The following is a 576716-nucleotide window of genomic DNA, read 5'->3' as shown; positions in this document are numbered from 1 at the left end:
TCATTTTTTATTGTAATTCAGTGTAAGTCCTTTAAAAATGACTTTGTATTGTTATTCACTGTTCATTATGAATAAATATAATTCTTTCAAAAGTTTACTTTTTGAAAAATATTTTCTTGGATAAGATTTGTTTTCATTTTCATATGGCTATATCATGTAATATAAACTGAATATCATATTCTGGGTGGGAGGGGAGCACCTCATTTTGTTATTAAAATCCAAAATAGCAGGTGTTATATGGTATTATTTATTTTACAAATAAGGAAAATGAGTCCCAGAAATATAAACTTGGATAAGAAAGCATATGACTAGCCAGTTTAATGCCAGAGATAATTAAAATCATTATATTTCCCTAAGATGCAGTTCTATTCACCTACAATTTCTATTATGAAATGTATATTTACCTTTGCATTATATATTGTCATGCTGATTTTTCTAAATAAAATGTTATCTTTTGCTTTGTGTTAGTAGAGTAGTTAACATTGTGATTTGTGGAGGAAAAGAAAGGTTTTTCCTGCTAAAAATTCTATTTTTATCAACTGGATAATAATTCCACATACTAGAGATTAATTTCTTTTATCTAAGATTCCTTAGGATGACATTGTAGAACAATTTCAGTGGTTTCCACTCATTTCCTACTTAGTACGGATGAGATTCAGGAACTCATGACAGTACATTTTTATGGGAAGAAGGAAGGAAAGAGTGGAACACTGGGTTCCTGTGGAATCTCACTGAGTAGGAGGAGAGAAGAATGGGAACAGTTGTGCTTATACCTGGCCCTAACTTCTGTCTCTGGCTCTCTTACAAACTCGTTCTAATTCTGTATTTATGCCTCCAATATGCTAAGTTTGACTCATTAACTTGGCTTCTCAGTGATATAACTTATCTGCATTATATAAAGTTTTCCAAGGTCTACATAAGACCAATAAGTTAAAACTGGGAATTCTAGGGGTCATCAAAACTTTTGAAAATTACTATATGTTGAGAATGACTTGTTTTTAAACTGAGTTTTAGTGCTTAACTTTAAAAATTTAGACAATTTGCTAAATTTGAAAGATAACATTTAGTGGGGTTTTTTAATGGGTATTATTCCATTTTTTGTTTATTTTTTTAAATTTGTTCTAATTAGTTGTACATGACAATGCATTTTGACACATCATTCATAAATGGAGTATAATTTCTCATTCTTCTGGTTGTACATTTGTAGAGTTAGACCAGTTATGTGATCAAATATGCACATAGGGTAATAATGTCTGATTCATTCTACTATCCTTCCTCCCCCTGTACCCCTTCCCCAAGGAGTGGGATAACTGGGTCAAATGGTGTTTCCTCCATGTTTTCTGAGGAATATTCATTCTGTTTTCCATAGTGGTTGCACCAATTTGCAGTCCCACCAGAAATGTATGAGTGTAGAATGATAACAGTTAGATAAATAGAAATTGGATACAGTGAAATAAAAAAAATATATATCTACATCAACCTTAAGGACTCAAGTAATCTTCAAATTTAGTATTAAGAATCATCGAAAATAATGAAGAAAACAAGAAATGCTAAACAAGATAGCAAAACTAAACACATAATATCAGGTGAAATTTAGTGGATAAAATCTATGAAGATGGAGAATTTTAGGTTTTGTTTTTAATTCATCACGAGGAAAAACTACAAAAAAGTTATTTTCAGGACACTTCAGCACCTAAAATAGCTTCAAAATCCATACAAGAAAAAATGATTAGAATTTAGAATTTCAAGCAGAATAAGAGAATTCAGCAATTGCTGTGGGAAACATTAACACACTTTCTTTTGAAAAAGAAAAGTAGACAATAAAATTGAGGAGCTTGTGGATTTCAAAAACAGTTTAAAAGTTTAATACACATATACAATGAAAAATTGAAGAAAATGCTAGTCACCAAGACACAATCTGTTATATTTAGAAGACATATAGGGAAAATATAGTACAGATAAGAAGCAAAGGGCTAGAAGCCATAATATATGAAGATTTTCTAAAAATTAACAACAAATCAGGGTAATATAAAATAAAAACAACACTGAAAAGTATTATCTGGTTAAAATGATTTAGAATGTTTGTAAGATCTAGTGTTGAGTATGAGGAATCAGATACTTAAAAATACTGGTAAGAGCATAGATTTTAAAGTATCAAACATTTTGACAGATTCATGTTGTTTATAAACCTGTTTTTCATATGTGATCAAAACTTCATCAAAAGTTTAATTTCCAAAGATATTTATTGCAACTTTCTATAAATGCTTGAATGTAGAAATAAAATATGCCAATTGGTCATGGAATCACTTTTAGTATGGCACCATAATAAAAATGATGACCAGTGACATAGATCTTTATGAAATGATATGGAAAAGGTTCAATATTGAATATTTGGACAGAGGAAGATAAAGCAAACATTTAAAGAATTATAATTTAAGAAAACATGTCTATGTAAATGTGTACACAATATACAGAGACAAATAGTTACGTGCACACAATGGAAAAAACAATGGGGATATTTCATTCTAACACTGCTTTTATATCAAAAGGGAAACAGGAATATAAAGAGACTAGGTTAGGACTTTTACTGTTATGTACTTAAAATTTTTAAATTATATCAATTTTATAAGTGTATATGAAGTCTATAAATAAGGAAAGGAACTGGACTGTATATAGTGAACATCAAGCATTCAGAAAGTCAGCCAGCAGTTTTTTTTTTTTATTTTGCCCTTTTAAACTTTTTTCTCTTGTTAGAGATATTTTACAAATGTGTGGAAAAGAACATCTGGTTCATCTTAATCTTGAACAACAGCTACATCATTCTTCTTAAATATGTTGTTATCTGCTTTCCACAAGATTGAAGTGGATCTTATCACGCTAGATGAACATGAGCCCTGATTTCTTTGGAAGCCTTCTTTGACTTTTCATATACCTAAACTAAGTAGCTTCTTACAATTAATAAACAGTGAATTGAAACAAAACTTTATGGCAAGAAAAACTCTTGAAATTCTTTCACACACACAGTGTGTCTTTTGAATGGTTCTCCGTTCTTTCTGGGCTACTTTTTTTGAGAGTCTTCTTAAACTTCCATATATTAGAAAACACTTGTAGAGTTTCATCTGTAATCAACAAGTGGAATTTGAAACAATCTATTTGCATAATTTACATGCCCCATATCTTACCAACATTTCTATAAGTTTTTTTTTTCCTGTTTAACTAGAAAATGCATTTTCAGTACAATTTTTTTCTTTGAATATTGAATAGCAGAGTGTAATATATAGCAACAGAAAGACTTTAAAAACACATTTTTTATTCATTCATTTAAAAGAATTCATTGAAGAATTTTACTTCCAATTATGATCAGTAGTTGGCCACAGAACAAACCACCTTCACATAGTTGTTCTGTTTACATTTGACAATGTTGGAACTTCCTGGCAACAAGGACTTGAAAGGTTTATATTCCAAAATAAAGCTAACCAAAGAGTTTTGCTCTACTTCTAGGCATTTTTGTCAACTGTTCAGGGTGAGAAGCTACAAATAAAGCTCTGAGAGGCAGAAAAGACAGGAGGGCTTCAGGCAGTCCTATGGTGAGAGATGACACATGCAGTTCGCTTCTGCCAAATCCCACAAGGTTCAGAGTCCAAGATTCTGGGAAAAAGTATGTATGCTCTCTAGTCTTGGGATCCCCCTTAGGGAACTGGCTGAACTCAAGCTACAGAGTAGGAGGCTGAGAGATTAAGCAGAAAGTCTCTGAGAGGCAGAGTGGAAGCTTTCAGTACTTTCACACAATGTTTTTCCCAGTGTTAAGGAGGGAAAAAAAAAAAAAAAAACATAAAAACTGGAATTTAGGATGAACCAAGGAAGAAAGGCCTTAGTAAATAGTCCATGCTCTTTATTGGGCACCCTAAAGAGCAACATCCTAGAAGCAGATAGACAAAGTTTACAATATTAAACTCTAGCCCAACTCAGCTTAATCCCTGAATGAATTAGGTGATGTACCAGTTTTATTAATTACTGAAGGATAAAATAATATTTCTCTGAAGGAATAACATCCAGAGACTGTCTTTTTTCACAATTTTTTTCCCAAAGTGATCTGAAACACTCAAAATGTATACCAAGAAGAAAAACAAAGCAAACAAAACAAACAACGAAACACTAGGAGAAAAAGGTCAAACAGATGAGCCAATACTGGGTAGCCACATCTGATGAAGGCCTTTTTCTGTGTCATAACAAAATGGGAGATTGGAAGAGCGTGTGGATCTGTGCAGAAGACAGAACTCTAGGGGCGGAAGCGGGGGTGGGGAGGGGAGGCTTGTTCTCTATCAGCCCAGATCACAGTGACTGACTACTCCAGTTCCTCAAGAGTGAATTCAGCGACTGCCTCTTGAACACCCCATCTCCCAACACTGCCACAATGGCAGACGTCGACACATATTTTGGAGGAGATGAACCATATTTAAACCACAGAACTGGTTCACCTCTTCCCTTAAGTTAAAATGCTTGAGACATCTGATGGACCCAAACCCAGTTATAGAAGGTTCTAGTTCATTTGACCTGGTTCATCCAGATGTGATCAGGAAGGCAAGAACTTGAACATATGGGCTTAATGGCTCAGCAGACTATACGAAATCTCCATCCTGAAGAACAGAATTTGGGCTTGGCTGGCACCCTGAAACTTGTCCCTGAAAACAACAAAGGCTGACACCATTTCACATGCAGGGACACATAGAAACTGCCTTTTAACTATTTTACTGAGGTAAAAGGTATAAAGTAGGGGATGTTTGATATTTCTGTCCTTCTTCCAAGATACAGCCACTTGGGAACTGTGTAAGGTTCTGGGGTTTGAGTTCTAAATTGTGTCTGCTATTTCTATTCTGACAAAATGAGAGGATGGTGAAAGACTTTGAAGTGGCTTCCAGCTAAGCTTTATGATGTTTGAATGATTATTAAACAAAGCTGATTTTAAAATTATACTTAGAGTTGTAATTACAAAATTAAGGTAAATTATTTTTTCATAATTCCCAAGTATTCATTATTGACCCTTTGTGTTTTGGTTGTGACCCACTTTTAGCAGCTCCTAAGTACATCTGGCACGAGGAAGTAACTTTTAAAGTGGTAAAGAGTCTGTGAATGAGAAACTTGTTTTTCTGAGTTCTTGAATTGTGCTTTGTCTCTGAAAGTCTGGGATATATTAATGGATAAGTCCTATAGTCTAGGGGAGAAGCACTAAGTAAATAACAGAAAACCTCTCACTCTGCACGGAAGCCACATGGAATGGAAATACTAGAAATCAATATTACAGATTTTCAGTTTATTGATACAGTACTACATTTTTCCTTTTCTGCATTTCTTAAAAGTTAGCTAAAATATAGGGAACTCAAAGGAAATTCAAAACTAAACTGTGGGGCTGATATTTTCACTGCCTATTAAACTATAATTGAGCAGCCAATTTTGACTAGTTGTTTATGTTCAAGGTACACAGCAAATGACAGCCCAGATGGTGTCTCAAATGCTACTTTTTATAGTTCATTTTAGGTAAAAAATAAATGCATTTAAAAGGTTTCTTTAGTTCAGGTTTTCATTTTATTTCCTAAAAAAATTAAAGTGCTGTTTTTATGTTCTTATACCAATTATTATTTCATAAATTATAAATGGTTATATATTATAGGGGATAAAATAATTATATGCAGAAACTCTTTGGGTGATTGAACAATGAGACTATAGAATAAAATAACATGTATAATTAAATGATGCACATACTTTATATATGCATATATATTTGGTATACACATTATGTATACACAATATATAGGTATACACATATTCAAGATTAGGGGAAATATAAATAATAAACTAAAGTGAAACTACACTATTAGGTTTTTGTTTAGGAAGAATTGTGTGGGAAAACACTGGTCAGATGTATGATATGCTCAGGACAAGGAAAAATGTTAAAATTTTAAAGCTGAGCATCTGTGAAATAAGAGTTCACAAGAGAGAGAGCATTCAGTAGTTTAAAGTAGTAGAAATGTCTGCTTTTGTATCTGTAAACCTATACACTAGTAGTTGGCAAACACTTTGGTTTTATGATCTCTTTATACTCTTAATAAAGACTCTAAGGAACTTATATTAGAACATTTTAGAAGACACAAGGATAAGTCAGTGTATATTTCTTTAGCCATTAGGATGATGATGGCAATGGACTCTGTTGTAGCCTCTGGAAAATTCCATGAGATGCTTAGAAAAGGATGAGCGTGGAAAATGCAAACAGCTATCAGTTACTGTTTCTGTGTTGTTTTGACCTGGTGGACCTCCAAGGATTCCCAAAACATTTTTGACAAACTGCTGTATGCAGAATCTAGAAAAGAAAAGTTTGAAAAAAGGGAAAATGACTTAATTTAATAACATATTATCTTTATTGGGAAAATATTCCATTTATGGTTAAACTTTTAAACTATTTTGCATTCATATTATTAGGTATGTGTTAAGTATAGACAAAAAGAAAAACAATTGCAACTTAGACTATCTGGAGAAAGCCAAGAAAGTATATCTTTATCTCACAGAAGCAGAAGCTGTGAAAAAGAAGGCTTGGAGCAGATCAGAATTTAGCTGTCAAAATCCACACTAGAGGGATATTCTGGTATGCAATGCAAGCACTTACTATATTCTCCCACTGAAACACCTTGAGGTATTATTCTCTTCTCAGGAATTCTGTTTGGGGAATATGAGAATTTCAGGGTTTGAAAAGGGGGCCAGATCCCTCTGAAGGAAAGGAAGTCGAACCTCCTGAAGAGGAAGAGTAGAGAATTGCTTGGAAGAATTAAGAATGGAATTTACCTCTGGCAGAGTGGCAGGTAGACCCCCAAAAGAAAAGTAAAAGCAAGAAAATGCCATGAGGCATTTCTTTATCAAAGGTTAACTTTTATTTTAAAGCTCCCAAAGGGTAACATTTTACATACAGTTTAAAAGTTACGCAGCCCCTCCTAAACACACTTACATTGTAATGCTTTCTGGAAACTTTCAATCTTTTATTAAAATGAAGGTTCACCTTATGGAGAAGTTTGAGGGTGGTGAGAAGTAGTCCCATTTCCACACACTCCTTCTGTGGAGATTGACAGAAACAAGATGGGGCCAAGAAGAGCCAGGATTTCGACTCCATGGGAACCCAGACCGTGAAGTATGCAGTGACCAACCACAGGGTTGGAAGTACTGGAGTCAATAGAGAGCTGTCAGGGGGATGACTGAAGAGTCCATGTGAGACAAACCCTCTTCATCTTCAAGCACACTGGAAAAGAATGGCCCATGACATCAGAGAAAGCACTCTTGTGGTTTACTTGAATTTTTTGTTAAAAAGTAACCTCCTCTGACATATCTTTGCAGTTTAAATCACTATCAAATTTTTTTAAAAAAAATATTTTATTTGTTCTAATTAGTTGTACATGACAGTAGAATGCATTTTTACATTTTGGTAGATCATACATAAATAGAATGCAATCTCTCATTTTTTTGATTATACACATTGCAGGATAAATTTACTGCAGATCTGTGACCAGCAACCTTCAATTAAAAATATGAAAAAATATTAGACTGGTTTTGAAGAAATGTCTTTTGTATCCAATTGAATTGATTATCTTTTTCAATTGGTTTTTCTATTTAGTTATACATGGCAGCAGAATGCATTTGGATTCATTGTACACAAATGGAGTACAAAAATTTCATTTTTCTGGTTATACATGATGTAGAGTCACACCATTTCTGTAACCATACGTATACATAGGGTAATGATGTTTGATTATTCTACCATCTTCCCCCCCCATTTACCTCTACACAATCCAACTTTCCTCTATTCTTCCCTTGTCCCCTTCCCTCCCTGCCCTTGTGATGTATGAGCATCTACTTATCAGAGAAAACATTCAACCTTTGGTGTTGTGGGATTGACTTATTTCACTTAGCATGGTATTCTTCAGTTCCATCCAATTACCTGCAAATGCCATAATTTTATTCTTCTTTATGACTGAGTAATATTTCATTGAGTTTATATACCACAGTTGCTTTATCCATTTATCTATTGGAGGGCATCTAGGTTGGTTCCACAACCTAGTTATTGTGAATTGAGCAGCTATAAACATTGATGTGGCTGTGCTGCTGTGGTATGTTGATTTTAAGTCCTTTGGGTATAAACTGAGGAGTGGAATAGCTGGGTCAAATGGTGGGTCCATTCCAAGTTTTCTGAGGAATCTCCATATTGCTTTACAGAGTGCCACACAAATTTGCAACCCCACTAGCAATGTATGACTGTGCCATTTTCCCCATATCCTCGCCAATACCTATTGTTGATTGTATTCTTTTATTTATTTATTTTTACTTTAAAAAATTATTTATTTATTTATTTATTTTTTATTTTTTACAGACTGCATTTTGATTCATTGTACACAATGGGGTACATCATTTCATTTCAATGGTTGTGCATGATGTAGATTCATGATGCCCTTCAACAGATGAATGGATAAACTGTAGTATATATACACAATGGACTATTACTCACCATAAAGAAGAATAATATTATGGCATTTGCAGGTAAATGGATGGAATTAGAGGAAATCATGCTAAGTGGAATAAACCAATCCCAAAAAACCAAAGGCTGAATGTTTTCCCTGGTAAGCGGATGGATGTATTCTTGATAATAGCCATTCTAATTGGAGTGAGATGAAATCTTAGGGTAGTTTTGATTTGCATTTCTCTAATTACTAGAGATGTTGAACATTTTTTCATATATCTGTTAATTTTAACAGATTGTAAATCTTCTGTGAATTGTCTGCCCAGTTCCTTAGCCCATTTATTGATTGGGTTATTTGTATTTTGGGGGTTAACTTTTTGAGTTCTTTATAAATTCTGGTCATTAGTGCTCTATCTGAAATGTGTGTGGAAAAGATTTTCTCCCACTCTGTAGTCTTTCTCTTCACATTATTGATTATTTCCTTTGCTGAGAAAAGCTTTTAAGTTTGAATCCATCCCATTTATTGATTCTTGTTTTTATTTCTTGCTCTTTGGGAGTCTTGTTAAGGAAGTCTGGTCCTCTGCTAACATGATGAAGATTTAGGCCTACATTTTCTTCTAGTTGGTTTAGGTTCTGTGATCTAATTCTTAGGTCCTCAATTCACTTTGAGTTGAGTTTTGTGCAACGTAAGAGACAGGCATTTAATTTCATTTTGCTGCATATGGATTTCCAGTTTTCCAGCAACATTTGTTGAAGAGGCTATCATTTCCCCATTATATGTTTTTGACACACCTTTGTCTAGCATGAGCTAACTGTATGTGGGTTTGCCTCTGTGTCTTCTATTCTGTACCATTGCCCTATGTGTTTTGGTGCCAATACCATGCTGTTTTTGTTACTATTGCTCTGTAGTATAGTTTAAGGTCTGGTATTGTGATACCTCCTGCTTCACTCTTCCTGCTAAGGATTGCTTTGGTTTTTCTGGGTCTCTTATTTTTCCAAATGAATTTCATGATTGCTTTGTTAATTTCTATGAGGTACTTCATTGAGATTTTAATTGGAATTGCATTGAATCCATATAGCACTTTTGGTAGTATTGCCATTTTGACAATTATAATTCTGCTTATCCAAGAACATGGGAGATCTTTCCATCTTCCAAGGCTTTCTTTAATTTCTTTCTTTAGTGTTTAGTTTTCATTGTACAGGTCTTTTACCTCTTTTGTTAGATTGATTCCCAAGTTTTTTTTCTTTTTTTTTTTTTTGAGGCTACTGTGAATGGGGTAGTTTTCTTAATTTCTTTTTTAGTGAATTCATTACTGATGTATAGGAACACGTTCGATAAATGGGCATTGATTTTATATCCTGCTACTTTGCTGAATTCATTTATTAGTTCTAGAAGATTTCTGGTAGAATTTTTTGGGTCCTCTAAGTTTAGAATCATGTTGTCCACAAATGTTGATAATTCATATCCCTTTAATTTCTTTGGTCTAATTGCTCTGGCTAGAGTTTCAAGAATGATGTTGAATAGAAGTGTGAAAGAGGGCAACCCTGTCTTGTTTGAGTTTTTAGACAGAATGCTTTCAGTTTTTCTCCATTTAGAATGATGTTGGCCATGGGCTTAGCATAGATAGCCTTTACAATGTTGAGGTATGTTCCTACTATCCCTATTTTTTCAAATGTTTTAAACATGAAGGGGTGCTGTATTTTGTCAAATATTTTTCCTGCATCTATTGAAATGATCATATGATACTTTAAGTCTACTGATGTGATGAATTACATTCATTGTTTTCCAGATGTTGAACCAACCTTGCATCCCTGGGATGAACCCCACTTGATCATGGTATACTATCATTTTAATATGTTTTAGTACATGCTTTGCCAGAATTTTATTAAGAATTTTTGTGTCTATGTTCATCAGGAATATTGGTCTGAAGTTTTCTTTCCTTGATGTGTCTTTGTGTGGTTTTGGTATCGGGGTGATACTAGATCCATAGAATGAGTTTGGAAGGGTTCCCTCCTTCCCTATTTCATGGAATACTTTGAGGAGTATTGGTATTATTCCTTCTTTGAAGGTCTTGTAGAACACAGCTGAGAATCCGTCTGGTTCCCGGCTTTTCTTGGTTGGTAGGCTTTTGATAGCTTCTTCTATTTCATTGCTATAAATTGATCTATTTAAGTTGTGTATGTCCTCCAGATTCAGTTTGGGTGGATCTTATGTCTCTAGAAACCTGTTGATGTCTTTGAGATTTTCTATTTTGTTGGAATATACATTTTCAAAATAGCTTCTAATTATGTTTTGTATTTCAATGGTGTCTGTTGTGATATTTCCTTTTTCATCCCAAATTTTAGTAATTTGAGTTTTCTCTCTCCTTCTCTTTGTTAGTGTAGCTAAGAGTTTATGAATTTTGTTTATTTTTTCAAAGAGTCAACTTTTTGTTTTGTCAGTTTTTTAATTTTTTTGTTTCAATTTAATTGATTTCAACTATGATTTTAATTATTTCCTATCTTCTACTACTTTTGGTGTTGATCTGTTCTTTTTCTAGGGCTTTGAGATGTAATGTTAGATCATTTAGTTGTTGACTTTTTATTATTTTAATAAAAGCAGTCCATGCAATGAATTTTCCTCTTAGTACTGCTTTCATAGTGTCCCAGAGATTTTGATATGTTGTATTGGTGTTCTCATTTACCTCTAAGAATTCTTTTTTATCTCTTCCCTGATGTCTTCTGCTATCCAGGCATCATTCAATAGTGTATTATTTACTCTTCAGGTGTTGGAGTAGTTTCTATTTTTCATTTTATCATGGTTTTCTAATTTCATTCCATTATGATCTGATAGAATGCAAGATAGAATCTTTTTTTTTTAATTTGCTAAGAGTTGCTTTGTGGCATAACATATGGTCTATTTTAGAGAAGGATCCATGTGCTGCTGAGAAAAAACTGTATTCACTCATTGATGGATGGATATTCTGTATATGTGTGTTAAGTCTAAATTATTTGTTGTATTATTGAGTTATATGATTTCTTTATTCAGTTTTTGTTTGGAAGATCTATCCAGTGGTGAGAGAGGTGTGTTAAAGTCACTCAGTATTATTGTGTTATGGTCTATTTGATTCCTGAAATTGAGTAGTGTTTGTTTGATGTACATAGATACTCCATTTTTGGAGGCATAAATATTTATTATTGTTATGTATTGTTGATTTATGGTTCCCTTAAGCAGTATGAAATGTCCTTCCTTATCCCATATGACTAACTTAGGTTTGAAGTCCATTATGAGACTGGAAACACCTGCTTTTTTACTGAGTTTGTGTGTGTGACATGTTTTTTCCCCTCCTTTCACCTTTAGTCTGCGCATGTCTTTTTCTATGAAATGAGTCTCTTAAAGGCAGCATTTTGTTGGGACTTCTTTAAAATCCAATCTGCCCTTCTATACCTGTTAATTAATGAGCTAAGGGCCATTAACAGTCAGGGTTATTATTGAGATATGATTTGTATTCCTGGTGTCATTTTGACTTTTTTTCAGTTTTTAACATGACTTGGTTTCTCCTTTGATTGCCTTTTCCTTTAGTGTAGTTCCTCCCTTTGTTTATTGTCATTGTTGTTTTTCATTTCTTCCTTATGGAATATTTTACTGAGAAAATTCTGTAGTATAAGCTTTCTATTTGTAAATTATTTTAGCTTTTGTTTATCATGGAAGGATTTTATTTTGTCATCAAATCTGAAGGTTAGTTTTGCTGGGTATAAGATTCTTGGTTGGCATTCATGTTCTTTCAGAGCTTGAAATACATTGTTCCAGGCCCTCCTAGCTTTTAGGATCTGGGCTGAGAAATCTGCTGATATCTGTATTGGTTTTCCCCTATATGTAATCTGATAGTCTTCTCTCATGGCCTTTAAGATTCTATCTTTATTTTGTACGTTGGGCCTTTTCATTATAATGTGCCTTGGTGTGGATCTGTTATAATTTTGTACATTTGGTATCCTGTAAGCCTCATGTATTTGATTTTCCATTCCATTCTTCAAGTTTGGGAATTTTTTTATATTATTTCATTGAATAGATTGTTCATTCCTTTGGTTTGAATCTCTGAGCCTCCCTTAATCCCAATGATTCTTAAATTTGGTCTTTTCATGTTATCACATAATTCTTGGAGTTTCTGTTCATGATTTCTTACCATATTCTCTGTGTGGTCAACTTTAATTTCAAGATTAAATATTTTGTCTTCATTGTCTGAGGTTCTGTCTTCCAAGTGATCTAGTCTTTTGATGATGCTTTGTATTGAATTTTTATTTTGGTTTATTGTTTCCTTCATTTCAAGGATTTTTTTTCCAGAATCTCTCTTTATTGAAATAATCTTTTGCTTCCAGCATTTGCTCCTTTAACTGTTTATTGAAGTGATCATTTGTTTCCTGCATTTATTCTCTTATATCATTCCTTACTTTGCAGATCATTTTAATTATGTACCTTCTGAACTCCTTTTCTGACATTTCTTCAACCATGCTGTCAATTGATTCTATTAATATAGCATCTTGGTTTGTTTGGAGCACTTTCTTCCCTTGTTTTTTCAGGTTGTTCAGGTATCTTCTCCTCTAGTAGTGTGGATCTGAGGTATTACAGTTTCCACCCTATAGATTTATAGTATCCCTGAAGGTTTCCAATACCTCACCTTTAAGGGGGAGATCAATATTAACAGCACCTAATACAAACAATATGCAGCCTTAAACGACATAGTCCCTATTAAGATGTTAACAGTATTGTCGCAATAAACAAATATTATATGAGTTCAATAATTATCTACAGCATAAACAATAGGTTTACAATAAGGTGTGCAATTTCTAATGGTGGACAAAGAGGATGGGGAAGCAGTGTATAATGTAAATATTAATGAGGTAAGGAGTGAGAATATAGAGGTATTAGATCATAGAAAGTGAAAGTGGAATCAAAAGAAGTTGGTTGTTAGCATGAGAAGAGGGAGAAAGAGACTGAGGAAACAGATAAATAAGAGGAAAATAGAGTGAGAAAAATAAAAAAATAAAAAATAATTTTTTTAAAAAATCTACAGTAAAACTGTAATATACTATTCAAATTTCCCAGTCTTCAGTAACCTAATGCACGAAAGGTACTTGATTTCAAAGATGATGGGAATGTGAGAGTGGGAAGTGAAGATAGAAAAAAAACATGGGGAAAAGTAAAAAAAAAAAAAAAAAAAAAAGTCTTGAAGGAAAATTCAACAATTGTTTCTGTTGGAGTTGAATATCTTCTCTGCCTCCCTTCTCTTCTGATAGGTGGGTTGTCTGGAGTTTGCTGGTAACACCACCCTCAGGATAGGGACAGTTACTAAGGTGGGAGGATTAGACTTGGAGTTGGGACTCCTGGCGGCAGGGTATACCAATTGCCAGTTCCTCAAGAGACTGCACCCCAGGACTCTCCTTTGGGGTCCACTCCTGTGACACAGGAGCCTGGTCTTAGCCCCTTCCCTCACTTGTGGACCCCACAATTCCTGATCTAGAAATTAGTCTCTAAATTGTATCTCTCCCATCCCTGCCCTTTTAACTTCCCAATCAGGAGCCTCTCTCCCTGGAGGGGCTGAGGGCTGAGCACCAGGACCTCTGTGTCTATCTCAGAAAGTTGTTCTGTATTGGGCAAATCAAGACTAGGCATTGAAAGTTGTGTGCCAGTTATGTAGCTGCAGGCACTGTGCTAGTTGGTGGTTAGAGGGTGGTTTGGAGATGGGATTGAGGAGCCACAGGGGCTCTGTTGGTTGCCAAACTGGGGGAAACAGATGCTCAGTGGAGTCATGAATGAGGCTGATGCTGGGTCCCATCAAGTGCTCCCAAGTCATCTCTGGGATCCCAGTCGGTGCCAGGCTGGTTGGCTGGAGACCCAGGATCAAGATGCCCTCACACCCTTTTCCCACCTACTGACCCCTTGCAACCTGTATGCACCTTGATAATGAGCTTCTGAGCTTCTAGTCTTTGGCAGATGTCCCAGGATGGAAGCTGCCCCAACTAAAGATGGAGGTGGTATCATCGGGGATAATTTAAGATGGCAGCAGAGGCATCCCAATGCATTGGTAGATAGGGAGCCAAAGTGCAACTATTGCTGGAGATCCACTCTGGGCTTGGGCCAGCACTGGAGAGCTGTGCTGCTGAATTATCTTTTTAGGCCTATCTGTTAATAGAATTTCTTTTTTGGAGTACAGATTCATAGATTCAATGGATGATAAATTTGTTCAGCAGCTATGGTAAAAAGAGATATGTAATGATCAAACTATTTTATAAACTTTAATTTGTGAGCTACTCCTCTTGTCTAGTATCTGCCCTCTGGCAAAAGACAGTAGAAATAAAGGATAAAAATTATATAAGTTATACATAAATATATAACTCCTATTTAATATAGAAATATGTATGTTGATACTTTATGTGATATCAATTTAGTATGAAGATCAATTTTAATATAATTGATAGGGATATATATCTAGTTTTATATATCATGTATAGCATAAATGGAATAATAGTTTATTTTATTAAATGGGAGTTAATGGCTGAGAAGTAGCACTGTACATCAGGAAATAATATATACTACATGCCATCATTCTGATCTTTAATCTCTTCAAAATTATAATTACAAATCTAGCTGTCATTTGGAGCAGGTAACCATATCTACATTTGCCTGATGCATTTGGTTATATCAATCTTTCATATGGGGTATTTAAAATTCTTCTAAAGATAAAGGATTCTTTACATATAACTAGAGTATAATTCATTCATTTTGATATTTCAGGGGCATAACATGTAACCATTCCCCCTGTAGATTAAAATTAAAATTAAAATTAAAATTGAAACTGTTCTTTCATATTGTGTTAGAACTTTCATAGGCTCAGTCTTTGGTACAGTCTAACTTCTACTAGGAGATGGCACAGGGAATAGTGGCAAAATCCTTTGTTTTTTCTCCCTAGTGTTGCATGTCAGAAGTTAATCATAGTACAATGGACTCAGTATTGTAAGATGCTTTAATGAGTCAAGACCATTCATAACTTCAAATCCTTTTTGAATTGGTACATGGTATAAATGAACAAAAATCAAGGATACATAGGTGGCAGTAACAAGAAACATAATGAAGCCATTATTATGCAATAGTATCATATTCATTGTACATTATTAAAATTCTTCATCAATTCACACTACTTAATGAAGACATTCAGTACTTTCTCTATTTGTACCATATCATACACAAAGCTTTTGCTATAGAGATTTTAATTAAGTATTTAGGAAATTAATCCTAGAGGAGGTCATAATTTTGATGAGAAAGGGAAATGAAATTGTTGATAAAGTTGTAGATATGTCAATGATAAAAAACTCTTAATGGCATCCCTGAGGTAGTTTAAATTACTTTTCCTCCTGTAAAAAAAATAAAATATCCCAGTATGTTTAAAGTTTCTCCACTGTACTATGAGAGAAAAGTAACTGAAAGCAGAAAGGAAAAAAGCAATATCAGCAAAGCAACTGGAAGTCATATTAATACCAAAATGTTGATGCTTTAGTAAGATAGTATTCTGTAATCTGGGGCAAATTCTGCATTTGCTTTTCTTCACTTAACTTTACCAAAACGATTAACTTACCCATAGAAGAAAATATTTCCTATAATCTTCTGTGCTGTTATATTGTGTAACATTTACTTTGCAGAGGATGCATGTAGGTAATTTTTCTCCTTTCAGCAAGCATTGGATGCACACTGACAAGTCCCTAAGCCTCACACAGTCCCTCATTTCTAGGCTCTCCTGTGGTAATTTGATTTTTTGTTTTTGTTTTTGTTTTTGTTTTTTTTTGGTAGGATTGATCCCAAAGGTGCTTATTCACTGAGCAACATCCCCAGTCCTTGATATTTTTAAATATTGAGACAGGGTCTCACTAAGTTGCTTAGGGCCAGCTGAGGCTGGCTTTGAACTTGAAATCCTCCTGTCTCAGCCTTTCGAGTTGCTGGGATTACAGGCATGCACCACTGTGCCCAGCTCATATGGTAGCTTGATGTCATGAATGATCTCAGTTCTTCACTTTTCCTGTATTCACTCTTTGCCATGTGAATTCCTAGTTCCTCTCAATAAAAAAAGTGGTCTATTGCACTATCTCCTAAATCTGGGTTTGCCCCTTGGCTTGCTTTTGGACAATAAGATAAAAGTGATAGGATGACAGTTACAATCCTAGGCTTGAGAGAAATTACATGCTTTCCTCTGACTCCTTTTGGTACTCTGCCATCATAAGTGCATGATTGGATTGACTGCCTGGACAATAAAATAGAGCAAAACCAAGTCACCTCAGTTACCTTGAGAGAAACCAGCCTTGGAATCCAGCTAGCAAGACACTGGTCTCCATATATGAAAGAGAGCCAATCTTTCTGCAAATTGTTTTACTCTATAAATGTCACCGAGATATAACAACTTTGGAGATTTTTGTATATACTTTGCAGCCTAGTTCTAGGTCATTTGTTTTATTAATGTCCAATACACATTTTAAATGAAAGTGCATTCTCTATTGGGTACAGGTCTATATATTAGATCTATCTTAAGTATATTATTTAAATTTTCTTTATCCTTGCTTAATTATGGTCTATTGATTTTAGATATTTATATTTTAACATGATTTCTCAATTCTGTCTAGTAGACATACCAGTTTTAGCTTTATATATTTTAAATCTATGATATTAAGTACATAAATTTTCATGACTACTAATTTTCTTGATAGATTAAATATGGGCAACATAACAGATACTTCAAGTTCAGTTCCAAAGTATGAAAATAAAGTAAATAGCAGAGTAAAGCAAGTCACACTTTGATTTCCAAGTGCATACAAAAGCTGTATTAGGACTACACTACAGTTTATTAAGTGTATAATAGAATTAGATATTTAAGAAACAATGTACATAGCTTAATTTAAAAATAATTTGAGTGTTTTTACTTATTTTCAATTGAATTTATTTTTAAATGGTACATAAAAACAAAAATTATACCTATTAATGAGTTTCCTATGTGATATTTGGATAACTACATTCCTTTAATAATGTTCAAATCAGGGTAAAACCTACTTCCTGAAACATGTATTTGTCCCTTATCATTTCTTCTAGTTTTTGAGATATATAGTACATGATTATTATCTATGTGCAGTAGCACAGGAGAACTTCTCATTCCTGTGAGCTAGTACCTTTGGATGTTTTCTTTATCCCATTCTTCCCTCTACTTTTCCCAGACTTTGGTAACCACCTTTCTACTCGCAACTTGTATGAGAGCAACAATTTAAAACTCCACATAAGAGTGAAATGGTGCTGTATCTGTTTTTCTCTGGCTCATTTCACTTCACATAATCATTTCTGATTAAATCTATGTTGCCACACATGACAGGATTTTGTTTGTTTTATGGCTCAACAGTGTTTCATTGTGTATCTATTCCACATTTCCTTCATGCACTCATCTGTCGGGCACTTCACTTGGTTACATTTTGTGGCAATTGTTAATTGTGCTGCAATGAACATGAAGAATGCAAGTTTAATAAAAATAAGGTAGAAATGGATTTCATTTCCTTTGCATGTAAACCCACTGCTAAGAATGTTGAATTCTACTTTTTTCTAGTGACTCCATTCTCCTATTCCTAATGGCTGTACTAATTTACATCCCTCCCTAGAGTGTGCAAGTGTTCTATTCTGTCCCCATCTCACCAGTACTTGTTGTCTTTAGTCTTTTTGTAATACATTATTATTAGAGTGAGGTGGCATCTTTTACATGGGGTTTGTTTGCATTTCTCTGATGATTAGTGACATTGAGCATTTTTTCATGTACCTATTGACCACTAGTATTTCTTCTTTTGATGTCTATTTTTTTTTTTTTTTTTTTTTTTTTTTTTTTTTTTTTTTTTTTGCGGTGCTGGGGATTGAACCCAGGGCCTTGTGCTTATGAAGCAAGCACTCTACCAACTGAGCTATATCCCCAGGTCTTTTGATGTCTATTTAGGTTTATTACCCATTTTAATCAGTTATTTGACTCTTTGTTATTGAGTTCCATATATTGTCTGAATATTCACCCCTTGACAAATGTACAATTGCAAATTCTGCAGTTTTTCTCTTCATTGACTATTTTCTTTGCAGTACAGAGCTTTTTGGTTTAATGCTATCTCACTTTTCTATTTCTGCTTTTGTTTCCTATACTTTTGAGATCTTGTTCAAAAAATCTTCACCAAGTGCAATGACCTGTAGTAGATCCTCTATATTTTCTAATAGTAGTTTCATAGTTTCAGTTTTTCCATTTAAGGCTTCAATCCATTCTGTATTGATTTTTGTACAGTGTAAGAGGAGTTTACTTTCATGCTTCTGCATGTGGATATCTAATATTCATACTATCATTTATTGAAAAGATTGTTCTTTCTCATATATACTTAGCATCTTTGTTGAAAATTAGTTGACTATAGATGTATGGTTTATTCTAGACTCTGTTCTATTAGTCTATCTACCTACTTATTGCCATTAGCATGATGTTTTGACAACTACAACTTTGTACTATGGTTTGGTTTGTTAAAAATTCTTTGTAGATATACATGACAGTAGAATGTATTTTGACACCTTATACATACATGGAGTATAACTTATTCTGATTAGGATCCCATTCTAGTGTAGTATATTTTGAGTCAGACAGTATATGTTCCTGTTTTGTTCTTTTTCTTGAGTTGGCTTGGCTATTTGGAATATTTTTTATGGTTCCATATGAACTTTATGATTGTTTAATCTACTTTTCTTTGAAAAATGTCATTGACATTGGTAGGAATTATATTAAAAATGCCCATGTTGCCCAAAACAATCTACAGACACAAAACAGTTTTATTTTAAAAAGCTCCAAGTATCATCAGTGAGTCATGGTGCTTTTGCTGGGGAGGGTGACATCAATGGCTGCTAACTGATTGGATCGTGGTTGCTGGAAGTTTGGGTGACTGGCAATTTCTTAAGACACAAATGAAGTTTGTACATCTGTTGGCTCTTTATTTCATGTAAGATTTCTCTGCAGTATGCAGAGTTATTGGATTGTGTTTTACCCACTGAAGAACTTTTTTCAATATTGGAATCAGTAGTTCTAAACCCTGCCACTGCTTTATCAACAAACCTTACTTAATATTTTAAAACTTGACAAGGAGTAGATTCCATCTCAAGAAACTATTTTGCTCATCCATTGGAAGCAACTCCACGTCTGCTAAAGTTTTACAATGAGGTTGCAGCAACTCCAGTACATCTTCAGGCTCCACTTATGATTCTAGTTCTCTCGCTGTTTGCAACATAACTGAAGCTACTTCCTTCACTCAAGTCTTTATCCATTCCAAGGCATCTATGAAGGCTGGAATCTTCTTGAAACTCCTGTTCATGTTGACATTTTGACCTCTTCCCCTTAATTATTTAATGACATCTAAAACAATGAACACTCTCCAGAAGGTTATCAATTTCCTTTGCCTGGATCCATCAGAAGAATCACTATCTAGAGCAGTTATAGCTGTAGGAAATGTATTTTTAAATAATAAGGCTTGAAACTCAAAATTATTCCTTGATCCATTGGCTATAGAATAGATGTGTTAGCAGGTATGACAATAACATTGCTCTCAATGTATATCTCCCTTTAAAGTCTTGGGTGATCAAGTGAATCAGTAAGCAGTAATATTTTGAAAGAAATATTTTTTCTGAATAGTAGCTCTCAAAAATGAGCACAATATACTCAGTAAATAGTGTTGCAAGCAGATATGCTATCATTCAGTTTTTTTCCCCCACTGATAAGTCACAAGCAAAGTAGATTTGGCAAAATCCATAAGGGCCCCAGAATCATCAGCATGATAAATGAGCATGGCTTCAACTTTGAGTCATCAGCTGGTCTTCTGAAGCTTTGAAAATTATTTTTCCTCTCTAGGTATAGAAGTCCTAGATCACATTTTCCTCTAATAGAAGTCTATTTCATCTACACTGAAGATGTGTTGTTTAGGGTGGTCACCTGTATCAATTACTTTAACTGGATCTTCTGGATAATTTACTGCAGCTTCTATACCAACACCTGCTGCTTCATCTTGAATTTTTATGTTATAGAGATGGTGTCTTTCCTTAAATCTCCAGAATCAACTTCTACTGGTTTCAAAGTTTTCTTCTATAGCTTCCTTGCCCCTCACATTTCATAGAACTGAAGAAAGTTAGGACCTTGCTCTGGATTAGGCTTTGGCTTAAAGGGAGTTCTGTGGCTAGTTTAATTTTTGTATCCAGACCTTTAAGACTTTGTCCATATTGGTCATAAAGTTGTCTCACTTTCTTGCCATTCATATGTTCACTGGAGTAGCTCCCTTGATTTCCTTCAAGAACTTTCCTTTGCATTTACAATTTGGCTGCTTGATGCAAGTAATCTAGTTGGGGGCCCATTTCAGCTTTGGACTTGCTTTTCTTACTAAGATAAATTATTTCTAACTTTTGATTTAAAGTGAGGGACCTGTGATTCTTCCTTCCACTTGGACAATTACAGGTCATTGTAATATTAATAACCGTCCTCATTTCCATTTGTTTTGTTTTGGAGAATAGGGAGGGTCAAGGAAAAAGGAACACATGGGGGAATGACTGGTCAAAGAAGCACTCAAAACACAGGCAAAGTTTACTAAGTCCACCATCATAATGGGAATGGTTCCTGATGCCTCCAAATAATTAACAATAGTAACATCAAAGAGCACAGATCATCATTACAGATACAAGTTTAAAACACTGAGAGAATTACCAAAATGTGACACAGAGACACAGTGTGAGCATGTGTTCTTAGAAAAATTATGCCAGTGGTGCCAATAGACTTGCTCATAATAATAGGGTTGCCATAGTCCTTTAAATTGTTTTAAAAATGCAACATCTGAAAAGCATAATAAAATGAGGCATGTCTGTAATAGTTTCCTGATTGTCATTTTAATGCTTTCCATTTTGTATTCTGTTTTTTTAGTATTAATGTCACTTCACTGTTTAAAGTAAATATATGCCAAAACTTATCTTATTACTCATTCCAGTCTGTCTTGTTTTGTATAAAAATTACTGGAGATTATAAAACAAAAGATTTTTTAAAAAATGCACTCTTATTTTATAAGGGAATTTTCTGGATAGTTTTTGAAGAGATTAATAGAAATAGACAAGAGTTCTCTGAAATTAAGAAGAGAAAGTACAAAATGAAAAGGAATAGCTTTAAAAGATAGCAGAAGTAATAAGTTATTAAATGGTATGAATAATCACAGAGGAATAACTGAAAACTTAGAGGAAGCAGATTATTTGGGGGGGTGGGAGGGGATATACATTGCCAAAATTGGCATTAAAAAAGTAGCCCAAAGCATCTTGAAAAAATAAGATTGACCATGGAAGGGTTTTTCAAGACAGAACCAGTCAGTATGAGCTCATAATCGAGTTTTAGCCAATGCCATGTGTACAAGTCATTCTTTTAAAAGCATTTCTGGATATAGGATATCTACATAATGTTGAGACACTAATGTATATTTGAAACCTAAACTCAATGAATTATAAGAAATAGAATCATAATCTATTTCATATATAACCACGGTCATAAAAATTTTATGCAAAATGAGGTTGTGTTTTCAATTAATAATATACCATGATAAAAGGTTTATATCAGTAATGTAAGGATATTACAAAATCATAAATTATATCTATGTAACTCACTATATATTTTGAGTTTGGAATTCAGGGGGCTTATTGAAGCATTCGCTTATTTTTCCAATTGATTAGGAGTTGCATTCAGTGTTTAATGCTGAACAACCCTGCCTTTTCTGGAAAAACTGTCAATTTGATTTTTTTTTAATCATATTATAGGATTCAGTATACTTTTTTTATAGAAACAGTTTCATTCTGACAAACTCACACGTGCATAGAAATTGATTCATTTTACATATAATTTTTCATCTTCTAATAAGAAAAAAAATTTAGTATGGTTATCAAAGATTTTCTTAATTTTCTGTTCTGTAAAAGAACTTACATAAATTGGGTATTAGTTATTCCTCAAATGAATGTAGGAACTCATCTCTAAAATTGGCCTTAGGTTTTCTTACAGAAGGGAAGAGAAAATAGTATAGATTTTAATTTCCTAAATTAAAGAGACGCTCTTTTTTCTGTCCTTGAGTCAGTTTTAACAAATTGCATCATTCTAAGATAAAACTTGTCTTCAAATTGACTGGTAGAGTATTTTTGAATGTGTATTACTAATGTTTATTATTAAATTTAGAAATTATTATATCTTAAAGTATGTTTTTAATTTCTAATGCTTTTGGTCTCACCTTTCTTATTTCTGAATCATGTCCAAGATTTGTCCATTTTTAGTTTTCTATAGAACAATGTTAAAAATATTTAATAACCAACACAGTACACTCATCAAAATGTCACTCTTAGATCTAAGTAATATATAGATGAAAGAAGATCTGTGTTTTTCATTTCCATAAAATGAAATGTTTTAAAAGTTCTGTGTATTTATAACTTAATCCTGTTGTGATCAAATATTAGAATTTGTAAAAACTTGCTTGTGGGTATAATGTGTGGTGTGGTCAATGTTTGCAAAGGTTCCATTTGTGCTTACAGAAAATGTTCTGTCCCCCCTTTTTTTTCAGACTGCAGTTTGATTCATTGTATATAAATGGGGTACATTTTTTCATTTCTGTGGTTGTGCACAATGTAGATTCACACCATTCTTGTAATCATACATGTACATAGGGTAATGATGTCTGTCTCATTCCACCATTTTTTCATACCCAAACTCTCATTTTTCTCTACGTAATCTAAAGTTCCTTCATTCTTCTCTTATTCCTCACCCCCATTATATATCATCACCCACTTACCAGGGAAAACATTAGACCTTTGGTTTTTTGGGATTGGCTTATTTCACTTAGCATGATATTCTCCAACTCCATTCAATTACCTCAAATGCCATAATTTTATTATTCTTTATACCATTGTGTATATATACCACAATTTCTTTATGCATTCATCTGTTGAAGGGCATCTAGGTTGATTCCACAACCTAGCTATTGTGAATTGAGCTGCTATAAGCATTGATGTGACTGTGTTACTGTAGTATGCTGATTTTAAGTCCTCTGGGTATAAACCAAGATGTGGGATTACTGGGTCAAAAGATGGGTCCGTTCCAAGTTTTCTGAGGATTCTCCATACTGCTTTCCAGAGTGGTATTTATACAGAATGGTATTTACAGCAGAGCTCAGGCTACTTAAGCTTTAAGGTTGAAAAAAACTAGCAAAAGTTACATAAAATTTTTTTCTTATCTCTATTTTGCAGTAGTACTTAAACATGTCATGAAATTTATTAATTCTTAAAACCTCTGTATTGCCCCCACCTCCCCAAATGGGCTCCATTCTACAATGCTCTGCTCTATAATACAATCCCTTGGAAAAATAACTGAGTTATTTACAGTTCTTTCACACATCTTCTCTTGACTTCTTTTTATAATCACTGTTTTACCAAAATGACTCTTTTCAAGATCACCATAATTGGTTTTCTTCTTTCTTCTGATTTAACAGGGTTTAACAAAATTGAGCATTGTATTTCTTAGAGCTCTTTCAGTAAGTTTCTGGGACACACCACTGATTATCTTCCAACTTGCTGCTACTTCTCAGTCTCAGGTATTGATACTTCTTCCTGACTTATAAGCATCAGAGGACCCTAAGATCTTTTGGAATTCTTTGTTCTTTCTTATATAACCCTCTCAGGAGCTTATTCAGTTCATAAACTTGAATTCCAAAACTTATATTTCATTCTAAAACTCTCTCCTGAATTAATGATCATCTCTATTTGAGTATTAAATAAGCACTTTAAATGTAATTTGTTCAAGTGAACTCACAGCCACCCTTTGCACCTTTGGCACTTTAGTCAAACATAACTGGTTGGTTTTTTTCCTAGGAAAGCAACAGGATCCTTCCATTTGATCAGACCAAGCATCCTTTGAGACATTGTTGGCAGAGAAAAACTAACTATCCCCCATTTTCAATTCTTTTGTTTAGATACTTCTCTGCCCACTTTGACTGGCTATTGTATTCCCAGCTCAAGACCATATATCAGCTGCATGTAGCCATCTGACAAGGTTTTCTCTAGTGAGAGATGAATGAAAATGAAGTCTGCAATCTCATCTTCATGTTCTTAAAATTGATGTTGTTTTATCTCCATATTTTTTCTCCTTTTTCTTGTGTTGAAACTTGGCTTCAGTTCTTGTGAGCTACCTAATATATCAGACATATTGAGTATGTGAGTCCTCCCCCAAGGCTTGTCCATGAGTGACCTCATTGAAGAGTGCTGAACACTCTCTGAATTATTTGTTTCATTTATGCTGCTTTATTATTATTTTTGTCTCATGGTGACAAAAACTTAACTGTCTTCCAGCTGATACATCATACTTGGCTCATCTCTTTCCATTCCTTTTTGGCTTTGTCTGTGCAATATATCTAGAATATTCATTCTCAACAGGGTTGATTTTTATTTTTTTCTTTCCTCCTAGGAATCACTTGGCCAAGTTTGGAGACGTTTTTTATTATCACAAATGAGGGAAAAGGTGTTTGCTACAGTCATCTAATTAATAAAAATTAGGAATGCTGCTAGATAGCATACAATCCACAGTGAAATACCCACAACAAATATTATCCGCCTCAAAGTATCAGTCATGCCACAGTTCAGAAACCCTACTCTAGAATCCATTCACCTTCCACTGCTTCTTCACTACTTCCTGCTGCCATCTTCCTCACAGGATGTCTCAAGTGGATTTCCTGTTTCTACAATTGCCCTATTTAAATCTGTTTTTGCATAGCGACCAGAGTAGTCCCCTAAAAAATCATCACACTTATCTACTCAAAATATTCTAATAGTCTCCCATCTCATTCAGAGTAAAAGCCAAAGTGCTTAGAGGAGCATACAAAATTGTACATCATTCAGGGATTATTCTCTCCTCGCCCTATTTTACTCCACTCTAATTATAGTGGCCTCCTCCTCCTTCAAACAAGCCAGACACATTCTTGCATCAGGATTTTGCCCCTGTTCTTCTGTCCACCTGGTCCCCTCTTGCCACAGAAATCTGTATGCCTTGCATCTTTCTTTCAGGACAATGGAAACTTTCTTGACTATGCTATTTAAAACTGCTTCTTACTCCTTTCACACAATATCTTTTATTCCCCTGACCTTGTTTTGTTTCTTGCATAGCACCTATCACCTTGAACACTATGCATTTAATAAAATGTATCTTATTTATTTTCCATCCTCACTCAATGTTATCACTATGAGTACAATAATTTGTTAATTTTGATCATTGATATGTTCTCAGTACCTAAAATGATGCTAGGTATGCAGTAGCACTCAATAAATACTTGTAGAGGTAATAAATGAATGCAGGAGTTAACAAGCAATATTATCTTGGCTCTTTTATTGCCACGCATTCAACAGTGTGACAGCTGTTCAAGGAGGTTTGCATTATTTACCCAGGCTTCTAGTTACAGGCCATTTGCATTCTGTTCCTTAAACCTTGCTTCTAGTTTACAGGGTTTTGATTTTGATTTTGGTTCATAACATCTAAAACATCTTTGAAAAAGCTCTGCTAATGTTTGAGGATAGACTTTCCTGCCCTCATTATAGGCTCAGCTTGGTTTTATGATGTGGGTCTTCATCTCCCCGCAGCAGTTTGATCTAAGGTTTTCTTTGCATAATTTGCCATAATGTCCCTCTTTCTCTAGGACCACCCAGGTCCTGCTGTTATGTTTTTTAAGTTTTCATGCCATGGCCACCATGAACATCATCAGTTTTCTGCATTTACTGCTTGGACACTTCAATAGACAGGTTATTTAGAAAGATGTGGGTTGAACATTAGGCTTTTATACTTTTCCTCCCATTTGTCTTCTTATTTAGGACCTCCCAGTTTTATGTGTAAAGAAAAAAAAAAAAAGGACATGACAGGACATATCACTTCACAGTGTTTGAAAGTAGACTGCTTTGGTGTTATATAGTTATTTCAATTTTAAAGGCACAATTAAAAGAACTGACAGATAACAGATGTTAATTTCTGATTTTTTTTTTCATTTTTTTTGCTTAAAAAATCTGCAGTTACCCTTAGAAATCAATAAACCTAAATGCTTCTCTGAGAATCTAAGCTTGTGTATGTTATACATCATCTTAAAAATGCAAACTGTAGAAAGTTTTCATGTGACTGTCCTGAATCCACTCCTCCAATAATACTGAGTAAAGACTTCTGTGCTCTTAGCATGCTGGTTTCTTCCTCTTATTTCCCTTTAAGAGAATACACATACATCTTTTTTAGGTATGTCTTCACATTGTCAGAATACAATTTAAAAAAAAAAAATGAAATCTTATTTGACTTAGTGTACCCTGAGCCTAAAAACAATCAATGAAATCTAATTTTTTCCCCAAATCTCAGGCTCTTCTGAAACAAATGTTTTTATGTTTGGTATACATACTTGGTACAAGATATATTTTAGAAAGGTAAATTGAAATCTATAGTAATTTGAGAAACATTTGGCTTAAATTACTGGGAAGCAATATAACATAGTAGTTTTTATTCTGGAATATGTCCATTTGAATTTTATGAAGTAATTTTGTAGTTTTGATGTAACGGGAAAGTAAAGATGTTACTTTAAATAACATGATTAAAAGAACTACTCTGATCTGCTAAGCATCAGTGTATGACAGCTGGCTTTTTGTTTTTGACATTATGAGAAACATGACAGACACACTTAATTGTTTAATGAGAAGAGTCATTCTTATTGAATTCCTTTGCTTTGAGGTGAAACTCAATCTGTGAGGACTTGAATATGAAATGGAAATAGTTTTCAAAAAGTATATTTTCAAAAATTTTGATGGTTCTAGAAGACCATCTTTCTTTGGTCTGCATATTTCTTGTCTGCTTTAGGAACAAGTTAACTAGGAATAGAAAAACTAAAAACTCAGTTTGAGAAGGGGAATGAATACTTCATAGAAAAATGGTAAAATTTTGTTTGGGTATCACACTCCACAGGTTCTTCTAAAAAGTGTTCACTGACTAAGACTATAAATTGTTTTGGGCTTTCATTTCTTTAACTTTTTCTTATGGTGGATAACTAGATAGCTATTGCAATTCGTTCTAAATTTTCTTAAAATTGAGTATTTTATTAGCAATAAAGCAAATTTCTCAAATTTTCAATGTCTTTCACCTTTCCAAATCACATCATTCACCCAAACTAATAGTCAAACATTGTAACAGTTGACAATTTTCTAAATATTAGAAAAAAGTGATGGTTGCTATTTTTATTCCTATAAAATTTCTCAAATAGATTATTAGGGGGGTGGGTACTAATTAAGTAATGGAAAAGATAATCTCTAGCTCTTATTAAAATGTCCTATGACCTCAGAAGGCCTGTCATCTCAATTAGAACTTGTGAGAACAAGATTTCATTAGCCTTTGTTACTGACAAGGAAAAAGAGTGTCAGAACAAATAATATACTTTCACAAGCACTACTGCAACCTACAGTAAAGGTAAGGTTATGGAAATGTCATGAATAATAATGTGATTTGTTAAAATCACACACAACTATTTTTGAATTATAGTAATGTGCTTTTATTTTTTTTTCCTCAATTGTGATCTTATTCAGTCAGAAACATCTGTGGTTTTAAGAGCATTTGTGTTTTTGCTGCAGTAAAGCAAACAGAATCCATGCACACATTTTAGTTTTCCAAATGATCTTTGAATCATAGCTAGAAAATATTGTGAAAACTAATTTTTGTTGAGGGGATAAAAAAGGGAGTTTATAAACTCAAATGTTTGTTTAAAAAAATTCTTGGGAAATATGAAGTTTAAAAATTGTCAGTTTAAGTAGAGTTTATTTCATATGTGAAGTTTATCTTTGGGAATAAAAAGAAGGAACTAGGGGAGATTAGAGTGGTAGATGATGATCATTATGAATAAAACTTAGAGCAGGAAGATGACTAATGATGCTTTGCTTCATTTAAAAATATGACTAGTCACTCAAAGTAGATATGTAGGAATTCCATGCTGCATATAACTATATAGACATGCATGCCCATTAATAGTTATATGAAATAGTCTCAGTTAACTCCCATGAATTTGTATATTTTTATACACATAAGTAATTAACAGTAACGTGTTTAACTCACACGTGTATTTGCACATTTAGCATGAATAATTGCCTATTACATGGACATCACTAGTGAATAATTCTAGAATTCTCAATTCTTACTCAGTCATGAGTAAAATATAGTTTCTAGTTAGCCTGTATGTATGCATCACTGAGTTAAATAAACGATTTACTCTTCATTATGAAATACCATTAGCCTTATGCCCGAGGCATCTTGAAGCTGATCCAAGACAGAGAAGAAGGAACCCAAAGTCTCTCTGGGAGGTGCACCAATAGAAGACTGAAGTCATGAATCAGGGAGGAGAAGAAATTTTCAGGGTACTGTACTAAAGCAACTTCCCCGGGTAACTGGAGCTCAGTCCCTCCAGGAGTACTTAGAGATCAAGTGCTACACTCCATCCCAGTGGAGGGTTCTTGAAACTGGAGAAGCTGTCCACCAGCTCTCATTAGTCTTTTGATAGGGCTTTTTCTAGAAGGCAAAGTGGGGAGGATAATTCTCTGGGACTTGAGACCTGTTCCTCAAATGAACTGAGTAGCATTTGTTGACCTGGGAATATCGTCAGGTAAGAATTAACAGTTAAAACTTTCAGAAAGTTGAGAAAGCACATGTGTCAGGAAGTTGTATTTTAAGTTAGCCTGGTGAAGACTGTGAGGAGAATGCTTGATAGACGGAATAGCAAGGACTTACAAACGAGAGAGGAAGTGTTGAGTGCTTTAAAATAACTGAATGAAAATCAGAATGGGAGATCATGGTAAGCTACTGGGAGCTTGTTGCAAAAAGAGGATGGAAGATGTCAAGGGGGAGATTATAAAGGCTTTGCTTGCCATGTTCAAGTTTTGGGTTATATCCAACATGCGATAAGGAGCTATTGAGTTTCCATCAGGAAATCACATATTAGGATCATCCTTATGCAGATAATGGGGTGAGGGAGGGAACAGCACCCAGGATGTAGGTGAAGGTGATTTGAATTAGAATGGATATTGGAAAAGTGGATAATTTTGAAATAAAACAGACATTTATGAAATCAGTGGTAAAGAGACAGTACACTTTCCTGTGTTGTTGAAAAAATAACGATGCCACTTATTTAGTTGGAGAAGACAGATGAGAGAAAAAGGTTGAGGGGAAAGATCTAGCGTTCAGATTCAGAAAACATAACCTGAAGTGCTTCTGAGAACTTTTATACAAGACAATGTAAAGTGAGACTAAGACTGGGGAGAGAATGTAACTTGAAAAGTTAGTGAGTTTCTGCAAATCATCAAGAGGTGTCAGAAACTACTATTCATTCTCAGGTACAGTAAATTTAGTATGAGAAAATAAGTCCAAAGATCCTAAACAGAAAACTGAAAGTAAATTTTCACATTTATGTGTGTGTCCTTAACATAGTAGGTAGAGAACTCACTAAGAATATTTTCTCAAAACTCCGAGCTCAAAATTTGCATGACAATGAATCAAAATGCAGTCTGTAAAAAATAAATTAAAAATTTTAAAAATTGGCATGAGCTTTGTCTCAACAGTGATTATCATACATTCTTCACAAGTTTTGATTTAGCACATAGTTTATCCTAGGAAAAGTATTGTTTCCTAGTGCATAGAAAGACAGCAAAAAAAAAAAAAATGTGGTTATGAATTTTTCTGTAATTGTGTAGAATCTTGTTCTTCAGGAATTGTCCTGTTGTAATGTACAGAGGTATACCCCAGTCTTGCCCTTACAGCAGTAGGCTGGTTTAGGGAATCCCCAGAGTGAATGGGGAATCTACGGTCTAAGATGACCACATCACATATGGGGGAATGGTGCTGTGTAAATATCATGGTGATTGATATCTACTTCCATAAGCCCGAGAAATGGTCTCAGGTCCGAAAGATAGAGAAACAGGAACAAACTGTGGAGCAGAACTGAAAAATGTGAACCAGGCTAGAAATTTAGAGATCACACACAGCTTTGAGAAACTGCTGTTCATGTGTAGGTCTTATGTAAGGTGGAGGAAGTCCTGAGGGCTTACAACAGTAACAAGCTGATGTGTTGGACACTAGAGCTAACTGTTTTGGACAACAAAGCACTGTGTTCTTTTTTTTTTTTTTTTTTTTTTTTTTTGCGGTACTGGGGATCAAACTCAGGGCCTTGTGTTTGCGAGGCGAGCACTCTACCAGCTAAGCTGTCTCCCCAGGCCAGCACTGTGTTCTTTTGTAAATATAAAGCTTTACAAACATTTTATCTATTAAAACCTGATTATAACCCATGGCCCCAGTTAATTCAACTCTAAATGGTATCACAAAAAATAATCAACTCCAAAAAACCTCATACATACAGACCTGGGCTGCTTTTAAAACCCCATTTGGACACTTCTCCTTGTCTCACATAGTGGCTGTTCAGACGCTTTTCTCACCTTCTCCTTTAGGGTGATTTCTTACCCCATCCTCTTCCTGATGTGCCTAGGTTCCTTACCAGCTTCATCTACCACAAAGAAGATTCCAGAAATGGACTCAAGACAAAAAACCACTTCCTTCTACATGAAAATATGGTAAAGACTTATACAGTAGTGTAACTTCTGGACCCATTAGGTTTCATTTTTAATATTACAAATATTTACTTTACTTGAACCCACATTTATGGTGGTTCTTCCACCCAAAGGTAATGCTGGTAGGAAAATCTGAAAAGTGGGTTCCCATCTATTTCTTAACATTCAGCAAGTCATTCTATTTTACCTTTTATTTCTTGATTTAGAAAATTATGAATACTTGCCTGCCTAACTTGAAATATTTTTAAAATACTTGGTATAATATTTTATTTTTTTAAAATATTAGGTAAAATTATGTGACTCAGTAGTTAGGAAGTATATTTAATCTCTATGTAGCACCTAGCATAGAATCTGGCACAGAATCAGCCTATAATATATATGTTTGGAAAGAAGGGAAACACTATAAAATAAATAGCAAGGTAATGATATTTTTATGAGACCATAAAATGATTAACTCAATTCCAGTCACTACTAATTGAGTATTTTATTTTTAAGGTAAGGTAGAACACTTGAAGCTCAAAATATCAAGCTGAGTTTCTCTCTCTCTCTCTCACACACACACACACACACACACACACACACACTATATATATATATATATATATATATATATATAAACACACAATATACACATACATATATTCATATAATGTATATACTTTGTGTATATATGTGCATAGTCACACACACTATATGTATATACAATACACACATATATATGCTATATATCCTATGTGTATGTGTATATATAGTGTCACACTATGTATATACAATACACACACATACATGTAATATATATCCTTTGTGTACATGTGTGTATACATAGTATGTGTCACACACTATATATACACAATACACACATGTAAATAGATATCCTATGTGTACATGTGTGTATATGTAGCATGTGTCATACACACTATGTATACACAATATACATATATACATGTAACATGTATCCTGTGTGTACATGTGTATAGTGTGTCACACACTATATATAATACATATATACATGTAATATACATATATGTGTATGTTTATATATAGTATGTGTGTGTACACACATACATTACCCTTGGAGAAATTCTGCTAGGAAGTACAATACAAATAAATGACAATACAACTTTTTAAAACAACAATCGAGTTTTATAAAACAAAAAATCACTGTAGTCCTCTGCTTCTTTTTTACCTTAGTCGCAGTCTCAGTCTCTTAGGACAGCACCTGATAGTTAAATATAAAGATCCTGATCACATCTGGGGCATCTATATTCCAGGTGTCACTCTATAAATGTGGGTGATGAATGTGGTAATGTCTGTTTTTGCAATGATTTCTTCCTGTTGACTTGATTGTTCATACCCCCAAGTGGTCTGTTTAACTTATAGTTCAAACATAAGAGCTCCCTGATGGTTCTTTAATGAACAATGATGAAGCTGAACTCAAATTAAAACAAAAAGGGCCTCTAAAACAGAAAACTTCAAAGCATGCTCTATAAACAAGGTTCCAGCCAGTAACTGTGTCAGAGATGGGGAAAGGATTTGGTTAAACTGGAAGGTGGAAGATATCATAGGAGTCAGTGCTTTTTATCTCTTCTCAATGTCTGTGGGTTTTGGCTCCTGTGTATCTGTTAAATGGTAATTTTAATCTTTGAAAGTCCATTTTCTCCCCTCATCTAAGGAAGCTTCCTGTGATCTGAGGCCAAGGAGGGCTGGAGAAAACTCAGGGTTGTTAGCACATTTATCATATGGCACCTAGGGCTGGAAGACAGATTACAGACTGACTGAAGTCTCCTGGGGATGGGAAGGGCTGCAGGAGAGGGAGGGACTGAAGAAGAGAAAGCGATTTCAATGACCTGTTTTTTATTTGGAAAACAACAGAAAAGCCTTTTAACTCATATAAATGAGTCACAAAATATCCATGCTTAAGTAAATTAAGTAACATTCAACCATTTTGGTTTAGTTTTTCAATATCATCTAATTCCAATGAATTGAGTTGATTCTCATTTAACTGTTTCCACTTATCAGCTTTTGAGATTTAAAAGGATCAAATATTGGAGAACTGAGCAAAAACAGGGCCGAGGGACTGAAATTTAGGCAACCAGTTACTTAAAGATGCATAGGTAGACACATATACATAGATACAGAATTATATAACTATATGACTTTATCAAAAGCAAACCTTTGAGTCTTCTGGTTTAACAGTGACACTGCAATTCCAACCAATACAGCAGTTAGGCATTTATTGAACGAAAGGCAGATTCACAATTCTAATTAGAGGTTTATACTAAAGTTCATCTCTTATGTTAATATTAGTTTTAAAAATGTAAAATCAAAACCAGAAGGGGAATGGGTACAAACAGGAATGCTGATAGAGGCATACTATGGAAATACTATTTATTTTCTCCAAATTTGTACATTTTTGAATTAGATTGAAAATAAACCATTTGTGTTAGAGGGATTGATTCACCCCTAACTGAAAATTTGACTGTAAAGAGGTTTCCAACAGGGTCAGTTTCAATAAAACTCTGATTACATGTAAAGCCAATGCTATGTGACTATCACCCACAGGAAAGAAGATATCTAATGGCAGGCACTTCTATTATTAAATAGCAGAAATCAGATTCCACTATTAGAAAAAATGAAGAACCTCTTTATCTTGCCTCTTATAAATAAAATACACAGAGGTATTGCTGGTTTCAAATGAGGCTAATCATTTGGCACTAACTTGCTAAGACTTGGTTTCTTTCCATCTCTTCAACTTAGCTTTATCTTTTAGCTGATCAAATCTGGGGATCCAGGATGGCTATTTGAGTGTGCATGTTAGCAAAGGGGTGAATAATAGCTTTCCGGCATTAACAGCAAATCCTTGAATATTTTCTACTTGGATTGGCTTAGGTTACATGGTCAACCTTAATTTAATCACTGTGTCTAGTGATATAAAATGTGCTGATTGGTTTTGATAAGGTTTTGAGATGGGGTAGGGTCAGCTTCCTCAGAATGTGGTGAGTCTCCAAAAAGAAAGTAGAGAAGAGGAAAAGACAGAAGAGATGAAAGAGGAAAAGAATGCTGGAAAAGAAACACAAATGAACTTGCTACAACTCTCTCAAATCTGGTAATGATTATTAATACTAAGGGAATTTACCCAAAAAAAATGCCTTGATTAAATTTTGAAACAAGGAAGAATACTTTATCAACTAGAAGATGGAGTAAATCTTGATCATGTCTCCTACAAAGTTATTTTAGAGGCAATAACTTATAGGTAATAAAATGGTATTTTGGAGGGGACATTTTTAGTGATGACGTCTAGTCATTCACATTTCTATAAATGTCACTAAATATGAGTATAAAAAACACATAGGGTGTGATGAAGAAACCACAGATTACATTTACTTTGAGAAAATCTGGATTTAGTTTGCTTTAATTATGATTAAATCCAAGCAAAAACCACTTATTTATAGAATAAATCAAAGGTTGGTTCTGTGTTCCTGTGATGTTGTTAGACTCCATTTATACTTCTGTATACTTAGTCCACTGGCCAATACATATATACTCACTTAAAGTGTTCTCACACTGACTTTATACTACTGTCACAATGATTCTCAAAATTCTGAGTAAATTCCCTAAATGACAAGATCAGGACTTTTCATCCCTTCTTAGTCAAGGAGTTTTCTGAACTAGATTATTATTAAAACTGTGGATGAAATTGCTGAATTTTACACAAAGCAAAATGAAAGAACTATCAACTTTCATGGTTCTTACAATTTTATTCATAGCAGAATACAAACTTAACATAGCCAGTCATAGTTACATTCTTACTACTTTAAGGATCTATCTGGATCAGTCCCCAAAGTGGTTCCAGATAATATGAACACCTTTAGTCTGTGGGTATCTCTTTCTATGAGATGAGTCTCTTGCAGGCAGCAAATTGTTGGATCTTTCTTTTTAATCCAATCTGCCAGTCTATGTCTTTTGATTGATGAGTTCAGGCCATTAATATTCAGGGTTATTACTGAGATACGATTTGTATTCCTAGTAATTTGGCTCATTTTTTGACATGACTTGATTTCTCCTTTTTTTGACTATTCCTTTAGGGTAGTTACTCCCTTTGCTGATTTACATTGTTGTTTTTCATCTCTTCCTCATGGAATATTTTGCTGAGAATGTTCTGTAATGCCGGCTTGCCTTTTTTTTTTTTTTAATTGTAAACAAATGGGATACTTGTTGTTTCTCTGTTTGTACATGGCGTAAAGGCATACCATTTGTGAATCTTAAATTTACATAGGGTAATGTTGTTTGATTCATTCTGTTATTTTTTCCCTTCCCCCCACCCTCCCACCCCTCTTTTCCCTCTATACAGTCCTTCCTTCCTCCATTCTCGCCCCCCTTCCTAACCCTAACTCTAACCCTAACACTAACCCCTCCCACCCACCCCCATTATGTCATCATTCACTTATCAGCGAGATCATTCATCCTTTGGTTTTTTGAGATTGGCTTATCTCACTTAGCATGATATTCTCCAATTTCATCTATTTGCCTGCAAATGCCATAATTTTATCATTCTTTATGGCTGAATAATATTCCATTGTATATATGTATATACCACAGTTTCTTTATCCATTCATCAATTGAAGGGCATCTAGGTTGGTTCCACAATCTGGCTATTGTGAATTGAGCAGCTATGAACATTGATGTGGCTGTATCTCTGTAGTATGCTGATTTTAAGTCCTTTGGGTATAGGCCAAGGCTGACTTTCTTTTTGTAAAGTCTTTTAGCTTTTGTTTATCATGGAAGGATTTTATTTCGTCATCAAATCTGAAGGTAAGTTTTGCTGGGTATAAGATTCTTGGTTGGCATCTGTTTTCTTTCAGAGTTTGAAAAATGTTGTTCCAGGCCCTTCTAGCTTTTAGGGTCTTGGTTGAAAAAAATCTGCTGACATCCGTATTGGTTTCCCCCTGAATGTAATTTGATTATTTTCTCTTGCAGCCTTTAAAATTCTGTCTTTATTTTGTATGCTAGGTATTTTCATCATAATGTGCCTTGGTGTGGGTCTGTTGTAATTTTGTGTATTTTGAGTCCTATAAGCCTCTTGCACTTGATTTTTCATTTCATTCTTCAGATTTGGGAAATTTTCTGATTATTCCATTGAATAGATTGTTCATTCCTTTGGTTTGTTTCTCTGTGCCTTCCTCAATCCCAATAGTTCTTAAATTTGGTCTTTTTGTGATATCCCATAATTCTTGTAGATTCTATTCATGATTTCTTACCATCTTCTCTGTTTGGTCAACTTTAATTTCAAGATTAAATATTTTGTCTTCAATGTCTGAGGTTCTGTCTTCCAGGTGTTCTATACGAACAAACAAAAATAAGGGTTATATTGTTAGTCACATCCTAATAATCTTTGGATTATTTTAATAATAGCTAAGATATATTTTGTAACATCTAAGTGCTAGATACTTCATGAAAGTAGTTGTTAGCAACACCATTTAACATACAATGAAATGAACTTCATAAATATACCATAGCATTTCTCCAGATAGTACCTGGGAGATCATTCAAGCTCAGAGCAAGACTTTAGGGGCAGTATTCTTCCTTCCTCCTTTCCTTTTCCATTTCTTTGTTTTCCCTCTAGCTGTTTTACCTAACTTTATACTGTGAAATATTTTTTATGTTGTAAAAAATTTTATATGCAGAAAATGAGAAGTATTGTATGATAATACCTGTTTACTCACTTACCTGTAAACATTTTACCACATCTGCTTTGTTCGTATATCTATCTATACATGTGTTTGCTAAGCATATGGATTTTTTTCTTGGTTATTAGTTATATAAAACATTAGTATTCTTTTGACATAATTATGAAGGCATGGGATGTAACTTGCTCTCATTTGGTCCTCATTTCTTCCCCTTTCCTTCCACTCCTCAGGCACCCCCTCTTCCCTTTTCCATTCTCTACTGATCTTCAATTCATACCATCACATATATCCACAAAACAGTAACTAAAACAAAAAATTTTTTGAAAAATTTTGACAACATATTATTTCATTCCGATGTGCTTCAGCATGCATTTCCAAAGTGTGGCATTCTCTCACGTGTCTACAGTGCCATTACCTAAGAAAATGAGTAATTCCCTAATATTCAGGCCATACTGAAATTCTTAGTGGATTTTATATCTTGTTCACCATTATCCCATTAGAGTTAGCATTCTGCCTTTGGCTATTATAGGAAAATGAACTCAATTCATAGAATTGTACTTTCTTTTTTTTTTTTTTTTTTTTTTTTGTACCAGGTATTGAACCCAGGGGCACTTAACCACTGAGCCACGTCCCCAGCCCTTTTAATGTTTTATTTAGAGACAGGGCCTCACTGAGTCGCTTAGGGCCTCCCTAAGTTCTTGAGTCTGGCTTTGAACTTGCAGTCCTTCTGCCTCAGTCTCCTGAGCTGCTGGGATTACAGGTGTGTGCCACCATGCCCTACATAGAATTCTACTTCTAACATGTATCTATGAGTACAGAGCTCACTTAGAATAAAACAGACCTGGTTATTAATCTCAATTTAAGCAGTTTCTTTTAGATTAATGACCTTGGACTAGTTACTTGTTCTCTCAAAGCTACTTTTTTTTTCATTCCAACAAGTGGACATTTTAGCCCTCACTTGGTAATTGTGAGGATTAAAGAAGACAGCATCAGTACACTTGGTACAATGGCTCAGAATGCATGGATATAGATTAGAAAGGTATTAATTTAAATACCACTATGTGGGAAGAAAAATTTAAAGTCAGCATTTGGTGATCTTAATCACTCTAGATTAGCCAATAAGATGAAACTACTAGAAAGTTGCATCAATATAGAAAATAACAGGAAGAAAACAATTCTTTACATTCACAACATAGCCCAGAAAGATTAAGTAATGAAGCATGTAAAATTATTTGCAAAACTATCACACTGGAATCAAATTTTAAATACATAAGAATTACAAAATCTTAATGTTTTACCACCTGTTGATTCAAGAAAGTACCCAATTCCCTGAATTAAACTGAGCAAAAATCCTAATTAGCATTTCATTAAGCAGTAACAATTTTCAGTCTCAGTGACAACTAGACATGGAGGCACTTTAACCTATAAAAAATCTTGCAGTAAATGGATCACAATAGCATATAAACAATAAATATGAACCAGTTACACAGACTGTAGGTTTTAATTTTTCCTCTTCTATTGATGAATATTTATAACATTTCATCTTTTAAGACCATGTAGTAACATGTTATACAACAAACTGTGTGCAGTAAACATGAGAATCATGAATATTTTGCAAACATTTAAAACAGATAGTTTGATTTGCTAGTGAAAATAAAATTGTTATTTTACTAGCAGGCTGGGAATAGTTTAATTAAAAATCCTTATACCAGAAGTGGTTTAAAGCAACCACAAAATAAGTTCAGCTTATTTTATAACCCATTTGTAGTTGATATTTTTACATGAACACAGATTCAAAAGTTCCTATACAGATATAGACAAAACATATTAATTTTAAAGCCAGACAAATATAATCTCCATAATTACACTGGCTCCATTAAGAGAAATCACCTAGCAATACAAACTTCTAAAATTCTTCCATGTAAAATAATGGAAAACATAAGCCATCAACTATCTCAAATGTGCAGTTTGTGCACGTAAAACTACTAAATATCAGACTTTTCTGGCTTCACATGAATGTTGTTCAAGTCTGCTGCTGATTACTTTTGGAGCCCCCACTACATCATCAAACTTGCTACATCTGGCCTTGTCATGGACACTATCAAGCTGTTTCCCCAGACTGTTGGCCTGGACTCCAAAGTACTTACTCTCCTGCTAGCTGTTCCTGCCAAGTCAAGGGAGGATTTCACAATTAAGGCAGTGCTAGACACCTTTTTCTACTTTGTGAAAAAAACAAATAAATGGAACTTTCACAGTGATGGGGAAGAGGTGCTGCAAATTGCAGAGGACGTCGAATAACTGTGGCCCGACTGCTGGCTCTCTCACAACTCCATTTTGAGATCCGTGTCTTCCAGAACTTTCTGTGTATTCAATTCTTCTTAAAAAGGCTATACATTCTTAACAAATGGATTTGAGTTTTTTGTTGTTGTTGTTCATGATTTTGTTTTCTAATCAGGTGAATGCTGGTCATAATGTTTGGTTCGATTTCACTAATTTATAGCTGTACATTTATGCTTTTACCTAAAATCAACCCTTTTGAATCTAATGTGAAACTAAGATAATAAATAGTTGGGTATAAACTTCTGATTAATAAAATACAAAGAGGCACAGAAATATGGAGATGTTTTTAAATTATGTTTACAACCTCAAAGTTTTTAAAGGGTCAATTACAGTGATGCACACCTATAGTTCCAGCCATTAGGGAGGTTGAGGCAGAAGGACTGCAAGCTTGAGGCCAGCCTCAGAATTTAGTGAGACCCTGTCTCAAAACAAAACAATTTTAAAAAGGGTTGGGGACGCAGTTCAGTAGTAAAGCACCCCTGGATTCAATTCCCAGTGTCTCTATCCCTAAAAATAAAGATTTTAAAGGTAGAAAATATCATAAATAGGAGATTATAAATAGGAAAAAATAAAACATAATAAGTATTGCAGATCCTCAAAATGAATACATACACATATATGTAACTTTGGAATTAACACATGGAAGATATTCTATGAGTCAAAAATAATTTGCAAATTTGAAGAAAACACTGAAGAATTTACAAAATGTGATAAAGAAGAGATGAAATCATAAAAGAACAAGTTAAATAAATGTTAGACTGAGGGACTGCGGTTGTAGCTTAGTGGTAGAGTGCTTGCCTAGCATGTGTGAGGCACAGAGTTTAATCCTCAGCACTACATAAAAATAGTTAGACTGAACATCTTCAAACATTTACAGTAGGACAGTAGAGTGAAACAGACTTTATTACCTCACGTGCATATACAACTGAATGAGAGATGTGATCCTACAACTTGTACGATCAGAAAAATGAGAAATTATACTCCATTTATGTATGATTTATCAAAATGCACAAATTCATTGTCATATATAACTAATTAGAACAGATTAAAAACATTAACAAAAATAAAAGGGAATTTGCAGAAAGGCAGATAAGACATGATGATTTTGAAATGAGTTGAAAAAAATACAGGATAAATCTGTTATAAGCTTGTGATAGGGAAGAACATCTAATAGAATAAAATCAGAAATAATAAGGCAAGCACCAAAATTGTTTTTTCTGCTTTCAATATTTTATTAGATACTGCTCCTTTGTAATTAACATGGATAACTGAAAATTAATTTATTTTATTTTTCCTCTTTTTGTTAGGACCTACCAGTATATTTTTATGTGGAAGTTTGATGACTTTTTACTTTCCTGATTTCATAGGTTTTAAGAAGTTAACATTTTTGTTTTATATTTAGAAATTTGAATTTACTGAAAATTGTATACAACATTTTGAAATACACATACATTGTAGGCTAAATCAAGCTAATTAACTACGTTCTTCCTCACAAAGTTACCATTTTCATGCTTAGAACATTTAATATTGAAAATGTTAGCATTTTCAAGAATATAACATTAACTACAGTCATCATACTTAACAACAGATGGATTGCTTGAACTTTTTCTGCATAAGTGAAAATTTTTATGCTTTGACATTACCTCAATCTCCTCTCTCCTTCACTTAGCCCTGGACAACTATGACTCTTAACAGTTATGTTAGATCAATATTTTTTAAAATTCCATATAAGTGGAAACATGGTTTTTTGTACCTAGCTTTTTTCCATTTAATATAATGTCCTCCAGGTTCATCCATATTCTGACCAATGGCAGTATTTTCATATTTCTTTAATGCATGTATAATATTCCATGTGCCTAAATGATTTTTTTCCAGTTATTAATGGGCACTTAAACTGATTCATTCTTGACTACTGTGAAAGCACAGTGATAAACATAGGAATGCAGATATCTTAACATACTGATTGCATTTCCTTTGGAAACATATCTGGTGATGGGATGGATAGATCATAATAGTTTTATTTTTATCTTATTTTTTGAGGAATCTATATAATATATTCCAAAATGGCCTCAGTTACTTACATTCCCATCAACAGTACACAAGGGTTCCCTTTTCTCTACGTCCTCAGTAATATTTTGTTCTTCTTTATGACCAGATAAGACTCTATTGTGTATATATCCCATGTTTTCTTAATCTATTCACTTATTGACAGCCATGTAGACTGGTTCCATATTTGGCTATTGTGAATTGGGCTGCTATAAACATTGAGGTGGCTGTGCATTTACAGTACACTGATTTTGGTTCTTTTTTTGGGGGGGGCTCTTTGGTATTTATTTTTTTTTTAATTTTTAAAAATTTTTATAGACAGCATTTTGATTCATTGTACACAAATAGGGTACAACTTTTCATCTCTATGGTTGTACACAATGTAGATTCACATCATTCATGTAATCATACATGTACATAGGGTAATACTGTCTGTCTCATTCTACTATCTTTCCTTCCCCCACCCCCTCCCATCCCATTATCCTCTACACCATCCAAAGTTCCTTCATTCTTCTCTCCCCGCACCGCCACCCCACCTTGGTTTTTTTTTTTTTTTTTTTGCGGTGCTGGGGATCGAACCCAGGGCCTTGTGCTTGCAAGGCAAACACTCTACCAACTGAGCTATCTCCCCAGCCCCCACCTTGTTATTTATTGTCATCCACTTATCAGAGAAAACATTTGGCCTTTGGTTCTTTGGGCTTGGCCTATTTCACTTAGCATGATATTTTCCAACTTCATCAATTTACCAGCAAATGTCATGATTTTATTCTTTATGACTGAGTATTATTCCATTGTGTATACATACCACATTTTATTTATCCATTCATCAATTAAAGGGCAACTCGGTTGGTTCCACAATCTAGCTGTTGTGAATTGAGCTGCTATGAACATTGATGTGGCTGCATCACTGTAATATGCTGATTTTAAGTCCTTTGGGTATATACCAAGGAGTGGGATATCTGGGTCAAATAGACAGATTCAAACTAAAAATCTTTTTCTCAGCAAAGGAGTCAATAATGTGAAAAGAGAACCTACAGAGTGGGAGAAAATCTTTTCCATACACACTTTAGACAGAGTACTAATCGCCAAAGTTTATAAAGAACTTAAACTTTACACCAAAAATACAAAGAACCCAATCAATAAATGGGCTAAGGAACTGGGCAGACACTTCATAGAGGAAGATGTACAGTTGATCAACAAATATATGAAAAAGTACTCATCATCCCTAATAATTAGAGAAATGCAAATTAATACCACCCTAAGATTTCATCTCTAAGATTTCATCTAACTCCAATTACAATGGCTATTATCAAGAACACAAGCAATAGTAAGTGTTGGTGTGGGTGTGGGGAAAGAGGCACACTCATACATTGCTGATTTTGGTTCTTTTGGATAAATACCAAGGAGTGGGATAGCTGGGTCATACGTGATTGTATTCCTAGTTTCTTGAGGAATCTTCATACTGTTTCCAAAGTAGTTGTGCCTACTTATAGTCCCAACAACAGTGTATGGGTGTTCATTTTCCACCACATCCTCACCAGCATTTATTATTTGTATCCTTAATGATTACTCTTCTAACTTCAATGAGATAAAATTTTAATGTTTTGATATGCATTTGCCTGGTTGATAGGGACATTGAACATATTTTCATATATATGCTGACCATGTGCATTTCTTTTGAGAAATGTATGTTACTTCTTTTGTCCATTTATTGACTGGGTTATTTGTGGTTGTGCAGGTAAGCTTTTTGAGTTTTTTTTTTTTTCAGTCTAATTTAAAAATAGAAAATAAAAATTTTTTTCATACATGTCTATAGGGTAATAATGTCTGTCTCAATCTATTCTTCCCATCCCCACCCCTCCCCTCACTCCCCTCTGTACAATCCAAAGTTCCTTCATTTTTCCCTACCCACCTACCACTGTGCATCAGCATCCACTTATCAGATAAAACATTTGGCCTTTGGTTTTTTGGGATTGGTTTATTTTCACTTAGCATGATATTCTCCAATTCCATTCATTAACCTGCAAATGCCATAATTTCATTCTTCTTTAAGGCTGAGTAATATTCCATTGTGTATATGTACCACATTTTCTTTATCCATTCATCTGTCGAAGGGCACCTAGGTTGGTTCCATAATTTTGCTATGGTGAATTGAGCTGCTATAAGCACTGATGTGACTGTGTCACTGTAGTATACCAATTTTAAGTCCTTTGGGTATAAACCAAGGAGTGACAGACATAACTGGGTCAAATGGTGGTGTCATTACTAGTTTCTTAAGGAATCTCCATACTGCTTTCCAGAGTGTTTGCACTAATTCCCAATTCCACCAACATTCTTCACATTTAGCATACTACAAGTACTTCATGTCCTAATATTCTATAGCTTTAGGAATATTAGGTATTTTTGTTCTATTTTTCCTATGGCTAGCTTTAATATTCTGAGTATTTATCTTTAGTCAATATATTCCATGGTTTCTACCTATGTTTTACAAACTGTAGCTTACCAGATCCTTAAAATATGAAAAATATGCATGTTTTATAAACTGCAAAACTCAGGATTTATTGTAAAATTCAATATTCTGAAAAGCAAATGAGCATTGCAATAGTCTTCAGAATTTCCTTTTGTGTAAGTTGACAGAACAGAAGACGGTCTTACAAGGATGTCATCCCTCTGGTAAAACATGATTACATTGAATTGGCTTGTAACTTGAGCAGTCAAATCAATAGTCTGGAAAGACCATCCTTTTTTGATGGTTACGTGAATTATAAATAGTAATTTTAAGCAAATACCTTGGTAGTAGGAACAGAAAGGAAAGGAAAAAAGAGACCAAGAACTAGCAAAGAATGAGAGTAAAGATAATACATGTTTTAACACAAACCCCAAACACCTTCATGGAAGGAGTAAGCTATTGATTTTGTATCTAAAACATAAGCTGAAGTTACAGATATACAGTGTGGAGGGACAGCATAGTAACTCAGAAATAGTAACAGAACAGACTGATTTATTTATTTTGCCTCTGATTTGGGGGAACTATTTGGTAGGGTTACTTTGGATGTTGATAAACTGGGCAGTCCCACATTTTCTAAGACCTGACCATTCTTTGACTCTAATCATGATACTTAGATTTGGGGCTTTTTCTTCATTGACAAGAGAATAGCCCAGTGTTTAAGGTTCCCATTGGATAGTTTCTTATACATATTAAAGTGTGCTTAATTTTTTCAAGACATACTCGTGTCATGACCTACATATTTTTACAGTAATAATTCTCTCAAATTGTTAGCTATAGAATATTACTACAATGTACAAAAAAATCTCCATATAAATTTTAAAAAGTTGCTGAGCGATAGTATTTAGCATATAGCTAAATGCCTGAATTCTTTTTTAAAAAATTTCATTGGTCTTTTATACTTTTTAGTTTTATTTTATGCATGCTCTTTATTATTTTCTTCTAATTTGGGTTTGGTTTGTTATTGCTTGTCTAAGTTCTTGAGATGCACGGTGAAGTTGTTTGAAAACTTTTACATTTTATGTGTGAATTTATTGCTACAGAGTTCTTTTTAGTACTGTCTTTGCTGTATCTAGCAGATTGATAGTTTTCATTTTTTTTGTTTCAAGAAATTTTGATTTCCCTTTTAATTAAATTTTGTGCATGTTGTCCAATTTCCATGTATTTTCAAGCTTCTGCTCTGATTGATTTTAGTTTTAGTTCATTGTGTCCTGAGAAGCTACATATTATCTCATCTTTATTGAGATTAAATCTGTTACCTAACATGCGATCTAGCCTAGAAAAAGTTCCATAAAGTGTTAAGAATGTGGATATTTTTAATGTTGGATAAATTATTCCATAACTACTTCTTATATTTACCCTAAATTATGGGTCAACTTAGATTTTTCTTTATAGATTTTCTATCTGAATGATCTGTTTATGGAATACAGTACAGTATTGAAATCTCCAACTATTATTGGAGTCTGTACCTTTAGAGATGTATTTGGTTTATATATTTCAGTGGTTCAGTGTTTGTTGCAGTCATTGTATCTTGATTAATTGGTTCTTTAATCAATATATAATGATCTTGTCTTTTTGCATGGTTTTTGATCTAAAGTGTGTTTTATCTGATGGGATATACCTGTTTCTCACTTTTAGTTCCTATTTGCATGTTATATCTTTCTACAGTCCTTTACTTTGTCTCTCAGTGAAATGTTTTTTGAAGACAGTGTATAGTTGGATATTGTTTTTAATCTATTTGTTCATTCTGTCTTTTGATTGCTCAATTTACTTATTTTTTTGGTACCAGGGATTTTCCTCAGGGGCACTCCACCACCAACGCACATCTCCAGTTCTATTTTGTGTTTTATTTAGAGATAGAGTCTCACTAAGTTTCCTAGCACCTCACTTTTGCTAAGGCTGGCTTTGAATTCCCGGTCCTTCTGCCTCAGCCTCTCGAGCCCCTGGGATTACAGGCATGTGCCACAATGCCCAGGTGATTGTTGAATCTAAATCATTAAATTCAGGGTTATTATTAATGGATACAAATTTACTCCTACCATTATAGTTTTGTTTTTATACTTCTGTTTCACCTCTCTTATCTTTGTGTTTGGTAGTTTCTTGTCACGTTACAGTTTGATTCTCTTTTTAGTGTATGTGTTCTAGTGAGTTTTACGAATATAAAAATGATGGTGGTTATCATCCTTTTGTTTCTAGTATAGCACTTCCTTAAGTTTTTACTATGGTTGGTTTGGTGCTAATGCATTTCCTGTTTCTGCTTTTTATTTTTTACAGACTGCATTTTGATTCATTGTACACAAATGAGGTACCCTTTTTTGTTTCTATGATTATACACAATGTAGATTCACACCATTCATGTAATCATACATGTATATAGGGTAATGATGTCTGTCTCATTCCACCATCTTTCATAACCCACCCCCTCCTCCTCCCTCTCATTTCCCTTTACATAATCTAAATTTCCTCCATTTGTCTCTCAACCCCAACCCCCATTATATATCATTATATATCATCATCCACTTACCAGGGAAAACATTCAGCCTTTATTTTGGGGGGATTGGTTTATTTCAATTAGCATGATATTCTCCAGTTCCATCCATTTATTTGCAAATGCCATAATATTTTTCTTTATGGCTGAATAATATTCTACCTGCTTGTCTTGAAAAGATTTTATATCTTCTTTATTTCTGAAGGATAGGTTTGCAGGATGCAGCATTCTTGCTTGGTAGTTTATTTTTTATCAGAACTTTGAATATGACATCTCATTACTTCTGATCTGTAAAGTTTAAAGTTTTTTCCGAGAATTCTACTGATGTGACTACATGCTTTTCTATTGCTGTATTTAGGGTTTTCTTGTACTTTTTACATTTTGACTACAAAATGCCTAAATGAAGGTTTTTATTGGTTGAATCTAGTTAAAATCCTTTGTGTTTCTTTGATCTGAATGTCCACATTTCTGAAGATTTGGGAAGATTTCAGTTATTTCATAAAATAGATTTTCAGTGACTTTACACTTTTTTTCACTTTCTGAAATAATGTGAGTATTTGTTAATGGTGTCTTGACAGTTTTTGTTTTGTTTAGATTAATTCAAGAGATGATCAAGTTCAGAAATTGTCATTTGGTCTGTTGTGGAGATTCTGTATTTTTTTTTCTTTGATTAAAGGTTTTTGCTCCAAGATTCCTGATTGGGTTTTTTATTTTCTCTCTGGAGAATTTCTTATTCTTATCCTGAACCATTTTCTCATTTCAGTGAAACCTCCGTTTTTCCCTTGTTGCCCTGGTTCTTCTCTATGGCAGAGGTGGGCACAGCACCTCCATTCAGTCTTCTTGGTTGTTCCCTCTAGCCTTTTAAATGTCTTACTTTCATTTTTCCTCACTAGTAAGTACACTGAGTCTTTGGTTTAATAAAAGATTCTACACTGAAATATTCTCCATTTAGTCTCCCCCCCCCCTTAGGCAAAATTTCCTTACAATATTGTGAGACATCATGATTTCAATTATACATTTTCAGAAATTCCCTAGGGTAGGTCATATCAATTACTTTCCATATCGCATATAAACACCTGACATAGAAGTCATCCAATAAATGTTGGATGGATCAATAACATATGAATTTTACCTAATAACCATTTATTGAGCAGCTAAAGTTCTATGCATTCAGGTTACAGAATACATATATCTGTCCAGGAGCTCACTAAGACCTGGAAAAATGTAACAATTTTTCTTATATTCACTATAATGTCATCCTGCTACAGTTCTCTCTTCTTGAATTTGGAATCACACTCATGAAAACCATGAGTTCTCACACAAAACCAAGTTTTTTTCAGTTCTAGGAAAGATTATAGAATAAGCAACCACATAAGCTGGGTATCTCATGACTCTAGGGAATCATAACTGATGCCCTTTCACACTTGAGGTATATGTCATCAGAAGGTATGAGGCTAAGTGAACTTGAACACTCTTGCTTAATAAAGGCATTGCCTCAGCTTTTATATCATTTTGCTAGTATCATGTCATCTTCAGTGCATATATCTACCTCCCAATCTCTAATTGTGGCTGAGCTTTATCAGTAATTTCTTATTACTTAAAAACAATCAACAATTAAGTATAAGTACTTGGTTCATTATCTTCATAATCTGATTTATCTTGGGTTGAGCATAGATATATTCCTTTATTTTGGTGACTTTGTGTTATTCAAAAGTTTTGACTAAAGTTCAAATACTCACGTATCACTGATGTTAGAAAAAAGACCCTGACTAGTTTTAGAAGACGTCTTGCTCCAGGTATTCCTCAATTTTTGTCAATATGCTTAAATTTCTACAATGTTTGTTGCATAAATATAGTAAAATATCAATACCCACCAGGACCTCCTTCATCCAATAAACAGTCGGGCAAAAACATTAAATATTATAACCCTTACAAATTTATATTTCCATACCAATGGATTATACTATTACTCCATTTAGCCACATTTGTGACAACTTAAAGATTTGCACAGAAACATTCACCTGCAGATGCAATTTTCCAAAGTTAGGTTTTTTTTCTCCTTTGATGCCATCCCCATGATTCAATATACCAGTTTCCCAAACTCCAATATCATTATGTTGGAGGTTGGATTGCATAACAGTGTTCACTTTTGAGTACGTATATCATAGGTATACTTATATTGTGAAGGACTTCTAGTCTGACTGACAGGCACAGAGAATTACAACTTCCTGGAACAGATACCAATGAGTAGAAACCACATGGGAGCCAGCACCAGAGTAGGAAAAACTGAACTGTAATTGGAAAACAGCTGGAGGCTCAGTGTGGACTAGTCTGTGAGTTAAAAGCCAGAGGAAAATATTTTTTTGTGAGTTTTACCAAATAACAGGTTCTACAGTGAGTAGCAGAGAAAATCCCCTCATGTTCCTGACAGAGGGATACAAGTAATACTTTTGAAACGTGGTGAAGTACTCTGATCTTAACAAAGCTTGACCTCATGAAAGCTTTTAAAAACACCTAATCTAGAGCCTAAGTGACCTAGGAGAAGGGAATATGAACTCCATTTTTCCCTTCCATCTCCCCACCTAGAAGGCTAATGACAACACTAGCCCCTCTAACCATCTTCCTACCTGAAGTGAATATGGGGCTGAGGACCACATGTGAAATTCACAGCACCAGGACACAGCTCGCTAAAGGACTGGAACCTAATCAGAGGTCTATAATACTGTAGAACACTCTCCTGTTGCATTCCTTTTTACAACCATATCACTAAAGGTTTATTTACTCAGGTTCTTCTCTTCCTTTCACCCAGTATATCATACTCAGCTTTCAACAAAAAATTACAAGGCATGCTAAAAGGCATAAAGTACAATCTGAAAAGATAAAAAAAATAAACTCAAATATGGTAGAGATGTTGGCATTATCAGACTGTGAACTTTATGATTAGTATGCAAAGAATTGTAATGGAAAAATAGACAATATGCAAGAAGAGATAAATTTCTATTTTATGCTGACATTGTAACCCCAAAAGTGACGCAGGATATTATCAGTAAAGTATGCACTATTTCTGGTTGTTATTCAGTTTGAATGTAACAAGACTCCAAAATTGCCTTCTTGCATGTTCCTGGGACAAGTTACCAGTGATATGTGGTTGCCCTTTAGAGCACATTTGCCTGATCACTTGACAAATAGCAATTCCCCATGAATCTACAAAAATAAAACTTTTTTTGTGTGTGTGTGTGGAAATAACCCAATTCTCCTTGCACTTCCAGACATGCTGCCCTCAATCCTACCCATTCTCTAGCCCTACCCTTGCACTGTCAACTGAGGTTTTGTAAAATGCAAGAAAAATGTTGGCATCTTTCCAGACTCAATTCCATGCCTAAATTAAGGAACTTTCAGTGCACACCTGGCAGTCTGATTTGCTTTACCAGAAAATTCTTAGTGTTCAGGAGCTGCTCATTATAGTGATTGGATCATTAATCCTCAGGAGGGCTTCACCCTGCTCTTGGATACAGTGATCTCCTTAACATGTGTTCCATCTCTATACACACCAGAGCCCAGTCAGAAGCTTATTACTGTATTTGCCATTTCCATTTTATTGATAAATTCTGCCAAGTGGCTCTAGCCTTTTGGGAATATATTTGCATCATTCATAATAGATATTTCAGTTCTCAAAATTATTTACTATTCTTCAGTGATGAGAGATATCTCCATCAGAGCTCAGAAATGGGTTATCAATTATCCTCAAAGGGATATATTTAGCTTCAAGGTCAGGTACTTTGCAAGTTCTATATTATATCAGTCAATGCTCAAGACAGAGTTTTTCATAGAGATGCCAGGTCTCCAGGGGTTGACAAAGCAGATATTGGTTCACCTTCCAAAATGATTGTGGTAAAGTTTGTCAGTGTTAGTAATGGAATATATGAATGTAGGTAGCTGGGGGAGCCATATTTTTGGTTTTTCTTAAAATGATTAAAGAAACATTTACAAAATTTATGATATTTAAATATTGACTTTATAGATATACTTTCAAGATATTTCATTAAGATTAATTCATAAACCTTTCAACACATATTTGTTGTTTCCAAAAAAACAAATATGTGCCTCTAACAAATATAAAACAATTAACAAATATACTTTATACAAGGAAAAACACTCTTACCAGCTCTTAAAAGAGGAAAAGTACAAAAATTTCAGTACTCATTATATCTCCTGGCAGATTTAATTCCACATCTAATTAAGTCAACCTCACATAAATGTTCTCTAACGCAAACAACTAATTGTAATATTGTCACCTTTTTATTATAAAAATAAGGACAAAGGAAGAAAATGCAATTTCATATTGTGTATGTGTATAGGGTATTTTATCTCAAGATTGCTATTTAGGAATGTCTATTTTCTTTTACCTTTTGAGGAAAAAGGGGGAAAAATCCCTCATTCTAGATAGGTACATACTAATGTCAAATCCTCTAGAAATTTAAAATGACCTACATATTCCATAAGGAATTTATTTCCTATAAATAATCCTTGACAAGCTAATTTTTCTATGTCAACATCACTTGGGCATTATAAAACTATCATTAAATCATGATAAAGATTATTTTGAGTGTAACTACTAATAGTCCTAGGCTTCTAAAGTCATAGAAAAATTATTTGAATTCCAGAAAACTGTTTAATTTATTGTCCTCTGAAAGAGATAGATGGGTTGTAAAATGTTTTTAAAATTCTTATTAAGGGTTTCATTTGAAAAAGATACTGATGATGTTGCTGATAAGTGCAGTAGGGTGGGAAGGAGATATTTCAAAATATTTGTGTTCTGATCACAGATTTTGGAGGAACTCCACACTTTCTTTTTAAAACTCTAGGAATGTCTGTATGGGAATAAAAGAAAATTTGATCATCTGGGAAAAATCAGCATTGGCCCAACCCAGAAGAGAGACAATTGAAACTAGGTCACTTGATTAATACTTTGAGGGCATCCTGTGTTATTTTCTCCTCTTTAAGAGTAAGAAGGAATGAGGAATCACAACTAAAAATGTGATTAACATTAGTGTTTCCATAAAACAAATGGAAAACACTAATACTGTGGTCGATCTTTGTAAGTATACAGTGTGCAGCTGGAGATGGCAACAGTCATCTGTTAAATCAATCGGACCCCTGCAGTAGTAGACCCTGTATGAGAGGTTGTTTAGGGATTTCTTTCAGTGGATCATACTAAGGCATTAATGGGTCAATAGACTGATGTGAATTTTTTTAAAGTTTCAAGATCAAATATAAGAACATAAATCATAATTTCAGTATAAAATTATTTTAATATTTTTAATTTCTAATTCTTTTGAGAATGTGTATTTTGGTTATGAGCTTTAAATGAAAAACACTGTTGTGATTAAAACCATCTTTCTACTGTGTCCTCTTAAGAAAATTGACAATGAATTCGTAAAACATAGTAGAAAATCCTTGCAAAATTCATATCCAAATTTAATTAGTTCAAAAAACCATACAATGACCAACCTTCGAGTCCTTCTTGAAGGATCAATCTTGGAATTAGATATTTCCTAACCTAAGAATTTTATATGTAAGAACAAAATTATTCTAAATCAGATCATGATTTCTTAAACAATTTCTTCCTCTTAAGACTCACTTCACCTTAAAGAGACTGTCCACATATTAGTAAAAAGTTAATATATGGAAAGATTATTCATACATTGGTGAACTTGTTTAAAAACATCTGCCCCTACTGTAGTTATATTTGGCAATGATTAATGTCCATCTTAAGGTAATTAAAATCAACTAATGAGTAGGTTAAAACCATAACAATGCATCCCAAATTCATGGCTTAAATTAAAAATCTTATTCTGTGTCATTAATGAAAAATAATTTTAAACCACTTATTTCAATATTGTCAGTGTTTGGGCCAAATATAAGTAAGAGTTGTGTTTTCTAGTACTTCTGTATAAAAGCTGACTATGGAGAAAAACAAGACGGATTTACTTTTTTTAAAATGTCAAACACATTTTCAAGTTTAGCAGTAACAAGAGATTTTAAAAATAATTTTGAAACATTGAGCATTAAATGTCTATTATGTGATGCAAATGAGGTAGGGATATGCAGATGAATAAGATATTGTCCCTACCTCAAAAGGGAAAAATTTTTACTATTTTCTCCAAGAAAATTTTAAGGGAAAATATTGTAAGTAAAAGAAATCACCATGTGCTAAGTATACCAAACTTATCCTCCCTTCTCTGATCTCATGCATATATTTTCCACTTATCATTTCCATATTTAAATCTTAAACTGTAGAGATGGGTTTGTGTACTATGTGCATATGGTCTCTGTGAATTTTGATCTAGCTTTACAAATGCATTTAAAGAACGGGGTGATTATATATATGCATGTAGTTTTAAATTTAAAACATCAGCATGTTTTAAGACATCTAAAATTATAAAAAAAGAACATTCATCAATATTATGATCAACATTGGTAGAAATATGAATAGCGTTAGATAAGGAAAAGGCAGGGTATTTGTTTCATACAAATAATCTTTATTAAGCACTACCTAAAATAAACATACACAGAATATTGTAAATGTCTTCACATTTTCTGCTGCTTTCTTAATTGCCAGAATTAACTAAATGTTTTTATCATGTAGTCAAAAGTACCCTTTAAAATGATATTCAGAAATTCATACATGTAATAGAGTATATTTGTGAAATAATATTTTTAAACAAAAGGAAGCTTATGATTTAATTCATGTTAAGAATATATATATATTGTGGTTTTACTGAAGAATTTTCATAAAATGTTCATGTAGTTTACCTTGTCCTTAAATATCAATTACCCATTTTGTGTTCAAAGAATTCACTGTCATTCTTCTATTTTTTCACATATTAATTGTACGTATCAATGAGGTTCAGTATGATATTCCCAAAATATGTACAACTTGCACAGATCCACCCTCCACCACACACATCACTCCCAACCTACTCAATCACTGTTCTATGTTCCAGACAATATTTTTAGCTTCCACACATGAAGAACATGTGGTACTTGTCCTTCTGTTTTTATTTTCACTTAATCATCTAATTACATCCACTTTCCTGCAGATGACAGGATTTCATTTTTCTCTGTGGCTCCATGCTATGATGACTGTACTAGTTCACACTCCCACTGGCAGTGAATAAGGGTTCATTTTCTTCACATCCACATCAGCATTATTATAAAGGCCATCTTAACTAGAGTAAGATGGTGTCTCATTGTAGTTTCAATTTGTGTTTTTCTGACAAATGATTATGAAGCATTGTTTCAGGATTATTGTCCATTGGTATATCTTCTTTGAGAAGTACCCATTTTTAAATTGGAATTTGTTATTTTTTTTAGTTCCTTTTTGGGATATTAACCCTTTGTCAGATGAAAACTTAGCAAATATTTTCTCCCACTGTGTCAGTCACCTCTTCACTGTTTTCTTTGCAATGTGGATGATGTTTAGTTTGATACAATCCCATTGGTCTATTTTCACTTTTGCTTTCTGTGCGTTGGGGTTCCTACCCAGAAAATTATTGCCTGTACAAATGACTTGAAAGCGTCACTCCTATGTTTTTCCCTAGTAGTTTCAGGTCTTACAATTAGTTTTGGCCCACCTTAGGTTGATTTGTATAGTTTGAAGGATATGGATCAAGTTTCAGTGTTCTGCTTGTGAATTTCAAGTTTTCCCAGCACCATTTATTAAATACCTGTCCTTTCTCCAATGAATGCTCTTGGTACCTTTGCTGAGAATAGGTTGGCTGGAAATGTGTGTATTTCTGGGATGTCTATTTTATTCTTTGGCCTATGTGTCTGCACACTAATACCGTGTTACTTTGCCTCTGCAGTAGGTTTTGTTTCATTGATCTATTGATGAACGTGGGGTATTAAAGTTTCCTACTATTACTTATGAGTTCCTATCTCTCCCTTTAGCGCTGATATGTTCATTTTATGAACCTGGGGGCTCCAACATTAGGTGTGTATAGATTTATAATTGTTATACCTTTTTGTTGAATTATTATTTTTTTGGTACCCTGGGGGGTTGAACTCAGGAGCACTCAACCATGAGCCACATCCCCAGACCTTTAGAGACATGGTCTAGCTAAATTGCTTAAGCTGGCTTTGAACCTACTTTTGTGCCACTGGCATTGCAAGTGTGCACCACTGTGCCCATTATATTCCTTGAATCATTATATAGCAACCCATAGATAACAATGATACACTTATAGTCCATTTCACAACTAGAAAGTGTTTGAGGAAATAGATATGTTACCCTGGTTTGAATATCACACTAAGTACACATTTACCAAGACATCACACAGTAGCCCATATATTGTACAATTTTTGTTTTCAGGTATAAGTTAAAAATTAATCTAAATATTTTAAGTATATCATAGTAAATGAACAAAGTAGTCACTTATTAGCATTATCAAGTATTATGTACCATACATAATTACCTTATAGTTTTATGACCTACACTATAGGTTTGTTTACAATAACATCTAAACAAAGTTATGAGTAATGTACTATGCTATTTTATGAAAGTTCTGATATCATTAGATAATAGGAAATTTTGGCTCCATTATAATCTTATGGGAACACTGTCATGTATATGCAGTTTGTCTTTGACTAAAACGTCCAGATGCTGAGCTTAAGTGTATGTTATTTGCACAAAGAAATCTGTTTGAATATTGCAAGTTAAGCTTTATAAAAATGTATATGTAGATCCTGTTCTCAAATTGAGTCAATATCCTGTTTCAGGAGTACCTGCTGACACCATGATCTGCTTGTTATGTCTGTCAGTAAGCGGTGAACCCACAGAATAACTGATCTTCTAGTTACACAAGTCTGAGTTCAATATTATCCACATGGTAGGTTATGTAAGTTCATTTTTATTTGTTCTTTCCAGTTATATGTGCCATGCTGGTAGAATATATTTTGGCATATTATACATACATGGAATATAACTTATTCTAATTAGGATCCTGTTCTTGTGGTTGTACATGATATGGAGTTACCCTGGTCATATATTTAAATACAATGCTAGGAAAGTTATGCACACTTAATTCTACTGTTCTTCCCCTCTCTCTTCCCTTCATTCCCCTTTACCTAATCCAATGGACTTCTCATTCTTCCCCTCCTCACCCTCCCTTGTTGTGGGTTAGCATCCACATATCAGAGAGAACATTTGACCTTTGGTTTTCAGAAATAGGCTTATTTCACTTAGCATGATCTAAGTTAATAGTTCCATCTATTTACTGGCAAATGCCATAATTTCATTCTTCCTTATGACTGGGTAATATTCCATTGTGTATATACACCACATTTTCTTTATCCGTTCATCCATTGAAGGACACCTAGGTTGGTTATTGTGAATCGAGCTGCTATAAACACTGATGTGGCTGTGTCACTGTAGTATGCCAATTTTGAGTCATTTGGATAGAGACTGAGGAGTGGAATAACTGGGTCAAATGGGGGTTCCATTCCAAGTTTTCTGAGGAATCTCCATATTGTGTTCCATAGTGGTTTCACCATCCTGCAACCCCACCAGCAATGTATGAGAGTACCTTTCTCCCTGCATCCTTGCTAACATTTATTGTTACTTGTATTTTTTTATAATTGCCATTCTGACTAGAGTGAGAGGGAATCTCAGTATAGTTTTAATTTGCATTTCTCTAAATGCTAGTAATGTTGAACATTTTTTCATTTTTTTTTGACCATTTGTATTTCTTCTTCTGTGAAGTATTGGTTCAATTCCTTTGCCCACTCACTGACTAGGTTATTTGTGGGGTTTTTTTTTTTGTTTGTTTTTTGTTTTCTTTGGTATCAATTTTTAGAGTTTTTTTGTATAAACTGGAGATTAATGTTCTATATGAGGTTCGGTTGGTAAAGATTTTCTCCCATTCTGTAGGCTTTGTTTATATTTTTGATTGTTTCCTTTGCAGTGAAAAAGCTTTTAGTTTGATATCATCCCACTTATTGATTGTTAATTGTACTTATTGCACTTGAGGAAGTTGGTTCCTAAGCTGACATGATGTAGGGTTGACCCTACTTTTTCTTCTAGTAAGCACAGAGTCTCAGATCTAATGCCTAGGTCCTTGATCTACTTTGCATTCTGTGCAGAGTGAAAGATAGGGGTTCAACTACATTCTACTACATATGGGTTTCCAGTTTTCCCAGCACCATTTGTTGAAGAGGCTATCTTTTCTCCAATGTACATTCATGGCACCTTTGTCTAGTATGAGGTAACTTTACTTTTAAAACAAGTTTATTTATGAGAGCAGAGTAAGGGGAGAATATTGGAAAGAAAGATGTAGGTTGGAAACCAGGAGATAACTACTGAGAGAATGCTTTTAGATTCTGAACATGAGACTTCATCAAAATTTCTCTAAGAATGACATAAACATGGTCAAAATAGTTTCTTCCTGTAACCAAAAACAACAGTAAAATCCCAATCTGTTTCAAGTGTAAGCTTCCCCAGAGCATAAAATAAGTCTCAAACATTGTAATCTTAAAAATTTTCACCTGCATGGAGAGAGTAACCATGGCTCTGGAGATAGGAGAGCACTGAGTTGGTCTATAGGGACCTAGATATATGCCCATTTCTAAAATAACTAATGGGGTCATCATACCAAATAAACCACTCCATTATGGAAGCATTTTCCTTAGCTTTAATAATTATACGGCTGTTTGACAAATTAGTAGATTGTAGAACATATATTGAGAGAAAATTTTGAACCATAATAGTTTCTTGACAAAAGTAATTTACATCCTACCTTTCTTCTTATTTCCCTTTGCTGTACTTAAAGAATTTAGTATCTTTATTTAAAAGTTTTAAGCCTTTAAAAAACAAATATCATCTCAGCTTAGCACCAGCTAATACTTGGCAAAAATAAGTTAATCTCTATTGGAAATAACCCCAAATCTGTTCCTTTGGAATTCTGACACAATAAGTCTAGCTAAATATGAACTCACAATTTTAAAAAGTTAAATACACATGAGAAGCAAGATGTTATTCATAAGAAAAAAGAACAAATAGTAAAAACATCAAGAATTTGAAAGCTGGATCTGTAAGATATGGAATATAATATGAATGTAAACCAAATATTAAATGATCAACAAACCATAATATTCATAATGCCTTTAAGTTCAAACTGAACATTCAGAAAAAAAAATTATTTAAAATACTAATTTAGGCTCAGTGTGAGAAAATTAATAAATTGGAATATAAATCTAAAAAATTCTATAGGTTATAGCAAAAAGACATGGAACTGCAAACATGAAAAAGCAATGGAATTTGGGAAAGACTGGAATTCAGACTTTGGAAATAGTGAAATTAGCGGTGATGGACACTTATTCAAACAACCATTAATTAATTTTTATAATTAAAAGCAACACGATTTTGTTGTATTTGAATTAGGACTTCATTCTCCTTTTACTCCTTGTGTTACTAAGCTGTTAGTTCCTAAACAATAATTTAAAAAGAGGGAAAGAGTTTTGACTCACAGGTTTGGAAGTTTCAGTTCCTGGTTACATGGTCATTTGACCTGTTGCTTTTGGGACTGTGGTGAGGTTCTACATTGTGGCAGGAGTCTGTGGTCCAGGAAGCCACTTGACTCATGGCATCTGAGAAGCACAGAGAGAAAGGATGGGGCCAGGGTCTCCATATTCCTTTCAAGGGCATGCTCCCAATGACTTCCTTCTAGGAGGCCATGTGTCCTAAATGTTTCAGCACCTCCCAGAAGTGCCAGGGCTAGGGACCAGTGCTTCAACATTGGGCACATTTAAGATCCAAACTAAAGCATTCCTCAAATTGATCTTAAGATAACACTACTCTAGGTAGAGTAGCTATCAAAACAGGGTTTCTTCTCTACCTAATTTCCAGCTCAGGGGTACAGTTCTACTGACAGGATCAGGTCATTTGCCTTTCTCACGTGTCCCCAACCTATGTTGCAGAAAATCCGTTCTTGACAGGCATAGCCAAGGAATGTCCTTGTCTCACCCATGACCCCATCCATAGTACAGAAGATCTATTTCAAGCATGCGGGCTAGTATCCCAGTTGGGAATGCTAGTATCCCAGTTGCTCTGTGACATTCACTTACAGGACAGATGTCCTGAACTTGGAGGGACAAGCTAAGAAAACCAGGGCTGTATTGCCCACACCTACAGAGGGGTCACTCTGAGGAAAGGAAACTACTATCCTCAACTCTGGCTCCAGTACCTTGCCAATTCATAGCTCCCTGATACTGGCTGCAAAAAAAATCAGTGACTTGAAGAAAGTGTGCAATTGGAAGAGCAGCAAGAAAGAAAAGTGAAGACAAAAGAATGATGGGCATCAGAGAAATGTGTGGTAAGACTGAGTGTACCAAACACACAGCAGGAGACCAGAGAGGAGGAAGAAAAAATATAAAAAGTTTTGTTTTTTAAGAAATAATGACTTAATACTTCCCCATTTTGATTAAAAAAAAAAAATCCCTCATTCTATACATGTAAAGAGCCCAGTAAACTCCAAGTAGGATCAATTTAAGGAGATCCACATCCAGGCATATCACAGTTAAAATGTTATCTGCTAAAAATAAAGGAAATATCAAAAACAATTTGAGAAAAATGATTTACTGTTAAAGGGAACCGTTTTGTGTCTATTGTAGTAATACTTAAACAACTCTACGAATAGAATAAGATCCACTGACTCAAACTTCAAATGTGCAAGTTTATATCATGTTAATTACATCACCTTAAATATTTTGGAAAAAAAGGCAGAATTGAAACAAAAAATATGTAGGCCAAATATTAATATTTGGTTCAAGAAGGAAGGAATGAGAATGTGTGATAGAAAATATTCATATAAAATCCTAGCTGGGATGTTTTACACCAATTCTCAGATTCAGGGATCTCATGGTTCCACATCTAAGATAAGTAAGCAATAAATAGTGCTTAGATGCAGTGTAGTGAAACAAGAAAGCAATAAAATTAGAATTCATTCAAAGATGAAAAAGAAAAGACAGATCATCATCTAAGACATGATAATGTGATTGCTGAAGTCTTTACTGTAATAACCCTAACAAAATTTTTAATTTCTATGCATTTCAAAATTCAAATAATGTGTTTAAAATATATGTCAAAAAAAACCACTATAGAAAATTTAAAATTACTTAAAACTGAATAATGATAAATTCTATGTATCAGATTTAAGAGGATAAAGGTAATGTGACCTTGAAGGAATTTTAAAGCATAAAATGATACATAGAAGAAATGCTAAAAAAACAATGAGCTAGTTGTGCAATGATATGCGCTGTGCACTCCTGTGCCCTGCTTTCAGTTGTATCACAGGTGACAAGTTTTGTAACATGTTTACTTTCTTAAAAATATAAATGACTTCCTTACAACTGAGGAAGAAAAGTCTGAACTTGGAAGCTGTTGTCATGCTCAAACCCTGCATATTCTGAAGGAGTCAGACCTTGAGTGGTGCCTGAGAGTTAACCTCTAGACCCTGGAAATGTCCTGCCTGCTAAATACATTTGGTTACCTGGGATTCTGGGGACACTGATTAGTGTGACCTTGGTAAAGTCAGTTACACGGGCTCTCCATGACTCTGCAATGTACCTTCAACAACAACCCTGAACCCCAAGGATCAGGTGAGTTGCTCTGGTTGACAACACCGTAGATGTTGTCATATGTTACTGCAGAGAGAATTGAGTACTATCTGTGCCATTCCACACAGAAAGGACCCTTGAGGGGCTGGGATCCCGGCTCAGTGGTAAAGAGTTTGCCTTGCATGTGTGAGGCACTGGGTTCCATCCTCAGAACCACATAAGATGAATACATAAAATAAAGACATTGGGTCCATCTGTAGCTAAAAATTAATTTAAAAGGATCCTTGGAAGTTTGAAAGCTTATTCCTTGTCCATTCTCCATTCCTTTTAACTGGACTGGTTTTCATCTATATTCTTTCACTATAATAAATCATAACTACAAGTGTGAGCTTTTCTAATTTCTGTGAGTATTTCAAATGAAACCTCAAACCCGACAGTGGCCTTTGCAACTGCTGAAACAGCTGTTTAAAAAGTTGTCACTGAAGAAATGTGTTATGAATATTATTTGTATAGGTCCCTCTTTAAATTTCTTATTCTTAAATATTTAGGTTTATATCATGTACTAGAAAACAGCTACATGTAAGCATTTGACAATGTTTTTCTCTGTTATTAGCTATGCATAATAATGTTTCTGGATAGATTTAGAATGAGTTTTTCCTTAATGTTTTAAAGAAGGTAAATGAATTTTATTAAATTTATAAAAAACTGAAAACCTTGGAACAATTTTTAAATATTCCTCATGAGTTTATATTTCTTATATTTCAGCTAATGAATAACATAAATAAGGAAAGATCTTAATAATCCAAACTTTTTACTAGAAGAAACAAGAAGAGAGAACTAAATCCAGGTAAGCTGAAGGAAATAATAGAAAAGAGAAAAATAAAATCAATAAAAATTGAAAGTTGATCCTTTGGGGGAGAAAAAAATTCAGGAAAATATGCAAATTTTATGGTATTTGCCAAGAAAAGAAGACAGATTATCAAACTCAAGAATGAGAGCAAATGTATGAAAGTTCATTGATGAACAATTTTATGCCAACAAACATCCAAACTCCTAGAAAGAAAAATTAAATTACTTGCGACAAAATAGAAAATCTAAATAGATGAGAAACAAGGCATTAATAATCATAAATCTCTCCCACCTCTGCAAAAAAATAAAAAAAGTACCTAGGTACCTAAGTTGATAATCTTTAACTGGTCAATTCTTCTGAAAGATAAATCTGCATTTCAGGCACAGAGAAAATGCCTATGTAGGTAAAGAAACACCCATGTGAGGCATAACTTGGAAAAGAAAGACAATTATGATCATCTAGACATTAGTGGCAACTGAAGTGCAAAACAATCATGTTCAAGAGCAATTCAAGAAACAAAAATCTTGAACTTGATAAGGATTTTTGATGGTTAGGTCTATGATGCTATTCAATTTCCATGCTGCAATGAAGAAAATAATGTAGGCAAGGCACATGATGTGGGAAGGGTGGGCACTTGGACACATTGAGTATGAAGTGTCTCTGGTATCAGAAGAAAGTCAAACAGGATGGTAGAGACACGAGTCAATCTCTGCATTGATGATGTAATAATTCCTGTTTACAGAGAAAATACACTCTGCGGCATATAACAGAAAACAGTAATTTCTGTTTGAGACAGGTTTTTTGTGCAATGAAGATAAGAACCCCAGCTTTTTATAGTTTTTATGTCAGTCTGTCACAATGTCTACCCTCACTTTCACAAGATGGACACTGCACCTTTAAGAACTTCCTTGCATGATAGCATCTCAATTAAGAAGAGAGAACTCAGAAGTGACCTCTTTGCTTTTCTCTGACCTTTAATCTTTCCCAGAGGCCTTTGTCCAGGAGATTTCCCCTTATATCTCACTGATAAGGAGTGGATTCAGCTGTACTCTTACAACAACTATTATCAATGATCACAGTTGGATTGGGAACATTGGTGTCTGCACAAAAGCAGGATTCTATTGGCAAAAAAGGGAGATAATAGATACTGTGTAGGCAAAAAGTTCTTTGGCAATTAATAATTATAATTCATTCAGATCAACAAGAATATATTAAATTGCCTGGGTCCTGTTTTACAGTGACTGATATTAAAATGTAAAAAGCATCAGTCCTTGTTTTTAAGAAGTTTATATTCTCTTTATACATATCAACAATTAGTTTTTGATAAAATTACTTAAAAAGTAATAATGGGGTGGTATATGGGAAGAGGGACAAATGGAAAGGAAAAAATTACCATTAACTGAACTTCTCTACACCAACTTAAACATATGTTAAATAAATTGAGTATAAAACTTATCACACAGATGTTATTTAGCCAGCTAAGACATTAACAAATGCAAGGTTAGAATGAGATTATCTTTCATCAGGTATCAGCAATGTGAGTGAAAGCAAATCATTGTAAAATCTTGTTACATAACTGACCCCCATGAATAACATATAAACATCCTTAATATAATTAATCTTTTGGATAAGATCAATTGGAATTCATCTAAATTTTGGTCTAATAAACCTGTCAATCAAATGTCACACTATTGCTCTTAATTTCCCACTGGGATAATTAAGAAAGCTGTGCTTTTTCAGAGATGAGGCTTCATTCATATAGGAGAGGCAAATAAGAACGTGACCTTGAAATTTTCGGCAATGTATTTTAAAATATCCCACTGAAGGGAAGGGCTGTTTTTAAGAATTGAGGAAAATGATATGTTAATTGGGAAGCTATTTCATAATGCCAATTACATTAGCATACTGTGTTTATTCTTAGTGTATAATATTCACTAAATTTTCAAAGTCCCATGAAAAATTCTGTAGCAGGAAGAAAGGTCTAATTCTAATTAGAAGCGGGTTGATCAGAGGAATTTATTTAAGGGGGATTAACTACTACAGAAACAAAAGGCCAAATTCCTAATTCTTTTGTAGCTTCAAAAGGAGCCCCAAGCAAATAAGACAAGTAGAATGAAGAGAAAGGAAATGGAATCTGGCTCCATTTTTCATCTTTCTGAAACTAGAGAAAAGACGGGTAACTGCCTTAGGGCAAGACAATTAGAGAGGCCAATTTACAAACATGAAGGAGTAACATTGACTTATACACTGTCAGCTTATCTTAAAATTTAAAATTATTTCTTTGCAATAAAAATCTGCAAAAATAAAATCATTGGACAATTTCTTCAATATTTTGACCTGGAACTTTTAAAATCTATTTGAACTTAACATATATTGTACTGGTTTGCATTGGTGTGTGTCAATTAATGTTTGAATTTTGTGTTTTATTGCTCTTATGTCAAAATATATTTAAAATATGTTTTCACTTGCCATGTCCAAAATTTTTAACAGGCTACCTAGTAACTAAGCAAGAACAATTTCAGAAAAACTGATTTCATAACATACATGAATTTGGCACAAGGATATCCTTTTTGGGAGAAATAATTCAAACTGGATGGATTTTTCTTGTGTAATACAGAAATAAAGTTTTTAAGAAATTAACTATCAACTCAAGACCAAGGGAAAATGTTCTATAAGTCTTTACTGCATTTTCAAAAGATCTCAGATCTTCCTCTGAAAAGAAATGACACAAATTCAGGCTTCTGACAGATGAAATAATATGTATTTCAAATTAGTATTTCATTTAGTAAGAATTTGTTTCTTTGAAAAAATTCTTATATTTAAGCTAATAATATTTGTACTATTTTTAGGTCACTGTTTGAATTCAGAATAGTAAATCTGCCTTCATAGTAATGCAGTATTGAGATTAATCACTTTCTAAATTTGCTTGCTGAAAAGAAAATAAAAATCACTTCAAAATTATAGGACTATAGTTTTTGGGATTGGCTTATTTCACTTAGCATGATATTTTCCATCTCCATCCATTTATCTGCAAATGCCATAATTTTATTCATCTTTATGGCTGTGTAATATTCTATTGTGTATATATACCACAGTTTCTTTTTCCATTCATTTATTGAAGGGCATCTAGGTTGGGTCTACAATCTATTGTGAATTGAGCTGCTATAAACATTGATGTGGCTGCGTGGTTGATGATACATAACCTGGGGGTGGGGGGTAAGGAAGAATGGAAGAAGGATGAAAGGATGAATTGTGTAGATGGAAATGAGGGGTGGGGAGAGGGTGGGGGAACGAAAGATAATGGAATGGGACAAACATTCCCCTCTACATGTTTGAGTATGCAAATTGTGTGACTCTACTTCATGAACAACCAGAGAAAGAATAGTTGTACTCCATTTGTGTACAATGAATAAAAAAAATACAAATAGCCAAAAAATTATAGAACTATATACTTCAAAAAATAGGATACTGTTTTCCAGTTTAATATAACAGGTGGTTTTCATTCTTTTAAAGTACATGGAAGTAATAGATGCCTTTGTGAAAAAAAGTTACCAGTACATGTGGGTACCACATAAATATTAAAATCCCCCTCTCCTAATCTGAGTACTCCCTAGGGGGGGGTGTTCCTCATCCTTCTGCACCTGTCGATAGAATCTTGTTATACACAACACTTAGAAACTTTTTTTAAAATTTATTTTTATTGTAAACAAATGGGATACATGTTGATTTTCTGTACATGGAGTAAAGGCATACCATTTGTGTAATCATACATTTACATAGGGTAATGTTGTTTGATTCATTCTATTATTTTTTCCCTACCCTCCCACCCCTAACATTTAGAAACTTTCTATCTTCACCTGACATACCTTGTAAATTTTTCATAGCTACTTTGATTTTAATGACTACAAGGTATAAAATGGTGTAATATGAGCTCATCTTTCTAGAACTCCAGTTCTTTCCTTGCAGGAAAATGACAGACTGAGTATTTATTTTAGGCTATTTGTAATGAATATTCCTAGAAATGAAATTCCTAGGTCAGAGTTTGTGGATATTTAAAATCTGATCTACATCCTATATTCCCCTCAGATCCTATTTCACCAGTGAGTAAGAAAGGGCCCATTTTCTCACTCCTTGTCCAAGAGGTATCATTAAACGTTTCTTCTTTTCTAGTCAGGTAACAAAATGTCCATTGTGATTTTGCTTTCAATTTCTTAATGTTTGACCATATTTTCATAAATGGATGTCTTTTGCTTTTCTCATACTGTGAATAGCTTCCCATGAATAACATCCTATGCCTTCCCATCTTGGTGGCCACAACAGCAAAAAGAACAAAATGCATCTTGCTTATGATCTATTTAACAAAATATTTTTCCCAGTTGGTTCTTTGTGTGTGTGTGTGTGTGTTTGTAACTGGGGTTTGACCACAGTGTTTCAACACTCAGCAAAATCCCCAGTCCTTTTAATTTTTTTGACACATGTTCTGAGTTGCCCAGTCTGGTCTCAAACTTGTGATCCTCTTGACAGCCTCCTGAGTAACTGGAATTGCAGGTATATATCATGCCTGACTGGTTTTATGTTCTAATTCTTATCTTCTGTATTTATGCAAATGTGTCAATAATAAAATTTTAATTCTTACATGAAAAAATGCATTTATGTATACAGGTTCCAAGTTTCTATCATAGTTGTTAAAGGCAATGTTTCAAGATTCAGAAGACATCTCTATTCTTTAAAAAAAGGCCTACATAGCTCACTGTTTTGTATATGGATATCAAGAAAGGTAATTGTTTACAACCCTAAAAAATTTACATTGACAAATTCTCAGCGGACTTTTGGGCACAGACACAGATTTAATTAACCCAATAATATCCTTAGGAGTGTTAGACTAAAATTTAAAGATTTCTAGTGAGATTATTATTAAATTAGTCAAAGGAAATTAAACAACTTCATATCTTAGAAATTAGTGATTACATTCTTATATACATGAAAATCAAAACTTATTTAAAAAAGACAGTTTCTTCCTTTCTCTTTGCATGAGTTAAAATAAACAATAAAGAGATAGCATATTTAGCCAAAGACCTACTTTCCTGGAGTTTGTGATCTTTGACCCTTATGTATGGATATGAAAGTTGAAATTTTTTAAAAGAATGAATTCATTCAGAAGTAAGGTTCAATTAATAACAAAACATTAACAAAGGTTTTACCATTTACTGGTGTGTTGAAGTGCCTGTACTTTGTATATATTATCACATTAAACATTGACTACAATCTAATGAGGTAGGAACTGGGTTCCTATTTTATAGATATTAAACTTAGAAGGGCTAAACATTTAGCCCAAGGACACAAAACAAGCCAAGAAGAGATGTAAATTAAGTCTGAACCAACACAATTAAATCCTGCATGTTGTCAACAATAGACAATTCATTATTCTGGAATTGTATAATCTTAATTCTGACTGCAAAAATTGTTTTGGAATCAATTTACATGTTAGCTTTGTTTTGCTAAAACTCCTTGGGCATAATAATTAACCTTGCTATATTGAACCTCTATAAATCATCAATATCATTTTTAATTTCATATGCTTACTGATGAAATTATACTAGTTTAGGAATTTAACTGACCTCACATGATATAAAATCAAGACTAGAGAAAAGTTTTGCATAATAGTCTTTGTGACAGTTGATAAAATAAGTCATCAAGTATGTTTATATTTCTGGAAAGGATTGCATGTTTTATTCTATAATGAAGTATTTGTTTTACTATAATAATGTTCTTAGAAAAACTTGAAGTTTCATAGCATACTCATTTTCGATGGATTGTTGTGATTGAAAATGTTTACCAGTTTTGATTAACTGAGTTGGATAGTTTTAAGAGTATTTTATTTTCCTTTGGGAAAACAAAAATATTTTAAGTAAACATTTTTATTTTTATTCAAGTAATATGTAATTTTAGAGCTTTAATATTTACAAATATAAAATCTCCAGCACTTAACTTACTACTGTGGTCAAGCTTTCCCTTTCTAAACTTTTAGTTTTTTGTAAAATGAGAATATATTATCCGCAATGAAATCTAAATATCTCTTTAAATGTATACAAAAATGCCATACACTAATCTGCTTAATAAATGGATGTGCACATTCTCCTTATTGAGGAAAATATATGTAGACTAAAGCTGTACATAGAAAATGATCAATAGCACAAAAAAAAAAGAAAAAAAAAACATAACTTGTATATCCCAGATAGGATTAATAAATTAGGTATTAAAATTCCTTGGTCTTGTGAAGTAGAATGACCTGAAACACTGATTCTCAAACTTTTTCTTCTGAAAGAAACTTTTTTCCCATCTATAAAAAAAAAAAAAAAGAAGAAGAAAGGAAAGCAATTAAAATTGCTCATAATTTGGAGGAATCTATTAAAATTATTGTTATACTTTTTTTGTTCATTTTTCATTAGTCATTTCTATCTACAATAAGGGTAGAAATTAGTATATAACTTCTGAAAAATGACTAAGATAAAAATTGAAGGTCTTACCATTAATAGTAAAGAGGAGAATAAATATAAAGGAGAAAGGTGGTTGCAATTTTATTCCTGACAGACGAGAATCCATAAAAGAATGATAACTTGGCATCTTGGCCTTTTGGTTGGGTTCCAGACCCCTGACAACACCAGAAATGTTGAGCTTGTGCGTGCCTCACTGGAGAGAAGATAGACTGCTCAGCATCCTGAAGCTGCTTAGCTACAAACCTAAATTCCACCCATGCTTGCCTTGCAGGAAATGGGAAGGTCTCCCTAGTTACTGGTATATGGTCCCAGTTTCAACCATGCTGTCCATCAGGAATTTGGGAAGTTCCAGCCCTTTCCTGAAGTTGCAAGAATGTGGACAACAGTGACCCCAAGCTCTAGTACCGCCTTCTCTAACCAAACTCAGAGCATCTATCCAACTGATATTCTACATCACATCTAAATTATTTTTCCTACCAAAGCTACTTTAGGTTGGAAGAGACAAATTTTGCTCTAGATTCACAAGATGTTCAAACATCAATGTAGGGATATAATAAACATGAAAGAAAATATGGTATGTCCAAAGGAACAAATACTTCTCCAGAAATAGATCTAAGATTGAAGGAAATTTGCAAAAGTTTGAAAAATCAAGATAATTATTATAAGGAAACTCATTGAGATCCAAGAGAATGTAGACATATTTTTTAAAATGAGAAATGACTCACCTAAGAGATATAAATAAGAATCAGTAAAAAATCTTGGAGCTAAAAACTGGAATCAATGAAATTAAAAAATATAGAGCTTGCACAATAGACTAGAACTGGCAGAAAAAGTAATTTCTGAACTTGAGATCAAATCCTTTGAATTAAGAAAAAGGAGGGAAAAGGAGGAAGAAAGAAAAAAAGAAGATGCAAAAGTCTTCAAGATGTATGGGATACAGGTAAGCAAAGAAATGCCCACCATGTTGGCTTAGGAACTGACTTCTTCAACAAGACTCCTAAAGTGCAAGAAGTAAAATCAAGAATCAATAAATGGGATATAATCAAACTAAAAAGTTTCTTTGCAGCAAAGGAAACAATAACATGAAGAGAGACCCTACAGAATGGAAGAAAATATTTACCACCTAAACCTTATATATAGCATTAATCTCCAGGATATATAAAGAACTCAGGAAACTTAACACCAAAAAAAAAAAAAAAAACCAAATAACCCAATCAATAAATGGGCTAAGTAACTAAACAGACACTTCACAGAAGAAATATAAATGATCAAAAAATATATGAAAAAAATGTTCAACACCTCTAGTAATTAGAGAAATGCAAATCAAAACTACTCCGAGATTTCATCACATTCCAGTCAGAATGGCAATTTTCAAGAATATAAGCAAAAATAAATGTTGGCAAGGGTGTGGGGAAAATGATACACTCATAAATTGCTGGTGGGAACTACAAATTGGTGCAGCCCCTATGGAAAACAGTATGGGTATTCCTTAGAAAACTTGGAATGGAACCACCATTTGACACAGTTATCCCACTCCTCAGTCTATACCCAAAGGACTTAAAATCAGCACACTACAGTGACACGGCCACATCAATGTTTATAGCAACTCAACTCACAATACCTAAATTATAGAACCCTTCAACAGATGAATGGATAAAGAAAATGTGTTATATATACACAATGGAGTATTAGCCTTAAAGAAGAATAAAATTATGGCATTTGCCAGTAAATAGCTGGAGCTGGGGAATATCATGCTAAGCAAAATCAACCAATCCCAAAAGAACCAAAAGACTAAATGTTTTCTCTGATATGCAGATGTTAATTCACAATAAAGGGTGAGATAGGGAAGAATACAGGTACTTTGGATTGGACAGAGGGGAGTGAGTAGACGGGTGTTGGAGGGATAGGAAGGATAGTAGAATGAATCAGACATTGCTACCCTATGTGCATACGGGATTATATGACCAGTGTAATTCTATATCATGTATGACCAGAAGAATGAGAAGGTATACTGCATTTATGTATGATGTGTCAAAATGCATTCTACTGTCATGCATAACTAAGTAGAATTTTTTAAATAACTAAGTAGAATTTTTTAAAAAGGATCAACTAAGTTCATTTTTTGAAGGGATAAAGAAAATTGGCAAACATGTAGGTCACTGAAAGGAAACCCAAGTGAAAAAAATTAGATGAAAATGAGACACTATAACAAACTACAGAAATACAAAGAATATTATGAAAAGTCTATGACCAATTATGTTAGAATACTAGAAAACAAAATAGTTAAATTCCTAAAAGCATATAATCTACCAAAACTGAAAACAAAACAAAAAATCAGTATACTAGTATACTAGTAGTGAGTAATGAAATTGTGGAAGTTAAAATCTCCCATATGAAGAAAGTACAGGACCTGATTGCTTTACTGCTTAATTCCATGAAACACATTAAGGAGAAATAATTACAATACTTAAACGTACTTTAAAAAAAAATGAAATAGAAAGAACTTTGCCAATCTTTCTACAAAGTCAGCATAACTCCAATATCAAAACCAGACAAAGATACAGCAAAAATTGATGCAACATTCTCAATACAATACTTGCAAATCAAATTGGACAGCACATCAAAAATATCATAGATCATGATCAAGTGGAATTTATCCCAGAGATGCAAGGATTGTTCAACATATGCAAACCAATAAAGATGATACAACACTTTAACAGAATAAAAAACAAAAATTGTACAATCATTTCAATAGAAGCAGAAAAAGCATTTGATAAGATTCAACATATGTTGATGATTAAAACCTTGCAACAGATTATTAGGGACTGGGAAAGGAGTTGGGGAAAGGGAAGGTAGGGAGAAGATGGAAGAAGAGTGGAGGGACATGATCAATGTGCAATAAATGCATGTATGGGAATATCACACTGAATCCCATTAACTTGTATAATTCATGTGTCCATAATTACTATTTAGAAAACTTAATAATCATAGAAGGAACATACTTCAAAATTCTAAGGAAAATATATATGAAAAACCCCTGCCAATGTCATATAGAAAGAGTAAATGCTTTCAGTTTTTTCCCCCAAACATGGAATGAGACAAATATGCCCACTATCACCACTCTTATTTAATATTATACTGGGGGTCTTAGTAAGCACAATTAGGTTAGAGAAAGAAAAAAGGGGCATCCAAACTAAAAAAGAAGTTATTCATCCTTGCAAAGGACATGATTTTATTAAAAAAAAACTGAATGTTCTATCAAAATCTGTTAAAATTAATAAACTTAGTAAAGTTGCAGCATTTAAAAATCAACATACAAAAAAGTAACTTGTTTTATATACCAGGAATGAATTTGCTGGGGAAAAAAAAAATCAAGAAAGCAATTCCTTTCACAGCAGTTATAAAAATACTTTGGAAAAATTTAAGGAAGTAAAAATTCTATATGACACTTTAATAAAGTGAGGGAAAATTATAGAGTATGGAATAAAAGGAAAGATATCCTATATTCATGGATAAGAATTTGTAGGTTCAATGCAATTCCCATAAAAATACCAATGATTTACTTCACAGAAATAGAAAATTCAATACTAAAATCTATACAGAACCACAAAAGACCCCAAATAGCCAAAGCAATCATGAGCAAAAATAAATAAAGTGAAAAATGCAACAAAATGAAATCACTGGAGATATCACAACCAAACCGCATGGTACTAGTATAAAAACCAACACATTGATCAGTGGAACAGAATTGAAAATCTGGAAATTAATCTTTTACACAGCCAACTGATTTTAGAGAAAGAAGTCAATAACATGTAGTATGAAGAGGAATAAATAGTCTATTCAATAAGTGGTGCTGGCAAAATTGAATATACACATGCCAAATTATGAAACTAGACCCTTCCTCTCATTGTAAACAAAACTGAACTCAAAGTGGATCAAACACCTAAATGTTAAACCTGAAACTATGAAATTACTACAAGAATACATAAGATAAACACTTTAAAACATTGGTATGGGAAATTGTTTTTAGATAAGACCCCAAAGGCACAAACAGAAGTAACAATAGACACATGGGGATTATATAGAACTATGAAACTTCTGAATAACAAAGAAAATAGTCAAGATAATTGAGAGACAACCTATAGAACTCACTTGCAAACTATTCATCTGATAAGGGATTACTGTTTAGAATGCATAAGGAATTGGGAAAAAAAAGAAAATGTAAGGAACCTCAAAAAAATCACAAATAATTCAAATATTAAATGGGCTAAACAACTAAAAAGACACTTAAAGAAAACATATGAATGATCAATACAGAAATGCTCAACCTCACTAATCATCAGGGAAACGTAAATCCAAATCACAGATATCACCCCAGTTAGAATGACTATCAACAAAACAAAAAACAAATGGTGACAGGATGCAGAGAAAGAGTAAATTTTGTATACTATTGGTGGAAATGTAAATTACTACAGTCAGTATGGAAAATGATATGGAAATTCCTCATAAAACTAAAAATAGAACTACCATATGATCCAGAAATTCCACTACAAAATATTTGTTCGAAATATACGAACTCATTATGCCCAAAATACTCGAACTTCCATGTTTACTGAAGCACTATTCACAACAGCCAAAATATGTAAATCAACCTAGAAGCCATTAATGGATGAATGAATGGAGAACATGTGGAACATATATGCAATGTAATATTTACTGAACCATTAAAAGAATGAAATCCTGTAATGTGCAGCAACATGGATGGAACTGGAAGTCATTGTGTTAAATGAAATAAGCAAGACACACAAATACCACATGTGCACACTCACTTGTGGATACTATCAAAATAGTCCCATAGGAGAACAGAGCAGCACAGTGGTCCCTAGAGACTGGGAAGAGGGTGATGGAAAGTTCAACAGAGGACACCAGATGACAGTGCAGTGGAGTAAGAATTCTGGCTCTTTAGCACAGTAGGATAACTGTTGGTTAAAATAATCCATTTCAAAATGATGAGAAGAGTACAAGCTTCCCAAAACAAAATGATTAATGTTTGAAGCAGCACTTGGTCATTTAAATTGATATCCTATGAAATCCAGTCCTTTCTCTGGGTCCATAATATCCTTTCCTTACAGTAGTTTATCCCAAAGTTTGTTAACATGAATTTCTTCAATTTTGTTGATGATTTTCTTATTACCCTGACTTGATATATGTGTGTACTATATACATATATATATGCCAAAATATACCCCATAAAGATGTACAAATGTGTCTTGAAAAATAAGGGGTCACTGTGCTTGGGCTTCTACTGCTAACCAATACCCTGAATCTCCCAGAGAACTCATGCAGACGAGCAATGCTGCTCTAACACCTGGTTCTTCTGTGTAGTGGGGTTTTCAATAAAACATCAATCTGTATCTTAACCTTAACACATTGAGATACACTCTAAAGGGCTAAGGAGAGGAATTTCAAAAAAAAACAAAACAATGAAGGTAGGCGTGGTAGGGCACGCCTGTAATCCCAGTGGCTCAGAAGGCCGAGGCAGGAGGATCAACAGTTCAAAGCCAGCCTCAGCAAGGGAAAGGCACTAAGCAACTCAATGAGATCCTATCTCTAAATAAAATACAAAAAAGGGCTGTGGCTGTGGCTCAGTGGTTGAGTGCCCCGAGTTCGATCCACAGTACCAAAACAAAAAACAAAACAAAAAAAAAACCAAACCCAAAACAATGAGCATTTAGATAGTTGAAAATGAATATACATTCCTAGTTTATAGAATATGAATCCAATGTAATCAAAATATCACTCCACCTAAGAAACTATGAACTTAGATAAACTGTATGTAAAGCTCTCACAGTTCTGTCTTTATCCCTGGTTCCTCTAGTTACACACTGTAGTCTTAAAATTTATATCATATGAAGTCTAGTCCTATCTCTAGGTCCCCAAAACATTTCCTGTACAGTAATTTAATCTGTACATTTGTTAACGTGCATTTTTTTTTTACTTCCTTTGAGAATGCACCTTCAACCCTGACCTGTGACATTCATTAATGTTACAGTTTCTGAAATTGTCAGTTATTTAATTTGGATGCCTAGTTCTTCTAGTAATGAAATGATCTTTCTCAACTCTCTATCACAGCAGAATTAGTTCTTTTTGACTAATACCATCATTTTCTGGAACTGACTCTTCTGGGAGTATATAGACCAGGGAACCAAAACCTCTTAAATTATGGGATTTGCTTACTTACCCATCATTTGGATATTTTCTTTAAGAGAACATTTTCTGAGATTGCATAATTGTCATTAACTCATTTCATAGTGCATTGTAAATTGCAAATAATATATAGATGGTTTAATTTCTGTAATTATTGCAGTTTTACTTTCTTCTATAACTATCTTCCATAATATTTATTTATATATATAATATATATAATATATAATCTAAGATGGTTTGATTATCTTTGAGAATTTATATTGCCCCAGGAAGCTATTTCAGATTCATCCTGTTTATGGAATTAACTTTAATTAAAATAACTAATTAAAATAACTTTGTGCAATGTTCTACATCCCAAATGTAGAAAACTTAAACAGCAAAAGATTATTCTTTTATTCATAAAAGTCAAAGACCCTTTTATTCTTCTGACCTAATATTGTGCTTCCTTCCTTTAAAACTTACACTTGTCTCCCCTCTGCTGTTATTTGACCTTATTTATTGGAACATCCCTTATTTTCAAAATACATAGCTGAGATTACTTTATAAATAGTATAAAATTATTTTATTACTCATGCAATAAATTAGTCTTTAGAAGAAGACTGATTTGGTGTTTGAAGGTATGTTAATTGTTCAATAACTGCATTTGTTTCATTTATTAGAGATTTCCCTGACTTTCAAGTAGAGTAGATATTGAACTATGTTAAGTTATATAGAGAAGTTGTATAAGACAGAATAGAAATAAATCAACAGGAGCCATCTATCAAAGACTATTTTAGCATTAAAATTAGAACCCTTCTTTAAATATGATGTAAAACTAATAGCAAATGTATTTATCATATTATAAAATCCTGATATAATGAATACACCTTTAATGAGTGAACAGAAAATTACTCGATTGGAAACTTTGATCACAAAGCAACACTGCTACTTGCTGTATGTATTTGAAATAAATCAGCAAAATCAAAATATTTAAGCATGGTAAAAACAAATGGTAAGCAGATCTAGAACTAGAAGTATAAACAAAAAATAGCAAAAATTAAAGTCAGAAAAAATTAATTCATGGAAAAAACAAAATAATAAAGGATACATTTTTATTTTAGTTGTAGATGGACACAATTCCTTCATTTTATTTATTTTTTTGGGGGGCTGAGGATTGAACCCAGTGCCTCACACATGCTAGGTCAAGCAGTGTACCACTAATCCACAACCCCAGCCCCTAAAGGATGTTTTTTTAATAAAAAATAACCATCCAAATTGTGTTATGATAATGAATATTTATGTCCAAAATAACAAAGCAGAATTTGTCATGAAGAACTGATGAGATGTTAAATTCCTTTTATCTGCCTAGAACAGATTAAAGATACAAGAAATAAGTAATAGTAGAAAACATTTAACAAATAGAAGATTTAAAAGATTATATGGGGCTTGCCATATTCCTTACTTTTCTTTGTATTTTACATATTTTACTGTATTTAAAGGTCATTCTTTTCCAAGTGCCATGAAAAGTTACAAACAACAAAATGGGAACAGTACAAATCACATTTCTTGATCATTAAAAAACAAAAGTAGATTGAACCATGTTCAAATTTTTAAAAACTATTTTCTTAATCATCTTTCATCTAAAGAAGAAATCAAACAAATATATGTATATTAGTAAGTTTCAATGTAATAAATTTTTTAGGATATACTGATTAAAGCAGTACATAATAAAACATTTATTATGACTAATACTTGTATTTCTAATAAAAATTAAAACCAGGAAACCCAAAACTTTACCCCCAAATAACATAACAAAAGTAAAAGTAAAAATTAAAAGGGACATCAATAAGAAGACAGTACAGGATTTCTCTATCTCCACTCCCTGCAAAAGGTACCCAACTAGGAAATATTCATAGGCAAGAATGCCAGCATTTCGGAGTAAGGTTCAAACAATCCCTTGGAAGTCAGACCTGAGAAAGGCCACATTCAAAAGGGCAAAAAGAAGAGTTCTTTTTGACATTACAACTCCTCTCCCAATCTGGCACAGCATCACACACAGAATTCCCTTGGATCCATGATTTCTACAGTGGGAAAGTGAGTTGAAGGGGTCATTCAGCTTCCACGCCATTCTGGGATATTTCACAGGAGGTTCTTTCCTGTTATAGCCCACAGTAAATACTGGAAGTACTGGCAGGGCTAGACAACCCAGAATCAGTTAAAAACAAAGAGGGGGAGTTGGGGGCACAGTGACATGTATGTGGATGTAGATCATGGCTCTACATTCTGACCAATGGAGACACCACACCAGAGAGACTACCCAATAGCATCCAGCACAGGCTTTTTAGGCCTGGGTCCCAGCCAGCTTCCAAACCCAGCCAGTGTGCTCTAGTGAAGTCTCCTTCAGTGAAAGTGTTAATAACAGATCAATTCCCCACTGAGGGAACATCTGGTCCCTCCCAACCCCAGCTGCTGAGCAGTGACTACCAAACCTCTGATTACACCTATTACACCTACCCTAGGCAGTCCCATGTCCCCACATATCTATGGGGGATAGTTGCTGCTCCTGCCCACCCTGTATGGTCAAAAAACAACCTCAGAGCCCACAGACAGCCTTGCCCAACTAGATTCCTGATATAAGAATATGTTTTATCTAAGCCTCATAGCAATCAAAAAGCTAATACCTACAAAACAATGAGAAAATCTTTACTTCAGTCACAGTCAAAGCTTTATACTTTCTCCCCATCTCCCAGCTTTTGAGATTTGTCAAAGTTATAATTTCTGTAATTTGTATCACTCGATTCAATAACATTGCAAATGAAAGACACTGCAACTGATATACCACAGGAATTCAAAAGATAGGACTGTGGTTGTGGTTCAGTGGTAGAGTGATTGCCTCGCATATGTGAGGCACTGGGTTCGATCCCCAGCACTACTTAAAAATAAATAAAATGAAGGTCCATCAACAACTAAAAATATTGAAAAATTTTTAAAAAGAATAAAAAAATACAAAAGATAGTATGAAGCTACTATGAAAAATTGCATGCCAACCAACTGAATAATCTAAAAGAGATGAATAAATTCCTAGACACAACATCTCAAGGCTGAATCATGGAGAAATAAATCTGAGTAGACCACTAACAAGGAAGAAGATTTAAATTAATAAAAATGTCCCATAAAATGCCCAGGATTGGGTGTCTTCACTCCTTTATCAAACACTTAAAGAAAAACTAATACTAATTCTCCTCAAACTTACCCAAAACATTGAAATAGAAAGAACACTTCCAACCTCATTTTATAAATCCAGCATTACACTGATACAAAAGCTAGATACAGACACTGTAAGACAAGAAATTTATAGGCCAATATCCATTCCTAATGCACAGAGTTTGCAAAAATTCTTCAAATATTAGCAAATCAAAGTTGAAAAAACACATTAGAAGTGTCTTTCACCATGTTCAAATGGGATTATTATTCCTGGGATGCAAGTATGACCAGCATATGAAATCAAGAAATGTTTATGCCACATTAACAAAAGGAAGGACCAAAGGACAAAAGTCACATGACCATTTCAACAGATGCAGAGAATATTTGACAAAATCCAACACTATTTCATGATGACAAGTTGACAGACGAGGTACAGAATGAATGTACTTCTAAACAATAAAGGCCATTTATGACAACTCACGGCTAACATCATTTTCTATGGTGACGAGTTGAAAGCTTTTCTTCTACTCTCAAGTACAAGCCAAGATGTCTATTCTTAACACTTCTTTTTAACATAGTACTAGAATTCTTAGCTAAAAATATTAAGCAAAAAAAAGAAAAGAAAAGAAAAAAGGCTCCTAGGAGGAAAGGAAGAAGCAACATTTTCTCTATTTGCTTGTACCATGATCTTATATATGGAACACCCTAAAAAGGAAACCAAATCAACAAAGGACTGATAAATTTTGTAAAGTGGCAGAATCCAAAATCAGCATTAAAAAAATCAACATTTCTATATAACAATAATGAACTACAGGAAAAGGAAATTAACAATCCAAAATGGCAACATATAAGTTAAATACTTAGGTGTAAATTTAATCATGGAGGTAAAAAGTCTGTATACTGCAAAATATGACTCTGACGAAAGAAATTAAACAATACAGGAAAAGATAACCGATTTTTTAATTTCTTTAAATACTTTAAATGACTTTTGTATAACCCATATCAATGTCATTCCATACAAAAGATTTCATGTTAATCTCTAAAATGTAGTGGTGTAGAATTTTTGTTACCTAACATATATAATACATATTTGTAATATGTATATCTAGTCCTTTCCATATTTAAATCTTATAAGAAATTCTTATACCAATTTCTGGTAAAAGAAAAAAAAAACAAGAAACAAATGTCCTAATACTTTTTTTTAATTGCTTATCATTTGGAACTATAATTAGCATATACTCTAGTAATACAATTGTCCTACTCAATGCATTTGGGGAAAACAGAGAAAAGGGTATACTTATTTGCTGAAACTATTAATTTTAATTAATATTTAATTAATAATAATTATTTAATTAATAATTATTTAATTAATATTATATTAATTTTAGAAAAGATTTGAAAAACAAATCTTGGATCTGAATATAAACTATATAATACTTGAGAGATCTTGCCTGGCAATGCTATGCTTCCCTCTCCTAAACTTGCAGATTGGGTAGGACATTGTCCCCCTTGTTATATGTCTGTAGTGGTGATCAGTGTTCTGATCATGCCATAGGTTTAAGGTAGTCAGTGTGGAATAACCAGTGCTTCTGAGATGATTGAGTTTCAGACAGGTTAGTCTAACAGGCTAGTGTGTTCCCAACCTGTGGCCATGCAGAAGATGTCCCTCTACTCATCCTACAACCTTTGCATCCTCCCAGAGTGAAAGTGCACACTTTGGGTAGCACAGCACAAAAGGAGGAGAGACTGAAACCTCCAAAATCCATGCATATCATTTTTTTTTTTCAGCATACTTCCTCCCTCCCCACAGGGAGAAAACCCAAAGGAGTCATCTACTTATTTCCCCTGTTCAGAGTCTGACATTTTTGGGTATGACAAAGACTTGCTTGTAAGGTAATATATGGTTCTTCTCAGTCTTGAGATTTACAAACCAAAAAATTCATCGACTGTTCCTCTATCACATGAGCACATGCACACACACACTTCAACACAAGTTGTAATAGATGCAGGATCACAGTAATAAGAGCACGATTTAGAAAAGGGAAAATAGAACACCCTCTGATTGATATCAAATACTCCCTGTCCTGGTAGTGCAGTAGATTCCTCATTTAGACCTTAGTTCTGTAATGCCATGGAAATGTCCTTGTCATTTTGAGCACTTGGTTTGGCTCCCAGAGATCTTTTTCTGAATCTGAATCTGCATTGGCAATTAAAGACTGTCTTCTTTCGGGCTTCTTATCTTTTGGGTTCTTCTTGTGCATGTTTCAGAGCCTGGGTTTTTTTTTTTTTTTTTTTTTTTTGGTAAGCATTGCTGATCAAGCTTGTGATTTATCAATATGATTCCTTCAAAGCAAAAATCAAAAACTGATAGGTTCCTATTTTTAGTCACATTTACATGAAATCTATCATAACCAACATCTAAACTGGTCATAAATTTTAACATTCTATACTGCGATATAATTTACATCTCACACAATTGACCCATTTAAAGCATACAATATTTTGTAGTATATTCTCTGAAGTATACAACCATCACCACAATCAACTTTAGAACATTTTAATCACCCCCAGAAAATTCCATTTCCATTAAAAGTCACCATACATGCCTATCAACTCCCCACAACCCCTCCAGCCTGAACAACTAACTTATTTCTAGTTGTATAGATTAGTGTATTCTGGGCATTTCATATAAATCATTCACTGCGTGGCCTTTTGAGAATGGTTTCACTTAGCACATTTTCAAGGTTGATACACGCTATAGCATGCAAAACTATTTTAGTCCTTTCTCTTGTCTAATATTACATTGTTCAGATGTACCAGAATTTATCCATTCATCATTTGATATAGAAGATAATTGTTTCCACATTTCAGATATTATGAATTGGTTCTGATAGAGAACATTCAAGTACAGGGTTTGGTGAATATTATATTCATTTTCTCTTGAATCTGCATCATGTACAAACATAGAAATGAAATGATGTACCCCGTTTGTGTACAATGAATCAAAATACAGACTGTAAAAAATTTTAAAAATATAAAAAACATAAAGATATAGGTTATGTGGCAACTATGCTTAAAATCTTGATAAACTACCAAACTATTTTCCAGATGTTAAGCTATCATTTGTTTCTCCCTCTGAAAACAGAAGAAGTGATGTTTGTGTTACAAAGTCTGACACTATAGATAGAACTTTGAGTCTATAAGGAGTCTGGGTCCAAAGACATTAAGGTTATCTGATTTCAACACCAAGTCAGTCTGTATTCAAATTAACTGTTTTTGGATTATGGATAGGGGAGGCTTCCTGAAATGAAAGGAACAGATTTTGTGAGGACCTCTTTAACTGGTAATTCTGTTTACATAATAAATTTATTCTGATAAATATTTTTTGTCATGGTATCACAGAGAAAAACATTTTATGTCAAAAGGCAATAAATAGTTAACAATTAATAAAAGTTACATATTAAATCAGGAAAACAATTCCATCCACAATCCTCAAAAGCAAACAAATATCTAGGAATAAATCTAACCAAGGAGATAAAAGATCTCCACAATGAAATCTACAGAGCACTGAAGAAAGTAATTGAAGATGAACTCAGAAGCTAGAAAAACCTCCCATATTTGTGGAGAGGCAGAATTAATATTGTTTAAACGGTCATACTACCAAAAGCAATATATAGATTCAATGCAATCTCCATCAAAATACCAATGATAATCTTCACAGAATTAGAAAAAAATAGTCCTAAAATTCACTTGGAAGAATAAAAGACCCAGAATATCCAAAGTAATTTTAAGTCTAAAAAGCAATGTTGGAGGCATCACAACACCTGACTTCATATTATACTACACCATTATAGTAACAAAGCCTGCATGGTGCTGGCATGAAAGCATACACATAAACTCACATATCTATAGTCATTCTACTCTTGTCATAGGTTCCAAAGTCATACATTGGAGAAAAGATGGCCTTTTTAACAAAAGGTGCTAGGACAACTGATTATATGTAGAAGAATGAAACTAGTTCCCTATCTCTCACCCTGCACAAAAATCAACTGAAAATGGACCGAAGACCTAGGAATTAGACAAAGAAACTATGCAACTCCTAGAAGAAAACATAGGGTCACAATCCATCTTTTAGTCACAGGCAACAATTTTCTCAATAGGACCCCTAAAGCACATGAAATAATGCCAAGAGTTAATAAAAGTAACAGCATCAAATTTAAAAGCTTCTGCACAGCAAAGGAAACAATAATAATGTAAAGAGAAAACCTACAGAATGGGAGAAAATCTTTGCTAGCTATTCTTCTGACAGGATTAATATCTAGAATATATAAAGTGCTCAAACTTTACATCAAAAAATAAAAAATCACATAACCCAATAAATGGGCAAATGAACTAAACACACTTCTCAAAAAAATACAAATGGTAGACAAACATTCAAAAAAATGTGCAACATCATTAGCAATAAGAGAAATGCAAATCAAAACTATACCAGGATGACATTCTGACTAAGAACTTGAGGACCAAATCTCAGACCAGCAAGAATGGAAGTCATCAGGAATACAAATAATAAATACTGGAGGATGCAGAAAAAAAGGAACACTTTTATACTGTTGGTGGAGTTGCAAATTAGTATATCTGCTATGGAAATCATTATGGAGTCCCTCAAAGACTAGATGTGCAATCACCATATGACCCAGCTATACTAGTCTTTGGTATTAATTCTGAGGAATTAAAGTCATCTACTATAATACATGCATCTTCATGTTTATAGCAGCACAATTCACAAGAGCCAAACTGTGCAACCAGCCTAGGTGACCATCGGTGGATGAATGGATAAAGAAAATGTTGTATATATACACAAGGAATACAGCACCCCTTCATGCTCAAAACACTAGAAAAAATAGGGATAGTGGGAACATTCCTTAACATTGTAAAGGCCATCTATGCTAAACCCATGGCTAATATCATTCTAAATGGTGAAAAACTGAAAGCATTCCCTCTAAAAACTGGAACAAGGCAAGGATGCCCTCTTTCACCACTTCTATTCAATATCGTCCTTGAAACTCTAGTCAGAGCAATTAGACAGACCAAAGAAATTAAAGGGATACGAATAGGAAAAGAAGAACTCAAACTATCCCTATTTGCTGATGATATGATGGTATACTTAGAGGAACCAGGAAATTCCACCAGAAAACTTTTAGATCTCATAAGTGAATTCAGTAAAGTAGCAGGATATAAGATCAATGCACATAAATCTTAGGCATTTTTATACATAAGCGATGAATCTTCAGAAAGAAAAATTAGGAAAACTACCCCATTCACAATAGCTTCGAAAAAAAAAAAGTATTTGGGAATCAATCTCACAAAAGAGGTGAAAGACCTCTACAATGAGAACTACAGAACACTAAAGAAAGAAATTCAAGAAAACCTTAGAAGATGGAAAGATCTCCATGTTCTTGGATAGGAAGAATTAATATTGTCAAAATGGCCATACTACCAAAAGTGCTATACAGATTCAATGCAATTACAATTAAAATCCCAATGATGTACCTTACAGAAATAGAGCAAGCAATTATGAAATTCATCTGGAAGAATAAAAAACCCAGAATAGCTAAAGCAATCCTTGGCAGAAAGAGTGAAGTAGGGGGTATCGCAATACCAGATCTTCAACTCTACTACAAAGCAATAGTAACAAAAACGCATGGTATTGGTACCAAAATAGAAAGGTGGATCAATGGTACAGAATAGAGGACATGGACACAAACCCAAATAAATACAATTTTCTCATACTAGACAAAGGGGCCAAAAATATGCAATGGAGGAAAAGATAGCCTCTTCAACAAATGGTGCTGGGAGAATTGGAAATCCATATGCAACAGAATGAAACTAAACCCATATCTCTCACCATGCACAAAAGTAAACTCAAAATGGATTAAGGATCTCGGAATCAGACCAGATACCTTGCATCTTATAGAAGAAAAAGTAGGTCCAGAGCTTCAACATGTCGGCTTAGGACCAGACTTCCTCAACAGGACTCCCATAGCACAAGAAATAAAAGCAAGAATTAATAACTGGGATAGATTCAAACTAAAAAGCTTTCTCTCAGCAAAGAAAACTATCAGCAATGTGAAGAAAGAGCCTACAGAGTGGGAGAAAATCTTTGCCAATCATACTTCAGATAGAGCGCTAATCTCCAGAATCTATAAAGAACTCAAAAAACTCTACACCAAGAATGTAAATAATCCAATTGACAAATGGGCTAAAGAAATGAATAGACACTTCACAGAAGAAGATATACAAGCAATCAACAAACATATGGAAAAATGTTCAACATCTCTAGTAATAAGAGAAATGCAAATCAAAACCACCCTAAGATTCCATCTCACCCCAATTAGAATGGCGATTATCAAGAATACAAGCAACAACAGGTGTTGGAGAGGATGTGGGGAGAAAGGTACACTCTTACATTGCTGGTGGGGCTGCAAATTAGTGCAGCCACTCTGGAAAGCAGTGTGGAGATTCCTTAGAAAACTTGGAATGGAACCACCATTTGACCCAGCTATCCCACTCCTTGGCCTATACCCAAAGGACTTAAAATCAGCATATTACAGAGATACAGCCACATCAATGTTCATAGCTGCTCAGTTCACAATAGCCAGATTGTGGAACCAACCTAGATGTCCTTCAATTGATGAATGGATAAAGAAAATGTGGTATATATATATACAATGGAATATTACTAAGCCATAAAGAATGATAAAATTATGGCATTTGCAGGCAAATGGATGAAACTGGAGAATATCATGCTAAGTGAGATAAGCCAATCTCAAAAAACCAAAGGAAGAATGATATCGCTAATAAGTGGATGATGACACATAATGGGGGATGGGAAGGGCTAGTGTTGGGGTTGGAGTTGGGCTTAGGGAGGGGGGCAGGAATGGAGGAAGGAAGGACTGTATAGATGGAGGGGAGGGGTGGGGGGGAGGGGAAAAATGGCAGAATGAATCAAACAACATTACCCTATGTAAATTTATGATTACACAAATGGTATGCCTTTACGCCATGTACAGACAGAGAAGCAACATGTATCCCATTTGTTTACAATAAAAAAAAAAAGAATTCATGTACAAATCTGGAATCATAGGGCCTCTTGAAAAATAAGCAGATCAGATAACTGGCAACATTATCCAAACCATATGCTCCTACAAGGCAATAAATGTTCTCTGGTCACCACAGAACCACCTCCCTATTACCAAGCTCAATCCCCTTATATATGTTACATGACTGAACTCTTCTGTGAGGCTAACCACTAAAGACCAGCTGAAGACTTCCCAATGGTTTAGGAAGATATTTTGCTTTTTATAGTTTGTAATATTGACAATTATACCATCTATTTTAATAAAATCAACTAAAATTGAAAGAAAAAAAAAAAAAGAAAAATGAAATTATGGCATTGGCAGTAAAATGGATGGAACTAGAGACCATCATGGTAAGGGAAATAAGTCATACTCAGAAGGTCAAGGATAATATGTTTTCTCTCATATGTGAAAGCTAGAGAGGAAAAAAGAGAAAGTGGAGGTGAATCTCCTAAAATTCACAGGAAGATCAGTAGAGGAAAGGAACCAGGGGTGGGAATATGGAGGGAGGGGGTAAAGTTTTGGGGAGTGATATTGGCCAGATTAAATTGTTATATTATGTGCTGTATGAATATATAACAGGTCATATCATGGTGCACAACTATAACCTACCAATAAAAAATGTGGAAAAATAAAAACCCATCAGATGCCTGATGAATGCCCCTGAATATATGAACTTCAGATATCTTTAAAAATCAAACTCATGAGATCCTAAAAGCAATATTTAGCTAGTTCTGCCCTTTTTATTTACAGGAAAGACTGAATCATCTACAGACACACACAAAATTGTTGAGATGAAGGAGTCAAAATTCAAGTAGAGCAGACCTGCCTCTTCCATAGTACCAGCCTTACTGCACAGTGGGCTCAATTTTCCCTTAAGGAACAACATCCTACTTATGTTTATATCTTATCCTGACATTTTAATAGAAAGCTTCAGAATTAAAAACTCAATGAGTAGTATAAATTTAATAAAACCTAATCATGTTGGATAAGTAATTAAATTTCTGAAGTTATTGTACTGAAATGACTAATCATTTTCTTCTAATTTAAAATTAAAATTGTTTTTTTCATTGTTTACAGAATAATTTCAAACCACATTAATTCCATGGTCATTTACAATATGATTCCCAATTACTTCTTTGGTTACTATGCTCCAACTATTATTCTACTCTCCTCACAATGCAAATCTAATTATCCACCCATTAAGCTCTTCTTTGTTAAATAGTTATCCTACACATAAAGTGAGTTTTTGAAGGAAATTTCTCAACTATTCCAGTTGACAACAGGCTTGTTAATAGCTATTATAGTTAAGAATTTACTTATTTATTGTTTAAATATTACTAGGTTTACTTAATCCCTTGAGAATTAAAAATATGTGATCAAAATCTACCTACAAATGCATAATGTACTTAAAAATACGTGCTTAGTTTTAAGATGAAAAGATTGAAATACTTAGGTACTATTGGAACTTCCAGTATTCTTAGACCTTTGAATCACTGTACTCCACCCCAAGTTCCTTCACTGAAAATAGTGAAGCATTATCTCAAAATGTTTATAGCATTTGTCAAGCATTCATTGTAAGATTTGGTCTGGGTGATGATGCTGTTGTCTCTCCTGTTTACAAAGGAATCTATGTTACATTTTTATTTTAACAGGTGCAGTCCATGACTGATGCATGGCCACTGATGAGTCATTTTTAATTATGTCAGGTCTGTTTGTGAGTTGAACAACAAAACAGTGATAGGTCTCTGGATTCTACGGTTTAAGACAGGAGCAGATGTTGAGTTTGTATTCAGCCCATTAAAAGACATAACCAGATAAGTAATCTGTACTATCTTATGAATGGTTTAGCAAGTATTGCCTTGTAATGTTGAACTTTCAGATGCACTGAAAAATGTTGCTCTGTTTGGTCACCTACATTGGCAGCAGAAAATGAACAAAAGTTGTCTTTCAAAATTGGTTTAATTAAATTCCAATCAAATGAAAATTTTTTTACTATAAAAACTCTTCAAAGTCATCCACTCTACACAATGTAAGTATCTCAGGTCATGTTTACACAGTGAAAGTATTTGTCAGGTCATATGCGCTTGCTTTTTGTTTGAGATGTTACCACCTGTGCCACAAATGCATTGTGTCTCTATGATCCACAGACACACTCAAACTGGTTGAGATGAAAGGGTCAAAATTCAAGTAGAGAACTGCCTCCTCCACAGTACCAGCCTGACAGCATAGTGGGCTCAGTAGCGCCTTACTTAGTGAACCTCAGCTTCAATGGAATAGTTGCTCTTCAATGGCCATTATTTTTTTGTCTCGAGTTTTTTTTTTTTTTCCTGAGAGAAAATTATTCGAATTCTTACCATGTCTAGTAAGAATTTTTGAGTTGGAACATCTATACTAAAAAACCATCTAGACCATGAATAAATTTGATGGTGTTAGACAAGTTATTTAATCATTCTGTAGTGCATTCTTCCCTTCTCAGTAGAATGGAGATAAAAATACTTAGTTGTCTCAGAAGTGTTATGTGTATTTTTAACAAACAAGTATTTTGTTTTTAAGTTTGAAATCTTGTATAAATGCGAAATGGTGTTACAATTTTACTGTCATCTATAAATGCCCTCTACTGGTTGTCAGAAACCAATGACAGAAATATGTATTAAAGGTCTTGGAAGGAGGGTAGGCTGAAGGGGAGCTGACTATAGAATATCAGCTTACCTTGTGTAACCTGGAGTTCAGATATCAAGAATTTTCATAATTTTATCACATTAAAATGTACCTTTAGGCCATATCATTATTTATGATATACTAAAAATTTTAGAATGTTTGCTAATGTTTTTATCTTTACAATTAAATCTAACACTTGAGTGGGTGGAGCTCTTTATGTGAAGCTGTGGCCATCAAATATAGGTTACAGATGGTAGCACTTAAAGAATATTAGTAATCTCTCTTCCTAACTCCTATTTAGCATATATATTTTTTTAAAAATCAGATTTCTACCCTCATATCTCTCCCACCCCATTCCCATCATCTAGATGCCTACTTAGTATCTCTTCTCTACTTGATTCTCTTAAATTATTAGGAGCTGTAATGTGTCCATTTGGAAAATTATATTTTTCCAGCTGAATTACTTCTGAAGATGACCAATGATACATAAGAATAAGCGATGGAGCAAGTTTCTGAGAAAATTCTTTAAGAACTTTGGAATTGTCAGGGGATCTTTTGCTTTTCCTTTTTTATTGGATGGGAGGTGGTGGTGCCTGAACCAGGTAGTTCAAGTCTGGAGCCTCCAGCATGCTAAGCATAAACTCTTCTACTGAGCTACATCCTTAGCCTTCTGCTCTGCCCTTTGTTAGTATCTAGACTACAGTAATTGTGGGAGTCCAACAACCAACCTGTGAGAATGAGAAAAACGTGTAGATAGAAGCTGTACATAAAGGATGATAGAGTAAAAAATATTACATACATGAGTCCTGATAACTTTATGGAGCTGTGCTCCGAGCTCATGTTACAGGAGGTTAAAAAAAAAAGGCATTCTGGAATCAAGCTGAAGCATTAGATTTCTAGTCTCTACTACAAGAATCCCTAGCATTCATACCTTTCAAAAAATGTGTATTTTTTCTTACTCATAATCAGAAGATAAAACTGAAGCATATCACTATAAGTAGTATCTGCTAATACACACACAAGCAACTGGATCCATGAAAGAAATGGGAAACTTGGTAATCTATAGGTTTTCACTATTCAGGCATCTCACAAATCTCGATAACAATTGTTATAAACCAATTTTCATTTACACTTTGAAATGAATTCACTTTAAATACAAAGAAAAAATGAATCTTAAAAGAAATCCTCCTCTGAAGATGGATGCTGGAAAAGGTCAGAACAATAGTAAAGTACAATTGAGAGGCCCCCTGGTCACTGCCAAGCCCCACGTGTTCTAGAAGATTAGCACTGTCCTGGAAGATTAGCACTGTCATAAACTTAATTATGACAGATGGTGATTAGGCATTATCTTTGGCTGTTTTTTTTGGCTTTCATTTTCTGACAAGTCTGTCTTAATTAAACCCAAATTGGAAGGAAAAGTAAGAAAATCTGCCATTTTAGCTCACTTTTTAAAAAAGATGTCAGCCAAAATCACCAATCAGCTCATATTTATTCAGCTTTAAAAACAAAAACAAGGACATTGAAAATTAATCAAGCTTAAAAAACAAAAAAAGAGAGAGAGAAAACCTGTGTGCCTTTCAGAATTACACTTAAGAAGAAGCCATCATTTGCTTCCAGGGACTGAGCTTTAGCTGTGAAAGCAAGCAAATCTGTAAAACTTTGGAAGGAGACTAAGAATACAGGTTTGGGGTGCAGGCTGCAGACTTGCCAACATGCATGCATATAAAAATATGTATATATAAAAATGTTTGGTAGAAAAGGTACCACAATAGTCAAACAGAGGGTTGTCATTTGTGGTTGTTGAAATATGGGCTTATATCCTTTTCTTATGTTTTCTTATATCTTATATAATGAACATGAATCTATTTTATAATAAAATAAAATTATTGAAACATATTAAGTAAAAATGATATATCTGGCTCTTTGAGATTTATAATTCTCACAGTAATAACTACATTCTCATATTGTTATCCTCAGTTTAAAAAGAGCAACTATCATCCTATATTAGTCTTTCAACTATCACAAATTCTTTAAGTATTCAAGAGGTGGTGCTTAATTCCCATGTATATTTGCTAGACTTAGTAACTTGCTTCTGACATGTAGAATATGCTGGAAATTATACATTATTTCTGAGTTAAAACTAAAAGGACAATGGTCTCTGTCCCCTCATTTCTCCCTTCTCTCTCCCCTCATCATTTGCCACAGGGAAACAATCTGCCATTTTGCTAGCAGCCCCATGGAGAAACCTAGGTGACAGGGAACAGAGGCCCTCAATCCAACAGCCCATAAGCAGTTGAGGCCTGGCAACAGTCAGGGAATTTGGTCCCAGAAAATCTTATGATCACAGCCCTGGCTGACATCTTGACAGCAACCTGATGAAAGATCCTGAGTTGGAGCCACTCAGCTTATCTACACCCTGATCCCTGACCCTCCAAAACTTAAGGTAAATGTCTATTGTCTTAAACATCTGAATTCAGAGGTAGTTTTATCGTTTGTTTGTTTGTTTTTAAACACAATAGATAACTAACACATGCACACATCATGACTATCCAAAAGCATTTTTGGAATTCTGGGATAACATGAAAGAAAATTTAACATTTTCCCTCTCATTCTCTACCATCTATTAAAAAAAAAACTATACTGTCCAAAAGTACCAAAAAACTAAACCAATGTAGCTATTAAATGAAAGAAGAGAGTCAACATTACTCCATAACAGACTTCAGTAATAGACCAAAGCATCCAGAAATAAGCCATGATATATCTATTTTTTTATTTTCTATCCTCCTCAAATCAAAAAGTAGGAATAGAAAGAAAACATTTTTTGAAAACTATCAAACTCTCACTATTTAGATATAACTTATAAGTGCCACCCCTGACTAGGAAGGATAAGAAAGCATAAATAACTCTGATGAGAATTTTTAAAGATACACCTTCTATGCTTCTGTGAGAATTTGTGTTATCTATCATGCTGTTTGCTTTCAATTTGTTTTGTTTTGTTTTTCTTACTTTTGTGATTTTAAAATATTATCTTTGTATCTTCTTCCATTATCCAGTTTGGAAATAGCAAAGTACAATCTTCATTAATCAATTTGGGTTATTTTAATAATTTCTACAAACATTTTGAAGTCTACCATTAATATCTCCACCTTCTTACAGAACTTGAATCAATGTTTTTCAAATTTAATGTTTTATAAAACTCTTAAGGGCCTTATTAAACTATAGATACTGAAAGAGTAGGTCAGGGTTAGGCCTAAGAGGCTACATTTTAATAAACTACTAGGTAAACCCTACACCTGCCACCTGTAGATTAGAAATTACAGGCATTTATTTCTGTGTGATGACTTTGGTGCTATACATGCTTGGTTTCTCTATCAACTGCTGATCTTGTGATTTCAACATCAATTAATAATTGTTTCCAGAATCTATACTAAGATTTGCAAAACTAGATTTCAAAAGTAGGAGTTGATTTAGTTTGTATGAAGATGTGTGTTATTATAGACCTAAGCATTTTCATAAATCATGTTTAATTCACCTCATTTATCTTTGTTGAAGACTAATTTGTCACAAGTTTTACTATGAGTCCCTTTAAGTTGGCACTTATCATAAGCTAAAGCAAAAAATCATATGCTTATCTTGGAGCAAAGGATTAAACAAGCTAGCAATATCTAGCCCTCAAATTTAAGCTCTTAGGGAAATCCCAAATTGTAAGTTAGTTTAAAAGTATCCTTACAATGTGCAATGAATAGCATGAGGTTCAGAATAGTATTTTTCACGTTCTGAAAATCATTTATTTTAATGATTTTCACTCAACAAAAAAAATGTGTGTGTGTGTGTGTGTGTGTCCATCCTGGGGACTGAAAACAGGGTCTTCTGCACAGTAGGCAAGAGTTCAACCTCTTGAGCTATATCCCTAGCCCAATGAACATTAAGTTCTTGCTATGTTATAGATGCTCTGCAAAACTGTTGAAAGTACAACACAAAACATTCATTCTGTTCACCTAGAGATTGTGATACTGTGATGAATCCTTTATCAGGGGCTGGGATTGTGGCTCAGTGGTAGAGTGCTTGGCATGTGTAAGGCCCTGGGTTCAATCCTCAGCATTCAATATAAATAAATAAATCAATAAAATAAAGGTCCATTGACAACTAAAAGTATATTTTAAAGAAAGAATCCTTAGTCAAATAATTTAATAAAATTTACCACTCAAACGTGCTTTGAAGGCAAGAGTCACAGGTTTGAGAATCACATGTTTGAGAGTAATGAAGAGTTTCTTAGAGAATGTGGTCTGAGATGGAAAGATGATCAGAACTAAGTAGATGAGATTGGGGAAGGGATGGGGCCTTCTTACAAAGACAAAATGACAAATTCTGGGTAATGCAAGATGAGGAGCTTATAAATAAAGTTCCACAAAGGTCAATGCCCTTGAGAAATCAAATAAAATGATACCAAAAATATTCACTGAATTTAGGAAACTTGAGGTCATTGATAAGCAAGGTGAAACCCTGTGAAAGCTATTTTGGAGCAGGATAAACCTATTTATATATAAAATCAAAATCTCCAAAATTATATCCAATAACTTTATAAAACTGTATTAGTAGAGATTCATGTTTAGAGATAAGTAAATTATTTTTAACTTTAAAATGTTCCAGTTTTGCAAATATTTTCATATAACAGCCATTTTTTAAATTCAAAAACAGAATTTGCATGAAACTCATTTTTAGAAATAAACTTTCAAATCTATTTTTGTTTCTTTTAAAAGAACTGTTTAAGGAAAAGCATGTGTAATCTAGCAACTCCATGATTTTATGATGCATCCACAGGTACAGAAATAAAACTCAGTATGTGAGTAAACTTAGATAATGCCATTAAAAAATATTTACAAAGGTTCCCCTAAACTTTGTACAGAGACTTTGAACTCCCGGGCCCTTGAGTTTTATATTTGCTACTGACATTTTCCTTCCTAAAAGATAGTATGACAGCTATGATAGTTATACTTTTATTCTATCCAGTCCTATTATTTTTTATTAGTATCAGTATTTTGTTCTGCAGTAGTATTCTACAATTCAAGATGAAGCTCAGTTTCTCTATCTGCAGTGTTTTAGAAATCACTATACTCTGGATCCTTAAGTGAAAGTTTTAAACATAAGGAATGGAGTCTTTTCTCTTTAAAGTGTTTGCTTCATTAGTCTTGAGGAGAAACTGCCCTAATGAAGAGAAAGCTTGAAAACCTCCCGAGTTCTTCATAAAGGCTTCCTTTGCATGGAATCGTCCATCAATTTCAACTGAAACAGAAAGTAATGGAAACGTGAGTTGAATGAGTGGCTGAAAATTGAGTAGTAACTTAAAACTCCATTGAAGTTATTCATCAGATATGGGGCACGGCTTGGCCCTTGTATTATAAATATTTAAATGTTGTGGATATTTTTGCCAAAATGAAAGCATGTCTTCCCAAAGCAACAGTGATATAAAGCAAGTCATATGTTAAAGCATTTAACCTTCAATAGGCAGAAGGTTTGTGATGTGAATTTTTATAATGATTTTTAAAAAGACCTAGTGTATTCACAAATGTGCAAAATGTGTATGGGAAGCCATTTCATCTGAAAGTACATCCTTATTAACAGTGTTTTTCAGGGAATAAAATCACTTTAAAACTGAAAGTCTTTAGCAGAGAAAGTTCCCAACTGTGTGATCTTTAGTATTAGTAAATTATTTTCCAACTTTCTTACTTTTGTCCATATACCATTTACTATTTTATAGATCTGTATCATGTTTATAGCTTTTAGAAACCATAAAGAAGTTCTGTACCTATCAAACAGCTAAAAACAGTGAAAATACATAGTTTAAAAATTTAATAATCTTATCTTTAATTAATAAACACTGATATCAACCTATCAAGAAAGATAAGTAAATTTATTAAATTTTAAAAATATTTCTTCTATAAATGGTTGATCTTTTGATCTTTTTAGTAACTAGATCTATATTCAATAACTGGAGTTATTACAGAAATACCTCAATTTTGTAAGAAAAATATCAGTGGCTTTTGAAAGCTCTGCTACTCTCAAAGGGTGGGGGTAAATAAAAAGAAATGTTGCTATCTAGTGTCTTAGAGATGAAACTATCACATCATCTTTTCAGACAAAATTATATACAGCCTAATTTATAAAATAAGATGAAAACCAAAAAGTAGTAAAAGTTCCTGTATATTATACTCCAAAACACTTATTTTCAAACTAATTTTTAACCCAGAAACAATTTTGGATCCATTATCTTTATCACTTTCCTGGTCCTTTTCCCCCCCAATAATTATATGCATATATTTTTCCCATACTTCATTTGGAATGTATATCATTAAAATTATGATAAACATGGGAGCAAAAAAAATTCTAATTGTTATGTTTTTCTTCCAGATAAATGGTCATCAACATTTCAATCAACTATTATTTAAAGCATGTATGCATGTGTAGATGCATATAAATTCAAATATGCACATATTAGTGTGCACTGCTTTAAATTCATAATATATGGAAGAAAAAACTAAAGATTAATTTCCATTGCCTTTTATGTAGTTCACTAATAAATCTGTCCAGAACTCTTCCTTTTGTTTAAAGGCAGAAAAATCATTTTCCTTTGTCCATATTAAGTAGAGCAGTTAAAAATCAACTGAAATCTCTGCTTCTAAATAAATATTAAATTTTATTTTAAAGGTTTCATCTGTTCGAGATACATTAATCTAAGAGGGTGCAAGAATAGAAAAATGAAGATTTGTATGTGTGGTAAAACCTCTTCCTTAATTTGTTTTTCTGTATGTTCAAACTTACTCCTTGAAGTATTTAGAGTGTGTGTCCCATATGTAAAACCCCCATGAAGTTTTATGGTGCTTCCAACCTACAGCTAGGACCCATGTCCAACCCAGCACTCCAATTTTTATATGTTTATCTTATATACTCAGGGTACTACAGAGTGTTCTTCGGGTCACAGGAATCATCCCTTAAAGATCTCACAAGCATTGTCCAAGCCCAAGACATCATCATAGGTCTTTTTACATTACCATTATCATCATTTGCATAATAACCATTCCCCAATCACTCCTGGGTCCAGGGTGTTCACTCCCCTGTGCTGAGGTTATTATCTCTCTACCATCACAAGATCAGGATGCCCAATTTCAGCTCTAATAATTCCCTCTTTTGCAAACATTTCCTACCCATGCTTTTGGTCCAGAAGGGACAAGTACAAGAGGGACATGTTATTTTTATAAAATACAAGAAAACCCATATCCTCCTACTGTGTCACAGATGAGCCATACATACTGCTGGGTGAAACTAAGACATCACTATCCTTATGATCTAGGATCATGTAAGACCAACAAGAGAACTTAGGTGATCAAACCAGAATTTAAGACTTTGGATCTTCTTTAATTTGGACTGTCATCCACAGACATCCAACCAGACTGCTCTGGGGTTGTCATTAAAGGAAACAAAACATGATGTTCAGAAATGGTCAGGTCAGAATCCTTACTCTTAAGTAAAATCCATATAACATTCCACTTTTGTCTGATCACTGACTAGGAATAGGAAGGAAAGGATCCTTTTCTGGTGACAGCTGCATTAAATGACCTAACTACTTTATGATAGTATGTGGACCAGTAGGAGGTGAGAGAAGTAGAGTCAGAAATCTTTTGATAGTTAAGGAGGATATTCCAACCCTCAAGAATATCAGATACCTGTGAGTGGTGGGTCAAGTGGAAAATCTAGCAAACACCTTGACAGGCCATTATTGAGCTGCCTTTGAAGTAAAACATGCCTCATTTTCACAGTGCAAATGATTAAGGAAGTAAAAATAGGACATGTGATTAGTTTCTAGGATCTCAATAGAGTGGAGTTGGCCCATTAGTTAGTCACTTAAAAATGGAATCAACACTGGTGGGATATCATGGAAAACCTCTATCCAGCAAGGTTCTAAGTCCTCTGGTTCTGCCCACAGTGGCTGTGAATTCACCTCTTTTCCCCCTTGGTATGCCTGTGCTTCTCTATAAACATTGTTGGTTGATTCTTATGAAGGGCAATCACAAGAGAAGGCAATATTCATTTATTTATTTATTCTTTATATTGTCAATGCTTCTTTTTCATATTCTGAAAAAAAAATAAATAAAGTCTTATACCAAAGAATAAATTCATAATGATGCAATTTTAAGAGAAAAATCTGTATTTGGGCTATCCTGGTATTATCAAATCATAAGTTTGTAACCAATTATGGAGAAAGTTGTATTCTTTTCTCTTTCACCTGTGAAGAACAAGCAATAGTATCAGTTTGCCACAACAACAATACATCAAGCATAAGATGTTTCATACTTTAGGAAACTTTCATATTATGATTTTGCCTCTCTTCTCTAAAATCCTTGAAAATGAAATATCTTTTTTTTTTAAACAAAGGAAAGTATATGGCTTATCCATTTTTATGTAATCTCAAAGCAGCAGAGTTAACAAGAAACTGGGGTCTTTGACACTGAAATCTGGTGCTTTTCCAGAGCTGTCATTAAATCTTTCCTCCACCAAGGAAAGTATGACTAAGGTCTTTTGTTTTGCTTCTGTAGATCTTGCTATGTAACTAGTCAATGTTCACAAAAAGCATGGGTATTTGTGATACTTAATTACAAGACTGGGTCAACTAATGCAATGCCCTGGATTCTCAAATACTCATTAGATACTTTTGATGTTGGAGATTATTGTGTGCATCAGTGGATGCAGAAGGTGGATTTGACCTGTCACCTCCCCCCACCTGCCCCCAATTACCTGGATGATGTATTAGAACGGGCAATGCTACTGAAGAATTCTTTCATCTGAGAGTAAAGATGAAAACAAACCAGTGAGTTCTCCCTACATTGTTCGCTAGCTCTTTGTTTTATCTTCCAAAGTTTTGATCTTTGATAATGAATAAATTAGGATAAAATATGAATGCTCCCTCTGTAAGGACCCAGCAGGAAACATTAGCTGTTGAGCCAGATCTCAATCAGTGAATGAAAGGGGTTCATTTTGGCATCAAGGCCAGGCCTGGGAAGTCTGCTTATTTAGAAGAAAATTCAAGATGAAAAAGGAAATATCTGTGCATGATATTTATGTGTATACAAGGAAGATAATAGGTAGACTTAGAAAACTTTCAGTGTTTTTGGAAAAACCACACATTTTATATAAACGGCTTTAAGTTCCTGATCATATGGTTTATTCCTTAAAAACATTCACTGAGTAATTCATTATTTCCCTATTGTTGATTAAATTAGCAAACATGTTTTATTAATGCACATGTTTTACCACCTGGGGGTGAACATCTTTGGGAACTCATTTATGCCTATAAAATAGCAACACTGCAGGCATGAACTGTTGGATACCCTCAGAGACAACTTGAGCCATTTTTTTTTAAACATAAAAGACTGGAATGGAAAGTGGTTATATATGGAATTACATGAATAGGTTCATTTACTTGGTGTTAACACTTCCTTCACTTTATTATCCAATGCAGATCTGCTTTTCTCTTCCTGGTCTCCTACACATGCAGAACTTCTTTTAAAGGTTGCTACTTACCCTTATTATGAGGAATATGCCATTTTACTTTAAAGCCAGAATTTGAACTAATGGTATACATACTCAAGGGGCATGGGTCTCATGCTGTTGATGTTCTCTCAACTTCTACCCTATCAAGAGAACTGTCACAAGAAATCAGCAATTACAGACTCTTCACCTGTCACTCAGCTTGTGGAGAGTTAGAACTTGTCTATAAGTATAGCACATCTAAAAGAGATGGGAGCTTTGGTACAGGTGTTAAGTTCTAAGTTATACAAGATGAATAAAGTTCCCAGAAGGGAAAATTGTAAAGTAGGCAAAAATATTTTTCTGACACTTTTTCCTGTTTTACAACATCCCTTTTTTTCACCCCATTTCAGACTCCAGGATCTGCTATGAAATGAGACTTGAGGGATACTGGTGAACAGGTTTTTTTTTTGGGGGGGGGCAATACTGGGAATTGAAGTAAGGGTGCTCTACTACTGAGCTACATTCTCAATCCGGTCTTGAACTTAAAGTTTGTTGGGGGCTATGCCATGCCGACTTGCCAAGATGGTGCCTGGCAGCCAGCCAGAAACTATTTTGATCACATCGGAGGTATGCGTGCACAGGTGTTCCCGAGTGCTCCTGCTCACGCCTGCTCCTGATAGGGCAGCTGGCTCCTCACCTGATCGAAACTGGCGTGGCCCCGCCTTCCGCCTCCTGGAGGGAATATAAGGGGGGGTGCAACAGTAAGGAGCAGCAGTAAGCAGAGCAGCAGCTAGCAGAAAGAAGCGAAGAGAAGCCACTAGCAGAAAGGAAGAAAAGGCAGCAAGCAGATAGAAGTGGCTCACAGAGAGAAGCAGGGGCAGCGGGCGGAAGGCAGATCGCAGAGCGGAGAACTGAGAACACACCTCTAGATCACAGATCACAGATCGCAGTACGCTGGATGCATCACTAAGAGACACCTCAGATAGACGCACCCTTAGTTCACAGGATGCAGGACGCACCTTTAAGAAGCAGCAGAATTAAGAAGACATGGATCTCTGAAAGTGTAGTCTCTCTCTCTCTTAAGCAAAGTCTCTCATTCTCTCCAATAAGCAAAGCCTCTCTCTCTCTCTCTCTCTCTCTCCTCTCAAAGCAAGTAAACCTCATTTCCTCTATCCTCTATAAGCAAGCAAGCAGCTCAGAAATAGAAGTAACTCAGTTTCCAGTCCACCACCCATAAAGACCCTCACAAATTGTTGCTGCAGGCGGTGACAAATATCCGTGGATTTGGTACCGCAAAGAGCCAGCGACAGAAGTTGTCCTGCCTCAACCTCTTTAGTAACTGGGATTACAAATGCACCACCATACCCAACTTAGCACTCCTTTTTCTATGCATCCATCCTTGTCCTTTTTTCTGAGTTCATTTAATATTACATTCTTTTTAATTGAGGAGCACATAATTTAATTTCAAGAAAAACAAATCCTACTAGTGTGTGGAGAGACATTTTAGTTGGCAAAGACATTTTCTCAAAAAACCTGGCATGAGTAGTCTCATGCAACACCTGTATGTAGCAGAAAGTACCTTCAGACCCTGTACCCCGAGATTACCAATGTCATCTTGTTTCAGTCCACACAATAGTAAATCTTGTCCTTTTAAAATTTTACATGATAAATGACCTGGATTAATGTAGGATCAACTTATTTTTAAGTAAAGTCAAATAAAGCATATAGAAAAATATGTGTAGCAGGCTATTTATCTTATTAAAAGGTCATTATAATTATAGTATTTTTTATTTCAATATGTCATAAAAGTGTTCTTTTCGAGAATAAGACATAGATAAGGCAGTTAACTTCTGAAACAGCCTGGCTAAATGATATTAAGGAAAAAATATTTTTATATTACTTTGAGAATTTTTTATATTACATTGATATTTCCTAATCATTAGGATTTCTTAAAGGGATAAGAAGTATAACAGATGGAGTTATGTATTATATATACAGTGAGATTCAAATATATTAAAATTTCTTTAGTTTTTTTATCTAACTTTAATTGAAATTCAATGTTTAAAATTTTACCCTTGTCTTGCTTTCACCTCATTTCCTTTTTCTTTATGACTATTCAAGCAGAGATTTTTATCTGTTAATTAGCAGCACAAACTTCTAATGTTAGGATTGCCTGGGGCAAGCATACATAAATGGTTAAGTACCTACATTCCTACCATATAATTAACTGAATTTCAACTTGTAAGAAAAGAAAATTTGTTAGAGGAAATGGAACCGTCTTAGGAAAATGAATTAGAGTATTAAATAAGTGGCAGTTCTTTATAATTTCACTAGGTGGCATGTGACCAGTTTGAACAAATACAAAACTATAGGAGAGACAAAGTTGTGATTTTGAAAAAACAACTATATTCAGGAGTTGTCCGATTTACTTGCCTATCTGTTTGGGCAACTGACAATAGAGATAGCTCATGATTGTATATGGGATCAAATGACATAATATGTAGAATGCTATTAATGCCTGGGATATAGTTAGCACTCAATATACATTATTTTTATGTGATCAGTTATCATGGAATTTTTTTGTTGTTTAATGTTGATATTCAAATTAATCTATTAATAAAAAAATTATAACTTTGAGCTGGGCATGATGAACATACACCTGTAATCCCAGCAACTCTGGTGTCTGGAAGGAAAATTACAAGTTCAAAGCCAACCTCAACAATTTAGCAAGACCCTGTCTCAAAAACTAAAAAAGGGCATAGGGTATGAGTCGGTGGTTAAGTGCCCCAGGGTTCAATCCCTGGTAAACAGAAATGTCCATATTCTGTATATACTCTATAATATTTTTTCAAATGGTTGTTTAAAATACAAAAATAGAAAGGAAATAAGCATTTTGTTGAAACATTTTAAAATTATTTGTCAACTTCAGGTGGATAGTGATGTTTTATGAAGAATTGTGACCATTGGGATTCTATGAAGGATTTATAAATGTGCCTAACAATACCCCCCACCATATACAAAATTCAAATTTCTAACATCTATAAACTAATGAGTATTATCCTCATAGCTATGTGTGTTTTTGTGACCTATAACATTTCCCCTGTGTTCCTTTAAAAATTGAAGGATTACCAAAATACCCTTTTATATATTCAAGAGTTTGCTTGCTACACAAAAATTTCATGTCATTTTTCTTCTGCTACAAAGCATATAACTTAATAGAGATCCTGCAGATAACATGGCTTTCGTAAAGTAGTTTACATGTATTAGAAAAGGGAAATGGGAAGGCAGCAACACTTTAGGGTATTGATGTGTGTATAGCCTGACAGGACAAAATACAGCTGGAGAACAAATGTGCATACCATTCATCTCATATTCCAAGATCTGAGAAGCCAGGTCCAAAAATGTTCATATACATCATTTTTTCCTCTGATGGGTCATTTACATAGACAACAAGGTGAACATGCATTTGAAATGAGTCAAATCAAAATTTGTATTGTTTCTTTCAGCAGTCCAAAAATACACGTGATTACAGATTGAAAAAAAAAATAACCTTCAATTTTTGGAAAAAAGAAAACAACTTTAATTTATTGACTACTTTGTGGCAAATGTTTTAAATCCTATCAATAACCCATTAACAGAAGTATTGCTATCATATTTTCCAGAAGGTAAAAGAAGTATGTGGCATAAAAACTTGCCCACAGTCACTCATCTAATGAGCAGAAAGATGTGGATTGAAGTTAATGGAACATTCATTAGGTTTCTTCTTTTTTTTTTCTTTTTTTTTTGGGGGGGGGGTGCTGGGGATCAAACCCAGGGCCTTGTGCTTGCAAGGCAAGCACTCTACCGACTGAGCTATCTCCTCAGTCCCACATCAGGTTTCTTCTGATGAACACTTCTCATTTATAGGTTTTTTTGAACATACAGAAATGCAGAACATATAGAACATACAGAAATGCAAAGAATTTTTATAAAATATACACCATTTTCTGATCAGTTTTACAAAATAAATTTGATTTGTTCTTATATGTGATAATGCCTTGGAGGTATACTTTATAACAGATTTGAAGTGAACTGAAGATCTGAAGTTCAAATTGAAGAGCAAATATTTGAGCAATGTAAGAATAATTTAAAATTTTGGAGGCACTTACCCTTCTGGTAGACTGCAAACCAGCAGCAACCAAGCAATATAGAAAAAGAGCTATTAAAGTAAATTTTAATAGACTGTGTGTAAGGTGATAATAACTAGGATTTAAATTTTCCTAGGAAAATTTGAAACACTAAAAATAAAAAAATATGGTTTCTAGAAGTAAAACAAACACACACACACACACACACACACACACATATATCTTCAGTGAATGACTGAATGGATAATTTAATGCAAATTAAAAACTAAGAATGTTAGTGAAGATATCTTAAATAATGCACAAAGAAAAAAATTAAAAACCAAAAGAAATGGTAAGAGACACGGAAGGGAGGATAAGAACGTCTGACATAATTTTAATAGTAATCTTAAAGTAGAGAAGAAAAATGGGATGGAAACACATTTGAAGAGAAGTATAATTTTTATATAACTGATGAAAGATAAAATCATCTTCTGAAAAGTTATAACAACCAACATAAATAAGAGAAATCCACACCTAATCAGATCAATAACTGCCAAAAACTAAAAAAGAAAAATGTAAAGCTACTGGAAGGTTAAAAAACACTTTATGGATTACATTCTAGTATATCGTAGTTAAAGCCTGATTTCTCTACAACTACAGGGGAAAATAGGTGGATAACATTTTCAAACTACTGAAAAAAGTAACTGCCAATCAGAATTCCATGCATAGCAAAAATACCCTTAAAAAATTAAAGTGAAAAAATGTTTTTAGAGAAACAAATTCTGAAAGTATCATTACTGATACTCTTGGGGAAAAAAATACCTCTTCAGAAGAGATATGTAGGATCTCAGGTGGGAAATCAGGGATTCAAATTAGTAGAAAGAGAAAAACAGTAAATAAGTCTAAATAAAATTGATAAATGACAATGTATAATAATGGTCTATGTTTTATATATTTAAGTATTTTAATGTATTTTATATCTAATGTTTTAATTCCATAATAGCAAAGGGAAAAAGCAAAATAAGTTAAAAAGTGGTACACTGAGTATATTTGGCCCTTCACATCCATGGTATCTACAACCCAGGTTCAAAAAACTTCATATCAAATATACCCCAAAATTGTGTACACTAAACTTGTACAGAATTTTTCTAATCATTATTTTCTAAGTAAGCATAACAGTTATATAGCATTTACATTCTATGACGTATCATAGTAATCTAGAGCTGATTTAAAGTATACAAAAGGATGTTTTTAGTTACATTCAAATCATACACCCTTTTATATAAGGGATTTGAGCATCTGTGAAATTTGGTATCCATTTTAAATTCCTAAGGACCAACCCTCCACGGATACCTAAGAACAACTATATTCCAAGGAAATCAGAGGCGCCGAGGGGAGAGAATGTTCATATATGAAACTATTAGGAATATTAGGAATCAGTGAATCATTTTTTCCTTTCTCTTCTCACCCTAAAGAATTCACTCCAAAGTCACAGAGAAAGAGAGAGAGAGAGAGAGAGAGAGAGAGAGAGAGAGAGAGAGAGAGAGAGAGACCCACAGATTTCAGAGCCAAGTCAAATTAAGAGAACACCTGTCTGTGAGGGACTCTCAGCCACATCCAGTGTGGATGAGAAAAAGGGTTAACTGCTAGAGGATAATGTTGGCTATAAATCAGTCAAGTACCCATAAACTTATCTAATCAATAAAACACACAAGAGCCAATACTCTTTTTAAATAAGAGGAGGCTTGACGGGTCTGGCCATACCAGCTCTGGCCTCTAATATGGAGTATCCCAACTCTCCTTTATTTATAGTCACACAGGTAAAGGTGCCCAGACCAGAAGGGGCTTCTTCTGTGATGAACAGGATGGGGCGGAGTTAGGGGAGCCATTTTCTTAAGGGGACTATCACAGAAGCAGACAGGGAACTACTCCTACAGTGCCACATACCTTCCACCCCAGGCAATCCAGGACAGACTTCCCTATCTGCCAGTTCCGGCAAGTCAGACCGCTGCATCATGAGGCTGGACCATTCTGCTAAATAAAGATGGCTCTCCACAACATCCATGTTGAAATCCACACAGATGCAAGGTATCAGTGCCCATGCAGGTTGAAAAAGATGTTCCTGAGTGGAGCCAATTACCTCAGAGATCAAGTGAAGAGAGGAAGGCACATTTAGAGAATAAGGTACACACTTCTGTATAAATCATGGGGCATGAAAGACCATAATTAAAACAGATGATGTTTCGAAGTGACAACAATGAAAATATGGCTTTCACTATAAGTGAGATGCAGCCACCATCATGCTGAGAAATCTGTAACTTTAAATGTATGTATCAGAAAAGCATACAGGTGAAAATAACCTAATAACGATTCATAAAGAAAAAAAGACAATTAAATCTTAAGACAGAAGAAATCAAAATTTTTAAAAATTTTTAAGGCAACCAACAATACAACCAAAAGAGTGTGTGTGTGTAAATGCTAATAAAATAAACCCGTATGGAAAGGTATGCAAACATAACCAGGGTCAAGGATAAAAGTAATGATGCAACAAGTGAGCCCATGAATAAAGACATTATTAAATGAGATAATAAAAAACTTCCTGACAATCTATTTAAAAATGTGGATGAGATCAAAGATTTCTTTAAAAATACAACTTTAAAAATTGGCACAAGAAAAAATAGGAAACATAAATAGTACCTTAAATTTCTTTTTCCTTGAATGTTTGAAAATAATTACAAAATATCTCCCAGAGAATGGAAAACCAGGAATACCTCCCTTATGGTTTTATCACTAGTATCACCATGGTAGCAAAATCTGAATCATTCTTATATAAGCTAAGATCAGTTATGAGTATACATGGAAGGATTATAATAAAATGGCAAATTAGATGTTATAATACATAAAAGACTAAAATCCATAAACAAAAAAAATTGATAAATAGGACAAAATTAAGAACTTGTGCATCAAAATATACCATTAGGAAAGCAACTCGTGACAGGAGGACACGTTTACAACACATAAAACTATCCAAAATACCAGTCTAATCATTATGTCAGGAACTTAAACATATATAAGAAAGGGGAAAAAATCTCAATTGAAAAATGGGCAAGATTTTTGAACCTGTACTTCATAGGCAAGGACAACCCAAAGGTCTCTAAATCTGTAAAGCACCCAGTCTGGCATTTACAGAATAAAAATGAGAACCAAAATGACAACACTGCCCACTGACGAACATTCTCATTCAGAATTGACAAGAACACCCATGAATGGTGGTAGTATAAACTAGTAAATTGCTTTCTCAAAGACTCACCTAACATAATGAAACAATTTCACTTCTAGGTACATACTCAAGTGTAATATAGACATAGGAGCAGCAAAACTAGTACAGGAATGTTTATACTAGCATTATGTGTAATAGTTTAATAAATTGTTATTGTTATACAATGGAATTTGTGATCCAACTTAAAGCTGAGCCCAACATGGTTGCATCTTCAAAACAATTTTTATTAATCCATTATAATTATACATAAGAGTGGGGCTCATTTTGACATTCATAAATGCAAAAATTCTGAAAAAAAAAAAAACTATATGCAGAGCTAAACATATTTTACCACTCTACTTATAGTTCAAAAAATAGGCAAAACTAGAATTGAGTGCTGGAAGCCCCAATAGCCATGACTTTGACAGTGATGGAAGGCTAACCTTTGGAAGAAGTTCACTTCTGGGAATTAATATTCTCTTTCTTGACATAGTTACATTATTATTTATTTCATAATAGATTAAAAAGTTATTGAACTGGCAAATATCACTGTAAATATATTTTCAGTGATATTTATAACATTACTACTTCCTATAACTTACAAAAAAACATGACTAATTTACCTAGTATTCTGGGAAAAGGATATGCATCAAAGTATCTACTCTTGTTTGAAATTTGGTAGTGAATCTAGCTGTAAGTCTATAGAAACTCAAGATGAACACTTAAAATTCATCCATCTTCCTCCAAAATTCGTCCCATTTCTTAAGGACACTACAATCAGAATTAGAGACCATCAAGGCAAAGCTTGAAATTTGATATAAGAGAGCATATTCTGACTGATAAATATTCACATTTTACTAAAATAGCTTCTGGGTATCATGAAATAAGGATTCAAGAGTTATTGCTTTATTCATAAGGAACAAAGTGGCATCCCTTGCGTATGAAAATCATGCTAGCCCTACGTTCCAGGATATAAATGGGCACAGTAATCAATTTTTTAAGTACGCACTTAAGAATGCCTGTCTACAAAGTATCAACTTCAAAAGAACTTATTTTAGAAACACATGCCTCAAATCACCAGTAGAAATGCTTTTTATGACAGCTTCCTCTGTCTTTCATCTAGGCAGCCAGCCATATGTGACTTTATGAGGGATGTCTATTGTGTGGCACTAGCCTAAAAACCTCAGATTCAAAGATCTTTATGATACAATGATTTACCTTCATTAATGGCATGAAGGCAAGTATGAATTCTCAATGTTTTCTTCCTTGCTGATGAGTATGTTTAACAGGAATTTAAAACAATGTTTGGTTACATTTTTTGATTTTTAAAATATCCTAAATTATTGAAAGTGTTCTAGGAGTAAATTTGTTAGTTTTCCCAGTATGTTGACAGATCCATTTTAAAAAGAAACAATCACACAATACTACCCAGCAAATGGGGTAAGTTTAGGTTGCAATATAACCTGAAATCTTTTTCCTGTCTATGTCCTGCATGGAGCTGTTAACCTGAAGTGGTAGGCTTTCTTAATTGTCCCCTAGAGGATATTTTTCTAATCTATACAAAGATCACTATACAGATTGGTCATGACTCAGTTGACTTTCAACTGTGTGTTCCATTTACCCTGTTTGCATGAGCACTGGTGATCCACTGAGCTATAAGCTTTTCTTCTAACCATTCACAAGGACGGTCCAGCTGGCCTTCCTCTGAGGTGTATCTCCCCGCCAAGGAGACAGTGTGCAGGCTGAGTACTTCCTACTTTCTGCCCACTTGGGGCCTATAGCAATTTTGATATCCTCTCAAATTCTACTTTACCTATATGAGAACCTTAAGGTACTCTCTTTAGTACTTTTTCCTTGGGAACACATTCTCTATTTGTCTCAGTTTTAGCTAAGGTCTCGAAAGTTCAAAAATAAATTTTAGCAACCATGTCCAACTGCAAAAACCAAGTGCTATACTCCTTATTTAAGATTTGCTGAGGACATGAACAAACCCCCATTTATGTGCTTCTCTCCAGAAAGAAAATAAAAAGAACCGAGTTTGAAGATAAGAGAATGTCATTGCAGCAGTGTCTTAGAATGCTATGGGGTTTCCTGTCCTTGCCCCATTAAAGAGTGGAATGTATACTGACACCTTGAAAACCAGTGACCAGGGTTTCAAGTACACCATTCAGAAAATATTCCCCTGAAATCTGGGGTTTAGAGTCATTTTGTGGAGTCTTATCTCACAGGACCAACTGTCTATCATCACCATATAAACCTATGTATCACTATGGAAATAATAATGGTCCCAAGAGAAGAATATAGCTCAACAGTTGAGCTTGCTATTAGAGTAACATGACAAATACTCAAGCAAGAGTACAAGGTTTTAAAAGAATTAAAGAGAAAGCAATGATTAGCCCTAGATAACTCTGAAAACTGAATAAAGAATAAACGTTTCATAGGGCAGCAGAAGGTGAATTGTGAATTGGAGTTACCCAGCAAACTTGCTTCTGTTCTGACTGGAAGCCCTTTGTGTGCTGTCTCTGATGAAAAGGAGACTAATATGCACTGGACAATGACAGGAGGTTGAGCCCTGCGGGAGCATATTGGGAGCCTGAATGTCAAAGGGTATGATCAAAACTGGACTGGAAGAGCAGATCAGGGAGAATCAGATGACTTTTTAGTGCCAACCAACTATTATAAAGTGTGATTGCATGGGTGGAGATTTTTCTTTTTCCTTAATTATTTAAAGGCGAAAGCAATCACTACAACTGATAATGGGAATATTTGTCAATACTGAAATGTATGTGATAATTTAAGCATGAGTGACACAACAGGATCTTCTTGTTCATAAGTGAACGGGAGTTCTGATTTGCACATTGAAATGATACCTGAGAGAAACACTGTTTCAGTGTTTAATTTTCTCTTGATACCATAAATTTCCAGAGAAAGGATAAATGGGACTGCTCAGGGTAACAAGCTTCAGTATTATCTTCTGCATTTTAATTCAAGGTACTTTACCTAATGTCTCTGGAAAAAAATGTATAAGTATATAGGAATATTTATTTCTTCATGAGATTATCTTTGTAATATTAAAATGCCACCGAAGTTATTCATTTTTCCATACGAGTTTACCCCTACCTCAGTGCTGTCGGTCCAACCAAGTGCCAGGATCTCCCACAAGTTAGGTCATCACTGCTACAACTGAACTATATTCCCAGCCCTCCTTACTAATTTATTTCACAAGATACTAAGTCAAAGCTTGTAGGCATGAGGTTTCTTTTTTAAATCTGTGATATGCTTTGAGATTTTATTACTTCAAAAGAAATTAAAGATGAAATATGACTTTTCCTACTATCCTACAATTATAAAAAAAAAAAAAAACTTTAGTAAAGTTCCTAGACAATGCCTTAAATTCCTTCAAGAGATCCAAATCTAAGTTCACTTAAAAAAAAAAAAATCTTTGCCTCTAACTTTTAAGAGTGAATTTTGTTGGAATTTGCCCTTGAGGTGACTCTTTAAGATCACCACTTCCACAAACATTCTTTTTGTATCCTTACATCTAAAGAAGATCCTTCATCCATTTCATTTGTAATGGGGTGCCTCCCCTCTCAGTGTGTGCTTAAACCAGAGCAAGAGGCACACCGGGAGAGCTCCTACTGCACTGAATGCTGGTGAAGTCATAACTTCAAAGAGGATGTCACTGTTTGTCACAGTAGGGTAGCAGCTGCAAGACAGAGAACTCAAGGGTTATGTCCTCAATGATTCATATCCTTTGTGACTGCAAAGCAGACTATGTAGTGATTTCTGTTATAGCCTCTCTTCCCTGGTGCCATTACCAATAGGAGAATTTAAAAGGGATATCTAAGAAAAGGAAGTATTGCCAGAACACACATTGTTCCCATAACTGATGAAATTTTGAAACTTGAAATTTCAAGGCTTGTCACTCTTTTAGGTGTTTGTTTTTTAAAATCAAGCTACACCTGATGTCTTTTACTGTTACATGGTCTGAGGGATGGATATGTTGTCACCTGCTTTGAAATACTCATTGAGTATTCCTCAGTCACAGCAAATGGGAAGATTTTCCCCTTCACCTTCTCCCATTCCTATTACTGTTTCTTCCACTAAATACAATTCTCAATCTGCTCACTATACCTCCAAGTTATCAGGTAAATACGTAGTACACAATGTATAAGGTTTTCTGTCACTCTTAAAAAATATGAAAATACATTAAAGCAATCATAGTCATGTTTTACTAATTGAGAATGAGCATAACTCAAAGTCAGTGACACAAAACAGACTGTCCTAGCAAAAAAAGCCTAGTCTTTGAAACAAATTATTCTCTAGTACAGAAGCCCTTAATCAAAATACAGATTCTGCAGAAAGTAGATAAGATAAAAGCAGAAATACATTTAACTGAAATGCTATAGTCCTTAAACATATTCTTGCTAAGTATATTGTTACATATTCAAAATATACAATATATAATTTGAGTATTTTTAAATTCATCAATAAAATTTAAGTGAAAGACAAGGTTGCTTTTAAACATTATCTACTAGCATTCTATTTTCAGATTTATCAGATACTCATTTATTTGTTTTCTGTCAGGCAAACATGTCAACATTTTTTTTTTCTCAAAGTGCTATTGATTGTTAGTGAGGATTAGTGCCTCTCATTTTTTATTTTTGGCAGGTCATACTGGAAGTAGAACCCAGGGCACTCTACCACTGAACATGTGCATACCCTACCCTTTTTAATTCTGAGACAGGGTTGCCCTAAGTTGCCCAGACTGGCCTTGAACTTGTGACCTTCCTGTCTTAGTCTTCCAAGTTGCTGGGAACAAGCACCTAGTACTTCTCATTTTAATGAATATTCCTACAAACCAGATAACTACACAGACTAAAGAGTAATTCCTGTAGAGCCAAGTCTATAAATCAAGCATACTGGATATTACTTAGTATTTAGCCTAAACAAGAGCTTTACACATTAAATATAATGGACTCAAAAGTAAGTTAACATTCAAGTTTATGAGAAATCTCATTTTGTGATTCACTACATTCCCAGAATTATGATTCTGCAAGATAGTTAACATTGGTCTCCTAACGATATAAAAATCAAGTGAAAGATTTTAACTGGGATCTTAATCATGTGAATTCTCACGAAGACTCAAATGTCATAGTTCTTTATTGCCTCTTGGGGTAAAAGTTCAAATTAATTAGCACTGTATTAAGTGTCTGCAATACACAGGCATTGGTTTACACAATTTCATAACATGTAATCTCATTTTTAAATGAAAAACAAAAACAAAATATTTCTCAGTGGCATGAATGAGAGGGGAATTTGTTTAGACTTTTGAAACCATTAAAGTCCTGGTTTAGGTTATACAAAGTGTGAGTAAATACATTTTTATGGATTGTGTTCCCAGAAAGATTTTAGACTGATTATTTGAATAGGTACAGTTGCCACGTTTCCTGAAACAAAGTGAATTTGTTTCACATCTGTTTTGTGTCCGCAGTACTTTACATTATCTTGATATAATGGACATTTGTTTTGCTTACTCTTAGCCTGTAGCCCTGAAGTCTGCTTAGGATTGCTTCACGTTTATCCTAGGTGCTTCTGTGATTTCTCTAGGAACAGTAAAAAAGGTATGCATGCCATTAACGGTACTGTTTCAACTTTGATCTTTATCTCCACGCTTCTGAGCCTTAAACACTTTCACATTCTCACAACTGGGATTTGTAGACATTACCTCAGCTTCGTGCACACCAGTAAGTTTCTCTAGCCTTTACCTCAAGGGTTCCTGGAGAAGTTAGGGAGGAGGTACAAATTTCTATAGCTAAATCCTGTCATCCTAATACTTCTCCATAGCAATGCTATTTGGGCATGTCAAAACAAAACTTTAACTACTACAGCCCTGCCTCACAATGCTTCTAGGGCTTTGTTCATTGTTTACCTCTCCTCACTTGTGATTCATTTTTTTCCCTGTGAATTATATGTTATTTTAGAAAAATTAACATCAATAATGCACATCTTGGAAATAGCAAAGGTACCGGTACCTACTTCCCCTTCCTTCAGGGTTCTATAATTCCCTCTTTTGTAGCCTACCTTTATGCAAAATGCATTAAAATATTCTGCCTCTCTATCCTCACTACCCATCCATGCTTCAGTTTATTCTAATCTGGCGTCTGCCTCCAGCACACCTTGTTGGAAAAAATGTTCTCAGTGATTTCCAGTTTTTCCAATCCCATGCAAGTTTTATGTTTATGTTATTCAGATTCTTGGCAGCACTTGAAATAGTGGCATTATTTTTCCTCAAAATGTTCTACTCCTCTGATCCTTCATTCCCCTGCCCATTGCTTCTATGTATTCTTGTGTCTATCTAGCTGCACTATTAAATTTGGAAGTTGTGAGTGTCAGAGCCTAGGTTTCTCTTATTTCTCTATATTCTGCCTTTGGTTTTTTTATCTTTCAGGTCTTAAATATCATTTATGTAGTTAAGACCACTCTCCCAGCCAAAAGAAAAATACAATTTATTCTTGTTTTTTTAATGCTAGAATTAGAAAAACATCATTTAGGACCTTGTCATGCTATCTCATTTTGAATAAAAAGCAGTAGAGAAGCATTATTCTATTTTGTTTTACTAATTAGTATTTGACTCTAACTCCTCTGATCCTTCATTCCCCTGCCTATTGCTTTACCTCCCCTGACTTGTGATTCATCCTCGTCTAAACATGTCCTAATATGAATTCCCTTTTCTTTTGAACTATCTTCCTTCTCCAACCTCTCAGAATCTGTTGTGTTACTGAGCACATCATGAATGCTAACACAGCACAGCTCTGTATTTGGTGATAATGATTATAATATTATATGACATATGCCATTCTATTTGTGATCCAGAACTTATTTATTAGAAACATAATATATAAACTATTTAAATATCAGGACAGACAACACATGGTAATGAACATGTAACAGTTTGTACCATTCAGAGGAAGATAAATATCAACTGGAGTAATCTAAGAAACTAGATCTAGAACATCCTTCCATCCAAGAACATTATTTTGATAATTCAAAGGAACTTCAGTATAGTTCTATTATATGGTATTAAGAGCATTAAGTATGATGAACTTTTGGTCCCATCAATTCCATTTAAAGGTATTTTCCTTGAGAAGTAATCAAAGTTATGCATATAATTTAACCTGGAAGAATGTTATTCACCACAACCTAATATAGCAACAAGTGTATGCACTACTAAATTAAGTAAGCGAGTTTGATACCTTGTTATGAGAGGATACTAAGTAGCATTTTGGAGAAGTATGTTCATATACATCCCAATTATGTAAAACTATTTGTAAAAATAAAAGCTGGAAATAAATTTTAAAAAATGAGATATCAATAACAAATGCCTGGAAAGTAGATTTTTGGTACTATTTGATGGTAATGCTTCTTTATATTAACACACTTTACATTGTATATTAAATACTTGTATAAAGTACTTGTCAAGTCCCTCCAAAAATGTTTTACTAGGAAAATGGTGGTGGTGTTTCTTCCCATCCAGAAACTTCTATTGAGCCACTTCTTGCACATAAACTAAATCCTTGACTCACTGGTGTGATGGATTTTCTTAATATGTGGAGTAATTTATCTTGTAAACTAGAAAGAAATTAACCCCAATACCTTTGCTTTATTGCACATCCACATGAAGATATGTGATTAGTGGTGATTTTTATAATAACAATAAGTACGCATGCATCATCTTAATATTCTTGGCGTTTCATTACTCTTCCTTTTCTGTCGATTCCTAACTTTAATGATTATAATGATGATGACAGTAATAACAGTAATAAGTTGTATGTCAAATTCTATGTTAGGCTCCTTGGATGTATTTTGCAACTTTAGGTAACAGCCTACTGTTAGTACTACTGATATCGCCAGGAGAAAATGACATTTAGAGTTATTATGAGGAAATTCTCCCAAGCATATGTTGCTAACAAATAGTATAGATCAGAATCAAACCCAGGTCTGTATAATTCCAAAGCCCATTAACACTTAGTTTCCACATGATGATAAACAGATGAGTACAGATTTGGAGACTACTGTACAGAAGGTCTCCTTTGGTCTTGGCTAGTTCTTTGCTTTTTCTCAGTTGCCATGGTCACTTTATGCCACAAAATCATTTAAAAAGTTTTGCTGGTAATGATAAAACAGTGGTCAAAGTCATTGACAACAATAGTAAAATTAGGGTCTGTAACAAATGAAAATCAAGTTCAGTTTAGAGATCAGCTTTGAAACTTTAAATTTATACAAGTTTGAATTTATAAGCAGGTTAACTATGGTGGAAACATTTCCCCTGAAAAACTATTTTTCAAAGTCTTACAGGGTTGGGTAGTTTGTTACTTACTATCCCTATGCAGAAAAGTGAGATTTCTTGGAGTAACAAGTCAAGATTTATTAGACTAGGGGAATGATCTATTAATGGATTAGATTCTAATGTTTTTAATGCTGACATTTTGATTCCCTGAAGCCTATAAAATGATTTAGTTGCATAAGTTATAGAAAGATTTAGTTGTCCTGAGGAATTTATTGATATTTTTTAGAATATTTGGACTCATTATCAAAACTAAGGAATGACAGAATTTCAGAGCTGGGGGTATGCTGTTGGAAGAATCTAGTTCTATTCCCTTGTTTGAACAAAGGAAACTTGTGAAAAATGTCTTCCAAAGTGGTTTAGTTACTAGCTCAAAGTTTCATAGCCAGTGAAGCTAGGTTTGTCCAGAAGCCTTACATACTCTTCAGTCCACTAAAATACCAAGTTATGAACATAAACTTAATTATTGACTTGTTTGTGTAATGTATAGAAAGTGCTTGTTTGTATAAATCATTTGCTAATCCTAAAATGACAAGCTGGAGATTTTACAGCCAGCTAGATGATGTCAAGCCACAGTGAGACCTCTATAATTTGACTGCTACAATTAAACCAGTTTTGGATTCAGACTATTAAGCATGAATTTTCATCTGTTTGCATTCATATATTATGTAGTGTTTACATCTAGTAATCATTCATATTATGGAATCATTCATTCTATTATAATGAAATTTAGTTTATCCAAAGAAATTATTCTAAAATAGTATTAGCTGATATATATGTACATTTGAAAGCAAAAAAACGAATGAAATGCTGTTTCATGTTATCTAATCAGAATAAGCAGACTTCAGAACCTCATGGGAAAAAAAAAAAAAACCACACCAAAGTTTGGCCATCTTTGTATACATGGTCAGCAGCAAGAGTCACCCACTCAACCAATGCTATGTAACATGCCCTAGGGATATAATGAGGCCAACATATTTCCTGAAAACTTGTCTTGCAAAAAGGTTTCCCTGTTTACAATATTTCTCTGCATACTAAGGTATTGCTCTGGCATGCTCTCAAGTGGACAAAGTGCCTGTTGTTATTACAACTCCCCCTGCCCCCTTCATGTTATTTGATACCTCATAGCTACAAGGGGTCTGAAGATGTCTGGGTGCTAAAGCAAAGAAATGGAAAGAGGCTGTTAGGATATTTGTACTCAGACTCCTAGGTGGGAAAGTTAGGGAGATTTGTGTTATTTTGCAGCTTTATACAGGTGAGGATCTGTGGTGTGCTCATTTGTCCAAAGTCCCTTTTCCACATTTTAATCTAGATCTCACTATTAACTATGTATGCATTTCCTTGAGTCCTGAGACCAGTGTTTGGGTGGGATCTCATTTATGGATTTTAGATAGAGCTTCTGTTATTGTTACATGTCAATGGGATCTATGGAGCATCACATTAACTCTGGAGCTGCTTAGTCTAAAATAGGAGGCCAATGCTTAAAGGCATTCAAGCAGCACAAAAGTATATAGAGGAAGTTGTCTATAAACATGGTCACAATTTCTTCCATCTCTGTTCATGAATGCTGTTCCTTCCATCAAGTATGAAGGTATATGTCCCCATCCCTTGAACCTAGAATAATATTGTGATTTAAGAGAAGGAAGCAGAAGGGTTATTATAGAACTTCTGAGCCTAGACCATGAGACACCTTGTGAGATCCTCTCAGTTTCTTGAAAGTCATCTGCTATTGAAGTCTGTCCGTTCCTGAAGGATGAGGGTCTCTATAGAGAGAGAGACCTAGATGGCTCTAGCAGCTTCACCCATCTTAGGTGAGGCTGTGGACATGTGAGTGAAGCCATCTTGGACTTTCTAGCACATTCCATATAGGGGTTAATGACTTTCCCACAGAATCCAGTCACCCTTCAGATTCCTGACAGGTAATGAACTGTGGCTGTTTCAAGCTGCTGCATTCTGGGGTAGTTTCTATATGGCAATTGAGAACTGAAATAATCCTACTACAGTTGGCAGAGCACATAGACTGACTTCAGCCCTACTCCCAGTGAGTCTGCTTTTGTTCTGACTTCCGTGCTGCATGTGACCTCTGATAATACCTTTCCCACCTCATTTCTGAGGTATTACGCTCTGATTCTCTTCTAATATTACCACACGTACATTTCCATTGCCAAGCACCACCCCCATTTTTTAAAATTTCACCATTAACTATGGTTTGAAGATTTGGATCTCGTTTCCCTTCCCTTTTTTAATGGTAAAATTTTTTCTTGCATCCATCCATTCATAACTCAAAACTCCCTTAATCATCTTTTTTTATATCTCCAAAATGTCTAACTCGGGCCAGATTCCAAGTGTGTCATTTAGAATCTCATCTTCAACTGCGTTCTGGTAAACTATTTAAATGCCTAAGTATTTCAAACTTAGCCTTAATATTAAGCTCCTGATTCATCAGAAGACTGATTTTCTACATTATTTAACTTACCCACTTCCTATCTCTCTAGTCCTCCTACTGAGCCACACATCTGAGAGTGATCTTCCCACAGTCCCCATCCTCAGTTACTCTGCCATTGGGTTTTACAATTCTAACTGGTTGTGTCTCTTGATACATCCCTTCCTCTTTTCCTATTTAATCTAAGGCTTTCAATGTTTCTTACCTAAACTAAACAAATCATCTCCTAAATTGTTTCCTTGTCTATTCTTTAAATTCAGTTAAAATAATTTTTCTAAAATAAAGATATAATCATGGAACTTCCTGCTTTAAAAATCACTAAATGGCTCACCTTGACTACAGCAAAACTTCCCATATGGTGTACTGGGCAGATTAATGAGGCACACACTGATGAGTCTGGAAATTGTCAATAGACTGCTTTTTGTAAGGAAAAGTGCATAAACACACATATATATATACACATGTGTGTATATATGTATATATACACGTATATACAAATATACATGTTTACTATGTTTTACTGATACAAGGAATGTACAACATAATTTACAAGCTGCAAAATATGCAGCACTCTTGTAATCCCATCTAGCCAACTGAATCTAACATATGGCTTTTGTGGATTTTGCTGAACTATTATCTGAAACATACAAGAAATCAAACTATGGTTGTTGTGGATAAGCAGTTGTAGTTTTGAGATGAATGCTAAAGATATTTCTAGTTATATAAATGGCTATGATGAAAACGAACAATGACATGTCAGAACATCACTCATTAACCAATAATATGACCAAGTCAGATAATGGTTTTCAAATACTGCAAGATCATTCCAACTTTTTGTACTATTCACAATAGGATTACAGACATGACACACTTTAAAGTATAATCTGTGTTGGTATTTTTTCCAGCACTTTCTTAAGCCTGGACAAGTCAATGAAATGAGTTACAAATCCTGATCTTCAGTGTTTAATTTTTCCTGGCATAAAAACTCCCACTGTGGCTAATTTGAAGCTACTAGGATGTTGTTCCCATCTGAGGGGCTGGGAAAAGAGGCATAGCACCCGAGTATTCAGTACATTCACCACTCAAACCAAACACAGAAATAGCCTCAAAAGCATGTACCAGACTATAACCTAACAAAATCATTGGGAAGTTATGAATTTTGATTACGTATTACCTTTGTTTTTTAATATAGCTTGTTCAATTATGACTTTATATGATATTTACTAATGTCTGTTTGCTCACCAGTTTGCATAATTCCTAATATTTGAACAATTACCTTTCTTTAGCCAGTAATATTACCTGGTTCTGGTAACAGTTCCAGCTGTCAACCTAGTTAATGTCCCCAAGACCCGACTCTTGCCTCTAGACACAGCTACTGGGGCTTGGGGCTCAGGCCTCAGTGACAGCAGAGCTCCTGACCCTCAGCCTCTTGTGGAAAACTCTTGCCGATTTTGCCCATTGTGAATCAAACTTCTGCGAAACTGTCCCTTGCCCCAACAGAGGTGACTTCTTTCCTTGTGCTCCATCCACTCTTGCTACTTAGATGTTGCCGATGGTGGAGAAAACTATCAAATATGGCGATTGCTTGTCATTTTCTACCTACATTCAGTTTCAAAAGACTAATACAGAGCTGTGACTCAAAGTGGAACACTTTTCATGGAATTATGAAAAGTGAGTGGGCCAACAGGTTGATAGAGAACAGGAAATAGAAAAAGTGCCACTAGAATGCAGTTCTCCTCTGCCCTCCTAAGGAAACTGATTTTCATTGACATCGACTAACAAGAAAAACCAGAGTGCCTTTTGTCAGGCTAGTGAGCTAGAACTGAGGAGTAACAGAGCCGACTGTCAGCACTTTCCCAAGAAAAGGACCAGTGAGCTTCTTTATGATCAAAAGTACTTCAAAAGCTTCTCCGTCAGTGAATCTGGCAAAACTACACTATAAACTTTGTTGGAAACTAACGACTAGTCAGAGATTACAAACCTTAGCGATATGGGAGCCTCGCAAAAAGGACTTATATGCTTCTGATTAGTATTTCCTTAACACATGAAACTTCTAAGGATCAACTAGCAATCCTATCACCACTCCTATACAAGAAAGTAAACACCTAAAGGAAGGTGTTTGTAACCTTCTGAAGATTACTAAAAATATGTTTTGAATTTGAAAGCAAAAAACAGTAAAGACTGAGTTCTATCTACACTGACCCATGTAGTTTATGCTTGAACATGTAATGTAATGGAAAACCTAATACTTCCCTCATTTCTTAGGTTGTCTTTGGCAAAACATAAAATCCAGTAAGACTGGTAACTGAGGTCTGAAATTAAGCCAGTCTCTAATCAATATGATTGCACTACTTTCAAACCCACGCCACTGAGTTGCACAAAGGCTGGTAACAGACCATAGCACACCAATAAGGTCCTGAGTTTGTAACAGGTATACTTGTTAACTGGGATCTCAATAAAAGATGCATTTTAAAATCTGCATGCTGCCCACTCTGAAGCCACATAATCCAGCTTGGTATCATCACCTTTTGTTCCAATGATATGAATCACTGAGGTTGCCACAGATCAGTAATAAATACATTTATTGAATACCTTAGTGAATGCCCATTATCACTAATTTTATAACACCAAACTTGATAGTAAATGAAGAAATTCGTCAACAGGTTGAATGTTTTTATGTTATATTACAACTTGTAGAAAATCTCTTATCTTATATCTGCATTTATAGGTAAATACAGAGATTCATTGGGGCTAGAAATGGCAGAGTTAAGTTTGAATGCAGGCAGGCCTAGCTCCAGGGTTTATATTCTTGGTCCTATGACGCCAAATAAAGACACGTTTCTAGCGCTGAACTTCCAACTTCCACAAGTTCATAGTGTTAATACTAGTCAGAAGTCAACAACAGCATTTTTAGGTAGAGGTTAGCAAAAGGATTCCAACTCACTTGACTGTGTGCTGAAATGTAAACACCTGAAATAGTTGGATGTCAATATTCAAATCTACAAATATTCAGACATTCAATGAAATGAGAAGTTCTGGGGATTCTCAGTTCTTTTTGCTCATACTTTTTACTATCGTATTATTTTTCATCGTTTTTCAGCAAGTACTTATTGACCTCAGATACTAACTGAATAAGACAAGCAGGGGCTTTGCGACCCAATGAACTAACATTTTAGTTAGAGAAGACAAACGCAAAAAGTAAACACACAGATAACTATGATCATTACAGATTGTATTTCCGTCATAAAAAGATTACCACAGTGTGATGTGGCAGATAATAATTAACCCAAAATGAGATACTACATGTTATATTTTCCATTAATATGAGAAATTGAGACTATCCAAAAATCAATAGAGACAGTAGACTTACTATTGCCAAGGACTGGGAGAAGTGAAGAGGAGGAATGGAAAGTGCTATTGAGGATGGGATTGCTTTTTGGGGTGATGAATAGATTTTGAAATTAGATTGTGGTGTTATTTGTACAACTCTGCTAATAAAATAAAATCAAACTATATACCTTAATTGAGTGAATTTCATATTATATGAATTAAACCTCAGTGAAACCAAGACAATCAAACTCAACTGTCCACATTGGCATCTCTCTACTGGATGATTAAAAGAGGTGGATTTATCTTCCTGTACTCCAATTTAATCCTTAGAAACTAAAATGAGAAGCTTAAATAATTGTTATTAATGTTTCATAAACCTTAAAGCAACTTTTGAATTCATAGTATAGTAGTCAAAAGCAGATGACTGGAGCTAGATTACTCAGGTTTGAATTTTGGTTCTGTTAGTTATGAGATGTATGATCTTAGATAATTGATATTTTCTTTGCTCTTCTGATTTCTAATTTATAAGATGAGATATAATAGTAATTAGTAAATGAATAACTATTTAAAGTAAATGAATAACTACCTAGTAAATGAATTGCTATTTTGTGCAGTTTCAGTTTACATAATATAGTTTAAAGTTGAATGATTATGATTTTGAGATAGAACTCCTAATTTCATACATGTAGTCCTATCAGATTGGGTTTTGATATTATGTAAGGTTGCAGGAAAATAGTTAAATGAGATATTTTATGGCTTAGTATTCAACTATAAGCCATTACATGCTTTTTCTATGAATATAAAATGGATTTTTTTCCCTTTAAGGGACTACTTTGCTTTATTATTGGCCTGAAATGTGTCTCACTTTGAATTAATTAGAACAATTACTCTTTAAAGATTTGTCAGTTGTAAAAGGGGAATTTTGACAAAAAGTAAACAATTCACATGATTTTTTTCTACTGGTGGGAAAAAATTTGCATTTAATTCACTTTATATTCCACAAGCTATCCCAAAGAAATGTTCATAAACTTTAAAGACATATGATAACCAGCTTCAACTTTAATTAACCATTTTTAAGCAGTGATCTCTAACAGGGATTATACTGAAGAATCATACAACAAATGTTAAATTTTTCAAATATAAGATGAATTAGAAATGTAACACACAACAAGAACAATTTAAATTAAATGCTTTCTGTTGGCTTTTGTTTGTTTATGCTTCCAATTCCCAGGTATAGATAGCTAATTCAAGAAAGTAGTCAATAAATTATGAACACTTGGTTTGCTGACTTGGGAGATAGAGCAAAGAGAAGCAAAGGACAAGGGAACTGCTACAATAAAACCTACAACACAGAAGAAATTGAGGAATATGTTAGAAGATGGAAAGACCTCCCATGTTCTTGATAGGCAGAATTAATATTGTCAAAATGGTCATACTACCAAAAACACTATACTGACTCAAAGCAGTTCCCATCAAAATTCCAATGATATTCTTCACGAAAGTAGAAAAAGCAGTCATGAAATTCATTTAGAAAAATAAACCCAGAATAGCTGAAACAATCCTTTGAAAAATCAGGATTTTTCCTTTGAAAAATCCTTTGAAAAAAGCAGGAAACATCACAATACCAGGCCTTAAAACTGTACTACAGAGCTATAGTAAAAAGAACAGCATGGTATTGGCACCAAAACAGACATGAAGACCAACAGTATAGAAGAGAAGAGAGAAAAGCCCACAAAAGTAGTTACCTGCTACTAGCTAAAGAAGCCAAAAACATACATTGGAGAAAAGATAACCTCTTCAACAAATGGTGCTAGGGAAACTGGTGATCAATACATAGTACGATGAAATGTAACCCCTATCTCTTACACTGCACAAAATTCCACTCAAAGCGGATGAAGGATGTAGGTATTAGACCAGAAACTCTGTACTTACTAGAATAAAATGTAGCCCAAACACTAACATATTGGTTCAGGAACTGACTTCCTTAGATAAAGCACAAGAAATTAAAAAAAAAAAAAAAAAAAAAAAAAATCAATAAATGGGATGGTATCAAACTAAAAAGTTTCTTCACAGCAAAGGAAAGAGTCAAGAGCATGAAGAGAGAGCCTACAGAATGGGAGAAAAATTTTTACCACCAGCACCTCAGAGCAAGTATATATATATATATATATATATATATATATATATATGCATATATATGAACTCAAAAAATTTAAACACCAAAAAACTCCAAAACCATACACACGCACACATACACAACACATTAAATGAGCTAAGGAACTGAAAAGATACTTCAAAGAAATATGCATGGTCAACAAATATGTGAAAAATATTCAACATCTCTAGCTATTAGAGAAATGCAAATTAAAACTACATTGAGATTCCATCTTACTCCAGTCAGAATGGCAATTATCAAGAATATCAGCAACAATAAATGTTGACAAGGATATGGGAGAAAAGGTACACTCATACATTGCTGGTGGGACTGCAAATTGGTGTCTACTCTGGAAAGCAGAATGGCGATTTCTCAGAGAACTTGGAATGGAAACCATTTGACCCAGTAATCTCACTCCTTGGATTTAAAATTAGCATACTGCAGTGATGTAGCCACATCAATGTTTGTAGCAGCACAATTCCTAGTGGCTAAGCTATGGAAACAATAGCTGAATGGATAAGGGGTCCTTCAATAGTTGAATGGATAAGGAAAATGTAATACATACATATATATATTATATATTATATATATATATATATATAATACACACACAAAATGGAATACTACTCAGACATAAACAAAGATGACTGACATTTGCCAGCAAATTGATGAATCTGGGGACTATCATAAGCAAAATAAGCCAGTCCCCAAAAGTCAAAGATCAAAAATGCTTTTTCTGGTATGTGGACGCTAAACCCCAAGACCGGTGGGGAAGGGAAGAATAGCAGTTCAGTGGATTAGACAATGGGGAATGGAGGGAGAGTGGGGAGGGGATGGGAAAAAGAAAGAATACAATGAATCTGGTGTAATATTCCTGTGTACATATATGAAAGTAATATAGTGAATCCCACCATCATGTACTTCCATAAGAATGGGATCCTAATTAGAAAATATATTCCACACTTGTATAATTATACCAATATGGATTATGCTGTCATGTATAAACAAAAAATTTTTTTAAAGGAGCAGGGAGAGAAAAGAAATGACAATGGAAAAATAATTTTGCTTTTATTAGCAGTTTTGAGAAGGAAACAAATTATTTGATCTTGATAGCAATTCATCTTTCTGTCTCAATAGCGATTCATCTTTCTGCAATGATAAACAAAAGGTCCCTGAATTAGAATGCAATGTTTTATAGCCTAAAACCAATTTATGTAATTAGTCGTTAAAATACTGAAGACATTTCAAAATGTAAACTGAGTCTTTTTAAACAGCAGCTTTTCTATGTGAAAATAATGGTGATGGGAGCAAAATACAAACCTTGACATTTGACCGCATTTGTAATCCTGACACATTTGGTCAACATTTTGATAATGTTGATTTCAAGTTTAAACAAATGGCCAGGGTATGATCAAAACTTGGCTTTCTTAAACTTTATGTTTACATCTAATCAGTTGCATCCCTAACTGCTCAAAGAAAATATTTGATTAACCCAAGAATCAATCGTGCCAGTCAACAGAGTTCTAAATTTTGAAGTTTAAATACAGAGCAAATAGAGGATAATTAAGCCAGCATTTGACAATAGGTGTGTATTTCATTTGTTCACTTCCCTTTTTTCTCCTTGTTTGATAAATTTTAAATATTCTCCTGGATGTTAAGTGAGGCCATAATTAAGTAAACACTTCCCATTTATTCTTTCAGTTACACCTATATTATTAAAATATATTCTGCGAAGGTATCGTATTTGCACTGTTATATATACAGGAATTTAAAAACACATGGTTGCTGTGTTTAAAAGTTCCTATTCAGCAGGAAATATACTTATAACATAATGGATTGACACTATAATAAATGTCCAATGGTGGTATCTGGAGACCCTATGAAGATATCTGGGAGGAGGAGGTAATTATTACCTTATAGAACCTCACTGGATTCCTTTCAGAAGATGGGAGGCAGGCTGGACTTTAGTGGAATCATAGAGATGGACAAGTAGCCATGATAAATTTTAAAAGTTGAAGTTGCAGGAGGAGGAAATAGCTTAACAAGGCAGAGAATATTCAGAAACACATTGATTGGCATGGGGCTTTTTATTCTTCTACAATTCAATTTTTCTTTTACATTTTCAGCACACCAAGGAACCCTCCAGAATTTTGCCACATCAATGTTCATAGATAATTTAAAATCATCACCATCTGCAAGGTATATTGAAGAATATGGCAGTAGCTTGATTCAATGGATAAATTAACCTTGAAAAATATAAACAATCTACATGCCAAATATTATTACTTAGTAACTTTTTAAAATTGATATGGGAATTCTTCAGTACATAGTCATTCTACAGCTAACAATTTGAGAGAATTATTACTCTAAAAATATGCAGGTCATGATGTGAGTACATCTTGAAAAAAAATTAAGTACATTTTAATATGTAATACAAGAAATTATCCAATGGGATCCTTAATCATTGGGTATTCTTGTCAATGCAGAAAAAGCTCACAATTTAAGTATCATGATTAGAGCCAAAGAATATTCAAGTCCTAGAAAATGTGGGACTGCCCAGTTTATTAAGATCCAAAGTTTCCTCCAACTCAGATGCAAAAATAAATCAGTCTGTTCTGTTAATATTTCTCAGCTACTATGTTGTCTCTTCACCCTGTGTATCTCCATCTTCAGCTTGTGTTTCAGGCATGAAATCAACAACTCAGTCTTTTCATGAAGGTATTTGGGGCTGGTGATAAAACATGTATTATCTTTACTCCTGTCTATTGCTAGTTCATGATCTCTTTTTCCTTTCTGTTCCCACTACCATGCAAATACTCTCTAGCTATTTATTTATATTTCAGGTAGCCAAGGAAAAGGAAAATTCTAATTTTTATGCAGCTTTTTCCAGGCTATTGATTGACTGCTTGAGGTACAGGCTTATTCAATGTCATCGTGTTTAACCAGAGGGATGGCATCCCTGGAAGACTGTCCTGCCAACTTACACAAAAGGAAATTCTGGAGACTACTGTAATGTTCATTTACTTTTCAGAATGTTGAATTTTATAATAAAACCTGAGAAGTTTTGCAGTTTATAAAACATGCATAATTTTTTTCATGTTTTAAGGATTCAGTAAGCAAATAGTTTGTAAGACATAGGTAGAAACCGTGGAATATATTGACTAAAGATAAGTATTCAGTAGCATATTAATGCTAACCATAGGAAAACTAGAACACAAGTCCTAATATTCCTAAGACCCATAGATATGAAGTACTTGTGGTGTGCTAAATGTTTTAAGAATGTTGGTGGGAGTGCAAATTAGTGTAATCACTCTGGAAAGCAGTGTGGATATTCCTCAAAAAGCTAGGAATGGCAACACCCTTTGATCCAGTTATCCCACTCCTGGTATATATCCAAAGAAGTTAAAAATCAGCATACTACAGTGATACAGCAACATCAATGTCGATATAGCAGCACAATTTACAATAGCTAAGCTATAGAACCAAGCTAGATGCCCATCAACAGATGAATGGATAAAGAAATGTGGTATATATACACAATGGAGTATTTCTCAACCATAAAAAAGAATGACAATGACATTCACTGGTAAATGGATAGATCTGGGGACTATCATGCTTAGTGAAATAAGCCAATCCCCCAAAATTAAAGGTTGAATGTTTTCTCTGCTATGTGAATGCTAACCCACAACAAAGGAGGTAGAGGAAGAATAGAAACTCAGTGGATTAGACAAAAGGGAATGAAGGGGAATTGGAATAGGAAAGACAGTGGAATGAAGCTGACATTACCTTCCTATGCACATATGAGAATACACCACAGTGAACCTCAACATCGTGTACACCCACAAGACAGGGATCCTAATTAGAATAAGATCTACTGCATGCTTGTATAAATATATCAAAATAGATTCTACAGTTATGTATAACTAAAAAGAACAATTTTTTAAAAATGTAGTAAGGAAGCATAATGCATACAAAGCGATCGCTATTCACAAATACTTAAATCTGAAAGTACATCGGTGACACGACACTGGTCCCATCGTTCTCCTACCCAAGCAATACAAACACAGCCGAAGTTTGCTCCACAGTCTGCACATCGAGCTTGTAATACTCCCCATGCTTGTCCTTGTGTTTCCCCAAAACAAGTTTGTGTCATTGGCCGAGGGCACCTTTCATCTCTGGGCCCTCTTGACACATCCAAGCTGTCGCCAGGAACCACACCATGAAGAGCCGTGAGAGGAAGGCAGGGTGTGGGCCCAGGACTCCCAGGATGAGGATGCAGGTGGTGATCCCTCCCACACCCGCTCGCATCCTGTCCTGCGGGTGTGAACTTGTTGACTCGTTCTCTTTCTCCTTACCTCCCATTGTGTGTTCTAAACATACTTTGAGAATTTCCATTTGCTCTGTGAGCCTTTCTGTTCTGGGACCACCAGGACCACTTTCATGACACATGACAGGAAGTGTACCCATGATCAAGGTGATGCCCCACAAGACATTTGACTTGACCAAGACTCAAGTAGGTGTGTTGCTTCATATTAACTATATGAAGTACAAGAGTCAGAAAAAAAATAGTCCACAAGAAACCAGAGGGAAAGCCTTAGAATAAAGTGAATTTAGCCAGGCACAGTGGCCCAAGCCTGTAATCCCAGCTGCTCAGGAAGCTGAGGCAGGAGGATTACAAGTTCAAAGCCAGCCTCAGCAACAGCGAGCAGTTAAACAATTCAGTGAGACCCTGTCTCTAAATAGAATACAAAATAGGGCTGGGGATGTGACTCAGTGGTTGAGTGACCCCAAGTTCAATCCCCAGTACCCCCACCAAGAAAGTGAATTTAGTACTTATCTTTATATTCTTTTCAGTATGACTTAGGATAAACCCTTTAAGGTTCTAATTTTAAAAGTTAGTTGTATTTTTCTTTTCTATTACTAAAAATTATACAGCTCCTAATCCGAATCTCTTCCTATTAATGCAAATCCATCAATACTTCCATTTTCCAAAATATTACATCTAAGCTCTGTTATTACTCTGGTCAAATTTGTTTGATACAGCCCATTATTTTCACTATCCCCAAATAGATGTGTATGAAATTCATCCTGCATTTTATTTATTTTTCCACTACTAACATTTGAAAGAAATGTCCTTTTATCAATTGTAGTAGACTTTTATAAAACATCTATGTAATTACTCATTAAGTGGAAAGAAAGTCACAATATTCATCTTGCCCTACATTTCCAAAGTAGATAACCATTGTCCATAGAACTTTCCAAGACCCCCTTGATATTTTTAGCAGGTTTTCATGTTATTTATTGTTGTGTACCCTGAATCCCTTGCACTACAATAAGCTAGGTGATCTACTGCCAACTGGCCTCAATTCTCCAAATCCAAGTGTGCAAGTGAAACACGTTTGTGTGATCCTTTCTGATAGAAAACACACTGGGCAATCTGTCTGCTTGTGTTCCCCAGAAATGAAATAACTAGTAAGGCTGTTCAGTTGGGTGGGAGGTGGGAGGTACATCCTGCCTCCCCCTTAATATTTTAAAAAGAACACGGATTATCAGACTTAGACTCTTGGTTTTCCTACTATAGCTTGGAATCGATATCTGAATGACTACTTATGGTTTTATATAGTCTACTATTTTTCTGTTGAGGTCACAAGAAATTACCATAAATTTAGTGGTTTATAACAATGCCAGTTTCTTATTTTACAATCCAGCATAGATTGGCCAAAAGCAAGGTTTCATCACAACTGCGTTCCTCTGGAAGATCTACTGAAAAATCCATTTCATCTCCTGTTCCAACTTCAAGCCAGCTTCCTCCACTTTCCAAGCCAGCAATGTTGCTTCTGTCTGAACCTCTTCTACTGTCACATCTCCCTTAGGTGACAACCAGGAAAGCTGTCTTCTTGTATAAACCCAAATGATTATTTTGGGCCCATCCTGATAACCCAAGATAATCTGCCCACCTCAAGGTCCTTAACTTAGTCACATTTGCCAAGTCTTTTTATTCTGTGAGAGGCAGTGTTGTGGACGTCCTTAGGGGACTATTGCTTCCCACCATATACTCTATCCTTCAAAGAATTTGACATTTTCTCCATTGTTTTTAAATGGTCAGTGCATTTTTCTCACATTCTGCAATTTAAAGATATATCAATCATTATATTAGAAAGATAACTGAAAAACTTGAACAACAGTGATACACTAGGTTGCATGTCAATTCAACTCTAGTATGAATTAGTAATGTGATACAAGTGAAAACTTAGGCTATGAAAGAACTATCAGTCACTCCTTTCCATTCATTGTTAATATTACCACAAAATAGTCATCAGTTGGGGTCAGTTGACTATTATGTCTTTCCCACAGATGACAGGCAAGAGAAAGCACCAGGAATTTAAACAATTTAGGCAACTAGATTTCTACTTGAGACAAAGGATGGAATTCTGGAAGAGCATAATTAAAACTAGATAAAAATCTCACTGAAAATGCAAAAAGGGCTATTGTATAGCTCTCAGATACAATATCACTTTTCCAGTATTAGATAACATAGAAAAATATTATCAACTCTATGCTGTGAAAATATTTTTTTTAATTTGTTCTTTTAGTTATACATATTAGAATATATTTTGACATATCATCTATATGGAGAATAACTTCCCATTTTTGTGGTTGTACATGTATTCATACATGAACATAGGAAAGATATATCCAATTCAATCTATTGTCTTTCCCATTCCCACTTCTTTCCCCTTCTACCCCCCTCTCCAATCAGGTGAACCTCTACTCCTCCCTCCCCATTTCCACCTATTCTGAGTCAGTATCTGCATATCAGAGAAGATTTGACCTTTGTTTTTTTTTTTTTGGATTTGCTTATTTCACTTAGCATGATAGATTCCTGTTCATCCACTTACTGGCAAATGCCATAATTTTATTTTTCTTTATGGCTAATATTCCACTGTGTATATATACCACATTTTCTTTCTCCACCTATTGAAAGTCACCTATATTGGTTCCATAGCTTAGCTATTGTACATTGAACTATTATAAGTATTGATGTGGCCATGTCACTATATCATGCTGATTTTAAGTTCTTGGGGTATAGACAGAGGAGTGGGATAACTGAGTCAAATAGTGGTTCCATTTCAAGTTTTCTAAGCAATCTCCGTATTGCTTTTCAGAGTGGTTGCCCAATTGACAGTCCCACCAGCAACGTACAAGTGTACCTTTTTCCCCACATCCTCGCCAACATTTATTCTTACTTGTATTCTTGATCAATGCCATTTTGACTGGAGTGAGATGGAATCTCAGTGTAGTTTTAGTTTGCATTTCTAATTGCTAGTGATATATGAAAAAATGTTCAGTATTTATTGACCAATCATATTTCTTTTGTAAAGTTTTGGTTCAGTTACTTTACCCATTTATTGATTTTTTAAAGTTTATTGAGTTCTTTATATGGATTAATGCTCTGAGGTATTGGTAGCAAAGATTTATCTCTAATTCTGTAGATTCTCTCTTCATGTTATTGTTTCCTTTGCTATGAAGCAGCTTTCTAGTTTGATATAATCCCATTTATTGATTCTTGATTTTCTTCTTGTGCTTTAGGAGTCTTGTTGAGTAAGTTAGTTCCTACAACAACATGGAGATTTGGGCCTGCTTTTTCTTCAAGTAGGTGTAGGGTTTCTGGTGTAGTGCCTAGGTCCTGGATCCACTTTGAGTTTTGTGCAGGATGAGAGATATAAGTCTGATTTCATTTCGTTACATATGTATTTCCAGTTTTCCCAGCACTATTTGTTGAAGAGGCTATCTTTTCTCCAATGTATGTTCATGGAACCTTTGTCTATCATGAGATAACTATTTATGCAGATTTGTCTGTGCCTTTTATTTTGTACCACTAGTCTTCATGTCAGTTTTTGTGCCAATACTATACCATTTTTGTTACTATAGCTTTGAAGTATAATTTAATGTCTGGTTTTTTACGCCTCTTGCTTCATTTTTTCTTGCCAAGGATTTCTTTGGCTATTCTCAGTCACTTATTTTTTCCAAATGAATTTCATGACAGCGTTTTCTGTTTCTATGAAGAATATCATCAGAACCTTAATAGTAATTGCATTAAATTTGTACAGTGCTTTTGGTAGTATGGTCATTTTGACAATATTAATTCTGCCTATCCAAAGACATGGGAGATCTTTCCATCTTCTAAGGTCCTCTTCAATGTCTTTCTTTAGCATTCTGTCATATTCATTGTAGAGGTCTTTCACCACTTTTGTTATTTTTGGGGGGCAGGTACCAGGTATTGAACATAGGAGAACTCAACCACTGAGTCATATCCCCAGCTCTGTTTTGTATTTTATTTAGAGACAGAGTCTCACTAAGTTGCTTAGCACCTCACTTTGCCGAGTCTGGCTTTGAATCCAAGATCCACGTGCCTCACCTCCTGAACCACTGGGATATAAGCATGTGCTACCATGTCTGGCACTTTTGTTAGATTGATTTCCAAATATTTATTTTTAGGCTATTGTGAGTGGGATAGTTTTCCTAATTTCTCATTCAGTTGATTCAGCATGATCATAGGAACACAATTAATTTATGAGTGTTAATTTTATATCCTGCTACTTTGCTGAATTCATTTGCATTCTAGAAGTTTTTTCATGGAGTTTTTGGGTCTTCTCAACAGAGTCATGTCATGGGAAAGTAGCGATAGTTCGAGCTTTTCTTTTCTTAATTGTATTCCTTTAATTTCTTTCCTGTATTTGCTCTGGCTAGGGTTTCCAGGACTATGTTGAATAGAAGTGGTGAAAGAGGGCATCCCTGTTTCGTTCTAGAGTTCAGAGTTAGAGGGAATACTTTCAATTTTTCCCCATTTAGAATGAGGTTGACTTGGATTTAGCATATCATTTTCTTGCCTTTTTTTAATTTTATTTTTTCTAATTGGTTATACCCAATAGTAGAATGCACTTTGGCACACCATATATACATGGAGTATAATTTCTCATTCTGTTATACATGGTATCAAATCACACCGGTCATATAATCATATGCACATAGGGTAATAATGCCCGATTCATTCTACTATCCTTTTCACACCCATACCCTTTTCTCCCTTCACTCCCCTGTGCTTAATCCTATCTTCACGATATTGAAGTATGTTCCTACTATCTCGTTTTTTCTAGTGTTTTGAGTATGAATACGGATGTTGTATGTTTGTCAAATGCTTTCTCTGCATCTGTTGAGATAATCATGTGATTCTTGTCCAAGTCTTGATGCTATAAATTATGTTTACTGATTTCCAAATGTTGATCCAACCTTCTATCCCTGGTATGAACCCCACTTGATCATGGTACACTAACTTCAACATGTTTTTTGTCATATTTAAGAATTTTTGCATCTATGTTAATCAGGGATAATGATCTTGAAATTTTCTTTCCTTGATGTGTCTTTGTCTGGTTTGGTTATCGGGCTGATACTAGCTTCATAGAATGAGTTTGGAGTGGTTCCCTCTTCTATTTCATGGAATAATTTGAGAAGGATTGGTTTAGTTCTTTGAAAGTCTGGTATAACTTGACTGAGAACCCATCTGGACCCTGGGCTTTTCTTGGTTGGTAGGCTTTTGATGATGTCTTCAATTTCATTGATAGAAATTTTAAATCAATTTTAATGTCCTCCTTTTTCAATTTGAGTAGGTCATATGTCTCTAGAAATTTTATTATGTCTTCAAGATTGCATTTTATTAGAAAATACATTATAAAAATAGTATCTGATTATTATCTGTATATTATTAGTGTCCATTGTGATATTTCCTAATGAGCTTTCTCTTTCTCTTCATTTGCTTGGCTAAGGGTTTAATCAATTTTTTTTCAAAGAACCAACTTTTTGATTTAGATTGGAGGTGAAATTGAAACAAAAACAATTTTAATTATGTCCTGTCTTATGGTGCTTTGGTTCAATAAAGTATTTAAGTTTTTTTTGTTTTTTGTTTTTTTTTGCTTCATGACACAGATATTCCTCATTTTCTTACCCGATTACTTATTCATTTCAGTACTAATTTTAGAGATATTCTTCAGTGGCTTTCTTTTTCATTGTTATTTGGAAGAAAATGAAGAGAGCATTGAAAAGTAACAGGCAGTTCTAATTCAAGTACATCTCTTCACTACTGTGTTAACTTGAGCAAGGTCAATTTGACTAGATAGGATTTACCTCACATTAAAAATGAAGGTGTAGTATCATCTCATTTATTCCAACTTCACAATACTATTGTTAATTGATCTGATCTTTTTCAAAGTCCATAAAAATGTAAAATGTTGTTTTCCCTATTTCTAACTTGTGACTTTATCTGACAATTTTTATTTTTGCTGCTAAGAATTCTGAATTTTACTAGTACATTTCTTTTTGTTTAGCTTACAGCTAAACATATTACAACCCATATTGATACAGTCCGCTAATTGTTAAGCAGTGATGCTTGATCTTCCTTGATCCACTTTTCTGAGCATACTACACCTTTACTCAAGAATCATAACACCCTCATGGGATGAACATTATCGCTGTGTTCAAAAAAAAAGAAATTGACTTGTCACAAAGCCATTTGCCAGAATCATTTCTAGTAAGTGGTGGAGGTGGGATTCATACCAGAAAACATGACACCAGAACCAAACTTTTGATTCCTATATAGTAAAGGAGAGAATATTTGACTCTACCCCTGGGCTCCGCCTCCATCTTTGAATCTAAGGATTTAATGTCTCTACTGCTACTTTTCCATCCTCCATTAAATAGCTTAATTCATTAGGGACAGCTGTCAAACACAAAGTTGCCAAGAAATCCAAGATAATGTTGCATTTTTATTATTTCCAGTTTAGATAAGTAAGCTTGCTGGAGAAGATGAAATGTAACCGAACATCTTTGTGTTTCCCCACCCCACCACCACCTTCAGACTACACAACCATTCACCTGTGGGACCAAATTTCTCTCATGGCTCTGGTAGGATACAGAAGGAATCTATGTCTTTAAGTTTTCACTGGAGACAGAATTATGAGCCAGCAAATCAGGCATTTTCATACATACAGAAGTCAAATGAAAACAATTTTGAAAGACTAAAGGAAATGAATTTATATCTGGGCTTTGCAATGAAGGAACCTCTGGCAGAAGTAACTGAAACAGGTAAATAAGTTGATTAAGGATTAAAGGTTTATGAGTGAGTTTCAAAACATGCAAATTTCTTCAATATGTGAATGAAAGAAAATTGATACTGAAACTAGTCTTCTGTGTTCTGTGTATGTGTACACATGCATGTGTGCTGGGGACTAATCCAGGGCCTTGTACATGTTAAGTACAGGCTGTATCACTGGATTATACCCCCATCCCTGAGTTTTTTTAATTTCTGGAGTTTTATGATGAATATATCAGATTGCTGCAGATAAACTCAATAGCTTCCTGAAGTGGATGCCAAAGTAAGGAATAGAGTCTAGAAGAATTTTTCAATTACCTAATTATTATGGACTTCACCTGAGGGCCTTAATATTTCAACTTTTAATTGTTTCAACAACTGTAATAGATACCATTAATAACCTCATTGTAGAAATGAGGAAATTGTGCCATATGGAATTTAAATTCACTTTTCAGAAGATGCAACTAAAAAAATGTAATTGTGATGTGAGTTCAAACAGTCTGGGTTTAGAGGTTAGGTGGCTTACTGCTATATCATAATTATGTTATAGAACCTCTTATCTGAAGCATGTATCAGCACAGATTTTACTAGTCAGATTGTGCATTTTTTCAATTAAATGGGATTTCAGAAAACTGAACATTACATTTTAATGATTTATCAGTCTTCTATGCAAAAATGTATATTTCCACAAAGAATGATAATTGCTTTTAAGTTGCCTAAGAAAACTATGAGTCTGTATGAAAATTATTTATAACCCCATAACTAGCATAAAACCGCAATGGTCTTAAGACAACAAGATAACTACAATCATGTGATAATACTAAAATCCAGATATATGTTTTCATCACCTTCCCAAAGAACAAATAGAGCATATACCAATGACAGGAGTCCCTGAGTATAGGCTTACCAACTGCAGTTTCTACAGCGAACCCAGGGCCAGCCCCATATGCCAGATTTTACTCTACTCAATTGCAATTCAGAAGTAATATCATCATCTCAGGGAACTAAGAGGAGAAGACTAACTTTCCAAAACCAGTCTATGAACATGAAAAGAGGGGTTTGTACCCTCAAATGTGTAGACACCAGTGTGGGCTACATGGAGAACAAATAAAGTAGGCAAACGTGACACTAAAGTCAACTAGTGAAGCTCCAAAAGCAAACCCTAAAGAACTGGTGGTATAGGAATTGACTGAAAAATATATCTCATTATGCATCTTAAATAAGCTCAATGAGATACAAGAAAATACAGATAGACAACTAAGTAAAATTAGGAAAACTATGCTTAACAAAGTTAGAATTTTAATAAAGAAATAGAAAACATAAAAAAGAGTCAAACATCCTGGAGATGAAGAATATAATGACAGCTGAGAAAAACTGAAGAGAGTCTCAATGGCAGACTCAATAGTGCAAAAAAGAGACTTTGAAAAATGAAAGGTCATTTGGAATTAGGAAATTAAAGGAGCAGAAAGAAAAATTGGGGAAAAAAATACAAAGAACTCAAGAGACACTCTCAAACATATGAATGCATGAATATCGGAGTGCCACAAGGAGAGAGAAGGAAGAAGAGAGCTTTTTTGAACAGAGGACTAGAAAAATTCCCATGTCTTGGTAAGGCTATGAGCATATAGCTTTAGGATACACCAAGAACCCCAATTAATTCAAAAAAGTATAATCCAAAGTACATCATAATCAAATTGTCAAAGGAAGAGAATCTTGAAAGTAGCAAAAAGAAAAAAATCACCATATTATAAAGGTATTTCCTAAGACCATCACAGACTTCTACATGGAAACCTTACAAGCCAAAAGGGAGTAGGATGACACATTTAAAGTGCTAAAATAAGAAAAAAAAAAGTTTTCTATCAAGAATACTACACCATGTTGGCTTAGGATCTGACTTCCTTAACAAGACTCCCAAAGCATAAGAATTAAAATCTAGAATCAATAAATGGGATGTAGTCAAACCGAAAAGCTTCTTTATAGCAAAGGAAACAATCAAGAATGTGAAGAGAGAACCTACAGAATGAGAGAAAATCTTTGCCTCCTGCACCTCAGATAGAGCATTAATCTCCACGATATATAAATCATTCAAATACACCAAAGAAAACAAATAACCTAATCAATAAATGAGCTAAGGAAGTAAACAGACACTTCACAGAAGATATACAATCAATCAATCAATACATGAAAAAATGTTCAACATCTCTAGCAATTAGAGAAATGCAAATCAAAACTACTCTGAAATTTCATCTCGCCCAGTCAGAATGGTAATTATCAAGAATACAAACAATAAATGTTGGCCAGGACGTGGGGAAAAAGTTACACTCATACATTGCCCGTGGGAATGCAAATTGATGCAACCATATGGAAAGTACTATGGAAATTCCTCAGAAAACTTGGAAAGGAACCACAATTTGACCCAGTTATCCCACTCCTCAGTCTATACCCAAAGGACTTAAAAATCAGCATACTATAGTATCACATCAGGTTTATAGCAACTAACTCAATAGTTAAACTGTGGAACCAACCTAGATGTCCTTCAACAAATGAATGGATAAATAAAATGTGGTATATATACACACACAATGGAATATTACTCAGCCTAAAGGAAGAATGAAATGATGGCATTTGCAGGTAAATGGATGGAGCTGGAGAATAGCAAGAAGCAAAATAAGCCAATCAAAGAGAACCAAAGGCCAAATGTTTTCTCTGATATGCAGATGCTAATTCCCAATGGGGGTTGGCTAGGGAAGAATATAGAGTTACTTTGGAATAGGCAGAGAGGAGTGAAGGGAGGGGAGGAGATATGGGGGTAAGAAGGATAGTAGAGTCGGACATTATTACCCTATGTGCATATATGACCACATGAAGGAAATGATTCTACCTCATGTACAACCGGAAAAATGAGTAGTTATACTCCATTTATTTATGATGTGTCAAAGTACATTCTACTGTCATGTAGAACTAATTAGAACAAAAGAAAAAAAAAAAAAAAGAATACTATACCTAGCCAACCTCTCCTTGAGAAGTGAGGGGATAGCTGTGTATTGTGGCATATGCCTGTTTTCCCAGCTACTCAGGAGTCCAAAATAAGAGGAACACAATATGAACCAGCCTTGCCAATTTAGTGAAACCATGTGTCAGAAAAGGCAGGGGATATAGCTCAATGGTATAGTACATCTGGGTTCAATTCCCCAGAACCTCAAATAGAAAAAAAAAAAAAAGAAAATGTGAATAAAGATATTTTAAAACAGTATCCAAGAAAGTTCATCACATTAGACTAGGCTTACAAGAAAGAAAGCAATAAGGGAGATCTTTATAAACAAAAAAAGGTAATTATATAAAAACATGAAAATATAAAACTCACTGGTAAAGGTGAATAGTCAAATTAGGAATACTCTAGTACTATGAAGGTGATGTGTAAGTCACTCTTAACTATGATAGTGAACATAAATGTACTCAGAATAACTCTAGTCATGAACCAGTGGTTAAGACAAACATAATATATGATATCAGGAACATAAAATGTGTCTGGAGAATTAAGTGTAGAGGCTTTGTATGCAAAAAATTTGAGACACTATAAACAGACTATTGTATTTTAGGTAAGTTTCATTGTAATCCTCCCTCCACACACACACACCAGTATATACAAAAGAAAAAAAAAGTGTACCACTACAAAAATATAAGTCACAAATAAAGACGGTAAGATTGGAAGAGAGGAAAAAACTAAAATACAGTAATAAAAACAAAATGCCAGAGCTCAGTGTCTGACTCTATACAGTGAGATTTTGCATGTGGTAGAAACTGAAGGCCTTGTACACAAGCCAGAGTTTACTGAAGGAATTGTGGACTGGCCTGGAATCAGGAAACCTGTGCACAGGTGGGACAGACTCAAGCTTAGGTGTATATGATTCTCATTCTTGGATTGAGTTTAGGACATATTCACCCTTTTCCCAAGATTGTGCAGATTCCTTCGGCCAAAAAGATCCAGGTGCAATCAGACTGGTTTAGCCTTGGTGTACATGACAGTTTTTCCATATTCCCTAACTTCAAGCAGCACACATCACGAGACCAGCGTTTAAGGTTCTAGAACTATCCTAGGAACTGGCAGAGACATGTGCTCTAGTATAAGAGACCTGTGTTTCATCTTACATCATTACCAGAAGTGTTGGGAGCTTGAGTGGACCCCGATACCGTGCAGGTCCTTGCAACTGTGAGACTTAGGTGAAACCTAGCTTGGCATCAGCCTAGGTGGCCAAGGTACTGTCTTCACCAAAACTATCCCAACTGTAGGCAGAATATTATTTTGCAAGACCCATTCACTGAGGGTAGGAAAGGATTGCAGGCATACTACTTCATTCTTGAAGTGCTGGCCTGATCCTAACATCCCCCTCCCAGGCCTGCATATGCACACAGTCTCTGGAACAGTCCCAATAAAGAGAACACATAACCCTGATCTATCAAACTTCCATTTCAGCTAGCATCATCTGTGGCTGAATACAGCAGTCTTGGACCATGAGTCTATCTCAGGAATAGGAAGCCCATAGCAGTAAGGATGTTGGTCCGAACCCAGGGTTGTGCTCACCTTGTCAGGCTACAAGTTCAGGATATAGCATGACTTGGCAGCTTTGGTGACCACAGGTATGACAAAATCCTGAGGCAGGTTCATCCATGGTGATTCTACCAAGTTGCTCTTTTGTTAGTATCCCAATTATCACAGACCAGTAACTGAATATACATTCAGACAGATTCACCCAGGAAGAGGCTTTGTGGGGATGGTGTTCTCATTGTTTCTGAAAAAACACATAAACAATGTATTTGGGGAAATTTTGGTCTAGGATTGTCCTCTAGTATTGAGATAGTAACACATCAATAGCAGATTCCCAGCAAACCTGGACCCAGGTTCCATCCAGTATTAAGATAGTGAAAATGATTATATTCTTTGAAGAAATACAGGTTGCTTAGAATTCTGAAAAGATGGGCAAAACCAAGGTAAGATTAGGAATAATGGGATAACTAACAAATCGCTCCATGTCTATCACATAATGAAGCATCGAGCAAGCACTTTCAGGAAATCATGATCTCACATAACTCAATATAAGATAACAGAAACTGGACCAGACAGTAATCAGTATGTGAGGACTCCGAACTTAAGAAAACTCAGTGAGCTTGAAGAAAACCTTTCAATGTTCTATTAAAATTCTATTTCAATAGTCTATTAAACATTAATATTCTATTAAAAGAAAAATTTAAAAACCAGAAATTTCATACTGAATAATATACTCAGTGAATTTAAAATGTGATCAAAATGCATCAAGAGTAGGATAGATCAGAGAAGAATCAGTGAACTTGAAGACAGGCTATTTGAAAATACAAAATAGGAGAAAAAGGAATGAAGATTAACAAAGTTTATGGGAACTTTGGAATACTAACAAAAGAAAAATTATTTTTGGGTTTTGGGATTCAGTAGGACTGGGAACACTAAAGGGAATACAAAGGTTATTCAATAAATAAAAATCAGAAAATTTCCCCAAACCTAGAGAAAGATACACAACAACTATAGGAAGTTCCAAGGTCACCTTTCGGCTTTAACACAATGTTGTCTACCCTCAGACACCTTATACACAAACTCTCAAAGGTGAATGATGAAAAGATTCTTAAGGTTGCAAGAGGAAAAAAAAAACAAAAAACAGATAATGGCATCTCAATTCATCTGAGATTAGAACTTCAACAAAAACTTACAGGCCAGAGAAGAGTGGGATAGGAGATTTTTTTTTTAGTAAAAAAGAAAAAAAAAATTCTGTCAACTGACAATGCTGTTCCCAGCAAGGTTATACTGTAGAAATGAAAAGAAAGATATTCCTAGGAAACAAGCTATGAAGATATCTTAATTAGATCTGTTGTACAATAAATGATAAGAGGAAATTATTCAAACCAAAGGTAGAGATATTAAGAAAAAGAGTATAAAACTGATGAGTGTAATTATATAAATTTAGATGCTCAAATGTGAGCATGGTATGTGAATGATTCATGTTAATATGCATTCTAGAAATAATTTAAAATAAGTACATTAACATATTAAGAGATAGGCAATATAGGAAGATGTAAAATGGGATGTCAAAAATTCAAACTGGGGAGGAATACAGTACAAGTGTTATTTCCTATTTGTATATTTTCTCGTTCTTTTTGTTCCCAATTTTATCCTTATAATCAACTTGTTGCTATCACTTCAAAATAATTATAATCAAAAGATGAATCTTGTAAGCCTCATGGTAACTAAAAAGCAAAAATTTGCAAGATATAAAATGAAAAGAACAAAGAAACTAAACAGTATTAGAGTGGATCACTTAATCACAGAAGACTGGAAGAGAGAAAGAACAATAAAACTAGAAAACAAGTTATAAATTGGTCAGAACATGATATTATCTGTCAATTATCTTGAATATAAAAAGATTGCATTCCCCAAGTAAAAGTCAGTAACTGAATGGAGGTTTAAAGCTAAATTATATGTTGCTTACAAAAAACCCACTTCAGTGGTAAGAATACGAATAGACCAAAAGGAATTCCATACATATGGAATCCAAAAGAAAGTGGGAATAGCCATGATTATCAGGTAAAAATTCTGAATCAAAAGCTGTAGAAAAAGACAAGAAATATCATTATAGCACAATAAAGGGATCAACTCAGCAAGGGGCAATAATTCTGAGTAGGTATGCACCCGTTACAGGAGTACTCAGATTATAAAGCAAGTTTTAGCCAACCTAAAAAGAAAGATGGGTTCCAATAATAGGAGACTTTAATGACCCATGTTTTTGCAATGGGCAAATCATCTACAGTGTAAAAAGCAAACAACGACAAAACAGTTAAATTGTAACCAAAAGAAAATGAACAATTAACATGTGTAGAAAAGTTACAGAATAAAGTTTGACATTTTCCCCCCCAATTGGCACATGGAAGCTTCTTCAGAATAGATCATATGCTAGACCACAAAACAAGTAGCAAAAAGTTTGTTAAAAATTAAATCATCTCAGGCATCTTCTAGGACCACAGTATAGTAAAACTAGAAATGAACAAGACAAATTTGGAAACTATGCAAATATGCAGAAATTTAACAACTGACTTTTGAACAACAAATGGACTACAAAAGAAATCAAGAAGGAAGCTAAATATTTCTTGAAACAAATGAAATATTCCAAAACTCACAGGATACAGAAAAAGCAACACAAGGAGGAAAGTTAAGAGTAATCAATGTCTGCATCAAAAAAGAAAGGATATCAAACAACTTATGAATGCATATCAAGAAACAAGAACAGGAACAAATCAATCTTCAAATTAGCATGAAGAAATAGTTAAGATCAGAGCAAAGTGAAATGGAGACCAAAATCCTATATGAATGAACAACAAAAACAAAACAAACTCTTAAAGAGCTGGTTCTTTGAAAAGAAAAAAATAGACAAATTTCTTAGTGAGGTCTGGAAAAAACATGGTGGAGGCAGAATATAACTGGCATTACAGAAATACAAAGGATTAGGGATCATTATGAGGAACTCTTTGCCAAATTTGATTAAAAAAAAAAAAAAGGCCAATACCTAGACACCCATTTTACCTGGACTAAATCATGCATAGGAAACCTGAAAAGAATAAGAAATAACACATTTAAATAAATAATGAAAATGCACCCAAATAAAAACTCAGGATGGAAAAACTTCAATGCTGAATTCTACCAAATATTTAAAGAGGGACTAATCTCAGTTCTGTATAAGTCATTTCATATAAATAGAATGAACTATCCCAAAACTATCTATGAGTCATTACCCTAATATAAAAAAAAAAAAAGAATCAGGCCACAACAAAAAAGAACTATAAGCCAATATCCTTGATAAACAGAAAAATCCTCAACAAAATATTAGCAAACTTTTATTCAACCTACATAGATCTGTAGGAAATTGTTTTTAGATAACATGATTTTATATATACAAAACCCCTAAAACTTCAAAGAATTAGGAACAATTCAGCAAAGTTGCAGGATACAAAAATATGCATACAAAATTAATAGGTTTACTAAATTCCAATGGTGAATTACTCAAAATAGAAAAGAAAGCAATCCAATTTATAATCTACAAGAAAACCTAGCAATGTATTTAACCAAAGAGGTAAAAGATCTTTTCATTGAAAGTTCTAAAAGAAATGAAAAAGGACACAAAGTAGAAAGACATTCTGTGTTCATGGTTTGGGGAAAAAAATGTCAAAATGTCCATACTATCCAAGAAGCAATTTACAGATTGAATGCAATTTCCACTAAAATACTGGTCCTATTCTTTAAATCACTAGGGAAAAATATCTAAAAATTCATATGGATACTAAACAAAAAGAATGTAAATAGCAAAGACATCTTGAGCAAAAAGATCAAAGCTAGGAATAACACCACCTTACTTCAAAACATACTATAAAGCTGTAGTAGTCAAGCAGAATGGTATTGCATAAAAACAGACACACAAATCAGTGGAATGAAATAGAGAGTCTAGAAGTCAACCCACTCATCTATAGCCAGTCCAACAATCCCACCAAAAACACATTGGAGAAAGGACAATCTTTTCAATAACTCATGCAGGAAAAGTTGGATATTCACATGAAGAATGAAACTAGACATGTACCTCTCAACAGTAAAAACAAAACCCAATTTTTGAAACTTCAATTGAAATCAATTAAAGTCTTAAATGGAAGATCTGAAATTACAAAACTTTAAAAAACAAAATCCTCAGGACATTGTAATGTGCAAGGATTTGGGGGGGTGGCAATATCCCCAAAGCACAGAAAACAAAAGCAAAACAATATACAAATGGAATTACATCAAACTTATGTTTTCTACATAGCAAAGGAAATAACCAATGCAAAGACAAGTATAGAAAGTATTTTCAAACTACACATCTGACAAGTTTATATTCTGAATAGATAAGTATCTCCAAAATCTTAATAGCAGAAAAACAATCTTATTTAAGAATGTGCAATAGACTTAAGTAGATATTTCTCAAATGACAGCATGCAAATAACCAATAGTTAACAAGAATAAATACTCAACATCAGTAATCAGGGAAGTGGTAGTGTAGTTTTGATTAAAACTACATTGAGGTATGACCTCATCCTAGTGACTGTTATCCAAAAAATAATAAGTGCTAGATAGAATGAAAAAAGAATTAAAAAGTGGGAGTGGGGGAACCTTGTACACTCGGTGGGAATGTAGATTAGTGTATCCATTAAGAACAGTAAGAAGGCTGCTCAAAAAATTTAAAATAGAAGTACCATATGATGCAACAATTCTATAACTAAGCATATATAAAAAAATGCAATCAGCATATCCAAGAGACATCTGCACTCCTGTGTTCATTGTATACTATTAATAGCCACAAAATTGAAACAAGGATGTCCAACTAATAAATGGATGTACACTTACACAATGGAATTCTATTTGTCCATCAAAAAGAATGAAATCCTGTCATTTCTGGCAACATGGGGAGAACTATAGATTATATAAAGTGAAACCAACGAGGCACAGAATGACAAGTACCACATTGTCCCACTCAAATGTGAAATCTAAAAAGTTCAATCTCATTGACCTTGAGAGTAGAATGGTATTTACCAGAGGTCAGTGAGGGTATTGCTTAAGGGGTGGGGTGGTTGATAAATGTGTACTGAGACACAATTAGATAGAAGTAATTTGGGTGTGCTATTGTACAGTATGGAAATGATAGATAATTTACTACATTTCAAAAAGTTAGCAGAAATTTGAAAGAAGTCAAAAATGCAAGATAACTGTGGGAGGAGATATATTTAACCCTATTTAAATACTACACAATGTATGCAGGTATCAAAACATTATGATGAACTTTATTAATATATAAAATTAGTTTTATAAATAAGAGAGCCTAAAAATTATCAAAAAGTCACTAGTCTTTACTTATCAATAATTATATGTAAATAGACTAAATTATCCAATAAAAAGACAGTGACTGAATGGATCCCTCCTCCAAAAAACAGCAACATACTGCCTATGAGAGTATAAATGCTGAATGAGAATGAAGAAATTAAAGATGCCCTTCCTCTTTTACCATTTTGTCTGAAGTAAATTTATAAGAGAATAGACTTTATGTTAAAAAGTACAAAGTTATTATATTATCATGAAGGAATCAGTTAATTGACATACACAAACAGTAGGTACATCTAAACATAAAGCAAATACTACTAAATCTGAAGAGTAAGACAGACTGCAATTTAATACTAGTAGGTGACTTTAATACTCCAGTTGTGACAATGTCAGGTCATCCAGAAAGTCAATGTGACAAACCGTGGACTTTTACAATACTTCAGATCCAATGAATCTAATATTCATAGAACATTCTACCCAACAGCACAGGATACACATTATTCTCAGGATACACAGAACCTTCTCTAGGATAGAAGATATGTGATGTCATAAACCAATTATTTTAATAATTGCAAGTATATTTAACAATGAAATGAAACCAGAAATTAATAGCAGGAATTGTGGAAAATTCAAATACATAGGAATTAAACAATCTGCTCTTGACCAATAGGTCAAAGAAATTAAAAAGGAGGAAATGAAAAAATATCTTGATACGTGAAAATGTAAACATTACAAAAGCTCAGGGGATGCAGTGAAAGAAGTTCTAAGAGGAAAATTTATACGATTGCCTATATTCAAAATGAAATCTCAAATTATATCACATCTTAAACTAGAAGAGTAAACTTAACCCTAAATCAGTATAAAGAAGGAAACAAAGATCAGAGCAGAAATAGATGAAATAGAAACTATAAAGGCAATAGAAAGATCAATGAAACTTAGAGCTCATTCTTTCAAAAAAAAAAAAAATTAATGAGACTATATAGGCTTGCTAAGGAGAGGAAAGGAGAAAAGACTAATACAACCAGAAACCAAAGGAGAAGATATTACAACTGATACCATGGAAATTAAAAACATCATAAAAGACTTATGAATGATTAATACACCAAAAAGTTGGATAACCTAGATGAAATGGATAAATTCATAGGCAGATACAATTTACCAAGACTGATTCAAAAAACTGAAGATTTGAACACACTATTAGTAAGTAGATTGATGGAAGATTTTCCATTGAGTCAAAGCCCAGGACTAGAGACATCATGATGAAATTTTACCAACCAATTAAAAAGAATACCAATCATACTCAAATTCTTCCCAACACTGGAGAGGAAATTTCCAGAGAAATTAAGAACAGCATGCTGGAGATATCCAAGTTTCCATGTTCACCATAGCATTATTTACAATAGCCAAGATAAGTAAAATAATTATCCATCATCAGATGGATGAAGAGAATGGGGTGTATGTTCACAATGGAATACTGCCTTTAAAAAAACAGAAAATTCTATAATTTACAATAACATGGATGAAACTGGAGGAGACTGTTAATAAATCTGGTATAGAAAGACAATTATAACATGAACTAATGAGAATTCCAATAGAAGTCAAACTCAGAATGGTGTTACCAAAGTCAGGAAATGGGGGTGGATAGGGAAGAGGGAGCTGATGAGAGAATACAAACCTTTGGTTAGGTAAGCTTTAGGGGTGTATTGCACAGAAAGGTGACTATAGCAATGGTGCACTGTATATTTCAAAATTGCTAATAGATTTTAAATGTTTTCACTATGTAAAATGACATGAAGTGACAGGTTTGGATTTTTGCATTTTTGTTGACTTTTAATTATATATAGCATTAGGATACATTTTGATATAATCACAAAAGCATGGGATATAATTTTCTCTATTTCAGTCCCCAGCACTTTTTCCTTTGCCACCCTACTATACTGATCTTTCTGCAATTTGTAGTTTTTTTGTTTTTTTTTTTTTTAACTAGCATCTGTCACAAGCAGTGAGTAAGAGGAATCAAGTTTGGTTCCAACGAGTGGATTTTATTCATGCAATGCACAATGCACACTCAACATTCCTAATAAAGCAAGTCACGAATACATTGAAGATTCACTCCCTTGTTCACCTAGAGTCCAATCCTCATGGACTTACTCAATACAATGTCTTAGCCAAGATGTCAGTCAGTAAGACCGAGGGGATTCTTCTCAGCTGTAGTCTCTCTCAGCTCCTCGGATGTCTTTGGATGTCCTCCAGTGTCCGATAAGTCAGAGGCTGGGTGACAGTCATCACCACGGGACAGGTGGTCAGTCGTCAGGCCTCGGTGACAACGATCCATCAGCAATCAGTGATGGAGTGGACAGCAGCCAGAGCAGTCAAGAGACTGAGCAACGTGGAGTCCTCTGATCATGGTGCTGCTGACAGTTTGCTCCCAAAGTCCAGGGGTTTAAGTAGTGATTTTCAGCCCAGTCATGTTCTGGTCTTCATTGATAAAGACCAGAACACGACTATAGTAGGAGCCACCACTCAAATCATAAAGGTTCATATCAGCATTGTTCAGGATTGTCATCCTGCCACACAGCAAGTTTGTCACCAGGCGCCTTTATTTTAGTTTTACAAGTCCAGGCAAATACCAAATACAGATTATTACTACATAACACACAACTATAGCAATGCCTATTATTTCTTTGTCTCTTTACAGTGTCTTGTGGCTGTACTCCATAATATTCACTGCGGTTATATTCATGTGTATACACTCGGAAGTTTGGTTAATTAGCTTGACTTTATCAAGTGTAAACATAAAGATATCATGTTGTAACCCATAGACAATTATTTGTTAAATAAAATTTAGACTTTAATTTTAAAAATACTTGAGTATGTTGATTGTGTAATGCCATTTTGAATTACTCCATAAAAGAGGATCTTTGAAAAGATTAACAAAAGTGACAAATTTTGAGCAAATTGATTATTAAAAATGATATCCCAAATATATGAATTCTATACTGAGGCATAAATACAGAAGGAATATAAAAATCATAGTGCCTTTATAATGAATTTTAAAATAATATTTGAAGTCATTTTTGAGTGCTTACTCATCTTAACAAAAAATTTAGAAACTGAGTATATTTTCAAGTAATAGATTTCTTAGTCTTCAGATCCGTGAGAAATTTTTTTCTTACCAAATACACATTCTGTAGTTATTCTGTTATAGTGGCACAAAACAGACCAAGACATGTGGCAAGGCCATGAGGAATGTAATATCAGCTTCACTAGGAATTTCAGTGGTAGCCGCTCTGTAAACCAGGGCCAATATATTAGCACCTAATTAAGAACTTGGTTCAACTAGAGCACTGGTAATGACAGGAATACGAAACAACAAAAGTTAATTAGTAAAGTTTAATCTCTAAAACCTAAGAAATCACAAATTTACTAGTGATCTACAAGTGGTGTCCAAGGGATTCTGACAGAATTATAGAGATGGTTAATAGAATATAGCCTTTCTGGGGTAAAATGAATGTCATTAAAGGAGCTATTTGCATTATAGCAGTACGAGAACTGGGTGGAACATTTAGAAGTTGAGAGCTGTTCACCAATAAAGTCACAGTCCCTTGGTAAGTTTCCAGGCTTACCAGACCCCATACTTCTTGACTCAAGAGGTGATTAAGTTCCTAATAGGGAGGATTCTGCTTAAACTAGCAGCAAGCATATGCAGTAGTGTGCCCCTCAGTCTTTTTCCTAAAGAACCTCTGTTCTTTTAGCCTTATAGTTCTTTAGTGGGGAAAGGGTAAAAGAATATCCAGTCAATTGTAAAACTATTGGACATGTAATCTTCATAGACACTGACAGTCAAAGACTCAAAGCAATTTGGCACCCTTGTCAGAAAAGAGGAATGAAGACCAGGAAATAAAGGACTTAAAGCTGAATTATACTCGGTTCCCCGACTCCAAAGACACAACTGGTGATCATTTCCTTAGTCTTCAGTGCATAATTGGGGACAACATTTTTGGCAGCTGGTATATAAAATGGATCTTTGCTGTGGGATGAAGCATTTTATTAGATAATGCCAATTAGAAATTTCAAGACTATCCCAATACCACCAAGATTGTAAATAAAAGATATCACATTCTGTGGACCATGGCAGGAATTAGTGCCACCCTTAAGAAATTACAAGTCTACAGATATGATGGTATCCATCACATCCCCATTTAGTTTGCCTACCTGGTCAAAGAAGCTGAATAGATCCTGAAGATGACAACAGGTATTCTTATGATAGTATCCTTTATCATAACAAGCATGTAAGAAGTTATAGCTTGGCTAAATAAAATTATTACTGTCTTAGATATAGGACATGTGATTAATGGGTTGGGACATATATTCCTTTCCATTACAACTATAACCAATCAAACACTTTGCTGTAACATAAAATTAACAACATACATTTAAACTTTTACCCCAGAACTGTATTAACTCCCTAAACCTCTGTTAGGTTATATCACAAAGAGATCTTGATTGTCTGGATATCACTGCAGAATATGAAATTTACCTATTACAGTAATGATATTATATTGATCAGGTCAGATGAACAAAAAGCATTCTTGAATCCTTTATAAGACAGGACTAACTATACTTGTCACACTTGTTACATTTTAGGGAATTCAGCTAGGAGAATATTGGAACATTCTTTAAACAAATTAAAAGATAAATTTAATCTTTTAACTCTTACCACAAAATAAACACAACACCTGGAGGGCCCCTTGGAGCTTTAAAAGAGGCCTATATCTCACCTGAAGTAATGATCCAGTTCATAGAACAGGTGATGCAAAGGTTAGTAACAATGAATGGGGCTCAAAGAAAAAATGAGGCCCAGCAGCTGGTCCAAGGTTGAGCTACATGATCCAGCAGACCCTGTGAGATTGGAGGTATCAGAGGTGGAAGAAAGCACATATGTGCGGTTTGTGGCAAGCAGTCTTAGGAGAATCCCAATGAAGATTTGGGGGGTTCTGACACAAGGCAATGCCATCTTAAATGAGATGATATACCTGACTGTAGAACATTGAGTATGTAGCCATAGCTGTCCATCATGAGTTGAACCCCATCAAATCTACGACATCACAAATTGGGTCGGCCCAGCAATATTTATCACAATGTGAAAGTGATATATTTGAATTAATGCTGAAGCTGTATCAAGGCACACAATCTGTTTTAACACATGTTTTTCAGAGACAGAACTGATAAGATATGCAGAGAAAACATGAAAAGGTATTGGTTAGGGAAATCAGCTCACCTGATTATGGAAGAGAAGAATGAACAATGATAAGCTATCTGCAAGCTGGAGAACCAGGAAGGTCAGTAGTGTGGCTCAGTCTAAGTCCAAAGGCCTCAAAACCAAAGAATCTGGTGGTGCAGTTCTCAGTCCCAGGCTGAAGATCCAAGAGTCTGGGGAGGAGGTTGGAGGGCATCAGGCCAGAGAAACTGAAGCTGTTTTGAGTCCAAAGGCAAAAGAGTACTCAGCTGAGAGCTTGCCTTTCTTCTTCCTTTTTATTCCATCTGGTCCCCCATCTGATTGGATGACACCCACAAAATTGGGGGTGGATCTCCCTCTCTTAGTTCACTGACTCAAGTGCTGATCTTCTGTGGAAATACTTCATGGGCACACCTGGGCATGCCAGTTATTCTAACCTAAAGCAGAACGAGCTGACTTTTCCTTTCAACAGAAGAATGTTGGGTTCAGTGCCTATTGAGACATTGAGAATAAATAATACTTTCCCAGCTACCTGAGTATCTCTTTAGGTAGTCGAGTTGACACCCAAAATCAATAACCACTGGAACTGCATGTCTTGTAGCCCTAATCTTCATGGCATTCACAACTGTGGTACAAGCACCTCTCCTCGGATGACACCCCGTGTTGCTTGGGAACAATATGTAGATATAAAAGAGATGATCGTTGAATTGGAGGCTAACTCAGGGGTGCCTTGAGACAGTGGAGACAACAGACAAAGAAAAAAGAACCACATTGCCAAATAGCAGAACTTCGGGTTGTGTCTCTGGTTATTCACACTGTGTAATAAGAGGCCTGAAATGACATTAAGATTTATTGACAGTGAAAAATGCTTTAGATGGCTGACAGAACAGAAAGGAAAAGATTGGAAAGAAAGGGTACAAGGAGATATGAGAAAGAGGCATAGCAATGGACACATGAAAGTAGGCACAGAGGGTGAATATTGTATCCTAAATTATGTCCACAAGAGAACATACCTCATAGAAGAGGCAAGATTTAAAAATGAGCTAGCCAGTGGTGCTAGCCAGACTTTCACTGACCACTGCAGTGCTGAGTGCTGGCACAACAGGTAGTGAACACAGTGAATGGCAGATGTAGAGACTATATGTCTGCCCAATAGTATCTGCTCCTACTAACTAATGTGCAAAGCCAGAAAACAATAAAGACCAACATTGAACCCCTTTCCACATTTGGCATCATCCTTGAGGAGAACTAGTTAGATGGTGGCTTATGGACTGCATTTGGGTCCTATCATTCTGGAAAGACAGGCACTTTGTTCCCAAAAGAATAACTGTTTTGAGTTTGGGTTTGTCTTTCCTGTACATAGGGTCTCAGCTTAACTACTATTTGATGGCATAAAGAGTGAAAGATTTCCTGGCATATGATCCCAAGAAATATTGCATCAGATCAAGAGATCAACTTAACAGTAAAAAAGAATTTCTTTGCCAGAAAGAAAGGTGTTCAGAGGGAAAATGAAGGGGGATTCTGAGAAAGCTTCCCTAGTAATGTTCAGCTGGGGAGGAAGGATATCAGCCACTGTCAGGAATTTCCAATTAGATTCATTTTCCACTTTCTCTTAGAGGACTATAACTATAAACTATAAACTTCAGGGGAAAGAGCAAGAACATCTGTCACTGTAAGGTACTAGAAAACCACTGCAACTGGAAGAAGGGAACCAAAGAAAACAAAGATCTCCCTAACAGGGGGCAGGGCAGGATATATGCTAGGCCCAGCACTGCCACTAGAAGAGGGACAGAAGCCAGTGCAAAGGGCACATTGTAATTCACAGAGCTGTCAAGACTGAGGCTTAATGAGAGAATCTCCTGCTTCCCACCACTGAGGTAAAAAACAGCACAGAGGGACACTGGAGCAGGTGTGGAAGCACTCCCTTGTATATCAGCTCACACCTGAGCATGAGGCATCACTGACGGTATATTTAGCCTTTGGTGCACAGACGACCAAAGCAACACCAAACTTCAACCCAGCTTTTAATGAGAGAACACAAACCCTACACTAAAGATGGAGAAGACAGAAAGGCATGCTCACCTTCAAACATAAAATATAATTGCTTGAGATCTACTATACTTTACAACCTCTCTAACTTCCAACAAATATTACAAAGCATTTGACAAGAATGAACACAATCTAAAGATACAAATTTTCAGAACCAGACTCAGATATGACCCAGATTCTAGAAGAGACAGGGAATTTAGAATAACTATAATTAATATGCTAAAGACTCTAATAGCAAAGTTCAACAACATACAAGAACAGATGGGTAATTTTAGCAGAAAGATGGAAACTATAAGAAAGAATAAATCAACTATAAGTATTGGAAAACAAAAACATTAATAAAAATCAGACTTTCTATGTACTTCATCTTTCAGATCCCTGAAAATGAAAATCAGTTGTTATTTATAGCCATCTTCATATGGCTACCAACATGAAAACTCAGGCTGATTCAATCTATTGTTAACTTACCTCTTTAATTCTTTTGTGTTGTCGTACTAAAAACAAGCAAACCTAATAGAAAGGTGTTGTTTTTACCACTGAACTGTGGTTATGTAGATAGTGTTTGTGTATACATAACATATAAATGCATCTTAATTGAATTCATCACATTTAATCCAAATAGTTGAATTAATTTCTGCATTAACACCAAATTTTCAGAAGACAGAGTGGGTGCAAAGATGAGAAAGAGCTTTGAGCTGTGACTGAGATCTTGGGCTAGAAATTGTCTGCATATCAGACAAGCATGCAACAATTTTCTTTTTCAGCTTAGAATAAACTTCCCAGGGAATTCTATAAAGTGCATTGTTCTGTGAGAATACAACCCTGATATAAAACAGCTCCTAGCAATTTACCAAATTGCTTTCTCCTTAAGTTGTATTTTTAAAAGTATAAGGAATTGGTTTAAGTGTTTCCAATCTGGATAATATACATAAGATGAGATCAAAAAAAACCTTGAATGACAATCCAATTAGTGTTCTGGTGAATAGTGCTATTTAAAAAATAATAATCATACAAATTCTACCCATACATACTGCTATTAATACTGCTATTTGTTATTTGTTGAGTGCTGACAGTGAGCAGGCACAGCCCCTTCCCTGGGGACTTATAATAGAACTTCAACAGCTAAAAAAATCTGAATTAACTACACTAGTTAGTATGGGACTTTGGGGCTTATGCCCATCTATAAATATCTATTCCTTTTCTTTCATTTCCTCCCCATTTCTCTTATAGAACACCTTATGCAAAGGAAGTACATTACTGCAAATTTTTTCCAGATTTCTCCCAACTAGTTAGCATTAAATAATTCACATGCTAATTTATAATATATGAAGTTGTTTAATATAGTTTAGAGATATCACTCAAAGTTCAGAGTAGCTTCTTATGGAATTTGAAATTAAATTGATAAATATTTAAAACTTAATGAAATATTTTAATTACTAAAATTAGCCCATTTCATTTTCCAAAAATGGGTGTCTATTTTAGTGGGATAACAAAACAGAATCGAAGAAGAAAGTAAGACCTGTTAATTACATACCATTTATTCACAGCTGTTTGATGTCTTTGTTTTACCCAACAAGTTTTCTGCATTGTATTTGAGCCTTTAGATTTTGTTCTAAAGCAAGTGCTCCTTAAGAATTTTTTTAAAGTCATTTATAAAGTAATCTCAAGCACACATATATTTATGCTTTTTTAAATGAATCTTTTATAAAAGCATGTAAATATAGTGTAGAATTACACATGCCGCATTTGGAAATCATGAGTTTAATGTCATATAAATTACTATTTAGGGCAACAGAAATATATTATTACCTTCACAGAATGGAATAACATTACAAAGCATTTTAAAACAAAAATCAATATCTAGCACATACAAATATACTTCTGAGATGGGAAACTAGTTTATAATCTATCTTCAGTTTTTATGAGTTTATTTATCCTGAGATAACATTCGAAAGGCTTTCCAGAAACAGGAAAGCATAAGTTTCTGGTTCTAATTTAAATAGTCATATGATATGTGACCTTAATGTAGTAAGAGGTATTCCGGCCAGGGTAGTTTCTTCTATGGATCAAGTGTATTTTTGTTAAATTGTAAAAATTTAAAACAAATGTCTCTCCGAGCTGGAAAAAAAAAAAAAGAAAAAGAAAAAAAGAAAACCTCAAGGGCATCATCAGTCATAGGTTTAAAACACATGCCCAAATAATTAACAGCTAAATCATAGTAGAAAAAAATAAGAGGTTTTTCTGAACAATTTGTGGTATTATTTACAGTCGTTTCTTAGAAGGGAATTGTTCTAGAATGACTGATTTTCTCTTTGCACTTTCACTCAATAAACATTAACGAGTCAATTATGTAAAAGTAAAAATAAAGCAAAACAGAGAAGCATTGAGCAATTTTAATTGTGATTTCTTTTCTGTAAAATTTCTTTGGGAGATTTTTAAAGTTGCAGAGAATTAAATAACACACTAGTCTTATTTTAAAAGGTTTTTCTCTAGTTCTATTATGTCTCACATACATTCACATTCCTTTGATGTATTTCAAGTTTGTTGTACATTTTGCAGTTCTTTTCTGCATACTCATACAAATACATACGTATACCAGAAGAAATATCATGTGTATTGCATTATGATTTGCTTCCTTGAAATGTCAAATTATAATGTAAACCTCTTTAGCACCAGAAAAGTATCCATGTGGTTTTAGAGTAATTAAAAATTTCCATAGTAAGGTGAGTCATAGATTATCTAACTATTCACTTAATGATGGAGGTTGAGGTTTTCCTTCACTTTAGTGTCACTGTAAACAATGGTGCCGTAAACATCCTCATACAATATTTTTAAGTGCTTGGGTTTCTCTGTCTCCAAGATGAATTTCTTCAGGTGGGATTACAGAATCAACAATGTGTCACTTTTAGTTTTGTTAAAAGGTGGCCAGTTCTGTTTCCATAGAGGATTTAGCACTCACTCTTAGAAGCTGGATACAACTATTACCACCTCTTACATCTTAGTATTATTGAGTCTTCTTTCTTATTTTATTGTGATGGGTGAAAAACTTCAAAACAGGATCTTTTATAATAATATGGATTAGTCTCCTTTATGGTAAAGTTGAGCAACTTTTCATATATGATTATTTTCAATCTACATTTCCTCTTCTCTCAATTACTTTACCTACTTTTCTTCGTGACTACTTGTCTCTTTTTCTTTATTAGTATATAGAAGATGGTTAGAAGATTGTTTTACATTAGAAATACTGGTCCTTTGCCCTATGTTTGCTTATTTGTTTATTTGTTTCTCCTCAAATATATTTTAGACAACATATATTATTTAAAATTAAGGATTTTTTTTCCTTTACAACTGCTAGCCTATATATGTTGTATCAAAAACCTTTCCCAAGCAAATATCATTCAAATCTTCTGCTATAATGTAACAATAATTTTACTTCTGGCATATTAGGGAATCAGCTTTAATATAGGCTGAATAAACTTTAGGGAACTAAGAAGATGTTTATGAGTTTATAAATTGCTTTCATACATGCCGTCAGTGCATTTGGTCATATTCTCAATAATAAAGATTATGGATAAAGAGACTGGTTGGTGTATTTAGAAAGGCTGTTTTGGATGACCTAGGAAAGTGCATCTCTTTCACATAGGGGTGCTTTCAGGAGCACTCATTTGAGGTACAAATGTCCTCTGTTCTGGATCCATTTCAAGAAGTTCATGCATGTAATTCTTACACAGGCTTCTTGCTCATCAATCTTTTAATCAAGTTCCTTTCTAATTTCTTATAACTTTGGCAAACTATTAACCACTATTCATTTATCCCTGTAGAAACTTGCTTCATGCCATCTCTTTTTCCTGTCAGGCAGATAAAAAAGATGTAGTGCTTGATATTCAGCCAGCTCTCCTCCAGGACTGCTCCTGAGGTTGGCCTGTAACATTGCAACAATCTACTTGTGGTTGATTGGTGGCCTGTAACATTGCAACAATCTACTTGTTGTTGATTGGTGCCAAGAAATTGCACAGAGAAACCTATGAGCCATGGCTGAATTTATTCCTCCTTTGTCAACTTGTCTTAGAAAACTTCCTATAAAACAATAGAAAAATTTTAAGGGAGAAACTTCAGTGAGATGATAGCAAATGTAGTTATATTTTGAGAGAACAGTTTATAAAACGTGGGGCCCTCAGGATTTGCTTAGATGTCGTCTTGTATATACAAGTTCTATTTGGTGAGAGAGTGTTTCTGGATATGCTCAAACTAGATTTCTTCCCCGCTTCCTCTTTCTCTGCCTTCCTCCCTCCCTTCCATCTTTCCTTTTCACTTTCTCCCACAGCATATATGCTATACATATCTTGAGTGTTCAGCAGATAGTAACAAGTACTGTAAAGCCAGGTATCATTTCAGAATCTGAGGAATAGTGGTGAACAAGACAGGTCAGTCCCTCCTTCAGTGTTCTTGTTCTTCAAGAATAGAATGACACTCAATTCATGATGGTATGGGAAGCTCATTCATCTGGTCCTCTGCTGTTCCGTAGCCAGGTATTCAGTCTTCAACATGGCCCAGAAGAAAACAAAGTGTTTTTTTAATGAAGGAAATAGTTATTTGCAGAAGAGTGCATAGTAATGTTCCAAAAATTTTATGACCTCTGTTAAAGCTCTCTGATCATGTGCTATCATTGTTCCATCTGGGCTGGGATCAGACACACATGTGCGATGCCCCTATTAATCCCCTGGGCCTGTAGAGTGAAGAGGCAGAGTTATTTGCACTCCAACAAGACCAGCTGGAGAAATTTGGCTGCTCTGAGTGGTATTCGAAATGTGTCAAACTCTGAATCATCTAGTAAATGGGTTGGAAATACTAAGTCAAATCGTGTGTATGTTTCTCCAAACCACAGAATATTGAATGTTTACTGGTGGAGACACAGGTACAGAATAATATTTCTTTCCTTTGAAATTGAGATCCTGACTTGCCCTGTATCACTGCACTCCCAGAAACGTTACTGAGGTCTCTTCCACTCTTTGACAGTCTTAATTCCCATCACATTCTCTGTATTCTGTCAGCATCATTATTACTTTAATAGACAATCATCATATTCCTTAGGATAATAGAATCTTTAGTATCCCTGTGACCTGAATCGAGAAAAAGGGAAAAAAAATCCAGGAGGAATTTGTACTTTGATCTTCTATAAGTAAAAACAAATTGTTTTCATTGCTTTATCTTTACAGAGATAAAGGGGGAGGGAAACAAAATCAATACCTATCTACTAATTACTGGATGCTGAATTTATTTACCCAGTTAAAGAATTATATTTTAGCAGCTAAAACAGATTAATTTTACAACAGTTCATGTTTATTCTCCATGGCCCATCTGTAATCTGGACAAGTGAGTTAAATAGGAATGTGGAATAAAAATATCACCATACTTGTGTCTTTCAAGTCTTTGATACAAACACTAATCTCTATGGTTTTTCCAAGAATTTGGAGTTGCCTTGGTTTAGTAATTTGTTTTGTTGTGAGAGGTCTCGTGGTTTTCATTTGGTATCACATCACAATAGTCCTAACCCCATGTGTTGGGAAAAGTCACCCAGGAGATCCAAAAATTGCACAGCATTTTCCTGGTACTCACTCACCGCTGTGACATAGCATTGAGACGGAAATGGCCACATTGCCCCTAAATCCATTTCCTCCTTTCCCTTGATAAAATATTAGGCTCTATTCACTACCTAAACCTACATGTACAGATGATCCTGCAATCAGATTTGCCAAAATAATGTGAGTAGGCATGATGCGTGCCACTTTAAGGTATTTTGGAAACACAACTGTTCCTTCATGTGCCTACCTCTTTCACAGAATGGGTACAGGAAGGCCACAGGAGATGAGGAACTCCAAGGAGGAACAAGCCTGGGTACTAAAGTATAAGGAACACATGCCTCTGTTATACACCTGTGGAATAAATTTCTGTTGTGTTTGAGCCATTTTATATTGTTCATTACCATAGTCCAATGAATATGGAGAATATATGTACATTGCTTCAGTCACTATATCTTTAAGACTATATTTCTTTTTATGAATACAGTGCAGATTCAGGATTTCTCTGGGCCTCTCATAAGGAGACTTAAATCAAAATACATTTATAACTTTTGAAAACCCCAACCCAACATGTAAATTGGCCCAAATATTGGGCCCTGGTGTATTGGTGTTTGCTTAGAGTTGCCCAAAAGACCTGAGCATATTCTACTCCCCAAAGCAAAATGATTCTAATAAATAATTACAGCATCTTTCTGACAGGCAAGGAGAGAGATTCAAGCATGTACCACGCTTTCACCTGGTCCTCTCAGGATATGCAGACTTTCCTTCATTTAAGGCACTGTGGGCTAAGTACAGGGAATTTATTAAGAAAGCCATGATCATCTATCACAAAGTATCATTAGAACAAGAGGATATTTTTTGTTTGCTTGTCCTATTTTGTTTCAAGTTTTTAAATGTCAGATAAAGTATGATCTAGTAAGCTGCCTATCAATTTCACTCCTAACACTACTATGATACATTAGCAATTGCCAAAATCTCTGTGAATCAAATCATTTAGATTATCTCCCCAGTAACCAGAGTCTATTTTACCTCTGAGGTTAAGTGCTGCTCTGACATCCAGGATCATAATTACCCATTGAAGTTAGGGAGACCCTCAATAGCATCCCATGTCAGCATGTGCAGCCTTGAAGAAGAGTCATCATATTTTTAAATATGATGATGATTCTCTCATCAATTTGTTTCTCAAGGTCTTGGAGAAAGAAGTTACTTTCAAGTCTTCTAGAGGGATATGAATTTCACATGATCAATTCATTCACCTGAACTTTGGATTGTTTTCTTCAATACACCAAGGAAGTTCTAGATTGAATAGAGGTTAGAGATACTTTACTCCACTCCCTGGAATTCACTACATGCCTTGTGGTGGGAACTTAAGAATTTTAGCCTGTCACTGGCTCTGTGTAAGACTGTAAGAGGAAAATACATTACCCCATGCATCTTAAATTATATATAACAAGTATATGGTCACAGAAAATTCTGTTTTCTGTTTGTATCTCATTTCAGGAGAACATAGACAATACCTTAATAAAAATCTTTGTCGATACATGTCATGGACAGAGATTTCCACTGTTGAATGCCAACCGAGAATTTATGGCCTCCAACCTCAACTATGCACACCTCTTCAGAAGTTTTTGAGCTGCCATTGACTATAACCTGCTGCCCGATACCATTTTAAATTATGGTTCTGTTTATAGCCTCAGAACTGAATTCTGGGGTTTCTTAGCTGAAAGAATTTAATGACACAATGTCATTGTGTAGCCCTAAAAATCGGCAAAAAGGCTAGAAAAACCAAGCTCTGAAAACAGGTGGACCCACAGGAAGTTATCATCATAGACAAGGTCCTACCATGAATAGCTAGTTTGTATACTTATGAAGTTAGCTCAGGGTACGGAATAAACTATTGGCACCATCACCACCATAACCCTGGACATTCCTGTTGAAAGAAAATCTACAGCTCTACTCTTTCTTTGTCTACTTGTTTGGATTTGCTGGCTATGGACTCTGCTAACTAAGCCTAGGTCATGAGGTTGCACCCTAATGGACACACAGAATGAAAACCTATACTTTTGGGTTACTTTAGAGGAACTCACTGCTGCCCCATCCACTCAGCTCAGCACAATTCTTAACTGTAGAGATTTCCATTAAACTGAATTAGAGGTCAAATGATGGGCAATTAAACCTCAATAAAGCAAATGCCATAACATCATTGATTTGAAATTCCATTTCATTTCATGCTAATGATTATCTTTTCCATCTGTAGTCAACACCCCTAGCATATTGCTCACTGGGAAAATGGATGCTAGGCTATATAATGCAATAAGCTTAAGATTTTTAATAGAAGAGTGGTTTTAGATTGTAGGTAATAATAATTATAGAGATGATGATTGTTACTCAGTGCGATGCTGCCCAAGGTAATGCGATGGAAAAGTCCAAGTAGGGAGCTCTTGGTCCTGGACCAGTATTTGAAATTAGTGTCCCAGAAGATCTGTGTGAATGATAAGAAAACTTTCAGTGTCAAATAAATTATTATATGTAAGATCTAAATGGTATATGAAAAGGCCTAAAATATGGTCTTACTTTGTTCATGAAGGTGAAGTACTTTCTTATCATATACTTTAATTTTGTGAAGATTGGAGATTCTCAGTTTTAGATTTTAATCTTGGTCACTGATACTACTGAGAGAATCTTAAAATACCTATATGGGTAGAACCATTTCATCTATTGACTTTTATATATAATCAAACATGTCCTATGGTACAGTCAGAAATTAAATAAAAGTCCCACATGCTCATTCTTATCTCCCAAAAGAATAGAAATACAACTTGTATATGATAGAGTTAAAATACTGAAAAAGAAAACATATGACAAAACTTTGTAATAATTTTATCAGTCTTTCCAAAGTCTGTTAATCATAGTACGGAAGTTGCCCCTGAAAAAATTTTTGTCACACTTTCTCCAAAATTTCAATGAAACTCAAAACTCAGATACAACACCTTATTTTCTTTCATCCTTTGCAGATATGTATTTTCTTCTAAGAAAATAACTCTTCGCACACTAAGGATTTTTAAGACCAACTTTCATTCCATTAATTACTGACACAGGTGTTGAGCAGGGGCACTCAGAATGTCCTTTAGAGGGCAAGACAGGTTTCAGGGAAGGGAGGCTGTGTATATTATATATTTCAATTTTGTCTGTTATATAGTATTATGCTAACATTTGTCAATATGTTTTTATTTTAAAATAGTCTGGAAGGCACAATGCTAACAGTGATTGTTCCTAGGGAGTAGAATTGTGGGAGGGTTTGAAAATCAGATATCGAACTGACATACAAATAAATGCTAGATCCATGCAAAATAGAAGCACCAGGTTCTGTGATGACACAGATCAGAAAGATCTAAACTGGTATTCATGATGCTTCATGACGGGAAGGAGAAAACCATGTGAGGAATAAGTAGCAGTACTGAAGTTAATATTACAGGGTTGGAGGCAACATGTTCCAGGCACAGGGCAGTGTGCATAGTCCTGAGTCATGAAAAGTTACACTATGCTGTCACAATTCAGAGATGTCCAAAAGAGAAGAGCAGAATGTGATGAAACTGAAGATGTGGATTTCACAGGGGCCTGTAGGTTTTGTTAGGGAATTTGAACTGTGTCTGAAGAACTTTAGTCATAGGATGTTCTTTTCTTTTCTTCTTTCTTTCTTTCTTTCTTTCTTTCTTCTTTCTTTTCTTTCTTTCTTTCTTTCTTTCTCTTTCTTTCTTCTATCCTTCCCTCCCTCCCTCCCTCCCCCCTCCCTCCCTCCCTCCCTCCTTCCTTCCTTCCTTCCTTCCTTCCTTCCTTCCTTCCTTCCTTCCTTCCTTCTCTCTCTCTCTCTCTTTCTTTCTTTGTACTGGGGATTGAACCCAAGGACAGGATGTTATATTCATTTTAAATGACTATTCTGGCTGTAGAGTAAAGACTGGATTGTGGTGGAGACAAAGTAGAAGCAGGAGACAGGCTAGGAGGGTGGTGTAGGGTTTCTAATTAGAGAAGAAATCCATGACTTGATAACTCATAAGATGTGGGTGGTACAAAAGAAGAATGAGTTCAGGCTTATGGTCTGCATCTGGGTGGATGACAGCGATTCTTAACTTACTTGGGAAATCTTGTGGAACGGTGCCTATTTTCTAAACATATATCACCGATGGCTGATTTTGAAGCATAGCAAGTATCACATCTTTAGGTTGTTTCTCTTTAAGTAGATTTATTGAGATTTAATTAAGATAAAATAAATTTCATCAATGTTAAGTATATAATTTGGGTGAGTTTTGAAAAATATATGCAATCACTTAACTAGTACCATAATCATGATACAGAACATTTATATCACCTAAGAAATTCCTTCATACCCCTTTGCCCTCTGTGCCCCTGGCTCTTGCCACTGATCTATTTTTATAGACTTTCATCTAAATGAAAGTATCTTCTGCTTAGAATAATGCTTTGGAGAATGATTCATGTTGTTGTGTAGATCAGTAGTTTCCTTTTATTGATGAGTGATGTTCCACCTCAAGGATATGCTGTACTTTGTTTCTTTAGTCACCAGTTGATGGACATACAGATTACTTCCAGTTTTGCCTATTATGAATCTGGTATGCAAATTCAAGTACAAGTCTTTTGTATACACATGTTAACTTTTCTTGGATTAAGATCTAGGAATTGGGTTATTGAGTTTTATAGTAAATGTTTCTTTAAGAAACATAAAAAAAATCAAACTGTTATCCAATGTTGCTTGGTCATTTTGCTTTCATATGAGCAATGTATAAGAGTTTCAGTTGTTCTAAATCCTAGCAGATATTCATTATTTTAGAAATTTTAATTTTATCCATTCTAATGAATATAGCAGTCTCCCTGTGATTTTAATTTTAATGTGCATTTCCCTAGTAACTAGTAATGTTGAATATCTGTATATAAAAATATGAACTTTGACCCTTACCTTACCCCATTTGCATGAATTAAATTAAAATGGATCATATACTAAATGTAAGAGTAAAAACTTTAGATTTTCTAGAAGAAAATGTAGGTGCAAAGGATTTGACTTTGGCTCTGAAGAAATTTCTTAAATAGAAAACAAAAGTGGCCAACTATACAGAACAAATTCATGAATTGGACACTAACAAGATTAAAAACATTTGCTTTTAAAAAGATATTGTCCAGTAAATGAAAAAAAATCACAAAGTAGGAGGAAATGTTTACAAATGTGTCTTCTAAAGGATTTTTTCTAGAATATCTATATTCCGTCTATTCTGTTATATAGTTATCTTTTTGTTTGCAGAGGTTTTGATAAGAAGTTTGTTGTCATTCTTATCTTTGTATCTCTATATATTGTGTTTTTTTCCTCTAGGTACTTCTTGGATTTTCTATTTGTCTTTTTATTTTTAACAATTTTGTTAATATATGCCTTGCCAGAGCTTTCATTAGGTAAGTTATACTGGTATGTTTCAATCAGTTTTTTTCACGGCTGTGATTAAAAGACCCAACCAGAACAATTATAGAGGAGGAAAAGTTTATTTAAGGGCTCATGGTTTCAGAGATCTCCGTCCATAGACAGCAGGCTCCATTCCTTGGGGCTCAAGGTGAGACTGAATATCATGGTGGAAGTGTGTGGCAGAGGGAAGCAGCTCACATGATGATCAGTAAGCAGAGGGAGAGAGAAAAAGACTCTACTCTCCACATTCAAACTATACACCCCATAGCCACATCCCCAATGAGTCACCTCCTCCAGTCACACAACTGCCTCCAGTTACCACTCAGTTAATCCCATCAGGGATTAATGCATTGATTAGGTTAAGACTGTATCCAAAACATGTATCCTCCAAACCTTCTTGCATTGTCTCACATTTAAGCTCTTGGCGGACACCTCACATTCAAACCATAACTTTGTATATACACGTTATAATTCTCATCAAATTTGGAATTTTTTCAGCCTTTATTTTTCAAATATTTTATTTTCCAACTTTTATCTCTTCTCCTCTTCCAGAACCCCAGTTGCTCATATTGTAGGTATCATCTTGTTTTCCCACTTCTCAACGTGGTTAAAGTCGAGTCATATCTTTTTTTCTGTATATATCTTCAAGTCCACTGATATTTTATTCTACCATATTCAATCTGCTGATAATCCCAGTCAGTGTGCTTTTCATTGAAATATTACATTTCTTCATCTAATTTCAAATTGGGTAACTTTTATATCCCTCCTCACCAGGCTTATGGTCTCCTCCCTCTACTTATACATTTAACACACACACACACACACACACACACACACACATACACATAGCTGTTTGACATTTTTGTTGGCTCATGTCATTACTTCTGTTACGTCTGGATCTATTTTTCCTAATTGACTTTTTCCTCACTGTTGTAGGTCATTTTTTTTATTGCTTTTTGCTGTGTGGAATCTTTTACTGGATGCCAGAGAATGAGAATTTTACATTATTGCTATTTTTTTTTAAAAAAATAACTTATTATTTCTTTAAATACAAGCAACTTTGTTCTAGTAGGTAATAAAGTTACTTGGAAACAGATGAATATTTTTGAGACATACTTTTAAGCTTTGTTGAGATGGTCCTTCGTCAGCCTCAATTATAAAGCAAACTCAACCCTACTATTAGCAGACACTTTTCTAAGAACACCATTTGATATCCCATGTAAGATGATGTCCTCCCACTTAAGCTGGTAAGGCTACACACTGCACTCCAAGTAGTTTGGTCTAATGCTGTTTGCCTTTCCCCAGGTCCTAGATAGTTTCTTCAAATGCATGTACAAACCAGACCACTGACAATAACATATAGAATTCTCTCACGGTTTTAAGAATATGTTCACAAATTCTTTGCTGTTCCTCCCATTACATGGTGGGATTTAATTCACTTCTCTTGATTATGAGTTGGATATAACAAACCATGTCTGATCAATAAGTTAGTGTAGAAGTGATAGCACATCACTTCTGTTATCAGGTTATCGGAATACTGCAGCTCCCGTGTTGGATGCACTATCTTGTTGCCTCTTGGAAATCTGCTCTTGGGGAAGTGAGGACCTTAATTCCTGTTTTGTTTCAGTGGCTATAGCCTATAGCTCTGGACAATTAGTTTAATTGCATTCTTACAAGAAATTTTGAATGAGAATTACCCAAATAAGCTCTTTTTGAATTCCTTACATAAAAGACAATATGATGCATGCGTTTTTATTATTTTTAAGAGATACATTTGGGGGTAATTTTTTATGTAGCAATAGGTAACTCATACAGACTGTGATACTTTAAAGTAAGCATTGCTGTACCAAAAACCTTAACTGTGAGAGTGGTTTTTGTACGAGGCAGTAAATATCAAGGAAAGTAAGAGTGAAAGACTAGAGCCCCTTGAAAAAGTTTTACTTTACATTTTATTCTGAAATAATTTTGGACTAAAATTTGCATATTAATGCAGATATTTCCCATGTGTCCATTATCCAGTTTCTACCAATGATAACATTTTATGTAACCATAGTACATTATAAAAACTAGAAAATTAACATGACACCATATTTAAGGAAATTGTAGAACCTACTTGGATTTCATCAATATGTATGTGAGAATGCATTTCTATGAAACTTTATCATGTGCAGATTCATAGAACTACAACCATATGACTCCTTTGTGTTTTCTTCTTTTCTGCCTTCTGAAGAGATATATCTACAGCAGTTGTCCTATGCCCTCTCTCCCCAGCAACAGTTTTTTGGGTGTATGGTAGGTGAATAATTGTTCCTGTATTTATCAAGTCTACAGGAGAGGACCTAAATTCAAGAAGCTCTACTAAATGAACCAAAACAAGAACTTGCATGCAAACCTGAAAGTGATCTAGATGGTGAGATTCTGAATTTTGAACTGATGTTTTCATGGGGTGGAACTTTTGAGGGCTTTGGGACAGTTTGCATGTGGAGGAAATATAAATAATTTGTGGATTGCCAGGTGGCAAACAGTGATGACTTAAAAAATACATCCACAAATTCTTTAATATGTCTTCTTTGAGTGTGAACTGAACCTAGTGACTTCCTTTATATAAAGAGAAGATAATAGGAGTGATGGTATGTCACTTTTGAGATTATACAAAAACCATAGCTTCTGTCTTGGATGGCCTCTCTCTCAGATCACTTGCTCTGGAGGAATACAGGTAATTAACAACCCTATGGAGAAGTTCATGTAGTGAGTTGCTGAACTTCCTGCAGAGTCTGAGAGCAGAGCCTCTGCCTTAGTCAAGCAGTCTGAAGTTATATGCCTGGTTAGAGTTGGACAACAACCTTGTTGGAGACCCTGAACCAAAAATACCCAGCTTAGGCACTCCTGGATTCCTGACCCTTAGAAACAATGTGAGATGATAACTGTTGTTTTAAACTGCTAACATTTTCACTCAGCAATAGATAACTGACACATGCACTGTGCGGCACCCTCCTCTCTGGTATTCTACTTTGTAAATCCTAGCTACCTCACTCTTTTTTCTCAACTCGGTCAGCTTTTAGGGCTCTGGTTTTCCCTCCCTTGTGCTGAGATCTGGAACCTCCTTCAGGTAGTAAGCTGGGGAAATTAAAGGTATTATTTAATTTGTTTCTCTTCTCTCACAGGTCACAACTCTAGGATGACTGTTGTCCAATGTCTGAAAAGCATTTTACACATTTTATCTGCTTTCTAATTGCATGTGGTAAAAGTTAAAATCTGATCCCTTTTATTCCATCATGGCCAGAACTAGCTTAAGCCTTGATCTCAATTTAAATGTGACTTTTACCAGAAGTTGATATCCTCATGTAACTCAGTGAAAGGGTTCTTTGTATTGTCTTAAAATTTTAAGTTCACTTTTTGGAGGAGGGAGGTTTTAAGATTAACTTTAGGTTGTAAGAGTTTCAATGCCAATGAGTGAAGAGAATAAGGAAGGGTTGGAGGCTTTAAAGCCGATTTTTCATATAGAACATTCTGGGTTATGAAATCCAGCGTGTGACTACCTTGTGAACAGTGGGTTCCACTTACACTGATGCTGTGTCATTTACCTCTTCCCCTTCTGTCCTTGCTCTGAGAACACAAAAGCAGTGCTTAGTTGATGCTAGTTATCATCTGGTGACATATGTAGTGACCTGCCTCAACCAGCACATTTTCTCCCAGCTACTCTTTTTTTCCTTGAAGATTGGTAAGGCAAACATAGTTCTGCCTTTTCTCCCTTATTTCACCACACATACTCTACTCACTGCCAAGTCGGGTTAGTTCATTTCTTCACATACACACATACTTAAACCTACTTTAACCAATGGATGCTCTTGTCTGCACATCTAAGTCTCCTCTAGCTAAGGGAACAAATTTTTTTTCTGCATGCCATTTCTCTCCTAGGCTATTCTCTGTTAGTCAGATGAATCACCTTGATAGTGGCTGATCAGTGCAGTGCTAGTGTTGTACCTCTGGGTTGAGAAATTGTTTAATTGGAGTAAAATACCATGAAGAAATCAATTTTCCATCACTTTCTAAAGTATCTGGGAGAATTTCCTGAGACTTTCTACACATATTTAGTGTAAAGCACTGAATTACGCAGAGTGGTAGATTATGAAAAATGTTATGCAAAAAAATCATTTCTACCTTTCAAAAATTTGATAGTCTGGTGAGAGAAATAAGTACCCAAATCATTTCAGCTCAAACTTCTATAAAAGACTTCTATAAAAGACTTCTATAAAAGTCTTTGAAATTAAAAAAAATAAAGTGTAAGAGTATTTTTATTGTGTGGAAGAGTGAATAACAGAGAAGTAGGCAAACACTTCTGTATTGATTAATATAAACCTCTTCTTCCATGAACGACCAGTAGGGATTATGTATTATCAGAAGAAAAAATAAAAACAAAAAAGGAAGGATGGGAACTTAAAGTTGGCAACCTGTGCTTTTGGTATATTTATCTTAATTGTACAGCTCATATAGTTTAAAGAAATCACAAATTTATGCCAACAAATACAAATTAATATGCATTTCTTCTACAGCTTTACTCCTATTTGGTGATTGTTAAAATATATGAGAGAAGCATCTTATTTAAGACATATTCCTCTGGTGTAGGTGTTTTATTGAAACTAGCTTTTGATTTTAAGGTTTCCTCTACTTCTTTAAAATGAACTATCTCTCTTTTTGCTTAGGGTTAAGTCTATACGATTGAGTCTCATAGAGAGGCATATAGGTTCCTAAGTAACCTAGGTATTTCTTGAGCATCTGGAAGCCACACCCAAGTTACTCCAGGTTTACAGATTTTACAAGGCAAGAACTGGAGACAGAACAGTCTTGACAAACTCACCTAGAGTGCCTTTGTGTTTGTTTTTAAACTCTGGACAACTCAAAGAAAGTATTCTAGGACCCAGTTTATTCAAACAATGGCTTTCCTTTGAAATAAGATCATCTGCCTCCCTTAAAGGCATAGTAGTCACCTTTGACACCAGAAACTGAAGGTAAAACAACAAAGGATGTGGGGGAGCCAAACTCTGGACTGGAATTAAAAAAAAAAAAACAACCGATTTGCATTAACTCTCATTTCTAGGTGTATGGCCTAGTCAATGGATTCAACTGGCAGGTTAGATCAATCATTCTTGAGTCTGATGTAGCTGAGGGAGAGATAAGGAACTGCAAAAAAGGAAGAGGGATATTTGGGGTTGAATTGCTGCCCCAAAGGACAAAAGTACATTACTGTGTACAAAATAAAGTACAATAGGGAAAATTATCCGTGGCCTGGGATCTTTAGAATATTTAAAATTATCTCCTTAGTCTTGCTCCTATTAGGAAGGACTGTGGTGATTGTGTGTGTAAATCGAGAGAGAAAGAGAGAGAGAGAGAGAGAGAGAGAGAGAGAGAGAGAGATCAGGAGCACTGATCATTGAGGAACAGACGATAAGGTGGGATAAAGGGCTCTGAGATGTCGGGGTGTCTTCTGTCCTGGGACCCTTTGAAGCACACTCTATGACAAATTACATTATCTACAGGCTTTAAAAAAATTACGAGAGTCAAAGATGGCAAGACAAATCAAAGGCCTTTGGTAAACGAGGCTGCAGCTTTGTGCTCAGGTCTGCACCAAGTTTTGCTTTGTGTGTTGTGCAGCTGGGGGGTGAGGGGGAAGAAATGGACAGGAGGAGGAGCCTGGGTAAGCGGGAGGTAGAAGGAAGCACTGCTACCTGCACACGCCTCCGCTGGGGAGGGGGTAAGGGCAGAAGGTGGGGATGCAAATCCGGCCTTTTGGAATGGCCAATCAGGAGTCAGGAGAGGGAATTTGGGTCCCCAAGCTACCCCAACCCAGCGTTTGAGCACGTGTGCGGTGTTCTGGGACCTTTGTCCCGCAACGTCACGCCTGGCGGGCACCCCTTGGTCCCTTATTCCTATCGGATCTGGTACATTTTTTTTCTCCTCTACAGCCGACTTTGCGAATCGTGTCTTCCCCCACTTCACCCCTCATTCATTCCTTTCCGCGCGGCTGCGGACTAGTAGAGCCTTAAGACTGGCGTCCCCAGGAGTGTCTGGAGCTTGGCACACCAAGTTGCTGAGACTGGGACACCATCCTCTTCCAGTTCCGCGCGGGTGCCGACAGCGAGTCTCAGCTCGGACAACACAGCACTCCTGCCCGCACCGGCAGTCCTCCCCTTGTCCTGAGGCAGCACCGCCCGCCCTGCGCCTCCGGGCTCTTGGCGAACTGTGCGTAGGTCCTGTGGGGCTCCGGCTCTAGCCCGCTTGGCCTTGGAAATTCCTGCAGCGTCCAGAACACAGAAAATAGACGCATCACCTAATTCGCCAGGGAGCCGGGGCGCTGCGGGGCCGCGGCACTGACTCCCCCGCTCCTCCCCCACCCTACCCCCGCCCGTGCTCTGGAGGCCTCCGGGAGTCACAGAGCCTACCCCCCCACCCCCCACCCCGGGCAGACAAAGGGCCTGGGCAAATTCGCCGCCCGGCCTCCTAGCGCTCCGGGGAGGCGGCTGCGCCCGCGGTGGATCGCGCAGGAGGCGTGCGCTGAGCGAGAAGCTGCGGCCGCGCGAGCGCCGTAGAGGAAGAGCCGCGAGATGCGCCTGACTCACATCTGTTGCTGCTGCCTCCTTTATCAGCTGGGGTTCCTATCGAATGAGATCGTTTCAGGTAAGTTCTTCGGTGAATTTCTAGCTTCCCTTCCAACTTCCCCAGTGGAGACCAAGAAAACACGGGAGGGCAGGGTTGGTGCAACTAGTGCACAGTGAGCAGAGTTCAATGGGTAGCAATAAAAATAAGCGTGCGGGTGCGAATGAGGGGTCAGACTCGGAAGCGAAGCGCACTTCTCCCGGCCTCACTTTAACTTTCTGTGAAACGAGCAGTACCCTCTTGAGTAGTAATGTTTGCAAAGGTACGTTTACAGCGCCTGGAGGACAATTGGGAGGTACGCTCTGGCATATACTTTAGAATCACTTAAATTGTGCTGGAGTCTTTGCACTGATTTTCATCCACTAACTGTGATCATCAAACTTTGCTGGCCCACTCCCTCTCCCACCCCCGCATCGTCGCACTTTTATTCTGAAAAAGCTGGGGTCTGTAATCTGATCGTAAGGCATCGGGGTTTGCAAGCGTTTCAGGGGCTAGACGGGTGGTCTCCATTCCTTTCACGTGAGCGCCTTGCATCTGTACGGATTGTGAGTGTAGGAATGCTTGTGCTACGGAACCGCCGCATTTTAAGCCCGGTACTTCTGTCTGCCCTGCCTGCAGGACTGCAGTTCGTCCCGGACCGCGAGGAGTGGGAAGTCGTATTTCCTGCACTCTGGCGCCCAGAGCCGGGGGATGCAGCCGGCGGCAGCGGGGGCAGCGCGGACCCAGGCTGGTTGCGCGGCATAGGGGGCGGCGGAGGCGCCCGGGCGCAGACTGCGGGCAGCTCACGCGAGGTGCGCTCTGTGGCCCCGGCGCCACTGGTAGAGCCCGTGGAGGGCGGGTCGGAGTCCCAGTTCCGACCTCCGCCGTCTGCAGGGGGTGAGGAGGACGAGGAGCTGGAATCACAGGAGTTGCCACGGGGATCCAGCGGTACTGCCGCCCTGCCCTCGGGAGTCCCGGCCTCGTGGCAGCCGCCTCCGGTCCCGCAGCCAGGGCCGTCCCCGTCCCCGTCCCCGCCCCCGCCCCCAGCCCAGCAAGCCGAACAAGACGGTGAGGAGGTGTTGCTGAGGATCCCGGCCTTCTCCCGGGACCTGTACCTGCTGCTTCGGAGAGACGGACGCTTCCTGGCTCCGCGCTTCGCTGTGGAACAGCGGCCAAGTCCAGGCCCGGGCCCCACGGGGGCAGCCGCTCCGCGCCCTCCTGCACCTCCCGATGCAGCCTGCTTTTACACCGGGGCGGTGCTGCGGCACCCGGGCTCGCTGGCCTCTTTTAGCACCTGTGGAGGTGGCCTGGTAAGCGCCTTTCCTCCCCAGCTCTCCACCTTCCTTACTACCTCTTTGCTTCCCCTCCATACACCAAGCTGATTTGCATGCACCTCCTCCTCGTTTTCCATGTATTCCTTATGAATTTTGCCTTGCACAGTACCACCCAGGTGTCTGCATCGTTTGTCTCCAATGGAACATCTCCAAGGTAGACCAGTGAATCAGAAGTCGATTGGATATATAAATGGTCTCCTAGACGGTTATACATTTCTTTTGAACATTATATTAAATTCTGCCTCCTTGTTACTTTTTGACGGTGTTCAACTTCTTTCTTTCTCACTAGTTTCTAAAATAAGCCTACCACGTGGTGTCTTTTAGCAGATTGAAATCAACCAATCTGTTCACTGCTAGAGCTCTTTCGTGTTTGCTCCCCACCCCCAGCTCATCTATTGTCTTACTTTTTTTTTTATGCCTGACTTCAAAGTTGTCAGAACAATTCCCTAGAGAATTAACACTCTGACAGCAGTCTACAATTTAAACACATCTTCAACCGTACTAGACACCTGTTCACTGTTCCTGTCAAAGACAAGAGTCCAGACAGTCAGCTGAAAGTCTGACACTGTTGTCTAATGAATGACAATGGAGTTAAGTCAGTATTCAGAGGGTTATGGGCTTATAATTTAACATTTTCTCTTCTAAGATTTACATTTTATTTGACAATAGTGCCTTTTTTTCTTTCTCCATATAGGACAGTGGCAAGTTGAGAGCCTTATTAAGAGGTTGTAGGGACTGGAGAATCAGAGCTACTTGTTCTGTTAATGTGCATCACTTTTTTTTTTTTTTTTCTCCCTGTGTCTTAACCCAGGGTTTGGTCAAATTACTGCCTTCCGTAAGTTGACCTTTATTTTGTGTGTGTGTATGTATGTGTGTGTGTGTGTGGGGGGAAGGCTTCAGGGAGTAAAATATATATAAAATAAAATTTACCATTTGAACCACATTAGGTACAGGTCAGTGGCAATAAGTATATTCATGTTGTTGTATAACCCTTCTCACCATGGCCTTTACTGTTGGTTTAAGGCAAAACTCATAAAATATCACAAATGCCTATGTAAATTATGGCTTCACTTTGCTCTTCATACTGGGCCATTGATGAAATCAACAAGAATGAATCTGAGAGCAACTTGCTCATTTGGAGAAAAACCCAATAGCAATGAATAGCAGAAACTATAAGCACAATCAAAGCCATGAAACGTAAAATGATGATTAAAAATCCAAATGAAACAAAACTGGAAATTTTTATCTATGACCCTTTAAGGTCCCATAGTCAATTGATTAAATTGCTGGACAGGTCCATATTTTACTAGACTGACAGAATGGTGAATATTCAACTATGAACATTTTTTGGCATAAGTGAATTAACATTGGCATGGAAAAATTACATGAATAGTGTTTTCAAATGTTTTCTATGGAACTGATGTTTGAACCTGATGTTTGAAACTTCACTGGGGAAAACATTTTGTGGGCATTACATTGTCCACTAGATTTTTGACCAGGGATTAAATAATTACATATAGAAAATTCCTGGTGTGGTAAGGAACAAGAGGGGATAAAGTATTTCACTGTGTTGAAATGTGGGCTATTGGTCAGATTTTCCAAATGAGCTATGTACCCTCTCTATATACTTAAGGGACCAAAGTTAGAATTATGAGTAGGTTTTGCAAAGACTGAATAGGAGTTTTACATACCTCCCTGTTTTTCATGTTGTATTTTTGCTCACTTTTCCTATTAGCCACATATGTATATGTTCTGAACTGGGAAGTCTTTGTTATTGAGGAAAACTGACATTGCCAGCAGTACAGTATAGCAGTCAGACTTTGAGTAAAATGTTAGGCAAATAGCCAAGAAGTGTGGTTTGTTACTCCAGACTATGCCATGCCAGACCCTTTCACTTATGAGCTGGTGGATTAGGAAAGAGAGAACATGATTCGTTATCTAGACTCTGGTGTTGGCTTGCTCCCTGATATTGGAAAATTCTTTACCTCTCCCATAAGTAAGAAGAATTAGATGATTGACTTAAAGAATTGAGTGGCCAATTTAGAATCCTATTAATTGATGCTAAAATATCTGTTGATATCAGACCTGAAAAGTCTCATCTGCTAGAATATTGGCTTTCTCTCTCTGTGTTACAGATGTGAATAGGGAAATATAATAGGTTGAGGTATGTGCAAACATAGCTTTGGTGAGTGCCATGATGTGGCAGTATTGTCTTATACTCTCTTGTTCCTTTCTTTTTATTTCTAAAACATTGTAAGATGTCTAGTTTGTAATAGGCACTGAGTAAAAGTCACTGAATATTAACAAATAATGCATAAAGTACTTTATTACATTTTAAATGATAGTTTTTGAAAAATTAAATATATATAAATAACAAGTTCTATAAAACAGTGCAATAATTATGTTTGCTCACTATTAGCATAATAGCTTAAACAAAACTCACACACACATGTCTAAACTCTGGGCCAAAGTAAATATATCAGTACCTACTTTGCCTATGATTGCATGCATAGATTACTTATTGAGGATGATAAGAAGTGACTACTAAATCCATTACCACATTATCTACTTAAATTGAGATGTATACTTTGGCAATCATTTTGATTAGTTATTTGTGTAAATTCAGTTTTCTTCTTTCTGTCTCTTTTTTTTTTTTTCCTTTTGCAATTTACCATTTTTTTTTTTTTTTTTTTTTTTTTTGATACCAGGGATTGAACACAGGCTCTAAACCACTGAGCCACATACCCAGCCCTTTTTATTTTATTTTGAGTCAGGGTCTTGCTAAGTTGCTTAGGGCCTTGCTAAGTTGCTTAGACTGGCTTTGAACCTGTGATCTTCCTGTCTCAGCCTCCCAAATCACTGGGATTATGGGTGTGTGCCAGGCTGTAATTTACCCTTTTACTTGAATCAAAGTACTCTATGCTGCAGCATGTTTTGAAGAATTAAATGTTTTAGGACCTCCACTTTGGAAAAGACACTGTAGCAAAAACCAGTGTGAAAGCAGGTGTCAGGGCAGGGATGGGGGAAGACAAGCTAATAACAAGGTGAACAAATGGAATCCATATCTAAATGAAAAGGTGAAAATGACAGACTTACCTCATACGTGTATCTTCTTCATTCAAGCCACATTTTAGAAATGATAGAAAAATATTCTGGACAACCCCAAAAACACTATTATAAGAGGATGCCATGAATACATCAGACATTTTGAATATCTCCTGAAAGACTGAAACAGTTTGGCTGGGATTAACAGAAAGCATACAGACATAAGAAAACATCTGTGCATGACGGGAGCTGTGCCCAAGTGCTGCTGCGCATCAAGGAAAGGGAGTAGTGCAGTAAGCAGAATGGAACCATATAGCAACAGCGGAATTTGCCTTTTCTGACATCCAGTTATGCCAAGTAATTAGTGGAAGCCACATGTGTGTTTTCGTAGGCAAGAGGAGAGAACAGAGGCAGAGCTTTCCTGTTCACCATGTTGGTGACACCCAGGATGTGGAGAGTATCCATTCTCTAAGGATGAGCTATTGTTTCCTTGTAGAATGAATGGTCCTATCTGTAACTAAATAACTGGAGTGGAGTTGAGTAACCTGAACTAGGCATGAAAGATAGGTGAACCAGAAGCCAGAAAAAAAAGGATAAGCCAACAGCCAAGAAGAACACTTTTAAGAAAATACATCATGTAAGAAAGAGTCAACAAACACTGGTTATTTATTACATGAGGCAACAAAATTAATAGGGTAAATAAAATACTGTACAAAGCTACTATGCTCAGAAGGGTAAGAACCAATATATATTTATGGAAAAAGTTAAAAAACCTAGCAACTTGCTATCCATAAAAATGTTTTGATACAATAGAACTGAAATTGTATGAATATTAGAATTAAAATTTTCTAGAAGAACTGAAAGGTAAATTTGTGACCTAGAAGATCAAAGCCAGAAATTATTTCAGAATGTAAGACAGGGCAGGGGGCTGGGGGTATAGCTCAGTTGGTAGAGTGCTTGCCCGAGGCCCTGGGTTCAATACCCAGCACCTAAAAAAAAAAAAAAAGGAAGAATGTAAGACAGGGCAAATGGATACAAAGTATGAAAGAACAGTGGTAATCTATGATTCATAGGTAAAAATTCCTCTAATAACTCCCTTTAAAAAATCAGGTGAAGGTAAAATTTTTAAAACACATGCAGTCGTATACTACCTAGCTTAACCAGTCTTTGGATATGAGGCCAGATACTTGGAATGCAGGTCAGGTAGATGGTATTCCAGGTGAATCTTACTCAGTGTACACTAAAACCAATTTGCAATATGGGTTTCTGTACTTAACATTAAAATTTTAGAAAAATGCAAGGCAGTTTATGTGGAGAATCCTGGATTTTGAAGATCTTTTCAGTTCTTTCTCAGTTGCCTAGTCTCAATAAAATTACAGCAGTTTTTCCTCAACTGTCTTATTTTCCCAGAATTTTCATAGAAACAGATGTATTTTGCACTCCTATTTCATTTGCTTTAAAATTTAGTATTTGATTAAATCATGTGATTACAAGGTGTTGGGCCTTCATGCATTCAAACAAATATAGCTGAATGTTGGTAAATATACAGGCCAACTGGTAGGAATAATATGTGCAACAAGACTGGGGAAGAGGCTGCTAGCCTTGAGTGTTGGGCTCATTGACCTATTTTATAGGTAGAGTGTAGAGTGTTTAATTCAATGATTTGAGTTGAATTGGTTGATATAACCAATATTGCTTAGGTAGAGATTGATACTTTCCTTTTTTGGGGGGTAACACCATCAATTTATCAAGAGATAAGATATAAACCTTAAGAATGATTGACCAATTACCAAACTCAGCATGCTGCAAAATAAGAGAGATCCAAATTTTGAAACTGTGACAGAATAATAGGAATCAAAAACACAGAGAGAACCCTACTAGTTTAAGGAGAGATTATCTATAATGGAACAAGTGTTGGTTGACTTTTGAGGATTGAGTCAATTGAATGACTGGAGCATCAACTATCTCTAGAGTTCAAAGAAGTGACTTTGAATCCTGGATTCAACTTGACTACCATTCAATCCTGAGTCCAAAGTGAAATTATTTTCAAAATAAGGACTCCAAAGTTTATCACACATAAACCTCCAAAAATGAATGGAATGAGTAGTCTTTTTCAACACCTGTTCCCCATTTATACTCAGTGTTGAATTCTAAAGATAACCAGGTTTATCCAATTTTGAAGATAGTTAATGCCTTAACAAATAAATTGGTATATATAAATTCATAGTTTTAAAATTTCACACAGGTAGCACACACACACACACACACACACACACACACATCAGGTTATCACAAATGAGTTCATGAAGATATTCCCCTTTTCTAGTAGTACTCTCTTTCCAATCTCAGTGTGTGCCATAATTTACTTAATTTATTTGGTGTTAATGAACATTTGATTCTAATATTCTCCGATTATGAACACTGATAAATATACAGAATTCTTTAGATATGCCACCTTACATATGTAATTTTTATCAAAGGGTATGTGTATTGGTAATTTGTGGAGATACTGCCTAATTATACGCCATGGATCTGGTACCTACTTATGCTCTCAGGTCAGTAGATTATGAGAGTGCATCTTTTCCCTGTGATGGCTAATATGAGTGTTATTAAAAAGGTTGATCTTTATCAAATCTAATAGGCAAAAAATGTTATCTGAAAGTAGTTTTAATTTATATTTTGTTGTTATTGGTGAGGTTGAATGTCTTCTTATTTCTTATGCTTTTTATTCCCATTTCCTGAATAAGAAAATTGTATTAGTCAGCTTTTAGTCACTGTGACCAAATGCCTGAGAAAAACAACTTAATGGGGGAAAGGTTTATTTTGGTTCATGTTTTCAGGACTTTCAGTCCATGGTCAACTGACTCTTGCTTTAGCCCTGTGGCAAGACTGAAACATGGTGAAAGGGCATGCAGAGGAAAGCTGTTTACTTCCTGGCATCCAGGAAGGAGAGGGGATGGGGGAGGGAGAGATGAAGGGAGAGGTAGAGAGAGAGACAGAGCATGCAAGCATGTGCAAGGAAGATGACCAGGGGCAAGATATACCTTTTCAAGACATGCCCTAATGACCCACTTCTTTCATCCTGATCTCATCTCCTACAGTGTCCACTTCCTCCCAATAATGCCACAAAATTATAAACCTATCAATGGAAGAATTCACTGATGAAGTCAGAACCTTCACCATCCAAGCTTATCTTCATTTCTAATTCCAGAGTTTCTAAAATATTAGTATTTTAAAAGACAAATGTCAATTACAAAGTAATGCTTGCTGAATATAAAAAAATAGCATAATACATGTCATGTATAATCTTAACAGAGATAAACACTTTTTACTTTGTAGTGTTTATCATGAGAAGGAAATGAAAATTTCAAATGCATTTTCACATTTTTCCAGATTATTGGTAAGCTAAAGAAAGCACATTGTATCAAATATCATTTTTGGTTCATTAGATTGGCACAAATCTATGTAGATTGATTTGTATCTATAAATTATGTAGATTGAGAATATCCAGTGGACATAGTTGGAGAACACTTATTTGAAAGAAATTAAAGGGGTATGAATAGGAAAAGAAGAACTCAAATTATTACTGTTTGCTGATAACATGATTCTATATTTAGAGGATCCAAAAAATTCCATTGTCAGAAAGCAAATTGGGAATCTTTTATAATATCTACTGAAAATTTAAATGTACTTATTGGTCTCTTCAGCAGTTTTACTTGTAGGAATCAACTTTAGAGGAACACACATATATATGGAAAAGATTTATGTATAAGCTATTTATTGAAGCATTTAGAACATCATCAGTAGTAAACCAGTTATATCCATACATTGTGCTGGAATCCAGAGAACAAAAAGAGAAATAGTTCCTTGCTTCAAGGTATTTATGTTTCAAACAAACCGTTGTTCTAGTCTTCTGTGTTCACCATAGTTCTTTAGTAAGTGCTCAGTGCTTATTGATGAAATAACTGACCTTTAAGCGAGTATCTTTAAGACTTTCCATAGTTTTCCAGTTCAACATTTAGAATGGCATGGATAGCAGAGTCACACGGAGGGGAGGCTTCTGTCATTAGAGTGGTGCCATAAGAAGATATTCTCGTCTTACTTAGGAAGCTATATAGTGTATTCTGATAAACAGAATAACCATACATTCTGAATAAGCAACATTCTGTATTAAAAGTTAATAAATCACCTGATCATTTATTAATCTATATTTCAGTTGCCTGAGAATTCTGTCAAGGGCCAATTTTACAAAAGAAGTTTTATTTAATAATAAATAATATGCTTACTTATTTAAGGCTTATTAGCTAAATCATAAGCAAAGCATAATTTTCAAATAAGAACATCTTTGTGGGTGTCTGAAAATATATTTTGTGCAACACTAAAATAAAGCACATTGATGTTGAGCTTGTATACAATTGAATGTTTCCACTTAATTTCAGTTACATTTTTTATCTCAGCTAATGTCGTGTCTTTACATTTGCTAAATAATGATCAGAGGAATTTCAGGTTCCTATGGGAAGAATGTTAAATTAGAGAAGAAATTCTGATATATTTTGGGACAATGGGAGAACCAGTAGTCCCTCTTGGAATGATTTGGGGAATTTCCTGAAAAGAAGTTTTAAGGTTACCTTTGCCATACAAGGGCCATAATCTGATGCAGAGTTCATTTAGGGTGCAGCTACAGTGAGCACATCATCTTGTCTCCATTTCATCTTTATTCCAGTGCCAAACACTAGACTGAGAGAAGTGAGAAAATGGGATCGCAGCCATTCTAATGCTACCCAGATACTTTACAGAATTATTTCATGGTGGTGTTGGGAAAACCCTTGGGTATTAGATAGTTTAGTATTTGCCTTTTCCAGAAAGTGAAACTTAATTTCATTTCCTAATTAATATGCATATATCTGCAATAAATTAACTGTTTAACCTTTAACTCAGATGATGAAGAAATAAAGCTGATGAACTCAGGCCAGTTCTGATCCTTTTATATTCTTCTGCTTTCTTATTGCTTTCCACTGAGAGAAAGAGAGAGAGAGAGAGAGAGAGAGAGAGAGCGCACTGTGTGTAGATATCTAAACATAGTTTTTTCTTCATAAGCACATTTAAAGTTCCAACATAAGGATGTTTGCCCAGGAATTTTTTTAGTCCCCTTACCTCAGCCTGGCTGTACCTAAAATAAATGACCACTTGAAGAGTGTGCTTACATTGGCAGCGCTTTGGGCAGGCTTGATACCCTGTTTGTGAAAATGTGCTATGTAGACACCTGTATCAAAAACATGGAAGTAGCGGGCAGGGGAAGTAAGGGTTTGCTGAGGTGGAGGTAGCTGGTCATTTTCCATTAAAAGTCAGAATTCCAGGTTGAACCTCAAATCCAAGAACACATTTAAAAAGAATCTGAGGTAGTTCTTGGGCAAAAATGTGAGGTCAGTCATTCCAGTGGTTCTGAAAACTACAGAACTCAGGATTGTTAAGAAACATTTTTGTATCCTCCAAACTCTACACCCTAGAGATCTTGCATAAATTGTTAATGCTTTCCTTCTCTCTCTCTCTCTCTCTCTCTCTCTCTCTCTCTCTCTCTTTTAGAGTTATAATAAATTGGGATACTTCCTGTCTTTACCTTCTAACATTAACCCTGGAATCTACTCATATGTCATTAAACTAGAATGAACTTTGTGAATTTCAAATTATTCATTAATAGGCTATATACATGAACTGGTTGAATGGTAATACAATGGGGTGATACAGCCAGTATGAGTGTTTTTCTACTCTTCAGAGGCAAAGCAAGACAAGAGTTGAAATGTGCTTTCCATTCTAAAATCTGGAAGTAAATAGAGCTAAATTATTTCAAATCGTCATCAACAGTTTTATGGGTAACATAGCAGGAAGTTTACTCCAGCTGTTTCACAATAGTTATTATAATAAATTAAAATTTATCAGAAACTAAAGATGAATATGTCTGCAGAGTGACAAAACCTACTGGGCCACCAACTTAAAATGTAAATAAATGAAGACTGAGGCACCCTGCCGAGAAATATTTGAAAATCAGTGGTGAAGGCAAAATTGTAAGCTCTTGTGGGAACTTATCTAGACTGGAATGTCAATGTGTGTGCTCAGGTTAAGAGGATGTTGGAAATGCATAATAATTAAATAATAAGCTATCTGAAGTAGCAGAAAGGAAATAACAGGTCTTGTCTACTGATTCACATTCTAAGACAGGATGTCAAGAGTCCTATGAAACTTGTTAGATTTAACTATCAAAAGAATTACCAAACTAAGAGGGGGAGACAGGCATGCCTTTATAATAGCTAGTCAAATTAGTGCATTTGGTTTATCTCCATTATAATTTGGATTCAAATTTATATAATAGTAACTAAAATGTGCCAGGTACTTTTATTTTAACATTATTATGTTACCAGCAAATATTTCAGTCTGTTCAACTTACAGATAAGCAATTAAGTTACTAACACAGGAACTTACGTATAATAACATGTCTGGGAACTTTATGGAATTGTCTGACTCTGGTTGTGTCCTTGCAAAGTAAACCAAATTTTAAAATTTTATAAAACCAAGGTAGAAACTCGGAATAATTTATTATGAGAATACAAATCCTATAAAACATAATTAACTCCATATAAATTTTGAGTAATTTATTATGGAAAAAGCTGTCTTTTTAAAGTTAAATTATTTAGTGCCCTATTTTATTCCCCAACAGATAATTCCCATATCTTTATACATTTTCAATTAGAATTTCATTAGTGGTTCAATTTGAATTTTAAAATAGGTGGTTCCATTTAGTAATATTCTAAAAATTATGTTGATATTTTAAGATAAGGTAGAAATTTTTCTTAATGCAGCCTAATTATTTCTCATTAGTAAGATATATTCATGGATATGAAAAGTTAATTTTTCTGGGGTAAATCATTATTTAAAATGAAACAATTTGAAAAGGATATTGTGAATGCTTTTTGGGGAGTTGGGGGTTACTGGGGATTGAACTCAGGGACACTCTATCACTGAACCACATCCCCAGCCCTATTTTGTATTTTATTTACAGACAGGGTCTCACAGAGTTGCTTAGTGTCTCACTTTTGCTGAGGCTGGCTTTGAACTCATGATCCTCTTGCATTGTGATTACAGGTGTGCGCCACTGCCAGAGCACTCACCCATTTCAAATGTGCAGTTTAAGGTATACATTTACAGAATTGTGAAACCACCCTCACATTTCAGTTTTTAGATATTTCTATGAACTCAAAAGTCCATTGTACCCCACCTCTCTTTTTTTTGGTGGTGTTGGGAATTGAACCCAGGACCTTGTGCATGCTGGGCAAGCACTCTACCAACTGAGCTATATCCCCAACCCCCATTACACCCCTTTGTAGTCATTGTTTTCACCCCCAGCTTCAAGCAACTCTATTTTCTGACCACAGAGAAAACCATTACATATCATACAAGTATAATCATACAAAATTTGGTCTTTTGTTTCTAATGATTTCATTCACTTCTCATTATGCTTTGGGGTTTCATCCATGTGGTAGCATGTGTCAGTAGTGTGTTCTCATTTCTTGACAAATGTTATTTCATTATCTGAATGTACCACATTTTGTTTAGCCCTTTATCAGTTGATGGACTTTTGGCTTACTTCCATGTTTTGGCCATTATGAATAATGCTAATATAAACATTTGCATACAGGTCTTTATGTAGATATATATTTCTGTTCTTCTGGAGTAGATACATAGTAGTGAACTTGCTAGGTCATATGTTAGATTTGTTTTAATGTTTTAAGGAACTGCCAATCTGTTTTTCAAAATACTGCAGCTTTCTGCCTTCCCACTAGTGATGTATGAGGGTTCAAGTTCTCCACAGTCTCAACAATACTTAACTGTGGTCTCTCTTTCATTATTGATATGTTTGTGTGCATGCAGTTGTGTTTCCTTAGTGAATAACTCTGTTTAGTACCTTGTCATGTGCTGAATCATAGCTTATTGATATTTTATCTTTGATAAAATGTCTATTCAGATCTTTTGTCCACTTCTTGATTAGTTTTTTTCTACTATTTTGTTTTGAGAGAACTTTATATACTCTGGATGTAAATTCATTATCAGATATATAATTTATTATTTTTTTCCTATTCTACAAGTGTGTATTCATTTTCTTAGTGGCATCTTTTAAAGCCATTTAGAATTTTGATAAATTCAGTTTTTAATTTTTTTTTATGGAATAGTGCTTTTGGCGTTCTAAGAATACTGTGTCTAATTGTGACACAAGGACATTATCCTGTGTTTTTCTATAATGATGTTCATAATTTCAGTTTTTACATTTAAGCAATGACTTTTGTTTTTGTGTAAGAGTTTTAATTAATCTCTTTGCATATATATACACAATTGTATCTCAGCATCATTTGTTGAAGAAGGTATATTTTCCTTACAGAATACCTGAGCATTTTTGTCAAAAGCAAATCGATCCTAAATGTAAAAATTTATTTTTGAATTAACAGCACTGTTGTTTTGAATTATATTTTATGTATTCATATATACATAAGTTAGTCTCACTTATATAGCTTCATAATGTTTTTAATTTGGGAAATTTAAATTCTTCAGTTAGGTTTTCTTTTTCAGGATTGCTTTGGCTGCTTGGAATCCTTTGCATTTCTATATAAATTTTAGAATCAGATTGTCAATATCTGCAAAGAATCTGGTGGAATGTTGATAGAGATTATGCTAAATGTAAAATTCAATTTTGGTAGAGTTCCAAACACAAACAGTGCAAAACTTCTTGGTTTCTCTGAAAGGTGTTATTACTAGAGCAATTATTAAGGGATATTTGTGAATACCCCAATGAATAACAAGAAATGAAATTAGCCCCTGACACCTGATATATTTAAAATGGTCAATTTCAAACCATTGACACTATTTAAAATTCTTGAAGGATTCATAAGAGTTGAGAAATCCAAGACACTCACTTGGAGGTATACAAATAAGGTTCATAAAACAAGAAGTCACACACTTAGTGTCTTCAGAGGATCTGGACATGAATCCAGGTATTAAACTCTATGATTTTTTAATTTGACCCACTGATGTGAAAAAGACCATTAGGGTCAAAGATCAATCAAGCAGAAATAAATACAGTCTAAATCAACCCTTCTAGTAAGTGAATTTAAGTTACAAACATTCACTTAGATTTTCTCTAAATGTAAGCATGTATTGAAGATTTTTATGTAAAATTTATAAATTTATAAGATTGTTATGTATTTAGTTAAAGTTAGTGAACTTGCTAGGTCATATGTTAGATTTGTTTTAATGTTTTAAGGAACTGCCAATCTGTTTTTCAAAATACTGCAGCTTTCTGCCTTCCCACTAGTGATGTATGAGGGTTCAAGTTCTCCACAGTCTCAACAATACTTAACTGTGGTCTCTCTTTCATTATTGATATGTTTGTGTGCATGCAGTTGTGTTTCCTTAGTGAATAACTCTGTTTAGTACCTTGAAATCTGTGAAATCTGTGATTTCAGTATAGGACCTTTTAGTAAAAACCTAAACAATGTGCTCCCTCTGGCAATGTGAATTTTGAGAGAATGTCTCCAAATTGCAGGAGTTGTGATTGAGAAAAAGTTAGGGAAATAAAAGGCCCATTGATAGTTAATCTAATCAGCATTAATTTAATAATGATATAAAGAAACCTAGCAAAGGATAGGAATACTGTATATATAGTATCCTCCCTCTTTACTTAGGGCTTTACTTAGGGCTTCTATTATCTGTAGTTAATCAGTTTGAAATATTAAATGGGTTATTCCAAAAATAAGCAATTTGTAAGTTTTACGCTGTTCACCTTTCTCAGTAGTATGATGAAGCCCCTCACACCCAGGACACAAATCATCACCTCTGTCCAGCGTACCCATAACTGTGTGTGTTACCTACCCTGTTCGTCACTTGGTAGCTGTTTAGTGTATCAGATTGACTGCCACAGAACCACAGGATATGTGTTCAAGTAATCCTTATTTTACTTAATAACAGTCCCAAAATGTAAGAGGAGTGATACTGGGAATTTTATTACAGCATATTGTTACACTTGTTCTATTTTATTATTAGTAATCATTGCTAATTCTATATTGTACCTAAATTGTAAATACAATTGTATCACAGTATATATAGGTTTACTACTATATATAAACTGGTTTCAGGCATCCTCTTGGAGTTTTGGAATGTTTTTATAATGGATAAAAGAAACTACTGTTCTGTACCCTTGGTCTAAGTCTTTTGGTGCCAATACTATGGCTCTGTAGTATGATTTAAGGTCTGAAATTGTGATGCCTCCTGCTTCAATCTTCTTGCTAAGGATTGCTTTGACTATTCTAGGTCTTTTATTTTTCCAAATGAATTTCATGATTGCTTTTTCTAGTTCTGTGAAGAATGTCATTGGGATTTTAATAGGAATTGTGTTAAATCTGTATAATGCTTTTGGTACTATGACTATTTTGACAATATTAATTCTCCCTATCCAGGAGCATGGAAGGTTTTTCTATCTTCTAAGTTCTTTAATTTCTCTCTTCAGTGTTCTGTAGTTTTCATTGTAGAGGTCTTTCACCCCTTTTGTTAGATTGATTCCCAAGTGTTTTATTTTTTGAGGCTATTGTGAATGGGTTAGTTTTTCTAATTTCTCTTTCAATAGATTAATCACCATCCTTCAACAGATGAATGGATAAAGGAAAATGTTGTATATATTCCCAATGGAATATATACCTTAAAGAAGAATGAGATGATGGCATTTGCTGATAAATGGATAGAACTGGAGATATCATGCTAAGCGAAATAAGCTAATCCCCAAAAACCAAAGGCCAAATATTTTCTCTGATATGTGTATACTAATTCACAATAAGTGGGGGGTGCTAGGGAAGAATAGAGTTGGTTTAGATTAAACAGAGGGGAGTAAAGGGAGGGGAGGGGGTGTGGGGGGGGAAGGTAGTAAAATCAATCAGGCATTTTTACCCTGTGTACATATATGAGTACATGACCGGTGTGATTCTACATCGTGTACAACCAGAAGAATGAGAAATTATACTCCACATATGTATGATGTGTCTCATAGTGCATTCTACTGTCATGTATAATGAATTAGAACAAATAAAAAAGAGACTACTATAGTTTTTTTTTTAAGGAAAAATAAGTGAATTGTTTTTAATAGATACTGTTCTCATTTAACTTATCATAAAATTCCCAAGATTCTTTCCAAGTAATAAAAATAGAGTTTAGAATATATGTACACTTTCTACATAATTAAGAAATAAGCCCAACTTGATATGTGTCCAACAGTCCCTCTTTTTAACGCTCACCAGCTAATTCTGCACTGAATAGTTTTTTTTAATTTTTTTTAATTTTTATTATTATTGTATACAAATGGGATACATGTTGTTTCTCTATTTGTACATGGAGTCAAGGCATACCATTTGTGTAATCATTTGTTTACATAGGGCAATGATGTTTGATTCATTATTTTTTTTCCCTTCCCCCCCACCCTTCCCACCCCTCTTTTCCCTCTATACAGTCCTTCTTTCCTTCATTCTTACCACACTCCTTTTCCCTAACCCTAAACCTAACCCTAAACCTAATGCTAACCCCTCCCACCCCCCATTATATGTCCTCATCCGCTTATCAGCGAGATCATTCGTCCTTTAGTTTTTTGAGATTGGCTTATCTCACTTAGCATGATATTCTCCAATTTCATCCATTTGCCTGCAAATGCCATAATTTTATCATTCTTCATTGCGGAGTAATATTCCATTGTATATATATGCCACAGTTTCTTTATCCATTCATCAACTGAAGGGCATCTAGGTTGGTTCCACAATCTGGCTATGGTGAATTGAGCAGCAATGAACATTGATGTGGCTGTATCTCTGTAGTATGCTAATTTTAAGTCCTTTGGGTATAGGCCAAGGAGTGGGATAGCTGGGTCTAATGGTGTTTCCATTCCAAGCTTTCTGAGGAATCTCCATACTGCTTTCCAGAGTGGCTGCACTAATTTGCAACCCCACCAGCAATGTATGAGTGTTCCTTTTTCACCACATCCTCGCCAACACCTATTGTTGCTTGTGTTCTTGATAATCGCCATTCTAATTGGGGTGAGATAAAATCTTAGGGTAGTTTTGATTTGCATTTCCCTTATTACTAGGGATGTTGAACATTTTTTCATATATCTGTTGATTGCTTGTACATCTTCTTCTGTGAAGTGTCTGTTCATTTCCTTAGCCCATTTGTTGATTGGATTATTTGTATTCTTGGTGTAGAGGTTTTTTGAGTTCTTTATAGATTCTGGAAATTAGCGCTCTATCTGAAGTATGGTTGGCAAAGATATTCTCCCACTCTGTAGGCTCTCTCTTCACATTGCTGATAGTTTCCTTTGCTGAGAGAAAGCTTTTTAGTTTGAATCTATCCCAGTTGTTGATTCTTGCTTTTATTTCTTGTGCTATGGGAGTCCTGTTAAGGAAGTCTGGTCCTAAGCCAACGAGTTGAAGATTTGGACCTACTTTTTCTTCTATAAGATGCAGGGTCTCTGGTCTGATTCCGAAGTCCTTGATCCATTTTGAGTTGAGTTTGTGTAGGGTGAGAGATAGGGGTTTAATTTCATTCTATTGCATATGGTTTTCCAGTTTTCCCAGCACCATTTGTTGAAGAGGCTATCTTTTCTCCATTGCATATTTTTGGACCCTTTGTCTAGTATGAGAAAATTGTATTTATTTGGGTTTGTGTCCGTGTCCTCTATTCTGTACCATTGATCTACCTGTCTATTTTGGTACCAATACCATGCCGTTTTTGTTACTATTGCTTTGTAGTAGAGTTGAAGATCTGGTATGTTCCTGGATAGGCAGAATTAATATTGTCAAAATGGCCTTACTACCTAAAGTGCTATACAGATTCAATGCAATTCCAATTAAAATCCCAATGATGTACCTTGCAGAAATAGAGCAAGCAATTATGAAATTCATCTGGAAGAATAAAAAACCTAGAATAGCTAAAGCAATCCTAAGTAGCAAGAATGAAGCAGGAGACTACTATAGTTAATTACAGTAAATAATTTCCCCCATTTTAACAGTTCTCACAAAGAGGTATTTCATGGCATTGAAAATGTCTTGGAATTGACAACACATGACGTGAAAGGAAATATGGATGTGCTGTCATTTCAGGAAGTGAACATTTTTGAAGGTCTAGTAGCAATTGTTGTCATGGAAAAACTTGACTTAATAAGTGAAAGAGAATGCTGTCCAAATAGTTATATCGCGTCTCTGATTTGGGGTAATAATATATAGAAATATATACAGGAAAGGAAACTTTATAGTTGTTTATTTTAATGTGTTTGAATTTCTTTTACTGAAGTTGACCATAGGTCAGGATTAAATTAACTTTATCCTGTAAATCTTAGATTTAGTTTGAACTTAAAGGGACAAAGTGATGTCCAAGAATTCTATTAAGAGAGATGCTTTGGAGTACTCAGAAGAAAACAGACCAGACATAAATACACATGTCACTTAAAAGCCAGGCCTTTGCTAGTAAAATGGTAGGTTAGCTTAGAAATAGATTGCTAATTTAATTCCCATCATTGTTTATTTTGAATTTTCTCCTTTCAGGCCCAAGAGTTTACATGGTTTCTGTGAACTGACGCAGCCTTCCATAAGGAAGGTAGAGTCATGAAAGGGGTTAGTGGGTGGAATGATAAAGAGGAAAAGTAAATCCAGGGATGCATACTTAGAGTATGTTTTAAGCTTAAAAATACGGAAACCCCTTATTTCCATTTGAAATGCTTTGGAATAACATGTTAAAATACCCTTGGGGACAGCCTACCACTGCACATTAATATGGTTTAAAAGGTCTCCAAAGCATTTGCCTATAGTTAGCTCAGTTGTAGTATTTTAGTAAGTGTTCTAATAACTTGGCTGCTCTTTCCTTTGGCTGTGGAGTCTCCACAAGTGCACAGTGTCCAATTTGTGGGTCTTTGGTCACATGGTCTTACGTGTTCATGTTCTGAACCTATTAATAACTCACCATAGACTTGTAAGAGAATACATCAGACTCTATATTGGAACTGCATAATCAACTGTCTACTTAATCCTTCTCTCATTTCTTTCCATTACCTCCTCCTCTACAAGATACCCATTCAATCCTGTACTCAGTGCTTATAATCACTCCTGTTCCTGTTACTCTGAAAGGCATTTCAGTAAATTATATCCTGGAGAATTAAAAAAAAAAAAAGTGAAAGAAAACAGTGTAGAACTGGAACAATAATATAAATGGTTATAACCATAATAATAACAGGTTTATAAGGTACTTCAGAGTTTCTAAACTGTATTTATAAATTCTTTAGGCCACAGTATGACTGCACACTTTCTAGAAAACCAGTGACTTTTTCAAAGATATGCTTCTGTGTCTCCTTTTTTATAAACTAAGTTGTATTTTAAGAACTCTAAAGAATGTTGGCTATATAGGGAAATATATTGTGATTTTTTTTGTTGTTGTTGTTAATAAAATAGTGCCCTGTAATTTAGGCTTCTTCCGTAGCACAAATTGAGTTTGGACATGCTTATTTTATATTTTAATGTTTAGGATACTCTTTATATCATATATTTTGAAAGTGCTAGTACAATTTACATATATGAAAAGGTATAGTTTCCTGTATCATAGCAGTAATAGATCATACATGACAAGATCCATACAAGTGAGGAATGGAAAAAGTAACAAATTATTTCACTAATCACACATCCAAGGCCAGGTACCAAGCGACACTTCCACCTTCTTATTTATACACTAAATCAAGGAAAATCAGCAAATGGAAATGTTGCTGTTTCTAATTGCACTGGTTAAAAATATACAAAGACTTGAGGTACAAAATATAGTATATTAGGTAATATTTATTCACTACTATTATAAGCTGGACTTTTTGCCATAACGTATGAATAATTTTCACATAAACCCACTAAAATACATGCTGTCACTCATTTTTTAGAGAAGAATGCAGAAGTTCCAGGACATTAAATAAATTCCCTAAGTCAAGCAGCTGGTGAGATCTGAGGGTGAATTGAAAGCTGAGAACACACACATACAGAGAGAGAGAGAGAGAGAGAGAGAGAAAGAGAGGGAGAGAGGAAAAAGGGGACAAGGAGAAGATATTTTGTTCATTCAATTTTATCAGAGATGTATACTTCTGTTTTTTTTAATTCTTTGATCTAAGGTATGGGTAGGACTTCACAAGGAAAAGGTACAGGAGTAGAAAGAGAAATGGTAGAAATGTAATTTGTCTTTTCTCTTTCTAGTTTCTGTCTTGTGTTAGTATGCTTAAAATTTTAAAGCATGAACTTACAACACAATAGAGAGATTTCCTTTAAAATATGCCTGACATCACCCAATAACAAAGAAAGGAACTTACTAATTTCACATCCTCTTTTTACTTTATGGAAAATTCTGTTGTTGGAAAGTTCTGGCATCTTGGAATTAATGTTAGTCCGGTCTTTGGATTCTACAGGATGATGTATCTCTCTTATGATAGACAACAATGACAATAACACAACTGCAAACAACAATGACCATTTATGAATCAATCAGTTACGTTTTAGATATAGTACCTCACTCTTCAACTTTTAAAAATTTTTCAAAAACATTAATTTGCACATAGTAATTGTGCATATTAGTGGAATTGTTGGTATATTTTCCTGCATGTGACATAATTTGGTCAATTTCATCCCCCAGTACCTCACCTTTCCCTCCTTTCCTCTGTTCCTCTGGTCCCCATCCTCTATTCTACTGGTCTCCCTTCTTTTTCATGAGATTATGACATTCCCCTCTGCAAGTACTTTATGTGTTTTTTGCTTGTTTGTTTTTGGGAGTTTATTTTTGGAATGGGGTACTAAACCCAGAGGCACTCAACCTCAACCTCTGAACCACACCCCCAACCCTTTTATTTCTTTATTTTCATTTTGACACAAGATCTCAGTAATTTGCTTAGAGCCTCACTAAGTAACTGAGACTGGCTTTCAACTTGTGATACTCCTGCCTCAGCCTCCCAAGCTGCTGGGATTACAAGCATGTGCCACCACACCATGTGTAACTTATGTTTTTTTTTTTTTTTAATTGCATAATTAGTTTTCACAATATCCCAATCGGGAATGTATTCTGTAACCTTTTTATTGATTAGGAAGTTGAGTAAATCATCTCAGGTCACCAAGGAGACAAGCTGGGAATCAGACCTAGGTTTGCCTGGTTTAAAGACTTTACTCTTGATTCACAGAGATGATGTGAAGACTGGGTTCTGTAAAACTGCAAAACTCCAAAATACTCTCTCAGGAACTGCCATTTTTCAGGTTTTATGTTAGAATGAAGTGGAGGGAATTATAATTTGGACTGCAGAGGGTGAATGCCAGTGTCTTCACAAAATTTGATGTAATCAGATATATATCTCATATATATTTAAATATATAGTCTGATATATGTGTATATGTATGTGTGTGTATATATATATATATATATTTATATATGGCTATTTATACCTACATCCGTCTTAGTAACTTTTGGCATTGTACAAAAGATATTGTAGGACAGTAAGCTTTGAGAGTAAACAAACATTAAATGAGGAATCTGTGCATACCTCCTAGATAACAGTTAAAGGGAAGTTCTAGGCTGCCACACTGAGAAGAACAGAAAGTGTGCCCAGTGTTATTGAACTGAAGATTTTAGAGAGGCCATGAAAGCTAGAATTTCCAGAATAAATACTCATGAGGAGGGAGCAATGTGTGAAGAGAGTTCCTTCCAAATGAGCAAAGGGTACCTACCAGCCCAACAACCCAGTCTTCACGTTAGTGTCCCAATGCAGAGTATTGCAATGTAGTATCTAATTCTGGGCCATACAATAAGTCTTAATATATGAAAGTGAAATCAAAGTAAGTAGGTTTTCTCACTCCAACAAAATTAAATTTGAAATCAGTGAGAGGAAGAAGTCTGGAAAATCTTCAAATATTTTAAATAAAATAATACACTTACATATGGGTCAAAGGAGAAATTGCAAAGTAAGTTAGCAAATAGTAAAGTTAGCAAATAGTGAAGAAATAGTAAGTTAATGAAAGTGTATACAACATATCATGATTTGTGTATTGCAACTGAAGTAATACACATAAGAAATGTATAGTACTAAATATAACAGAAAAGGAAAAGTCTCAAATCAGTGACTTATGTTTGTACTTGAAAACATTAGAAGAAGCTTAAATGAAGTGAAAACCAAGCAATAGGAAGAAATATAAATAAGAGCAAATATCAATGAAAAAGAGAAAAGAACAGTAGTGGAGAAAAGCAAATCAAAAACTAATGCTTTAAAAAAATAAAAAATAATTGAAAAATTATTATTCATCAAGAAAAATGTTAGAATGCCCTATCTACATATTTACAAATGCCCAATCTACATATTTAGAGTGGAGACATTTTAGATACAACAGAATTAAAAGGGATACCAAAGGAATATAGTGAACAACATTTGGCAATAAATGCAACCTTTATAAAATGAACAAATAATGTGAAAGCATACTAATAATCAGTGGAAAAAATTAATAAATCTTAATGACCTTAATTCTGAAGAGAAATTGAGTTTGTAGTTAAATGTTTTTCTCCTAAGATAACCTCAGACAAAGAGGGCTTAACTCATGAATTTTGTCAGACATTTAAAGATGAAATATCGACTCTGTACAAACTTTTCTAGGAAACTGAAGACAAGGACACTCTAAATAACTCATTTTATGAGGCAGTTTTACCCTGATCCAAACTATAAGAAAACATTAGAAGGACATTACAGACCAATATTCTTTAGGAATGTAGTTATAAAAATTTTTTAACAAATATCATCATAAATCAAATTATGTATGGTATGGTTTAGATATTAGATGTCTCCCAAAAGCTCATGTGTGAGACAATGCAAGAACATTCAGAGGTGAAATGATTGGGTTATGAGAGTCTTAATCCAATGAGTGAATTAATCCTTTGATGGGATTAACTGAGTGGTAACTAAAGGCAGATAGGGTATGGTTGAAGGAGGTGGGTCCCTGGGGTCATGCCTTTGGTGTATATATTTTGTATCTGGCGAGTAGAGTCTCTCTCTGCTTCCTGATCATCATAGGGAACCATTCCCCTTCACCACAATCTTCTGCTATGAGGTTCTGTCTCACCTCAAGCACCCAAGAATGGAACCAACTGTAGACTGAGACTCTGAAACAGTGAGCCCCCAAATAAACTTTTTCTCCTTTAAAATTGTTCTGGTCAAGTCTTTTGGTCACAACAGTGAAAAAAGTTGACCGAAACAATGTATAAAAGCATTTTTCCCAATAATCAATGGTTGTTTTGACACTTGAAAATCTATGTAATTAACCATGCAATCAGAATGAAAGAGAAAATAATAGTCATTTTAGTAGATGCAGACAAATAATTTGACAAAATGTAGCTTCATTATAAAAACTGTCAGAAAACTAGGAACAGAAGGAATTTCCTTAACTTGACACAGGGTGTCTATGAAAACCTTACAGATGGCATCCCACTTAATTGTAAAATACCCAATATTTTCCACTAAGATCAGGAACAGAGCAAGGATGTTGTTGCCCATATTATTCCTATAATTAAGTTCCAGTATAATAAGGCAAGAAAATAAATAAAATCATCCAGATTGTACAGGAAAAAGCAGACCTGATTTGTAACATGGTTTATACAGACAATTCTTCTGAAACTAAGTAAGTTGAGCAAGGTTGCAGAAGGTCTATGTGTAAATATCAATTATGTTTATAGTATCAATGAATGCTTAGAAATAAGTTTTAAAAATATCATTTACAATACTGTCAAATATATGAAATACTTAAACACAACAGAACATATATTCAGATAATGAAATTTAGAAAATATTGCTGATAAAATTAAAGAATATCTCAATAAATGAAGAAATATATGAATTTAAAGAATCAGAAAACTGTCTTGTTAAGATGTCAGTTATTCCTGAACAGTACTAATGCTTTCATACTTTTTAAAAAAATTGACTTTTTGGGTTGAGGTTGATAAGTAAGCATATTTTAATATTTATGAAACTGTAAAGTACTTAAAAAGTCCAAAACAGTTTTCAGAAGAGTGAAGTTAGAGGACTTACACTGTTCTTTTGAAGTGATACTGGAAAGTTTAGTAATCAAGATAGGAGTGGTATTGACACAAAGAGGTATATTAAATGTAAGATAGGTCCAGGAATAGACTTACTCAAATATAGCTGCTTGATTTTCAGTAAAGTTATTAATTTAATTCAACAAATAAATTCTATTCTTTTATAAGAGGTGCTAGCAGGAATTAAACATCCATAAGAGAGGAATGAATCTTGACCTCTACCTCATACCAGGGACAATCATTATTCTGAATGAATCATAAACTACTAAAATAAAACCTAGGAGAGAATCTGCAGTCCCTTATATAGGCCAAAAATATTTCCAATGGGACATTGAAAATGATAATTTGGACATCTGGAGCATTAATACCTTCTACTCCTCAAATGACATGAACATAAAATGAAAACATAGTACAAAGTGGGACAAAATATTTGCAAAAGATATATCTGATGAATTGCTTTTTTTTTCCAGAATATATGAAGTCTCTTCATGCTTGAGCAGAAAATTCATGAGATATTTAGATGAAAATAAGCTCATGAAAAAGATTCTTAATATTATTGGTCCTTAGGGAAAACATGAAAACAAATATCCACATAAGAACACACAAATGTTCATTGCCGATTTATTCCCAATTGCCCCCAAATGGAAAATGTGTTGTATATTCATCAGTGGGAGCAAACTACTAATTCAGTCCAAAAAATGATGGAAACTAAATGCACATACAAAAAACTATACATTGCTTGATTCTATTTGTATGGGATTCAAGAAAAGGCAAAACTTTGAATTAGTGATTGACAAAAAACCAGGTCATGAGGGAAAAGGAATTGCCTGCAAAGGAGCACAGGGAAGCTTTGGAGGTGATAGAAAATTCTATCTGATGATTTGGTGGTTGTTCCTTGACTGTATAAATTTGTCAAAACAAACAAAAAACAATGCTTAATCTTTCACTCCCTGTAAACTAAACACCCTCTGACTCTTTTTCTCCAGGATTTAACCCCAGTGTTCTCTACAGTTCCCTGTCCTGGAGGTCCAGGTGCAGTCTGGTAGAAGTTATAGTGAAACTGTCACTTTCTTTAATGTTGGACCGTGCAGTTAGTGATGCAATCTCAGGGTGTCTTCACTTACCACACATTTCATATAGTCTTATAAATTTTTTTGAGATACAAAGCATTGATTATTATAAAATATTAACAACACAGAAGTAAATGTACAAAAGTGGAATTGTCAATCTCAAAACCCCCTCTAGAGGTTGCTTCAGAGAGTAATTGGATGTGTTTTCATCAAGAGCTTTACTAAGGACTTACACAAAACTCCACATAAATATGGTGCAGTTGTTGGCTGTGGGCCTTCTTGCCTCTGAGATCTCCAGGAAATTCCTTAATACCCCACTGTCCTAGTCCCATTAGATTCTAAGGCCTTGACTCAAGATTTCAGAGTTTGGGATAAGGAGGGAAGAACAATGTAACCCCTTTCCAAACCCCTTCCCTTACATCTGCATCTGCCCATGCTGCCTTTGTTCCTTCTAGGTAAACTTAGAATATTTAACTGCTTCATAGTTCTCTTTAAAAAATTATTCATACCACTCATTTCAGGAATTCTAGCGAGTTTCAATGAAGATTTAGTGTACATTAGAATTCTGAATACATGAGAAGTCCTCAGCCTCTAATGTCTCATTGTCTGCCATGCTTTCTCCACTATTCATTTCTGCTCTTCCTTTTCTCCTTCAGGATTCTTTCTAGATGTTCTGAATTCTTCACCTGCTATCATGCAAACCTCTCTACTTCTCTTACCCAACAATCTTCCCATATCTACCAAAATATCCAGAAAATCGAAGAGATTTTCAATCAACTAGATTGCCTTTTAGGGCTTGAATTATCTCACCCCACCCATTTTTGTTTTTTGCTGTTTCATGTATGTGGAATAGAATATACTTCATGTGAAATACTTTGTGTCTATTTTTCTCCAAATAAATGGAACTTCAAAAATAGATTTAATTCTAAATTATATAAAATCAAATTAATGATATAAACTCAAATCGAAGTATTTAAAATTGAATTAATTATGTAAATAAACTGTCTACATTACTGTTCTGAAAAAGTCTGTCATCATGTAATACTTATATTTGCAACATCTCAGTTAAATTCTTTAAGTGTTCGTTCACTTGTAGCAACCATGAACTGTCATGAGGCATGTGTGATCAATGAGGCCTCATGACATTATAGTCTGTGCATTACCAACCCGGTTATCTTCTCCCAGTTAATACCAAACCCTTATTTGCATTTCTGGTATCACTCTGTGCTGTGTACCATGGCACATTTTTCATCAATTATTTTTGTACTGGGATTTTCTAAATGAATTCTTATAAAGTTATTGTTTTAGGATAATTCTATTCTTACGTTTTTGGTGTGTAGAGTCATAAATAAGTAACATTTGTGTTCTTTTCATACACACAAGCTTGCTTATATAATGGAATTACAAATCATGTGTCTTCTATAACTTGTTTATTGAGTTTTAGGACATCTTTAAACATTTCAGATACTAATCTCTTATTAGCTGTGTACATTACAAATATCTTCTTTTACTTGGTGACATGGAGATCTTTACATGCCATTTGTGCTCATCTAACCTTTTAAAACAGCTATATAATAATCCACAGCATAAGAGCACAATAAATTATACTGCAGATGTAACCTCCAGGTTAAGAGCAAGGAATTCTGTCTCTTATTAGCTTCATTACTGTTAATAAGAACTTTCATACAAGACTTTTTTCATATTTAAAAAAAATTGACTTTTTCTGACCCTTATTTCCTAAAAAATGCAGCACAACAACAAATTACATAGCATTATCAATGTAAAAGATTTTATAAGCAACCTAGAGGTGATTTGAAAGTGTATAGGATGATGTGTGTAGGTTACTTGTAAACACTTCACCACTTCATATAAGGGACATGAGCCTCTGCAGATTTTAGAATCCAAGAAGTGTCCTGGAACCAATCCCTCATGGATAACAAAGGATGACTGCATAAACTTTCAATACAAAGCTTATTTCAACAAATCCATGTTTGCTGTTTAACCTTCTTTTGAGAAAATGCCACCTCAATGCTAAACATACAAAAGTATCTCCAATGGATTTCTATGAAGAAAGTCAATTAAAAGCTCTTGATTTTTATGGACCAATTTAAATCCAATGTGGGAAAACATCCAGAAAAATATTAGAGCAGATTAAGTATTTGGTTGAAAAGCCATACTTCTTGGATCAATAAATCAAAAATTAAACAGAAAAAAATGAATAAAAATATTTACTACTTTATATAACTGTAGCTGAGATTAGAGAAATAAAACAAATAAGTTACTCTAGAGTAGGGTTTTTCAAGCTCAGTACTACTGGCATTTCGGGTAAGATAATTTTATTGTGAAGTGTTGTCCTATATAATGTAGGATATTCTGCAGCATCTGTGGACTCTACCCATACATGCTCACTGTGACAGCCCAAAATATGTGCAGATGTTGCCAATGTGTCTGATAATCTCCCCAAGGTGTGTGAGTGCATTCATGTGCGTGCGTGTGTGTGTGTGTGTGTGTGTGTGTGTGTGTGTGTGAGAGAGAGAGAGAGAGAGAGAGAGAGGACACATACCGCCACATTCAGTTGAGAACCACTATCCTACAGAAGTATTTGACACACACTGGCAAATTTGCCACATGCATAGCAAAGTTCTTGAAGATGCTCTTCACATGGATTACATTATATTACATTCTTCATGGTAGGGGCCATGAAGAAAGATACCCATACTTGTAGCTGTTAGGTTGGCACTGTTTTTACGCTAACAGAACTGACAATAATTCTGCAATTTACAACTGATTGCCAAGATCTTTGCATATCTCTGTGAGCATGCTTGCAGTAGATTTTCTGGAAGTCATATCTTTGAGGGAGAAAGGAACACAGAATTGGCATCATTGAAAGTTTGATATACTCTGCAAAATCAACTTCCAAGAATACTAGGTCAGTTTACACTCTCACCAGCTATACCCAGGAGTGCCCTTTCTTCATGTCTTTATCCACAGTGAATATTACCATTCATTATATTCAACAAAGTATGAATTTTTAATGTTCTTCTCCACAATTTGCATTTCTTCTGTTTGTTACATGCTGGTAATCTTTGTACATTTTCCCATTAATCTTTTAGTCATTTAAAGTTATACCTAGAAATCCAATTACAAAACTGTGCAAGTATAAAGAGAAGCACATAGGTTAATACAGTTAACATTCAGATTTCATGAATGCTAACAGTTCACCAGCTTTGCTCAAGATCTTTATTTTAAAGTTTGCACATCATGTTGAAGCCCTTATTATATTCTTCCCAGACAGTTTCTTTCTGGGTCCCCAGATGTAACCACTATTCTCAAATTTGTGTATATATTTCCATCCATATTTTTATAATTTTATTATGTGTGCATCTATAAAGATATATATATAGCATTGTTTTATATTTTTAAAATTTACATAACTGGAATCATACTGTAAAAATCCTGCTAAAATTTGTGTTTTGAAATTCAAATTGTATTCTTTAAGATTTATTCAAGTTGATGCATGCAGCTGTAGTCCACCATTTAAACTGCAATGTCTTTTTAATTGTTTGAATACTATGTAACATTTATTCATTACCCTATTGGTGGATGTTCATTTTTTTCTCCTTGTTTATTTTTTGGAATCATAAGCAATATTTTAATGATCATCATTTTGTCTCATGAATACCTGTGAAGACTTATGAAGATATACACCTTTATATTTCCAAAATAATATTAAATTGTTCTTATAGTGATCATAATACTTCACCAAGTCCTGTATTTTTCTGCATTGAGTTCCTGGTATTTGAACTGTTTTTTTTTTTTTTTCTTCTAGTCTTCACTCATATCTCAGTAATGGTAGAACAAGAAGACAGAAAACCAAATAGAAGGAAAGCAAGGAAAAACTGACCTAAATGACATAGAAACTTTTATATCTAGTACACATAGAACTCTCATCAAGATAGACTATATCCTGGATTATTAAAGTTGTCTCAACAAAATTAAAATAATTGAAAAAATATGATTGTGTTATTTGATGACAGTGGGTTTCATGGAATAATAACAAAAAATCTAAAAATTACCTTAAATTTGGAAGTAATATAACACATGACTAAATAACATCTTTTAAAGAGGAAATGACAAAAACATTAGAAAATGTTTGAACTGTATATAAATGAGAACATAAAATTATGTGGGGATATAGCTAAAGCAATACTTGTGGGAAAATTTATAGCATTAAATCCTTAGGAAGTTTTAAAAAATAGAGGAAATTGAACTTTAAATTATAGATGATAGAAAATACTACAGGAAAGAGAAAAATCAATAAATTTTCTTGAAAAACAAAAACAGTGAAGAAAATGAATTTTATAGAACAATAAATTGCTAGTATATCTCTAGATAGATCAAAGAGAAAGAGAAAATACAAATTATCAATGAGAGGGAGGCATCACTACAGCTTTGAAATTAAAATAATTACAAGGAAATATTTGAACCACTTTATGTCAAGAAAATTTATGACTAGAAGAAAGACAAATTTCTTGATATATATATATATATATATGTATGTATATATATATATATGAGACAAATCATTTACCTTTTTAGGTTCCTTTTTGCTTTCTTTTTATTCATTGGTTCTTTTTAGTTTTTCATGACAGTTGAATCCACTTTGACGTAATTATAAAAGCATGGAATATATCTTGTTCTATTCAGTCCCCAGTACCTCTGCATCCTCTCCCCTCCCCCACCCCTGCTCCCTTCCCTCTACTGATCTTTCTGCTATTTACCATAGTTATTTTTAAAAATTAATTTCTTGTGGATATATATGATGGTGAGATTCACTGTGGTGTATTCATATATGTACAAAGGAAAGTTATGAAAGTTATGTTATGTCAGATTCATTCCACTGTTTTATTCCCATCCCCTCCTTCCTTCCTTTCATTCCCCTTTTCCTACTCCACTAACTTCTATTTTTGTCCCCCCTTATTGTAGTTTAGCTTCCACAGGTATGTATGTATATAAGATATACATATATATATATATATATATATATCTTGATGTATCTTTTAATTCATCTTTTAATTTTTTACACACTGCATTTTGATTCATTGGATATATGTATATCATGAAGTACTACAAGTTCTTTCAGTAATTTGAAAGGAAGGGATATTCCCAATACTTTTTAGGAGGTTAACATTTTCCTTTATATCGAAACAGATAAAACATTATGAAAAAATGCACTGCATTATTATCCCCATGTGAGTGCAGATCCTGGAATCCATAACAAATACTCAGTAGTAGATAATATATAGTATGTCACTATCAAAAAGAGTTTATTCCCAAAATTCAAGGATGGCTTAGCATTTAAAATATCAGTGTAATCCACCATATGAAACAAGTGAAAGAGAAAAACTGTATACTAATATAAATGAAATGCAGAAAAGTAACTTGACACAATTTAACATTCATTCATGATAAAAACTGTCTGCAAATTAGGAATAGATATAACCATAGCATTTTCAGAAACTCATTAAAATTTATCTTAATTTGGAAAGACTATACATTTATAGTCTTATCAGAAATTAGACACGGATGTCCATTCTGTGCACTTATACTCAAAATTGCATGGGAAATCCTAGCAATTATGAAAAGCAAAATAAATAAATATCAAAATAATTAAATAATTAAAGGCAGGCAGATAGGAAAGGGGGAAATAAAATTGTGTCTACTTGCAGTTAACATGATCATGTACACAGACAATCCTAAAAGATAGCTGTATGTAGTGGCACATGCCTGTAATCGCAGCTGCTTGGGAGGCTGAGGCAGGAAAATCACGAGTTCAAAATCAGCCTCATCAACTTAGAGAGGCCCTAGGCAACTCAGCAAGACCCTGTCTCTAAATAAAATATTAAAAAGGGCTGGGGATGGGACTCAGTGTTTAAATGCCCCTGGATTCAATCCCTGACACCCAGAAAAAAAAAAAAAAAAAAAAAAAACTTAAAAGATCTAAAAGATCTAGACAATAGGAATTAGAATTGACAAATGAGTTGAGCAAGGTCACAGAATGCAATGCTATGCTAATTTTAAAAGAATTATGTGTAGGAGCATTTTCATAGTTCTTTTCTCCATTTCTTCCAACATCCTCCTACTTACCTTTCTATAAGTTTCACTTGAATGTAAATATTTTCTAAAACTGTTACAAATCAAACATTAAAGTTGGATGTAACAAAAGCAGAATAATTTTCTTCTTAAATCAAATGTTACCTATCATTTTTTTTAATTCCTAGAGTTTAAAAATTATTTTCTACTCTAGAAAGGGATAGCTGGGCACTGCCAAAATGCAGAGAAATTGAAAAAAGGCTTAAAATGCAAAATTATATTTTTAAATATATGATGCTATTTATTGTATAAATAGCAATGCTTTTCAATAATAGATTAAAATTTCTACCACTTTAAACTTCTATAAATTAATCAGTTTAAAAATCTCTCTACAGAGATTCAATAAAGGCATTTTATTTTATGACTTTTGAACTCTATTTTTTAAAAAAATGTCTAATAATAAATATTATTTATAATATTAGGACAGATCTGGTTTTCCATTTGCATAGTATATAGATCCACTAGTTAGTGCTCAGATTTCTATATATGGATCATAATATAATGTAAATAATATGAAATATTATATATGTGTCAAAGCAACTAGATTTAGAAGTTTTGTGTTTTTTTACCTTTTATATGTGTAAAATAATAAATACATTTACCTGTTTTCTTGGTGTTCACATACTGAACCGGAAGTGACATTTTCTATATGCACTTTTCTGTGGAAATAATTAATTTCAGTTTGTAGGAGAGGTCTGTGGCGTTACTAATTTAGAGTCTAATTCAGTAAAACATGTGTCTTCAATTCTAAATCAACTTACTTTGGCACATACTGAATTAGTGAGAACTGCCATTCATATTTTTTTTTTTTTGGTTCATTGTTGAATTAAACCTGAATGGAATCATACCCATACATGGAATTGGAGTCTACATGTGAGCTAAATTGAAAAAATAATGTTAGAAAAAAAAATTGTAAGACCAAAAGAAAGCAGGAAGAAATGTAATGCTGTATTGTGTATTACAGACCCTGGTTTTGCTTATTTTCTATTAGGGACCCTGTTAATATCATGACAAAGGAAATATACCATCATTTTTGTTGAAGTGAAAATTTTTAAATTTAGCAATAAAGTACTTGAGCAGACTTGGTAGAAGAGTATGGGAATAGTTTGCTTTCTGTAGAGATTTATTGTCCTTCATCATACTTTTATGGATATAATTTCATTTAATGGGCAGGAAACTATTATTTGTAAGATAGGGAAGGATTGCTTTAGTTTCACTCTTAATGTTCCCCTTGTCCTAACTGAGCTTTATGAAGATACTCACACCCATTCTTATCTGCCAAGCATCAGGCCAGGTCCTGAGGCTGGAAAGCAAATCAGATTTGGCATGGGTTTTCCTTTAATGAGTGATGTTAAAGGAAATTAATCCAAAGCATAGAATATAATTAAAAATGCTACAAGGCTTCAGTGATCTGTGAAGGCTAGGCTTTGAAATGTTACAATCGAGCCTATTTAGCCGTGTTTCATCGTCCTCCTTTACTACCCAAGCCTGTAGAAAATAATTCTGACATCATTATCATCAAAGGCTAACATTTTTGAGAGCTCGTTAAGAAAAGTAAAGTGTGATTTATACATATAATTCAAACAATTTGTGTCTATTCTTATCTCAAAGCTTATTATCTGCCTGGGCTTGGGAGTGGGAGGAAGTAATGTGGCAGAAGTAAGAGGAAAGAACAGTTACTGTAGAAAGGGCTAGTTAGATATTCTGTTTTCTATACCATCCCTTGTCTTGATGGCTCTGGTTGGGGACTTGTCAGTCTACAAGATCCTTTTGGTGATCTCATCTCAGTAGCATGTGGTGGAGCACTCTGTGACGTCCATCAGTATGAAGAAGTTCATATTGTTCAAAGTTGGCCCATGACAGCTGCCAGTGTCAAAGGGAACTGCAGGATGTGTAACCTTTCCTTTCTTAAATCAGTGATTTAAAATCTTCTATTTTTAAATTTAAAATCTTTTATTTTTTAGTCTGATCAGGATCGTTGGCTCTGAATTTTTTAGGTGGATGAACAATTTAGCCATAAATCCAGAAATGGTTGGTTTTTGTATTTTCTAGGGGTTGTATTTTAGTTCTATAGATGCTTTGACAGTGCCCACCTTTTGTCCCCAGGGCTTTAGCACTGTTCTCTAGGATAGTAGAGTTTGTTGCATACTTTAAAGTTATTGAGACTGTTTTACAAATTAAACTGTCACTTCTTAGATAGCTATGGTAACGGGTCTTAGTATTCCCACACCAATAAGACAAAGGAGGTTATCTTACTTGCCAGCAATCCCACAAGTGAACCAGACAACCAAGTGTGGTTTTCCAGTACTGTATATTTTGTCTTTTCTTTTACCCTTAAGATTTCTTCTGGTAAAGTTGAATTATATGAAATTGTCAATATATGAATTTTTACTACAACAAAGAGCAATTTCATATGTCACAACCTGAAAACGAAATACTTCTGTTTAGGAAAAGCATATCTTAGACGTATGCTAAAACTGAAAAAGAATTTATATTCATTACTAAATTTGAGGGGAATAAAAAGACTTGGTCATGAATATTTGAAAATGAAATGCCAGCATTTTGGCATACTCTTGGCTCCCTTAAATTAAGAGCATGATCTCTGCCACTAGAAGTTACGGGTTTGAATCCAGGCTCCCCAGGTTAGCTGTGTAACCTTAAACAATTTACCTAATAGTCCCTTGGTTTCTTCACCTTAAGAAACTGAGCAGAATGTGGTGGCACACAGTTAAAATCACAGTGACTTAGGAGATAGGAAGATTGCAAGTTTGAGGCCATTTTGGGTAACACAGTGAGACCCTGTCTCAAAAACAAGGAAAAAAAAAAAAAAAGGTTGGGATGTAGCTCAGTCAGTGCTAGAGCACCTCTGGCTTCAATCCCTAGCACCAAACAAATAGACAAAAAACAGTGAGATACTTAGGACAGTATGGAACAGTATCTGGCATCAGTGTGAGAGCTATAAATGTTTTTGTTACATAAAATGGGGACAATAAGTAGAGTTGGAAGTCATACTAGTCAATACATTAAAATAATTTTCTAGACCTTCCAAAAATGCCACCTATTAGGTACTTTTGAAGTTATTTAAATGAATCCAGATGTTCCGATAGGATAACATAAATAACAATGAACCCATGTGCAATTTGTACATTAATGTTCTTAAACAGACCTGAGAGACAACAGGAAGCCAATTACCCTCTGCATTCCTGAAAATGTATGTTGGTCCATTGAGCAGCTGAATGAAGTTTTCTCACTATTATTCTTCCCCGAAACTTCCTAGCAAACATTTAGTGCTAAACTGCCATCCAAGAACAGATCTTTACAAGGGCTCTGAAACCTTCCTGTTCAAGAGCAGGTAAGTAATAGTGACCTCCCCTGGCCAAGTGATCAAGGTAATTATAAAATGCACACCCAGCAGAGATAATGGGTTGATTTGCTACTTTTCCCTTAGCCATCTCTTCAACTGTATTAACTTTGAGTCTCAGAACTATTTATTTTTATTATGTTCCCTTATTAAATATATTGCAAACAATTTCTTCCAGTCTGCCAAATTTGTTTATGAATGTTTTGTCATGAAGTAGCTTGGTAGCATTGCTATTTAATGTGGTCAAGTTCCATATCACTGTCTCACATGATTATTGCATTCTGATGTTTCCTTAAGAAAGCCTTCTCTTCTCCAAAGTCATTATCAAATCTTTCTAATATTTTTAAAATACTTTTGTATTACTGAGTTTCAATAAAACCAAATTGCAGAATGATACAGATTATGTTGCTATTTATGTTAAAAGTAAACCTTACCATGCTATTTCCTTATGTAGATCCCATATATATGTGCATAAAGATATTAAAATATCAAGAGATCAGGTTAGATGGATAATAATGATAAGTGATAAACTTATTTTACCAATAAGTGAGAATCTAGAAGGTGATAACCAAAATTTTCTCATAATTTTTGAAAACAATTTTGACAGAAAGAACTTTTATATCATTTACATAATTGAACATCAGTATGTTTGTTTATTATGAAAACAAACTTGGAAAAAAGCCTCATGTATATTTTCGCTACCAGAACCACTCTTAGAATTTTGCTACTTTGGTTTTACTCAGTATGTTTTGCTATGATTGTATTGAGTTGTTTTAATAGTTCAAATCAGAGTACATAAGACTTATATTGTTTTTAAAGAAATTTAATATATCACATACATTTAATAGTATTGTAACATAAATGTTAATAAAGTCAAATGTAAAGACTATATAACATGTTTTTTCTGAATATGTCATAATTTAGCACATGATCTCCTTAATGGTGGGTTTTGAGACCACTTCCATTTCTTTATAATTTTGAAATGTAAACGTACTCTTCAGTCGTTGCTTTGTGGTATGTCTTTGAAAAGATCTCTCCTACCCCCAATCACAAATTATTTCTATATATTTTTCTTTAATACTTTTATGTTGTTCAATGGATAAAACAAAGCAAGGAGGTCTTATGAATAAATTACCAGAACTGCAATTATAAAGTCCAAAGGTGTAAGTAACATGATTCTATAAGGATTTCCCAGAGGGCACTAATTTATGAGGCCACCAGTGAAGTTTGAAGGTACCAGGTTCACTTTATTTTCATCAACTATGTATTACAATTTTATGTGCTTTAGTTTTATTACTATTTGAAACAGTGAAATCCTGCCTGATTGTTGGAATTTACATTCTTTTAATTACTCTCTAAGAATGATGCCAGACCTACTTTCATCAGAATTATTGTAGTAGCCTTTCTTCCCCTGTAGTCTGTCAATACAGTCATCAGAAGGGATCCTTTTAAAATGTTCACACTTCTTCCTTGCAGCTTTTGTAATATGAAAACATATATAGTGAAAAAAAATAAGGAATACAAAAGATTGCACCACCTTGGGTTTACCAGTTACTTTTGAGAAATATGGGAAGAGAATTAGATCTGTGTGGTTCACTTCAACTAAATCAAGAGATTGCTATATACATTTTTAAACATCTACAACATACAAGTACATTTTTTGGTAAATATCAATGGTGGACAACTGAGTACTTTGTTATTATGCACATTTCTGAAGGATTGAAGTATTTCCTACTAAAGAATGACAAAAATAATACACAAAAAACACTTTCCATCTTGTTAGCATCACAGTCAGCACAGGGTTATTCAAGTGTTAGTTTTCTCATTTCTTATTGCAACTCATCTTGCGTGCTAGAAACACATTTGATTCAACTGTCAATGCTGTGCTTCAGAATCAAAGAAACTGAAACTTAAGAAAGACCTTCATGAACTAGACAGCATCCTAGTTAAATGACAAGAATGAAGAAGTAGTTATATTAATTGGGCCTGAGAGTATTTGTCATACATTTGAGGTGTGAAAAGACTTAAGATGCAGAACTCATGGTATAACATAGTGGCTGGGAAGAATTCTGGACCTTTTATAAGACTCTTTCTGAGAGTGATTACTTTCTATACAGTTACTCCTGTCCAGTGAAGACTGATTGCCTCAGAGTGGTGATTTATTTTTGGTGATTGAAATACATAAGCAGAATTTTAAACATTTATCAATGATGTTAATGAATGATACCTTCTCTGGGTGGCGTTTGGAAGATTAACTGATCCCTAATTTCTTGTTTTGATGTTCTCTTGTTTATAAATGTCTTTCTTAAAACACAATGCATGAACAAAATATTCCTGAGGTAGTCCAGGGTATGCAGAGTGTTTTCAGTTTCAGGGTTTATATCATGTTATTTCAGCTCTTTCAGTGTATAATTTCCTTAGGTGGCCTGTAATAAATCACCATGAGATTACATTAGTTTTTTTAGCCTCCATACTCACTGATGGGGCATATATAAGAGTAAAGAAAGGGTTAAAGAAAAAAAAAAAGGTCAAGTGTTCTTTAAATTCTCCTTTGTCATATATACATTTGTATTTGGGAACCTCACAGTGAAGAAATATACTGTTTAAGAAAGAACTCTGTTGTTATAAAGTTTATTGCTCCTTTTATAGAAAAACAACAACAGCATTGTCATTTCTGGGATATTACTTAATGTTATTCAGAATGGAGGTAGGGGAAAATTATTCAAGATTTCTAACTAGCAAAAGAAAACCATCACATTTTGTTAATGTGGTACAAATGGGAAAGAGGATTTAGCATCTATAATAAGTAAGCTTCTTATTAATTATGAAGATACTTAGGATTTTGGAGATTCCCTATTTTGTTCACTGTTATATTTCCTGCATCTAGGATATTAACGGATACATAGTATACGCTTAGAAAATATTGTTGAATAAATTCATTATTGTGTTCATTTGACCTTTAATTGAATCCCGAAAATAAGTTGCAGCAGATTTTCCATGTCTTTGAGTACCAATGCTATGGTCCTTGAATAGTTTGCTCCACTAATCTTGTTTCCATGGTAAAATGAATTTGCATCTACTCTCTAGGGGTATGTAGGAGGTTGGCAACATCTCTGTCAATTGTGAGGTCACCACTAAGACCTGGCAGTGATGAGTGCTTCCCCAAACTGCAGCTGTGCAGCTTTCTCAGTGGTCTCATTCAGTTCCACTTAGAGCACATAACCAGGCTGGAATTGCATGAGATAAGTGCTGCAAGTGCTCATCACCATGGTGAATGGCTCTGAAAAATCACTGAGTGACTAACCCTTTAACAACTAGGTGTATGACTGTATATGTACCAACTCATTAAGTACTGGGGTGGCAGTTGGGAGCCACCTTTTATGGTGATTAAGAAATAATATAGGTCAAGTATAGTTAATAAATTTAAATTCTTCTCCTCATCCATCAATATGGAACATGCAGTATTTCTCATTAGCAACAAAAGAAAGCCATGCTGTATGACTTGGAAGAATTTTGATTGAGGAAGGCATGGAAAGTCTTTCTTTCTTTCTTTCTTCTTTTTTTTTTTTTTTTCTTTGCTTGGTGCCTGCTGTTGAATTTATCAATAGCCTGAGCACATGTGCTTGATCACCTCATATAGGACTACTAAAATTTTAAATGTAAGCAATGTAGATTAGACAGAAGCAACAGCTTCCTCAGAGTAAACTGAAAGGACAGCTTATTCTCCTATCTTTTCTTCAAAGCTGCTCTTAGAATTAATTCTGCTTTTTTTTTTTTTTCAAAAAATGTCAAATATTCAAACTCCTACTTTGTATTAACTTTCCCAGATCTTCCTCTTCATGCCCTTTTGCTGGATCTTTTCTATTCTCAATGTTTGGGTTATCAGGATCTGGGGTCAGGCACTCTTCTGTTCTTTCTGTACATTCCCTGGACATCATCATTCACTCCTGTGATGGAAAAATTACCTTTATTTGGCAGTTTTTTGATATATGTCTTTAGCTTAAAACCATCCACTGAACTCCATACTCCCAGTGCCTACCTGACATCTCTACTTGGATATCTCCAAGATAGATCAAATCAGTAAGTTCTCATCAGAAATTTTTATTCTCTACCCTAAAATTCATTTCATCCCTAAAATCTGACTTTTATATTTTAATTGCAAATACCTGTCTCTCCTGCTGGAGTACCCAAGCCAGAAACTCTGGAGTGATCCTTTATTATAGCTTTTCACCCCTGTTCCCTCCTGTCTCAACATCATATTATTAATCATCATCCTCTGATTTGAATGAGAGTCCAAAATAAATCTCCAATGTGTTTACTTTCTTCCACATCCATATGTAGCCACCACGTGTTGCTTCCTGGTCTAGGCACCATGATCTTCCACCTGGATTAGTAGAAGCGACTTCACCCTGGTTCCTTCAGTTGACTCTCGTCACTCAGTAATCTATTTTCCAAAGACGAACAAGAATGGTTTTCTTCAGAATTTTTGTCAGATTATGCCACTACTGTCAGTTGCTTTTGATTTTACTTCAAAAAAAAAAAAATTCAAATGTCTCATCATGGTCTTGAGAGGTTACCTGCATCGTGCTCTGTCAACCTCACTGTTCTCTAGGTTGTCTTCATGGGTAGACTTTACACTAATGCTACTATTATTTATTGTTTTTAGTTACTGTTGTAGTCTCTAAACAAGTCTTGTGTCTCTCCATTGCAATTTTTTAAAGTGTAATCTTTAATGATTTTATACATATATATATATATATATATAATTTTAAAAGTCAATGCTTATTATAAGAATTCTAATGAAATAAAGTACCCTGCTTTTCCTCCACATCCTTGATTTCTGCTCTCTAGGAGCATTTCCATTTCTTCTGGTACTTGCTTCTATCAGTAAGTAGAATATTACTTTAGTATTTATTTCTTATTTTAAAATACATGTTTTGCCATGATATATACACATGGGCACAAATATGTTGTTGTAAATAATGATTTTAAAGTATTTACTTTTGTGCACACAAAACAAATATACTGAGTTTCTCCTACACATCTTCTAGCACAGCCGTGGTCTTTGGAAGACTTTCCCCTGAGGTACCATCTTTTCCCACTTGTATTCCTTTTTCATTTGACTGTCCACATCGTTTATTGCAGGCCTTGTCTCACATGCTATCTTCTTAGAAAGACTTTGTTGGGCCAGCCTGTCTAGTGTCTCACCTTCACTCTATTTCTTTTAGACCCTTATATGTTTATTTAAGGATATGTTTTACAATATGTAATCTCTTTAGTATCTTTGTCTGAAAAAATGACTTTTTATAGTCTGTGCCATCAGTATACAAGGTTCATGAAGATATAGATTGAATCTGTTTTCATCTTTGAATCCTTGGTACCCTGCATACTGGTGGGTAATACTTATTCAGTAGGCACATTGGTAATGAATACTAAATAATCATCAGGAAGAGGCAGTGGAACATAACAGCTTTTGTTTAGACTCAATGATAAAATAAGAAATAGATTAAAAACAGAATTTTCTTCCAATTCTTTTTTTAAATTTTTTTTAGTTGTAGATGGACACAATACCTTTATTTTATTTATTCATTTTATGTGTGCCAAGGATTGAACCCAAGTGCCTCACATGTGCAAGGCAAGTGCTCTACTACTGAGCTACGATCCTAACCCATCTTCCAATTCTTTTTTTTGTTTTTTTTTTGTTTGTTTGTTTTTTTGGTGCTGGGGATTGAACCCAGTGCCTTGTGCATACAAGGCAAGCACTCTACCAACTGAGCTATATCCCCAGCCCTCCAATTCTTAATATGCTTTTTACATATTTAAAGGCTTCTTGGATATCCCAAAGTATTAATTAATAAATCATCATTAGTAAGAATTATTATAAATTCATTGAATATAAGTATATGAAAATCAGTAGCTTTTCTCAATATAAATGAAAAGTAGTTAGAATATAAAATAAGAAATAACTATCATAACAATAATAACAAAAATATCAATCATTTTTTGTAACAATTTTAGGAGGGGGCATTAATTTTCTACTGTTCCAGGCTTTATCACTTCCTTTTCATTTCTTTAGCATAAAGGCCAAAGAGCAGCTGCTATTTAATATCATACTTTTGATGCTGCTTATGTATAATAAAGTTAGACGGAACATTTTTGAAACTGTTTTAAAATTCACATTTCTATTACTTGTCAAAAGAAAAGACTGAAAAAGAACAATTTACATGAAAATGGAAGAGAACATATTTTTTTCATTTGTAGTTCTGTTTCTGCATCTTATGTGAATACAATGTGATTGTGTTGAAAGAATATAACACAAGAAGCCATTGTGAAACACCCCATAGTAAAATATATAACCAGTGTCTGAGGAAAAATAGATGGTTTAAAACCTGAAGGAGAGTTTTCAGAGGGTTTGTTTTTAGATGTTATAAGTAACACTGCTATAAAATGCCCCTGGGTGTCTTTTCAATAATGATTTCCCAGTGTAGTATTCTATTCCAGCTACACTGACCTTGAATTTCCTGAAACATGCCATATCTGCTCCTGTCTCAGAACGTTTGCTTCTTTCCTCTGCTTAGAATGCTCTTCCCGAACCTTGGCCTGGCCACCTCTCATGTGTCAATCTCATCTCAGCTGTCCCTTCATCCAAATGCCATGGCCACCTGACTCCCTAACTCCTTCTCAATGGTTGTCACTACTACCTGAATTCATGTTACCAATGTATAAGACTCTTCATTGAGTAAACAGGATTTAAGGAATTTATGAAGCAAGATCCCCACAGCTGCACCACCTGTTTTATTTCTGTTGTTTGTTTTTAGGTTGTGAGAAGCCCATTAGAAAATGTAGTTACAAAATCTGGTCATTAAAACATTCATTCTATAATCATCACACCTTCCAAATGCATGTGCAGTTTCTCTGCCACATTCCCTGCACATTCAGACTTTCTTAGAAACGCAGGCACAGAGGGCATGAATTACACGTAGAGAAGGGGAGAATGAAGTTAGAGTCTGTGTTGTTTCCCCATCTCGTACCTCCCACTGGGCTTCCTGTGGCTCTTCCAGATCTAGAACCAAAAGGGGTCCTGTAGAGCAGAAGGTTCTTTTGTGACCAACAGTATTATGGGATGTTATTTGTCAGTCACTTAAAATGAATGCTGCCTTATTGGCCACATTTATGAGTGTGGGGGAGAATCTTCTTTTCACAGATGCCCTTCAGTAGGTGAAGCTTTCACACCTGTACTTAGGAGACAGGGAATTCATCCTCTGCAGTGCTCACTTTCAACTCCTGTCTTGTCCCTAGGAATCTGTCAGGAGAGTTCCAGGCTGTATTTTAATCTCTTTTTTAAAATTGTGAATACAGACAAAAATCAGGGTAAAGATGATCACAGAAAGCTTAACAAGTAGTTATTGAACAAACACTGGTCTTTTGGTCCATTTCTGTAAATGGTGCATTGTTTCCTCTCCTGGGACATAAGCTGATGGGCCCTGTCAGCCTTGTTCACAGCCCTACCTGAGCTCTGTACAAAGTTGATACTTGCAAGCATTTATTGAATAAAAGTTGAATGAATTAGTATTTAATAAATTATGATATATTCAGAGGATATACTAGTCTTTGACAGAAGGCCACCTGGAAAGATTGCTTTTGCTTATTGCTATTAGGAAACAAGCTATACCTTAATGAGAAAAATTTAAAGTAGATCATAAAACTCAAAAATATGTATGCAAGTATATACATACACATGCCCACTACAGATACACATATTAATAAGAACATATATGTGTGCATGCATACAGATATTAACTGACTGGAAGGAAACATTTATATTCCTTTATTATTATTATTCTGCATATTGGGTTTGGGGTTATTTTCTTTTTTAAATTCTATTTTTAAAATACATCTTTATTTAAAAATTCTGGTTTGTGATCAGAGAACATTTGAAGAGAAAGAAAAATTAAAAAGAGTGAGGTGTAAGGAAAGACAAACTAAAATCCTGAAATATCCTCCCAAGTTGTCATGGGAGAACCACTAAAGGAGGCATGGAGATGAAATACTCGGCCCACTTAGAAAGCCAGGGTGCCTTTGACAGCTAAGAAGTCTGATCACATAAAACAGCTCAAGATAAAGTTTGGAGCCTTAGATGTTGTATTTTTGTCTTCTGCTTTGAGAGGGATAAGGCCTGGTCGTGCTATTGATATCAAAGTTTGGCTATCTACCATCTCTGAGGTGTTGTGTTCAACATCCAAATCCTTAGTGCAAAATTTTTTAGAGATGAGGATTATTTGAAATAGCAGTCATATGACAGGCTTAGCTCTTTGCAGATAGCCTCACAAAGGCAGTGTGCACTTGAAGCCAGATAATCTGGTTTGAATCCTGTCATCACCACATACTGATTTGTAATCTTAAGACACAGTAAGTCTTTTTGAAACTCATTTTTTCCAACTATAAAACTGTTGAAACTAGCATTTGTGTCCCAAGCTTAAGGTGTAAATTAAGTGAAATAATGCATATGAAGTGCCTTGCATATATGTCTGCTACTTTCTTATTTGTTGTTTTCTTATGAATATTTAAAAATAAGTTTAAAAAGAGTAAAGTAAAGGATTATATAATTTTTAGCCTGGGTAATTAGAAAAAAACAGAGCCACAATTAGAAATGCAAACATAGAAAAGGAGGTGTTACTTTGGAGAAAATGGTGATACAAGAAGTGAGATAATGAAAGTGAGAGACAAGGAGATTGGATCTTGAAAGGAAGCAGAGGTCTGAGAAGGGGATTTGGGAATCATGTTCATGGAGGGGGTCATTAAACTTTTGAGTGATGGATGCAGAGAACAACTGCTGACCAAAGATTAGCCTTGGAATGAGGAACATGATCTTTTGAAGGAAACAGAAATAGCTGCTAGAGAAGATAAAAATTAGGGCAATGAAAATTTTGGGAGGAGAAAAGTGCCAATAGTAGAATAGGAGAATAAAAAAAGAAGTTGGCATTGGCCTTATAACAATCTATGAAGCTGGGATTGGGGCAGGAACTAGAATGGAGGTAGAATTTTAAATAGATAACAACCAAATATAGAATCAAATACTAAAACCAAAACTTAACTTGGAAATTGGGAGCATTAGACTTCACATTAACTGTGTGAGTTTGGGCAAGTCATGCTATAGTTTTAAGCCTTAGTTTTCTTTATTTTAAAACTCCAATAATGCCCCCAATGATCTCTAAGTTTCCTTCTATCACTGTAGTTTTATGATTCTTTCTGAAGCACTTTGGCTGGGAAAGAAATCGAATGATGTTAGCATTCTGGTGGCATGAAAGACTTTCCTAGAGATAATACTTGGCTAGTCAAGGAAGGCAACATTGGAAAAGCCAGATGGAAGGAATGAAATTCTAATTTTCCCCAAGATGAAGTCACAGGTGGAGTGAAGAGATGTTTTTCAGAGCATTGAATTGATATGTGTTCTTCTATCTCAGAAGAGAACAAGGCACTGAATTAAAAGCAATGATCTTCTTCTTCTTTTTTTTTTTTTTTTTTTTGAGCACTTGTCTGTTAATAGCATCTGTGAATTGAAGGCAGAATAATAAGCACTTTGCTCACACTGCCCCCTCTAGTAGCTCATGCTGTAATCAGAGCAATGATAAACACAGTCAACAGCAGATAATGCATGGTGTAGCAGTAACAGGGAAGGCAGGGGTTACTTTATAAGCCTGATTCATTTTGAAGAATTCATAGCTGTATATGTGCTCAAATGCAATCTGGAAAGAACACAGCATGTGCTGTGTGCCATGCTACAATCTTGCAACTAAATATTATTCCAAACTAAAGTTAAAATAAAATGTCTTTTAACACTAACTTTGTTCATTATAGTTACATATAGTTACATATGAAGTTTGTGTGGTAAAAATAAAACTGGAGATGTAGGCAAGAGTTTTTTATAGCTTACTCGTCATGCCTTATATATCTTCATTAAGGATTTTGAGTTTGTCCTCCTGGGAATACAGAGGAAACACTATAAGGGTCAGGATGTTTTAGAATGATAAGAGTGTGGGATAGATATGGTGTCAGAAGTATTATCATACAGATTTGTATGATTATGTATAGAATACACAAATTCATGAGAAATCTCTCCCAGTTGCAATAATATTGAAATGGCATTTTATTTGATTAAAGCATACAACAAATACATGGCATCAGGCCAAGCCCTATAATGCTTACATTTAAACTATAATGTTTTATTTGTTTAATGAAATATATATTATAACATCACCTACAAGAAAATACTTAAGAAAGTAAAGACAAACCTAAATAGAAATTCAGATCACATTGGGTATACGATATTTATCTAAAATGCTTTCCAAAGCAAATATTGATACCAAATCCTTTCCGTGAAGTCTGTTTCCACAAATAAAACACTGTATTCCTTCTACTATCAGATTAATTCTCTGAAACACCTTGTATTGGGAAAATAGACTAATTTCCAATGACATGTATGACACTGGTTTTCTTCTGCCCTTCAAAGAAACTGTTACTTGATTTTTTTAAATTGTATTTGTTAAGCCTATTTTGGGAGCACATATTCCCATCTCTCTGCTCAAGCTAGGCGTCTTTTTAAATTGTTTCCTAGACTCTACATTCTTTTTGCCCCAGCTGACAATGCCTCATCTCAACCAAATCCTGCTACCCCCAGACCTTTTTCATATCCTGAAATTATTTTGATTTATAACCTTCCTCATTTCCTTTAGTACTTATGACATTTATTTCTTATGACATACTATATTTTTAAATTTTTAAATTGATTATTTTAATTAATAAAATGGTACATATTAATGATATACTACGTTTTATCTATCTATCTATCTATCTATCTATCTATATATATATATGTATACATATATATACATACACACACACACATTTTGGAAAGCCTAAATCAGGCCCATTGGCATATCTGTTGTCTCACACAATTTTTTAATGATTAGAACATTTAAAACTCTCTATTGTCACAATTTTCCAGTAAACAGTTGATTGGTATTTGTCACTTTTACCATGTAGAGCAATCAAACGTTGAACTTAGTCCTTCTGAATAACTGAAGTTCTATATCCTTCAACCAACATCTTCCCAGCCCCTTCTCCCCTTCATCCTGGTAAACACCATTCTACTCTTGCTTCTAGGAGTTCAACACCTTTTAGATTCCATAGGGAAGTGAAATCATGCACTGTTTGACTTCTGTGCTTGGCTGATTTCACTTAACATAATATCCTCCATCTATGTGTCACCAATGACAGGATTTCTTTCTTTCAAAGTCAGAGAGTATTCCATTGTGTATATACACCAAATTTTCTTCATTCATTCATCCACTGATGGAAAATTAAGTTGATTCAGTATCTTGGCTATGTTAAGCAATACCTGCTGATTTCCTTTCCTTTGGATATATCTTCAGCAATGGAATTGCTAGATCTTATTTTTTTAAAAAACAAGTTATCATAGACTCATAATTTTCAGTACTTAGTTAATGGACAATACATTTTCATTCTGCAGAGTCTCAAATATGTTCAGCTAGTACACTGAAATTTTACCTAGAAAATGTAGACTCTGGAAAATAAAGTTGAAAGAAAAGAGCATAGAATGAAGAGAAAACTTATAATTTTTATAGTAGTATTTTGGCTATTGAAGTGAGCTGAAAGTGAGATATTGGAAGTTAAATAGTCATCACAGTAGGAGTGGGAACGAGAGCAAGGGTGCCATATTGCCGTATTGCTTCCTGCTCCATCTACAGCTTCAGGTAGGCCTGCACTGGAGCTTTAGCATCTGGTCATCACTTTCATAGCCCAAAATCATTTGGATTTGAAAAAATGAAGTTTCATATTTGATGATTGAAGCAACAATGTTGAATCATCTCTGTACATTGACCCAAACCAATTTCATGTTTGATTATGAGATGGTGGTAGTGTTAATATACCTACAAAGAGATTTATATTAATGGTAGTTTTAGAAACCACAGAGGCATATAAATAGGGAAAAGATAAACTATCAGAGCTAGTAAGAAAAGAAATGACTGATAGCTTATTTTTACAAAGCAATGATAAATTACAAGTTGAAATTGAAATTCTTACCAAATTATAAAATCAAAACATAAATGACAAAGGAATGCCACCATTTAAAAAAAAAAATGCATGTGATGACAGAAATAAAGGGGTAGACAACAGTTAAACTAAATTTCATTTCCAGCTATTTTCATGATATGTTTCAAAATGGTAAAAATTATTTGGAAAATTTAAAAAAGGACCCTCTGGGAGAAAAACACATAGTTTGCTTTTCTGCCAAATAATATGTTTTTATACCATATTAATTCATGTAAACTTTTCTTCCCTTATAAAATCGAGAAGACAATGTTTGCAACTAAAATAACTGTTGCCTAATTGTGGACTGTTGGACATGAGGACACTTGTGTAGAGAGTTTAATATGTGCTTGTATTCTTCCAAGGCTTGTAAAATTATAGTGCAGATAAAAAATCTATTTTGTTAATAGAAAAACAAAATGACTCCTTTGTGGGAGACACAGAAAACCTCAAGACATTCTGCAGTTCTGCTTTAATCCAGGCCCGTATGATGACTGGTACAGAACAAAGCTTGACTGTGCTGTAGGATAGCATTGTGGTCTCAGGTAGAACATTCACATTGTGACACTGGAGCTAAATATACCTGACTGAACCAAGTCTGGAACACAGTGGTCAGGCAGTAGGCAGGTATTCAGGCAACGAGTCACCATTCACAATCATTCTGACTTTTTTTCCTTTTTAAAAATGGGAACAAGAAAGTTTTCAAAACTGCTGACAGATAAAATTCTAATACAACAGATACGTTGCATTATGAAGAAGTTTCTGACTCAAAACAAAACATAACAAAAGAAAACATTTATTTCAGACAGTAATGTGCTAATGGGGGATGCAAACATGAATAAAATGATTCTTCAAACTCTGTGAATTTTGTAGTTTATATTCAAATGTTTAGGTGCTTATATTTACTAATATCCTTATAATTAAATATACATATTATCTGTATTATTTAAAATGAAAATAACTAAAGATGTATTAAGTAATTATCTAGCATCAGATCTCATGGTAAGATCATTATATGTGTCTGAACAACCCTATGAAGTACTGCAAATGAAGTTGCTGTAACTTTGTCCTCCTTACATTGCTAGCAAATAATCTTACATCCAGAATCTGTTCTTGAAGTCATTAAATTGTATATGATAGTATGCAAATACATTTTAAAACATTTATTATAAATCTAATGTTTCAACATGTTTAGAACCTGTTGAAAGAATGTATTGGATCACAAATTTATGATTTAGGTAAACTCACCCTGTTTGCTTGAGATATTCTAACTGAACATTACAATTTAATCATCAGTCGCAGTTCTATTAGTGGCCTTGAATTACATAAATATATAAGATAAAAGTAACACATTTCTATATATTTTACAGACTGACCCAAGGATATATGTTGTGACACCACCTTTTCTCAATTTATGTGTAGATAAGCTACATTTTTAATGACTATTACTTAATACTTTTAATGTTTTATATTCTCATGTTGCTCATCTATTTACGATCATAGAAAATTTTTTAGATTTCATGTAATTACTTTAAAATTCAAGATAGTTTCAAATTTTAGAGAATTAAACCAAGAATCAGAAATAACTCAGTGGAAATCTTATTACATTCATACAAAAATTATTTGGCATATATGTATATTATATATTCCTCATATTTTTTAAAGGGTCATTAGAGTGAATCTTTTTTGCATCATCCTTAATGCCAAATGTGTGTGTGTGTGTGTGTGTGTGTGTGTGTGTGTGTGTGTGTTAGAGAGAGAGGAAGGGAGACAGGAAGAAGAAAGGAGAAAGAACAGGTAGAGGTAATAGAATTGTGTACTTTAGTCCTTAAGATTTTTATTAGTGATAGGACAAATTCAATAAAATGAAATTGGTTAGGATTTTAGATTTACTCTAAAAGTGTCTTGTAATGTCAGTTCAGTACAAAATAAAATGATGTAGCATATTGGCAATAGGATGATCTTTTTGTATAGAAGATGTAATACATCCCTTGTATTATACTCTAATAATGAAAATGAAATTTAAATTTGAAGGCAGTAGTGGGAAAATGGAAAAAAGGTGATAAATTTGGATCATTAATTTATTTAACAAACATTTATTGAATATTTATATATGGTGGACTCTGGTAGTTGCTAGGAGAAAAATAAACCAAACACTTAAGGAAAGTATGTGTGTTTTTCAGGGTAAATTAATTTTTTTTCTTAAATTGTACTTTGGAAAATTACTTATCTGAAGAAATAATAATTTTATTATTGTGCTGCTTATATGTGGATCAAATTAAAATGAGCTATACCTAAATTCCAGATGGTTGATGTAAAACAATTAAGAACTATAATATTAGCAGATTTAGTATGAATAATGCATGTTTTAAGGAATTATTTCTGAGAATTTTTTATGAACATATAATTTTCGTGATTAAAGAATAGAACATTTCAAACCTTCAAAATATGTCAACACTTTAGATATAACACGTGTTATTAAACACTAGGATAATAGGTTAGAATTCTCTAAAAATAACATAGTTAAGGGTATTCTATTTTTTATATGTTAATTATATAGAGTTAAATAATATCAAGATCAATTCATATTATGTCCCTTGTGTGGAACACTTTCCTAGTTATAATTCAACTTATATTCCATAAGAAGGAAAGAAAGAAATTAGTAGACTAGCTTCAATATATTACAAGGATACCTACTTGTAAGTTCTTTTTATTGATGATAACCATATTTAACTCTCCGCAGTTGAATGGCTAAAATCATTATGAAATTAAACTTGTTTATGTAAGTTTTGCTTCATTTTTCTCTAATTCATTTTGTAATGTTATTAAAATGTTTAGTAGAAGAAATAAGAATATTTTATATATTACTTTCAATACTACGAATCCTGCATTTGCCTTGATGTTACATGAATTACTTCACTAAGTACTGATTGTCAAAAAGTTGGACTGTGTGGTGTATGCAATTAAAAACTGCATCCTTCTTTCTAAACATGCTGTACATGTAAGTGACCCCATGGGTCTCCCAAAGTGAGCCTTTAACATTCCAGAATTTTTACTGTGCATCTGTTGCTGGCATCTAGCCTCCCACCCACACAGGCTAAGACTACTAAATGAAGTTTATGCTAGTGCAATAAAGTACATAAAGATGAAGTAATAAAATGGGAAGATAGTTACCTTTCTAGTGGGGTCACTAAAATAGATTCTCTAGAAGATCGTATGCATATTTGTTAAAGAAAACAGAACATATGAGTATAAGAACGTAGAAAGAAATTTTTAAATGGTTTTTCTGACATATATTTTGCATTGTATATTCCAGATGGGATTTATTCAGCTCAATGAGGACTTCATATTTATTGAGCCGCTGAATGATACAATGGCCATAACAGGTCATCCACATCGTGTATATAGGCAGAAAAGGTCCATGGAAGAAAAAGCCACAGAGAGGTCAGATCTTCACAGTCATTACTGTGGTATCATTTCAGGTAATGTCTTCTGAAAGGACTGAACTAAATGTGCAGAGTGAGATGAATCATTTAAAAGTCTCCCCGCTCCCTCTCATTCCCTCTCCCTCTTTTCTATCTACTACCTTTATATATTGGCAATGTGGAGTCTCTTTTAGTTAATAGCAATTATATATGTTCATTTTAGGCTTATCTTTTAGTTTTCTAGGAAGTGCTACATTTTAATATAAAAGAACAGAAACTCAAAAGAACTTCAGAGATGAATATATCAAATGCCTTATAACTTTCTTGAGTTGTGAAGTATTCCTTATAGGATACTGTTCACTCCACTGAAATAGAAATAACAGAGAGTTCCAGGTCTCCTGAAACTGAATCCAGTGAGCTCATGGCCTTATTTTAGGCTACCTCTGGAGAACACCATGGAGATCTCTTTACTTCTATTAGAAGCATTTTTTTTGAACCCATTTAAAAATCACCTTGGAGATTAAAATTAGCAGCAGAATAACCATAAGAGTAAAGATTTATACTTTTAAATTTTGTTCATTGTATCCGAATCCCATAATTCTGAACTTTTCAGAGGCTCATAGCACTACAAGGCATCAAATCCTCATTCTTTTTATCTACAAGTTCCTCACAGAAATAAAGGGTGGTGGTGGTGATATTTTTGTGTACCTTTTTTGTGTCCTTTAGGCAAAAATCTGTGGCATTAGGAAGATAAGGAAAATGAATGATTTTAAAATGTAAGTCAGACCTGAAAGTTAGAGACAATGTTCATAAAAAATTAGTTTCGCTGGGAAGAAATTGTTAGACATCCAGTTCAGATGTCTCAGTGAATATCCACTGATATGAGAAATGTTTCTAATGAGAATATGAGGAAATATGAATTTATTGAAGAATTTTCAGTGTAAAGGTTGAAGATATTTTTTGTTGCACATTTGAAATTGTTAATATAGTTAGTGCCAAGATATGAATTCTAAGATTGATTATGATATTTGAAACTAGGTTAGGTATAGTGACAACAAGTAACCTTTGGGGAGACCATAGGATGTCCAAATCATCAATAGGGCGTCCAATTAAAAATACTGTAATGTTTCTGACTAGAATGTATTTATTTCAAATTAATTTGTGGTTTCTGTTTTCTTTTGTGAAAACGCATCTGTCTGTATGAGAATCATATTCAAATGTGGTTAAGTGAAACAATTTCCATGTCACAATATTCAATGTACACAAAACAAGTTAAATAACATCCTCTTTCCTATTCTAAGAGCTGTAGATATGAAGGAGATCAAGCTGACCAAAAACTATAGCATTATTACCAAAAAAAGAAAAGATTTTGTGTTGTGAAAATATGAAAACAACAGCAGTAACTTGGATGTAGCCCATTTAAGGAGATTGCTTTGTGTGAGTTAAACTGAAAATCTGCAATGTGTAACTTTTGAATCATAGTAAGTTCCAGCTGTTCTAATTACTCATGTGCTTTAATGATACAAAGCAGGTTTTGTATGCCATTATGCATGGAGGAAAGTCTAAACATTTCTTTATTTTAATAGGCTAATAAAGCACAAATGCATTGTTCATATTTGGCAAATGTTTCGAAATGTTTCTGATATACATACAAATATTTTGTTCATGACTGTTAAATATTAATGTTGATCTACTTGGATCAAGGACTTGTATGCAAAGGGTGGTAAGATATCACCAATTAGATGATTTTCTGAGATTATCTATTTTTAGATTAAATGCTCAGTATTTGAAATATTTTTAAAATTAACAATCCATGATATAAAGTATGCACTTACTTCTACAAATGTTTAACTGTTACTTTCCCCTTCTTGCTTTAGGCTTATGTACTAACTAATTAATAAATACAGCATAAGTTTGGATAATGTTACCGTATTGCCTTTGAAAAATGGAATTATATAGTTTACTTGTCTTTGGCTTGGTCTTTGTACTATTCCCTTTCATCATTTTAATGCCTTGGGTAGACTGTACTTAATTTTCATGATTTTTTTCCCAATGGGGACTTTCCTACTTTAACATGACTTCGTTGTGTTCTACGTTCTTAAAAGATAACATAGAGGGGAGGGGTACCAGAGGTTGAGAGTTAGGAGCCTTGGATTCAAGATCCAGTTTCAGTCTCACTCCAGTTAGGTAATCTTGTCCTTTTCCCTCATATTTTTAAACCTTAGCTTCTATATTTTCAGCACAGGCACTGCCGATCACCTCACAGGGATATAGAGCTAAATGACATAATTCCCATTTTTAAGAGGTGAACCATATATTATTTTAGACAAAATGATAAATCAGCAGTTGTACTGCAGAATGATAAGTATCATGACAGACTCAGTACACAAGATCCCTGAAAATGGGGAGCTGAACATGAAACATTAAGTAAAACTTCTTAAGACTTGATGGAGAAAAGGAAGTGGAGTATGCAGGTGAAGATGATGAACCTTGGGTCAGATTGCCTGCATTCATATCCTTATGCTTCCACTTCCTATGTGATCTTGGTAAACTTTTTCTCTCAAAAGTTCCATTTATAATGTACAGAATGGGCAAGTGATACCTGAACCTTGGTGCTATCCTTAGAGATTATGAGATTATGTGTGAAAATGAAAAACATATGTGATGTTTTTAGCATATCTTATTAGATGTTAATGGAACAAGAGCATTTTAGGCAGAAGAAACAAAACATGCAAAAATATAAGGGCATGAGACAGCATCAGCCAGAAGAGCAGAAGTCAAGTGCCTGCACTAGATAAGGTACAGTCCTAGAAAAGTAGCCATGGACTGGAAAATGAAGGGTCTTGCATGCCCTATAAATGATATTATCAAAATCTGTTGCTTAACATTTTATTGTACACTTATGAACAACTCTGGGAATCAGCATGTAAAAGAAAGATTTATGGAATTGAAAATCGAGGTTCAAGCAGGACAGAGAGATCATCTCTATTCTTAGAGCCGACTTAATCAGGCCACTACTGAAATAGTTTCCGTACTCTATCCATAACTGCTGTGGAGGTTATTGGTCAGCATGTGGAGGGCACACAATGAGCACCCATTAGTACATAATTTTAAATTTCTTTTCCATTTGGAAGGGTACAGTATCAAGTGCGCATTTTTTGTTTTGTTTTGTTTTGTTTTGTTTTGGTGTCTGAGATTGAACCCAGGAGTGCTTAAGCACTGAGTCACATCCCCAGCACTTTTTATTTTTTATTTTGAGTCAGGATCTCACTAAGTTGTTTAGGGCCTTGCTAAGTTGCTGAGGCTGACTTTGAACTTGCAATCCTCCTGTCTTAGCCTCCCAAGCACCTGGGATTATAGGATGAACCACTATGCCTGGCCTCAACTATGTTATTTTTTACATGTATATGAAGAATGAGTTAAGCAGAATTGCAGCCAGTGAAAACATCGAAGGAAGCAATATGATAAAATGAATAATTTAGTATGCCTGATTTTCACATACAATGACTAACTTGTATGATGGAGACTACCATGAATTTGAGATTCTTAAGAAAGCTAGCCTCTTCCAGAGAGTCTATTTAAAGGTGATATGCAAATAGGGACATAGGAAGCTGACAGATTAGGGCCAACATAGCTGTCAATAGCAAGGCAATATAGGAAACATACTTTTCTATCCATTTCTACATAACTTATCTACCACTCTTTTTTGGGGGGAGGGTACCAATGATTAAACTCAGGGGCACTCGACCACTGAGCCATGACCCCAGCCCTATTTTGTATTTTATTTTAGAGACAGGATGTCACAGAGTTGCTTAGTGCCTCACTTTTGCTAAGGCTGGCTTTGAACTCTCGATCCTCCTGTCTCTGTCTCCCAAACCACTGGATTACAGGCATGTGCCACTGTGTCCCTGTGTCTACCACTCTTTATTAAACAGCCCCTCTTTTTATAAACTCTTCCTGCTTCTTATTTTAGTTCTTCTTTCATTTATCTTACATCCCCCTCTGCTTTATGGGCAAGTCTTCATCCATGTGCATGCCCCCTATATAGAGTCACTTCTCAGGACTTCCTTCCCCTCTTACTTCTCCTTTCACATTGTGAAAGTCCTTTTTACATTATTTACAGAAAAGTGAGTGATTGTAAAGTGTCTACCCTTTTGAGGGCCTGTAGATTTTAACTTACTTTTATTAGTAGTTATATGCTACCTTTTTTTCTAGTTGAAATGATTTTTTTTTAAACTAGAAAACATGAGAGTAACTACATAAATAACATTTATGGTAAATTCTAACACTTTTTAAATAGAAGAAACAAAAGTCTTATATCATTGACATTATTTTGTTATTTTTTATTGGTTGATATTATATATAACACTAGGATTCACTATGACATAATTATAAATGCATGGAATGTAATTTGCTTCAATTCTGTTCCCTGTACTTACCCTTACCCTTCCTTTCTTCCCATCCCCATTCTCAGTGTCTCCTATTTCCTTCCCACCCCTTCCTCCTATTCTCCTTCCTCTCCTGGCTTTTATTCTATTTATTTACTTATTTTTTAATTGATGCTTTATAGATATACACAAAGTATATCTACTTACTGTGGATTCACTGTGGTGTACTTATACATATACATAGCATAATTTTGTCAAGTTCATTGTGCACTTTTTTCCTTTTCCTATTCCTCCTTCCTCCCCCTCAATCTTGTACTCCACTGATCTTCCCTCTATCCTTATCAGATCCAACCTCTGCTTTTTTCTCCCGACTGTCTTAGCTTCTGCATATGAGAGAAAACCTTCAACCCTTGATTTTCTTGCACATACCGGTTCTGCCCATGTTACATTCTTAAAGGCACAGTTATTTATTCATACCCCTTTGAACTGTAGGCTAAAGAATTGCTTCTGTTTAGGTGGTCACAGACCCATGTAAAAGACCAAAGTGAGGATGAATTTTCTATCCCTAAAGGAAACAAGGGAAAATGGATATGAAGAGAAAATTAATAATCTTTGCTTTAACAACCTCCCTAAAATCTGAGGATGAAAAGTGACAATGTGTGCATATTTATATTTCTCTTGATGAGTTTATTAGGTATTGACCCTGCCAAGATGAGTCTGTTCATATACTTGTGGGAATGTTCCCTACTAAATATTTACCATGAGTTTATATGGTCCTTGTGCCTACTCCTAGGCACTAATTCCCCCTATGGAAGATACCATGGTATCTTCTCAGTTTTTTTAAATTTTATTTTTACTTTTTTATGCTTTATTTATTTATTTACTATTTATTCTAACCAGTTTTTGATGTTTCTATAAATGGAATCACTCTACCTGCTCTGTTGTACTGACTTACTCATCCCTGTGAGGTTCATATGTATTTTCCACCTTGCAGCAATTGGTTCCTTTTCATTGCTAGGTAGTGGTTCATTATATTTCATCATATAAATGGGCCAAAAGTCATTTACCCAGTGTACTATTATAATTTGTATTGCCCTGAGGGCATCAGAGAAATACACCAACTAGTCATTTACTTACCCTTTGTGAGAAATGACTGTTTAAGTCCTTCACTTATTTTCAATTGAGTTATCTGCTATTGATTTATAGTGACTCTTCATTTCTTTATTCTGAAAATACATTAAAATATTTCTCCTCATTGACATGGTTTTCATTCTGACAGCAGCATGGTTTGATAAACAAAAGTGTTTAATTTTTATGTAGTCAAACTTATAAATATATTTTGTTTGTAGTTTTTCTGTGTATTTGACTGTGTTTAAGGATTCTGTCATTTAAAGGTATAACTTTGATGTTCTTCTGATGTAAGGTGGAGTCAATAATTCCTTGTTGTCCATTTATAATGATCAGTTAATTATGATCATCTGCCTAAAGATTGGATGTGTGGAGCTCACTTCAAGTACTTCATATATGTAATATGTTCAATTTTACTTTCAAAAAGAAATTATAACATACACTATTTATTGAGTTATTTTGTTTATATGGACTTCTGTGATAGAAATTTTACATCAATCTTTTAATTATAAGTCATCCATCAATAACTCTAGAAAGTAGGTGGTATTATTATTCAATTTTCAGATGAGGAAATTGAGACCCACTGGGAGAAACTGGTTTCCTAAAATGGCAGAGCTAATAAATGGCAGAAGTCCATCCTACCTAATTTTAAGCTTATACCCCAAAGGCAAGTGCCTTTTGAGATTTCATCTCTGTAGAAAACATTTTTGGTTTTGTCATTACTATGAATGATTAACTTTATTAACTTAACTCAGAAGGAGGTACATTTAGAAATTCATTTCTCTGTTGCAGATAAAGGAAGACCTAGGTCTAAAAAAATAGCAGAAAGTGGAAGAGGAAAGCGGTATTCATACAAATTACCTCAAGAATACAACATAGAGACTGTAGTGGTTGCAGATCCAGCAATGGTTTCCTATCATGGAGCAGATGCAGCCAGGAGATTCATTCTAACCATCTTAAATATGGTAGGCAAACTTTAAAGTGCGCTTGGAATTTTTTCAAGAAAACTCTAAGGAAGAAATGTGTGAGTATTTATAATGACGTTCTTTAAAAATTAACTCATTCCTGTTCCTTTCTTTTATTGACATTGGTAAAAATATTGATTTGGTATCTTGAGTATACCAAATTGATTCATTTTCAAAGAGGTCAAAATAATGATTCACATCTAGTTAAAAAAAAAAAAAACCCTTATTGTTAATTTTGGCGAGGCAAAACTCAGAGAAAGAGTTATTCCTCTCTCTTTCTCTCTCTCTCTCTCTCTCTCAGTTTTTTTTTTTTTTTTTTTGGCGGGGGTGAGTGGGATACCAGGGATTGAACTCAGGAGCACTTGACCACTGAGCTACATCCCCAAACCTATTTTGTATTTTATTTAGAGGCAGGATCTCACTGAGTTGCTTAGCATCTCACTTTTTGCTGAGGCTGGGTTTGAACTCAAGACCCTCCTACCTCAGCCTCTGAGCCTCTGGGATTACAAGTGGGTGCCACTGCACCGACCTATGCCTTTATTTTCCTTCTCTCTTGTAAAGACCATATTTTGATATCAGCAGAAATGTTACAGTATTTGTTTGCATGCATGGTCCCACCAAAAGCTCTATAGGTTAATTATAAGAAGAGATGTTGATATCCACTGAGCTCTTATAAATGTGTGTAAAATTAAATGTCAGATATTGTTCTAGTTGATGAGTAAAACCTAAAATTTACTAAATAAAATGTTAAACAGCTAAATCTTACATAGCTAATTTTAGCTGAAAATTTCTGGACTACAGACATCTAGATTGTATCTAGAATTCTAGGGATGCTTACTACCAAATTAATCCTTTGACTTAACTGTAACTCTGTTGGGTAAACCTTCTTCAAGGAAAAGCTAGTAGATCATAATAAAGAGTAGTTCTTAGGGAGAATGAACAGAAATAAAGACCAAAGGCAAATGTCCATGTTTAATTCCAGTTACTATAGAAGGCAAGGTAAGAACCACTGATTCAGGGATAAGTCTATACTATTTTTACTACTTTTACTGTCATTTGACTGTTTTTCCAGTGGGCAGGGTTTTCACACTTCAGAGACTTCTGTCCATATTCAGCTGCATCCTGAGCACTCCACCAGTGTTCAAGTATAGAGTAGACTAACATAGCCTAAGGACTTCAGTCTCTTCTACATACTAATGTGACTGAAAGCATTGCTTTAGTGTGCCAGTTACATATTTTCTAATACAAATTAAATAAATGCTAAGTTTATTTTTAAATCAAACCACCAATAAAAATCATCTTATTTTCCAGCATTTTAAAATAAGATTTCTCAACTAAATTGAGACTTCCCCATGTTTGGCCTTTAAGAAAAATCAAGATGTTTTTCAGTTTTATTTTAGGTTTTTCATTTTTATTTGTTTTTAGGTTTTTAACCTTTTCCAACACAAGAGTCTTGGTGTGCAGGTCAATCTTCGTGTGATAAAGCTTATTCTGCTCCATGAAACTCCAGTAAGAAAGTCTTGAGTTTTTATTCAATTAAGTGGGTAAGAAACTGTGTTCAGGAACTTTTAAGTAAAGGGAATGTTAGGGATATAGTTTTATTGACTTAAAATCCAGAAATATCCACTGAGTCACTTAAAGTATACATAAAACTGGCTGTTAGTGTTGCTTAATACCTCAATTTTATTCGAAAAATGGAATGTTCTTAGTTTCCAAGGATCCTGACAACAAACCTTAACTTTCCAAAATGTCATTTTAAAAAGCCATTTTAAATGACAGATTTTTTCTATTAGTTAAACATGTGCTTTAAAACAGTTTTCTTATCTGTAGTTCATTTAAATGGACCACAGTCTGGCATCATTTTGGCATGCTACCTAATAGACACTTCAGAAAAACTTTGTTCTTAAATTGTATAAGAAATTAATTATTTAAGACTAAAAGTTCCACATCTTCTAATGTTCCATTGCACCTCTTTCCTTTTTCAGAGTAGCATTAAACAGATTTTATAATATTGTAACTTCACAAAGTTTTAAGATTTTTGAGTTCAGGCTAAATTAATACTAAATGTCTTCCAGGTTCTAATTAATGTTATGGTCAGCAGTCTGCTTTAGTAATTTGGGAAGTTTCCTTAGTTTTTTGTATATCTAAGAAAAATCTACCTTGAAGTAAAATATCTTCTGTTGCAGGCAGATCTGTATATTGGGCACCATGGAGAGAAAATGCTAGAGAGTTTTTGTAAATGGCAACATGAAGAATTTGGTAAGAAGAATGACATACATTTAGAGATGTCCACCAACTGGGGGGAAGACTTGACTTCAGTGGATGCAGCTGTACTTATAACAAGGTAAAGTTCCAAAGCCAGCTCAATAGCATTCCTGATTCAGTAGCTATGCTGTTAATCCTTTAATCCCTTGAGAGAATGCTTTTATTCCAGATTTTGTGTTCAAAAAATGTTAGGGCATAATGATTTCAGTCATCTGCTTCAATTGATAATAACTGATTTCTGAACAGCCAAATATTGGGATAATGTATTGACAAAACATTTAGTTTATTAAATTAAAAATAAATTCACCTAAATTACTTATTTCTTTTCTTTTCTTTTCTTTTTTTTGAACCCAAAGGCACTTTACCACTGAGTCACATCCCCAGTCCTTTTTATTTTTATTTTGAGACAGGGGTCACTAATTTGCTTAGGGCCTCACTTAGTTGCTGAGGCTAGCTGGGATTCTAAGTATGCATCACCACACCCAGCTTCACCTTAATTTTTAATGCCAAATACTTAGCCATTTAAAATGATAAGTTAAAAGTGGATTCGGGTGGAGCTTTAAAAATTTAAAACTACACTGTTTTTCAGTTACTACCATATAACTAAATAACTTAAACAATTTACACATTTTCTGGCTCCATCTGAGAAAATAATTTAAATTAAGTAGCTAATTAATTATGAACTTCAATGGGAATATACTACTCAGAAATATATGTAATATAGCAGTACCTATATATGCAAGTGTAAGAATGAATCATAACATGATCTATATAAGTATTTTATATTAGTAATTTCCCATTAATTTGTTTTGCTTAGATTAGCAAAAATAGATAATTCACTGCATGAGCTATTTCATTTTAGTGATTAAAAGTGTTCTAATTTCACATCACAGAAAGCATAGCAATATTGTTAGACATGATTTTCTGAAATAAATCTATTGAATTCGTGGTAGTTTGTTGTTAATTCATTATCTTAAGACAATCCTAATTATAAGAAACTTATAAGAATAAGTGTCTCCATGCAAGAATGCACATGGACTTCCACTTCCAGCTATGTAAGTATAACAGATACTGTACTTTTCTAATAAACAACCATTAAACTGGAAAATACTTATGAGGTAATAGTTTTCAGTCACCAAAGAACAAAAATGCAAGACCTCAGTTCTTGAAAAAAGGAAAATTTATTAGGAAGTCGCACAGTTATCATTTTCGCCTGGGGGCAATTTCTTGACTATTATAGCATGCTAGATCTAGGTGAAGCACAGTGCTCCTACTGAGGACATCAGAGATAAGAGTTCTATGCTTGGGAAGGTGCCAGAAAGTACATATGCAGATCACCTGTGAGAACTCAGCAAGGGCAGGTATGAAAACATAAGAGGGAGACTGCCCCAAATCTACCCTAGGGTTGATAATATGTACTAACTATTTTTAAAAGTTAGTTGAATTGAATTGATTCAGGCCACAAAAGTGGGACAATAAGGTTGTCCTAGCATTTGTCTAAGAAAACAAAAAGTCTGTGCTGCATCATAAGTTCCATGTCCTGGAAAAAGGCCTACTCTTACTGACCAAACAAACCTTGAAACCTGACTCAGAAAGATCTTTACAGGACACTGTTTGAAGGTTGATTTCCATCAATTTACAGGAACTTGGCAATTTTGAGCTTTTGAGAGCTCCTCCAAACTAGAGAGTAAACTAAAACTTGCACAAATTCAATGTGATGAGCTAGTAATTGAATTGCCTCCTAAAACAAGTGTCAATACTCTTCAAAGAAAGACGGCAGAGTTCTGAGCATCTACAGCGTATTGCCCACAATGTCTAAGACATAATAAAAATCAGCCAAGAAACATGAAAATGTGAAGCAAGTAAAATAGGCCATAGAAAGCAGTCCTGAGATAGCTTAGATGTTGAATTTATCAAACTAATATGGTTGTAACTGGAGTCTCAGAAGAGTGAGAATGGGTAAGAAAAAATATCTGAAAACCTACTAACAGAAAAGTCTTCACATTTGTTGGGTGTGGTGGCACATGTCTGTAGTCCAGCAGCTTGGGAGGCTGAGGCAGAAGGATCACAAATTCAAAGCCAGCCTTAGCATCTTAGTGAGACCCTCAGCAACTTAGTGAGACCCTGTCTCAAAAATAAAATAAAATAAAGATAATGATAATAAAAGGGCTGGAGATGTGACTCAGTAGTTAAGCAGTACTAATCCCTGGTACCAAAAAATAAAAAGAAAGAAAGAAAAAGTCCTCAAATTAATTTAAAAAGTAGCACATAATAGGCACATCATACAATAATTGCTCTGTTTAGATATCATCAGAGAAAATAAATATATTACATAGGAGAACAATATTAAGGTTGATAACTGACTTCACATGAGAAAAACAATATTGTGTGCTCCATAAATATGCAACAATGACTCCAACCATTGTGTACAAATATAATGCACCAATAAAAATGGAGAAAAAGAAAAAAAGTAAGTCCAAAAGACAATGAAACAATATTTCTAATGTGCTAAAAGGAAGAGAAAAAAAAAACAACTGTCAATGTCAATGAGATACCACCATTAAGATAGCTATCAATAAGATAGTAACCCTGGAAAAATATCTTAAAAAAAAAAAAAAAAGCAAAAACAAAAACAAAAACTATAGCTAACATCACACTTAATGGTTAAAATTGAATGCTTTCTCCTAAAGACTGAAAGCAAGGTCAGAATGACAACTATTCCCATATCTATTTGCTACCATACTGAATATCACTAAAAGAAGAGGCATAAATATTGGGAATAAGGAAGAAGAACTCTATTCACAGATTATATGACTCAGTACAAAGAAAATTCTAAAATCTATTCACAAATGATAGGACTCAGTACAAAGAAAATTCTAAAAGTCTAGCGAGAAAATGTTCCAATATATAACTGCATTTTCAAGGTCACAGAATATAAATTCAATTTGCAAAAATCAGTTGTATTTTTAAATACTGAAAATGGACAATTGAAGAAACAAAACTATCCTAATTTCTAAAGTCATAAAATACTTAAGAATAGCAAAATACATGCACATATTTAAAAGGAAAACTACACAGCTCTGCTGAGAGAAGTTAAAAATATATAGTTTCATTCATTGGAAGACTGAATATTATTAAGATGCCCATTTTCTTCAAATTAATTTACAGAATCAATTTATAGATTCACTGTTATCCTGTTATAAATATGAGGTGTCCTCTAAAGCTCCAGTTAATGTAGAAATATTCTGAGGTAAATGATTAGATTTTGAGAACTGTAAACTAATGGGTCCATCCTGGTTTGAGTGGACTGACTGGGTGTAACTCTAGATAGGTGGAGCATGGCTACAGGAGGTGGGTCCCTGGAAGGGCGTATCTTCCTTTCCATCCCTCTCTGCTTCCTGGTTGCCATGTCCTGACTGGCTCCATCTACCATGCCCTTCTGCCATGAAGTTCTACTTCACCATGGGCCCAGAGCTAAGTAGTTAACTTTCTATGGACAGACCTCCAAAACTGTGAGCCAAAATAAATATTTCTTCCTTTAGGTTGTTCATGTCAGGTCTTTTGGTCACAGTGACAAAAAGCTGACTAAAAAATATTAATGAAAATTTCAGGCCTTTATGTTTTGCAGGACTAGGCATTAAACCCAGGGCCTTGTCCCTGGCAGACCACTGAACTATATCCCCAACCTTTTAAATTTTATTTTCAGACAGGGTATCAGTATTGTTCATGCTAACCTTGAACTTGTGATCCTTCTGCTTCAGCCTTTGGAGTGGCAGAATCACAGGCATGTGCCACCATGCCCAACTGTCTGAAGGCCTTTTTTGTCGAAATTGAAAAGCTTATTCCAGTACTTTTATTTGGAAATTCAAATGACCTAGAAGAACCAAAGCAATATTGAAGAACAAATTGGGTAGACTTTCACCATCTAATTTCAAAACTTATCATAAAGGTTTGTTAATCAAGACAGTGTGGTTTTTGAAAATTATCATACATATCAATGAAGCAGAATAAGCAATCTGGAAGTAGACTAATGCATGTATGTTCAACTGATTTTCAATGAAGTGAGCAATATAATTCATCACTGTAAAGATAGTCTATTCGTCAAATGATATTCAAATATCTGAACCTCTGCATGACAACATGAATGTCAACCCTCCTTAACATCAAGTGTACTGTTAATTAAAAAAATCATAAGCTTAAAGATGAAAACTACAACTATAAAACTTTAGGTAAAAATCAGAAAATGAAATCTTCAATAACAGAAGGTAGGCAATGCTTTCTTAGGATATACAAAAATCTCTAATCAAAATATTAATATCAAAATGAGAACCATCTCCTGTTTGAAAGACTACATATGAAATGAAAGCAAAAAGATTCATATTTGCCATACATATATCTAATAGGAACAAAATATGAATATGCACATGTATACATACCATCACGTGTATAAATATATAGAACTGGTAGAGCTCAAAATAAGACAAAGGAAATATGAATCTCCAACAAATATATGAAGAGATGCTCAACATCACTAATATCAGTAAAATGAAAATTAAATTTGCATTTCGTTCAAATGACTTCAGGTTTTGAAACTGAATATACCCAATAATAATGAGAATATGGAATCCTCCTAAACTGGTAGGATAATAGAAAGGTTTAAGCATGTAGAATAACAGTATTTTCTTAAAAAGTTAAGCATTCATTTGCTATATAACCCAGGAAAGATTCTCAATATTTGTCCATGAAAAATAAAAACATTTATTCCTAGAAAAATCTGTACTTGAGAATTTGTAGTAGTTCTAAGTATCTTCAGTGTCTGAGTGGATATGTTGTCATAAATTCATACATTTAAAGTCTTCATCAAACTGCTGATAAACACACAGCATGAATAAGTGTTAAAACATTATGTTGAGTGAAAAAGTCAAATTTAAAACAGATCAGAAGGATGATTCCATTTATATAAAGTTCTAGAACAGGCAGAAGTAATCTGTGGTTTCAGATGTTGCCTGCTCTGAGGGTGGGAAAATTGCAAACAGGCACACCCAAGGGAAACTTCCGTAGTGATGGAAATATTGTATATTTTTCTTTGAATACACGAGCTTATACATTCCTCAAAATTTGTCAGAATTTGTGCATTTTATGTAAATTTTACCACAATAGAGTTGATTAAAAGAAAGCACACGATAAATTGAAATGGAAGGGAAAGAAGACCTGCAGGGATGGAGCAGAAAACTATGGCCATAGGATTTGAGTCCAAACAGTAAAACGAGGTCCAGATTATGCAGATTGTAAATGCCACGATAAAGATATTTTTTTCTTCATCTGAGAGCAATGAGAATTTGCGTTAAACTGGGGCAATTCTAGTTGTATTGTATAGAACAGTCTAACAAGGGAACCTGGGTGATGTTTTCAACCATTTGCAAGATTATTGCCGTTGTCCACTGTGAAAGATGTTTATGCAGCTTTGACTGTTGACAGAGATATTAAATAGCAAAAATTAATAATTGAAATGATCTATGATTTTACAAGTATTAGCTAGTGATCTTCAGCTCATTAATTGTCCTGAGTCTCTTTTTATTAATAAAATAAGGATAGTGTTAGAGGATGATAAATGTAACACCTAGTATATGCCAAATATTCATTAATTTTTTTCCAAAAGTAAATAATTGAATAAGAATCTGGATAAATTATTATTGATAAGGAAGGCATAATATCAGAAATATCTTTGTTGTATGATTATATTATAAATGCTTTTAATTGATAGTTTTGTCAACCCCTGACTAAAATTCACTTTCCTTATTTATAAAATTATTTTTCTATCCTACATTATCTTAGACACAGTTGAGAGTCAACATTCATTATTGAAAGTAACCTCCACTGATTTAGAACATTTCAGGGAGTTAATTTTTAACATATTAAACATTACTAGTCATAATTTATGAATAGGTTAAGATTAATTTAAATGAGAAAATAATTTGTGAAATTTATGACATTTCAGAATTGTGAAATGAATAATAGTTCCTTTTTCTTCTGTCAGCTCTCTACATCCAGGGAAAATTTATTTAATTATTTACACTTCCCATTTCTGTAGAGTCAGCCTTATTTGCCCTGGGATTTTCACTGTAGGTTTACTGAAGAATTCAATAAAGTACTAAAACTCGAAAAGTTTTATTTGTTATAAAGAATGTAAGTCTACTTTGTATGCCAAAGTTATTGCAAAGCTATTGCATTTTGAATAAATAATTCACATTGGACTAACTTGCTTCCCAAATTCTATTAGTCTGTTAGGTATGAAATTTGCTACATAATGAAAAGAAAGAACAAACACTTAACTTTTTCAAATGACTAAATAAACTGATTTTTTTAAAAATGGCAGATAATTATTCTTTGTGTAATATGAATTTTGCTCTTACCTGCTTTTATTTTTTCAACATTAAGTAAATCAATGGATAAAAAAGTAATGAGTAAATAAATGGGTGGCTATGATAACCACCTATAAAAAGGAACAGAAAATTAAATGTAGAGATTTGAATTAGAAAATATTTAAAATTCAAAGGAAGATTAAAATGTGAATGGAAAGTAGTAGACCCCTTGATGTAGATAAGCAATGTTTTTAATCCCAATTAGTCCAGTTATAAGCTGTGTCACCAGACAAGTTGTTTGACCTCACTGATGTTTAGTTTATCCTCTGTAAAATGGGTATAGTATCTAGTCCACATGATATCATCTTCACTAGATAATGATATGCTTAAAAAATCTAACACTGTGCTTGACCCATAATGAATATGCAATTTCAATAGCTAGTATTATTTTGTTATTTTTGATACATTAAAAACAGGGAAGAGATTTAAAAAAGGCAGGAAGTACAGAAAGTATTGCATGAACACACTTGAAGACTTTCTGACTTTACTCTGTATTTCTACATTGCTTTTCCCTTAATCTCATGCCTATTTTTGGAGTGAAGAATGCTTTGAATGTATTAGACTAAATGTTGAAATTCACAGCCAATTTCAGTGAAGCCAGTTTCAGTGATTGATGACCTCCAGGGATTTATTATTTTCAAAGAATATAATTATCTGACACTTTATTGTCAGAATCAATAAAGGAATCATTCATATTATCAGCTTCTCAATAAAAAGTTTATATTGTGTATTCCTGGAGAAAGAAAAGAACCACCAGAAATAACTGTGTCTTTTAAAGAGTAAGAGTGACTTTTCCTCCTGCAGAACTTTGAACACATTCTCTGTACTGCACAGTAAAGTCTTTTCTTCCTGAGAATTCATTGAGTTTGTTTTGCTTTATATGTATTTCATTGGAGATTGTTCAACTTGATAGTCTGTGTTTAACTTGATACTGACAAAAATATGATATAATTTTTATATCTAATTAAATAAAAAATTGGGTTAAATACTTTTTTAAAAGGAAAAATAAGTTAATGTTTTTTTAAAAATAATGACCATACTAGTTTTTCTACAGGATTATCAGCAAATAAAACCTATGTTAATTTCAGAATATTTAATGAGTAAGTAAAACTTAATTCCTTTTATTTTCACAAATCTCTACATTCTTTTAATTTAAATTATTTTGTTAATAAAATTGTTAAAATGTATCTAAAAAAGTCATACATTTTTCTGTGGAAGAGCTCCTCTTAATGGAATTTCAGAGTGATAGGATAGATTTGGAAAGATAATGTGATTAAATGTACAGGCCATTTTTAATCAGTTTTATTTTTAGTTTCTTCTAATTAGGAAGGCAACTTACATTAAAATTTATTTTCTTTATGGCTTTGAGCTTTTTTCTTAGTCATATTAACAAATTTTAAACTTTGCTTGACTGTATCAAAAAAGTTTTGAATGATTTGCTTCTATAAAATTAACAAAGTAGCAAATATTATTTTAATGAACACTTTTACGATTTTCAGTGAAGACATAGACCTTACTTTTGCCATGTTAATTTGAATATTTTATGTCATATTTATAATGTTTTAGCTCAATAAGGATCTTAAATATATATTTTATAGTGTTAAATATATTGCTTAAAAATCTGTAGTGACATAGCAATCTCTATGACTAATTATGATCCCATAAATTATCACTTGAATTGACCACCATACTAATACAGAGAAATAGAACTATAGACTGTATGAAACATGTATGAATTCTATAGATTTATTTCTAGATTGATGAAGTCTGTCTTCCTTTCTTAAAGTAGATTCAGGAAATAATGGTTTCTTGGACTAAAAATAATTATCATAATTTGATTAATAAATCATATTTTCTTTACTTACTATGAATTCAGTGTTCGTTATGAAAATTTGACAAATATAAGAATAAAGATAAAAATTAGCCTATAACCCCACTAACTAGGGAGAAATATAGTTAACATTTTTAGTATATTTCTTGTTTTATTGCCTAAAAATCACAACATTTCAAGTAATTGGGATTTACAGGAAAGTTTTTTCTCCCTGTCAATACTGTGACATTAATTTCATTTTTATTTCTATTTTTTTCTTCAAAACACTGAAAAGAAAAAAAACATTTAAGACTCCTCTTAAAATTGTAAGGTTATTTTTTTATATGATAAAGCTTTAAAAAATCAACATTCCTAACTAACCACTCTTCATCATTACCTCCTTTGTTGCTAGCCTTCCCTAGCTGTACACAGGTATTCTTGGAGAAAAACAAGAAAAAAGAGTAGTGTGATATATTTCACATGTGTAAAAAACATAAAAAATATAAAAATTACTGGTAGTGTATCAGTCCAGTTATGAAACAAACATTATTATTGGAGTCGAAATCCTCATTTTATGTACAGTTTATAATCCACATTTTCCCTTAAAAATCTATTTCAAACATTTGCTTGTGCTGAAATAGTCTCTAGGAAATGTAGTATAATTCTATTTCTTTTTTCAAAGTTATACATATTCTCATAGTGAAAGTTTAAAAAAGTTTTAAACATATTCTTTAATACAAGCATATTTTCATGGCAAAAGATAAACACTTTAATATTTATAATAAATTAACATTTACCCAACTCTTACTCCCCTTCTCTTACCCTAAGAGAACCCATGGTAACACTTGGTATGCAAAGAACATTATTTCGTATCATGCACAATATTCTTTCTATATGTATTTTTTTCGCGTTAAATTATGACTCCAGAGTCTTTTCATGTCATTCATTGTGGAAGTCAGAAGAATGCCCCCTGAATGTATTCATGTCCTAATCTTCAGAACCCATGAGTATGTCACCTTTCATGACAAAATGGATTTTACATATGTGATTAAATTAAGGATCTTGAGTTGGGGAGATTATTCAGTCATTATCTGAGAGGGTGCAATGTAATAACAAGAGACCTAAGATATGGAAGAAGGAGGAAGAATTTTAGAGTCAGAGAGGGATTGGAGGATACCCAGCTGGCTTTGATATGCAGAAAGGGATTATAAACCAATGGAAGCAGGTAGTATCTGGAATTGGGAAAGGATAGTAAATTATATTCCAGGCTGCATCCCTGATGACACTTTGACTTTAGCCCAGAAAGATCTATATTCAACTTCCCTCTATAACAATAAGATAACAAATTTGTTTTGCTTTAAGCCACTAAGTTTGTTTTAACTTGTTGTAGCAACCACAGGAAACCCATACATTCACATGAGACTGCATCATTTGGAAGGGGTTTCAGAGACACTATATTTTTTTAGGATAGTTAAAAACTATTTTCTCTTTCAAAAGGTATACATATATAAGATGTTGGTAGACACTGACAAACTGTTCTTTACTCACCTGCAGGACAAAACTTCTCTGGAGGATCACTCTTTCTCCATATCTCTACTTCCAGGACCAAAGCAGTGAAAATCAACTCACTAAAGGGAATGCTTTATTTTTCAGTGACTTAGAAATGTTTGGTCAGAAAAGTAAATGCATGTTATGTGTAATTGTCATGGGTGGGGAGATCCCTTATTAGTTAGCATAGACTGGTCAGATCTTTAGCTTTATAAGGAAGTTGTGAAAAATAAAATCAGAAAAATATTCATCTCCATGGATCTCATGTTCTTATCTGTATTTGTCAGGCTAAACTCAACCAGGTTCAGTTTCGAGTGAAAGCTCATCTTAGATAATTATTAAATTTTTCATGTTATGAGAACACATCATTGGGAAAGACATTTAGCTCAGGGATTAATTTTGGTTTCAGCTAAGATGCATAATGTTCTTATAAATCCAAACCTATCTGAGTAATATATTTGTCAAATTATTCTGTGTGATACAATAAAGTAAATAGTTTAAAGCTGACCTAGTACTTGTGGGCTCATAATAACGAAAACATAAAACATTTTCCCAACTGTCAACTCTGTGATTTCTTAGCATAATTTTCACATTTCTCTCTGAAATCATAGAGAAAGCATAAGCCTCTGTCTCATGAAATACTCTTTAATTTAAAATTCAATTTTATTTATGATGTATTTTTGCCTTTAATATTTATTGAAATGCTTTTGGTTTATGTACAACACTTCTACACTTCTGAAAGTTGGTTTCAAATGAATGCCATTGGCAAGTAAGATAGAAAATTTAATAAAATATGGAAATGGCAGAAATAATCTTGATTTAATACAAATCACAGAATAATTTTTGAATGACTCATTTATAGGTATATCCTAGGGCACTATAAAACTCCACAGTGAGACTCATTCTCAGATGCATCTTCATTCTTGGAAATTAAGACTACATTTCTTTTTTTTCCAGTATAAATCAGAACTTACACAGAATTTATTGGCCTTCGCAGTTGGCGAAGTCTAACTGTATCATTTCCATAAACTCATGTAATGAAACTCTGTATGCAGACTCCGTGTGCAGAGTCGACAGGAGCCCAGAATGAGAATACATGAATATAGATCTGGGCAGCAAACAGATCTCTATTCCTCACCCCACAAGAACAATCCCTGAGTTTTAAGTTAGGAATAAATTATTTTGGTCCTAAAAGGAAACTGTTAAGAATCTAAGATTAAGAATTATTGTTTTAGCTGAAGTTTATTAATGCTGCTGGCAATTTATTCTTCAATTTTAATGAGGATACTTCCAGTGCTTTTGGATAAAAGAATGTGTGGGTTTTATTTTTTTTAAATAATGTGCTTTATTCATTTTTTGCAAAGTGAATAGGAGTTGGCTGTATAAGGCTCTTCAAGACCTTGACATTAAGCAGTGCCTTTGCCATAGTTTTATCATGCTGTTCAGTTACAGATGAAATCCCTTGGTTCTCATTATGTAAATCAAATAGTTATGTTGCAGCCTCATGCATCATGATATGATGTATTATATGTTTAGAAGAAACACATAAAATCTCTTTTCCTCTACATCTGAATATACTTTACACTCAATGATTCTTGGCCCTAAGGTGAAGATTTGATTTTATGTGATTCTTTGATTTGCTGCATTACCATCTTATTCAATATCATCTCTTTGGGTGTTTCTTTCTCCATTTGTTTGCTGGCAAAGATAGAAAAATTGAACTCTCCACTATTTAAGACAATCCTAGGCTTCTTTCTCACTGACCCTAAGAACCTTATCATATGTGTCATCCTCTCCTGTGCCTTCAGAGGAGAAGACTGTTTTATCTACATGTGTGTCCTTCCTTCTATCCTGTGCTTGGCATATAAGAGACTTGGTGAATTTCATCACATCTAATGGAAGAGATTATGCACTGCACATAAGTAGAGGGAACAATATACTTTGTTGCATATATATATATATATATACTCCTAGATTGTGCAGTGCCCAATCTGTGCTTCTAGGCATGGTAGCTCTGAAGATTTTTATTTCTAAAGTTTTTTGGAGACAAATATTGAAAGTATTTTGTGATTTACTAATCACAAATAAGCTAGAAAATCTTTTCTTTTCCTCTTCGCCTATAATTATGTTCAGACTATGACACATTATGCCACCATAATGAAATATATTTTTTAATACCATTTGGATTTAGTTTTGAGCCAGAGATATACATTGCCTAATTTGAGTGCCAGAAGAGGTAGATTTTTTTTCCTCATCTGGATAGGTGGGAAAGAAGTCTGTGCAGTTCTCAGAGTCAAAGGAAGAACTAAAAAAACATGCTTAAGGGAAGACATGAAGAGGGAAACTGTAAGGGATCTCATCCACTGGGATTAGATGACTAAGGGCCATTCACATTCTCTTCCTAGATCATCCACTTTATACCCTCTGAGAAAGTAGGTTTAGGCATAGGGGCAAATTCTGTGATGAGAAGTCAATGACTGTAATATTCTGACCAAATAATATCAGATAATAGAAGGTGGCTTCCTAAAGTACAGATGTTGGGAGGTAGGAATGGGGTGGTGGATTACCTCAGTTAGGGATATGGAACCACTCACGTTTTTAAAAACTCTTGGTTATAACCCTGGGAATAACTTATGATTGAGAGCAGTCTTGTTTTGCCTAGACTCATAAGGTTATCCATTTTGTATTTTGTATACTGAAGGGTATGCTAACTTCTAGCATTCTCAGAAGAAGCTTGGGGAGTCGTAGCTACAGTGGTAATGGTCATAGGATAAAATTTCAGTGTTACTTCTCATTTTTCTGGAGTATTACTTCAAATTTTGGAATGTGTTTTCAGAAAGATCTTTTTTAAACAAGAAAAGGCATAGATATTGAAACTCTCAATGTTGATGGACAATCTGATTATTTAATCAACATTTCTTTTTTTTTATTTACTATTTTCTTTCTGTAGTTAACAAAAATAAATCCACCTTGCCACATTGATTCAGTCAGCATAGTAGACCAGTGAGAGATGTGTAATCCTAATAACATTATCTATTCTTTACACAAAAGTTAAATGGAGATTAATGTATTAAATATCAACAGCCAACTTTTAATTATCCAGGATGGGTTAACTAGTATATAGATTTTCCATAACAAAAAAAAAAAAAATTGAAAAGAACTTTAACTTTATACACCCTAAGGAAACATGTTATACTATGACTCCTGTTGTTGGAAGCACACAGGAATTAATGGACAGCACATTCTTAATGCTGGGGATGGTCCACTCCTTTGCCCATTAGATAAGAGGACTGTGCAGTGGGCAGTAGGCCTCTGTAGAACAAAGGTACCTTTGGAATACCTTAGAAAGGTAAATAGAGGAGGGAAAAGGCATGCCACTAAAGCAAATCAAAGCAAGGGAAAGGAGAAATGCGCAGGAGTGCCCGAGTCCCTGCCTTACTCAAGTCCTAATGAAATAAGGGGGAAGTGTACCCAGCTAAGAAACCTGCAGAAACAATAAATCTCATGAAGCAATTCATAAGATAAGCTATCATACTTGACTTAATATTTTATTTATAATTGCAGAATGATAAAGGTATTGTTAAATATTGGGTATGATTTAAATGAAGTTTATACAAGTCCCTTTGAGGCTTATTTTAAAAAAGATACTATTTCAGGTTGTGTTCTAACTTCTGTCTGCCAACTCGACCCTTCTCCCCATTATTCTTAAAATCAAGAGTTCACTATCTCTTTCATCAAATCATCTGTTAAGCATTTGACAGAAGAAAATGTGAATAATTTTAACATTTCATTTTTATTATAGTACTTAAATTACTAAGATATTTAATTTCCTAGTCTATTTATACCCATGACTGTCCACACACTTTTATTTTGTCTCTAACTTTTTCGAAGAAAAATAGCAATATTGTAGCAATTATTAATTTTTATAATAACTTATAACTGACATGATTCCTAACTGTTGAAAAGTCTGCGAAAATATTAAATGTTAATTGAGGTAAATGTGAACATCTTGTTGAGATAGTTATGTAGAATTTGAAAGAAATTGGTCAGAGTTATTGCATGATATAAAATAGTACAATAAAATAAGTCTATATGGCTTGATTCTGTGTATATTAAGCTCTACAATTAACAATATGCTAGTTTTTAATTTCACTATATTTAATGACTATAGGACAGGTCAAGATCAAGTTCATTTCTTTTAATTATGTGGTTATCTGCCTGATTAAACAATCAGAAAATGTTCCTGTTATAAACATCTGTAAGTTATAGAAAAAATACGTGAAGTATCCTTTCATGTGCACACAAGTCAAAAAGAGCTGGCAGGGAATGTAGTAAGCTGCCTAGGCAGTGTGGTAGCTTCCCTAAGGGAGTTTGATGCATCAAAGAATCTAGGTTGTTGGGTTTGAACTTCCACGTGGATCTGTGCAAAGTTGGAAGAGGACCTGAAATGATTACATAGAACTGCAACTCTTAGATACCTTGACCCCTTGTAAAACAGTGATGTGGTAAAAGCTCTGATAGCAAACACAGGTCATCAGCAAGGAATCACTGTTTCATCCATGACATCAGGATAAAAAAAAAGGATTGCTTAGGTCTTCATTTCTGTGAATCTGATTCCAAAATTGAAGCATTTAGTGAAACCATTTTCAAATCTACTCTTAACATACACCACACAAGGCCAATACAAATAAAGTACAACTTAATGAGTTCTTAATAGAATTCCCAAATGCTCAATGAGAACATTTTTCATTGTTATTGTGACCAAAAGTCACAATAATGATTAATAATTTTAGAAAATATTGACAGGGATTATAAAATTCAAAAGTTTACATGATTAAAAACAAATTTTTAAAACTTGAGAGTGAGATGTTTTTGGAAGAAAGAATATTTGCTTTGAAAGATGAGGAAAAATAAAATTTCCTAAAAAGAAATATGATACTTACACTTAAAATTTCAAATTCCAAGTTAAAGATGTAGCTGCAGATGGCATCTGTTGAATGGATAGTAGATCCGAGGGATTCCTCACAGAGTGGTGAAACAGTCTGAATGCAAACAGTGACTGAGAGTTTACGAATGTCAGAAAGGGCATAAAGGACATATTCCTAAAGGAGTTCTAGGGTAAGAGAGTAGAGAGAATGTCAGAGACAATAGTTTTTGTGTTTTCACAGATTTTCAGATTGAAAAATAAACCAAATATCAAAGAAGAGAAATAAAAACAGCATCAGCACTCAGATACTTCTAGGTGACATCAAAGGACTACAAAGACAGAAAGAAATATCAAAACTACCTAGAGACCAAGTGTATGAAGGAAGAGAAAAAATGTGATCGTAGGCTTCTAATCAATATTTAGGAGAATTAGAAAAATATGAAGAATACCTTTGGTGTGCTGATAATGAAGTCAACCTGCTGTTCAACATTGAAAAAAATGCAAAATAATGAAAATGAAGGACACAAAACTGAGCAGTTTACTATTCATGGTCTTCACTAAAGCATGCACTTAAAAATAATAATGTGCTACCTAGAAAGTAAACATACAAATTATAACTGAAGAAACAGTTTCTAAACACATAGAGAAAATGCTAAATAAGCCCTGATGGCTTAAAAATCATCTAGTTTGAGATCTTAAAAAATCAAGATGGGAGGACTCCAGTGTCAGATTTAAAACATGAAAGATTGAGAAAGAGACTGGATTAAAAGCACAATATGTGAAGGCACGGCAATGAATGCCTATAATCCCAGAATCTCAGGAGTTGAAGCAGAAGGATCACCAGTTCAAAGCCAGCCTCAGCAACTTAACAAGGCTGTAAGCAACTTAGCGAGACCTTGTCTTTAAAAAAATACAAAAAGGACTGGGGATGTGGCTCAGTGGTTAAACACCCCTGGGATCAATCCCTAGTACCAAAAAAAAAAAACAAAATAAATGAATAAATAAAAATAAAATTACAATATGTCCTTGCATATTTTCTTTTAGGAGGAGACTATAGATAATTTTTAGCTTTAGACATTTAAAGTTCATGTGGTAGGCAGAGTAATGTCCCCCCAAATGTTGATACTCTAATTCCCAAAACCTTAAAAAATGTTATCTTATATAATATAAAGTACTTTGCAGATGTATTTATGTTAAGGATCCGGAATTATTAATGTGGACCCAATTCCAATCCCAGGGTATAAGGGGAAGAGGCAGAGATGGAGATGTGGTAATGGGAGCAGGGTTTGGAGGGATGTGACTATTGGCTTGAAAAGGGACCACAGGTCAAGAAATCTGGGCAGCAGGGTTTCAGAACAAACATGGGTCTCTGTTAACACTTGAATGGATAAAGAGAGTATGGTGTAGAGACAATGCAGTTTTATTCAGTCACAAAGAATGAAATTACGTCATTTACAGGAAAATGGATGGAACTGGAGAGAAAAATAAACCAGACTCAGAAATTAAGGGTCATTTGTTTTCTCTCATATTTGAAAGCCAGAGGGGGAAAAAAAGGAAAGAAAAGTGATCTTATGAAAACAAGTTGAGAGGGGTAGCCCAGAGGAAGGAGATCGGAAAGGGAGGAGGGGAAGGAAGGGGATTACAGGGAATGGAATAGGCCAAGTTATGCATTGTATCTGTATGAATATGTCACGTGAATCATGTTATCATGTATGATTATAATAAACCAATTAAAAAAAGAAATTTAACAGCCTCTAGAAGTTGAAAAGTGCAAGGAAAGATATTCTCACCTAGAGCTTCTTGAGGGAACACTATGCTGCCAACATGCTGATTTTAGCCCAGCAAAAAGCCCAGATGTGACCTCTGGACTGTAAGATAATAAACATGTATCGTTGCTACCAAATCATAATTTTTGCAGCAGCAACAGGAAACTAATGGATTCATTCCTAAAATGTAAATGCAACCATACAGAAAACACAATTTATCATTACTTTAAAGCACTAGCAGATAAAAGAGAGGAAAATAAAACTAAATAGAAAGAAAAAGGAAAAAGAGAAGAACAAAGAAATATAACTTGGCAAATAGAAATCACAACTAAGATGATAGACAAATCCAAATAGTAATAAAAATAATAATAATATGGGAGGATTAAATTCACTTATAAGAATATTATATTAATAGATTTAATTTTAACCATATGCTATTTGCAAGAGACTCAAAGAAAATGAAATTTAGAAGTGAAAATGAAGAACATAATCTAAGCAAATAATTATATTTTACAGATATATTAATATTTATCAATACCAGACATAATAATCTTTAAAAAAGAAAATATAAGGGATAAATATGAATTTTACACAGTAATAGTCACAGTAATTTAAAGTAAATAATACAAAATTTAAGTACTCAATAACTTAGCTTTGAAATTAACAAAGCAAAATTAGTAGACTCCAACAAGGAAAAGTCAAAAAATTTATAACCACTCTGGAATTTCAGCAGTACTTCCTCAGCAACAGATGTATCAACCAATGCTAATTTATTTAGTAAATTAAAGAATTCCATATCAGAATAATTAATAGCTTAATCTAGTAAGCATGGATGGAACTGCTGCAAATAGAGGACTTATATTCAATCTTGCAAGGAAATTTGCGAGATCATATATATTTACCAAATCATAAATGTTTCTGATGATCCAAACAAGTTGTAAACTGAAAACTCAGCATTGTAATTGCTAATGTAGATATCATTGGCGAGTTGGTGGGAGAATTATGCTAATATTTTAAAGTCATTTTTTTCATTTAGGGGTGTCATTCAGATCCTATGACCAAAAGAGGAATTTTCTTTTTAAAGAAAGTTTTTGGTTTTTCTTTTACACACACACGCACACACACACACACACACATACACACCCCACACACAAGAATAGTTGTAGTATTGTTCATAATAGTCAATGTTTCACAGAACCTAAATGCTCAAAGAGATATAACTCAACAATAGGAAATTGCTTATGTTATGGTACAGGATAGCACAATGGAAACAAACACACACACACACACACACAATGTCAGTTGCTTAATTGACTGTGTTTACTCTGTGCCTGGCATTGTTTTAATGGCTTGTATGAAATAATTCATTCAACTTACACAATAAACATGTTTATATGTTAAATCATTTGACTACACAAACTATGTGATAAATGTTATTATTACCTCTAAGTTTTAGATGAGGTGACTGAAGCACAAGAAGGTGAAGTAATTGCCTAAGGTTACATAGCAAGTGAGAGGTAGATAAAAAGTCTTGATTTTGTACAGCCACTTAATTATTAACTTCTACTAAATTATGATCTATGAAAACCTAAATACTGTTAATAAGAGTGAAGTATTCCTAAGGAATGCTCTTCAAGATATAGTGATAAAATAAAGAGTAAAATTATAGAATATTATTCACAGTTAGATTCCACTTGTGTAAAATACTAATTTCCTCATACCCTTATTGAAAAGATTGTTGGTCTTTAAAATTTTTTTTCAATCTAATGATATAAGATGTTATGTTCTAAATTTTATTCTTTACATTTAAAACTTCAGCCTGAAAAATATTTTGTTATATGAAGTAGAGATTTTTAAATATTTTTACAAATGAAAGCCACATCCAAATAAAGCATGCAATCATGCAAAAATTCCAAACAAGGGACCATAATGTCTCATGATAAAATCAGATATAAACATACCGTGAAATCTTAATCTTCCATTTTCTTAGAATTAATGACTAGTTAAATCTTATTCTGTATTTTATTTATTAAATATTTGGAGATAAAATGTGGTTTAATTAATTATAACTATTAAAATGAGTCACATGATATCTACTGGTTGTGCAAATAAATTTATCTTTACTTATTTTATTTTTTTAATTTAGCTTTTAATTTTTTACAGACTGCATTTTGATTCATTATACACAAATGTGGTACCTCATTTCGTTTTATCTTTACTTTGATTTTCTACTTTTCTTTCTAGGAAAGATTTCTGTGTACATAAAGATGAACCCTGTGACACTGTTGGTAAGTGTGTGTCAACCTTTTCACCTTTTGGGGTGTTCTGGAAACTTTGAACATATGGATGGTTTAAATATTGGAAACTATTTGGTGTGGAAGTTTTAAAGAAATACTTTTAGAATGTTCAAGAAACATATATTTCACTTGTATATTTAATCATTGGTTGACATTTCTGTTATTAATGAATTTCTTTAAGTTATGTATTAGCTATTTATGGATACAATATTTAAATGATGCTTTAAGATTATCATCATTTCATTTTGTTACCTTCCCAAAGATAAACACATATATTTTATAAAGTTTCATTCTTACTGGTAAGTTAGGGCAAAGTATATTAACAATATTATGATTGCCTATTTTGCAGAATTGATTTATTTTCTGTCATATGTGGTTGAAGGTAACTTTCAGAGTGTATCAGAAGAAAGTCCATCTAATTTGCCTACCTTGAGAGGATTCTTTGTGCATATAGCAGCAAATTTTCCATCTCTTAAATTGAATACCTAAAATCCCTAAAACATAGCAATATAGCCAGTAGAATCTATGACTCACAGTTTTTGTAATTTTCAGAGAATGATTCTATGCTTATATTTTAAAATAAATGCATCTACATAAATATAAATTTACCTGTCCAAATATGCCCAATTATTATGTTTCTTTTGCAATTTTGTCTTGTAGCTTTATATAAAAAAGTATAATTGGTAAAATGTATTTGAGTCAGAATCCAATATTGGCATATCAAGTGGGCTTCATTTCTGAAGGATAATATTTCAAATTAACCATCTTTGTGGTGTCATTTGTTCATTGTAACAATAAATAAAAGGAATAAAATTGAATAGATCCTTATGGGTATTTTAAAAGTAATTCAAACTAGTTCCTTTAACTTAAATTCCCATGAACCTCCTGTGTTTAAAATCTTAGATAAAATGTTGAAAATAGTTATAATAATATAAAGTAGATAGTGATGAGGTGATTTGGGAATATGATAATGATGGGAATTTTTGGTTCCTAAGGGACCATTAGCATAAAGAGCTGCACCCCCAGGGAAGAGCTGAACTGATTTAGGGATGATCCTCCTAACCTGCTTCCTGCAGTTTTCTTCTCTTCCTGTATGAATCTCCAGAAATCAAAATTTGAAGTAGTTTTAGTCACCCTAACTATGGAAATATTTGATCATCACTAAAGCTTGTCTCAAAATATGTACCTTTTCTTACACTTAAGTGCTGTACTATCTTTCCCCTCCTAACAGTCCCTCTTTAGTACGGGCAGAGATCAAGGTCTTGCTTTGCTTGAACAAATGAGAGAAGTGACCAAGTCAGGCAATGCCTTTGTGATTACCCCTGGCCTATCCAGGGATCACTTCAGGAATCCACCTAAGCCATTCACATGTGGGACTGTTCTGGATGGGATATGTGACCTCCATTCTGGTGGCTTCATTGAGCTGAAGAAAGGAACATTTTAATGACTAGATTGTTTCATTAATGTTCCCACTGTATGTATATATAATAATCAGAGAAATGCAACTCCAATTTTTATAACCACAAAGGAAACCAGCATTGGGATGAATCTGACTACCTATCCTGGCAGAATGGGGAGATGAACAGGCCTTTCTCCTGGATAACCTGGTTGAAAGATTACATCATTCACCCCTGAAGTCCAGTCTAAGGATTTTAGGCTTCTTGATGTGTGAGCCAATATATCTTATTATCATCTAAAACCAGTTTAGGTCTTTTATTTGTTATTTGTTATTTTTTATTTGTTATTTTTATTTGTTATTAAGAAATAGAAATATTCCCTAATGTTTATATATTCATTCACAAGAAAAGAAGTATATGTAGCAATTACATCATCATTCATAGAGTGCTAAAAATTTTCTCTGACAATTAAATTATTAAACAAATTGGGTCAATACACATTGTATATGCATCAGAGTATTACATTGTACCTCATAAACATTAACAATTATTGCATGTCAATGAGAAATTTAAAAAATGATTACAATTCTTATGCAGATATTAGGAGAGCTGTATTACTATGAGATGCTTTATAAAGTTAATTGCTAATGAATTTCTTTTTTTTTCAATTTTGATATGACTGTAGTTTTTAAAAGTTTGACTACTTTAAATAACTCACATAAGTTTGTGGCACATGCAAAACAATATTAAATAAACACAAATAGCTTATTAATCATCTTAGATGCTGCAACTTCTAATAAAACATAGCAAAATAAATTTACAATGAAAATCCATGACATCTTTATCTATACACATTTTTAAATCTCCCTATATAATACAAAGGGTTGTGTTTTATCAGATGCTTTTCTGAAGTCAGCATACGCCTTCTTTCATCTTTTATTTATAACATATGAACTCAGCCTATTCCACTTTGGATGCTAAAACAAAAATTATTGAGGGAGGAAGGAAGAAAGAGAGAAGTAGACTTTATATTTATTGGTTTGGATAATATGGGGTTGAATGGTAACTTTAACATGAAAATTTTCCATACTCTTGTTGTATATACAGCAAGAAGGGAAGGATAGCAATTAAAAGTTTTGAATTTGTTTTATTGAGTTGTGAATGCAGAAGAATGCCTGTATTTTAAGAGCAATGATAAACTTTATGCTGCAAAATTAAAATTCCAATAATACTTTCCCAGACATCTGATTTAATTGCCTCAAATTTGGAACTCTCTAAGTTTTATTATCATCACTGTTTTACAGATGACAAAAGCTATGAGATAAAGCAAATAGATCATGGATTTTAAGTCAGACATCTAGACTTGTTTATTTTTTCATTTTCTTTTAAAAAAATTTGTTCTTTTTGGTAGAATATATTTTGACATGTTACACTGCTGTTTATTACTTATGTGAAAGTGGCACTTGTTTAATGTTCTGATAGCTTGGGCTCCACAACTTTTAAATGCTGGTGATGTTATCTACCTCATAATAGCATTTGCAAAGTGGTTCATTGTTAATTGGCACTCAGTGTACAGCAGCTTGTAGCACTTCCCCTTGTTACCTGAGGAAAGGTTAGAAATTTGCAGGCATCACTGTTAGTAAATGGTAATGCTGGGCTTCTATCCAAGCTCTCCTGACTATAATGAGAATCATCTTTCTTTTATATCACGGTGTATTCCTATAATAGAGACAAATATAACTAGAAATAATGGCTATGAGAATATCTGAACAAAGTTATAGAATAAAATTGGAGCAAATATAAATACCTAGAAATAAATTTTATATCTTATTATTATAATTTCAAAACTGTTAAGTCAAAAGAAAAATAAAAATTCATTTTAAGTGAATTGGACCTCATCAGCATTATGAGATTTATATATAGATACTTCCATTGATAAATTGTAGTTATTTATGTGAACTTTTATTTGAAAAGCTACTTAAAGGTAAAAAGCAAAAGCACTTTTACTACACCATCTATCACATAGTTTTTCCTGTAGTTTTGGTGAGGGAGAAAGTTTGGTAGCTCGGTAGGTAGAAGTATAGATACTGGTAGAAAAAATTCCATTAGACATTTTAATCAACCATCTATTTTAAAGTGTGTATACTTTTTAACACCTCTGAAATTGGGATTCATTTCACAATCAATTGCTTATTTTGTCATAATTCAGTTAAAAATGTTTAATATAATATTGGATGAAATATGGTATGTAATGTGAGTAAAACTACCTTACTTTTCCATGGCAGGCAGAATAATAGTCAGAAATTTCATTCACAGGAATTAGGACTGTGGATGAAATTTGGGCTGTGATTCACCTTACCTTAAAATAGAGAGAATATGGTGGAATAACCCACAGTGTATTCACACAGGTCCTTACAAGTGAAGAGGGGAAATGTGAGTTCTGAATCAGAGGGAGATGGGATCACTCTTTAAACGCACAAGGAAATGCAGTCAGGAGGTACCTTACAGCTGGTTTTGAAGAAAGAGGGGCCATGTGTGACATATGACCATGACATATGAACATATGAACATATGACATATGAACATGGAAAAGGAAAAGAAGGGATGTCTACCCCTGACCTCCAGAGGAGAACGCAGACAGCCCTTCCTGCACCTTGACTTTGACCACAAGATCTGGGTCCACTGCCACAGAACTTCAAGAGAACAAATTTGTATTGATTTTTACAGCACTCAAATAAAATCAATAGACTTTCTAATAAATAATCTCTCCCATCATTTATACAGAAGGGATAAAGAAGTAAGATGTTCTCCAATGTTTAGACAGTCAGATGAATAATTTTGGCACTATAGTTACTTTTGAGAACTCATGAAAAAATTGAGATTAGATTTAAAAAACATAAATTGGTGCTATGATATATTAATATAGAGAGAGTAGTATACACAGACTGTGTTAACAAATGTCATTAATCATAGTTGATCAATTCTAGTTGAGAAACTAGACCTCAATCCAAAAGTTCCTACCTTCCCTTAACAATTAAAATTGAATAAATGTATCTAAATCTTCCCAAGAAAACACTAAGCTGTGTTTATTTTACACGTGATTTCTATCAAAATTCCAAAAATATATCATTCAATAATGTACAAACCATTTTAGGGAACAGAAACAGAGGTATTAAAAACATACATATTTCTAGACAATCCTGAGAGGATCATGTAAGAAATAAAAATGATAAACTACTTTTTCTTAGGAAAGAAATGGGGGAAAAAAATCAAAACCAAATATTAGCAGATATTATCTCATTGTATGTGTGTGTGCACATATTAAGTAACTAAGTAGGGCTATTTAATTCCAGATTTATTCCAGAAATGCAAGGGTAGTTTAACATTAAAAGTCTTAAAATACAACTACAATTTCCATTTAAAGATAAAAACCATATGATCATCTTGTTTGGACAAAGAAAATGTCTCATAAAATTCAAAGCATATTTATGATAAAAAATCTTGGCAAAATAGGAAAAAAGTAGGAACTTCATTAACCAGTGAAAATTACTTACAAAAAAATCCATAAATATCTCCCCCCCCCCCCCCCGCAATAGTGTAGCGTTAGAAGCATTGCTTTGGGACTGGGGATGCAGCTCAGTGGTAGAGAGCATTTGCCTAGCATGTGCAAGACCCTGAGTTCAATCCCCAGTATTGAAAGCAAAGCATTCCTTTCAAGCTTAGAAGTAAGGAGAAGATTCTACTGTTTATAGTTTATTCAATAACAAATTAGGACTATCACCCCTTTCAATAAAGCACATGATGTGATTATCTACATAAGGAAAAATACCATTCAGAATATGACATTGTTATGGGAATTAATAGAAGAATTTAGCAAAATGACTAAGCATCAAATCAATGTGATAAGAAAATTATATTTTATATACCAGTGATAGGCAGTGATAAATTTAACTTAAATTCTATTTAATATATGGAAAAAATAAAGAACTTTGGAATATATGTAATGACCAATATGAAAGACAAATGAAAAACATCATAGTCTATATTACAATTCAATAAAGACATGACTCAGTAGAGAAACCTTACTAAACCTTATTTAGTCTTTCAGACTAAATATAAATGTTCATTTCTCTCAAATTTGTCTGTTGATAAAATGCATACCACAAATGTTGTAATAAGAGTTTTAAAGGAACTTGATAGACTGATTCTAAATGTTATAGGGAATAATACAGCCTAAAAATTGCCAAAACTATGGTGAAGAAAAAATATGGAAGGAGAATCTGCTGTATCAGATATGAAGATATAGTATAAAGTAAATAAGAAAATAAAGTTGCACATATTTGAAAATTCCTATGTGAGGAAATTCATTAGGTTAGGGATTATTCAATAAATGATGTTAAGATGATTATTTACGTGCAAAAAGGTTGAAATCAATGCCATATGTCTTAAATTTCTAAAAATAAGAGAAACTCTAGGAAAAATAATTTTGTTTTTGAGGTAGAGACAGGTTGCTTAAAGAGTAAATATTATAAAGAAAATGTTTAATGGATTTAACTATATGAATAAAATGTCTGCATAGCAAAAGCCATCATGAAAATGTAAGAAAAATAAAAACAAACTTCTATCCAGGAAGATATGCCATATTTCATGGGTTTTAAGGTGCCTTCAGTTGTCCTTGATTTTTAAGACATATTATTAATTTATGATTAAAAAATTTATGATATATTTTAATTCTAAGATATTGGTTTTAGGGCATAATGTCAAATAATTGAATCTTGCAATTCATGATATATAGTATTTGCAGCACATATAACCAACAGTATTATTTTCAAAAAAGACATGTTGTAGGACAGTAGTGATTATCAGTCAGGAGTAAATTAATTATCTGGTTGATTATCAAGAAGCCACATTGTGTAGTGTGTGTGAATAAATACATGCGTGTGTTTATATACATGTATGAGTGTTGGGAATTAATATCTCAAAAAATCTTTTACATGTGTTATAGTTGTAACCATATTAGAAATTAAAATGGAAAAATTCTAAAAAACATTTTATTTATTTAAAATAAAGTCATCTAATGTTAGCATAAATAATAGTTTTCACACTTTTCATTAAAAAAATAAGTATACTATTCACAACAAAATAAATAGGAGAAATGGTTTTGTTTCATTTTTTTTTTTTTTTAATTTTCTTATAGCTGTTCTATAGGAGAGAGCTGGAATCTTAGGTTGCATATGTGCTTCTATGTATAAGTTTTGCTTTGTACTATTTTGGTTGATATGTATGAGGAAAATCTGATGTGACTTAGATAAGTAGTTGCAAAATAGAGATGTATTTTCACATTATTGTGTAAATTCTTTGAAAGTTCATTAAAACCCAAGTGGTAGTATCTTCAAATTTTGTGGAATGTGAATTCCAAAAGCATATAAACAAACTTCCATATGTTATTGAATTAATATCTATTTTTACCTTATACTCTAAATTAATATTTTAATCGTGGAGGTTTTTTGATTTTTGTTTTTTGTTTTGGTACTGGGGATTGAACTCAGGGGCACTTGGCCAGCAAACCACATACCCAGACCTATTTTGTGTTTTATTTAGAGACAGGGTCTCACTGAGTTACTCAGCACCTCCCTGTTGCTGAGGCTGTCTTTGAACTCGAAATCCTCCTTCCTCAGCCTCCCGAGCCTCTGGGATTAGAGGTGTGCAGCACTGTGCCCGGCTCATAGAGGTTTTTTAGGATTAATTGTTGGACAATTGAGAAGTACTAGTTTAGGGAGGTAGGAAAAACTTAATGTTAACTTTTTCAGTGACTATGAATGGAGATAGCTACAGATGTCATGTCTATTAAGATCACCTTTGATATCAGGAAGTCTTTAAGTGTTAGAAGCTGTCAAGCTCATAGTGCTAAACATTTTTAAGTATTTTAATTTTCATTTGAAAGCTATTATTTTGTAATTGACCAAATAATACCATCAGGTGGTTTCTGTGGAGTGACAGGTTCACCTTTTTCATTTTGAGCTATCTGTCAGCCAAATATCAAAATCGGAATATCAATGTGTGTTTGTAAGACATGTCCTTTCAAGTAAAAGTGGTACTTTATGCAAACCAGTTAGTTCAGCTCATAACCTCACAGGACTTTTCATTGAGGCAATATCATATTTTAGTGAGCAGCAGAAATGCTTTATCTATACTTCCTTCTCATCATGCAAAACACCAGAAATGCATGAACTCAAGTGTTCAGGTTTTATCAAATGAACAGTTTTTGCTGCTTTGCCCATGGTATTTTTAAAGTGAAACTGGTATTTTTCCCTACTAGGAGGGAATAGCAGTGAAAAATAAATGACATTAAAATTTGGTGCCATTGCCTTGATTGGGGCTAGGCAATTTTACCTACCATTGCCTTTGCTCCATCAATGCAAATGTTGACTTGGTTTTGATATTGCATATATCTCTTTAAAAAGTCTCCGAGGTCACACAGCAAAGGGTTTTAGAAGCCCAGGCTTCTGCATAATCCTCTTTGGGAAATTCTTCCATGTACTGGGAATGACTGATAATCAATGGAGGTAGTCAGTGATCACACGTGTGTTGTGTGTGTGTGTGTGTGTGTGTGTGTGTGTGTGTGCATGTATTTCATAAAACTTTTTAAGGACTTTATAAAGTTTGGAAAATTGTGAATACTTAGAGCTGGAAAACGTGGATGCTGATCAACATAGTTTCCAGCAGATCATATGAATATTTTTCTAATACTTGTTAATGAGAATGGCTGTGCATCCTGCATCACTAGCCCCAGCTGCTTGCTGTCCCATGCCTCCCGGCATTCTACTGCCAAGATTAAGATTCTTCAATATTTCTAACAAATGTTCTTTTCCTGTCTTTGAGCAGGTTGGAATGATTGATAGGATTTATTCTTCTGTGTACTTCTAAGTATTCTTATTTTATGAAGTTGAGAATCCTCACACTGGCCAACAGGCCACCCAGGAAGCAACTGCCAAGAAGAAACACATCCAGACACTAAAACATATTTAAATAACCCTTTTACGTCGACACTTCACATGTGAGAATCTCCAGACATTTCCCTTTCCAAACACCAATACATTCTCCAAACCACATTTCAGCAGAAGTAATCATTTTTATTGGGTGAGAAGAAGAGGTTAAGCCAATTTTTTAAGTAGTTTAATTTTCATTAAATAGCAGTGTGGCATTTTTTTCTTGCATTGTGGCACCTAGAGCACACAGAACTTCAGAGACTGAAAATACTAAGATATTACTGAGTTCATCTCTCTACTCTCTTTCTGTATAGAACTGTATTGTTTACACTGAAATATCATTCTAGCTTAATATGTAATCTTTTAAATTTGTAATTCTTTGGATTAGGCAAAGAATAAGGCTGTTTTCTCTATAAATCTTACTTTCCGTCTGAATTAGTAGCATAAATAAGTATACAAGGGAGTTCAAATATATTCATTGTGTATTTACTGTGTTCCAAATCCAATGCAAGCTTGTGGGAAATTCATGGATGATGCTGTGGTTCTTGTCCACTCATTGTAGTGTAAATTGTACATTAGTGGAAAGATTATCATCTACATTGGAAACATTCATTACTCTTTAATATGTGTGATTTTATATAAACCAAGGTCACTTTGAAACCCCCAGATGTTTTCATATTTGAGTGAGATATGTTTTTATGAAGTGCTACTCAGGGATGTGGATGTCCTCAGAGATGCAAATGAAATATGTTCAGTCAGTGCAGTTGACAGAATTCTAAAGATAGCACTTTCAATTCTTCATTCCTGATGATTCATTCAAATATGAATCTAGTTGTTGCAGTGAAGGGATATAGCAGATTTAATTAAATTCCCTCACTTACCCTTAAGATATATACATCTAGCCAGGTAAGTCCTTTGAAGCAGGAATGGGAAGTGAATTGTGCTAACTACCTGATAAGTTTGGAAACCTATTCCCCAAAACCTTTAGATAAGAGCCCAGCCTGGATGACATTTAGATTTCCCCTCCTTGAGACCCAAAGCTGAGAACTCAGTCAAACCTGCTGGACAACTGTGGCATAATAAAGTCTCCTACATTTATGGTAATTTGTTATGCACCAGTAGGAAACCAACCCAGACAAGAGGATATATACATTTACCTATCGATTGGGGCTTTATATCCTAAGAAAATGAAACCACCACGGATGAAAGTGTAGATGTGCACCTCTGTGAAGGCTGAGCAGGAAGGGACAAAGTGTTATTAAGGAGCAAAAGCCAACGAGAAAAATTCAAAGACATTCCCAATTATTACATCTGATGGCACAGTATAACAGTGAAGAGATTTTAAGATTTTGGAAGAACTTTATACAAACCTATGATCTTTGCTATTTTTCCATTTCTAATAGTTCTCTTCCTTTGTCTCAGTAGTGATAAACAAAAGCGTATTAAAGGGAAATGACTGAACATTTGCCCGGTGGCACTAAAAGGACAGGAGAGGGGAAAATTGTTTCTTGGAGGTGGTACATTGGAAGACATCAGCTCAGAACACGGGAAATGTACCAACTCTCTGGATCTCTGGCAAGAAGATAAGAAAACCTAATGGAGTCAGACTGGGCCTGGGCATCACTCTAGTTTTGCGACCAAAAGACCTGTGAAGGTCACTAACTTCTAAGGTACCCAGATAGTTTATAATTCTCACCAAGGCTGTTTGAAAAGTTAAGAGACATAAGTTAATAATTATGATTACAGAAAAGCATAAATCAGGATGCCACAAGCAAACTACCCATATGATTATTCTATTACTGACAAACACATGAGACTTTTTTTATATAATCAGAAATTTAACTTATACATTAAAAGTACTTATTTTGGAAATATTAAATATCATAATTAGTTTTGTGACTTCAATATTTCATTACTTAATGTCCCAGCAGTAGTAATTAAACTCATGAGGAATAGACAGAAGCATTTGTTACATGTATTGGAAATTGATTTTACACCATTCCTCTCAACCTTGTTTTTCATCAATTCAGATAGCCACAGGTCATTGCTATTTGCACGCTATAATGGTCTGAGTGAGGCATATTGTATATATAAAGGGAAATAATTCTTATCATGTACTTAATTCTCATATCAGAAAGGCCTAGAAACATACTTAGAAAATTACAATATTTCTATTGTACTTTATTAGTCCTTCTTCCTTGATTTTTATTAGCACTTTTACTTTGGATTATCTTCTTCCTCTCTCTCTCTCTCCTCCTCAAAAGGGAGTATCTACTCTCTGCCCAGTATTATGTTATATGCTAGGTAATAGAATGCTAACTTAAATCTATTTGCACATTTTTGAAGGCTTTCCTTTTCTCTATTCTGTTATTTTTCTTGCAAAGGTGGCAAAAAATTTCCCATTTGTCTTCTTGTTACTCTGTGCAAACATACTCTCCACAATTTTGCTAGCAGGGCTTCCCAAGCATGACTGTCTTGATGAATCTCTTAATTATCAAGAGTTCTTAGTACTTTTTCCAAATCTAACTGCTCAAGGGGGAAAGATCTATCATCACATTTTAATGAGCCCAATTTGATCAGAAGACCCTATTTTGATATAAAGTAGAAAATTTTCCACATCATTTATTTTTCTTCATGTCAGAGTATTGGAGAAAACTTCTAAATTGGTACTTTAGAAAGCAGGGGCTTTGTTTTGGTTTGTTATTGGCATGTTTCAATGCAAATGTATAGTATTCGCTTCTATTATGGTTCGTGGCATATTATCAATTATATGACAAAAATGCAGAAACTGTGTAAGTCCATCCAGAAGAAATTAATTTTTCTGATACTGCAACGATATGGGCATTTTATACCTAAATAATTTGTTACCTCTTCAAGTTTTCTCTTTCATTTGCCATAGTCTTCTCAATTCTGGCCCCTAAGTACTTAGAAAATGGTAATGACTAGTAAATATTGAGATTAATGAAATGTTTTTTTTTGTTTGTTTGGTTTTTTTTTGTTTTGTTTTGTTTTTTTTGCGGTACTGGGGATCGAACTCTGGGCCTTGTGCTTGCAAGGCAAGCACTCTACCAGCTGAGCTATCTCCCCAGCCCTAATGAAATGTTTTAATTGCATTGCAGACAAAATGGAATTCCATAGGCAGTCTTCTGTAAGCTATAAAATACTGGTTTCTATTGGTTTCATTTTTTTTTTTTTCAGAGAAACTGTGTTAGTCAGCTTCCTCTTATTGTAACAAATACCTGAGATAATCAACTTGTAAAGAGAACAGATTTGTTTGGTTCAAAATTTCAGTCTATGGTTTCTTGACTCCATTGCTTTTAAGCCTGTGGCAATATATTGTGGTAATAAAGTGTAGCCAAGAGAAACTACTCACATGGCTAAGAAGCAACATAAAATAAAATAGCATAAAAAAGGAATATGAGGAGTTAGGGTCACACTATCCCTTTAAAGGGTATACCACCAAGAGCTGGAAGAGCTCTTAAAGTTTCCACCCCTTTCCAAAAGTGCCAAAGAAGGGACTAAGCACATGGGCCTGTGAGGACATTTAAGATTCAAACTAAAGAGATATTTCAGTTTAGCTTCGTGTGGAGGAACATACTCTACCCTTCTCACCTATTAAATATGGGTATGAAACTAGGGAGAATAGAAGAGCTATGTGAAGATTATTAAAACAAAAAATGGCAAACTGGAAAGAAGAGTTTAAAGTACTACCAGATTTGCAACGAGTTTGTTGTTTTTCTCTCTCTGTATTTGTTTCACCCAAACATGGAAGTGGTCATTAGGTCACGTACAGATAAAGCTCTAGGAGATTCCCTTCAGTTTGGATCAAGGACCAGGAAAGCTCCTGGTGCTCAGAGAAAGTAGAGGAGGTTCCTCCTCCAAAAAAGAAAAAAAAAAAATGATGTTTTCTTCTGACGTGTCAAGTATATTCTACAGTATTATAGCAGTGGCAGTGGGGACAACCACAGTGGCAGGAAAAGGAGGCATAGGTACTAGGAAAAACCTCCCTCTCTGACCTGAAAAGACTGGGTCATGAGAGGGTAAGGTGAACAGCACTGCTTTTTGTCTCTGACTTACTCCCTGCTGCTTGTACCTGGAAGCAGACACAATCATGAGAAGTGCACAGCAGAGCCATATAAATAAACCCCATACTTTTTTGACAATAAGATTGAAATGATAGCTGCAGGAAAGTGGAGGGCATGAGGGAGATCATGGAGAGGGAGGAGCTTAGAAAAATGACACCATAAAGTTGTTTATGAACTTTTTTGCTCAACTCTAAGCTTTGCAAGTGCGGATATGACCCTCAAATTTCTTTGTGAACTGAACTACTGCATAGATGACCACCTAGTTCCTGGACTAGAGTACACAGGACAGATTCACAGAGTAATGCAAAAGTTTTGAAAATCGACAATGCCAATTGACAATATAGTCTTTGATATTTGGAATTTACAGTGTGAGTCCAACTGGATTAACTTTATGCTGAAAATCATCAACATTTTTTTCATAGGATTTATGGAATCCTATTTCATAACATTTAGATGTCCAGATTACAATCCAAAATTATTCCACATATAAAGAAATTGAAAAATCTTGTTTTGTATGAGAGAAGATACTCAACAGATTCCAACTCTAAGATGGCAGAGGTTTTGAAATTATATCACAATGATTAAAGTATCTACCAAAAAGATGCTCCAATAAGTATGGACAAATATTTTTAAAATAAATGGAAGGTTACAAAGTATCAGCAAATAGAAAAGGAAATGAAATATCAGAATTAAGGAAAGAATAACTAGAATAATAAACTCTGTAGATAATTTGAATAACAGCAAGGAGATAACAGGGGGAAAAAGTCAGTGTAGTTGAAGAAAGAGCAGAAGAAACTGTCCAGTAGGACCTCTGAAGAGAAAAATGATTGGGAAAAGAATAAATAGATCTCTAGTGATCAGTGGTATATACCACAAATAGTTCCAGAAGGAGAGAAAACATATGACTAAAGACGTCTAAAATTTGGCAAAAGATTTAAACTGCCAGATTCAAGAAGCTGAGAAATAACTGAAGGAAACAAAACACACAACCAAAGATGTCATAGCTGTACTGCTGAAAACTAATAGCAAATTAAATATGACACAGATAAAGAACCTGTCACTTAGAGGGGAACAGTAATTCTAATGATAGCAGATTTCATATAACAAACTATGAAATCCAGGAGGAATCCAGGAGGAAGTAGCACACCATTATTAACATGAGGAAAGAAAGGTTTGCTAATGTAGAATTTTATATTTATTAAATATGTCTTTCAGAAATAAAAATAAAATAAGGAGATTTTTCAAAAGTAAACAAAAACTAAGAATTCATAGCCAATAGTGCTACTTTAGAACTGCCAAAAAATAGTTCTGATAAAGGGAAATTATACTTAAAGGAAACTTAGAACATCAGGAATGCAGAAAAGGCAACAAGAAATGGTAAATATCTGGGTAAATATAATACTCTTTTTCTCCTCCTGAGTATTTTAAGTAAGTTGGATATTTGAAAGTCAAAATTGTAACATTGTTTACTAACATTTGTGGTTTATTTAAGTGTAATCCTTAAGAAATGACAACATAAGTGGGGAAGAGTAAAGGGTCCTACACATTCCTTTTTAAGTGGTAAAATACTAAGTAGACTTGAAATGTTGAATATGTGTAATATAAAATCTAGAGCAACAACCCAATAGAAAGTAAACAAAAATGAAATTAAAACCATAGTGAATACATTAAAATGTAATACTAAAAAATATTCAAATGAGAAAAGGCAGGAAAGAGGAACAGAGAAAAAACTAGAACAACTTGTTTAACACATGGGCCTGAAGGGACACTCAAGACCCAAATTATAGCAACTTCAAATTAGTATTCTGAGTTTCAGCCTAAAGAAAGGCTAAGCATGAAAAAACATACTTGTGTCAAGTGGAAAGAAGGAGGTAAGAACAGAAATTAATGAAATCATAAAATCAGCACTGAAAATCAATGGAAACAAAACTATTTTGTGGGATTGTGAAAAAAAATTAAATATCCACCTAAATTGACAAAGAAAAACAGAAGAAACAGTTTTTAATATAAGCAATGAAAGGAGAGAGACATTAAAGAACCATTGTGGATTGATAAAAATCAGTGTCATATACATAAATTTGACACATTAGATGAAATGAACCAAGTCATGAAAACCAAACTTTAAACTAACAAAATGTACCCAAGATGATGTAGATAGCTTGAAAAGTCTTATAAATAATAAAGAAATTGAATTTAGAGATTAAAACCATCCAAAAATGTAATCTCCAGAATCAGCAAATTTCCTTGGTGAAATAAAGATTTAAATTAAAGAAGTCTCATTAATTAATTAAAGAAATAATACTAGTTCTGCATTATCTCTTTCCTAAAACACAATGACATCAATACTTCTGACTACCTAACTTATTAGGTTAGAATGACACTATTATTAAGACAAAATCAAGGGAAAAATTAAAATAAACTACACATGAATATTTCTCATGAACACAGACAAAAATACTTACAAATTGAATTCAGCAATGTACAAGAATAACAGAACAAAACCAAATGAGGCTTATCCCAGGAAAGCAAGGCTGGTTCAATATTTGAGAATTAATCTATGTAACTAAATGCATTAAAAGTCCAAAGAAAAAAAAGTTTGAAGAGGAAAACACATGTTATATCAACTGATGCAGAAAATACACATGATTATATTCATCATTCATTTGTGATAAAAATTCTCAGAAACCTATGAATGGAGGGAAACTTCTTTGATCTGATAAAAGTATCTACCAAAAAGGGATAAAATGGCTTTTTCCCCCCTCTTTTTTTCCTTACCCTGTCCCCTCAAAAATAGGTATTAATATCATATTTAATTGCAAAATAATGACTGCTTTCTCATTCATACTGGAACATGTCAAGGTTTTCCATTCTCTCCGTCCTACAAAAATAAAATAAAGTGTAAGAGAGAAAGAGAGTCATGAATTATAGGAAGGAAGAAATAAAATGGTCCTTTTCTGCAGAAAGTATGATTGTTAACATAGAAAATCACAAGGAATATATAAAAACATTTCATAAAACTAATCTATGAGGTTAGCAGGATGTTAGAATGCAAGGCCAATACAAAAGAATTGCAGAAATCAAAAGTTTGAAAATATAGGAGTGTATATTATATATATATATATATATATATATATATATGACCTCAAAATTTAAAATGTAGGTATAAATTTTCCAAATATATATATATATATATATATATACATATATATATATGTGTGTGTGTATGTAATCTGTGTTCTAAAATCTACAAAATGCTGATAAGAGGATAAAGGAAGTTCTAAATGAAAGGAGACACATGTGTTCATGGACTGGAAGACAACATAGATATAATTCTTCTCAAGTTGATCTGCAGATTTAACGCAATAAAATTCAAACACTATTTTATATTAATTTTAAATTTTACATAAAACGTGAATGACTGAATAATCAAAACAATCTTGAAGAGAAAAATAGTTTGGAGAAATCACACTACTCAATTTTAAGACATAAATCTAACTGGTAGTCATGGCACTGTAGTGCTGGTGAAAATTCACAAAGGTCAGTGGACTGAAATAGGGATTCTAGAAACAGACCAACAAAGCACAGAAAATTGATTTTCTACAAAGGTGCAAAGGCTCTTCAAAAAAGAAAGATTAATCTTTTCAACAAATGGTGTTAAAAATTGAATTTCAGCATTTAAAATAGAACTTCGGAGTTTTCAAGATGGCGGTCTAGAGGGCAGCTGCGTTTCACGTTGCTCCAGGAGCAAGATTCAAAAGAGGAGATAGTAAGAGACTTGGGACCAACTCAAAGCCGCCGGGTGAGTCTCTCCCATTGGGGAGGCATCCCGGATGGGGCGGTAGCCCCGGAACGCAGGGAACTTTGTGAAATAGAGTTGCTCGGCAAGACGCCCCTCCCCCCGCTGGAGCGGTAAACATGGACAACTGGGATCATCGTAGAGGAGGTGGCTCAGCACAGCGCTTGGACTCGGAGCAACTACTGGGGCTCCGGGCAGCTGCCTGAGGAGGAGCTTCGTGGCGAGCTGTTTGGACTCAGAACGACCGCTTCTGAACACCGGGGGGGTTGCCCAGAGGAAGAGGAGAAGCACGGCGGGTCGCTTGACCTAGGAGTGACTGCATCAGAGCCACAGGCAGTTGCCAGAGGAGGAGGCAAGTGGTGAGTTGATTGGACTAAAAGCGACCGCTCCTGAACACCAGTGGCCTGCCTGGAGGAGGAGCGTGGTGGGTCACTTGGTCTTGGAGCCACCGCTCCTGAACACCCGGGGAGCTACCCCAAGGAGGAGGAGGAGGAACAGGGCGGGTCACTTGGACTCGGAGTGACTGCCTAGGGCTACGGGCGGTTGGCGGGAGGAGGAGATGTGAAGTGAGTTGCTTGGACTCCTAGTGACTGCGTCGGAAACCGGGCAGCTGTCTGAAGGTCGAGGTGTGTGAGGGGTCTCTGGGTCTTGGAGCTATTGTACGGGGCTCCAGGTGGCGGCTCAGAGGAGGGGCCGCATAGCCAGGCGATTAGGTGCAGAGCAGGGTCCCAGGACTGGCTTCTTGGTGGAAGAGCCGCACAGAGACACGCCTAGGGGCGGAGCGAAGGTTCCAGGACTGCGGGCAGATTCTCTGGGAGAGGCAGCCTAAGGAGACTTGCCTGCGAAGGGTGAGGCTCCCAGGCACAGGAGGTAGGTCCAGGCCCCTGGGAACGTTGCAGAGGAAGACAGCCCAGCCCAGGCAGTAGTTGTAGATTGAGGGGAACCTCTAGGAGGGGAACTGACCAGCGAGACCTCCCCATCGGGGGAGTCTTCCCTGCCGGGTGAGGTTTTCCCACAGGGACGGTAAAACCAGAGACACATGCACAAACAGGCCTTGCCTCAGCCTGCAGCCTAGTTTCCCATTGGATGACCATTGGTCAACAAGTGGAGGCACCTCTGCCCACTAGCAGGGAATATACCCCACCTGAGGGTCACCAACCCTAGAGAGGCAGCTTCCTTGAGGAGCACCGAATTATCAACTTCCTCCAAGACTGCAGGCTACTGAAGGATAAGAGGGGATATACTAGCAATCTTCAGGGACGTTATAAGTTGATAGAGGAAATCTGCAATATCTTAATGACCCACTGATTCCTGAACAATATGAGAAAACAAGGGAAGAAAATGCCCGAAACAAATCTAGATGTTACATCAATAAAATCCAATGACAGCATGGCAGAAGAAATGACAGAAAGGGAGTTCAGAATGCACATAATTCAAACGATCAGGGAAGCAAACGATGAGATGAAAGAGCAAATGCAGGCATTGAATGATAAGATGAAAGAGCAAATGCAGGCATTGAATGATCACACCAATCGACAGTTAACAGAGCAAATACAGGAAGCAAAAGATCATTTCAAAAAAGAGTTAGAGATATTGAAAAAAAACCAAACAGAAATCCTTGAAATGAAGGAAACAATAAACCAAATTAAGAACTCCATAGAAAGCATAACCAATAGGATAGAACACCTGGAAGACAGAACTTCAGATATTGAAGACAAAATATTTAACCTCGAAAACAAAGTTGAACAAACAGAGAAGATGGTAAGAAATCATGAACAGAATCTGCAAGAACTATGGGATATCATGAAAAGGCCAAATTTGAGAATTATTGGGATTGAGGAAGGCTTAGAGAAACAAACCAAAGAAATGAACAATCTATTCAATGAAATAATATCAGAAAATTTCCCAAATCTGAAGAATGAAATGGAAAATCAAGTCCAAGAGGCTTATAGGACTCCAAATACACAAAATTACAATAGACCCACACCAAGGCACATTATAATGAAAATACCTAACATACAAAATAAACACAGAATTTTAAAGGCTGTGAGAGAAAAGAACCAAATTACATTCAGGGGGAAACCAATACGGATTTCAGCAGATTTTTCAATCCAGACCCTAAAAGCTAGAAGGGCCTGGAACAACATTTTTCAAGCTCTGAAAGACAATGGATGCCAACCAAGAATCTTATACCCAGCAAAACTTACCTTCAAATTTGACAATGAAATAAAATCATTCCATGATAAACAAAAGCTAAAAGAATTTACAAAAAGAAAGCCAGCATTACAGAACATTCTCAGCAAAATATTCCATGAGGAAGAGATAAAAAACAAAGAAGCAAATCAGCAAAGGGAGGAATTACCCTAAAGGAACTGTCAAATAAAAGAGGAAACAAGATGTGTCAAAAAATAAATAAATAAATAAATAAAATTTTAAATATGAACCAAATGACCGGGAATACAAATCATATGTCAATAATAACCCTGAATGTTAATGGCCTGAATTCATCAATCAAAAGACATAGACTGGCAGATTGGATTAAAAAGAAAGATCCAACAATATGTTGCCTGCAAGAGACTCACCTCATAGAAAGAGATACCCATAGACTAAAGGTGAAAGGATGGGGAAAAACATACCATGCACATGGACTCAGCAAAAAAGCTGGAGTATCCATCCTCATTTCAGATAATGTGGACTTCAAGCCAATGTTAGTCAGAAGGGATAAAGAAGGACATTTCATACTGCTTCAGGGAAGCATAAATCAGCAAGATATAACAATCATAAACATCTATGCTCCAAACAGTGGCTCATCCATGTATGTCAAACAAATCCTTCTCAATTTTAGAAACCAAATAGACCGTAACACAATAATACTAGGTGATTTTAACACGCCTCTCTCACCACTGGACAGATCTTCCAAACAAAAATTGAACAAAGAAACCATAGATCTCAATAACACAATCAATAATTTAGACTTCATAGACATTTATAGAATATACCATCCAACCAAGAGCGAATACACTTTCTTCTCAGCAGCACATGGATCCTTCTCTAAAATAGACCATATATTATGCCACAAAGCTAATGTCAGCAAATACAAGAAGATAGAGACACTACCTTGTATTCTATCAGATCATAATGGATTGAAGTTAGAAATAAATGAAAGAGTTAAAAACAGAAACTACTCCAACACCTGGAGATTAAACAATATGCTATTATATGATGAATGGATAACAGAAGACATCAGGAAGGAAATTAAAAAATTCTTAGAGGTCAATGAGAACAAAGAAACATCATATCAAAATCTCTGGGACACTATGAAAGCAGTACTTAGAGGAAAATTTATTTCATGGAGCGCATTTAATAAAAGAAGTAAAACTCAACAAATAAATGACCTAACACTATAGCTCAAAGCCCTAGAAAAAAATTGATGAATGGATAAAGAAACTGTGGTATATATATACAATGGAATATTACTCAGCCATAAAGAATGATAAAATTATGGCATTTGCAGGCAAATGGATGAAACTGGAGAATATCATGCTAAATGAGAAGACAATCTCAAAAAAACAAAGGAAGAATGATATCATTAATAAGTGGATGATGACACATAATGGAGGGTGGGAGGGGTTAGTGTTAGGGTTAGGGAGGGGGGCAAGAATGGAGGAAGGAAAGACTGTATAGAGGGAAAAGAGGGGTGGAAGGGGTGGGGGGGAAGTGAAAAAAATAACAGAATGAATCAAACAACATTACCCTATGTAAATTTATGATTACACAAATGGTATGCCTTTACGCCATGTACAGAGAAACATCATATATCCCATTTGTTTACAATAAAAAAAAAATAAAATAAAATAGAACTTCATATAAAAGTAAATCATTGATATAAAGACATAGAAGAAAACATAAGAGAAAATCTCTGTGACCTTGGAACAGGTGAAAAACTCTTACATGTGACTTAAAATGCATGACTCATGAAAAGAAAAATGAATAACTTAGATTTCATCAATATTAAAATAGCAACAAAAAGTAGTCTTTTAAGAGATTTTGTTACAAATTATATATCAGCAGAAAAGATTTGTAAATCTCATATGTAGGTACAAGTATTATATTCAGAATAAAGAACCCTCAAAATTCAACACTGAGAAATCAGTTTAAAACTCAGTTTAAAAGATGTGTAAAAGGATGGGTGTAGTGACATGTGGCTGTAATCCCAAAGACTCAGAGGTTAAGGCAGGAGGATTGCAAATTCAAGGCTAGCCTCAGCAACTTAGTAAGGCCTTAAGCAATTTAGGGAGAGACCCTGTCTTAAATTTGAAAATAAAAAGGGCTTTGGATGTAGCTCAGTGGTAAAGTTCCTCTGAGTTCAAAAAATATCCAGTACCCAAAAAAGAAAAAATAATTTTTTTAAATGTGCTAAAGGACTACTAGAGACACATCATTGAAAAAGATATATGGATAACAAACAAATACATGAAAGGTTGTTCAACAGTAATTGTCATTGTGGACATACAAATTAAAACCACAATGAGACATTACTATGTAGTTCTTATTATAAGTATAATTTAAAATACTGACAATACCAAGTGAAAAGAAGAATAAGATCCACTTCAACTGTTATATATTGCTACTATTAATACAAAACTTTATTATCATTTGGGAAAATGGTTTGGCAGTTTCTCATAAAGGTAACATCACTTATCATTGAGCTGAGCAATCACATTCCTATGTATTTACCACAGAAAATCTTAAGTTCATGCAAATCTTATTCACAAATGTTTATACTTGATGCGTTCATACCTGCCAAACTTTTGAAACAATCCAAAGGATTTTCAATAGGTGAATGGATGAAAAATCTATGGAACATCCAAATAATGAAATCCCACCCAATGATGAAAAAGGAATGAAATATTGATCCATCTACTGCTTGGAAGAATCTCAAAACATGCTTCTGAGCGAAAGAAGACAGTTTCAAAAGGTTACATGCTATACTACTCTATTTGTATGACATTTTTAAAAAGGTCGATTCTATAGTAATAGAGAACAGAGGTTGCTGATTGCAATTGGTTAGGGTAGGAGAGGCTGTAAATATAAAGGGGTAGCACAAGACAGTTTTGGGGAGTGATGAAGATATTATCTCACTGAGTTTTGTGGTCATTATACAAACCAGGTATTAAAGTTCATGTAACTGTGCAATAAAAAGTAAATTTTACAATATGTAGATTTTTAAATGATAATTGAAACAGAGAAACGTTATGATTATTAGCTTTGTTTTTGCATTACAAAGCTAGCCCACAAAGTTCTGTATAGGCTGTACACTGGATGGAGGAGGACATCTGATCTGCAGGACCTTCAGTGAGGACTGATTTCTAGCCCAGATCTAGCATACACTTTTTAAAAATCCTTCTTCTACATTTAAGAAGCCTTTTTCTATCTGCCCAGTGTTTTGCCTTTTGGATTCACATGGATGCACTCTTGTAACTGAAGCTTACCTTACAATTGATATTGTTTGATATTGTTTGCAGATTTCAGTTGGATTCTGTGTTCCAATATATTGTGTTAGAGGAAGGCTATTACTTTTCCTTCATTCCTTTTTTCATGTTCAAATTCTACCCCCTTCCTCAGAACTCTGATTAAATTCCACTATTAGACTTCCTAGATTCTCACACCATGCATGGATGTGGTGTACTTCAGTTCATCTTTCTTACAACTTGCATTTCATTCACTCCCTCCTCTCAGATATACCCTAATACCTTATGGTCAAGGGTCTTGCTCAGTGCATGTCTGTTTCCCCAACAGGGGCTTGAACATCCTGGGTGCTTAACCTGGATATTCCTGAATGGCAATGAACCCCTGATAAGAACATAAACTTTTTTATGGTTTACAATAGAAATGGGATGGATTTGTCTTGTTTAATTCTTGGCTGCTGTTTTATGTCTTATTAGGTACAGTCCAGAACATAAATCAGGCACTTTATCAGTCTATTTTGGCAAAATAAGTCACATGGATAAGACTTGGATACATAATTCTTAGGAATCATCTTGAAAAGTTGTACTTTTAATATTCCTCTTCTTAAGATCCTTTACTGTTAAAATGATTTTAATTATAGTATTTTGTTTCTATTGGAAACTTTTAATGCAGCTATTAAACAAAACATGAATATCAAAATATGCTTAGTATATCAGTATAAATTTCAAAAACTCCCTGAACTTCTCCTTGTATCTTTCAGAATTGGTTTTCAAAACTTTGAGAAGTGGCAGCTTTGTATTCATCATACATTTAAACAATGTAATCAGTGAAAAAGAATTCTGTTGAGCTTCTATTATGTTCCATGACCTTTAAAAGATATACCTTTTATGAATTCACTGTGATTAGAGATTATTACTTCATTTTACTAAAAAAGATAAGTTTAACATTTAATGGTTACCCTGTTTCAGACAGACTAGCATACGCTTGAAGTATGTTATCTAAATTAATGAGCATTCCTAAGGCAAATTTTTAGCCTAGTTATATTGTTGGGAAACTTGAATCTCAGAAAAGAGAATAAACTTCCCAGTGATAATGAAGCTAAAATTGAGGCTGGTACTGAACCCTATAGCATTTAATAAAAGAACACTAATTATTATTATTATGAGGCAAGCTCTCCCCCGAAAAAAAAAAAACAAAAACCTGCACGTGTTTAATGTCTATAATTTAATGAATTTGGAAATAAGCATAAATTTCTAAAATTTAATTCCTTATGTTTTGCCTTTTCACATTTAATGCATAAAACAGGAGATATCTATTATTAAACTTCAATCAGAATTTTTAAAGTATTTAATAATTTTTGAGAAAAACCTAAAAATGTGAGATCTTTTAAAATGAATATCATGTTGGACTTCTTGTCTTTTTATAAATGCATATTTTATACAACAAATGATATGAAACATTTATATTGAATTTAATATCTATAATATTTATAGTTATTTAAGAACATCAGACATATTTAGTTGCAACTGTTTTAAAATGAAAATTATGTTCTTCAGTTCTCTCTAGCACATACAATGAGTTCTCTCCTTTACTTGAATAAAAAATAATGATCAGGAGTAATGATTAGGAGTAAGCAAATGGGAATGCAGGGAAGGGAGGGAGTAGGAGAGGGAAAGACAGTGGAATGATCTGACTTAACTCGCCTATGCACATATATGAATATACCACAGTGAAGCTCACATTCTTATAAAACCACAAGACACTAATTAAAAAAAAAAAAAACAACTATAAGTAAATAGCAGAAAGATCCCTAGAGTAGAGGGAAAGGAACAGGGGGAGGGAGGAAGGAAGAGGAAGGGGAAGTACCTGGAACTGAATTAGAGCAAATTATATTCCATGCTTTTATGCCATAGTATATTCTATTGTCGTGTATAACTAAAAAGAACCAATAAAAAATAATTATCCCCCAAATTCTTTATCTTTTTATTGTTACAAAATTTTCTTAATAGTGTATTAAGTAATGGTTAAAACAGACTTTCAAGCTTAAATATTTGCTGTTTATATTTTTCTCTACATTGCAGGTTAGTTTTTATTTTTCTAACTCTTTTGTTATTTATGATGCACTGCATTGTTCATCTATGAGCTCTATCTTTAGCATTATTCGTAACTTAATTTTAATTCTTAATAACATGGTGATTAAAATTGTCTTGTTTATTATTAAAATTTCATCATTATTTCGTAAATGCCTTGAAGATACACCCTATCTTACATTTTTTTATTCCAAACCCTGCACATCAGAAGTTGAACTCTCAGAGAGAGTGAGATGATGTGTTCTTCTTTCCTTTTTGTTAAATAAGAATCCATATATAGTACAACCTCCATGTCTGGATTAAATATGTAAATACATGTGCATAAAACTTAGAATTTTATAAAACATGAAAAAACATGGCTTATACTGAGTGACAAGTAAGATAAAAAAATAACAAAATGATTAAAAATTGGCATAGTGGGAAAAGGAATATGTGTCAAACTGTTTTGAACTTTGAGTTGGTAGTTATAAATGCATTCCATCCATGTTTTTTCTAGTATACTAAAAAAGCAATTTATATTGCTTTTTGGTAGCATGATATTTTTAGTTTTAATTGTCCCTGTTTAATGCCTTCAGGATATGATTACGTTATAACATTATAAAAATGTGTTAGCCAAAATTCCTGATTTATATGCAATCAGAACACTTTTAAATTTTTCCAGCTGTATCCTTAAACTTACTTCACAAAAATCTTTAACTGTGATTCATCTTACCTATTTTTTAAAACTCATGACAGTTTGTTAATCTCCAAGGCAGATGAAATCATTAAACCCAGTTCATTTTTTTTGCATGTGAGTAAAGTCATATAGAGAGCCTAAGAACTCTGACTTATCTTTCTTTTAATTAACATAGCAATGAGAACACCAATTTTTTAGCTGTTTTTGTGTAGATTATGCAGTAAAGTTCCTGTTACTGATTTACAAGAGCTAGTTGTGTGATCTACCACATATGGCTTTTTCAATGTGCCACAAGCTCTTTATTTTCAGAGTTGCACTGAAATCTGGATTAAGAATTTTACATGGCATATTTTATTAATGATTTATAAATCATATATCAAAACAATAATAATGTACATTAGGGTATGACTTAATGCAACCTCTCTAAGGAGTTGAGTATTTATCTTCTAAAATCATCCAAAAATCAGCTCATATTTTCTGAAGAAGGATGAGAGATAAATGTGAAGTGGAATAAATACAGAATATGATAGCAGGGGTATAAAACTTGCCCGCAGTTAGAAATTTTCTAAATTGCTATTTTTTCTGCATAACAGCAATCCTTCCCATTGTTTTCATGTGGGAGGCCAGTGGTAAGTCTCAATGGAGTGGTTTATACAAAAGTTAAAGGAAGTGTAAACACCACAGCAAAAGCAAACCTACCTTGCAATGTGTTCTCCACCAGAACATCCTCCCCATATCTTATAGGATCAGAATCTAGAAACCAGCCACCTCTGCTTCCTCTAAATACCACTCTCCCTTGGACAACCTTTCTTTCACCATTTTTCCTAAACATTTACTTGAACCATCTTTCACCTCCTTCCTGAACCATGTTAATATTTAAAATAAAATCCTGCCAGAAACTTAGAAGTGCCCTATGTATGCTCACTCATCCAAAGTCCACTGATTTTAGAAACTTCCATCACTTTTTAGAATGATAAAATGAGTAATGCACTGTTTTATTTTCCTTTAGAAACTTACTTTAAATATAACATATACACACATGCACACACACTTTTTAAAACATGCATATCTCCATCTGTACTTAATTTTTCTCTATACACATAACAGTTTTTTAAAATTATACTAAATTAAGCAAAGACAATGTAGTATTTAACTTTCTACATTGTATTAAATCTTTCTCTCATAAGTCTCTACTTCACTTTATTCCAAGAAAATGAAAACTTAAACCTGTCCATTAATGTTATTTTTTGTAGTTCAAATGGCTTTATTCTTGTAGCTCTTTTTTTCCTTGGCTAAATGCTCATTTTTTCCATATAGTCCCCATAACCTCTCATTTTGTACTTTCCAAGTAGCTGAGAGAGGGACTGTAGATCAACAATCAGGTTCTTTCACTGCCCTCCAAGAACTTTGGTCTGTGGGTCTTTGCAGTTGAATTACTTTGCTGCTAGGTGACAAAGCACACTGCTGAACTTGTCTGCCAAGAACGCAGATGATGTTGAGAGTGTTGGCTTGTCAGGGCCCATGACCTTCCCCTTCAACTTCTTTATACACTTTCTATCTGCCACCTGCCCTGCCACTCCACCCTCCCAGCTCACCCTTGCTGCTGCTGACACTGCTGAACTTCAGCCATATCATTTATGTAACCTCTGGGTTAAGCTCTGTTTCTTCCATGGTAGTCAGAGCTAAGTAGCCTCAGAAAGGATAACTCGGTCCTTCTGTCTGTCCAATCACATGGCACTTCATTAGTTCTCCTCTGGAGTCATCCTATATCGGCATTAAGTTTCCCAATCCACTGTCTCTTGGAGTTCCAAAAGAGTATATCCATCCTTGTCCCTCCTTGATCTGCTACTGGGCAGAAGTCTTTAGAGGACTCCAAAGGCATCACCTACATAGGAATACCAAAGAGAAATGTGTGTTAGTACATTTCAGAATTTGTTATCACTATACTATAGAAAACACACATGAATCCATAATTCCTTGACATAAATGTTTATCAGGTTTCTACTAAGAATTCCAGGTTCTAGTCTTTACAACCATATTGATTTCTTAGTACTACCCTGCCCTTGTGGTGCTGACATTCTGATGGAGAGACAGTCACAATAGGTATTATGTAATTAAATTAATTAGTACATTTTAAAACTTGGCATGGAAAAATACTTGATGCAGGTAAGGAATCATCTGGGAGTTTCAGAGTGGAGAGGAAGGAATTTATGGATTTTAAATGTTGTGATCAAGATGTGTTCTCACTGAAGAAATTGACGTGATATTTGCAAAAAGATTTGAAGGTGATCTGTAGAGCGATATCTAGGGAAAGAATTTTCCAGACAAAGAGAAAGTAAGGCAAAGAGGTCCTAAGTTGCAAAAACACTTATCCCATTTGAGAAATGACCCAAAGAAGCCTCTATAGCTGGAGGAGAATGAATGAATGATGATAGTAAATTTCAGATTTTATTTTTCTTCTTTTGACAGCTTTTGGTGAATCTTAAAATTTATCGACCTACTTTTCTTAGATTTTTTTCAACATCTTCAGGATCTGTAGAGATGTTTCAGTATTCAATTTTGTTTATAATTGTCTTTTAAAAATATCCTTGATAAATTGACTAGGGAATTATAAATGTTTTGCTATTTTGAACATTTACTTTATAAAGTTTCTTCTTTATTATTTCTTTCCTTCTGTTTTCTTAAGTTTTCATGGTTTCTTCTTTTCTCAGATTCTGGAAGGAATTTTAACTACTGATTTTCAGTCTTTGTTTCCCCATGATATATGCTCTGCATTTCCCTAAGCACAGTGTTAATTTCAAGAATACATATTTGATGAAAATGAAAATAGATTTTGCCTACATTTGAAATATCTTCTAATTTCCATTGTAGTTTTCTCTTTCATTTATGAACTACCTAGACATGTATTTTCTCATATCTATGCACTTTGAGTTTTTCTAATTCTTAAAAATTTCTTGATTTCTAAATTATATTAATTGTGGTCAGTGAATATATTTTAGATGATTTTCCCATTTGAAATTTGTTGAATTTTTCTTGCTATTCGGCATATGATCAGTTTTTATAAATGTACCATACTCTCTTTAAAACTCTTCAAATTCTATCACTGGGCCAATATTCTGTTGTCAGTGAGGACAGACATGATAACTTTCTTTCACATTTTCTACATCTACAGTGAATTTTTCTTTGCTTGTTCTATCATCCACTAGGAAAGAATGAAAAAAAAAAAGAACACTAGTGTGCTGTTAAACATGGTGTAAATTGGCACAGCTATTATGACACACAGTATGGAAATTTCTAAAGAAATTACAAATAGGACTACCATGTGACCCAGAAATTCCTCTTCTAAGTAATAACTGAGGGAGATGAAATAATGACCTTGCAAAAGTATCTGTACACCCATATTCATTTTTGCCTTATGTACAACAGACAAGAAGTAGATATAACCTAAATGTCTATCAAGAGTTGAATGAGTAAAAATGATTTATTTTATCTGTACAATGGAGCATTATTCTACCTTAAAATATAAGATCCTGTCATTTGCCACAATATGGATGGAATATTGTGCTGAGTGAAATAAGGCAGACACCCAAACAAAAATATTATATGATTTCACTTACATGTGATATACTTTTTTTAAAAAAAGCTCACATACACAGAAATAGAGAATGACAGTGGTTACAAGAGGTGGGGGAATGGACTATGTAGCTTCAAGGACACACAATAGCCAAAATGCAGGAGGGACTTTAGGGATACTTTAATGAGGATTAAAGTTAATAAAATTATTTTTAATATTTAAGTAAAATTTATTTTCACTAGTTTGTAAAGATTATACTTGTTAGTGAGAGAACATGTGATGTTCCAATTCAAGAATGCATTGTATAATGTTTAAATCTGTTTAAACTTATCCATAACCTCAAACATTTATCATTTTATGATAAAAACTCAAAATCCTTGTCCTCTCTTTTTGGCATGTTCAATACAATGTATCTATGGTCACCCTACTGTACAGTGGCACACTAGAACTTCTTACTCCTAAATGTTGAGTTAATAGATCATATTGTATGTGGAATTTTTGACAAATTAGTAGATTTTAACTGTTCTTTTCACAAAAAAAAGATTGAGATGATAGGCACTTTAGTATTTTATCGCGTTCCCTCTGCAGAGAGAGACACGACAAACGTCTGAAGCTTTGGAAGTTTATTGTGCACAGTCCCTCTCCTACACTTCTCTTACTCCTAGCTTCCGCGCACTCCCAGCTTCCCTTCTCCCAGCTTCTTCCAGCTTCCACGTTCTCCCAGCTTCCAGCTCAGCTTCAGCCTCCACCTCCGCCGCTTCTTCCGCTTCTGCCTCTTCTTCAGCCCCCTACTCTCCCACCCACCAGGCTTATATACACTTCAACCAATCAGGGGAGAGTACACGAGGTAAACGCGGACAGTTGCAAGCCTAGGATAGGTACACGAGGGGGGCATGCTCTAATCACATCGTTAACTAGCCAATCATTGGAATTCGCTGGTTGTTTACTGTATAGCTGGCCGCTTTTGGCTCAGCGTCAGGCGCCATCTTGACCATGTCCAAAGGCTGGGGGTCCCGGAAACCCCGACATATCCCCCTTCTTTACTATTAAACTAAGGCTCGGGACCGTGCCTGTCTTAGGCTGAGTGGTCAGCATATGTCCTTACCCGTCATCAGAGCCTGCAGAGCATGCTGCAGCTCCTGTCTTAGGTTGGTACACAGCCACCTCCTTCATTACCCATCTTTGACTACCGGTCCAGCATCAAGAGCCATACTAATGGGGGGCTGTCGGCCTTTAGGGCGGTCATGGCCTGATGAAAGATAATTTGATCTCTCTATTGGCTAGCTCGTAGATGCATGCCAAAACGAATGAAGAGAAGGAGGCCAAGGCAGAGGAATACCACCATAGCTCCTAAGCTTGCCCGCTGTTTGACAAATCTATAAACAGAAGAAAAACCATATAGCCATATTAAATACAGAAACAATATACATCCCAATGGAGTTACAATATGGGCAACACAAAACAGCTCTCAGGGAATAAACGCATCCCAGTCCCAAAAGTTCTTGCAAGGTATCCACTTGTTCTTATAATGAGTCCATTCTCTGATAGAGTCTCTATGGTCTGCAAGGCTGCAGCTGCATTCTCGGCCAAATGATCGTTGTTGTGATTGTGTCAATGCTGCTACTGCAAGGACTGTGGTGGCAATGATCACGGCTGTTGCAATGTCAAAGCCTCTCCTGCTTCTCGACAATTGCACTGGCGATTCTATATCTGCAACAGAAACTAGGACTGGTAGGAAGATAGAAATGTGCAAATTGCACAGGTGGCAAAAGAACCATTCCAGTATTGTGAAAGATAGCACACGGTTAGTGAACAGTTAAGAGGTGTTATTAGAAATGTTAGTTGGTAGGAACATAAAAAGGGAGGAAATACACAAGCTGACGTGGGAGGAAAAGCAATGTTACAGCTAGGGTCAGCAGAACGAGTTGCTCTACTCTGGATCTGATTTGTAGTATGATTCCAACGGCAAAGTGCAGAAATTCCTCCTGTTAAAGCAAAGAAAGGCTAGAAATATCCTTGTCACCAAAAGCAGCACGACCTGAAAAATCATCAGTAGAATTGACAGGCTTGTAGAGGAATTGGTGAAAAACAAGAAAAGGAAGGATAAAAAATGTGTTAGTTAGAAGTGAAAAATATGGCCAGGCTAAGAATGGCCCATAGGTTCCGGGTTTGCCTTTCCGTCTGAGTTTTTGTTATTGGAGGAAGGCTCAGACTCACCATTGTGAGGAGGAGCAGCATCACTTGCATGCTGTAAAACTCTGATTAGCCTTTCTGGAATCCAGACTGGAGTCTGTTGATCCTGTGGGAAAATACAAACAGACCCTCGGACCCAACGAAGGACTGGATCCGGTCCTTTCCAACAACCTGTCAAGATATCTTTCCATTTTGCCCATACTTGAGGAGTATTATGGGGATTATAATGTCGATCAGCTGCAGAATGGCCGTCCCTATCCAGAGTTAAGAAATTTAGAATGAAAAGAACTAAATTAAGTTTATCTTTAGGAGACTTGTAGGAGGCTCCTATTCCCCCTTTTTGTTTATTTAAACAATTTTTTAAAGTAAGATGTGCTCTTTCCACAATGCCCTGTCCCTGAGGATTATAGGGGATGCCAGTGACTGATTGGATGTTAAATGTTTGTAAAAACAACCGGAAGCTTTTGGAAGTATAAGCAGGACCATTATCTGTTTTAATAACCTTAGGTATGCCCCAGCCAGCAAATGCTTGAAGGCAGTGTTGAATGACATCTTTTACCTTTTCTCCAGAATGAGCAGAAGCCATAATGACCCCTGAAGCAGTGTCTACTGACACATGTACATACTTAACAGTACCAAATTCAGAAATATGGGTTACATCCATCTGCCAAATATGACCAGGCAGCAGTCCCCTGGGGTTAACTCCAAAGGATTGTACTGGGATTAAAGGAGCACAATGTTGACAATTTTTTACTATTTGTCGAGCCATACATTTAGATATAGGAAATTTTCTGCTCAAAGTAGTGGAATTTACATGAAATTTTTCATGAAAGAGTTTTGCTTGTTCCTCTATGGAAAAAACAAAGATCGATTTGGTGGCCATATCTACCAAGTCATTAGCATTGGCCAAAGGTCCTGGTAAATTAGAATGAGCTCTAATATGTCCTACATAGAATAGATGTTTACGCTGTAGGATAAGGTTTTGTAGCGTAGTAAAATAAGAAGCTACCGTGGACATGGAAGAAATATGGGGTACCGTTTCAAGAACCTGTAAAACGTTAACAATATATAAGCTATCAGATAGAAGATTGAATGGCTGATTATCTGCTAATTTAAAGGCTAATATTACAGCTGCAAGTTCAGTAACCTGTGCAGAGTTGGGTGGAACTATTATGGTGTGAAGTTGTTTACTGATAAGTACTGCACCTACTCCATTTTTGGAGCCATCAGTAAAAATGGTTACACAGTCTTTAAGAGGCTGGACACTAGTCACTTTGGGAAAAACTATGGGAGTATTTTTACAGAATTGAATCCAGGGATGTTGGGGATAATGGTTATCGAACTGAGCTGAAGTGGAACAATATAATACTGACCAATCATCATCATTATTAATTAGCCATTTAATTTGCTGAGTGGAATAAGGAGTTATAATAATAGACGGATGGATTCCAAAAACAGTAATGCAAGATTCTATTCCCTTGAATATTACCTGAGCAATAGCTTGGGGATATGATTGCAATGTTTTAGCCGGAGAGCTAGGGAGATTTATACTTTGCAGAGGTCCTCCTTGCCAAACTATGCCAAAAGGGGTATGCTTTTCTGAGATTATGATTAAACTTAATGGTTGAGTAGGATCACAACGATCAACGTAACACTGCTGAAGTCTATTCTCTACTAGCTGTAAGGATATCCGTGCTTCGGGAGTAAGTTTCCTAGGGGAATTCAAGTCAGGATTACCTTTTAATATATCGAATAAAGGTTTTAATTTCCCTGTGGATAATTTTAAATAGGATCTGATCCAGTTAGTCACCTAAGAGTTTCTGAAAATCGTTCAAGGTATTCAATTGATCTGTCCTGATGGTCAACCTTGTTGGTCTGACTATAGTAGCAGTGAGCCTTGTACCCAGATATTCTTGGATCTCCTCTAATTGTAATTTTTCAGGGGCTATCGTTAGTCCTCTCTTTTCTAATGCTTGAGTTATAAATTGTAATGCTTCTAACAAAACTTCTTTTTCTGGATGGCAAATAAGTATGTCATCCATATAATGATAAATCAACAATCTCTTAAACTTTTGTCTAGTAGTTGTTAACGCTTTATCTACGTATATTTGACATATAGTAGGACTGTTAGCCATACCTTGAGGCAACACGGTCCATTCAAATCTCTGGTCAGGCTGAGTGTGATTAAGAGAGGGCAAAGTAAAAGCAAATCTCCAACAATCATTTTTGTGTAAGGGTATAGAGAAAAAGCAATCTTTTAAATCCAAAATAATAGTAGGCCAATTTTTTGGTAGTGCAGTGACAAGAGGGAGTCCACATTGGATGGGTCCCATAGGGTACATTTGTTCGTTTATGGCTCTTAAATCATGTAATAACCTCCATTTTCCTGATTTTTTCTTTGTTAAGAATATTGGAGTATTCCAAGGAGAGGTAGAATGTTGTAAATGACCTGCTTGTACCTGCTCTTGTACTAACTTATGAGCTGCCTCTAGCTTCTCTTTTGTTAGGGGCCACTGTGGAATCCAGCGAGGCTTATCATCTTTCCATATTATAGGGATTGATGGTTTATCAGTGGCCCCTAGGAAAAACCCAATCCATGAGAATCATTTTTTGGTGGAAGTAAAGGCAGTGGTTGGGTAGATCCTTGACTATGTCTTCCTAATCCTTTTTTTATCATCATAGTTCATATTTTGTAACATATTTCTTACAGGAGTCCCTTGGTAAATCTGATCAGTGGTGAGTTTCATATCCATTTGCTGCAGGACGTCTCGTCCCCATAGGCTAATAGGAACATTACAGACATATGGCTGAAATATTCCTGTGTGTCCCTCTGTATCTTTCCACGATAATGAGGAAGCACTTTGATTGGGGCTCTCTGCTACTCCTAAGCCTCTCAAGCTCTGAGCTGCTGTGATCAATGGCCAGTGCTTTGGCCAGACCATTGCGCTGATAATACTTTTGTCTGCTCCTGTATCTAATAAACCTGTAAATTCCATATTTCCCATTTTTAATTTTAGGAGGGGCCTCTGTCCCATATCCATAGTAAGGTTTATTAAAGTGGTTCCTGTTGATCCAAAATCTCCTTGTCTTTTATTTGTATTTTCACTGGGCCACAAAGAATGTCGACTGGGCAATATAAGCATTTGTGCAATGCGATCCCCTGGAGAGATGACCGTAATTCCTTTTGGTGAAGAGACCAAGGCTTTTATTTGTCCAGTGAAATCAGGATCAATAACCCCTGGGTGTACTATAAGTCCTTTTAGTGTTGAGGAACCTCTACCTAGTAATAGTCCTACACTGTTCTGTGGGATTTTTTCATGCCAATCAGTATCAATCATCTGCACCCCCATATCTGGGGTTAGTATGAGTCTGGAGGTGGCACAGATGTCCAATCCGGCACTTCCTGAGGTGGCTCTGCGCTCCCCTTCTCTGTGGGAGGATACCACCGTCGGGGAACTTGTTGAATTACCCTGTATATTTGTTGCGGGCCCCGGGGAGGGCCCTGTCTCCCGTTTTTTTGAAGTTCAGGATTCAACCCTAGGAAATTATCCTCCCTATCTCTAATAGGCTGACAGGCACTATTCCAATGACTTCCTCTTCTGCATCTTGGACATAGCCCTGGGGCATAAGGTGTAACAGGTTTTACTATAGTTATCTCTTATCTTTTGTTAGGGCATTATCTCCTTGCTGCTGATTTTGTGCATCTATTGAAACGTATTGACCTTCTCCTATTAACATTTCTATCGGGAAACCTTGCCACTATGTTTCTGCAAGCAGTTTCAACAGCTATTTTTTGCCACTGAGCTTCTCCAATTAGACATTGTCCTCCAGATAACACTGCTCTGCATAGCTGTCTCCAATAGTCTTAACTGCCTCTTTAAAGTTTTTTCAATGATTGATGGTATCTCCATTTGTTCCTCAAATACGGGCAGGTTCTACAGATTTTAAAGCTCTTTTTATTAGGCTTAGGTTTCTCCTACCTTTTCCCCTTGTTCTTAAGTTTTCACTACCACTTGGTTATTCCTTTTGGGGGTTCTTTGTGTTAGACTTAGTTCTCTTTTTTCCCTTGTTCTTAGATTTTTTGAGCAATTATTTTCTAGGTCACCACCACTCAATTTTTCCTCACTTCATTCTCTTTAAGCGTTCTTTTTTGTTACTATTAGATCCTGTTCATGAAGATCCCCCTTGTGGCACACTGAGCAGCTTTTCTTCTATAAACCCTGGGCTTATTTCTACTAGGGTTTGAACATATGATCATACAGTGGTTTCCTTATTTTCTAGTCCTTCCCCAGTGTTTCTCCCTGAGGGGTTGCTGCATTCTGAATAATGGCGTCTCATGGTTTTTTAATAGTTCCCTGAGGGGTTGCTGCATTCAGACCCCATTGTTACTAATTTGAATAGCTTTAGTTATGGTAGTTATAATAACAAACAGTGGCCTAGCTGCCAGGAGCAACGAGATTACTGAAAGAAAAACTATCAAGTGCGCATTAGAATTTTTATAGCGGCTTTTCACGTACTACCTAATTGGACCGCTTCAAACGTGTTTCTACTTTCACTTTAATTAAACCGCGTTCCACGCGTCAGGACCGCCGACGGCGTATCCCAATAGCTTTCAACCCGCGTTCCACGCGTCAGGACCGCTGATGGTGCGTCCCGATACCCGCGTTCTACGCGTCAGGATCCCGATACCTTTCAACTGGACCGCATTCCGCGTGTCCCCCAGGACCGCCGATGGCGCATCCTGATACCCTTTAACTTTTTTATAACCGGTTTAACTTGTATACAAAAAAAATTTTTTCAAATATCTTACCTCGTTTTCTTTTATAAGGCCTTCATCTTTCCTTCATGTCCCGGGTTTCGGCACCAGTTATCGCGTTCCCTCTGCCCGCAGAGAGAGACACGACAAACGTCTGAAGCTTTGGAAGTTTATTGTGCACAGTCCCTCTCCTACACTTCTCTTACTCCTAGCTTCCGCGCACTCCCAGCTTCCCTTCTCCCAGCTTCTTCCAGCTTCCACGTTCTCCCAGCTTCCAGCTCAGCTTCAGCCTCCACCTCCGCCGCTTCTTCCGCTTCTGCCTCTTCTTCAGCCCCCTACTCTCCCACCCACCAGGCTTATATACACTTCAACCAATCAGGGGAGAGTACACGAGGTAAACGCGGACAGTTGCAAGCCTAGGATAGGTACACGAGGGGGGCATGCTCTAATCACATCGTTAACTAGCCAATCATTGGAATTCGCTGGTTGTTTACTGTATAACTGGCCGCTTTTGGCTCAGCGTCAGGCGCCATCTTGACCATGTCCAAAGGCTGGGGGTCCCGGAAACCCCGACAGTGTTTCACTATAGTAACTATTTTACTATGTATATGTATCACATAGCATCATGTTGTTAAACTCAGATATATACAAAAGATTATTTTTAAAAAAGAAGAAGTCATGTTAAATCTTAAGTAAAATCGTAGGTTTGTCAATTTCTCTTAATTCTCTTCATTTTTACTTTACATATCTTAAGGATGTGTTACTGAGTAAATATAGAAGTGTGATTGTAATGTCTTATTTTTGGAGGAGTAATTTTGTCCCTGGAAAACATCACTCCTTATTTCTCTATATAATTGTGACTTGAATTCCTTTAACATGGTGTATTGATATATTTGTAATTTTTAAACTTTTGTTTTCACTCACATATGACATAAAATTATACCTATTAATGGGGTAATGTGTACTGTCTTGGAACATGTGTAAATTATGTAATGCTTAAGTAAAGTTAAGCATATGTGTCTTCTCAAATATTTATCATTTCTTCTAATTTTTGTCATTCTAACTTTTTGAAGTGTACAGAATATTATTATCTATAGTCATCCTAGTGTGTAATAACACATCAGAATGTCTTATTCATAATTTAATGTCCATTGATCAAACTTCTCCCACTGCCACCCCCCCCCCCAGTTTTGTTCTCAGTGGCTTATGGAAACCACCACTTGACTCTCAACTTTTATGAAATCAGCTTTTTCGGATTCCATGTGTAAGTGGAATTATATGGCACTTGTCTTTCTGTGCCTGGTTTATTTTCCTTAACATAATTTCTGGTTCTGTCCATGTCATTGCAAATGACAGAATTTCATTCGTTTTTATGGCTTAAAGTATTCTATTGTGCAAATGTACACCTCATTTAAAAAATTCATTCATCAGTTGATGGACATTTAGCTTATTTCATTGTCTAGGTGGTTGTGAATAGTGCTGCAGAGAATGTGGGCGTATGTCTCTTCAACATACTAATATCATTTCCTTTGAATATGTACTCAGTAGTGGGATATTTGGATCATATTGTAATTCTATTTTCAAAAGAAGTTTTTCTAAATAACATTTACATTATTTTCCCTAATGCTGTTCTGATTACATTCCCACCAACAGTGCGCAAACCTTTTCTTTTGTCCACATCCTAACCAGTACTTGTCTTTAGTCTTTGGAAAACAGCTATTCTTACTGGGGTGAGCTGTTTACTCATGGTGGTTTTGATTTGTATTTTTTCATGATTTGTGATGTTGAACATTCATTCATGGTTGCATTGGCTATTTATATGACTTCTTTTAAGAACGTTTAGGTCTATCTCCCATTTTTAATAGGGTTTTATTTGTTTTGTTTAATTTTGCTACTGAGTTTTTGGGAGTTTGTTCCATATTCTGGATATAGAATCTCTTGTTAAATGTATAATTTGCCAATAATTTCCTCCCTTCTGTATATTGTCTCTTCACTATGTTGATTATTCCCTTCTGCTATGCAGAAGTTCTTTAGTTGGATATAATCCCATTTGTCTATATTTTCTTTCATTTCCTATGCATTTGGGGTCATGCCCCCCAAAAATCTTGCCCATTCCAATGACCTGAGACATTTTCTTTATGTTTTCTTCAAGTAGTTTAATGCTTTCAGGTTTTACAATTAAGCCTGTAATCTATATTGAGTTAATTTTTGTAGTTGGTGTCAGATAAGTGTCTACTTTCATTCCACTGCATGTGGATATCCAGGTTCCCCTGTATTCTTTATTAAAGTCTGTCCTTTAATGTGTGTTCTTAGCACACATTGCTGAAAGTCTGCTGGCTGTAGATGCATGCGAAAGTTTACTTCTAGACTCCTCATTTTGTTCTTTTGGTTTATGTGTCTGCTTTTATGCCAATAACATGCTATTTTGTTAGCTACAGCTTTGTAGTAGATCTTGAAGTCAGGTAGCATAATGCCTTCTGTTTTCTTCTTTTTGCTCAAGACTGCTTTGGCTACTCAGATCTTTTGGTGGTTCCTTCAAGATTTTCGGATTTTTTTCTACATTTGTGAAGAATGTCATTAGTGTTTTGATAGAGAGTGCATGAATCTGTAAATCACCTTTGGTAGTATGGGTGTTTTAACAATATTGAGTCCTCCAATCCATAAACATAGGATGTCTTTCCATTTGTGTCCTCTTCAATTTTTTTCCTCAATATTTGATAGTTTTCATTGAACATATATTTCACCTCTTTTACTAAATTTATTCATAGGCCTTTTTCTTTGAGGCTATTATAAATGGAATAGCTTTCTATTTCAGATAATCTGCTATTTGTACATTGTTTAGTCAACTTTTTCACTGTTGTGATCAAAAGACCTGACAAGAACAATTTTGGAGGAGGAAAAGTTTGGGACTGGGAATATAGCTCAGTTGGTAGAGTGCTTGCCTCACATGCTGTGGGTTCAACGCCCAGCACCAAATAAATAAATAAATAAATAATAAAAAAAAAGATTTGGAGGAGGAAAAGTTTATTTGGAGCTCATGGTTTCAAAGGTCTCAGTCGCTACATGGTAAACTCCATTGGTCTGTGCCCAAGGTGAGGCAGAACATCATTGGTGGAGAGGAAATCAGCTCAGGACATGGCCACAAGGAGAGGGAGGGAGAGAGAAATAGAAAGAGAGACAGACAGACAGACAGACAAAGGCCATTCCTCACCAGGGACAAAATATATACCCTAAAGGCACGCCCCCAGTGACTTACTTCCTCTAGCCACGCACTACTTGTCTATAGTCACTACCCAGTTATTCTATTCAAGGTGGATTAACACAGTGATTAGGTCAGACTCTCATAACCCAATCATTTCACCTCCAGACTTTCTTGCATTGTCTCACACATGAGCTTTTGGGGGACACCTCATATCTAAACCATAACACACATAGTGATGCTAGACTCTTTTTTTGGTACTGGGGATTTATACTTTGAATTTTGGTGTGCCCCAAAACCTCACGTGTGAGACAATGCAAGAAGGTTCAGAGGAGAAATGATTGGGTTGGAAGAGTCTTAACCCAATCAGTGATTTAATTCTCTGATAAGGATTAACTGAGTGGTAACTGAAGTAGTAGGGTATGGCAAGAGGAGATGGAAATTACAGTGTGGATTTGGGTATATGTATATGGCAAACAGTCTCTCTCTGCTTCCTGATCTCATGTGAGCTGCTTCCTTCTGCCACACACTCCACCATGATGTTCAGCCTCATCTCAAACCCCAAGGAATGGAGCTGGCCTTCTCTGGACTAAGACCTCTGAAACCATGAGCTCTCAAATAAACTTCCTCCTCCATAATTGTCCTCCTTTAGTCATAGCAGTGAAAAAATTGACTAAAACAGGATTGAATTGAACTCAGGAGTACTCAACCACTGAGCCACATCCCCAGCCCTATTTTGTATTTATATTTAGAGACAGGGTCTCACTGAGTTGCTTAGTGCCTTGCCCTAGCTGATGCTGGCTTTGAACTCATCAAACTCCTGCCTCAACCCCACCATGCCAGTTGCTGAAATTCCAGGCCTGCGCCACTGTGCCCAGCTTATCTTGATTTTGTATCCTGCAACTTGCTGAATTCCTTTATTAGGTCTAATCATTTTAACGTGAAATTTTTTTGGTTTCTATATATATGATCATGTAATCTGAAAGCAATGATAATTTTCAATTCGAATGCCATTTATTTATTTCTTTCTCTTGCCTGGTTGTTCTGGCTAAGACTTTTGGTACTATGTAGAACAAAAGTTCCAGATCTTAGAAAGATTTTAGCTTTTCTCCTTTCAATATAATGTTAACTGTTGCTTTTATTATGTTGAATTAATTTTCTTCTATACTTCATTTTTTAAACATTTTTATCATGTTAAGTATTTTGAATTTTGTCAAATGCCTTTTTTGTTTCTATTGAAGCGACCATATGGCTTTGGTCCTTATTTTCTGTTAATGTGGTGGATCATGTTTATTGGTTTGCATATAATGACCCACCCTTGCACCTCTGGATTGAATGGCACTTGGTCATGGTAAACATTCTCTTTTTTATTTTTTTAATTTTTATTTTTACAGACTACATTTTGATTCAGTGTACACAAATGGGGTACAAATTTTTGTTCCTCTGGTTGTACACGATGTAGGCGTACCATTCATGTAATCATACACATACATAAAGTAATGATGTCTATCTCAGTCCACCATCTTTCATACCCCTGCCCCGCGCCCCCTCCCCACCATTTCCCTTTACATGATCCAAAATTCCTCCATTCTTCTCTTATCCCCTCACCCCCATTATGTGTCATCATCCACATATCAGAGGAAACATTCAACCTTTGTTTTTTTGGGATTGGCTTATTTCACTTAGCATGATATTTTCCAATTTCATCCATTTACCTGCAAATGCCATAATTTTATTCTTCTTTAGTGTACTGATGGATAAAGTTTGCAGGTATTTTGTTGAGCATTTTTTCATGTATGTTTATCAAGGATATTGGCCTTTACACTTCTTTTATTATATGCCTGTCTGGATTCAGTATCAGGTAATACCGGCCATGTAGAATGTTTTCGGAAGAATTCCTCCCTCTTCTAATTTTGGGAATCACATACAGAGAGCTATATTAGTTCTTCTTTAAATGTTTGATAATGATTTCAGCATTAAAGCCATCTGATCCTTGGCTTTTCTTCTGTGGGAGACTTTTACAACTGATTCAATCTGATTACTTGATATCAGTCTGTTTAAATTTTCTAATTCTTCATGACCAGTTCTATAAGGTGTATGTGTAGAGATCATGCATTTCTTGTACTTATTAGTTTTGTTAATACATAGGCAATCATAATAATCTCCAATAATCATTTGTATTTTTTAAATTAATTTTTATTTTTTAATTAGTTGTACATGATAGTAGAGTGCATTTATACTTTTGATAGATCATCCATAAATGGAGTGTAATTTCTCATTTTCTGAGTGTACATATTGTAGGATCTCATGGGTCATGCAGTCATATATGTACATGAGGTAATAATGTCTGTTTCACTCTACTATATTCCTAACCTTTCCCTTCCTGCACTCCCTTCTACCTAATATAAAGTACCTCTATTCTTCCCTAGCACCCACCCCTGCTTATGGTGAATTAGTATCCACATATCAGAGAAAACATTTGGCCTTCGGTTTTTTGGGTTTGGTTTATTTCACTTAGCATGATATTCTCCATCTCCATTCATTTTCTGGAAAATGCCATAATTTCATTCTTCTTTAAAGCTGAGGAGTATTCCATCATAAATATGTAACATATGTATACATCACATTTTTCTTTATCCATTCATCTGTTGAAGGGCACCTAGGTTGGTTCCATAGTTTAGCTATTGTGAGTTGAGCTGAAATAAACATTGATGTGACTGTGTCACTGTAGTATGCTGATTTTAATTCCTTTGCATATAAACTGAAGAGTGGTATAACTGTGTCAAATGTTGGTTCCATTCCATGTTTTCTGAGGACTCTCCATACTGCTTTCCATAATGGTTGCACTATTTTGCATTCCCACTAGCAATGTATGAGTGTCCCACTTCCCTCACATCCTGGTCAACATTTATTGGTGCTTGTATTCTGACTGATGCTTGTATTATTGCCATTCTGACTGGGTGAGAGATGAAATCTTAGAGTGGTTTTGTTTTGCATTTCTCTAATTGTTAGAGATGTTGAACATTTTTTCATATATTTGTTGATTGTATTTCTTCTGTGAAGTGTCTGTTCAGTTCCTTAGCCCATTTATTGATTGGGTTATTTGTGTGTATGTGTGCGTGTGTGCGTGTGCGTGTGTGTGTAGGTGTTAAGGTTCTTGAGTTCTTTATATATCCTAGAGATTAATGCTTTATCTGAGGTGCATGTGGTAAAGATTTTCTCCAAATCTGTAGGTTCACACTTCACATTATTGTTTCCTTTGCTGAGAAGAAGCTTTTTAGTTTGAGTCCATCCCATTTATTGATTCTTGATTTAAATTCTTGTGCTTTAGGAGTCTTTTTAAGGAAGTCTGATCCTAGGCTGACATGGTGAAGATTTGGGACTACATTTTCTTCTAGTAGTAGCAAGGTCTCTGATCCAGTGCCAAAGTCTTTGAGCCACTTGGGGTTGAGTTTAGTGCAGGGTGAAAGTAAATGTTGAATTTCATTTTGTTACATGTGGCTTTCCATTTTTCCCATCTCCATTTGTATAATAGGTTCTCTTTTCTCCAGTGAATTTTTTGGCGCCTTTATCTAGTGTGAGATGACTGTATTTATGTGGGTTTGTCTCTGTGTCTTCTTTTCTATGCCATTGGTCTACATGTCTGTTTTTGTGTCAGTACCATGCTGCTTTTATTACAATAGCTCTGTAGTATAGTTTGAGGTCTGGTATTGTGATGCCTCCTGCTTCATTCTTACTAAGGATTGCTTTGGCTATTCTGGGTCTCTTATTTTTCCAAATGAATTTCATGATTGCTCTTTCTAGTTCTATGAAGAATGTCATTGGGATTTTAATAGGAATTGCATTAAATTTGTATGACACTTTTGCTAGTATGGCCATTTTGACAATATTGATTCTGCCTATCCAGGAACATGGGAGGTCTTTCCATCTTCTAAGATCTTTTTCAATTTCTTTCTTTAGTGTTCTGTAGTTTTTGTTTTGTTTTGTTTTGTTTTTTTCATTGTAGGAGTCTTTCACCTCTTTTGTTAGATTGATTCCCCACTTTTTTTTATTTTTTGGTTTTTTTTTTTTTTTTTTTTTTGAGGCTACTGTGAGTGGGGTAGTTTTCTTTATTTCTCCTTCAGTGGATTCATTACTGGTGAATAGAAATGCGTTTGATTTATGGGTACTGATTTTATGTCCTGCTACTATGCTGAATTCATTTATTTGTTCTAGAAGGTGTTTGGTGGAATTTTTTTGTATCTTTTAGATGTAGAATCATGTCATTGGCAAATAGGGATAGTTTGAGTTCTTCTTTACCTATTTGTATATTTTAATTTCTTCTGTCTAATTGCTCTGGTTAGAGTTTCAAGGACAATGTTGAATAAAAGTGGTGGAAGAAGGCATCCTTGTCTTGTTCCAGTTTTTAGAGGGAATGCTTTCAATTTTTCTCCATTTAGAATTATTTGGCATTGGGCTTAGCATATATAGATTTTAAGATGTTGAGATATGTTCCTACTATCCCTAGTTTTTCTAGTGTTTTGAACATGAAGGGGTGCTGTGTTTTGTCAAATGCTTTTTCTGCTTCTACTGAGATGATCATATGATTCTTGTTTTTAAACCTATTGATATGATGAATTACATTTATTAATTTTTGTATTTTGAAACCACCCTGCATACTTGGGATGAACCCCACTTGATCATGGTGCACTATCTTTTAAATATGTTTTTGCATGCAATTTGACATAATTTTATTGAAAATGTTTATATCTATGTTCATCAGGGATACTGAACTGCAGTTTTCTTTTCTTGATGTATCTTTGTCTGGTTTTGGTATCAGTGTGATATTAACCTCATAGAATGAGTTTGGAAGGATTCCCTCCTTTTCTATTTCATGCAATAATGTGAGGAGTATTAGTGTCAATTCTTCTTTGAAGGTCTTGTAGAACTAGGCTGAGAATCTGTCTGGTCTTGGGCTTTTCTTAATTGGTAGATTTTTGATGGCATTTTCTCTTTCATTACTTGAAATTGTTCTGTTTAAATTGTGTATGACCTCCTGATTCAGTTTTGTTAGGTCATATGTCTCTAGAAATTTGTCAATGTCTTCAGTATTTTCTATTTTATTGGAGTATAAACTTTCAAAGTAGTTTCTGATTATCTTCTGTATTTCAATTGTGTCCATTGTGATATTTCCTTTTTCATCACATATTTCAGTAATTTGGGTTTTCTCTCTGCTCTTCATTACTGTGGCTAGGGCTTATCAATTTTATTGATTTTTTTCAAAGAACAAACTTTTAATTTTGTCAATTTTTCAGTTGTTTCTTTTGTTTAAATTCCATTGATTTCAACTCTGATTTTAATTATTTTCTGTCTTCTCCTCTTTTTGGTGTTGATGTGTTTTTCTTTTTCTAGGGCTTTGAGATGTAATGTTAGGTAATTTATTTGTTGGCTTTTTATTCTTTTAATAAATGAGCTCAATGCAATGAACTTTCCCCTTAGTACTGCCTTCATAGTGTTTGGTATGTTGTATCAGTATTCTCATTCACCTCTAAGTATTTTTTCATTTCATCTGTGATTTCTTCTGCTAATCATTCATCATTCAGTAGTGTGTTATTTAGTCTCCATGTGTTAGAGTAGATTCTATTTTTTATTTTATCCTTGATTTCTAATTTCAATCCATTATGATCTGACATAATGCAGGGTATTGTCTCCATTTTTTGTATTTACTAAAAGTTGCTTTTTTTTGGTGTCTTCTTTTTTTATTATTATTATTTTTAAAAAAATATTTTACAGACTACATTTTCATTTATTGTACACAAATGGGGTACATCATTTCATTTCCATGGTTGTAAATGATGTAGATTCATACCATGTGACATAAGATATGGTCTGTTTTAGAGAAGGATCTATGTGCTGCCAAGAAAAAAGTGTATTGCTCATCAATGGATGAAATATTCTATATATGTCTGTTAAGTCTAAATTATTGATTGTATTATTTAGTTCTATAGTTTCTTGATTTAATTTTGTTTAGAAGATCTGTCCAGTGTGAGAGAGGCGTATTAAAGTCACTTAGTATTATTGTGTTGTAATCTATTGGATTCTTGCAATTGAGAAAGGTTTGTTTGACGTACATGGATGCTCCATTGTTTGTGCCATAAATATTATAATCGTTATTTCTTGCTGATGTATAATTCCCTTTAGTAGAATGAAGTGACCTTCTTTGTCCCTTCTGATTAACTTTGGCTTGAAGTTCACTTTTTCTGATACGATGATGGAAACCCCTGCTTGTTTATGCAATTCATATGAGTGATATGTTTTTTCCCGTCCTTTCACCTTCAGTCTGTGGATGTCTTTGCCTATGAGGTGAGTCTCTTAAAGACAGAATATTGGTGGATATTGTTTCTTAATACAATCTGCCGGTCTATGTCTTTTGATTGATGAATTTAGTCGATTAATATTCAAGGTTATTACTGAGATATGTTTTTTATTCCCAGTCATTTTGGTTTATTTCTAGCTTTAGTTTGATTGAGTTTCTACTTAACTATTCCTTTATTGCAGTTCCTCCCTTTGCTAGTTTTCACTTTTTTTTTCACTTCATCCTCATGGAATATTTTGTTGAGAATGTTCTATAGTGCTGGCTTTCTATTAATTCTTTTAACTTTGTTTCTCATAGAAGGTTTTTATTTCATCTTCAAATCTGAAACCTAATTTTTCTGGATATAAAATTCTTGTTTGGCATCTATTTTCTTTCAGAGCTTGAAATATGTTGTTCCATAACCTCCTAGCTTTGAGAATCTGGGTTGAGAAATCAGTTGAGATCCGAACTGGTTTTCATCAGTATGTAATACACTTTTTTTCCTCTCACAGCCTTTAAGATTTTATCCTCCTTATCCTTATTCTGTATTTTACTCATTCTAATTATAATGCATCTTGGAGTAACTCTGCTGTAATTTTGTGTATTTAGGATCCTACAAGCCTCCCATATTTCACTTTCCATTTAATTCTTTGCATTTGGGCAATTTTCTGACATTATATCATTGAAAATATTGTGCCTCCCTTTGGTTTGTATCTCTGCTCCTTCATCTATCCCAATAACTCTTAAATTTGGTCTTTTCATGTTATCCCATAATTTTTCAAAGTTTTGTTCATGGATTCTTAACCATCTTCTCTGCATGGTCAGCTTCGTTTTCAATATTAAATACTTTGTCTTCATTACCTGAGGTTCTGTCTTCCAAATGGTCTAGTCTGTTGATGATGCTTTCCATTGAATTTATAATTTGATTTATTGATTCCTTCATTTTGAGGATTTCTGCTTGTTTTTTTTTTTTTCAGAAATTCTAACTCTTCATTGTATCCATCTTTTACTTCCTTTATTATCTCTTTGATTTTACTCTTCATATCATCCTTGTGTTTTTTTTTATTTATTATTGTAAACAAATGGGATACATGTTGTTTCTCTGTTTGTATATGGTGTTAAGGCATACCATTTGTGTAATCATAAATTTACACAGGGTAATGTTGTTTGATTCATTCTGTTATTTTTTTCCCTTCCCCCCCCACCCCTCCCACCCCTCTTTTCCCGCTATACAGTCCTTCCTTCCTCCATTCTTGCCCCCCTCCCTAACCCTAACTTTAACCCTAACACTAACCCCTCCCACCCCCATTATGTGTCATCATCCACTTATTAGCGATATCATTTGTCCTTTGGTTTTTTGAGATTGGCTTATCTCACTTAGCATGATATTTTCCAGTTTCATCCATTTGCCTGCAAATGCCATAATTTTATCATTCTTTATGGCTGAGTAATATTCCATTGTATATATATACCACATTTTCTTTATCCATTCTTCAATTGAAGGACATCTAGGTTGGTTCCACAATCTGGCTATTGTGAACTGAGCAGCTATGAACATTGATGTGGCTGTATCTCTGTAGTGTGCTGATTTTAAGCCCTTTGGGTATAGGCCAAGGAGTGGGATAGCTGGGTCAAATGGTGGTTCCATTCCAAGTTTTCTAAGGAGTCTCCACACTGCTTTCCAGAGGGGCTGCACTAATTTGCAGCCCCACCAGCAATGTATGAGTGTACTTTTCTCCCCACATCCTCGCCAACACCTGTTGTTGCTTGTATTCTTGATAATCGCCATTCTAATTGGGGTGAGATGGAATCTTAGGGTGGTTTTGATTTGCATTTCTCTTATTACTAGAGATGTTGAACATTTTTCCATATGTTTGTTGATTGCTTGTAGATCTTCTTCTGTGAAGTGTCTATTCATTTCCTTAGCCCATTTGTCCATTGAATTATTTGCATTCTTGGTGTAGAGTTTTTTGAGTTCTTTATAGATTCTGGAGATTAGTGCTGTATCTGAAGTATGATTGGCAAAGATTTTCTCCCACTCTGTAGGCTCTTTCTTCGCATTGCTGATAGTTTCCTTTGCTGAGAGAAAGCTTTTTAGTTTAAATCTATCCCAGTTATTAATTCTTGCTTTTATTTCTTGTGCTATGGGAGTCCTGTTGAGGAAGTCTGACCCTAAGCTGACATGTTGAAGCTCTGGACCTACTTTTTCTTCTATAAGATGCAAGGTGTCTGGTCTGATTCTGAAATCCTTAATCCATTTTGAGTTTAGTTTCGTGCATGGTGAGAGATATGGGTTCAGTTTCATTCTGTTGCATATGGATTTCCAATTCTCCCAGCACCATTTGTTGAAGAGGCTATCTTTTCTCCATTGCATATTGTTGGAACCTTTGTCTAGTATGAGAAAATTGTATTTATTTGGGTTTGTGTCTGTATCCTCTATTCTGTACCATTGATCCACCTTTCTATTTTGGTACCAATACCATGCCGTTTTTGTTACTATTGCTTTGTAGTAGAGTTGAAGATCTGGTATTGCGATACCCCCTGCTTCACTCTTTCTTCCAAGGATTGCTTTGACTATTCTGGTTTTTTTATTCTTCCAGATGAATTTCATAATTTCTTGTTCTATTTCTGTAAGGCACATCATTGGGATTTTAATTGGAATTGCATTGAATCTGTATAGAACTTTTGGTAGTATGGCCATTTTTGACAATATTAATTCTTCCTATCCAAGAACATGGGAAATCTTTCCATCTTCTAAAGTTTTCTTTAATTTCTATCTTTAGTGTTCTGTAGTTCTCATTGTAGAGGTCTTTCACCTCTTTTGTGAGATTGATTCCCAAGTATTTTATTTTTTTCGAAACTATTGTGAATGGGGTAGTTTTCCTAATTTCTCTTTCTGAAGATTCATCGCTTATGTATAAAAATGCCTTAGATTTATGTGCATTGATCTTATAAATCGCTACTTTACTGAATTCACTAATGGGATCTAAAAGTTTTCTGGTGGTATTTCCTGGTTCCTCTAAGTATACAATCATATCATCAGCAAATAGGGATAGTTTGAGTTCTTCTTTTCCTATTCGTATCCCTTTAATTTCTTTGGTCTGTCTAATTGCTCTGGCTAGAGTTTCAAGGACGATATTGAAAAGAAGTGGTGAAAGAGGGCATCCCTGCCTTGTTCCAGTTTTTAGGGGGAATGCTTTCAGTTTTTCACCATTTAGAATGATATTAGCCATGGGCTTAGCATAGATGGCCTTTACAATGTTAAGGAATGTTCCCACTATCCCTATTTTTTTCTAGTGTTTTGAGCATGAAGGGGTGCTGTATTTTATCAAATGCTTTCTCTGCATATATTGAAATAATCATGTTATTCTTGACTTTAAGTCTATTGATATGGTGAATGACATTTATTGATTTCCTGATGTTGAACCAACCTTGCATCCCTGGGATGAAACCCACTTGATCATGGTGCACTATCTTTTTAATATGTTTTTGTATGCAATTTGCTAAAATTTTGTGGAGAATTTTTGCGTCGATGTTCATTAAGTATATTGGTCTGAAATTTTCTTTCCTCAATGTGTCTCTGTCTGGTTTAGGTATCAGGGTAATATTGGCTTCATAGAATGAGTTTGGGAGGGTTCCCTCCTCTTCTATTTTATGGAATACTTTGAGAAGTATTGGAAGAAGGTTTTGTAGAACTCCGCTGAGAACCCATCTGGTCCTGGACTTTTCTTTTTTGGTAGGCCTTTGATGACTTCTTCTATTTCATTACTTGAAATTGGTCTATTTAAATTGTGTATGTCCTCCTTGTTCAGTTTAGGCAATTCATATGTCTCTAGAAACCTGTTGATATCTTCGAAATTTTCTATTTTGTTGGAGTATAAATTTTCAAAATAGCTTCTAATTATGTTTTGTATTTCAGTCGTGTCTGTTGTGATATTTCCTTGTTCATTCCGAATTTTAGTGATTTGGTTTTCTCTCGTCTTCTCTTTGTGATTGTGGCTAAAGGTTTATCAATTTTGTTTATTTTTTCGAAGAACCAACTATTTATTTTGTCAATATTTTGTATTGTTTCTTTTGTTTCAATTTCGTTGATTTCACCTCTGAGTTTAACTATTTCCGGTCTTCTACTACTTTTGGTGTTGGTCTGTTCTTCTTTTTTCTAGGGCTTTGAGCTGTAGTGTTAGGTCGTTTATTTGTTGAGTTTTACTTCTTTTATTAAATCGCTCCATGAAATAAATTTTCCTCTAAGTACTGCTTTCATAGTGTCCCAGAGATTTTGATATGATGTTTCTTTGTTCTCATTGACCTCTAAGAATTTTTTAATTTCCTTCCTGATGTCTTCTGTTATCCATTCATCATATAATAGCATATTGTTTAATCTCCAGGTGTTGGAGTAGTTTCTGTTTTTTACTCTGTCATTTATTTCTAATTTCAATCCATTATGATCTGATAGAATATAAGGTAGTTTCTCTATTTTCTTGTATTTGCTAACAGTATCTTTGTGGCATAATATGTGGTCCATTTTGGAGAAGGATCCATGTACTGCTGAGAAGAAAGTGTATTGGCTCTTGGGTGGATGGTATATTCTATAAATGTCTGTTAAGTCTAAATTATTGATTGTTTTTTTGAGATCTATGGTTTCTTTGTTCAATTTTTGTTTGGAAGATCTGTCCAGTGGTGAGAGAGGCGTGTTAAAATCACCTAGTATTATTGTGTTGTGGTCTATTTGGTTTCTAAAATTGAGAAGGATTTGTTTAACATACATGGATGAGCCACTGTTTGGAGCATAGATGTTTATGATTGTTATATCTTGCTGATTTATGCTTCCCTGAAGCAGTATGAAATGTCCTTCTTTATCCCTTCTGACTAACATTGGCTTGAAGTCCACATTATCTGAAATGAGGATGGATACTCCAGCTTTTTTGCTGAGTCCATGTGCATGGTATGTTTTTCCCCATCCTTTCACCTTTAGTCTATGGGTATCTCTTTCTATGAGGTGAGTCTCTTGCAGGCAACATATTGTGGATCTTTCTTTTTCATCCAATCTGCCAGTCTAAGTCTATTGATTGATGAATTCAGGCCATTAACATTCAGGGTTATTATTGAGATATGATTTGTATTCCCGGTCATTTGGTTCATATTTAAAATTTTATTTATTTATTTATTTATTTATTTTTTGACACATCTTGTTCCCTCTTTTATTTGACAGTTCCTTTAGGGTAATTCCTCCCTTTGCTGATTTGCTTCTTTGTTTTTTATCTCTTCCTCATGAAATATTTTGCTGAGAATGTTCTGTAATGCTGGCTTTCTTTTTGTAAATTCTTTTAGCTTTTGTTTATCATGGAATGATTTTATTTCATCGTCAAATTTGAAGGTAAGTTTTGCTGGTATAAGATTCTTGGTTGGCATCCATTGTCTTTCAGAGCTTGAAAAATGTTGTTCCAGGTCCTTCTAGCTTTTAGGGTCTGGATTGAAAAATCTGCTGATATCCGTATTGGTTTCCCCCTGAATGTAATTTGGTTCTTTTCTCTCACAGCCTTTAAAATTCTGTGTTTATTTTGTATGTTAGGTATTTTCATTATAATGTGCCTTGGTGTGGGTCTATTGTAATTTTGTGTATTTGGAGTCCTATAAGCCTCTTGGACTTGATTTTCCATTTCATTCTTCAGATTTGGGAAATTTTCTGACATTATTTCATTGAATAGATTGTTCATTCCTTTGGTTTGTTCTCTAAGCCTTCCTCAATCCCAATAATTCTCAAATTTGGCCTTTTCATGATATCCCATAGTTCTTGCAGATTCTGTTCATGATTTCTTACCATCTTCTCTGTTCAACTTTGTTTCCGAGGTTAAATATTTTGTCTTCAATATCTGAAGTTCTGTCTTCCAGGTGTTCTATCCTATTGGTTATGCTTTCTATGGAGTTCTTAATTTGGTTTATTGTTTCCTTCATTTCAAGGATTTCTGGGTTTTTTTTTCAATATTTCTAACTCTTTATTGAAATGATCTTTTGCTTCCTGAATTTGCTCTGTTAACTGTCGATTGGTGCGATCATTCAATGCCTGCATTTGCTCTTTCATCTCATCGTTTGCTTCCCTAATCATTTTAATTATGTACATTCTGAACTCCCTTTCTGTCATTTCTTCTTCCATGCTGTTGTTAGATTTTATTGATGTAACATCTAGATTTGTTTGGGGCATTTTCTTCCCTTGTTTTCTCATATTGTTCAGGAATCAGTGTGTCATTAAGATATTGCAGATTTCCTCTATCGACTTATAATGTCCCTGAAGATTGCTAGTATATCCCCTCTTATCCTTCAGTAGCCTGACGTCTTGGAGGAAGTTGATAATGCGGAGCTCCACGAAGAAGCTGCCTCTCTAGGGGTGGTGACCCTCAGGTGGGGTATATTCCCTGCTGGTGGGCAGAGGTGCCTCCACTTGTTGACCAATGGTCATCCAACGGGGAACTAGGCTGCAGGCTGAGGCAAGGCCTGTTTGTGCATGTGTCTCTGGTTTTACCGTCCCTGTGGGAAAACCTCACCCGGCAGGGAAGACTCCCCCGTTGGGGAGGTCTCGCTGGTCAGTTCCCCTCCTAGAGGTTCCCCTCAAACTACAACTACTGCCTGGGCTGGGCTGTCTTCCTCTGCATCGTTCCCTGGGTCCCGGACCTACCCCCTGGGCCTGGGAGCCTCACCCTTCGCAGGCAAGTCTCCTTAGGCTGCCTCTCCCAGAGAATCTGCCCACAGTCCTGGAAACTTCGCTCCGCCCCTAGGCATGTCTCTGTGTGGCTCTTCCACCAAGAAGCCACCTAGGTCCTGGGACACTGCTCTGCACCTAATCACCTGGCTATGTGGCCCCTCCTCTGAGCTGCCACCTGGAGCCCCGTACAATAGCTCCAAGACCCAGAGACCTGCCACACACCTCCTCCTTCGGACAGCTTCCCGGTTTCCGACGCAGTCACTGGGAGTCCAAGCAACTCATTTCGCGTCTCCTCCTCCCCCCAACCGTCTATAGCCCTAGGTAGTCACTCCGAGTCCAAGTGACCTGCCCTGTTCCTCCTCCTCCTCCTCGGGGTAGCCCCCCGGGTGTTCAGGAGCGGTGGCTCTGAGACCAAGTGACCCGCCGCGCTCCTTCTCCAGGCAGGCCACCAGTGTTCAGGAGTGGTCGCTTTTAGTCCAATCAACTCACCACTTGCCTCCTCCTCTGGCAACTGCCTGTGGCTCTGATGCAGTCACTCCTAGGTCAAGCGACCCGCCGCGCTTCTCCTCTTCCTCCGGGCTACCCCCGGGTGTTCAGAAGCGGTCGTTCTGAGTCCAAACAGCTTGCCACGCAGCTCCTCCTCAGGCAGCTGCCTGGAGCCCCAGTAGTTGCTCCGAGTCCAAGCGCTGTGCTGAGCTGCCTCCTCTACGATGATCCCAGTTGTCCATGTTTACCGCTCCAGCGGGGGGAGGGGCGTCTCGCCGAGCAACTCTACCTCACAAAGTTCCCTGCATTTCGGGGCTCCCGCCCCATCCGGGACGCCTCTCCAATGGGAGAGACTCACCTGGCGGCTTTGAGTTGGTCCCAAGTCTCTCACTATCTCCTCTTTTGAATCTTGCGTCCTGGAGCAACGTGAAATGCAGCCGCCCTCTAGTCTGCCATCTTGAAAAACCCCCATCCTTGTGTTTTAAGTAGATTCTCTTATTGGGGCATCTTGGTTTGTTTGGGGCACTTTGTTCCCTTGTTTTTTCATGTTGTTTGTGTGTTTTTCCATCTAGTTGTATGAATCTGAGGCAATGCATATTCTACCCTGTAGACCTATATTGTCCCTGAAGATTTCCAGTATCCCACCGTTAAAAGGAAGACCAATATCAACTGCACCCAAAGCAAATAATACACAGTATTAAATTTAATAGCTCTCACCAAGGTGTCTACTGCCCTCCCACTATAAACAGCAATGATAAGCTAAATCACTGTCCACAATATAAACAGAAAACTTTGCAAAAAGATTTACAATCTCAAATAGTGAATAACCTGAGAACAGAAATAGTGCAGGGCATGATGTTCATAAGGGAGAAAGAGAGAAACCAGAAGCAAAAATTCACAGGAAGAGTGGAAGAGTAATCAACAGAGATTGAGTGTTAAGTGGAGAAAATGTAGAAAGGGAATCCAGGAAAACAGACAAGCAAGAGTAATGGTATTGGCACCAAAATAGACAGGTAGATCAATGGCACAGAATAGAGGACACAGAGATAAACCCAAATAAATACAGTTTTCTCATACTAGATAAAGGTGCTAAAAACATACAATGGAGAAAGGATAGCCTTTTCAACAAATGGTGCTAGAAAAACTGGAAATTCTTATGTGTTGGGAGAAATCCTAGTTCTTGACTGGCAGCAGTGAATGTCTCAAGTGTGTAAGGAAAACTTGCAGGCAGGATCATTCCACTTCCGCCACCTAGGAAAGTAAACAACTGCCCCAAGTTGACTCAGTGTTACCAAGGGAACTAGTATAGGAGCCCCTGGTGGTCTGATCCTCTGTGGCACATTGTGATTGGGAAGAAACCTATAACATGTATAGCTGTTCCTGCAATAAATGAGTTTGCAGGCTGCTCGCCACAAACCTGCTTCCACCCAGCTCCCAAAGTCTGGAACTTGACTGTGCTCCCTTACCCTGTGTATGAGCTAGCCTGGCACAAGAGAAACTACACACATGCATCAGAATGAAACTAAACCCCTATCTCTCACCCTACACAAAAACCAACTCAAAATGGATCAAGAACCTTGGAATCAGACCAGAGACCCTTCATCTTTTAGAAGAAAAAGTAGGTTCAAATCTTCAACTTGTTGGCTTAGGATCAGACTTCCTTAACAGGACTCCCATAGCACAAGAAATAAAAGCAAGAATCAATATCTGGGACAGATTCAAACTAAATCGCTTTCTTTCAGCAAAGGAAACTATCAGCAATGCGTAGAGAGAGCCTACAGAGTGGGAGAAACTCTTTGCCACTCATACTTCAGATAGAGCACTAATTTCCAGAATATATAAAGAACTCAAAAAACTCTACACGAAGAATACAAATAACCCAATCAACAAATGGGCTAAGGATATGAACAGATGCTTCACAGAAGAAGATCTACAAGCAACCAACAAACATATGAAAAAATGTTCACATCTCTAGTAATAAGAGAGATGCAAATAAAAGCTACCCTAAGATTTTATCTCACCCCAATTAGAATGACGATTATCAAGAATACAAGCAACAATAGGTGTTGGCGAGGATGTGGGGAAAAAGGTAAACTCATACATTGCTGGTGGGGTTGCAAATTAGTGCAGCCACTCTGGTAAGCAGAGTGGAGATTCCTCAATGTTCATAGCTGCTCAATTCACAATAGTTGGATTGTGGAACCAACCTAGTTGCCCTACAGTTGATGAATAGATAAAGAAACAGTGGTATATATACACAATGGAATATTTCTCAGCCATAAAGAAGAATAAAATTTTGGCATTTGCAGGCAAATGGATGAAATTGGAGAATATACTAAGTGAGATAAGCCAATCCCCAAACCAAAGGCCGCCTGATCTCTCTGATAAGCTGATGATACATAAGGGGGGGTGGGAGGGAGGCAAGAATGGAGAAAGGAGGGACTGTACAGAGGAAAAGAGGAGGGGTGGGGGGAAAGGAAAAATAACAGAATGAGACAAATGTTACCCTATGTACATGTATGATTACACAAATGGTATGACTCTGCTTCATGTACATCCAGAGAAACAAGTTGTAGTTCATTTGTTTACAATGAATCAAAATGAATAAATTATTAAAAAAAAAAGAGTAACAATATATGCAAAGAGAAAAATATAAAACTCTAAGGATACATAACATAACTATAAAACACGCATATATCACCATCCTCAACATACTGGTTCACACAAAACACACTGCTCCAAATATGGTGGAGAGTAATGCCAGAGAGATGCCAGAAAAATAAAAATAAAACAAATCTTGGTGGAAAATTGAACAACCATCTCTTTCAACGTTGGAAAGTGTCTCAGTCCTGTGTCTGATATCCCACAAAACTGCCTGGTCCAGACAGACCCAGGCAGACCCAGTCACTATCCCACAAATTTGGACCCCAGATGTCCCGGGTTGTTACACTAAAGTTTTGTCTAATTTTTTTTCATTTAATTTTTTGAAGAACTACTTCTTCATTTTATTGGTATTTTGTACTGATCTTTTGCTTTACATTTTGGGGGATTTAGTGCATTTTTATTTATTTACTTACTTGAGATGCAGTGTTAAGTTGCTTATTTGAGATCTTTCTAATATTTGACATCAATGTTATTATAACCTTCTCTTTTAGAACTATTTTTTCAGGTTTCAGTAAGCTATCTCCTTTGCCATTTCCTTTAAGAGATTTTTAAATTTCCATCTGGACTTTTCCCTTGATCCATTGCCTGTTAAAAGGAAGTTGTTTAATTTCCATCTATTTGTATTGTTTCCAAATTTTTTCTTGTTATCGATTTGTACTTTTTTGCGGTCAGGATAATACTCAACATGACTTAAGTTTTTAAAATCTTTCTGAGGCTTGTTTTGTGGTCTATCATATAGTCTATTCTGAGAATGTTTCATGTATTGATAAGAAACGTGCATTTTGTCGGTGTTGAATGAAATGTTCTGTAGACATCTTTTAGGTCTTTATATTAGGATGAAATTTAATCTGCTAATTCTTTGTTGATTTTGTCTTAGTAATCTTTCCATTGTCAGAAGTGGAGTATTAAAGTCCCCAATTATTATTGCATTTAAATCTCTCTCTTTCTTTCTCTCTGGTCTATTGCTATATATTTTATATATTTGGATGCTATGATATAGGGTGCATATATATTTAAAATTAATCCCTATTGTTGAATTGACCCCTAAATCACTATACTGTGACCTTCCTCATCTCTTTCTACTGCTTTCTATTTAGGGTTGGTTTTACCTGATGTAAGTATAGCTACTCTTCTTTGTTTTTTGAATCTGTTTTCATGCATATCTTCTTTTCTTTTTCTTTCTTTAAAGACACATATATTCAGCATCATAATCAAACTATTACATTTAGCAATCAACGTCATGGGTACAATAAAAGTCTACATTAAAACCCTTGGTTGGAATACTTTCCACTTTCCACAGAACAGAAACTAAAATAACCTCTTATACAATTAGTCACAACTATAGTCCTCAAGTTTTTTGTTCATACATGTGAGCATTGTCTAAACCATGCCTTCTTTGTAGCAGCTAGGACCTGCCAGCACTGTCCATGGCTGAGTTCACAAATCTGTTGTATGCTGTAGCTTCCCTATAACTTCTCTGGATCTCCTCTCCTGCTAAGCTTTGTTTCCTGCTACTTCTGTAGCTACTGCTGCTACTGGATATGCCAGTTACCTTGGTTTCTTAATTTGGAAAACTATTGGCTTCCACCACCATAAGGTCAAGAACTTCTGCCACCAAAGTTTCTACCCTTCATGGATCCAAAATTCAATGACTTATTGTTGTAATTGCCAAAATCATTGTAGCTTGCACCACCTCCAGAACTGCTTCTGTCATTACCAAATCCATTGCTGCCATCCATTGTCACCATCCTTGCTGCCACTATATCTACCACCACCATGGCTGCCTCCAAAGCACCATCACCACTGAAGTTTCCTCCACCATAAGAATGGTCATTTCCGCCAAAACCAACTCCATGAACATCACCAAAGTTTCCAGAACCACTTTGACCTCTTTGGCTACATAAAGCACTAGCCATCTCTTCCTTTGACAGGATTTTTTTTTTTTTTTACTTCACAGTTTTGGCCATTCTCAGTATGACATTTTGGAATGATAGTCTTATACACGGAGTTATGCTCATCAAAAGTTTCAAAAGCAAAGCTCCTCTTCTTTCCACTGCCTCGTTCAGTCATGAGTTCAGTAACTTTAATTTTCCCATACAGTTTAAAATAATCTCATAGGTGATATTCTTAGTGTCTTCTTTAATGCTACCACCAAAGATCTTTTTTAGTTAAGTGGACCCCTGGTCTTTCACAAACTTCTTGAGAATTCTCTCTTTGGTTCTACCACTCTTCCATCCACCTTGTGTGTTCTTGCATTCACAGCTTCATCCACTTCCTCCACAGTGGCATAAGTGACAAGACCAAAGCCCCAGAGTGCTTACCACATAGTCTCTGAGTTTTTCCCATTGCAAAGAATGACTTCTCAGATTCTTATCAGTTGCTTCAAAGCTCAGTCCTTTGATGAATATCTTCCACAGTTTTTTGGGCTCTTTAGGGAACTCCAATTTAGATATGATGACAGTAGGAAAGGAGACATTTACACTATTTTCCTCCACTGAGTCCCTGGGCAGAGAGGAGTAAGCTGATAAGCATATCACTGGGTATCTTATTTTATTCCTTCTCCTTCTGTCCATATCCTTAAGGCCAAGTGAGTTTTCCTCTAAGTGACATATAGTTTTTTGTTTTATATCCATTCAGTTATTCTGTGTCTTTTAATTATAGAATTTGATAATTTACATTGAAGATAATTAGTGTTCAGATCTTACTATGGCCATTTTGCAACTTTTTTGCTAGGGGTTTAGCACTTCCTTTCTTTCTCCCTCTGTTACAGTCTTTCTTGGTGGTTAACTGGTCTACTTTAGTAGTGTGTTTTGATACCTTGCTTATTTTTGATTTATCTATTATAGATTTTTCTTCATAGTTACCATTAGACTTACAAAATATGTCTTTTCATTATATGGAACTATCTTAAAGTCATAGTTACTTAAGATAGTCACAAAGATAAGAACAGAAACAAAAAATAAGAGAAAATATGCTGGTAAGAAAACTCTACACTTGTATTCTATTCCTCCCCACATTTTGAATTTTTTACATTTCATTTTATATCTTTCTATATTACCTCTCTTCATACATTAATATAGTTACAATTATTTTTAATTGTTTGGTCTTCATACTAAAGATATGAATGGTTTGTATAGCATTCTTACTATAGTATAGCATTTTTAATATCTACATCATTACTTTCTTACCAGAAAGTTTTATGACTTCTCAAGTGTTTTTAAGAGTCAATAATGTCTTTTTTCAATTTGAAGAATTTCCAGTTTCCTTAAGCATTTCTTGTTGAACAGGTCAGTTGAAGATATTTTCTGTCAACTTTTGTCCATATGTCTGTATCTTTATTTTTAAAGGATAACTTTGCTGGGTATAGTATCCTTGTTTGACAATTTTTTTTTCTTTCAGCATTAGAAAATCTCCTTCCATTTCTTCCTGGCCTGTAAGGTTTCTGCTGAGAAGTCTGCTGTCAGGAAAATTGGAACACCCTTATGTATTATTTGTTTCTTTTCTCTTCCAGCCTTGGGAATCTCCTCTTCAGCTTTGACCTTTGAGAGGTTGATTGTAAAATGCCCTGGGATAGACTTCATTGAGTTAAATCTGACTGGTGACTTTTGAGCTCCTTCTACTGGATATTTGTATCCTTCTCTAGGTTTGCGAAGTTTTCTCTTGTTATTTCTTTGAATAATCTTTCTACTGCTTTAGAATTCTCAAATCCTTCTTGAACCCAAATAATCCAAATATGTATTCTTTTAATATCACCTCAAACTTCCCATATACTTTCTCCATTTCTCTTCCTTCTTTTTCCCCCTCCCACCCTGCAGTTTCAAATAGCATGTCTTCTAGCTTGCTATTTTTTTCTTGTTTTCTCTATTCGGCTCTTGATGGGTTTTTATCATCTTCTTGATTTGCTAAGTATATATTTCGCCTCAAGAATTTTTGTTAGTTTTTTAAAATTGCTTCAATCTCTTTGTTGTTTCTCTGTTAGATTATTGAAATGTTTCTCTATGTTTTCTTCAAGCTCACTGATTTCCCTTAAAACAACTATCTGAAATCATATATCTGGGACTTTTCCTACACTAATTACTGTCTGTTCCTTTTCTAGTACCTTCTTTTGAGTATCAGGTGAGGTTATGTTTTCCCGAAATCTCTTGAAACTCATTGTTGTCTGACATCATCTGGGCATCATCACTTTTGCTAATCTGGCCTTATACATTCCTGTATTTCCCAAAATTCTAATCCAGCTGCTTGTTTTCTCTGAGCCTTTAGTCATGTCCACTGTTTCATCACTGGATGGCACCTAGGTTCAGATTTGCTGGGAGTCTGCTGTTGGCATGCTGTTCCTAGTTTAGCACTAGAGAGAAATTCAAGTCAAGGTTTGTCCCATATACATGGTATGTTTTACAGGAAAAACAAGGAGTGTTCCTACAAAAAGGAATCTATATCCATAAGCCTGTCCCTGGGGCCAGCGTAGGCCTGCATGCTTCCTCTACAGTTACTATCCTGGGGTCACTCACAGTGGAATTCTGCCCCAGCAGAACTCTGTGACTGGACCTGTCCCAGGCTTCTATGCCACACCTACAAGTCACCAATGTTACAAAGCTATGTCATAGTTTGAGCCCACAGACCAACACAACTCTGGAGCAGGACCAAGGTCCACATACCTATGTGCTGCTGATTGCTTATGGTCCAAGATGGCTTCAACCAACCGCAGATGATGCTATCTGGAATAGAAGCCTGATAGACTATGGTCTTCCCCTGGCACTGAAACCATTTTCAAAAACATGTTGTCAGGCAAACCTGGGGGTGGGGTCTGTTAGGATCTGTCCAGTGGTACATTTCAGTAGCACATCATTAAGTTTCAGAACAAAGTCTTGTGCTAACTACTCTGTGGGCTTTTATCACACTTTGTTGCTTAAGGTTGAGGTAGTGTTGGTGAAGGCAATCCCTTGGTTGCCTAGGTTGAAACTAAACTGGTTTGCACCTGAGACTCCCAGATGCAAGGACCTGAACAGTCTCAGGAATATATCAAAGTCCACACCACAGGTAATGGTGATGCAAACTGAAACATGGGTTCATCCCTTTAGGGCATAGGTTTCTGTCCGGTGTCCCAGCAGTTCTAGAGTTCAGGCTGGTAGCACCAACCTAGTGATAGCTGTGCTGCCTAGATGTTGAGGGATGGGTAGTCCTTGGTCATCAAGACTGATGCTAAGCTAACTGAGCCTCATAAACACACAATCTTGGGACCAGAGTAAATGGGCCCGAGCTCATCCAAGGGTGGAACTAATTCAGATTGACAATGGGATCTGTCCCACTTGCACACAGATCTCCACCTGATGCCAGCCTTCTCTAAAGCTCCATCTGTGACCTCTGGATGATATATCAGGTCTCCAGTTTCTGCTGAGCGTGGGGTCTTACCGTGGCACTGGGCTCTGAGACAAAGCCTTGTGCTAGCTTTCCTGCCCTGAAACCCTGGCGGGGTGATGTCTTGCTTCCACTTCTACTGCCCAAGGTTGAAGAGTAGGTGCAGGTTGCAGTCTGCCACCTGACCTAATATGGTTCCAGTGTTTTGGGCTCCAGGAGTGGCCTGGGGTAAGGTTCATGGGGCTTTGCCAGGCACTGGGATTCAAGACAGCAGGTCTAATGCTGTGTCTCAGATCAAATGCTGCCTCCTGCAAGTGGAATAAGAATGTCTGACCATGCTGGGAAAATTGGGGTTGGGGAAGGAGTGAAGCAGGCAACTCTCTCCTTCTCCTCCTTCACTATGTCTTTTTGTTTCATTGCACAAAAAGCAGGTAATATGACTCCTCACCTGATTTCCTTATTTCTTATGCATCTTAGCTCCTATGTTTGTAATATTATATAGTCACTTTTGCTCTATTTGGATTAATAGTTGCTTATTTTAACTTTTTCCTTAACCTATGTCCTTCTATTTAAAGTATATTTTTTGTAAACACAACAGACTTGATTTTTAAAAATCCAGCTTTATAATCTTAGTTTTGATGGAAAATTAATTTATAAAAAAGTTTATTATTTATGAAAAGCTATCTTATATATTTTTCAATTTAACTTTATATCCTGTTCCCTTTTTGGTTCTTTCTTGGTTTTTTGGTAACCAAATTCAATATTCATTTGCCATTTTCTGTCTATATATATATACATATATATATATATATAAAACTGTTTATATATATATATATAAAACTGTTTATATATATATATATATAATATATAAAACTGTTAGTCATATATTCCTTACTATTTTTGTTATTATTCTAAGTATTATATTATTTATCCTATTACCAGTTTCCTGATATTCCTGGGACTTTTGAACCCTTATACTCCATTTATATTCCCATTACATATTGTTGCTTATATCTGGGTTTTCTTTATTTTAAATTTGAAAGACATCAAGATTTTTTTTTAATTGTACACAAATGGGATACATACTGTTTCTCTGTTCATACATGAAATAAAGGCATACCATTTGTGTAATCATACTTTTACATAGGATAATAGTGTTTTATTCATTCTGTTATTTTTTCCTCCCCCCCACCCCTCCTACCCCTCTTTTCCCTCTACATAGTTCCTCTTTCCTCCATTCTTACCTCCTTCCCACCCCGCACTGTGTGTCATCATCCACTGATCGGGGGGATCATTCGTCCTTTGGATTTTTCAGATTGGCTTACCTCACTTAGCATGATATTCTCCAATTTCATCCATTTGCCTGCAACTGCCATAATTTTATTATTCTTTATGGCTGAGTAATATTCCATTATATATATATATATATATATATATATATATATATATATATATATATATATATACACCACAGTTTCTTTGTCCATTCATCAATTGAAGGGAATCTAGGTTGGTTCCACAATCTGGCTATTGTGAATTGAGCAGCTATGAACATTGTTGTGGCTGTATCTCTGTAGTATGCTGATTTTTAAGTCTTTTAGGTATAGGCCAAGGAGTGGGATAGCTGGGTCAAATGGTGGTTCCATTCCTAGTTTTCTAAGGAATCTCCACACTGCTTTCCAAAGTGGCTGCACTAATTTGCAGCCCCACCAGCAATGTATGAGTGTACCTTTTTCCCCACATCCTTGCCAACATCTGTTGTTGCTTGTGTTCTTGATAATCGCCATTCTAATTGGGGTGAGATGGAGTCTTAGTGTAGTTTTGATTTGCATTTCTCTTATTACTAGAGATGTTGACCATTTTTTCATATACCTGTTGATTACTTGTAGATCTTCTTCTGTGAAGTATCTGTTCATTTCCTTAGCCCATTTGTTGATTGGGTTATTTGTATTCTTGGTGTAGTGTTTTTTGAGTTCTTTATATATTCTGGAAATTAGTGCCCTATCTGAAGTATGAGTGGCAAAGAGTTTCTCCCACTCTGTAGGCTCTCTCTTCATATTGCCGATAGATTCCTTTGCTGAGAGAAAGCTTTTTAGTTTGAATGTATCCCAGTTGTTGATTCTTGCTTTTATTTCTTGTGCTATGGGAGTCCTGTTAAGGAAGTCTGATCCTAAGCCAATATGTTGAAGATTTGGACATACTTTTTCTTCTATAAGATGCAAGGTCTCTGGTCTGATTCTGAGGTCCTTGATCCATTTTGAGTTGAGTTTTGTGCAGGGTGAGATATAGGGGTTTAATCTCATTCTGTTGCATATGGATTTCCAGTTTTACCAGCACCATTTGTTGAAGAGGCTATCTTTCCTCCATTGCATATTTTTGGCACCTTTGTCTAGTATGAGAAAATTGTATTTATTTGGGTTTGTGTTCATGTCCTCTATTCTGTACCATTGATCTACCTGTCTATTTTGGTACCAAACCATGCCATTTTTGTTACTATTGCTTTGTAGTAGAGTTGAAGATTTGGTATTGCGATACCCCCTGCTTTGCTCTTCCTGCTAAGGATTGCTTTAGCTATTCTGGGTTTCTTATTCTTCTAGATGAATTTCATGATTGCTTGCTCTATTTCTGTAAGGTACATCATTGGGATTTTAAATGGAATTGCATTGAATCTGTATAGCACTTTTGGTAGTATGGCCATTTTGACAATATTAATTCTGCCTATCCAAGCACATGGGAGATCTTTCCATCTTCTAAGGTTTTCTTTAATTTCCTTCTTTAGTGTTCTGTAGTTCTCATTGTAGAGGTCTTTCACCTCTTTTGTGAGATTGATTCCCAAGTATTTTATTTTTTTCGAAGCTATTGTGAATGGGGTAGTTTTCCTAATTATTCTTTCCAAAGATTCATCACTTATGTATAAAAATGCATTCGATTTATGTGCATTGATCTTATATCCTGCTACTTTACTGAATTCACTTATGAGTTCTAAAAGTTTTCTGGTGGAATTTCTTGGTTCCTCTAAGTATATAATCATATCATCAGCAAATAGGGATAGTTTGAGTTCTTCTTTTCCTATTCGTATCCCTTTAATTTCTTTGGTCTGTCTAATTGCTCTGGCTAGAGTTTCGAGGACAATGTTGAATAGAAGTGTTGAAAGGGGGCATCCCTGCCTTGTTCCAATTTTTAGGGGGAATGCTTTCAGTTTTTCACCATTTAGAATGATATTAGCCATGGGCTTAGTATAGATATCCTTTACAATATTAAGGAATGTTCCCACTATCCCTATTTTTTTCTAGTGTTTTGAGCATGAAGGGGTGCTGTATTTTATCAAATGGTTTTTCGGTATCTATTGAAATAATCATGTGATTCTTAACTTTAAGTCTGTTGAATGACATTTATTGATTTCCGAATGTTGAACCAACCTTGCATCCCTGGGATGAAACCCACTTGATCATGGTGCACTATCTTTTTAATATGTTTTTGTATGCGATTTGCTAACATTTTGTTGAGAATTTTTGCGTCGATGTTCATTAAGGATATTGGTCTGAAATTTTCTTTCCTCGATGTGTCTCTGTCTGGTTTAGGTATCAGGGTAATATTGGCTTCATAGAATGAGTTTAGGAGGGTTCTCTCCTCTTCTATTTTATGGAATACTTTGAGAAGTATTGGAATGAGCTCTTCTTTAAAGGTTTTGTAGAACTCGGCTGAGAACCCATCTGATCCCGGACTTTTCTTTGTTGGTAGACTTTTGATGACTTCTTCTATTTCATTACTTGAAATTGGTCTATTTAAATTGTGTATGTCCTCCTTGTTCAGTTTAGGTAATTCATATGTCTCTAGAAACCTGTTCATGTCTTCGAAATTTTCTATTTTGTTGGAGTATAGATTTTCAAAATAGCTTCTAATTATGTTTTGTATTTCAATCATGTCTGTTGTGATATTTCCTCGTTCATTCCGAATTTTAGTGATTTGGGTTTTCTCTCTTGTTCTCTTTGTGATTGTGGCTAAGGGTTTATCAATTTTGTTTATTTTTTCAAAGAACCAACTATTTATTTTGTCAGTTTTTTCTATTGTTTCTTTCGTTTCAATTTCATTGATTTCAGCTCTGATTTTCACTATTTTCTGTCTTCTACTACTTTTGGTGTTGCTCTGTTCCTCTTTCTAGGGCTTTGAGCCATAGTGTTAGGTCATTTATTTGCTGATTTTTTCTTCTTTTATTGAATGTGCTCCATGAAATAAATTTTCCTCTAAGTACTACTTTCATAGTGTCCCAGAGATTTTGATATGATGTTTCCTTGTTCTCATTTACCTCTAAGAATTTTTTAATTTCCTTTCTGATGTCTTCTGTTATCCATTCATCATATAATAGCATATTGTTTAATCTCCAGGAGTTGGAGTAGTTTCTGTTTTTTACTCTTTCATTTATTTGTAATTTCAATCCATTGTGATCTGATAGAATACAAGGTAGAGTCTCTATCTTCTTGTATTTGCTAACATTAGCTTTGTGGCATAATATATGGTCTATTTTAGAGAAGGATCCATGTGCTGCAGTGTATTTGCTCTTGGTTGGATGGTATATTCGATGAATGTCCGTTAAGTCTAAATTATTGATTGTGTTATTGAGATCTATGGTTTCTTTGTTCAATTTTTGTTTGGAAGATCTGTCCAGTTGTGAGAGAGGTGTGTTAAAATCACCTAGTATTATTGTGTTATGGTCTATTTGGTTTCTGAAATTGACAAGGATTTGTTTGACATACATGGATGAGCCAATGTTCGGGGCATAGATATTTATGATTGTTATGTCTTGCTGATTTATGCTTCCCTTTATCAGTAGGAAATGTCCTTCATTATCCGTACTGACTCACTTTGATTTGAAGTCCACATTATCTGAAATGAGGATGGATACTCCAGCTTTTTTTCTGAGTCCATGTGCATGGTATGTTTTTCCTCATCCTTTCACCTTTAGTCTATGGGTATCTCTTTGTATGAGGTGAGTCTCTTGCAGGCAACATATTGTTGGATCTTTCTTTTTAATCCAATCTGCCAGTCTAAGTCTTTTGATTGATGAGTTCAGGCCATTAATATTCAGGGTTATTATTGAGATATGACTTGTATTCCCTGTCATTTGGCTCATTTTTTTTTTTTTTGACACAACTTGGTTTCTCTTTTATTTGACAATTCTTTTAGGATAGTTCCTCCCTTTGCTGATTTGCATCTTTGTTTTTCATCTCTTTCTCATGGAATAATTTGCTGAGAATGTTCTGTAATGGTGGCTTTTTGTAAATTCTTTTAGCTTTTGTTTATCATGGAAAGATTTTATTTCATTGTCAAATCTGAAGGTAAGTTTTGCTGGGTATAAGATTCTTGTTTGGCATCCTTTTTCTTTCAGGACTTGAAAAATGTTGTTGCAGTCCCTTCTAGCTTTTAGGGTCTGGATTGAAAAATCTGCTGATATCCGTATTGGTTTCCCCCTGAATGTAATTTGGTTCTTTTCTCTCGCAGCCTTTAAAATTCTGTCTTTATTTTGTATGTTAGATATTTCATTATAATGTGCCTTGGTGTGGGTCTGTTGTAATTTTGTGTATTTGGAGTCCTATAAGCCTCTTGGACTTGATTTTCCATTTCATTCTTCAGATTTGGGAAATTTTCTGATATTATTTCATTGAATAGATTGTTCATTCCTTTGGTTTGTTTCTCTAAGCCTTCCTCAATCCCAATAATTCTCAAATTTGGCCTTTTCATGATATCCCATAATTCTTGTAGATTCTGTTCATGATTTCTTACCATCTTCTCTGTTTGTTCAACTTTGTTTTCAAGGTTAAATATTTTTTCTTCAATATCTGAGGTTCTGTCTTCCATGTATTCTATCCTATTGGTTATGCTTTCTATGGAGTTCTTAGTTTGGTTTATTTTTTCCTTCATTTCAAGGATTTCTATTTGGTTTTTTTTTTTTTTCAATATCTCTAACTCTTTTTTGAAATGATCTTTTGCTTCCTGTATTTGCTCTTTTAACTGTCGATTGATGCGCTCATTCAATGCATGCATTTGCTCTTTCATCTCATCATTGAATGCCTGCATTTGCTCCTTCATCTCATCATTTGCTTTCCTGATCATTTTAATTGTGTACATTCTGAACTCCCTTTCTGTCATTTCTTCTGCCATGCTGTCATTGGATTTTACTGATGTAACATCTAGATTTTTGGGGGGCATTTTCATCCCTTGTTTTCTCATATTGTTCCGGTGTCAGTGGATTGCTGAGATTTTGCAGATTTCCTCTATTGACTAATAGCGTCCCTGAATATTTCTAGTATATCCCCTCTTATCATTCAGTAGCCTGAAGTCTTGGAGGAAGTTGATAATGCGGAGCTCCACGAAGAAGCTGCCTCTCTATGGGTGGTAGCCTTCAGGTGGGGTATATACCCTGTTAGTGGACAGAGGTGCCTCCATTTGTTGATCAATGGTCATCCAAAGTGGAACTAGGCTGCAGGCTGAGGCAAGGCCTGTTTGTGCCTGTGTCTCAGGTTTTACCATCCTTGTGGGAAAACCTCACCCGGCAGGGAAGACTCCCCCGGTGGGGAGGTCTCGCTGGTCAGTTCCCCTCCTAGAGGTTCCCCTCAATCCACAACTACCGCCTGGGCTGTGCAGCCTTTCTCTGCAATGTTCCCAGGGTCCCGGACCTGCCTCCTGGGCCTGGGAGCCTTGGCCTGCGCAGAAGAGTCTCCTTAGGCTGCCCCTCCTCAGAGAAGCTGCCTTCAGTCCTGGAACCTTCACTCCGCCCCTAAGCTTGTCTCTGTGGGGCTCTTCCACCAAGAAGCTGCCTAGGTCCTGGGACAGTGCTCTGCACCTAATTGCCTGGCTGTGTAGTCCCTCCTCTGAGCAGCCACCTGGAGCCCTGGTGCAGTTATTCTGAATCCAATTGACCTGCTGTGTGCCTCCAGTGCGGGTGTTCCAAGTCCAAGCGACCCGCCACGTGCCTCCTCCTCTGGGCAGCAGCCCGGAGTTCCAGTGCTTTTGCTCCGAGTCCAAGCAACTCGCTGAATGAGTTCTCCTCCAAGCAGCCGCCTGGAGTTCCGGTGTGGTCGCTGTGAGTCCAAGTAACTCACCTTGCACCTCCTCCTCTGGGCAGCTGCCTGGAGTTCCAGTGCAGTCGCTCTGAGTCCAAGCAACTCACCGTGCTCCTCCTCTTCCTTGGGCAACTGCCCGGAGCTCCGGTGAGTTGCTCCCAGTCCAAACATTGTGCTGAGCGACCTCCTCTACAATGCTCCCAGTTGTCCGCGTTCACTGCTCCAGCGGGCGGAGGGGTATCTGGTTGGACAACTCTACTTCACAAAGTTCCCTGCAATCCGGGACTACCGCCACATCCGGGATGCCTCCCCATCGGGAGAGACTCACCCGGCGGCTTTGAGTTGGTCCCAAGTCTCTCAATATCTCCTCTTCTTGAATCCTGAGTCCTGGAGCAACATGAAATGCAGCCACCCTCTAGTCAGCCATCTTGAAACTCAAGGCTAGTTTTCTTCAGACATCAAGATTAATGGATTGTATATTCAATATTTGTTTATACTACCCATATGTCTTAGTCCATGTTTTGCTACTCTAACAAAATTCCACAGACTGCGTTATTTATAAACAATAGAAGTTTATTTGGCTCATGGTTCTGGAGACCAGGAAGTCCAGTGCCTAGAGCCAGCATCTGGTAAGAACTTTCTTGTTGAGTCATGCATGGTAGGAGTCAAGTGAACACATAGGAGACAGATGGAAATGAGGCTACCACTGCAAAATTGAACCCAGGCCCACAATAACAGATTTAATCCATTCATGAGGGTGGAACCCCCATGACCTAATAACTTCTTAAAGTTCTACCTTCCAATACTCTCACAGTGGCAATTGAATTTCAACATGATTTTTGGAGGGGGTATCAAACTGTAGCACCATATAGTTACTCCTCCTGGTATTCTTTATTTCTTCTTGCATTTTTATCTGAGATGATTTCCCCCTGGGCTTTAAGAAATTTCTTTCACATTTCTTCTAGGCAGGCCTTAAGTATTCTTGTGTATGAAAGCATTCCTGTGGAACCTTTACTGTTAAGAAATATCTGTTTCACTTGTATAGAATTAGAGGTTGGCAGAGTTTTTCCTATTGGAACTCAAAGATATCATTCCATTGTTTCCAACTTTTATTATTGTTTTTGTTGCCATTCACTGTACACTTCGTTGTTACCACTTTCTTTCTTTCTTTTTTTCTCTAAGTACTTTAAGGTTTTCCCCTTCTTAAATTTTCAGCAATTTTGAGATGTGGTTTTGTTTTTTTGGTTTAATATTTGTTTTATCCTGCTTATTGCAGACTTCTCATTTTCAATAGACTGTTTTTTGAATATTGTAAAGTTCACCAAAAAATCAAGTGGAAGGTACAGAAATCTCCCATGTACTCTCTGATCCTATTCCTTCCATCTTCCTCATATCAATATCTCCCATCAGAATGATACATTTATTAGAATTACAGAGCCTATATTGACACATTATCACCCAAAGTCCACAGTTTACATTAGTATTCATTTTTGGAATTGCATATTCTAAGGGTTTAGACAAATTCATGATGGCATGTATCCACCACGATAGTATCATAAAAATTCTAAAGGTTTTCTTGACCCCACCTATTCTTCTCTCTCTCTTTCTATTAAGCCCTGGAAACCACTATTGTTACTATAGTTTTGCCCTTTCCAAAATGTCATGTAGTTGAAATTATGCAATATGTTATCTTTTAGGTTAGCTTCTGCCACCTAATAGTGTACATTTAAATTTACTCCAGGCATTTTAATGGTTTGATGACTCATTTCATTTTACCGGTAAATGATATTCCTTTGGATAGATATACCAGTTTATTTGTCCATTCACCTTTTCATAGTTTGGTCAGTTATGCAGAAAACTCCTATAAATTTTCATGTGCAATTTGTTATTATTATATTATTATTATATTTATTTTTAATTTTTGCCGTGCTGAAGATTGAACCCAGGGCCTCATATATATTATGTAAGCACTTTACTGCTGGGTCACATCATTACACACATGTGCAGATTTTACTGTGAACTTAAATTTTCAGCTGCTTGAATACATTCAAAGAGGGTGATTACTGACTCACACAAAAGTACATTTAGTTTATTATGAAACTGCTATCCTGTCTTCCAAAGTGGTGAATGATCTTCATCAAACTTGGGACTGTTATCTGTCACACTCCACATAAAAATTCTGCTCTGCTCTTTGGAGGGAGATTTGGGGTTTAATGATTTAAAATATCACTCCATGCAGTTTTAGAAAATGGAAGTTTTCTTGAGGGGGGAAATTACAAATTTCTTTCTCCAGTCTTGTGTGACCCCCTAATGGCTTCAATTTTGGATGTACAGCAAAATCTTGCTCTCCATCTCACCACCCCTCACCATTTCTTCCTGGATTGTCCTCTTCCTGGATGAAATCCAGCTTCTCGACCTCTAGTTTTTCTGAAAATCAACAACCAACATCAGGTAAAATCCATCTGTAGGTATTTTTCTCACCTTTGAGTTTCTTCAATTTTCAGGACTCACAAACTTCCAGTTCTTTTTTTTTTTTTTTTTTTCTTATATTTTTCAGATGCCTTTAAAGATATTTTCAATTTTTTCTGGGCTTAATTGTTCTCAACAGAAATATTGACTTGCTCTGAATGACTCTGCATTATATATTATTAGCTTTGTTAGGCGGTGAGTGGATGCATTTAGTTCTAAAATATTCATACTTTCTTTTGTAATTTCTTTTGTTTGATCAGTAAGTTATTTAGAAGTCTGTTTTAAATTATTCATGTATTGGGAGGAATTGGAAGAGTAACTGTCTGAATGTTACTATGAAGTGGATAGGAAATACTACCTTTATGATGTTATTTTTTGAGTATGTGCCAAATATTCAGTTGCATTGTCTTCTTTAGAAAGAGTTGGTGCATGTTTGAAAATGATATGTATCCTCAATTGTTAGATATAAGGTGAGTGTGTGTTCATTGCATGTTTGTGTGAATTAGATTAAACATCTAATAGTTAGATACCATGTTTCTTTGTATTTTTATATTCATCTGCTTACTCTATCAATTGTTGAAAGATCCCAATATCCATACTAGTTTAGAATGGTCTGTTTTAATTTTGTCAGGAATTTGGGACTAAACTCTGACATATCCATATTAAATATTGTTAAATGCTTCTGGTAATTGAGTAATGATTCCCCCATGCATAATAATTTTTGTTATAGTATATTTTGTAAAATATTAATATTGTGACACCAGTTATTTGTGAGATTATTTTATTTGGTGATTCTTCTCCACTTTGCTATTGAATATTTTTCTCATTCTATTTTACATGTGTTTTTTTATAGCCATATATAGAGGGATCAATTCAATCCAACCATTGTTTCTCTAAGCAAATTTAATACATTTATTTACCTTAATTTGAATATGTGATGTATCTTACTTTCTTTTCTGCTTTCATCTTAGCAGACTTTTTTCTCTTAATTAAGTTCCTGTTTTTTTACATCTATTGCAATGATTGGGTTTTTTAAAATTTTCTTTAAATTTTTATTCCTTTGCTCGTAGTTATAATCCCACATCTTAGCAATTACACGCTTTTAAAACTCATTTTCTTCAATGAATATAGTTTCATATTATCTATTTCTATCCTAGGTCCTAAAAGTAATACAACTTTTTGGATCTATTCATTTTTTTGTCTAATTTTATGACATTGCATGGGCTACATTTGCTTCATCATTTTGTAAATCTCATACACCTCCAAACTTAGACATTATTATTACTATCACAGTTATTTTATTATGAATGTTTACTAAGATTTTTCACATGGGATTTCTTATATAAACTCCTTGTTTTTATGTTCAATTTCTTTCTGTAGAACTTCTTTTACTTGTCCTTCAGGGAGGGTAGTTTTTTTTTACAGACTGCATTTTGATTCATTGTGCACAAATGGAGTACAATTTTTTGTTTCTATGGATGTACACTATGTAGATTCACACCATTCGTGTAATCATACATGTACATAGGGTAATCATGTCTGTCTCATTTCACCATCTTTCATACCCCTGCACCTCACCCCTTTCATTTCCCTCTACATAATCCAAAGTTCCTCCATTCTTCTCTTACTGCCTACCTTCCCATCCCCATTATATATCATCAACCACTTATCAGGGAAAACATTCAGCCTTTATTTTTGGGGGGAATTGGCTTATTTCACTTAGCCTGATATTTTCCAGTTCCATTCATTTATCTGCAAATGCCATAATTTTATTCTTCTTTATGGCTGAATAATATTCCATTGTATATATATACCACAGTTTCTTTATCCATTCATCTGTTGAAGGGCATCTAGGGTATTTTTAAGGTCAGTGCATATTGTTGCATATGAATTTAAATTTTCATCTATATATTTGTGTATTTACTTCTACATTATGTATTATATCACATATAATACATTATGTTCTATATAGGTACTATAGTATAGTATAGTTTATATATGTGTGTAGTATGCAAGTACATTATAACTATATACATTACATATATATGTATTTGAATGGTTTACATGCCAGTAAACATTTATATTCTAAAAATATGAGCTGATTGTACCATTTTTTTCATATGAAATATCATGAATAAGAGGTTTCCTTCTAATTTACAAAATGATGCATTTGGGTTGTAGTGGCCCAATGCATTTAGGTTTCAAGCTCTTCATCATTATGCTAAAATATCTTAATTTATTTTATATCCATGACCTCTCTCACAGTGAACCATTTCTTTACTTGGTTTGCAATTTTGCTTGTGAGCTCTCTTCAGTGGAATCTTTTTTTCCCTTTGGTAATTTCACACTTGCTGAGATGATCAAGTGTCTTGCCATGTTGTATTTCATTTGATTTTACTGGTCTAACTTGGATTTACACAGCCTAGGACTAATTTTTACATTATATCTGTTATGGTTTGGATCCAAAATGGCCCCTACTACTCCTCCTCCACCCCCCCAAATCCTCATGTATTAGAAAATGCAGCAAAATTCACAGATAAAATGATTGGATCCTAATGGCTATAATTCAATCAGTGGATTAATTCATATGATGGATTAATAATTTGAATGAACTGCTTGTGTGTTAATTGTAGCAAAATAGGATATTGCTAGAGAAAGTAGTCACTGGGGGTGTGGCCTTGGAGACGAGGTCTGTCCTGGCCTTCTTTGTCTCTGTCCCTGCTTCCCTGCTGCCAGGAGCTGAACAGATTTCCTCTACTGTGCCCTTCTGCATTGACATTTTACCTCCTCTTAGGCCCAGAGCAATGAAGTTGACTGACCATGGTCTGAGACCTCTAAAACCTTGAACCAAAATAAACTTTTCCTCCTGTAAGATTTTCAGATATTTTGATCACAAAGTAATGAAAAACAAACTAACACTATATTCATGACTTTGCATTCTTTACACTTCACACTTATCATACTTGTGGTAGTTTGAAGTTTTGATTCCTTAATAGAGTGTGTTCTATCATACTCAGAAGGTTTTTTTTTTCTTTCTTTTTTTTTTTTTTTTTTTGGTTTTGTTTTGTTTTGTTTTTTGATTTCCAAGTTACCTTGCTGCTTTCCTCTATTGGCACGTCTTAAAGTTACTTTAAGGGATGCTTGAAGGTTATGAACAGCAGCAATGCCAGGCTTTCTGATTTGTGCATGAATCTCAATCCCTACTCAAGAGTATTCATACCTACAGACATTTAGAAACCACACCCCTTTCTAATAAAACCTATATTTTATTTGATACCCAGGCTGTAGCAACTTCAACTCATGATTTTATCTCTCCAGGTTTAAAATGTTCCTTCTTGTACTTGGGAATTCTTTCTTCACACTTCACTTTACATTTAAAACTTTTTAATGAAAGGGGACTGTGTCTACCATGATACTGAAACTCAAACAACATGTCTATACAATATCCTACCATGTTTGATCACAGATATTTATTGTATAGTTTACATTTTATTATACTCTTTTGAAAGAAGTCATTTTTTCTCAGTATTTATAATAACCAGTTAAGAATATTGTGGATTACTTAAATATTTAAGAGAATCTGGAAGACTATTTTTTAAAATCTACATTTATAACTATACTTATATTAAACTATTTATATAATTGTACTTTTATATTCATAGATCATTATCTTGTCTTTTAATTAATCAGGTAGATAATTAGCCAACTTGTAAGCCCAATTATTGTTTTAAAAATATGTTCAAGTGAATATAATCATGCAAATGGATTTCATATTATCTGGGTATCATCATTATATCATTTCAAAAATTTTCTTTAAAATTAGTGGATGAAGTACATTTTTATTCTTCAAAATTACATTTCAGGCTTGCATTGAATCACAGTTTCAATTGTTTCCTGGAATACACAATTCCTTTAACACAGTCACTACTGAGGACATGCTAAATGTAGGGTTGGTGCAGAGATAGACTACGTGGCTTGCACATTTAGAGAACCTGAGTCACCAGCCCATGAGAGACACTGACTCTCATCATATCCTTTCCCTTCTCCAAGCTCAGTCCTTTGATTAGTAGCTCTCATCCCACCCCTCACCTTCTGTGGCCTTTCTGGTTTAACTTTTACCATTATTTCCCTCTCTGAAACCTTTTGTTATTTGTATTTTCTAGAATCTCTGTTTTACTCCCACATATCTTTTTATCGTAATGATCACATTTGGAAAAGTACATTGTGTGGCTCACACTCTTAAAGGTATGCTTAGCAAGTTTATACTTATCTGCTTGTTAGATATCACAAATTTTATTCCATCAGGTTGCAAGTAATTATAGAAGTGATGGGCAAATAACTTACCTCAAGGGATAGAGTCATAGAATAAATAACTTACCTATAACATTATCCGAATTTTTTTTTTTTCTTTTTGGTACTATGAATTGAACCCAGGGATGCTTAACCACAGAATCACATCCCCAACCCTTTTTTGTATTTTATTTAGAGACAGTTTGCCGAGTTGATTAGGGCTTCTCTAAGTTGCTGACATTGAACTCGAAATCTGCCTGCCTCAGCCTCCTGAACCACTGGGATTATAGGTGTATGCCTCAGCGCCCAGCCTTTATTAAGATTTTGTACTAGGATAGCCAGGATTTTGAATTCAGGTAGTGTAGCTCGTAGTTAAAAACAGCAGTTAAATAAGGAGAAGACTTACTTTTAATTTCTTTTTAATATAATTACTAACATATTAATTGTGCAAATTGACGGTTTTCCTGTGGCATTTGCATACATGCATAATTACGCTTTGATCATGTCCATCCTTCCTTTTCTTAGCCTCTCTCCCTCATCCCTCCTTTCCTCTCCCAATCTCTAACAGTCTCTCCTCTACTTCCAGATCATTTAATGTTTTTTTTAAAGTTCTCACATGAAAGAAAACATGTGATGCTTGTCTTTTTGTGTCTTGTTTTGCTAAACATTATGTTTTCCACTCCAATTCATCTTCATACAAATGATAGGGTTTCATTTTTCTTTATGACTAATAACAGTCCATTGTGTGTATGTATATATATACACACACAGTATGTGTAATACAGACCACATATATCTGTATATATATATATATATATATATGACATATTTTCTTTTTCCATACATCTTTTGATGAATATCTAGTATGAATAGTGCCATAATAAATGTGGATATGCAGGTTTCTTTCTTGTGTACTGATTTCATTTCCTTCTGATATATACCCAGGATTGAAGCTGGAGCACAGGGCAGATCACTTTTTTTTTTTGAGGATCCTCCATGCTGTTTTGCATAGCAGATGTACTAATTTGTATTCCCATCAGTGGTGTGTAATAGTTCCTTCTTTTCCACAACCTCCAGCATTTGTTATTATTTTTTATAATGGCCTTTCTGATTGTGATAAGAATGAATCTGTATGGTTTTAATTTTCGTTTCCCTGATGACTGGAGATTTTGAGTATTTCTGCATGTATCAGCCATTAGCACTTGCTCTTTTGGCTTACTTTTTTATGTTATATTCACCTGATCAGATCTGAACTCTGATTTCCCCATTAGTTCCTTATTGTAAAATGCATCCTGTAGGGTTTCAGGAGCTTGATCATCTTGATGGCATGCATCATGCCATGTCCTAGGATGCTTTTATTTGTTTTCAGACAAGAGATTCTGTTGACTTCTGGTACATGACTTGATTCAATTTAGATGAGAAATTAGAAAGTTGTTTCTGTTTGCTTTACTTTTCAAGAACTCTTTATATTAAGAACTCTTTGAAATGGGTCTGTATTACATCTATCTTTAATAACAGCTGTGTTAAATCCTTTCCCCTTCTAACCCCTATCCCTTATTATAATAAGAAACATGTGGGTTCTTGAAAGGAACTGAAAAGCGTAGACTTTTAAACAGAATAATGCAAGTCATTTGAATTAGTCATGGTTACAATTACTCTCCATAACTTTCAAGGCAAAGAAAAACTCCTTGATCTGCCAAATGTAAGAACAATGAAATTCAAATTTATCAGTCTTAGTTGAGGATTCTGACTTTTACACTTAATTAAAAGAATAACAGGGGAAGGTCAGTTTTAGTATTTAGACCATACCCTGGTCTGTACTTAGAAGAACCTCTAATCATTAATCAAATCTCAAAGACACATCTTTAATTTTCTCATTATAAAATTATCATAAGCAAACGAATTTAAAAAGTGGCAAAAAGAAAAAAAAAGTCCATAATATTACCACATAATGTAATTTCTATTAGCACATTGATATACATAGTTGGTTTGTTCTCTAATGAACATGTGGTGGTAAGGTTTTTAAATATATAGTTGTAACCATGTCTCAATGCAAATATGTAATCTTTCGAATGTTATATTGTTATGTATGCATTTACATTTTATAGTATTAAATATGTCTTGATATTATACACCAAAATATTTCTCACCTTTTTTAACATAACCACATGGTAGTCATTGGTTTTTTATAAGCTGGTGGTCATAGGTTTCTATAAACTAGGGCCCCTAGAGAGGTCATTGTTCATTCTTTGTCTTCCTGTATATCACAGGACTGATGCAAGAAAAAAACAGTAGTGGTGAACTTGTCACATTTCTCTTTCTCTCTGCTTCAAATTCTCTCCCACCCTTGCATATGAACTCTTTATTTAAAGCCAAAGCACTTGACCTTAACAATTTTCTATATGTAATTGATTGATTTTGATGCTTTCCTTGCCCATATTTTCTATATATGTTGTCTATATTTCCCACTTTTTTGATTTTGATCACATCAATTTCTTGTTCACTATTCAGTCCACCCAATACTCACTAATTCTTTGGCATCGATCTAGATGATCATTACCGCTACCCATTTTTCCTCTCATTATGATATCTGGTTATGTCACAGAATGTCTCTGAAATCTAAATCCCTAAATTCCACTCTCTGACCACAATTACCAGTAATTTTTTGTGAAGTGTCTGCTCTTTTTCTTCATCGATGATTCTAGTCTCCCTATTACTTTATTCTGTTCTCCAAATTTTCGGGTATCCTCTGCCATACTTCTTTACTTATCCCCTACAGGGACATGTTCTGTACCTTCTTTTACTCTCAGATTTACTGTCAACTTGTGCCTTTGGTTCTTCCTTTGATCTACAAAACATCAACCCAAACTGAATCCCATTGTTACTCCTCTGTTTCAACCATTAGGTTGGATGTCAGTCACCTGGACATGTTAGTGCTAGTTCAGACACCTGCTTTCCATCCTGAAGCAACATTTTTTTTTTCTACTCTTTTAAATAAAGTCTTCCTGGAGAGCCTAATCAGCTCTCTTGAATTTTCTCTCAGTGTCTATCTACACCTTTTGGTTCCTCTCCAAAATATACCACGTGACTCCCATACACCTTTGATGCTTTTTCAAATGTTTCCTCCTTTTTCACCTAGATCTGCAAGAACATCAGGAAGTAAATTTCCTTAAGTTAAAAAGGTATATCTAATGAAAATTATACAGCAAATATCATAAGCCACTATGAAACTGTAATCATTCCGATTAAAGTCTGAACAAAAAATAAGCTCAGTTTCTCTCCATATATTTCAATATTATGCTGGAAAAATTCTAGTCAGTGTGGTAAGAATAGAAATATATACAAAAGATAAGAATTGTAAATAAGAAGCAATATTATTTTTATGTGGGGAAAACTATATTTTAAGATACACAGAAGCCCCATGTGTTGGTACCTGCCTATAATCCCAGCAGCTCAGGAAACTGAGGAAGGAGGATTGCAAGTTCAAAGTCAGCCTCAGCGACTTAGTGAGGACCTTTAGCAAGTTAGTAAGGCCCTGTCTCAAAATCAAAAAATAAAAGGATTAGGGATGTGGCTCAGTGGTTAAGTGCCCCTGAGTTCAAACTCTGGTATCAAATAATAATAATACACAAGAAAAGAAATGTAAAACTTAAAACTTATTAAAGTGCCTATATTTCATTTATACTGATCTTTGGGTCAAATACACACTAAACTGAGTTAAAAATACACACTAATTGAGTTTTAAGTATGAACAAGGTGATAGGACAATTTTGTGATGAAACAAGTGACAAAATATGTGGGAATCCTGCAGGAAATTTTGTACCAAACAATGGTCAAAAACATGCTAATTATAGTGACGTTTATTTAGTATTTTGAGTGGGCATTTCATCTCAAATGATTATTTTTTATTTTCATATGTGGAAGAAAATGTTAATGTCCTCTTAAGAGGAGAAATTTCTTTCATCCTCTCTCTCCGATAAATTAAACCAAAAGGACTAATATCTTGGTGAAATTTATATCTTAGAGAATATTTCATTATCGTTACTCTACCAAGAGATTATTTTATTAAAAAAGATACTTTCAAAGGAATACTTTTTAATTATTCAGATAGCATATCCAGTTCTTATCCGGTTAATTAAAGTTCTATTCCATAAAATACAATTCCAAAATTTCATTAATTCATACTGTAAATGTATGTTTAAGACTTATGTATAGTTTATTTTTGTATTTATTTGAAATTAAAATCTTCATAAGAATTGAAAAATGCTTAGCATACTCATTACTGTTTTAGTCAGTTTTAGCATTGCTATGACCTAAATATCCATAAGAACAACTTAGATGAGGAAAACTTTATCTGAGCTCATGGTTTCAGAGATCTCAATATCTCAGTCCACAGACTCCATTGCTCTAGGCCCAAGGTGAGGCAGCACGTCATGGCAGAAGGGCCTGGTGGGGGAAAGTTGGTTATCTCATGATTGGGGGAGGGGGAAGGAAGAAAGTATAGAAAGGGAGAGAAGGAAGAAGGAAGGGGACCACAAAGTTCACTCTTCCTGGGAATGACCAGTGATCCATCTCCTACAGCCATGCTCCACCTGTCTATAATTATCACCCAGTGATTCTAACTAGTACATACTAAGTTACAACTCTCAAATACAATAACTTTACCTCTGAATATTCCTGCATTAACTGGAGTTTGCCAGGGATATCTCATATCCAAACCATAGCGATTACTTTTTATTTACATTTTCTATGTTGTGACTGTTCATTTATGTTACGATAAAAAGTAATACTTATAAGATATATTATTATAGTATATACTTGAAGAATTGGGTAAAAAATAAGTTCATTTGAAATAGGAAACTGAAAAAATATTCATAGTTTATTGATTGACATACATTTTTCCTTAAAATTACATTTATAAGAGTTGATTTTATAGTATCATATTGATATATTTGAGTGAAAACAACTATTATTGTTATTCCTGCTACTAATACTTCGTATGCAGTTTTCAATGTAAATCAAAAATATGATAATGAATGTCAATTCCTTTTAGGTATAGCTTACTTGAATGGAATGTGCAGTGAAAAGAGAAAGTGTATCATTGCTGAAGACAATGGTCTGAATCTTGCATTTACGATTGCTCATGAAATGGGTCACAAGTAAGTAAAAATCAGCCCTATATTACATAGTTTAGCATATAAGATTGTAATTTCAGTTATCAAATTATGCATATATTTTGATATTTCTTTGGAATTCAAGTTATTTTAAGACTAAGGAAAGAAGGAAAAGTGAAGAAAATTATATAAATTCAAAGAGTGTCTTTTGAAAATTAGAACATTCCTGACACTTTAAACAAAATCTTGTTAAAATTCTCAAGTAAATTATTACACTGTGCATGATTGATTTCGCTACACATTTCCAAATAATGCAAGTATTGCAATAATGATGAAAGTGTAAAACTACATATTTTTTTGCACAAGTGCAAATATTCCTAACCTAAAATAGCATCTGTGTTTATTACTACCAGGCACAGACTAAAAGAATTAACCTTCAGGATTTAGGGATAATGGACTTAGAAGGTAATTAAATTAGACACATAATCATGTTATTAACATTAATGATGCTTGCATAGAGTTCTAAGCACTTTATATAGAGTAGTTCATTTAGTACCAAAAACAAGGTTGTTGCTGTCAGTTTTATTTTTACTGATAATAATGGCAATAATGACTAAAAATAGCAATACTTCAGTAGCACTTACAAATTTCTGAGTTCTCATCATAATTCTGTTATTTAGTGTCATTAGTGTACCCACTTTATTTATTTATTTTTGCGGTGCTGGGGATTGAATCCAGGGCCTTGTGCTTGTGAGGCAAGTACTCTACCAACTGAGCTATCACCCCAGTCCCATAGTGCACCTACTTTAAAGGAAAGAAAACAGAAGGATAAAGAAGTTCATTTACCCTCCCCAAATTATAAAAATGGCACTTTGTTGGAGCAAGGATTTGAATTCAAGTTGCAATTCAGGTCACACTTTTCTGAATTTCAATATTAATTAAGTTAATTCTATCTTTGAGCCTTAGATGTTTCATCAGTAAATTAGGAACGATACCCTTGTTATGGACTTACTTTGGGATTAACATGGCATAAAAATGGTGTGTATATTTTCAGGAAATGTATTATAGTAAAAATAACCTGGGATAGGAAAATGGACTTAATTTTGAATGTAGTTTTTCCCAATTTCTAGATTAATCAGCAATATGATAAAATTATTTTCACTGGACTCAGATCAGAATTAGTGAGTCCCTACTCAGGAAGGTAATCTTTAAAAAGCTTCTTTGGTCAGAGATCAATTTAGTTTGGCCTTTCATGTTTAATTCTTGAATTAATTGTTAACATTGAAAGGTATATGTGTATTTGACTTTAAAATTTTGACTTTCAGACGTGGCAACATTCAGTCCACAGTCTCTTAATGGCAGGTATTCCTTGGAGTTGAGTAAAATCTGTGCACTTCTCATGGACCCATGCCTCCCAGTTCATCACAGGCTACAGCACTGGTCACATACCCATCTGGCCTTGTTTCATTACATCCTGTACTCTGTAGGCAATCAGTAAGATTGAGTTGGCAATGGAATTCGATTTATAGAAGAAAACTTAAAAGAAACAGTTCATGGAGTTGGGATGTAGTTCAGTGATACAGCACTTGCCTTGCAAGTGTGAGGCTCTGGATTCAATCCCCAATCCCCAGTAGTACAAAAGAAAAAAAAAAAAAAAGAAAGAAAAAGAAAAGAAAGAAAGGAAGAAAGAAAGAGAAAGAACTCATATAGAATATGACTTATTCAAGTAAAAAGGAGTGATTAAATTATACTCAGTTCAATGAACAACTAAAATTTGATTTTTTTTCAATGTATCCATATCCCAGTCTAAGAAATAAGAAAGTATCCAAAATTCAGTTTTAGATGTTTTAATTGAAAAAAAAATGTATATATTTGTCATATATAGCATGTTATTTTGAGATATGTATACACTGTGAAATTGAGCTACTTTTTACTTATTTTTTGGTGAGAACACGTAAAATATATTCTCCTGGCAATATTGAAGTGATTGATTTTTGATGCTACCAGTTTTAAGCATATTTTATGTGTAAAATAACTTAAATTTTCTCCTGTGTTAACTTTCAGTCTTTAGTTGACTAATCTGAATACAAGGAGTTAATCTGTTACTTCAAAAAAGAAAAAGTTAAATAAACTAAATATCATCATCCTTTAGGGAAAAATGCAATCATCTCAGTAAATATTGCAACCCAGAAATTATAGAATCTGTATTCTAAATTCAGTATAATTTTGATAATTCAAGGATATTTTCAGTGTAGAATAGTATGGGCATTATTTGAAGGAAAAATGTTAAGAATAATGTTTGGAGGCAATAACATGTTAATAAATAGTTTTAAAAGCTGCAAATAAATTATAAATGCAGTTCTGATAAAATAAATGTGAACTGTTGAATGATAATTTATACCATTTATGCACTAACAGTTTCATATGCAAATGGTCTCTTTTAATAATAAATATTAAATAATTTTGTCAACCCTGAATAAAGATTTACAGATATTTAAAATAAGCATGCAAAATTTATAACTACATAGTATTACAAAATGTAGAAGACACATTAATTATAGGAACCAGTAAATACAAGCTTATTGATTAACTTCTAAAGTCTTGTTCAAGAATTTACAACCAGCCTGACACATACCTGTAATCTCAGCAGCTCAGGAGGCTGAGGCAGGAGGATTGCAAGTTCAAAGCCAGCTTCAGCAATTTAGCACAGCCCTAAGCAACTTAGACCTCAAAATAGAATATAGAAAAGGTCTGGGGGTATTGCTCAATAGTTAAGTGCCCCTGGGTGCCTCTTACCTCTCAACCCACAAAAAAGAAGTTATGACTATTGAAACAAAAAATAATTTAAGGAAAGACCACTTTGACTTTATGTACAAACACAGAGTATGACCAGGAACTTAAGTTGGAATGACTAAACTCATGCTGAAATATTGTTTTATTTGACATGTCAATAGACATGTGCCAAAGTTATACACAATACTTAGTAGGCACGCAATATATGTTGAGCTACACAGTTACTAAAATTTTTCCTTCCAGTAAGAAATACTTGTCTTCAAAGTAGACTGCTGTTCTCTTAATGCTAGACAATAAGAGATGAGAGCTGTGCAAATGACATCCTCTTTATAAAAACAAAAAGAAGGAAGAAACTTATCTGTATAAATTACATCATTATCATCCAGTATAAGATATAAGGTATAATTTAAAAGAAATGAAGGAAGATGAAACATAAAAAATATTCATATATTCACAGCCCATCAAATTGAGAGTCTTCATAGATATTAAATAATTATATCTATAGATCTCTCTCTCTGTCTCACACACACACACACACACATACACACGAAGAACACTTTTACTTAGAAGTATAACTGATTAAAGGACATATTCTTAAGTCTTATTTGTTTTTATTTTGGATTTCATTTCTTTTGGTGTCAAATTATATAAGTGGAAATATATTTCTAAAAACTAACAGTAAATTCTTCCTTATACTTTCACCCACAATTTTAGAACAGTAGAATGGTTCTGTTTAACTTTTTAATTCAAGAATATTTTCATAATCACAAATGATTTTTAAACTGATTTGAGATGAGTGTATATTTGTTGACTTGAACTGATTTCTAGAAATTCCCAGAAAAACAACATAGAGGTGAAAAATCAATTTGAGTCACTATGTAATGAAAAAATGAATCTTGAGAGGGAGGATTTTAATAATCGAAGTATAAAAATTCCTTCTCTTACTAATGCAAAGGAATCTAATACAATGTCAGTTTCCTTTTTTAAGTTGGGAAACTACCAACTTAAAATTATCACAGGTGCAATTATATGCAAAATAGTAGACTAGAATCTGCAGGAAAAATTTAAAAAATAAACAGGAACAAAGTGTCTTAAACCAATATTTTCTGATTCTCTTTTAAAATTATTTTTCTTTTTATGCAATAAGTTAGGGGTTATTGTTTTATAATCAATGTTTTAATCTAGGAAATGGTTTAATTGGTGAAAATGAATTAATAAATGTATAAAATACAATTTTGGAGTGCAAAATTTTATTTTTAACATAAAAATACCACAGAAAGTTATTCTTGAATTTGACAGTTTATTGAATGCATTTTTCACTATATGCTATTTATGAGCAACAACTTGTTGAAGTAAGACACTCCGAATCAGACCATAATGCATTATTAATGCATTAATTGTAATTAATTTACTATGTTCTGGGGAGTAGTCAGAAGATCAACCTTAGTCTAATAGGACTCAGAAAACTCAGGAAAATTGTTTTACCCATGATTACAGTTTATTACCATGAAATGATATAGATCAAAATCACCAAGAAAAAAACTCACATAAGGCAGAGTCCAGAACACATCTAGCCCAAACTCTTAGTTGTTCTCCACCAGTGAAGCTGTGGAGACAGATGGAGCTTTATTTTCCCATGAGTGTGAAAACATGAGAAGAGTACTGGCAACCAAAAGAGATTAACCTGAGCCTTGGTATCCAGTATTTTTCCTGGAGTTTGGTCATGTAGGTAGGGCAGACTGCCCATGAGGCAAAACTTCAGCCTCCAACCTCTCCAGAGGTCAAACTGGCTCTAGAGCCCACCATAAATCACATTTTAACAGTAACTGTCATGGTCCAAGGCCCCCAGCTAAAAAAAGGTATTCTTGTCAAGGATACCTTGGCAGGATATTCCAAGGGCTTAGAGGTTACCTCCCTGGAGCTAGGCAAGGATCAAACCTTCCTTTGAAAATGTTCAGGTTTGGGACCACCCAGACTTGCTGAATTAACTCTTTACCACACAATTATACAATATTTTTAAAGTTTGAAAGATCTCCATTTTATATTAGTTTGCCAGAGTCTATCTATAAAAACCCAACATTGTCTATTATTAATAGGTGTTGGGCTAAATTGAACACATATATCTAATCCGATTTCCCCAAATTTTGAGTTAAGTGTTCTTCTTATTGTCACTTTAGAGCTGAGTAAATTAATCCATCTTTCAGAAGTTCTTTTTTTATGTTAAGCTTATTCTCTTTTGATCAAAAATATTGTCAAGATATTCCTAATTCCAATTTAACTTAATCTTGATTTTTAATATTTTGGCCTGCACATATTTTTTGGTAGCTAAATTTCATATTATCTTTTATTACTTCTTCTGTAAGTTTTTGCAATTATAATCATTTCCTCATTCTAATATTAGAAAGACACATTTGACACATTTTTGTATGGTTGTTTTATATTTTTCTTTTCTTCCCTCTTTTTTTTTTCTCCCACACCCTCTGTGTGTGTCTTTCTCTCTGTCTCTGTCCCACACATATGCCATTTGAGGTGTTAAGGCATCTAAACTTTACTATACGTAATAAAGTTCTTCCCATTAAACTTGTTTTTTTTTTTAACTGCTCAATAAATGATCTTACTGCTCAAAAGTGGTCTCGGTGAGATAAGGAACTATGACAGAATACTTCACATAGGTCCCTTCACTGAAAAAGACGAAATGAAAAAAAAAAAAAGCCTGCTACACTAAACTATGTGCTTAGTGATGTAACTGATGACCATTCTACCACTTGCTACTTGTCTACATACAAATCAGTAGGTTCAAAGTGTTCACCAAATAGGAGCCAGTGTACAGGCCACAGTTTGAACCTTGTCATGTAACAGGAATGGCAGACCCCTACTCTTTATGTCCATGTTTCACTGGGAAATTATGTTTGAGTTGCAAAAGAAGCAATCTTAAAATTGTAGTCAGACAGGTGGTCTGTACTTATTTCTCTCTGTTAACAAACATGTGTGAAGTGTGTTTAGACATTATTCTGTGATGCAATTCGTTGCAAATAATAAAATATTTTGTATGAATATCCAATGGTGTTTTAGATAATATTGTTTCATACATATAGGGGATAGCGGGAACAGAAAGTGATACAAAGAGAGAATACAAACACCCCCCCCACACACACACACATTCCCACATGATATTTCTTTAGGTCTACAAGTTAACTCAGTTATCTTTGTGGGTTCCAACCAAAGTAAAATAATTTCTTTATTATTGGATATGGTTTTACTAAAATTTAGGCCCAGATTTAATATTTACTAAAATTCAATCCAGGTCTTAGGTATTGAAAAATATATCAATTGCTAAGGAAATAATAATTTTAAAGGTATTTATTAATAACAATCATGTGACCATTTTCTGGCCTTGTTAAATCTGAAGATTTTTGCTCTTAAGAGCAAAACTTTGCTGTGGTATAGCACCTTGGGGCCAAAGACTTCTACCCCCACCTGAAGAAGGAAGGCAATAATGTTAACTTTATTTTAGAGATAGTCATTGCCAAAGCTCACACAGCTAATAAATGCTTGAGTGGACATTGAATGCCAAGTGTGTCCAGATCCAAAACCCATTACATTAATTACACTACTGTGCCAGAAATGTGGAAGAGTGCTAGCTAAGTGAGCTCTACTCAACTGATTCTAGGCTCTGGATTATGTCCTCACCTTATCTCTTCAGTGATCCCTCTCATTCTCCATACTGTGGCCATTCTGCACAGCAGCCACATTAGAGATGTCTCTGTGTTTCTAATGTACTGTATTTCCACACACTGCAGGACATAGACCTAGGCAGCTACCCCTACCTGAAATGCTCGTTCTCCCCATCTTTGAGTAATTTTCTCTTCCTGTTCATAGTTCATGTATCAGATCAACAGCCATTTCCTCAAGGAAATATTCTTTGTGGGTCACTTTCGCTATTAAACATCTTAGTGGCACCACTTCCTTTGTAAATGTACACATTTGTTCATCTATCAGACATATACTTCATTTGGCTATAATCTCTAAGAGGGGATAAAACATATGTTTTTGCTTATAATGGCATTCCTAATAGATTTGATAGTGCTTGGTATATATTAGTTATTCAACAAATATATATTTAAGTGAAAGATTTAATACATATGGTAGTTATCTTAGTAAATAATTAAAGAATTATTCTGCACAGAATTACAGTGAAACTTGATAAGAAAGTGGATGCTATATGCATATTGAAATTATTTAGTGTATTTTATATTACCTGAAACTTTTAATAAGTTATCAAATAAACTTTTAGAGTAATAACATTCTGTATTTTGAAATATATCCAAGTCACCTACATGGAGGGAGATGTTATTCAAGCACACTCATATGAAAATAATTCCTTCTGTGCTCCAAAGTTTTATCCCCTGAGATCTTCTTATCGTATTAGTGGATAATCCATTCTTCTAGCTGTCACTTGAAAAACATGGAATTATGTTTCAGCCTTCTCTGTTCCTCAGACCACATTCAACCTGTAAACTGTCAACTCTATCATCATAAATATCTCCACATCTGATTCCTTCTAATTGTCCTTCTACCATGTTGGACTAAGCTACCATCACCTCTCAACTGGATTATTGGGTTATTACAGTAGTCTCTACAGTGATATATATTTTTTTCAGCTCTTGCTTTCTCTACAGAGTCTGGTTTCATTCCAGAGTTAGGATGTTCTGAAAGAGTTAGATTGTTCTGAAACTAAGCAAATTGCCTGACTTCTTTGCTTGAGACCTTCCAAGAGCTTCCTGTCTCACTTGGTGAAATCCCATCACTCCCAATCACCCTCTGGCTCTACCTGTTCTAGCTTCCTTCCCTTACACCTGGTCATTCTGTCCTTACTTACTATGCTCCTGATTTATTGTCCTTTGCTGTAACTCCAACACGTGAAACAAACACCCACTTCAAGGCCTTTGCATTTTCTCTTCTTTCTGCCTTAAAAGTTACTGAAATCCATATGACTGACTCTATTCTTCTTTAGTTTTCTTCCCAAGTATCTTTTTTCACTGAGGCTTTTCTTATATTTTAAAATTGAAAACAAACACTTTGGTTTGTTCCCCTTTTCCCACTTTAATTTTCCCTATAAAATTTGTTTAATATCCTACCTTAACTATTATACTTTTTTCATGTAATAAATTCCTATTTTTTTAGTACACTATCATATTTCCAGCATTGAAAACAGTAATTCTAGGGTGTTTAGGACATAGAATGTATTTTATAATGTACTTGGTGAATAAACAGATAAATTTGTTATCACTAAACGTGTATAATATATTACCTCCTGTGCTCTCAACAGCAATGAATAAAATCTGTTTGAAGAACTTATTTGTTATTATCTTGGTAAAAAGTAGGCATTTATTTTCACTTTAAAATTTTATGTTAGGATTTTGGATCAAATAGAAGTTGAGAAGACATTGAAATTCCCCAACTCCATTTTACACACTCAAAAAAAACTAAAAAGAGAGTAATCATTTTTATATACAGTCAAGCTAAAGGACCACAAGGATAAATGTCTGTATACTAGAGGTAGGAGAAATCTATTAAAATGGAAGAGAGCAGAAGTTTCTCATTCACAGTGAGTTGAGTCTTGGTATTGGACAGAGGAACTGGGGGTTTAATGCACTCTGGTTATTGGGGATTAAGTTTCAGAACCGCTTGCCTGGCAATGTCTATCTTCAGCCAGCTGGAAATGAATGATTTCCTATAACCCATGGATGAAAAAGAAATCAATGGAATCAACCAGAACCTAATGACATAGCTTTAAAGAATAAAGGCAAACATTTAAAAACTACAAAAAGAAATAGATATAACTACAATTATGGTGTGTTGGGTGGTTAACTCAGCTCTCTATAAATGATAGTCAAGTGAACAGAAAGATTTTTTAAAAGAGAAAAGATTTGAATAAGATTTGAATAGTCAAAAAGATTACTTTCTTGGCAGATAATAGAACCTATAACCAATAAATGAGGAATACCTACTCTAAAACACACTGCACATTTAGAAAGAATATTCTACAAGTCTAAGCACATTATAAAAAATTAATCAACAGATGAACTTTTCTGACCACAATGCAATTAAGTTTGAAAATATTTTTAAAAAACTAAAAATTACATTTAAAAATTCAAAAATCAACTTTTGAAAAATCCGTTGATCAAAGAAGTTATTATGAACCCAGAATAGTCTCATAGTGAAATAAAAACAAATATTCTCTTTAACAATTTTGAGGCATGCAGAGAAAGTAGTACATGGAAGAATATGAGAAATTTTATATACACCTAACAGTTTAATAATGAAATTAATGACCTAAGTTTCTAAATTAGGAAATTAGAAAAATGACAAAGTAGAAGAAATTACAGGAAGAAATAAAAAGAGTACAAATTAATGAAAGAGGAAAAATTCATTAAAATCCACAGTGAAACCAAAATTATATCCATGAAAATGTTAGTAAAACTACCAGAGAATAATCAAGAAAAAAAAGTAATGGTTCAACAGTAATAGGAAGGATGTAACACAGAAATACAGAAATATTAAAACTTCTAAGAAAATATACTGAATATTTTCACAACAAAAATTAAAATCATGTGAAAATGAAATGAAAAAATTCTGAGAAAATATAATGAAGGACCTAAAATTCTATAACTATTTAAAGAATTTTAATCAGTACTTTTAAATCTTCCCAAAGAAAATACCAGGCCAGACATAGGAAAAGATTCAAGGAAAAATAATGCTATTAATAATCTACTTTTTCTAAAAATGAAAAAATTCATTAGTTGAGGCTAGCATTAAGGTAATATGAAAAGGAAGGAACAATTATGAAGAAGGAAAATTACAGTTCATTCTTCTCTAAGAATGACTTATACAAAATAAAACAGCAGAGTACAAATAAGCAAATGTAATCAAATGAGATGAAGTTATCATTTTTGGGATAATAAAAGTCAGGTATTATTTAAGAACTTAATCACACATTAACAGATTAAAAGTAACGACTAGAACTACCTCATTATACAGAGAAAAAATCAAATAAAATCAAATTTTCTTAAGTATATGTACAAAAAAAAAATGGGAAACATCAGTCTTGATGGTAAAACATTCCACAAAATGAAAAAAACAAACAAAACAGCAATGATCTCACTACACCTGTTTCTGTATGTACTGAGGTACAAACAAGTATGCAGTTGAGAATGGAAGAAATAAGACTATTTTAATTCACAAATGATTTAATTACCTACAGAAAAACTTAATATAAGGTAAAGTATGGAATTAATTGGTGAGTTTAGTAAATTATTGGATATAAGATAGTTATACAAAATCAGATGTCAACAGCAAAAATACAAACTATCACTTTAAAAAGAGAATAACATTTGCTTTAACAGTACATAAAACAAAATACTTGGGAATAAATTTGACAAAAGATAGGAAATGTATGCCTTTATTAAAAGTAACTAAATTGAGCATATATCAATGAAAATAAACTCTATTTATGGACAGATGTAAAATGAAGATTTCACATCTGCTCTAAGTGATTTAGAGGCCCATGGACCTTCCAATAAACATACTGACAGGGCTTTTCAAAATGAAAGTTAATGAAGTACTTTCATATACATATGTGAATGCACATAACTCAAATACTCTTCAAGAAGGAAAAGATGAAGAGAGAGGTGAAGGCACAGGAGAATGGGGAGGAGAGTGGTGTGGAGTCTAGCTCCACCAAGAAACCAAGACCTATTACACAACTATAGTAACTTAAGACAGCATCTTTTGTACATTCAAGTAGAACAATAGGACAAAGATAGAGTCATAAACAGGCCATGCAGGTCTGATCACCTCCTGTCTAAACAAGGTACTATTTAGTATATTAGTGGAGATTGACAATTTTTTAGAAGAATGTGATGCTGTAATTGGATTTCCACATGCAGAAATTAAATAGAACACCTTCTTCAGACCATATATGAAAACCAATTCCAGATAAGCTAAGAGCTAAAATAATACATAAGACTTTCAGGAGAAAATATAGGACACTATCTGTATGACTTCAGAATTGAAAGACTTTCTAAACAACACACAAAAGAAGGCAAAGACCTGTGATCTGATAAGAAGGCTGATAAGGAGGTTGGGCTTATGGCTCAGTTGTAGAGCTTACCCATGTGAAGGCACTGGGTTAGATCCTCAGCACCACATAAAATTAAATAAATAAAATAAAGGTATTGTGACCATCTACAACTAAAAAACAAAACAAAAAAAGCCTGACAAGGATCTCCAGTGAATTTTGTCTTAGGATTTTAATTCTTGTGAGAGTTTTCCTAAACATATGATTTTATTGGACTACATAACACGTACATGGACCCACCCACATACATAGTATGCATATGTATGCATGTAATATCATATTTATTATGATAACAATACATAATTTTAAAATAAAAATCAAAAGTGGGAAGGGGCAAAAAAATGAACACAACTGTGTATTTGGAAAACACAAGAAGATCTACTAAAATTGTATTAAGAAATAATTTTTATTAGCCTGTTTCAAAACTATATAAAAACTGCTTTTCATTACATGAATAACAGGCATTTGCAAACTATAAAGAAGAAAATTATTTACATTGAAGATGGAAATAAGGTAACAAAATAAATGTAAACAAATACTTTGAAATAAACTTTTAAAGGAATGTGTAAAACTTTATAAAAGAAAGAATTTATAATCAGAGTCACAAAAAAGGAAAGACTTTTTTTGGGTTTAGAAAGAAACAGTCAATACTGTAAAGTGACAATTACCTATATATAAATATAAAATGATATATTCAAAAGTACCAATGGAATTTCATTTTCATTTAATTTATTTTTTCTGATGTTCTCATCATAAAATCCATATGGAAAAATCAGTAGAGAAAATGTTCTTATTTTTAAAAATATGGGGATAAAGAAAGTGAGCTGTCACATATTAATACATTTATTTTAATATAAATCCTAGCACTTGAATATGCAAAGTCAATTCAAGAAAGGGCTGGTGATCAAGCTCAGTTGGTAGAGTGCTTGCCTTGCAAGCAGAAGACCGGGGTTCCATCCCCAGTACCACAAAAAAAAAAAAAAAAAAAAAAAAAAGAGAAAGAAAAAAATGACATGAATATGAACAGATGTGGAAACATATCACACAATAAAGATGCACCTACAGTCAGTGAAGGAAATGAATCATTCAGTAACAAAAGTTTCAGAAAGGTGATTCTGCTTTATACATCACATCAAAGTATACCAGACTGACTCCATACTCTAGGGTTTTTATTTAGTTTTGTTGGCTCTTTTTTTCATTTTTAAATAGGAAATGGCTGTGATTCTAGAAATGAAGTTATAAATGTTTAAGGAAAAGACATACAAAGAGCTATTCAAATGGAATATAACAAGGAAAAGTCTAACACAGAAGAAAAATCACCATCAGTGAATATATTCCTAACATGCATGACATGTAATACTTCCTTAATATCAAGCAATGTCTTACAAATCAATACCCAAAATGAACAAAGCTCCATTAGAGAAAGGCAAAGGATACAATAACATAACCCCCAGAGATTTATCCATGACTTATATGAAAACAAACCTTAGCATCCTTCATAAGAATACCAGTTGAAACCACAAAGCAATACCAATTTTACCTTATCAGATTACACAGATACATTCAGATGGACACAACCTGAGTATGCAAACTCCTCCTACCCTCTTTTCCAGTGTTCTCTAATTTTTCTTTCAGATCATTTCTTCAGAGGTGTGCCCTATGAGTGGTTTAAATCTCCTTAGTATCTCTCTTATAGGTTATATGTAATTTCATTCCTAATTTTTCACATTTTCAAGTTAACATTATTTTCATGATCACGTTTCCTAAGGACAAGGTCTGTCTTTTTTCTTTCTTGTTTTCCTGTCTTTGTAATTTAACATTATACCCCTAACACATTTTATATGTGCTCATTAAATAAACTTTGATGTTTTGATAAAAATGTAAGTACATAAAAAGTGTTGAACACATGAAACATGTTTAAACATTTCTGAGTGTGAAAAACTAGTTTGGGAGGCCTTGTAACAACATCTATCCAAATTTAATTAGAGAACATTTACCAAACAATATTTGTAAATACAGATTTAACTCATTTTATCAACTTTGAGTATAATGCTTTTAATAATTGTTCTTTAATTTGTATTTGTATTTGTTCGCTTGTGGAATGGTTTAACAACTCACTTTTTGTCTACTTGCTTAATTTAGTGCCATTATTTTAAAAATATATATTAAAAAATAATTATAAAGACTGAGGTGTGGTCACTGTTTTGCATTATTAAAACAGTATCTATTTTCTGACACTTTAATATCTGATTGCTCAAAACTTTCTTCAGCTAATTATAAAAGTGTCCTTTTAGGACATGTTATATTTTTGGAATAGTGCTGTGAACATAAAGTTTATAAAAAAATTTGACTTGAAATGATGTATGATATAATTTTATAATTTATTTTAGCAACATTTATGATTATTTATATTTGTAATAGTGACAAATAAGTAAGTTATTTAAGAAGCCATAGCAGAGTTCTGTATTTTATAAGTTAAACAAGAGTGCTTTAAACATGTACCACTTATTCCGTGATTAAGAATCTCATATAAAAAACAAGAATCTCATATGAAAATGAGACTGCCTACTTTATAGAGATATTGAGTTTGATAAAATTAGTTACAGGAAAGGACGTACATGTTATATCATTACAAAAACAGAGCACTTTATGATACAATCAAGCATGCACATGTGTTTTTGGTTTTCATTTTGTTTTCTGACCCAGGGAAAGGCCTAATGTATATCATTGAATTTTGGCATAGAAATGTAGCTTCTCCACTAAATTGGTCACTCAGGAATTTCCTCAGGACTTTGAGACTAATGAGGCAATAGATATGCAAAGTTAGTTCCTTGAAGGCAATAAATATTTGGGACACCTGCTAAAGTCCTAAGCATTGCCAGAGTACTAAGACTACAGATGCCTTGTGCCTAATAAGCCTTTGGAAATCAATGACATTTGCACACATATTCCTCTGGAAATTGTGCCTGGATAAAACTGAAAGTAGAGCCAGGTTATAAACCTGCAACATAAGACATCTGTGATTCTGCTACTGGCACCAATACTGCTACCAGACCATTAGTTGAGATATCTGAAGCATCTTTAACTCTTTCTCTCCTTATTTTCTCCCATAATCAGTTATCAAATTCTAGTCACTCTTCCTCTGAAGTAGCTATCCTGTTTCCTCTCTTGTTATTCCTTTAGGCTTAGACTCTTGCAATACCCACCTCACTTGTTTTCTTTAGTACCAAATCTTTCTAACTTGTATCACAGCATTAGCAAGATTCTCCTCCTCCTTAATCTTGGTGATGATCTCCAGTTCAGAAATTTTTATTCCTGCTTCCTACCTAATGAATGAACTCCAAATTCCTTAACCTTAAATTCTCAAGTTTTATAGAGTAGTCAGAATTTATTTTTCTAACTTATAACCTACTTCTCTATTTCAATGATTATGAATGATCCATAATTTTAAAACAGCATGTCTTTAGCCATGCATTTCTGTCTTATGCGAATTCTCAACCCTATTGATTTATATCTATTAAAATGTTATCCATTAATGGACAAGACAGAAGTTACACCTTTGAGAAATTAAACTGGGAAGTGTGACTGAAAATGTCAAACATTTATAACATCTCACACAGTGTATTGTATATATCACTTGTCATTGTTTATTGTTTTTGTATGCAAATTTATAGTGATGTGTGTGTGCGTGCGAGTGTACACACATGTGCACAGAGGTCTCCAACTGGAGAGCAATCTATGAAAACAGAATTAATATCTAATATATTTTTCTTCTACCACATAATGTTGAGCGTACTATACATTATAGATACTGAAACACTTGATATATGAATGATATATCTTGTATGGATGCTCATCCATTGGACAGTCATGTTGAGATTCAGATTGAAGATAGTTGAGTCCTAGAAGTAGAGAATTATTTGGGTCAAGTAATGCAACCATCTTGACTGAATAAAATAAGATTTCATGGCTAAGCAAATATAAACTTGGCAAAATATTTTTCCTTCTTGGTACTTGATGATACTTTGAATTCTAATTGAAAATAAAATATTTGAAAACATGTATTTCAATGATAATGAGACAACTTTTGTAGTTTAGTTACAGGCCTATCCAACTATTTTATGCAAGTCCTGATGTCATGACCTTGGAAAAACCAAATCTAGCAGTTTTAGCAATAGGACTATTTTATCTAAAATGCTGTTGATTCTCAATAACAAAGATATGAAAACAGCCTACCTGTCTGTTCACAGATGAGTAGACACCCATACACAAACACATGCACATGTACTCACTCAAATTGAATATTATTGAGTCTAAAAATAAGGAGATCCTATTTTTGTAACAACTTAGACGAAACTTAAGGGATTTATCTTGGTGAAATAAATCAGGCATTGATTAATACTGCATCTCGAATAAGATTCCTCATTAACGTGGAATCTAAAAAACTGATGAATTCAGAATAACAGTAGAATTTTGGTTACTAGGGGCGGCTGGGGACTGGGAAAAGGGAGAGATATTAGTCAAAGGCTGTAATCCTTCAGTTTTTTAGTTTAATTCTATTTAATTTTATTTATTTTTTACAGACTTCATTTTGATTCATTGTACACAAATGGGGTACATATGGTTGTGCATGATGTAGATTCATACCATTCATGTAATCATACATGTACGTAGGGTAATGATGTCTGTCTCATTCTACCATTTTTCATACCCCGCTTCCTTTCCCTCTACGTAATCTAAAGTTCCTCCATTCTTCTCTCACTCCCTAACTTCCCACCCCCATTATATATCATCATCCACTTAACAGGGAAAACATTTGGCCTTTGGTTTTTTTGGGATTGGCTTATTTCACTAGGAGCCAAAAACATACAATGGAGAAAAGATAACCTGTTCAACAAATGTGCTAGGAAAGCTGGAAATTCATATACAGTAAAATGAAATTAAACCTCTCTCTCTCACCCTACACAAAACTCAGCTCAAAGGAATCAAGGACTTAGGAATTAGACCAGAGAATCTGCACCAAATAGAAGACAAAGTAGGCCCGAATCTTCATCATGTTGGCTTAGGATCAGACTTCCTCAACAAGACTCACAAAGCACAAGAAATCAAAGCAAGAATCGATAAATGGAATGGACTCAAACTAAAAAACTTTTTCTCAGCAAAGGATACAATCAATAATATGAGAAGAGAGCCTACAGAGTGGGAGAAAATCTTTTCTACACGCATTTCAGATAGAACACTTATCTCCAAAATTTATAAAGAACTTACAAAACTTTACACCAAAAATACAAAGAACCCAATCAATAAATGGGTCAAGGAACTGGACAGACACTTCAGAAGAAGACATATAGGTGATTAATAAATATACGAAAAAGTGTTCAACATCTCTAGTAATTAGAGAAATACAAATTAAAACAACTCTAAGATTTCATCTTACTCCAATTAGAATGGCTATTATCAAGAACACAAACAATAATAGATGTTGTCGTGGATGTGGGGAAAAAAGCACACTTTTACATTACTGGTGGAGTTGCAAATTGGTGCAGCCACTCTGGAAAGCAGAGTGGAAAATCCTCAGAAAATTCTTCAGTTTTAACATGAATAAGTACTGGAAACCTAATGTACAGTGTAGGGACTGTACATTTTAAATTATTATTATAATTATGTATTATTCTCTGAAATTTTTCTAAGAGAGTAGATCCTCATGTGTTCTTACCGTAAAAATGATAACTTACAAATTTTACAATTTTTATTTGTCATCATACCTCAATAAATCTTGGAAAAGTAAAAAAAAATAGATAAAATTTAAATAATTCAATAGGAAGATAGTATAATCTGAATGGTGAAAATCCATCAATTGCAATGTCTAGTTTCAGAAAATCTTTCTTGTATCATGTTTTTTGTTTATCATTTTAAAAATTGCTTTGTTCAACTATCCTTTTCATTGGAAGAGTAATAATATTTTAAAAAGTGCAAAATTGTTTTCCCTTAGTTTTATTATACAACCAAAAAAGAGAACCCAAGATCATCTAACCCATCAGCCATCAAGACTGCGTTGTATTTTTATTGTGGGGGCTGCATTTTGAATATCACCAAGAGAAAATCCAGGACTATTTGCTAAAACTACAATTGAAACTCTCAAGCAAGTAGTCATTCAATGCAGTAATTAAGTCAGGTACAGTGAAACAGGGCTACAATTCTAGTAACTCAAGACTGGGACAAGAAGATCACAAGTTCTAGGCCAGCCTTAGCAACTTAACAAGACCCTATCTCAAAATAAATGGGCTGAGGATACAACTCAATGGTAGATCACCCCTGGACCATTCACCAATATCAGCGCTCACTACACACAGTGCAATTTATTCTGCAGATTTATAAATGTAAACTAGGAACCACTGGCCTTCAGTGGTTAACAAAGTATCATCCCTGAACCAAGGACATTATTAGACACTTGAATGAAATATTTATGTCACACCCTATCAAATACCTAAGGACTCAGCAATCTTTATTTTAATACAAAATCCAGAGGACTGGATCCTAATTTTCAGATTCCCTGGGTACATACTTTTCAACTCCCAGAGATCCTGGTAATGTGTATAACAACTGTGACATGAACAATACTTATTGTTGGGAATACTAGATAAGAAAATTGGCATAATTTTAGTCATTCCCCAAACCTTTTCTAGGATGTCACCAAGATATATTTCAATCATGTGGCAGAATTCCCAATAAGGAGGAAAAAGAGAGGCCATTCATTGTTAAAAATACTTGCTGAATTGCACAGAAGCTCTGGGTCCTGCCCCCAGGAGCTCACTGTAGCCACTTAAGTCCTTTCTGCTCTACTCATTCCCAGAGTTCTGCTGTTCTAACCTTGAACCTTTCAAACAATGAAACCTGTTATCACCACTTTCCAATAAGACCCTAAATCTCATTGCATACATCATACTTCTGGCACAGAGATTGTACTTGGTATGTATAATTTTAACAAAGGATTAGGATGCACAGGCTAAAGCTTTTTTTAAAGTACTAGATTTGCTCATTGCTAATTTTACTTAAAATTAATAGTAGGGAGCATCTGGTCACACATAGATTTAATTCATCTCTCACAGCTTGTAAGACTCACTTTCAAAAAGGAATAAAATTCATTCTGTGGTGATGTGCAGTGTATCTGACATAAGAAAGAGAGGATATAATCTAAAAGGAAAATAGCCAATCAGTAAAAAATGAGAAATCAAGATGAAAACAATACAGCATCCCATAGGACTTTAAGAATGGAAAATAGATGAAATAATAACAGATTGCTTTAATAGACAAAAAATTACACTTATTTCTAGAAACCTATTGCTCCTAAAGAATGTTCAAAGTTAATTTTTCTGTACTAAATGTCCCCTCACCCATTAAAATTGGTAATGACTACATGTAAATTTACTGTTCTCATGTTGCACTCTTTAGAATTCTCTATAGCAGATGTCACAAGTGTCTCCTCTGGCACATGTCCTTAAGCTAATGTTACACACGACCTAAGTGATAGGTCAGAGGAGAAGCAGAGCTTGGACTTGAATTCTTGCTCTGCCAGGTGCTCAGTAAATGTGCTTTGGAAAAATTCTGTTCCTGATTTCTTCATCCCTGATATTTGGAAAAATTTTAAGATTCATTGTTAGAATTGGCAATAATCTAATTTCATGGCACAGTGGTTGGCACACACTACAGTGAATGAATGACAATAATAATTGGTAGTAGTGTAGTTATTTTATAATGTAAAAGGGAGATTTCCAGGTTCCATTAGCCTTAACATATCTTCGTTCATTCTTGGAGTGATTCCATAGCTTTCAAAGGCTAGTTAGTGTGTTTGCTTATCATGAAGACTCTCATAGACTACTAATACAGCTTTTGTATTAGATACTGTATTTAGAAAATAATACACTTAAAGAAAGTACTAGGCAGTTAATTAGCATAATGGGGCTTCAGTGTGCACTCCTCTCACACCCATATCCGGTGTAGGTTTATATGTCACAGTAAGTAGGTGGAAATGAGAAGTCACCTAGCTAATGAATGGTCTTGCAAAGATCTGCCATCTGCTTGCATTTCTCTACTGTATCTTGGCCAATGTATGGCCTGGAGTAGGGCAAGCAACCTTCTTTAACCAGGTCATTCATGAATTTTTTAGGTTCACAGTTTTTCTAAGTTGATAAGACCCCAGATTATTTTCTACTTTCCATCAGCTAAGGAATATTTAATAGCTTTCATAAGTCTGTATCAGTTGATAAATAGGTAGTCATTCATTTATTAAGATATTACACGATTAAAGGAATTTTTAAAATGGCAATTTCTGATCTCTGAACACTTAACATTCTAAGTGGTGGTATTTGCAGATACTAATCAAAATTCACCAGAAATACAAGCAGTTCTGATTTGTCTTACATAAAATAAATTTAAAAGCACCAAAGGTAAAGGTTATTAAAAATATGGGCTAGAATTTATTGAAGAGTTCTTTATAGAGGAAATATGACAAAATTTGAACTGGATTTGTTAGGTGCAGATTAGCAAGGGAAAGCTTTCTAATAGAAACTGTACCTAAAGGTTAGGCTAGAATTAACTGTTCCAGAGAAAATTAGACTGAAGTCAGATTGCAGATGGTTTGAGTAATGAAACAGTTGATTTTATCTGTAGATCATTAGTTGTCAGAATTTTGAGTGAATAAGAATCATCTAAAAAATGTGCTACCATACAGTTTCGTAGGTTTAATCCATATATATTCTCTTTCACTTGGTTGGGAAGAAGGGCCATGAATCTTCCTTTTAACTAACCTAACAGTATGCCCTGAAATTATGGTGTAAGTGGTCCATTATTCACATTTTCGGTATCTCTACTTGCCAAAGAAATTTAAGAGATTTTTATGAAATTTTCACAAGAAACAAACTTTCTCATATGAATGCATTCATAAGCAGCTCGCATCACTAAAGGATGAGTTAATGATCCCAAGAGTTGAGGGGCAGGAGGTCAGTCCCACAGACATTATAAAGCACAAGTGAAGTGAATCAGCACCTATCTTGACTGATAACAGTAGAGGTGGAAAGGGAGGGACAAAGAGCAGAGCTAAGGCATAGAACTAACAAGATTCAGCCATCATTGGGCTGCATGGGGGCAAGGGATAGTGTTCCAATCCCAGTAGATGATAAACTCTGGGAGGGTGGGAACTGAATCTTATGTATTGTTATGACCCTGGCTCAGTACATTACCAGCACATAATGGGTTCTCAACAGGTGTATGTTAGTGCTATACAAGCTGGCTACATAAGCACAGCAAAGTCAAAAGGAATCTCTTTTTTCTGTACATCAAACAATTTTTTTTTGTTTTTCTTTGAATTTTTTACCTTATTGCTACTGACTTGCTTTACAAAGCTTTTGACTTACTAATAAAAATATTTCATTTTTGTGCATACTGAAATGAGTTAAATGATTTAAATATTTAAAATATCAAAAGAAATATGAGGTACTAAAATATCTTATAATTCTTAATGTCTGAATTTTTCTTTATGAACACACAGCAGTGAAATTACGCCAAATCAGATATACCCATTGGATTATATGAAATTAAATGTAATTTTTGATTATCTAATTCACTTCAGTTAGACATTGTGATAGTTTGTTTCTTTTTTTTTTCCACATAATATATGGCTTCTAGTGGGGGATATTATGTCATGAAAAATGTTAATGTAGTCAGCTAAAAAAATCTTCTCTTTGAAAATATTGCTGTTTACAAATCAGATCCTTTCCAAATTATCCAAAATATGAGAGTGAATTCATAAGTGCTCTCCTCTCTGACTCTTTAAACATCAAAAGGGACCATCTTCAAAATCCAAATGCTTCTCCAGCTTTCCGCAGGATATCACAAAACTTCCTGGCAGGCACTTTTAAACAAGTTGAGAAGTTTTATAAGATAAAAATATTTTTTCAGTTGACTTGACAACCATGTACAACCTTAGTGGAGAGTTTATTTGCCCAAGGCTTTTTGTCAAAATGAATTTAAACTGAGATTATTAAAATGTAGTTCAATTGCACAGTGTGAGAAGAGGTGTTGCTAATGTCTTACTTTAAGAATGTTTTCCATGCAATGTATGCCACTTGGTTACAAAGCTGTATATTTAGAGGTGTGTTTCTGCTAAAATGGCAGAGGGATTAGCATTATTGGAGCACAATAAATCGTCTGAAGGAATGGAGTTTGATCCAGAAAGAGAAGCACTACCGTGGGGGTGATTTTGAGGTCTGTCTGCCTAAGCATCAGACTGCCTGGGTCTGAGTCACAGCTCCACCATTTACCTCGGTGCCTTCTTCCTCTGTGAAATAGAAGTGATTATAATAGAAACATCATGGGGATATTGTGAGGATTAAATGATATCATTGTCAATGACTAATATGGTGACTGGCACAGAGAAAGGTTCACAGTTAATTGTTTTATTTCAAAGCTGTAGAATCAGGACTTAGCCTTGTCTCCTGATAATTCCAGATGTGTGGTTAAAAAAAGCCCTGTCCCAATTTTATGATAATCTTTTCTATTACAAGTGAAATAGCCTTAGGAAATTTTCACTAATGGTAAACAATGTTTGAATCACCAGATCTCTCCATGGCTGAAGTTAATTTCTTACATGAAAATCAGGATCCCACAGTGAAAATGACCATCTGGATGAGAGGTTATAATCTTCCCAATTTGGAAAATCATATTATACTCCTTTGGGTGATGTCCAAATTGCTAAATCTTGGAAGCAGTCACTCTCCTTCTTTCAAATAGACCCATTATTTAGGAAGTTTTATTATTTCTGAAAAAGACTAGTGTTTGTATATGGTTTGAAATGGAAGAGTTGAGCATGTTCTACGTGGCAAGTAGCCATTAACTATTGGCTTACCCACTGATGCATGTGCAGCCAGAATCTATGGGGGAGACAAGACAGTGATACTGATGGGCCCCATCAGAACTGAACACTTAACACTGCATAAAGGCATTCTTATCAATTTGTGAGATTGAGTGAGACTTATGATTAGTTGTTTTAATTTGATATCTAAACAAAATAATTTTGTCATTATTATTTTCTCAGGTTTACACTTTCACCAAATAAAGCACACAGCAAATTACCTTTGAAGACAGATTTATTTCTATGTGACAAATTAAGACTAATACAATAAAATTTCTCTGATTCACTGCCCCACTATGAAGAAGTATGATGGATTCGTCCTGTGTTACAAGTTCTGTGCAGGCACTTGGCATCACCCTCACAACAAATCAATCAGGAATGTATATTTAACAAATGAGAAACTTGAAACACATTCATCTATTTATTGTTTTTTAACTTACCTCTGCTCATAGAAATAGATGGAAGATACAGAGATTAAAACTCTAACTTCAGCATCTTTCTTCTCTTCCCTTCAATATGTCATTGATTGAACTGGCTCCTACATATTCCATAAACTCTCTTACATTTTCTCATTATTTTCAAAGTCTGAAGACACTTATTTTCCTACTCTCTATTGTCAATTATTCTATTAATATATTGATACAGACTATTTTAAGGCATTAATTAAAACTAGAAAGAAATATTCACTATGAACTTTTGTAGTACTGTAAACATATAGTATTCAATAATGTAGTTTTAGTTTTAATTACCTGAATTAACATAGTCAAAGTTTGCAGCCATAGTAAGCCGTCCTTTCCTCTTAATTCATTAATGATATGGGTAGAATTTATTTATTACTTCCACTTCATTTTTTTCTTTCAAAAACATACTGTCATAACAAATTTGATGCAAATTTTTCAATTTACCATTATGAAAGTGAAGTTGGATATCCTTGAGAAGTTTTATTTTGATCTGAGAAAAACTAAGTAGTCTAGTTGTTATTTCCCTTGGCAACCTTAACAATGTCTTTTTAGAGTTGTAAATCACGATATAGATTATTGTAAATTTTTCATTTTGAGGGTTAATTTTAATTTTTTATGTAGACCATTAAAAAAGAAAGGGGAATATCAAACTATCCTGCCATCATCACAGATTTAGCATTCATAAATACAAACTCTACTTCTTCAGTATTAATCATTCATGAATACTTATCTTAATACCATCACTAAGAATTAATTAGAGATTATATATATGTTTTTCTGAAACGTAAGTGATTTCTATATGAAGGCATGGTTCCCCATTTCAGCGTGGATTACAAAGAATGTGGTTGTTTCATTCCAGGCTCTTAGAAAGTCCTTATCCTCTAGACTTTGGAGAGTTAATCAAAAGTGAAAATGTATTCTACAATATAGAAAACACTGTGACAATGTTGTTTGCAGAAACCTATGATAGGAAGAAAAAATAATACAAATTGATGATGTGGGAACTAATGAAAGAAAGTCCTCCAGAAGTAATCTGCATTATCCTGAAGATGAAGCAGAAGTTGTCTAGGCAAATAAACTGAAGGGGAGGCACTCAAAAGGCGTGGGTAGGGCTGAGATATGTGGATGCCCAGTGTGCTTTGGTTGATCACATGAGTTCTAGATCTCTGCCACCCTCCATTCAGATATTTTCACTTTCCAGTTTTTCGTTGTGTAACTTAAATTATTTCTTACCAGCAAAATGTTTATTATAATGGTTCTTACCCCATGGGGTTATTTACAGGTTCTTAAGCCCTTATATGGTATATGATACCTAAGACATGCTAAATAACAATTAATTTCAAGAGAATAAGAAATAAAACAATTGATAAATTACAGTTATTTGATATTGCTGAAGAAAACTTGCAGTAAATGATATAGAAACAGGAAGCTGGAAATTGCCATAGAGTGGACAGGAAAGCAGAGTCAAAGCAGAGTCAGATTTTATTATAGTAGATCTCAGTGAAGTATGGTAGAAGGAGGGGAAGCAGAATATTGGCAAAGATTAGGTGCACAGGACCAGTTGCATTGACCTGCTTTCAAGATTATCTTATTAGATAATAAGAATGTTAAAGAATTGGTAGGGCTTGCCCTTAACACATAATAAAATAGCATGAGCGATCATTTGGCAGAAGAAGGAACAAATGATATGAAGGTTCTGTATTTGAAAGATGTAGTGGCTAGCAAAAAAAAAAAAAATGCAGAGAAAAGAATATGAAAGTAAATAGAGATTTGAAAGAGAAAGTAAGGAGGCAAAGAGGGCAAATTTGAGGCATTGAATTTAAGGGGACTCTAGAGCATCCATTCATAGATAAGTCTGTGATTTTCAGAATACAGCTCAACATAAATCAACAGATTCAGGATTCACTAGAAAAGATAAAGATGGTCAAGAAGGTAGAAGGTTTCTAGAGACACTGGCTTATTTGAGGTGGAAGAAGATGATATAATGAAGCAATGGGGGAAGATTACTAAGAGGTTAATGCTTTAAACTATTTGTAAAAAATGTTTCCAATTTTGTAAAAAAAAATATTCTTGACTCAGGCAGGAATAAGAATATAGGTGATTGAATTTCTGCTTCAATATGTGTTTCTGCTTCATGTATAGTACTACATAGAAAATATATCTGTAGATCATTTTGATATAGGTAACCATAACATGTATTTTTTAGGTTGATTGGTGAAATATTCTTTATTAAATGAAAATACCTAAAATCTGGGTAACAAAAATTAAAAAATAAACTACTCTTAAATCTAATTTTGTTTTGAAACTAATTTCTTTAAAACTATTTCTTTCCCATTTTTTAGTACTTTAACTGTTACTTAGCTGTATAAATGAAACTTTTACATACAGTATTAATATATATCATTTTCTTTATATATTTTGAATCAGCATGGGCATTAATCATGACAATGACCACCCTTCATGTGCCGATGGCCTTCATATCATGTCTGGTGAATGGATTAAAGGACAAAATCTTGGTGATGTTTCATGGTCTGCATGTAGCAAGGAGGATCTGGAAAGGTTTCTCAGGTATTGAGATCACTTATTATCATTGCATTGTGAGTGTATGTGTGTGTCTGCTTCCACTGCCAGTCGGCAGGTGATAAGAGGGAAAGGCCACCAAAGTAGAAGTCAAGGCATGATTCCAATCTTGACTCTTCTATTGACTCATGTTGCAGATTGGGACATGTTATTTAGCTGCTCCTTAATTTCTACATTATTCAAACGAAGGGATGAATTAGATACTTTGTAAGGTTGAAAAACTGTTATAATGATTTTTAAAAAGTTCATGACAGTATTTAAATGACTCTTCAGTATTTCCCAGTGGAAAAATGCTTACCACCCAGAATATCTATTACTATCACAAAGCATTTCCTGAATAAAATCTCCACCTTTCCATTATGCTAACTCTAAATTCTAAATCTTATTTGCTAATAAATAGTTTTACCATTGAAGTAGACCCCAATTATCTTCTTTTACTCCTTCAATAATAATAACACTTAGCTTCTTCTTGGTTGGAAAAAGAAATGAAAAATACTGCTATTATTCTAATTATCACTTTAGAGCCCTTGTTCTTCACTTCTGTTCTTTTGACAATAAAAGGAACAGCTGAAATGGTGATATGTAAAGTAGATATTTAAGGTATTTAAAAATCTAAATAAGAATTATTGGAACACGTGTCTAACTAAATTCACCACAGAGGTGAACTTTGTTTATTTTCAAATTTGCAAGTCTATTTTATTTTATTAAATGAAAATTAAGGTCTACTAAAATATTGTTTATTACATCACCATAAATATGTTTGGAAATACTCACAATGTATTCTATGCATGCTCTTAGTTGTGACGATCTAGAGTATAGCAAACAAAGCAAGTAATAGTTTGAATACAGCATCAGGAGTTGCATCTGCCTGTCAGTAGCCCCTAATGAACTTATTCCTAAAGAAGACACAAGACACACGAAGCTGTCTTCAGATGAATCAAGCCTATTATCACATCAAATGTCACTTCACATATGGAAGTTGTATTACAATGTCAAGTACAAAAATACCCACACTATTCATACTCAATTCAAAATCATTGCTTTAAATTCCCAAGTATAGCTGATATCTTACATTCACACTTGGGTTTGGGCAAGTTACTCTTTGAGTCTGAGCTTCTAGATCTTATTATAAACGCCCACTTTACAGTGTTATGTGGATTAGCTTAGTTAATTTATAATGAATAGGCTTTATAAACCCTTTGACTATTAACTAAAACATTATAGTTATTATTGCTTGTTAATATTATCTTAAATAAATTTTAAATGAATGAATCATACATGAAATAATTTCTATAAGCATTCAATAAGACAGCTTTTAATTAAAAGTATAATTCTAATACTATTAATAATGTTTCTTCTTTTATGCTAATCAATTATAGCAACTTTTAACATTATTTCAAATTTTTACACATCTCTGCATGTTGACAGGTCCAAGGCCAGTAACTGTTTGTTACAGACAAATCCCCAGAGTGTAAATTCTGTGATGGTCCCCTCTAAGCTGCCAGGGATGACGTATACTGCAGATGAGCAATGTCAGATTCTCTTTGGGCCCTTGGCTTCTTTTTGTCAAGAGATGCAGGTAAGGGTCGTGCCTAGGGTATTTTTAAGGGCTCACATTCATTGTTTGAAATACTGATTTAGAATTTGTATGTCGAAAACACCCCAGTCTTTGAATTTTCTAAGAAAAGGTTTGTGTATTATTTCCCCTTCTATTTTGGAAGTGATTGAAAGAAGACATAGGCCTTCTTTACTTAACCAGTCAGTAAAGAAGGACTTAACAATTTCTACTTCAAAATATTTACTGAAGTCAGGCAAGCATTTGCATTGTGATAGATCGATACTTTTATTGTAAATCTCCTAATTTCTCATATGGTAACTTGGTGAAATGCAATAAAAATGATGTGTGACCATGTCATTGCGGAGGAAAACCTTGAAAATAAAATTCTCAAAGCATATTTTATAGAACAAAAGTTAGAGTACATTTGTAAATAAACTAGAGGGAAAAGGGGAAATAGATAATCAGTGTCCATATATTAGTATTGAAATGATCATTAACTGATTTCTCAGCAGGCAGTTGTATCAGATCTAGAAAATCTAAAGGATGAAGCAGAAGTACCTTCTTAGTGGATGTGAGAGCTTCAGTTCTATTTACCCTTCCTTCTTCATTTTCTCTTCCTGTTTACCATCTCTCTGTCCATCTTCCCCCACCTCTTACCAACACACATGCATGTTTTGTACTTCAGGAATAAATTGATAGTCACACACAGAGGAAATTGGAAGAGGTTTCCTGAAATGTAGCTATATTTCATCCTGCCAGCATTTCTGGGACCCCCCTCACTGGGGGAGGGGAGTATTGAATTGTTTGAAAATAATGCTATTTTGGAGAACTGATATCATAATTAAAAACCCTAATTAGAACAGAACATATGTTCTGACATATTTTTAATTACTTTGTAGTTCTTATCAAAAGTGTTATTTACTCGTTTGTTTTCTTTGCTTGTTATCAATCTCACACAAGAGTTTGTAGGCTGGCTTCTCCAGCATCCAGCCCTTGACTGGAACATGTAGGCATCCAGTGAATATCTGATATAGAATTAAGTAAGTGAATGTGCGAAGGAGTTGGCGCTGCATCCCATGTGACGTGTGGAAAGGTCTACAGACTGCAATACTCCTGTGGTAATAGTGGAGCTCTGCAGGAGCTGGTGTAAGTAAGCACTTGTGACCTGATTTCCAGTGGTTTGCATGTGAGCAGCCTGGATCCTTGAAGCTCAGCACCACGTGTGATCATTATGACACTAGTGAGCTCTGGATCTCTAAACTCTGTCCCTGATTTCTTCTGTTAACCTTCTATTTAAATATTTGGAGTCTTAAGATTATGAAATATTTGATTACAATCCTCTTTCTTAAATGTTTATGGTAAAATGAATGTTTTGAGATATACAGGGCTGAGTCTGTGGGCAGGACAGTTTTTTTTTTTTTTTTGGTACCTGTGATTGAACCCAGGGATGCTTTATCACTGAGTCACATCCCAGCCGTGTTTATTTTTTATTTTAAGACAGGGTATTTTTTTTTATCGTAAACAAATGGGGTGCAACTTGTTTCTCTGTACATGAAGTAGAGGCATACCATTTGTGTAATCATACATTTACATAGGGTAATGGTGTTTGATTCATTCTGTTATTTTTTTCCTTCCCCCCACCCCTCCCACCCCTCTTGTCCCTCTATACAGTCCCTCCTTCCTCCATTCTTGCCCCCCGCCCACCCCCCATCATGTATCATTATCCGCTTATCAGCAAGATCATTCAAGACAGGGTATTTTTGTCAACTTTCTCACTGCCATGACCAAAAGGCCTGGATGAGAACAATTAGAGGAGGAAAAGTTTATTTGGGGACTCCTGGTTTCAGAGGTCTTAGTCCAAAGATAACTGGCTTTGTTCTTCAGGGCTTGAGGTGAGGCTAAACACCATAGTGGTGGGATGTGGTGGAGGAAAATGGGTCAGGAATCACATCAGGGAACAGAAGAAGACTACACTCACTATATTAACAATATATATACCCCAAAGGCACGTTCTAATGCCCACCTTCTCCAGCACACCCTACCTGCTTTCAGTTAGCACTCAGTTAATCCCCATCGGAGGATTAGTTCACTGATTGGGTTAAGGCTCTCATCACAGTCATTTCACCTCTGAATATGCTTGTATTGTCACACACATTCACTTTTGGAGAGATACCTCATATGTAAACCATGTTAGACTTCTCAGCCTCTGGAACTGTGAGCCAACACACTTCTGTGTATTATAAATTACTCAGTCTCAGTCATTCTGTTATAGCAACACAAAAAAGACTAAAAAAATATTTTTAGAAGCTTTTAGAAATTACTCTTAATGATGTATCATATTGTATTGTAGTTACTTGAATTTTACTAAAACCATTCTACAATATTTGAACTTGAAATACCTGCCATAAAGTGTGTTCAATTATTTCTGTTCATCATCTAATATGATTTAGATTGAATGTTTATGATCTAATAGGATTTTTATAATGATTCTATGCTATAGTTGCCATCAAATCCCATTTTATGGATCAATGTGAGGCCTTGAGAAGTGAAATAACAGTGTGATGTTATTAATGTTTATTAAGAAGGAGTGTTAGATGCAAATGCATTATGTTCTTCTGCCTCTTAATGGAAATTAAACTTTTAAAATTTTTTAAATTCATTTTAATTAGGTGTACATGATAACAGAATTCATTTATACATTTTGATAGATCTAGATCATACATAAATGGAGTATAATTTTTCATTTTTCTGATTGTATATATTGTAGGATCACATTGGTCATGCAGTCATGTATGTACATGATATAATAATGTCTGTTTCACTGCACTATCTTGCTACCCCCATAACCCTTCCCCTCCCTTAACTCCCTTCTACCTAATATAAAGTAATCCTATTCTTCCCTCTCCCCCCACTTATTGTGAATTAGCATCTGCATATCAGAGAAAATATTCAGTCTTTGGTTTTTTGGATTTGGCTTATTTCCCTTAGCATGATTTTCTCCCGCTCCATCCATTTACCAGCAAATGCCATAATTTCTTTTTCTTTAAAACTGAGTAATATTCCATTATATATATATATATATGTATATATATACATATACATATATATATATAAATGTGATATATGTATATCACATTTTCTTTATCCAGTCATCTGTTGAAGGGCACCTAGGTTGTTTCCACAGTTCAGCTATTGTGAGTTGAGCTGTTGTAAACATTGATGTGGTTGTGTCACTGTAGTATGCTGATTTTAAGTCCTTTGGGTATAAACCGAGGAGTAACATTAATCTCTAGGATATATAAAGAACTCAAAAAAAATTAACACCAAAAAACAAATAACCCAATTAATAAATGGACTAAGGAACTGAACAGACACTTCACAGAAGAAAATATACAGTGTATCAACAAATATACAAAAAAAAAAATTCAACATCTCTAGCAACTAGAGAAATGTAAATCAAAACTACTCTAAGATTTCATTTGACTCCAATCAGAATGGTAATTATCAAGAAAACAAGCAACAATAAATGTTGACTAGGAAAAGGTACACTCATACATTGCTGGTGGGAATGCAAAATGGTGCAACCATTATGGAAAGCAGTATGGAGATTCCTCAGAAAACTTGTAATAAACTGTTTTTTATACATTGTCTGCTCTATGGGAAAAACCTTAGATCAGATCCTGTGCTTAAACTGAATTCTTATTATCTCCTATAACAACTACTCCATCAGGGTTAAAACATAACTATTAATTTCTTCTAGGCTGGTTTCTCTATTCATATTTTGTCATACTAACTCATCTGAACTTATTTTTTCCGTCTCTGACAATATAACTGCTTATTGAACATTTTTCAAACGGTTGTTTCTTACTATTCTAGGATATTCCCTCGTTAAACTATACATTGCACAAATAAATTGTTTTAAATTTTACTCAGACATGTTCTTCTTTTCTCTCAACTTTTATTTTCCAATTCAAAATTAGATGCAAAGTGAAAAAGCAGACAACATCATAGGAGAGATTATTTATTAGTTCAGGTATTGATTTGACAAATATTTACAGGCTTCCAACTACTTTCAAGGCACTGTACTATGTACTAATAATGTAGCAGGAAACAAAAAGCAAAGTCTGTAGCCTCATGGAGCTTACATTTTTGTCAAGATACACAGTAAATAAGTATATACATATACATATAGATATGAATATAGACACATGCACATGTATCTATACATATATGTGTGTATAATACATGCATATAGAAGTAATGTGTCCGTTGTCAGTTGTTGATAATTATTTTGGAGAAATATAAATTCAGGTAGGAAGGATAGGGAACACTAGTTGGTAGGCTGGTGGAGATAGTGCTATTTGTATAAGGTGACCTAATAAGGCCTAGAGAAAGTGGCATTTTTGTAGATATCTGAAGGAAATGAGAGAGCAAACCATGTATTTATCTTGGAAGGAATATTGCAAGAGGAAACAGAAAACAATTCAATTCAATTCAATTTTGGTTATGTTTGACCTTATAGATGCCTAGTAGATAGCCAAATAGAGATGTAAACAGACCCAGGAGAGACAGGGATTTGGACATCACCAATTAGGTAATCTTGAGGACACTCAATGGTAACACTGGAAAGTGAGTTAGTTAGAAGAGCAAGAGGACTGAAGTCTGAGACCTATGTCACCACTTACATAGCGTGTAGGAAGATGAGGATACAGCATGAAATAAAACTTTGGGAAAGTCTGTTGATGTAGGAATAGAATCAAGACAAATTAAGATCTGGAGGCTAAGGGAAACCTTTTTTCCAAAAAAGTATTCATCTGTCTCAAAAGTTGAACACTAATCTAATAAAATGAAGTCTGAAGATAAAGAAGTGCTATTTCTTCCCACTTCTGAATGTTACTACATTGGAGACCAAGCCCCCAACACATGAGCCTTTGGAAACAATACAGATCCCAACAATAACACACATAGACCTTTAAATGGATCCAACTGGTGTCACATGCTTCCCATCTGTCATCTGAGCTCTATAAAGAGCAGATCTCTTGGAGGTAAGCCCCATAATATCAGAAATGCTGTCATTCCCCCCTTTCATTATATCTCTAGCATCTTAATGAATGCCCAGTAAATATTTGCTGAACCAATAAGTGAATTTATTGAACAATGGAGTAATGATTCTTAATTTTCACTCATCTCTTGATTCTTAGATATACTACATGTCAAGATGACATGAACATAACCTAGAATATTAATGTGATAATTTAAAAAATCCAACATATGAGGGCAGATAATTTGTTTAGCAGCTTATACATAATCAGGCATTCTTAAGATGTCCCATTTCCAATCAAATATAAATATTAGGCCCATGAGTGAGGGGCCTTTCAACATGTTCAACATGTATGTGTCTAACAGATGCTTACAAAAAATATATAAATCCAAAGATGACAATGGTGATTGATCCACATTGTCTGAATTAGATAATTATCTTCCATACCTGTAAACAGATATTTAAACACAAGCACTAGAGATTCCACTGTTGCATGATGCCAGTCTAATTAATGACATTAATTTGCTCTTAGGATAATAACTTACATCTGCAAAAGGTTTAAAGAGAGAGATGTAGAGATTCTTGTAAGACATTTTGACCTGCAGCAACAATAGCTCACTCTTCTGCACTAATCTGCATAATTAATACCTAACTTCTTGGCCAGCTTTTTCTTTTGTACCAAGCACTTGGTACCTTCAGACTATTTGGCATCTTGTGGATAAACCAGCGCCATTGTAATAGCTGTTGTAATAGCTTCCTGAAATGACTTAACCTGTTTGGGAATATATAGGTATGAAATGATGTTTTCTTAGAAACATTTTGAAGTGATCCTGTGAGAGTTACCTTTCTTGAGTTAGATGAAAGTGTGCTAAAATAAGACCTCCAGGAAACTTGCAGTCCTCCTTTTGTTTTAGGACTAGGCTCATTGTGAATGGCACACCTATTAAAGACTTAGAAAACTTTCTGCTATGCTTGAATCATATAATGACTGAAAAATCAACATTTGAAGTTCTAGTTTTACATTTCTCTTTTATCTACTTGATCAATCAAAATACATAGCACTGGCCAGGCATGGTAGCACATGTCTATGATCCCAATGACTTGGGAGGTTCAGGTAGGAGGATCGTGAGTTCAAAGCCAGCCTCAGCAATTTAGCAAGGCCCTAAGTAACTTAGTGAGACCCTGTCTCAAAACAAAATATATAAAGCGTTGGGAATGTGGCTCAGTGGTTAAGTGCCCCTGGGTTCAATCCCTGGTACAAAAAATAAAAAAAAGGTAGTGCGTTCTAAAACCTCTCTTCTGATCCAAACTACAAACTGGCATTAAAATGAGGTATCTTGGGACTGGGGCTGTAGCTCAGTGGTAGAGCGCTTGCCTAGCATGTCTGAGGCCTTGGGTTCAATCCTCAGCACCACATAAAAATAAACAAATAAAATAAAGGCATAGTGTCCACCTACAACTACAAAAAAAATTAAAATAAGGTAACTTGTGAAGAATTCTAAAAGACTGAGTCTGTAATTTGGCATCGTGAAATTCAGAGGCAACAGGAATTTGGACTTAAGGCTTACCATAAAATAGTTGGAGGAGACACTACATTATTTAAGACAATATAAATTTGCAGAATTAGAGTGTGGTATTGGTAAAGAGACATAACTAATCAATGAAGCACAGTGGGAAGTCCAGTTATAAACTCTCATATGTGTATAACTGATTTTCAAAAAAAGGGGCGAGGAAATTTAGTGGATAAAGGGAACCCTTCCAATGAATTATGGGACAGCTGGATTTTCATCTCAAAAATTACATCATATTATATGCCAAAATTAATCCTAATGTACTATAGACCTAAGTGTGAAAACATTAAAACTATAAAACTTTAGGGAAAATGTAGGACATCAGAAACATGAACCCTAAAAGAAAAAAAAAACTAGAAAACAATAAATTATAGTTTGGAATTTATCAAAATAAAATCATTTCCTCTTAGAAAAACTCTATTAATAAAATGAAAATGCAAGACACAGAATGGGAGAAAATATTGATGATAAGTAGATCTGATAAATGGATGGAATAGTATATCAGTTTCTCAAGAGTGAAAAATCATGCAGTTTAATAAAATGGGCAAAACATTTGAACAGACATTTCAGAAATTAAGACATATAACAAGGTCCTTAAAAGGTGCTCAACATTATTAACATTGCATTAATAGATGCAAATTAAAGCCATGAAGAGCTCTGGCTGCATACCCATTAGATTGTCTTAAGTTAAAAGAGAAAATACCAAGATATTGCTGATGGTGGGCAACCAGTAGTATTAAAATTCACATAGACTGATGCTGGAAATTTAAAGTGGCACCATAACTTTGTAATGATTTTAGCTGGTTTTTGTTAAACACATAAACACTGACCTACTGTAGCATTCACACTTTGCACTCCTAGAGTCAAAAAAAAAAAAAAATCCTCTGAACAGTTTTAATCATTTTAAATTTGTTAAGACAAAATATTGTCATATTTTGATTCATGCTTCATAAATTTCTTTTTTCAGACACCATTTATAGTCTATCCAGGTGAACGTACCATATACATTTGGCAGAATGGACATCTGTAATTGTTAGGGCTAGTGTTCTATAAATATCAATTAGACCAACATGCTTAGTAGGGTTGCTCAGGTAATCTGACTTTACTGCTGATTTGTCTAAATGGTTTACTTACTGCTTACATGGGGAATTTTAAATATCCTACCCTGATTGTGTAATTGTCAGCTCCTAATATTGTCACATTTGATCCATGCTTCATAAAACTCTCTTGTCAGACACTAATACAGTTATTATTTCTATTCTTCTTGGTAAATTAAGACTTTTTCTGTTATGAAATGTCCCTTTTATCCCCCCTTTTTTTAACTCATTAGTTCCCTCTGATCCCCTTCCTGCTTTTTTATTTAACATTATTTGCATGTTTCTCAAATCTTATTTTCTCTCTTACATTTGAATCCTAACTCTTTACCTATTAAAATAGGTAAAGTGACTTGAACTGGATCTGGGATGATAGATATTTTTGTTTTGTTTTTGGTACCAGAGATTGAACCCAGGGCTGCTTAGCTACTGAGCCACATCCTGGCCCCCTTCTTCTTAAATTATTTAAAAATTTGAGACAGGGTCTCACTGAGTAACTAAGACCTCGATAAGTTGATGAGTTTGGCTTTGAACTTGTGATCCTCCTGCCTCTGCCTCTGGAATCCCTGGGATTACAGTCGTGTGCCACTGTGCCAGACCTTGGAATGACAAATTTTTAGTTAATGAGCTTGTTAACAATAGAACCATTGTTGCAACTCAAATTGGGTGTTCCAGCTAAAATTAATCATAGATAATATTTACATGAATGAGCATGGAAATGTTCCAATAAAACTTTATTTACAAAGGAGTTGGCTAGCCTCCAGACCAAGTTTGCCAAACTCAGCTCTAGGGAGTTAGAACATAAACATTTAATTCTTCTCATTCTGCTTTGAATTAATATGGTACTATTTCAATTAGAATATGGAAAAATGCAAGCACTTTGGTGTGTTTATACTTTCCAGTTGTGTGTGTGTGTGTGTGTGTGTGTGTGTGTGTGTTTGGTAGAGTCATTATTATGTGTAACATTTGTGTATATTGTAAAACACACAATAAAATGATATAATTTTTGCTTTAAATCTTTAATATGTATTTTAAAGATTAAGAATAAAAAGTTTTTATTTTTTACCCAAATATTGACCTTTCTCATTGTTCTCTTGTACTTCCTGAAAATATGAGTTTTCCTCTGGTTTGATTTTCCTTCTTGACCTTTGTTAACTGTGTTTTCTAGTAACAAATTTGCTTAATTTTTGTTTAATCACATCATTTTTTGAAATATAGTTTCACTAGATTTAAAATGCTAAGTTGGCCATGATTTTGTCTAACATTTCAAAGTTGCTCCTTTTTCATCTCTAAGAACTCTGTGCTCAAGTATTCTCTTTATCCTTGGTTTTCAAGTGTTACTATAATGAATGTAGTTATGCTTTCTGCATATTTATCCCACTGAGTTTGTGTTGAACTTCCTGCAATTTTTTACATGTCTTTTACCAAATTTGGGAGGAAGTTTTTAATGATTATTCTTTGAATATTTTTCTCTTTCAACTTCTCAGAAAGCCTTACTCTATCTGATAATCCAATAACAGACATTAGACCTTTTGATATTAACCCACAAATTTCTGCCACTGTTTTATATTTTTCAGTATTTTCTTTCTCTCCTTTAGGTTGAATAATTTCCCTTGATATATTTTCAAGTTTACTCAGCATTCAATTTCTACTTCACGTAAATATATTTATCAATCTAAAATGAATGTTTCCTTTTAGTTTCTCTTAAAGATACCATTTCATTCTTTACAAGTTAATTGCCTTTACCTTGCAGAGTACATTAATAATTTCATTTTTAAATTTTATGAAAATTGCAGCATATGTATCATTTCAGTGTTGAATTATTTCTTCTTAAGAAATAGTCACATTTTACTGACTTTTCATATGATAATAATTTCTAACTGCATGCTAGAAATCGTGGTGTTGTATTGTAGAGTAATGATAGGCAAACTGACCTGGTGGAAGTGGCTACCAGTTTTTGTAAATAAAGTTTTACTAGACTGCATTCATTCATGTATTGTCTGTGACTGCTTTGGAGCCACAATGTCAGTGTTGAATAGTTGCAATAGAGTTTATATGACCCCTAATCATAAAATATATGCTATTTGACACTTTTCAGAAAAAGTTTGCTGACCACTATTGTAAAGTGTTTTAATTTTTTGTTTTCTTTTTTTTTTAATTTTTATTTTTACAGACTGCATTTTGACTCATTGTACACAAATGGGGTACAACTTTTCATTTCTATGGTTGTACACGATGTAGATTCACCCCATTCATGTAATCATACATGTACATAGGGTAATGATGTCTATCTCAGTCTGCTATCTTTTCTTTCCCCACCCGTTTCTGCCTCATTTTCCTCTACACCATCCAAAGTTCCTCCATTCTTCTCTTGCTACCCACCCTGCCCCATTACATATCATCATCCACTTATCAGAGAAAACATTTCAGCCTTTTGTTTTTTGGGCTTGACTTATTTCACTTAGCATGATATTCTCCAACTCCATCCATTTACCAGCAAATGCCATTATTTTATTCTTCTTTAAAGAACCCAATCAATAAATGGGCTAAGGAACTGGGCAGACAATTCACAGAAGATTTACAAGCCATCAATGGATGTATGGGAAAATGTTCAACATCTGCAGGCCATATAGCCCATCTCGTAGAATGCCTGCCTCTCATGCTGGAGGCCCGGGTTCGAGTCCCCAGCACTCTGCGATTATGGAAATAACAAACAAAAATCTTCAACATCTCTAGTAATAAGAGAAATGCAAATTAAAACTACCCTAAGATTTCATCTGACCCCAATTAGAATGGCTATTATCGAGAAAACAAGCAACAACAGGTTTTGGCATGGATGTGGGGAAAAAGGCTCACTCATACATTGCTGGTGGAGTTGCAAATTGGTGCAGCCACTATGGAAAGCAGTATGAAGATTCCTCAGAAAACTTTGAATGGACCCACCATTTGACCCAGCTATCACACTCCTCAGTTTATACCCAAAGGACTTAAAATCAGGATACTACAGTGATGCGGCCACATCAGTGTTCATAGCTGCTCAATTCACAATAGCTAGATTGTGGAACCAACCTAGATGCCCTTCAGTTGATGAATGGATAAACAAAATGTGTTATATATACATAATTTTTTGTTTCCACAGGCAACTAAATTCATTAGATTCAGACTGAATTTTTTTTCTTTTTATTGGTATCTTTTTAAAAATTTTTTATTTATCTTTTAATTTTTTACAGACTGCATTTTGATTCATTGTACACAAATGGGGTACATCATTTTGTTTCTATGGTTGTACATGATGTAGATTCATACCATTTGTGTTTGTTTCATCTTCTTGGAATCAGTTCACTCTTCTCTTATCTGGACTCTATTGTGTGTTCCATGTATGCATAATTCAGGTGCCAAAAACAGATGTGGGCTCTCCTATTCTCCTCTCTCTCAGATTATTTTTATATTATTTTATAATTTTTAGGCAGCTTTGACTATTCAGCTGTTTTAGGTGTTTTTTGGCTGTTTGTTTAGACATACATTTATTTAGGAAAACAAATGTACATTTAGGATAAAATATAGGCTATCTTTAAAAAGACAGAGACATCTTTTTGGTGTAAAGTGAGGAATAAGCATTCTATGGAGAAAGTGGGCTATCTCCAGAGGTAGAGACAACCCGTTTCTGTCTTCATAATGGTATGCTTTTCACCATTGTTTTGGACACCCAGTGCTAGTCTCTGTGCATGGGCAACCGTCAAGTCAAAGTTGTAAAGATGGTTAACGCACATTTTGCTGATTCTTTCAGTTCCTCTCAGAATTTTTTTTTTGCATTTGTTCACTCTCTGGAGCCTCTAGGAAGTCACTTTTTATATTCTCTCTTCAGTTTAGAGTGATTACCTACAGGAAATGTTGATCTTCTGAGAACTTAATCCACCATTCCAGAGCGAGAATTTTACCTTAATTCTAGATCTTTTTCTTTTCAAATATTTCAAAGAGGTCCTTCCTTCTTTTTATTCTTTTCTTTGCCTTTGGGCTTCCACTAAATAGATATTGACAGTCCTTTCTGTTAATTTCTTCTTGCTCCTTTGCTTTCTCTAACACTTCCTGATGTGTTTACTGAAGACTCCTTTGTGTTTTGTTGAGTTATTCTTTGGCTGTGCCTAGATTATTTTCCTTCTCATACCTGTGGCTCAGCTTTTGCCCCTGGCTGTCCTACAGCATGTGGAGTTCGGGAGGTGAAAGAGAAAATGTCCCACTTGCTTAATCGACAGTGACCAAATCCTCTGTGCTAACTGATACAGTTTCTAGGATGTAAATGAACTAGACTTCTAGTATTTCTGAAAGCCACTAAAAATAAATTTTCTAAATCATATTTAAAATTTAATTATTCATACTTTACACGGTCAGTCTTATTTGGATTCATCACTGTTTTATCAGTGTTCATGATTGCTTCTCAGTTCTTTCCTATGACATCATCTTTCTTTGTATTAAAGAACATCATTTAGAAATATCTTTTCAACAGATCTGCTGGTGGTAAACACTCAGTTCTTGTTTCCTTGAAAGGGTCTTTATTTAACCTTCAATCTTGAATAAAATTTTAGTTGAGTTCAGAAATCTAGATTGACAGCCCCCCCCCCTTGTTCCTTTGAGTACTTCGTGTGTTTACTTCCTTACATTGGTGCCAAGATGTCATCTTTACCATATTCCTAATCTTAAAATTTTTAACTTTTCACTATTGTAGTTTTTTTCATAAATATTCTTTAGTGTTAAATAAATTTCCTTCAATGACTAATTTACCAAGATTTTTTAAAGAATAATTAAGCCATATTTTATATGAATAGATATAAAAATCATGATTTTTACAGTTATTGATATGCTTGATTGCATTAATCACATCCCTGACATTAACCTATCCTTATATCTTGAGGCAAATATTTTGATCATGGTGCTTTGAATTGTTTCATGTGTTGCTCTATTCAGTCTGTTAAATTTGTTTAGCCTATTTAAATCTAAGTTAATAAATGGAATAGATCATTCTTTTTGCTTTTGTTTTAAATTATTCCTATATGGCTGTGGTATCATAAAATGTGTTTAGAAGTATGTCTGGTTTTTCTTTGCTCTAGAGAGTTTAAGTGAGTTGGGAATCCAGGTTTCTTGAAAGACAGTTCATTTTTGGACCAGGTATATTCTTTGTGGGATTAACAATCAGCTTTAACTCATCAGAGGTTATAGGATAATGATGTGTTCTGTGATTGGAGAAGTATGTTGTAAAGCATTGTTCTTTAACTGAACTATGTTTTCAATAAAATGTTGAGTTCTTGAAATTGCATATTGGAGGGCAATAGGTGAAAGAGCATGGAGTTATCTGATCAAGGGTTATTACTTCTGGGTAGATTGCATTAAGATTGCTTTATAAGAACATCATAATGGAACTATCTGCCTTAAAGAAAGACAGGGGTATGGATTATCTTTGAAGATAAGTTTTTATGATTTTTCTATAAAAACAATTTACCCTCCATTTAAAAATATACTGTAGCATATTCATGCAACCTTGTTAAAAGCCTATTTGAGATAAACATCCTAATTCATTTGATGTTCTTTTAGTGACTTTTTTGTTATAGAAGAATAAAAAAGAAATACTATTTTATTTTTATCCTTTTGTTTAACAAAAAACATGGAGTTACACATTTCTCTAGTAAGTTCCCATGCAAATCTTTTCTTAACTGTTACTAAGAGGTTTTAAAATTCTTTTCTTAACTGATACTAAGAGGTTTCACCAACGAAATTGAAAAAAAGCATGTGACTCTGTGTGTGTAACACATGGAGAGTGTTCAGGGTTTTGTTCTAACATGCCCATACTACCCCCTGGAAAGGGCTTGGTATTCCATAGCTCTAATATCACACATCTGAGGCATTTCACTTTTTAAAGGTAAAACCAATTTATACCATTTGTTCAACATCTCTTGCCTTACTTTTGACAGTTCAGTTTGAACTCCTGGATATAAGTTATTTTCAAGACTGAAACTGTAACTTACTCACCGTAAGATCTCTAGGCTTGCAGAACAGAAAGTGTACAAGAGCTCTCCTGTAGGAGTCATTTATTCTACGTGACTGTGCTTATCTTGAAAAGCTGCCAAGTTTGCTTTTTATGCTCTTGGTGCCTCAAGTGGGAATCAATTAGAGTACCTGCTGTTTTGAATAGCAGATAATGGTGGAAGGTCAGAATTTAGACCACCAACAGTGTTCAAGTACTATTCTATAATGATAGCGTAGAAGGTTTGATATTTAGGTCAATACGCATTGGTTAACTAATGAGCTTGACTAAAATGAGTCTTGTTTTAGTACAACTGATCTTTACTGAATAGAAATGAGGCAGTTGTTCAGTAGAAATTCAGCATTTGATTCTTTGACTATATATCATTTTTGATAGAAAAGTCTTAAAAGAGTGAAAATATTGAGGAATTAAATCCTCAGGTCAGAGATCTGTTAACTAATATAAAAACATGTTTACAAAAAGTATATGGTGAACAATTGGCCACTTTTTTTTATTTTCAAGAGCAGAAAACATTGGAGAAGAACAATATTACTTTGGCATTTTTTAATATAATTCTCTAAATAATTTTTTGAGAAAGATGCCTGCAAATAAAAAGCACATTTGTTAAGGTTAATCATATCCTACATATAACATAATTATGTGAAACATTTTGAAACAAAGAAAATACCTGTCACCAGATGAAATGAGGTAAACAAAATTTTTCATACTCTGTATGATAGACTTTTGAATTTAAGACCTTACAAACAAGTTCAGAAATCTAAATTTTAAAATAAATAAAAATAGGAGAATAATATTTGGGGAAATACAACAAGTTCAATGTTAGAGTTACAACAGTTCTGTTTGAGACATTATATTCTTCCCAATATATCTAATAAAATGGTTTGTAAGTTAACTTTAGATTGTTAGTCTGTTTTGAACAATCCCACCAAAGTAATCCTCCTAGAACAGCCTTTTTACTTACAGACCAACTTGTCAACTGCTCAGTGGCTTCCTTTTTCCTATAAATATAGTCTTTTCTGGTATTTTTTTTTCCTTCTTTTTTTTCTTTTGAAAAAAAAACACATACAAATTTGTTACATGCACAGAGGCAATCTCATAGAATTATTATCTCCCTCTTCTATCTTTTCAGTCTTGTTCTTCTCTACTTCTTTTCATTACTGTTCTTCCCCCTTATCTGTGGGTGATACTTTCCAAGGCACAGTGGATGACTAAAACCATGAAGAGTACTGATTTCTGGACATATACAATCTTTCCCACAACAATGATGAAATTTAATTTATAAATTAGATATAATAAGAGATTAACAATAGCTAACAATAAAATAGAGTAATTGGAATGGGGAGGGCAGAGGAGAGGGAAAGGTGGAGTACTGGGGACTGAATTAGAGCAATCTATATTTCATGACTTTATAATTATGTCAACATGAATCCCAATGTCATGCATAACTAAACGGAATGAATTCAAAAAGAAAAAATAAATAAAAGTTATGAATCGTTTATTTTATGGGTTTTCTATTTAATAGTTTCAAACTGTGGTTGACTGTGGGTAACTGAAGACGTGCAAAGGGAAGCTGTAGATGAGGCAGTACAGCTGTACGCACCTTTCCCCACTACGCTGGCCTTCTCTGTCCCTCACATGGCACTAGTTCTGTCTTTATTGACTTGATCTCCAGCTTTGTGCATCTTTCTGGGCACTGAAGATTAGGCACTTTAGTCATCTTTGAATATCTCTCATGGATTTCATATTTCTCCGCGATTTGTTAACATGATTGCGTCTAAAGAAACTCAGCCATCTTACAGAACTAGACGTTCTTTCTGGACTGACTGTTGTTACAGCAGTGCCTGCCGTGGCTGCATCTCTTCCCTCTTGCATTTACTCAGCTCTCTTATTGTCTCAGCTCCTTTATCCTAACATATTTTTTAAATTCCCTTTAGAATTTCCCTAGAAAAAAGTTTCTTGCATCCTAAAGGTATAAAACTCATTCATATGGAGGCAAAAATGACTGATCATGACTATAGCAGAGTCTGTATTGTGTTGAGCATCAAGGACCTAAGTGCTAACCATGGCGTACGAGCATACAGCAGAGTTCAAGTGAGGACAGGCTTTAGGCAAGGAGGCACTCAATTCACACTCCAGAAACAACATATTCTTCCAACTTGGTTCATATCAAGATACAAACAATGATTCTTTTAGCTTAAAAATTTCCATTGTACATACATAATCTTGCATAATCATGTGTGTTTTAATTAAAGAAATTTTAAAAGATTTAATTTTGTTAAACAGATTTTCTATTATGTATCACTCTATCACTATAAACATGTTATATACTATTTCATTTGTGTTTAATATTAAAGGTACCTGAAACACATTTTTATTCAAGTTATTTTGTTGTCCTATCAAAATCACTTTCTCAAAAATTTTTGACTTAAACTCAAAACTAAGACACCCTCTGCTTATTAGTTATTGTGTCCTTCTTTCCAGCATGTCATTTGCACGGGATTATGGTGCAAGGTAGAAGGTGAGAAAGAATGCAAAACCAAACTCGATCCACCAATGGATGGGACGGACTGTGACCCTGGTAAGGTAAGTCATTTGTGTTGCTTAAATTTAATAAAAATATGAAATGAAACTTGGGAGACTTGCATTTTCTCTTGTCAGTTAAATATGCATCCATCTTAACATTGGTGGAATGATTTCCGTGTGTATACAAAGGTGTTAATATTTCTTTAACTTTAATTTTATCTTTTACATTTTTTTCAAATTCATGGTTACTTTGTTAATATTGAGGAGGTGTATTTTATTTTCCAATAAGGTAATACTGACAGTCATATATACTTTCACTGAAATGTAAATTCATGGTTTAACTATTTAAATTAAGCAGATGAGTATGAATGTTTATTACATTGAAAATAAAATAAGCACAAATAATAATATAAATGATAAAATTTCTCAGAGCACTGATGAATCTCCCAAGTTGTGTCAGCAGAACTAGTGAGTATAATTTTTCCTTGTCAAGTAAGCATTATAAATAAAATATTCAAATTGGCATTTGGAGATTAGTCAATATTTAACTAGTACACTTTACTGTGCCTCATAATATTCTAGGAATATATTAATATACATTTCAAGATCAAAATAATTGCTGTTGAAAAAGTAATTTTTCCTTTGAAGAATATGAAATAGGTGGGTTCCAAGTGTACTTTAGATTTAATTTCATCAAAAGAAAACAGATTGGTACTTTCCACAATTTTTTATTTGTTTTCTATGAACAGAAGGGGGCCGTGTTCATGAATTGTAAAATCAGAAACCTCACCTCTGAAGAATGTCTATTACCTTTGAAAATAAACAGCAACAAAAAACCTTTACAGAGTACTTACTGTGAATTACTTAAGAAAGAATTGCTATGTGGAGTGCTAATTGAAAAACAACAATTTGAAAAGTGGATTGAAATACAGAAGTTCTACTTCTAGAAAGTTGTCCTAAGTATTTATACATGTGCATAAAGACACACACATATATACACATCCTCACACATGCAAAATGCCTATGTTAACATTGCAGTTTTTAATGATGAAATTTTGTTTAAAATTATTCTTAAGGAGAGCAATAATTCCAGTGTAGTTATTTTAAAAATGAGGTAGATACATAAGAATTACATGAAGAGATAAATAAGATATGGCTGTTAGTTAAAGGCATGTCAGAAAAATGGATACTTCATAATACCATCAAGGAACATACAGTTTGTGTACAGATATGAATACACATATACATGTAGTGTATATTTTTAAACTCAGAAAATAGTTTGAAAACATAAAATGCGAATTGTTAGTAAAAGTTACCCTTTTGGCAGGAAATGAGATTGAGGAGTGGGAGTCAGGCAACAGGAGATGAGGTTGAATTTGAACTTTTCTCCATACATTTCTGGATTGTTTGATATAAGGACATAGTCATTTATTACTTCTATGATTTTTTAATTAAAAAAAATACAAATTATTTATGTTGAAACTATTTTTGAAAAGACCAGAAATGCTTTTTCACCAGATACTATCTGTAAGAAAATGACTCCTTAGAGGACCCTTCTGTGAAATATCTGTCTATTGTTTATAGACTGTACCAAATATTTTTCTATGAGCTTAGATAGAGAGTGAAAAGTTGGGTCTGTTTTATTTTTTTCTTAAATTATACACAGAGGTATAATAATGTGTGTATATCAGGCAAGTCTCATGATATTACACTAAGTAATTTATTACTTGAATCATAAAACACTGCACCAGCAATAATTTTCTTCGTCCCCAAAAAGCAGTAATACACCGAGATTACAAAACTTTTATGCCTATGTCCTTAAACATCTCACAAGCCATCCGTCCTGCTCAGTTCTACTTCAGCAATATAAAATCTCTTCATTTTTATTACCTGGCACCCTCAATATCTTTTTACTATTATTTTTCTTCTCATATTTTTGAGAATAATTTGCTTTCTTGAGATGTTTAAAGTAAACTTATTCTTTCAAAAACTATAATTACTCATCAAAAGTAAATGTTTTATTTCCTTAAAATCACATTAATGATATTGCGGTAGAGGTTCTGTCATGCTTTGTGTATTGATGTCACTAATGAACTTCTCAGTTCCTGCGGCCATGTGGGCTTTTTCAAGTTCCACATGTTCCAGCTGTTGTGGGAGCCATCACACAAAGAACTTTCAACACTCTGCTGTCATCTGCAATTGTGCTAAAATATTCAAATGCTTGTGACCTCGCACTAAACACTACTGCTAGCTTGGTACATTGAAAATCAAGAGCCTAAGCTGGGTGTTTTTTAAAATTTATAACGTTCTAGAGATGTTAGTTGAGCTATATAAATCTAGTTTATCTAAAACTATGTAATATATCTAAGAAGGTACTTACTAAATTCTATGATTCAAAATGATTTTGAAAATAGAGATTCATATATTATTTATAGGCAGCATTTTCCAAATTAAATGCAACCTGTTTTCTTTTTCCTCCTGTTCTCCTTGTACTATTGTCTTTGTACAATTTCTACATTCACTTTACAATTTATTGTACCATTGTAAATGTGCTTATATTTTTATGTTTAAATATTAAATGATGGATAAATGATTTAGGTAAAAGCAATAAATGTATATTGTTTTACTTATTGTGTTTTCAAGGAATAATGAGTTAAATAGCAATTTACTACAATTTTAGACTGTGTGAAGGATTCTGTGTAAGATATTTTTGTTATTTATTTTCCTCAATTGATATTCTCGACATTACGATCGTCATTTATTATTGGAAATAATGAAACCTGTAATGTCATCACAGTCTCACCATGTGTATGTAGAGATCTTTTTAACTTGCTTCATTCTCATCTGTCTTCCTGAAAATGCTCAGAGAATAATCACACTACATTGACATCTCCATGACCTTCCTCCAATTGTGTGTTCTCATAAAATTCCCAGACAAGGTCACATAAAAAATTGGTAGAATAGAAATGTAATCAGATTTTTCAAGTCATGTACTATCCTAGGAATCATCAATATTATATATTACTTTAGCATTTTCATAAATCAGATTGAATTGGCAGATAAGAAGAATTTTGAGTTTTTTAAATCATATGTGATATCTTTTTTGAGTCTAAAACATGTAAGTTTATGGTACAAAACATGGTACTAGAAAATTTGTAGAAAGCATTAGAATAATTTTTATATGAATCCAATGAAGTGTATAATAATTTAAGCAAAGCATTTAAGACTTTTCTCAGTGTTGCAGCACAGCTGTCCCCTCTCCCCTAGTTTCATCCCAAGATCTGGTTATCAGCAAGATGACAACTTTTAACTAATAGCCTAGTCTGCCTTTAAGTTTCACTGATCTGTGTATGCATGTTGGCTGGTATATCTGTTTCCATTTTTCTTCATCTGCCAGATGTGATCTAGTTTAAATTATGTGCAAGTCAAGATCTCAGTCCTTCTCAGAATATTTTTAGTCTCCTATGAACTCTAGCCCAGCCTTTCAATGCCAGCGTGCTGCTAAATGGGCAAAGAGCTGTGATATGCACTCTGGGAAAAATAAACACCCTTCAAGAAGGCCAAAACACTGTGACCAATTGAAGTTTGACAGCTTTCACCTTGGATTTCTTCCATGAATGGCATAGCATTGTTAAATCTTGAAAACCAGAAGTAATGCAAGTTTTCATATGGTCTACTTTTTCCTCCTTTTTATAATTTTTAGAATATATCTGCCTAAAAAATCCCAATTTATTTAATGACAATCTTAGCATGGAGCACATTCTGAATTACTGAGGTTTACTTTTCCAAGGCTATATTTAAAACTTCTTCAATTTAAAAGAGATTTAATTTAAATTTTGACATTATCAGAAAAAATCCACAGGGACTGATTATTTCATTGCATGTACAAATGTAAACTAAGCTCAAACAAAATGGTGCGTCTTGATCTCCTGAAAACAACAATAAAAGTAAATATTCTCAAAATAAATTAAATAAAGACTGATAAAGAACGAACAGAATTTTGGTTACATTTCTGAAAACTGTCATTGGTAATATGAATGTAATGATATGTGTAATATTGTGTTTGTGTTACTAAAATTAACCTTTATGAAATCCTTATTAATTGTGCTTATTGTTTCATTCAATCCCTGAAAAAAAGTATAATAGGTAAAAAGGATCGCATTTGCCCCTCAGAAATGAAGGAGTTGAGATTCAGAGCATTTCTGCAATTCCCTCAAAATCCTTTGTAAATCCTACTTCTGTTAGATGTAGAAAATCATTTAGGAATAGAAGGATCAACTTACTCAACCATGTTGCTTTACAATCGCTAATCAAAATGCTCTCATTCAACTTAGTATTTTCACAAGATTTTGTTAACTTTAAGGTGTTTTCTGTGACCATTATTTATCTGATTTTCAGGAATTCAGAGAAATGATAATACTTTTGTCCACATTTTCTTCCATGACTACAAAAATAACCTCTTGCTGCTTTTAAGTTAGTAAAAAATAAATAAAAATAAAAAAGATAATAAGGATACCCCTTTCTCTTCACAGTTAATAGATACCAAATAATTAGAATAAAATGACAGAATTTCAGAGTGTAATTTCCCATCTTTCAGACAAACTGACTTTCAAAAGAATGTTTGACTTTAATGGGAGCACTTTCAGAAAAAATAAATAAAAGAAAAATGAATGAAGTGTTAAAAGAAAATCTTATATTTTAATTACAAGGAAATAGAGTACCCCAAGTTGTTTATTTTTCAAATGAATATTGCTGAATTTACTGAAATGTCTGCTTCAACCTATATAGTTATAGAACAACTTTTATTTCTTGTTTTTTATTCTGAAACATGACTATGCACTTTTTGTCCCTTTTAAATTGTAATCCATTGCTCAAAATAAGTTAGTTTTCCTTTTCCTCAAATTCTGCCTCCAGCACCTTCACCCTGTCTCTATCACAAGGTCTGAATTCTCAGTATTGCAGTAACACATATCTGTGAACTGCTTTGATGACAAAACTTTATTATTTGACACCAGAACTGTGGGAACTGGATCATTATGTTGTTGTGACAAAAAGAAAGTGCCAACTTAATTGATTTTTTTTTTAATTCCACCTGCTTTGTGCTGTAGTAGAAATAATTCAATTGCAGTAGACCTAATTCACTTGCATTAACTCCAGTGACTGTTAGGCCAGTGATTGATTTTCAGTTGTGCCCTGATTTGTTCACCTAAGACATAACTTTTGGAATAGTGGTGTAAGGCTGGAGAATGTACCAGCAGGACCTCAGCACCTGAACACCTGGCTGGAGAGTGGAGTGTGTGGAGTTCCTGTAGCCGAACCTGCAGTGCTGGAACCAGCAGTCGAGAGCGCACGTGTCCTGGGTAAACTCCAAGTTCCTGGATTGGGGGAGGGTGGTTTTTTCTTCCACATTGAAAGGTAGAGGTTTTATCAATAAACCATATTGAAAAGGAAACAGAACCCCTCAAACATTGCCACTGTGGAAGACAGAAAAGTTCCTCAAAATATTTTAGCTAAAGTTTCCATTAAAAAGAAACTAACGACCCAGAATTTTTGAGAATAATTAATGAAAGTCACAAAAGGTGATTTGTTGAGTAATTCCAATAATGTATGTATTACAAAGTTAAGTGAGCATTTAAAGGAACTGTAAAAGTACAGGAAGATGAGCAGAAAGAAAGGCAGGGAATGAGAGTGAAATTAATGATTGATATAAGTTAAAACTAATGAAAAATGAAAACTTGCAGTTTTAAAGATTTTTTTTTTAATTTATTTGAAAACAAATGCTTAGTGATCCTATTCCTCGTGGGAATTATAGGCTTTCTCTTTTGCCTCTAGCTTCTGCCCTTTACTCCTCTATTTTAATTTCATGGCAAGTTAGCTTTTATTCCTCATATTATGGGAAGATAAATTGATTACATAGTGAAAAAATTTCATTTAAAAAATAAACTGTGTATTTCCTATTATTACCAAGCATTTAATGTGTACAAGCTTTCAAAAGTAGATTTTAATACGAAATATTGTGTTTTTAATGTAATGGCTTTTAATTTTAAAAGTTGATAGTTTTTATTTTAAAAAAAGGGTAAAATTGATTATTTGTACTGTCTTTTCTAGGCTAGGTTCTGAACCTAGGGATTGTAATGGTCCCAGAAAACAATACAGAATATGTGAGAATCCACCTTGTCCTGCAGGTTTGCCTGGATTCAGAGACTGGCAATGTCAGGCCTATAGTGTTAGGACTTCATACCCAAAGCATGTTCTTCAGTGGCAAGCTGTTCTGGACGAAGGTATGACCAACCAGATTACCACCATCTTACTTAAGTTTGCTTCTAGCTTGCAAAATGTTCTACGATAGTAGTGTTATCTTTCAGATTAACTTCAAGGTATTTGAAAACTTTCCTTTTTTCTACCTTTACTGTATATAATGACAAAAATAATCTTAAAAGATAGTGCAGTGTTACTCATACCTATTAGAACAACTAAATTAAAAAATAATGGCAACACCAAATGCTGGTGAAGATGAGGAAAAACTGGATCTCTCAGACATTGCTGGTAGGAATGTAAAATGCTGAAGCTACTTTGGAAAAACAGTTTGGCAGTTTCTTAAATACTAATATTATTTTTAACATGTAACAGAAATTGTATTCCTGAGTAACAGAATAATATTCAGCAATTATAAAGAACTAACTATGGACACATGCAACAATTGCAGGAATCACAGGGCATTATGCTGTGTGAGAAATGCCAGTGTAAGAAAAATGCAATACCTCATTCTATTGAGATAACATTTTTTAAATGACAAAATTATAGAGAAGGAAAACAAATTAGTGGTTGTGAGGGATTAGGGTTGGTGATGGGGAGAGGGATGGGTATTTCTTTAAAGGGGAACATCAGGAACAACTTTGTGCTAATGGAGTAGTTCAGTAACTTGGTTATGGCAGTGGTGACACAAATTTATGCATGTTATAAAATGGCATTGAATTAGACACACACACATACAAATGCCAATTTCCTGGGTTTGCTATTGTACTCTAGTAACCATTGGAGAAACTAAGTAAAAACTATATAGAACCTCTCTATGCTATTATTGAAGATTCCTATAAATCTTTATTCTAGTCTCAAATTCTATGAGATCAGCTGTCTCTTAGATTCCATGAATGAGTGAGATAATGTGGTATTTGTCTTTCTGCACTTGGCTTATTTCACTTAACATAATCATCTTAAGTTCCATCCATGTTGTTACAATGACAGGATTTTATTCTTTTTATGACTGAATAGTATTCCACTGTGTATCTGGACCACAGTTTCTTTATCCACTCACCAGTTGATGGACACTTAGGTTGTTTCCATCCCTTGGCTATCATGAACAGTACTGCAATGAACATGGGAGCCCAGGTGTCTCTTCAACATGCAGACTTCTTTTCCCTTGGATATAGTCCCAGAAGTGGGGCTGCTGGATCATATGATAGTTTTATCTTTAATCTTTGAATGAAGTTTGATACTATTTTCAAGAATGGTTATTCTGATATACATTTACACCAACACCATACAAGTGTTCTCTGTCGTACACCTCCTCCCCAGCACTTGCTGTCTTTAGTTTCTTTGACAATAACCATTATAATTGGAGGGAGGTGATTTCATTGTGGTTTTGTTGGCATTTTACAGATTAGCATTTCTGAAACTTTTGCAATTCTGATCAGTTAAGCACATCCATTTGAGTGATGAATGATATAGACAACAATAACTAGTCTTCATGTGTTATAGCACAGAAGACCATGATATATGCAATTCTTTTAAAAAGTTTCAATTTTTAATAATATGTGACACTTTAAAATACAAGTGGTTGTATCTGTTATTCTTATATAATGCATGAATCTATGGCTAGGAGAACTGAATGTGGAATATCAATGAAACAGTGAACATTTAAAGAAAAGAGATGTGTGGTTTTAACATTCAGGTATTTTACATACTCTATGTTTACTGAAATTTGGCAGAAATCCATGTCTAATGCATATGTTGGAAGGGGTTAGTCTCTTAAATCAAGGCAGAGTCTGCCTGCCAAGTACTGGCATGTTACATGGATCACTACAATGTCACAGTCTCCAGGGTATTCTCCAGGAAGGAAGATTGGTATCAAATGTTTAAGTCATCTGTAGAACTAAATTAAGCGGAGGGTATTCACAATATGTTATAAAAGGAAAAATACATAGATTTTTATCTGACTTCTTGTTTGGAATGTGAGTGGAATTTTCTGGGACACTAATTTCTTTCAACATAATTCATCTATTTAGCTTGTTCCTCTCTTCAATGAAAACTCCAAAAAGGGAATTACATATACCTCTTTTAAAGGATTGCAATTATAGCAGCTGTTTTTAAGTCCAAAGATATGACATAGTAAGCAGTCATTGAATAAACATAACCTACTTTGAGGTGTGAGAGCACACTGAAATGCTTTATTGCAGCTTATAATGGCATCTTAAAGGAAAATTTCAAAACCATGCACATTAAAGGCCATGTTCCAACTCCTCAAAATTGTTCAGAGCAGTATTCAGAAGCCACATGTGAAAACTGTTTGAAATGTTCAATCCTGAAGGCTCGTTTAACTGTCTGTCTTCTCTTTGCAAAGTGATACCCTGTTCCATGCCTCTGGCTGTTACTTGGTATTTATAGAATCCCATCAGCATACGTGGAACCTTACTGAAGACATAAGGGAAGATCAGTGTCAGAGACTGTAAACTATTTTCCATTCTATTTATACAAGCTTAATAAACAGTAAAGGGCCTGACTGGTGTCAAGCCAAAAGAGTAGTAATGTAGCATGGAAATTGCTCTGAAGTTTCAGATTTGGACAATCATACTACTGGTGTTACCAAATACAGCTCCTCTGGAGGCTTAGAAATAGAAACAACACCTTAAAAACATTTTGCCACTCTGAGCTTAAGAGGCAAATGTTTAGCCCTCACTCAATAAGGCACTGATGAAGACGACTACTATTTGGGAGTTCTACATCCTGAAAATAAGTGGTTTTCAACGTAGGTATCTCATGTGTTGGCATGATTTTTGAGTAAGCAAGCACATCCACAATTGTACATCAAGGAAGATGTTCCCATGGGGATGTATTGTGTTTCTAAACATCCTCCTATGGAAATTTTGATGAGACTTGTTCATCTTGGATGTTCTTTCTCCATTTTGTAGTTTTTCAATTAGAAAATGTTGTATGCATAGAAATAAAAAATAGAATATTAGAATTCAGAAAATAATTTAGAAATAAGACACCAATGCATAAGTAAATACTAACCAAGACATAAAAGTAGGTAGAATTCTGGTACATTCTTAAGATAAAGAGATCACTGAAAATTTATAAGTAAAAATTTGGGTGTGCAAAACATTTGTCAGGGAGAAGGATTGATGTGTGTATGGTAGAGATTTTGTACCATAATATAATAAACGATATATCCTGAGAGTGATTTGAAGTCAGATTTCTTAAGGAGACTAATTCATATATTCTCTAAGCATCTCATCTAATACAATCATCCTGTAATAGAAACCTACTTAATATTACATTACTCAGTTTGCATTGTATTATATTTTTACCCAATAATCACTGTGAAAAATAAAAACTTCTAATAAAAATATGCATGGAATCACTTTTTCTTATTTCTTTTCATACATTCTGTAGAAAAACCATGTGCCTTATTTTGCTCTCCTGTTGGAAAAGAACAGCCTATTCTTCTATCAGAAAAAGTGATGGATGGAACTTCTTGTGGATATCAGGGATTAGATATATGTGCAAATGGCAGATGTCAGGTAAGATATTCTAAAAGGGAAAATTCACATGTTGAGGGTTGATTGGGGACTCTTGGGAAACTTCAACATATGGTGGGGAAGTTTTGGACTAAGATTCGAAAGATATGGGTATATAGCCTGACTTGACTTGGACCTTAAACAAGTCTAATCTACTTTGGAACTCCATTTCCTCAACTCTGCAATGAAGATTTTGAGTTAGTAATTCATAAAATCCATTACTATGTGAAAGAATTTGAGATTTGATTGTTTAATGTACATATTACAGGTCTAAAATTGGAACACTTTCATGTCACAAATTGGAACACTCTATATCCAACATTCTAGACCAGAAATTCAAGCAATTCAGTTCTCCATGACAGTGTCTACCACTGAACCAGGAGGCAGAAACCAATAAAATCAATCTAAATAGTCATATTCAAGTATTATCAACATATTTGAATCAGCTGATTTTAGATACAAATGCAACTTTTTTGTAATATATAAACATTTTATCTGCTTTTCTTTTCCTTATTGTAAATATTTCCCCATTTACATGCATTTATGTTTGTTCTTCATCTATGTTTAGGAAAATAGAATTTCTGTTAACGTTAGTATGAAGAGCATGGTGGAAAGATTAAAGGCCAGAACGTAGAATTTGCTAGACTTAATTCTTACACTGTCTCAGGCTGGCTCCTCAGGAAGCTTAACATTCAGGAAGTTTAATCACTGGGTGGGGGGGTGCGGGGGGTTGAGACAGGGCAGGACTGGACACACGAAGAGAAATGCTGACCCAATGGGGAGATCTTAAGCTGGAATGGCTTTTCAGCATTGTCATCACTTGGGGTGAGAAAAACAGACCTTTCTGCCCTTGCATCTACTAGTGTTTGGGGATATGACCTTGGGAAAAGCAGTTCTCTTTTTTATTTTTCTTTTAATTTTTTCTTATTTTTTTTCTTTCTTTCTTTCTTTCTTTCTTTTTTTTTTTTTTTTTTTTTTTTTGGTAACATGGATGGAACCTAAGGGTGCTTTACCACTGAGCCACATCCCTGCCCTTTTTATTTTTTATTTTGGCAGAGGGTCTCACTAAGTTATTTAGGTCTAAGTTGCTGAGGTTGACTTCAAACTTTTGATCCTCTAGCCTCAGCTTCCTAAGCCACCGGGATTACAGGTGTGCACCACCATGCCCTGCTAAAAGCAGTTTTCTTTATGTTAGGCAATTTCAGAAAAACCTCTCTGAAATAGGATAGAAATGTTTTAACAATAAAAGAGGTCACTGAGTGGGGTAGCACTAAATCTATGACAGCCACAAGGAAGCTGTGTTCTTGGGTAAATAACATGTAATGTAAATGCATGCACAAATCTGTGAAATGGGGTTATTAGACCACTGGGCATTAACCTTGTACTGTACACTCCTTTGAGAATTGGGTGAAAAGGTTTTTTTTTTTGTCCCAGAAAAAATGCACTTCTGAAAACCTACACACCAAAATTTGAGCATAGTTACAACTATGGGTGAATCCATCTATAGTTCAATGGAGGACTTCTGGGTAAGAAGTTGGGAATATCATGCAAGTTAAATACTTTTGCAGCTCCAAGATTTGTTTTGCTAGCATGTTATAAAGTTTAAAACTTTGAACCATGTAATACCATTGGCATAAGAAGCAGTCTTATGATTACACATTAATTTATTTTATTTTTAACAGAATATGGCAGCAACCCTAACTGTAATTTCTCATTTACCTATAAAAAAAATCATTATAGGTAGTTGACCCATACATACTTTACTTTCAGAACTATATGTTGTATTGTTAAAACTTCTAACTTTATTTCATCATTATGTGTAAATATGTCAGATTAGTGTATCTCTTAAATGAATTTATTTTTCAAAAAAATTATTTTCCTAATTGTGTATGCCAAATATAATAATCTTAATTGCTATGGTTTTCACTTAACAGTGTTGTGTAAGCCAGATCTTTTAGAGTCCCTGGCTAGACATTAAAATTAGAGCAACAATAGCAAATATTCTGCACAAATGCTATGTGAGTCTGATGTTATAATTAAATTAGTATTCTCAGAAATGGATCGTGACTCTAACAGCATTAGAATACTTCAAGATTCTGGCATTTTAATTACAATGTTTCATTCAGTCTTTTGATATAATTAAAAACATGCCTTCTTTTTCTGACAGCCCTCTGTAAACTGGGAATTTGACTATAGAGTATTTCGTTTTATAACAAAACATATAGTACCAAAGCTGACCGTGGAATTCTGAACTTGGCAAATATAGATTGTTGAAAACAACTCTCTGTAGGTGACCCAATCTGGTTCTGTGGAGTTTCTGCTCTTGAAAGGATAAGGAAATCTAGGCCCTGTACTATCTTATTTTCCCTTCTCTAGCCTGTCATTGGTACTCCGGTTACCTGCCCCAATAAAATGGCATCGCCTTCTCAAAGTAGTTTACCCTTAGCTTTTAGATTTGTGTGAGCATAATTTTGTTAAGTATGAGCCCTTGAGACTACTTATAGCACTTGAGACTATAAAATTAAAAAAATCTTTAACTTTCATTTTTAAAATTTGTTATTATTGACTCTAGTTTATATGTAGTTTATATGTATATCCTTAACTTTTACTTTAAGTCCAGAGACTTCATAATACCCTAGACACAGAGTTAGAAAAAACTAAGAAAGAAAAGTACCAATCTATTCACTCATTTAGCTACTATTTATTGTTCTCTTACTATTTACCAAGAAGTAATCTGGGTAGCAGAGAGAGCGCAGTAAAGCCAGTTTTATTACCCTATTTTTTTTTTTAATTTATAAATGAAGCAGAGACTTCTTTTCTTTTTTTTTTTTTTTTTTTTTTAGTTGTTTTTCATTTTTTTATTGCTGTTAATTCAAGGAAAAAAGGTTGCATAAAATCCAATCTTTTCTAGAAATATAAGTGGCCTTTCCAGTACATAACATTTCAAATATCAAAGTATATGGTAAACATACAAATAAGGAGAAGGTAACACACCTCCTATGTACAGTACAGTATTTTAAATCATAAAATAAGCTCCATAAAGTACAACTGGCGAGTGATTCCCAATGCGCTCACACATGGCGTATCATCAACACTCTCACCTGAACAACCCAACTGCAGCTTAACAATTAATTTAATAATGTGGTCCAAAAATACCCAGATCAAATAAAATATATTTAATCAAAATAATTTCCTTTACTCGAACTTCTTTCTTTCTAAATTAAAGCTTTCATCTACCCCTTTATAACCCCTTTCCCTTCCCCATAACTCCCACCCCTGAAAGTTTCAAAATGTACATTGGTGCTATAAATATAAATGCTACTTATGAAGCATTAAATTAAGCTTCTTTTTTCTTCAAGTTTTTTCTTTTGTCTAGCAATCTGTTAGGCTTCTGAACCAAGACCAAATATTTAAGTTCCTCTGCTGCATAACAATGTTATTCCACACACAAAAATCTATCATTTCTGCTCTGTACTGAGGAATGGGAAAACAAAACCCCAACCCTTAAACCTATGACTGTACAGTGGTAGCTGTTCATTGCTGTTGAATGCAGCAGTCACCAAAAAATACACCCAATCTTCCAGATAACCTCAGTGCACTTTAGGAAATCAAAAATTACCTGGAAGCAATTTAGTACATAGATTGGCTTTAAAAAAATTTTTTTAAACAGCAGCATTAAACTTAGTGACATGACACTGACATGATTAATACCATCTTAACACACTCAGAATTCAGTCTTTCACATTATAATCAAGCTTAGTGGTAAACGTTTATAAAAGTGACTTCGCTATGAGAGACAGGTTAGGGAACAAATACCTGACTTTTTTGTAAGAAACCCATAGCTTCTGTTCGGATTGCAATAAACCACACACAGTTTAAACACAACATAACACTGTAACAGTTGGTATAGCAAAAGAAGAGATCTTTACTCAAGTAGTGTCTTTGAGCAGGACATGGTAGTAGACGATGAGTAGAACTGGCTGTTGACTTTCATCACAAACACAAGCACACAGAATGACATTCACACCAGTGTGTTCACTTTGTGTCTCTCTGAAGCAACAGGCTAGAAAAGTATGATGGAAGGAAAGAGTTGTTTTTTCTTTTCTTTTCTTTTTCCTAAGAAAAAGCTGTCTGTCCATAGGTCATATCTTTTCAGCTTCATATGGTTTGACTTCTTCCTCTTGCTCCCACTTATTTTCATGTTTATTTGGACAACAAGCACTGCATATATGTATTTGTGTGATGCTGTTTATTACATATATACATACTATCTTGGGAATTTAATTTCTCCTGTAGGATTAAGGTGAAACATTTTACCCTCACTTTATATGCAGAGCAGTTTACAGAAAAGTGGACAAGTACACTGCCAGGCACTCCTGCCGCAGGCCAGGGAAAGGGAGAGGGTGGCTGGCCAGAAAAGTGTAGTTTAGGGTGAGAGTGAGAAAAGCCAGGGAAGAAGCAAAGTTTTGTTTTGTTTTTTTTCCAAAACCATATGACTGTCACCAGTGTTGTAAAAAAAAGGTCAAATACACAGTTTTAAAGATTCAGTAAACATTGCACACAGCAAGTATTCAGTGAAAAAAAAAAAGCACGCATCAACATTTTCCTTTTGATAGTTGGTCTGAAGTTTAAGTTACATGTATCATACATATAAGCCTGTTGTTGAACCAGGAGACCAGAGGCTCAGAAGCATTGCATTCTTTCTTATTTTGGACATTGGTACAAGAGAAATAAAAACTCCCAACTGCATAGAAATCTAGGAAATGTATAGACAAAGAAACAAACAAAATACCTTTCCTTTCCTCCCCTCCACACCCCATGACTCCCCACACTTGAGTGTATTAAGTAGGCAAGCTTTACTTGTTTCAGTCTGCAGAATCCAACGTATCATTAGAAGGGGGGAGGGGAGGTGCGTATCTCAGTCTGTAAGTGCCTTGTTGATTGGCCTCCATGGATGACTGCTTACAATCCTGTGCATAGTGTCCGCTTACACCACAATTGTAACATGAGACATTCCCATTCTTCTTGGGCCCCGAACCACTGGTGTTGGCAACTACATTAGGTGCTGGATATACGGGATAGAATCTCCCAAATCCTGCCATTTGTTGCATGCCATAGTTGGCTTGGCTCCCCATGACTGGGTCATGCACCAGTCCATTTGCATATGGAGTCTGAGGCAGAAAAAAAGGAAGTTGGTTTCCATTGCTCTGATGTGCTTGGTTGAGGTAGCTGCCATTGCAAATGGATGGCAGAGTGAAGAACGATGGAACTCGGTACATTGGTCCAGGCATTGGATTGGGATAATAGTAACTATTTAGCTGAAGGTTTCCATTGGTCCCACAGCTGCACCTTCGCCCACAAGAACCACAAGGACCTGAGCCCATCTGCTGTGGTGGCACTATTGTGCCATTAGAGTTCGTGTTCCCCACAGCACTGATGTAGGATGTGCTCTCGCTCTGCGCAGTACTGTGTGTCAAAGCAGGGCTTGGGCTTGGGGCAGGGTCTGTGGTGTGGGTAGGAACTGCAGGAGGAACAGTGGACTGGGCCTGGCTGATGTCTGCACTTGCTGGCTGGGCAGAAGTGGCTGCTGTGTTGAGCACATTGGAATTCGGGGTGGGTAACACACTGGCAGCAAGGGGAGAGCCTGGCAAGGTATAGGAAGCTGGTGGCTGTGCAGCTGAGAGACAAGCTGCTGGAAGAACTACCTTCACATTGGTAGGCTGAGGGACTGTCCCTGTGTTTCCCTCAATTTGAGGCACCATTTGATTTAGTCCTACCACTTGGGATGCAGATTTTGTGATGGGGTCCGTAGTAGCCACAGGAGATCCTGGAAAACTACCTGGGTTATGAACAGGAATAAAGGCAGTGTTTGGTGATCCGATGTTCAGACTTCCAGTTGGTTGTTGTGGTATATTAACTGTGCAACTCTCAGAAGATCCCTGTGGTGGTGGCAATTTTAGCCTCTGAAATGTTAGGTGCAAAGCAGGAGTACTACTATGTGGAAGGAAAGTTGATGGAATTGGTAAAGGGGAAGCCAGCAATTCAAGGTGCTTTTCTGATTCTCCAGTAGAAGCTGTTGGCCCAAGGATTCCAACAGGGGACTGGTTTGATAGAACAAGCCCCAATACCTCAGGATGGACTTACCATGGCACCTCATAGAGCTCAGCGAGAAGCTGTACACATCGAGAAGATAATGTTGAAAGGAGTCCAGAGAAAAAGGGCTGACAAATATTGGGGAGTATACTTTCAAAGTAAATTGGTTTGATCTTTCGGTCACAACAGTAACAAAAACTCACCAAGAAGTATAGGAATTCCTACTGAAGATTCCAAAGGAATTGTCTTCAGAGACTTTTGACAAGACCATTTTAAGAGCCCTGAATCAGGGTTCCTTGAAAAGGGAGGAGAGGCGACACCCTGACCTGGAGCCCATCCTAAGGCAGCTATTTTCAACTTCATCACAAGCTTTTCTACAGAGTCAAAAAGTACACAGCTTTTTTCGGTCCATATCGTCAGACTCTCTACACAGTCTCAGTAACTTACAATCCTCTCTGAAGACCTCTAAGATACTAGAACATTTAAAAGAAGACAGCTCAGAAGCTTCAAGTCAAGAAGAAGATGTGTTGCAACACACCATAATCCACAAGAAACATACTGGGAAAAGTCCCATTGTGAATATTGGTACGAGCTGCTCCCCATTGGATGGGCTTACCATGCAATATTCTGAACAGAATGGAATTGTGGATTGGAGGAAGCAAAGCTGCACCACCAGTCAGCACCCAGAGCACTGTGTGAACCTAGCTGAGCAGCATTCTGCAGAAAAACGGAGTTTATCTTCATTAAATAAGAAGAAAGGAAAGCCACAAATAGAAAAGGAGAAAATTAAGAAAACGGACAACAGGCTGAATAGTAGAATAAATGGTATTAGGCTGTCCACTCCTCAGCATGCCCATGGTGGTACTGTGAAAGATGTGAATTTGGACATTGGATCTGGACATGACACATGTGGAGAAACATCTTCAGAGAGTTACAGTTCTCCGTCTAGTCCACGACATGATGGAAGAGAAAGTTTTGAAAGTGAAGAAGAAAAAGACAGAGACACAGACAGCAATTCTGAGGATTCTGGGAATCCATCAACAACCAGGTTTGCAGGTTATAGTTCTATCAACCAGACTGTCACTGTCAAGCCACCTGTTCAGATTGCTTCACTAGGAAATGAGAATGGAAACCTTTTAGAAGATCCCTTGAACTCGCCCAAGTATCCACATATTCCTTTTATGCCAACTTTACACTGTGTCATGCACAACGGTGCCCAGAAGTCTGAAGTTGTCATTCCTCCACCCAAATCTGCAGATGGCAAAACAATAGGGATGCTTGTTCCTAGTCCTGTTGCTATTTCTGCAATAAGGGAGTCCACAAATTCAACCCCTGTTGGAATCCTTGAGACTTATTTTCTTAACCAGGACTCTTGGATTATTTTCATGACTCCTCCTTAGTTTCCTCTTCACCTATGTTTTGCGAATTTCCTGTGGTGGCTGTCTCTACTTCCCTTTGAATAAGCTTTGACTGTCTGATTAGAGTTCTCCATCAGTGCACTGTTTTGTATCCTTTGACCGTGATAGGCACTCTGACAAAAGGAAGGGATGTTGTAGTGTTCAACTTTTATGTTATTTTTTGCTTTCTCAGGCTATTCCTCCTACAGCTGAACTTTATAATAATCTTCTTACTTCTCCATCCCAACATCACTAACATCAATCACAAAGACCTTGATTTTGTTTTATTTAGTATTTTAATATTTTCTCTAAAATAATTGGATCTTGTCATAAATTGATTATCTCTCTTCCAAATCTTGTCTGATTAGGAAGAACTGTGTAATCCTACCATTTAATTCTGACAGTATTGACACACTAAATTCTGCCTTTTGAGAATACACAACTTGGAAAAATAGGATCATTTTCTATTTTCTATTTCTTCTGAACATTGATGATTTGCTTTCAGAGTATTCTTATTGACAGAATTATTCTGGAAGAAGATAAAAAAAATAATTCCTAGCTATTTATATTTCCTTAATATCAGCTATGACTTCTGAGGAAAACTTATATTCATACTAAATACTAAAGAAGATGTACATAGAAGTTTATTCATGATATGGAGAAGAAATAAATGTTTCTGTTCAGTTTTCCATAGAGTTAATATTTAACATGTGACATTTGCTGAATAAACACCTTGGAAGTGAAACCAGACATGTAGTAAAGAATCTCTGTTCTATGTTGAGTAGAATGAATTAGATTAATCATATTATATAAATGTGATTCCTTTGGGATTTTTATGAATTGCATTTTTCTCAATAATATCTTCCAAATTACTTTACAATGTAATTTAATACTTATTATAAGAAACCACTCTCATCCCTATCCTTTAATTTGGTAATTTTGTAGATTATATTATTTGACATGAACTTGTTATATTAGTTTGTACCAGATAATATAGCATTTAATCCAGTTTGCCTATTAAATATGTCTGGTTTGCAGAGACTAGGTTTATCCTAAATTAATAGTTAAACAAAAAAGAAAAGAAAATATTTGGAACTTATGATGTACTCCCATTTTCTTACAGAAAGTCGGTTGTGATGGTTTATTAGGGTCTCTTGCAAGGGAAGATCATTGTGGTGTCTGCAATGGCAATGGAAAATCATGCAAAATCATTAAAGGGGATTTTAATCACACCAGAGGAGCAGGTAATTATTCTTTATTTTCTCATAATTAATAAGCCATTCATTCTTTGGGGACAAAAATTAGATTGAATTTGACTTAGAAATCATAGCTCTGATTCTATTGAAGTCATCTGTAATGGGTAGTAAACGAGTTTTTGTGATGATATACAATATATATGATATGAGCCAGAAACTTGAACAAGCTTATTTCCCAATAATGAAAATATGAAGTCATCTGTTGTGCATTTAATAAGTTAGAGAAGCAAGGGAATAATCTAATTTGCATTGGCTAATGTTATCAGGTTTCTAAAGACCTTATTCTCCAAAGCAAAGCATGTATAACAGAAAATAATAATTTGTAATGGTCTGAAGCTACCATTGAGAATATTAGTCTTTAGATTTTCAGCTTTCCATTTTCCTTATTTTTGGTTAATGTTTTTACTATATTTCAAAGGAATAACTTTTTAGAAACAGAAGGCCTATAATAGCATAGCATAGCATATTGGAAACGGGAGTGGGGGAGCAGAAGATGTGGGGAATATTCTAGATATATTAATGTCAGGAATTATTCTCCCTTTTTTTCCTCATCTAATACTCAGGGGATATGGAGTTCTAATAACTGTTGTCTATGTAGTGTGAGTCCAAGCTTTCAGGTTCTCATGCTTCCTGGGAGTAAGCAAGCATTTTCTGTTTCTCTTGATCTCTCGATGGACATGTATCTGTTGCACCTACATCGGTGGCTCTGCATTCATCATCAGTAATATGCTTCTATCACATACATCAATGTTCCTATTTTAAATTGTTTTCAAAAAGAACACCTAAAACCCTGAGACTAAGATACGCTAGTTGCATTATAAAGAGCAAACCGTTTGTACTTGAATAATAAAGAAAACTGAATTCATTCTAGATAAGAGTCCTTAAAAAAAAAATTCAGACACAGTCTCCTGGAGATTAAGTGTAACTTTTTCCTAGGCTCAATAGAAATAAAAGATAAGAGAGGCTGAAGAACTTGGCATCTAAAAATAACTAAGGGTAAATTGCAGATCCAAATCTGAATCTTTGAAGCTATGTAAAAGGTGATAAGTCCCACATGTCAAAACCTGCCAGCACTCTTTTAGAAAAGACATATACAGCTGAAACAGGCTTTCAGACTTTCAACTAAGAAATGTAATTATAATAAACTGTACCTCCTAATTGTGATGGGAAAAGGTTGTCATAGTACAGAGCTGGAATAAAAATTTAAATGGTAATGTAAAGGTACTAGAATGTAAAGATACTAGAGAAAATGTAGACATACTGGAATTTTAGGAACATTATTTAATATTCGTGGAAACAGTTCACTCAAGAATACTGATGCACGTTAACCACTGGCATTTTTAATTAATTGTAATAATACTTTATTATTAACTGTGCATAAAAAACAGAAATACCATTAAAAGTTTAGGGATGCTTTTCATTCTGACTGCAGATATATGGATATTTTTTTCCTTGGTTATTAACTTCAAACCCCTTTAATTTTATTTTACATTAATATCTTCTTTGTTTGCTCACTATAGTTTATATTAACAGCATTTGTTTTTGGAAAATATCTGAAGTATCTAAGGTATTAGTAATATTAGAACTGATAATGTCACTTTCTTCCTTACCACTCTATTAAGTTTCATGCTGCTTACAGGGGAGGAATCAGAATCCTTAACCTGGACCATAAGGTCCTACATGGTATTGTCCCTGTATATCTCTCCAGCATCACATCAAGGTCTTGCTTTTTATGTTGTAGCCACCAGATTTCTTCCAGTTGCTCCAACTGGCTATGCTCTCCACAGAACCTTGCTTTGCAAATGTAATTTTGTCTGCTTCTTCTTAGTTTTGCCTGGTGAGTTCCTGGACATCACTCAGTTCCATTGTCACTTCTTAAGTAAAGTGATCCCTGAACAAGCTTTGTCTCCTCTCACTTAGGACTCTTTCAGAGACGGTTAGCTATGTTTGTGCCCATATGGTGTAGTTCTGATCACAATTGTAATTTTATGTTCACTTGTATTTCCTTTCCTACTAAATTTTAAACTCAATGAGGAAAAATATAATAACCATCTTTGTTCAATATCATATTCTCTGTTACCAGCATAGTGTGTGATCTATTAATATCTGTCAATTTAAACAATAATGAAACATTAAGTTGTTCAGAACTTTAAGTTGAAAAAAAAACCAAAAACTTGTGAGTCCTTAATTCTAAAACAGGTTTCATCTACTTGTGACTAGGAATGTTGTATTTATTTCTCTTGAGACTATTTTATCCCGATAGTTTATGGACTTCCTAGAATTTCTTGAAGGAGGTGCAAGCTGTTTGGATCCAGTTGGCCACGCACACTGTGTATATTGTGTGAGTGATACACGTGCAGACACATGTGGGTGTTTTTAGTCCCTGTGCTCTATTTAGAGTTTGTTAAATCATTTTTGTTGGAGTTAGAAAATAAACTTGAGATTTTTTTTCCTTGGTACATTTATTATGTCTTTCGTTGTGACTTGCCTAGCCAAGCAGTCATTTCCTAGAGTCATGAAAGGTAAATTGCATTTTTGACCAGTTGTGAAACTATATAGTTATCGGTATACACTGAGAAGAAAATGGGAATAAAATGTGTTCTTCTTAGTATCAAAAACAAAGATACTGTCCTACACTAGGAGGCTATGCTCCTAGAGTTTTCGTTTGGTCGATTTCCACAGCAGTGGGGAGTCAGTCTTACGTATTCTATTTCATGAAATAATAGCAATGAGTCACAGCAGAGAGGGAATAATAAAATTAGACATATCTGAGTTCAAAGTTTGGGTGAACTAATTACTGGCAATACAATTATCAAAAATCATACTTTTTAGTTTATTTTTCTCATCTATTAACTGAGAAATGAAATATAGTTTGAGTATCACTTACCTAAAAATCCTTAGGACCCAAAGCAATTCAGGAATCACTAGTTGGAATATTGGAATATTTTCATAGGCTTTACCAGTTGAGTAGCCCTAATTCAAAAATCCAAAATCTGAAATGTTTTAAATTCATACCTTTGTGAGTTTTGTACTCACAGTTTGGGATTTGGAACATTTCAAATTTGTGATGCTTAACCTGGATCATTATAGTTAAAAGTAAATTGACTATCGTGGTAAATGGCACATAGCAGTTGATAGAAATGTAGCATTCATGAAGTTGTTATCAGTGCCATGAAGATAATAGTTGCTACTGGCATTTTAAGATGGGTGATTAAGAATGAGATCTCAGGTTTTGAAATACGGAGTTTCTATGTGAAAAGAAAACTCTCAAATATAACGATCAAGTTTATGTCATAGATATCACTGACTTCATATTCCAGCTTCCAAGCTAGACAGTAACCACTCTTGCATTCACACTTTAAAAACGTACATTCTCAATTGTGCCAAGTGGCTTATTTACTGGAGACTATCAAACCTCCAGTCATTGTCTTTCTCTCTTCATATGTCTTTGCTTAATATTTTTCTCCGTCTCTTTTTTGTAGTCAGTGTAACTCAGATAATAAATTCTAATAGAATGACAGTGTTACTTTGGATAAAAATATAAACAGATCTAATGAGTTCTCTAATGTACGATATAATTAAACTTATGGCTTAACTCAAACGGTAACTTACACATACACCTTCTGTTTCATTCTGTCTACTCTTCTGTCTTAATATCTTCTCCAAATACTTTACTAAATTTATTCACTCAAAGATTAATAGTCACCTACCGATTATGACATTTGGCAGACTATCTATCCTTAGTCACTTTTCTCTGATGTATCCATACCTTTTGACCAAGTTGACCCCCAACTGTACCTAAGATAGCTCACTCATAGGATTCTACCTACACCAAAGTAGAACAGATCTTCTCCTTCTCATGATTATTTCTTCTTGGTTTTGTGTTCTTATTTATTTTCAATCTCTTTGTAAAAAAATTATAACTCAGACTAAGGTAGTTTCCTTGACTTCTTTCTCTCTCAGTTTCCTCCATGGGTAATTAAACCCATGGCTTAAATAATCTTTTTCTGCAGAGATGCTTTACAAAGATATATCAATAGTCTACTTTTCTCTGGAATTCCAGATGTTCCAGAGTTATTACTGGATTTTTTCATTAAGCATTGTGCCATTTTGTTTGATATAAATTGCAAAACTGAACTTAACAGTTTATTACCACACCAGGTAATTCCTCTCTCGATTCCATGTTCCTGTAAATGATGGCCCCATTCTCACATCAGTAATCATAAAGAGCTGTGTCCAATGTTTATTTCTGCATTTCCTATCAGTTACCAAGTTCAGAATTGTTTTTCTCTTCACAGTATCTTCTGGATTTTCTACCTTGGCCTTTACTGCCCCTGAATTTTAACATTAGCCTCCTATTACTGCCATCCACACCTGTATCCCTTTTAATCCTTTGTAGTACTGTTAGATAAAGCCCTTGCAAGCCAAAATCTAATTACTAAGTTCCTTATCATGTTCAGACCCTCTAAATTGATAAACTTATTGTCTTGGGCATGCATTGAAACTCTCTTTCACAGAATCAACTCTTGCATCTTCTCATGCCATCAGAATTTGTATTCAAGTGCTACTAAAACTACTTTTCCCATATTCTTCTTAACATACAATGATCTCATCTTTTTTCTGTATCTATCCACATCTTATGCATTCTCCAAAGACAGGTCATCTATTTACTTCTTTGTGAAGCTTCCTTTGATTTGTGTGGACCGTTCTCTCTCCTGGATCACAGTGATTTTGGCTAATGCCTGTGTTTTTCAAATGTGAGTAGTATATATAACATTTAAAAGGAAGAAAAAATATTCCACCTCAGTGAAATAGCAGGCAATGTCTGAGTGGTGTGTGATCAGAGACCAGGACAGCTTTAAAAACCCTAGCTTATCATCTTTAGCAGGGAATTAATCATATTGTTTTATATATTATCTTTTAACATAGTTTTGCAGTTTTTTTGTTTGTTTGTTTGTTTGTTTTTGCGGTGCTGGGGATTGAACCCAGGGCCTTGTGCTTACAAGGCAAGCACTCTACCAACTGAGTTATCTCCCCAGCCCAGTTTTGCAGTTTTTTAAACTCATAGTTACAAAGCCTATTTATGCCATGTCTTTCTAATTTAATTATAAGCTCATTGAGGGCAGAGACCCTGTTGCCTTACTTGTATGTACAAATACCCACTATTTGTTCTTATTTTCACGACTGCCTACTTTGTTCATGTAGCAAAATTAAAGTGCTTTTATATTTGGTGCTACTAAAAGTGTTACTGAATGTTACTGAAAATGCATAGTTCAACGATTAATTAAAATAAGCCATGTTGTTGGACTAAAATTGTGATTCTCAAACAATATGCCTCTGCTTCCAGCGACTGCCACCAGGTGGGATATATGCTACCTTCTGTTACATTTTCAGGAATTTGAATAATTAATAAATAAGAGACAATCTGTAATAATTTCCCTTTTAAAGCTTTAAATCAGACTTTCATCAGAAACATGAATCTATATAGAAATAGCAAACATTTTTATTTGAATATAATTTAAAAATATAAATATTCAACTGAAGGTAGTCACATGCCAGATCACTATTCGGTACCAAATGGAATCTTGATTCCTTCTTTTTTTGCACATCCTCTTATCTTATCCCACTTTATTTTATCACATACTTATTTTACTTCTTGCTTAAAGTCTGCTACAAAATTTTCCCTGAGAAACTCCTAAACTTGCCTTGCATTTAGCTGTCTGACACCTGTGGAGATGACACTAGATGCCTTGGTGAGCCTTATACTTACTTGTCTCCAGCTCCAGTTTCAAAACCTTTTGCTAATTCTCGCCAGGGAATATTTGGTCTCTCTTGTCCTATACTTAATTACTCCAGGGACTGGTCAAAGCCAGCTGTGTTTCCTTATTCGCTGTACTTTCTAAATTAAAGGAGTTCCCAGAGCAAAACCTGAGATTATTCCATCTATTCTACAAACCACTGTATTTCTAACTAGGCTATCCCATTGGGATTTTTCTCAGCTCACAATTTATACAATAAATTGAACTTTTCTACGTGAATTGCAATTGCCTATTTATTCTCAATGGAGTTGTCGGCCCGACATCTTTCCAAGAAATTTCTTCACTTGAAATCGCGATAGCTTTCGTATATAAGATGTTTTCTTTGCATAAGCATTGAAATATCATAGCAATAAGTAAAACCAAGTCAGTTAAGAAAAGAGATTTTATAAGACCTCCGGATTTATTTCACGCTTTTTTAATTCTTACAGGTTATATAGAAGTGTTGGTGATACCTGCTGGAGCAAGAAGAATCAAAGTTGTGGAGGAAAAGCCTGCACATAGCTATTTAGGTAACCTGAGTTACAGACACAGAGACGATCCAAGTACGAGCCCCACTCCCTTCCCTGAGAGTTCTATGATGACAAGGAAGTCAGTCTGTTTCTAGTTTCGTGTTTGAACCTCCCAGGAAGCACCTCTTGTCATATAGAGCAAGAATTTCTTTCCTTCTCTCCCAGGGCCTTTCCAGGAGCAAAAGCAATCTAGTTGTCTCCATATCGGGGGAGGGGCAGTATGGTATAAATTACTTCCACATGTTAGCCGGTGGTTAAAAAAAAAAAAAAAAAAGGCTCATTGAACAATTTCAATATGTTTTACTTCAAATCTGTGCATATATATGTAATATATTTCATTACTATTTATTTCATATCTATATGCTTATATACATTGATTACTTGTATAAATGCATATATATGTTTATGTAATGATTATTTTGGAATTAGTAAATCTTGTGGTTTGAAAAAAAAATAGTACACAGATGTGAACTCTTAATGGAAAATGGTTCTCTCTTTTCCTGAACTTCAGGAAGACTTGCCTATGAAGAAATTATTTTAAAAATTTGAAGTATTGCTTTTTGAAAACACTGTATTGGCTATTTTAATATTTTAGTTTGTCCAATTAATGGTTTTTAAGTATACCCAAGGAAATACTAAGTTTTCAAAACATACTTTGAATCAACTTTTCAATCTAATTACATCATGGTTTTTATGGTCATTATATCCACAAATAAAGGGATTGAAGGTGATCAGTTCAGGGAAAAGACTAAAGAGTCACCCAAAATTTAAGCATTGTATTTATGTTACCCTTAACAAAAAGGAAACACATCAAGACCTTTTTTTTTTCCCCTTAAGAAAAATAATGTCTTCATTATTCTTTCTCAAGTGAGGAATAAATGTCCCAGTAGAGAAACCCTTTTTTCATAAAAAACAATCCATCTTCCATAATTGTTTTTACTCTACAGTATCTAAAACAGTTGAAACTTGTTTGGAAATTTTTTTCATTAAGGTTTGCTTTCTAGGAGTAGGAAATTTTGAGAAAAAGAGAACAGTAAAATAAATCCTTTTTTATGTGACACACTTATTAATCTGTTATTATCAATGTATAATTTTGATGTGCTCTACCTAGTATGATTTTTAAATGCATTTTAAGTGCAAGTTTATCATGCCAGATTTTCAAATTCACAATGAAGACCTAATACCCAGTTTTTGAAGACAAGGTACATTCTATTATTTCAATTACTTTGTTTAATAGCAGAACATTGGCTATTACACTTGGGTATGGTTTCTTTTTTACTAAGCTTGGAATGAAAGCAGATGTCACAAATGGAATTTTATCAATTCTACAATGTTCTACATTGTACTATGAGTTTTAGTAACCTGACAATTGTGGCTAAAAAACCAACTGGTTTTACAAGTGGGACCCATCCATGCTGCCTCCAATGCCTTACCTCCCAGTTTCCTCAACCAATCCCGTTTTATTTTCCATCTCCCTATATATTTACTGCCTTTTTCAAGGTCAGCAAATGCCTTCCTTGTTGACAAATTCAATGCTTTTCATTGGTTGACCTGTAAATAGCATCTAAGTCTGTTGACTTCTCCTTAGTTTGTTAAATACTTTCCTCTCTTGCTTTTTAAGAGTGCAGCTTTTTCCTCAGAGGATGCCCCTGACTCATCTCCCTTGTGGGACCCATAAATATTCTTGGTCGCCAGATGTTCCCATACTGTAGGGTTCAGACTTGGGTCTTTCTTTCTTCTCTTCTATATTCTATCCCTAAAGAAGCTCATCTAGTTCTATTTTTTACATGCTTATTTGATTTAAATGACCAAATGTCTCATAAGCACCTGAATATTTTAAGTTCGAAGTCAAAAGTCTAAATAAAAGATTTGATTTCCACCCAATTCTGAACTCATTCTTCCCTTAGTTTTCTCAAACATCATGGGAAGTGTCACCATTAGAGTCCTATGACTTGTAATAAGTACCACAAATTTGACAGCTTAAAACAACACAAATGAATGTATTCTTCATAGATCTGGAGTTCAGAAATGCAAAATATATTTTTGTTGACCAAAATGCAAACTGTCTATAGGTCGCATCACCTCTGGAGGCTCAAGGGACATCATGCCTTGCCTTTCCAGCTTCTGGTGGTAGCCAACATTCCTTTGTGATGACATAACTTCACTGACTGTCACATTTCATTGCCTTCCCTTCTTCCTTATTCAAATCTGCCTGATTCTCTCCCTCTTCGATAAACATTTGTATTTAGGGCCCTCCTAGATAATCTAGGGCAACCTTCCTGTGTCTGAATCCCTAATCATAAGTGAAGTCTTTTTTTTTTTTTAATGTGTAACAGAACGTAGTTATCTTCATTCTTTCAGATTGCTATAACCAAATGCCATAGAGTCGGTAGCTTATAAAAAACAGAAATTGATTTCTCATGGTTCTGGAGGGCAAAAAGTCCAAAATCATGATATTGACAGATCTGGTGTCTAGTGAGGACCCGTTTCCAGATTGGCAGAGGGCACTTTTTCACTGTGCACACATATGGTGTAAGAGGCTGGCTAACTCTGTAGGGTCTCTTTTATAAGGGCTTGAATCTTATTCACGAGAGTGGAGACCTCTAGAAAGACTCCATAATAATATTACCATGGGGTTCATGACTTCACCACATGAATTTTACAAAGGGAAACAAATATTCAAATCACAGCAGTAGCATTCATAGGTTCTGAGGATTAAGACATAGATCCCCCTTAATTACATGTTTCTTTATTGTGATAAAACTATATGTAACATAAAAGTTATCATCTTATCTAATTTTAAGTGTAAAGTTCAGTGTGTTCAGTGACATTGAATACATTCACATCTCAAAACCATTTCTGTGGAAATATAAAAGCCTACCTATAATTCAAATGGAATTTCAATTTCAACCAACCCTGATTAATTAAACTAATCTCACAAAAGAAGAATAAAGCCATAGGACTCATATTTCCTAATTTCAAAACTTACTACAAAGCTAAGGGTAATCCCAACAGTACGTTGCTGGCAGAAAGTCAGACAAGACACACTACAGGTACAGAACAGACAGTCAGAAGTAAGCCCTTGATTTGTAAAAAGGGTGCCAAGACCACTCAATGGAGAAAAGACAGTATTTATCCAATAGTGCTGGGAAAACTGGATATCCACCTGCAGATAAAGTTGTACCCTTACCTACTATCATACACAAAAAAACCTCTAGCTTCAGGGCTGTTCTTTGATTTCTGATACTGATTCAATTCCTTTACTAATTATAGGCCTATTAGGATTTCCATTTCTTTGTGATTCAGTCTTGGTTTGTTTTGGTGTCTGGAAATCTGTCCATTTTATCTCGCTTATCCAGTTTGTTTTCATATCTGTTCATAGTACTCATGATCTTTTTTAAAATTTCCTATGGCATTTGTTTATAATATTCCCACTTTAATATCTGATTTTAGTAATTTCAGTCTTGTTCCTAATTTTTCTTAGTGCAACTAAAAGTTTGTCAATTTTATTGATATTGTTGAAGAATCATCTTATGTTTTTGTTGATTTTTCCTCTATTGTTTTTCCCATTTAACACTGCCCTAATCAGATTCATATTCTTCTTCTTTCTTTAGTTCCTGAAATTGTTAAGTTTAAGTGTTAATTCAAGGTCTTTCTTTTTTTTAAATGTAAAGGTTTATAGGTACATAGTTTCCTCTTGACACTCCTTTTACATGCCCCATAATTTTCAGTATGTTGTTTTCTATTTCATTTGTCTTGATATATTTTCTAATTTTTCTTGTGATGTTCTTCTTTGACATATTAGTTGTTTAAGAATGTGCTGCTTAATTTCTACAAACTTGTGAACATTCTAGTTTTCTTTCTCTTATTGTTTTCTCACTTTATCCCATTGTGGTGGTAGATATTTTCTTTATATTTTTATTTTAGGAACTTTTTTTTTTTTTAAATTGAGCCATAAGTCAGCCAACCACATTTACTAATTTATTTATTTTCCTTTTTTTCTTTTTTGCACTTGGGCTCAAACTCAGGGCCACATAAGTTGCCAAGCAAGTGCTTTACCACTGCACTATACGTCCGGCCCCTCTCTTTAAATATTATTTTTTTACAAGGTCTTATCCAGCTATCCTGGCTAGCCTTGAACTTTTCTCCTGCCTCAGCCTCCCCAGTAGCTGAGATCACAGGCATGTGCCACACACCCGGCCACAATCACTGATTTCTATCCAGTTGTTTTTGTCAAAACCAAGAGGCTATCTTGAGCCCTCATATTCATTATCACTCTAATGTAATACATCAGCAAATCCTGCCAGTGTCTAAAGTTATCATTTTCTCTCCACCCATACTGTGACCTCCCACCAAGTCACTTCTATTACATTGTTCTGTTTAATTCTTTTATAGCACTTACTATTCTCTGAATTTTTGTATTTATTTAAATGCTTGCTTTTATATTGTCTATTTCCATGGCTAGTTTTTGAAGGCATTTTGTTTACTTCCTTGTTTGCAATAACCAAAATAAATCCTGACACTTAGGAACTATCAACACCTTGTATGAATGTTTGATAAAGGACAATGTATTACACCTGTCTGTTAAATAAATCCTCACAATAGTTCCGCAAAGTAGGCACTAATAATTTCCCAATTTTTTAAGAGACCTTCAAGACCAGAGGAACAGAGAATTTATGTTTCTTGCACAAGGTCATACACCTAAAAAGCTATAATCCTGAGCTGGAATACAAGGAATCTGGTCATAGCATCTATGTTCGCAGGCACTGAAACATGCTGCCTCTTTTTAAAAAATTTTCCTTTTGGTTTAATCATTGCCTTCCATGCAACACTTGTGATTTTTAAAGCATATGTCCTATTTGAACATATTTTTATTAAATTTCTCCCATATCACCTTTTTTCCCCTCTTGAACTAATGTGATCAATTCATTGTATAAAGTTAATTTAGGAGGGAATAAATCATGAAATGACTATTTTCTTCTCCAGTTACTGCCTCTAGTTCTGCCAATCCCATGTTCTTTATTTGCTATAGATCTCTAAACATATAAACCCCCAAGCACTTTTTCTTGTCAAAAGACCATTCAGTTTAAAACTTGAATCCCATATCTGTCTTAGGCATCTGGTTTTAATTATTGTCAGTTCTCTTTGTGCTTTGATTTAGGCCTAAGCTAGCAGAGTCTTTTATTTGTACAAAGAAATAGTATCTGTGCTCCTAAACCTTGTGAATGCTAAACTCTGGAGATAAAGTCAACTTTGAAAGTGCTAATATGTTACCATGTTTACTCACATGCCTACTGTTCCCTTACACTGTTAATGAAAAATAATTATCTTCATGAATTAGCAGAAGGTACAAGAATAGGGGCAAAAAACTAGTTGCATAAACTAATCAAGAGAATAGGGATGGAGAATAACCCATTAAACCCATTAGAAAAGATAGAACTTGTTGACAAATGGATGCAAATGTTGACAGAGAATGAAGATTCATGGGTGACTTCTAGAACTTTGGCAAGTAGCAGTGCCATTTACTGATAAAGGACAAATGTGTAAGGGAGAAGTTTGGAGGAAAAATAAATGACACAGTGCTAAACTTCTAGATTTCAAGCCCAAAGACCTGGCAAATGGATTCATACCATAAATCATACTTCCTAAAGGTTCCATTGGATATAGGCAGGAAGTGGTTAGAAATCTTCATCCCAAAGAGTTTTAGGAAAAAGAAAGGAAAATAGAACCTTGGCAAACTGACCATTCTTAAATAAATTAACTTGTCTACACTGAACTATATATTATTTCATAGGAGAAATTTAATTGTCTCCCAATATAATTATTCTTTTTTCATTATTCTCTTTTGATTATATTCTTATGTGCAATTTTTATGTGGCGTTATAATCATGTTATCAGGTTATCAAAAAGCCTAAAGTGGAAGTCCCATACATTATATTTTTACAAAATCAGTGTAACCTATGATTTGTAAATGCCTCATACAAGATGTACAGGCCAGCCTTCCTTGCCTGCAGTTTTGCATACAAAGCAATATGGACAATATTCTCACTAAAAACAATTTTAAATGAGCAAAATTTCAGAAAAAAGCACATTTTATAACAAAATTAACGAATTGAGTAGCTTATAAACAACATAAATGTATTTTATCACAGTTTTGAAATCAGGATGTCCAAGATCAGGATGCCAGTATGACTGGATTCTGATAAGGTGCTTTTCTGGGTTGCAGACTATCAACCTCTAACTCTGTCCTTGTGTGATAGAGGAAGAGGATGTGATCTCTCCTGGAACTCTTTTGTGAGAACTCTACCCTTGGGAACTCACCTAATCCTAATCATCTCCTAATACCCTCACTACCTAATGCCATCACATTATGGGGTAGACTGTCAACATATGAATTTTGGAGGAACACAGATATTCAGTTCATAATACTTCTCAAATGAAAAGAAATTAAGGAACCCTTGAATGCCAAAACAAAGTGAAAACAGGAAGTCAAGTATTAGACTGACTCTACCACTTAGCCTTAATCCTAGTAACTGAGTTTAGACTCTGAGAATCAAAGGGATTGAGTGGACAGAAAACAAAGCCTAAAACCTTTGCAGAATGAAAACTCTCATAGGAGACTCCTGAGTGAAGCAATATGAGGACCATAATTACAGTGAGATGGAGAGATAAATACATTTGCATCCAAAAGGAGAGAGGAAGAAAATGTGTTTATATTAACTTTAGTACAAGCTGGAGATAGAAAATAATTTTCTGGAGAATTTATAATGCAAAGCAACCCTGCATATGGATTTGTAGCACCAGATTACCCTGTGAAGTTCCAAACCCCCAAGATAACATTTATCTTAATATGGTTATCAACGTGACTGGCATATGCACATGTAAATCCTTTCTGAAGGAATGGCTTCAAACCCAGTCTTTAAAAAAATGTAAATTTCAACAAATATAGTTTAATAGTAAAAAATAAATAAATAAATAAATAAATAAATTTCCAGAAAATACAGAAGGAAATAGACACCAGAGCAGAACAGTAAAAATAAGAGAAAGCAAAGTGAAGCATATTATATACAGAAGACATAAAAATAATTATGTTTAGTATGTTTAAACATATAGAAGATTTAAAAATAAGAATAAGGACTAAGACAATAAAATTGAATAAACATCTTTTTAAAGAACCAAATTTTTTAACACAAATTAAAATAATGGGTAGAAAAACAAGATAGAAAAATGAAGAAATATACAGGAGAAAAGAAACACAAAATAAAAAGAACACAAAATAATTAAACACTGAAAAACTAAAATCATTAGTTAAGTGACAAATTTTCAGATTGAATTTTAAAAATAATTTTGGTATGTGATGCTCATAGAGACATAAAAATAACGTTCACAAATATTAAATACCAAAGGATGAAAAAATGAGATAAAAAAGTCACAAAATTTTTATAAAATAATACAATTAATCACCTAATATTGGACTTTTAAAATTCCATGAACTATAAATCTTTAAAGCAAAAATTGAGAAAGAAAAATTGACAGATTCTTCATCATAGTGAGAAATTAATGCCCAGATATCGAATGAACTGACTTCCACCAAGTATCCAGGTAATGAGGGGAAAAGTTACCCTATAAATAAAGGGTACTGAATCGACTATATAGAAAACAAAAAATGGACCTGGTTCCTCCCTCACATCTTACACAAATATTAAAATGGATTAGAGAGCCAGTCCCAAAAGCCAAGACTCTAAAATTCTAGGTTGAAAAAAAAAAGGTAAGAGAAAATCTTCATGACTGTGTAGGAACCCATGATTTCCTTACAGTGTAAGTGCAAAATTACTAATTCTTAAAAAAAAGGGGGGGGGGTAGATATGTTAGATTTCACCAATAACAAGTCTATTACTTTTTTAAGGACATCATTGAGAAAATCAAGTTATTTATAACATTTCCTTATTTCATTATAGTGTCTATAAGAATAATGTTTTCTTACTTCTGATATTATTGTTTTGTGCTGTTTTTCTTAATAGTCAACTTTTGTCAGTTATTTGACCTCTTCAAATAGCCAACTTGTGGTGTTATAAAGTGCCTATATTTTTAATTTGATTTGTATTCATAGATTTCTGTTCTTTTTATCATTTTCTTTCTTCTATTTGCTTTGGATTTAAATTGCTCTTTTCTTCTAGCATAAGTAGACACGGGGTTAATTTTGGTTTCTTCTTGTTTGTCTGTATGACAATTAAAAGCTATAAAATTGCCTCTAAGTGTGCTTTAGTTTAATTCTATGATGTAATTTTAGTTCAAACTATTTTCATATTATCACTGTGATTTCTACTTTGATCCATGATTTGTTTATAAATGCATTGTTTAATTTTAAAGTATTTTTATTTTTAAGTAGATCTTTTGTTATGAATTTCTAGTTTATGTTCATTGTAGTAAGAGACTATACTCAGTGTGATTTCACTTGAGTTTGAGACTTACTTTTATGACCTGAGGCTTTTATTAGTTAATGTTTCATCTATTTGTACTTGAAAAAAATGGCATCCTATAATTGCTGGCTGCAGTCTTCTCAAAATATCAGTTAGGCCCATTTCGTTCAAGTCTTTTTCTGGATTCTTTTTTTTTTTGCAGTACTGGGGATTGAATCCATGGCCTCACATGTGCTAGGCAAGTGCTACCAAGTTACGTCCTCTTCTCTTTTTATTTTATTTTGAGAAAGGGCCTCACTAAGATGCCCAGGCTGGTGTCAAACTTGCTTCAGCCTTTTGAGTATCTGACATTACAGTAGTACACAAACCTGCCCAGCTGTGTCTTCTATATTCTTACTGATATTTTCTTATTTCATCAATTAAGGGAAGTAATGAAATCTCCAACTCAGATTATGGATTCGTCTAGGTCTCCTTTCAATTATATCAGATTTTGTTTTATGCATTTTGGTGCCTCATCATATACTTAAGATCCTTAGGTCTCCTTAATAAATGTTGTATCATTTTAAGTTTAAATGAATGTTAATATAAATCATGTATCTTAAAATGTCCTTTTCATCTCTGAAAGTATTCATTATCATGAGGTTCATGCTGATGTAACACAGTGAGTTCTTTTTTTCATCATTATTATCAGTCTTGCAAGCTTCAGTTTTTTCAATCCTTTCACTTTTAATCTGCTCATGTCTTTGTTCAAGTGCACTTTCGTAATTGAATGTAGTGTGGACTTTCATTTTCTCTAACCTAACAGAATCTCCCTTTTGACCAATGTCCTTAGTCCATTTAAACACCATATAATAATGGACATGTTGGGCTTGTTTCTCTTTGCTTCATCTCTTTTTCGTCCCCTTTTTTTTTTTTTGGGGCTACACTTAGATTAAATATTTGTAAGTATTCCATTTTGTCTCTCTTCCTTTGTTAGAGTTCTTTATTACATTTAATTGATTGATCTACCGTTTACAATGTGTATTTTAACCTATTATAGTCTCCTTTCAAATTATATTATACTGCTATATGATGGAAACTCTTCAATAGAGTGTACCTCACTTTTCCCTTCTTTTTACTATTACACATTTTATTTCCATATTTCATATAATCAATTTATTTCTACATGCCTTTCAGCATTATCATATTAAACATGTCCAGCATCCAATAAAAAATAACCATACGTGTGATGTCAGAAAATGTGACCAAACATAACCAAGGGAAAAAGATCTGTCAATAAAACAAAAATGAAGTAAATACCATTGTAATCATTTTGCTTTAGTCAATTACACTATTAATGACTTTTACTAAAATGAGTATCTTACATTTTTATACATTTGCTGATACCAACATTCTCCTTTCATTCACATAGAAATGTTTCTATCAGAAACCATTTTCTTCTAGCCTGAAGAACGTCCTTTAACATTTTTTGTAGAGCAAATCTAATGGCATTTTATTTTTCAGGTTTTGTTTATCTGAAAATATATTTATTTTACCTTTGTGTTTGAAGGATATTTTCACTGTATATGGAATTCTAGATTTTATTTGCTTTCATCATTTTACATATTGTATTCATTATCTTCTGGTTTACGTTGGTTCTGATGGTTTACCTAATGAATACTTAAATCCTTTTATCCCTGTATATAATATGTCTTTTTCTCTATCTGACCACTTTGAACAGTGTTCTTTCTATCACCGTTATTCTTGAATGGTTTCCTTTGTACTTATTCTGCATGAATTCTTTTGTACCTTTTATATCTGTGAGTTCATAGTTTTTATCAATTATAAAATATTTTTGAGCACTATATCTTCAAATAATTTGTATGCTCCAACTCCCTTTCCTGGGATTCCTGTTACACATATTTGTCTACCAGGTGTTTCCCATGGATCATTGGTAATCTGTTATTTTCTTTTTTCAATCTTTTTCCTGTCTGAATTTTGGTTAGTTTTTATTCCATTAGCTGGTTTTCCAATTTTTAAGTTGTTTTTACACTGTCTAATATTCACTTTCACCTCTTCAGTGAATCTATTTTTATAGACATTGTATTTCTATTCTGAAAAATTTAATAAAATTTCATGCTTATTTTCATGGCTTATGTTACTCTTCAATGTCAAATATTTTTCTTTAAATTCATGTGCATGCTAAACATACTTATAATTGCCCTTTAATCCACCAGGTCCATCATTTCTATTGTTCCTGAATTTCATTTTATTGACTGACTTTTTTTCTCTTGGTTTTTTCTGACTTTTTTTGTGTGTATAGTGAGTTTTTATTGGATGCTGGACATGATTTATAAGCTATTGCTAAATGGTTATATTTTGTTATCTTTTTCTTTTTAATCTTTATTTGGTTTATTTAGTTTATTTGTGGTACTGGGGATTGAACCCATTGCCTCACCTGTCCTAGGCAAACACTCTTACCACTGAGCCACAACCCCAACCCCTATTTTGTTATTCTTTATTATTGAGTATTGAATTTCATTTTGCTGGACAGTTAATTTTCTTTCAAATCAGCCAGAGTTGTTGAATCTTTTTTCAAGTTTGGTAGCATGGATCTAAAGTAGCCTTTCTTCTAGGACCACTTAAGACTTACTTCTGGTAGCTTCTCTACTGAAGACCATGTGTTCAAATAGATCTCTGCATAGAACTCATGTATCTTCCATCCCTTCTTGAGCTCCAGGGGTTGTAAAGTTTAGAGGTACCCAGTAGTAGTTACCTTCCCAGTTTTTGGGAATCACACCCCCACTTGAGTGAAGTTGAATATCAGCCACGGGCTCCAAGGACCCTTTTGTAGGTTTTTGGAGCGCCTCATGTGGCTCACTCTTCTCTTCTCCCACCCATCATTAAACCGACACCAGGCGCCTCAGCCAATCTCAGCTCCATTCTGTGTCCTCCTCTCACTGAAGTCCTCATCATCTCTGTGTTCTACTTGGGTTCAACCACCCGGTGAGGAGTCCAGTAAATATCTTCAAGCAGAAAGCCAAGCAATTTTGACATCATATCATTTATTCTCCATCCCTTGGGTATGAGACTTCTCTGTTGTCAGGAATCCAATGTTTGAGAACAATTGTTTCATACATTGTCTAGTTTTCTAGTTGTTTATGGTGGGAAAGCTAAAGCAATTCCAGTCAAGGCTCAAAGCTGTATTCCTGAAAACACAATTTTAAAGTTAAAACAAAAACAAAGACTAAGAAATTTACATGCCCAAGTTACTGATTTTCCTTGTGAGATGACTATTAAGCTAATAAAATTTGTGGATTTGCATGTTTATGTGTGTGCCATTTTCTGGGGAATGCTGAATGCCAGAAATATGAATTAAGTCTGAATATCATACTCTAACAACCCCAAGAGGTTTCTTAAGAAATTTTTATTAGAGATTTTCAGGACATATTCCTTTGTAATTGTGCCCTGAAAATGTCTTGAAATACAGTGGGAAAAATGAGATCATACTGGTCACTATACAAATCTAAGCCAAAAGGATATAGCCTATAGGGAAATATAAAGAAATACTTAACCTTTTAGGCAAATCATTAATTTTTTATCAAAATTTTTAACATTGTCTAAAGAACATCCATCTGTTGATTGTAATAAGTATTTTCTATTCATTTGTAGATGGCAGTAGCTATATTGTAAGTTTCCTTTCAATATATTCCCTTCAAATTTAAAATTCAAAGTAAAAATTAATATTTACATGTTTTAAATAACTCTGGGAGTATGTATGCTTATTTAATATTTCATTTAAAACACCATGTTAGACTATATAAATGTATGATAAAATGTTATTTGTTGGAAGCTGAGAGTGATGAGGTAAATTTCAATAATTATAATTTCATGAAAACATTATATATGGGCACCAAAAAATCTTGCAGTGAACCACAAATATTCTAACAAGTAATTAATATGAAAAAAATAAGTGATTAATAAGCAAATGCTCTGCTTATTTCTGCTTATTGCTTTGACTTAACAAAATCATCAACTTTAAAGCAAGAGATCCTTTTTTAAAAACTAGGTTGTTCAAAATTTAACTTCCACTATTTCTCCTCAACCATAGTTGATATTTTTTTTCCACTTACTATTTATCATCATATCCCACCTGTTTTCTCACCCTGGAAATCTAGAATCATATTTAATAATTTCTTTCACCTAAGACAATCAAGTCATGACCATATTCTGTCAACTTCACACCTAAGTAACATCTTGCTATTTTTCTCAATTCCTTAATCCAGGTCACCATTAATTCAGCTGGGCTACCATGTTCACAGTATGTGCTATATTCTCTATTTAAATATATACTACACCAGTCCATTTTTCCACATATTAGTTTTCAAAAATTTTTGTAAAGTTTTATTCTGTGTTTTATGTTGTAAAAACTCACAACATACTATAAAACCTATAAGGCCTAGCTATTCCTTCCCTCTCCAGCCTTTGGTCTTCTTGATCTGCTCAGCATGACTGGACTCAGGCACACTTGTCTCCCTGATCTCCATCAAGCTGCATGTTATGACCTTTACATTTGTAGTTCACTTGGTCTCGAACTTTCTTTCTACTTCTTTTATCTCCCTAGCTAACATCCTCAGTAAGTAACTTCCCCCACACAAGCCTTTCTCAACCCCCTTATTAGTCATTTAAATAACTTGTTGAATACCAGATTCTCCAGTTAGGTTACAAGGTCCATGAAGAGAGATAGTATATCTATTTTGTTCATTTGGGGACTTTCAGAACATTAAGTATTACTGAGTTATAGCAAATATTTAAGTAATTATTTCATCATGATTAAATATTATATAAGGAAATATTGATCTCAGCTTCTGCCCAAGACCAAATGAATCAGAATGTGCATTTTTAACATGAACCCCAGGTAATTTGCAGGCATATTAAATTAAGAGAAGCAAATGAGCCAATATAAGATTTGGACTTCTGGTTCCTAGGCTAGCAGTACAGATATCTCCACTGAAGATAAAATCAACTTGAATTGTGGTATTAATTGACTGGGACCAGGGGCATGGTGGTGAACATATGCAATTCTAGCAATTCGGAAGGCTGAGGCAGGAAGATGGCAAGTTCAAGGCCAGCCTCAGTAACTTAAAGAGACCCTATCTCAAAATTAAAAATATAAAGGAATTGGTATATAGGTCAGTGATAAAGTGCCCTGGGTTCAATCCCCAGTTTGGAAAAAAAAAAAAAAAAAAAAAGGTGAGTCCATTCCAATTTTTCTGAGGAATCTCCACACTGCTTTCCAGGGTGGCTACACCAATTTGCAACTCCACCAGCAATGTAAAAGTGTGCCTTTTTCCCCACATCCACGCCAACATCTATTATTGTATGTGTTTTTCATAATAGCCATTCAAATTGGAGTAAGATGAAATCTTAGAGTTGTTTTAATTTGCATTTCTCTAATTACTAGAGATGATGAACGCTTTTTCATATATGGAGGAACTTTTTTAGATTATGTAGAGAGAAATGAGAGGGAGGAGGGGGCAGGGATATGAAAAATGGTGGAATGAGACAGACATCAAGTACATGTATGATTACACGAATGGTATGAATCTACATCACACACAACCATAGAAACGAAAAGATGCACCCCATTTGTGTACAATGAATCAAAATGCATTCTTTTAACACAAAAAAAAATTTTTAAAAAGTAAGTAAACTGCAGTTTGTTCAGAAAAAAACAGAGAGAGAAGAAAAATTCATCCAAAGATGTTCAGAAATGGAGAAATGGGCTCTCTTAGGCACTGGTATGGGAATATAAATCGATGCATCCTTTTATGAAAAATTTGAAACTGCTTTTCAAAATCTTTAAAAGTTCAATTTCTTTGCCTCTGTAATTACAAATCTGAGAATATGGTCAAGGGAAATATTCAGATATAGTTAGTTTATAGAATGTACATTCAAGCATTACTGAGAACTTAAAGAACATGGAAACCCTCAAACATCCATAAACAGAGAATGACTTTATTAATAATTAGTAAAGATTTATCAGCTTAAATTGTCAGTGCTTTTAATAAAATAATATGAAGTAGGTATTGGTACTCATTTTTTTAATGCTCATAACACTTTCAAACCTCTTTATAGCTCTCCGAGATTCTGGGAAACAGTCAATAAATAGTGACTGGAAGATTGAACATTCTGGAGCATTCAATTTAGCTGGAACTACTGTCCATTACGTGAGACGAGGCCTCTGGGAGAAGATCTCTGCCAAAGGTCCTACTACAACACCTTTACACCTCCTGGTATGAGGGAAAGAATTGATAACATTGCATAAGCAGTTTCTCATGACAAACGATTCCTACTCTATCTTCTCTGATCTTTTTCCCAAATCTCAATTGTCAGGTAGACATTTAAAATTATTTAAGAGGTGAGTTTTTAGTGTTTTTAAAAAAATTATTTAAATTATGATATCTAAAAACAGCAATTAGTACAAATACAGTATCATGTTTTAGGGTCTTCACAGAGATATAGTACCAAGGAACAAGGACTCTCTTTTTCCTAGAAGTATTCATTTACTAATCAGATTGCATATCTATGAAAAGAATACTATAATATTGCAAATAACATTTCAAAATCCTTTGTGTAGGTATTGTCTGAATCTGTATAAAATGCAGTTGATAAAATGTTCTTTTGCTGAGGTATATATATATTATATATATATGTATATAATATATATATATATTACATACATATATGCTGCTTTATGTATTTATATATACTGTTTTATATATTTATATATTATGTTCCCATTTACCCTGTTGTTCCCATTTACTCTGTTGTGTTGCTTACTAGGTCAATAGATTCCAGTAAAGAATTATGAAAATTTGAATGTTTAGGATGATAACTTATGCTTAAATGTAGTAAAAGACTAGTTACATGTCCAGGGAGATTTTAGAGGGAAAGGATTAGGATTATGGGGCTCTGTCCAGGCTGGTGACAGGTCCAGAAGCCCCCTTTGACCTTGATCATGACAGTCAGTTCTGATTCCATAGAAGCCAGAGGACTGACTATACCACTAGCATGAGTTTTCTATTTTAGTGGCAAAAAGCAATCTAAAATTCAGACATTTCAGCACCTCCTTATGTCTACACATAAAACTGATCTAAGCCATGATCCATTGGCTGTTTATTTTGGAGTGTGCTATGCCACATTATTTAATATCTCCACACATTTTATGTTGACTTTATCTTCAATTGGAGACATCTGTGTTGCTAATGTAGGAGCCAGAGGTTCAGACCACATATTGGCCTATTTGCATTTACTCCTTTAAAGTGCCCACCAATTACCTGGAGTTCTTGCTAAAATGCACATTCCATTAATTTGGTCTGGAACAGGACCTGAGATCTGTATTTCTAACCAGCTTCTACCTGATGCCACTGTTGCTGACCCAGAAAACATAATTTAAATTACAAGGTTTTGTATAAGTGCAATCACTATGCTTTACCAATCACAATATGGGGAGCAAGATAAGTGGGTGTGTTCCTTCTTTTCCAATCTTAGTATCTTAGTAACATCCACCATTCATTGAGCACTAAGAATCAGACACTGGCCAAGGGTGTTTTACACTCACTGCAGCACATAATCCACATACTTGTGTGATGCGTATTATTGTTATTATTTCATTGTATATACTAAAAAGAATTATGAGAACAGATAAGCACTGTGCATAGTGTTGTCTAATCAATTATTTAACTGTCAATAAGTAATCATTGTTTTGATGCTGTCTGTTATAAAGCTGAGATCATTATACCAAATGTCCTTGGATAATAAATACACACATTTTAAATAATTATTTTAAGCTTTTCCCCACAATTCCTTTGTGTCCTACTCTATAAATTCAATTGGAAAGTCCTTTCTGTGCCCTGTGCCACTTAGAGAGAAAAAATAACTGACATTGTTTGAGCAATATGCAACTCCTTGTATGTTGGGTCACATACAATAACATTATCAAAGCAAAAATATTTTAATGATTAGGTTTCAGAAAATGCTATCATGTTTACTGACTTATGTAAGTGTAACCTACATTTTTTAAGGGAACAAGACCAAGGCTCTTATAAGGAGCCTCTACTTCAAAACTGTCAAAGCATGTATGAGAGGTCTTGGTGTTGGGCACAGGGAGCTTCATTGCTGCAGAATCTTTAATCTGACTGGTAATTACCAAGGTTTTTCCTGGAAGCATGAAGTATAATTAAAGTCAGTGAACTATGTCTAAAAGAAGGCATCTATGTGACCTGGATTTATTCAGTAATCCAAGGGAAACTGCACTTCTAAGATATTTTTCTTTAATGACTATTACAGACTCAAAGCTGGTACTGATTTTCGAAAGGCAATACCTCTGCTGCCATGCTTCCATATGTGCCCATCGACTGTAACATGGTCACACTTTCCTTTTTGCAAAGAATACTGCCAAATTCAAATGGTTTAAGAAAGAGCTAATGGTTTTGTGGCCAATGTCTCTATTTTAAGTGGCATTAGATATTCAAGGACAATCTCAAGTTCTATCAATGAAAAGAAAGTTTATTAGGGAAAATAGACATGTTTTCATGTAATTTAGTAAGTTGGCAAGTAGTTATATTTATGTTTATTTCATCATTTAAAAATTATGTAATAGTCTGGTTAAAAACCATAAACAAGTCAGTAGTTTTAAAAAATGAAGTTCTTTCTCTTTAAACTTATTAGGCTGAAAGTAGCCTATAATTGGCAACATCCAATGAGATATTTGAGATGCTTAAGCCAAAATAAGCACTGTGATGTATTTTGAATTAGTACCTAGTGTGTTACTCATTTGTGAACTTAAAAATGGTTTTATTTACTTATTCTTCTTTTTCTTTTTCTTCTTTTTTTTTTTTCCTTTGGTGTTGGTACTGGGGATTGAACCCAGGGGCACTCTCCCACTGAACTACATCTCCAACCCTTTTTATTTCATCCTCAGCCCTTTTCAATTTTTATTTTGAGACAGGATCTTGCTAAGTTGCCCAAGCTGGTCTCACACTTGCAATCTTCTTGCATATGCACTACTATGTCAGGCCTATGTTTATTATTGTATAGTTATTTTATAAAGTCAACACCCAATTCACACATCAAAACATATCTTGTATTTCTGTTGATATATTGAACAGAATTTGAAATAAAAGAAGTGAAAAAGACATAATAGAAATGCAGACCCTTAACATTGGACTCATCAATATTTTTTTCACATGGAGTTGTTAACTCTTGTCTGGACACAGTTGAAATATTAAACAAAGTTCCCTAAAATTTAGCATAATTTAAAAATATAGGAATATGTGTTTTTATGCATCACATTATATTATGTAGATTTCTTCCATAGTTCCTCAGAGTCATTGAATTGATATATTTCATGTTGTTTGACAGATTTTCTGAAAATGAATTTATAAATAAACATTGTCATTCATTGTTTCATTTGCATACATATATACACATAAACATGATGTATAAGTATGCATTATGATACAGTTCTGAGCTTGGTCCTGGGTTCCTGTAGAGAACAAAATAGACTTGATCCCTGCCTGTGGTTCTGTGCAGTACAACCTAGAGTTCAGTCCTTCCCACACATCCTTTATGGTTTATTGAACTGTTTATTTGTACATACATAAATGTACAGTTATTAAGTTAATATTTATTTGTAAATTAATTTTAACAATTTTGAAGGAAACAGTTTTTACTACAAATGGAAATTTGGTATACTTGCCAGAATTCAAAGTAAATTGCAAGCATACATGGAATGAAATTCTTGTCCTTCAGTTGGCTTAGGAGTTCTCTGCCCTTAGAGAGAGATGATCCCCAAAGACTCCACCCAAGGATAGAGGGAAAAGGAGTCCTTTGTGAACTTGGGGACTTTCTTTTCTTATTGGAGTAGAAAGATCACAGTTGATATTATACTGTGGGTCATATCTTAATGCCACATAGAACACACATTCCTGCCACCACTCCCTTCTACCCCCACCAAAGTCATCATACATGTGTCAATTCTTTGGAAAACTGTTCAGTTCATCAAATTGAAAATAAATGACCACATAGTTCTTATCTCATTCAAGTAAACTTTTCTTCATGACCTCTTAGGCCCAGAAGTAACTATGGGCTCCTGTCTTTTCAAAGAAATGATAATTTTGATATTTAAGAGTACTGTCACATTTCTACTACACATTAAAGAGGTATCCTTATAATGCCATAAGCATTTTAAAGTAGTAGTGTCCTTAGTCGAATGTGTTCTAGTTTGAACCATCGTCCTAATCATTTTTGTATGTTATAGGTACTTCTATTTCAAGATCAGAATTATGGTCTTCACTATGAGTACACTGTCCCATCAGACCCCCTTCCAGACAACCAGAGCTCTAAAGCACCAGAGCCCCTCTTCATGTGGACACACACAGGTTGGGAAGACTGCGATGCCACGTGTGGAGGAGGTGAAGGATTTTAAAATATTTCTCTCTCCAAAACAGCAGTTGCTTTCTCAATAACCACTGATAATTAAGACAGATTCCAGACCCCTAATCTGGAATTCCAAACGCCATAAAGAATTGGAAACTGAGTTTTTTTGATGACATGTTTAGTAACTAAGTACCTGAACTACTTTGTAGCAAAATCTGCCTAGAACTGAAAAAACTACTTAGTATTGTTACATATTTCACTAGTAAGATGAATCATTGTATTGCATTGCATAAATAGTAATGAATTTTGTCTATGATGCACAAGGTTCCACAGACATTGTTAAGGTGACTATGTAATATTTTTGTAGTGTATTACTTTGATAAAATCTTTAAAATTTTGAACTCCAAAATATGTCTGCCCACAAGAATTGCAGACCTGAGTGGAATGTAAGCTTGCTTTGACAGAGTAATATTGTTTGCTTCTGTGTTGTCTGTACACTTAAGCTAAATATACAGAATATGTGAAAAAAATTTCCCTAATTCCTTTACCTTGCTAATTTTTAAAAGCCTATAACTATTTTCCTGAAATTGTTCTCCAAGATTTTCTATTTTTGTTTTCATGTAGGAGGGCGAGGAGACAAAAGAATGAAATCACCTCAACACAAAATGTTAGACTAGGAAAGCACTTAATCTTACCTTTATTTTGTCTGTGAGAAACTTGTGTGCCACAGGTTACGTGGATTGTTGTTGCTCACAGAAGAGTGAATAATAAGGACAAGTAGATCCCAGATGGGGACTTCCACCTTCCCTGTGCATCAGTAGCGTATTATTATCTCAGTTACTTCCACTTATTAACATTTTGTAGAGCTCTGTGTATGAGATGCCTCCTAAGGACAAAAGTAGAAACCTCTACCATATAAAGGTATTGTGTGTGTGTGTGTGTGTGTGTGTGCGCGCATGCAGTGTATACAATATGTTATGGTTTGTATAAAGAAGTGAATAATTTATTTTGGGTTTTTTTGGTGAAGGAATATTGATATGCAAAGCTTAATGCTGCTGCAACAGAAGCTTGGGAAAGTGCAGAAAGAGACTGGCAGGTGGGAGAGTGTGTTTGGTGTATGGAAGACAAAAAATAAGTATACAAATAAATAACATATTAAGATATCAAAGTGTAAGAAGTATCTGGAGAAAAAAAAGCAAGGAGGGGAAATAAATGTGGGTTGTAAAGAATAGAGGGAGTAGATTCAGTTTTAAATATGGTGGTCAGAAAAGCCCTCAATAAGATCAGGATGAACTTTTAAAAGCAGAAAAGTAAACAAATACTAACTCTGATGTGACCAGGGGGATGGCTGGGGCAGGCGGAGGCCCTGGGCAGGAGTAGAGCTAGTCACGCAGGAATAGAAGGAAGGCTGGCATGGCCCTGCTTTGCTCTGGATGGTGTGTGATGTTGTGGGAATGCTCAAATAGAAGAGTGACTTGATCTTAACCTTATTTTTTAAAGATTATTTCTGCTTCTGAGTTGAGAGTAGGCTAAATGGAGCAAAAGGGTAGACGGAGAGATCAGTCAGGAAGTTACTACAGTAATCGAGGAAAGAGAGGAGAATAATTGTACCACTAGGTTGTCAATACTGGAGGAAAGAGTGGTCAGGATCAGTACAGAGTCTCCAAGCAGAACTAATAGATTGTGTTGATAGAAATATGTGGAGTGTCCAGAGAATGACTGTGATGGTTTTACCAACTAGCAAGATGAAGCCACCATTAATTTACATAGGAAAGTGAAATTGCAGGGTTAGGAGGGAGTTTGAGCCTCATCATCAGTTTAAGATGCCTAGTAAGGGTGATGTCAAGCAGCAGTTGGGTATAAAAGTCTGGTGTTCAGAAGAGAATATTAAGCTAGAGATACTCAGTATATGGATGATATATTAAAATATTGAGAGTAGAATTCGCCAAAGGAGCAAATATAGGGGGAGAGAGAGAGAGAGAGAGAGAGAAAGAAAGAGAGAGAGAGAGAATTGGGGTACGCCACATTGAGAGTCTGGAGAGACGAAGAGGAAGGAGCAAAGCATTTTAAAATGAGTACAAGAAGAAAACAATCAACCATCCAAAACTACCAAATGGAAAGTAATGTAGACTGAGAGTTTACTATAACATTTAAATAAATTATGTGATTGTGATTTAAAATGGATTACAAATAGATTAAAGGGATTCAAAGAGATTTGAAACATGGAGTTCAAATCTGACCCCATAAAAATTAATTTCAATGACATGTTTGGCTTAAAAGACAAAGTGGAATGGATTCAAAAGAAAATGGCAGAATAAGTGGAGAAAGGAACTCTAAGTAACTCTAGAAATGTTGCCAAAAGAGGAAAATAGAGAAATGTGGCAGTAGCTGGAGAAGAATATGAATCAAAGGAATTTGTTGCTGTTGTTTTTAATAAGAGAAATTATGCATGCTTGTTTGTCAGAGTGCATTTTCTGGAACAGAACAGAAAACTAGAAATGCAAAGGAGACAGCAAACATTTGATGAAACAGTATCCATATGGGAAGGGGGATGGGATGGGAAACTTGGCTTTACACAAAAATATGGACAGCCTGTCACTAGTAACAGGAAAAGACTTTAGTGCCAGGAACTTATGGCAGTATTCTTCTTGCTGCATGTTTTCTCCAAAAGGTAGTCTTGGTGAGAGTGAGGGTAGAAAAGGAGGTATTGGAGTTTTGAAAAGAGGAATATAAAGTGATCACTTAGAGAATAATGGGATGGATTGAATGGGCACGTGCGTTTTGATTGTGTGGTAGCGCTAATGGTCCACTTGAAATTAATAGTCATTAGCTTAGTGCGACCCCAGTCCTCATGATGTTGTTACCCTCTAATAACATATAGCACACAGGTGCTCCTGTAGAGTAAGTTTGGGAATTCCCAGATGAGTACAATAAAGTAAAAGAGGATTAAGATCTGAGGTTGTATGTAACAAATTGAAAATAGTGGACCTTGAACCTTAGTTCTGTGAGGAGTGAAGCAAAGTTATGAGAGGTGTTAAATATAGTGAAAATGTGATAGACTCAATGGATACTGAGTATGCTGGGGTTAAAGAATTGCTAGACACAGAGTACTAAGGGACTGGAAAAGCAAAAGATGATAGGAAGTAGAACTGAGGCTATGGAGCAGATATAATGATTAGTCATACAAAGCATTGAGGGAATTATTTGCATAACTAAAATCAGAAGCAAGATCGTAGGGAAGAGAAGAGGCCCAGGTACTGAAAAGACTTAGTGCCAGAATTACTCAAATTGATATGTGCTTCTAAGAACTGTACCAGGAGCAGTGTTAGAAAAATATAACAATAAGCCAGGAGCCAAAATCTCAAAGTAAGCAGAAGGAATGGCCGGGAGTTTGCATTTGACCACAAGAAGAGTAATGCATTGCATAGTCTGATGCAAACCTGGAGGTTTAGAAAGAAGAAAGGAAGAAGGGTCTGCTAGAGGCAGTGAGGAGCATGGAGACCCACACTTCTCTAGATCCCAAAGGTACTGGGACATAAGCAAAGTGCTTACCTCATTGGAGGCTGCAGGGAGCCCCAGAAATAGTGTCCTCAGAAGAAAGCAGGAGGGTGCTGGGAACATTCAGAGGTGAAGAGACTGGAGGAACAGTCATGGACAGAGTGCTCATAGCTTTGGGGTTGCACCTGGTACCTGCTTTGCCTGGCCCTCTGGGGCCACCACAGCAAAGGCAATACAGCAGGCAGGCCAAGGGTGATAGATAGTATGCAGCACACTCTTTGTTGCCAAGCATATATGGTAATTACAAGAAATAGACTTCAAATAATTCTCTCAAATTAAAAAATGTTCTGTCATCCTTGCCACAAGGAAATTTCCCTCAGACCACATTATCGCCAAGTGACTTTAACTCCTCCATCGTCCTATCCTCTCCTGCTGACATCCCATGTACACCCAAATTGCTGGTCCTCTGCTTCGCCCATTCTCCACTGAAGCCAAGGCCCATCTCCCTTTACCTGCTTCAAGTGGAGCAAACACATTCACAATGGAATATGCAATGACAGATTTCTCATTTACTGAAATTCAGATAAGAATTTTAGTCACATCAGCAGTCCACTGACCAGTCCCTGTCCCATGGTCACCCTGTCCTATGGGTGGGGGGAGTGAGAGAGAGTTTGATGATCACCTTGTAGCAGTAAAGAATAGTCTTTTGAAAATTTGTTTGCATTTTAAAAATCTGGACAGGAAAATGTTTGCCCCATGAATTATATTATCCTCATTTTTTTCTTCTTCTGAAATTGTGATCTATTACAAGAAACATCAAAATATACAGAACTTATCAGCCTTCAGTTTGGAATAGCAAATTGTTTAGGATTAAAACTTTTCCCCAAAATCATACTAAATGAGTTCTAGAGTATGTGTTGTCAATTTCTAAACTTTAAGGAATAGAAATTCACAATAAATACTTTTAGTATCAGAGTTAGAGGAATATTAGATACTTTCACACATGACTTCTTCATCATCAAGATGATACAGTTGAAGTGCATAGAGCCCAGGGACCTCCCTGGGTCACATGGCCTGTGATGGGTGGACCCAGGATTAGACTCCACCACTTCTGGGCTCAAGTCCTCTTTCCTCCTGGCCACACTGCTTCAGGAGCAGATCAACAGGCTCCATATATTCTCTTTCCACAAAATAGAGAATGTCCTCTAGAGATTATTTAGGTTTTCTTTGGATTCAAAGAGATATTTTTTTAAGAATTTATATATGTCTTAATTTTTATTTGAAATGGATTTTGCCACATACTCCTCCTAATTATTTATAATTCCTCTGTGATTAGTGCTGGTGTAGACCTTCCCTCTGAACTCTGTTGCACTGTTTAGTCAACAGTTTTCAATTATCTATGACTATGTTAATAGGGCACATATTCATGTCAATGCCAAAATATTTCTGGGCTTTTGATATTATTTTTCTTTTCAGTTTATAAATAAAGTAGATGGACAGGATTTTAAGAATTGCATTGTTTCTAACTTCATATTGTTGATTTTATAGCCAGAAAGGGCTTTATAATCTTTTAGTGTATTCATGAATCAAATGAGAATGTGTTCAAAACACAGAACATTGGAAACAGATTCATGCAAAATTTATCTCCAAGAGTAGAGGGATAATAATAGCATTATTTTACTTCACATGAATATATTAAGAGCAAATAAAGTATCGCAGGGCAGTATAAAATTTCAGTGTTTGACATGTTATTTTTCTAACTTTGTTGGAAGATATTAGATTAACAGTACTAATTGGGGATAAGAAATTTAAAAAAAACATAATGTTGTCTAGCTAAATTTTTATTGCTAGTGATATTTTATGTCAGTACCTCCAACTAAGTTTTAAAATAATTTAAACTACTTTTATCCACTATGCATTTGTATGAATTTATTAATGCCAATTATTACAAGTTATGAAAAACCTAATACAGAAGCATTTTCTGTTTTAAAAAGACTGTTTTCTAAAAATATCTGAAAGTATTGGTAATCCCAAATAAGTTTTTCAGAAGTTTAACATAAATTTACTAACTCTCAGACACTTTTTATTACAGTGTTTTCAAGGACATAGGGTAGGTCTAGAAAAATTTGAAGAAATATATCACTTTTATTTTAGCATCAACCATTGAAACTAGGCTTTATTTTCAAATACCTTAAAATGTATTTGTGAAATAAATGTTTACTTTGCATTGGGGATCTAAAACATTAAAATATTTGAATGTGCATTTTAAATTGATTTTGGATATTCAGAAGCTCATTGCAAAATCTTTCAACATAAAAAACATGTTTTGAGCGATTTTAGTCTTCAGAGACATTAAGAGTACCATTCCAGCCCACATGGAGTCTTGTGCTTGTAATCCCAGCAGCTCAGGAAACTGAGGCAGGAGGATCGTGAGTTCAAAGCCAGCCTCAGCAACTTAGTGAGGCCCTAAGCAACTCAGTGAGACCCTTTCTCTAAAATAAAATATAAAAAAGGGCTGGGGAAGTGGCTCAACATCAGAGCGCTCCTGGGTTCAATCCCTGGTTTAAAAAAAAAAAAAAAAAAAGTACCACTCTATAATATCTGAAGGCTGCATGCAGAATCAGCATTAACTGCATTGGGATTTATTTTGATCTAGTGAATGGATTAGTGAAAAAAAATAAAACCTGGAATAGGGATGCAAAGATTCAACAATCTGTTTTGAAACAAATAAGTTAAACATGCTTTTTTTGTTGTTGTTTGTTTGTTTTTTGAGTCATTGTACACAAATGGGGTACAACTTTTGTTTCTCTGGTTGTACATGAAATACAGTCACACCATTTGGATAATCATACATGTACATAGGGTAATGATGTTTGTCTCATTGTATTATTTTTCCTTCCCCCACCCCCTCCTCACCCCTCATTTTCCTGTATACAATCCATCCTTCCTCCATTCTTGCCCCCCTCTCACCCCCCCATTATGTAACATCTTCCATTAATCAGAGAAGTCATTCACCCTTTGGTTTTTTGGGATTGACTTATCTCACTTATCATGATATTCTCCAACTGCATCCATCTACCTGCAAATGCCGTAATTTTATTCTTCTTTATGGCTGAATAATATTCCATTGTGTATATATACCACAGTTTATTTGTCCATTCATCTATTGAAGGGCATCTAGGTTGGTTCCACAATCTAGCTATTGTGAATTGAGCTGCTATAAACATTGATGTAGCTGCGTCACTGTAATATGCTGATTTTAATTCCTTTGGGTATAGGCCAAGGAGTGGGATAGCTGGATCAAACGGTGGTTCCATTCCAAGTTTTCTGAGGCATCTCCATATTGCTTTCCAGAGTTGCTGCACCAATTTGCAACCCCACCAGCAATGTATCAGTATACCTTCTTCCCCACATCCTCATCAACTATTCTTTGAAGGAAAAAAATTAGGCAGCATTGTGTATTCTTCACATTAGTCCATGTCCCTCTAGATTATCACCCTTTAGCATCTTAGTTTTGTGGGACCCTGTAGACCATGCTCGGTTCCTTGTCTATGTCCAGATCACATGGAGGTGTCTCAGCCTTTGGATCCAAATCAGAGACCACCTCTCAGTATGCAGACGCTTGTGCCTTTTAAAATCTTTTAGAATGTGTTGGACAGAAAAGAACATTTTTGAAAGTGCAGTTGGTTCCTTTTCCCACTTTAAAAGTCAATATACTCTTGTTCCAACATAAATGTTATTAACCAAATGTTATTAACCAAAGAAAGAGCACCGAATATATTTATTTTCCATTTTTATTTGCATTATTTTATTTCAATAATAAAATACACTTTGTATACTAACTTGTCTTCTTAATAGAATAGAAGCAATTTTATATTATCATAAACTCTTTACCAGTTCAGTTTTAAGTATCTAAATAATAATCTATGAGCTGGATTTGCCATAGATTATTATTTCCCATAATAGGTGATTTTGTTTGCAAAAAAAATTTTTCACCATTCAAGGAAACTCATTGTTGAGATGAACTTCTTAGTACAGAAACCACTGAAGGCTTAAATTTCAGGTTTATACTTTATTCACTCATTTCTTTACCAATACTGACTCTGCACCAACCTTTGTTGAATGAATGAGAAAGATGAGCGGTGCCTGCTTTCAGAAAATGCACATCAGTGTACCAGGGTCAGATATAACCATATGGAGACATAAAGGGAGCTACAGAAAGTCTTTCAGGGATAAACAAATGTGCAAAGGCACTGGGACCAGTGAGAATGTTATGAAGACTGAGGAGCAGGAAGCATCCTGGTCATAAAGTAGAAGGAAATCCAGTTCATTAAGGTCACTGAGTGTGATGCTGGTACTCAAATAAAATTTAACTCTAAACTTATGAGCCCCATTAAAATATTTGCATGCATGAAGTGACAAAATCCTTTTGGATTATGCACAAGTGTTGTAAATAATGTGTAGTAATTTTTATTGCAATAAAAAGTGAAATAGTAATTTTAGTATTGAGCTCAAACCCTAACAGAAAGTATTTTATGGAAATGTGAAAAATAATGATCAAGAAGTAAATGGTAGGTAGCAAGGCATGGTGGTGGAGACCTGTAATCCCAGCAACTCGGGAGGCTGATGCAGGAGTATAATAAGTTTGACACCAGCTTGGGCAACTTAGCAAGACCATGACTCAAAATAAAAATGAAAAAAAGGCTGGGGTGCTGGGGATGTAACTCAGTGGTAGAACACCTCTAGGTTCAATTTTCAGTACTGAAAGAAAAAAAAAAAGAAGAAGAAGAAGTAAATTATTGTAGTTGGCTTTTTCACCACTGTGATCAAAGAACAAGAATAGTTTTAGAAAAGTTTGTTTGGGGCTCACCTTTTCAGAGGTCTCAATTCATAGATGGCCAACTCCAACTGGGTCCAAGGTGAGGCAAAACTTCTTAGCAGAGAAAAGCAGCTCAGAAAAAGGTGATCAGGAAGCAGAGAAAGGAGTTCCACTCACCAGGGACAAAATATGGACCCCAGTGATATATTTTGTATATACCTTCTCCAGCCACACCCTACTTGTCATCAGTTACTACCCAGTTAATCTATTCAAAAGGATCAATTTACTGATTAGGTTAAGACTCTTATAACCTGATCAATTCACCTCTGAATGAACTTTCACTGGTTCATATATGAGCCTCATATCTAAACCAGAACAGTTGCATAAAATGATTTTGGAAGGAGTTCCAATGTGTGCATAAAGAATCATAAGTATTTTAAGTGCTTAGAGAAAAGTCCTTCATCTTCTTTAAAGTACATTTGCTGTTGGTTCTCATAGTTTACTGGTTATCATTATCTCAATAAAAAATAAGTAATGTTTTTAAAAGAAAATTATCAAGACAACTGAATATACACATGTATACCTATAATATTTTTCTTATAAAGTTCCACAACTTTATTTTAAAAATCAGGATATCCAATAACATCTGGAGAATTTCAATTACTCATATTAAAATACAACCTACTGAATGTGTTTTTGCATTTATGGTATTAAGTTCTATAAATATGATCAACCTAGCTAGACAAATTTTATTTTTAAATATCTCTTTTATGTGTTAACACAGGACACAGAATTTAAAAAAAAAAAAAAGCTTCTCTGTGAGTCTGAAAAAGAAGGCTCACTTAATGGAATGCATTGTCTTTGTTAAAAGTCTTCAGAGCAGAAAGAGTCAGCAAATAAAAATGACCCTTCCTTTTTAGATTTTGTCCAAATTTGTTAAAGAGATGAATGCATAGTGATGATTTTATTTTATTCTTGACTATATCCAAAACAATCAAACAGATTTCCCCATGACTGAGTTACTGAGACTGGCTCAGGTGAAGTTAGTTACCATAGAGCAGGTTACACACTGTCCACAGCTTGCAGCTACTCCTGGTTGAGACAGAAGGGCAGTTAGCTTCATTATTCTGTTTGCCCCCAGGTTCCACAGTGTTGGATGCACTGTAGATACTGCTGTTAGATTCTAGAATGGAAATTTCCTGTGCTGACTGGGATGTAAAAGTATATAAAAGAAAAAAAAATCAAACAATAACATTTCCATATGGCTTTAAGATCTTAGTTGTATTTTCATAGGCACGATATGTCTGCAGCTGAGCAACATGTTTTTTCCTGATTCTATTGTTTTTGCTCAATGAAATAAAAAAGTGGAGCTAAGCTTCTCCTGACTGCCAAAAACTTAGGATATGAGCTTCCTTGCTACAACATGGATGGAAATGTCCCAATTCATACTTACACGCATTTATACTTAAAGCACCACTAAGGAGCTCCCTAAAATGAGACTGATACCCATATTTCTTCTGCAGTATTAATCCTTATACTTAAAAGTTTTTTTTTCAATAGCTTAATATGTTAAGCTATTAACTCTGGGCTTACGCAACTTAGTTTGGTATCTTCTGAGAAAAGGCAAAAATGCAACATGAGTAGTCCTTATTTATTCGGTAACTATATAAATGTTCAATAAAAGGTTTCTGGATTATGTGTTTGTCATGCTTTATGTGCCGTAGTTGGCAAAGTGCCATTATTTAAATCAGTTTAGGCAACTATATTCTGTAAGTGTGTATAATAACTATGAGGGCTTCAAATTAGATTTTAAAACTAACATTTACATTTCGTAAGGCACATTTATTTTAATTGTAGCTTCAGTATTCATCATAATACAATGTAACTAATATTTACATATGCTATCATTAAACAAAATTTATATAATATCTACTTAACATGTGTGTAAAGTCATAACCCAGTTCGTGAAGCATAGGAAGCTAGAAAGAAGGTAACTAAAAATATTTTATTTTTACATTTAAGTAATCTCTACCTTGTGAGTTCTGTTTTCTTTATATGTTAAAAAAGAAAGAAAAAATCTAAATGAATCTAGGTTGCTTTTGCTTCTTTAGCAGTTTGACATTGATAGACATTGAGCACTACTATGATTAAGTCCAATATCACACACTGCCCTTCTTGACCTGCCAAAGAATTCCCTAGGTATATACCTGGGCATGGAAGGTGCCTTTCCTCTATAAGTTAGCATCAGGTCACCTTGTGTCAGGAGCTACAAGGGTGAGGTGGGTTAGACAGGCGGACTTCTGAGGGTGTAGCTCTTGGCCCTTTGATAGGCCGATTGTGACAGCCTGAGGTTCTTGGCCAAGGGTACTGCAATCCAGGCATACTCCATTTGGACAACACTGTGTTATCTGTTAGAAGACAGAAAATACTGAAGGTCTCAATAGCAAGAGATGAAATAATCACAGATATAATTGTTACTTAACACACATGTATATACGTATATATGTTGTCATGTTTGAAGACTATGAATTGGGATAAGTATTGTGTGCAGTATTGTTGAGATGGAAATCAGAAAAAAATCCTGAATCCTGCCTGTTCTTTTGCCTTCTATTTGACCACCCCATTTTCTCTTCTGATCAGTTATTGAAGTAAGAAATGTTTCAAAATTAAAATAACTCTCATTCTATATCCCTTCCTTCCTCCTTCCTGATGCCAGCCTCCTCTTTCTGTTACTTGAGTAAACAGAGTAACCTCTCTGGTGCCAGCCTAGCCTTTCATGTTTGGCATGACCAGCATGAATGCCCTGAGCTTCCTAATTACCATCGCATGACAGTCATAGGACCCTAGCTAACAGGCCTTTCAATACCAACCCAGAAGCCTTCTGACTTCTTAGTAATCTGTCATGACCCATCTGACTTTAAAAGTGTTGGCTGATTTAATTATTTTATAATGTCAAACAATCAATTAAAATAGGTTATTAAATCTTATTCAGATACCTATCTTTCTTTAATCATAGGTTACTTACTTCCAAGAGTATAATAGAGAAACAGAATTTAGCACATATTTTCTAGACTTTAAGTCATTAGTAATAGTGTTATCAAGAAATTGTGCTTACAGAGCTGTAAGCAAAATGAATGCAGCACGTGAAGAGTCATTTTTACTTCCTGATTTGTGTCATAGTAGAGAGAACATAAAAGTGAGTTTTTTTGAAATCTGGTGAAAAATGGTAAGAGGCCCATGCTTTTTCTTAGAGAAAATAATAATCATTGTAAAGTTTTCTGGAATCTTGGGGTCTGGAATTCTCAGAGGTAATATGAGTAACGGTCTGAGTTATACTCAAGGTAAGCTTGCTTCCTGTCACTACAGGCCACAGGTGATGCACAACAGATGATCAAATGTGCACACACGTCTGTGTGCCTTTTATCTGCTTTCAATAAAAGGCCCATTAGGAAGAGGAGATTCCTAATGCTTTATACACACACAGTTTTGTTGTGTCTTGTTTTTCCTGGTGCTAGGGATTGAGCCCAGGGCCTTATGCATGCTAAGCAAATGCTCTACCACTGAGTTGCCTCCCCAGCCTGCATTCAGGGTTTTCAACCACTTACTGCTAAAAGACAACCATGGTTTATTACAACAAACCTTCTAGTAACCTCTTGTCAACTTAGGTTGCCACCATCCCTGTACTATAAATGCTTGTCATTTACTTTCTAAGGAGAAAAAAATTCTTAAACCTGGAGATATATTGTTATGTAAACTATAAATAGTATCATCTTCATGGATGGAACCTAGTTTAAAATATCTGTGAAAATGACAATCCTATGAACATCTAAGTCCATTTCATAAATGCCTGTGATAACATTACTTTATATGTTAATTTGCATTTTTTAGGAGAAAGGAAGACAACAGTGTCCTGCACAAAAATCATGAGCAAGAATATCAGCATCGTGGACAACAAGAAATGCAAACACTTAACCAAACCAGAACCACAGATACGGAAGTGCAATGAGCAGCCATGTCAAACACGGTACCCTATGCCTGCCATCCAACAAGCATTGTTTGGCTGTTATATTGCTATCCCTAAAGCATACTCAGAATATTAATAGAATCACATTTTCTTAGATATCTTACAAAGGGATATATAAAAAATGTCAACTTTTAAAAGAAGCAAAGTTAATAATGTAAGGATATGATTTACAACTTTGTGTTCTCCATAGCATGAAAACAACTACATAACTGGGGGTGGGGGTGGTAATTAAGAGTACTTGGTAACCTGTATGTAGATCACCTCTTCAAAAATCTGGTTATTTAGTTGAATTTGGATATTTGTTTCTGTGTTCTCTGAAATGATACCTTAGAACTTGACAGGAGTAAATAAACCAAGGTAGTACTGGGCAGGACCAGAGTAACTGCAGAGTAACAGGGGCAGGGTGATCCTTCTGTTTCCTGAAGTTAGTTCCTCACTCCTCTCCCACAGTTCTCAGTGCAAACTTCCCAGTCCCTGATTTCTGACCCTCAGATTTCTTGCCCAGCTCCTCATTTCCCCAGTAAGTATTAGGCAACAAAGCAGGCAAGAGACTCCTGAGTAGAAGACAAAACACCTATGCCAAGCAGCTGGAAGTGGGGTAGGAAGAAGACCATGCCTTAGTAACAAGCTGAAGCAGAGACAAGATGAACCTGAGGATAGTTTCGGAGCAGCCTAGCAGCCAGGCTACTTACTTCAGCTGCCATCACAGGGCTACTGAAAAGTCACATGCTATCTCATAATAATCAAGGCTGAACTTGAATAGAACTCAACCCTAGTGTTAAGTCCTAAAATTTTTAGGAATGGGACAAAGAGTGTGAGGCCAAATGGACTCCTTGAGAATGGTAACAATAGTATTTATTTTATCTGACATTTAGGAATTTGTTGACGCTCAATGAGTCAGGCATAGTTGTGAATTCTTAGGACGTCAAATAGAGAATTGACCTCCCCTTAACAATAGCTTCTGCGATGGAGTCATGGTGAATTTACACACCACAGAACTCAAATATGCAAAGAATTTGTAGCTTTGTAGTCATCTATAACTAATATAAACTTCATGACCTCCTATCACAATGAATAAGTATGGGGCAAGGTGAAGGAACAAAATCGCAGGAGGAGCGAAATTGCAAGTTAACCGTATTTGCACTTTTCTTTCTTAAATAATCTCTGGAATAATCTTTAATAATCTCTGGAGTGTCATCCAGGCAGATGTTCAATTCTGCTTTCCTTATCCCTTTTCTTCCCCTGCCCCTTCTTTTATATCCTCAGTCATCTCTGTTTCTGCCTCATTGTAAAACTCAGTTCTTCAGCTCTCCTGATCTGTTTCATGCCATGTTAATGGAAGCTTAAAAGGTTTTGGAAAATACTTTCTTCCTTTACAGTGTTGAAAGTTCAAGGTTTTCTTTGCTGTAGATTCAAGAGTATTTAAGAAGTTCAAAGCTACTTGTCAAGTTTTCTTTCTTTTTCACTCTTACTCTAATAATCCTATGCCCATGCAAATATGTCCTCCTAAGAGAATAGACTAACAATATATAAAAGGTTATGCAAAATGAAAAAGAGCATTAATATACTTTCAATAATAGCACATACATGGTACCTCCCCAAGTTATGCTTTTCAGTCTAACTCCATAAACTGGTGAACTAGTAAAGTTCTTTTATAATGCAGGGTGGTAATTAGGTAGATGGCCTAGACTATAATTGTTTTCAACAGGCAGGTGCTTGAGTCTTTTCTGTTCAGGTCTGGACAGATCTGTAAGTAAAACTTTTAGTTTTTGTACTGTCAGATAAAGAAGCTGGATCCTTGGAATTATCACCATTTCTAAGAACTCTCTTGGTATTTAAATGCTAAATAACCCATGTAAAATGTTTGTTAACATATTTCAAAACGCCATTTGTTTTATTTACCATATAACGTTTTTAGTTTGATGAAAGAGCTTTTTCTGACGCCTCAGGAATTTTTGTAAGAGCTGGATTTAAGGAGCAGAACATCTTGGTCACTTCCTAACTTGTTCTGTGAGGGAGCAGAGTGTACAGTACATGTCATTGGCTGTTCAATCACTGAACTCAACTCTCTTGAGGAAAAGTGCCTTGATAATGACTTGGTAAAATGAATAGTTTTTAAAAGGTCAGTACATTTTTGAGTGAGAGATTTTCCCAGCTGGAGACTGGACGTTTTTTTTGTTAGAGATTATTATCTTCCTTCCCTTGGAAAGGAAGGCAGTATATTTTGAACCACCAAGAAGTAGTCAGTGAGGTTAGCCAAAATAATGGAAAGCGAGAAACGGACATGGGCAATTATTAAGGATCATCACAGGAAAGGTTTCCAAGTCTGCTGGCAGAGCACGTTCTTTATTTCTCTTGCTTTTTCTCCTTTTCTGCCCTAGAAGTAAATTTTCAAAGTTCCAGTCACATTTATTGAAAAAAATATCAAATGACCTGATGGAACCATATGTGCCAAATATAAAATAGACTGATACAATAGGAAATAGTCTTTGAGAATACGGCATCTTCCAGATCAGGAAATGGAGTCATTTCAAATTTGGTAAATTCTAAAATACAAAAATGTTTTCTTTCATTAGAATACAGTTGACATTTGCTTCTTACTTTTAAACATTTTTCAAGGAAGAGAAAGAAAAAGGTATATTTTTATTATTATATCAAGGCTCTGAAAAAATAATTTATTTTGAAAATCTGAGACTCCGTGAAATTTCAAAACTTCTGTTTCAGTAGTATCTTCTGGGTTCTATAGTTGGAGGAAAAGGTACACAGATCAATTTAAATTGTAATTATTTCTGGAATATTCGTGTAAAAGTATAAAGTCAAAATATAGCTGAATTTGGATGGTCAATATTCACGTTAGGCAAAATCCATGGGAAGACTCGTAAGCAAAATTATAGGTCAGCATTCAAGAACCTGTGAGACTCAGTAATGGATTCCAAATGTTACTGTGAATATTTCCTTTTTCAAGAAATAGAGACATTAAATCTTTAGAATTAAACCATTTTGCAAATAAGCAAACTAGACTGTCAGAGGGTATGTCTGCTCAAAATGTAGATTATTGCTAGGAATATTGGGGTAGGTAAATTTGGAGCATTTGAGACTATTTCTGTAAAACAGACAAATCTAATTTCCATGTCAAGAAATATTTAAGGAAGAGCTATTATATGGAAAGTGTTTTGGATGCAAAGAACAAGAAAGACTTTGATCTATCACCTTGAAGACTTTATGTATGTACTAAAATGGAAAAGAGGGTCAAATTCCTAAAGTAACTGCTTTGGTTTAGATGTACAGTATCTCCCCAAAACTCCCATTAATTCAGCAATATTAAGAGATAAAATGATTGGATTATGAGAGGTCTAACCTAGTCAGTCTATCCTAGTTTGAATGGACTGACTGGGTAGTAATGGTAGGCAAGTAGGGTGTGGCTAGAAGAGGTGGGTCATTGGGGCATGCCCTAGGAGGGTGCATCTTTTCTGTGGCTCCTTCTCCCCCTATGTCTACTTCACTACTGCCATGAGAATTGTGGTCTTCCTCCACTGGGTACTTCCACCATCATGTGCTGCCTCCCCCTAAGCCCAGAGCAATGGAGTTGGCTATGGACTGAGACCTCAGTGAGTCCCTTCCCTGAGTTGTTCTTGTCTGGTATTTTGATTAGAGCAATGAAAAGCTAACTAAAACAGTAGCCTGCAAGCTCCTCCAACACCCCAAGGAGTATCTAGTAAGTCCCTACGAGAACTATAAGCCAGGTGACAGAGGGTCAAGGAAAGGCAGCGGACCCTGTTGGCTGGAGGGAGAAGTCATTTTTGGAAAAAGGGATTTAGAGCTGACAGTCACGGATACAGGCAGAGGACCCTACATGAACAAATGGCATGAGGTGAAAATAAAAAGTATGTGGAGAGTAAATTTAGTGTGTGGTTTATTTTCCAAACAAGTAGAAGATGATGCAAGAGGAAAGTATATAGAAGAATAAATTTTTAAAAATATACCAAAATGTATATATGATACTATAATAATCATCCTTATCTCCTTTCATTTAGGAGGTTTCAAATACCCACAGTCAACTACAACTCAAATATATTAAATGGAAAATTCCAGAAATAGGCAATTTATAAGTTTTAAACTGCATGTGATTCTGAATAGCATGATGAGATCTTGATCCATTTACTCCATTCTGCCTGGGATATGACTCATCCCTTTGTCCCATATATACATGTATATTAGTCAGCTTTTTGTTGCTGTGACAAAATACCTGAGAAAATTAACTTGAAGGAGAAAAGGTTAAATTTGGGCTCACAGTTTCAGAGGTTTCAGTTCATGGTCAACTAGCTCCATTGTTTCTGGGTTTATGAGACAGAGCATAATGGTGGAATGGCATGGGGGAGCAAAGGAAAGTTCACCTCATAGTGGTCAGAAAATGAGAGAGAGAGACAGGCCAGGGGAAAAAAAATATATTTCAATGACATGCTCCCAGGGATATACTCCTCCTTCAATCAGGTCCCATCTCCCATTAATGCCACAGGCTTGTGACTAAGCCTTTAGCACATGGCCTTTGGGAGATATTTTAGAAGCAAACCATAACATTCTTCCCCTAGCTCCCAAAGGTTCATGTCCATCTCACAATGCAAAATACATTCAGTCTGACTCCAAGAGTTACCAGAATTTTAACTCTTCCAGTATTGCTTAAAAGTTCAAGTCCAAAGTCTCCTCTTAGACTGACATAAACTCTTAACTTTGAAAAAAAAAATCAAAAAACCATAACACAGGATAAATATCCACATTCCAAAAGTGGCATAGAAAGAGGGATAGAATCAAAACAAGACCAAAAGCCAGCAAGGCAAGCATTAAATCCTATAGCTCCAGGTCTAACATCCAGGGCACATGCTGGCATGGTGTGAACTATAAAGAACTTACAATCTCACCCTTTGGCATTGCCTACAGCAACCTACATGGCCTCTGTCTTGGACCGGCTTCATCACTGCCTTACCTTTCCTTGGCAGACATTCTGTATTCTTGGTATCTCCAAATTCCTGGAGTCTTCACTGCAGATTAGACTTTACTCTTACAGTTTTACATATCATTTTGTTAGGGATTCAGATCCTGTCACATAATGCCTGACTTTCCAGGCTTTCTTTTGAAATATGGGCAGAAACCTCCATGATTCTCTAACTCTGCATAAATGCAAAACTAGCACCATGTGGATGATGCCAGTCTCGGCTGCCAGTGGGAGCAGTAGCCTCTTTTCACCACAACTACAGAAACATCTGAGTACTTGGATAGCTAAGTACAATGAAATATTTCCTGGAAAAACAACTACCTAGGCAATTCTGTGAGTACAGGGCACCCAGGGACTCTTTTCTCAAAGAAGTCTTTCAAACGAGTTTGTACTTTTACACCCTTGAGACTGAAAGAGTAGAATAAGGACCCTGGCCAATTACTGGCCAGATCCAACAAGACATTTTTTTTCTTATTATCCAGTGCAAAGTACTTGACTTCTTTTTAATGGTGCTAATCTCTTCAGCCACCACAACTTCCATGACCACAATTTTATGTGTGTTTCTGGTCACATTGCAAGTTTTCTAGATCTTTTTGCCCTACTTTTTGCTTTCACTGTAAACCTGGCTAAGTGGTAAGCCACATCCATGCCACTGCCTGAATGCTGTGCTGCCTTGAAATTTCCTCTGCCAGCTAAACTAGTCCTTCACCTTTAAACTCAGACTCACATATAGTCTCAAGGCATGGATGAAATGGAGACAAGTCTTTTGTTTGTTTGGTTGATTTTTTTGTTTGTTTGTTTTGGTTTGGTTTGGTTTTTTGTTTGTTTGGTTGGTTGTTTTAGTTTTTGCCAGAATGGTCCTACTCCAATTCCCAATAGAATCCTGCTTTCCATTTGAAACCTCATTTCTGCTTTCCTAGTATCATTCTGGTCCTCCAAGCTCACACTAGAATCATCTGTTAAGCTCCACTTACAACATTCTAGGGCTCTTGTAACCTGCATCTCCAAACATTTCCATACCCCTCCTGCAAACAGTTCCAAAAACTTCTAAGCCACTTGGTCATATCTAGTCACAGCAATGACTCCATTTCTTGGTACTTACTTTCTGTGTTTTCATTGTTGAAATAAAATACCTGATGGGGAAAAAAAAGAGAAAAGTTTTATTTTGGCTCACAATTTCAGAGGTGTCAGTCTACGGTCAGTCACTCCATTGTTTCTGGGCCTGTGGGAAAGGAATACATCATGGCAGAGCATCATGGCAGAAGGGTACGGCAGACCTAAGTGGCCCACCTCATAGTGGCCAATAAGTAGGACAAAGGTGAGGGGTGGAGATAAGATGTGCCCTTCAAGGATACACCCTCAGTACCCACCTCTTCTATCCAGGCCCCACTTCTCAGTAGCACCACAAAGCCGGTGACTAAGTCTTTAACGCATGACTTTGGGGGACATTTAGAATACAACCTATAATGCTGTGCTTAAACACTACTCACCCCTTAGTCACATAGTCATTTGTTTATCAGATAGACTATGTTGGTATCTCAGTGCTTGTGTTTAGGTTACTTTTAATTGCAGCCTAAGACAATGTTTCAATGCCTTCATCATTCACCTCATTTCATCTCATCATTTGGACATTTTATCATCTCATATCACAAGAATCAAGAGAGAACAGCATAATAAAGTATTCTGAAAGAAACATTTTTGGCATAGGTCTTGGTTCCTTCTTAAAATAAATTTGGAGAGGTATTGAAATTAGTGGTCTTTGCAATAGATCTTACTTCTTTAGAAATGGAAGTGACATAAAGACATATCAATGCCCTGAAGATTGTTTGAAATAGAAATATTTCTATCAATTAAAATAAATATGTGTTGACTGAGTGATTAAATCAATGCAATTAAAGAAAAACATGGGATTCCTCAGGACTTGTAAAGTGAAATGGTGTCACGTTAAGTTCAGACGTAAATCTGTCACTCTATTACCTGTGATCACATCACAGCTGGACAGTGGCTGGCTGAGAGAATTATCTGTAACTCTATCTGGAAGGATATTCCTCCATCCTTTGGTAAGGGAATTTCTCTTTTAGTAAATGGTCATGGCCATTATAGTACCTAACATATGGGGCTATTATGAATATTTAAAATACAAAGAATAGGAATAACTCCTGGATATTACTAGTTTTAGACTTCAAGGTGCTTTAATATGATAATTTGATGAGCACTGAAAGTTAACATGTAGGATGACCTGGACACACTCTGACATATGCTTTGACATTTTGATAAAAAAAAAAAAAGCCCTAGAGATAAAACACATGGAGAATTTAAGACAATAGAAATCATAGATAACTTGGATAAAAGGCTAATGTTAGTAAAAAGAGATACAAACTTACATGTAACTTTCTGTCAATTCTGGATGTGTCAGCTAAATGGCAGTGGATATCTTTTAGCTTGTTTCCTGCCACTCTTGCTTTACCTTTAGATGGATGATGACGGAATGGACCACCTGTTCACGAACTTGTGGAAAAGGCATGCAGAGCAGACAGGTGGCCTGTACCCAGCAACTGAGCAACGGAACTCTCATTAGAGCACGGGAGAGAGACTGCACTGGGCCTAAACCTGCCTCTACCCAGCGCTGTGAGGGACAGGACTGCATGACCGTGTGGGAGGCAGGAGTGTGGTCCGAGGTGCAGTACACAACCCATTTCTTTCCCCTTTGTTTCTCTGACTCTCATCTTGTACAAAATCATATTGTGTCATGTCCAGAATCTCTCTGCATAGCAGTTGATATTTTTAATACTATGCGTTACTTTCACTGGTAATAAAAGGAATGAACATAAATAATTTTGAAAATAAAGGCAAAGATATTTACTCTTTGTTCTACAAATATGGTAACATATCAATTGGAAATTTTATATACATTTTAGAATTTTGCTATCTCATTTATATACTGTGAGTATGCTTCACACACATTAAAATACACATTCGACTCATTTCATTTAAAAGGGAAACATTTAAACGTTTAAAAGGGAAAGAAGAAAGAAAATGAGCATTTAGCTATCATTTTATATGACCAGTGAATATGCTTTTACTTTCATTTATATTGAATGACCAAGAATGCAAGAAACTTGATAGTTTTCACCATTTTATAAGTGATGGTAATACAGCTTATTTCCTTTACCAAAGTCCTAGCCAACTAGTGGAGCTTGGATCTGAACCAGGACTGTCTCACTTACTTACACTAACTTCTTTTCTGTAATCTACAAGTCCATGTTGATCAAGAGTGTTTTATTTTCTGTTACCATCATGCATATCTTTGCATAATTAATAATAATAATAAATGTCACTCATTACATCTATTTACTGACTGTTCTGAAATATTTTAGTGTTGAGTGTCTGGGGGCATAATTTCAAACAAAAACCCTCACATATTTGTATTCATACACAGGTGCAAAGACACATACATGCACACACATAGCAAAATCACCTAACTGCTTAACTTAACTATTAGATAGGATCTGAAAATAATAAATACAAAAGTAAGTAGCTTTGTTAAAGTAAGTAGCTACTCTTTTAAGATTGAGGATAAAGTGGCATAGATACTGCACTTTCTAAGCATTCTTTAAGTAACCCAACCTCCCTAAAAGCATATTAGCAAAGAGCTCAGTTTTCTGTTTTCTTTCTTTCCTGGGTTTTAGCTTTGTGTTCAATAGATTCTTTTTCATTTATAATGTGTACTTTTGTAAAAATGAATGCTGTATCAGGTTTTACGTCAAAATGAATCAGTTCAATCTGGAGAGAGTATTCACCTGAACAAGAGAAGCAAAATTACCTCACCCCCAGGCCAACCATGACATTTTTATAAGCTCTTTAGGAAGAAATAGGTCAGAAATATTCTACAATACAGATTTTTAACATCAGCTAAGGAAAAGCAATATGTTACAATTCAAGATGCCAATTTTTAAAAGTCTCTCCTTTTGACTTAATTTAAAACTTGATTGGTATGGATCAGTAATAATTTTAATTACAAAACCTAAAAATGTGAAGAATAAAATGCCAAATCACAATGTAGGCTCCACTCGAAAGCTCAACATAGTCAAATGCAAACTAAAAATTATGAGAAATTACTAATTTGTGCAAAAGTTAGTATATTTCACATGCCATCAGTTCCAGCTGAAAACTTTGAGGAACACAACTGCTGCTAAAGCCTATAAAAGTGAGCAGGGTGGTAAGCTGAGTTTCTGCCTCTCCCTGCAGCTCTGAGCAACGATCTGGGCATAAGCATGGTTATTCCTGTGTGACATCATTGCTAAGTGTGTCCTGCAACTCTTTCTTTGGACCTTTTTCAGACACAAATATAAACTGGAATTTCAATTTGATGTCTCTGCTGCTCTCCAACCACCACCCTCCTCCCAACCCTGTGCAGTTTTGGTGTCCACATCCAGGTCCTCCTTGAGCCTCCCACTGGAAAGCAGGATGCTCTATGCATGTTCATGTTCCACAATAGGGAGCACAAATGTAAAAAAAGAGAATATTTTGTACCTGGAATACATGAAATATACACATATGCTCTAATCTGTTATCTCACCATCATCAAGCATCAGTTATTTGTAAAATTAGCTGAACCGCTTTTGAACCAAATTGTATTTTCAGTTCATACAACCGTTTAGAATAATGGTTTATATTGGTATATGATTATTTAAATAAATTGTCCCCTTCATTTTTTATAAGATTTTCTCTATTTAAGTTTTAAGATATGTTTGTAAAAAATGACATTCTGGGAGAAATGGTCATTTTTCACTAACCTTTTTTTAGGCTAAAGAAATGAATAAATGTTAGCAAAACCAAAATGAAGATATTCATTACATCATTATTTATGGAAATCTGATATTAATTGAAGATTGGTATTTTACTTTTGTTTGTTTGATTTCTGACTCTGGGTATTGACTTTATCACTGAGTCACATCCTCAGTGTTGGTATTTTTTATTTTGAGACAGGGTCTTGCTAAGTTGCTTAGGGCTTCACTAAGTTGCTGAGGCTGGACTCAAGCCCGTGTTCCTCCTGTCTCAGTCTCTTGAGTCACTGGGATTACAGGCTGACATCACCTCACGTGGAAGGGCTTTACATTTTGATCATGGTATATTATTTGTCTTTCTTAAATTACCCTAATGTTATATTATCTCTATATAATGGTCCAGTGCTCTTGAATCCATTTTTCTCTAACATTCTATCTTCTTCATTTGGTGTCTGATATTGCTGCTTAGTTAGCATGGAGTTACCCATAAACTTGTCCTTAATTGCTTAATTGTTTTCCTGGTTTTTATGTGGATGATGGTTCCATTAGAGATAATTAGAAACCAATGCATAACAAAAGTTAGTCTATGGTCTCTATCTCTTAACCACCAACTGTTTTCACACCTTCCATGTCATCTTTCAGTGCTCTGTCAAGTGTGGCAAAGGCGTACGTCACCGTACTGTGAGATGCACTAACCCAAGAAAGAAATGTGTCCTCTCTACCAGACCCAGAGAGGCTGAAGACTGTGAAGATTATTCAAAGTGCTATGTGTGGAGAATGGGTGACTGGTCTAAGGTGAGAATCATCCTGTACATTACTATATATTGGCATTATTCCAGGTAATAAAACCATATAGTATAGAATTAAAGAGTTATGGAGAATACAGGTAAAAATCATGGGGTATGGAATATTACATACTTAGGTTCAAATCCTGTCAGTCTTTCTGTGATCCTGATCTTTATAGAATTATATTACAGATTAAAGAAGATTTAAAAAAGCAATGCAACCATATTTGACACAGTAGGCCTTAAAAATAATTCTTATTTTTTTTTACTAGTTTTTATTAACATCGTCCTTTCTTAGAATATTTTTGCATGAAACTGATCTAATAGTAAAAATACTATAAAATAAGTAAAATAAAAATATAATTAAAGGAAGTAGTGGCAAAACCAAGTAAAGGAACACACATCTTAATAGGTAAAAGACAGTCTTCTTCCAACCTATGTTTTGGGTTGTGTTTATTAGAAATATAAAGGGAAAGAACGCTTGAAGTCCTTTGGTCAATTCAAGTGGACACAACTCATTTGTGAAGTGATTAGTACGTTTAATTTCACAATAAAAATGTTTACTTACTATTTATGTAGGTGAAGTCTCACATATAATTGGGCCATAGAAAATACCTAACATATTTACTCAAGTGCTCCCAAACCCCTCTTTTAAGATGAAATTCTGATCAGATCTGGGTGAAAACAGCTCTAAAATACTAGTTTTCAGAAATATGAGTTAAATCATCCCACATTCAGTTATGATATTATATACTTATTATCATGGAATCATAAAATTCTATGACATAGCTGATGCATAATAATTTTTTCCTCCTTCCCATTTTTTTTTATAAATGGGAAAAAAGTAATAGCTGCTGGGACATGGTAAGGAGCATAGTACTTACTCAAATGTGATATGAAGAACATTCTGGGAAAAATCGTTTCAATATATAAAGCACTTTAATTATCTAGTTTTTCCAGGGTTGCTCAACATGAAATCTTTAACATATAAAATCTAAGCTATTTAATTATGACTATTTCTTTCTTTTTTCTCTAACAAAAGTTTGTACATTTATATTAATTCTGAGTTCTCAGTAAACTATGCTCTCTTTCAACCACTTTCAACATTCAAAATTTCCTCTAAGATCTAAAATACTCCCCAAAGTTATCTATGGATTCAGTGCAATCCCCATTAAAATACCAATATTTTTTTGACAGAATTCTTAAATTTCACAGAATTCTTAAAATTGTCTCTAAGAGACAAGTGTGTCTAATCTCACCAGTCTTATTCAATAGATCACTGGGAATTCTATCCAGAGCATCCAGGCAAAGAACAAGAAAAAGAAGAAATACAATAGGAAAGCAGAAAGTCAGATTATACCTGTTTGCTGTTAGCATGATTCTATACATAAAAAAATCCTAATTCACCAAAAGATTTTAAAACTGATAAATTCTATAAATTAGCATGATTAAAAAAATCAACATACAAAACAATGAGTAGCTTTTCTAAACATCAATTTTAATTCATTGTGAAAGAAATCAGAAAACTAATCACATTCACAATAGCCACACACAAAAGTAATAAGATACCTGGGAATAAGCCTAAGGATGTGAAAGATCTCTACAGTAAAAATTAAAAACAGTGAAGAAAGAAAATGAAGAAGGCATTAGAGAGTGGAAAGACCTCCTGTGTTCACAGATTAGGAGAATTAATATAGCTTAATTGGTCATACTCCCCAAAGTTATCTATGGATTCAGTGCAATCCCCATTAAAATACCAATATTTTTTTCACAGAATTCTTAAAAAAAAAATGGCAATACGAAAGAACCTGAACAGTCAAAGCAATCCTGAACAAATTGAGCAATGCCAAATGCAGGACAATAATAGATTCCAAAACATTTAACAGTCATAGTAACAAAAACAGCATGGTATTGGCATGTAAATAGACCCATAGACCAATGGAACAGAATAGAGGACCCACAAATAAATCCATGAATGTTAGTTAGATTTTGATCACTGTGACAAAATACCTAAGTAAGTCAGCTTACAGGAAAAAAGACTTATTTTGATTCACCATTTTAGAGGTTTCTCTCCATGGTGGGTGGCTGTATTGCTATAGGTCTCTGGTAGGGCAGAGCATCATGTTGGAGAGACCACAGTGGAGACAGCTGCTTACCTCCTGGTGGCTAATGAACAAAGAGGGAGGAAAGGGACAGGGACAAGATATACCCTTCCAGGGAATGCCCCCAGTGACCTACTTCCTCCAACTAAACCCACATCCTACAGTTTCTACCAACCCCAATAATGCCACATATCACTAATTCATCAATGAATTAATCCACTGATGAAGTCAGAGCCCTCATAATCTTATCACTTTCTAAAAGTTTCATCTCTGAACTTTGGTGTCTTGGGGACCAAGCCTCCAACACATAAGCCATTGGGGGACATTTTATATACAAACCGTAGCATCATGCATCATGCCAAAAAATACATTGGAGAAAGGACAGCCCCTTCAATGAATGGTGCTGGGAATACTGGACATTCACATGTCGAAGATTTAAACTGCATCCCTACCTCTCACCCTGTACAAAAAGTCAATTCGAAATGAGTCAAAAAACCTTAATTCTCAAAAATACTAGAGGTAACTATATAGGAAACATTTCAAGATATTGATATAGGTAATAATTCCCTGAATAGAATTTCATTAACTCAGGACAAATAGCAAAAATGACAAATGGGACTGTGTCAAATTAAAAAGCATCTGCACAGTGAAGGAAGCAATCAACAGTGAAGAGACAATGCACACAATGGGAGAAAATCTTTTCCAATGATTTATCTGGTGGGGATTAATGTCTAGAATATATGAAGAACTCAAAAAAATTATCACCAAAAAAACATGTAACAATAAATACATGAGCAAGTGAGTCGAAGAGACACATTTTAAAAGAACAAAGACAAATGACCAATAAATATATGAAAAATGCTCAACATTTTTAACATTTTTAACATTTTAACTGGGAAATGCAGATCAAAGCTACAGTGAGATTCCATGTCACTTCACTTAGACTGACTATTATCAAGAAAACAAAAAATAAATGCCGGGAAGGATGCAGGGGGAAAAGAAACCCTTCTACAATGTTGGTTCAAATGGAAATTAGTACAGCTATGGAAAACTGTATTGAATCTCCTCAAAAAACTAAATATAAAACTACTGCTTGACTACTGGGGAGTTTGTCCAAAGGAAATGAAATCAGTCTACAAAAGAGATGCCTATATATTCACGCTTATTGTAGCACTATTCACAATAGCTAAATTATGAATTCAGGCCCATTAACAGATGAGTGGATAAAGAAAGTATATATACACAATAGAGAATCATTCATCAAAAAGAAAAATGAAATCCTGCCATTTGCATGAAAATAAATTAGACTGGGGACATCATGTTAAGCAAATTAAGCCAGACAAAGAAAGTCAAGTATCACATATTTTCTTTCAAACATAAAAACTGTGAAGCAGAAAAAAAAATTACCTGGAAAGGGAAGGAACCTGGGAGAATGGGGGAGAAGGGAGAACAGGAAAGGGTAGAAGGGAGGGTGGACAGAATCAAAACATAGTATATGCATATATGGAAATGCCATAGCAAAACCCATTAATTTGTACAGCTAATATGTATTAATCATAATAATAATAAAAAATCACATTGAGAGCCTTTGATGGATGCATTTGTCAAAGACATAAATTGACTCTGACTGAAAAAGAAACTTTTAGCCCAATCAATGCAGCTTTTAACTGGTGAACCACATAAGGAAACTTCACACTTCATTGTGAACAACTTTCAGTAGGCAGAGGATTCTGAATTAAACAGGACCAATTTCTGTTATGTTCAGGATTTATGTATTTAGGTTTCACTGAATCTAAGATAAAGAAATAGGTTAGGATGATAGAGAGGAACACTACTTTGGAATTCAAGAGATATGGAGACAGTATGGATGCTGTCATTACTTAGATGAGTAAATAGGTTAAGCCATTGAATACCTTTGTGTATTTGTTCCCATATCGGCAAAACAAAAGAAATGGACAGCAATAGTGTTTTCAAGCTGTATTTCAAACTATTTCAAAACAACTCTTCATTTCTACCCTTTCTTTATAGGGACTCATTTATTTCAGGTAGTAAAATTCTGAAGTTTTCTTTGAATGAAACAATTATGCCCAATGAAAAATGTTTGAAAACAGTGAAGATAGATGAACTATATTTTTTCCAAGTTTAGCAATAAATAGAATTATTTTAAATGATAGGTCTTGTTAATCCCCAGTTGACTAGAAATCCCAAAAGATACAATTGTAACAAACACAAGATTCCAGTTTAATTGTGATGTTTGACACAGAATTGGAAGCTCATAAAATGCTGCATGTGGAAATGTGGCCAGTCAATCCTAGCTTCATGACAAATACTAATACTTTTGATTAATAAAAACATGCCTATTTTGTAGCCTCTGATTAAATCTCAAACAAAACCAAAATTAACTAGGAAGATTATAAAAAACATTGGGGTTTTTTGTGCTAAACTTGAAAATATTTTGTTTTTCCATTTTACCACAAACATATATAAATGTGATTCCTAAGTATACTAGGATTGAATTAATTTTAATTGGGTTTGTTGTATTACTGTAATACTTCTCAGCTAGAACATAGCTTTTGTGAGTCAAGGGGAAAAAAATGAATGACTCCATTAAATACTCATCTTTATTCCAAGGCATTTTACTTTAATTGGTTTTCTATTTGTTTCTTAGTTTATTTAGAAGATCCCCTGTGTTGTGGGTTTTCCCCCAACCACCTTTAGAATCTCTTCAAATCAATATGTCTTCTCTTTTCCTTAAGGATATATTTCCTTCTGTACTTTGAGGTCTCAGCACCACAAATTCAAACAACCATGTGGGCAAATTAAAACCAGTAGTTCCATATGAATTTTATTGATTTCACTCCTCCTTTGATACTTCCAAACTACCACTTTCATGTTAAAGTGAAGACTGTCCCAAAACAATTACAGAGAAAAGGAATGATGCTCTGATTATTAAGTTTCAGTGCTTGAAATATTCAGGGACAGATAAAAAACACATAGATCTCTTATTCTTATCAGCTGTGTCCCTGGAACAGAAATAGTAACAAGATGTGTGTGGTTGTGGCTGGATTTCTGTGCTCCTCTGAGGTCAATTAATCTGTCAACTCCACTCAAATTCTACTCATATTTTTAAACTGTCAATACACCTAAGAGGACTTAAAACTAAGCCTTGGGTTAGCTTTGAACGGCAGTATTTGATGTGCTGACTATAATGTCTAACATGATAAAACCCAATTCCCTCTTAATAATACAGATGTATTACTCAGGGGACCAGCTAAAACAAATAGGTATGCTCAGGGTATCCCATCACCCAAGAGCTGTTGACCACTCCTGGGGAAAGGCGATGTTGGCTACTTGGAGGTTAAGAATATGGCTTATGCTTCAATCTATGTCCTCTCAATTTATACCAGTCTAGTATTTATGTTTCTGGTGATTTTGTGTAAACAGTGGAAGAATTATTCTCAGCTTGTGAGAGGGAACAGAAAAACATTTTTCATGTTTACATCAAGAGCAGAAAGTTGGCAAAAACAGGGCACAGTGTTGCTGCTCAGCTCTGCCTTGGGTTAACAATTGCCACCATTGGAGGTCACATTCTGACTACACCTACATTGTGGATATGGCCTGATGATCTTTCCTGGGAGAACATAACCCACGTTTCCTCGCAACATAAATCTGAAATCACTCATTTAAGCTGTCCTAAGAATGGAACACAGAATTGAAATATTGCAGTTTCTTGTGTTTAATAAAATGACATATTTTCTGCCTGAATTTGACCTTTTTGCCTTTACTTGAACTTCTGCAACTTCTGGTTTGAATTATTGGAGACCAGCTATAGAGTATTGTTTTATCTACCTGTTACACAAAACTTTGTCCTTTTTGAAATTTTTATAGAATTAACTCTTATGTGTAGCATTAACAACTGGCTTGTACTTATTCAACTGAATTTTAATGATAAATCAGATACTGTAGAATTTTAATTATTCTTGATTTATTCTTAGATTCAATTTCTACTTTCCAGTTTAAGTTTATTCAATCCTTTACAATTCTAGAAAATGAATAATTTGGGCCACATATCAAACTATAACATTATTAATAGGTATTTGGGCTAGAGATGATGAGTCTTTTTGAAATGATGTAATCCAAAACAAGGCAGGAAATGCACTAACTCATTTTGGATGCTTTACATTTACAACTAGTTGGGTATATCTTTGTTTAGAAATGGTAGATATCAAACTTGGAATACAAAGAATCGTTTTCAATTTTCCTACAAAAGGAAACTGCAACCATATTCAGCATGTTCTATTGCATAGAAGAGGAATTAGATAAAGAATCTACCAAATAAGATAATTCTCGTAATGAATAGGGGAAATTTATTGGTCTAAATACTTGTGTTCTAATTATAATAATTACATTTGGGTGAATGAGAATTCTACTTATTTTGTGGTTACCCTCATAGTATTTTCCAGTTTCATGTAGTTTTATTTATTTTTCTTAATTTTCCAATGTTTCAATAGCACATTGTAGTCATACATAACAGTAGGGTTCGTTTTGATATATTCGCATATTCATTGGATACGGATTGCTGCATGTGAGTCCCCAGTACTTCTGCTTTTCCTCCTCATCTATCTCCTCTGTTTCCCTTCATCTACTCTACTGATCTTCCATTTATTTCTTGATATTTTAAAAAAATTAGTGCTTTATATATATAAAGGTGGAATTCAGTGTGGTCTATTCATATAACTATATGACATTGCTTGATCAATTTCGTTCCCCATTTCCCCCATTTTCCCATCCCTCCATCCCCTTATTCTGCTTCACTGATCTCCCTTCTATTATCATGGGAATACCCCAACATTTTCCCCTTATTGTGCTCTATCTTCTATATATGAAAGAAAACATTTGACCCTTCACTTTCTGAGTTTGGCTTATTTCATGTAGCCTGATTTTCTCTAGTTCAATCCATTTGCCAGCAAATGACATAATTTCATTCTTCTTTGCAACTGAGTAGAATTCTGTTGTCTATATATACCACATTTTTTTTTTCACCTATTTGCAAGTTGATGGGCACCTGGCCTGGTTCTCTAACTTCTTCACTGTTGTGAGTTGAGCTGCTATAGATACTGATATTTCTGTATCACTGTAGTATGCAGGTTTTAGTTCTTATGGATAAATGCCAAGAAGTGGGGTAGCTGGATCATGTGTTGATTCCATTCCTAGTCTTCTCAGAAATCTCCATACTGCTTTCCAAAGTTGTACTAATTTGCAGTCCCAACAACAAAGTACCTTTTCCCCTATATGCTTTCCAGCATTTATTGTTTGTAGTTTTGATAATTGTCATTCAAACTGGAGTAATATGAAATCTCAATACAGTTTTGATCTGCATATCCCCAATTACTATGAATGTTGAACACTTTTTCATTTGTTTGTTTGTCACATATAATTCTTTCTTTACTTCTTTTGCCTATTACTTGATTGGGTTATTTTTTTTTTTCATTGTTTTGGTGTTAGGTTTTTTGAGTTCTTTATGTATTCTGGATATTTATCCCTTGGTGGGGGAGTAGCTGGCAAAGATATTCTTCCACTTTGTAGGCTCTTCATATACTTTGTTGTTTTCTTTGCTGTGAAGAAGTTTGTTATTTGATTCCATCACATTATTGAGTTTATGTCTTAAACTTTAGGAATCTTGCTAAGAAAGTGGGAGCCTGTGCCCATATCTTGGAGTATTGACCCTGTTTTCTTCTAAGAGTTGCAATCTAATTCCTAGATCTTTCATCTAGTTCCAGTTGATTTTTGTGCAGGGTGAGAGATATGAATCTAATTTTATTCTTCTACATATGAATATCCAGTTTTCCCAGCACCATATGTTAAAAATGTTATCATTTTTAAATGTATGTTTTTGCAATCTCTGTTGAATATCAGGTAACTGTACCAATGTGGGTTTATCTTTCTGTCTTCTATTCTGTTGGTTTTTGTTTTTGTCTGTTTTGATGCAAGTATCATGCTATTTTTGCTACTATAGCTCTGTAGTGTAATTTGAAATCAGGTATTGTGGTGATTCCAACATTACTCTTCTTGCTGAAGATTCCTTCGGCTATTCTGGGCCTTTTATTTTTCCAAATAAATATAAGTGGTCTTTTTTCTTGTTTTGTTAAGAATGTTATTGGTATTCTGATGGGGGTTACATTGAATCTATACATCACTTTTGCTGGAATGATCATTTTGACAATATTAATTCTGACTATCCAAAAACATGAGGGAGTTTTTGAATCTTCTAATGTCTTTATTTCTTCCGCGTCTTACAGTTTTTACCATAGAAGTCTTTCACTCCTTGGTTATATTATTTAGTTTTTTTGAGATTATAATAAATGAAATAGTTTCCCTAATTTTTTTTTCTCAGCAGATACATTATAGGAAAGCTGTTGGTGTTTGAATGTTGATCTTGTATCCTGCTACTTTGAAGATTTTTATCAGTTCTAGAAGTATTCCAGTAGATTTTTTGTTCTTCTACATATAGGATTATGTCATTATGTCTTTTTTTAAATTTGTATTCCTGTATCTTTCCTAATATATCATGAGAATGAGCATCCCTGTCTTTTTCCTGATTTTAGAGGAAATGCTTTCAGTTTTTCTTCATTCAGTATGATGTTGGCTTTGGGTGTATATATAGCCTTGCAATGTTGAGGTAAATTCTTCTATTCCTAGTAATGTCCTTCAGTTTTTAGTGGCTTTGACACAAATGGGTGCTGGACTTTGTCAAAGACTTTTTTTGCATCTATTGAGATAATCATGTTATTCTTGTCCTTATTTCTATTTAAGTGATGAATTATATTTATTGATACCATATGTTGAGCCAAGGTTGTGTCACTGGTTTGAAATTCACTTCATCATGGTCTACTATCTTCTGAATGTGTCTTGAATGAGGTTTTGTAATATTTTATTAAGGAATTTTGTATCTAGGTTTATCAGGGATATTGGTCTGTAGTTTTCATTCCTTGATGTATCTTTGTCTGGTTTTGGTGTCAGGGTAATACTAGCTTCATAGAATGAATTTGACACTATTGCCTCCCTTTCTATTTCATGAAACAATTTGAAGAAGATTGGCATTCATATTTTGTTAAAGGCTTGGTAGAGCTCAGTTTAAAATCTATCTGGTCCTGGGATTTGTTTGTTGGAAGACTTTAATTGTTGCTTCAATCTCATTGCTTGACATTGGTCTGTTTAGGTTTTTTGTACCTTTGTGGTTCAGTTTGGGCAGGTCACATGTGTCTAGAAATTTGTCAATGTCTTTTAATTTAGATTTTCCAGTCTATTTGAGTACAGAATTTCAAAATAGTTTCAGTAATCTTATGGGTTTCAGAAATGTCTGTGGTATCTCTCCTGCTTTCATCTCTAATTTTATTGTTTTGGGTCCTGTCTCTTTCTTTTTGGTAGTTTGGTTAACTGTTTATCAATCTTACTCATCCTTGCAAAGAACTAACTCTTTGTTTCATTGATTCTTTGTATTTTTTATTCTCAATTTCATTAGTTTCAGCTCTGATATTATTTTCTGTTTTTTAATGATTTTGGAATTAGTTTCTCCTTCCTTTTAGATACCCTTCATTACATTACATAATTTACTTGGGATCTTTGTTTTATTTTATAATGTGGATACTCAATGCTATATACTTTCCCCCTTAGAACAGTATGAAGTTACTGTCCAGAGATTTTGATACATTATATCTCTGTTCTCATGTGTGTTTCTAAGAATTTTTTTGATTTGTCCCCTAATTTCTCCTATCACCCATTCCTCATTCAAAAGTGCATTATGAGCCAGGCGTGGTGGTGCAGGCCTGTAATCCCAGTGGTTCCGGAGGCTGAGGCAGGAGGATTGCTTGTTCAAAGCCAGCCTCAGCAACTTAGTGAGGCACTAAGCAATTCAGTGAGACCCTATCTCCAAATAAAATACAAAATAGGACTGGGGATATGGCTCAGTAGTTGAATGCCCCTGAGTTCAATCTCTGGTACCCTAAGTCCCCCTCTCCCAAAAAAAGTGCACTATTATATAATCTCCCAATGTTAAAATGACTTCTGTTGTTTTTATCTTCTATTTGATTTTTAATCTCATTCCATTATGATCTGATAGGATACAAGGAATTAGCTTTTTTTAGTATTTTATAAGACTTGCTTTGTGTCCTAAAATATGGCCTAATTTAGAGAATTTTCCATGTGTAACTGAAAAGAAAGTGACTTTGGTTGTGGATGGATGAACTATTCTATAAATATCTGTTAGGTATATTTGATTACTAATACTTTTTTCATTCTGAGGATTCTTAGTTTATGTTTGGATGACCTATCTATTGGTCAGAGAGATGTGTCAAAATCATCCAGTATTATTGTTTTGGATTCTATTTGAATTTTTATATTGAGTAGGATTTATGTACATAAGTGCACCAAAGTTTGGAGCATAAATATTTGCACTCATTATATGTTGTTGTTGTATGATCGCCTTAACCAATATGAAGTGACATTTGTCTCTTCTGATTAATTTTGACTTGAAGTCAGTTATGGGACCTGCTGTTTTTTTCTTTTCTTCCAGCTTTTAAAATTATATCTTTGTTCTGTTTATTAGATACTTTAATTGTAATGTGTCTTAGGATTTGGGGGGGGTAGTCTATTAGTGTTCTAAATGCCTCTTGTATGTGGGTTTGCATCTCATTCCTAAAGTTTGGAAATTTTTTTTTCCATATTATTTCATTGAAAATGTTATGCATGTCTTCAATTTGTATGGTGGTGCATTCTTCTATGCAAATGATTCTTAATCTTCAATCTTAATTTTATCCAAGATTTCTTGAGTTTTCTTGTCATGGTCATTTAGCATATTTCTTTACTGTCTACTTTTGAGATTATATACTTTGAATTTGTGACCTGAATATCTCTCTTCTTTAAGGTCCAACCTATTAGTGATGCTTTCAACTCAATTCTTAATTTGATTCATTGAGTCTTTCATATCCAGGATTTGTTTATTCTTTTTCAGAATTACTATCTCTTTATTGAAATGATTTTTCACTTCCTGTGGATAGGTAGCAGAGGTGTAGGCCTGCTGCCTCCTCTGGAATGTGCAAGTCACAAATTGGTGGACTTGAATCTGGGCACACTGGGCAGTGGCTGGTGTTAGTGGGATGCTTCTCTATAAGCCCTTTGTGGGGTGTTCTGCATTGTGTATACATGAGGTTCTCTGCTGACTCTTTGGGATTATCCTCAGGAAATGCTTTCTGCTCTGGTCAGTTTTTTCACCACTGTGACTAAAAGACCCAAGAAAAACAATGCAACAGAGGGAAAGTTTATTTGATGCTCACAGTTTCAGAGATCTCAGTCCAAGAATGGCTGACTCCATTGGTTTGGCCCAAGAAGGGCATAACAAAGAAGGCAGCTCAAGACATGATAGCCAGGAAACAGAGAGAGCTCCACTCACTGGGGACAAAATATAAACCCAAAGACACACCCTCAGTGTTCTACCTCGTCTGGACAAAGTCTACCTCCCTACAGTTGCAACCCAGTTAATCCATTCTAGTGATTGAACTCACTGATTATCATAAAGCTCTCATAATCCAATATATTCACCTCTAATCTTTCTTGCATTGTCTCATGCATGCATTTTTGAGGGATACCTCATATATAAACCATAACACCTTCTATGGTTCTGTGAATCTGAATGAGAATTAACTGGAAACTCTGGGACTGTCAACTCTGCACCCTCTGAGAGTTGCTGAGACACAGGAATCACTTTGCCAGCTGGTACTTGTTAGCCCAGAAGCTCAAGTCTGCATCTGCTGGCTGTTTTTTTTTAATTGACTGTGGAGATTCAGGGTATAGGGCACAGTATTCAGGGCTGTTACCAACTAGTCTGGATCACTGAGCACCCACTCCCTCTGTTGGAGTTTGTTTGTGGCATTTGGTAGCCATCTGCAACCGTGGGGCCAGTTAGTGCAGGTTATCTGTGGGTTGTCTGTGGCACAAAAGCCTCAGTCATGGCTGCTGCTGCTACTGCTGTTCAACCAGATTTTACCTGTCACCTCGACAAGGTATCAGTTGGTCTTTCTTCCCCAGAGCTCTTTTAGAGGATATGGAGTATGCTGGGTTGGGGTTTGCATTCCCTGGTGTGAATTACTCCCGGGTCAGCTCCACCCCACTCTCCTTGTCTTTAATGATGGCGGGAGGGACTTGGTTGCCTTCAGTTAGCAGCAATCCCTCTGCAAAAATTTCCTTCTAGTCAAATTACTGAGGCAACCCATTCCTGAGATATTCCCTCTGATTTCATTTGTTACTGCCTGAAGGTGGGGAGAAACTGTACTGATTTAATTTCTTCTAGGTAGGCTGGCTAGCTGTGGACTCTGTAAAATGGCTTCCCTGCCCTTCAGAGTTTCTCTCAATGATTTGGACTGAATTGGGTGATATTCACTGTCTTTGATGCTCCTGTCCTCTTTTTTGCTTGGTCTGCCTTTTTTCCAACTATTGTTAAGGAAGTAAGTTTACTGGACTTTTCTACTCACTCTTTTTCTCACTATGTTACCCCTACCCCCGCCATCCTACTTTGATCAGGTTTCAAGGTCAAGGAATTCTTGCCTTATGATCTGCCTCAGTAAACAATTTCTAAGTCTCAAGCTGTCCAATAATATTAAGTTTTAGAGTGTTTACTCTGTCATTCACCTCTCTGGTAAGTTGTTCTTTCACAGCTTTGCCTGTGGAGGAGTTGAGGGTTGTTCCTAAATCTGCTCTGCCATCTTGAGAATGTAGTTATAAATCTCAAAATTTTTTTCATTTTTTTTTAATCTTTTTGGACATAGTGTTGTGAATAAAAAAAAAAAGTTGACTGTTTAATAATTTATTTTCGTAACTACGAAAGACCTACATATATTTGGATTATTTATACGAAAATAATTTCCTCACCACACATATTACACATATTATTAAAATCTTCTTGATATATTGTCCTAATTCTCTATAATAAGTATGGTAAAATAAGTGTTCCTATTCCTAGGAAATTAGCCTCAGATTATTTACAAAGAAGCTCAAAATGGAGTGTAGAAATTAATCAAGTAAATTATACCAGCTTTTTCTTTAAATTTGCTTTGCATAATTAGGCATTATAACCTTAAGTGCCCCTATGTTAAATAATTATTAAAACAATGTAGGAAAGTACAAAATCAAGCAAATTATAATTTTACAAAATAGTCTTTGCTGATACACTTACAACAAATTTAGAAAAATAAGTAGAAGATTTATTGCCTGGTCATTTTGAATCTTTTCTTTATGCAGATTGGCCACCAGTCAATACAAGTGTCTTAATTTGTATCATTTTGCACATCCCAGGGAAAAAAAAGTTCTTTAATGTCTTATTTTTGTTATAGAGGATTCTTAGAGAGAAGAGCACGTGCATTTGAAGTTTTCAATTAATTAAAGGGCTTTTATAGATTCAGGGTCTGTTGCCTGACCATCTGTCTTCTATTTTCTATACATAAACTTGCCATTCCTTAAAATTAGCATTGAAGGTTGTGTGACTTATCACCTAAGTAGGAACTTATGAATAATCACAGAGGACATTTCTTTCCACTGAATGAAAAGTCAGTCTTTGAAGAAAACTTCAAGAAACAAATTTCAATCTGTTGCAATTAAAAATATTCTCACCAGGTACAATGGCATACACTTCTAATTCTAGCCACTGAGGAGGCTGAGGCCAGTGGATCTCAGGTTAGAGAAAACCTGTGTAATTTAGTAAGACAATGAGGAGGTTGAGGCCAGTGGATCTCAAGTTAGAGGAAAGCCTGGGTAATTTAGCAAGACCCTGCTTGAAAATAAAATAAAAAGAATGGGCATGTAGCTCAGTGGTAGAGTGACCTGGATTCAATCCCCAGTACTGAAAAAAAGAAATGAAGGAAGGAAGGAAGAGAGAGAGAGAGAGAGAGAGAGAGGGAGAGAGAGAGAGAAGGAAGGAGGAGGAAGGAAGGAAGGAAGGAAGGAAGGAAGGAAGGAAGGAAGGAAGGAAGGAAGGAAGGAAGGAAGGAAGGAAGGGAGGGAGGGAGGGAGGAAGAAAGGGGAAGGAAAGAAAAAAAAGTTCCGAACTAAATGACTAGATAATATCACTTTTTTTTTCTTTTTTTTTCTTTTCTTTTTGTGGTGCTGGGGATTGAATTCAGGGTTTTGCACATAAAGCACATACTGTACCACAACTTTTGCTCCCAGCCAAAGATAACACCATGCGCCTTTTTTATCATGCACGTCCACAGCACTGTCTACCTGTTGTCAAAAGGAACAAAAAGCATTAGATCCAAAAATTCCAAAGAGATTTCTTCCTCTCCCTTGGTAGAGCTAAGACCTTAACAAATGGATTCCCACACATCTGGATGAACTCATTGCTGGCATAGACACAATCGCAATTAAAATTAGCTTGTAAGGGTTCCTAGAGTCCTAGGGAATTCATGTATAGTTTCTTAGTTTTAATACAACTAAATTAAGTGGATTGAAGCTCAATCTCATGTTAGAGGGATTTCCCATTCAAATTTAAGGAAATAATTAGCAGCACCAGCAAATACCCAAAGTATCCTAGTAAAATGTAAAACAGAAACTGTTAAGTGTCAACTGAAACTGGAGAATAAAAGGAGTGAATAAAATGAGAACTGCTAAAATGCAGAAAGTATACTGTTAAATAGACATTATAAAAATGGTACATACTAAAGACCTGAATGTCATTATTGTTATAAGGGTAAGTTCATATTAAGTGTTCTTTAGATTTGCATTCCCAAAGTTGTTCTATGGAAAGCGCACCTCCTGGAATGTGCTCTCAACGTATGAAAAAAACTGTTATGAAATAAAAATAAGTAAATACTCTTTGCTATTGGACTTCTCAGATACTTTAACATTCTGTATTTGGTAAACTGCATAGGAGAGACTGTGTATTTCCCTTTTCATCTTTCTTTTCACCAAAGGTCCCTTTTGCAGAGGATGTAGCTACTTTGTTACTTAGCTTAATACTCTGCAGGTGACTTCACATTAGGTTGCTTAAATTTCAAAGGCAAGTTATGTAATTTTTTTCTAGTTAGAGGAAATTTGTAGATTGAAACCAAATTGAAATCATACATAACCATTCTTGAACTGGGTTAGTGTTTATAATAATGTCTACGAGTATATTGATGTTTGGAAAAGATAACTCTTTATAATTTTTATAAACAATCATATAAGACAAGAAAATTGGTCAGATATCCCTTAAACAACAACAACAACAACAAAAAGCCTACAAGATTGAAATTTATTATTATCAGATCAATCAATCAATTAAACCAAGGACTGTGGGCTGAGTTTTAAGGTATGTGAACTTTGCTCAGCATTCTATTAATTAGTTACATAAATCATGATATATTCAAATTGTGATAGAGGGAAATATGTAGCTTTTAAAAATATCTACAGATCAATATGTGAAGATGAGATAATTTCTTTAAGACCTGTATTTTTATTCTTTAAGTAAATAGCATGCAGAAGTAACAGTGTCAGCAAAGGTGATATACATGTCATATAAATATATATATACATATATATATATATTAAACTTTTTCTTTAACAATGCACAAACAACAGTGCATTTGAATTACATGGAAGGAAAAGGACTTCTGTCCTAATTTTACCACATCCATATATTATTTTTAGTTTTGCAAACTTGTCAGTTTCTACCTGGAATATTAAAAAAAAAATCTCATACTCTAAATCCCTTCTGCTTTTGATGCTGCAATATTAATATGATTGATGTCATGGATATAGGAAGCTGTTGTGAGTATCCTGTTGAATTTCTAGGGAAGAGTAAGAACTCCAGATCTTAAGAGCTGAGATTGCTCAGTGGATGGAGCTAGAAAGTTCTGGATTGAATTCTGAATCTTCTGTTCAGTTGAAAATTAATCAGTCTAAACAAGCTAATTCATGGAAAGTTCTTAGCATGGAGTCACAAACACAGTAGTTATATAAATGGTATTTACATTGTAGTGTTAGCAAGGAGTAGGGAATGGTTGAATAATTTTCATGAAGTTAAAATGAGCAGGGGGAGGTGAGAAAAATGGAGGTGTTAAGGTGTTAGAAAGGGCTCAGTTTTGTTTTCTAGCCTAGAAATTGGTGGGAATATGAAACAGGAAAACCTAGAGGAATATTAAAAATGAGGGGAAGATTGTGAATTCTGTTTTGTACTATGTTCTATGTACTCATCAGACAGTTGAGTGTTGACGTTTTCTGAACAGGTCAGAGGAGAGGGACAGGGATAGAAATGTAAGTTTTGGAGTCATCAGCATCTAAATGATGTTTAAGTTTTCAAGGTATAAACATCCCTGGGAAGGAAGAGTAGCCTGAGAAGAAAAGACACAGTCTGAGAAACTGCATTGTAAAAGGCATAGGAGAGAGGAAGCAGTTACCAGCAAACGGACCTGAGAAAGGGTTATTCAAAGCAGCGAGAGGCACGCCCTGAGAAACAAGAGGAAGGATTTTCAAGGAAGTTCAATGAAATGTGGACTGAATTAATTCAGGAGGTTCCATATCTTCATTCTCAACTCAAAAACTTCAGCTACCATAGGAGAGTGCCATTCGTGTCAATAGCTCCTTGAATTTTACATATTTAAACCAAAATTCTTCACTTTATTTTCTCAAACTACAGTCCACTCCCAAATTCCCATTTTTTTTTTTTTTTTTTTTTTTTTTTTGCAAAAAGAAATACGTTAATATCACCCTCTCTAGCCACCAAGGCCAGAAGATATCCTTGATGTGTCTTATTTTTCCATGCAAAGTATGGCTTTGCCTCAGTTGCTCTTCTCTGGCAACATAATACTGCAGTTTCTAAATTTTTCACTAGGATTTAGAGTAACACTTTCCTTGCCAACATATCCCCTCCTCTTTCAGATTCATCCATTTAAAAGAGATGGCTTCATCATTATTTCCTGCAGCCTTGATACTTCCAGAGAATCCCCACTGACCGCACTGTAGATACTCGGATACTCTGGCATTTAAAGTTTTCCATAGTCTTAACCTAACTTGCTTAATCAGATTTACCATTTTCATCAACTCAAGTGTTTCTACTAAGCTCAGGACTGAGCAGTTTTCACTTTTGCCATCCCCGTGTTTTTGGCTGCAGAGTTCTCCTTGCCTATATATTCTTCCAGGTAGCCAAGGTCTCAGGGACAAGCTCAAGCAAGCACTGAAGTTCTCAAAGGGCTTCTCCCAATAGTCTCACATTGTTACTATTTCCTTGAAAATATCCTAACCCCTTTATCCTTCTTACGTACTTCTTTCAAGAACCAAAACATTGTACTGTAGGCAAGAAATGTTTATTAAATAAATGGTATTTTTCATCAGATAAGCAAAAGAGTAGATACGTGCTACAACATCTAAGCATTCTATTTCTTTTCTTATGTGGTGTTTTCAATTTGGTTCTTCTGACTCCAATTCTATCACAACTAAGAAATTCCATATATTTTTATGACAAATAATGAGTAACACTTTTCATTTTCCATATAATTTTAGATTACTCTATGACTCCCTTCACCTTTTTCTGTATGGTAACAAACTACTTGAAAGTGTAATTTTGTAAAGTAGATTAACCCTTATCAAATATCATGATATTTGAGCTACGAGTTTCTCAAGTTTGAGTTTTAAGGAAGCTAAAAGACTACTTTTGCATCCTCTTGAATCATTTGATTAGAATACCCCCTGACCAGATTAGATAGGAATTTGCTGAACTAGAAGGGAAACAGTAAATGAAGTCAAAGCTCACCTAAGAATTTTTTCTGTGATTTGGCAAATTGTGGTTTATTTCCAATTGGATTGAGTTAAAGGTAGCAATATAATGTTCTCTAAATCAAGCTTTATTTTAAAATATAACAAAATAAAAAGTACACACTTCTCTTTTTACACGACTACAGCAGAATCTGAATGATTTTTGACAAAAAATTAATGGACTATACTGGAAATCATTTTATTTGAAAAGGAAATTTAATCACTGCTATTCCAAAAAGTTCTCTCTTGGAGATAGATGTGTCACTGGAATGACAGTGATAGAACAAAGCTGTCTTAATTTTTATACTTTTTAATTTTTTTAAAAAACCCAGTGACTTGTGAAGTGAGCTCTGAGTGAATCACTAAAGTGCCTAGGACTTTGTGTTTATTAATTGCTTTATAATGCATAATGTCTTTTTTCTTTCATTTTTGTACTAATCAATGTATTTTTTGTTACTTTCACAACATATTCAGTTTTTTCTTAATCATCCATAAGCAATCTGATTTTGCCATACACACATTTCCTTGATTTGCTGTAACTATGAAACCAAGTGAACTTGAACTTTAGGACCAAAAAAAAGGAAAAGAGAAAGGGAGAGAAAATTAATTAAGTATACTCATTGAAAATACCCTCAAATATTTGACCTCTAGCAATGGATTCAATTCCAAACACCCATGTTTTAAATAGGCAGACGAACTACTTTAAAAAGACGTTGAAACACGGACCAAAATAAATAAGAAATCTTAAAAAACAAAGCTAACTTTTGTTCTTCAGTGTGCTTGTTTCACACTCACTTTATTAAAAAGTTGAAAGATGGAACTGCCAAACATATACATAGATGAACAGGAATGCTGTGCTAATAATTTCCAGTGGAAGTCATCCTTCAGCTTCCCTGTGAGGTCCACTCTCCACTGTGAATGCTGCTACACTCTTGTTAAACCACTTTGGAATAACCCATTTATTCACAAAGACAAATTGCCCAAGACAATGCTGTTAACCTTGTTACAGATTGGCACTTATCATTATAGATTATATCAGGTTCTGCAAGATTGTCTATTATATTGGGTGAGGGAAAAAATTTGAGTTCTGCCAGTGACAATTTTCCCCTAATTTAGGAATTCCTATTTCTCGTAGAGGCCAGCTGGAAATGAGTAAAGCATTACGGAACCTTTCTTAGCTGTTGGCCTGGAGAATACACATTCTCTCCAAAATATATATCTTTGGCACAGTGTAGAAGTAAGGAATCTCGGGTAATCTCTATGCTGGCCAAATGTGAGAATTATTATTTTTAACCCCTAAAACACTAAAATATTTTTTTTTCTTATTAAGGAATACAAATACAAACCAGTTGTTCAGTTATGATTTTTTTTTTGTCTAACAAAAATTTGAATAAATACCTAGGATATTTCTACTGTTGGATTTCTGCATCTTTGGTAAAGTCTTCAAGATGACAGTTTATAGGATTTATAGCTTGAAGAGTTTTACAGTTCCTTTAGGATTGTGTTGAACATGCACAGATTAAGAGTTCCATAAACTCACTGACAAACTAGTTGATTATATAATCTAAATCCACATACTTATACCGTTATATCACATATGGCCCACAAACCTAAGTAATCTAAATAATATTCAGAGTGACAAAAACTAGCTAGCACCAAATTAGTGCTTATATGACTTCTGAAGTCCTGAAGTTAAAGGTAGAATTAACAATAAAATTTTCAAGTTTGGCATTTTGCATAGAATTTCAATATCTAAGACTAAATATGGAAGTTTTGTTTTAGCCCCATTTTCAAAATCACATATTATTTCAAACTATAACTTAAAGCAAAAAAAAAGAACATTTTCTGTAACAATAGTTACTAGCTAACTGCATTTAGTCATTATTTCAACATATATTTTCAAGATGATGTAATTAAAATCTCAAATTGCCAGTTTAGGAAATATTCCATTCTAACACTAAAATATGTACTGCTTTGTCACCCCCCCCACCCACCATTTGGAGTTCTTTTGTATTAAAAGTCAGTCACAGAGTTCCTATCATATACTTCAATTTAATTTTTTTATACTTCTTCCTTTCACATTCACTTTGAGAAACATAAAGAAATATTTATTTCTACAGTAGAAGAATTGCAATATTCAGTGTCACAGTTCAAGAATAGTTTACATGCTAGTTAATTGTTGACTGTTCACTGGATAGTAAGACTATAAGACATTGACATGTAAAGAGATCTAGTGGATCTCAGACTCCAAAGGTGTGGAAGCAACACAAGAATCAAATACCAGTGAAAGGAATGAATATTTCCTTTCTAAACAGGAGAGTAGTTAGTGATGTTTTTGAATATCCCATTTATAAAAGGCTCCAAATTGGTTGTCCAGAAGTACATAGGTTACTTCTTCATCTGGAAGATAGCGATGTTCTTTGGTGAATTTGGCCAACATGATAAGAAATAGGTTATGCCATAAGCCATTATGGAAATTCCTACATGCTTCATGAATTTTCAGTGGCAGAAAGAAAATTTTATGCTTTATAAAAGTAGATTCGAATTGTACTAGGGATGACCCTTGAAGAAGCTACAGGTATTGTGGGTAACCATTCTCTTCCCTTACTTGGACACTACAAATTTGTTGATGACTGCTCATTGGTGTACACATAGCCCCTTTTCTTTAATTAAACATGTTTTGCTCATTTCAGTATATTTCAGAGTGTTGTTATCATTTAGGGTATTTAGTGGGCTACTAAACATAATAGTATTCATAGAAACATTGGGAAAAATGCATGCACATTATTTTTAAAAGATGTGGGGTTTTGATAAACATTTAAATATATTGAAAAAGGAATATGTAAAAAATGGAAACCTAGCAACACAGTACATTCATATCCTCTATTTAGCGTTTGGTTCATCAACAAGTTATTTATACCATCTAATTATACCCTAAGACCTAATTATTCTCAATTTCTAAAATGCATCAGGTCAGACTTTAAACACTTCAATTTCATCAGACTGCACACACTGACTGCTTTTGAACGAACATAAGCTGTGATAGCAATAAATGTCTCCAAGTAAATGATCATTCCTTGAACACCTAAAGGGTGTTGAGGGGTTCATTCAAGATCTTAGCCACACTTTCTGTGAGTGAAATTCCACGTTCAGCTTCTCGCTGCAGTTCAACTGTTTGTCGGTGCTTGACGACTCTTACCTTCTCTGATAGGAGAGAGGATTCCACACTTTGCCTTGTCTGACTGTTGGACTTCACAGGCATGCAGAGTTCATCCTACTCCTTAGTTTTTAATCTTTTGATAATGTTAAAATTAAGCATTTGGTAAGAATTTTTAATGTGTTTTTATTTTCTATAAATTTCTACTTCCCTCCATTTGTTTGTATTTTAACAAATCTATAGACTCTTTAAATCATTCTGACATCTTGGCCTGTCTTCGTCAGTACTGGCAAATCCTTTCTTTTCAATGCTATCATCTAATTTTCCAAGAGTTCACCTTAGTATCAATTACTAGATCATCCTTGGTCATTTTCAGAAAAAAACATATAAACATCAGAGATTAATAAAATTCTATTCTGTATTTCCACAAACTAGGACATTGTTCATTCTTCCCCAGATAGATCCTTTTGTTAGTTTATTTTGATAAAATTTTCTTAGGCAAAATCAAGTCAATCAGCTCTTATTGCCTTGCATTAGAATGACAGAAAGGAAGTAGAGATTTAAATAATGGAAGCGATTAAAAATTTGATGATGTATATCTCATTTTAAAGGGAGATGAATAGTTCTTATTACCAGGTTGATTTGCTGACATTTGTATTTGTGGTTTTCCTTTGCCAAACTATTCTTTGACTCATTTTGATATTGCATACTATTTAAATTTTTGAGCAGGTTTTTCTTATTGTGGTTAGTGTTTGGCATTCAAGCCTTAGAATGTAATACAGCCATAGAAATTGTTACTAATTCCCAAGGCAAGAAAAGATACATTCTATTTTTAGAGGAATATAAGGTGAAATTATCTCAATATATCACTCATGAGTATCCAAGTATAGGGAAGATCATAATTTTATTAGGGAGACTGAAATATCACTAAGTCAAAACAAATTTAATTTTCATAAATTTGAGGGCTTATTTTTAGATGGGAAGGAGGATTTATTAATATCAATTTTCCTTATACCTTGTTATCTCTGACCAAAAAAAAAATCTTTAGCTCTGAAATTGTTGAGTAATTTTCTAAGCTGTTTTAGTTTGTTCTAAATTACAACTTCCTGTTTACTCTACTAAACCTGAAATATCAGGACTGTTTCCTCTGCCGAATAAAAGACTTCTAGTTCATGAATTAATTCATGAGGTGTTTTGTTTCAGAGGTCCTTCAGGGCAATATTAAATTGTTTGGGGAACAGAATATTTTTCAGACAATACAAGGCTCTCTTTTTAAAATATTCTAGTTAGTAATTTTTCCTTGTAAAACAAGTATCAGTGGGAAGTTATCTGGTATTTCTTTACCAGCTGCTGGTAAATCGATGTTGACGTTTCAGTATTTTGACCTTTGGTGAAAGTCTACAGTGTTGCCGTGTTTCAAATACATTTTCAATTTACTTGTTATGTGTGCAAAGAGCAAAATTCAAAATGTATTGGAAAGCAAAACTGAAAGAAAGGAGAAAGGAAGGAGAGTGACACAGAGGCAGAGGGGTAGGGGGTGGGAGATGGAAACTGATCCAGGATCTGATGAAACTCTTCAGGTACTCACCCTTCATATTAGGCACGGTCCCAAATATATGGATGAAATATACATATAGTGCATGTAGTCGAAAGACCAAAGCCCCGGTTGTATTAGTTAAAAGTTTATATTGCATATGATGAGAAGAACATAGTATTTGAAATCAAAAAATGTGTATTGTAGGCTTCTCTCTCCTATGTCACCTTCTCCATGAATCTCTCCCTTAGTCATACCATTTGAATTGCAAACCGCCCCCCACCCCAAACTTTCCCCATTCTCATTCTAAGCTTTATTTTTCTCCATCGTAGATGCTAATATGTAAAATACAATATATTTTACTTCTTTATATTCTTGCTCCTCCCCTGATCATAAGAATGTGGGTCCTCAGGGGTACCTGTTCTTTTCTGTTTTGTGACTCTCACATCCTGGTATCCAGAACAGTGTTTGGCACATTGTCAGCTTCCAGTACAGGCATGTTGACTGAATGAATTAACTAACTTGCATATGACTCACTCTTTGAGTTATGAGTAAATACGCTCTATAAAAATGCATACTAGATGATGCTAAGAATATATGAGGTATTTCACATGCCATTCATTTCTGTTTATTGTTTAATATATAGATCTTTTAGGTTATCTATAGATAGGTTGACTTCATACCCTAATTTGCTCAAGACTGTTCTACTATATGCCTATTGTATGGGAATAATTATTATCAACAATTTCTTCCACAAGTGCTTGATTTGGATAACAAATTATATGATTACTTTCTCTAAAGATGAGTCAATATGAATTGTACTTAAGGCAAAAGAATTTATCTCATGCTACATAACCTGAACTATAGTAAAACAAAGTTTAAAGCTTAATAGTAAAGGTAAGAGAATAAAGGATTAATTTGGCAGGATGGAGGAAAAGAAAAGATTTCTGTTTCACCAGAAGAGGAATATTAGCAATCATCTAGTATCAAGTAGTGCATAGGTATCCAAACTCTGAATTCATATGTTTAAGTTCAAACTCCAATTCTAGCACCTTTTAGCTGTAAAAGTTTGGGCAATTTGTTTAACTTATTGAGACTCTATTTTCTCATCTGTTTAAAAGGGATAATAATAGTACTCATGGGCGTCATGTGAGATATTAAAGTAAATATAACCTCTAATTCAAGTACCTGGCATATAATAAATGCCAAATAAGTGCTCACTACTATTAGTGGTGTATGGAATCAAAGCTTACAGAATCGGTACTGCTTTGATCCCCAAAAAGCAAACAGTAGCTTTGTAGTGCGACTGATTATTTAAATGTTAAAGAGTTGACTAAAACTATGTACAATTGCTTGGCTTCCACAATATTTAAATATTTGTATTGCTTCTTATCTGTAAGTATTAGACCTTTGAAAACTGTCTGCCCAAGCATTACTGGTGTCATTCACTCACTTTCCCTTTAAGTCATACTCTCCAATTTTCCCTATTAGTCTTCAATGTCCTTCAATACACATAGCTCTGCCCTAGCTCAGCCAGAGGTTCTTAGCAATTTTGTGCCCAAGTTTTAAGCATCGGTGTTTCTGACTCACATTTTGCATTGTTTCTGGATGTGGTTGCTTATGTTCGATTTTAAGAAATATATAGAAAATGTGGCTAATGGTGTAAGAAAGGAAAACAGCCAAAGAACTTTTAACAAACCTTGTATTTCTCCTAGTGCTCAATTACCTGTGGCAAAGGAATGCAGTCCCGAGTCATCCAGTGCATGCATAAGATCACAGGAAGACATGGAAATGAATGTTTTTCTTCAGAAAAGCCTGCAGCATATAGGCCATGCCACCTTCAGCCCTGCAATGAGAAGATTAATGTAAATACAATAACATCACCCAGACTAGGTAAGTGACCAAAAAGTGGATAGTTCTGAGAAACAAAGAAATGCTCTCCTACTTGCATATCACTTCAAAGCTTAAGCGTTATGAAGTTATGCTGCTTAGTTTGGTCCTAAATTGAACCTATTTAGATATGGGTTTGTCTAAATGACCAGGTGGGTAAAAAAGAATCCTAAAGAGTAAACTGCTTGAGGTTCTGAAGGTGTCTACACAGAGTCAGGTCTAGGAAATATTAATGCCCTACCACCCAAGGTCACTTTGTAAAAAGAGTTAACAGGATGCAACCAAATTTTAACTTTAGACCAGTCCCAAGGCAGAAAGATCAATTAAGTTAATACCTGTGGAAAGGTGAGGTTGCATTATAAGCCTTAGACTTCCTATGGTTAACAGACTTCCTAGTGATACTGGGTACTAATTATCTCTTGTGAAGACATAGAGTAAAACATGACTTTTAGGAAGAACAGGGGCATGGAACTACACCATGGGACAAGAGGTATCATTTTTTCTTCTTTGAGGATATAACCATACATTTTAAAATACATCATGGACCCCATTTGTGTACAATGAATCAAAATGCTGTCTGTAAAAATAAATAAATAAATAAGTAAAAATTTAAAAAATAAAATAAAAATGTGAACATAAAATACTAGTAATATTTTGATGTTTACATAGTTACTATGTTATGAAATGCTGACATATTTATTTTTAATTCCTGTTATTTAATATAATCTATTATCAAAAAGTAGAGTGTGTTTTCTAACTAGATTTAAGAAGTAGAGTGTGTATTTTAATTAGATTTAGCCTGTGTTTTCATGACAGACACTGATGAATGAATTAGCCTTTATTTCTGTGTCTTTTAACAGCTCTCCCACCTGATTATCAGTGGGTGAATTTATGTTTAACACCTTGAGTTTTAACCTATGCATATAATTTCCAGGAAAACAATTTGAATTGTATAGAATAATATTGCCAAAATACAAGGAGCTACATTACAAGTGGCTACTTCCCAAGCAAAGAACACAATGAAATGGAAAAGTTTTTTTTTTTTTTTTTTTTTTTTTTATGGAAATACAAAAACCCTCTTTTCCAAGCCAAATAATTAACATTTCTAAGAAATAATCAGTTCAAGAAAAATGAGACTAAGACAAAAGTTAAGCAATGCTAAAGTAGATGCCCCAAATTCATGTATTTAATAACAACACAATCCATTTCTCCATTAATTACTTGGAGTCCTTGAAGTAGCATTTGGCAAAAAATAAAGAATTAAGAGAAGAATTTTGTTAAAATTGCATTTTCTCTACTCTTTTCTGAAGATATACCCCAAAGCACCAAAGCACATGGTTGAAATATCTGTTTGTTTAAAATTAAAGTAGTGAATTTCATTGGAGTAGTGGCAAGAGAAAGAACTGCAGCAACACACTTTCATTGCAAGGACGTACTATTTCCGAAAAACTGAGATCAGATCTACAAATTTTTCTAGACCAGATTGTCATTTTAAACATTTTTATTATTGTAAATTTCAGTCACTTGTGACGATCAGCTTTGATTTTACAGAGGTCTGAAGTCATTATCTCCTAAAATTATCTGCTATGTAGGAAACTAGAAATGTGAAATACATGTGAGCATATTTTCATTTTGCTGTCTGTTTGTAATTTCATTCATAAGAATACTTATTAACTTGTACTCCCACAGAGAGATGCATTGACTGCATTTTTCTTTTTAATCTTCTCTACCAAATTCCAAAATAAGCTCAAATGAAAGGTATAATGTTGAAGTTGACATATAACACACATTGAATCTGGGAAAGCTCTTTTTAGTAAACTTTAAAAAGTTAGTACATAAGAATTTATTCATTCACTTTATTCCTTTATTATAGTGTGGGTGTGTGGGAGTGCTATGTGTCTTTGCCTTTTGGGTTCCAGTAGATAAAATAAATAAGTCAAATTGATTGCTTAATCTATCCCCATTTAAACGACTGAAATTGGTTTCTACTAATGTATGTATCAAACTCACTGTGTTCTGTTTCACAGCTGCTCTGACTTTCAAGTGCTTGGGTGATCAGTGGCCTGTGTACTGCCGAGTGATCCGTGAGAAGAACCTTTGTCAGGACATGCGGTGGTATCAGCGCTGCTGTGAGACGTGCAGGGACTTCTATGCCCAAAAGCTACAGCAGAAGAGTTGACCTCTAGCAGGCTGGCTGGCTGGCTCACATTTCTTTGCAGTTACGTTATTTATAAGCACACACACTAGCATGTCTTTCAGACCAAATATTAGCAGATTACATATAATTTAATCAAATTAATTTATTTTTCCCTGCCAAACATCCAATGTGGTATTTGTTTTAGTAATACAAACATTTTGATTTATACTATAAGACTTCATAAAAAATTCATATGAATGAATCAGTTGGATCCAGTAACCTAATAAAAAAAAAAAAGATTAAAAAAAGATCATTAGACTTACAAACATTTTTTTTTTAAGTTAAAATTAGGGCTGTCTCTAAGGTGCTACTTTCCACTAATACCATTGAGTTATCAACTACATATACTACCTTAGCATAATAGCTTAGTTATATATGGAGAAAATCATGGTTCCTTTTTTTTTTTTTTTTTTTTTTTTGGTCCTGCTGCAGAATTCGCCCATTTTCTGTAATCTGCAGGAGATGTGTAAACATAAGAAACCTCATAGTGTTGAACAGGATTTTAGAGAATGTATTATGAATTTGGTTCAGATTTAGAGACATCCATAAGAAAAACTCTACTGTAATTATAACCTTATTTTAATAGTGGAAAAGAAAGTCAAAGCAGAGACTTTGATCATGTTCATGAACATGTACTTGAACACAAGTATTGTAACAATGAAACACTGTAATGATTTACACTGAATCACCATTGCACTGTTGATATAGTGTAGAGAAACTGTTATAGAAATGATAACATCCTACAAAAATGTGTATAATTTTATCATGTTGTCATTAGATTTTAGCTTTTTAAATATTTTGAACAAAGAAAGCATTGATCCACCCATTTCCTTGTGTCTGTTTAGCAGATTTATGAAAGAGTATAGTGCTTAGACTCACAGATCATAATGAGAAAACTTACTGAATAATTTTCAGCCTTTTCCTTAGGAACAGGAAAAAAAAAAGCATATAATACTATGATAGTTTCATTGTGGTATTTTTCCTTTTAAAAAGTAAAAAGTTTTACAATTCTGTGAAACGTTCAAAAGCCAGCTTAGAATTTTTCTCGTGAGAAAATATTGTACATGATTCACATGATTTCTTAGATTTTTCAATAAAATATGTAAAACTTCCTTTTGGGAGATAATTCTTCATAGATCTCTCACACTTCCACATGTTTGGCAAGAAAAGGCATTGTCTGCTTTTGTTCTGAAGTCTCTTCTACAGGACTTTTATACAGTGAACCACTGTGGAAGACAGAGGTAGTATATTTCTTTGGAACAAAGAGCAAACATGCTTGCTTCCCTTTATCAAATTTTCAGGCTCTCAAAAATTGAGGTTCCTTTATTATAATATAGGCTTACAGCATGTGCAGATATCACCTGGTTCTCTTCATGTTACCCTGTGTGAATTGGGCTCAGAGAACCGGCGCAAGGAAATGCGGATTCTCTGGCCACTTTTATTGCTGTGAGTAATAAAGTCCTTTGTCTCTAACCCAGGAGTCTTGTGTCTTCTGCCCTAAAAATATGACTAATGAAATTGATAGATTGAGAGTAGGATAAAGCCTCAAAGTTCAACACTACTTGACACTTCTTTCATTATTTTTACCTTGATTTAATAAATTTGTTTTAACATTGAGGTAGTTTTTTTCTAGATTGTTCCTAATTATGGAAATCCTTTGACATAAATGCTGTGATATAAGATTAACCAGTATCCACACATCTTATGAAAGACAGTAGGTGAATAAGAGAAGGAAGAAAAATAAACTAATAAGGAAGGCACTCATAATTCCATCCCTGATTTCAGAATCTATGAACTTGGTAGAAATAGCACAACATATTGGTCAATGATTTAGAACATACACAGCATCTTAGAACTAAGATATTACCTCAGACCTCCAGAGTATTTTCACTTAGCTAGTGCCAGAAGTAAAATTTTTTTAAAACAGACATTGCATCATTCTGTTAAGCCATCTGCTTCAGGGTGAAAGGAAGACTGGTAAGAAATTTACATGAGCATGAGCCCATTGCCATATTTTATTTGTTATTAAACATGTTCTCTGAACTAAAGCAATGTGGAATACCAAATCAGTGATTGAAACATTTGTTAAGTTCACAGATGGTATTTTGACAGAAACATTAACAGGTTGAGAAGGCAAATGCATATTCAGAGTAAGCAACTATTTCTGTAAGAAAAAAGCCATTGCATCTTTTGTGAGAGAAGTGATCTAATGTAATCAATCTACAATCAAGGTGGGCTGTCTTTCAGAATGGTACCATATCTTCTCAGCATTTGTTAGCTTGAACTCTCAGCAGACACTTTAGCTAGACTGATGTTGGCAAGTGGAAGCCCATGTTGCTACCATTGTCTCTTTGTTCATGAGCCCATTGGTCAAGTATAAACGTGGCGGTGAAAGATGGCCAACATCTGTGAGATAGGTCATCTTATCTACTTGATGATTGTTATCCTTTTCTCCCAGGTGTGCTCTTTGGTAAGCAGTCAAATGGGAATATAAGTATGAAGGTTATTTGAGGATGTTCATCTACATACCTGTTTTCCCCAAAATTTCCTTGGCACTAATTTTCAGATCATGCTTCAAGTCCCCTGCCAAAGCAGCCAAACCTTTAGCCACAGAGCACACATTACTGCATATCATGCCTCTGGCCATTTTTCCTTTCAGACAAAGTGAATAGCCAGATGCACATTCTTTCAAACTGAAAGGATTAGGAATTTTCCTTACTAGTCTCATGCAAGGTCACCTCTCTGTGCGGTTGTGGATCTACAGCTATATACCCTGGGTGATACTGTTGTATTGTAAAGAACTAGACCTAGATATTTTTTTTTAATCTCAGTTTATTAGTCATAAGAAAGGCTCTATGAGACCTTAGGTATGAGTTGAGAGAAAGGACGTAATGCACCAGTAGTAGGATCCTTAGTAATAAAAGCTGGTTGCTCATGGAATTTATGCTTTCAGAATGTGCTCAAGACTGATCTGGCACACTTGATGATGGTAGTGATGTTCCGCTCAAGTAAATCAGTGCATAGGTTTTGGATGATCATTCATCTTCAAATTTATAATCAGCAATTCAGGTTGAATGGGAATTCAGTGACATAGCCAAGCACTAAGCATTTACTAGGATCTAGTAGTAAGCCAAAAATAGCTTTTGAGAGCAAAAATAATAATTTGTAGAGAATTACTCAGCTTTGCTCCAAAATCCCAGAGACCTTACTATGATTCACTAGTAGGAATCTTCCAGAGGTTCCATATGGGATCTTCATGTTCCAATAATTCTTTAAGTGCCCCACAGTCCAAATAGCATAACAAATTCAATTGCAGCCTAGACAGATTACAGACTCACCTCTTATTCTGTGCATCACACCAAACTGGAAGTTTTATGGTTACTCATTAATAAGTCTCAGAAAACATCATTCCCAAGAGAGGTTTAAATTACTGCAGCTGCCCAATTGGATTTTGTGTCTCTTTCTTAGAAAGGGCCAGAGGTAGAAGCTTGTCCTTTACCTTAGAAGGCATATACTAACATACCATTGAATCCTAGAAATTTTACCACAGTATAAAGTCCCCAACATTTTCAGGGATTTAATTCACATTCTGGCACACATAAATCTTATTAAGTTGTATGTGTAGTATTATTAGCTTTGACTTCCTGTTCACCAGATCCAATCAACATGAAATGATTGATGTGGTGAAACAGTATGTTATCATATTCAATATAGAGTACATCTTGGCCCCTGTGGGATAGAGTCTTTTTTACTAAGAAATGAATTCAACATTTTTTTCTTCAATATCCCCCAAAATATATTCATTCGCTCTAATAATATATATGGAACATCAACCGAAATTGGGGGCACCATCTGATTATTTGTAGTAAATCAAGGTAATTCTTCAAATTCTCTGTCTTCATAGAATAATAGGCAAAAAGAATGAGAATTTACTACCCCTGCATCCCTCTGATACTTAATGGTAGGGGAAATTCTGAAACTCCTTCAGAAAAGCATTATTGATTTAGTTTCCAATGCTGGGGCTTCCATCAGCATTACCACCATAAAATCTCTCATTCCAATAATCATAAGACTAATGAGGGGCAGGGATGCTGTCAGTGTCTGAGTATATGCCTCCCAGTATTTAAATAATATCTGTGAGAAAGATGAGTATAGGAACTCTTAGGCCCCACTATAAGACAAACTGAAGTCAAAACTTGATGCAGTTATCAGACTTCCATAAACTCTTCCTTTGACTTGCCCTCTAAATGCATTTTACTCCAGGAGACTATAGGTAAGAATTTAAATAAGACTTTAGCCACTGTATACCTTGAATGACTGCTAAAGGACTTTTGGATTAATAAATTCTACTTCCCATTTTTTCTTCACATTTATGCAACTTCCTTTTTTGGCCAGTTCTTACTCAGAATCACAAAAGGAAGAGGTTTATTTTAGTCAGATTTTTCACTGCTGTGACTAAATGATCTGACAAGCACAATTATGGAGGAGGATAGGTTTATTTGAGGGCTCACGGTTTCAGAGGTCTTAGTCCATAGAAGGCTGGCTCCATTCCTCAGGGCTCAAGGTGAGACAGAACATCATGGCAGAAGCAGCTTGCATCATCAGGAGCAGAGAGAGAGCAACTCCACTCTCCATATACAAATATGTACCCCCAAACCCACACCCCAATTCCAATCTCCTCCAGTTACACCCTACCTCTTTAATTAATCCCATCAGGGATCAAAACACTGATTGGATTAAGACTCTTACAACCCTCTGAACCTTCTGCATTGTCTCACAAGTGAGCTTTTGGGGGACACCTCACATCCAAACTATAACAAGCTTTATGGAAAAAGTAATTGCTTTTAAAATACAGAAGGCTAAAAGTCAGGCAAGTTATGCAAGTCTATAATTCCAGCTACTTGGAAGCCTGAGGCAGGACCATATGAAGTTCAAGACCAGCCTCAACATCTTAGTGAGACCCTGTCTCAAAATAAAAACAAAAAGGGCGGGGGATTGAGTTCACTGGTAGAGTACCTCTGGGTTCAATCCACCCTAACAGGAAAGAAAGAAAAAGACGTTAATATTGGTTTAATTTTTAATTTTTTTAGTTTGCTTTTTATCAGAGACAAATGAAATGGAAGTTTATGTTCTTATGTAGATTTAAAGTAATAGCAAACTTCTTTAGTGCTTAGTATATCCTAAGCATGTTAACCACTACATTGCACTTATTAAACCTCTCAGCAACTTTGTAAGAGCTATTAATGTCTTTATAACCAAGGAAACTGAGTCTCAGAGAGATTCATAATTTAGTTGGATGTTACTCTAACTCAAAATTCTGTGCATTCAATTACCCTGATTGCTTCCCTTTTTCATCAGTTTTGAAAATGTTTTATAATAGATGACACAAGGATTTATATAACCTTACTCACAGGCTTTCTTTGTAATTGAAACTGTCCAAATTATTTTTAAATTCCTTCAGATAATTTGATGATCCTCCACTGCACATCTGGATGTTGTATAGGCTTCTCAGCTGGAAACACTTTCAGATATTCCAGTTGGTCACTGGTAAAATTTTGAAAGAGAGGGAAGGAAGAAAAGAAAGAGGGAAGAAGGAAGGAATAAAGGAAAATTAAAATATAGTCACTAATACCTAGTGAGCCTGTATTTAATCTTAATATTTAATCTCTTTATTTCAATTTTCTTGCTATAAAAATTAATGTGGGGTGAGAATCTATGGGGAGATAATATTTTTATTAAAATTTGCTGGAAAGAGAGCAAATGGTTACCTGTGTGATAAACTTGAAAGGTCCTAGATGCCATGATTCCCACCATAGTGCTCCTCCAACATGAATCTTATTTATTTATATTTATAGCCTCTATTGCTTTTGAATAAAAGGATTAATGACAGTAGAGAAATAGAATCATAAGCCAATATGTACCAATCATTCTAAAGTAATTCAGTTTTTTTCAGTTAATAGAAAAATAATAAATAGGTTTCATGTGATCAATTTGGAAAATGCTAGCATTAACAAAGCAAACTCTTAAATTTTTAATATGAATTTATGCATTATAAACTAGCAGAAGAGAATATAGTCACAAAATTTTTGGCAAGTGAACACTTTTTTTCACTGGGCATGGATGGAACATAAGATTGGAAAACAGAACCCCCTGTCATTTTTTAATTGTATTTAAAGTTATCAATTTCCAACAATAGTCACATCCTTAGATACTAGAACAGAAAACAGCAATCATTATTAAAGGGTTAAGAATCTACAGACATGACTTAAGTAGAAGGAGTATACAATAGGCCTATTATTTTACAATGTATAATCTAGGGTAGAGGCTGTTAAAAGTATGAAATAAATTATTAAACAAAGGATAGTGAGATGATGGATAAAGAAACTGTGGTATATTTACACAATGGAATATTACCCAGCCATAAAGAAGAATGAAATTATGACATTTGCATGTAAATGGATGGAACTGGAGACTATCCTGCTATGTAAAATAGGTCAATCTCAAAAAACCAAAGACCAAATATTCTCTCTGATATGCAGATACTAACGCATAATGGTGTGTGTGGTGGGGAGAATAGAAGTTCATTGGATTAGACAAAGGGGAATGAAGGGAAGGGAGAGGTGATGGGAAAAGGAAAGACAGTAGGATGAATAGGACATAAATTTCCTATGTTCACATATGAATACATGACCAGTGTAACTCCACATCATGTTCCTTTTTGGGGAGAGGGTACTGGGGATTGAATCTGGGGCCTCACACATGCTAGGCAGTTGCTCTACCTCTGAACCATTCCACATCATGCTCAACCTAGGAAAGCTGAACATCATGTACAACCACAAAAATGGGACCCTAATTAGAGTAAGGCGTACTCCACATATGTATAACATGTCAAAACACGCCCTACTGTCATGTATATCTAAAAAGAACAATTTTTTATAAAAGATGAAGGTACTAATAAAGTGTCAAAGGAGGGACAGTCATATCTACGAAGGGAAACGCGTGATGGTTTTACAGAAGGCTGGGTGGCAACCATGGTCTATGAAGAATGGTTAGGAGGTAATGAACAGCCACTGATGGGAAGGAACAGCTCCAGGCACGAGCAGAGGGCCTGCAGTCTGATTTCCTGGCTGCCGTCACATAGGCTACCTGCAAAGGTGGCAGTAAGAAGTGAACTGATGGTTTTCAGGGTGAAGACAAAGTTCTGGGGAAGAAGATGGAGAGTCAGAGACTAAAAAGGAGAGGGAGTATGCAAACCTCTGGGCACACAGGGCATAGCAGAGAAATCTAAAAGAACGCCTAAGGAAAACTGAAGGCTCATTTCACCTACCTCATACTTTGGCTAAGTAGAAGGCCTAATCAAATATATTTGGATCTGAGTTCTGTGTCTCCACTTGCCAATATACAGAGCCAAAGACAAGCAAGGTTCTTCTTGAAGATGTGTGTTATTCCCCAAAGAATCTTTTAGGAAAAGCAAGCAGTCTGAGAAATATTTGTTCATTGGATATATTCTGGCAACAGACAGAAAAACCCAGAAAATATCAAACACATGCACATGCACATTATATAATTCATTCTGAAAACACTTGTAGTTTAATTGTTTTGTTATTAAACTGCCATTATGAAGTACCTATTGCTTTCTCTAGTAAACATACGTAAAGTGATCCAAAAGGTATTTAAAATATCATAAGACAATGATAGAGTTTGTGTCCAAATAATTCTTATAGAAAATATTTACTGCTTAATTAAGTTTTACAACTTTAAGTAAGACAGATAGTTGCTAAAACACATCCCCTCATGCCTACGGCTATAAAAGAAGGTAAATGTTCTCCTGGGTCTTGCTTGGTTCATGAACATCCTGGCTCCTGATTCTTATAAGCGATGTGGCACTCTTCTGAAATCTAGAGCTGATACATTCCACATGTAACCCCATTGCCCCTGGAAGGGAAACCTTCCTGCTAAGTCAGAGCGTTTATGGAGATGTAAAAATAACAGACAACCATGTCTTTTAGAAGCCACTGATGTATCTATCTTTTACTTTCTCACAAGTGGGGAGCTTTCTTCTTCCTCCAGATGGAATTCCACAGTTTCCCAGTGAGATATATGGATCACCTAGAGTGTCTTATGAGAAGAGCACATTCTCTATTAAAGTCATCCAATAGTCATTTGCAGCCTGACACTGCCCATAGCCACTGTCGACACACATACCACCACTCTGAGCTTTCTTAACAGCTGATGGGTTCACTTAAGACAACGTTTCTTCCAAACTCAGCAGCCATGGTTCCCTTTGGTTCCAAATGTGCTGTGTGAACACAAACATCACAGAAGCTTATATAGCTAGCAACAGTCAAAGGTATCTTGATTGTCAGTGGGTCAAGGCAATAGACTGGAACATTAATTATTATAGCATACTATAAAGCAAATTCTTGCCATTTTCCTATTCAGAATGAGCTGACAACCTGGTTAGGTTTCACCTGAGCTTGAGTCTCTGGGAGTCAAACAGGAGAAGAAACAAGATACTGCCTATCACATGTGAGGCTGCCTAGGCAGGGCCAATTCTGCTATTAGCTCAGCAATATTCAGAGAGAAAAATCAAGCAGTGTCTCTCTACTGGTGACTATTTCCTGTACTCCAAATTATGGGCTATAACACTGAAATTCTGGCAGCTTTTATATGGACAATAATTCCCCTTGAATTGTTACTTCAGATTGAATAGAAATACAGTAAATGCTATACATACCTAATTTTGTCATCTTATTTATTTTAATCAGTGCAGTACTGTCTGTCCCATTCAAGTGTGTGTGTGTGTGTGTGTGTGTGTGTGTGTGTGGTGTGTGTCTGTAAGGTAGGGCAGTGTGCTGCTTTGTTGCTTTGTTCCTGAGCGTTGATATGTCATTTTGAGAGTGGCTTCTGAGTGCAGCAGAGACTTGGTTTCAGATGGTAGTCGGAGCACCCTCAGGCTCATTAATAATGGAGGAGTCTGACCGAGCAGCTTTGCCTGCCTTTGTTTCCACTGTAGATGAAGGGAGACATGGATCTTTCTGTTTTGCCCAATAACAACCATCCTGACAAATTCCTGCAGCTTGACGTGAAGTCTTTAATGAGGAGCCCTGCCCTTCTGCAGGCTAGCCTCGCGAGATTTCCGGGTGGGAATTATCCTGCTGCACAACACTGGCAAAACCTTGTCTACTCACAGGTAAGATCTGGGGACATATAAATCTGGGGGTCTTGTTTCTTTCTCGCTGTTTGACATTTCATTATTTGTGCAAAGGAAGGTTATAGGGAACTAAGTACAGGCAGCTCTTTCTCTTCCAACCTACCTTTTTCTAATCTCTTTAAAAAATGTGTGAATTCTCCCACCCGTTCATCTCCTCCAATCACTAGCTATTCTGCCTGCCTGCATTTTAGATTTTGTATAGACCTCATTTTTACTCCCTCACTTCAGGATTTTTCAAACCAGTTGTTGTACTTGCAAATCAGGCTGTAGGGAAGACGACCCTACTTCTCTTTATCTTCTGGTGTAGCCTTGGTATAAAGCATCAGAAGCTTACAGTGCAGTTTTCCAAGCCCCAGAGGCAGCTGGGGGCTTGCTTCTGCCTCAGACTAGCTCCTTTCATTTATAAGGAGAGCACTTAGCACAACAATGGAAACCTACTGAGTAAAGGGGAAACTTACAGGAATTCTCCATCTTGGAAAGGTGCTCCTACTGTTTCAGTTACACTTATTTTCCACAGGTATCCACAGGTGTCCAGGTGGACAAGATGTACAAATTGAACCTTCAAACTTGATGCAGATCTTATTTATCTTGTTCTTTGTTTGACTCTTCCTTCTTTTTGCTGACCAAAAGAGAAGAATAAAGCTATGATGAATTCCATGTGCTGGAAAAATCATAAAGGCCCTGAATGTTGCACAGCTAATGAAACAGGAATAATCTTTGTTTTAAAAAGTAAAGGCTAATGGGGTTAAGGGTTAGTCAATTTAGAAACAGGAAGAAGCATTTCATTTCAGAACAGATGTGACTGACCTACAAACCCCTGCAAGTCATTAAATCCTTTGGAGTAGTTCAAATTCCCTGAACAGAAATTTGTTTTCTTTCAAGAATGGTTGCTGCTCATGAGTCCTGGTGTAAAGTGACTCCTTTGTGGTATGTTTGTGGGCTCCTAGGGACATTTATCATGAGATCATTCAAAATCAAGCACACTCAAATGATTATGTAAGTTTTTCCTCCACCTATAAGGATTCTAATTTATTTCCATTGTAAGGCAGCTGATTATGACAACTGACTTTGAAAATTTTTCTGCATCCATTCTTTCATCATCCTGAAACCCTTTTCACTTTCTACACACACCCATTTTGTTTTGTGATTTGTTCAAAGTTAAATGCCATGAAATACCTCCTTTATCTTTATTATTTATATCATAGAATAAAAATGAATCAAAATTATTTCAGAAGATCCATGCCCCCCATTCTATGAAGTTTAGTCTAAGAAAATATAACCATTATTTTTTTCTGAGATTGAAGCACATTGATCTAACATCTTTTGTTTGATACTAGAGCTGACCTATTTCCTTCATTTGAAAGATCACAGTTTAAAACTATTGATTATTGTTCCCAAACCTGAGGAAGTGCAAATTTTTAAAAGACATATTCTCTTTTGGGCCCAGTTGGGTCCAAATAGTTATTCAAGGAAAATCCAAGGAGGTAAACTTCTGCTTCATGTGTCTCTTAATGTATGTTATTGATTCATTGTGAACTTCAAATAAACTTGGTTTAGTTATCCTTTTACCCTAAAAATAAATGTTAAATGACTTGGCGAAGGGCTATTTACCATCAGACTATTGCCTGGAGTGGAAATAAATGATAGTAAAACAAGCACAAATTTGGGTATTGAGGTAGGTATGGCATGAACTGACTAGCAACAGATTCACTGCTTCACTTCATATTACAATAGATAAGTCTCTCCTTTGAGGGATCTTAAAATCCAATATCCATATATTTGTTGGATTAAAAACTAAGTCTCAAAGAAATGTGCATGTAAGTCTTAAATTGTTGTAATGATACATGGAAGAAGACCCTGAATATGACTGATGTATTAAGGTATTTAGGCCCACAAAGTGGCCCCTGCCAAATAGATTTTAATTTAAAATCTTCAGTCTGGCGGGAAGCCATTAAAGCCAATGGGAAGAACTGGAATAGAGAATTAGAAACTTGGTTTCTTGTCTCAGATCCACAGTAAGCCAGTTTGTGTAATACCTATGATAAGCCTTAATCTGGGCCTCAGTATTTTCACTTGCTAAATGAGCACAAGATTTACTTAAAGTGTTTCCTTAAAAATGAGAGTAAATAAAATTGAGAAGCAGTTTTCTGTAAGAATGGAAGACATTTTAATAGAAATATGTGTGTATATTATTATTTGCCAATATTCCAAAATGTATTAAAGTCATCCTTTCATTAGAATTTAGAACACACCAGATAAACACAGTACTACTTCTATTATTTTATACATAGTTTGGTTGGAGGTGTTTGTGTATATGGGTGGGTGAGGAATGTACTCAGGCCATCTGTCAAGCTGTGTGACTAACCCAAAGAGTAAACTTGATACCCACAAGAAAGTCTTATGAATTTCAGTGGTGTCAACTAATTCTTTGGAAATACACTGCTCAGGGGCAGGGTATCTGGGATGCAGACTACATCTTGGAGCATAAAAGGACAACCTACAAACATTGCCTTCAAATAGGTGTTAATCCAATGGTTACAACAGAAACCACATAGATCAAGTTCAAATATCAAGTTCAATTCTGAAATACATGTATTGGATCTATATCAATGATTTAATGTCTAATCTTTTTTAAAATTTACATACCACTTTCAGAGGAAATTTCCTAAGCCATTTTTTTACGTGTATTGACACCATATTTTATAATCTGTAAAAGTAAGCACTAGGGTTCTCAGACAAGTCAGTAACCAGAGACATGGTCAATTTCTGTTTAGGCATATATTCAGGTCTCCCATGTTTGCAGGGAAAACAAATATAATTTGATTCCATCACACTTATTCTCTTTCTTCCTAAATACTTTCACTAGAGAAATAAAAAAGCTTTACAGTAAATTTCACATCAGTGTAATGAATGCTTTTCTTTTCCAAATTCTAATATATCTGGTTGTTAAAATGATTTTTAGGCTTGTATCTGATGAAAGCACTCAGAATTGTATTCCAAATATTTCTGCCAACTCTATAAAAGGAGGTAAAAAAAAAAGGAAAACCTGCTTTAATTTTTTAAGTGATAAAATGTACTTTTTTCAGGTATTGTAATAGGCCTCTTATTTTATTTTTCTTCTGATTTACAGCTGGACTTTGAATCTTTTCAGACTAATCTCTTAGTTATATCTTTTCCTGCCTTCTGTCACATCAGTTTCAGAATCCAGGAACATTCCAGACTAAACCTGTGAGCTGAAGCAAAAGACCAAGGGTGAGATGCTGCTCTTCCTTAATCTCTAGGCAATGTCATTTACGAGGTTCCTTTCATAATCACCATTCTTCACTCTATTTCAGTCCTATAACTCTTTTTCCATTAAATTCTAATGTCCTCCTTTTTTCTCTCAAGTCCTCTCTCTCTGTATTTATATTTTTTTTCTTGCTAGTTGCTGAATACATGTGTATGATTTCACTAAGAATATCTCTATTCTAAGTTTCCTATTTACTATTTTGAAACAGCCCTGCATATACAATAGTCTCCTATTTTAAGCTTTTATTAGGGAGATGTTATGGGACTTTGTAATTGTGCACATTACCATCTAAAATTAGATCGAGAACCATCATCAAGTTGCTCATGGTTTTACCTGAACATGTAAGAACATGATTTATTGAGCTATACTAAATTTATGTAGTTATGAGTTATACCGTAATTTATGTAGCTCACAGAATCAACAGCATCAGAAAATTGGCCTTGAGTGGTCTGAATCCAGAAACAACAACCAGATTTTCCCTCTATACTGCTCTCAATCTAGACCTGAATGCCTCACCCTAAAGTCTGCTTTAAAGACACTATGCTTGTGACAATATCACATGCAGGACTCCAGAACCCTGGTGTAGTAGAAGGCAGGAGATAAGGTTCAAGAGAGGACTGGGTCAGACCACCAAGGATCTATATGCTTTGTCTAAGATTTTAAATTTTATCCTGAAAGTATTAAGTAATCAGTGAAAATTTCTAAGCAAGAAAATCACACGATTTTATCTGTGTTTCATAAAGATAAGCATTCAAGCAGTTTGAAAAATAGAACTGCTATGGTCGATGGAGAGTCGATATTCATTTGTCTACATGAAATATAAACAAAATAACTTGTTGGAATTATGATTATTATTAGGATTACACTGAATATATAGATCAAAATGGGAAATTGGCTATCTTTATGATCTTGATTCTCTCAAGCCACAAATATATCTTTTTATTTATTCAATTCTTCACATGGCTTTCAATTATATCATAATTCTCCACATAGGAATTTTGTATGTAGTTCACTAGATTTATATATACTTAGAGTACTTAATTGTCTTTAAGGATAGTACTTTTAAAACCATGTTTTAGAGTAATTAGTAATCTATGCCATTGATTGTTATATAGTAATTTTGAAGCCAGGAAATGTGGTAAAAATTCCTTATTTTATTTTGGATATAAATATTCCTGTGTATCATTATGTCATTTGCTAGTTTGTTTCACTATTTATAAATGTATCTCTTTTGTTTCTTCATTTTTAATTTATTGCATTACTTTGAGCTTCCACTGCAACATTATGGTGATATGATTACTGGCATTCTTGTATTAGTTCAAAAACTAAAACAAGCTGGACACATGGTGGCATCCGCCTGTAATCCCAATGGCTCTGGAGGCTGAGGTAGGAAGATCGAGAGTTCAAGGCCAGCCTCAGCAACTTATTGAGGCACTTAACAACTCAGTGAGACCCTGTCTCTAAATAAAATGCAAAAAAGGGCTGGAGATGTGGCTCAATGGTTAAGTGCCCCTGGGTTCAATCCCTTGTATGAACAAAAAAAACAAAACAAAACTAAAACTAAAATAAATGCTTCCAGTATTTCACCATTAATAAACTGTGTCCTGAAAATTTTTTAGCCCATTCTTTTAATTAACTTAAGACAATTCTTTATTATTCCTAACTTGCTAAAATAATTTTCTTGAATATATTGAAAATTTTCAAAATCTTTTAACTATTGCAAAACTCTTAATTTTTTCTTGTTAATGTATGAATTTTGTTAGTTTTCTACTATTTCACCATATTCCTGGTAAGATATTCTTCTCTATAAATCTCCCTTATTCTGTTATGTATCATTGGTACATATTATAGCATTTTGTTCAGAAATATTTCATTCATAGATTTTTGCAGTTGTGTTTAGAAAATTGGCTTGAAATTTTCTTTTTCTTATTGTTCCTATCTCAACTTTATACCAACTTCACTAAGTGAGCTGGGGAGTACTCTGGTTTTCCTATTTTGGGAAATAATTTAAGAAGGATAGTAGCAATAGTGTTTTACGAATCTGTTTTCAGAACATGACTGCAAAACTCTTTGCTTTGATGTTCTAAAGTTTGTGTGTGTGGGTGCAGTGGATTTTAAACTATTGATTCAAATAGTCATATTATCATTAGCTTATTAATATTTTCTTTTCTTAATTAAGGTAAGTTTATATTATATAAGAAATCACCTAATCACGTGTAAGTTTTTAAAGCTTCTCAGATCACCCAGTGACTTGGGAGACTGAGGCAGGATTGTAAGTAGCCTTGACAACTAGAAAGACACTGTCTCAAAAGAAAGAATAAAAAATAAAAAGGTCTGGGGATGTAGCTCAGTAGTAAAACTTGTCCCCGCCCCCGCCCCGGGTTCAATTCCCAGTACCATTTAAGAAAAAAAGAGTTGTTCAGATTGTTTTATTTTTATTATCACTATTATTTTATATTTGTTTTGGAGGCTCTGGGAGTCAAACCCAGGACCTCACGCATGCTAGGCAAGCACTCTAACCCTGAGCTATGTCTGCAGCCCCCTGTTGTTTCTCTATCTCCGCTCTTTCATTTCGTGTTCCCATTACATCTCTAACCCAGTGTCATTTGTGTGTGAATTGATTTTCCTGATCAGAATTGCTAGAGATTCTTTTAATTTGTTGATCTTTTCAAAATGATTGCTTTGAACATTGTCCATTCTCTTCCTTGTATAACTGGAGTTATTCTATTTATTATTTATTTCTGCTTTATATTATTTCAATTTGACTGGTTTCTTAGATTTACTCTGGTTTTTCACTGGAACCCTTTAAATGGATGCTTACTAAACAATTAATTTTCTCATTTTCCTTTTATAATCAAGCATATTTGCTCATAATAGTCCCTTAAAAATACTCTTTCAGCTCCATACAACAATTTTGAAATGGAACATTTTTCACTTTCATCCATCTTAAATTTTAGAATTTCAATTATTGTAACTTTAAAATGTATTTTTAAAATGTCTACAAAATTTGGTACTCGAAGTTACCTTCTTGATGATTTCTAGATTTATAACTAAATTGTTATAGTCAAAGGGGATGATCAATATAATATTGAGTCACTGTAATTTCTTTTAGAGCCTAACACACTACCAAATATTTTGAAACATTTCAATGTATATTTAAAAATGAAATATTTTTGCTTTTTTAATAAACATATCCATATATGTCACTCCATCAAACCTGTTCATTTATTGTGCAAATCATCTTTATCTTTAATAATTGTTTTGCATGCTTGATAAAAATCACATATATATAAAAATAATCATAATTCAGGTTGTGCTTTATAAATGTTATTTTTTTTAGATGATACAAATTTAGACTTTTATTTTACTGGTGATGTCAACTTTTATTCATTTTCTTGCAATCTTTATATCTAACAAAGCCTTTTGCCATAAGTCTATTTTGTCTAAACTGTTATTATATATTATCATAATAGCATTATTATATTATATAATTATATATTATATGTCATATATTATATATAATGTAATATATAATATGACATGTGATGTATAATATATATGAACATCCCTTTGCTTATACTATATAACCTGTGTTAGTAAGGCTAAGTTATACTGTGGGAAAAAATATATGTAAGTTCTTACTGAATTACCAGAGTAAGAGTATCTCTCATTCATACCACATATAATGAGGTTCGTACAGGGGTCCCAGGAGGCTCATTTCCAAATGGAATTCAAGCCTTCCTTCTCAAGGCTCTACAATATTGAAATCCCTAGTAGGCTTGTTGATAGGAAAGGGAGAATTTTGCTTGGGATTTTAATGGTCAAGTCAAAGTCTGATTAGTCACATCATAATCCAACTGTCATGTATTCTTGAAGAAATGTATTTACTGATATTATAGGTAGGTTTATCATCATCTCGTTCTGTTAAATATGTAGACCATGTATTTATATAATGATAAATAAGCCCCCATATATATATATATATATATATATATACACGCACACATATATATCTTACACAAATATGTAAGTATATAAATATGTATATGAATACAGTATCATCTCCTACATCAAGAACCTTCACCTCCCCTTAGAAATAACAATCCCAAGGCCAACCAGTCACTACACCTAGCATGCCCCCTCATACCATTCTATAAACTAACTATGGTATAAATAGGATTAATATGGTAATTTCTTCCTTTCTCAAGAGGAAAAATGAGAGAAACACTTATTTCTCTAATTTCACCTCTTTCTTGTTTTAAAACAACACTCTGAGTTTTGTAATAAATGTATGTAAATGTTCTGACTAGTTACAAGTCTCTCTCCTAAAGTTTTAGATGATTACCTTCCAAATGACCACAGGTAATATTATACCAACTGTTTCCACTGTATAATATGCATGACCGGCATTCCATTTTCCAGTGTCACTTGCATCCCCTTCCACCTCTTGACTGCTAAGCTAATGCCACACAATTGTGGAATTTCAAACTCTGACTTCCTGGTCTACCCTGTGATGACAATAAGCCACATTCACCAGGAGTCAGAGATGAGAAGATGGTTTTTGAAGGATGCTGTGACCCAGAACTTCAGATGGTTTCATTTTATATTTCTGCCATCTCAGAACCATTGCCTACAAAGTCACCAAAAAAGAAATGGAAAGGAAAGTAAGAACAGTAGTAGGAGGAGGAATGGGAGGAGAGGAGGGAGAAAGGAGAAAGGGAAAGGAGGAAGAAGTGAGGAAAGTGAGCCCAAAATCTTGTGGGAGATTTCAGGGACCGTCTTGGGAGTGTTCTCTATTGATTTTTTTCTACATGCCCTGTTCTACCTTCAGGACAACCCCATGTGCTCAGGAAGGGGAAACAAAATTGGTGAGCATTTAGCCAGTCACTCCCACACCCAGCTCTCACTGTTTACATTTTCCTCCTATATTTTTTATAGTCTTTCACACTCATACCAAGTCCTTATATTTTATGTATATCTTTTGTAAATATTATATTATTGAATTTATTTTTTTAAAAATCTGATCTGACAACCTCTGTCGCTTCCATAGGGAGCTTGGTCTGTTCTCATTTAATATGATTATTCATACAATTTTCTTTTTTATTTTCTTGTTATATTTCATCTATAGTCTTTATTTCATTTTTCCAACTCTGCTTAAAGATTGATCAACTTGCCTTTATTTTTTCCTACTGCTCCATTGATTTAAGTTATATATTCTTTATTTTTAGTGATAGCTCTCTGGTCTCACTAAAATTATCTCCTCATATACCCCAATCAAATATCTGTTAAAATGATCACTATCCAGTATTTTAGTTTCTTATTTTAAAAGTCACAGATTAGCAAATATTCTTTCTTCCATTTTGCCATAAATTTATCAATTTTATTTCTTTTTCTTTTATTTTTCTCAGCATTACTTCTTGTATAATAATCTTTTATTCTATTACCATATTTCTTCTTCATGAACAACATTTTTTAGAGGTTCTTTCCTTAATGACCTGTTTGCTTTTTGTCTTTGTCTTTGAATGTCTTTCTATTTTGGTGTCTTTATTAAAGGACACTTTACTTGAATATTAAAAGTATAATGATTAGCTGTTTAAAGAACACAGGAACAATCATGGTTTGATACAGTAAAGTCTAAATAAAGTTTTAAGTGTCTCTTTCCTTAAGTGTTTTAAAGTTTATTTTATTTCAGAATCCATCTGATTTAAACAATGGAATTTCTCTTGAATTTTTCTCTGGTAAACGTATTCTATTCAGAAGGTTGAATAGAGTACAAGGTTGGAGTTGGATATATACATTTTATTTTCTTAAAGCTACTTAAAAATATTGAAGTACAAATGAATCTCAACTATAACTAGTACTCTTTAAATCCTGCCATCCAACCATAACTATTATTCTTTAAATTCTGCCATCTAATTTTTTTTTATTTTTTCAGTTCTAGAGATTGAACCCAGGGCCTCACACATGCTAGACAGGTACTCTATTTCTGAACTACAATCCCAGCCCAGGAGTTCAGGTGCACACACACTAACACACATACACACTTTTTAAAAATTTTATCTTGAGGCAGGGTCTTGCTAAGTTGCCCAGGCTGGCCTACAACTTACAATCCTCTTGCCTCAGCCTTGCAAGTCACTGCAATTATAGGTGTGCATCACCACACCCAACCTCCATCAAATTCTTAATAAAGTTAAGTTGTACTTTCCCTTGACATGTCTTTCACACATAAAATTGATACTCAGAGTAAAACTTAATGACAACTGATCTAAGATAAAACTCAAAACTTTCAAGATATATGGTCTAGAAATTGGACTTGAATGTTCTTTAGAATGTATCTGTGTATCTGTGTATTTTGCTATATATCAGTTTTTCTAAGTCTATAGGCATTGTCATTGTATGTGTAATTTTTTCATGAGCCCCAAACTTTATTTTCTTCATTATAGAGCTTTCTTATTTAGGAAGCTCAAGCAACAGTTCAGCAAGCAAGTAACCTAACAAAGCCAATTTGTCAATGTCAGAAGAATTATCCCTCTTCAGAAATGATCAAAGATGTCTAGACTTGAAGAAAAAAAATTGAGTCAGAATTATGCTAAGCTCAAACAATCTAAATTTCTTATCAAATTGTTCTTTGCTCAATTCAGAAACATTACTTATAAAGTCATCCATCTCTAAGATAAACACAAGTCAAGAAGGTTTATTATTTTATTGCACACTGTGGTGTAAAAGAATATAAATTGACTTTGAGCAGACCAAGAGTCTATTAAAGTCAGAAAGAATCTCCAAGTTGATCTCTAAGTATGTGAAAAATGCATGGATTAAGAGAGGGAAACTCAACACCAAAGAGAATGTGAATGGTGTATCTAGATGATTTTTTTTCTTTACCTACCAGCCATTTCAGAATGAAATTATATGTAATACTAGTTTACAGCTGTAGCATATATGTATTTTTAATATTTAATTTAAATATATAAAATATATATTTAATATATATATTTATGCTAATAGATGCTGAGGGCATTAATATATTGATCATCACAAATATGACTGAGAGGAAATAATCGTACTGAATTCTGCTTAGGAATGTTTCAATACGTGAAACCCATTAATTGAAATGGTGCTGTCAATTAAGGAAGTGGGTCACCAGTTTTTAAATAGTTTAAGTTATTTGAAAATGAACTTATGTGAGATTTCTTTCCCTTGGTGCCCCATGGTAAATACAGCATTATTCTATAGACTTTTTTGTTTCATCTCAATTTATATTTAGACGGTGAATAAATTTTAATTTAAAAAGCTTTTGTCTTCATATCTTTGTCACTCTGAAGGGGGAAAAATCTAATCAAAGCAAAATTCTGAAAGACAAACTAGACAAAGAAAGGTAGGCATTATGTGATTCCACTTATATAAATGACAAAATTAACCTCTGCTGTTAGAATTTGGGATGACTGGACACGCCAACGTGTCAAGCTGGGAAATGAGCGGAAAACGTGCTGCTGACATCTGGCTCCTTGCTCTGGATGTGGAACTGTATTTATTGGGTTTGTGAAAATTTATTGAGATGCACATTTATCATATGTGTACTTCTGTATGTACACATTGTGCTTCATTGAAAACGTTTTTTTATCTGAAAGTCAGTATGTGAGCCATCTAGCAGACTGGTGGTCTGTAGACACATAGAAAAGTACCATGATAAGTTGGACCAGTCCTCAACGCTGCCTAAAACAGGATCCAAGAGAGCACTTTTAAGTCCAAATCATATCTATTAAATGTCTTTTAATCTTGACTTTGCTGGATTAATACCACCATGTTAAATATTAATTTTATTAGTCATGGAATGCACAGAGGGATATGAAATGTCATGAAATCAAAATCCAAGTAAGCTGGAAAAATTGCCTTTGTTCAGAATTCTACTAGATGAATTAAAGAACAGTATTCTTCCTCTGTAGTTATAAAATAGCATTTAAATGAATATTAACCCAGAACAAGATCCCATGCAAGAAAAGAATTCAATTAGTGGTAAGATTCTAAGACCAAGTAGGTACCAGATCCCTTTCTCATTCATTAGCCTGATCTCTTGGGTTTCTAGGCAGAATCAGCAAATTTTCAGGTCCAGTTATCTGAATTGCACTTTCTACCACCAGGAGGCCATTTATCAGAGACGTCTTGTCTCTTTGTTTCCTAACAGAGAGAAAAGAAGAATATAGGTGCTCAACGAATTAAGGGATCGAGCAGGGAGGGCTCTGTCGCTGCCGATAGCCCTCCACCCTCCATGTCCTCAGTCATGAAGAATAATCCACTCTATGGGGACTTAAGTTTGGAGGAAGCTATGGAAGAAAGAAAAAAGAACCCTTCATGGACCATTGAGGAATATGATAAACGTTCCCTGCACACAAACCTCTCCGGACATCTGAAGGTACTTAAGACTAAGAAACATCTTCATTTAATGAGGGGGATCAATTAAATAACCCTAAAAGAAACTGTTAGCGAGGTGACAGGTATTCTTTACTAGATGTAGAATCTCCAGGTTTCAGATTATTTGGGCCTCTGGCTTTGCTTTTTCCCTCCTGGTCAATATCTGTGTTTACCTGTGTTGAGTTTTACAATTTCAGTCATGACTGGCATCTGTGCAATGTAGAGAAGAAAAAAAAAAAAAAAAACAATGTGGCATAGAACAAAGATTTTTCTGGGAAGGTAAAGGTTTTTAAAAATTAAATTGTAGGATTGTCTCTTTTCTCCTAGTTTGTAACCATTTGTGTTCATGAACATTTAAGAATTTATTTCCTCCCCTGTATTTATTTAAAAATATTTAGTAAGTTCTGTGTCTTAGGTACTAGGCAAGGGAGTTCTTAACAAAGATCATTTCATTTCAAGCCCACCCCATGATTTAAGATTTATATTTTGGTCATTTTCCTGTGTCTCAGTAACAAAACGAAACAAAACAAAAACATTTCAACACGGCAAAAGTATGCAATGAACTCATTCACCCAGCTTAAACCCAACTTAAGTTTTTCTTTCTTTCTTTTTTTTTTCCCTACCCTGATGTCACCCACACACAGAAGACCTAGACATGCCTGAAAAGCAGAGAGGGTGGCCCTTTGTTTTCTGAAAGGACTGGATTCCTAACCAGCCTTGACTTGTCTTCATATGCCTTAGGCCAATGAAGCCCAACATTTTCCAAGTACCTTTCATTGAAAAATGTGTATGTGTTCCAAGCCTTGTACCTGAAGTACCTGAGGCTTTTTTTTTTTTTTTTTTTTCTTTGAAGGGTACAGTACCATATCCCCTTAAGTCCTACCCACACTTTCAAAAATCTCAGTTAAGCACTCCTTGAAATACCTTCTGGTCCAGAATCTTTGATGTTTCTTTTTTTTTTTTTTTTTTTTTTTTTTGCAGTACTGGGAATCGAACCCAGGGCCTCGTGCTTGCAAGGCAAGCACTCTACCAACTGAGCTATCTCCCCAGCCCCTTTGATGTTTCTTAACATATAAGATTGAATCTCTCTCTTCATTCCTGTAGCTTCTTTCCCAAGACATTTCCAAAGCAGCTGCTCCCCAATAATTGTACACATCTTTTCTTTTTCCTTTGTTTTTTTTTTTTTTTTTTTTCTTTAAATCTTGTGTTTCTTATCAGGAGACAAAAGATCAGGACTTCTAAGTCTTCTGTTAAAAAAATGTATTTATTTCACAAATTTCCAAACATTTCTTGGCCATATGCTCTTGTTCATATCTGTTATTTACATTCATGAAAAGGGAACAAACTGTAGAGATGAATTTTAGGTCCCTGCTCTCAAAAAGTTCATCTAACTAAGCAAACTAACCAACTCTAACTATAGAACAAGACACAGCAGGATGACTGCGATCATAGTTAGAAGCGCTGAGAAGATTTGGTAAGGGGAAAAAAATCAGCTCTAATCATAAAAAAGGCTTTGTGACAAAGTTAATTTTTGTTGAACTTGAAGCATATATGGAATTCCAAAAGATGGGGATAGTTTGCATGAGTGGGGAGACTCTTCTGACTGGAGCAGCGAGAACAAAGGCAGAAATACAGGAAAGTGAGATCATTTGTGCAAAGAGTAGGGAGTCCAGTTTTGCTAGATCCCTGGGCTATGTAGCAGAATGGTGCAGAATTTATAAAAAATTAAGACAAAAAGAAAATGTTTAAGAGTAGGAGAGAGCAGGAATAGGGAAACATTGATGGAGGGGTACTCGGCTGCAGCTGAACAGGAGACCCAATGTGTGGTGGGCTGTTGTTCACAGAAGGCAGACAACTGCAGATCACCATTAAGTAGCTTATGTTTCAAAAAGCCAGAAGAAAGGATTCTGATCAATTTCAACGATAAAGAAATATAAATGTTTGAGGAGATAAATGTGGTGAATCTGTTTTAAACATGGTATTTGATGAACAACTTTAATTTTTAAAAAGTTTTAAAAAGTTTGAATGTTAGTCTAAGGAAATGGAAGATTATTGGCAATAAAGAGGAATTTTTTAGGCTGAACAATTATGTGAATTATATGAGGGAAGATGAAGCATAAACATAATGGACACATTGTTTTGCTGAAACCAACATCCCTGCCACACCCTGATAGTCCTCTGTGCACATGCACTCTCTTTCCTCAGGCCTATGCACAGACCTCAGGCTGATATTCTACAGCACTAACTTCCTATGGGAAGCTTCTGGAAGTCATTGCTTCTGTTTACATTAGAATTTCTTCCTATACCTCTTAATTTATCTTTTAAAAATCAGCACTCTATCCTTATTTCTTATTTAGTAAACAGGGCCCCTAACTTCTTTTCTGAAACCTTGACATCATTTATGGGCAGTTAAGGTACCGGAAGCCATGCCTTTTTTGTTTAATTGCTAAGATTTTTTAAGTCAGGAAAGAGAAAAGAAGTCTTGCATTTAATTACCAAGGCAACCCAGAAGCAGAAGGTAAGAAGAGATAGTCTCCATGATGGAAGCTTTTAATGGACAACAGAGCCATTAAACGTGACACAATGCAGACCTCTGATTAGGACTCAAATAAGATGAAAGATAAGAGTAAGGATGACAAATATTTTTATATATCAATATCCTTATACACTAGTCCTTCAAATTGTATTGAAGTATTTGAGCATTTCTAAGACTAGGAAGTTCAACCTCATACCGGTATGACGAAGAGATGTAATGCCATTGCCAGATGCATGCATGTTCCTTTCCTAGCCACGCACACATAAGTCTGAAGCTAGTTCAGTGAACCCTGAGGCTGACAGCTGTGGAAGCCGGTGGTGCCGCACTTCAGTGACAAGTCCACTGAAACTGGAAAGGCAGGGAGAGGGTGGGCAGCTTGCTTCCTGCCCTGACAAGCATCCAGGTGAAAAATAATGAGGCCCGAGTGACTCTGTGCAAGCAGCAATTCAGCTGTCCCTGTAAATTTGTTGCATGCCTACTAGATGCTTGGCATAGACACTGAATCAGCAGCACTGAAACAGCAGAGGAAAAAAGAAAAAATGTAATTTTTCAAATGTATGAACAGTAGAGTTTGCAGGTGATTTATTGGATATTGGAGAGCAAGTTCCCTTGAAGATGATTCTCTGGGACTGAGAGGAACATGAAGCCAGTGAAACAGAAACACAACTAGAGAATAGGAACCCACGTGAGAAAGGAAATATTAGGTCTTTTCTTTAGAAGGTCAAATGGTTGCAAAGTTTCTGCAGGCCAGACATGCTGCAGCCCTCTACAAGGGATACCAACAGGTTGTAAATCACAGAATGGGCTCTTGACATTTAATCTTATTTCCATGGAAATCAGCTTCTGGATTTACTGAACGAGCTCACCAAACATGCTTATCCCTGCCATGCAGACAAAATCAAACCCCTAAGGTTCATCTAAAGCAAGGAATTTTAATTCTATTTCAACTCACTAACCTGATTTACACATACTTATAAGATATAAAAAATACTAAATTGGCTAAAAGATGACAGAAATTCTGTGGTGTTTCTGAACCTCTGATGTGAGCAATTTAATAAAGAAATTGTTCAGGTCTCCTAATGAATTGCCATGCAGAGCTACAAATTAGCTGCAGAATCCCTAGTTGGCCAGGAGGCTAAGTGGGCTTCTCTGACATTCAGGGAAGCCTTTCTTGCTCAAGCTGTGTCACCCAGGATAGCCTTACTATGGACCTTCAGGATCTCTGACAATGTCTTGTTCGATTTCAGTCTGTATCACTGATTGATCACTGATTGATGATATTCTCTGTGTAATTTTCTTTTAGGAAAATCCTAATGACCTACGATTTTGGTTGGGAGATATGTACACGCCGGGTTTTGACACCTTATTGAAAAAAAAGAAGAAACGTGAAAAGCGATCAAAATTATGTCGCATGGGTCTAATTTTACTCCTCGTCACTTCCATCTTGGTTACCATAGTGACTATCAGCTCTCTTTTCACCTAAAGAAACTGCCACTGAGTCACTTCGAATGTCTTAAAAAGCTTTCTAAATGTTTGCCGGAAAAACATGTTCATGCGTATGAATGTACTGTTGACTGTGTGATTAAATGTAATTGTCTTGTAGAATGTGAACATTGTTTGTGACATGCTGGCTTATCTGCTTTCTTCTGTGAAACCTGTGTACAAATTCTAGCTTGTGCTTTCTCCTTAGAGAAGTAGTAATTCTGAGGATGAAACCATAGGAAAGTCACTATAGGGCAACCAAAATTAATCATTTCAAAAGAGAGTGAAACAGCATTGAGTATCAGCAGTTTTGTCTCAATACTCAAGTCAAATTCATCTTGCTTTTAAAATACCAGTAACCCCCTACCCCCACTCTATTCTCCTGCAGGTATGAGGGAAGTTTGAGTCACTCATTTTTAAAACAAGGTGGTGATAGGGTGGAAACTTTGTTCAAACCTATTCTTGTTTCCCAGTGATCATTTATAATGACCCCGTTTCATATTGCCACTTTAGCAAAACTAAACTGGGACAGACTGTAGTTAGTTAATTACATTTAATACAGTTGTGCTTATTAAGTGATCTGAATGGGCTAGTGTGACCCCTGGTGGCAGTCAGTGAGTATGTGTCTTCAACAATGGCCTAGGTTGTGGGGACCCTAGAAAAGCAGGAATACTGCCAAAAGAAGAGGCTTTGAAGCCTAATTGCAGTTTGCTAACTGTTGGGCCGTAAGCAAGATATTCTCTGGGAGAATGGTTAACACCATTCTCTAAGGACTGTAACAGAGCCTCCCTAAGGACTACGTAAGAAATGCAAGTAAGAAGTACTCCTGGTTCCTAATATCTAGTTGCTTAATTAAAGGTATTGCCATTACTGATTTGTGCTAAGTGGCAGACCCAGTTCACCTTCCAGTGCCTGCAGATACTTGGAGACAGGTTCAGGAATCTGACAGTCAAGTCATCTTGCTCCCTTCCTCCTGCAACACCCTTCCCTCAGGCCCTCATCCCTACTCCTTTCTCTTCTTTAAACAACCCACCCAAACGCTTTCTTGTGTATGAAACAAAAGAGGGGTTTTCTCCTCTCAATTAAATAAAGCCAGCTTTCATCCTTTGATATTGCCATATTATTTTGCTGTATTTTCTTTAAAGGTACTTGAAAAGAGTACATTAAAGTGCAGCTTTACTGGACAATAAAATTGTGCACAAAGTATTGTCTTATGGTCTTTGTAGTCCTTGGCTTCCCATTCCTCCTCTCCTCCATGGTGGGTTATAGTCCAATGTAGGACTGAACAACAGGAGAAAGGAAGGTCCTGGGCTTCTCTCTAGGGCAGGCCCACTCTCACTGGGGGCACCTCTCTGACACCTTTGGTTATATCTTGGTCTTCAAAGCTTGCCTGCCCAATGTTTATCTCTAAGGAATTAAAAATGCATTTAGGTCTCTTCCTTGTGTGGAAAACATTTGTGCCGTATCCAGTTATGTATGGCTGTCTGAGACAACGTCCAGGTAAGGATTGCAAAAGCCCCAAACACACTATGAAAGTGTGAAGCCTGCTTTCCTGAGTTCCTGGCCTCCCCTGCCCCATCTCAATGCCTCATTCTTGTTCGCAACCAAGCACTGAGAATTCTTCCACACTTCCTAGCCCTTCTCCACTCTGATTTATAATAATATCCATCATTTCTTTTTCAGCATGAGTGAATTTATTACTGTACTGTTGCCACAAAACCAATCTTCATTTTTAGCACTCAGTGTAACCGTGAAGTCAAAATTTGGTATTGTCCCTCACTGAATTAATGTTCTACATCTATACATGCTAGATAGACACACAAATGGAGTGTGTCCCTGTCTGCACACAAAACCATACCTTGAATGGAGTTCTGATTCCCCTTCAGTATGAGTTTTTTGTACAATGACTTAAGCAGTAAAAGCATAAGGTCATAGAGAGTACAGAGTGGTGTATCTAAACAGGCTCCTTTTCACATCTGCACCTTCTTGAATCTCTGGTCCAGATTCAATGAACAAATGTTTATAAAGCATTTAAATACAATTCTAGGCACATGCCAGAGTCAACAAATAATAACAATTATTACCTTCAACAGTATTTTAGCCACTTTTTAAAAGAAAAATCCGAGTTCCATCAATTCTTATGTAATAATAATTTAGTTGCAAATAATAATCTTCCCCAGATTCTTTGGAAGACACTACCCCCCCATTATTATTATTATTATTTTGCTTTTGATTTATTTTGTATATTAGGTTTGTGTGCAGAAGACCTAAAAAAAAAAAAAGTTTAAATTTTCTAGAGAAAAACAAATTCCATTTGTGCAGACTGTTTTCAAATGCTGCTTTCAGATTTAACAGAAAGATTGACTTTTTTTCCTTATAATCCGTTAATGGCCTTTCTGATTATATTCATGTTGCTGTCACCTACTGGAGAATTTAGTGAGTGGAACACAGAAAGGGGTGGTCTGTGGCTGCTCCATTTATTTGGAGTGCTCTCCTGCCATCTTGTGGTCATGTTTACTATGCCTGGCTTTAGATCTTGAAAGAGCATTTTACCAAAAGGACATTTTGCACTTCAGGCCTAATTATGCTTCTCTGATTCGGATCAGTGTAATGGGGTAGAAAACAGCTCCTGCCTGCTCTTTGCAGTCACTAGTTTTGATGCTCTTTCTTCTTGAAAAAAGAGTTGTGACTGGCCATGAATCACACTGACACGAAGTCAGAGGTGAAACTTGAACATCAACTCCTGACTCTACTACAGTTCATATCCTAAAGTAGAAGATGAGTGCCTCCTTAGAGATTGCCCCATTTCTTGTCTTTTCAGATGAGCTAAGGTTTTAGGAATATTGAATGATGTACTGCTTATTTCAGACATCACAAAGTCTTCTGAATTTCTACCTTGGTAACTCTCTGTATTGAAAAGTTTTTAAATATTGTGCTTTGATTCCTCTTATTCCTATACCCATCGTTTGATACTCATTTCCAAATTCTCTCATTAAGTAATTGAATAACTATAAATCTGACACATATGAGAAATAATTTTTTAGAAACTGTAAATAGGGCCATTAAATGTCAACTCCTCTAAGGTTTCTACTTCCACACCCATAGTCTAACAGCCTGTGTGCTTTTTAGAGGAAAGATAACTGTTTTGGTTCCTTCCAAATATTCACTTAGTCTAGGCTCTGGCTCAACCTGAGGTGAGAATATTCAACCAAAGGGAACAGCTTCAGAGATGGAGCCCAGTTTTCTGCCAGAGAAGTTGTTCTGCTCTCATTTTATGGACAGGGTGACTCATGTACCTGATCAAATTTCCGTCCCTTTGCAGACTGCTGGAAAAACTCAGGAAAAACAGACCCTGCCTTCTGTAGGACATGTGTAGGACTTGCTCCTGTGCCTCCTGTCCCATCTGCATTCCCAGCTGTTTCATAATCTCCCCTTAGCCTCATCTTCCTCCCTGCCTCATCTTCTTCCCTGCCTCAAATATATGGCATCTCCTACTGCTCTATGCCTTCAGCCTCTTGAAAGGATGCAGAGTATATAAAGATATGTAAGGTATACAGAGAATTGCATAGATACAGACAGAATGCATATTTACACCTACAAAAGCCAAGTACAAAAGGCTGTCATTCAAAGGAAAAATGAAATAAAAATGTGCATTTCAAATAAGCATTTTTTTTATATAAAATGTTCAAAAATTAGATTTCTTTAGCTGGAAGAAAAAGAGTCAAGACTTACACACTTTTACCCATACTGTTCTTAGTGTTTTTAAGTTCCTGGCAAAAAGTGGGGCAGAGTTCTTCTAAGGCTAATGAAATTGTTTGTCTCAGTAAGGAAAAAATCATTAAAATCCTTTACATTTGCATTAGTTTCAAGGTGGGGAAAATACTGGTGAGAGAATTACTTGAATAATAAAACAATGACTTGTCTAGATTTGAACAGTGGCCAGGCATTATTCAAAACTATCTGTCAGTATTAATGAAACAGCAGTTAACAAAACTTCTGTCTAAACATGCATTATTTTAAAGGCAGAAACACTCAGAATCAACACTTAATAGTTAGAATAGTTTCACTCTTCCTGCTGCCAGTTTTCTTTTTTAGTATAATGATCACAAACTCTTTCATGAATTCTAAACACAGTAAAAATCAACAGCAAAGTATTATTTTGCTTATCTTTAAGGTAAGTGCCCAAATTTTAGAGCCATTCCCAAGTTATTCAGAAAGATTTTTGACAAAGACTTTGTCCTTGGCTTAACTCTACTCAGTCCTGAGTCTTCTTTCTGGCTAGGTCCTGGGTCTTGGGTCTGCACTTTTTGGCTTATTCCAGATTTAGTAAGCATCCTAAGATACCTTTTATAAATTCCATCTACCAATGCCTAACTTTGACCCTTAACCCTAAGTCCTCATTTTTCCTTATTGTATAGTTGAACCTGATCCCTCTCCCCTTCTTCAAAACTCCAAGTATCCATCTGAATAAAGTCTCCCTTGCTCTCTTCACAAGTGTAGTATTTATCTCCTCTTATTCCCCCCTCTCTCTTTCTACACACACACACATACACATATATATATATATATATATATATATATATATATATATATATACACTCATGTTCTTCTGTCCCAGAGTCAAGAAGTTAATACAGAAAATGCATGATTTATATAAACAGTCATTCTTCAGAATGCCAGTAAACTTGTAAGTCACAAGTTTGTACCATTTTGTTTATATTCAAATTAACTTCTTTGTAACGTGAAAAACACACCTATACTCCCTGATTAAGAATATTCACAAAGTACTTTTTCTCATTAAATACTGTTGAAAGAATGACTTCTGCCTATCACAGTTTTCCAGAGCCTAGTGTCTGATTTCTCCAACTTTGCCTTAGATTATCCCTAATTATCTGTCAGCCCCAAGAAGCCCAGCTCCTCTAGAGTTCAGTCAGGAGCCTGCTGAAGAGGAACTGACAGCAAACCCACGTGCAAGAAAAGCTAAAGTCCACACCCCAATCGTCCCCATCAGCATCACAGGCTAACTGGGACTAAGCCCACCAAAGTCCAATCTCCAGTCCTGCCTGGGAAGACACCAAGACACAGTTGCCCAACAGAATTTGCTCATGAACTTTTCCCATAATTGTATACTATGCCTTTAAAAAATGCATCTTCCTTAATTTCCACTAGCCAAACATTATGAGTTTCACCTTGACCAAGAAATGTGTGTGTGTGTGTGTGTGTGTGTGTGTGTGTGTGTGTGTGTGTTTAAGAAGCAGGAAGTACCATTTTTAATTTCTCAGTATCCTGTTGTAAATATCTTACCACCAGGTGGCAGCTGTGCACCAGGATGTCAAAGCACTGTGTGCTGTACATCTTGAGGGTGGTATTTACATCAAAGTAGAGAAATCCTGACAAATGAGTGGAGAACTTGCACAAGAAAAGAAGTGATTAATTGTGCTGATGAAGCCCTGGGGTGGGGAGGGGACTGCCGGGACTGCTGAGTGTGCACCAGCACAGGAAAGTGACAGTAATTGGGGTCCCATACTGAGAAGGCTTCAGATCCAGGGAGTTCAAGCTGGGCACACAGAACTCATTAACAAAGTCTTCTGCAGCGTCTTTACTCAAACTGGGGTTCATGCTTGTGAAAAAAGGAGAATCCCAGGACAGCTGAAGCAAATTTTATGTCTAACAAGCTATATGAGTGACTCTTTCTCTTGGTTTGAGAAAAGACCTCAAGGAGCATCAGTGACTCAGGAAAGTCTTTCAAAGTTGAGGTTCAGGGCTGGGAGACAACAGTTGTCCTTAACTTTACTGTGAATTTTAAAATGCTCCCTCCAGGGTCCCATGCACGTATAATCTATGCATTGATATGTCTCTCTGGAATAGAAAAGCCCTTGTGGAGAGACAATTTATCTCTATGCCCTGGATCTTTCTCCTGCCTTTTTATTCTCCCCAGAAACACAAAATTCATGAGCAATTTGACCCTTACCATGTTTAAAACCTGATCTTTATTCAATAGGCACTTGATGCTTAAAAAGTTGAATGGGAATGGGCACTCATATTAAGTGGAGTCTTAGAAATGTTTGCCATTGAAAAATACTAAGAGGCTCAGCATGGCAGCTGCAAGAATCACTTGCAGGCTTTCTATGTGTCAGGGGATAGAACTTTAGCAGCACATTGCCTCCAAAATTGGTTTCTGGAATACAAAAACAATCCCTCTAATCCCAAGTTTATGTACTAGTCACCAGCTTCAGCACAAGAGAAAGAACTCCTGACCTGCCTCTAATAAATAATATGAGTGCTAGATCCAGTTCAGTCACTTAGAAGGATCACTATCTCAGTCTCCAGCAATTCAAACTTGAACCCTGAAATTTTTATTCCTTCACCTGGATGGGGCACATGCTAGGACAAAGTTCACTCTGGTGATCCTCAAGAAGTTCCTGCAGGCAGGGTGAAATTCTGTTTCCCTCCATTGTTCCTGCAGGTGACACAAAAATCACCCATAAGGCCTCCTGGAGATGCCAGTCATCCACTCATGTCTAAAAGTCTACATACATCACTCCTCAACCCATGGTTTATTTTGGACAAGGTACCCTTTGGAAACAGTCATCAGCTCACTCTTCATACTAATTCCCAAGCTGCACCTGAACCAGAGAAAGAATACAAGTCTTTGTGATACCACTCCCCAGCCACAGGGAATCTCGGGTAGGGCTAAGCCCTTCTTGGGTATGAATACACCATTTCATTTGTCTATGATACGGAGTGCATTTCTGAGGTTTCTGCTCTCAAACTGAATCCCCAAAATGGCAAATCTGTCTCCATCTACCCTGGGGAGGAGAATTTTAAATATTATCCCAAGGAAGTAAAAAAAAAATAGTGTGATCTGCTAATCCCACCTTTGGGTCCGACCTATTTGTGATGAGAACAACTTCATTAACTGAGATCATTTAGGTTATTTATAGAAGTTTTCTCCACATCTTCCCATGCAGTTTGATCTAGAAGTCAGATGGAGAGAGGGTAAGAAGTGTCCTAAGGAAAAGGAAAGGCATAAGTGTTGATAGTTGGTTATTCCTTCTCATTTCACCTGCCATGTGGGCTTGTGCCCATGGAGGGAATCATGAGCCATCTTAATCTCCTTTATCTGTTTCAATACATCTCCTCTAAGACACTATTCACAAGGAAGTGATTGCCATTCACCCAGACAGTAAAAGATTTTTGGAATTTCCCTGGAGCTGTGGGAACCCTTGTGGGAAACACTGAGTAAAATATATTTGAAGAGACAAATGTATAGCCATGGAGAAAAGGTCAGTCGTAGCTCAGAGTGGAGCTGGCTGGAGTATGCAAATACCACAGGTAGCCTGGAGGAGCTTTTGGATGAAGGAATTGCTCTGAATCCTGAATCTGGGAGAAGATACAGATCTACGCATGTGTTAAGTTCACAGAAGGATGTACTCAAAAAGTCGATGTCATGTTATCTATATCAGTCTCTTCTCAATGGTAAATAAAATCTCATTCTCAGAAAAGTCTTGCATTTATACTGAACAGTTTCTACAGGTAGGCTTAAAAGAACTTCCATTCAAAAAGCAGATAAGAACTGAAAGAGTGCAGGAGCACCATATTATTGATGTTTGTTTTCTAAACTAGCTTGGCTCGACCACTTACAAATGAATCTATAAAGCAAATATTTATAACATATTTATAAAAATGATATTTAAGAAAATATCATTTTCTTAAACTTTATAAAACAGTAACAAAAACAATCTTGCAATGATTAACTTATAGATTCAGTAATTTTTTCATTATTATATGTATGTAGGATGTTGGGACTCCTTTCAATTCCATTCAGTATGTTAAAATAGCTTTTATTTTCCCTAACTTTTCTTTAAAAATGCTCTAAGACTTCACCCTGTACATTCATTTGGTTTGCTGAATCCTTAGAGCTTACTGATGCTTGATGCTGAGAAACAGAACCCTATGTCTTCCTTGCTTTTCTAGTAGATGTAGAGATATTTTGACTGTATGTCTAGCATGAGTGCTTCTGGAATTGAGTGTTAGTGAAGTTTGAAGAAAGAGAACAGAAATGCCAGCTACAATGATAAATATGGTCTCTAACCTGTGTTTTAAATTTTCTTGCTGCTATGGAAGAGAATGGGAAATGAAAGCATTTTTCCTTGCATTCTATGTCACATGGTATAAAGAAAAAAGACATAGAAAATAAAAAAGCATGGCAAAATTCCAGAACCAAATTAACTGTAATATAATTTATAGCACAAAGGCATCTTCTAGAAAGAATGGCAAGAAATTATATAAAAACACATTTTTATTTAAACAGATATTATCAAGAATAGAAGTCAAAATACAGCTATCCACAATTATATGATTTGTTTCTCTAATAAATGAAATTCAAGAGCAATGATATTTTCCAAACACTGCTTACTGTCTCTGTAACCAAATACTACTTGTAGTAGTTATTCCTTGTTAACTATCTCTAGCTAATATCTACTCCCAATCTTCTGTCTTCTTGTTCTCTCTTGAACCCACTCTTCCTGTTTTTGTCCCCATTAATCCATTAAAATTTACCCTGTCAGAGAAACAACATGTATCCCATTTGTTTACAATTAAAAAAAAAATTTACCCTGTCAAAATTACCACTTGATCTCCACATTGCCAAGGCTGATGAGCAGTCAGTGCTCAACTCCTCCATTTGTCAAGAACATTGCTTCTGTGATCCTTCTAGAAATAGCCATTACTTGGCCTCCCTCACAGCACTGACTGGCTGCTCCTCATGGGCTTTCTCCTGCTCTTCAATTTCTTGTGCTCTAAATGTGGAGTGTCCTGTGGTTCTGTCCTCAGGGTCGCTTATTTACCTTCATTTCTATAGCAATTTTATTCAATGTGATTTTAATTTCCAGCTATCCACTGTTCCTAATGCACATTCCAATGCCTAACTACCATGTGAACTCCAGGTTTGCATTTCCATCCGCCTCTTTTTACACAGGCCTTCATTAACCATTCTATATAAAATAATTCCCCCTTTCGGTTGTGTCTCCCCTCCCACCACTGTGAATTTTCTCCCTGGAACCCGTGACTCCTGAACATACCGTTTACCTGTTTATTTTATGTCATCCTACTCATTACTCTCTCATCCTCCTTCACATCCCACCACCACCAACATGACTCACCACACAGCAGCCATCTTTGGTTTCATTCACTGCAATGGCCCCAGTACTCAGTTAACTAACTGACTAATTACATAGCATGAGTAGTAAAGCAGAAGATTCACGTACTATGGAGATTAAAAATAAGTGGCCACAAATATGTTTTCAGTAATTTTAAAATACAAGATTGTAATTAAAATTGTAATGATTTCATTGACATATAGACTTTGGGATTTCATGTAAATATTTAGGTTTATGACTTTTATTGACAAATTAGAATTGCAACTTCTAGTTGGCATATAGCACATAGTGGGCATTGTTATAATGCTGATGATAATTAATTTTAGGTGTCATCTGACCTAGATCTCTGGATGCTAAGACGTCTGGCTATTTGTTATTTCTTGTGTGCCTGTAAGGGTTTTCTGGAAGAGAGAAGCACTTTAATCGGTAAAGTGAGTAAAGTGGATTGACCTCCCTAATATGGGTGGGTATTTTCCAGTATGCCCAGGTCCTGTATAGTACAAAAAGATAGAGGAAGGAAAGAATCATTTTCTGTTTCATTGGTTGAGCTGAGACATGAATAATCTTCTTTCCTCAGTGATCCTCATTCTGGGTCTTTCACCCTCAAACTAGAATTTATACCACAATCTCTTTGTAGCTTTCAGGCCTTTGAAACAGCACAGGCCTTCTTGGGTCTCCAACAGTCAGACAGTAGATTCTCAGCCTCCCTGTTCATGTGAGCCAATACCTTCTAAGTCGTCTCATGTATCTAAATTTACACAGGTATATCTATATTGTGCTTAATCTTAAAGTATCTTATGACAACTGTAGCACAGAATAGCTATGGGCATTTCTAAAATCTTCTATCTAACCTCTGAGGTTGGATTCAGATTTAGGTAGTGTTGCTCATATTGCGGCACACAGCTTTATCACTATCCTCTCGGGCACCAGCATTTCCAGGGGGCTGTGTGCTGGAGCTCCATGCCAGTCTCTCTGTTTAGTTGGAATACATGCTGTAATGTGCTAAAGTATGCTTCTCTTTTACATCACCTGCTTTAGTCCATAATCCAGAGATTATGATCTTTGTCATACTGAAATAATCAAAGTTTAGTCAACAATTATTTGAAAGTCCATTTATATAAAATTAGTGAATCAGGTCCTAACTATGTTAAAGGTGAGAAAAATGCAATTCGTATTTGTACAGGGCTTTGTGATTATTTTCAGTAAGCGCATATACACATAAAATAACTTATATCGAGGTAGGTGGTATTCCTCCAAAGAGAATAACAAACCACATGCTCCACTGCTGTAAAGTTCAGAGTTCAATGTAATGAAGAACTTTAGTAACATCCACTAACCACGGAGGCAGCAATTCTCTTTGTTCAAAAGAGAAGATCATATCTGGTTGAAAGGGACCAGAGGTTTCATGGAAGAAGTCTTGTTTGACATAGGTCTGAAGGGACTGGTGAAAGGTTAGCAGGTAGAGATAAATGGATGGAATCTCTGCTACAAATAATTGACAACTAGAGCAAAGTGCAATTCTGGTTTGGATTTGTTTATGGGGTAATCCTTGACAGTGTCTTGGGCTCTCAGCCTCATGTAACCAGATTGTTCTGTCAAATCCATCTATTTTCACCAAAGTTAATCAGAAAGGACACCTGGTTAGGAATCATGAGCCTAGAACTCAGCCTGTCAGTCATCAGTTGTGTGAGCTTGATGAAGTTGTCTATTCAACTAGAACTTTACCCATTTAAAAATTAGTAATAATTTCATGCTTTCCTCACAACACTAGATTTGTCAAATGTGTGAACATACTACAGGAATTCTTTGGAAGCCGTAAAATGCACTGTCAAAGAAAGATGACTTTATTCAGTCCTTCTCTACTGCTCCCAGCCTGTCTCGGCCAAATAAAGATGATGTATAAAATCATATAAAGATGTGGGGATAAAAATTTGTGTCTTATGACTCTGCATTTTGCTTGCTGCATGTGCAATGACTGCAGGTAAGGAGGATGTACCTGGCCTATCTAGAATCCAGAGTGCAAGGGGGTGTCTCTTTCTGTTTGCAGAGAAAACCTTTAAATGAGGGCAACACAATTCAGAGTCAGTCAAAATATCATTTTGTGCACCATGGATTGTGATGAAAGGAATGTGAAATCAAAAAATAGAGCAGGTTCCACCTGAAGAAAAAAGCTGAACTACAAATACAGTAACCCCATAGTTGGTCTAAGCAGGGAAACATTCCTATGATAGTAGGAAATTTAAGATGACCTAGAAATGTGACAGACCAAAATTTCGAGCTGTAAGCAGAGACTGTGGTAACCTCATTCTTGATGAGAGTGGGCATTGTGGACCATAGTGTCAAGAAATTGCTAACATGGCTCAACAGAGGTGCAGGTTATGCTCCATGACAGTGAACGTGCTGCAGTGGTAACAAGGTGGCCTGTGACTCTGTCTGCTAATTTGATGAACCTCAACAAGAGAAAAATATTCACTTTCCATATTAGAAATGATTAACGAGTAACTCCTGTTAGCTAATTTTCTAAAATATCAATATGCTTTCTGGATTTCAACTTAACCCTAAGGTAAATTTTTTTAAAATAAAATCCTGAAAATTGGAGGAGTGGCATTTTTGAAGTTATTATCCATATGTCTATATTTAAGTGGGAATAAAAGAAGTCCAAATAAAGGTACTGGTGGGTCAACAAGACAACTGTGGACGAAGCATGGGCTCCAATGAATCCAACTATTATGTAGACTTGTAAGGCACCAATAAAACTTAAAAAGTAAAGAAAAAAATTAAATAAATGAAAAAGGTCTATCTTAAGGTAGCTCTAGAATAAAGGTGACCTTTTTCTTTGAAGGTGACCTTGGTGGGCAGTAGACTGAATCACAACACGTGAAACTCCATAAATAAACATGCACTGACTTTAAAAAAGGAATGGTAGTGGAAAATTGAGTTAACCAAGAGCACCTTAAATTTCTGTTCTCCTATAACTGATATTCTGAGAATTTCCATACCCTCATTAGATCAAAGGATATGAGGTATAATAAACTGACAGTGACATCTAGTTCTGTTCCTAAACAAAACTAATAATAAGGTACAGCTGGTTTTGTCTGTTTGGTAATTATTTTCTTCACTACCAAAACTACCATGAATCAACTCCTTTCATTGGTCTTGCTGCTTTTTTTGATGTGTTTCCTTACTCCATTCTGTACCCGTCCTTCATATCTTCATTGTGCCTTGTATTGTTCCTCACATACCAGATATGCCATGCCATATGCTCTTCTTTCATAGTAAATCTACTCTAGGACTCAAAATTTACCTTTACTTAGCTCCAACCTTTCAAGATTTTTCCTTCTACTCATGTGATGATAAATGATAATGAATTGACCAGCGCACCCTTGTCAATATATTTACATATTAATTGAGGTTTCTGAAAACATGAATTTGAAACCATATTATGTTCTAAATGTATCTGTTCTCCCCAAAACTGTAAGTTAAAAACTGATCACCAAAGCAACAGTATTAAGAGGTGGGAACTCTGGGAAGTGATTACTTCACTGAGGGCTTCAGAACTCATGAATGGAATCAGGAATCCTTATTGTAAGGATTGGAGTTCAGCACTTTTGCCTTTTTGCCTCTCTGCCTTTTTCCATGTAAGGTCAGCAAAAAGGTACCATCTTGAAATCAGACAGCAGGCCCTCACCAGACACGGAATCTGATGGGACCATGATCTTGAACTTCTTGGCTTCCAGAACACTGGGAAACATGTTGCATTGTTTACAAATTACTCAGTCTCAGGTATTTTTTTTTACAGAAGCACAAATAGACTAAAACAGTGACACTTCAAATAGTAAGAATTTTAGATGTAGAAAATAAAAAAACAAAGGAGATATATTTTTCAGCAAGCCTCAGAAAAGTGTTCTTTATAATCACAGCTATGTAAGGCTAAACTAGATGATATAGGATGAGACAATTCCAAAATTGCTTACTTAGAGTCAGTATTAGCAAAAGGCCTCTGAAATATGTAAAGCAGAAGTCAAAATTTCAAACATTTGCAGAATCCAATAAGGTAATAGAGTTATATAAAATGATAAAACTGATACAATAAAGAATGTGAAGGCTGCAGTAAACTGGAGACCATGCATAGTGTAAAACCATTTTACAATGAAAAATAATACCATTTTACAGAAACCACTTGGGAACCTGGAGAGCTAAAAAAGATGGTATTACTATACTTAAAATGCAAAACAGAGAAAAATTATAATACTCACAATTTTTCATGAACTCTTCAGAACAATGAAATCACACAGCAATCAACTGCCCCAAAGTCTAAGGAAAAATAGGTGCCTAACAGAAGAAATATAAAGACTATTGAGGTTGAACCTCATGAATGGAATCAGGAATCCTCGAATCCAACCTCAAGCCTCAAATCCAGCCAGTTTCCTGACTACATTAACTTAAATTCCCACACTAAAGTACTGGAAAATGGAAAGGCATACCCATTTTCACATATAAAACAGTTTTTCTCAATTTCTGTTTCCCTACACAAGATGTCTAACATTCAACAAAAGTTTATGAACTAGAGAGAAAAGAAGAAAATTGTCACATTTCCTGTAAACAAAGTAATCATCAAAATCAGATATGGAACAGATGTTGAAACTATTAGGGAAGACATTTAACTATGATTAATATCTAAAAGACTTTCATGGAAAAGGTGAACAACATGCAAGATCAGATGGGTAATTTCAACAGACATGGAAATTATAATAAAGAATCAACTATAAAAATGAAAATGAACACATCAATAGATGAGACAGTGCAAAAAATCATCAGAACTTGAAGATAGGTCAATAAAAGCTATTCATGCTTAAAAAAAAAAGAGAAAGAAAAAGCAGAGCACTGAACTTCTTTTGGGAAAAAAAAAATCAAACAGTTTCACATATGCATAATTAGAAATCCAGAAGTTGATGAGAGAGAATGTAGGGGAGGAGAAATATTGAAATAATGGCCAAGAATTTTCTAAAATTCATGACAAAATATCCTCATAATATATACACAACATTACCACCTCATCACATACACCATAACCATTGTGACAAATCCAAGAAACTAAATGTATCCCAAACAGGATAAATGCCAAGAGCCACACTAACACGTCATATTCAAACTTCAGAGAAAAAAAGATTAAGAGAAAATACAGAATGCAGCCAGAGAGCAAAGACACACTGCATGTAGGTTGGAATCATAGCAAAGCTTATGGTGGACATCTGTGAGCTAGAAGGCAACACAGTGACCTTTTTCAGAGTGCTGGAAAAAAAGGGATCGAGCCATAATTTCAAGGAAAGAAAATGTCTTTCAAAAATGAAAGTGAAATAAAGGGTTTCTAGACCAAATGTTTAACTTGATTGCCAGCAGACACTCTATAAGAAATGTAAAGGAAATTCCTCAAGCAGAAGGTATTTTATATACATAGCAATTTGGCTCAAAGGAGTAAAAAGTCCTGGAAATTAAATAAATGAAGGTAAAATAATTTTCTCAATTTTAATTGTTTAAAAATTATAATTTAAATAAAAATTATAGCAATATATTGTGTTTACATAACATGTAAAAGTAATATTAATTAGACAATGACAGGAAAATTAGGAATATGTTATTATAAATTCTTTCACTTGAAGTGTGGATAAAAATAAAGTACATAATGCAAAACCTAGAACAATCAGTAAAAAAAAAATTACACAGAAAAAAGAGATACAAGTAATAAGTCAATAGAGGAGGTAAAATGGGGGTTTAAAAACATTCACTTAACACAAAAGTGTTACCAAAAGTCCAGTCCTCATCCCTGATGCTGATCCAATAATGAAGACAAGGTTTTGAAGAAAAGGAAAAAAATTAAAATTTTACTGCTTTGCTAACAAAGGAGAAACACAGGGGACATTGTAAATTTTAATCCAACAGACTGGTAACCATATTTAACATGAATGGGGTTAAACTGAAACACTTAAAAAACAAAAGAGGAGTTTAAAAAAAAAAAAACCTTTAAAAATAGTTAAAAACAAAGATAGGTTAGATTTTAAATAGCACAATACAGCTACATGCTGTGTAAGAAATGTACTTTAAATGTGAAGATTAAGAAGAAAAACTTATACTCTGCAAACATTAACCCTAAGAAAGCTAGGGTAGCCATGCAATATTGTATAAAGTAGATTCTAGAAGAGGAATGTGTCAAGAAAAAAGAAGGACATTATATAATGATAAATGGATAAATTCTCCAAAGAGACAAAACAGTCTAAAATATGCATGTACCTCAAAACAAATCTCCAAATTATATGAAGCAAAAATGATTACGCTCTAAGGAGAAGTAGATGTGTTCACCACTCTAGTGGAAGAATTCAACATCCTCTCTCAGGAGTCAGTCAAGACATGGTGGTGCTTTGTAGTGTCAGTTTAGCTAGGCTCAACTACTTTCCTCTGTTTCTAATTAGAGTTGGTCAAAAAGAACATTCTTGTGCAAAATTAGAAGGGTGGAAATGAAGCAGCAGCTATTTTGCTCACACATTATAGCTTGACTGCTGCCTTATCTTGTGCAAAAAAGACAGCAGTCAAGCGTGGAACTGCTCCAACCTTCCCCTGAGGGACCTAATTTCTGAGCCAGGTATAGGTCAGTTTCAGTGATGAAGGGCAATTGTAATAGCCTCTCTGGCAGGACATCCACACTGTCAAGGTCAGAGGTAGCAAGAGTTGAAATGTGTTTCAGTTCATCCTCTTCTGTTACAGGGCTTGTTTGGGGCTCACAGCTTCTGGTTGTTCTTGTCTTCAGTACATCCATCTTTCCTTCCTGACCGCCTGCCCTTCAGACTTTAGCTCCAGCATCAGAGGCACACAACAGTCTCAAAACCAGCTCCTATAATTGTATAAGATCAAATTCTTTTATCAAATACCTTAATTTATCTGTAGCTCACATTTCCACATTTCTAAATCTGCAGCTACATTTACATTTTCATTTATATCTATATCCAAATCTACACGTCCTGCTTCACTGATGGAAGCCTGATGGGTATAGAATGTGATACCAAAAGTGTTTCCAGAGGAAAAGACTCTATCATGAATTCTCTGAAATGGTTTTCAGTTTTCTAGACTGAAAGCCCTTATGTTATTGGATTTAACAGCATGGCACAGCTTTTCAGGAATAAAGGGAACATTGACCAGGCATGCCAGGCAGCAGCAAAATTGTTATTCAAATTACCATCTATTCAAAACTGTAATCAGTTTCTATAGACAGCAAGGCTCTGGGTGGCCTAGTAATTGCTGCCACAGAACACCTTATTCAAAATAAGAAGTATAATGAAGTTGATTGTTCTGCAGAAATACAGGAAAGAAAATAATGAACCCAGGATCTTGAATTTGAAGCTTAAGGTCTTCATAAGGGACATGAAAACTTCAATAACTGTCCTCAAGTAAACTTATTTCTTGTAGCCATAAGGTAGATATTTCTGAAAACTGAACACAACATCTGATCCTGTGGGTGGCAGAATCACAAATGCAAATTGAATTTCCAGTTCTATTGTGTCTCTTTTGTTTAAGTTGGGCCATCGGTACAGTTAGAGTAGAACTGGCAAAATTGGGAGAAAGATTCCAAAGATGTTGGGGAACTTTCAACCCTAAAATTCTGCCAAGTCATTTTTGCCTGTAGAAGTCTCCTTTTAGCCCCTGTGTAAGGTTAGTCTCCGTTTATCAAAGAATCTGGAATGGCTTCCCCTAGGTGTTGATCTGACAAGGTATCACCATTATTCCTCAGGACCTACTTCTACAGTCTCTTTTTGTTTCTAAATCTATAACTAACCCAAGAAATAGTAGGCTCCAGAGGGTGAAACACAGAATATGACCTGAGATGACATCTGATATACACAAAATAATGATTTTCCCAGAAACCTGGAAAATGTGTAAGGATGGATTTCAAGTATAGGATCAAGATTAAAAAAAAAAAAAAAAAAAAAAAAAAAAAAACCATAAAGTTGGATCAGGATGAATCATCAATCAGAGATTCTAGATTCAAAACTGAAGGGTTAGAAATGACTTTAATAGTTTTCTTGGTTATTGTCCAAAATGTTGACCGGATTGTAGTCTCCACTAAATTAATTTGAAGCACCAATTTTTTGGTACATTATAAAGTAAGTTATCCAAAGGTTTAGGGAGACTGCATTATTTCAAGTGAATTTAATCATTGTTTCAGCTACATATCCTTTGCTTTAAAAGAACATTAAAACTTGTTGATTTTCCCAGGAAGTTTAGATCTTGTCATGATCTTGGAAAATCAGTGAATTTTAATGTTTTTGTTTTTTTTTAATATCACTGAACAATTTATGTGTTGACAATGCTTTCATTTTGAGACATAAAAACTATCTTACTTTATATAAATTATATAATGCTTTAGATGAAAGGATGTTCACTTGAAATCAGTAATTAGTAATTGCAGCAGTTTCAGACTAAACAGCAGAGGGAGGCAAAAATATGCAGCTTTAATAATTTACCAATCACCTTCGATTCTAGTCTGCACATCTTTTTTTCATGTAAGAAAGTGTAAACTTGGTCAATCCTAGGTAAATTCAGTTCTGGAATTTCTCCCAATTTGTTTTCTTTCTGTGGCGTCATCTAAACCCAAGACATCTGGGGTGAATTATCTGGTCTCTCTTCTTGGTTCTGTTTACTCCTATCTGCTGTGAGTCCCTCACCCTGGTCTATTTCCTCGGCATCTTTCCTCTCTTAGCTCTCCCCTCTCAGATGCCAGTGCCATTGGCACCTGCAGCCTGCATCTTCTGTATCTCATGGAGCAATATCCTCAGGTCTGCTACCCTCTCTCACTTGACTCTCTGCTTCCTAATCAATAATAGAAATTTGGAACTCTGAGCCTCAAAAATATCAGTGGAATCATCTGAGGCCTAGTGTTTTAGTCAGTTTTTTTTAGCTGTTATGACCAAAAGACCTGACAAGAACAAAAAGAGAAAGAAAACTTTATTTGGGGGCTGATGGTGTCAGAGAACTCAGTCCACAGATGCCTTACTCTCTTACTCAGGGACCAAGGAGAGGCAGAACATCATGGTGGAAGGATGTGGTAGAGGAAAACATCCTGGGAGACTTGGCTCCAGGAAGGAGGGGCCACTCTGCTCTACCCGGACAAAATATATACCCCAAAGGCAGGCCCCCAGGGACTCACATCCTCTAGACACACCCTATCTGCCTACAATTACCACCCAGTTAATCCCTGTTATAGATCAATGCACTGATTAGGTTAAGCCTCTCATAACCCAATCATTTCACCCCTAAACTTTCTTGCATTGTCTCACACTTGAGCTTTTGGGGGACACCTCACATGTGAACCATAACACCTAGTATGTCACTAAAAAGTCATACAGCAAATTCTGTTCTACTGTTCCAATATCATGGAGATAAAGGAACTTCCCCAAGGCTCTGCTCTGCAAATGGGCCACGGGTCATTAAGCCCTATACACTTTAAGTCCCTCAGCTGCTTATATTGGCATACCTAAATCAATTCCTTTAAAAACCACTCCTAAGTGAGGCAGGTATGAGCCCATCTAAGCAACTACCTCTCTAAAAAGACTTTTCACTGAACCAATTATTTATTAGAGTATTTTAAGTTCAGTTTGTGGGAATTACTAAACTTTGATTCTTTTACTCTGCTGTGCTCCCTACTTCAAACCCCCACAGCTTAGCTCCTGCCTGAAATTAAAGGAGAACAAGAAAAAAATAAGAATGTTTGAAGTAAAAAAAGCACATGAATTTATATCATTGCAAATTAATGCTGATTTTCTAGTCATGATCATCTGTTAATCCACCATATGGCACTCTGAGGATAATTTAACCTTCCTGACAGTTTCCCCATCTGTACATCAAGGATGTCAAACTAGATAATTTGTGGATGGGAGGATGGGGGGATGACTGTGTGTGTGTGGTGACGTTTGGGAACCCAGGGTCTTACATATGCCAGGCAAGCACTCTACCACTGAGCTATACCTCCAAAACGGGGCGAGTCCTTAGCAGCACAGATATTCCATGAATGCAGTTTTCAGACCATAACACATTCATAGTTCAGAATCGACAAGTTCTTTCTACAATAAGCTCCACATAACCTGAAGAGGATGACATTGTATTTTTCATATTAAAGTACTTTGAGAAGTTAAATGTACCATATAGTCAAACTTGGTGTGCAGGAAATTAATGCCCAACATTTTTCTTTTACAGCCTTCAGTCAATTAAATTTATGTTATCAATTTACTACTCTCACTGGCAGCAGAGAACACAAAAATGAATCTTAATCCCCTTTTTAATGTACTCCAGATACTGGTCCCAGCATATTTAACCTCTTACATGCTAATACAATCTTTCTGCTTCCCTTCTTCACAGGGCTAAGCAAGTGAAGCAATGAAAGAAGGTGAACGAAAGTGTCCTTGACTATGCACAATTGTTTTTATCCATCATTGTTGCTTTCATGTGTAAAAACCTCCCTTAAGCCATTTCCAATAACGAAATTCCAAAAGACATTTGAGTAGCAGCAGCATTATTTCCATATAGATATATTACCTAGCAAACATGCTTTGAAGATTTCTCTGCTGTTCTTCATGTTCATGACTTAGTAAAATAGTTTGAGCTTCAGGATTGGACAAACTGAATCTGTTCTTGACTCTTTATGGCCTTGACCCAGTGGCCTAGCCTCTTTGAACTTCAATTATTCCTCCCCCTTATTATTATTATTATTTTGTGGTGCTGGGGATTGAACCCAGGTCTTGTACATGCGAGGCAAGCACTCTACCAACTGAGCTATATTCCCAGCCCTATTCCTCTTTAAATGTGGATTTAAAAACAGCAGAAACAAACAAACAAACAAAAAAAAATTGTAAGGATTAGAGATGAGAGTCACTGCAGGTATCAGTTACAGCGTGCTTTATGCATTGTGGATTCAACACTAGCTTGATGATGCTTATCTCCAGGGTCACCCATGAGTATAGAGACCCTGAAATATATTGCTTGGGGCCTCCATCTATATAAATAATTTTTACAAATGAATTGGCACATGTGAAGTTTGTGGACCCATGGATGAAGATTTAGAGTAATGAAAGAGAGGAAACACATAATTGTTTATTGTCCAGTCAGAGCACATGAAAATTCTTTCTGGTGACCAGACACCATTGCTTCCTGTTCAGCACCAAGAAGTATCTTTTATATCCTTTATTGTCAAATGCTCTTTCCTTGTCTCATTTCATATCTTTCTCTGTGAGAAAAGAGTCACTACTATTGCAATGCTGTGCTTAGAATCTGTTTATACTAAAATGAAGTACACCTTCTTGCCTCTGGAATTTCCTAACACCATTTGTTAAGTGAAGTTTCCCTTGTATTTCGTGACACTGCATTGTCTTCCACATGGGTCATAAATATTGGCTTCGAACGACCCTATTGAATACAGTTACTGAGTTTTATTGATAAAGATAAAAAAATGCATGTATACCCAGAATATGTAGGATAACTGTGACCAAAACTTATTTCCTGATCATGTTAAATGTATAATTTTAAATTATATAACAAAATGTAGAGCATCTTTCAACTCTATCACTTTAAGCCACACAGAATCATGGTGTTCCTAGATGACTTATTTCAGTATTGGCCACATTCCTACCTTCTGCACGTTACCAACAGCAAGAAGGATTGGAGGTACTTATGAGGATAGTGAACAGAATGTTAGTTTTTCATCCATCATGATTTATGAGTGCTTTAGGTACTTAGATATGAGCTAAAGAGAACTTTATCAGAAAGACCCATGGTGTTGTGAGCAACATTCCTCAAAGCTCCTAAGCCCTTGGAAGGGACAGGTGTGGGCTCTCCAGGAGGACTATTGACCTGGAATCTCAATCAGAAGTACTTACAATAAAACACGACCACCACAGACTTTTTGCCCTGTATGTTGTAGATCAGAGAAGTTATGATTGAAACACATATGAATGAGCTTTTCAGTATAGTTTCAGAAACTTATTCATGAATAAGATAGAAAGTTTATACAGTATTATTATTAAGTTCTTTAAGATAGAGAATGGACCAATTTTATTTCTAAGCTCCAGACCCAGTTATCTACTCAAGAAGAAGATAAGAATATGAGAAAACATATTGTTGGGAATAAAAAAAGAAGTGTTTTTAGCTGACAAAATTTGACTAAGTTGAAACTTCAGTTAATCTATCTTTAAATACTGTGTATCTTCATACAAGCTCAGGTTCACAAAGCATAAGATTAATATATTGGTTTACCTAGGTTGAAATTTCTATTTCCCACACATTATTAACAGTAGGAAATCCTATGCTGAAAAGTAAAAGAAATAGGTTAGGCATTGTATCTTACATCTTTAGTGCAGAATTGCTGCCTAGATTTATTCTTTCTTTTTCACCTAAGTTGGATTTGGGCTTCCAGTTTCTACTCACCTCCATGTTACTGTGGAAAAGCATAAGACACCAAGTGTCTCATTGTTTGGAATCTTAGCAATGGATATAAGTGACCCATCACTTCATTATTTCATGTAATTTATCATAGTTTTTTTTTTAAGAAAAAGATACAAAGTACCCTAGAATATACATTTTCAATAAGTTCCACAAATTAAATATTTTTAATAAGAATAAAATATAAAACAGCAAAACATATCTTCCACCCTAAGATATTAATTCTTCCTACCCTCTGCACTGCCTGCACCATTGAGGCTCTGCATACCAGACTCCTGCCTTCTTTAATGGAATCAGTACAATTTATTTGCTGACTTTTCTGCTAGAATTCCTGGCTTACAGGAATAGCCAGCACCATTAATTTTAAAGATTCTAATTATGACCCTTCTCTCATCAATCTGTTCTGCATGGCAAGTGTGAAGGAGAAGTCTGGGAGTCCTGGAATGAGGTAGAGTATTTTCAAAGCATGTGAGATTCAATCTAGCATTTTTGTCTCTCAGACTCTTAAGGGTCTATGTCCAAATCATGCCAAAATTTTCTGATATTTCTTGCTGTTCAAGTCTTTAGTCTGAGTTGTATTAAATAACCTAGAAAGGGTTTAGATGTGAATGGAGCTACTATGTTAGATACAGAAACCCAGTGAGTTCATCCATATAAAAACTTCAGTCTGATCTAAATGACATCTCACCATCCTTAGTTAAGCACACACGAGATCCATGAATTCATGAATTTATGCAAATTATTTACTCATTTTTCCTTTCACAACCTAAGCAAAGGTAAGCTTTTAAAAACACCTGCTTAAGCTATAAGGCAGTACTGGAAGTCTTAGCTCTCTATCAGGGAGGCAAATGTTACTCAGTTAAGAGAGGAGAAATGAAAAGAATTTCAAATAGATTCATTATTTCAGGATTCTCATGTCCTCAAAAATCCTGTGACATTTCATTGTTTCAATAATCAAAACCATGTTCTTATTTGATCAGGGCTCCTTCACTTAAAATATTTGGCAAGTTATCGATCCAAAGGTTTCTGTTTCAGCAACTCAAAAAAAAAAATCTTTCAGTTGGACTTTCAGTGATCTCTGAACAACTGCTTCAGTCAGTAAGGGTTTGTTTTGTTGTTGTTGTTTGTTTGTTTGACTTTAACTACTGTCACAGGAAGTCTTAGGTCCTGACTCAGCATTTCACAGTATGAATTTATTCTCTCTCACTTTAAAGTATCCCATACCATCATGTTACAGTTTGAATGTGGTTTAAGTGTGTCTCTCCAAAGGTTCATGTACTGAAGTCTTGGTCTCCAGGGGAATGATATCAGGGGGTTGTTGAAGCTTAAACAGGTGGAGCCTAGTGGGGGGTCCTTAGGTCAATCGGGGTTGTGTCCTTAGAAGGAATGTAGGACTCCAGTCCTTCTGGTTTCCTATTTCAAGGTGGGAGCCTTTCTCTCATCTGTGTTTCCACTGCTGTGATGCCATTTGTCACCTGCCATGAGACCCTCATCAGAGCCAAGTCAATACCAGAGCCTTGTCCTTGAGTCTCCAGAACTGTGAGTTAGAGAAGCCTTCTTTCCCTATAAAATTAGCCTGCCTCAGATATGTCATTATGGTAATAAAAACAATCTAATATCCATCAGGATCAAATAGTCCACCCCATTGTCTATCATTCCTTACCCTCTTTAAGTCTGCCTGTTGAAATAGCTCCCATCCCAGAGTGTGTCTTCCTGACTGGGCACATGTCTCCAGGTGAACAAACTTGATCGGCTGATTGCTCCTGTTGCCAAGACTGACTGAATACTGTCCTCTTATCCTGTGCATAGACCGGGGTTTTACTCTAGTTACTCCATCTCATCCAAAAAACAAGTCCACAAATTCACATTTCCCTGAGGGTTTTTTTTTTTTTTTTTTTTGAGGGGGAGGGGTTTGTTGGTTTGTTTGTTTGTTTGCCTAGAACCCAATTTTCGTTTAAATTTTGTTAAATGTCATTGTTTGTGATCAACAGACACCAATTCTGAAATGGAAAAGGAACGTATTGGAAGAAAAATGTGTGTACACAGAATAAAAAAAAATAGTTGAAAAACCATATCTTAGAGAAGACTAAAATTGGAATAATTTCAGGGACTTTAAGAGTAGAAATTGATCAGCAGAGATCATGGATCAGTGTCTGTGTTAGTAATGGGCAGACTTGGCTCTACGATTTCTCCAAAATTACACAAATTAGGACAGAAGCAAGCCCACTCTACTCAAAGAAGTGATGCTGGGAAGACAGGTACACACTACATGCATACATACATACATGAACAAAAGACTGTCCAGACACATGGAAAATTATCAAGAAATCTTATTAATTTTCATAATAATTCTGGAAAAGAAATTACTTTACTCAAATGTTGATAAAGTGCTCTTAACTCACATCTCAGCTGTTCTCATCATAGCTTTGTGGGAATCATTTCCAGGGCACAGACACCACACGTTCTTGCTTCTGAAACTGAACCCTCTCTCAGGGTAGCTCAGAAATGCTATGCAAATGATGGAATGATGGGACAGGCTGGCCATCCAGATATTGTAGTTTTCCATGGTCTAACATATTCTCATTTGGTGTATCCAGACAGAGGACACATTATAAGATAAACAATTGTAGATGCTAGTTGATGCTTCTTCCTATCACCAATTTATTCTGTGTTTTAGTTTATGTTTGTTTAATACAAGAATTAGATTTTTCTGCCACGATAATTTTCTTTTGAGTCATTATTTCTAGAGGGAAAATAATATCTGCCACTGAAACACCATCAAACTGCTCAATCCTGAAAACATTCTCTTATGGAGGACCACAGCTTGCCCCTGTGACACCTTGGAGCAAATTAGAAAAATGATCCCCTCCTGGGATATAAATAGAAAAGTCACCCTTGGAGTGACAACTACCACTCAAGTATATAACTTCGTAATCAGCATAAGAACAGAACTTCAGTTGCCCCTAGCCTCATGGCCTGGGTCTTTGTACAATGCATAATTTGTTTTACCAGTCATGATGGTTCTAATCTCAGGGTAATTTAGACAAACTGAAACAAATTGAAACCTTTCCTTTGAGTCATCTGGTTGGAAGCTTCAAGAAAAAAAGACCACAGCAATTCCTGAATTGGAGTCATCTGGTATTTCTATATTCATGAAATTACTGAAGAAAAGTGCATCATTTTATTGGTTGATAGACTTTTGTCTAAGTCACTTCTGTTTTTTCAGTGCTCAATGTCATTTATCATATTTTAAAGACTGGGCCATTACTGAATGCAATCACAATTGAATATTGGGACGTTGACTGCTTTTCCAGAAGAGAAGCTTCCTGGACTTACCCCACGCTTCCTGTATTTTGTCCTCATTTCTTGTTCTTGATTCTTCTTGCTGCTATCCACAATATTCCTGGCTCCTTAGCTCAGTGGTGTTCAGAGTCTTGTGTCATCTTGCTCCCTCTCTGCAATGCCTCATGGATGTGATGAAGTACGTTCTTTTAATCCCAAATGGGTCCTCAGGACCCATATGTCTGCTTTACCATTACTTAGCTTAGCCAGACTGACAGTTTTGATCTGGCTTATTTTCCTTCCTTATCTAGTTTGGACTAAAGTTTTTCTGTTTTCCACCTTCCTTTTATCATCATTGTAAATTCATTTTAATTCCATATTACAGCTACCCAGCTGAGATCCTTAACCTATACCAGCTCAGACATTCTTCCACTATGTTCTTGTAACACTTTTTACCAGTGGTTTTCAAATGTGATCTGGTTACCCCTAAAGTCATTTCAGGGGCTCAGTGAGGTATAAGTTGATTTTTAAGTAAGACTTAGATGTCATTAAGCTTTTTAATTTCCATACCTTCACGACAACATAGAGTCTTCTAGATTGAACATGGAAGCCAATAGGAGAATTTGATTGTCTTGTGCTCATCCACACATTGAGATTAGCAAAATTTTTAAATAATGCTACTCTTCTTATTAAGTTTTTTATTTTCAATTATTAGATAGTTTCCTATGAATGTTAATTTATATAAGTTTATCGTTATTTTTAAATGAATAAACAAAGTTTTCAAAGTTTATGTGGCAAAAATATACAGATGTAATACACAATCACAAAACTCTGTAGGAGCTGAATAATTCTTAAGACTGTGAGGCCATTCTGAGACCAAAAAGCTTAAAAATTACTGTTCTAAAATTTAAGTTAAATTATGACTACTTGGGGAGGATATTGCACCTGTGTGATTCTACCCAGATGTTGTGCCCACAGCTGCTAGATATGGGAGTACGGAGGTCAGGAGACATATTCTCCAGGAAGATGCCTTGTGACTTTGTGAGTCTTTGGCACATAAAGTGTAATTGATGCCATAGGTGTGGTTGGAATGTTGCAGGGCATGCACAGAGCAAGAAAAGAATTAAGGTCAGCTGTCAAAGAACAGCTTGAAATGCTGGACGTTCAGATAGTGTAGAAGATGAAAAATTTGAGATAAGCAATCTCCCAAGATATTTATTTAAGAAGAAAAAAGAGAATATATGCTAACTTGAGTAGAAGGGGAAAACACAGGACAAGTGAGGGTTTTGTAAGAGAGGTAATATTAACATCTAGCTCACAAAGTGGCTTAATAGTCTTTTATTGTAATTATCTCCACTTGTCTCTCTTTTCTCTTGTATAATTACAAGCACCTTGAGTTAAAGGTCTATTTAACATCTTCCTGTACATGTTCTCATCATCTGCACCTTATCTGACAAATCACAGCAATATTGTACATATTTGTTTCTAATTAAGTATTGGGTTACCATTTTTAGTATTTCTTAAAAATACATATCTTGAAGAGTATCTAAAAAAAATGGACATGAAGAGCTAGCTATCATCTCATTTGGAAAAACAAAAGCCATAAAGTACTTATGTTAATTAGTCCATGGAAGCTAATTGATATCATATAGGCAAAAGAATATTGCATAAAAAATTCTAAAAAACACAGATCATTTTTATTCTTCAAAAAAATGTATATCCTACGTTCCTCACCAGGAGAGAGGGTGTGTGCTCACCACTTCTATTTTAAGCAGGTCGCAGCTGGCAGAACAGAGCCTCTGACAGTGGGAACTCGGTGAAAGGAATGGATTTTTTGACAGATGTAAAGATGTACTCAATTCATCTGCCTATGTGTATCTTGTAAGTTCAACTTTGAAATTCTAGATATACATTATAGCTTTAAATAGTGATCTTTTAAAGATCTATGAGGCATTAGCAAAATTATTATAGGAAATCTTATGTTCAGAAGAAAAATAAAATGAGCCTAATTAGAAAGGTTGGTGAATAAAATTTATATGTCCAACTCATAATTCTTCAATTATTTTCATGAGATTATTCAAACATCTGTGTATAAAAAATTCCATTACAAACACCAGGCACAAAGGAGCCTGCACAGACTCAAAAATAAAATAAAATTATGCACAACTGAGAAATTTGATGATGATCATTTGTTTTATTCATTTGTGAGATGGATAATTGGTGAAGTAAATATTCTCTACCATAATTTTTCATTAAAGAAATATTTCTCTTCTAAACCAGCAACTTGTTTTCAACAGAACAGTACCAATGACAGGCTGTGAAAATAGTACATGGTATCTAGCTCTAATTACTGATGACAGTCACTCAGGATGAATACATTATTAACTCTCAGCATGTGGGTAGGAAATAGCAGAGAGATCAGACCTCAACCCAGTTTGTGATATCATCACATCTATCTTCACACTCATTATTGCCCGTTGTCTTTGTCTGTCTTCTCTGTTTGGCAGAAATATCCACAGTGATCATTGTCTTTCCAGTGTGGAATGCACAAGTAAATTTTTATCCTCCTTAGCAGATAGGATGAGGAAAGGGATGTGGCCTGAGTGCCACAAGCAGACACACCTGTTGGACCTCTGTTCAGAAGTGAGTGGCAGAAGCCACTGGATAGATGGAAGCAAGAGATGCAAGCAGGGACAGCACAGTTTCTGAGTTCCTGATGTAGAAGGGCTGTCAGTGCTGGCAGCAATGCCAGTCAGATGGGATTTCTGGCATTGAGCATCAACCAGAGACTGTCAGCACAGTTTCTGCAACAGCCTAGTTGCTGCTTAGAGCTTAGTTTTGAGTCTATTCTTCTCTTTCCCCAAAAGCATCCCAGTGAAGTTGTGAGACATCTGATATTCTTACATCACTGTTCTGATAAAATGAGCCATAAAAGATTGTATGTTTTGCAACTAAGTGGTCTAACTGATACTACCATTGTCGTTCAGGAACTGGAAAAAAAAAAAAACAAGCTCTAAATGCTTCTTTGACCTATTCAAATATTTATTGAAAAAACTTATGGGAATCCAAAATATTGGACACTTCAATTCTGAACAGGTAATGAAACAGAGCAGCAGAGTACAAAGAGATCAGGGCCTACGGAGCTTTGGCTTTGAATCTGGACACTTCCATTACTTTCTGTGGATAAGTAACTTAACCTCTTTGATACTCAATTTTATCACCTGTAATAGATGATCATAATACCTAATGATTGTTAGGATTAAAAAAGATAATATTTGTAAAAATAGTGCAGTGCTTTATACTTCAAACTGACAAAGAGCTTTTTGCTCAGCTGTTGCTTAATGCCAGATAATATGGGTGAATTTTCAGTTACAGAGAATATAATCCATTCCAGCAACTTTAAGTAGGAATGAATTCATTTAGAGGATTAAATTGCTTTCAGAATGTTTGTGCTAAAGAAATGGAGTCTAGCGTGAAAATCACCTGCAGAATATGCAAACCAAGAAGCTGTTGACCAGCTTGTTTGTTTTTCTGACCAGGAAAACATAGAGTCAGGGAGCTTTCTGATAATTTGGAAATGTTATGGAAGCCTCTGGCTCCATCACCTGTGTCACATTCAGGATGCCATTATTCTCATCTGCATCACTGTATCTTAATTTGGCCTATTTTTGAAGTTTATATAAGCTAAACCATTTGATATTTTGTTTGAAAATTTTGCACATGCCATTCTGTTCAGCATTAGTACAATTTTTTTTTCATTATTGTGTATCAGGTTTTCAATGATGTCAACATCCTAGTTCATAGAACCTGTGGATATGTTACAACACATGGCCCAAAACAGTTGATTTACATATGGACTAATCATATTAGCTGGTTGCTAATCAGCTGACCTTAAAATAAGGGGCATAGCCTGAGTTATTCAGGGGAGCTCTTTTGTAATCATGAGGGTACTTAAAAGTGGAAAAGAAGAACAGACAAGAGGTCAGAGAGATGTGACATGAAAGAATCTGTCTTCCTTTGCTAGTTCTGAAGATGAGGAGGTGCTCTGGGGACTAAGGAAGAAAATAAAGTACACAATGTGCTAATGAAAAGTGAGTGTCCTCTAGAAGGGGGAAAGACAAAGGAAGATTCTCCCTAAAAGGACTCCAGAAAGGAATGCAGCCGTCCCAACACCCTGACTTTCACTCAACCTGACTTTCGCCTCAGGGCATCCTGTTTTGGATTTCTGACCTATGGAATTGTGAGAGAATGAATTTGGTATTGTTTACTCCACTAAGTTTGTGGTAATTTGTAACAGAAGCTATAGAAAACTGTCAGTGGAGTTTCTGAACCTCAACACGATTGACATTTGGATCAGGTAATTGTTGTGGGGACGGTCCTGTGTAATGTGTTATATTTAGCAGCACCTCTGGAATCTACACACTAATTGGCATTAGCACTCCCACTAATTGTAACAATGGCAACATCTTCTAGACATTGCCAAATGTCCTCTGGGGGACAAAATGACTCTGTATTGAGAATTAATAGTATAGAATTTTATTTTATAAACATGCCACAATTTACTTAGCTATTTTATTATTTAAAGATATTTGGGTTGTTTCCAAATTAGGGTTGACATTAATAACGTTTCTATGAATATCTGTGTATGTGTTTTAGTTAAGGTAAATGCAGCTCATTGTTAGACATATAACGAAAAGTAGAAAAAAGGACAATCACCAGGTCTCAAACATGCATTTTGTACCAGGTAATGTATGAAAATTCCTGTTGCATTCCGTTCTTGCTAACACTTGGTTTTGTCTTCCCTTTTCATTTCAGTCATTCTGGTAAGTGTGCACAACATCTTTTTGTGATTTAAATTTGCATTTCCACTATATCGAAGTTGTGCATATTTAAAAGTTGTATATTTTCAACGTAATGAGTATTATTTATAAAAGTTTGGTTAAGTCTTTAGTCAATTTTTTAAATTGTAACGAATTTTTTTTTCATATTCAGCTAATGTTCCTTGTTGGATATGTGTAATTGATCCTAATAATCTCAGTGAGGTTTGGTTGCTGTTATTTGATGAACTGAGATTAAACCTGGAATTTGTGTGGGCATTTGTGTGGGCATTTATTCCAAGTTTTGTCTCCTCAGCTCTGGGAACCCTAAAATTCTATCTTCCTTTGTGTGACTTTTCAATTTGATGTTTTAATCTCTATCTCTGTGCAAATGCGTTGAGGAGACACACCTTCAAGTGTAGGACACACATTACCATGTTCTTTTTCTCTTCAAGATCCTGGTCATTTTGGAGGTCTTAAATCTAACCTTTATCTTTCTACCCATATGTAGTTATTTGCAGTTCCCAAAAACTCTGCTGGCTTCTCTACTTCTTACATGCAGTGTTCTGTCTGGCTACCCTGTTATCTCAAACTCAAGAATTGTCAAAGGGAAAAGTCAAATTCAGCTTACCTACCTATGCTTCCCTTCACTTCGTGGTCTCATTTCTCATGCTCTGGTTGTCTTAGAACTCTCCGCACCTTCAAAGAGATGATTATGTATTTTGGAGCAATTTTGTAACTGGCTTTCTAAGTATCCTCAGCAGAAGAAATGATCTGCTGGAAGCAGAAGTCTCTCTCAGTGGAGTTGTAAGGCCTGAGATCTTACATTCAATCCTGTTTGTCCCCAGTTCCCTCTCCCTTGTTCTTGTAGTCCTACAATTTCTCAGATAATACATTGCCCTATAGTTCTTTAACATCATACAATATTGAGCTGTTTCTCATCTTAAGCTATGTTAACCCTTTTGCCAGTGATAAAAAGATTCAGAAAAAGCACACAAGCTCTCTCAACCTCTGACTATGCCTTTTACTAAGAATATAAAACTGTGAGTTTGTTACTTTTTTTGTTTTTCTTTTCCAGGACAGTTAAAAGCAGGGGACCTCCCACTATACCATTTATATTCTTCATTCTCATTCAGATGGTTCATTGCAATAGCCACTGGTTCTAACAAATTCTTATTTAATATCAAATGACCACAAATGAAAACTGGTGGTTTTCATATGGTCTACTATGGAACATCAATTTCTTATTTCACATTTTTGCAATCCTGTCCCATATTCCCATTTCCTATAGAGATACATGGCCTGCACACTTACCTTTACTGAGAAGTACCTTATTTCAGAAAGAAAAACTATGTGGTTTAATTGAAAGGAAAATTTTTACCTTTCTTCCAGAATGACTAGCAGAAGATAAGAAAAAGACTTTAAGCTAAACTTCTAGAGAAAAAATATCAAAGCAATATATCATATAGGCCATTAAAGGACCTGCTCTCAGCTTGTTGATCTGCTTCTCTCTCCAGAGCCAGGCTGCCTCTGCTGTGCCAAAATCAAAAGAAGATTCAAGTCTCTCTAAACACAGGTTTGAATCCAAGTCTCATCTGAGTGTATTTTATTAGCAAAATCTAATTCATTTCAAAGATCCTTGCTACAAGCAATGAGAAAAAGGTAGCATTGAGTTTCCAGCCTTTGTGTACCAGGAAGTCTCTGAGAAAGGACTTGGAATGACTGACAAGTAGGCCAGTCTGCAGTGCCTACCACCCCTATTGTGACTTACTTCTCAACACACCAGTTATTATCTCTACCATTAGCTAACAAGACTATCTGATTTATAGGCCCCTTAGACATTATGTGATCAAAACTGAAGTTATTTTATTCCCAAACCAGCTCCTCTCCCTGTGTTCTATCTCAGCGAAGAACACAGGTTCAAACTAGAGACCTGTTAGGTAACCTGGTCTTTCTTCATTTTTACTCCGTGGTACCACCCGAGTGCTTTCTAAACAAGCACTCATTGCTGGGAATTCTGCCTTTCAAATAGCACCACTTTAACTTCTTTATTCTCTCTGCTACTTAATCAGTTTGAACCTATTTTTCTTAGATTATTTTAATAGACTTTTAATTGTTCTTCTTTCTAGCCTCTTTTCCACGTATCCACCTCCAAATGGAACACATCTTTCTCACTAATGATAGAGTGTTCCTTGACCACTTGGTTCTGCTCATCCCAGATACGCACTCTTCACCAAATACATATAGCCACATATGGTGACCACGTTCATTCTGGGCTTTTCTACTTCTTTCACCTTATTCATACGATGCATGCCCTTTTTCTGACTCTTTCTTTGCCCTCTTCTTTCCTTCTTAAGTGCCACTCATGCTTCAAAGCTTGGTCATGTCATTTATTCCAGGAGGTCTTTCCAAATATCCATTTCATCTAGATATAGAAATCTTAGCAGTAATTTGCAAAACTCAGAGATGGTATTTTTAAGCTTATTACAAACTGGAGCTTGATGGTCTCTCTTCTCCACTTGCAATGGCCTAGTTAAGGTTGGCAGTGATCAACAAATTTTAACTCAGGACTAGGAAGATTTGTCCTAACAATTCTTCTCTGTTTGAGACCAGATGTTTTTCGATAATTTAATGAATGTCGTTTCCCATAGAAATTAAAACATCTTAGTGTCATTAACAGAGAAAAACTGTTCATTGAAGAAGCTTCTCACATTGTGAGAATGGGAAAAAAACTAAATTTAACAAGATACATTAGGATCAAATCCTAGTATGGACCACTTTTCTAAAGTACTAGAGGTTGTTTTTATGTTTTCACTGGTGTGTTATAATTATCTATAATAGCAGGACTCACTGTGACATTCATACATGCACAAAAATAATTTGACCAATTTCCTTCTCTAGTACTTCCCCCTTTCCCTCTCCTTTCCCTTCCTCTCAATCTCCTTCTACTACACAGGTCTTGCCCTTATTTATTTATTTATTTATTTACACAGTTCTGGGAATATTGAACTCAGGGCGTCAGGCATGCCAGGCAAGTGCTCTATCTCTAAGCCACATCCACAGCCCTGCCTTCATTTTTTTAGCATATTATAATTGTACCTAAGGGTGGGATTCATTGTGATGTCTTCATACATGCACACATATTGTAATTTGGTAGATTTAATTCCCCCAGTACCTCCTCTTTCCCTCCTCTCTTCCCTCCACCTCAGTTCCTTTCTTCTACTCTACTCTGGTTTCTTCTATTTTCCTGAGGTTCCTTTTTAAGTATCAGAAAATTGAGGATTGAATATTTTCTTTCATATGCAGAAACTATAGAGGAAAAAAAAGGAATAAAAAGATCATTGGATTTTTTTAATCAATTCTCACTTTCTTTGTTTATTTTTTTTTTCAATTTTTTACAGACTGCATTTTGATTCATTGTACACAAATAGGGTACATCATTTCATTTCTATGGTTGTACACAATGAAATAAAAAGGTTATTTTGACTTGAATGTATGTTTAAATGAAATCACCTACCAAACTTTTTCCAGGAAAATCCCCTCTCTATAATATGTCACATATACTCTGAAAAAACACTGCTCTTTGTATACAAAGACCATATTACTGATAGAAGATCAGTAGACCTTGTATCTTTCCAAAAAATATTTTTTAAAAATTCCATTAGTGAATCTGTTATGCCAAACTTAGTCTTCAAATTTCAAAAACCAGCATACTTTCAAAATGGCCAAATAATATGAGAAGTTTATCTCTGACTCAGAAATAGAAGAAAGACAGGCTCTGACCAAATCGTTTATCAACATGTACTTAAACGAACATTGATACAATTTTAATTGTATTCTTGAAAAACAGCTGCATGGAGAATAAATTTGGGACATACTGTGTTAAATAAATTTAAACAGTCTTATTTGTATCTGGGGTTTTGTCTGGATTTTATAATAGAGTTTCTTAGAATCTTGACATGCTAATAAGAGTTTTTTCTATTTTTGCTAATGCAATTAAGTCGGAATATCTCAAATTCACCACCAGTGATATATTGTGCCAATACTTTTTTGTTGTCTGAGTGATCCCATGTATTGCAGAATGCTTAACAGCATGCAGGGACATGACTCAGTAACAGAAATAGATTAATACCTGGAGCAAAACATATCTTAATAGGAATGAAGAAAAGGTCTTTCATAATTTGAGAGTGCCTTAATTAACACTGCCCTCTCTCTTCTTACTTCATGTCTTAAAAACTTTGTCCATTTTTTAAAACTCTTTCTTCCAGAATTAATATTGTCAAAATGGCAATACTACCAAAAGTGCTATACAGATTCAATGCAATTCCAATTAAAATCCCAATGACATACCTTACAGAAATAGAGCAAGCAATTATGAAATTCATCTGGAAGAATAAGAAACCCAGAATAACTAAAGCAATCCTTAGCAGGGGGTATCGCAATACCAGATCTTCAACTCTACTACAAAGCAATAGTAACAAAAACAGCATGGTATTGGTACCAAAATAGAAAGGTAGATCAATGGTACAGAATAGAGGACACGGACACAAACCCAAATAAACACAATTTTCTCATACTAGACAAAGGGGCCAAAAATATGCAATGGAGAAAAGATAGCCTCTTCAACAAATAGTGCTGGGAGAATTGGAAATCCATATGCAACAGAATGAAACTAAACCCATATCTCTCACCCTGCACGAAACTAAACTCAAAATGGATTAAGGACCTCAGAATCAGACCAGAGACCTTGCATCTTATAGAAGAAAAAGTAGGTCCAGATCTTCAACATGTCGGCTTAGGACCAGAGTTCCTCAACAGGACTCCCATAGCACAAGAAATAAAAGCAAGAATCAATAACTGGGATAGATTCAAACTAAAAAGCTTTCTCTCAGCAAAGGAAACTATCAGCAATGCGAAGAAAGAGCCTACAGAGTGGGAGAAAATCTTTGCCAATCATACTTCAGATAGAGCACTAATCTCCAGAATCTATAAAGAACTCAAAAAACTCTACACCAAGAATGTAAATAATCCAATCTACAAATGGGCTAAGGAAATGAATAGACACTTCACAGAAGATCTACAAGCAATCAACAAACATATGGAAAAGTGTTCAACATCTCTAGTAGTAAGAGAAATGCAACTCAAAACCACCCTAAGTTTCTATCTCACCCCAATTAGAATGGCCATTATCAAGAATACAAGCAACAACAGGTGTTGAGGAGGATGTGGGGAGAAAGGTACACTCATACATTGCTGGTGGGGCTGCAAATTAGTGCAGCCACTCTGGAAATCAGTGTGGAGACTCCTTAGAAAAGTTGGAATGGAACCACCATTTGACCCAGCTATCCCACTCCTTGGCCTATACCCAAAGGACTTAAAATCAGCATACTACAGAGGTACAGCCACATCAATGTTCATAGCTGCTCAATTCACAATAGCCAGATTGTGGAACCAACCCAGATGTCCTTCAATTGATGAATGGATAAAGAAAATGTGTTATATATATACAATGGAATATTACTCAGCCATAAAGAATGATAAAATTATGGCATTTGCAGGCAAATGGATGAAATTGGAGAATATCATGCTAAGTGAGGTAAGCCAATCTCAAAAAACCAAAGGACGAATGATATCGCTGATAAGTGGATGATGACACATAATGGGGGGTGGGAGGGGTTAGTGTTAGGGTTAGAGTTAGGGTTAGGGAGGGGGGCAAGAATGGAGGAAGGAAGGACTGTATAGAGGGAAAAGAGGGGTGGGAGGGGTGGGGGGGAAGGTAAAAAATAACAGAATGAATCAAACATTACCCTATGTAAATTTATGATTACACAAATGGTATGCCTTTACGCCATGTACAGAGAAACAACATGTATCCCATTTGTTTACAATAAAAAAAAGAATGAAATTAAAAAAAAAAACAAAAAACAAAAAAACAAACTCTTTCTTCCACTGACCAGTGAGATTTTCATGGTTATGTCTTGCTAGTTTTATGACTATTTGTTTTTATTTCTTTCTGATCTAGAGCATTTAGTAATTTTGAAAAATAATACTTAGATAATAAATATCATACTTCTTGTAAAAAAAGTTTTTAAAACATTTTCTAAGACAATGATAGACTGTGCAGTATCCCTAAATTACCTGAACATAGAAATGTCTCCACCCTGCAAATACACATACTTTTGCATACAATTCTTATACATACATTATTCTGAAGTGTATGAGTCAGTGGGTGTTACTATGTTACAATATTATACAATCAACCTAGTGTTTTTAGGAAAATGCAAATCAAAACCACAATATTTCACTTTTAGTTATTTTGAGATCTCTTAAATATAATACCCTGTTAATTTTTATTAATTAAAAAATAATAAAGTTAACTAATGCAGTCATTAAAACTAACTACAGATACTCTGTTTTCTGCAAACAGACTTCCTTGAGATTTCTTTTAACCTAGGGATCATTTTGTCTTGAAACTTCTAGGAATCCTCAAGCCTGGTAATCATACATATAATTTCCAAGACTGTGGATTCCATAGCACAGCACATAGAAGCAATCAAAATAACCATTCATTTGTGTAAAACATTATAGTTGTATGCCCAATCAACCCCCAACTCAATTTTCAGAAGGAAATTGGGTCAATTATGCTTGTTTATAGCTTAGAGATACTCATGAAGAAATCTATAGTTAGCTCCAGGGCAACCAGCTTTACCAATCATTAAGATCAGAGAGATTTTTGTCCTCCTGCGAGCCTCTGATTGAGTGTTATTTTATAATCATGGACATTCATACTTGTTCATTTCACCGATTAGGTGAGTTCCTCTCTTTCCTAATGCAGGTTTCTCCTTCATGCACTTTGGAAACCCATCAATGACAGTCTACTTTGTTCTCTATGTTTTCTGAATCTGAGATAATCCAGAAGACATTGTGTCCTTTTACAAGAGAAGACTGCATGTCTCAGGCAGTATTTGACTACATGTTCTTTCTGGACTATTGCTAGAACTTTTTAGTACCATTTCTTAGTCTCCTACCATTTCGTAGTTGAATCTCTGATCAAAGTATCCTTCTTGCTTAAATGGATCATACCCTTAAAATTATGTGATATCCTCAATGTGGAGAATAACAATACATCATTAAAGATAAATATAAAGGTGATATTTCATATTATAATGTTTTGTTCCTAAAGTTTATGAGACATATAACATCTCTTCAATTATGCATGTTTTTGAGAAGTACTCAAAATATATTCACAACACTCAAACACATACATACATATATTCTTTTTTTTTTTTTTTTTTTTATTTTTTTTTTATTTTTTATTGTGAACAAATGGGATACATGTTCTTTCACTGTTTGTACATAGAGTAAAGGCATACCATTTGTGTAATCATACGTTTACATAGGGTGATGTTGGTTGATTCATTCTGTTATTTTTTTCCCCTTCCCCCCACCCCTCCCATCCCTCTTTTCCCTCTATACAGTCCTTCCTTCCCCCATTCTTGCCCCCCTCCCTAACCCTCACTCTAACCCTAAAACTAACCCCTCCCACACCCCATTATGTATCATCATCCACTTATCAGCGAGATCATTCTTCCTTTGGTTTTTTGAGATTGGCTTATCTCACTTAGCATGATATTCTCCAATTTCATCCATTTGCTTGCAAATGCCATAATTTTATCATTCTTTATGGCTGAGTAATATTCCATTGTATATATATGCCACAGTTTCTTTATCCATTCATCAACTGAAGGGCATCTAGGTTGGTTCCACAATCTGGCTATGGTGAATTGAGCAGCAATGAACATTGATGTGGCTGTATCTCTGTAGTATGCTGATTTTAAGTCCTTTGGGTATAGGCCAAGGAGTGGGATAGCTGGGTCAAATGGTAGTTCCATTCCAAGTTTTTTAAGGAATCTCCATACTGCCTTCCAGAGTGGTTGCACTAATTTGCAACCCCACCAGCAATGTATGAGTGTACCTTTTTCCCCACATCCTCGCCAACACCTGTTGTTGCTTGTGTTCTTGATAATCGCCATTCTGATTGGGGTGAGATGGAATCTTAGGGTGGTTTTGATTTGCATTTCTTTTATTACTAGAGATGTTGAACATTTTTCCATATGTTTGTTGATTGTTTGTAGGTCTTCTTCTGTGAAGTGTCTGTTCATTTCCTTAGACCATTTGTCGATTGGATTATTTGTAGTCTTGGTGTTGAGTTTTTTGAGTTCTTTATAGATTCTGGAGATTAGTGCTCTATCTGAAGTATGATTGGCAAAGATTTTCTCCCACTCTGTAGGCTCTTTCTTCACATTGCTGATAGTTTCCTTTGCTGAGAGAAAGCTTTTTAGTTTGAATCTATCCCAGTTGTTGATTCTTACTTTTATTTCTTGTGCTATGGGAGTCCTGTTGAGAAAGTCTGGTCCTAAGCCGACATGTTGAAGATCTGGACCTACATTTTCTTCTATAAGATGCAGGGTCTCTGGTCTGATTCCGAGGTCCTTAATCCATTTTGAGTTTAGTTTTGTGCACGGTGAGAGATATGGGTTTATTTTCATTTTGTTGCATATGGATTTCCAATTCTCCCAGCACCATTTGTTGAAGAGGCTATCTTTTCTCCATTGCATATTTTTGGCCCCTTTGTCTAGTATGAGGAAATTATATTTGTTTGGGTTTGTGTCCGTGTCTTCTATTCTGTACCATTGATCTACCTGTCTATTTTGGTACCAATACCATGCCGTTTTTGTTACTATTGCTTTGTAGTAAAGTTGAAGTTCAGGTATTGCAATACCCCCTGCTTCATTTTTCCTGCGAAGGATTGCTTTAGCAATTCTGGGTTTCTTATTCTTCCAGATGAATTTCATAATTGCTTGCTCTATTTCTGCAAGGTACATCATTGGGATTTTAATTGGAATTGCATTGAATCTGTATAGCACTTTTGGTAGTATGGCCATTTTGACAATATTAATTCTGCCTATCCAGGAACATGGGAGATCTTTCCATCTTCTAAGGTGTTCTTTAATTTCTTTCTTTAGTGTTCTGTAGTTCTCATTGTAGAGGTCTTTCACCTCTTTTGTGAGATTGATTCCCAAGTATTTTATTTTTTTTGAGGCTATTGTGAATGGAGTAGTTTTCCTAACTTCTCTTTCTGAAGATTCATCACTTATGTATAAAAATGCATTGGATTTATGAGCATTGATCTTGTATCCTGCTACTTTACTGAATTCACTTATGAGTTCTAAGAGTTTTCTGGTGGAATTTCCTGGTTCCTCTAAGTATATAATCATATCATCAGCAAATAGGGATAGTTTGAGTTCTTCTTTTCCAATTCGTATCCCTTTAATTTCTTTGGTCTGTCTAATTGCTCTGGCTAGAGTTTCAAGGACGATATTGAATAGGAGTGGTGAGAGAGGGCATCCCTGCCTTGTTCCAGATTTTAGGGGGAATGCTTTCAGTTTTTCACCATTAAGAATAATATTAGCCATGGGCTTAGCATAGATGGCCTTTACAATGTTAAGGAACGTTCCCACTATCCCTATTTTTTCTAGTGTTTTGAGCATGAAGGGGTGCTGTATTTTATCAAATGCTTTTTCTGCATCTATTGAAATAATCATGTGGTTCTTGACTTTAAGTCTGTTGATATGGTGAATTACATTTATTGATTTCCTGATGTTGAACCAACCTTGCATCCCTGGGATGAAACCCACTTGATCATGATGCACTATCTTTTTAATACATTTCTGTATGCGATTTGCTAAAATTTTGTTGAGAATTTTTGCGTCGATGTTCATTAAGGAAATTGGTCTGAAATTTTCTTTCCTCGATGTGTCTCTGTCTGGTTTAGGTATCAGGGTGATATTGGCTTCGTAGAATGAGTTTGGGAGGGTTCCCTCCTCTTCTATTTCATGGAATACTTTGAAAAGTATTGGAATGAGCTCTTCTTTAAAGGTTTTGTAGAACTCGGCTGAGAAACCATCAGGTCCTGGACTTTTCTTTGTTGGTAGGCTTTTGATGACTTCTTCTATTTCATTACTTGAAATTGGTCTATTTAAATTGTGCATGTCCTCCTCGTTTAGTTTAGGCAATTCATAGGTCTCTAGAAACTTGTTGATATCTTCGAAATTTTCTATTTTGTTGGAATATAGATTTTCAAAATAGCTTCTAATTATGTTTTGTATTTCAGTCGTGTCTGTTGTGATACTTCCTTGTTCATTCCGAATTTTGGTGATTTGGGTTTTCTCTCGTCTTCTCTTTGTTAGTGTGGCTAAAGGTTTATCAATTTTGTTTATTTTTTCGAAGAACCAACTATTTATTTTGTCAATTTTTTGTATTGTTTCTTTCGTTTCAATTTCGTTGATTTCAGCTCTCAGTTTAACTATTTCCTGTCTTCTACTACTTCTGGTGTTGGTCTGTTCTTCTTTTTCTAGGGCTTTGAGCTGTAGTGTTAGTTCATTTATTTTTTGAGTTTTACTTCTTTTATTAAATGCGCTCCATGAAATAAATCTTCCTCTAAGTACGGCTTTCATAGTGTCCCAGAGATTTTGATACGATGTTTCTTTGTTCTCGTTTACCTCTAAGAATTTTTTAATTTCCTTCCTAATATCTTCTGTTATCCATTCCTCATATAATAGCATATTGTTTAATCTCCAGGTGTTGGAGTAATTTCTGTTTTTTGCTCTTTCGTTTATTTCTAGTTTCAATCCATTATGGTCTGATAAAATACAAGGAAGTGTCTCTATCTTCTTGTATTTGCTAACATTAGCTTTGTGGCATAATATATGGTCTATTTTAGAGAAGGATCCATGTGCTGCTGAGAAGAAAGTGTATTCACTCTTCGTTGGATGGTATATTCTATAAATGTCTGTTAAGTCTAAATTATTGATTGTGTTATTGAGATCTAAGGTTTCTTTATTCAATTTTTGTTTGGAAGATCTGTCCAGTGGAGAGAGAGGCGTGTTAAAATCACCTAGTATTATTGTATTGTGGTCTATTTGGTTTCTGAGATTGAGAAGGATTTGTTTGACATACATGGGTGAGCCACTGTTTGGGGCATAGATATTTATGATTGTTATGTCTTGCTGATTTATGGTTCCCTTAATCATTATGAAATGTCCTTCTTTATCCCTTCTGATTAACTTTGGCTTGAAGTCCACTTTATCTGAAATGAGGATGGATACCCCAGCTTTTTTGCTGGGTCCATGTGCATGGTAAGTTTTTTCCCATCCTTTCACCTTTAGTCTTTGGGTATCTCTTTCTAAGAGATGAGTCTCTTGCAGGCAACATATTGTTGGATCTTTCTTTTTTATCCAATCTGCCAGTCTATGTCTTTTGATTGATGAATTCAGGCCGTTAATATTCAGGGTAATTATTGAGATATGATTTGTATTCCCGGTCATTTGACTCATTTTATTCATTTATTTGCTTATTTTTGACACGACTTGGTTCCTCTTTATTTGAGAGTTCCTTTAGGATATCTCCTCCCTTTGCTGATTTGCTTCTTTGTTTTTCATTTCTTCTTCATGGAATATTTTGCTGAGAATGTTCTGTAATGCTGGCTTTCTTTTTGTATATTCTTTTAGCTTTTGTTTATCATGGAAGGATTTTATTTCGTTGTCAAATCTGAAGGTAAGTTTTGCTGGGTATAAGATTCTTGGTTGGCATCCATTTTCTTTTAGGGCTTGAAAAATGTTATTCCAGGCCCTTCTAGCTTTTAGGGTGTGGATTGAAAAATCTGCTGATATCCGTATTGGCTTCCCCCTGAATGTAATTTGGTTCTTTTCTCTCACAGCCTTTAAGATTCTGTCTTTATTTTGTATGTTAGGTATTTTCATTATAATGTGCCTTGGTGTGGGTCTGTTGTAATTTTGTGTATTTGGAGTCCTGTAAGCCTCTTGAACTTGATTTTCCATTTCGTTCTTCAGATTTGGGAAATTTTCTGAAATTATCTCATTGAATAGGTTGTTCATTCCTTTGGTTTGTTTCTCTAAGCCTTCCTCAATCCCAATAATTCTCAAATTTGGCCTTTTCATGATATCCCATAGTTCTTGGAGTTTCTGTTCATGATTTCTTACCATCTTCTCTGTTTGTTCGACTTTGTTTTCGAGGTTAAATATTTTGTCTTCAATATCTGAGGTTCTGTCTTCCAGGTGTTCTATCCTATTGGTTGTGCTTTCTATGGAGTTCTTAATTTGGTTTATTGTTTCCTTCATTTCAAGGATTTCTGTTTGGTTTTTTTTCAATATCTCTAACTCTTTATTGAAATGGTCTTTTGCTTCCTGTATTTGCTCTTTTAACTGTCTATTGGTGCGTTCATTCAATGCCTGCATTTGCTCTTTCATTTCATCGTTTGCTTCCCTTATCATGTTGATTATGTACATTCTGAACTCCCTTTCTGACATTTCTTCTGCCATGCTGTCATTGGATTTTATTGATATAACATCCAGATTTGTTTGAGGCATTTTCTTCCCTTGTTTTCTCATATTGTTCAGGTATCAGTGGACTGCAGAGATGTTGCAGATTTCCTCTATTGACTTATAATGTCCCTGAAGATTGCTAGTGTATCCCCTCTTATCCTTCAGTAGCCTGAAGTCTTAGAGGAAGTTGATACTTCGGTGTTCCCCTAGGTAGCTGCCTCTCTAGGGGTGGTGGTCTTCAGGTGGGGTATATTCCCTGCTAGAGGGCAGAGGTGCCTCTACTTGTTGACCAATGGTCATCCAAAGGGGAGCTAGACTGCGGGCTAAGGCAATGCCTGTTTGGGCCTGTGTCTCTGGTTTTACTGTCTTTGTGGGAAAACCTCACTCTGCGGGGAAGACCCACCCGGTGGGGAGGTCTCACTAGTCCGTTCCCCTCCTAGAGGTTCTCCTCAGTCCACAACTACCGCCTGTGCAGGGCAGCCTTCCCAAGCAGCGTTTCCAGGGGCCTGGACCTACCTCCTGGGCTTGGGAGCCCTGCCCTTCGCAGACGAGTCTCCTTTGGTGGCCCCTCCTCAGAGAAGCTGCCCACAGTCCTGGAACCTTCGCTCCACCCCTCAGCTGGTCTCTGTGTAGCTCTTTCAAGAAAAGGTGCTTAGATCCCCGGCTCGGACCGTGCTTTGCACCTAATCACTTGGCTATGCGACCCCTCCTCTGAAGAGTCACTTGGAGCCTCGTACATATGCTCCAAGCCCCAGTGACCCGTCACTCGTCTCTTCCTCCAGGCAGGTGTTCTGTGTGGGCGCTTGGAGACCAAGCCACTCACTGCGCACCTCCACCTCCTCAGGACAGCCCCCTCCCCGTTGTTCAGGCAGTTGCTGAATCCAAATAGTTCGCCACCCAACTCTTTCTCTGGCAGCCCCCGGAGCCCTGGCAGATTGGTCCAAAAAACCAAAAAACCAAGCGGTGTGCTGCTCGGCCTCCTCTGCAAGGTCTCCCACTTTCCGAGCTCACTGTTCCAATGAGGGTAGATGTGTCTTGCTGCCTGGGCAGGGCAGCCTTCCCAGGGGCCCAGACCTACCTCCTGGGCCTGGGAGCCTCACCCTTCGTAGACGAGTCTCCTTAGGTTGTCCCTTCTCAGAGACGCTGCCTGAAGTCCTGGAACCTTCACTTCGCCCCTCAGTTTGTCTCTGTGTAGTTCATTCAAGAAAAGGTGCCTAGGTCCCTGGACCGGACCTTGCTATGCACCTAATCGCCTGGCTATGCGACCCACCCTCTGAGCAGTCACTTGGAGCCTCGTACATATGCTCCAAGCCCCAGTGACCCGTCGCTCGTCTCTTCCTCCAGGTGTGGGCGCTTGGAGACCAAGGCACTCACTGCGTACCTCCACCTCCTCTGGGCAGCCCCCTCCCCGTTGCTCAGGCGGTTGCTGGATCCAAACAACTCGCCGCCCCACTCTTTCTCTGGCAGCCGCTGGAGCCCTGGCAGATCGCTTCAAAACCAAGCAGTGTGTCGCACAACCTCCCTTGCAAAGATCCCCGCTTTCCGAGTTCACTGCTCCAGCAGGGGCGGTGTGTCTTGCCGCCTGGGCAGGGGCAGCCTTTGCAGGCAACGTTCCCAGGGGCCCGGACCTCCCTCCTGGGCTTGAGAGCCTCACCCTTCGCAGACGAGTCTCCTTAGGTTAGAGAATCTGCCCGCGGTCCTGGAAACTTCAATCCGCCATTTTTCGCTCCGCTTCGCTGTCCGTTTTTACCGCTCCGGCGGGGGAGGGGCGACCCGCCGAGTCACTGTACTTCACAAAGTTCTCTGCGTTCCAGGGCTACTGCCCCTTCGGGGACGCCTCCCCTATGGGAGAAACTCCCCGGGCGGCTTTGAGTTGGTCCCAAGTCACTATCTCCTCTTTTGAATCTTGAGTCCTGGAGCAACATGAAATGCAGCCGCCCTCTAGTCCGCCATCTTGAACCTCTCCATACATATATTCTTAGTGAAATACTGACAACAAAATCTTTAGAATAAGAGGCAGTACCCTACTTAATCTTCTTCATATGTTCTATCTTTGAGACTATAAAATTTCATAGGTATAAGTTGGTTTAAAAGACAATGGGAAATATTTATGAGAATCACTACATGTGAATGTTAAATGCTATTCTTCATGGTTATGCATAATAAGATCATTTTAAAATATAAGCCTATGTTCGTATTTGCATGCCTGTAAGGCATGTAATTGCTTTAAAAGAGGTCATTAAAAGTAAGAAATATATCTTTTCACGTTTTCAGTTTTATAAAACTGCTTTATTTCCCAGTTTAGAAGAATATGCTGAAGCATGCAGATAGATGTCTGAGAATAAATTGTGAGAGACCATATCGGCAATACTGATTTTAGAAACATATGTCTCACAGTAGAATTTTGATGAATGTTTTCAATGCATATTTATGCATATTAATAACATTTGAATTCCTCTTTGACTATAGTGCTGCATTTCAAATATTATGTTTTAAATCAGATTCTAAATGTTTCACTAAAGACAATGTTTTTCATCTTACCTCTGGGTGTATACTTGCTCTTATTTCTCATTCTGGGTGTATATGTAAATGCTAAGGAGAATAATATAAATTGTAGTTCCATAATACTAAATACCAACAACTCTAATATGTTTGAAATGCATTACCTCTTCCTCACTTCTACTTTAGTTTCTTTAACATTCATTGCATTATATAACCTGTTTTGTTTTTAAGAGCAGGAATCTTTTCATTTCCTCTTAAAATTATTTCTGAAGGTAGAACCTAAGCCTTATTAGAAAGTCAGGTGTCACTTGAGAGGTAGCCTTTGGTTTATAATCCACTCTCAACTCACCAGACATCAATACTAGGGTTAGATATTCAAGACCAATATCCATGACTTAAACATTAGAAGGATTTTAAAGTAATTTTTTTTATAGTAAGGGACTAAAATGTATGACATATTTGATCTCAGTATGTGGTCCTCTATCAGGTATGCTGGCTTTTGATGATCTACATTTCAAAAGGCATACAAAATATTTTATAGCTATTTTTTATCTATCCTCACTAACATAGTTGAAGTGAAATGTGTTTCCTATAGTACTGATTCTTGAAGATTTTACTATAGCAAATGTGGATTCTTATTTCTTGATTCTTAATGCACATGTTATCCTATTTCTTTCATTTGTTCTTTCATTTAGAAAAGCATTAAAAACTACTGGTAAAATGTGCAGCAGGATCCCAGTACTGTCCTGAGCATATTCAACAAGTTTGCTCCAGTTCTCCACATCATCATCAAGCCTGACCAAGGCCTAGGTCTCCCATGCTACAACACAGTGCCTGTCCTTTGGTCTTTCTGGACAGCATCTGCAGTACAAGAGAAGAGAATATTATAAGTGAATAGACCCAGTGGCAAAGGACCATGGTGGGATCTGTCTTCAGAAGTCTTCCACAAATCTCCCTGACTACATTTTTCAATCTCTTCAACTAAATTCCCTATTTTTTTGAAAAAGGGGAGTGAGTCACTAACTTTATGACATCAAGTTAATGGAGACGTCAGTTGGAAAGAGATATCATGGTTCCTTGGGGCCATTTGCATCACTTCTTAAATCAGATTTAGAAAGCAAGCATTTCAAAGGAATTCTTAAGAAATTTATTTCAGGCAAAAGAAAACCAAAATCAATATAAAAATGTCAAAAGTATGAAATTGAACACATGAGAGAACACAGATTTTATATTCTAAGTCAATTGTAATTCCTAACATTTGTTGGGCTCTCATTTTATTTAAGGCAATGTCTTAAATACTTGACATGAATAATCTTTCAGTCTTTCCAACAAGCTAATGAAGTAAATAATATCATTATTCTCATTTTACAGATTAGAAAACTAATCATAAGTAACATGCCTTGGGTCACATGGATAATAAGAAGTAGTGCTTTGAATAAGATTAGAATCTTCCTAAATTTGAAGAGCTTAATTTAGCCTTGTCTAGACTCTGAGCCACTATTTTTATTTGTTGAGCAATTAATCTTCTCTGGAGGACATAATGGAAATCATAAAATATAGAGAGCACTAGGTGAGATCTACCCCTTTATCATAAAACATTTGTTGTAAAAACTGAGTGAAATAATGTAAAATGTGAAAGAGCATAAAATGGTAAGTATTCTTACACTGTTGGCTTTAGTATATCAGTTAAGTGGGGTGATGGTTTCTTTCTAGGTAGAAATTGGAAACCCTTATTTCTGTAGTGATATGGCACATTGGAAATAGATAAAAATCCATGCTTTCACAGACACTTGTGCAAGCTTGACAGTAGTCACTGCAGTCAGGAAAACTGAAGATGCTACAAATACCCTGTTTCCTGTAGACAGAGCTCCTTGGGATTTCTGTGGACTTCTCCTTAATTTAGGGATCATTTTTGTCTTGGAGCTTACAGGAATCTTCAAGCCTAGTAATGGCAATTTTAAAGACTATGGATTCCATTGCAGGATGCATAAAACCAACTAAAATCACTATTATTTTGTGCAAAACAGTATGTTGTGTGGTCACATACAAACTAGTGAAACTTCAGTTAAGGATAGACCACATGTATGATGGTGGTCCTGTAGATGTATAATGGAGCTGAAAAATTCTTATTGTCTAGTGACATTGCAGCCAGCATAACATTATTGTATAAGATGTTATAAGTTTGTAGTGATTCTGGTGCCTCCAGTCTTATAAAATATAGCACATACAATTATGTGCTACATACAATCATGTGCTACATATTTGGTGATGACAATAAATAATGAGGTTACGGGTTTGTGTATTTACTGCACTGTACTTTTTACTTGTTGTTGTACAGTATACTCCTTTTACTTATTAAACAATGTTCCCAACTGGGGAGGCTGAGGCAGGAGGATAGCAAGTTCAGAGCCAACCTCAGCAACTCAGCAAGACCCTAAGCAAATTAGCAAAAAAAGACCCTGTCTCAAAATAAAAAATAAAAACAGGCTGGGGATGTGGCTCAGTGGTTGAGTGCCTCTGGTTCAATCCCCAGTACCAAAAACAAAAACCAAAAACCAAAAAATAGTTCACTTTAAAACAGTATACCCTGTTATGCTGATAGTAGTCATGTACAACTTGTTCTTACCACATATCTTGAATGCATCAAGAGGTCGCATACGGTGATTAACTGTACAATATAGAATTGTGTAAGTATACTCTACACAATTCATAAGGGGACAAAGTGCATTTCTCTATAGGTACCCTTATCATTAAGTGACATGATTATATCACATATAGACAAATTATACACAAATATTATGTAACATTTATAATATAGTATATATCATATACACACAAACACATTTCATGTCATAAAAATTCCTTGTGTTATTCAGGTTTCTAGTTTTTGAGAATGCTTCATATTATATATTGGCTATATTGATTTACATTCCTAGCAACATTTATTATTGTTTGTTCTTTTGAGACTAAGCATTCTGATTTGGGTGAGATAATATTTCATTGTGGTTTTGACATGCATTTCCCTAATGATTAGTAATGTTGAGCATTTTTTTAGATACTTGTCATCTATTTGAACATTTTCTTGGAGAAATGTCAATTCAGGTCATGTGCCCATTTATCAATCAGATTATTAATGTCATTTGCTATTGTTTGTGTTCCTTTGATATTTTTGACACTACTTTCCTGTCAGATGAACCGTTTTGGAAATATTTTCTCTCATTCTATAGGTGGTCTATTCACTCTATTGATTATTTCTTTTGATGTACATGAGCATTTTAGTTTGATATAATAATATCTGTCAAATTTTGCATTAGTTGCTGTGTTTTGGGATCATTTTCAAAAAATATTTTCCAGGGAAAATTCCCTGGAGCAGTTCCCCTATGCTTTATTCCATTGCTTTCATAATTTCAGGTCTTACATTTAAGTTTTCGATCCATTTCTAGTTGTTTTTCTGTGTATGGTGAGAGACAATGGTCTAGTTCCATTCCAGTCTTTCCAGTATCGTTTATGAAAGAGACCTTCTTTTCTCCAATGTTATTTATCATTGTCTTTGTCAAGTCAGTGGGCTATAAATATGCAGGTTAATTTCTGTGTTCTCTATTCCTTCCCTCTGGTCTATGTGTCATGCTACGCCCACACCATGCTGTTTTGGTTACTAGAGCTGCGTAGTATTACTAAAGCTGCAGGTATTGTGATGCCTCCAGCTTTATTTTTTTGCTTCAACTCTTTGAGTTCTCTTTGTGGTTTCAACATGTTTTATTTCTATTGCTATGAAGAATGTCTTCGGTAGTTTGATAGAAATCCTGGTGAATCTGTTGGTTGCTAATACAGTAACATTAATTCTTCCAATTCATAAACAGGGGATTCCTTTCTAAATATGTGTGTGTGTTTTCAATTTCTTGTATCAGTGTTTTGCAGTTTTTATTATACATCTCTTTTTCTTTCTTGGTTAAATTTATGTCTAGGTGATACTCAGCAATCAAACTAGTGGGTATAGATCCAAAAGAAATGAAGGCACTTCTGCATTCACATGCTTATTGCAGCAGTATTAACATAGTCAAGGCACAGGATCAAACTAGGTGTCCATAGGTAAATGGATAAAGAAAGTGTGATACATATACCCAATGGAACATTATCCAGTGAGAAAGAATTAATTTTTGTCCTTTGTGGCAACATGTTTGAAACTAAAGGATCTTAGGCTAAGTGAAGTAACTCAGGCACAGAAAGACAAATATAGCATATTGTCACTTATATGTGAAAGCTAAAAAGTTGATTTCACAGAAGTAGAGACTATAATAGTGGTTACCTGAGCTTAGAAACGATGTGAGGGAGGAAATATGGAGAGAGGATCATTAATGGGTACAGGACTATATTCAATAGGAGTATTCAATAGGAGAAAGAAATTCTAATGTTCTGTGGCACAATAGGAAAACCATGGTTGTAATAATTAATTGTATATTTCAAAGTATCTGGAAAAGAGAATTTTGAATATTCCCAATGCTAAAGCAATACATTTCTGAGGCGATGGATATGCCAATTATCCTGATCCAACACAAAATATATAATTATGTGTCAATTAAAATTTTTTGAATATTTAAAAAACCCTTTGTGGTAGAAATAAAACATAGGAGCATTTGGATAGTTAGAGAACACATACAAGGGGATGGACAGTAAATGAAGAAGAGAGAGGCATTTCTTCATATCAGGAATAGATGATATTAATGAAGCAAATGATGGAGAAATACAACATCTGAAAGGACACAATTAACGAACAACATGTATACCTAATCTTGGATAAACTGCAGCTTAAAAATATTATCTGAAAATTAACACAAAAAAACTCATTTTGGAACAGAATGTCTTGGAAAAGAATAGGCGGTAGAAACATAGAAGCCCAAACCTTTATGGCTGATTAAAGAAGAGAAGACCCATTCCAGGATTGGACAAGGGGTCCTCTTGAGGAAATAGGTTAGGGTTTTATCCACATTCTTGGTAAAAGAATAAAAAGTTTGCTCTACACAGTATGATTTAGGTGTTTGTGCCAAATTAACTGTATATAAAATATTGATATAATTATCTTCCCTAAGTTTTTAAGTTAAAGGAACCTACCAGGTATTTTGTTATAAATATCTGGATTGTACAGGACTTTATGACAATTGCCACAAAAGTAAGTGAAATAAAGCTAGTCAGAGCTCTCTTGGCCCTGCCTTGGCTTGTGGTGATATCATTAAAGTGGTCTGTGCTAGAATTTTTTCTTTTACCTTTGTGTAGTACTAGGGATCAAACCCAGGGCCTCATGCATGCCAGGCAAGAACTCTGCCATTGAACCACATCCCCACCCCTTAGGAATGTTTCTTTATCAAGGCAGAAGAGATTCTCTTTGTGCAAGTGCCATTTCTTTATGCTCTGCGGGAGGCTGCCTTCATGAGGCTATGGCCCCAAGGTGGGCTGAAGAGGTGATCTGTACCACAGTAGCTGTCTACAAACTGTAGTACCCATTTATTTATAATAGACTACTCTGTTCCATTTTTCTGTAGAAAGCACTATGGAACATCTTGTTTTAAAAACCATCTTGGGTGCAAGGCTAACACAAAAGAATCAGGCAAATTTGATGTCCTATGTCCAGGAGACAAAACACTAGAGAAGGACAATTGTCAGACTTGTCACCCTCATGAAGAACTCCATCTGCCATCACAAGAGAGAGTGATTTTTGAGGAAAATTAGAATGGATCATTCTGAATCCAAAATACTGGCAAAAAGCCTGGTGTAGGGAAAAGTGCTTGAGAAAGCCATGTGTGGCTCCTGATCATGTTTACCCAAGGAAGAAAAAAATATTGAGTCATTTTAAGTATGCTCAAAATCATAGAGTAATTAAGACAGAAGATGGCAAAACCTAAAAAAATCCTCTCTTCAGAGTCTCAAGTAGCATATTCTAGAGCCCGCTGAATGATCACTGATAGACAAAACTCCAGAGTTCTCTGGAGCTTTTCCCAGGTAGAGGACATCAGTTTCCAAAAGGTCTCCTAGATCCAGTGTTGAGATAAATTTTGAGCCAAGAAATTAAATTATTAAAATGTTAAAATGTCAAAAAATAAATATGAAGAAAATATTAGGTGGTAAGAAATTGGAAAGACATTCTAGCATGTCAACAGCATAATGTCCTTTCTGAATTGTGGAACTGATATTTTTATATATTTTCATTGTCTGCAATTTGTAAACTATCTACAACAAACCAGTATTGTTACTGACATAAGAAAAAATAAGCAGTGAAAATGATTATCTTTGAATCCCTTTTCATCAGAAATCTTTTCTCCTGCAATTATCTTTGCCATTTGTTTTCATTTCCTATTAATATACCTTATTCTATTTTTTACATGTTAAATGTGTTCTTATTCCTGGCCTTTGTCTAGAATATTTTGATTACTAGTTTTAGGTATTCCTTGAAATATGGGAATGTGGAAGAAAGCACACTGTGAATATTGGTTCTAACACTTCCTTGTTTGATAATCTTAGTCATTTAATTATTCTGTTTTCTCATCTGTAAAATGTAATATTTAGATTGTAGAATGACTAAACTTGATAGAGTTAATGTGTATAAAATGGCTATGCATAAGAGGACTTAATTAATGATACCTATTAAATTTTCCAATTTCTTCACAACTTAACTTTCATTACACCCTGAGCAAGGATAACAAAATTTTCTATCAGTCCCAGTGGTTTAACAGCTCACTTATCTCAGGTGAAACTACTCTTTAAGTATCTCCTAAAATATGTTTGCTCATAGAAGATGATAACATATCTCTTAGGTATATGTGACTAAATCTGATGATGGGTAGAAGAAGAATTAACTGTCCAGAGCAGAAATTTTTGTTCATAGGTCAGGCTGGTATTAAGAGTAGGGAGAGAGGGCTGGGCATGGTGATACATGCCTGTAACCCCAGTGACTTGTAAGCCTGAGTCAGGAGGATTGCAAGTTCCAAATCAGCTTTAGTGAGGACCTATCTCGAAATTTAAAAAAAAAAAAAAATTAAAGGGGGAGGGGGAAGAATAGGGTGGTTTAGAAGAAAGAAGCATTCACAGCATCAGACCCACAAAGTGAGAGGAAAACTCAGTGAGGTGGGAATTAATGTTACACACATCAAAGTAGATGTCAGACTTTAATCTTTATACATCAGTTACTGATAGTAGAACTGTTCCTAGATGTGACTGGGATACTTCAAGCCTACAGAGTAAAGACCCGGCAGCTGGGAAATTCTTATGACCTACTCAAACAATAATGAATCTCACCCCACACAAGATCTAACCCCACTTGAGCCTAAATGTAACTTGAACTCATAGAAGTGGGGAGACAAAAATCCCCAAAGCAAAAATCAGGCTCCAAAGAAGAACAACCAGAAAAGCACTTCAGCTTTCCCAGCAACATCTACACATACATCAAAGACAGAGAAATCCCAGAATTAAAAAACAAAAAACAAAACAAAAGGTACACACATATTAAAGAGGAAGGGAATTCACTTCAATTAATGTGCCAGTCCAGAATCTCTGAAAACATGAGGAAATGGAAAACAACACCCCCAAATGCCTCAGAACCCTCTAACAAAGGATCCCACAGATACAGAAATGGATGATATTCCAGAGAATGATTGTAAAAAAACTGATTATTAAAATGTTAAATGAACTAAAAGAAGATCTAAGGAATTAATTGAGAGAAAAGGAGGAAATGAAAGGCCACTTCAATAAAGAAATAGAAGTAGTGAAAAGAAACCAATCAGACTCCCAGAAATAAAAGGTATAATAAATAAAATTAAAAATTCACTTGAAAGCATCACCAACAGATTAGATTGCATAGAAAATAGAACTTTGGCACTTGAAGATGGAACATCAGGACTTGAAGACAAGATGCATGACTTTGAGTTCTTTACAGAATACAATAAAGGAAAAAAAATAGAACATTATCAGAATATAAAAGAAATCTGGGTCAACATCAAGAGACCAAACAAAGAATCACTGGGATAGAAGAGAACATGAAGATATAAGCTAAAGCCATTAAAAACATTTTCAATGAGATTGTAACAGAAAACTTTCCCCACCTCAGAAATGAGATAGAAATATACATAAAAGAGGCATATAGGACTCCAAACAGAACAGACCAAGACAAGTTCTGCAAGACACTCCTGATCAAAAGACCTAATGTAGAAAACAATTAAAGGATATTAAAAGCTGCTAAAGAGAAACAACAGGTTACATTTAGAGGCAAACCAATAAGACTCATTTCTGAATTCTTAAAGCAACCACTAAAATCAAAGAGGACCTGAAATGAGGTATTCCAAGCTCTAAAAGAAAACAACTGCCAATCAAGATAACTATTCTCAGCAAACCTTTCTTACATATTTGATGGAGAAATACAAACTTTCATGACAAAGACAAGCTAAAAAAATACAGGACAACCAAGTTAGCAGTGCAAAGAATCCTCATAGATAAACTGCAAACATAGGAGTTCCCTTACTACCAAAAAAATTCAAAAATCTCAAATAAGTGAAGTCCAACAGAAGACTAATCAGTTAAATGAGAATCAAGATGGAATTAAATATAAGAAAAATCCAAAATGGCAGCAAACCACAAACACATGTCCCTAATAATGATAAATATAAATGATCTCAAATCTCCAATTAAAAGACATAGGTCAGCAAAATGGATCAAAAAGTAAGTACTAACTATATGCTTCTTGCAAGAGACTCATAGGCAAAGACAGTCACAGACTGAAGGTAAAAGGATGGAAAAAAGTATTCTGTGCACATGGAGACTGGAAACAAGCTATTCTTGTTTGACAATATTTGTCAGAAAGCTGATTTCAAGCAAAAATTACTTAGGTTGATAAAGGGAGCAATCCATAAAGAAGAAATAACAATAATAATATTAATATTTCCTAAATGTCAAAGTACCCAGTTATATTTAAAAAAATACTACTTGACATTAAATCTCAGATAGATCCCAATACAGTAATATTGGGTGACTTCAATACACCCTTATAATCAAATGACAGGTAACTAAAACATACAATCAATAAAGATACATCCAACCTAAATAATACTACATTTCAAAAGGATATAATAGAAATTTACAGAGTATTTCACCCCAAAACCGCTGAATTCACCTTCTTATCAGCAGCTCATGAAACCTTTTCCAAAATAGACCACATTCTATGTTGCAAGTCTTAACAAATACAAAACTGTCAATATAGTACCATGCAGTCTATTGAATCATCATGGAATGAAACTAGAAATCAATAGTAAGATAAATAATGGAAACCCACATAAACACATGGAAATTAAATAATACTTCTTAAGATGAAGAATGAATCAAAGAAGAAACAAGAAAGAAATCAAATTTTTAGAAACAAATGAAAACAAAGATATGCCATATCAAATTCTTTGGGACTGTATGAAAGCAGTACTAAGAAGACTATTAATTGCCTTGAGTTCCTACATTAAAAAAATAGATCCTAAATAAATAATCTTATGCTCCATCTCAAAGCCCTAGGGGGGAAATAAAGAGAAAAATCTAACTGTAAAGTTTGTAGAAGACAAGAAGTAATAAGATTCAGAGCCAAAATTAATAAAATTGAGAATAATAAAAATACACAGGATCAACATAACAAAGAATTTGTTCTTTGAAAAGATAAATAAGATTGATAAATGCTTAGCCAAACTAATCAAAAGAAAGAGAAAGAATGCCCAAATCAACAAGATTTGAGATGGAAAAAGGAGATATTATCAAAGATACTTCTGAAATCCAGAGATCATTAGAATTACTTTGAAAATTTATACTCTAATAAACTGAAAAACATAAAAGATATTGACAGATTTCTAGACAAATATGACTTTCCCAAACTGAACTAGGAAGATATAGAAAGCCTAAACAGACCAATACCAAGATTCCATCTGTTCTCAAATTATTCCATGAAATTGAAAGGGAAGAAACACTCCCAAACACATTCTATAAAGCCAGTATAACACTGATACCAAAACCAGACAAAGACCTGTTTGGAAAAGAATACTATAGACCAATATCCCTTATGAATACAGACACAGAAATTCTTAAAACTGTCTTAGCAAACTATATTCAAAAGCACAGCAAGAAGATAATACACCATGTTCAAGTGGGTTTCATCCCAGGGATGCAAGGCTGGTTCAACATCTGCAAATAAGTAAATGTAATTCAACTCCTAAATGAAATTAACAACAAGAATCATATGATCATCTCAATAGATGCAGAAAAGACTTTGACAAAATACAGCAACTATTCAGTTTAAAATACTAAAGTAAATAGGGATAAAGGGACTGACCTCAACATTATAAAGGCTCTGTATAACAAACCCATAGCTAAAATCTGCATAGGAAAAATCTGCAAGCTTTTCCTCTAAAATTAGGAATAAGACAAGGCTATGGACTCTCAACAATTCTATTCAGTATAGTTCTTGAAACACTACCCAGGGCAATCGGGCTAGAGAAAGAACAAATTGGAAAAGAAGTCAAACTATCGCTTTTTGCTGATGACATTATCCTATATCTGGAAGAACCAAAAAATTCCAACAGACTTCTAGAGCTGAATTTAGTAAAGTATCAGGATACAAGATCAGCACTCATATCAATAAAAAGAAATCAAGAAAAAACACCCCCTTCATAATAGCCTCAAAAAAATAATAAAATACCTGGGAGTTAATCTATCCAAGAGGCGAAAGATCTCTACAATGGAAACTACAGAACATTGAAGAAAGAAATGGAAGAGAACCTCAGAGGTTGGAAAGACCTATCATGTTCTTGGATAGGCAGAATTAATCTAGGCAAAATGGCTAAATGCCAAAAGGAATATACACATTTAATGCAAACCCCATCAAACTACCAGTGACATTCTTCACAGAACTAGAAAACCAATTCCAAAATTCATTTGGAAGAATAAGAGATCCAGAATAGCCAAAGCAATTCTGAGCAAGAAAAGTGATGCAGGAGGTATCACAACACCTAATCTCAAATTATAATACAGAGTCATAGTAGCGAAAACAGCATGGCATTGGCATCAAAATAGACATGAATACCAATGGAATACAATGGAAGTTACAGAGACAAATCCAAATTTATACAGTTATCTGACAAAGGTGCCAAAAATATATATTGGTGAAAAGACAGCCATTTTAATTAATGGTACTGGGAAAACTGAATATCCACATGTAGAAGAATGGATTTAGAGAGAAATAGGGATAGAAGGAACTTACCTTAACATTATCTTTCATCCTGCACAAAAATCAAATAAAAATGGGCCAAAGACTAAGAAATTAGACCAGAAACCTTGCAACTGCTAGAAGAAAACATAGGATAAACACTCCATTATATAAGTGCAGGCAATGATTTTTCTCAATAAGAGTCCTAAAGTTCAAGGAATAAAATAAAAAATCAATAAGTGGGATGCCATCACATTCAAAATCTTCTGCACAGCAAAGGAAACAATTAAGAAAGTGAAGAGTGAAAAGAGAGCCTACAGAAAATCTTTGCCATCTACACCTCTGGCAGGGGACTAAAAAATAAAGAATTCAAAAAACTCAATGCCAAAAAACCAAATAGTCCAATAAATAAGTAGGCAAAAGAACTAAAAGAAACTTCTCAAAATAAGAAACAGAAATGACCAACAATCATGAAAAATGTTCCAGCATCTCTACGAATAAGTGCAATGCAAACCAAAACTAAGATCTCCCCTCATTCCAATCAGAATGGCAATGATCAAGAACACAAATAATAATAAATGCTGGCAAGGATGTGGGGGGAAATGTTCACTCTTACATTGTTGAGAGGACTGTGGATTAGTACAACTACTTTGGAAAGTATTTGGCAATTCCTCAGAAAACTAGGGATGGAATCACCATATGGCCCACCTATCTCACTCCTCAGGTATTTATCCAAATTAATTAAAATCAGCATACTACAAAGATGTAGCCACCTCAACATTTATAGCAGCACAATTCACAATAGCCAAATTATGGAAACAACCCAGATGCCCATCAATTGAAGAATGATAATAAAATATAGTTTATAGTCACACTGGAGTTTTACTCAGCCATAAAGAAAAATGAAAAAAGCTGGGTGTAGTGGCACATGCCTGTAATCCCAGTGGCTCAGGAGGTTAGGGCAGGAGGATCATAAGTTCAAAGCCAGCCTCAGCAACTTAATGAGGCCCTGAGAAACTCAATGAGACCCTGTCTCTAATTAAAATATAAAAAGCAAAGAGCTGGGAGTGTGACTCAGTGAGGCACCCCTTAGATTCAATCTCTGGTACCAAAAAAGAAAAATAAAGAAGAAAAATGAACAAAATAATGGCATTTGCAGGTAAATGGAGAAAAGCCTGTTAAGTGAAATAAGCCAGCCTCAGAAAATCAAAGGTTGAATGTTTACTCTCATCTGTAAAAGAGCAAAATAAGGAAAAGAAGGCAGTGGGGAGGGGGATGAGTCATCATAAAGATACAGGAAAGATCAGTGGAGTAGTTGTAGGAGAACAAAAGGGAGGAAGGAAGGGAAAGGGGAAGATAAATGGAATGGATCTGACAAAATCATACTTTATTAATATATAAAGATACAAAAGGGAATTTCAAAAATGATTTTGTCAAAGTGAACCTAATTACAATATAGAATTATGATGCTCTATTAAAAATATTTAAAATAAATAAATATTTGATTACTGAAAAATAAATAAAAAGGGCTGGGTATATAGGTCAGATGTAAAACACCCCTGGGTTCAAACCCAGTAGCAAAAAAGAAAAAAAGGGAACAAGGAAAGAGTTCCTGGAAGCAGCAGAAGCAGGAAGTGGAGGAGAAGGTCCATAGGAGGTAGAGGGGAGCCACTGGTAGGAGAGTCAGGAGCTAACCACAGGAACCAAGCACTATTAGGGAGCTGACTTATAAAACAGCGTATGACCACGGATACAGCCTTGTAGGAAGAATCAGACATCTATCTTCTGGAGCCAATCCCACAGTTGCTGACCTTAGCAATCCTCAGCCAATCACAGACTTCCAGATTGTCAATGCTTTTGTTTTGGTACTAGGGATGCTGAGCTACATCCCCAGTCCCTTTATTTAAAAAAAAATATTTTATTTTATTTTATTTATTTATTTTTATGTGGTGTTGAGGATTAAACCCAGTGACTCACAAATGCCAAACAAGTGCCACAACCCCTTCTCCTTATCAGTGCTCTTATCTATGAAGATAAAAATTAGCTATTCTAACTTACTGTGAGGAAAGAAAGAGATATGTATATAAGGTAAGACTTTAAATATATTATTTGATGCAATGTGCCATTATAGTCTCCCTCCCTTTTGATTGAGTTTTCCCAGTTACCATGTCATAGGAACAAGACAAGAACGAAGTTATGCTACACTTGCCAAGGTGTTCACACATTTATTGGTTAAACAAATACTTATTAAGTACCTATTGGGTGCCAGACATTCTTCTCAGCATTGGGGATGCAGTGATACACAGAGCAGTGATGATAAAATTCCTCAAGGTTATAAATTGTGCTCTGGTAAACTCTATAAAAAGAATTGTAGGCTGCTGGGAAATGGGAGGCCCGATCTGACCTGGTAATACTTGTGAGGGGACATTTGACATGACATCTAAATGTTAAAGAGGGTAAACTAGACAAAAAGAAAGAAAGAGACCTCTAACAGGGAAGAATAAACCAACGTTCCCAAAATCAAAGAGAACCTGTATACTGCAGAAAGCTCAGTAAGACTAGAATGAGGAAGTAAACAGAGTGAACCAAAGCAAAAAGATTGAGAGCAGTCAGGGTCCAGTCTGCACAGGTCACTACAGACCATACTGGGGATTTTAATCACATTGCAGAAGGCAATATCCATGTATTCAGTTTGATGAGAGTGGCGGCAATAGAGTAGGAAAGAAGTAGACATATTAAAAAGTTATATAGGAGATCACATCAGTGGGACTTGCTAAGGGTTAGGTGCATGTGGGTGATAAAGTGGGAGCATAACAGGTGATTTTTCATGTGCCTGGCTTGTGAATTTTGATGGATGGTAGTCTTCCTGACTGGGTGCCAGGTTTGGGGAAAGGCCATGTGTTCAATTTGGGTATTATGAGTCCAAAGTGATTTTGTGATAACTAAGGGAACATTCCAGGTCAGTGCATGGAATTTCAGACGTGGCATTCAGAGGCAGAGGTCTTGGCTGAAGCAGATTGATCCTCATCAAAGCTATACAAGGATATGAAGATTAAATTTCATAGGACAAAGATTAAAATTTGAAGGTAAGAATACATGCACCATGCCTAAGATAAACTTTTGACTGCTATGGTGAGAAGGATGGATCCAGCTTAATCTGATAAATTATTAACGTAATTTTTGTAGAATAAACATCCATATATTGGGAAGTTGCATTCCAAATCAACATCCAACTCAATTTCCAGAAGGAAATCAGGTCAATCATGCTTGTTGTATAGCTTAGAAAAATACTCATGCTATAATCATGACACTTTGTATGTTTCTTCTATTTTGTTGTTCTTTGCTAACACTTCAGATGATTAAAAAGAAATACAGTCTAGTTTAGAAAGCAGGGCACTTACTAAAATTGTGCTCCACCGCCAGAAATGTCATTTAGCAAAATAAATAGAAAAAGAATACAAAAGAATACATGCCACTTTGATGTAAGAACTTATAAAATAGTATACCCAGGCAATTAGGGAACCCTCTAAAATGCTTTTCCAAGGTTAAAAATGGAATCTCAGAACAAACTTTCTGACCATTTAACACTGGAAGTCATTCTAACAACTTGGTTCTAAAAACGAATAACTCTCTTTTCAACTCTCTCTCTTCATTTTACAGGCATTCTTTCAATTGCCAAAAACCAGTTACTAAAGTCATTAAAGGGGCATTTGTGCATTCATCCTATCCTGCTCTTGTTTGCCCTTCTTCATCACTTAATTCTCAGGTCAACTGTCTTTTGGTTTTTTTCTAGTCCCCTTTGTCTAGTATTTTATCTTCCCTGAACTTCCTATCTGCCCCTCAGCATATGCCTTTTCTTTCATGTATACCACAGTGTATCCTCCAGGGACCTGCAATTTGGAACCACCTATCGTCTTGCCCAAGGAAAAAGAATTTCAGGGTGAAATTCTTGAGGAAGGGTCAAGGTGGTGGGAAGAGATGTTATTACTAAGAATTGAACAAAGCATTCCTTGGCAGATGTACAGCAGCATTCAGATAGGCAGATTTACTTCTAGAGTCAGTATCTCTAACTGTTCTCAGGTCTTTACCAATACATTTGTTCTGGGGTACTTCGATTTCCACTTTTCTCCACATGTATGGAAATATTACAATTTAAACTTGTAACAGTGACATTAAACAATTTAAATGTCACCATTTAAACTCGAAGAAATAGAGAATGCTTTCAGGTTTGAATGGTAGCATCTGCTGTCTTCACAGTGAACTCAATTCTTATTGATCTGGACTGAGAAAAGACAGGTTTCCTTATGAACAGAGATTGGAAAATGGAGAGTACGCTGGTTACTTTTCCCTAAGTGCACAAGTGAGACTTTTCATCATTACTTTCTCTACTCTGTGAAAGCACCAAAACTGAGGACTACTCTCCAGGAAATTGTCCTTACCACTTTTTCTGTTGTAGTTCAATTTCACAAAATATTGACAAAGAGGTCTGCTGTTATCACAGACTCTGCACATATGCATTATAAAGGACATCAATATTTCTAAGTGTGTCCTATTTACTGCTTTACTGCCACCAGAAGGAGGTGAGGAGCCCCTGTGAGTGTAGGTTACTATCACCCTCTGCTGGCAGAGTATCTTGAGCTCCAAGGATTCTGTGCCTGGAATCTGTACCTCACCAGAAGCAGTCAAGCTGAGGCATCTAAATCCTGTGTGAGGCTAAGGAGAGCTCCCACTCATCACTCCAGACATAGCCTCCTACCACTACCTGCTTCCAGACTTTTCAAACTGATCCCACCATAGTATTGTCTGTGGGTGAACCCTGACACCAGAAAGTGGAGATGCTAAATCATCTCTCGTTGTCTCTCATTAGCCACATTCTAATCCCCACAGGGCTCCAGGTGTGGCTTTTTCTGCTCCTGCTTCCATTTGGAAACTTTCTCATGTGCTTTTGGAACTTTAACTATTTACTAACAAAATTCCCTATATCCTCATCCCCACTAGACACGCTTTTTTTGAGCACTTCTATTACATTTTGCTCTAATAATATCTGAACCCCAGCTGAACTGCTTCTTCCTTTACCTCTAAAAATGCCCAGTTGTTCATGTCATGCTATCAAGTTATTATCACTCCTGGTCTTTTTTATTGTCATTATCTACCTACTAGGATGCTGACCTTCATTTCCTGAATATTTTATTTCTTTATCACTCTGTATCTAACTCTGTTTCTTAGTAATAACCATATCCACACAAATGCTTCATCCAATATTGTCATTCTAATCTCTGATCTCTTTCCCACCATCTCACCACAACTACACCCTCATTCATGCCCTTTGCCTGGCCACTATAAATACCTGCAATCCCTTCATGTTTTTAATCCCCAAAGTGCTGCTCTCTGACCTCCTGACTCTGGCCCACTCCTTGTAACCCCACTGCATCAAACCCACAACAATGTCAGCACTTTTAAATCATTGTCCCTATCAGTTACTCACCTCTCCTTTCCTAGATTAAATTCCACCATCACTTATACCTACCACCGAGTAAATACTCTCAAAATCTTTCTCTTTGTTCTTTCAAATCTCTCAGTTGGGTATAGCACTAGTCAACAATTACAGCTCTCTGAGCCATAAGTGACTACAGAGAAACATAAGAAAAAAACATAAGAAAGAACCCTGCTTACTTGTCTCACTTTAAGAGAGATAATCTTTTAAGTCTAACCTTAAATAGACCCTTGCAGCTTCCGGGCCAGCACACTATATTCCTTGTGTCCATTTGCTCATCCACTGTACTGAATGATGAAGTCATACTTTCTCCCCCATCAGGAGAAAGTTTCAACAAGTTCCTACCACCTCTACCTACTAACCTGTGTCTTTGCCCAGATGTTCTTCTTAATCTATGATTGTGTCTAGAAAGTTCCCCTTTCCCTTCTCTTTGGCATCATTCACATCTGCATGTAACTATGCTATTTTTTCTTTCAGCTTAATAACACATCTGGCCAGTGCCATGCTTTCCTCATTTTCCTTACTGCAAAATGTTTTTGAAGGATTATCTTGTGGACTTGCTTCTAATTCCATTCCTCATCCTCATTTGATCCTACTCTAAACAGGTTTTGGACTCCACCATTCTCTTGGTGGAATTATTAGCAAGAATGGTCTCAGAGGTCATGAGGGAGTGTCCAGATTGAAGGTATCCTACAGAAGGAAGATTCTTTGCTCTTTCAAATTATAAAGGAAAGAAAGATAGGGAAAGGCTGACAAACTATTACAGACTGAAGAAAACAGATCAACTAAAAGTCATCCATATTCCTGGATGGAATTTCCATTGGGACTGTTAACAAAATTTGGATACAGTTTATGAATTAGACAACCGGAATGTAATGTTATTAATATTAATTTCCAAATTAAAGGGGTCTTTGGTAGGTACTTGGAAATGTTCTTGTTTTTGAGATGTAGGCTGGGTTATTTAGGGGTAAGAGGACATCATGTCAGGATATGTGTACGTTTATCCCTTCTTTTCTCTACCCCCCCCCACATGAACACACGCAATATGAACACATACAATGAATATATGTGATATATACAATTGATGTATATATTACATACTTGTATCTGTATCAAGAGAAGTAATGGGAAAATGTGGAAAATATTAATGAAGGGAAGTAGGAAATTTTGACTGTTTTTGAAACTTTCTCATGGATTTGTTTTAGTCAGCTTTTAGTTGCTGTGACCAAAATACATGACAAGGACAATTTAGAGAAGGAAAAGTTTATTTGGGGCTCATGGTTTTGGAGGTCTCAGTCCACAGATGGCCAATTCCATTGCTCTGGCTCAAGGTGGCCAATTTCATTGCCCACACATCATGGGGAAGGGACCAGGGAAGAAAAGCTGCTCTCCTCGTGGCAGCATAGAAGCAGAGAGCAGGAGGAAGGAAGGGGCTGCAGGGCCTATGTGCCCTTCCAGGACATGCCCCCAGTGACCTACCACCTCAACCATGCCCCACCTGCCTACAGTTACCACCCACTCAGTCCATTCAAACTAGTCTGGATCAATTAGGTCAATGCTATCATAATCAATCATTTCACCTGAGAATGTTCCTGCATTAACAGGAGTTTTGGGGGACACCATATAGTCAAACCATAACAATTGAACTTATTTATAAAATAGTCCTTACTTCCTTACTACAATTTATTAGGCTTCTCACGGTCTCTATCTTCTTATTTTTAGATTTTTTTTTTTTGCGGTGCTGGGGATGGAACCCAGGGCCACTCTACCGACTGAGCTATCTCCCCAGCCCTAAAATATTTTTATTAGTTGTTGATGGACCTTTATATTATTTACTTATTCATATGTGGTGGTAGGAACTGAACCCAGTGCCTCATGCTAAACAAGTGCTCTACCACTGAGCCACAAGCCCAGCCCCTCATGGTCTCTATCTTCTTACCTCTCTGACCTCATGTGCTGTGTAATTTTGCTCCTCTGATCCACCCTCCACCTTGGTCCACCTTGATCTATGCCCAAGAAGACGGCCTCTGTGACCACATCAGAAAGTTCCCTTCTCCCAGCTGCTGACTGGATTTGGACAATGGTGAGTATGAAGACAGAAGAGTAGGAGGAAAGAGAGGTGAGATATTTATTCCCCCAGGTCTCTCCTAGCTTCTGGAGGAGGCCTTCAGTCCCTTTGAGGGACCCTCTCCCCTCTCCTCCTTCCTCCTTCCCTCCCACTGCAGCAAAGACTAGACTTCTCTGGGGGGTCCCACCATCTCTTTTTTGCTTCCCTTAACTCTGCTCACTTTTACAAATGCCCCATCACTATCCTCACTTCTCCTGTGGGATTGTCCACATGTCCCTTCAGGATCTGCAATGGTTACTCCTCACCCCACCTTACTCTGCCCCTCACACACACTGATCTATTCACGCTGACCTCCAAGCTGATCCTTGAACCTGCCAGTCACACCCATGTCCTGTTCTCTCTCCCTGAAACTGTCTCCCCAGCTATTCTTGTGACTTGCTTCCTCATCTTCTTTTGGTCATTAATCTAAAGTTACCTTCTTGGTAAGATCTAAAATTTTCAACCTCTCATATTTCCTACTGGAATTCTCTGTAGTATTTACTTTCTAACATTATATATATATTTTTTTCATACTTGTTTCCTATTTAGAATCTAAGCCATAGGATGGCAGGACGTTCTGTCTCTTTTTCACATGACTATATTCCCAGGGATAAGATGGGGTCTGGCACAAAGTCAGAGGTCATTCAATATTTGTTGAACAAATTGTATCTATATTCTGGAATTAAGATAATCCATAAAATTGTTAAATAATTGACTTACTGACTATATAAACTTTAGTTCATGGAATCATAGAATTTAAGAACTGAGTAGAACTTGAAAGTTGGGAGTTTTTTTCCCCAGTCTTCTAAATTTCACTGTCTGGGAGGTTTTAGCAACTTAGACTGAGCCTCTGTAACTCTCACAGCACAAGGGAAAAGCAAGGTCAGGATGATAATCCAGATCTTTGGCCTCTGATTCCAGTTCTCTGCCACATTTGTTGATCTAGTTTTACAAGAAAATATTAAAGAAATACTTTCTTTAAAGAAATAATACTTCCTATTATTCTAACTTTTAAAATTTGTTCTATTTAGATATACATGAGAATAGATGTATTTTGATATATTATATATATATATGTCAAGTATAATTTCCCATTCTTGTGGTTGTACATGATGTGGAGTTACACTGGTTATATATTCACATATGAATATAGGAAAATGATGTCTGATTCATTCTATTGTCTTTCCTATTCCCACCCCATTCCCTTCACTTCATTCCCCTTTATCTAATCCAGCAGATTTCTATTCTTCCATCCCCACACATTATTGTGTGTTAGCATCCACATCTCAAACAGAACATTCGGCCTTTGGTTTACTTTACACAAAGATATTTACCAGAAAATTGGAATAAACTACCCTGAATCTTAGATTTGTGTCACTCTCATTTTCAGGGCTTAAGTATAGTGCTCTGACTTTAGGCTGGTTTACTGTCAAAGCCTCTGCAACTTGTCTCTTGTCTGTGTCTGTGCCATCTTACTTCATCCTGTGTGAGTGACAGGGAATCCTTCTTCTATTACTAAACTGTTAAAGCTAGTAAGAGTACGGGTCTTTTGCTTCTCTAGCACTCCTGTGGGTACTGGAATGTTTTTCCTATGGTCTTTTGCACTGGGTCCTCTTGTTTCCTAATTATCCAGGGAAAGGAAAACTAAAGAAAAGGGCATCTGTGCCAAGACTGTGGAACAGGGAAAATAGTTTCCAAACTACTTCTATTTTTAAAATAGATTTAATAAGTAGAAAATCTTTTAACTTCAATCTTCCTATGTTATTTTCTATTTAAAAGTGACTCAGAACAATCTTAACTTTTAGAATAGGCAAAAGAGAAATTCTGGACTTTTGCTGTTGATATCATTGTTGCTAATAGACCATTTGCTGGTTTTTAATCATTATATCACTTAGAATAGAATTTGTGTGTCCATGTTTGTGTGTGTGTGTGTGTGTTACTAAACATAACTAGTGGGTTTTGCTGGAAAGAGACACAGTGATAACTCAGTAAAGGTGTTATTCGGTATCTTATTTTGGAGAGAAGGGAAGTTAATTAAAACAGTTTATCTAAGGACACCTGGCTAGAAAGTGGCAGAATTTGGGTTTTAATTCAGATTGGCCAGGTTCCAACATCCAGGCACTTATGATTATGCTGTCCATAAAGTAGAGTTATCATTTAATCTGAAGAATGGCATAATGTTTTTGTTCCTAAGCTTATTTATTTATTTATTTATTTATTTATTTATTTATTTATTTATTTTTGGTTCCTAAACTTATTCTTAAAACACCTTTTCATACATTAGAATATTTAAATTGTAGAGACATAGACTCCCCAGATGAGAATCTCTGGGTTATCTAGTACAAATCTCTTCTGGGTAACTGGGAAAATTGTCTTACTGGATGACTCAGGTTACTGGGAACTCAGTAATTATAACCAAAATGGGTTTCAGTATAACTCCCATTAATAAGTGGTCATTTATTTTGAGATCAATTCTGTACCTCTTGACTTTTGAATTGTGACCATTGCAACTATGACATGCGTAGTTCATCAATAACATGTTCTAATCCTCTCGTCAATGAACTGCCTTTTGGAGTGTAGGATCACTTCAGAACAGAAAACAATACTATAAAGCTTTTAAACATTCTAGGGGTTCAAAATATTTTAATCTTTAAAATGCAGATGGGCCCCACAAAAAAAACGAATCTTTTAAACACAGGAAGACTATTGCCAAGTTACATAACAATGGCAAGCTGGAGTTTCAAAGGTCTGTCTTGTGATCCAGATCCACCCTGGTCCCTGCTGTGCTTTGTCGCCACCTGGTGGTAGTTCCTATTTGACAGATGCTGTGATGTGTAAGACTGAGTATTCAGTTGGTTGAAGTCTAGTGAAGAGCCAGGCTTAACCAACTGACAAAAGCGAGTGTGTTATAACAAACTGTGATAATTTCAAAGGAGAATAGAACAGTGACAAAGAGAGAAGAGAACAAAAATATTTCAATGAGAGTGAGAAGTGAGGGAAGGCCTCTAAGAAAGTAACATCTAAGGTGTAGAGGATTATAGGAATAGTCTAACACGTAGTTTAAGGAAAGGAAAACAGCAGCTGCAGAGATCCTCAGGAATATAGAAACAGTATACTGAAAACCCTGCAGGGAGCTTAATGAGGCTGACAGTAGTTAACTGGAGGAGGGTGGAAGTGGATAAGTAACCAGAAGCCTGAACTTGAAGAGTCTTGGAGAGATCTGGAGCCCTCAGACTGCAATGGGAAGCCATTGAGGCAACCACTGGTATTACAGGAAGTAAGACAAGAACATGCCATGGTTCAGGTGAGCAGACTGGTGGCAATAGACCCTTAGGTGGTTGATGAACATGCTCTGTGCATTTTTCTTCTTTTATTAGAGCATTTTCTTCCTTTGTTAGAACATTATAATTATATGTACAAGTTGGGTTCGTTTTGACAAAATCATGCATGCATGGAATTTGCTTTACTCCATTTCAGTTCCCAGTGCCCACCTCATCCCTCCCTTCCTTCCCTCCTCTATTTCTCCTCTTCTCTACTGGTCTTCCTTTTACTTATTTATTTATTTATTTTCTCTTGATTGGTGCATTATACATATACATAAAGGCGGAATTCATTGTGGTGTGTTTATACATGCACATAGCGTAGTTTTGTCAAATTCTTTCCACATTTCCTTCCCTTTTCTGTCCCTCTCCATCTCCTTCTACTCCACTGATCATCCCTCTATCTTGATGATATCCCACCACCTTTCCCTTACTTTACTCTAGCTTCTGCATATGAGAGAAAACATTCAATCCTTGACTTTCTGAGTCTGGTTTATTTCATGTAGCATGATGTTCTGCATTTCCATCCATTTACCAGCAAATGGCATAATTTTATTCTTCTTTATGTCTCAGTAAAATTCCATTTTGTATATGTATCACACTTTCTTAATCTATTCATCTATTGAAGGGCACCTAGGCTGGTTCCACAATGTAGCTCTTGTCAATTGTGCTGCTATAAACATTGATATGGCTGTATCATTATAGTATGCTGATTTTAGTTCTTCTAGTTCTTTTAGTTCTTTTATATTTAATCCTGATAAACTGAAGAGTGGAACAGCTGGGACATATGGAGTTTCTATTTCTAGTTTTTAAAAGAATTTCCATATTGCTTTCCAGAAAGGTTGTACTAATTTGCAGTTCCAACAAAAATGTATAAGTATACCTTTTCTCTCACATTCTTGCCAGCATTAATTATTATTTGTATTCTTGATAATGGCCATTCTGACTGGAATAGATGAAATTTCAGTGAAGTTTCAATTTGTACTTGCCTGATTGCTAGAGATGTTAAACATTTTTTCATATATTTCTTGACCATTTTAGTTCTTCTTTTGAGGAGTGACTGTTTATGTCTTTGTCCAACTTATTAATGGAATTATTTATGTTTTTTTTTTCTGGTGTTGAGATTTTTGACTTCTTTATATATTCTAAATACTAATCCCCTGTCAGGGATGTAGCTGGCAAAGATTTTCTCTCTCTTTACATTCTTCACCATTTCCTTTGCTATGCAGAAGTTTTTAATTTGATGTGGTCTGCACTTTTGAATGAAGAAAATTAGATAATTAGAAGTTTCATTGATTGAACTAAAATCAAAACTCTTGTTTTTGCTTTTGTTTGGTTGGTAGTTTCCAGAGTTTTTCAGAGTTAGTTCTCTAAGTTATAATTGTATCCATTAAAAATGCTGGCATGCTTTGTGTCACTTTAGAAAATGAGAGGAATTGCTGCAAGGCAACTGACAACAGATTGGCTGTCTGACCTTCATGCAGATGCCAAAAAAGAGGAGGGAAAATGGGGATGGTGAAAAGAACACTGGTTCCTTCCTTATTCTGCTAGGGTGTTTACCTAGCTTCCTGTCAGATGTGAACAAGGGAAGTACATGCAGAGAAAGTAGAATTTCATAGCTGAGAACACAGGGTCTGACACGAATATGCTTGATATCCATCCAGCTCTACTAATGTGGGTAAGTTACATAAGCTCCTTGTGCCTCAATTCTATGTCTGTGAAAGGAAGATAGAAATAGAACCCAAATCAGAGAGTTATTGGAATGGGAATAAGTGATTAAGTGAATTAATATATGTAAGTGTTCAGAAGAGTGTTGGCATGTAGACAATGTTAAAAATCTTAGCTTTTAAGTATGTGAGACATTAGTATGTAATGGTTTATTAAATACTTTGAGCACAATATAATTGTCACCAATAAAAGGATTATGTATTTAGAGTGGGAATTAAAGTACAGTGTTTCAACATTTTCTATCAGCTACCTAGAGATGAGTCATATACTAGAAATACTTTCTCTAACTTGCATACTCAAAATATTCAAGCTCAGCAAAAGGATGAAATGAAGAAGGAAGAAAATAAAGTGAAAAGTGATCCTACCTATATTTCTTTTGCTATTAAGGATTTTAATTGAGAAGCTCTTAGGGGATGTTTTCTGTTTCTCCAAAGATGGAAGTCTGTTGGAAGAATCTTTACACTTTAAGCATTTCAATGTCTCCAATTACTGTATTTACCTGTGAAAGAAAATAAAAGATGATGCTCTCAGGATAGGCAATGGACTTTTCATTAGCTAACCTTAAATGTAAATAAAGACATAAACTTTTTACTGTATTTTCTCTTAAAGAATTTTATCCATCTTGTTAAAAATAGTTTTTTTCAGGATAACTGAGTTGGATTATAAACAACAGTCTGCAAGAGTAATATTTCCCAAGATGGCACTCGGATTTCTTTCTTTCTTTTCTTTTCTTTTTTTTTAAACTAGCAGACCACTTTGGCAATAGCCAAAACATTCAGGAATAACTGTTAATGACATAGCCAGATGTGTTGTAGAAAATCAACTGTCTGGCCAAACCACCAAGTCCTACAAAAAGGGAGTGATCTCAGCAGGTAGAAAAAAAAATCCATCATGCATGATATATGGTAGGAATATTATTATGACCCAGTTAATAGCAGTCTTTATTTCCTACTGGATTTTAAAACCCTTATTGACTTCAATTTCTCCCAATACTTCAGCAAGATAACATATATACCTTTAGTAGTCATATCCTAGTATTCTAAAAGTATTTGTGTTATGTTCCAGCTGTGCTTATTCATCCCCAGGCAAACTGTACTCGGTGGATGATTCTGGCATATTATTACAGAAAAGCAGCATGCATTACTCATTCAAATGTATTGATATCTAGTGAGTCATCATACTATGGTTTGCCTATTAACAATTAATTTTCGAAACAAATTGCTCTTTGAAGTTGTTTCTTTAAAGAAAAACTAATTTTCTTTCTATTACTAGGGAACACTTCTGGAGACCCACCTCTTTGTGCTTATTCTATTCCGGGATCCTTCACTGAAGGAGGCCTCTCTCAGCCCTTCTCCCACTCCTCCTCAGAGGAGAAAGAGGATTTACCTGATTGGAAAGTTTGAGAGCTTATTCAGGTCACTCTCTTTCTCTGTGTCTCTCTGCTCCTGTCTGTCTCTGCTTCTCTTTGTTATTCTTTTTCTCTTCAGCCTGCTCCCTCTCTCTCCCCACCTCTGCTGGCCACTAGCAGGAAGATGCCTTCTCAGCTGTCCCTTGTTCCACAAGAGCTTTTCTTGCCTGTGGGTATTTTGCAATCTCATCTGCTTTCTGTCATGCAGGAACAATTTCAGCTTAAGTTGTCTCAGGAAATTGTGGAAGAGGAGTGAGAGCTCTGGGCACTTTAGAGAGGAAGTGAATTCCACTCAGGGCGAATGACAGAGCCTACGTGAGCTACAGGCCTTCACACATGCTCCCCCATTAGCTTCCTGGGGCTCAAGGGTGTCTCAGTCATTCAGAAGTTCGACAAGGAAAGAAAGAAGTGTTTTTATTGACTGTACAATTCCAATACCATTAGTATTTAAAAATAAAAGCAAAACACTTTGCAAAGAACATATGTCAAAGTTTCATTTCAGGCTTCCCTGAAATGAGGGAAGGTTCTGAACCAAATAAAACACAGTTTCTCCTGGTGGGGACATTTCATAGGAAAAGGCAGTGCATTGGTGAGATATAGGTAAAACAGAGAAAGATGTCCAGTTCCAGGTTGGTACACACCTGACTGTCAGCTGGCAGGGTGCTGCCCAGTTAAGGCTCTTTGTTCCATCTGCATTCATCAGAAAACTATTTCAATCCCTCATAAAGAGTTCATATTCTTTCAAGGAATATGTGAATTACTGCAGGTAGAAGTTCAGTTTCCAACCAAAATAAGGACACATTTTACTTTATTATCTCCTCTAAAACATTTTAATAAAGAGATATTCGACGTTTCTTCCCCATGAGCCTTTCAACATCATGTGTGTGCTCACATCAAAGCACACTTCAAATAATTGTCACAATAACATGCCAGGTGATAACAATAAATAGCCATATGTTAAGCACTTATTGTGTGCCCAGTGTTATTATGAGTATCAACTTACTTAAAATTCACAACATTATAATGTAGGCAGATTGCAGAAGACACTGTTGGGTCCTGACCTGAGACCTTTCTATTACTCTGTAAATTGTCTGCCTTCCACCTTTAGCATATGTAGCTCTTTTCCTAAAACTTTTTCTGGAATCTAGAGCCTGTTCTCACTGTATGTATTGAAGTGCTAGAGAATGAAGACTTCCTAGGAGCCTTCAATCAAGGACCTTTGGGACTTGATATATAAGCAAGCACCCCAGCTCCTTCACCCCTTAGGTAGGATGACTTTGAGGCCCTGTGTGTTATGCTGTCTTCCAGCAGGATAAAGTACCAGTTGTTTGCTTGATAACACATACCCTTCACTGGCAGCTTTTACTTCCCTTTCTCACTTTCCCACTTCCTGAACATTATTTCCTGGATCTTCTCCCAAATGAATTACTTACACTTGAATCTTTGCCTCAGGGTTGGCTTCTGGAGGAACACAAATTAAAATAATTGGTACCAGAAATGGTCCTAAAATGTGAACTCCTCGGACTGGATTATGCAATTGGATCATATACCAGCCAGATGGCAATAAATACCTAGTTGCTAGTGGGGGTGATGGGACTGGTGACATCCTCAAGAATGCAAGAACGATAGTTTTACCTGTGGAAAGATTAAATTGACTTATAGGTGGAGACTCTGGCTTATATAGTATCTCCAGCACCACAGCAAGGTAGGGGCAATATAAGGGGTGATTATAAGGATTGTAGTTAGTATTTATTCTGCACTATCTATGCACAGTCTCAGATGAGCTAACTATCTCCTAAGGTTACCCTGTAGGAGCCAGTAGTAGCCCTCTGTGGCAGCTTTAAAGAGGTCATCTCCTGACATCAGAGAACTATTTTGAAATTCAGACTTAGGTTCTGATTTTGAGACAAGCAGATTTACAAAAATGGTCAAATTAGCAGTCCTGGAGAGTTTTTAGGATAATGTCAGTGCCACAATAATGTCATGCCATACTCCTTAGATATGAAATGAGTACATGTGGGTGGCTATCCTTGGTACCTAGACTCCCAGATTTACCCTTAACCTAAGTCAGCAGAAGTATCTCCCATCCATTGGTATAATCTAACATTCTCTCCTTGCTTAGAAATCATTTGAAGGTCTCATATGTGGTATATTCCTTGTGAAATGATACTGCACCCTCCAGATCTGCCTCAGTTCCTCATTGCTTCAAGATCACTAGCTATAATCAGTCTCAGTATGACCTGAGCAGAAGAATACTATTCCTACTTTAGATGAAATAGATTACTCATCAAAAACACTTTCAGACCTGGTGAAGTGTTACCAGGGACCAAAGAAAATGCTATAAATGGATGAAGTTTTTCTACTGCCATTCCTAATAGACTTGCAATATAGCTCCTTAAAAATATACAAATTGTTGCCTGTGTACAATGGAACTCCATGCATGCATATTGAAGAGAGGTCAGAAACTGGACATTAAAGAATGGATTTATTATATAACACAAGAGCATAATTAACTATGTTCCTTTGAATGTTCCAGAGGAAACTCTCCTTCACTCTATCCATAGTCATTTAAAAAGTAGTTCCTAGCATGTTACTAGGATTTTATAGAAGCTTATCATTTGACTGTGGAACATCCAGTGATGATATGATGGCTATAACTATCATCAGTTTTGCATTGTTAGACTCATCAAGTGTTATGGCTGAATATACTAGTAAAGGAGGACTAGAATTTTTGAGAAACTCAGTGCTGGCTGTCTGTTTTAGGCAGGACAGAGAATAAGATATACTTGATGGGATTAGTCCCTGGACATTGTAGGATTCCAGACTAGTCAAGGTCAAGTGACAGCACAAAATTACCAGTGTCAGGATGAATCAATTACCATAGTGGGTAGCGCTCTCACAGACAACCAGGAATCCCTTAATCCATAGGAATCAATACTAATGGCTTATAGACCAAGGTAATTCTAGGTTGAGATAGATTAGAAGTCAAGAGTATTGTTTGATATCTAAAATAAAAAAATAACTAAGAGTGGAGGATAGAAAGCTTATATCAGACATAGCAGAGTCATAATCTGTTCCTCAGTGTCCAGATCTAAACCTATTTTCAGACCTGAGCCCATAGGTTTAAGAAAATATTGAGCCTCCTTAAGGATGGACCCTCAAATGGACACAGGGTCTGAGCTGACTCTAACACAAGCCAAAAAAAAAACAAAAACAAAAACAAAAAAAACACCACCATGATTTCCCTGTAAGAATGCAGAGGCTATTGATAATATCTTCTCATAAAACTCGTCTCACAGTGGAACCAATATGTCATTTTCTGAGTCCCTGAGTGCATAATTGGGATGAATGTACTTGGTAGCCGGCAGTACCTTCATGCTGGGTCCCCAGCCTATGCTATAAGACTCAGAAGAAGAAGGAAATCCAATTGGAAGCTTATGAACTTGCTGATTCTAGCCAAGATAATAATCGGAAGCAGTACACCATCCTATGTGAAACAGCAGGGATTAATGCCACCCTTAAAAATGCAAAGGGATATGAGTTCCCATTATATCCCCATTTAACTTACCAGTCTTGTCCCTGCAAAATTGAGATGAATTATGGCAGATAATGTGAATACATTTATAGGGTAACATGGAAGCCTGCCAGCTTTGAGTTAGCTCTTCGGTACATTCAGACTGAATTACAAGCACCACTGCTGTTTGGGCCATATGTCATGGCAGATCCTGTGGTGCCAGAGGATTCTGTGATAGATAAGGATGCCATGTGTGATATCTGTAAGCCCCAAGAGAAGAGTCACAGCACAGACCCCCTACAGTTTTCAACAAAATTATGTCATCTGCAACTGAAAACTCTTCTTCATTTGAAAGTAGTTCCTAGCATTCTTCTTAAGAGAAGCTTAGCATTTGACTATGGAACATCCTGTGATAATATGATGGGTAAAACCATCATCATTTTTATATAGTTAGAATCATCAAGTAATATGCTTGAAGGGTAATGCATAGGATGGAAATGATAGAACCAAGATCAGGCTAAAGGCAACTAGAGGGATAAGAAACTTGACAACTCTGTTTCCCTCTGTGTGTTACCTTTCTCTTTTTCACTAACATCAGTCCCACAGTTCATGCTTTTGACTTAGGCAAGGAGTTCTTCATGACTAGCTTTCAGAATGTAATGGGATCAGGTCATCATGTTGATAAAACTCAAAAGTGTACCGCTGCTATAATGCAACCAAACATAATGTTGCTCTGAAAAAAACAGTGAAATGATATCCTTCTGTGGGCAGACCTCTGAATGGCATACCTGGCCAAGAATTAGATATGGAAAGGAAGTGGTCTGAGGTGTGAGGATAAAAATGAACTTCTGGTCATAAAACATGGCTTCCAGTCACCTGCTGAGAGCAAGATTGAGAGATTGAAGACAGGTGGAAAGGTAGAAAGGCTCACTGGAATAGGAATGCAATTTGCAAATCTTTATTTTCATATCAGCATTTATACTTTCACACTCACTGCAAAGAAAGCACTGAACAAATAGGGAGCAAGTTGGGTTTTTTTGTTTGTTTCTTTGTTTTGCTTTTGTTTTTGTATATTGAGAGTCATCAAGGTGCTATACATGGGAAGTACAGTATTTGAAAAATTGGACTTTAAATGAAGTAGCCAGCATATCAGGCATGAAGGTTATGCACATGCTTCCTGTGGAAGAGACTGATGTATTTACTACTAGATCTGAATGTTAGCCCATCAATGGAAAAGATTGATGCCGAACTCTCAGTATTGTGCCACTCTTCAACAAATTGAACAGCCATGGGTGGCAAGGTGAGTAAATCAGATCTCTTTCTGCCTAAAGAAGACAACAATCTGTGCATGCTAGGATTGATACATGCATGGATATGATTTTTTTCTATCCTATCTTATAGCACCTTGCCCACCATTACTATCAGAGGCCTCAGAGTTTCTGACTGATCATCATGGAACCTCACAAAACATCACTTTGGATGAAGCAAGGGTGACATTGGGCAAATGTCCACAGGTTCTAACACATACATCATTATTCATCAACTGCTGACTTGATAAAACATCTAGAATCATCTCTTAAAGGCAAAACTAGAACAACAGCATAGGAATTACATTCTCAAGAGGCTGAAGTATTGTTCTTCAGGATGCAGAATATATTTTGAATCAATAACAATTATATGGTTCAGCATTCCCAGTACAAAAAATAAAGCATTCAGGAACCAAAGTATGAAAACAGGGGTAGCCTTTCCTCACCATCTCAAAGACTCACTGGGGACCTTTGTACTTTGTGTCCCCACTACTTTAAAGTTCTCTGGATTAGAGTCTCTGCTTTCGGAGTAAATGGGATTGCTTCTACCAGATGATAGAACTAAACCTGAAACTATGACTTCAGCTAGGTCATTTTAGATTTATCACATAAGTAGATCAGCAAGCAAAGAAGGGATTCACTACACCAGAAAGGATAAATGATCCTGCTTATCATGAGGAGATAAGAGTTGCTGCTACATAATTGGGATACTGCAGAGTATTTGGAACTCAAAGGGTTCACTCAGGAAGCAATTATATCTTCCATGACTAGTGATGCTTACGCAAGACAAAATAACCACCCTACGGAGCACAAATCAAGCAGTGAAGACCCCTCAAGGATGAAGGTTGAGGTTACCCAAGAGAACACTCTGGATTAGCAGAGGTGTTAACCTAGGTACAAGGGGTCTGTCTACCTGTAAAGGTTGGTAGAAGCAATGATGAGTGTCAAATTAAACCCAATAATGCTGTTCAGTATGTCCTACATACCAAGAACTCTACCTTCTATTAAGGATCTTATAAATAGAAAACAAACACATGCAAATGAAGAACATGGTACCTCAAAAATAAGACAAGACTTGGTTCCTCTTCCTATGTACCTAGTTTGCATTTACAGGGCCAGGGTAAGAGCCCTTAGGTTGACCAGGGTGCTATTGTGGACCCTGAGATTTTATTCCACCACGAGTGAAAGCAGAAACCTAATCATTTCTCTTCCTTGCTCATCTCCACTCACAACACTGCTTTGCTAGTGCAATGCACACATAAGAAGTGTCTATATGAGATTTACCAATGCTTTCCTGGATTCGTGTTGTCCAAGATTAACTTTAACTCAACTGTCTTTTCCTGGTAAGCCAAATAGGTAGAACTTAATGATGCAGAAAGCTCAGGGAAATTTTGCTCTCACATCTCTGAAGTGAAGGTAGAAAATGGTAATGAAGTCATTTCCTGTGTAATGCACACAACTAAATATGCAAGTGAAAGTAATCAACCTGAGAAGCTTTACAAGAAGGAAAGGGCAAGAAGAGGAGATGGTATGTCACCATCACGTGCCATGGGGAGGAAAGAAAGCAAATAAGACTCGGAAGTTAGTGTTATTGATATTCTTATTACAACAGCCCACTATGGTGGATGGTAAATTTAATTTTTATTACCCAAATTCAGCCTTCTGTTCTTCCTTAGATAAGCACTGCCCTAAGAACTGGCTTATTTGATTCAAATGGCTTGACCTTTGGAGTCAGTGTTCTGTGGGATCTTAAGTATGTGGATGAATTGAGTGTTGTTAGCTGTACAATGACAGGTTTGGGGAGATAGGGTTTTGTTTTATTCTATGTTTTAAAAAATTTTATTCATTGTAGTCCCCTTTTCTTTTTTCTCAAAAATGTTAGATTGATCAGGTTTTGTTTTGTTTTTTCTCATTTTGCTTTCAGCTAGTAACTATCACAGAGTTCTATTTTGTTAATGGTTAACTTCTTATGTTTAGACACTAATATTTTATTCTATATTTTTTCTATTAATGTAACAAATTTAAATAATAACATACTCACCAGGTGCTAAATAAAAGTTCTGTTTGGAAATTGTTCAGGCATGGTAGTGGGCAGTGGGAACATGCATCAGGTGACTATTTCTTCGTGACAAATATCTCTTCACCAGTGGGTGTGGGAGGGAGGGGTTTGTGCCATTCTCAATGACTCTGTCTTCCTCCATTTTGCTGCCTTTTATTACCTGAATCTTTACTCTGCCCCAACTTCACCTCTAATCCTGTAGTTATTTTTAGGTTCTGCTAAAGAATTTTTTTTTTTCTTGAGGTCATGTATATCACCACATGGAAATTTCAGAGTTTTTAGATCTTCTAGATTTGAGATCAATTTTTTCTTGTGTGCTTTAATCTTTCAAAGAATTCCCTTCCAGTCTTACTGTGTCTGCCCTTCCTGTTTTCCAGGACACCTGTGAATTACATAGGTGTAACACTAATATTTAATATGTTATTTCAGCTGTATTTTGTGGGGAAGATAAAGATATTTGGCCACTGTACTTTCTATATTAAATCCAAAGGAAAGAATTGATTGAGTAAACAGCAAAGTGGTAGATAATTGAGATTTATTTATATTTTCTTTGAAACATGCAATAGATACATAAATTTACAAAGTAGTTTCTGGTGGTGGTATGTAATAAATCAAATTTGAAAACCTTATTAACTCACAGCCATGACTTAGCTTCATATAAATATAACACAAACATTTAGGAGATTTTATTTTAAAATAATTGCTGCTATAAGAATCATTCAAGGGAAAGATTAAAATTCTATGCCTTATTGCATTTGCTATTTTTTTGGTGGGGGATACTAGGGATTGAACTCAGAGGCATTCACTACCAACCCACATCCCCAGCCCTATTTTGTATCTGATTTAGAGACAGGGTCTCACTGAGTTAGTTGCTTAGCACCTTGATTTTTGCTGAGGCTGGCTTTGAACTCTCATCCTCCTGCCTCAGCCTCCCAAGCCCCTGGGATTACAGATGTGCACCACTGTGCCTGGCCACTTACTGTTTTTGTTTTGTTTTGTTTCCTAATCATTTCAACTACATGTTTTCCCTTTCTTTTTCTTCTTCTTCTCCTCCTCCTCCTCCTTCTTCTTCTTCTTCTTCTTCTTCTTCTTCTTCCTCTTCTTCTTCTTCTTTTGTTCTTTTTTGGCACACAAATATGCAACTTCTGTCCACCACAAATTTGTCTTCTTTTGTGTCTTTCCCATATTCTACATTGGCAGGATTGCCCTAGGATCCTCACCATTGCTATACTAGATGATGGTGATGCAGACAGAGCCTGACATACCTCTGTGTGTGTTTACTGGACATGTCACCACCCCACTACTCCTTGTCATTAACAGAAAGAGGAAAACGGAAGCCAACAGGAACCAAAGGTGATGTGGCACACCAAGTAAATGAAATGGAGGAAATACAAAGACTTAGGATGTGAAGAAAGATTCACCCCATAGATTACTGAAATAATTCCTCTGAACTGAACTATCTCCCAATAGTATTTTTATGAAGATTCTTAAAACATCTAGAGTTATCTAAAAAACCACAAAGTAATAAAATAATAAAAAAAGATAATGGAAATAGATTCATTTTACCACGGAAGGAAGATAATCAGGGTATAAAAAAACTGATGAAAACATATTATTATAGTATTATAGGAATTTAGAAACAGTAAGGCAAGAGAAAAACTAATGTCTCAAAAAGCAACTAAGCATTGATTGTAGAAGGTAAATAAAATTATACAACCAGTGTATATCAGTTGATATGTACGTATAATCCTCTAAGCATTTAAACTTAAAAAAAGACATCCATGTTTCTGTGAAAGTTTAACTATACTTATTTTTTAGTAGCTATTTCAACAATTTAAGTGGAAGGAGAACAGCTTTTTTAAATAAGTTTTTTTGTTGTTTTGTTTTGGTTTGGTTTTGGTTCTTTGATTTTTTGGTACCAGGGATTGAACACAGGGGAACTTGAACACTGAGCCACATCCCAGCCCTTTTCACATTTTGTTTAGAGACAGGGTCTCCCTGAGTTGCCGAGGGCCTTGCCCAGTTGCTGAGGGTGGCTTTGAACTTAATTTCCTACATCTCCCTGATAATTTTCAGATAATTCTTAACTGCTCAGAATGTTTTTCATAAATTATTGTTTCCACGGGAATTTTAAAGCTTCATGTAAAGTAATACAATTTGTAAAGATAATCAAATGCCTTAGTGAGCTAAAAACTTACAACCTCAGCCAAACCTACTTTGGAAATTTATAAAAACTCTGTAAATGTTTCTTTTACTTAGGAATCCACAGAAAATGCCAACCTCTTGCTATTATGTTGATTTTATTCATTCAACTGTAAGCTATTGACTTTCTAGCCTTTGTAAAGCACTGTTAGGCACAACTGAATAATTAAAGTTACTTAAGAAGAGATAGTAGTAACTAGTTTCTATATAATCAAATACTAAAATAATTCAACAGATACTAATTATAATGGATGTTCGGTATTAATGCAAGTAAAACTTGCTCTAAAGAGAAAATTGAGGACACAGGAGTTCAGGTCCCTGGCTTGCTTTGGCAGTCTTCTCTCTCCCCACCTCTTGCTGTAGTTCTCAAGATAACTGCAGAAGATGAAGCATCCTGAGAAAGGAGGATCTGTCTGGGATTGCTGGAGCACTGTCCACATCCCCCTAGAACAGTATGTCCTGCAATACTTTAACTCAGCCTCCACATTGTCCTCTGGGGTATGAAATGCCAGAACAGAATGCTTTCATCATCCCTTATCTGTATTTCAACATGAAGCATGCAAAAACAAAACTCTTTCCACCCCAGGCACCCTGAAGGGGCTGGCTCACCATGAATCCTAGGCTTCTGTTGCTCCTTCCTGCCTATGCATAGTAATAAAGTTGCTTCACAAAGGTTAATGTCGCATGCATGTTCTGTCTCACTGGACCCATGTAGATGGGTGAGCTACTTGCACATAGACTGCTTCATAAAGAACTCAAAATTGAAATTAAATATGAACTGTATCTTAAAAGGTAGGTAGAATTTTGTGAAGTGGAGAACAGAATCCATATGGTGGGCAAGAGGTAGCTGGACACACTTGAGTAACAGTGTGATCAGTGGGGTAAACACAGCAGGCTTTGGGGAGAGTGAAGACATAGGACCATGAGCAACCAAGAGTGTGCCTGGATAGCACACAAAAAATACATTATCCAGGCTCTTCATGATGTTATGTGAAAGTAAGGGAGTTGATTGAGAAGCAGTGGCACCCTGAGAATTGGGATGTTAGGATTTGGCTAGAGTGGAATGAATCTGAAGACCAGGAACCCAATAACCTTCTAGAACCTCCCTTGTCAGCGGGGGCCATTTCTCCCCTCTTCTGATGAGCTGGCAAAGTTTTTCTTAAAGAAAACTGAACAACCTACTCCAAAGTATGTGTGTGAGGATGGATTTTAGAAGTACTATATCAGAAATGAAGGAACGTGGCATTCTTTGGGGCATCCCATGCACATTCCCTAGATTTCTCCTCATAACAGGAAAATCTTGCAATTCTTTTGAGTGAAGCTGTCTCTTCCTAAGATTGTGTATTTAGTTTACTATTGCTGCTGTAACAAATTACCACAGACTTTGTGCTTAAAACAATTTAGATGTACTCTTTTAGAGTTCTGATGATCAGAAGTCCTAAAATGCAAGACTGCATTCTTTCTGCAGGTTCTAAGAGATCATCTTACTTCTGAGTTTCCTGGATTTTTCTAGCTTCCAGAGGTCCTCTACATTCCTTGGTTCATGGTCCCATTCTCCTGTTTCCTTCTCTCTCTCTCTTTCTCTCTCTCTTTTCCTTTTGTACTGGTGATTGAGCCTAGGGCCTCATGCATGCATGCTAGGTAAGCACTCTACCTCTGACCTACATCCCCAGACCTTGGTAAAAATTGTTTTCAGACAGGGCCTCTCTAAGTTGCCCAGACTGGTCTTGAACTTGTGATCTTCCCATCTTAGCCTCCTGAATAGCTGGAATGACAGGCATATCCCACAGCATCTGGCCTCATTCTCCAACTTTAAAGCCAGCACCATAGCATCTTCCAGTCTTCCTGTCTAAATCTTACCCTCTACTTTCCTGTTACAAGGAACTTCATGATTACATTGAGCTCACCCAAATTATACAGGATAATTTACCCATTTCAAGATCCTTGATTTAATCACATCTGCAAAGTTCCTTCCTCTCTGTAAGGTAACATACTCACATATTACTAGAATTAGGCCATGAACATCATGGGTGGAGGACATTATTCAACCTACCATACCTGGAACATGCAGAGATTGGATGTTAGTTGTGGGTCTAGAGGCAATGAAAATTGAAAAAAGTGATAGATCAAGAGAATTACCATTCCACTCTAAAGTACCCACCTCAGAGTAGCTCTATCAACAATAGTAATGTGACAGCAGTACTTTCCAGAATTATGGTTCATGATAATGATTTCCTAACTTCTGGTTTACAGTATCAGAGGCAAGGTTTTTAAGTCAAAAGTTCAGTAACATATCTGCTTCTCTAGTTTCTCCAGTGGGTTTGTAAGAACCTGGTCTCCCTAGTAATTCCTTTGCTGCTTGAAATATTAGGTTGGTTCCCATTTCTTGTACTGAACTCGATGCTAGGCCCTGAATCTGATACACATATACCACCAGTGGCAGCTAAGAGTGATATTCTGACAGATGTAAAGTTTGGAATCTCAGTACCTATACTTTATGGCTGTGTGATCAGGGTGAGATAGTTATTTCTCCTGCACCTCAGTCTTTCTGCCTATGAAATGGGGGTCATGCCTACCAACAATTGTTCATGTTCCCATTTCAAGTTAAATTAACAAATGTGATATTTTTAGAAACTATCTGGAACGTATGATTATTGTTATTATTCAGAACATCATACTCCACAAAATAGAGCAAATATTCTATTTTTCAACAACAAAGAACATTCAGAAAATTATTTGTATCAATCTGGTATTTTAAAAGAGAGAATTTATATTTTAAAAGAGAAAATTTATCAAGATATTTTACCTAGTGAACCAAAAAGGCAAAAAATGAAGACCAATATATCAGAAGGAAATTAACAACAGGCCATAGCTACCACCTCTGAATTTAGGAAGACAAAAGGAATTTAACACTCAGAAGCTCCAAGGAAGAGCCTCTTGGAACTGAATCCCATGTCTCTGAGGAAGGCACCATTTGCTAGTGCCAGAATCTTTGAGGAAAATATAATGAGGTTGATTCTAAAAATGTTGGGAAAAAATGAATTGAAGTCAAATATACTGCTAGCTGAAGGTATTGCCCCGTCCTTTTTGAAAGATGTTTTAAGTATCCATGGGAGGATGGTGATGGGGGAGGGAGCCAGCAGGAAGTGATCAAAAGGCAAGCAGCAATGAAGCCAGCTCCTTCTCCCGCCTACCTCTCTGGTCTCTCTATCTCGGGCCTCTTACAAGCTGAGTCAAAAAAAGGAGCCAGCATGAAGCAGCAAAATGATGTATAGCGTCTTCATCCCAAAGTGAACATGGAGGAATGGATTTGAGAGTGAGAAAGAATGGCCTACTTTTTGGATATAGTGTCCTCCAGAGGTTCATGTGTGGAAGCCTGGTCTTGTACAGTGGTGTCGAAGTGGCCAGACCTGTAAGAGTAGGGGTCTAGTGCAAGGTATTTAGGTCAAAAGGGTGCCTCTGAAGGGATTAAAGCTGATCTCCTGGGATGAGTTAGTGCTTGTGAGAGTGGGTTCTTATGAAGAAAGGCCACCCATGCACTTGTCCCTCTTGGCACGTGGCAGTTCCTTTACCATTCCTCTGTCATGTTGTGACACAGTTGGGTACAGGGGCAGGGGGGGCTTCACCAGGATGCTGGTGCTATGCTCTTGAACCTTCAGCTGTATGAGAAAAATAAACCTATTTTCTTTATAAAGTATACCACCTCAGATATTTTGTTACAGTAACACGAAATGGTCTAATGCAACTAGAAAATCCACATTTGAATATGAAATGATATACTTCATTAAAAAATCAGAAGTTTCATATTTCCACCCAACAAAATAAAGTTATTCCTCATATAAATGAAGGAATATATTCTCCTTTTACCCCCAAATAAGAAGCATCTTCTCTCAGCTATTGTATTCATCTCTGAAAGATAGTTACTTGTCCACTTCTGTGCTATGCAGACATTGTTCTTCAAATTCTGACATAGTTCTATTAATTATCATGTCACTTAGATGTAATTCTTATATATAATAATCTATGAAACACTAAAGGGAAGCAGGGGAGAGTGCATGGAAGGAATCCCCCTGAAAACATATGGCTCTATCTTGTACCACTTATCACAAAATGTTTATATTGTTTACAGGACTTTTAGATTTTTCAGGCATGCTACATTTGGATGTCTTTCTTGGAATTGCTTCTGATAGGAAATTGTATTATGTTTAATCCATTGTTCATTTTGGACCTAATTTTTAAATATATTGAATTTAACATTTTAAAAACTGAATTACAATTTAGTAATTTTTCCAATATTTCCTAGAGTATAAAGAAATAGTTACCTTTCCAAAATCTTCAGATTGTTATAGCATCTTTCATATATCCTCTATATATGTCCACTCTCCTCCATTTCTATTTTTCAGATGGTTAAAATAATGTATTGTAATTTATATTATTTTTCTTACCCATGTACAAGCCTTCAGGATGTTTATCATAAAAATGGTTATGCAACCTTCCAGTATTTTGGGGGTAAATGATGAATTGACTTATTCTAATTGAAATGTGAATAATAGATGTTGAAATGCCTGGGTACATTTTTATTTTTTTTAGATTTCTTTTATGTGCAGTCTTCATTCTGCAGTCTTTCAGAACATTATTTTCACTCAGAACCTGTTTCATTACAAGGAAAGATGCCAAGAGGGAAAAGGACTCAATAGTTAGCATTTTATGTCCAGAATGGTAGTATTAGAGAAGAAGATTTCACTAAGATATCTGATGCCAGAATTTGCTGACCAGATCATAGAGTGCTGTTACAAGCCAGGAACTGAATCAAAGGAGAATAACAGAAGAGCAGCTGTTGTCCCACACAGAGGAAGGGAGAGAGAGCCTGCCTTTACTGACCTTGCACAAGGGAAGGAGAAGTGACAGATACCATAGGAGTAGAAGCCAGATCCCTGTGTCCTGACCTTTCTTCTCCAGACTAGTGGAGATCTTAGGAATGTCAGTTAGACGTATTGAGATGAAAGGGGAAAATAGAACAGCTTTTGCCTTTTCTCTATTTGGAACCATGGGAGACCACAGACAGATTGCCCTCTCTCCACCATGAGGTGGGTAAGGCACTGGTACAGATGTGAGTCAAAACGTCTGTGGCACCTTTCCTGGATTCCCATGACAAAGGCTCATGAAAGAGCCATGCAAGTAGAGAAACCCTTACCCCAAGCCTTAAGAACTGTAGAGTACCCCTGATACCAGTTTCAGAAGGACAGTAAAATGGAAAAGGGGCCTTGTAGGCAGTTTAATTTTGGATAAAAAGAATATTAGTGCACTAAAGAGTTTTTGGAATTGAAAGACCCTGTTTAAAACAAAAGAAAATGATCTATTGTTAGAATTTCTCTGCAATCTGAGTGCCTAGTTTAGAAGAACTACAGAAAATAAAGAATTCCAGCATTCTTTGGACATCTGTGTAGAGTATGTGTGAATTTAATGCCACAATAGTTGTCTACTGGTTTAAATGCACTTGGTAATAGTAGCTGTATGCACATAATTATATATAATCTAAGTCTTGCATTTTAGAAACATGGTATTCCAAACAGCAGAGAAATGTGGGAATTACACTGTTTAAATATTTCTTTGAATTATTTTGTTATGCTGATAGAATATAGTAAAAAATGATCATAATAATATTCAAATAAAATGCAGTCATTTATTTTATTCATATTCATTTATTATAAAATTGTGCAATTTGCAGTCTTTTATGATATTGTGCCATCTTTCCATTCCAAAGCATACTTATTGTAAGTAATTTTAGAGAAAAGGTAATGTAAATTACCTTAACATTTTTTTAAAAAATCAATATTTACAGAACAGGGAGATGCATTTGCAAGTAATTAGCAGTGAAAAACTATTACCATCAGAAAGTTTCAATGATTTTTCTGTGTTTCTATAGTATCATTTTTCATCCCATTTCTATCCTTACATTTTAAGTATAGGAACTGACGATGTTTAAAAGGAAACAACCACCTTTAACATATATCATCATTTAAATGTAACAATTGTTGCCACTTAATTCCTTTTTCTATTTTAATGTAGAAAATTTGATGTTGATGTGTTATCGTTTTGTTTTCTTCACACAGTGATAAAATGCCCCAGACTGGAACGGCATTCCATTAAATATCCGTTACAACATGTCTGCAGAGCTGTCTGGTATATGTGTGCAAAATTCCCAGAAAACTGGAAACTTAATATCTTAGTTTTATATAATTCTGTTAACACTACTTCTAGAAGAAAATTAAGGAAAATTTATGATGAAGCACTGAAATAGCTAACAAACATTCTGCCAATGTAGAATAACTGCTGGTTTGGTGCTACCCAGAGACTTTTTGTTTTAGTGCCAGATTCAAAGATTCCATTTTAAAAATAAAATAAATAGGATGTCTGGGCCACTGGTTGACAACTTTTGATTCATGGATTTTGTGCTGCTCGTGTCATCAAATGCAGGCATTAACGTCTTCACTTTTTATATTACTATATTTTTTTCTTTACAAAAGAATCTCTTCATCTTCTTTGAGCTCCATTTAATTTCAATTTCCTATATTTCCTCTACCTTTTCCTTGCTAAATACTATGTTTCTAATTTTTGTACTGTTGCTTGGTTCTTTTGATGCATTCATTCTCAACCAGGTAATAAAAATAGTTTGCACATATTGAGCACTTATAAAGGGCTGAACATTTTCTCTCTTATTTCTTTGTTTTTCTAAGTCCATTTCCAGGTCTCCATTTGAAGGGGAGAGGAAGAAATGAAGTCTAAGACATTTCTGGGATATACCACCTCATCAGAGTTGTCTAAAAATTTTAGGCTGTGCAGAGCATCAAGCATCTGGAATTCTCCTAAAATTATGAATCCACAGGAGCTTCTCTGATTCATCCATCACAGTTCTATACATGGTATTTTCCAATCTAGTACTCTGTTATTCTTCCATTGAGTGTCCCGGGGCTGTCTTGAGGCTGAAGTCCACTGTGTTTAGGGTCCAAACTCCCTAGAGGCTGCCACCTAGTAGGACTCAAGTCACCAATGATTGTGGGACCTACATATCTCCATCCCCTTCATACATATTAGAAATATCATCTCACCCCCTTGTTTCAAAGTCTTATTCCCTTCCCCACTCTTTTCTCACCTCGTAGGACAGCCAAAACAATCTCATCCATGAGCTAATAGTTTCAAAAGCTAGGAATAACAGTGGTCCTCAAGAGGATTTTACTTCCGGCTCTGCAAAATAGTCCAGGAGCAAGGAAATACAAATAGCCTGACTTTCAACTTGAAATGAGAGAAAAGGAGAAACACTGAAGATAAATAAAAACTGTTATCTCAAAAATGTTGTCCTATTACATTACATCATGAAGACCTGCAGCTTGAATCATCCATAGTTTTATTAGAAATACTTCTGAAACCAAAGAGCAAGTGACAAGAAAATCTCATCAACTCTAACCATCTTGAAGTGTGGCTAATCAAATATATATCAGCTCCACTGAGTTGGAGATAATACCCAATATGAATGCCAGCAGGATCCGTAAGTGTCTGCTAGAAGAAGGATGAGGAGACATCATCCGCAGGAAAAGCAGAATAAATACTTAAAAACAACTAGGGGACAAACTAAGGAGGTCAGTCATAAACACCTGTAATGAGAAAATCAAAGGTCAACTTGTCTCACATCCTGAAACTAAGGGGTACACAGGATGTTGGAACTAGAAAAGTTGTAATTCTCCTTTACCCCAGGAGATGACAGACTGTGCTCCACAGGTTCATAGAGGGGCCTCAGGGGTTCTGGAAATGTTTGATTGGAATACTGTTTCAAAAAGTGCTTTTAGTTCTTTTTATCAGTGTAATGAAAAAAACCAGCAGGTTCCTAAAAGTTTTATACTGTGGAGGGATAGCAAATGTGTGTGTTACTTAAAACTAAATTTGAAACTAACTTTTGTATAGGATGTGACTCCATGAGACCCATTCTGAAGGAAAGCACTTTAAACTTTCCACATCCACAGTGCTCCTCTGCTCACACCTCTGCAATGGCTTCCTGTCCCCATCAATGAAAACCTTCCATTGGCCAATGGGTACAGTCACCCGGACATGCCCTGCCTTGTCGACCTCATTCCTTATTCCAACCCCATCTCTCACACCCCTGCAGTTGTCCTAGGCTCCTTGCTGCTCCTGCAACAAATCCCTTCTGTGGCTCAGGTTCCTCTCTGCCTGAGTGCTCTGAAGGCAGGCATCCTGCACTTCTCTCCCTCACCTCCTTCATGTCTGTACTCACATGTCCTTTTATGAATGAGAACTTTTCTGACCTGAACTATATTTAAAAATCACCTCCTTACTCTTAAGTCTCCAACCCCTTTCAAGTCTTAGGTTTTCATAGATTTTCTCAACATCTTATATACTCTATGCTCTAATAATGTGTTTCATCTCATTGTCTTTTTCTCCCAACTAGTGTGTAAGATCCCCTAGACAAGGGCAAGAGAACTTGGTCTACTTTATTTAGTGATGAATTCCCAGCACCTAGAAAAGTATCACAAAGGTGGGGCTTGGTAAATCTTTGCTCAGTAAATGACTAGGGGAATAGATGATCCATGGAGTTGAAAAGCAAATGCCATCTAAGACCAGAGCAACTGATCAAATTTTTCTATATAAATGTGTGTGTATGTGTGGGCATGTGTGCATTTGAATCATATTCAAACATAGGAAATATTGATTAAGCACTTTCTATTCCAGATCTTATGTTGAGGGTAGTTATCTTGTTTAGTTTACTTAAATCACTTAATTGAGCAACCTGCAAAGCTAAAGTATTTTAGCAAATGTCAAACCCTGAATGCAAAAAGCATTTTAGAATTCTCTACCCATCCTGGAGTCACTTCAAGGATTTGATATGTTATCCTAAAGGCAGGATGTCTGCACTTCTGAATATATTCTTTTTCTTAGCCTGGTTTAGCACTGGCAAACTGCTAACAGTTGCTGTTATGGGGACTGTCCTTGCCTTCAACCCTTATCCCATGGCCCTTGCTCACACCCCTGCAGCCTCTGTACCTGCAGTGACATAAAATATATCATACAGGGATATATGTCCAAGACCATGGATGATCTAATTTATAGACAATTAAGTTATTTTAATTTTTACTCAATTTAAGGGTCCATTTGTTTTCTAAACCAATGTCTTATAAAATGTAACCCCAATTTGCACTAATTTTAACCCCTGTGTGATTTCAATGTGCCTTGTTTTCACTTGGAGTGTCAATCGGCCATATTTGAGCAGTTTTGTTAAAGAACCTTGAAGAAAAAGGTTGTTCTTCACCCTGACTTAAAAATTCAAGCTCCTATGTATCAACTAACCAAAGACTGCAGCAGCAAACTCACCTGCTCTGAGCCTGCTCCTAATAGGCACAGTTGTTCAAGGTGCCATCCTAAGGACACACTGGGAGTGTTAAAATAGAGCCAGCTTTATCTCTCTTTCCAAATTGTTGGTGCTTCTTGTCTGATTGCTATTTTGATGATGAGAGCTGTTTTTTGATGTTGTGAGTAAAATCAAATTTTCTATTTCTCTTTTAAGAATTTGGATCAGTGTAATTTTAGAGAGTCCTAGGATTGCAAGGTGAGCTGTTAAAATTTGCTACTATTTATAATCACTTATCTGCTTGAAACATGATTTTATTTTTTAACTAGTCCATCAAAAATCCATAAATTGTAGTCTGGATCTTCTCTTAAACTATAATTGTCATCTACAATCTCCAATGTCAAAATCATTCCTTCCTTTAGTCTATCACATTCACCAAAGCAGACTCCTTGCTCCTGATTATTTTTAGGAAGCAATCACTAAAAATTTTAAATTAATTTAAATAAATATACATTTATTTGTTTTAAGCAAGTAGTTTGGAGCAAGATGTTTCTCTCTCTTTTTTAAAGTTCTGCTACTGAAAATAGTTTGAAAATCACTGCTGTGCCCAGGATTTTGTCAACTTTTTATAAAAGAGCCAAATATTAAATATTTAAGGCATTTCAAGCAAAGAGGCAAAATCAAGGGTATTATGTATGGACTTATATAATATTTAAAATGTGAAAAATGTTGAAATAAAAAATTACTTTAGAATGCAAAAATCATTCTTAATTTGTAGGTCATACAGAAACAGGAGAAGGCATGGATTTGGCCTGTGGACTATCATTTGCCAATCCCTGCTCTAGCCCAATACCTCCCCTTGTACAGGTGAAGGAATTCGGAGTAGAACTGCATTTTCTGTGAAAGATTCAGTAGCAGCCCTAAGGGAAGAGCAGGGACTGCAACATAGGGTTCTTGATGTCTGACATCTGGATCATTAATGAATCAGTTAAGAAGAAGAGAGGCACAGATACAAATAGCAAGAGATGCCAAACCATAACTGAGGCCAAAACCACATAGAAAACAACCACATAGACACTCACTGTAAAAAGGAACCATGTTTAGCAGGATTTTTCCTTTCTCAAATTCAACTCAACTGAGTGCAAAGCAAAATTTCCTATAATTCATAAATAATTCATATGTAACATACCAGAAATTCCAGATGGCTAAAAACTGTGTGTGTTTTATATATATATAATATCTTTATATATATGTAATATCTTTAGACCTTACCTTAATATTCTGCTTATTTCCAAATTTTAGTTCAGTAATGCAACTTATTGATTACAACAATAAAAATACAAAGGTAAAGTTTAATTTTTCTTTTCAGAGTCATAACTTCATATCCTAATATGTAGTTCTGAATACTAGTGATATGACTAGGTGTCACATAGAAGAAAATGATACTGTTTCAAGTAGGAACAAACTTCCATTTGGAGATTATTTCAATTAGTCTTTCTGAGCAAGGCTTTTTAAGAAATGGAATACAAAGATCAGTACTGCCTAACCACCTTTTAAAATCTCTGGCCCAGCATACATTAAGGGCAAATGTCAAACTATGTATCTTGACTTTTAAAAGACCGTACCAATAGATAATAGTAAGTTTTTGTAAAAAAATAGAAGTGTTCCAATTAATAAAAAAAAGAACAATGGCAGGATTAGAATATGGCTATTTGTAATATTTAATGAATTAATAAGTCTAGGAATGCAATATCAATAGCTATATCATCAGAGACAACGATAATATCCATGAAGTACTTCTGTTCAAAAAGAAAAACTGAACCTATATTCACAATTCTCTAGATCCTGCTACCAATTTACCAATTCATAGGGTGTACAGAATATAGAGAAACTTGTTAAATGACACCATAGAGGTGGAATCTGCAAACTCTCGTGGTGTGGGAAATCCCACAGGGCAAATGACCCAGTTTTTTCTTTTGTAACCAAATATAATACAAGGGAAATAAGAGAGTAGGCAGAATCTATTAGAGATGCTTAAGAGACATCTCAAACCATACTGATGATATGGAACGGACAGGACTATTAAGGATTTGAATAATTATTTCATAATATTAGGTAATGTTTATTGAATTTTTATACAGTTTTAAAACCTTGTTTATTTTTAAGTCCTTATCTTTTACAAATACAGATGAAAGCATTTGTGGGTAAATAATACCATGTTTTTTGTTTGATTTTAAGTTGTCCAGTGTGATTAGGTGGGTAGCACCACAGATAAAATAAGATTGGTGATCAATTGAGAAGTTTTTAAACTGGATAATGGGTACTGGAGGTTCTAGTCCATGTATGCCTTGTATATGTTTGAGATTTTCCACAGTTTAAACAAATGAAAGAGCCAAAGTTAATCCCTAAAACTAAACTGGCCATAGTGGTCCCCCCACAAGAATTCTGGAATTTTAACACGGATGGCAAAAGGAAAACATCAACAACTCCTTTAGCTCCATAAAGAAGATCCTTTATATAAGAGAAATTGCTCAATTAAAAGAAATCTGAATCTGCAAGATATATTTTTTAAAAATATCAATTGATGTATGTGGCTCATATATGTAGTACGATATAAATTCCAAAAGTTTGGTTTCAGGTGTGACAATTACCTCCAACTTGTGGGTTAGAACAGTGACATCCAGAGTCCTATCCAAGTCTCCTGCCTTTACCACTTCAGTACTTGCCAATGGCCTATCGTCCAACTACTGGCCCCTCCAAGACTTTACCAAAGGGCTTTCACTAGCAGGTGAAGTGCACTCTGACTGTGTCAGGGCCAGGCTGGAAGTGTTGGGGAACCAGTGTGCCCAGGGAGCAGCCCTTAAACGATGATTAACATTTTTTTTAACAAATGCTTCTATCAGTGCATTATAGTTATATACAATGGGTTCATTTTAACATAATTATGCATACATAAAATTTAATTTGCTCTATTCCAGTCCCTGGTGCCCCTCACCATCTCCCCTCCTTCTTCCCCTATCCCTCTTCCTCTACTCTACTGGTCTTTCTTCTATTTATTCATCTATTTATTTTTAATTGATGCTTTATAGATAAAAAGGTGGAACTCACTGTGGTGTATTTAATTACACATGCCCATAGGTTAAATTCGTCAAGTTCTTTCTGCATTTCCTTCCCTTTCCTCTTGCTCCTCTCTCCACCTCAGTCTCCTTCTTTTCCACTGATCTTCCCTCTACCCTTATGAAATCTGAGCCCCGCTGAGTTTTCCTTCACTTTGTTCTAGCTTCTCCATATGAGAGAAAACATTCAAACCTTGACTTTCTAAGTCTGGCTTATTTTGCTTAGCATGATGTTCTGCATTTCCATCATTTACCAGAAAATGCCATAATTTCATTCTTCTTTATGACTGAGTAAAACTCCACTGTGCATATATATCACATTTTCTTAATGAATTCATCTATTAAGGGTACCTGGGCTGTCCCATAACTTGATTATTGTGAGTTGCACTGTTACTAATATTGATTTGACTATATCACTGAAGTATGCTGATTTTGGTTCTTTTGGATAAATACCAAGGAGTGAAATAGCTGGGCCATATGGTGATTCCATTCTTCGTTTTTTGAGGAATTTCCTTACTGCTTTCCAGAGTTGTTGTACTAGTTTGCAGTTCCAACAAAAATGTGTGAGTGTACCTTTTCACCCACACACATGCTCACCAGCATTTACTATTATTTATATTATTGATAATTGCCATTCTGATTATAGTGAGATGAAATTTCAATGTAATTTTTATTTGCATTTCCTTGATTGCTAAGGAAGTTAAACCTTTTTTTTTTCATTTTTGTTAGCTGTTTATATTTCTTCTTTTGAGGAGTGACTTTTTATGTCTTTTGCCCACTTATTGATTGTGCTATTAGTTATTTGGCATTGAGATTTTTAGTTCTTTATTTATTCTGGATATTAATCCCCTCACAGAGGAGTCACTGGCAAAGATTTTCTCCCATTCTGTAGGCTATCTCTTTACACTCTTAATCATTTCCTTTGTTGTGCAAAATTTTTAATTTGATCTCATCCCACTTATTGATTCTTGGTTTTATTTCTTGAACTTTAGGGGTCTTGTTAAGGAAGTTGGTATATATAGGAGGGTTGGCCATACATTTTCTTTAAGTAGTTGCACAGTTTCTGATCCAATTCCTGGGTCTTTGATCCACTTTTATTTGACTTTGTGCAGGGTGAGAGATAGAGGTCAACTTTTATGCTTTTACATATAGATTTTCAGTTTTTCAAGCACCAGTTTTTAAAAAGGTTATCTTTTCTCCAACAAATGTTTTTGGTGCCTTGGCATAAGTTTTTGTATAAATACGTATTCAACTCTTTCTCTTCCAGTAAAATAAGCCTAAGGACCATGGCCTACGTTGATTATGGGAATATTCCGTGGAATAAAACTGTAGCTATATATAGTGGTAACAAACTTCAGAATTTGTCCTTTATTGGTTCCCCTAGTTTCTGTTTTTCACTCTCTCACTCTTCTACCAATGTTTCTAAATAGCTACTTGCTCTCAAATTCTTGTCTCAAGTTTAGCCTCTTGAGGAACCCAAACTAAAATGAAAAGAAGTTCACATGCATTCAATTTGGGAAAAAAAAAAAAAAAAAAAAAAAAGTGAATGAAGGTTCTATCAATTGGGGCTGGAGAACTCAGGATTTAGACATCTATCCTTTAGTTTTATTTATTTATTTATTTTTGAAGATGCAAAAAGGTCAATAGAAGAGTATAATGGTTTTTTTTTTTAATGCTTGTTTAATTTAATGTGTTAGGAATTTGGATTATTCCAGTTATCAAGAAATATTTGAACAGTAGTTCCTAAACTTTACTATGCTTAAGAATCATGTAAGTGTCGTGTTATAAATATGAATTCCTGGCCCCAACCCTCAGATTATGATTCACTAGGAATCCAGATATATGATGAATGGTTGTGCCACAATATAGCATTAGCAATCCATATGTAGGTATTCTGAGGATATCACATGAAGAAGTAATGATCTTAGTGCCAATGTTTTAGTTACTTATAAGCTATCATGGCCAATTGGGTCCCACATGGGTACAGAAGGTTGAGCTGACCCTGATGACTATACCATGTCCTGGAGTCCCAATTCTGTGCTACTAATACTAAAATCTAAATCTAATTTTAATCTGATTCAGATGGCACTGTTACTATTCGTGTCTGCTTTTCTGTAAAGGTGAATATCTAAAATGCAATCTGGAAAAAAAAAAAAAAAGCATGGTGTAGAAAGGAGGGTGTGGTGAGCAGGATTGTGGCCCTGGCCTTAGGAATGTCATGCTCCACCCCTCACTTATTTCTTGGGTGTGCCTCAGTCATGTGTCCTTTCCATTTCCTTGCTGCCAGGTTGGGAGATGAAAGATCATTGGTGAGAAATCACATAGCTATGAGGCTAACACTTGCCCCAGTTCCTCATTTGAAGCTTTTCTTCTGATCCTCTTTGCCCAATACAGATTCAGAGGTAAGATCACAGGGACCCAGTGAGAGAAAATATCACCTACCCCCAACCCTGTTCCATATTTTTAATCCCATACACTATTATTGTAACAATTTTCAAACAATGACAACCTTTAAATTCCTCTGGAATTTCATTTAGGAGAATCAGTTTTCCTTTTTCAATTAGTTCAAACAATTTTATTTGGATTTAGCATTCCCTCTATTTCTAGAGCTCCAATTGGTATCAAAGGCAAATGATTGTTCCTCAATTTTATTGGTAAGGCAATATTCTCTTCTTTCCTCACTAAATTGCATGATTCTCCAACTCCAGAATTAACTTGCTATTCTTTCTCAGATACAGTAATACAAATTGGTAGGAAGTTGAGAATGATGAATTGTCCATTAGTTTACTTTTGAGGAAATGAAAATATACTCTAAATGTGTTTTAAGATGCTAATTTATATCCAGATTCAAATTAGACACAAAATATCTGAAATG

The 576716-nt window shown here is 35.0% G+C and overlaps 2 protein-coding genes and 1 non-coding gene across 5 annotated transcripts; all 3 read left to right on the top strand.

Moving 5' to 3' along the window:
• The first annotated feature begins 165407 nt into the window (after positions 1–165407).
• On the top strand, positions 165408–457801 carry Adamts19 (ADAM metallopeptidase with thrombospondin type 1 motif 19). Of its 3 annotated transcripts, none has more exons than XM_047555546.1 (23): positions 165408–165626; positions 166224–166894; positions 215136–215301; positions 221553–221725; positions 223151–223234; positions 223912–224069; positions 242708–242751; positions 321394–321499; positions 346185–346325; positions 347766–347916; positions 364120–364221; positions 369391–369521; positions 370270–370442; positions 373834–373961; positions 382572–382692; positions 388952–389065; positions 403570–403727; positions 407756–407909; positions 420080–420215; positions 427679–427883; positions 430635–430787; positions 455063–455240; positions 457265–457801. In XM_047555546.1, the coding sequence occupies exons 1-23, from the start codon at positions 165554–165556 to the stop codon at positions 457414–457416; spliced, it is 3672 nt and encodes a 1223-aa protein (XP_047411502.1). In that variant the 5' UTR covers positions 165408–165553; the 3' UTR covers positions 457417–457801. The 3 variants fall into 3 exon arrangements, with proteins under 3 accessions (XP_047411502.1, XP_047411504.1, XP_047411503.1); XM_047555547.1 differs by having other exon boundaries at positions 165415–165626; positions 388952–389032; XM_047555548.1 differs by lacking the exon at positions 223151–223234.
• Positions 457802–466412: 8611 nt separating this feature from the next.
• Minar2 (membrane integral NOTCH2 associated receptor 2) lies at positions 466413–483558 on the top strand. Its single transcript, XM_047556301.1, has 3 exons — positions 466413–466627; positions 478120–478347; positions 482186–483558. Exons 1-3 carry the CDS (start codon positions 466451–466453, stop codon positions 482363–482365), a joined length of 585 nt encoding a protein of 194 aa, XP_047412257.1. The 5' UTR covers positions 466413–466450; the 3' UTR covers positions 482366–483558.
• Positions 483559–493823: 10265 nt separating this feature from the next.
• LOC124987748 (small nucleolar RNA SNORA1) lies at positions 493824–493957 on the top strand. The gene has a single exon (XR_007109263.1). It is a non-coding gene; the product is annotated as a small nucleolar RNA SNORA1 (small nucleolar RNA).
• The last annotated feature ends 82759 nt before the right edge of the window (positions 493958–576716 follow it).

Source organism: Sciurus carolinensis, chromosome 6 (genome assembly GCF_902686445.1).
Source record: "Sciurus carolinensis chromosome 6, mSciCar1.2, whole genome shotgun sequence".
NCBI lineage: Eukaryota > Metazoa > Chordata > Mammalia > Rodentia > Sciuridae > Sciurus > Sciurus carolinensis.
Note: the sequence above shows the minus strand (reverse complement) of the source record. Positions and strands in the feature narration are given on the sequence as shown.

What these genes read in the sequence shown, in the direction of transcription:
- Adamts19 (XM_047555546.1), top strand. Translation starts at nt 165,554, where the DNA reads ATGCGCCTGACTCACATCTGTTGCTGCTGCCTCCTTTATCAGCTGGGG. An exon ending in ATCGAATGAGATCGTTTCAG is followed by an intron (nt 165,627 to 166,223) that starts GTAAGTTCTTCG and finishes CCCTGCCTGCAG; the next exon opens with GACTGCAGTTCGTCCCGGAC. An exon ending in GCAAGCTGTTCTGGACGAAG is followed by an intron (nt 370,443 to 373,833) that starts GTATGACCAACC and finishes TACATTCTGTAG; the next exon opens with AAAAACCATGTGCCTTATTT.
- Minar2 (XM_047556301.1), top strand. Translation starts at nt 466,451, where the DNA reads ATGAAGGGAGACATGGATCTTTCTGTTTTGCCCAATAACAACCATCCT. An exon ending in AAAACCTTGTCTACTCACAG is followed by an intron (nt 466,628 to 478,119) that starts GTAAGATCTGGG and finishes GTTTCCTAACAG; the next exon opens with AGAGAAAAGAAGAATATAGG. An exon ending in ACCTCTCCGGACATCTGAAG is followed by an intron (nt 478,348 to 482,185) that starts GTACTTAAGACT and finishes ATTTTCTTTTAG; the next exon opens with GAAAATCCTAATGACCTACG.